Source organism: Bemisia tabaci, chromosome 3, assembly GCF_918797505.1.
Source record: "Bemisia tabaci chromosome 3, PGI_BMITA_v3".
NCBI classification, from domain to species: Eukaryota; Metazoa; Arthropoda; class Insecta; order Hemiptera; family Aleyrodidae; genus Bemisia; species Bemisia tabaci.
In genome coordinates, this window is record NC_092795.1 from 14,231,515 (window position 1) to 14,808,230 (window position 576,716).

The 576,716-nt window shown below is 39.5% G+C and overlaps 17 protein-coding genes and 2 long non-coding RNA genes across 34 annotated transcripts in view; 15 read left to right on the plus strand and 4 right to left on the minus strand.

Moving 5' to 3' along the window:
* The first annotated feature begins 1,676 nt into the window (after nt 1–1,676).
* On the plus strand, nt 1,677–3,290 carry LOC140223790 (fructose-bisphosphate aldolase-like). The gene has a single exon (XM_072297883.1). The coding sequence runs from the start codon at nt 1,868–1,870 to the stop codon at nt 2,264–2,266; it is 399 nt and encodes a 132-aa protein (XP_072153984.1). The 5' UTR covers nt 1,677–1,867; the 3' UTR covers nt 2,267–3,290.
* A 3,404-nt stretch (nt 3,291–6,694) lies between these two features.
* Nucleotides 6,695–22,484, plus strand: LOC109033267 (OV-16 antigen). 4 transcript variants are annotated; one of them, XM_072297873.1, is made up of 8 exons: nt 6,695–7,023; nt 7,563–7,710; nt 10,556–10,720; nt 12,384–12,680; nt 14,312–14,435; nt 18,565–18,714; nt 21,156–21,240; nt 22,286–22,484. In XM_072297873.1, exons 3-8 carry the CDS (start codon nt 10,598–10,600, stop codon nt 22,401–22,403), a joined length of 897 nt encoding a protein of 298 aa, XP_072153974.1. In that variant the 5' UTR covers nt 6,695–7,023; nt 7,563–7,710; nt 10,556–10,597; the 3' UTR covers nt 22,404–22,484. The 4 variants fall into 4 exon arrangements, with proteins under 4 accessions (XP_072153974.1, XP_018901351.2, XP_018901353.2 ...); XM_019045806.2 differs by having other exon boundaries at nt 7,573–7,710; XM_019045808.2 differs by lacking the exon at nt 7,563–7,710 and adding an exon at nt 7,738–7,882.
* Nucleotides 22,485–23,584: 1,100 nt separating this feature from the next.
* Nucleotides 23,585–28,909, plus strand: LOC109033258 (protein D2). Of its 2 annotated transcripts, none has more exons than XM_072297880.1 (5): nt 23,585–24,035; nt 25,102–25,228; nt 25,828–25,965; nt 26,641–26,716; nt 28,654–28,909. In XM_072297880.1, the coding sequence occupies exons 1-5, from the start codon at nt 23,844–23,846 to the stop codon at nt 28,838–28,840; spliced, it is 720 nt and encodes a 239-aa protein (XP_072153981.1). In that variant the 5' UTR covers nt 23,585–23,843; the 3' UTR covers nt 28,841–28,909. The 2 variants fall into 2 exon arrangements, with proteins under 2 accessions (XP_072153981.1, XP_072153982.1); XM_072297881.1 differs by having other exon boundaries at nt 23,586–24,022.
* Nucleotides 28,910–31,592: 2,683 nt separating this feature from the next.
* On the plus strand, nt 31,593–40,385 carry LOC140224145 (protein D2-like). The gene is made up of 5 exons (XM_072297566.1): nt 31,593–31,644; nt 36,914–37,024; nt 38,486–38,626; nt 39,345–39,426; nt 39,901–40,385. Exons 1-5 carry the CDS (start codon nt 31,593–31,595, stop codon nt 40,154–40,156), a joined length of 642 nt encoding a protein of 213 aa, XP_072153667.1. The 3' UTR covers nt 40,157–40,385.
* Nucleotides 40,386–42,004: 1,619 nt separating this feature from the next.
* LOC109033270 (protein D3) lies at nt 42,005–46,683 on the plus strand. Its single transcript, XM_019045813.2, has 5 exons — nt 42,005–42,348; nt 44,040–44,166; nt 44,305–44,445; nt 44,971–45,058; nt 46,346–46,683. The coding sequence occupies exons 1-5, from the start codon at nt 42,148–42,150 to the stop codon at nt 46,443–46,445; spliced, it is 657 nt and encodes a 218-aa protein (XP_018901358.1). The 5' UTR covers nt 42,005–42,147; the 3' UTR covers nt 46,446–46,683.
* On the plus strand, nt 46,517–60,470 carry LOC109033271 (protein D3). 7 transcript variants are annotated; one of them, XM_019045816.2, is made up of 10 exons: nt 46,517–46,658; nt 47,804–47,959; nt 49,336–49,477; nt 50,375–50,512; nt 51,962–52,040; nt 54,027–54,910; nt 55,578–55,725; nt 56,866–57,006; nt 57,649–57,727; nt 59,133–60,470. In XM_019045816.2, exons 2-6 carry the CDS (start codon nt 47,867–47,869, stop codon nt 54,130–54,132), a joined length of 558 nt encoding a protein of 185 aa, XP_018901361.2. In that variant the 5' UTR covers nt 46,517–46,658; nt 47,804–47,866; the 3' UTR covers nt 54,133–54,910; nt 55,578–55,725; nt 56,866–57,006; nt 57,649–57,727; nt 59,133–60,470. The 7 variants fall into 7 exon arrangements, with proteins under 7 accessions (XP_018901361.2, XP_072153980.1, XP_072153977.1 ...); XM_072297879.1 differs by having other exon boundaries at nt 46,520–46,658; nt 47,847–47,959; XM_072297876.1 differs by lacking the exon at nt 46,517–46,658 and having other exon boundaries at nt 47,074–47,959; nt 54,027–54,133; nt 54,777–54,910.
* A 5,829-nt stretch (nt 60,471–66,299) lies between these two features.
* LanB2 (laminin subunit gamma-1) lies at nt 66,300–197,463 on the plus strand. Of its 2 annotated transcripts, none has more exons than XM_019045810.2 (19): nt 66,300–66,471; nt 84,953–85,217; nt 96,931–97,048; nt 97,892–98,084; nt 99,059–99,189; nt 101,754–101,932; nt 180,234–180,422; nt 183,246–183,471; nt 184,179–184,288; nt 184,994–185,143; nt 185,854–186,023; nt 186,795–186,927; nt 187,481–187,705; nt 188,997–189,182; nt 189,783–189,980; nt 190,463–190,659; nt 191,606–191,821; nt 192,553–192,823; nt 193,232–197,463. In XM_019045810.2, the coding sequence occupies exons 1-19, from the start codon at nt 66,349–66,351 to the stop codon at nt 194,815–194,817; spliced, it is 4,866 nt and encodes a 1,621-aa protein (XP_018901355.2). In that variant the 5' UTR covers nt 66,300–66,348; the 3' UTR covers nt 194,818–197,463. The 2 variants fall into 2 exon arrangements, with proteins under 2 accessions (XP_018901355.2, XP_018901356.2); XM_019045811.2 differs by lacking the exon at nt 66,300–66,471 and adding an exon at nt 76,145–76,321.
* A 1,375-nt stretch (nt 197,464–198,838) lies between these two features.
* LOC109033291 (uncharacterized) lies at nt 198,839–203,730 on the minus strand. The gene is made up of 2 exons (XM_019045852.2): nt 203,372–203,730; nt 198,839–201,722 (listed from the first exon to the last, which is right to left on the minus strand). Exon 2 carries the CDS (start codon nt 201,623–201,625, stop codon nt 198,968–198,970), a length of 2,658 nt encoding a protein of 885 aa, XP_018901397.2. The 5' UTR covers nt 201,626–201,722; nt 203,372–203,730; the 3' UTR covers nt 198,839–198,967.
* A 103-nt stretch (nt 203,731–203,833) lies between these two features.
* Nucleotides 203,834–215,242, plus strand: LOC109033292 (N(G),N(G)-dimethylarginine dimethylaminohydrolase 1). The gene is made up of 6 exons (XM_019045854.2): nt 203,834–204,515; nt 205,397–205,499; nt 206,108–206,205; nt 206,787–206,882; nt 207,739–207,867; nt 209,116–215,242. Exons 1-6 carry the CDS (start codon nt 204,255–204,257, stop codon nt 209,239–209,241), a joined length of 813 nt encoding a protein of 270 aa, XP_018901399.2. The 5' UTR covers nt 203,834–204,254; the 3' UTR covers nt 209,242–215,242.
* A 2,641-nt stretch (nt 215,243–217,883) lies between these two features.
* LOC109033289 (proteasome activator complex subunit 4) lies at nt 217,884–256,450 on the plus strand. Of its 2 annotated transcripts, XM_019045849.2 has the most exons (35): nt 217,884–218,515; nt 219,080–219,220; nt 220,600–220,716; nt 223,300–223,371; nt 225,329–225,373; nt 226,076–226,292; nt 227,355–227,546; nt 227,918–228,066; nt 231,547–231,753; nt 232,739–233,015; nt 234,197–234,415; nt 235,155–235,253; nt 235,922–236,059; nt 236,882–237,100; nt 237,732–237,889; nt 238,777–238,869; nt 239,486–239,666; nt 240,395–240,649; nt 241,299–241,427; nt 241,888–242,082; nt 242,718–242,908; nt 243,569–243,698; nt 244,038–244,276; nt 244,750–244,945; nt 245,463–245,577; nt 246,647–246,789; nt 247,116–247,204; nt 248,732–248,863; nt 249,694–249,830; nt 250,760–250,894; nt 251,498–251,703; nt 252,509–252,619; nt 252,984–253,103; nt 253,454–253,672; nt 254,786–256,450. In XM_019045849.2, the coding sequence occupies exons 1-35, from the start codon at nt 218,295–218,297 to the stop codon at nt 254,918–254,920; spliced, it is 5,622 nt and encodes a 1,873-aa protein (XP_018901394.2). In that variant the 5' UTR covers nt 217,884–218,294; the 3' UTR covers nt 254,921–256,450. The 2 variants fall into 2 exon arrangements, with proteins under 2 accessions (XP_018901394.2, XP_018901396.2); XM_019045851.2 differs by lacking the exon at nt 223,300–223,371.
* Nucleotides 223,380–230,996, minus strand: LOC140224207 (uncharacterized). Its single transcript, XR_011899475.1, has 3 exons — nt 228,039–230,996; nt 226,189–226,277; nt 223,380–224,950 (listed from the first exon to the last, which is right to left on the minus strand). It is a non-coding gene; the product is annotated as an uncharacterized lncRNA (long non-coding RNA).
* Nucleotides 256,451–258,561: 2,111 nt separating the features above from the next.
* On the plus strand, nt 258,562–267,944 carry shop (sulfite oxidase). The gene is made up of 10 exons (XM_019045862.2): nt 258,562–258,920; nt 259,982–260,154; nt 260,973–261,260; nt 261,688–261,847; nt 262,569–262,758; nt 263,241–263,372; nt 263,727–263,919; nt 264,667–264,867; nt 265,640–265,815; nt 266,515–267,944. Exons 1-10 carry the CDS (start codon nt 258,892–258,894, stop codon nt 266,644–266,646), a joined length of 1,674 nt encoding a protein of 557 aa, XP_018901407.2. The 5' UTR covers nt 258,562–258,891; the 3' UTR covers nt 266,647–267,944.
* Nucleotides 267,945–273,566: 5,622 nt separating this feature from the next.
* On the plus strand, nt 273,567–403,258 carry Pgant2 (polypeptide N-acetylgalactosaminyltransferase 2). Its single transcript, XM_019045848.2, has 10 exons — nt 273,567–273,997; nt 382,287–382,597; nt 383,502–383,600; nt 384,255–384,322; nt 385,831–385,896; nt 386,401–386,522; nt 387,272–387,403; nt 388,582–388,729; nt 389,620–389,839; nt 391,416–403,258. The coding sequence occupies exons 1-10, from the start codon at nt 273,908–273,910 to the stop codon at nt 391,894–391,896; spliced, it is 1,737 nt and encodes a 578-aa protein (XP_018901393.2). The 5' UTR covers nt 273,567–273,907; the 3' UTR covers nt 391,897–403,258.
* LOC140224213 (uncharacterized) lies at nt 343,950–345,406 on the plus strand. The gene is made up of 2 exons (XR_011899476.1): nt 343,950–344,265; nt 344,670–345,406. It is a non-coding gene; the product is annotated as an uncharacterized lncRNA (long non-coding RNA).
* Nucleotides 403,259–404,505: 1,247 nt separating the features above from the next.
* Nucleotides 404,506–491,692, plus strand: LOC140224212 (uncharacterized). Of its 4 annotated transcripts, none has more exons than XM_072297901.1 (7): nt 404,506–405,528; nt 418,959–419,119; nt 426,629–426,678; nt 488,030–488,203; nt 488,983–489,186; nt 490,615–490,818; nt 491,552–491,692. In XM_072297901.1, the coding sequence occupies exons 2-7, from the start codon at nt 419,102–419,104 to the stop codon at nt 491,589–491,591; spliced, it is 690 nt and encodes a 229-aa protein (XP_072154002.1). In that variant the 5' UTR covers nt 404,506–405,528; nt 418,959–419,101; the 3' UTR covers nt 491,592–491,692. The 4 variants fall into 4 exon arrangements, with proteins under 4 accessions (XP_072154002.1, XP_072154003.1, XP_072154001.1 ...); XM_072297902.1 differs by having other exon boundaries at nt 404,508–405,528; nt 419,067–419,119; XM_072297900.1 differs by lacking the exons at nt 404,506–405,528; nt 418,959–419,119; nt 426,629–426,678 and adding an exon at nt 484,139–484,399.
* Nucleotides 451,229–452,932, plus strand: LOC140224136 (uncharacterized). The gene is given in 3 exon segments (XM_072297538.1): nt 451,229–451,266; nt 451,955–452,127; nt 452,130–452,932. Coding segments are annotated over 3 exon segments (999 nt in total). The 3' UTR covers nt 452,918–452,932.
* On the minus strand, nt 476,652–481,120 carry LOC140224211 (uncharacterized). The gene is made up of 9 exons (XM_072297896.1): nt 480,998–481,120; nt 480,573–480,886; nt 479,964–480,423; nt 479,613–479,738; nt 479,045–479,206; nt 478,304–478,564; nt 478,018–478,157; nt 477,307–477,519; nt 476,652–476,989 (listed from the first exon to the last, which is right to left on the minus strand). Exons 1-9 carry the CDS (start codon nt 481,059–481,061, stop codon nt 476,783–476,785), a joined length of 1,947 nt encoding a protein of 648 aa, XP_072153997.1. The 5' UTR covers nt 481,062–481,120; the 3' UTR covers nt 476,652–476,782.
* A 28,713-nt stretch (nt 491,693–520,405) lies between the features above and the next one.
* On the minus strand, nt 520,406–521,581 carry LOC140224146 (uncharacterized). The gene has a single exon (XM_072297567.1). The coding sequence runs from the start codon at nt 521,579–521,581 to the stop codon at nt 520,406–520,408; it is 1,176 nt and encodes a 391-aa protein (XP_072153668.1).
* A 3,062-nt stretch (nt 521,582–524,643) lies between these two features.
* Nucleotides 524,644–576,716, plus strand: part of LOC109033274 (carboxyl-terminal PDZ ligand of neuronal nitric oxide synthase protein) — a 297,183-nt gene continuing 245,110 nt past the window's right edge. The window contains exon 1 of the mRNA XM_072297894.1: nt 524,644–525,397. Within this exon, the coding sequence (XP_072153995.1) occupies nt 525,254–525,397 (144 nt within the window). The 5' untranslated portion in view covers nt 524,644–525,253. The remainder of the gene's footprint in view (nt 525,398–576,716) is intronic.

The window sequence follows — 576,716 nt, forward strand, 5'->3', positions numbered from 1 at the left end:
TCGAACCGGGTTTAAAGGGAAGCTGATAATAACACAAACCTTGCTCTGAGAAAAATTTGAGATAGACATGGATTCTGTTCAGCATATCGATGCATAAGCATTTTCACACGTAGAATCTAATTTTCACGTCAGGGAGTGGACATATTTGATTTTTTTCGATTTTATACGGAAAATTGATGGTTCTTCGGGATTGAAATTACTTGTAATTGTTTCTTGAAAAATAAAGGCACCCAAAATGACTATAGCATATTGACTTTTATAAATGTGAGCTCACGAAATTGATTCGTAAATTCAACGAGTGGGTACATCGACCTGGTATATCAAGTTTCTGCGATATTTTACGGCAAATCGGTAGATTTTCGGGATGTAGATTTCTTACTTTCAATTCATGAATGAATAAAGCATAGACATGGTTGAACTTCTTTCCATGGAAAGACGTTTAAAGTAACAAAATCAAGACATATTTAAAGCAATTGCATTTATATCGAGTCAATTTCTTTTCAATAATATAACGGGATTTATACTACCGGTGATTTGGGTATTTTAGCCCCAAAATACCTTTAAATCGACTTTATCTTCTAGGAGTTCGACAGAATTTGTCCTTTCTTCGCTTAAATTATTCCGCAGCACTTTTCTTCAAGAATCTGATAAGATTTTGTTGGGGCAGATCAAAAAACTTAAATTCGTTCGAATAGCTTTCTACATTCACAATACACGGTTTCGTCAAAGTGCGTCGTTGAAGTGTTGGATCGTATGAATTCTCTTGTTGTGCTACTTGCCTATTTTGAAATCTCTGTAAATGAAAACTAAAGGGGTTGATATGTGCGAGTTAATGACGCGCCTTATCAACACATTGTGTTGGAGTTCACTGCTTGTTTTTTTTTTCCATTTGGCTCTGTCAAATTTTTCGCAGGAAATATCGATGAGACTTTTCTTCCCAATAAATTAAAACCAATAATTCCGAAATGCGGTCAGGGTAGAGAAGAGGGTTCTACACTTCTACCATCAAAAGTATAAACAACACTATTAAGATGATTTGACCTAGTAAAAGCGAATAAGTGAAGCACTTTTCACAAACTCTTAAAAAATTCGTCAAGAAGTATTAATTAGAATGACACTTTTGGTACATTTTTAAAGGAAAAATGCTTCAGGACTTTTACATAATAGATTTCTGAAAAAGAAGCCTCGTGTTTGAAGCATTATTATGATTTTTTTCTTTCAATTCTGGTTAAAACCAGATTAAGTAAAAAGTTACAGTAAAGTCAAATGTTTCAATTTCTTCACTGATGTAATTTTAATTATTGATATAATGTTTCAAAATTGCACACTAAAAAGGGCTTTATTAGAACTACTTTTAAACAATTTTTCTTGAAATTGTCTGTTTAAAATTTACGAGTTTCTCGATGCGAAGATCATTTGAGAAGGAGAGGAGAAGGAGAAGGAAGAAGAAGAAGAAGAAGAAGAAGAAGAAGAAGAAGGAGAAAAATAGTAGGATTGTAATAATAGTTATAAAAAAATAGAATAGATAGAATAGATTACGCAGTAGGAATAGAAGTGCCGTGCAGCGAGGTAGCGGGAGTCTGATTTACGCGGCAAATTCAAATATCGGATATGTTGAGCGAACTTGCCGAGCCGAGGCCGGCTAGTTAACTCCAAAGACTGGATTTCGTATATCATTGCCGGGCAATGGTATGCCTCCATCTGTCAGGCCAACCGCATCGTCCCTATTGTCGAACCTGAGGTTCTTCCCGACGGTGAGCACGATTTGGACCGCGCCCAGAAGGTTACAGAAACTGTTCTAGCTGCTGTTTACAAGGCACTCAATGACCACCATGTATATCTGGAAGGCACACTCCTGAAGCCAAACATGGTGACCGCTGGTCAGTCATGCCCAACCAAATACACTCCAGCTGATGTTGCAAAGGCCACAGTCACCGCCTTCCAACGCACAGTCCCTGTTGCCGTTCCAGGAGTTACCTTCTTATCCGGAGGACAGTCTGAAGAAGAAGCTTCTGTCCACCTAGACGCTATCAACAAATACCCCGGCAAGAAACCATGGACCCTCACCTTCAGTTACGGTCGTGCCCTTCAGGCTTCCGTGCTCCGTGCATGGGGAGGCAAAGCGGAGAATATTAAGGCTGCCCAAGATGAATTACTGAAGAGACCCAAGGCTAACGGTCAAGCTTGTCTTGGCAAATATGTTGCGGGAAGTATCCCGAGCCTTGCCGCAGCCAAATCCAATTTTGTTGCCAGTCATGCGTATTAAGAACCCTAGCTTGGTGTCTGTTCCTGATTTTAAATTTGCACCCCGTTTTTATTGGTTATGGCTAATGGTGATGCGGCACTCGGAAAATATGCTGCTGGATCAGTCCAAGGACAAGCTGGCGATGCATCTCTGTTCATCCAAAACCATGCATACTAAGCAAGTCTGGCGCTTCTGAAACGAAATTCAAAAGTTACCAAGAACATCTAGAATCCGCAATCTTTTTTCAATCTAATTTATTTTTAATAGTCCAACCTCTCCCCTTTCAGGAACAGTCAAGTTTGAAAAATTTTAAAATTTTTGTTTTGTTGTAAGTATTATTTTATTCCATTGCCATCTTGACTCTAAAATGTGATCCAATGTGTAAAGTCCGAACAAATATCTCATAGAATAAAGCGCTGACCGTACCGTGGCCTTTGTGATGACTTGATGTGACCTTGCTTCAACTTGGTCCAACTCGGCAATTTTTAAAGAATAGCTTACGCTTGAATATTCAGTCCATGGGTGTTGAGATTGGTGGCTCCATCGATCAATATTCTACTCTACACGTATATTACTAAGGCCTATTGTAAGGACCTAGTTTTAAATCTCACCTAATATTGTAGTCATAATCATATATATTAATCAGTGTGCTATTCTTAACTTTAAATTTTAAGACCATCTGAACATCACAAAGGCAGAAATGTGAAGTTTATTATTGAGTTTTCAAAGTTGTACATAATTTTGATATTTTATCTATCTTAAACATATTGTTGAGTAAGTCTCTTAATTTTATCCTATATGTGTTTGTGTATTTGTTGCTACATGTTTAATGTTTATCTTCTATTCTATCTCAGTATATTTATTCACAAACACTTCACAAAGGATTATGAAGTCATCAAAATGTCTCCCGAAGATTCAGTGATGACTAGAATTTCCCCCAGAAATAATAATGGAAGATCAGAAAAGTGAAGTAAAATGAACGGTTAACACCGACGAAAATGTCTGTTGTCTTGTCAAAAGAACTTCAAATAAAAGTCATTTTACTGTGGAAAAAAAAAAAAAAAAAAAAAAAAAAACTCCGTTATTTCTACCGCCACGTTTTAAGGATCTTTAGATGTTTCAGTCCGTTTAAAACTCAACTCCTCTTTAAAACGCGACACTTACATTATAACTTTTAGGATCTTGACTGAACAAGAACACCCTTAATAGTAAAATTTACTTAAAATGTAGAGTTTTATGAGGAACTTACATATATTACAAGGACATGTATCCATTTTATCACATAGAGCACATATCGACGGTGAAACTCTCGGTAGACGTATATCGATTTGCGACGTCGCAGACTTGCTATACCTACTTTATTAATTAAAAGGAAAATTACTCAACGTTCATTCTTTAAAATCCCTGTGATTTTTCTGTTCTGTGTGAAGAAAATTCTGCACGGAAAAATATAGAATAGTCGTCAGAACCAGCGGCTGGTTGTGACTAGTATCCTTTGCGCCAGCTATACCGTGCGGTAGTAACGACAACTACCGCGGTTGTCGCATCCTCCACCGCGGAAATTATCGTAACTACCAGGGTTGTTGTTGTGACTATCGGGTAAGTTGTGTCCCCTACCGCGATAGTTATCATAACTACCGCACGGTAGCTGGCGCAAAGTATATAAGTCGTCACAACAAGACGCTGGTTGTGACGACTATCCAATTTTTTTCCGTGTGCGAAAACTTCACGAAATGGTGTTGATTCGCTCTTTGTCAAAGAGGAAAATGGGAGCGGAGCTTTTTAAACACTGCAAACGAGTTACGTAGTTTGGGAGGTTCACCGTCGATATACATACGTATGTATGAAAGAAAAAGCTTCGATTCTTGCGAGGTATAATTATGTACAACATATACATAGGTGAGCCTATTTTCTAGCATGCACGTACTTCCTCATTCCTCAAGAGCCGTCCCAGGCCTCAAAACTAGTTCGGAAAAAGTTAACTCCAATCGGAGTCAAGAAATATTTCACAGCGAAATTTTTCGATTTAAAATTGCGTCGTCTTTTGTCTTCAATGCTACAAAAAGAAAGGCAAGGAATAAACATTCATAGAAAAGAACTGAAGAACTCGAGAGGTGGAAAAATAAACTATATATATATGAGTCGCTTTTATAGCGCTCTTTGGCGCTGTACGACACCTAATCGCCACAAAGCTCGGTCTTCCCACAGGTCATAAGGGGGAGGGAAAAATAAACTAAACTTGCGATAATTTTTAACACCTGCTTTAAGGAGCAATTCAATGATAAAATACGTATTTCGATTACACTGGTCAACATGGGTTCTGTCCTTCGAACCGAACCAATTTTTTCGATTTCTAGGTGCTAAAGAAGCCCGAAAATGGCCAAATTAACTTCAGGAAAATTGGCTGGTCCTCAGGGCGCCTCCATTTTGAATTTTTCAAAATTAAGAATACCCACGTTCAGATTTTTGCAAATATCTCCTCGACGGTTCATCTCACGAAAAAAACAAAAAAACCAGCGGAAAGAACATAAAATTTCCTACCGAAATCACACTCCTCTGTTTTTCCTAGCTTAATTTTTTGGTCGTAAAATTAACGTTTTCTTCAAAAAGTAGCTAAAAAAAGGCGTATTTTGCTGATTTTAGGAGATATCTACAGCCACAATTATCTGAGAAAAAGCCTGTTATGTTCACTGAAAAGAGCGTAAAAAAACTGTCGGAGCGATTTCCTTCAAACTTGGCAAAAATGAAGCTAAGAACCACCTCTACATGCCTGAAAAATCAAATTTAGAAAAAAAATGCAGTTGAAGCCCAAAAAAAAGAAAAGTTGTTTCTCCCAAATTATAGATGAAATTTCAGGTTTTAGCATAGAGTACAATAGAGTCGCGATGTACTGGAGCGCCGATGAAGTCAATCCATGAACGGGCCTTTCCGAGCCGCTTTATGCTCCGAAAGGTGTGAACTAAGTGCGAACCCAACGGCACTTATTATCACGGTGGCTTATGGAGAAATCAAGAACTGCTTGTGTTTTTTTTGAAATGTTTAAATTCAATCAGCATTAATTTTTGCAAAATTTGCTATTAACAGGTAGTCAAAGCCATAGTGAATCCATTAATGTATCATACTCCTGAATAATATTCAAAAAGGAACGTAAATTAAGACTTAAACCAAATGTGAGCCGACCGGCATGTCTTATCATGGCGGCTTACGGGAAAAGCAAAAACTGCTTGCGTTTTTTCGATATTTTTTAATTCAATCTATATTAATTTGTGCAAATTTTGCCATAATTAGATAGTCAAAGCCATAATGAATCCATTGATGTATGTTACTCCTGGATAATATTCATATAGTAATTTAATTTCTGATTTATACCAAGTGTGAACCAACCTGCATTATTTAACACGGTGGTTTATGGAGAAATCAACGACTGCTTGTGTTTTTTCGACTTTTTTTAATTCCATCGATATATTGGCAAATTGAATTTCAAGAGGCAAAATTCACGATTTTCATCATTGTTATCCAGTTTTCGTGTCTCCTTTGTAATTGTCAATATTTGAATAGTAATGGTCACTCTGTCCTCGCATCTTCAAACAGAAAGACTTAAAATCAAGATCACTAAAAACGTTTTCTTCACAGATATTACAGCGAAAAGTTACACCATCAGTTTTCAACTTAGAAAATAAAAAATTCAGAACAGATGAATTGTTTGCCCTCTCTAGTAATACCCATTCTTCATTATCAGGACCTCACAGGAAATTCGAAATATAAAAGAGATTTTCTGCGTTTATTTTATGCTATTTATTTTGATCTTCTTTTTAAAGGCTGATGAGTCAAAGGAAGCAGGACACATTGGTTAAAAGAGGTAAGCAAAATACAATATTTAATAGAAAATTTGTTCTGTAAAATGTAATTTATAATCTGACTCTTTTTCTGGTCAACATAATGTACACAAATCCAATTCCCTCACCACATGATTGTGGGGGTTGGGCCGCGTTGCGTGAACATGAACGTGTTATGCATAAATTTTATTTATGCTGACCCTCGCAAAGGTACAAAAAATTCAACAAAATTAGGAATTAATAGATAAAAAGACTTATTGCTAGTTCAATACGATCCATTTGCAAATTTGAACCATGAATGAATGAAATGGAAAAATCCTAATAAGTAACTTCACTAGTAAAACTTACCTGTTTTCGAAACAGCCATCAAAAACAGAGGCATTCAGAATAATCGAAATAGACCTACAAACCACTTCACATTTTTTTATTTCTTTTAACAAAAAACAAAAATTAACACACAGCTGTTTTGAAAAAATCAAAGTACACATGAAAAAAGGACTTCTAAAAGTTAACATTTTCTGCTCGACTTAATCAAGTTGTTCCCAGGAAGATTAATTAGATAACATTGTAGCCGTTGGAACTATTCTACTTTGGTTATCATTTCTTCGAACGATATAGCCTCTTAACATAAGAGCATCAATTTTTAAGTGTAAAAATGTTACAGCAGAATACTCCATACACTCAGCTGATTTAGTGACCCAGTTAGGTAAAAGCCATAAAATCCTGATAAAAATAATTTAGAGAAACAGTAATCACCAACAATCATAGAAACCAGCAATTCTTTTTTTAAAAAAAGAAAACAACAACCACGAATTATGCACGCCCACGCAAGACCGCATTTTCAGTTTGTTAACATAGCTCTGCCTGAGTAACAATGATTCAGCGTCAGAGGTTGATAGAAGCATCATTCAGCCCGACAATATCTAATGTCTTTCAAAAAAGGTATGTACCCATTCCATTCTCATGACTTGATCATTAAATTAAAATAAATTCGCAGCGTTTTATTGTGCCGCACGCAGAGAAATTCTATCGACATCTAAAAAATAAACGAGGGATTATTTTAAGTAGAAACAAGTTAGAACTCTTCAGAATAGTTTGCTTTCAAAGAACGAATGAAAAGTACCATGTAGTTTATTAGCGCGTGATAATTTTCAAACATAGTAATATACACTGATGTCATGTGTTTCAACCTGTATAAAGTTATGAAAAATATTCTTATTTCATTCATCTACTCTCCTGTTCAGATTTTACTACTTGGGGAAACCGACAGTTTGTACTCTTTTAATAACCTATGTACTAGGGACGATAATAGTCTACCAAGTGAATGTAGATGATATTTCGCTAAGTTCTATCCTGTCTGTATCGGAGAAAATCTTTACGCTATCTAAAAAATAGACCAGGAATTTTTGAAATAGAAAGTTCAAACTGCTCAGAATAATTAATTTGAGATTGTTTTATCCAATTTTATACCTAAGTTTAAGTTATTTTCAGTCTGGTTTATAATCATCCACCTTTAAAGTCGCTTTAAAATTGTCACCTGTGGTGTCTTGTGAAATCGAGACTTGCTCGACAACTGCGCCCCGAACATTTTAGATAGGCTTTGGGAACCTTGCAGCGTCGCAAATTAAGGTATGAATTGTTTTTATTTGAACGTAGATCGGGATAAGAAAATGTGCAACAGCGCAAGTTCTACATTGTGATTTCAGCAGTAATCCTGATCTTCTACCATCCAGCCGAGGCGAGACTGTAGAAGGTGCTCTGAGCAACTATTCCATCTCCGACGTATTCTACAGTATCAAAGGTAATTGAAGGCGCTTTGTGGCTCCTACTTAAACTTGTTTTTCCCCTTTTTTACGAAAGCTAACAGATAAACTTAAAAGAAGCATTAAAATAAAATTTCTCATCATGACACGGATAAAAAATTGGCAGATTTTAAGTATAGTTAACATTGATTTCCCCCCATGAATAGGCATTGAAAATTTGCAACGTTGCAAGTTTTTAAATGCTTAAATTGAATAAATTGGGCTCGGAAAGTATGATATTATAGCTTAGACTAGATGGCATACGATCAAGATCACCCCATGTAATCACACCGTCGGGCCTGCACAGCTACACATTTTCTCATATCCGACGTTCATATATGAAAGCAATCTCCACCTTGATTTGCTACGTTGGAAGGTTTCCGGCCTATTTAAATTAAAAGAGGCATGAAAAGTATGGCATATAACTCCAACTTGATGGCAGAATATCACGACCTACCGCTGAAATCACACTTGTATAGTTGCACATTCTCTCATCACGAACGTTGAGAAAACACACTTCAAACTTCAATTTGCGACGTTGTAAATTGTCAGTGCATACTTCGTGTGCGTAAACCCATGTAAACGATTTAAAATCTGCCGTGATTTATTCGAATTACGATGAAAAATTAAATTGTATTGCTTCAATCAAGTTTATTTGTTAGCTCTCGTTAGAAAGGAGAAAAATTAGTATGAGTTGGTATGAGTAGGTCTCTTAAAGCGCCTTCAATTACGTTCGATACTGTGCAATACGTCGGAGGTGGAATAGTTGCTCTGAGCGCCTTCGACCGTGTCGCCTCTGCTTGTGAATTCAAACTGTAGAACTCTGGCCAACTATTCCACCTCCGACGTATTGCACAGTATCAAACGTAATTGAAGGCGCTTTAAGGTTCCTTCTTGTAATCTTATTTTCCCCATTTTTTTCCGAAAGCTAACAGATAAACTTAAAAGGAGCATTAAAATAAATTTTTTCATCAGAAGACGGATAAAAAATTGGCAGATTTTAAGTTGTTAACATTGGTTTCCCCGCATGAAGTAGGCATTGAAAATTTGCAATATTTTAAGTTTTTCAATGCCTATTTTAGATCAAATACGCTCGGAATGTAGGATATTATGGCTTCGACTTGATGGCAAAGGATCACGAATACCGTTGTAACCAATATTTTTTCTCTTGCGTAGTTCCCCATAAAAATAAAAATTTAAAGGGAGCATTAAAATAAAATTTGCTAACATACTTCGGAAAAAGAACGGCAGATTTTAAATTGTTCACATTGGTTTCCCCGCATGATATAGGTATCACGATAAAAAATAAAGGGAGAGGGGGTCAGTGTGGGGTAGACATTACTAAGAACTCGTTATTCAGAGACATGGCTCAAATATTTTCAGACGTCAAATCTCGGTCAACGTTTGGTATTCGTATTCTCGGGCGCGAATATCACTCCAAAAATTGGCAAGATAAAGGGTCGCCGTAGGTGCCTGATCTCGAAAATAATAATACTGGTACATATTATCCATACTTGCATCTCTCTTACATATTTATACCATGCGCATGATCAGAAAAAAATGTCGCAAATCCAGCTAAACGCAAATTTTTCTCGATTCCAACCAATGATATGTGGCTACGCTGCGCAGCAGCGGTAGCGAAAGACCCATACATAATTAGATAAACATGCATAAAAATCCTAGTAGTGAAGCCACTGCATATGAAAAATAAAGATTTTTGAACTTGCTGAATGAGTTCCACGAGGAAACAGCTTTCGAATGAAATATTAGGTTTTCCCCGATTTCATTCAATAAAATATGGCAACACCGGCCTCTTTGAGGGAGGGGGGAGGGGCTTTGAATTGAAAAAAGTTCTGAGAGGAAGGTTTTAACCACCTACGTCTATTACCTGCCATTGGAGTTTAATTTTTACTTAAGATGACTCACCCCGTTTTAAGCCATTTTAAATAATGATTTCAAACAAGAAAATTCTAAAAAGGTTTTTTTAACTATGAGCGCAAGGTTTGACATCAACGAAAATTGGCAAAAATGGCTCTATTACATCCTTAATGAACGTACTTGAAAACTTTTTCATCCTCCGATGGGATCGTTATGAAACAGCGCGTCGAATGACAAAAAAAAATCGCATTTCTCGCCAAAATCGGCCTTAAGACCAATGTTCAGGCAAGTGTTAGATCCAGAAACAGCCTGGAAATTACCAAATCATGATATATTCCGTAAGATATAGATGAGCAGAAAATTTTGAAGGGGAGGACTTTAGAAGGTGCCATGAACCGGTTCTTATCGGTACGCTTCCTTTGGGTAATGACTGAACCAAAAGTATTTGAATATCTGCTAACTGGGGACAGTAGGTTTTTATTTTTCTTTGTCAGGGTTAATAAATTGCAAAATTACTAGTGGTTGTGGAATTTTGTATTAGGATCAAAATAAATTCATGATATTAATTGAAAATTTGGTTTCTTCGACCACGAGAACGTAAATATGTATCTAGAAATTCATGGTTCACTCATCAGGTGTAGATTGCCTGATGATGATTAATTAATAAGTGTTGACTCTTTCACCCTCCAAACTTCGGTGTATCTTTTAAAGTGTTTTACTTATTTTGACATGTATCCTTGAATCAATTGTTCGAGAAAATAATGAATTTCCACTTTACTATGTTTTCTGAACAGTGTTACTTGCCTCGATGACATCTCAACGAAGTAATCTATCAGATGCTCTGGAGTTTCACACTTAAAGGAAACATGGAGATAAGGAAAATAGATTTGATAGTGCGTAGCACACTGTTCCTGTGTTGCGTGGTGAATCTAGGGATGGGACAGCAGTTAAGAAGAACGGTAATGTATAAGACTTATGACAGTGTTTTTACCTAAAAAAAAGAGTGCATGCAATATCCGTATTTAACCAATGTTAGAGTTAATAGTCGATGTTTCTATTTTTCCGAGGGTTCCGAGGCTCTGGCTCGTCATTGAACCATAGAGTGCATACAGTCGTAACAGTGGCGTGGCGTGACTATATCCGGTAGGCGTTCGGTAGGAGTGTTAACTTTAGGGGGGGGGGGGGGGTCAGAAAGGTTCACTCTCCTTCCTTAACGGGGGGTTCGGGAGGCCTCCCCCGGAAACTTTTTAAAAAATGAAGCCGCGAGAACACGATTTTAACCCTTTCTGGTGAAAATTGTGCCGGTAAATTGTCATTGAAATTTTGTTCTTTTTACCGATCGGTTTCCTGTAATTTATTTTGTTAAATGATAACGTATTTTCGCAACACGCACCTGCAAGGAGAGCTGGGAGAGGGAGACTGGGAAACTGGGAGATGCGGCCCGCAGGCGCAAGGGGGGAAGCGGAGGGCGAATCGCGGCATAGAGGAAATTCGGCGGTTCGCGAACCCCTGCGGACCACTGCTATAGGAAACAGCTGGACTGATGAGCCGCTCTCCTCTCTCGTTCTAATCCCCTCCCTTTTCTCTGTGCTGTGTTCCCTCCGCGAGCGCGGTCCGCACTTGTCTCCGAACCCAATGCTCACGCTCCGCTCTGCGCCGCGCGCCGGTGCCTCTCCTCTCTCGTGTACCCTTTGCCCCTTCATCATTGCACCCAGGTTCTCTCTCCTCACCGTACGCAGATCATCCAGGTTCGGTAGCCGGTGCGGACCACGCGACAAAGGATTTTCTCTCTCTGCCGCGCCACATGCCGCTGTCGGAAGCCAAGCGCCCGATACTTATTTGCGATCTACTATTCTGTATTCCTCGAGTTATTATATATTGCTTCCCACATTCTTAGCCATAATTTATTAATTGTTTCAAAATATTTTAGGGTGTTCGGCGAACACTGCGAACCTATGGACGCCACGCCACTGAGTCGTAATGTAAATTGGAGAGCTGGCGCCATGTTCAGCTCGAAGAGTTCCGAGCCCGGTGTGCGCCGCGCTTCGGTCACTTTTTATGACGCCGGGTCACAAAAGTGACCCGGCGTCACACAGGAGTCTCGGAATTCGGGACTTTGAAAATGCTTAAAAGTGGCGCCAGCTCTCTCTCTTACATTACGACTCTACATACTCTATGCGTTGATCATTCGCATTTTTTTTAAAGTACCATGACTTAATTCCAACCTGCGGGCCGATTATTAAAATTGATAGATGAAGCTCTAGACAAAGACGACAAAAGAGGTATGAAGGGATCCTATTGGTGGAAGCGGGTGGTTGCAATTGACAAACGAGGTGGGTAATATACTAACTTATGGCAACCCAGGAGAAACTCAATAATTAGTCCATCATATTCTCCCTTCGTCTATAGGAACCACCCGTTTCAACTAATAGGATAGCTCCATACTCACTATGACTTTTCGTGTATCGTTCTTGCTCATGAGCCCTGATTACGAGGCTCTGAAAGTCTCGGTTAGGATAACCAATAGGTTTAGTTAATTTTGCTTACAGTTTATAATACTTTGTGTTCTAGTTCTACTTGCCACATTAACACGAAATTTTGCTTATTTTCTTTACTGCGTAGATTCCACCATGGCTGAGAATGAACCGAGGGCCGGCCGTGACGAGCCCACCAAAGACGCGGCCCCCAACAACGGAGAAAACGGTTTTTTACACGGATGCGACGACGAAACCGCCGACGACAACGCTGCCCACGACGGAAATGAGCTGGGCCATCAGGCTCACGTACCCCCCTTCACCGCCCCCCACATTGCCACCGCCAAACGCCACCGATTTCAGCCTCGTCCTTCTCAAAGGGATCCTCATCAACCACAAACTCATGCCTGAGATCTCCGTCACAACGCCCAGACACGTTATCAAGGTACGTCGTAGAATGGCGATCAGAAAACCTGCATTGAATAAAATAAGTTAGGTCATATCGTCGCCTTCCTGACTTAAGGGTGTAACTACACTTGCGGATGAACCCTTTCGTCCACGCAACCCAATGCTTTCTTCGGCTCATCTCGCATTGTAGTTACGCCCTTTTGTCAGCCAAGCGTCGAGAAAAAAAAAAACACATTGGATCTAGATTCCAGACTCTTAAAAACATTGACAAGAAAAATTACTCTTGATTCAATCAGAATCTAGCTTAAATCAAGAACAAAGCCACTTATTTTAAGCGAATTTCGTTTTGATTCAAGTAAAAATCCGATTGAATCAAGAGTATTTTTTCTTGTCAATGTTTTCAAGAGTCTGGACTCTAGATCCAATGTGATTTTTTTTTTTTTTTTTTTTTTTTTTTTTTTTTTTTTTTTTTTTTTTTTTTTTGTTTCCAGTGTATGGACGGAAAATTGGTACGTGCTATACCATTCTTCCTATTCGGTTTCTCAAATCTAACTTTCACTTCGCGTAACTGAACTCAATAAGATCACTTTGGCTATAAATTCGGGTATACGAAGTGAAATTTCGATTTAACAAACCGAGTAGTTAGGCCTTTTCCACACCAGCCCGATGTGGGCGATTAGCTAAACTAAACAAGTTATAGCTAAGTTATAATAAGTTCCTGGAACTACACTGAAAAAAAAACACATTGGATCTAGAGTCCAGACTCTTGAAAACATTGACAAGAAAAAATACTCTTGATTCAATCGGATTTTTGCTTGAATCAAAACGAAATCCGCTTAAATTAAGAGGCTTAGTTCTTGATTTAAGCTAGATTCTGATTGAATCGAGAGTACTTTTTCTTGTCGATGTTTTTAAGAGTCTGGACTCTAGACCCAATGTGTTTTTTTTTTTTTTTTTTTTTTTTTTTTTTTTCCAGTGTAGTTTGCTTGAAGTTGCGTGGACCGCGCTTGTGCATAGACACGGACATAGGATGACGTGGATAACATCAAAGGTTCAATTTATAAATCCGACTTTTCTTAAGGCTAGGGCTGAGCTTAGAGTTTCGCCTTCAATTTTTGCGATATGCAATCTGTGTATTGTCACATTTAAGAGTAATTTGTGATCCAAATGATATTTTGGGAAGGAGCGTGAGGTAAGGTGTGACGGTTCGTTACCAGGAGCACGAGGGGTTGATTTCTAGCGTCATGTAAAGGTTGTAATTTACATTATATACATAATTCTCTGGAAAGTAAAATGCATACATAATTGTGCTTTATCTCGTCAAAAAAATTTGTGATGGTTCGAGGGGAGGATGATTTCTGTCCGTTTTTCGAATATTAGCAAGGATTAAGAAGTAAGCGGAGGTGACACACTCGGAAATTACCAAAACCCTATTTATCTATCTTTACGTTGAAAATTTTGGTTTCGTAAGAAATCCAGACGTTTCAATTCTTTTCAATGCGTATTTTTTCATAGTTCCTTTTTTATTATTTTTCATGCAATATGGAGTATCCTTCGGTGTTTTGAATGCATGATCTATTGAAATAGATGCTCGCTAAATAAAATTTAGATCTTAAGCCAAAAATTAATAAGAATATATACAGAAACTGTTTCCATTTTTGCACGTAGGTTTCTTGGGACTACTACACACAATGCGAGCTTGGGAATTATATCTCACCAAAATCGGTAAAAAAGGCACCTCGAGTGAAATGGAAGAGAGAACCGGACGCATGGTACTCGTTAATTATGCTCGGTAAGATTTGTGTTGATAAAAACAAGTTCAAAGTATTACATTATTTCCATATTTTTACATAATATAATAATATAATTATATTATGTACTTATATAATTTTTATGCTGTATAATGTCCAACATTGTCAATTTCTCTCTACTCCGAGTGATTTAAAAATATTTTTCGATGCAATGAACATATTTCACAGGAAATTACGAGTCAACTTATTGAATACAGCCGAAGTCGTAGTTGAATTTAATAAATGTAAGTATGACCAATGACCATCAAAGCGCGAGAAAAGGGGCTTTCATATCCGAAAACTTACACTCAATACTTCCATAGACCGGGTTGTACAGTGCTCAAGAGTGTTTTGAGAAAGTTCTAACACAAAACCCATTTACAAATGTGAAAGGAAATAAATTTGTGCCGGTTGTACAGTTCAAAAAGCATAGACCCGAGAAAAAGCGTTTAGAAGTTTCAATCCGTATAATCTAGAACTTCATGCATTATGCAGCTTCCCTTTTAGATTGACTTTCTTATCGAAATCTCACATTCCGATTCTCTCTCTTTCTTACTTGAGAGATCCATTTCCTGAATAATTGGTTTCAGGACATCCGTCAACGATTTTTTGTCCGGGCACCAGTTTAGTCCAGTAATTTACATCCACGCGTAAAATAAGAAACAGTGACTTGGTACAAAGGTTATATTTTAGTCCGTGTGTAAAATTATACTGACAATATCGAATTAGAAAATTGAGAGAGAAGAAGGTGTTGTTATGGTAACTCATTTTTTAAATGAAATGTTACTTTTTTCTTTTGATTCATCTTTCAAATTTTCATTCGTGAATATTTGGTTTTATTTCTATCTATGAAATTGTCGATTTAAAATATACCGTATATAGGTATATACCTTTTGTTAAATGATAATATTACTTCATTTTAAAAACATTATATTTTTAAAACGAGGCAAATATTTGTAAAACCTTTTCAAATCGATGGCATCGATATTAATCTCAATGAGCCGAACTTGTGCTGAAAGGAAATATACAAAAATGAAAAAGAGAGAGAAAAAACCAAGGAGTACGCAAGCTTTGGTTTTACCCACTTTTACATCGATCTTTTACAGTCAAACACGTCCAATTTTGAGCGTTTGGTTGCGAATACACCACGCTGCAGCACAGTAAAAGCACAAAATATAAAAGGAAAATTAAAAAGCTTTGGAAATCATTAAATTAGATACGGAACCACCTTAATATTTTCAAAACACACGTTATATTTTCCTGAAAAACATATTTTTTTCCATCAATTTAAATGAGAATAATCCGTGCAGAGCGAACAAACATTTCAAAATCATGAGTTGGAAAACGCTGACTCCGCGAGTTTAAATATTAGAGCCTCACACAGAGCGAAAGGCGCACTGGCGCCTACAAACCTAACGGGATACTTCACGCGTTGTGCAATGCTTGAAGTATCCCTGTTAGGTTTGTAGGCGCCTATGCGCGTGGTCGCCCGCCGCGCCGCGGAGTGCGAGTGCTACGGCGTTTCAAGCAACTATTTCGAGACGTAGGTGTTGCACAGTATCATGAGGGATTGAAGGCGCTCCATCGTATCAAGAATGACAAGCTTCCTTTAAGGGTTGTAGCTTTCCTTGCAAAATAAATCAAGATACTACGTTACGAAAAGAGAGCGGTAATCTAAAAAAAAAAAAAAACTCACTCAGTCCTAGCATCCGCATTTGATAACGTTTAGCATAATTTTTAAATTTCATTAGAGAAAGACGTGACTCGATTTAGGCAGAAACATTCTTGAATATGCCGTCAAGAAGATTTTATTTTGAATCAAGAATAAAATAGGACCTCTCCATGGACAATCACAATTGACATATAGCCCATGAATTTTTAAGTGGATGGCGTGAAAGTGGAACTAAAATGAAATGATCCAGCACTGTACTTGCCCTGCTGAGAGAGAGTGTGGGTGGAGTATGAGCTTCTACCGTATGTTCAGTGATTTTTAACTCTTACTCCACGCGTTTGAAGGAACATGTTTTTGTCAAAATCAGGACAAAAATTGAAAAAATAAGCGTTTGTAACAGGAGGATAAACATTGAGCCGGCCTATAAAATCATATGGGTATGTAAAATCACGTCATGAACTCATATGGGCGGAACTAGGAACTGTTGTTGGAGGAAGGGCAGAAGGGCTTCTTGTCAAGGATGGTCTAGGGGGCACTAAACGTCATAAGTCCAGGCGCCTGGTAGCTAAAAATGAGGCTACCTGGAATTTCGGGTACACAGCTATTTTTTTGGCTTACTTTATGTTTTTTGGGTCGCTGAATCCGAATCTGAAGTTTCCTACCGCGTATCTGGTGAGCATTTTCCGCCATTTTGAAAAAAATGGCCTAAAAAGGCCTTTTTTGCGGTTTTTTTAATATAACGGCTACGCATGAGAAAAAGTTCCAGATTTGGTTAATGTTTTGAATAGCTGACATAATTTGGAAGAAAATGGTGTATACATATGCTAGGTTTGCTTAAAAATTGAGGAAGATACAGCATCGTGAACATCGCGCCCATTCACGTTTTCGCGGCGCACCCGTCAACGCGCGATCCGGCTCGCCGCGGTCAGCCAGGCTCCGAAGCGTTCCAAAGTTCCGAGATCCGAGGTTCCTCAATTTTTGAGCAAACCTAGCATATTTATACACCATTTTCTTCCAAATTATGTCAGCTATTCAAAACATTAACTAAATCCGGGACTTTTTCTCATGCGTAGCCGCTATATAAAAAAACCGCAAAAAAGGCCTTTTTAGGCCATTTTTTCACAATGGCGGAAAATGCTCACCAGATACGCGGTAGGAAACTTCAGATTCGGATTCAGCGACCCAAAAAACATAAAGTAAGCCAAAAAAATCGCTGTGTACCCAAAATTCCAGGTAGACTTACCGGGCGCCTGGACTATCACCTCATCACCGAGGGAAGGCTCTGCGGAACTCCACGCCTTCGGCTTCAAAGGAGATTCGGAGGATTTCCTCAGCATCAAAGAGTTAAGTTGTCTCAGGAGCAATTTTGAGCAGTTCTTAGCAAAAAATCAACAGAAATAAAGTTTCAAATGTGGAAAAAGTGTTATACACTTTTAACAAAAACTCTTCTGTTGCTTGGGAGAGTCCGCATAGATTTCTGGGTGGAGCAGGCCTCTTCTGGCCCCAGAGTAGTTTGGCCCTTGTATAAATTCGAGCCAAGCTTATGAGGTCGACTTTCTCATGAAAGCCTAGTCTTCACTCACACTATGCGCTTTTCCTTAGCAGGGTAATTCGTCGGAGAGACTCACTATTGCCGAGTCTTACCAAAAGGGAATTTTTTAGATTCTTCATTCTCGTTAAATATTCCGTTTTGTACAATAGAACTGAGATAATAGGTAGAATGGACCACTAAACAAGGTACGAATTTATGCATTCTGCTCCATGTGTTTAAACCAAAATTTTACGCAGAACACGATTCTTGCATTGCAAATTACTGAAATCAAATCCTAACTGAGATATTAACTTTTTATTTCACATTGGTCATGAGTAATTTGAATTGCCCAGCCACAAGAAACGCAATACTCTATACGTGAGTCCAATCGCATGCCACAACGGTGTCGGCAGGCTTTCCAATCGAGGACTGTTCATTTCCCACCCTGTGTTGTTCAAACTATTAACAACTTGATATAGCTGAGCCGAAGCGTTAAGATTGGAGGTTGCCAGATGCTCATATCGGAGAGACTCTCATGGTAACGTTTAGTGCGCGATTTGACTCACGTAGACCATTGCGTTTTTATAAGCTGAAGGTTTGAATTCACGCGTCGAAAAAACATTAACTATGTTGGTGAGAAGTTAATTTCAGTGATTTTCGTTTGCGCGAGTCGTGTTCTTCGTGAAATTTTGGCTTCGAAACTTGTAACTGAATGCTTAACTTCGTACCTTGTCTAGTGGTCCATTTTGTATTTCGCCAGCATCTTTCTACAAAAGTTCAAAGAAGAGAGATTTGAAAATGGTTAAGGGTGAATGTCTTGTTGTAACGTCGCTTTTCCATCGTTGCATCGTCGTTATACACACGTGCAAAACTTCTTTAGAGACATTTCAATCATGATTATTCAGATCAATGTTTTCTTTCTTTCCAGACATAGATGCTCCAATTGCACAAAGTCACAACAACGCATCGTACAAACAATTTTTGCATTGGGCTGTGCTGAATATTCAAAAAGGCGATGATATTAATGAAAATACCACGATCGCAGAGTACGTGCCTCCGGCCCCTGCAAACGCATCAGGTATTTCCGTGATATTTCTACATGAATGTAAAAATTAATATGCTCTGATATTATCGTGGCAGTGATCATACTTTACCTTTGATTCTTTGGTTCTTGAGATTCTTGGTTTCAGCGCGTGCGTTACGCCCCATTGGCTAAATTGCTCAGTCCGTAGACTCAGCAAATTTTTTTGTCCCGTCGCAGTGGATCGATTCAATGGGAGAGGTATGACAAAATTTGGAGACTTTAAACGCTTATAAATACGTTTATACAAAACTTTGAGGTTCTAACAGTGGATCCAATGGTCTCCTCGTGAAATTTACAAATTCAGGCACCCTTTGAAATTTAAAATGTGACGAAATTAACTTCAAAAGATTCAGTTTTAGTCAAAAATTTCATGTCCGACCTCTCTGATTGACTCGATCTATTGTGCGTCGGCGGAATTGCCATCCCGGTAGCCCATTCCGCGAACTATTTTGCCCTGCAGCCAGCTCGCGAACTGGCCGGTCTGAAGTCTGAAAATTACGCCGGCCGATTTTTAGTTTTAAATGCAAAATCCGTGCACTAATCAACGAATGTCCCCCACTGACTGACTTTTGACGAGTTTTCTCGAGATTTGTAACGAAACTTAAAAGTATCAAAATAAAAACCAATACAATTCATTAAATTTCAAAAGTTGCGTGAGTGTACATTTACTTTTTTTCGATTTATTTTAGGAGCTTTTAATAAAAGTATATGAATTTTTTTTTCTACAAACCCGTTGTCCGAGTGAACAATACCGATTAATATAAATCTCTTTTATCGAGGAAGAAATGATTAAAAGTAACAGATTAAGGATGGTTTTTGGTGACAATATCTATCAAGTTTTGTTCAAATATTATTTTGAAAGTGGGAAATCAGAAAGTCCACGAAAGCTTGAAAGCCATTGATCATTCATAGAGTGGCGCTTGTTTTTTTTGTAGTTAAAGAGATGAGATGCAATACCTAGATTCTCTACGTAGAGTACTCTGTTATGTGGATACCACGACTAAAGACAGGGAGAAAAGCGAAAGTGCCTTCAATTTTGAACATGCAACACGCACATCCGCGGGACACAAATATTGCATCAAGACGCCGCGACCAACTCATAATCAGTTCAGTATTCGTAGGTCAAAATAGTCACCGATTTAAATCGCAAGAAATCATAAATACGAGAATAACAGTGAAAAATGTATCAATCGGCCCGTTTTTTTTAGATTTAAGAGCTTCGTGATATTGAAGTGATGAATTAATTAATCATACTATCCTATACCCTACGGGTGTTAGTTTTTTCTTGCAAAATGAAGTCCATTTGAATGAGTGAGACATTTTTATAGGAAACTTTAAAAAAATGTGCTCGATACTTTTCTTCAAAAATAAATAAATGAAAAAAAGCCAAGACACAGGGCCGGATTTACCTACTTGCCGCCCATGGGCCGCCTTTATTTTGCCGCCCCCTCATTCGTTTTGAAACATCAATAAAAATCAACAGGGGAGGGGTGCATAAGACGCGTTTAGTCGTTTTTGACACATTTTTTGCAAAATCCCTGTTAGCATTACTAGCAAAAGTTCACGGAACTTTGCACAAAAGTAAGTTTCGTAAACCTATCTCTGTGTGGAAAAGGCCTCCCATTCATAAGAAATAAACGAAAAAATTATGAGAGAACAAACATGAATGTGGTTTAGTAATCCTAACTTCCGCCGCCGCCGTGCCGCTCTGACCACACTGTGTTTGGCGCAATGCGTGAAGTATTCCTACAGTCTTGTAGGCGCTATGCGTTTCGCGCCGACCGCTGCTGGCCTCACTGTCATTGACGCAATGCGTGAAGTATTCATGCAGTCTTGTAGGCGCTTTGCGTTTCACGCCGACCGCCGCGCCGCGCCGAGGGCTTCTCCTTTTCATCTGAAGTCCTCGTCATCATTGCTCTCTGCGCCTCGCCGTTCCAGGCCAAATTGCGCGTTTGATTTCTCTCTTAACTCGACTTATTAAAGGTGCTGTCTCTTGTATCACCGAAAGATGACAAAATTAGAATCTACTTTACTCTCAGGAAATGAGAGATTTTATTGCCTTTTCTCGTTCGTAATTTGTTTTCTGAATCCGAATTTTTTTTAATACCTATATTTAACAAAATGTAAAATGTGCCGCCCCTAATTGGCCGCCATGGGCCGCGGCCCATGTGGCCACCCCCTGAATCTGGCCCTGCCAAGACATGTAACCAAACATTGGAGGTAAACAATACATATGTTTCAATGAATTTATGTCACTTGATCCAATAGTTTATGTAAGACGAAAAACAAAAGAATAAAACGAAAAGCAACTCTTAAATGCATTTATTTTGGTGGTGCCTCGGTGAATTGCTTCTTCGCTGCCGATTGAAAGGAAAAGTAGGCTTCAGCGTTTTTTCACGCTATCCGTTCTTAACTTTTAATATGTTTATTTTCAGGCAATCATAGAATAGTTTTCATGCTGTATAAACATCGAGCAGAGATGTGGTTTGACGATTGGTTTCCAGCTAAAATTCCCGCCAAGTAAGTCCAAAATATACATTTTCGGAGTGAAATATATGGTATGCACAAGGGAGTCGTCCTTTCATAGGAATTCCTCATTGAAGTACTTTCTCCAAAGTAATGAGGCATCGGCTACTAAAGAAGCTTTGATGAAAAAGCAAACTTAATGATCCAAAAACAAGGTATTCTCTCGTCATTTGATAGTGGGTAGTTCCTAACACTCATTTTCGGTCACGAATTTGGCTAAGTGGAAAGTCTATTCCTGTCCTTCAAACTATGCACGGATTTATGAGGATTGAAAATGAGGACTTCAACATTTAATTCTTCAAAATATATTTTAAAAAAAATCAAGAGAGAAATAGAAATTAATTGAATTAATGATAGGGAACCCTCTTGCCTAGAGTCCAATCGTACTGATTCAAAACATAGGAATGACCGTTGAATAATCTCAGTAAACGTATTGGAAAAATAGTACGTTTCGTTTCCTATTAAATACAATAAGTCCAGAACGCGAAATCACAGTGCATATAATGTCATAATGACGTCTGTGTATGGTCTACCTTTGATGTTTTTTTTTTTTATCAACGCAGTATAGAACAAGCAGAGATATATATCGTATGTTTTGTTTTTCAATCAGTATACACCTCGATACTGATTGAAGACACCAATGAAGGAGAGGATTAATCATCGGTAAATTAGAAAACGTTTAGGAAAACCACTGCGAAATTTTAGTGAAAGAAAGAGTCAACACCTCAATTTTTAGAAATTTTTAAAATGTTAACAGAAATTGACAAATATACACATCGCTCCTCATTTTGTTGATACAGTAGACATTTTATTCAAAAAACGTCCGGTGGCTGTAGTTGCCAGCCGAAGGACTTGCTGGGGGAAAAATGTCGGTTAATCTTCTCTTCCAATATTATCTATAATCGAAATACGTATCTTATCATTGATTTGCTCCTTAAAGCAGGTGTTAAAAATTATCGCGAGTTTAGTTTATTTTTCCACCTCTTGATTTCTTCAATTCTTGGCCATGAATTTTAATGTCTCGAATTTCTTTTTGCAGCATCGAAGACAAAAGACGACGCAATTTTAAATCGAAAAATTTCGCTATGAAGTATTACTTGACTCCGATTGGAGTTAACTTTTTCCGAACTAGTTATGAGGCTTGGGACGGCTCTTGAGGAATGAGGAAGTTCATGCAAGCTAGAAACTAGGCTAATCTATGTATATGTTGTACATAATTATACCTCGTAAGAATCGAAGTTTTTTCTTTCATACATCTGTACATCGACGGTGAACCTCCCAAACTACGTAACTCGTTTGCAGTGTTAAAAAATCTCCGCTCCCATTTTCATCTTTGACCAAGAGCAAATCAACATCATTTCGTGAAGTTTCCGCATAGAATTTTCTTCACGCAGAACAGAAAAATCACAGGGATTTTTAAGAATGAACGTTAATTGAGTAATTTTCCTTTTAATTAATAAAGTATGGCAGGAAGTCTGCAACGTCGCAAACCGAGATACGTCTACCAAGAGTTTCACCGTCTACATGTGCTCTATGATGTGATACAATGGGTACACGTCCATGTAATATATCGACGCCGCGGCGTAGGTCCGCAATCACATATCTCGTTTGCGGTGACTGAAAATATGCGCCTCTATGTTATTTTTTTTAAAGAGGAACAAATTAACATCATTCCTTGAAGTTTTTGTAGAATTTTTTTCGCACAGAGAAGAAAAATAACGGCAGTTTTGAAGAATTGCCGTTGAGTAGTTTTCCGTTTAAAAAATAAAGTATGACAGGAAGTATGCGACGTCGCAAACCGAGTTATGTGATTGCCGACTTACACCGTCGATATGAAAATCTTTTATGAAACTCTACATTTTAAGTAACTTTTACTATTATGGGTGTTCAGTCACGATCCTAAAAATTATAATGTAAGATCAAATGCATTGGAAAAACCACCGAAAATGTGTATGATAATTAATGTTGTCCTTGCCAGAAAGCTAATATTCAGTGATATAAAATGTTAATTATAAATGATAAATTTTTGATTAAAGGGATTCTAAACGTTGCCTTGAAAATAACTTTTAAAAATTAATTTCATTTCAGGAACTTTGGTGTTTGGCCATTGTTTCGAAAAGACCATGTTCAAGCAGTCGTTTCGTGCCTCTAGTCTCTGACTTCTTCATCTAAAGTTGTAGAGTTATTCACCTCAAACTTCTCGGTGACTCACAAAAAGTTTTGAGGAACAAAAAAGGGAATCATAATTCAGAATTGTCTACAATATTTGATACGGCATCTTAATGATTTGATAAGGCGATGTGTGTGGTACAGTTCTGACATTCATTCACAAAATAAGAGCACAATGTTTCGATCTCGCTGACTGTGAATGGAGGCAACCATGTCCAAAGCTCCTCGCCGTATTTTGAGTCATATTGCATTGAAATTTTCTACCACAAAAAATAACTATGTGATAGAGCTGTATACCACATAGTATAACCACTACCTGCAGAAAAGTATAAAGAGGCGGTAAAATGAAATGTGAAGCGAATTCCCGAAAAGAGTAAGTTTTAAGTTTTTAAAGTTCTGCAGGAGCGGATAAATTTCTTCGGTTCAGAATGTTTGTTAAAAGTATCGAGTATGTATTTCGTCAAATCTGTATAGTTTCCTTGTGCTACACAAAGAACTCAGCAAGGATGGAGAAAATTTCAGCAGAGACAGAAATGACCTCCGTCTTGTTTGAAGCAATACTGATAGACAATGGTATAATTCCCGAAGTTTTACACGACCCCCCAAAGTATGTATTACATGTAAGTATAAAAACAGCTTATTTGCCTTATTTTATTGAATTTGCATGAAATTACTTCCGTATACACATACATATTATACATAGCAGCTCGTGTCACTGGTAACATGAAAAAACATGGGGAGGGGGGGGGCGAGAAACAAGGCTATAAGTACATATTAAAACCCGAGACGTTTCGGCTCAGATATTATTACATTTGGTTTTTTCTCCGACTGAAAATGGCTCAGCTCTAAGCCGAAACTTCTCGGGTTTTATTATGTATGTTTAGCCTTGTTTCCTGTTTCCCCTCCCTCTTTTTTTTTCATGTTGTCGTTATAGTCTCTGTGTCAATTTGATATTTTGGATTTTACTCGCGCAAATTCCTGCACATTAAAGGTATGTACACTGTACAGCAGTCTTGGATATCAAAATTGATCGCCAAGCCCTCACAGAATGAATCGTTTACTCTCAGAAATCTCGAGCTCCGGAGTTCATTTCAATCCGGAGTCTATTATGTCTCCAAAAAACTCTAGAAAAATGATCATATACTGAGTGAAATCCACCTCGTAAAATCAGAGTTAACCCTACAAAAGCGTTTGACTCTACTCCGCAAGAGCGGAAGTCTCTCCGGAAAATGAGTGGATTTAACTCTCCATTCATATCAATCTGGTAGGTAGTTTGGATACAAAGTAAGCACTGCAGTGAGGTGCATTATACGGATGTAACTCCGAGATTTCTCGCAATGCAGGCCGATTGCAAAGTACCTAGTTGACCCCCCGATTCGAAATTGCCGTTTCGACCTCGTGTTGTGCACTCAAAACAGCCTTAGAGTTTTAAATAATTAACAGAATCGTTTTTAATCAAATTGATGTTTCATTAAGCGAGTAGACCGTTGTTTTTAGGAAAGTAATTCATGCACCTCTCAGCGGCAAGTGTTTGTGGACTTTTACAACGTTCTCGGCCAAAAATTTCCGTGCAACCGTACTTGATCAACACTTTGAAAAAGGCGTTTTTTCGGTTGTTTTCACTACTCTCGTTAAAATCACCAATTTCCTTTTTCAATATCCATTTTTATCCCCGTAATATTGCAGGTTACTTACCCACCGAATTTGGAAGTTGACTTCGGTACAATGTTGTTACCTAAAGACGTAGCTGTTCGACCAAAGATACGGGAGTGGTACACAGAAACGGACTCTTATTACGTTCTTGTTATGACAGGTGAGAAAGTAGTCTGCTGCGATTTGAAAGCTGGAATTTATAATCCTTAGAATAATCAGTAATTCTCAAAATCCTTCATATCTGATTCAGTATACACCTAAAAATAAATTACTAATCGCTGCAACTCAGAAACTTTTTAAGTACAGAGAACTCATGAATTCGATACACAGTTTATTCAGATGCACTGGCTAACTAACAATTAAAAAAGAAATCAATGATTCCTTTCATGCGGTTTTCTTCTCTTTGCAACTCGCACGATTGAGGTCGCCAATGATTTGAAATAAAAAGTACACAATTCTCGGAAAAGTATATTGACACGCGAAAAAGGCAAAATCCTCACTGCACATGAGCCATTCCTTACGTCATCAACGACTGAAGCCAGGAATTATGAGTTTTTGAACCTCCGTTACTGTCACATGTCTCGTTCTCAAAATCAGCTGGTAGGATGTTCTCAGACCCCAAAATTTCATCGAAACCTCTAGGGCATTAATGACATTTTGCCGTAAAAATGAAAATCGCTGAATTTTGTGAAGGGTTGATGATCGATGAATGATGTTGAGAGCTTTAAAAACGTACCTCCGTTCTTGCCCCAAAATTAGGAATGGACGAGCCATGGTGTGAGAACTCGACGCAATTTATGTACCTGTACTGGTGTATCGGCAATATCCCCGAAACCAACATTTCAGCGGGTCATGTATACGCTCCGTACCTTGGTCCAAGACCGCGCAAAGACACCGGTTAGTCATTTTTAGTTAATACAAACATTTCATTAGATCATTTGAAGGGAATATATATCGACGGTGAAACTATCAAACCACGTATCTCGTTTGCGGTGTTTAAAAATCTACGCTCGCATTTTATTTTTTTGAAGTAGACCAAATCAATATATCATTCCTTGAAATTTTCACAGAATTTTCTCCGCACGAAGAGGAAAAATCACAGAAATTTTCAAGACTGGACGTTAAGTAGTTTTTCATTTAAAAAATGAAGTATGACAGGAAGTCTGCGACGTCGCAAATTGAGATACATGGTTTGGTAGTTTCACCGTCGATATGTATATAAAATCTAGCTCGATGCATGAAGAGTGAAGATCAAACTGGAAGCATTCATCAAAGCATTGAAGCAGTAATCGTCACATTGTTTTTAGCTTATTCACGCATAAAATCTTCATGTGCGTGACTTTGGTACATATTTTCAAGATTTGTTCATTCCTATCTTCAATTGGTATTATTTTAAAGCAAAAATTGCCCGTGCGCTTGTTCTTGCAAAAACGTCCTTATGTAAGACATTTAAAAATTCAATTATTTCCCTCCTGTTTCTTTCCTCGGCATTTAAAATTGTTCTAATTCATTTGATTGATTATAAGTTTCAACATGTATGCATTAAATTCATATGTTCATTGATTTTTTCAGGAGCTCATCGGTATGTTTTCATTCTGTATCGACAACCGGAAAAACTGGATTTTGACTTGCCAAATTTATACCGCGAGTAAGTTTTTTTTATGGATTTTAAGTTAACTTATTTGCATTACATGTCTTTTTTCAGTATCTTTGTCATCTATTAAGGTAGATCCTCTACTCGTCATCTGTGCTAACTTTCACGCATTGTTTACATGCAGTAAGTATTCTACCCTGGTAAAAATTGGCAGTAGAATCTGTGTTCCAAAATACCATAGACCTACAGCCGGCTGTTAGATTTCCAATAGCTTCTATAGCCGGCAACACGATTTCTTACAGCCTTTTATAGCCGATGGCGACTAAGCAACAGCCTGGCGATAAAGTGTATGCTAAACGTTACTAATTACGGATGCTAGGACTTAGTGAGTTTTTGGACTACAGCTCTCTTTTTGGGCCGTAGTATCTTGATTTATTTTGCGAGGAAAGCTCCGTACTTTTGAGGGATGCCTGCCATTCCTAACATGTTGGAGCGCCTGCAATTTTGTATGATACTGTGCTATACCTCTGGTGTGAAATAGTTGCTTCAGGCGCCGTGGTACGCTGCGGCGCGGCGGGCGGGCAACCAGCGCGAAACGCGCACTGGCACCTTCAAACCTAACAGGGATACTTCACGCATTGTGCAATGCGTGAGGTATCCCTATTAGGTTTGAAGGCGCCAGTGCGCCGCCGCTCCGCTTTGTGTTAGGCTCTAATATTTAATCTCGTGGAGTCAGCGTTTTTCAACTCATGACTTTGAAATGTTTGCACACTCTCTATGGATTATTCTCATTTTAATTGATGAAAAAAAATATGTAGTAAAGGAAAATATAATGTGCGTTTTGTAAATATTAAGGTGATTCCGTACAAACTTAAGGATTTACAAAGCACACGAATTTCTACACTTTTTCTTATACTTAGCCTTTTATAGCCGATGGCGAAAAAGCAACAGCCAGGCGATAAAGTGTAAAGCTCGGCGATAAGAACTATAGCCCGGCTGTATAATTTTTTATCACTTCGTGTAGCCCGGCCGTATAATTTTTTCCACTTTCCACAGCCAGCTATATGATTTTCTATCGCCTTCTTCAGTCGGCTATAAGAACTCCAATAGTATTTTGAAACGCAGCTCGTATCGCCAATTTTTACCAGGGTAATGTTCGAATGAGGCTTGTAATCAACTAAAGTAAAAGTAAAAGTGTTGCATTTTTTAGAAATCAGAGGACGCATGTTTGCATTGGAAACAATTTTAAAAAATTGCGAGATAAGTGTGTGAATCGTCTTTTACTTGCAATTTTGAAAGGCAAGATCTAATGAAACGTCTAGCTCTTCCTACAGCATTGATCGGCGGTGATATTACCAGACCACGTATTTCGTTTGCTTTATGTAAAAATCTCCGCTGCCGTTTTATTCTTTTGAAGGAGAGCAAGTCAATATCAGTTCTTGAAAATATCACTGAGTTTTCTCAACACAAAGAATAAAAAAACATGAAAGTTTTCTAGAGTTGACATTTAGTAGTTTTCATTTTCAAAAGTAAAGTATGACAGAAAGTCTACAACGTTGCAAACTGAGATACGGGGTCTGGTAATTTCACTCTTGATATGCTCATACGAGATGGATTCACAGTGACGTTGGTTTATGCACGGAAGGGATAAATAATTAGCCTATTGTAAGTCTAAAACCATCTTGTAAGGCAACCATTACAGAGATTAAAACATTGAAATCCAATTAAAACTAACTGAACATCTCCTACATTTCTGATTCGCTTCGGAAATATGAAATCTGCGAAGGAACATTTGTAAATGCTTGATATATATATAAAGTCGCTTTACAACGCACTCTGGCGTTCTACGACACCCAAACGCCACATATGCCTGTCTTCCCAGAGGTTCTCGGGCAACTGACACCGCAACATCTCTTCGTCAACGCCCGCAAATGCTTGATAATTCAGTAAAAACTCTCTAAAAATGTGTATACCATTTTTATCTGTTTCAGTCGCAATGATGTTCGCCGAACTTGCTTCTCGACGAGGAAGTTTTGGACACACTATAATCTGACACCAACGGCCTCTAACTTCTACTTGTCCAAATACAATGAAACATTGCCGTTTCCACGAACCATTCGTAAATCTCCTTCATGGATACTTCCCACAGCACTCCCAACAATTTTTTCCTTTATGTAACAATATTACTGTCCACGTGTAAAAGACAGAGACACCATTATCTACTTTATTAATTTATTATTTACTTTATTACTTTCTTCATTATTTACTTTTCTTAGTCCGTTGTAATTTCTCATGAGAATAAGGATAAATAAATTAATAAAAATATAGGAAAAAGTATGAAAATTTTAATAAAAACTTTAACAAATAAGAGACACAAAAGAAAAATGAAAATGAAAACTTCTATACTTAAAAAATGAAGATTTAAAAAATTATGTTTGAAAAAGAAATAAAAGAAACCAAAGAAATTAAAGAAGAATGAGAAATAGCATAAATAAAGTTTGAAAATGTTTAAAAACCCAAGAAAAAAAAATTACAAAAAAACATAAAAACTTTTAAAAGAAACATTTTTTTTAAAAAGGACAACAGAAACATGAAAAAAAACAGTCCGTAAAAGTAAAAAAAAAGTCCCCCATACAGTTTTTTAAATCAACGCAAATATTAAGGCCTCGAATAAAAACGTCAAAACTGATACTCAATTTTGAGAGTTGAATTGGGCTTGAGAAACATTACCTACTTTCGAAACAAAAATGTTAGTAGTAAAGTTAAGACAACCACCACGCTCGAGTTAGTCAACGGAAAGGGGAACTTTGAGCACCACAATAACATCTGCTATGATTTCCTTTTCATAATTTTTTTAATTAAGTTTTACAGCAAATATAGAAATTATAAAAGAAAATTTGGTCCTGCAATTGAATACAACTCGTTTGGCAGGACAAATCTACTTTATAAAGAGCTAAAACATGCAAGAAAAACAAAATTCAAAGATTTCTTAGTTGGCCAACATCTGGTGCTTCCTGATCTTTATTTATTCCCTAAACTCTAAAAAAGTATAAGAAAGAAATCTGATGAATATATTCAATAAAATCAAAAATGAAAAACGGATATAAAACAAATGAAAAAACTATAGAAGAAAAAGTGTGATAGAAGCGATTTGTGATAAAAATTACTGATAAAAGCTCATTTTTTGTGCAGCTATCTTTGAGAAAGACGGCCACGGAAAATACAAGCTGGAGAAAAAATAGCTACCTTGGATCTGAAGCATTATTAAATTAAAATATTCATACATTGCACAGAAAGCACATCCGTGAGGAGAGGTTGAACATGACATTCATGACTAAAACTGAGAATTTTCATGTCAATTTCGTCACTTTTTACTTAATGGGGATGTTGCTTGAATAAAGGTTTACAAGGATATAAAAAAACTTCACGTGGCGTGGCGTGCTTTGTGATAAATCGATTGATCTGCCATTTAAACCTACGTAAAAAAAATCGATAAACAGGGTGTTCGAAACGAACACCTTAATAATAGATTCTTTACCATAGCTTCGAATGGGGAAATATCCATTATCGATCATTCACGCCCCGTCACTGCTTAACTTAAAATACAACCGGCTTTTGTTATGAGTTACCATTCTTCACAATCGTCCAGAAAATCGAGATCGACATTTCCTAGCCGGTGCTGTCCTTCTGAAGCATCCCCTTTCGTGCAAAGGCCCCAACTCAACTGCGGCGAGACACAGTAGCCGTTGTCCGTCGCGTGGTACCCGGTGTGGCCGGCGAACATGAAACAATCGTGAGTTTTACCGTTGTCGTCCACAGTCACTTTCTCGATGACGGCATATCCGCTCGGGATATCCCCGGTGTCGATCACAGGATAATCCAAACCGTCGATCCTTTCGCCCCCGCATTTCATCGAAAACTTGTCCCCTTGCCACACCCCTTTCGCCGAGAACACCGCGAAAGCCGAAATCCATCCGCTCAAGTACGCGGGTCCAGAACCTCCACTCGTATGGTGACAAATCCGCCTCCAGAAGTCCATGTCGGCCTCGCAATCGGGATCGGTAGCCTTGACAAACTCATCCAGGATCTTAGTCAACATTTCACTCCACTTGACGCAATGCTCCCCGTACCCCTTCAACTTCGAAATGCGACCCCTGATGTCCTTCCAGTCGTCCACGGTGCCTAAAATTTCGATTTTCGGAATACCGCAGGCCAAGCAAATTTTGTAATCGAAAAACTTCTGACACGTCGCCATCAGCATGACGCTGCCGACGATTCGGTCGTTGTCCGTGGTCGTGGAGAAAGACGGCAAGGCCCAGTCGCACAAGTCGGCGTCTTTCAAATGTCCCCGCATCAACCCCACGATGGATTCGACCAGCAGGGCGTAGTTTGCGGTGTGCAGAGTCCCGACAGATTCCGCCACCAGTTCGGCTTTTCCCTCGTGAGCTACGGTCTGGGACCGGTACGTTTCGGCGTTAGCGTTGAAGTGGAAAGAGAACTGCGACATGATGGCAAGCCAAACGTCGTCCGGTCGGATCGAGAGGTTATAGTGTCTGTTGTACGCGTCCAGGACGCCGCAAACGAATCCGTGTTTGCGATACAAGAAATTTGCACTGTCGATGGTATTCGCTTGAATGACGTCCAAACCGTTCAACCGGCGGAAATCAATAAATTTCGTGAAATAATGCGCAGACGTGCTGTCACTCATACGGGGAAGTATTACTTTTTTGGGTTCGTTTTCCGGCGTTACTATTAACGTCGTCATAGTGAAATGTTAAAAAACGCGGAGGAACGGAGAGAAAGAGGGGAAAACGAGGAAAAAGAGGGGAAAACGGGGAAAAAGAGGGGAAAACGGGGAAAAAGAGGGAATAACGAGAAAAAAGAGGGATTAACGGGGGAAAAGAGGGAAAATGGGGGGAAATGGGGGGAAATGGGGGGAAATGGAGAAAAAGAGGAAAATGGCGAAACGCTCGCGCGCGTGGGTAAGTTGTTACACACCACTAGAATAAGCGCACTTTCCACGCTGATAGAAACAAGAGTTTTGAGTATATTCTAGAAAAAAAAAAAAAAGAAAAAAAAAAACAGATCCAGAATACTCGACTTGATTGTTTAACTGTCACCGTAAGTAAATGTCATTATCGCGAAATGTAAAAAAAAACGCTGGAAAAAGAGGGGTAGAATTCCAATGCGCACGTAGAAAAGTAGTTACATACTGCGAGAATTAGGGATTTTCCACTCTGGCGGAAATGCGGGTTTTGAGTATATTCTAGCACAAAATAAGCAGTTCAAGAATACTCAACTCGGTTGTTAAACGAGATTAAGAAATCAATCACTGTAATTAAATGTTGTCATTCAAAATGTTTAAAAACGCGGAAACAGAGGGGAAAATTGCGATACGCACGTAGAAAAGTAGTTACATACTGCGAGAATAAGCGCACTTTCCTCGCTGGCAGAAACGTGGGTTTTGAGTATATTCTAGCACAAAATGAACAGTCCACGAATCCTCAACTTGGTTGTTTAACGAGATTAAGAAATCAATCACTGTAATTAAACGTTGTCATTCAAAATGTTTAAAAAGCGTGGGAAACAGAGGGGAACGCTGCCGCACGCACGTGGGTAAGCAGTTAAATACCGCTAGAATAAGCGCACTTTCCACGATGGAAGAAACGCGAGTTTTGAGTATGTTCTAGCACGGAATGAACAGTTCAAGAAAACTCGACTTGATTATGTTTAACTAGAAAGGAAAATCGATCACTGTAAATAAAAGCCGAAGAGAAACAACGGTCAGAATACACTGCGTTATTTTTGCGCAACATTCGCTAACCACGGTGAAGGTACAATCGCACTCTCTAGAGCATTCGCCGACGCGCTCCGAGGGGAACCCCACGACCGAAGAGAGTGGAGGCACCGAAGAAGACCGAGAGTGGGGGAACTTTGGCTTGCCAAAATGCGCATGAGTCTGCAATGCAAGTGCAATTGCGCAATTTCGCAATGTTACCCGTGGTCGTGGTCTCCAGCGACCGCGGCGCGCCAGTGTCGGCGACCGGAACTAAGCCATTCCCGTGCCCCCGTCCCGCCCAGCCCGACGCGACGCCGCGACGCCTGTTTGTGTTTGTCCCTCCTTCATTCTCGAAATTCGATTAATTTCTCGGCGGGCTATTTGAATAAACTACCAGTAATGGTAAGAATGGACCACTAGATAAGGTACGAATTTCAGCATTCTGATACATGTTTCTTAACCAAAATTTTACGTAGAATACGATACGCACAACAAAAATTACCGAAATTAACTCCTTACGAAGATATTTAATGATTCTTAATGCGTGAATTCAAACCACCCGCTCATGAAAACTCAATGGTCTACGTGATTCACATCGCGCGCTAAACGTTATCATGACAGTCTCTGCGATATAAAAATCTGGCAACCTCAATCGTGACACTTTGGCTCAGTTATAGCAAATTGCTAATAGTTTGAACAACACATGATGGAAAATGAACATTCCTCGATTGAGAAGCTTGCTGAAACCGTTGTATTGGGCGATTTGACTCACGTAGAGTTTTGAGTTTCTTGTGAGCGGGCAGTTCAAATTCCTCGTAACCAATGTGAAATAAAAACGTTAATATCTTCGTTAGGAGTTGGTTTCCGTAATTTTCGTTGTGTGAATCGTTTTTTACGTGAAATTTTGGTTAAGAAACATGTATCAGATCGCTTAAATTCGTACCTTGTCTAGTGGTCCATTCTACGTTACAAGATACGTATTGAGTATTCCCATATTCTTTCACGCAAAAAATGTGGAACACATTTAAAACTATAAGAGCGAAATCAGGGGTTTCCGTCTATTCGTATCTGTCAATTCATTCCCGCTTGTGAGATAAATCAAAATGAAAACAAGTGGAAAATGAGATTAAAAACAATCAATTTCGCTCAACAATTAACATTATTTAGTTTTGCAGCATTTTATAACTTTCATGTAATAAATCCTCGGAGCTCAAAAACTTTTCAAGGATAAATGGACTGCGTTAAGCAGAAAGGAACCAAGCCACATCAGCTATTGTCAAATTTAACCAGACAAATTAATTTTTTCCATGAAAACAGTTGTGCGGATTTTCGTGCAAATTTCAGTGAATTTTCTGCATAGTACAAAGCAAATTCCCTGAAATTTTCAAAGGAATCTGCACAAACCGTATTTTGTAAAAAATTAAATTGCCTCGTTAAATTTGGCAATAGCTGATGTGGCTAAAAAACATTTTCGAGGTTTTCTTTTGTCCCCCAAGTAGACTGACAATTTCCATAAAAAAATTTTACATGATACTCTTTCTGGGTTGTAAATAATGACACTTGAAGGAAGAGCATTAGTGCCCTTTCTGTAATACATGGGGGAAAGATCCATAAAGAGTGATAGAATGAAGCCAGAAAATTATTTTAGCCCTTGTTTTTCATCTCAAATGTATGGCAATGATGCATGTCTATAGCGAAAGTTGGAAATTGTATATCTCCATTGCTACGTTTAAAAATTTCTGCTCTCTTTTTATACTACTTTTTTAAAGAGAGCTAATAAAGATTTCCCCATGAAATTTTCAGAAAACAATCTTGATGGTGTGAAGAAAATTTACACAAAATTTCAATAGAGAATACTTAAGAACAAAAAAAAGAAGAAATAAAATTGGCAATGTCGCAATTGATGGTATGCGATTTCGAACTTTCACCATGTGGTTTGCCCACAGCTCTGTAAATTCTAAAAATATTTCTGGCTTATTTCAAGTCAAGAAATTTAAAAAAAAAATAAAAAAAAAATAAAAAAAAAAAAAAAAAAAAAAAAAAAAAAAAAAAAAAAAAAAAAAAAAAAATGTATCCTCTGAAGTTCAATAGCGTAGTAATCTTCTACCTACTTCCTCATCCAACCTGTTAAGGGCTCCTCTTACTTCCTACACTCAAGGTTCATTCAATTCTCACTCCTTTCATTTTCAGCGTGAGTGAAGCGTGTAGCGTGATCACTGTCGTTTCGAAACGCAAAACTAACGTCTCAATCGTATCAAAACAAAACAAACGACGAGTTGCCGCTGCCGATGCGCGCGCACCCAGTGGGCATGTACTGCAGAAACGGCACTATATTGCTGCAACAGTGCCCTTTCTGCTCTACGTGAGGAACTTAACCCCTGTCAATAACACATAAAAAATGCGAATATAGTGCCCTGTCTGCACTACAGGATGTGTCTACATACACTAATGCGAAAACCGCAAAAAACTCAATTTCGAAAAACATGTCGATTGTGCCCTTTCTGTAATAGCTGATTCAAATGGAATGTAAATCGTCCTGTGAACACCATTGAAAGCAGCATGTAGAATGGAACTCCGGTTTATTACGAACTGTATCGATCACCACACATTCATACCCACATATCTCACTGAGACTGCATAGGTAGTGTAAAGTAAGGGTTAAGAGGGTTCGCTCAAGTAATGTGCTCTTTTAATAATCATCAAATTAATCTCATGTTGAACTCGAATTATCATTCACAGCGATTTGAATCAAACATTGCGTCATGCCCAATTTTCAAGTTCATTCGTTGACCAGTTGTTGCTTTGTCTCACAGGGACAGTTCCCCATAAACATGAATGCTGTGTATTTCAGCGAGCAATTGTGAAATGTTCAGTCAATTTTTGCACTTGCAATTTCGGTTCGTGAATGTTATCCTCGCTGTCCTGTTAACCATCTCTCTGGTTCCATGTGTCTTACCTTTGTATCCCGACATTTTAAACGTCAGTGCGGAGCAAGTTTTTTATTTATTGAACAAAACGAGAATTTTGGGTGATGTCATACAGAAGGCTCCAAAATATACATGCATGGTGAGTGATGACTAACCAAACACAGACCGATTGGCGGTGATGGAGGAAAATTGTTGTATTTAGAAAATTGCATATTGATCGAGGTTTTGAGCGCGTAACATTTCTGAAATGTAGATCGTAATACTTTTTTTCTCTCGTCTGATAAGGTACACTGAAGAGGACTCCAGTGCTCCAAAATAGTGCTATAAAAATAGCTTGATGCTCATATTCCGTGTGATTGTTCCTTAGAGGTGTATCACTGTTCGTAGGATACCACTGTTGGTTCTCGCTAGGGCTCGTTTTGCCTACTCTCTCAAATGCAGGGGGACTCATTCACACATCAGTTTTAAATACCACTGCTGCTGCCTATAGGAACTCGTTTTGCCTATACCTTGTAGGGTAAAGGGGGAGCGCTTTTACATGCGAGTGAAATATGTATGTACACGAATGTTCATACCCTGAAAATTAGACTTCTTCATTGGTTCAAAAATTTCCCTGAGCGAGTTCAAGGAACAACTTCTCTGTTACAGGTTGTATTTCGGGAATTTGAAATACAATTTTTTACCCGGAGAATATAAATACAGCATGCAGCTGCCGGGAAGAGAGTGAATTGTGCGCTAAATTCTACATTGGTTACAGTATTCAAAATTGAAAGGCATGAACGATTCTCAGTTCATTCCGTTCTCATGGTCTTCCTTCTCTGGTATCGCTCCAATTCTTGACTCGAATAAATTTGCTCTTGATCGCAGAACTGCAAACTTTCAGCCTTGACATTTTAATTGTTATTTCCTGCAAGATACCACATATTTTTTTCCAAAGGTTGCAAATTTTCAATTATATTTCACGCTTTTGATAGACGGCCAATTATCATTACAGTTTTTATTTTCGCGGAGATAAAAAAAAAATTTCGACAAATCATTAATCGATTTCGGAAACCTTCCAAGAAATTGTCAGAAATTACTCTACAAATGCTCCTTTGGGCAGAAAAGCTGCATAAAATCTGTGCATAATCTCTCAAAATTAAAAAATGGATCCTTTTTCTGGAGAGTCTTTAGAGTTCAAACAAAGTCCCAATGGGCTCTGCGAGATTTTTGAAAAAGTGTACCAAACGAATCCCAAAATGTTCTCCAAAAGGGCTGCTATGAAGCCCTTTTCAGTCAAAGTTTACAGAGGATCGATCTCAAACATCTAATCCAAGCCAGCCCACTGAGCGTTTATCAACCTTATTGCTCTAAATTGTTGAATGATACAGTGAATTGAATGTGAAAAATTACAGTAGAGCTTCGAAGTTCAGTTCATGAACCGCAACTCAAACCTCTCTGTAATTTTTCAGATGAGATGGATACCTTGTAAATTTTTCGTTCACAAATTTCATCACGACGATAACGTCTCATTGCTTGATCTGGTTCCAGGTATCATATTTTGAGAACACTGCCGTGGAGCTGGGAACGTTCTTGAGGCAAAGCTGATCAGATATCCTCCCCACTGGTGCCGGTGGACCGGTGAAGAGAGTAGCTACTACACATTTTTGGTGACGGGTGAGACCTGCACTCTGCCGTGCTAAGGAAGAACGCCGTATAAACATTCGAGAGTTACCAAATTTCCTACAATAAAATGTTTATTTTTGAGGAGCGCTATGAATATTTTGCCTTTTTTTCAGAAATTTGTGGTTAAATTGTGAACAAAATTATCTGAAAAATTGGAAGGGAAATATCCACGAGTTTACCAGGAAATTCGTGTTTTATCAAAGGAAATTTGACAACGCCTGAACATTCGCACGGCGTTTTTCCTTAGCACGGTCATTATTGTACCGAATACCATTCGTTTGACCCCTGGATGTATGCCAGTTTATGCCTCGAAGCATATAGATGAGCCTAAACACCCAACCTGAGTTAAAGTTAGAAAGTAGTGCGGATTGCGGAAAGTGCGAGGCCATCCTAGCGAACACGGAAAAAACAATTTAGCTCTGAGTCCTAACACTTAAGGTCAAATGGCACCGACTACAGGCAGTAATGCTGATTACTGCAGCTTTAAGGTCCAGCCCTACTGCCTTTAGATGGCGTCATTCGACCCAAAGTGTTAGGGCTCAGCATGAAGTTGTTTCTTCCGTGCCTGTTCCGTATTATACGCGAGAGACTTTAACGAGCGGGTAGGAAAAGCACCGCTAATTTTGGAATCCAGCAAGCTGTAATACTTGTGTTTTTCTAATCAGTACATTACAAATTGAGGGGCCATACGCCTTGCCCCCTCCCAGCTTGGCGTAAAAATCTGCCATTTTGCAAAGTTGTCGCAGCGGGCGCAGAATACCACCCGTAAACGGTCAAATGATGTTTTCATACATTACGGGGGAATTTTCGTTTCATACGTGCAACGAGGGCGCTTTTTCTAGGTTATTTTAACTAGCATTGTCATCGATACTGTGTTGACGTTTTATCAATGATGATCTTTCCGCGCATTATCAAATGAGATAAAATTGAAAAAAAATATGAATATTGTGCAATTATTAATTTGGCATGCATAGTGGCGTATCTTCTATCCTATGACGCGATCTCCTGGAAATTGATACTTCCTCGGAAATGATTTTATTTTTGTAACGTGTCGGAGAGACTCTGTTAATTTGAGACATAAAGATAGATCTTTATAGGGACCGAAAACGCTCATCGTGAACTGAACATCAAATTCCAGGAGATCTAGATCGAGAAAATAAAAAAATAATTTTAAAAAAACGCACGCAAAAGCTTTATTTAGTCATAGAGAATGTTTGAAATCATGTGATGATTCCTATCATAAATATCAAATATTAGAAATGGTTCGAGTTATGAAGTATTGAGTATCTTTTTTCGTGATTTCGATTTAAAGGCATCATTCTCTCATTGCTTCTTTCAGTGAATTATTTCAACATGTCTTGAAGATCATTCAAAAATAACTATGACGTGAACGAAACTAGTAATCATGGGAAAATAATTGCATGAGCCTCAACATTAATCTTATGATTTCAGGTCCGGACGAGCCAAGTAGAGAACATCCCGTGGAAGGGGAATATATTCACTGGCTTATTGGAAATATAAAGGGTGACAAAATACTTCAAGAAAAAGAGTACATTTATGAATACATTGGACCTGATCCAAAAAAAGGAACAGGTATAAATTAGTCCTTAATACAAGATGTATCCTACTCAATAGTCAAAAAACATCCAAAATAACCATGCTTCCAATTAAGGAGGGTGAGGGGGGGAGAGGGATGAAGTCTTTGAGTTTATAAATTAGTATTATCATCTTCTGGAGGAATTAAAAACAAGACGTTCCAACGCAGTTGCGTTTGAGGATGCTTCTCTCAGTGGCAGAAGGAAGTAATTTGGTTGCCCATACATTGTTAAAAATCAGTGATTTACTCTGAGTGAATAGCCAGCGTGAAAAAAAAATCCAGCGCAAAGTTTCGCGCCGTACTCTGAGTTAATAGATCGGAGCGTACATATCACGGATGAATTAGTTGAGGTACCTCACGTAGCGTGAATTCAGGGCATTCTGTTACGAGCGCCGAATGGCGAAATGGTAGCACACTCGTCTATCACCGCCGCGACCAGAGGTCGAATCTATGCTGTGGCGATTCCGTTTTACGTTTGCCTGTCAGATTCTCACCCCCGCGCCCGCCAGAGCGCGAGATTCGCACTTTGGATAATCTTGATAGGAAAATACCATTTTGTACTTGATGGCGCATACTGATACACACGATTTTCCACCAGATGTTGGTCTTCTACGCACTCAGTTCTCCTCATGCTTCATTCGCGAGGTCTAGTATATCTAAAGAGCTAGACGTACTGACCTTAACAATTCTAAAATGGATGTGTATTCTTTACAGGGAAACACAGAGTAGTCTACTTAGTATTCAAGCAACCCGATGGAAAGTTAAAGTTTGATGAACCAAGATTAAATGACAGCACGTAAGTATTTTGCAAGACAATGCATCTACAAATCACATTTCACATGCTTTAATGCTCTGAAAACTAACAATTCATAACACAATTTAAATCAAAGAAAAGGTTTTAAAAACTGTCCGAAACAACGTAAGGAAACTTTACTTGCTTACTTAAATCGCCCATGTGCACTATAAAGTTTACGTGGGGTATGAAGAGTCGAGGTTAGGTTACAAATGAAGGAATATTCACGTCATTGTGATTGGATTTGAATGTACGGAGAAATATTGGTTCTGTTTCTTTTAAACTTCTCGTACATGTTGTCATCTCTTTTTTTTTAGATAGTTACATGCTTTTTAGCCATACCACAGCTCCTCCTAAAATTTAAACAAAAAATGAGCATTCAACGATCCTTTCATTTTCTCAACAAGTCTTCATTTTCCCTGAGACAGTTTTTTAAAGTTTGCTTTCATTTTTTTTTTTTTTTTTTTTTTTTTTCAGGCGAGAAAATCCACGTAGGAAGAACTTTTCCTGTGGCAAGTTCGCGAAAAAATACAATCTTGGTGACCCTGTGGCTGCTAATTTTCTGTACGTAGAGTGGGGGCTCAACAAGTCGAGAGTTATTCCTCCGTGGTCAATGGGAGGAAAAGTTACGCTGCCAACACATCCTGACTATGTCTGGGATCCAGAAGAGAATATGCCGTGGTTTTTGAGCAAAAAGGATCTGGAGAAACCGGTCACACCAGAACCCTTTTGAATGATGAATATAATGAATATACTCTTATGAAGAGATTGCTTGTGCAATCAACATTGATGAGGAATAACTGAGCATTTCTGAGGCGCAAACATAAAGTTAGGCAAAGCGTATCGAATCGACAGTAAAAATTAGAAAATTAACCTTTCCCATCATTCAGATAAAAGACAAAAAAAATATATTAATGAAAGTGACATTTGCTGAATAAAAACAGAAACATTTTTTAAGTCAATAGTTACGTATTTTTTCTGCGTCTCCCAAACATTCTCCCCCCGCTCGAGGGTGCGGCTTATTTCCGTCATGTAGGAAAATATGCAAGGTCCGGGTGGCAATCGGTTCTACCTATGAAAATAATGAGCTGTATAAAATTTTAGCCAATTTGAAGCTTTTTTAGATGATGCTCAAAGGGATCAAAACTACGGGCAAAATTACATTGGTTTGAATGGGCGGAAAAACGCCTGATCTGCGAAAATGCGTTTTTTGCATCTAAAATGCGCTTAAATGAAGAAAACCTGACCAACCTTTTAGAGAGGCATCTAGGAGCCCATTTGAAACGAGAAAATTACACTTTTGACCCCTGAGTCAACACCCCCGGGAACAGGGGAGTCACGGCGTAGCCGGTTTTGAGGCGCCGTACCTGCAGCTAAGTGATCGCTTTTGAGACTTTCTGATCGAACTCAAAATAAGTGTTCCGAAGTTGAAGAGGCTAATGTACCTCACAACTTGATGAGAAATAATATATAATAGTTGTTGTAGTCCTTGAGAACCATACTTGGCCCTTTACAATGTTGCCTCCCGGTTTCAGGACATTTTGTCAACGATTTTTTGTCCGCGCACCTTTTTTGTCCAGTAGTTTACGCCCACGCGTTTAGCAACTGTGACTTGGTCCAAGCGTTATATTTTAGTCGGTATGTAAAATTATGTTGACAATATGGAAATGAGAAATTGAGAGAGAAGGAGGTGTTGCTATGGTTGCTCATTTTCTAAATGAAATGTTATTACTTTCTCCTTTTGAATCTTCTTTTTAAATTCTCATTGGTGAATATTTGGTTTTATTTCTATCCTTATTCGATGTACAATATACCTTATATATGTATAGGTACTTTTTTATTATTTTAATTTTTTCTTCACGAAATTATTACTCCATTTCGAAGACATTTATATTTTTAAAACGTGATAAATATTTGTAAAACCTTCTCCAAGCGACATTAATCTCAATGAGCCGCAGTTGTGCCAACAGAAACTGCAAAAATGAATAAAAAGGGGGGGGGACAAGAAGCACGCAATCTTTAGTTTAAACCCGTTTGCACATCGATCTTTTAGAGTCAAATACGTCAAATTTTAAGCGTTTGGTTGCGCGTGCACCTCGCTGCAGCACAATAAAAGCACAAAATGTAAAAGAAAAAATTAAAGTGCTTTGGAAATCATTAAATTTGACACGGAGCCACCAACATTTAAAAAACACACATTATACTATTATTCTCCTTTGATAAATTGATACATATTTTTCCCCATCAATTTAAATGAGAATAATAAATGCAGAGTGTACAAACATTTCAAAATCAAGAGTTAAAAAACGCTGACTATGCGAGTATTAATATTAAAGCATAACAGAGCGGAGCTGCGTGCTGACAGCGCGAGAGGCTCACGGGCGCCTACAAACCTAAGTGGATACTTCACGCATTGCACAATGCTTGAAGTATCCACTTAGGTTTGTAGGCACCAATGCGCGTTTCGCGCTAGCCGCCCGCCCGCCGCGCCGTGCAGCGGCACCTGAAGCAACTATTTCACAACAGAGGTGTTCTTAACACAATCGTCAAATCAATCTCAATAATTGCTCTAATAATGGTTTCTAGCGACTGGATCAAATATGTAGGTCGCACCCACTTGTTAAGTTCATTTGTTGACTATTTGTTGTTTATTCTTGCAAAGACTGTTCCCCAAAAACATGAGTTATTTATATTTAACCACACATTTCAACGAACGAATTTGAAATGTTGAATCGGTTTTTGAACTTGCACCACCGGTCTGTTAATTTAAACCTTGCTGTCGTGTTAGCCGTATATCTAGTTCCACGTGTCTCATCTTCGTATCCTGATATTCTAAATGTTAGTGCGGAGCAAATTTTTAAGTTACTGAATGAAACGAGAATTTTAGGTGATGTTATACAGACGGCTCCGAAACACACTTGCAAGGTAAGTGGTGTACGGATTGGTTTTCCATTTAGCGTACCTTCCACACAAGAGTGGAACAAGAGGAGTCAACGCGGATCTGGGGGCGTGCCCCTCCTCCCCCAAAAGCTGCTTCATCTTATTCAGAAAGTGTAAAGGATTTTGAGAAACAAGTGCTTGGCATTTCCATCATCCATCATATTGCATTTTGATCAATTTTCGGTGAGGAAAGTTCAAAAGTGTTCATTAGTCGTCTCAATTCTCAAAATCTTCCTGGGAGCTCCCGGAGTCTTTCAGCTTATTTTAGCTTCACTCTGCGTGGATATTATTAAAACATATATTTGAATGTAGTATTGAAACCACAATTGTGGTACGATGCTCACGAGAGCTGAAATTCCTTGTGATGGTTTTCCATACTTTCTCAAAATCGGGCGAACTCATTTACTCTATATATTTAGATATATTTAGATACAGCACTATTGCTGCTCGTGGGAGCTCGTTTTGCCTACCTTGTCAGTTGAAGGACAACTCTTTCTATGCGTGTGGGAAAATTTATGTATGCGAATGAACTGCATTCCTAACCTAAAATTTAGGTCTTCTCGTTTTTTTCCCTCAAGAAAGCCGAAATAATTCATACACCATCCACTCTTTTCAAAGCTGTGTCTTGTGAATTTGAAGTTGTGGATGGCGGATGACAGATTACTTGAGAAAGTGCTAAATTGGGTTCTTCCTGGGAGTAGACGCAGAGAACGTCCAGCAAAATTGTGGATAGGTGGCATTCAAGATGAAATTACAAGATGCCATTTACCAGATGACCTCTGGATCTATAGACAAGAATGGCAATTAGGTGTTGCAGGGTGCCTGGGCGCGCTGTAAAAGCGCCTTGAATGTATGTATTTGTATATTACACAGCAGCTGCGCGAATACCAAGTGAAACTAAGAGATGCTTGAAATCAATTAAAAGAGTCAAAGCCTAAAGCCAGAAACACAGCATAATCAATTTCGTGTTCTTTCTCTTCTACTCATGCCTCATTATCCCCTCCCAAAATGATTGACTTGAACACAGAGCTTTCCTTAGCAGCACTGTAAACGTTGCTGTAACGCACCACTTTTACTTGGCTGCCGTTATCAACTAATTCTCACAACTTTATTACAAGCAGTGCGTATTTTGTGTCATACTTTTTTGGGAGACGACCGATCATCATTACTACACAAAATTATATTTCTCCACCCTTTCAAGACGATCCTGTGAAAATGTTGCAGAAACTTTGAAGATAAACAATTTTTGAAAGCATAAAATATCAGCGGAAAATTGGGAGCACCAAAATTGAGGCGCAAGTCTCTCTGGTTTTGCCATTTAGATCAATTTCTTCCATACCATCTAAATTACGTAGACCTCTCATAAATGTGCCCTTCTCATCAACATTTGATTTACATCCGTGAAGGAAAAGAATACATATATCTAAAATGTCTCTTAAACATGGATCATTGGACCCTTTTTCAAGGACCCTTTTTATGGGACTAATCTGTCAGCCTCCAAAGTATAGAGTTTTAGAACTTCAGTCAACTTCGTTGCTTCGAATTGTCAATGATATCTGAATGAATTGTGAGAAATTACAGAGGGCCTCAAGGTGCATGAAATAGACACCTTGTAATCTATAGGTTTGAAAGTATTTTTTTCGGCGACCACATTTCATCCTCCGATGTTTTTTCAGGTATTATATTTTGAGGACACTGCCGCAGAACTGGGAAACGTTCTTTTAGCAAAAGAAGTCAGTTATGCTCCTCGTTGGTGTCAGTGGACCGGCGATAACAGTAGCTACTACACATTCTTAGTGACGGGTATGCCTTTCATTAAAGACCGTTTTTTTGAGCACTAGAATCGATGATAACAGCTGTTTGTGAACATTCTTTTAAAAAAATAAACATCCGCAGTAATTGTCATGATTTCATGATTAATATTGCGCTTTGTGATTTCAGGCCCTGATGAGCCAAGTAGAGAACATCCCACGGAGAGGGAACACATTCACTGGCTTGTTGGAAATATAAATGGCGACAATATACTTCGTTCAAAAGAATACGTTTATGATTACATAGGACCTTACCCGAAGAAAGGGATAGGTATGAATTAGCCATTAATAAAATGAGCATCCTACACAAAGACAAAAATTATCCAAAATTACTTTTGGATAATTTTACCATTCATTATATGAGGAACCAAGTTTTGTTCCTCAAGAAGGAAGACCATGTAAAGTCTTAAATTACGAAAATTGATACCTTCATTTCTCATGAAATTATCAAAAAAATTTAGTAATTGTTGGTTCTTGATAATCTTAAGAATATTACTCGATTTTTTAACTCAAAGGTTCCTACTGGTAGGCGTACCTTTTCAACGGATTAATTTTTCTTCTTCTTTCCACTCGAGTCCTCCCCGTGCTCCATTCTGCTGTGATAGCGAAGATAGCAGTAAGTGAATGCTGGGATGAACCTCGAAACACATAAAGCATGCGCTAACCATGGCTCATACAGAAATGCGTACTTCCTGCTCCCTTCGCAATAGCGGCAGCATTAACGACGCTTATTTTTAATGATGAGCACTAGGTCAAGAATGATATACGATTCTAATATTTTTCTGTATTTTCACAGGAAATCGCAGACTGGTGTATTTAGTTTACAAGCAATCAAATGGAGAGTTAACATTTGATGAAAGAAGATTAAATGACAGCACGAGCACGTAAGTATCTATACTATAAGCTCCTAGACCTACTATATTTGCATATCTGGTAAGTCCCAGCTCCAGCGTTCTACTGGGCCGATTTTCATGATTTTTGCCGATATCAATAGGCAATTGTCTCTAAATGAGCCCGTTCTCTATAGAGTTTGAAAATGTGAACCAGATTTTTAATAATTTCATGGTAAAGTTGCGAATTCTCCCATTTAAACAATGTAAATTTTAAATTTTGTCACAGTTCGTTTTGAGCGTTCTACTGGGTCTATTGTCATGATATTTACGGTCATCGACAGGTGATTGTCCCTAGATGAGCCCGCTGTAATTAGATTTTGGAAATACTCAGGTTTTATTATTGAGAGTAGATCAGTAAGCTTACGATTGAGCAGAGGGGAGAGCTTCAGGAGCCGCCGCCCACGGCGCACTATGGTCCAAAACTCAAGAATAGGAAGAAGTAAGCCGGAGAAATGATTGATAGATAACGAAAGTTTCGGCACTGGTTTATGGCATGCTGCGGCGCGGCGCGGCACGGCGGCGTGCTGCCAGCTCGAAACGCACATTGGCGCCTCCTACAAACCTACAGGGATACTTCAAGCATTGCGCAATGCGTGAAGTATCCCCTTAGGTTTGTAGGCGAGAGTGCGTGTTTCGCGCTGGCAGCACGCCGTGTCGCAGAGCTCCCGGTGGGTTAGTGGTGAACGATTTATATACGATACCTGATGGCCTGCTGAACCTTCGTAATAACCGTCGAAAGACCCAAAAATCTTTTTGAAAATCCTTTTGCAATTAAATGCAATACAATTTTTATTTTTTAACTAAAATTGCAAGATTTTTACACCATTCGGGTTGTAAATGCAGAAGAAAACATTCAATAAAACTTATTCCACGCACAAGAGAGGTAGGAAATTTGGAGTACAAAAGAGCCTAGGATGTCTTATTAGAGCAGTGGGGTATTGATAAAGACTACCTCAAGATTTTAGGGCGACTTTGATTCGTTAGATTGCCAGAGACAAGCTTAAAACTAAATGTGATAATAGGGATATATTTGTCAGGCGTGCTCTTCCAACACCACTTCTTGGGTCCACCTGCTTGTTTCTTTTTGATTAGATAAACATGGTAAACTTTTTCATTAAATTTTGTTTGTATTCAATAGCTTAGCTTCACGCTTCTTAACCATCCTGCTTCTCTTCTTAAGTATCATACTAAAAAATAAGCATGTAAAGAATCCGCAAAATTTCAACTAAACTATCCCTATCCCATAATAGTTTCTGATTATTATATTTGTCTTTGCAGGGAAGGAAACCCACATCGAAGAAACTTCTCATGTCGAAAGTTCGCAAAAAAATACGATCTTGGCGACCCTGTGGCTGTGAATTTTGTATACGTAGAGTGAGGAGCACGTCACGTCGGGTGACGTCGGGTGTTTTTCTTTCATAGTCGTGGGGAGGAAAAGTTTCACTGCCAACGCACCTCATGCCACCTTATGGATCCAGAAGAGAGCTTATGGGGTGTTCAAGCAAGAAAGATCCAGAAATCGACCCCGCAAGAGCCTGTTTGGGCCTTAACGACAATAGATAGACGGTGATAATGTTGCAAATCGATAAAGGTAAATAAATATGCCTCGCACCAGAGTGACTGCAGAATTTTTTATTGGTCTTCCAAAAATGTTGGCGCATAAAGTTGAAACAGTGTCCTTACTTTTAGAGTATGAAATAATATTTATCATATATTAACAGGGACATAAACCCCTCTCCCGCCAATGATCCTTGCGTTGCAACCAAAAGTTTGAAATTTTGAAATTCCATCAAGTTAAGAATATGAAGTGTTTGCACTTACCCTTCATAAATTATGTAAAGACATTAATAGCCTGAATTGCTGAATGTCTTTACAATAGCTTCTGAATTTTTTTTTTTTTTTTTTTTTTTTTTTTTTTTTTTTTTTTTTTTTTTTAGGTTGGTTTCTCACAATCAACAAAAGAAATGTTTTTGGTGAGATTGATACAAGAACTTATGTGGGGTGATTTCTCTGACCGCACCAGAGATTGGCCTAGAGTTGTAGGAAGATGGGGGCTTCTGAAATTAAGACCATTTTCAATTCAGTAAAACAGCATCATGATGATCAGGCAAAATCCTGACATTATGAAAATGTTACAAAATGTACATGTTTTCCTTTTTTTAACTTGAAGGTCACGCTGACTTTATGCAATACTTCAATTCAAATACTTCAATACTCCTTAGAAAGCAACGATACGCTAAATAGTATTTCAGAACAATCCTAAATGAATAAACAACCTCTAAATATAATTAAATAAGAGAACCATCGGTAGATAGATTTCGGTCATATTCGAACCTTGGCGAAAATTCTTTTACGCGCCTTTAAGTTTTAGGTTACACAGAGATAATCTAAAATTGTATTTTTTAATGTAAGAGCTTTTTGAGTTTTATCATCTTGATTGAATAGTCAATAGATAAGAGACAAGCCTTCGCTATCAAAGGCTTTTAAGCGTAGAATTCAGGAAGAACCTCGTGTACTCCATTCGGTAGGCATTACGTAGAAAGAGTGAAGCTGCTTGTAAAAGACAGCACGATTGACCAAGGTTCCGTGAAAACATCCATACATAATGAAAAATGTATGAAATTGCATTGTTCGAAATGGCGTAGTGGATGTGCCTGGTTGCACTTTATTCATAGTTTTAACGATAATTTCATCTTAATCACAAAAATGGATTCTTTCCTGTCATCCATGATAAAGAACGTGGTCGTGTTAGTGGAATTATTTCTTGCTGCCAGCGCAGAAAAAGTGAAACTCAGCGAAATGTCAAGAGTCATGATAGAAATGGAGTTAAGGAAACACGGCATCATTCCTGACGTGGTAGGAGACATGGAATCACCCAATAATTTAATCAAGGTAAATTGCTTTCTGTATAGTTTAGTGCTTTATGCGTAAAATTCAAACGGCCGACTGTTGAAATTACCAACCGTCATTCGATGTAAAACTATTTTATCAGGTTTTTATACATAGCTGAGCAGGAAAATACTGAAAAATGGAGGACAGTTTTCGAATTTTTGAATAGTCAATGAAATATGTCAATGGTATATAGTCCAATGAAATTTTTTCAACAAATTTGAATTTTTTTTATTCTAAATCAATAGACTTACCTACTAAAAATAATGGTTCCTGATGATAATCGAATGTAAAAAGAATGTAAAAGTTAAGTTCTATACCCTTAGTTATATAAATTTAAGCCGAAATTTCAGCGCGATAGAGTGCTCTGCGACCCCTAGACGTCATCGAAATCTATCATTCCATAGATCATCAGGCAAATGACAACTTCTGGTCTCCTCCTCCCCTCTGTGTTGACAATATTTTACTGTGGGCTGATTGTTGAAGCTGGTAGACAAAGCGATGGACAAAAAAGACATAAGGAGTACATGGAGCGATTCTATTTGTTGAAATGGGTGGCTCTCATAGACTATGTGAGAAAATGATGGACTAACTAAGGGGTCCCTCGTGGGTTGCCGTTAGTTAGTCTTTTGCCCACCTCTTTTGTCCATTTTAACCGCACGCTTCTACCTATAAGACCCCTCCATATCCTTTTTTTCTTCTTTGTCTATCGATTTCAACAATCAGCCCGCTGAACGTCCACGTCGTCTTCTATCAAGAGGAACCAAATCGAGCACTCGTTTAGGATTTAGGCGACCATCCATTCGCCAACTTCCGCACTTTTCCGCATCAAACCAATTACTTGGCTTTGAAACCGTGCGCGCAATATTGCGCTGTCACCCCCAACCCCCATGATTTCACGCACTTTTTAATTTTTCATACGAACGCATTTTCTCCAGATTGCCGTTGATCTCAATCAAGAATCCATTTCGGTTCCCCTTTAAAGATTTCATCGGAACTCCTCTTCAACCTCCAAACCTCATTCCCACTCGACACTCGCCTAGATGATACTATTCCTCGCGATGGTGCTGTGAATCATCCGGTAATTTTCTTCGTTGCTTTCCTTCGATACTTCCTTCCACCATATCCTTGATGACTCCAAAATTGAAAATTTGCAGCCAAGTACGCAAAAAAAGTTGGGGTTGGGGGGGGGATTGTTTTTTTTTATTTTCTTTTACACATTTATAAAGCAAGAGGAAAAGAGGATATTCGGAGGATATTCTGCGAGTCAAAAAACACTGTTACCTTCCTAATGGACCATAATGTATCAAGTGAATGCATTCACGTCGTTTATTGTATTTTGTTGTTTTTTTTTTTTTTTTTTTTTTTTTCCTCTTCAGATTACTTACACAATTCCTAATAAAAACGAAACTAGGTTTGTAAGGTTTGGAAACGACCTACAGCCTACAGATTTATCAAACTGCCCCACAAATATCGAATGGCCGGGTTACCTTGAAGATGATTACACGCTTATGATGGTAGGTGCGTATGATGAATTATTATTTATCTTTCTCTTTTAAATGGACCGCGTTAAACAGAAAGGAACCAAGCCACATCAGCTATTGCCAAATTTAATCAGGCAATTTAATTTCTTCCATGAAAACGGTTGTGCGGCTTTTATTGCAAATTTCAGTGAATTTTCTCCATAGTACGAGGCAAATTCCTTACAATTTTCAAAGGAATCCGCACAAACGTTCTCTAGCAAAAAAAATAAATTGCCCCCTTAAGTTTGGCAATAGCTGATGTGGCTTGGTTCCTTTCTGTTAAACGCGGTCCAAATATACCTACCGCACAAATCAAGGTCTTAATATTCCACAGATCATATCATACTGAAGTGAAGTCAAAGGGTTTAAAACCATTCGAAAATGCAGGAGGAAGGTCCTCAGAAATATTTTGCAGGTACCTCATATACTCAGTTGTTTCAAGAGAAAACAATTTTAGGTAAAAATTTCCAGAGCAGAGAATATTTTGGAAAAGGCGAAAAATAATTTTAAGAAACTTCGGTCAATATACTGATAATTAGTGGAGAATGCTCATCATTCACAACAGTATTAAGTGACAAAACATTTACGACGTTCCGTAGGTAGTCAAGGTGCAGTATTTTTAGCTTCATCAGCGACATCCTTGTTAGAGGTAAATCACGAAAACATCTTTTTTGACAAGTAAAATTTGTAACTTCTCTCTTATTCGGCAAATTTTTGTATACGTATTCTTAGGTTGCTAAACATTGTTATACCTTCAAAATGTGCTTTGTAATTTTTTCTCCTTCTTTCTCTCCACCGTTAAACTCGATTTACTCGATTATTTATTTTATTTTTTGCTTGTTCCTACGATTTGTTCATGGTGTATGATCATATTAGTGTTTGTATTTTTTTGTAGATCCAGATTGTCCGTCTCGACTCAACTCATCTCAACGTGAAAAAATTCACTGGCTGATAGTGAATAATCCTGGACAGGTTCTTCGGAAGAAAGACACTCTTTTCGACTACATTGGTCCGCAGCCGTCCCAAGGAACAGGTAAGGCCTTTTCGCCACAATTTATTAACAACTCTTTTCCCCTTGTAAGGGAATCGAAAAATAGTATAAAGGGGCTACGAAGAAGAAGAGTCGTTGAAACATTTAAACTTGGATTGAGTCGCTATTTTAGAATTGGACTATTTCTGTCAAACGGAACTAAAGGCGCCAATTTGAGTTACTTTTGAGGAATTTAGAATACCGGGTAGCGCGTTCTGTCAAACGGAACTAAGCGCCATGGGAAAGCATTGCGAGTAAGGGACGGAATGAGCCCGACGCCCGGTTCCGTCGCCAATCCAAGCCCCCCCTCTACCCTCCTCCCCCTATGGCGCTTAGTTCCGTTTGACAGAAATACGTCCAATCAAGGTTTAAGCTTCTAAAAGCCAGACTGATAAAGCTCCATTTTAAATCCATTTATTTCAAGAAATATTACTCTTAATTTGAATTTGCTGATAAGTTGAAAATTTTCTAAAACATACTCTGATATTAAATCCAAAGTAGATACTTGAGTGTATTTGTAGCTTAAAGAGGAGGAAAATCTAAAATATTAATAAAAAGGAGGAACACGAGAGAAAAAATCTCTTGTAGAAGCTGTGTCCCAGTTACCATCGATTTTCTTGGATGATTTATTCCTGCACTCAGCTTGCTTAAAAAGGGAGAGAGGGGGAGAGAGGGGGAGAGAGGGGGAGAGAGGGGGAGAGAGAGAGAGAGAGACAAATCAGAAAGCCACAGACGCCCTCCTTATTAGGGTAATTTTCGGTTTTCCACACAAAAAAGTTGTTATTATTCTTACAAGGGTCGCTTCAGAGTTTTCGGAAAGTCCTTGGAGAATTCAGGAGAAACAACTTATTTACCAGATTTTTGATTAGGAGGAGGGGTAGCCCGGTAGCTCCCTTAAAAAGCACTTTCGGAAAAAAATGTATTCGGAGAAAATAGCCTCATTTTACTCTTGTAGTCTGGCGGTTTAATCTAAGATCACCCTGTAGAGTACTTGATTGTAGCCAGAAGCAGATTTCTGGTATTGTTAATCAAGCGTCAACTAGATCTCTTAGGCTTTGTTAAAATTGCCAGAAATACAGAAATATTTGTAGCTATACTACTTATATTGATAATGTTAGACAATTTAGCACCCATCACCATTCTTGTTTACCTTTGCACTTAAAACCTGTATGATCATAATCATAGGCAAAGTTGTCCAATTCCATCAGAGTTCTGGGCTCTCTAAATTGGACTGTATTTTGCAATTTGGACCTATAAATTCTGGCTCATCTGAAAAAACACTTATGTGCATGGGGAAATTAATGGCACATACGGTGTTGTTAAACCGGGCTGGAATTCATAGGTCCAAATTGCAAAATCCAGTCCAATTGATCCTATCTCTTTCTTTACTACCTCTATCTTTTCCTGACAAGAACGCGTTGGATGAAATATTTCGTGCGTGTGTCGTTTCAGGATACCACAGATATGTATTCCTGGTTTACGGGCAACCTAGAGCGGACATGACTTTTGATGAGACACGATTACACAACGAGTGAGTAAGCTACACATATGTTTACAGAGACTCGGGCACTAAAGGTCATTGAGAATACATGACTTGGACAGTGGCGATTCCAGCAAGTTGGCAACACGGTTTATTCCATTCAAATCCATTGAATTCATCGATTCTAGTCGAGACAGGCTGCTTCACCTAGAGTCGATTGTTTAACATACGTTTAAATGGACAAAAAACAGTATTGCCAGCTTTTAAAATTTATCACTGAACTTGAACTTGGACACAGAGGAAAATTGGATTCATTATCACCAGAAACCTTTTATCCAGGCAATTTCCTGTTCCTCTGAGGGAGGTCCTTCTTACATCAAGAAAGTTACCTATTACCCCAATTAAATTGTTAGTTATGTCAAAATCTTTGTCGTAATGATATTCTGGTTTTGATTTAATCGTTACTGCTTCATACCACCTACTGGGAGCAAATCGACGGTGAAATCCCCAAACCCCGTATCTCATTTGCGGTGCACTGAAAAATATCCCCTCCAATTTTATTTGCTTTGAAGAGAACAAATCAACATCAGTCCTTGAAGTTTCTCAGGATTTGCTTCGCACCAAGAAGAAAAATAACGGAAATCTTTGGTGATGTTGAGTATATAGTTGTTTGTTTAATAAATTAAGTATGCCAGGTAGGGCCGGATTCACCTACATGCCGCCCATGGGCCGCCTATATTTTGCCGCCCCCTTCTCATTCGTTTTGAAACTTGATAAAAACCATCAAATGAACGTGCCAGTGGGGGAGGGGTGCATAAGACGCATCAACTCGTGTTGAACACATTTTCTGGGAAAGCCCTGTCAACACTTCTAGCAAAAGTTCACGAAACTCTGCGCGGAAGTTAAGTTCCATAAACCTATCTCTGTCTGGACAAGGCCTTCCATTCATAAGGAATGAACGAAAAAATTATGAAAGAACAAACATAAAGTTGTTTCAATTATTTTAACTTCCGCCGCCGCGCCGCGCAGACCGCATCGTGTTGGACGCAATGCGTGACGTATTCACACAGTCTTGTTGGCGCTATGCGTTTCACGCTGACCGCACTGTGTTTGGCGCAATGCGTGAAGTATTCATGCATTCTTGTAGGCGCTATCCGTTTCACGCTGACCGCAATTACCGCACTGTGTTTGATGCAATGCGTGAAGTATTCGTGCAGTCTTGTATGCGTTAATATGTGTTACATGCCGATTGCCGCACCGAGGGCTTCTCCTTTTCATCTCATGTCCTCATTATCATTTGTCTCTGAGTCTTTCTAGTCCAAATTGCGTGTTTGGTTTCTCTCGTAACTCGACCTATTGAGGGTATTGTCTCTTGTATCACTAAGAGACGACAAAATTAGAAATTACTATACTCTCAGGAAATGAGAGATTTTGTCGCCTTTTCTCGTTTGTAATTTTGTTTTTATAAATCCAATTTTTTTTATACCTACACTTTAAAAAATTGCAAATTTTTGCCGCCCCTTAGATTTGCCGCCATGAGCCGCGGCCCATGTGGCCACCCCCTTAATCCGGCCCTGATGCCAGGAAGTCTACAACGTCACCAACCGAGATATGTTTTATGATATTCAAACCGAAATGCGATCAAATAATTTTGCTGGTTGATTACCAATTAACTAATTCAAGATTGAAAAATGTAAATTTCGATTCTAGAGCAAAATCTGGAAATACCATATATTCATGGAAAGAAGTGCTCATTTTTTAAAACGAATTCATGATAGCGAAAATATCAGCGCCGTTCTCTCATCGATGGTACTCAGTTAGAATTTTTCAATGTATGTGCTTACACATATATTGACCGATATTTTTGTGTGAGAGGAAGTCCTCGCTGAAGTCCGGAAATCGGCTTCATAACACAAAAAATAAGGACGGCATTCTTGAATATAGTGAATTCTATGATATTTAACCAAATTTTCAATGTGGAAAGGTCGTTTATGCTTAATGTCATCCAATGATAAATATTGTATCAATTTTTTTCAGCTTAGAGGACGTCAGGAGAAATAATTTCTCGTGTCGTGAATTTGCGAAGAAGTACAACTTTAGCAAGCCAGTGGCAGTTAATTTCTTCTACGCTCGGACACTTTGAGGTATATCGAATCACTTTCAGTTCCCCGGACTTGGCTGGAAATAAGAAAGTTTACGTCGAAACTTGTATTGCACATTCTGAGATATCACGTAAATTCATCTGAAACAGTTAGCGAATTTCCTTAGAGTTTTTTGAAAATCAACTCAATTTTTTTTGTCTTTAATACCTGTGGCCACTGAGAGCTTGCAAGGAATTTTTTGAATTACATTTGATCTCTGTTTCTCAATGTATGTACAAAGTTGAATTGGTATCAGAAAAATAAAGTTCCGAAACTAAAAATCATATGAGTTTTATCAGAGTCTCGATCGAATTATCAACTAATGAGAGACACGCTTGTATTACCAAGCTTACGTACGTAGGGCTCGGTAAGACATGCGTATTTTATAGTGAAAAACTTTAAGTTGAAGGCGTAGACCTTTCAAACATGTCTATTAAAACAGCACAATCCTACAAAAATACACGTAAATATACATATTGTTTCAAAAACGATTCTTCAAAATAAGGTGATTTTAAAGTGATCACATGCCGCTTTGCTTTTACATTTTTGTACAATAAAGTTTTAAATACATTTTAATCTACATCGTAAAATATGAATTATTTCTTGCGATGCATGATGCAAAATGTAGCTGCTTGTTTCGTTGTAGAGGTTATGTGTAATTTTGCCATAGGAGGTAAAATTGAGGATCTATCAGCTACCGTGATAGAGACGGAGTTAAGAAAACAGGGCATCATTCCCGACGTCATAGGAGAAAAGGACTCCCCCAATCATGTGATTAAGGTAAATCATTTCCTAATTAAATTTGTCCCTGAGTTGGAAGGTGCACCAATGTAAGATCGAATGCAGCAATACAGCGATTATTCTCTATAGACAGTCATTCCCACGTCAATTTTGTCTCCCTTTCTCTCCACTTTTTTAAGAGGTCAAATGTGCGCAAAAAGTAAAACGCAGCAGCTTTTGAATTGTATGAGCTGTCGGGAAATGGACAGATTCTGTATTAGTTTTCAGTTTTGCCTTTTGCATTACCCGCGGAAATGTTTAAAGTTTCGCACCATACTGGTGCCGTTTCATCGTATAAGGGCCTTTTTAAATCAATAATTTATACAATGACACGTTGGAATGTTTGTGCATTACAAAACATTATGTTCCGAAACAGTTCACATCCATTTGTGAACTCTCTTACCCGTGTAAATACGTGAGGGTTGAATAATGGCATGGTGGCATAGTGACTGGTTTATTTATATACATTCTGCTTTACATAGGGGATTTTATGGATGAAAGCTACTGTGAGGACTCAGTCCTAAGCCAGAAATCTTGCTCCATACGATCGATACATGCAATAAGTATTGATATTTACCACATGCCTTACATTTCATCCTATCAATTTCCCACTTTCTATTCTCAACACTCAACAGTTCAATTGCAACTATTCATTTCGTTCCTCTAGATTGCATACACTTACCCCCATAGTAATTTGGAAGACGCAAGAGTTGTTAATTTCGGAAACACCCTAAAGCCTTCACATCTTTACGAATATCCAAAACAAATTGAGTGGCCAGGATATTCTGAAAAGTATTATTCGCTCATGATGGTAGGTCAGTATAAAATCCATTAGTTCTTGGTCATCTTGTGTCATAATTACATATGAGGGTACACGAGAAGAGTATTTTACAAAAGAATATTATAGGCTTTAAGTACCGCAGAGCCAAAGCTGTGTGGATTTCTAATCAGCTTTGTTCGGGCTAAAAAATCGCCAAATTGCGCTGCAAGTTCGCTTCCTTTATGAGAACATAAATAAACTGAACCGCTCGCCAATTTTTCTTCAGGACACTAAAGAGCATTTTTCATCATTTTTCACCGATTTTTCCTGGACCGAAAATGGAAATGTTGCATGTGTGAGGAATTTGCGATTTGACCGTTGATTCTATGTAAAAGTTTGCGAGAAACACGATGGTGCCACCGCTTTTCTCTGAAATCATCTCCCAAGCTCAAAAAAAGCTCTCAAAGTGAAGCCAAAATGGAGGGGATGTCCCACCCTACCCTGAGAGTCCACCTCTACATCAAGACAAACTCTCCATGCAAAGATAGGGAGCAAATACATTAGCAGTGATGCCGTGTGTTATCAGTTTTGGAGTCCCCAAATAAAGTGGCAACCCTGCTAATGTATTTGCTCCCTATCTTTGCATGGAGAGTTTGTTTTGATGTAGAAGTGGACTCTCAGGGTAGGGTGGGATATCCCCTCCATTTTGGCTGCACTTTGAGAGCTTTTTTGAGCTTGGGAGATGATTTCGGAGAAAACCAGTGGCACCATCGTGTTTCTCGCGAACTTTTACAAAAGAATCAACAGTGAAATCGCAAATTCCTCACACATGCAACATCTCCATTTTCCTTCCGTTGACCATTGGACTAAATTCACTTTCTGCATTGTCAGTCACGTATATTGAACATTATCTCAAGGCCACGGACTTTGTTAAATATTATTCAATTGATGGGAAAAAGCCAGTTTCTTCAACTCATGGACGTCATAAAACTTTCAGAGGCTTTTGGTCAGAATTCTTATACAGGTGTAATGCTTTCATAGCGGGGGATAAATAAAGTTTAGACAATTTTCACTTTTCAAGTATACCTACCAGAGTAAAAATTGTGAACCATTGCGATTACCACCGAATTTGATTTATTGCTTTCTGTTGCGTGGTATTGCGTCTGTTTGAACACTCGTGTTTCATATTCTTTAGATGTAGACGCTCCATCCCGATTAAACCCATCTCAACGGGAGAAAATCCATTGGCTGATAGTAAACATACCAGGGCCGAAAGTCGTGTACGATAAAGACATTCTTTTCAACTACATTGGTCCCCGGCCGACGCAAGGAACAGGTACAAAAGTTTGCGTCCTCTTTTCTTCTTCTTTGAATGAAAGTCAACAGAAAAAGCTTAAGTACACATCGAGTTTAATAAACTCAAATGTCCTTTATATTTGAATGCAGGAACTAAAAAAGCCGCGATTTTAAGAGTCTCACGATTTTGCTGGTCATTTTAAAGCTAAGCAGTTCCAAAGTATTTAATTTCCAAATAAAAAATTATATAAAATTTAAATACGTGAAGAATCTTTTCCCCATTTTAGTTATAAAAAGAAGGCGAAGGAATTACACATATTTGGACCGCGTTAAACAGAAAGGAACCAAGCCACATCAGCTATTGCCAAATTTAATCAGGCAATTTTATTTTTTACATGAAAACGGTTGTGCAGATTTTTGTGCAAATTTCAGTGAATTTTCTCCATAGTACAAAGCAAATTCCTTAAAATTTTCAAAGGAATCTGCATAGACGTTCTCTCGTAAAAAATTGTAATTTCCCTGTTAAATTTGGCAATAGCTGATGTGGCTTGGTTCCTTTCTGTTAAACTCGGTCCATTTGTTCATCAAATACTTTTTTAAAAAATTATTCTCTCAGCTCCTTTTCACTACTCTCGGAAAACTTCTTACTATTTCCTTGAAAAATGGGTGTATTTTGTTTCAGGGTTTCACAGATACGTTTTTTTGGTTTACGAACAGCCAAGAGGAAAAATGACTTTCATCGAGCCACGGCTGTACACAAAGTGAGTTATAGATTAAACATAATTAGAAATACTTGGTTTCAGGGTCATTAGAATTTATCTTTCATATATCTTCATTATTACCTACATTTTACAATCATATGAACACGGAACAAAATTGAGTGCATTTTATCGAATAAGTCCACTGATTTTTTAACGTTTAAGAGACGGACATGAGAGTTGCACTTTTTTTGTACCTACTCATTAGAAAGGGTTGAAATGCGCTATGTACTCAAAAATTTACAGGTATTTGTTTTTCAAAATTCAATATGAACTTCAGGAAAATTTATCTTAAACCAATTGCATACACTTAAATGTATCTCTTAGTATTTCTCATACTTTAGGGGAAAACATGTAAATCTCAGACAGGGCCGGATTCACCTATACTTGCCGCCCATGGGCCGCCTATATTTGGCCGCCCCCTTCTCATTTGTTTTGAAACTCGATAAAAACCATCAAATGAACGTGCCAGCGGGGGAGGGGTGCATAAGACGCATTTACTCGTGTTGAACACATTGATTGAGAAAGCCCTGTCAACACTTCTAGCAAAAGTTCTCGAAACTCTGCGCGGAAGTTAAGTTCCATAAACCTATCTCTGTGTGGACAAGGCCTTCCATTCATAAGAAATGAACGAAAAAATTATGAAAGAACAAACATAAATGTGGTTCAATGATTTTAACTTCCGCCGCCGCGCCGCGTAGACCGCACCGGACGGACCGTTGGACGCAATGCGTGAAGTATTCACACAGTCTTGTTGGCGCTATGCGTTTCATGCTGACCGCACTGTGTTTGGCTCAATGCGTGAAGTATTCATGCATTCTTGTAGGCGCTATCCGTTTCACGCTGACCGCAATGACTGCACTGTGTTGGACGCAATGCGTAAAGTATTCGTGCAGTCTTGTAGGCGTTAATATATGTTACATGCCGATCGCCGCGCCGAGGCGCGAGGGCTTCTCCTTTTCATCTCAAGTCCTCGTTATCATTTGTCTCTGAGTCGCGCCGTTCTAGGCCAAATTGCGTGTTTGGTTTCTCTCGTAACTCGGCTTATTGAGGGTGCCGTCTCTTGTATCACTAGGAGACGACAAAATTAGAAATTACTATACTCTCAGGAAATGAGAGATTTTGTCGCCTTTTCTCGTTTGTAATTTTTTTTTTATAAATCCGATTTTTTTTATACCTACACTTAAAAAATTGCAAATTTTTGCCGCCCCTTAGATTTGCCGCCATGAGCCGCGGCCCATGTTGCCACCCCCTTAGTCCGGCCCTGATCTCAGATAAGCTACTGCCGAAGTAATGTCCTTACTAATTAAATCAGAGCAGTGTAGGAATACGGTGTTATCATACTCTCAAAATCGATCATACTAATACTTGATGACGTCCAAATAATTAAGTCGTTTTAATTTTTCAGCTTACTCGACGTCCGACGTGATAATTTCTCGTGTAGTAATTTTGCGAAGAATTACAATTTTAGCAGGCCTGTGGCTGTTAATTTCTTTTTTTCCCGGATACTTTGAGGTAGAAAAGGGATATCGAATCACCGACTTATAGCCCCCTGGTCGTCTGCCAAATTCGCAGAAAGAGAGGGAATTTTCATGCCTGGTTTTCAATTACAAAATCTCGCATTTCTCATCCTTTCGCGGTCAACAATACATTGTAAAAACTTAAAAAAGAGCACCACACCTTATGCTAAATAAGTTGGTCGATCTATGAAGTACAATGGAGTAATAAAAGAAAATAGCGGTAATTACATCCCTGGCCATGTAGCTGGTACGATCTCTCCGATAGTTGCAATCATACATCGATGGATGGCGCACGTCAAACGTGTGGTTAACACTAGACGTTTAAAACTGGTGACTAAAGTTCCTGCGGATCTCAGCCATTCATGACCTTGTGCAGATAAGTTCAATCGCAAAGAACGATCTAATTTCAAATAACGAATATGATAATGCAAATACTTTCAGTAAAAATACCATTCGAAACTACAAAGTTTTTTGGGTTTTTTCTTAAAACTTTCTTTCACACAATTTCTCAAATTTTTCTACTGCACTATACTAGCCATAGCGAGGTACGAAATGAGCGAATTATATTTCAAGTTCTAGAGAAGAAACGATTAAATTATAATCTTCAGAAAATAATCAGTGGAAAATATGGAAATTATATTGAAATTTTTGAGGAGTTTTTGTACGTGGGTAACAAGCTCCTCTGATCTACGTCTTTGCGAGGATTTTAAGGGTGGTTTCAAAATAACTGGAATAGTTTTGTCACCCTAACAGACAAAACATTTTTGGTCATATTTTTAGTAGAAATGATAGTCACTCGAATTTTTTCGCATTAATCTTCAAAGGGTTATGTATTATAACACTTTCTAATGACTTATTGCTCTACTTCTCAATTAAAATTATGTAAATTCCGAAAATGTGCTATTCTGTTACGCGGTAAAAAATTCAGCGTAAAAGACAACACATTTTCGGCCATTTATACATTAAAATTGAAAAGTAGAGCGATAAATCTTTGAAAAGCGTTATAACGCGTAACCCTGTGCAGATTGATGCAAGAGATTATCATTACTACTAAAAATTTGACCGAAAAATGTGTTGTCTGTTACGGCGACAAAACTGTTCCAGTTATCGTGAAACCAGCCTTAAACCCTTGAAAGTTCAATTTGTAAACATAACACCACTGCACATACCAATCAAGGATCCACTTGTTATGCAATTCCAGAATTAATAAAGACACTTACATCTCACCCCTTTTCCTGCTCACTTATCTCCTCGTTCCTCTTTAGTCATGTTCAAGAAAAGTGTAAAAAAAATCTATAAATTTAAAGAATCCTGCATGTTAAATTCACAGCTTAATTTAGGTTGAGCAGGCACCGACTATTTTTAATGATGCAGGGTAGCATAGCATCGTAAAACGGAGTAAAAAAAAGTTAAGTAAAATGAATAAATCAATGGAAAAAAGAGGCTCAGCTCACCTGAGATGTTACGCTTGTAGACAAAAGCTTCTTTCTTACCGTAACTGCAGACACATTTTTGCAATGGGTCCGACTGATTCAATAGTTCCTACAATTGAAAAATTTACAAAAATTTTGTTCCGACTTTCAGGACATCATGTGCACATGGCATTCAATACTCGCAAAATTTATTTAAGACCGTATCCATAAGCTTTTATTCAGTATCAACGGTCCGTGTCAAATTACGCGTCGCACCACTATTGGGGAATTGGGAATCCAGCACCAGCTGTGCCTCCGCTTACCAATTTATAGGCCCCTTCAAAAAGTATAGATACCACTTCTGCTTCTTTCACTAACAGCAGTATCACTATAGGCGCGCTTGTTTCAGTTCATTAGTAGTATCAATGTAGAAACCAAAAATAAACTTAAATATCGAGTGCGGTGTTTAAATGTTCTTGCTTTTACTTTATTTCTGACGGGAGATGAACTCAATTTACTGTAAAAAATGTTTACTTAATGTTTTCATCATAAATATTAATCATATCAAGGAAAATATCAAGGAATGCAGAAAGACAGTGTTACGATAAAATATTAAATTATTAAAAGAAGCCTCTTCCGTCTGAGTACTCCATATTAGAAACCCATAATTCTATTTTCTAGGATAAAAATAAGTATTTATTGTACTATTTTCTCTTACATCTAAAAGTACAATAACTTTTTTGATTCGGCCGGGTTCTGGTAAAACTGCATAAAAATATTTCAGAGACTTCCTTGAAAGAAAGAGATTTGTGTCATTGTATTTTTACCCTAATTGACAACCCCAGTCTTTCCTCTCTGTTTTCAGTTGCGGGTCTATTATAAAAGAAAAACGTGTTTTCATAAGAGGGTTACTTTTAAGATTCTATTCCCTGTGGCTGAAACCAATTGATTTTCAAAAAGTAAATGAGTAGTGATTCACAAGCCTCACCACCCCCACCAATTTATTTTACAATTTTCTCGTCGAGAACCTTATCAATTTTCCAGCAGTCTGAATCTCAAAAAATCGCCAAATATTACGTCACGTACTCATAATCGGGTGTATCACGAGAAAAGAAGGGAATCAGGAAACAGAAAGCTTCTGTTACATAGTACTAAACCGCTCCCTTACGAAGATGAAGACAATCTTCAAATTCATTGTAAAGTTGCAGGTGAACCTCGGAAAAATAAACCAATGAATTTCGCGGACCATCATCTTCATAAAAGTACGGTTATTATATTAATAATGCCAAATTAGAGCCGTTAAAGGAACAAGAAACTTTTACGGCTCGAGATAATTTTCTCAAAGGGGAAATTTTACATTAAGTTCCTTCAACGAAAAAATAAATTGCCCTGCATTGTGAAATATAAGTAACAAAGAGTTTATTTCTGAAGCAACGAGAGGGCGTAAAAGTGCATTTCAATCCGTCAACTTAGAGCTCCGAGCATGATATACTCAATTGAGGCACTGGATGCGAAAAGGGCACTTCTCGGTGGCAGTGTTTCAGAGTCTCCTCTAATGTTTCATTCGTTGTAAGGAGAAAGAATGCATCCATTTCAATAAGAATTTTACTGAATATTCCTCATAATTTTACAATTGTCTACGAAGAGAATTCTGGAAAAATCACCCATTAAATTCTTCTCCAAGGGATTAATGAGCAACAGAACTTCTGAAACATTGCAATCGAGAAGTGCCCTTTTTGCATCCAAAGACTCAATTTTAAAAAGCTTCTTCATGGCTTCTCAATGATCGGCTTGGATTTCAAATGAAAAAAAGTATGGGTATACAAAGTGGTATTATTCAGCCATTGTGTCTAACCATCTTTCAAATACTAACCGTCTATCTATTGCTAACATTCAATTTTATCTATCCTATTTCGATCTTTTTTATGCTCTCTGATCTTTTTTATGCTCTGTGCAAGCCAGGCTGTCTGATTTATGATGGAGAGTCATGAGCTGAGACACGCTGTCGCCAAACGGGAACTTGAAAGAGTAATAAGCCGCGATTGGTTATGTACATCGTTGATATTACATATGTAAATGATGCGAGAGAGGAACTGATAGCATGGTATCACGGCCTAATTTCCGGGGCTTAGAACCTCCGCGTATCAGTTGATAATTTCTCGGGTTCAGGGTTCATTTAAGCATCCGACGCTACACTGACGGGAAGTTGACTGGCTATACTCACAGCCTGACTCCTCTCCGTAGTCAAGCTTGAGCGCTCCCTTAATTTTTCTCTCTCAGAATCATGCGGGTCTTAAGCCCTTCCATGAGCTATACTTACAATTTTTGTGAAAGAAAAAAGCGAGGAAGTTCAGACATAAATCAGATCTTTTACAGAAATCGAAAGTCTATTTTTTTCCAAAATCTTATTTTTTCACCATTCATTTTTTTTTTATTTTTGAATTTTTGCATTGTTGAATTCTCCGCTTGTTTCTACGTATTAATTATCTCAAAAGCAGCATTAGCCTACATCTCGGAACGCAAGCTGTATATCCTGATGAAGCGTGTAGAGTTCGTGTAGCGTAAAAATGTACCTAAGTAGTTTTTTGTTCCTCCCAAAAAATTTACTAGATGGACTTTCACTCACTTCATAATTTCTGATTCACGTGTATCGGGGGATTCAGTAATAACCATTTATTCCCATAAAGAATTTCGTTAATTGGTCTGAAACCAACTCTTTGGATCAGAAAAAATGTTGACATTCAGGCCATCAAAAGTTAAAACGGAGAATACCTGAGCATATGAGGGATTCTACCTCCATTTCCATGGGTATAGTCAAACTCTCTAAAGAAGGATCGGTCTGAATATATTAGCAAGATTGTCACACTCAAAGAGACTCCAAGAGTGAGGCGCGCAATTTTTTGCCCCCTATCGTGGCAACTGCGCGAGTGTAACCAGCCGCTATCTTTGAATGGAGAGTTTGACTGAACATGGAGTTCGGCACTCTAACAATAAGAGTTGGATGCTTCTCTATCACGGCCTTTGAAAGCCTTCATTGAACTTAAGGGTTGATTAGACAAAACCAGCCGCACAACTAGACCGATATTTTATCGTGCTAGTGCTGAATATACAGTATCAAGACAAGATGTCATCGAAAAACTCTCTGAATACAACTGTTCAGATTATTTTTACACGTATATCTAAATCCCGCGCCTCTATCTTTGATAACGTCACTGAATTTGATTACGTAAAGTTTTGAAATTTTTGTAGATGTTCCACACAAGGAAAAAATTATGGAGATAGCGAAAGTTCAATGGCTTAATCGTCAAAGACGAAACACGATGGTATGCTTCGAAAATTACAGTTTGGACTTGTTTGCGCTGCATATACTCGTACTTTATTTAATTTTAAAGTCTGGGTGCAAATATTGAATCACCTTGATTTAAATATAACAATTTTAGCATGCGACTTTTAGGTATGGGTTTTGAGAATGTAAACATTTTTGTCTGATCAGTTTGAAGTACAGTTTTTCTGATATTACGCGATGAGCATCTTCGTAATTTTTATTATGTACGGAGTGTATCATTTTCAGTGCTCAAACAATTTTGGTTTCCTAGAATTGACAACTGCACACACTGAGCACTGGGGAAAAAAGTCGCTTGGATCTAGAGTCCAGAATCTTAAAAATAATGAAAAGAAAAAATACTCTTGATTCAATCGGATTTTTGCTTGAATCAAAACGAAATCCACTTAAATTAAGAGGCTTGGTTCTTGATTTAAGCTAAAATCCGATTGAATCAAGAGTATTTTTTCTTGTCAATGTTTTTAAGAGTCTGGACTCTAGATCCAAGCTACTTTTTTTCCAGAGAATTATGTATAATAATATAAATACTATTATGAACCCACCGGGTATTTACTCGACTGACTTCTTTGATTCTGGACGCTCGTGCCTTATTGCTTGGATGCAACAATTCCTGCTCAAGTGATGCCCGTGATGCATTTCCAAAATTGAAGGCGACTCACGCGATCTGCGAAGAGGGTCATCGCGCCAGAATTGAGTTTCCAGGACATTTGCGTGGAAAACATTCTAATGCTTGATCGGGGCCGAATTTTTTGTTTTGAAAATTTACCAAGTTGATCAGGTTCGGACGTTGTGAAAATCGCCTGTTGACGGTTTTCAGAGAATGGTTTTACCAAGGAAGTTGCCTTCAGATGTTTGAACTAGAAACAGATGGAATGAGACTTCATATGAGCACAAATTAAATTGTTAAAATCAGCTCCTGTTAAAATATAGTTATTGGTTTTGCTTTCAAAATTCTCATGTGGTATTCTCTCAGCTGATGACTTAGTACTCGAATTATCCCAGAATTTGACCATCGGAAATTAACACTTTTTTGTGCGGCCGGACCCAACTTCCACCTTCCACGCGCTTCGGAAGTTGTTTTACAATACCATCGATGCCTGAGGTACGAAACCACATATCTCCATGTGCGACGTTGAGAAATTTCTTGCCATATTTTATTTTTTTCCGCGAAAACTGATCAACGTAACCTCTTGAAAACTTCCTTAATTTTTTTACTCTGAGAGTCGAATATTCTGTATTAATTGGGCTACATTTTTGCAATTTGGAACTACAATCTCTGGCTCATCTGTGAAAACATTTACGTGCATAGGGAAGCTAATGATACATACATTGTCTCTAAGCTAAACCAGAAATTACTGTTCAAAATTGCAAAATGCAGTCCAATTTAAGGCTATAAAGTTGGCTTAGGAAGTAAGAGCGGAAATTTAGAAATTTCACAATATAGATGTCATGTCGTAGGCAACTATTAAAATCAGGCAGTTTGTCAAATTCCTAGGCAAATAGTCAAATATTCTGACTTACGAAAAAATTTCAGATTCTTCTCCTAACTACCGATAAAAAAAATTCATTGCGCTTGAAAGAACGATTCTTCATAAAAGTGTGCATCACCTACTCTAAATATGAAATATTTCAATGCCTCGTGAAATTCCATGAAATATTTCCCTGAAATTTCTGATCTTTTATTTTATTCTTACGCTTCATACCACCCTAAACCCAAAAATTGGATTTTTACACCTTAAAGGGTTTGAAAGTATTTTGAACGATTTTTAGCTCCTGAACGAACATTTATCTTGAAATCTTCAGCTTGTCTTAAAATACAAAATGTTCAAAATTTTAACATCAAAATACATGTAACGCATTTGCAGAGGAAGAATAAACATGAGTTCATAAATTTGATGAGTTATGTTTCCCAAAATATTGAAAATCCGTGGGTTCTTCGCCATAAATTTAAAAATTTCGTAACCCGTCAAAATTTGACTATTTGTCTAGGCATTTGATGAAATGCCAGATTTGACAAATCGTCTGCGACATAGTTACGTGTTTTTGCACTTTAGCAATCGATATTCCGCTCCGTGGAAGATCGACACACGTGCGTGAACTGAAATGAATGGAAACGCTAGTAGATTGTGCGTAAGGGGTCGCGGGTTGGGGGAAGCGCGAGGACCTTGAGACCTTGCAGTGCTAGCTCGGCACTCGGCGCGGATCGGAGGCTGCGACCAGGGGGTTGGGGGCACGGTCACATGGCCCTGGACCACATGGGGCACCCTCCGCCATCCCCCCCGCCCGTCCCCCGCCCGCGCGGCCGTTCCCTCCGGCTCAGTTCTAAGCGGGAAGTGCGCGCGTCAAGTCATGGCGCGCACGGAAGTGGTGTTCGCGTTGTGCGTCGCGGTTGTGTGTGTTTCGGCTCAAAGTGATGTGCCCCTCCGCACCGGCTCCGGGATCCCTTGCTACGACGAAATCGGCAGGCCCCAGGTAAGGATTTTCCCCAAATCTTTGAAAACCGGCTTGGTCTGTCTTGGAGGGGAGGGGGAGGGGGTGGCGCAGGTGAAAAACAGCGACAGGGATGGAAGACGCAAAATAAGGAACGCAAATTTTTTTTTGAAAAAAGTCGTTTACGCGATGAAATTAGTTGGGTCGTTTCCACGGAAACTTCTATCAACCCAAGCAGGATGACAGAATTTCATGAAAAATAAAATCTTGAAATTTCTCGTGAATATTTCATAAAATTTCAGAAATTTCAGAAATTTATGAAATATATTGAAAAATACCGGTTCCTTTTCATGTTACGGAATATGTCAATATTGTGTCTTTCTTCTATTTTTGCGTGTTCGAGGGCGGGTTGCATACTCTAGCCCCTGAAAAATATGAAATATTTCAATGCCTCGTGTAATTCCATGAAACATTTCACTGAAATTTCCAATCTTTTATTTCATTCTTACGTTTCATGCCACCCTGAACCCAAAATTTGGATGTTTACCCCTCAAAGAGTTTGAATTTACGAGATAACGTTTTGACTATGTAAGTCTGCAACCACGTATCTCAGATTGCGGCGTCGCAAGCTTCCTGTCATATTTCATTTTTTAAATGGAAAAGTACTCAACGACAATTCTGAGAGACTGGCGCGGTTTTGCTTCGCTGTGCGAAGAAAATTCTCCGGAAACTTCGAGGAATGATGTCAATTTTCCCACATTTAAAAAAATAAACTAGGAGCGGAGATTTTTGAACACTGCAAACGAGATCCGTGGTGGCGGACTAACACTGACGATTTGTGTAATATTATGGAAGGATCTCAATAGCAAAGAACCAAACCCAAAATTAGGTAAGAATACAGTAGCATTGGGTTAAGTACATTTAATTTGTCATAGGTAGAATTAGGAGTGGTCATTTCAAAAATTTATCACGGGAAAAAGGTGAGGGGTGGGCAGGGGTTCAAAGGTTAAAAGTTTTTTCTGCATGATAGATGAACTTTACAAACATTTACTTTGTATGTTTTTGAAGTTTAGGGACAATTTCTCATAAAAATCATCGTTCCAAAATATATCCCTGATGTTTTCCTCTTTGTGAGAAGATCATTCTATGAAAATTTCAAGTGTACATGTGCAACCAGACTTGATTGAAAATATGGAGCTCCGAGTTTTCGAAATAGAAATAGTTTCTCCAATAGGATTAAATGAGTTTCCCTCTTTAAAGAGAACGTTTTTAAATAAAGTTATAAGAACATATTTAGCCAGAGAAAAAATTTGAGTTTTTTTTAAATGACGGCAGAAATCGACGTTTTTGAACGTGAGTTTCACTTTCACGAGCATGAGTTGGAAAATTTAGAAACTTCCTAAATTCCAATTTTGTGATGAATGAAGAAATTATGAGGAAAATTAACCGTGACAAAATAACAGGGAATGGAGAAATATATATTTTTCGACTCGACTTTAAAGACTCAAATAAAAAACAGTCATAGTTGTAAAAAACTCGTACAATAGAATAGATAAAACCCAAAATACATGTATGGCTTTTTTTCCAATGAAATTTCATTGAAGAAAAACACGAGTGTCACGTTGTTCGAATCCCCAGTTTTTTAGGTATGAAAGATTCTGAGGGAAGGAAATGTAGGGAATGAAAAGAATAATTTTCCCACAAAAGCCGCTGCTTCATTGCTTGTTGTGCTCCGCTCTCCCGGAAAGAAAGCCAATCCTGGAGATACGGCAACATTACACGTTCGATCCCTGCACCTTTGATAGAAAAATTTCCTCTGGAGAACATTGAGGGAGCTCCGTGTCTTTCCCAATTTTATGTGTTTATGACATCGCCATCCGTTGAATTATACTTCAATTGTGCTTTTTTTCTGTAAAGGAAAAGTTATAATAAATAGAACTTTCTATCAATTAAACTCGCGATAACAAAATTATTGTAGAATGTTTCTCCTGATTTGTATGAATGAATTATTTATTTTTTAATGATCAACTATCATAAATATTCCAAGTTTGCCAATGAAATTCCCATTTGTGTAATTACACTTCGATTGTGTTTTTGAGGGATTAGCGGAAATAAATAAACATGGTCATCCGTAAAACTCGCTAAAAAAAAGAAATAACTAGAAATCCTAAATCTGAAATCCTAATTTGGATGAAACCATCAAAAAGACACAGAGTTAGACGAAAGAGAAACTTTTAAGGTCCAATTAAAGTCACTAGCACTCAATTTCTTTTTGGACTTAATCAAATTTGTGACCAGAATCTAACTCCTCGACAAAAGAGACAACGAACTAATTCAATCCTTCAATGAAGTCCCGACTTTGCTTCCTTCAGGAGTGTTCTTACAAGTAAATTGTTTTATTTTTACGAAAGAATGCTACCCTTTTTTTCAAGTATGGTTATACTTTTTTTTAAAACATTGCGCACGGTGTGCTCTTATCAAAAAATAAGCGGGTTCAAAGTTGCACAATAATAGACGACAGTCGCATCGCCGATCCACATCCTGAAGATTTGATAAGGAAATAAATATATTAAAAGTTAAAGGAGACATTAAGCTCGTACAGCATGTGACTTGAATGAGAATGTCTGTATAAAATTTGTTTGAAATCGCTCCGATACCTAAAAATCAAGCGGTGAAAATTATCGTATCTCTTTCCATTTACGTAACAATCCTGTCATTTGAATTTCCTCTTCTGCTTCAAAAGCGATCTCAAAGGCCGGTCAAACTCACCTCTCATCTCGATTATACCTGCTCCTACCGGTTTAATTTTCTCATATTTTTTACGTAAACCCGGCACCAATGATTTTTCATTCATTCAGCCTCAGGATGTTGATAACGTTTCCGCATTTTCTACAATCTCCCGATGCCTTTCACTTCGTGAATGATCGAAAGCTGCTGACTGTCATTGGAATACTTGGATAAAAAATAATGGCAGTGCTTGCTGTACATTCCTGATTATACATGATCCTCATGAATTGTAACAGCATGGCTATCGTAAACACCCTTTAAGTATCCCATTATTAGGCAAAATTCGTGTAAAATTGCAGTACAGAATAATCCTTAAAATTTGCGAGAGCACAGACATTTTTTCGAATTTATTAATCATTATAATAATTAAAGGATCATTTTAACATTGAATTAAAGTGCTATTTTTGGATAAACTGTTTCAGCTTAAGCGTCTCACGTTGTCATTTAAAATTTATACCAGGGTTATTTGTAACTTTCAAGAAAAGAAACTACTGACATTTCAAAGCTCTTTTAACAAGTAAATCTTATAATTCAAGGTAAATTCTTGTCTCCGACAGAAATAGCCTAGTTGCTGATCGTCGTAATTAACTAAAGCCGGCATCACACGCTGAACGTGGCTTGAAAATGGGAGTCATCGGCCTGATGCCTGAATTTTGCGCGTGTCGCGCATTATTCAGCAACGAGGATCTTCGACCATCGGATAATGTCGAATTTGTTTGAACTATTCGAAAATGAAAATAACTCGAATGTGCGAAATTTTATCCGTTGAGCGATGACTGTTGATTTCCATATTCAGCTGTCAAATTCAGTGTGTGATTCCGGCATAACTAACCATCAAGACACGTTTGAAAACATACATTTTATGTGCTTAAATTCAAATAAATTATTTTACATAAAAATTTAGATTGCTTCGATACAAACTTTAAGGTGATAGGTGATCGCCTGAGGGGAACTCTTGAAACGTGTTACTTTCCTTGCATACCATAAGAATCTCTAATTAACCTGAGATTTAGGTATTGAACTCACAGGTCGTACATTTTCTAAAACTCCCTCATTTTTAATTTTTTTTTTTTTAAATCCCTTTCTACAAGGATGTACGTAATCTGTTTCAGACATTCCGAATTCGAACTGTTGATTGATTTTCGATCCAAGAAAATCATGTTAGGAAAATACGGCGCCAGTCAGATACAGTCAGTTATCAGTTGTTACAAATTGGGCTTAGTAGCTGAATATTGAACCAGTATTTCAATGTTGACGAACATGGTGCCGACTATCATCACAGGGCTCTGATACTAGATGATTCGTAACTGTAGGGTAGGACGATGATCGTTAAACTTGACAGCATTGATGACGAGTAGCGGCGATAAGCTCTTTCTCAGAAGCAGATAAAACACCATTGACCCGCTGTCAATTTTCTCCCTTTTCTTCTCTCAAAGTTTAATGTCTTGCGTGACCTAAACCTCGATTGTTATCTTTCATTATGACAATTTATAGATTTTTCTTTCGCATACTCACACTGATTAAAGAATGACTCGCTTACTTAAAAGCGAGCGTGAGATAGAAATGTAATTAGACGGATTTAACTAGCATTGCACTGAGAAAAAACTAAGGTTATAATTACCATATTAGAGGTGTTCAATATGCACTCTTAATTAGCAGTGGCCATAACCAATAATAGTAATATTTTTACTGGAGCAATCGTAATTTGACAAGTGTGCGGTATTGTAAAATCACCATTTAATGGTAAAATATCCCTATTATTGGTTATGGCAACTACTAATTTCATATTGAACACCACTAATATGGTAATTATAACCATACTTTTTTCTCAGTGTGTGGACTTGGGAGGAAAGGCGCATGAGTGCAGTTTTTGAAAAATTGAGATGCTAATTATATGAACTAACAATAAGACCCATCTTGAAATATTTTCTGTTAAAAATTCACTCCCGAATTCTAATTTTTAAGCTATTTTAAGTGAATTTGAACTTACTTTCCGCCATGAGACTCTATGTAATTTTTAAACTTTAAACACGTATTTTTCGAAATAGCAGAAACTGCACTTGTGCGCCTTGCCCTTCAAGCCAACCTAATGGACCACTAGACAAGGTGCGAATTAAAGAATTCTGATACAACCAACATTTCACGCAGAACGCGAAAATGACTGAAACCAACTCCTAACGAAGATATTAACGTTTTTATTTCACATTGGTTACAAGAAATTTGAGCTGCCCGCTCACAAGAAACTCAAAGCTCTACGTGAGTCAAATCGCGCACTACAACGGTTTCAGCAAGCTTCTCAATCGAGCAATGTTCATTTCCCACCATGTGTTGTCCAAACTATAAGCAATTTGCTATAGCTGGGCCAAAGCGTCAAGATTGAGGTTGCCAGATTTTTATATCGCGGAGACTGTCATGATCAACATTTAGCGCGCGATGTGAGTCACGTAGAGCATTGATTTTTGTTAGTTAACTGTTAGTTTGTGAACGCCGGGAGAGCCTTCAAATACTGGCTTTACTTCCCGCTTTATCGGGAGGGTATAGTTTAATTGCGTGACCCAACTGAATGTTTAGAATGCCTTCAAATCTGGCCGCTTGCCGCTCCCCGCTTTGCCGGAAGGTTAGTTTAGTTGCGTGACCCAACCGAACTCTTAGAACGCCTTCAAATCTGTCGATACTTCTCGCTTTGCCGGGAGGTTAGTTTAGTTGCATGACCCAACCGAACACCGCAGTTGGCTGCTGAATCTTATATGACTGAAATAAATGTTAGTTCTGCCTGAAAATCTTTTGGAACCTGGAAAGTTTTAGTAAAAGCTTAGTTAACTGTTAGTTTGTGAACGCCAGGAGAGCCTTCAAATACTGGCTATACCATCCCGCTTCATCGGGAGGGTAGTTTAGTTTCGTGACCCAACCGAACGCCTAGAACGCCTTCAAATCTCGCGATACCTCCCGCTATGCCGAGAGGTTAGTTTAGTTGCGTGACCCAACCGAACGCTTAGAACGCCTTCAAATCTGGCGATACCTCCCGCTTTGCCGGGAAGTTAGTTTAGTTGCGTGACCCAACCAAACGCTTTGAAAACGCCTTCAAATCTGGCTATACTTCTCGTTTCTCCGGGAGGTTAGTTTAGTTGCGTGACCTAACTGAACGCAACACATTGTTAGTTTACTCATTTTACTGCACGCAGCAAGCTGATACCATCAAAAAAAGCATTACAAACAGTGTTTTCTTTTTCTTCTTTACCTTTTAATTTTTGCATTTCTCATGCGTCACAAATAGAAAGTAAATATGTCGGCAATTAGTAAACATGTAGTATGTTAGTATGTATTCAGTATGTTAGTTAACCATGTCTAACATATGCCTGTAAATAGTATAACCTGTTGAATGCAACAATTTCAAAGTATTTTAACCTCAAAATGCATATAACTGTGTGATTTTTAGGCAGAAATTGAAGGAAGATTAGCGCCAAAAGTGCCTCGAACTGCGCTCAAATAGAGTTAAAATGTCAAACATTTTCCGGGGGAGGCCCCCCGGACCCCCAATTGAGCTAGGGGATATTCCATACCCCCCAGACCCCCCAGCAAAATGACCTAGCTACGCCTATGATAAGCAACAAACAAACCTAGGAACACGAATAGTTATCTATTCAAAAAACACATGCATTTAAGTCACTTGATAAGCTTGATTGCACCGATAAACGATCGTGTTTACCTGTGCGTAACGTCCATCTGAAGGACGCCTTCAATTTTGCTACCTGGGCAACAAACATACCGGAGAGCACGAATAGTTATCTATTCAAAAAACAAATTAATCGCTCTCCATGAACGTAACTTTGAATCAATGGACCGAGCGTGAACTTATTGACAGACATCGAACGTACTTTATGTTTGCCTTTAATTTTTTAAACAGGCAGCAAACGTACTGGAAGGTGCAAAAAGTTATCCATTCAAATAGCACACGTTTATACTGCCATACTAAGGAAAAACGCCGTATGAACATCCGAGAGTTGCCAAATTTCCTTCGATAAAATGCTTATTCTTGAGGAGATTTATGTATATTTTTCCTTGAAATTTTCAGGAACTTTAGATCAAAATACGAACAAAATTCTCTGAAAAATTGGAAAAAAAATATGTATGAGTGTACCAGAGAATTCGTGTCTTATCAAAGACAATTTGGCAACGCCTGAAGGTTCATACGGCGTTTTTCCTTTGCACGGCAGTATACAGCTTTACACGTTTATACACAGCAAGGTTCTACAACACGTTTTTACACATTTATTAAGCATCGCTCAAACCAATAAACGATGTTGTGAGCCCATTGGTTGGTATAATCCTTGATGCCATGCCTTACTTATTAGGTAAAATTCAAAAAAAAATCTAAAAAATTTACAAAATTATAAAAAAAAAACTTTCAAAAAACTTAAAAGCACTCACTTGGATAAAATTGTAATTTTGAAGCGGACGCGTTTCGAAGATGTCCCAACCTCCGTCCTCGGCTCGACTGGTCAATCAGATGATCTTTAAAAAATTTTGAATTTTACCAATTTAACGACTTCTGTAGCGGTTTAAACTCCTGCATAAAACATTTTCTCCTTACTTATTAATTCGTTTGGGAAATAACGCATCATGTGTATACGCATCATGTATGATCGTTCATTTCCTGCGCGCTATTAATTCCTAATTTGTAACCCGTGGCTTTTAAATATTTAACCTCACGCCTAGATGTTCATCAACAGGGATGAACCCAGCGATGCGAGGGATGCCTTAAATGGACGTATTTCTGTCAAACGGAACTATGTGCATTGTGACGTGAGCCCTGTAATGCATATATTCTTATGGGTCTCAGGGCTCATGTCTAAATGCACATAGTTCCGTTTGATAGAGATACGTCCAAATAAGCCCCGTTTGTGTGAAGAAGTTACCCGCTTCATTCAGCGTCCTGAATGGTCCTGAAGACACAAAGCAGAAGCTCCTGAATAGACAAATCTCTTAATAGTGGCAAGCGCTTGTCTTCTTCGCCTGGATCCTCCCTCCCCTTCCACCGCCCCCACATCCCCCCTCCCCACCCCGACAACAACCAAAACTCGGCCAAGAGGCTAATACAATGTGGTGCGCACATGTTGCCCCGTGGCCCGGATTAGAGAGGGAGAGTTAGCACTCGCTCAAATGCACCGACTCGATCAGGATGTGAACAAGTGTTCCTTCGTTTGATCATCTCTAGTCGCATGCGAAAATACGATGAGGAGAATTTGCACGAGAAACTTTTCATGTTACATCTGAGAGTACTCGATGAGCTGAGCTCGCTGTATTTTTCATGATTTTTTTCTGATTTGGGAAATGGTTGAAAAATAGATTTTAAGGAAAAGGATCAGAAAATTTATCGCCTTGACACGTCATCTAGCGGAATTTCTCATTTAAACACTTGCATCTCGAGCTGAAGGCTCCGGACTAGAGCCCAAATGCATGTTCTGACGATTTATCAAGCCGTCCGCCACAATTTTCAGACCCTCGCCATGCCGCCGTCACAAGCTCGTGGTAAATTGTGAGGACTCAAATACTGTAATTTATTGCGAAAATCCTATCTCTGCGGTGGAACACACACCCCCCCCCCCCCCACCAATGCACATTATACAGGGTGGTCCACGATTAAACCACCAGACTGCATGCAGAAGCGTGTTCTATGGGTCAAAATAAAACTTTTGATTCTGTAAAATTTATTCCAGAAGTGGTTTCCAAGGGAGTTTTAGCCCCCTCCGGCATTGACACAAAATTCGTCGCTCCCCGGACGTGAGAGCGTGCCTCAATTTCCACGTGAGCCTTGTTTTACGTATAAATCTAGCCTCTCTAGGGCTCATTCGAAAATCGTGATACGCACAAACGTCAGAAGTGTGACAAATTGACTCAAAAATTGATGGCAATGCCACTCCAGGCGACACTCGATGGAATGGAGATGTTGCATGTGTGAGGAATTTGCGATTTGACTGTTGATTCTTTTGTAAAAGTTCGCGAGAAACACAATGGTGCCACTGGTTTTCTCAGAAATCAACTCCCAAGCTCAAAAAAAGCTCTCAAGTTGAGGCCGAAATGGAGGGGATATCCCATGCTATTCTGAGAGTCCACCTCTACATCGAGACAAACTCTCCATGCAAAGATAGGGAGCAAATACATTGACAAGGCTGCCACCTTATTTGGGAACTCCAAAACTGAAAACACGGCATCACTGCTAATGTATTTGCTCCCTATCTTTGCATGGAGAGTTTGTCTTGATGTAGAGGTGGACTCTCAGCATAGTGTGGGATATCCCCTCCATTTTGGCCTCAACTTGAGAGCTTTTTTTGAGCTTGGGAGTTGATTTCAGAGAAAACCAGAGGCACCATCGTGTTTCTCGCGAACTGTTACATAAGAATTAACAGTCAAATCGCAAATTCCTAACACATGCAACATCTCCATTTCATCGAGTGTCGCCTAGAGTGGCAATGCCATCAATTTTTGAGTCAATACGTCGCACTTCTGACGTTGGTGCGTATCACGATTTTCGAATAAGCCTGGAGGGGATGGATTTATAAGTTAAACAAGACTCACGTGGAAGTTAAGGTACGCTCTCACGTCCGAGGAGTGACAAATTTCGTGTCAATGCCAACCGGAGGGGGCTAAAACTCTATTGGAAAGCACTTTTATGTAAATCAGTCCCAAGACATCTCTATTCAAAACCATGCGTAAATTAGACGAAGTGGCAATGCGGGTGGAAAAATTTGCGGATTTGTCACCGAATTATGGTCTAATGACGTCGGCGGGATATGCGGAGCCGCGATAAGCCGATAGCGAATTTCTCGGGAGACGGCGAGGCGCCCGGTGCGGCGACACACCCCCCGGGGCGGCATGCCGCACGGGATCGGGACCCGGGATTTCTCACCTGAGTGATCGTGAGTCGTCCTCGTGCCGCGGCCGTGTTCTTCCTCGGAATCGCTCCGCGTTCCCGTCTTCGTCTAGGATGCGCTACCTCCTTCTCGCCATCAACTTCTTGACAGTTTTTCCCTCGCTTGTGCGCGCCCGCAAATTCCTCACCGAGACCAGAGGGATACCCTGCTACGACGAGAGGGATCTACCCCAGGTAAACCGCTTCGCCCGATGGATACAAATTTTTAAGAGCACAGCCCGAGACAATGATAACAGTGGAAAAACAAGGGGGAAAAAGGAAAATAAGGCTAAAATACACAATTAATAAAAACCTAGTCGTTTCGACTCGCAGCTGAGTCATTTTCAGTCGGAAATACAATTAAAAATAAAAAAAAAAAAAAAAAAAAAAAAAAAAAAAAAAAGATGAAAACCTGAGCCCTACATGGTTGTGGCCGAGATCCGAAAAAAAGAGAAAAATCGCCCAATGGTCGGGGCGAGATTCGAAATAATAGGGGTTCACCCGAACAAAATTGCAATACAAGATGTTTATACATCAAAAAACGCAGAAAACTGAGTAGAATCCAAGTGTGTAAAAGTCGCCAAAAAACCGCATAAATTGCACCCCAAAATGCCCCAAAAAATGAGGAAATTCGCAAAATTTGCCTGCTTTTCTGCTAAATTTCCATTTAACGCCTAAACTCTTGGGTTTATCGCCAAATGTTACTGGACAAAATTTGTTAGAGGATAAAATTATACTTCAGGTACAGTTTCCCGGGATGTTCAGATCAATGATGTGGCTGTATACGGAAAAAAGTAGCTATACTCCTGGCTGATTTTGGCGCCAGATATAAGTCTAGTTGCACCAGACAGAGGTGAGGTCGATCAGAAAGTGTGGTTGGATCAACCATAGCTCTGTCTAGTGCAACAACTCTTATATCTGGCGACAAAATCAGTCAAGAGTGTAGTTGGGATTGTGTTCCTTTTTTTCCATATTCTGCTGTAAATACGTATGATGTATCGACGGTGAATCTTCCAAACCACGTATCTCGTTTGCTGTGTTTAAAAATCAATGCTCCTGTTTTATTTTCTAAAAGTAGACCAACTAAACATAATTAAGTTTTTTTCAGAATCAACCTCACTCAGAGACAAAGAATTTCGGAAGTTTTTTTAAAAATTGACGTTGAATACTTCTCCATTGAAATCAAAAAGTATGACAGGAAGTCTGCACCGTTGTAAGCCGAGATACGTGGTTTGGAGTTCACCGTCGATGTAATCCTTCCATATGGTCTTATCAGTGACATCACTGACACCTGCGAATAAACTGGTGCAATGAAGTGTCTATTATTAATTTATTGACCTGAGGCGGCGGAAACTGTTCTCAACATTTTTGGAGATGAAGGAGTGCCCTCTCGGCTCATGAGTGAAATTCAAAATTTTCTGGAAGCTAGATATTAACTTCCGCGTTAAAATCATGGTTTTCAATTTTTGATGCTGATCTGTCTAGTGTTCGCGTTATTTTAAAGAATTCTGTACGTAAGTTTCAGCTCAGATTTAGCTGATTCACGTAAAAAGTTAGTTTTCCTAGCCCCGCAATGTAACGGTGCGAAAACGGACGCTGCAATTCTAAACTCAAAATTCATTTTTTGCGACATAGCGGTTTACAACCTATACATTGTTCCAACGTTGCCAACTGATTTCGAACCGTTTTCATATGAAAAATGGCGCAGTGTTAATGACCTGATCCTGATGCAGTGATGGCTGTATACCGGTTCCAAAAAAGCATGGGATTGAAAAGTTAGTGGCTCCTCCCCGTAGTTCTGCCGTGTTAAGGAAGAACGCCGTAAGAACATTTGAGAGTTGCCAAGTTTCCCTTGATAAAACATGTATTTTTGACAACATTCATGCATATTTTTCCTTGAAATTTTCTTATATTTTAGATTAAATTGCGTACAAAATCGTCAGAAAATTTTGGAAAATAATATTCAAAATTTTCCCAGTACATTTGTTTTGTATTGGAGGGAACTTGGAAACGTCTGAAGGCTCATACGGCGTTCTTCCTTAGTACAGTAGAGTTGTAAGTAGAGAAAATAGCAGGAAAGGAGGAGAAAATAGACAGGGAAATAATGAAAAAGTACTCTTTAGAAGAAGGAAATGTTCGTTTTCAAAAAGATATGCCAATAATTGAATGGATTCAACCAGAATCAGCCTAACTGTACTTTACGGAGACCAATTTCCTGTCGTGTTTGGTTTTTTTTTTTTTTGGTAAAAAAATGAAACAATATAACATCTACTAACTTTTTGTGAATTTATCTTACACTTTAAAAAATTTAGTTGTACTTACGAAATTGCACGTCTGGGTAGTTTCTGGTTTTGTTTAAAAATGTAAAACTTAATTAGGAGGGAACAAGGCGACGGCCGATGCAAATACTCAGATTCTGGTATAAAGTCAGTCCGCTTTCAATAATGATTCAAGTCTTGATCAGTTGCCCAGTGTGAATTGTGATTTTTGGAGTTTTTTCCTCCTTCCATTTTTTTTCGTCTTTTTAAGTAAAATTGACCAGCATGGCGTTTCCAACTGTAAAATACCTATAGTAATACTTTCTTTAAATTGTGATCTTAATTATCATGTCAAAAACTGTTATGCTCAGGCCGCTAGATTTTCGAAAAATAAAAGAAACAATCTTACAAAATCTCAGCAACACCTGATGTGGCTTACCGCGGTTTTGCATTTTCACATTTGAGGGTATTAGAGGACAAGGCGCATAAGTGTAGTTTTTGGAAAAAAATAGAGATATTAATGATTTCAAATGAAACTAGTCTTAATCCATATTCTGTGAAAAATTTGCTCCCAGATTCCAATTTTTAAGTGTCAAAAGGTCAGTTTGCACTATCTTTCCACCACACGGATCCATGTAATTTTGAAACTTCGAACGCGTATTTCTCGAAATGGCAAAAACTGCACTTATGTGCCTTGTCCTCCAAGCCCCTCATTTAATAATAATTTCATTTTGATGCGTCCTTTCTCTGACCTACCTAATCTGCCACCGCCAATAGGTACTGCCTCTTGTATTAATTTCATTTTACCTCGACATTTGACAACAATGGGCGAGAATATTGTCGCGTCGCGCCGGCCGCGCCGCCACACGCCTCGTGCGCCCGGTGTGCACTGTTATTTGCGTTAATATGCGTTATTTGCGTTGATATGCGTTATTTTCGTTTCAAGCGACACTTGAAATGGAGCAGTTTGCATCCTTAAAATACGATACCTATTTGCGACACGCACCGCATTCAAAAATACGATAAACACTGTGTTTAATTTTTATTATCCTTGATGCTAAATTGCGCTGAAATATCGCGAATCGCATCGCTCCCAGATCGGTAGGAGTTCCGGAATCTTTAACTCGTTCCTTGCCCGTGATTAACATTTCAAGATTATTTTTTTTATTTATTTTTTTTTAAAGAGAGTTATACTGCTTCCAATCGTTTTGCTTTATTACCCTTTTTCCTATCATTATTCGCCATTTTTCTTCCTCTTGCAATCTCAAACATGTCTCGTTTTCGCATCTTGAGTTTGCATTTGTTTGGAATAAGAATCCGTGCGTAACTCGATTTCGGAAAGTCTGCAGCATTGCAAACGGAGACACGAGGTCTCGCACCTTAGCCAACGACATTTAGGGGCACAAATCAGTAGTATATTGTCAAGTAATTTTTGTATGGAAACCCTGATCTACATGAATCAACGCAAAAATACATCGTTAAAATTGGCGATTTGAATGCAGAATTTTCTTTTTCTCGCGGGACAACGACATTACAGTACTCTTCAAATATCGGAGACATCAGTCGCATATGGTTTTCCAAGGGAAAAATAAAGTATGACAGGAAGTCTGCGGCGTTGCAAACGAAGTTACGTGGTTTTGCACTTTAGCCATCGATAATCGATTCTTAAATTTTTTCGTTGAAAAATTGGGAGAGATCTCAGCAACCCCATCGTGAAAATTTGCCATAGAGTACATAGAGTCGTAATGTAATTGGGAGAGCTGGCGCCACTTTTAAACCATTTCCTGATCCCAAATTCCGAGACTCCTATAAGTCACGCCGGCGCCGGGTCACTTTTCCGATACATAATCGATTGTTTGCGATACATGGGAACCCGGCCATCCGATGTAAACGAGGAGGTTAGGAATCATTACGTATCCCACGTCGCCATATTGGATCGAATATTTATCGAAAAAGTGATCGAAATGATCGTCTCACACCGGGCTCGGGTTTCGTCGACCAGAACATGGCGCCAGCCCTCCCATTCGCATTACAACTCTATGTGCTCTATGATATAATTGCACCAAATACTGTGCATATGCACAGTCTCCTCATTTCAGGTGAGGATAATGTCTACCCTCATTCAAAGATTTAAAGAATTTAATAAACTTCCAAAAATAGCAGTGACGTGGCGTGCTTGGCGATCCATCGATATTTCCTCATTTGAAGCAGTGGTAAATAATCGATTATTGAGGTGTTCGCTGCGAACACCCTGTTTATCGATACTTTCCTATAGGTTTAAATGGCTGATCACTCGATATATCGCAAAGCACGCCACGCCACTGGAAAATAGAAGGGAAAAAAATCAGCGCCTCGATTGGAAGTGATGGCAGCAACCCCGTCTTGAAAATTCGCTGAGAGTCTTCGGGAGTGCTATTTTTTGTAGTTTGATACTCCGGTGAAAATCGGGAGAGCATCGGAGCGTAGCAGAGCTTTGAGTGGCCGCGCGGGAGGCGGCCGCCGCGCGATCCGGCTGAGGAGTGCGGAGAGGCAGAAAGGGTTGAATACTATTTTTAGGAGTCGTTATAACTCTTACCTTAGTTGAGATGAACGGAGGCGTCTCGCCCAAGTTCACCGGGTTCGTCGCTCTCCCTCCGTCATTCGCCTCGTTCGCGGCGTCACAGACGGAGGATCGACGTCAAAGCTCCCCGGATCGCCGGATTTTTGAACATAAGAAACGCCATAATGACGTCATCGACGGGATTTCCCCATAACGTCATCGTGGCTTTTCCAATGACGTTTCCTGATTGGTTACTTTATGGGCCAATTAGAATGTACAGCAATAGACACACCAAAATTGCTTTATTTTTTTCTCTTAAGCCCTGGATAGACGATCAAATTCCCGAACCAATTCCGACCAAAGTAGCATTAAAGTGCGTCGGGAGTCATCAGTCTCATTTTAAAATGAAAACTTGGCAGAAATGTTTCCTGTGGCAGGAAATGATGAATGATGGCACTCCATTCTGATCTTACTTTGAACAAATAAGTGCGGCCCGTCAAAGTTTGATGGTAGATGGTGACCATCAGTCATCAGCATGTCTACTTTGATCGGAATTGGTTCGGAATTTGATCGTCTATCCAGGGCTTTATATTGCCAGAATCACCCGCTGAATTTGGCAGCTGAATATGGAAGTCAACAGTCATCGCTCAACAGCTGAAATTTCGCAAATTCGAGTTATTTTCATCCAGATATGTATGAAATCTATTTGAACAGTTCAGACAAATGTCCCAAATCCGACATTATCCGATGGTCGCTTAGAATCGTTGCTGAATTTTGCGCGACACGCGCAAAATTCAAGCATCGGGCCGATGACTTCCACATTCAAGCCACATTCAGCTCCCACATTCAGCGAGTGATTAAGGCAATAGGAAGATAAGATGACAAAATTGACCAATCACGGGAAATTTGACCGTAGCACAGTGGATTGAGTCAATTTCTAGAGGTCGGACATGAAATTTTTGGCTAAAACTGCAAATTTTGGTATTTGTCGTCACATTTCAAATTTTATAGGGTGCTTCTAAAAGAAAATTTTACGAGGAACCAATGGAATCGCTTTTAGAACCTCAACGTTTTGTATAAACAGAGTTGAAGACGTTTCAAGTTTCCAAATTTTGTCCAACCTCTCCGATTGACTCGATCCACTGTGCGTCGTCTGCAAGAACTCAAAATCGAGTTATGAATACCATAAGATACAGGAATAAAGCATACAAAGAAACATAGCCCGAGTATACGAAAAAATAGGGAGGTATTTAAAAAATGACTAAACAAGGCTTAAAAATTTAAAAACACTAAAAGGTAGGACGTTTGAGCTGTTACCAGCTCATTTTTAGCTGCAAAAACACGTAAAATAAATAAAAAAATTGAGTGGCAACCCGACCCCAACCATTATCAAGTGGCCACTAGACCACGATACAGGAGCATTTTGAAAACATTTTGGGACCAACAACTCCCAAAAACATTGAGAAAAAAAGTTCAGGCATACGAACCGTGAGAGTTGTGTTTTACACTGTCATACTATGGAAGAATGTCGTATGAATATTCAAGCGTTGCCAAATTTCCTCCGATAAAATACGAATTTGGAGAGAAATCTGTGAATGTTAGCCCTCCAATTTTTCTGAGAGATATATTCGCAATCAGATCTGAGTTATCCGGAACTTTCAAGAGAGAATAGTCATTAGTCTCCTTAGAAATGAACATTTTATCGGAGGGAATCTAGTAATTCCAGGTATTTTTCAAGTTGAGTCCTGATTTCTCAAGAAAAAGTTCAAGCTACAAGCTGCGGCAGGGAAAACAAACAGACAGGCTCGCGACAGCACTTGAGATGTTTTAAATTTTCCCCATTCAAGTGGTGTCAAAAATCAGGTGTTCTTTGCCTTGAATCTCCTCGAATATCGATTAAACTTTTTATACTTCGTCAGAAAGGCTCAAATATCAAAAATTCATTGGCGCTGTAGGTCTTAACAACTTTAGGAAAAGCAAACGAAGACTCAAGCGTATGTTGACAGGTATTTTCTAAAAATGAATGTTCAACCACAGTTACATTAGTGGCGGGGAAAACGTGAAGGATGTTTTATCCAAATAATACTCCGATGCGACAAAGGTAGAAAGAATTTTTCCTCGATTCAGAATCGTGAAGGCACGCAATGACGATTATCCCAAAATCAACGCTAACCACACACTGTGGACGTGGATTGATTAAGACGGTTTTTCGGATCAAAGACCATAAGATAGAGCTTTGTGAAAGGAATTCAATAGCCCATGCCTCTGATTAGTTAACCATTCGTCCCGCGCCGTGACTAGATTTCCAACCCCCCACTCCCACCCCCGCCCTCCTCTTACAAGGCAATGGTGCCAAATGACCAGAAAGTGTGATCACGCTTAAAATTAAGTAAAATTCGACCAAAATTTCTGAATATTGACAACTTTGAGTGTGACTGGTCGGACACAAAACGGAAATTCATTATTAAATTTATCGATCAAACGCTCAACTCTTTTTCAAAGACTTCAAAGCAAGCTTAATGCCTCCAATATGTTAACAAATACAACCTTTAATTTTCAGGTCCTGTAGATGTAGTGTTTTCTTATGACAGAATTCTTGTTATACAGTCAAAGGTCAACGTGATTTTCACCGAATAAAAGTACAAAATTTGAGTTTTTGACGGGAAACACCCGCGCGCGTATCTTTAAAATAAGTTCCGACCAGCTTAGTCCATATCTGCGGTGCTAGAAGGTGTAGATCAGTCATTCTGTCATATTCTCTCCAATAATCTTCAACTTATTAACCGAGGGCATTCGCGTGTTCAGTTCAAGTTGTGTCCGCTCACACACGAAATTCATCTTGCAGACACCTGCAAATTCGCCCCACTAAACATGGGTGCAGGAAGTCAAGTTTGCAAGAGAGGATCGAGGAGGTGTATGAACGCGTAAAACAAAGCCGATAACCGTTCTGTATGTTTACGACCTGAAAACATGAAAATACGATAGGATAGGTTGGCCACAGTAAGGTTTACTTCACTCGAGCCGCAATGTGTTCTTACACACTGAATGCTTGGATGTACCGTTTTCGCCATGTCAGCACTCACTGCGTCGCTCCTCTGACGTAAGGGCGTATCTCAATTTTCACGTGAGCCCTCTTTTACATACACATCCATGCTCTCTGGGGCTCATGTAAAAATCGAGGTACGCCCTTACGTCGGAGGAGCATCGACTATGGGTGCTCAGTTACGTTCTCATGGTGGCTCCTGCTCGTTTGACGAGACAGTCAGGTTCAATGTTGCCAATTTTTTAACTGTGTAGATGTTAACTGGTAGTGCATTACGGCGCGGTTGAATCGAACCACATGAAAAAATCAAATATTTTAAAAGTACCAGACTTGGGCAAAAGTTAAAAATTGAAGTCGCGCCCCTGATGATGATCCAACGGGTCGAAACGCGCGTCGGATAGTTTGCTAGTGAGTTTTTAAATTGTATTTTTCACGTGAAAACATCGGCCAAATTATCACAAACGCCATGCGTCGTTTCAAAATTTCTGCTGCCATTTTATATTTTTATGGAGAAATTGTTGGTTGAATCGTTTTGAAAATTTCACTGAATTTTATCAGCAGCACAAAGAAAATTCGGTGAAATTTTCGGACAGCTTCGTTGAACGCGATTTCCCAGTGAAAAAATAAAATGGCGGCGGAAATTTCCAAACGTAGCGTGGCGCTTGTGATACCTTGGCCGGACGAAAATCAATACGGATCCCGAAGCACAACATTAGTGCCGTTTCTGGCCAAAAACTCAGAAAAAAAATGCATACACTGGGGAAAAAACACACTGGATCTAGAGTCCGGACTCTTAAAAACATCTACAAGAAAAAATACTCTTGATTCCTTTTGATTCAAGCAAAAAGTCCGACTGAATCAAGAGTATTTTTTCTCGTCAATGTTTTTAAGAGTCTGGACTCTAGATCCAAAAGACTTTTTTCCGGTAGCGGTATAAAATTTGAGGGATGGTTAAAATAACTGATTATTTCCTTGATCTGTTCCAGAAATGCATCCCGGCGTTCGAAAACGCGGCGTTCGGGCTGCCGGTGGAGGCGTCGAACACGTGCGGGGAGTACGGGCCGACAGAGTTCTGCGAGCAAACCGGGAGTCACGTGCAGCAGAAGAACAAGACGTGCGAGATCTGTCAGCCGCGGCAGTACGACCCCTACTACTTGACCGACTACTCGGAGAACAAGACGTGGTGGCAGTCCGAGACCATGTTCAAAGGGATACAATATCCCAACGAAGTCAACCTCACCCTTAAGTTGCGTGAGTATCCACATCAACCTCACCTTCTTCAGAGACATAGAGTACATGGAGTCGTAATGTAAATGGGAGAGCTGACGCCATGTTCTTGTCGATCGACGAGTCCCGGGCCCGGTGTGCGCCGAGCTTCGGTCACTTTTTCGATACATGCTCGATCCAAGGTGGCGTTGTGGAATACGTATTAGGGTGATTCGATGGACGCCATATTTTGTGTCAGAACGGCATGCGATATATCGCATCAAGTGGTTCCATTTTTTCAGCTACTCGTCATTTTACTCCAATTTTGAGATCGCAATTCTGTTGTCAGGAGACTAAAGCACTCACTTACCAATTTTAACAAAGAAATTCAACGTAATAAAGGCGTGGTTTTTTTAGAGAGAAAACATCGCATTCGATACTGATATCGAAACTGCTCATCTATATTTTCTCTCTGAAAAAACCACTCCTTTATTACGTTGAATTTCTTTGTTAAAATTGGTAAGTGAGTGCTTTAGTCTCCTGACAACAGAATTGCGATCTCAAAATTGGAGAAAAAGACGATTAGCTGAAAAAATGGAACCAACTGATGCGATATATCGCATGCCGTTCTGACGCAAAAGATGGCGTCCATCGAATCACCTTAAATCCTAACTTCTTCGTTTACGTCGGATGGCCGGGTCCCCGTGTATCGAAAGCAATCGATAAAGTATCGAAAAAGTGACCCGGCGTGACACAGGAGTCGCGAAATGCGCTACCTGGAAAATGCTTAATAGTGGCGCCAGCTCTCCCACTTACATTGCGGCTCTATGTACTCTATGTCCAGAAATTAGAGTGTTCCACAGATTAAAGAGATTTTGTCTGCGGTGATGGACACTCTTAGCCTAATTTACGCGATCCAACTTTTCATCCGACAAAAGCGGAGGAACGGTTGGACGGAGAGTTGAGCAAAAGAACATTGGATACGATTACGCCGCGTGATATCGTCGAACGAATTTTGGGTATCTCAGGCAACTTCCGGTTCGCGAAGATGCACCTTCAGCTGCTGTCGATCAGAGAATTTTGATTCGATATTCCGTTTAGCTTTTCATGAAATTCTTGCGTCCCCGTGTCAACATCATCCGCCCCAACTTTTTATTCGACAAAAGCGGAAAAAAAGTTGAATCGTGTGAATTGGGCTTCAGTGGAGGAATATGCCGACGAAGAAACTGCAAAAACGCGTATCAGAAGACTGCGCATACACGTGCACGTGCGCAAGGCGTCAGTAAAACAGAGTGGAAACCAAAATGAAACATTTTGAGGGCTCAGGACACGTTCCAGCGATTAAATTCTTTTTCCTCACCGGCGCGAAGCCGGCGTCCCGATGTATAGTCAATCCCAAAGTTTTATTGAGTGGTTAATTGCTATCGGATTGATTTACGCATAGGTAAATTAAGAGTGAGCGAAATGCCATAACATTAAACTAGAAAAGGATAGCACTATTTCATAGTCAGCTTTGCTTAAATGCGTGGATCCACGTAGAGTCTCAATACGTGACGCGCGGTTCTTGCATAGCATAGGTGCATTCGGGAAAGAGACGAAGATAGCAGAGTCTCGGAGGGGATATATGAAGTGATGTAAAAGGAGTTAATTTACCACGAACAAACGATGGGACCGATTGGACGTATTTCTATCAAACAGAACTATGTACATTATGACGTGAGCCCTGTTACGCATGTATTCTTAAAGGTCTCAGGGCTCATGTCTTAATGCACATAGTTCCGTTTGATAGAAATACGTCCGATTAAGGGCCCCGACGTGAGCAAATGGTCTCTTTTATCTTAGAGGGTCCTCGCGGACAGCTAACGGGGGGGAGATTGGGGGAGGGGTGTTCCGAGGGGGCCTCGACGTAAAACGTAATTGAAACGTCTCAGTCTCGTTCACCGAACTTGCCCATCTGCCTCATGCGGCTTTGAACTTTGAGCTGTGGCCATTAAACTGTCTTAACTGTCAGGACTGTCTGTTTTTGAGGACTTGCATGCAGAGACGAAATATTTTGCAGGCTTCGTGCAAACAATCCGAGGAATGCAAGTGTGAAGTTAACACAGTTTTTGACAAATGAACAATACAATCACCGAAAAAAAAAACTCCGGCCGTGGGAGCCGCAATTACGGGCTATATAGAGATACCGTTCGTTCCGGGCTCAAAGGCCAAAAATTCCGGCTGCTGGAGCCGTAGCTTCGGCCTCTGAACCCGGAGCAATCGAAGCTACACCTCCAGCAGCCGGAATTTTCGGCCTTTGAGCCCGGAACGGACGGTATGTCTATATAGCCGGTAATGGGCCTGTTGCATGCAAGAGATACAGCCGCGCGAATAGACTTTTTAGGGGTTAAATGACACGAAAATTACGATGGTCACATTAAAAAAGTCTGAAATACACTCCTTACTGCGCAATTTGCGTTGTTAGGAACGCGCTTTTTCAAATTTCCCGCGTCTGGGGGCAGTTTTCTAATCACCGGAAACGAGCAAACGGCGGGCTCGGTGATTTCCAGAAGATGCCGAGTCATTGTTGTTGTTGATATTGGCGCGTATACGTAGTATACCGCCTTTGCGATCGTTTCGAACCCTGCTCGATACAATAACCGAGTCCCTTAGTTCCTTACCGAAAAGTGACTACCGCGAACTTCTGAGATTTTCCAAGCGTGTAAAAAGTTTATTTATCCATCAATAATTATGATTTAAAGTTGTTTCTCATTCTGGGGCTCATTAGTTTATGTGCAGTGAATACCAAGAGTCTACGTTACTTGTTTTTTTCAAAAAAAGCCTAAGAATGCGACGCGCTGATTTAAAATATGCATATATAAGCAGAATCAAGCGAATTGATTCGAGGATGGCTGAGCAGGTCGGCACTCTCGAAATGAGAATTTAACTCCTCCGTTTTGTTCAAAACGTTGCTTTGACAGATCTGTAACCTCGGTTATAATTTCCAAAAGTTGGTACCCGTGCTCTGATAGTGCAATCTGTGTAAGTGCAATCTGTGATGAGCCTCGAGACTCATTAGACCATTAGCTAAACGTGGCTCATACAGGAATCCACTTACCCCTCTCTTTCCCACGCTCCTGCTCACTGCGTCGGCGTCTCGACGAACAATAGCTAATGACGGTTGCCAAGCGATGCCGGGATCCTCAGCCCCTCGCCCAATTACTTACGCTTCATTAACCATTTCACCGTCACGCTAGGATTCGTCCAATTTTCAAAAAAAATTGTTTCGCGAGTTTTTAGCAATTTTTTCCTTACTCTCCGTTAAAACACGAATTAAAAGAGGTCTCATTCATAAAAATCGGCCAAATAGAAGAGAAGTTACAGTATTCAAAATCCGAAGAAATCAAGAAAACTTCTCCAAACAAAAAATAAAATGAAGGGGGGGGGGGGGAATGTATAAATTACAATTTAATATGATTGACCTCAGAATGTGACAAGCAATTCAATTATAAAAAGGAGAAAAAATTGAATGAAATTACAAAAAATTAGCCTCTTGCAAGGGGCTTCCTTGTATGAGTTTTGACCTGAAGACAAGTAAATCCCGTTATATTATTAAAACGAAATTGACTCCATAGTTTAATGCCTTAGTTTCTTGAATACGATTATTTTAAGCACTCGAAAATGTATACCAGCAATTTTACCCATGGGGTGATTTCCTGAGAGCTGATAATATCACGAATTTCTCATAGAGCCCTTCAAAAATGGCTTGCTTTTTGGGCAGCCGATTCGGCCATCAAACCGGGGTTTAAATGGAAGCTGATAATAACACAAAGCTCTGAGAACAATTTTAAGATGAGTATAGGAACGGTTTGTACATTACGAGGAGAGGCGGACATTCTGTTCAGCATATCGATACATAAGTATTTTCACACGTAGAATTCAATTTTCACGTCAGGGAGTCGACATATTTTGATTTTTTCGATTTTATACGGGAAATTTATGGTTTTTCGGGATTGAAATTACTTACAATTGTTTCATGAAAAATGAATGCACCCAAAATGACAATAGCATTTTGACTTTCACATACCTACGTGCACTCACTAAATTGATTGGTAAATTCAAAGAGTGGGTACATCGACCTGGTATATCAAGTTTCTGCGATTTTTTACGGCAAATCGGTAGATTTTCGGGATGTGGATTGCTTACTTTCAATTCATGAATGAATAAAGCATGGACATGGTTGAGCTTCTTTGCATGAAAAGACGTTTAAAATAACAAAATCAAGACATATTTAATACAATTGCATTTATATCGAGTCAATTTCTTTTCAATAATATAACAGGATTTATAATACCGGTGATTTGGGTATTTTAGCCCCAAAATACCTTTAAATCGACTTTATCTTCTAGGAATTCGACAGAATTTTTCCTTTCTTCGCTTAAATTTTTCCGTAGCACTTTTCTTCAAGAATCTGATAAGATTTTGCTTGAGGCGGATCAAAAAACTTAAATTTGTTCGAATAGCTTTCTAGATTCACAATACACGGTCTCGTCAAGGTGCGTCGTTGACCTTGCAGTGTTGGGTCGTGAATTCTCTTGTTGTGCTGCTTGCCTTTTTTGAAATCTCTATAAATGAAAACTAAAGGGGTTGATATGTGCGAGTTAATGACGCGCCTTATCAACACATTGTGTTGGAGTTCACTGCTTGTTTTTTCTTTCAGTTTGTTTACAAACCCAACGTGATCTCCTATAGTGGTCCATATACGCTTTATGCGGTAACCAAATCGATCAACTTTTAAATATCCAACGCAATCCTTCTACATTTCATTTCACGATGTCACGAGCTCCGATTTTTAGGTTATGTTGTCAGTTTTAGTTGACCGGAAATAGCCGCGAGTTGCCGTTAATTGTTTCCGTTAGAAAACTGCCCCCAGATGCGGGAAATTTGAAAAAGCGCGTTCCTAACAACACAAATTGCGCAGTAAGGAGTGTATTTCAGACTTTTTTAATGTGACCATCGTAATTTTCGTGTCATTTAACCTCTAAAAAGTATATTAGCACGGCTGTATCTCTTGCATGCAACAGGCCCATTGCGGCTCCCATGGCCGGAGTTTTTTTTCAGTGATTGTTTATCGGCAGTAACATGATGACTGATGATGATGTTAGACGACTGATGAATTTTGTGTTGTGCGTTTTCTCGAGTCTCGTCCGATAGGATCCAGGGTCTTGGTCACTGAGCAGATTACTTATTGACTAATTTGACATAAAATTCCCGCATGAACAAGTCCGAGATTTTAAGTTCAAATGACCCTAAAGTGATTAAATTTTACAAAAACCCGAACTTTTCGGTTTTTGTTTAAAATTAACTCTCAGTTTATGAAGAAGCTCTTATAGTCACTTGAAGATGGGCTGCCCTTTGCTGAATGTGACTAGGTAATGCTTGGGCCGCGTTAAGCAGGAGGGAACCAAACAACATTAGCTATTGCCAAATTTAAGTGGGCAATGTAATTTTTTACGCGAAAACGGTTGTGCAGATTTTTGTGCTTTCAGTAAACTTTCTGCATAGTGCGAAGCAAATTCCCTGAAATTTTCAAAATTTTCGCATACACGTTCTCTTGTAAAAAGTTAGATCAGTCAGTTGAATTTGGTAATAGCTGATGTGGCTTGGTTCCTTTCTGCTGAACACGGTCCAAATGAAGCTCTAATTGTGGGTGCTTTTTTTTTTTTTGAACTCGGGTACTCGGATATTCCTCGTGAAATTTTACCGAAAGATAGTGTTCCAATAAACCATAATCCTAAGCCGTTTTGGAATTTTTCTAAAGTGTATTAATGTATGTAGCGATTTGATTAATTCCAATGTAGAGACGCAGAGGTAATAAAAATTCGGACGAAGCAATCTTTCCGTTATGCTTCTCCTGTTTATAAAATCTTTTAGAGATTCAAAGTTTATCCTTCCATCCGATAATTTTGAGTGACACTCCGTCAAGATTCCTTGAAATCGAATATTTCACCGGAGGGAATTTTGCAGCGCTCGAATCATCTTGTGGTGATTATCTACGGCATAGCCGCATTGATAAACATTAGACCTCATCAACTATGATGGCAGATGAAAATGATGCGGTTTCTGCAAAGTGCTCCTACTGCCTATTAAAACTCCAAGGAGACAGGTACAGTGCGGAGGTACCGGCTCGTAATATGACCAGCTTTTAAAGAAGCCATCCAACTATATCATCTCCTTTTTCAACCTCTATGACTTGCGCCTCCAGCGCGGATAGGTCAGGGCTCTGCATGTATCGGCGAGTGAATGAACGCAACAGGTATTGATATAAAAGAGCTTCCTGAAGCGGTGGCAGGTCCAAAGCGGAGCTTCGGAGGAGGTGGCGGGCGGGCAGGAGATAGATTGGAAAAATTGACCGAGAGGTTGGGAGATTTATTTCAAGGCATGCGGATGTTCGTGGGGACGTTTCGAGACAAAATTTAAAAAAATAACCTCTCAAATTAAAATTTAAAAATTCTTCTTCTTCCTCTTCCTCTTCTTTTAACGACTAGGACGTAGCCCTGTTTGTCATGCCGTCAAGTATCGAGCACAAAACACTATATATGAGGTCTTATATGTAACAATGGCGGATGTAAAAAATTACTTTTCCGAAACACGCAGAAAAAACTGTTTTGGTCACACAAAAATCTAACATGTTCGGCTCTGACATAATGAACAGATCTCGAAGATCACATCTCAAGTATTCTCTCAAAAATTTCTCGATGCCAAAACAGTTTTTTGAACTTGTTTCGAAAAGGTAATTTTTCACATCCGCCATTGTTACATATAAGTCCTCATATACGTATTAAAAATCTAAAAAACACTAAAATTTCACTAAATTCACGAAAATCACAAAAAAAAATCATAGCACGAAATTAAAATATGTGCTTTAATATGTGATACAAATGCACGGACTTTATCCTTTTCAGAGCAAAATTTCCTCTAATCATTCGTCTATTGTAGCTGTGAAGTAGCAAAGAATACATAAACATACGATAAAAATAAATTGAGCAACATGTTTGCACATGACACAAAATAAATTGCATTTAATTGCGTTTTTGTATTTGCACAAAGCTGGCTCTCTTCCCCTGAGAATTGTTGATAATGTAATGTGGTTTTCATAGATTTGACGAGTCCTTTATTTTTAGTGATAGTTAGATTTTTAATATTTATAAAGTTTTTTGTGCTCGCTACTGGATGGCCTGACAAACAAAGTTGTGCTCTAGTCGTTAGTAGAAAAATAAGAAGAAGCATTTGCAGAATCGTCGTATTTTGCACTCGTCCCTCTAAGGCGGGTAATTTTCCTCCTATGCTCTTCCTGCCTCTCTCCTAATTTTTTGACAATCTTGCAACAATGCTTAACACTCATGTGCTGATCGCTCGCGCCCGTTTTTTAGCACTGTCTGACTCATCAATAACGTCACTTTTCAAGGAAAAATATCAAAATCAGCACGATTCAATGTCATGGACAAGCTCGCAAACGGATCAATGTAACATTTAAAAGAAACGGAGACGATTTATTGCAATCAGTGTAAAGAAACAATTTTTATATTCGTCTCTACTTTCACGTGATTTCACGGCCCAACTCGAAAGTTTGGGCTGAGTCGCGCAGCTAAGCTTAAAGCGAATGGTTTTCCCACCTGCGAGCCAAAGCTACGGTCTGTCAAAACAGACCCTTGTTACATAATAGACAAATTGAGAGTGAATGTCTGATCATGCACACTTTAATTTATTATTTTCTTCACTCGTTACTTTTTTCTGCTGTATGACGACAACAGAAAACTAGAAAAACCGGATTTAGTATATGTGACGGAAGGTTTAAATGGAAATAGCCTCCATGCACGCTGGGTTCGTCGATTTCCTCAGAAATTTTTGCAGTGGTGAAAGCATAGCTGAAGCTCCAGCTCCAGCTAGAATTGTATTTAACAAATGGGTGGTTATTCTACGAGGATTAAAAATAAACAAGTGGCACGGAATATAACAGAAGAATATGAACTATGCAAAACGATTATTCCGATAACGGAACTTGGCTGTTTTGAAAACGCCTTCAAATGCGGCGTGATACCTCACGCATTCCGGAGAGTTCAAATAGTTTTATCATTGCGCCGTAAGAATGTGACGGAAGATTTTAATGGAAAAAGTCTTCATGCAGGCTCGCCACATCGCATCTCGAGCCCTGGTACCAGTTTTAAGGTCCGGGCCCCAAGCCCGGAGGGGGATGGGGTCTGAGGGGCATCCCCCGAGAAATTTTAGAATTTATACGACTAATCGGACGCATTTTGAAGCTTCCATCAAGAATTTTTCCATCAATTTCAAAAGCGACGGAGTGGCCCCGTGAAATCAGATCTGCAACATTCAGATTTATCAACGCGGTTTGAAGGGCATTGGAGGGGATAAGAGGGGCCCTACTGCTTCAGAGTGAAAACATTCAGTGGTATGCGCGGGACTCCAGATGAATAAACCGAGTGAGCGACGAGCGTGTCCCAAATGCTACGAGCAACTATAACTGCTCCCAAGTCGCCCACATTGCCTATCGGTATACTGAAGGCGAACTGGTCGGCACGAGTGAGAAACAATGTGATTAAGTATTAAGCCGCTACAGTTATGAATGAACCAAGTAAACGTGGCCAAAATGCTTCAAGCAACTATTACTGCTCCGAAGCCGCTCACATTGCCTATCGAGATATTGAAGGCGAACTGGTTTGAACGAGTGAAAAACAATGTGAATGCAATATTAATTCATACTAATGCCACCAATGCTCACTAATTTGAAATTTGGATCCCTGAGGAGGACTCGCAATGGGCCATAATACACGGTCTGAAGTAGAAGAAAACGTCACAAGTGTTCTCCACAAAATCTTACGTAGAAAACAATTCACACAACGGGAAGTTTTAAAATCGACTCCTGAACGAGATATTAACGAGTTTTTTAAACACAGATCAGATGGAAGTTCGATTAAACAATATAAAGAAAAATATATCATTCTTTTTTTTTGCCATTAAAAAATGTTAATAAAGAAACACACCCAAAAAAAGTGAAATTGATTTACTTATTTTTCGGTGTATATCTTGTTCAGAAGTTGGTTTTCAGACTTTTCGTTGTGTGATCCGTTTTCCTTCTGGAATTTTGAAGAGTTAACCAGGGCCGGATTCACCTATTTTGCCGCCCCCTTCTCATTCGTTTTGAAACTTGATAAAAACCATCAAATGAACGTGCCAGCGGGGCAGGGGTGCACAGAACGCACTTACTCGTGTTGAACACATTTTTTGGGGATGCCTTGTCAACACTACTAGCAAAAGTTAAGTTTGGTAAACCTATCTCTGTGTGGACAAGGCCTTCCATTCATAAGAAATGAACGAAAAAATTATGAAAGAGCAAACATAAATGTGGTTCAATGATTTTAACTTCCGCCGCCGCGCCGCGCTGACTGCACCGTGTTGGACGCAATGCGTGAAGTGCTCACGCAGTCTTGTAGGCGCCATGCGTTTCACGCTAACCGCACTGTGTTTGATGCAATGCGTGGAGTATTCGTGCAGTCTTGTAGGCGCTAATATGTGTTACATGCCGATCGCCGCGCCGAGAGCTTCTCCTTTTCATCTCAAGTCCTCGTTATCATTTCTCTCTAAGTCGCGGCGTTCCAGGCCAAATTGTGTGTTTTTCTCTCTCTCTTAAATCGACTTATTGAAGGTGCTGTCTCTTGTATCACTAAGAGACGACAAAATTAGAAATTACTATACTCTCAGGAAATGAGAGATTTTGTCGTCTTTTCTCGTTTGTAATTTTATTTTTATAAATCCGATTTTTTTTTATACCTACTTTTTAAAAAATTGCAAATTTTTGCCGCCCCCTAGAGTTGCCGCCATGGGCCGCGGCCCATGTTGTGGCCACCCCCTTAATCCGGCCCTGGAGTTAACGGTAGCGTTGTGCTTTAATTTATAACTTGTCTGGAGGCCCATTAAAATGTTTAGTGATATTTATAAATTGACTAATAAAATAACACAAACCAAGCTCACTTGACAATCTTGTAGTCGCGCCAACAACTCATCACGCTAATTCACAAAGATGTCACTCGGACGAAGAAGCGCAGAAAGAAAGGGATTTTCCGCGTGGCTAGCTCTCTTCGTTGAAAGTGGATAAAACACGTGTCGTGTTCTTTTATATTTTTCCACAGAGCCCCGGTCACTAGTTTCACAGTTCACACCTCCGAGTGACTCGGGAAACAATGGGAATAAAAGAGCTGCCACCCACGACTGAGCAGTGAGCATCCAGTATTGCTAATCACTTGTAAGTGAGACACTGCGCTGCGCCTTCCATGTCACTCAGGCTGTCGCGTTGTTTGCACGAATCAACTGAATCGGTCACTGGAAAAAAAAACACATTGGATCTAGAGTCCAGACTCTTGAAAACATTGACCAAAAAAAAGGACTCTTGATTCAAGCAGATTTAAGCTTAAATCAAAAGGAAATCCGCTCAAATTAAGAGGCTTGATTTTTGATTTAAGCTTAAATCTGATTGAATCAAGAGTATTTTTTCTTGTCGATGTTTTTAATAGTCTGGACGCTAGGTCCAATGTGTTTTTTTTTTCCCAGTGGTTGGTAATCAAACATACTTTGTCCACTCTCTGATGAGGCCTCACAAGTTGTAGTGAGCGTTCTCGGAGACTTTAGGAATCATCGGAGTAAAATGTTCCGGGTTAGAAAAGCTATATTCTGCCGTGCTAAGGAAGAACGCCGTATGAGCCTTCAGACGTTACCAAGTTTCCTCCGATAAAAACCGAATTTACTGGGAAAATTGTGAAAATTATTTTCTAAAATTTTCACACAATTTTGTACGCGATTAAATCCAAGCAGAAAATTTCAAGGGAAAATATGCATGCATGTTGTCAAAAAGACATGTTTTATCGAGGGAACTTTGGCAACTCTCGAATGTTCATATGGCGTTCTTCCTTAGCATGGCAGTTATGTGCATGTGGCAACTTAGCACGACAGTGTTGGGTTATAAAAAGTGTCGATTCAATGTTGTTGTATCCTAACATTGTATTATCGTGTGTCATTTCATTTACGCACAAGATAACTGCATCTGCAAGATAAACTGCAGAATTGCGTATCTCGGTTTGCAGCGTTGTAGACTCCCTGTCATACTTTATTTTCTACATGGAAAACTACTGAACGTCATTTTTTGAAAATTTCATTGATTTTACTTCTTTTCATAAAGAATATTATGTGACCATTGCCATGATGTTGGTAGCGGTATATTCCAAGTATACTAATCGACGGTGACATTACCAGACCACGAATCTCGGGTCTGTAATGTATTGTTTGTTATTTAAATGTTTTGTTAGTTTCAAGTATAGTTATTATAGTTATAGTTATTAAGATTAAAATCGCTAGAATTGATTTTTCTGGAATTGAAAGGTACACTTCTTTTCCGACGTTGCAGACTTCTTGACATATACTCAATGTTTTAAATCGAAAACTATTAAACTTCTATTCTTGCAAATCTTCGTGATTATTCTTTATCTGTGCGAAGAACACTTTGTGAAAACTTTGAAGAATGATCCTAATTTGTTCTCCTTCAACAAAATTAAATGGAAGCGAAGATTTTTAAACACCGTAAACAATATACGTGGTCTAGGTGTTTCGTCGTCGTTATGGGGTATAATTTACATTTCTCTGCTGTCACATACCATTTTCTCCATGCACGATATTCGCTCCGTTACCTTCATTTTTTGTTTGATTTCAGATAAAGCATTCGATATAACGTACATTCGATTGCTTTTCTGGTCGCCGAGGCCGGAAAGTTTTGCAATTTATAAGCGGACCGTTGAAAACGGACCATGGATTCCTTATCAGTATTACAGGTAATCAAATCCTCTCAGCTGCAATTTTTTCTGTAATACTAAAAGCAAGTTAATGGGCATGAGAACCGAAACTTTGAGTGACGATTAAATCGCTGGGCACATCACTCTTAGGCAGCAATTTCAGAGTACAGCTCCCAGTTTTTCAATACAACTAATATAGCTGGAGCGTGGGCCTCAGCTTGTAGCATAGCTTCTAAATTGAAGGAGTTTCTTATGTACTACTGTTTTCACGCCTCTCACTTCTCAAGATCAGTCTATTAGTACAGCTTATTTTGCCTCTCTCAATTCTTCACATTGTCCACCGATGGAGGCTTTGGGGCATCCTGTGGATTTTTCTTTCCAAAAAATGAATGCCTGTTTAGAAATGCTTTTTACGAATACCGATATCCTTCCTCTATGAATCAATTTTAAGAATTAGTACGTTTTTACCATTTTTCTTTAAAGTTTGCCACGCAATTGAGTCAATTTCGTTCCTAAATTTTTTGTACCTCCAATTTTTTTTTCTTGATTATTTTATGGATTGCACTTTACAAAAAGGAACCACTAGCATCGCAATGATGCTAAGATTGTGCAACTTCATCTTTTGCAATAAAATTGCGGAAATCTTGAAAAACTATGAAATTTAGATGGTAATTTTTGTCTTAAATTTACAGTTTTTAACGAGTAAAATAGAAACTATTGATGGATAATCGGGTTTTTCCTCCAAGACAAAAGAAGTTGCACAATCTTAGCAACACTGCAATGCTAGTGGTTCCTTTTTGCAAAATGCAATCCATATATTTATTATCTAAAATCAATTTTTAAAAGCCTATTTTAAACACACGATTTTTCATTTCTAATCAGTGGGTCCTGCCGAGACACGTACGGACTACCCGATCAAAATTTCGCATACGCAAACGATACGAAAGCTCAAACAAGAGCATTCTGCACGTCAGAATACTCGGATATCTCACCGCTGATCGGCGGTAATAACGTATTCAGTACGTTAGAAGGAAGACCTGACAATATTCATTTCGAAACCAGCCCTCCTCTACAGGTAAGGCATATTAATTGATTTTTCTCATTACCTATTAACTATACAGAAACCATATCGGCGGATCCAGAAAATTGGCAACATTGTATTTTCTCCATTTGAACCTATGGAAATGAATCGATTCTTGGAGGGGCCAGGTGCTCCGACTAGAATCGATTATTTAGCGTAGGTTTAAATGAAGGGAATCCGGTGTTGCCAAACTGCTGGATCCGCCTCAGACAGAAACCTACATTTACTACCAAAGACTCTTCAATTCCATTTATTAAAAATACAATCATTGAGGTTGATTTTTAAACTTGATATGTTGAAAACATGACCATGATTTTTCCTAGACAAGGAATAAAAAGAGTCCAGGCTTAATAGTTAGATGGAATAGTAATTTGTAATTACTTGTGGCGGGATAGAAATTTATTGGAATCCAGCCACAATGAGATGCGGTCCAACCACAGCTCGAATTGAGGGTTCAAACCCGATTAATTGAAAACGGTCATTTTATCCACGAAATCGAGGCTGGACCCCAAAAAACAGGGTCCAGTTCCAACTTGCCACATCGTATTTTTTTCCTCGATAAATACTTTTTCCTCGAGAAATTTCAACGAAAGCCGTAATTTTTTAATGTTTCCCATATTTATTGTAAATACAAATTGCATTTTAAGCACTTACATGTATACGCTTACATGCATACACTTACGAGTATACACTTTCAAGTAACAAACCCTTGCGAAATCGATTGATTATCCTTGGTTTATACTGGTCAGGAACAAAATCAATGACAAGATGCTTTTACATCATTTTGAGGTTTGTTACTTCAGTGTTAAAGGCTTCCTCAATCATAATGCAAACCATATCAGCTTCTTTTTAGGGAGAAGGTTTTTTAAGGAGTGTCCATAAACACTGCCTTCCTACAACCAGACGTCGTTAATACAAATTTGCAAGATCAGCGTCACTTTTGCATTGTAGAAATATTTCTGTCGTAGGAATGGGTGACAGCAACTGATATCCTCATTACTTTGAATAGATTAAATACGTTCGGAGATGAAGTGTTCGGGGATCCAGAGGTCCTGAAATCCTACTTCTATGCCATCGCTGATATCGCCGTCGGTGCTAGGTGAGTTTCATTTCGTGTATTATTTCGACGTATTTCTGCCATACGGAACTATGTGCATTATGACGTGACCCCTAATATGCATGTATTCTTATGGGTCTCAGGGCTCATTTCTTAATGCACATGGTTCCGTTTGGCAGAAATACATCCATTTATGATGTCTCAGTATAGAATCAGCCTGTATAGATATTCATTTATGTACGAGTATACGATGCATAAACGGAATTGATTTTGAGCATACCCTACTTTGCAAATGAGCATTATACAGGTCGGTCAAAGTAACTTTTCAGTTTTGCGTTGTTTAAAAGGACAGGCTATATTTAGGAGAAAAGAGCAAGGTTTTTGGAGGGATCACGGGGCCTCTATACCAAAAATTATCTTCATGGAAAATAAACTAATAAATATCCTGTTATTCATTGAAATGGTAATATTAAGCACAAAAATGTTCTGCCCAAGCAACGTGAATCTTAGCGAGGCATTGCTGTCCGGATAAGGCCGTCATGCATTTTTTATTGCATTGCAATTATTATTCGTAGTATGCATTTTTAATTTCACTGATTCTCATGAAGGTAGAAACCTGTGAATGCCTTCTTCTATTTTAATTTAATGTGATTCAGTGTTGTAACGCTTACAATACTCTCATGAAAGTACAAAAATAAACATGGGCGCATTTTCTTCTGCTGGTGCAAAATTGTGCAAAAACTTGATATGAACTTGATGTTTGAAGAAGAGACCGACGCACGATGCCACGAAGCGCCTTCAATTTTACTGGATGCAAATTTCGTATCATCCCGCAGCATCCTTCGTAAACCGCCTGTAAGGCGCGGCGTTAGGGAATTACTTCTCCTCTCTCTCTTCCATTGAAGATAAGATTCTCGCTTTTAATTCCACTAAACGCAAAGTTCATTCCTCCAGCTTCACTGAAAGTCGCAGCGTTGGAGAACTGTCTGTCTTCTCCTCCTTGCATCTGAGAGTATAAATTTTCAAATGCAAATCGTTGTAAAATTATCATGGATAATAAGTGTCCATGATAAAATCTACAGCCTTTTATCTAAACTCTCTTAAGATTTATGAGAACGCCACTCCGAAGTATTTCAACAACCAGTAAGTCATTCATCATAACATACCAACGCGCAAGGCGCCATTTTACACCTAGATCGACGGGGTGTACGAAAAGATGCATTCAGTCAAATAGAAGGCGTCTTATCGTGAAGTGATCTTACATCCGCTGGATTGCCGAAATATGGGTGCTAAATTATGAGACATTCTTTACCGATTTTGAACACCATTCCTATATGCAGCAATGAAACGCTTCTAATATATCTTATCAACACATTTTTAAAACATTTCTAAACTGTATGTCTCGATAACATGGAAAAAAGTTCCTCTCATTGATAAATGCTTCTTTTAAATGTGTCAGAAATGATTTAAGGTGATGATCCTGTTTAGATACTTACAATTAGTGAAATGATTTAGAAATATTTCCCAAATGTATGACACAAATTGTGCTATCAGGGTAGAGTTGACGGTCCGGTCCCAATTCATTGGAGCTGGCCATTTCATACAATAAATTGTTCCTGGACCTTGAGCACTGGGTTTTTCTTAAGTGTATATAAACGAACACCTAATTTTCAAACTTATTCGCCACTCGCTTAGAGAAAAAGTTTGGTCATATGAACCGTTAGGATGGTGCTCTCTATCGGCCGGTATATGTGCTCATACTCCAGTTTCGAGGAACCGTATGCTCAATCCATGCGAGTGAGCTTTCAGAGTATACTGAACCACAGAAAAAACTTGGATGCATAAACCAAGGATGCAGTTCCTGGAACCGAGGGGACGGTGACATAAACCAATAGTGCATCCACTGCGCGCTGTAGAGTACCGTGCTCACACTGCCGTTATAGCGAAGATAGTAGTTAGTGCAAAAATGAAGTTTTGAGAAAACGGGCTCAGATGCTTCCGACCGGACAATTTTATTGAAAGTCTATATACTGCTGTCTTCCCTTCGACTACGTAATTTTTGGCGCACTTACGGCTTTCTTAAGTGTCTCGTTTTTACACAATTAAGATTAATTTTGCTGTTTTAGCAATTCCAGTGATTTCATCTGAGAGAGCTCAGACGAATTTTGAAGGAAACTCGATTTCGAAAATTTGACACTAACTGCTCTCTTCGCTATCACGGCAGCGGTGACATACACTGGAAAAAACACATTGGATCTAGAGTCCAGACTCTTGGAAACATTGACAAGAAAAAATACTCTTGATTCAAGCAGATTTTTGCTTAAATCAAAAGGAAATCCGCTCAAATTAAGAGGCCTGGTTCTTGATTTAAGCAAAAATCCGATTGAATCAAAAGCATTTTTTCTTGTCGATGTTTTTAAGAGTCTGGACTCTAGATCCGTTGTGTTTTTTTTTCCAGTGTGCACTAATAGTGCGATCACTGCGCACTGTAGAGCACCGTGCTCTCAGTCCATCTGACCGAACTTTTCTTCGTATCGTGCTCTTTTTGGCCTGTGTCCTATCCTAGTGTATCTAACTTTCTGGATGTTGCGTGTGGACTTTTTTAGGTGCAAGTGCAACGGTCACGCGAGTGAGTGTGTGGCGACAACTGCGTACGACGGGACGGTGCGGCGAACGTGTCAGTGTCAGCACAACACGGCTGGCCCGGACTGCAACGAATGCTTGCCCTTCTACAACGACGCCCCTTGGGCCAGAGCCACGTCCTTCGGTGCCCACGAATGCAAAGGTATGTTCACCAACTCCCTTGTATGTCACTGTCCACGGGAAAGGGGCTTGAGCCAACGGGGGCAAAGATTTTTTGTTCGCGTGATTTTTTTCAAGTTGCATCAACAGCTGGGAAGCTCTTGCCCTGTGATGGGCCTTTGGAAGCACAAACAGCAACTAACATGGAAAAAAACTCGGAGGTTGAGTTTTCGGCAATATATACTCTACAGTGTTCTGAAGAATATGCTGTGATCCATTTTGTTCATTTTTGTGACTATTGTGAGCGGAAAGTCGTATCACTATCAGAAATTTCCGGGCTGTGAACATGAACATGCCTGATTAGAACACTCATATTATGTACCTGCTACCATACGCGACAAAAAACAAGGTTTTAAGAGCTTGTCAATTTTCTAATCGATTCGATTAATCTTCATCAATTGATCCGAATTTTCATCAAGGTCCAGTCACACGATCTAATTGAGCCATCAAATTGGGCCTCCAGTTGGTCGCATCCTCACCTCAGGTCTTTTTCCACCTATCAAGGCTTCAGTTTTATGGCTCAAGATCGTGTAACTGAACCTTCAGCTCGTGCGCACTGCAACCGAAAATCCATCAGTCAACTTCAAATTTTCGTCAAATCTGCTGGATCCCCAGCAAACTCGCTCAAATTTTCGTCAAGTAGGCAAGAGTTCTTGGTAATTTTGTTATGCAACTGAGAACATCCGTCCAAAACTAATATGCTAGAAGTACACGATATCGCGATCGTCGTATTTCTTACCCTTCGCGTGGCCGCGAAAACCGGCAACCGTGATGGGGTATCTTGAGCAAACATTGACCAGAGGCGAAGGCACAACGCAACACCGACCGTCACGGTTTGATTTCTACCGGGAAGGTGAGAGGTGTTTGATGGGTTCATTTGGGGATGCTTGGCGACCGAATTCCACAACCTGGCGCAGGATTTTCCTCTTTGATTTGGACTGAATAAATCAAAAGGAACTGTGTCCACTCTGGCATGAGCCCCGAGATCCATTAGAATACATGCATGGCAAGGACCATGTCAATATGGATATAGTTCCTCATGGTTGCGTTAGTTGAAAGGGATCCGGCGGCGCATTCCTCCTGAGTGGCCGCGAGCAGTTGTTTTACACCTCGAGTTGATGGGGCGGAATTCTTTTTGCCAGCATTTCACGGAAGGCGCTCTCGCCTCCTAAATCGCCTCTTCGGTATCGATGGCGACGGCAAATCTCTTTATACCGATGACAGGACGAGTAAAAGAGGGGGAAAGAGTTGTTCACGATATTGCGGTTTGAGACGTCGTGGTTTTCTTGCTTTCCTAAATTTTCTTCGGGGACAGACATTCAATTTTTGCACGAAGTCGCGTATGCCTGAGGGTGGATCTGCAGCATTGTTGAGATTGGTTTGACAATTCATCAATAATCGACAATTTCTAATTGTGTTTCAAAAAAATAAGAAAGAAAGAAAGAAAGAATCCACATCAACGCTGTGCTGCGATGCGTCACTTACTTATACAAAATATTTGCGACCAAGAAAACCTTTAAAAAAAACTTCAAAAATACGTTCCAAGTGAATATCGCGAATCGTTTTTTCTTCCAATTTTCAGTCTTTAAGCGGGTCGAACTCTCAGGGTTATTCCAACATGTTTTTCAATCAAATCTTGTGCAGAAATACCTCAAATCCCCAATGCACAATGTGCTGTAAATATCGGAGATTCTTATACGACAGTTCTAGAAATTCAGAAATGATCGGTTAGTCAATCAACGATTGGGTCTTCCCAGAAAAAATTGACTACCTTAAGATAATCGCTGATATTTTGTGGGTCAGGTTTTACGATAATGCGACTTGTCAATTTTTTCTGGTACCAACAAAGCCAATATCACTAGAAAAACTATTCGGGCACTTGAAAGATCTCCTCTTGAATCAATATTAAAATCGTTTGAATCAATCAGATTTTAAAACAAAAGACAAGGAGTCCCTGGTCTCGTAGATAATCTAGATTATATCTGATATTATCTATATTGATTATTTTGTCTCCTAATATCATTGTTACTTTAATTCACGCATGTAAATAGATCAAGACATATGATTCTTGAAGTAGGTACACTGGAAAAAAAAAAAAAAAACACATTGGATCTAGAGTCCAGACTCTTAAAAACATCGACAAGAAAAAATACTCTTGATTCAATCGGATTTTTGCTTATATCAAGAACCAAGTCTCTTAATATGAGCGGGTTTCCTTTTGATTTAAGCTTAAATCTGATTGAATCAAGAGTATTTTTTCTTGTCAATGTTTCTAAGAGTCTGGACTCTAGATACAATATGTTTTTTTTCCAGTGTATAATATTTTGTAAATTCAGTTTCTCAAAAGAAAAAGAAAAAAAAAACCATAGGTAACATGTGTCTACTTAAGTCTATTTTCCTCATAATTTAGGGAAACTTTCTCCTGATGGCAAATTCAAGAGTATTTCTACTTGAATCAAAGCTACTTTTTCAATAACGATTCCTCGCGATTAGACCGAAACGGGAATATGAAGGAAAACCTTGATACTGGAAGTATGCTGGCATGAATTTCACTTTTTCAGAGCGGGAGTGGAGTGAATTTTATTTCACGTTGCAGAGCGCGAAGAATTTTTCGATTCCATTCTTTCGCCCGGATTCCTCTTGGCACAATAACTCGTGGCGACGACGCCCGTTGCCCGTCGTTTATTCTGCCGTGCCGAGGAAGAACGCCATATCAGCGTTCGGACATTGCCAATTTTACCTTGATAATACATTTATTTCAAGCACTGTCATATTTAAAAAAGAAAAAAAACCCTTAAAATATGGCCCGACCTGTTCATAACAGGATGTAGGAAAGCACTTGGTCCACACTATTCTTGTTTTCCCTGCAGAATAGTGTAGGCCCAGCACTATTCTGCCATGCAAAGGAAGAACGCCGTATGACCCTCCAGGAGTTGCCGAATTTTCTCTGATAAAATGCGAATTTATTGGGGAATTTGTTATTGTTTTTCTTCTGATTTTCCAGACTATTTTGATCGCAATGTATTCTAAAATATCTGAAGATTTTAAGGAAAAATATACATAAATAAATGCATACCTCCTCGGAGTGGATCCCAGACTTTTCTTATGTACCCAGCGTGATTTACGTGTGATTTTACCCATAGGAAGTCTACTTTCTTGGCTGTGTCTCTTACGCTCTACACTGGAAAAAAACACATTGGATCTAGAATCCAGACTCGTAGAAACATCGACAAGAAAAAATACTCTTGATTCAATCAGATTTAAGCTTGGATCCAGAACCAAGCCTCTTGATTTGAACGGATTTCCTTTTGATTTAAGTTTAGATCTGATTGAATCAAGAGTCCTTTTTCTTGTCTATGTTTTCAAGAGTCTGGACTCTAGATCCAATGTGGTTTTTTTTTCCCCAGCGTACTAGACCTATTGGAAGTACAATATTCACAGGTCTTTAGTCTCCCAGAAAATTCGTTTTTTATTCATTTAAATTTGGCAACACCCTAAAGCTCATACGGCGTTTTTCTTCAGGACGACAGTATTGTCCAGCACCCAGCGTTGCCTTTTTCGACCCGGCGTCGGGATGCCTCGTTCATCTTAGCCAAGTGGAAATAATTTTTCATGCTCCTCCAGCGGCTCTTATTTCCGATTCGCATCTGCCCGATGATTCTGCGCCGGTCCCCGGTGCCCGACGTAATTAATGTTTCGGTTTACGAGAGATGCCTCACGCCGGCCGGCCTCGTGTGGTCATCCATGATCATGTTGCCAAATTGACGATATTAATAATTATTACAGTTTTGCTCAAAGCGTACGCACCGCTACCGTTTTCTGCAGGTTGCCGGCAATTTGAACATTTGGACCGCGTTAAACAGAGAGGAACCAAGCGACATCAGCTATTGCCAAATTTAATGGGGCAATTTCTTACAGGAAAACGGTTGTGCGGATTCATGTGCAAATTTCAGTGAATTTTCTTCATACTACGAAGCAAATTCCTGAAAATTTTCAAGTTTGGCAAGAACCTGAAAAAAGAAGAAAGAACGAGTGTCAACACAGCCGACGACAAGAAAGACGTATTCGGGCCTCTTTTTTAACTTTTCTCCCGAATCTGAGCGACACTCATTGGCAGCATACAGCAGGGCATTGAGAACTCAACCTTCGCGTCTTCGCGCCTTCAATTTTTCAGCTGCAGCACGGACGTCCATCAAGTACGAATAGTTGTATCTCTGCGCCGTCGTTGACGCGCATCCTTTCCCTCGCTTTATTTCCATTTTGTGTTTGTTTCGTTTGTCTTATTCGTATAATGGTGCTTCAAGCACTACGTGAATAACACAGCCGAGGGTAGAAGAGATGTGTTCGGGCCTCTTTTTTAACTTTCCTCCGGAATATGAGCGACACCTCATTGGCAGCACATAGCATAGCATTGAGAACTCACGCTTCGCGTCTTCGCGCCTTCAATTTTTCAGCTGCAGCACGGACGTCCATCAAGTACGAATAGTTGTATCTCTGCGCCGTCTTTAACGCGCATCCTTTCCCTCGCTTTATTTCCATATTGTGTTTGTTTGCGTTTGTCTTATTTGTAATGTTGCTTCAAACTAGAGCAGAGCATTGCGAGTTCACGACTCACGCCATCGCGTCTTACATTTTTCATATGCAATGTGGACATCCATCTTGCGCGAATAGTTGTATCGCGTTTACATTTTAGATGTCTCTTATTTTTGAATTTCGAGATAAATTAAGGTTAAGTTTTCCCGAGCTATGCTATGGTATGTTCAAATCAATATTCATTTGAAAAGGAGGAAATATGTTTAAAGGTCTCTTAAGAGGTCTATAAAGGATGAGTATGTCTAAAAATCGAACCGACCATCGCTTCTAAGGGAGTTACACATAGCGAATGAGGGAGGGGGATGATAAAGCGCATGTGTGTCAAGAAGAAGGTGAAAATTTCATAGAAAATTGTTTACGCTTCAGAAAGTAGTTCTTGGACCTCTGTTCACCACTATCATGCGTTAAAGTACCTTTCTTTACTCCTAACTCTCTCTTCTTCCGTTCATTTAAGAAATTTTTCTCACATATTCTCGGTCGTAATATTTTTTTTCTTCTTATTTTGCTATCTGTAAGAGGAGCACGTTTTCGGCGCGCAAAAGGGGCGTATCTGCCAATGGCAGATTGGCCCTATGGCCAGTCCGAGCCTGCGACGCTTGGTCACATGAACCGAAATTTCGGTTTAACAAACCGAATAGTTGAGATGCTATTGAACACACACTGAACGTTTGGTTCATAAGACCAAACTTTTTTTTCAGTGCATTCCTATGCTGCCATGCTAAGGAAGAACGCCGTATGAACCCTTAGGCGTTGCCAAATTTCCTTAGGTAAATCACGAATTTTCGGGAAAATTTGTGAATATTTTTCTTCCAAGTTTTCAGATAATTTTGTTCGTAATTTTACTTGAGGTTTTGAAAAATTTCTCGGAAAAATATTCATGACTTTCCTCAAAAATGAACATTTTATCTAAGGAAAGGCAACTCTCGAATGTTCATACAGCCTCTTTCCTTAGCACTGCAGTACAGTACTCTCTCCAGACAGATATTCTAACCTACCGATTCTGATATTTGGTTGCTACATCGGCCAACGTCGAATTGATAATGGAGATCCCGATAAGGAAACTGGACGTGATGAATACGGGGAGGAGACGAAGCGTTGATCCTTTTATGCATCACAATGAACATTAGGAAGGATGCTAATTTATTTGGAACGCCATGCGCCAGGCCAGCCACCGGGCTAAGGATGTCCTGATGAGGCGCAGGACCCGACACCCTGACGCCGCACTACTTACATGTCCAGCATCTCGGCTCTTGCAACCCTCTCTGAATTTTAATCGCCTTACCCTAACTTTACTAAAATACTTAAGCGAAAGATCTTAAACGACATGTAATAAAATTAATCAGAGACAGGGTGTCGGGGGAGCCACCGCTACGTTTTGATTTATTCGATTACAGACCGTTTATACAAAACACGTAACGCTAAATTTCGGATTTTTCAACACCCCCTCCCTCCTTGTAACACTTTTGTGGCGTAGGCCTGCACGGAGAAAAAAACTTCGTGCATGGGACCCGAAGTTGAGGTCATATGGATCATATGCGGTCGACCTGCCGAAGTTCGTATCAGACATCGAGGCACTTCGGTATGTACCGGAGTACTTCAGATGTGTGACCCGAACTTGTCGGTACGTATCGAAGTACTTCAGATGTCTAACCCGAACTGCGGCAGCTGCACCTCAAGTTTTTAGATACGTGATCCAAAAACTTCAGAGATCCATATGCCCTCAACTTTCGAGTCCAACGCACGAAGTTTTTTTCTCCGTGTGCATCCCTTAACACGGCAAAGGGGGGGGGGGGTTTGCCATTTGGAAAAATGTGGGGTCCGTAGCCTCTCCCCGTGAAGGGGTGCGAAAATTTTGGGGGATCTTAAAAGTAGCTACCATTGACCTATGAACATCCCCAGAGTTTCGTTTCAAAACATTAATCAGGTAAAATTTTCGATGGGATGGAAGGGACTTTTGGGACACCCTGTAAACTAACTAACGGCAACCCACAAGAGATCCTTTAGTTAGTACATCATTCTCTCACTTAGTCTATAAGAACCACCCATTTCAACCTATAGGATCGCTACATACTCCATACGTCTCCTTTGTCTATCGCTTTGTCTAACAATTTTAAGGATCAGCCCGCTGGACTAGGACGTACTATTCCCGGGGGCTACGGTCCGGGCATTCACACATGTACCATAAGCACTCGGCTCGCTCCGGCTTCGCGCGCCGCGCTAATAAATACCGGAGAGTTGCAAGTGAGTGACTTCAACGGGTGCTTTGTGCATGTTTACTCAGAACTCGGGAAACATTTCAGCCGGCTGCAAGACGTCGAAGCTCCTGTCCGGACAACGAAACAACTACAAGTGCAAAAGCTGCCTCGCGCGCGGTCATGTTTCAAGCGGTATTGCCAGATTGCACTAGAATCTAAGCTTATGCTGAGCCATCCCCTCTTTATATCTTTAACGCTAGATAATTAAAACAATTGTAAAAAAAACGAAATGAACTCATTATTGCAATGCAGAAAAACACTGAGTTAACTCACTGATTGAGTGTGGTACACTGATGAGGTCAAAAATGACCCAGACCGGTATACTGCCCTGCTGCGCTGCCATGCTAAGGAAAAACGCCGTATGAGCCTACAGACGTTGCCAAGTTTTCTTCGATAAAAACCGAATTTACTGGGAAAATTGTGAATATTTTTCCCCATCATTTTCAGACAATTTTGTACGCAATTTAATCTAAAATATCTGAAAATTTCAAGGAAAAACATGTATGAATGTCGTCAAATGTACATATTTTATCATGGGAAATTCGACAACTCTCAAATGTTCATTCGGCGTTCTTCCTTAGCTCGGCAGTGCGAAAGAACGCCTTATGAACATTCGACAGTTGCCAAATTGTCCCGGATAAAACATGTTTTTTGGGGGAAAATTATGCATGCTTTTCCTTGAAATTTTCAGATATTTTAGATTAAATTTCAAAAAACAGTGTCGACACAATTTGAAGACAAATTTACACACTTACTCTAGTAAATTCGTGTTATATTGAAGGACATCTGGCAACGTCTGAAGGCTCATACGGCGTTTTCTCCTGGCACGGTAGTATAGATCTCTCGGCGTAACCTCAGCTTAATATTCAATGCATCTGCGTCAGCTGAACGCTCACCCTTCTCAGTCTTGCCTGCACTGAAACTGATTTGAGTTCATTTTAAGATCCCAATTTTAATTTTTTAAATTTTTGCATTTGAGTTCTGCACATGCAGAATAGTGTGGACCCTGCACTATTCTATCACTAAGAAAACGACCTCCTACGTAGGACCCGAAGTTCAGTTCTTGCGCGTATCTCTTGATGAGGTTTTCGGATCGTGCATAGATAAACTTTAGGTCCAGCCGTCGAAATTCGGATCATACTTCAAAGTTCCGGTTGAAACTTTTTGAGATTCAACCGAAGTTGAGCTTCCTTATTTACAGCTAACCGTGAGAGACCATCTACGCACCCTATATGATTGTTGTCATTTCCTAAGAGATGCATGGAAACAAGCATTTTTTTCGAATTCCACGCTCAAATTGGTATTTCACAATATTCAATCCCACAAATTGAAGTTTCGATTGGACAAACCAAATAGTTTGATCGATTTGGAGTTCCAAACTTTCAGCTCATTCGAACGAACTTTCGGTCTCAGTGTGACAATGAAGAAGGTGAGAAACACTCTAGGATCTAGTCGTCGCTCTCCGGCCAAATAGGGCATTACTACACTTCACGATAGACCCTATCGGCTATATAACCCGATGCTTTCCTGGGTTCACCTCAAAGTGTAGTTACGCCCTTTTGTAACACTGAAAAAAAAGTTACGGTATATATAGACAAACCGGCCGTTCCGGGTTCAGAGACTGAAACTTCCGGGTGCTGCAGTCGTGGCTTCGATTGCTCTGGGTGATGACGTGCTGAGCCCGGAACTATCGACCTTTGAGCCCGGAACGCGGACGGTATGTCGAAATAGCCCGTAAGTACGGCTTCCACGGCTGGAGTTTTTTTTTTTTTTTTTCAGAGAAGCCGAGCGACACTAGGTCTCACACTCAACCTTCACGTCAGTGTTTCTGACCCACAGAATGACTCGAAGATTCTTTACAGAGCACCTTCCTGATACCTAAAGAGCGCCTAACCGTACATGGCCGCAAATTACTATAGGCCCCGTCTAGGTCCATTAGTACAAAACATGAAACTACTCATTAATCAATTTATTTTTGGAGCCCTGTGTCAGTGATTCTACACCTTACTTAATGAGGGCCACCCAGACAATGAGTTTACCGAAAGCTCTCCGACCGAAAGTTTGGCGGGACGGTGTTGAAGAATAGATCGGGCGGAATAATCGTTAACACCTGTGCGCGCGGATTGAGTGTGACAGCGGTGATAGCGATAGCGTCGCGGTATTGGTTTCGATATAGTAAAGCTATGATGTTCCGACGCAACGCGCAAAGGGCAACACTCATGCTCAGGTGGTCAAAAACGAAGAGAATGTGGATGAGAATCAAAGGATTTGCGTTTTGTCGATTTTTCCCCCCTCTAACTGACAAGTATCAAATTGAAAAGTTTAATTTTAATGTATAGCAGGATTATTTCCAATTAGAAAAATCAAATGCACCACAAAAACGTTTTACGTTTCTTAAAAATTTAAAAAGAATTTTAAAATTTTAAAAACTAGGTCCCTCTCCATTGAAAACAAAACGAGCCAAAAGAACTCAGGGAAATGAGCCATAATGCGCAGTTGGTTTTCACCTATACTTAATGATGAATTCAACTCAGCAGGCTAATTGTTAAAGTTGAAAGACACAGCTATAGATAAAGAATACCATTTAGATGCACTGAAAAAAAATTCTCGGCGTTTTTACCAAGGTCCGTTGGTACCTTTACCATCTCACTTTTTTTACCAATTATTGGTAATTTTACCAAGACAGACTGGTAAACTTACCTAAAAACCGGTATTTGTACTGTTTTTTTCAGGTAAGAATACCACTTTTATTGGTAATCAATTCCCGGTAACTTTGCCGTTTTATCTCGGTAATCCTACCATAGTCGATAAAAAAATATCGGCGTTTTTACCAAGGTCCAGTAAAATTACCGAGGAAGTTCAATAATTTTGCAAAGATTTCTCGGTAAAATTACCAATTTCATACATGGTAATTTTACCAAGAAAAAACTGGGATCAAATAGAACCCTGAATTCCTAGTAATTTTACCCTTTTCTTAGTAAATACACCGAGATTTTTTTTTCAGTGCAGCAAAATGATTATTAAAGTTGAAAGACAAAGCTATAGATTAAGAAGACCATATAGATAAAGGAGATACCATTAATAGCTCAATTTGTCCAAAAACTGCACTTATACGCATCGTCCTCCGAGCCCTTCAAGTTATAGTTACTTAAGAATATGATCCATACCCCGTTGGCCACCAAACTCGTCGTTGGAGCCCCCTGTTCGGGCGCTACGGGCATCCCGAAGCGCGGCGCATTTGATTTATCACTTAACGAGAGGGAACAATTTCCTCGGATCAGCGTGGCATCAGCTGTCAGCGGACACGGGGCGACCATAGCCGCAGCGACCGCGGCCGCGGAACCACCATTAAGCTTATCCATCTCGGACCGCGCTCCGTGCTTTGCGATATATCGATTGATCTCCCATTTAAACCTACGGGAAAGGGTCGAGAAACAAGGTGATCGCAACGAATACCTTAATGACCGATTCTTTACTATGGCTTCAAATGAGGGAATATCGATAGCCGCGCTCAGGTGGCTCCACTTTCTGGGACTCGGAGCCCTGGGCGCATCTGATTAGTAATTGTGCTCCCCACTTCTGCGCTCGGCTCTCACGCCTTTCAGGGATCCGGAGCAACGGTGCTTTTAGCGCCCTCGCGCCGAAACAAAGCTCGCGGAGAGCTTTATGGAAACCAGGCAGCCTTCGAGCGGTTACGGGAGATGGAGTGCCTTTAAAAGTCGTCAAATCGACTCGTTTAACGAATTGATCATGTCGACATTTGCGGATCTAGACACTTCGAACGTGAGGGGGCCAAGGGGGTCCGGCCCCCTAGAAAATTTTCGAAATTTTAAAGCATCTGACTTGAAGTTTGATTCAATTTCGTCATGAAAAATTACCAAATATAAGTGCGTCCATCCTTCCTCTTTCCTCCGTTCCTTCCTTCTTCTTCCCTCCGTCCCTCCGTTCTTCTTCCCCCCGTTTCTCCTTCTTCCTTTTTTCCCTCCTTTTTCAGGCAAACGGGGGGGGGGGGGGGTGGGAGAGCATACACCCCCCCCCCCTGAATCTGCCTACCGGCGGAGAAACAGAATAATGAATACATCTTACGGGGAATCAAGTTCTTTTCTTTTAACATGTGTTCAAATATGTGTAAAAATATATTCTGATATTAAAGATGCAACTATTGTAAAGTACACGAAGAGAAATTTAAACACAAAAGCTTGGTTACTACAGGAAGTAAAACACAAAATAACCCTAGCCCTCGATTGGCAATTTCAAATGAAAATGTCAGCTAGTTCTCTTGATGAAATTTAATTAAAAACGAGTGGCGAATACCAACGTGGCATCGGAGGAGTGCATTTTCCTAGTCTTACCATTGCTTTCTGCGCTAAATTCGCCGCAAACTGTACCAAAACCAACACAAAATCATGTGTTGGTTCGTGTTTTACTTCCTATATTAACCAAAAGTAACACAAGAACACAGAGATTTTTATCAGTGTAGTCGAGAGAAGTTATGGAAGAAGCTGCTTTTTTCCTTACCATGCGTTTAAGTCTCCAGGGGCTACTGTAAAACTCCCCTTGTAGATACGATCCTGTTGCCTACTTCAATCCAAATATTGCAAATCTCGCTCCAAAATCCCTCGAGTCGGTCAGACTAGGGTCAAACTGGGTGTTTATATTTGCCGCGATAGCGAAGAGAGCAGTAAATGTCAAATTTTCTATATCGAGTTTCCTTCCAAATTCGTCTAAACTCTCTTAGATGAAATCACTGAAATTGATAAAACGGCAAAATTAATCTTAATTGTGTAGAAACGAGACACCTAAGAGAGCCGTAAGTGCGCAAAAAATTACGTAGTTTTAGACAAGACAGCAGTAAGTGACAATATTCCTCCGGAGAGCCAATTGAACCAGTGCTTTCAAGTAAAGTTCCCCCTCCTCCGCGACTTTCTAACCTGAAAATGTGTTTGTTGTGTGTCCAAAATGCAACTACAAATGCATGCAGGAGATGACACTTATACGGCTGTCTTGCCTATCAAGAACCTAGCATGAAAGTGAAATATACCCTTTTATGTGATTGAAATAAAATCAGTCGATTTTTAATCATCCAAGCCACCTATGGTAGTTTTTCGGCCGATTAGTGGCAACTTGACAAAGAACAGAGGCTTCTTTCACTAAAATTTTCCGGTCAGAAGCTTCCGAGCCCGTTTTCTCAAAACTTCATTTTTGCACTTACTGCTCTCTTCGCCATCACGGCAGATAGGGACTTGCAATTGCAGAGCCCGAACGGCAACTCCAAGTCCAAGAGAGTAGTCGGCCGGTCAACGGATGCAACTAGTCACCTTGACCACGACGACTCATTAAATAATATTCGTAATTCGTACCGTTAGGTGTTCCGCGAGTGCGAACGGGGAACGGCGAATGCCCATGGCGAGATGAGAATTTCAAACGGCGGGAAAAAGGGATCCCGATGGTAATACATCCGTGTCCTTCTCTAAATCAGTCGTCGTGCGTGTACTCGCCGTGTCCATCGCGAGCCAGGCATCGCACATCCGACTTCCACCGAGCCTCCAACGACCGCCGCGCCGCTTGCCCACCCGCGTCCACGCACGCCTCTGGCAACCGCCACGCCACGCACCGATGCCAAAAATACTATTTTAAAGCAAGAAAATAAATATTCTGTAAATTAATAAATGAATCAGAGAGAACGAAAACTTATCAACTCGGAAAAATGCAAATAATTAAGACACACGCAAAACTGGGTATGCAGACAGAAGGTCTACAGCAAAAATGTCCACAAGCAGAAAGTCTACATTTTTTTGGTCTATACGTTTACAATTTCTGGAACCAAAAAGTTCACTATGAAAATGTCTACAAATAATAATGTCTTCTGAAAAAGTCCATACTCAGAGTTCACCTCTGAATGGATCAGGTAGAGTGAACTCACATCAGTTGCTTCTTTAGTTAGTTGTATCTAAGGAGAAGAATCATCGTGTATTCATTTTCCTTTAATAGACGCGTTATATGTAGACATTTACTTTCTTGGGCATTCTAAAAGTAGACTTCTTATTTGTAGACCTTTTGACTGTAGACCAAAAAATTTAGACATTTTCTGAGTAGACCTTTTTTTCGTAGACCTACTGTCCGTGATTCCAAAACTGCAGAGTAGGTGAAGAAGTTAGTTTTAGAAAAATATTTTTGCTGCCGAAAGACAAGAACTTATGGACACTTTAAAGGTCCAAGTTAGAACAGATGCGCTAACTTCAATGACCTTTATGTAAATTAACAGTCTTTAATGAAAATTGAGCATTTTCGAGTTACCGAGTTGGTGTGTTTTCGTTCTCACTGATTCAAATAGGCTCGCCTGCGGAAAAAGGCGCCGAATTTATCTTCACTAAAGGAACATTATATTCTACAAAATCATGATAACCTGTGACCCAATTGGTCAGTATTGCGCTGGTCACAAAATCGTGTTTTGATGCTTGATTCTTGTAGATCAGCTGAAAATAATAAGATCCGACCAAACAGCAACTCTGCGTTTAATATTAACCGAGATATCGCGCTTTGAAAAATTCAGTTTATGACAACATCCACCGTGGTAGTGACACCCTTATTTTCTTCCACCTTGCTCTCATCAGTCAGTGTGACGCACATTTGCAATGGTTACTCAACGCGAATCTCAAGGTGGAAGAAAACAAGGGTGTCACTATCGCGGTGGATGACGTCATAAACCGAATTTTTCAAACCTCGTTACCTCGGTTAATATTAAACGCAGAGTTGCTGTTTGGACGGATCTCATTATTTTCAGGTGATCTACAAGAATCAAGCATCAAAACACGATTCTGTGACCAGCGCAACTGGCCCATTAAAATTGTCCCTCGAGAATAACGAGAGCAACCCGCGGTTTGAATAAAATCTAGAATGACCAGGTTCATCACGATATAATGTCTACCTCTTTGACAAAATGTAAAATCAAAATGACCGGATATACTCTCTTCTCGAGAAGCTGTTTAAAAAGCAATGCACAATAGAGAGCAGTCAAGATTTATACGTTTACACTTCTATGTTTATAGAAGTGCATGCAAGCCATTACACGGAGGTTGAAGGTGTACGAGACCATCCATTGTGAGAGCTTGCTTCTGGTAGGGTGCCACTTCACGTTCAGTGGCCTGGCGTGTTTTCGATCCATCGATTGATCTGCCATTTAAATCTATGGAAAAGAATCGATAAACAGAATGTTCGGAATAACCACCTTAATAATCGATTCTTTACCATAGCTTCAAGCGGGGAAATATCGATAATCGATCGTTCACGCTTCGCCACAGTTTATGTTCTATTATGGTGATTTTTACGGTCAAGACGAGTAAAACGATTTCATGACACATTGGAGCTAAGAGAAGGTAAATGCCACCCACAAATTTAAAAAAAGAAAAGAAAAACTGTAATATCGTGAAAGCTGCTTTGAAATAAGGAAAGTCACAATAAGTATAGAAAGATGTAGCCCCCCCTCCCCCCCGAAAAAACATAACGAGGGGAAAATTCAATCATCCAACCAAAAAGTTAACGAATGAAAACCTCAATAATATACGAGGATAAAATTTTGATAAGAATTGCTTTTCATAAGAAAAAAGGCCTGCTTGAACGAATTGTAGTCGATGCTTTAAATGAAGGTTTGAAGCTCATGATTTAGTTTCTCGCAGGAGTCGCAGGGAGGCCGAACTGAGCTCAAGATGGTTTTAAGAGACAACTCTTGAATGTCCAACAAACATTCACTCAGGTGTCATTTGAATGATTCGGTAGGGTTGTATCTTTTTGATTTTTGAGATTCTGATTTTTAAAAGAAAAATATGGAGCCGAAACGTCTTATTGTGATCCCGGTTGAATGGAGCAAGGGTCATAAAATCCCCTTTTCAAATATATTCTTTTCTCTTTAAGTTCATGTTTAAATAAATGAAAGACAGTAAAAACATCAAGGTTCGGCGTATCGGCCAAAAGTTTCTTCTAGAAAATGTCGATTTCAATCTCTAATAATGACGTCACCTTCTGACCAGAGAATCACAAGCGCCATGCGACGTTCCAAAATTTTTACCGCCATTTTATTTTTTTACAGAGAAATAGTCCAACAAAACTGTCCGCAAATTTTACTGAGTTTTCTTTGAGCACTGCCAATAAATTCAGTGAAATGTTCAAAACAGGTAATTCAATTCGGTCTATTGATCCATTCTTCTGGTGAAAATACATTTATGGCGGCGTAATTTTACGAGAACACGTCTCATGCGACTTGTCGGTACTTTACGGCCCGGTAAGACGCCATAGAGTCCTTTATTCTGAGAGTCAAGTACGAATTTGAATGCCAAGTTTCTGGATTGGTTCCAGTATTAGTGGTCCTCTACCGTGTCAAAAACGGAATAAAGATTACCGGTTTTTAGCCAACTTGCCAGTTATAATCTAAAATTGACCATGGGAATTACGGGTTCGGCAAGGTACCAACGGACATGAGAGGAGAACGCCGAGAATTGCTTTTCAGTGAGCTGCCGATCAAATTCAGTGAAATGTTCCAACAGATTCAACCTACTAATTCTCTGTAAAATCATTATTGGCGGCGTAAATTTTTAAACGTCTCATGGCGCTTGTGGTACTTTGGCCGGAAGGTGACCATATAACCTAAATGGTGGATGCCGGAGAAACACTCCGGTCTTCCCAGCAGCGCGGCATCCGTGGTTGGTTGAGGCCGATGAGCTCAGCTGATGAGCAGAGCCTTGTCGGTTCATCAGGGCGAATAAAATATTTAACGGAGCTCTCGTGAAAGAGGAAAATGAGCTATTGACCTGGCAAAGAAGCCATCAAGAGACGCCGCGCCGTGCCGTTGTAAAGATGGTCCACATATGTCCAGACCGTGGTCCGAGTGAGGAGGAGAAAAATAGTGGAGGTGGCGAGAGCGCGAAGGGGCAGGGGGGAGCTCTGACCACTCGCGACTTGGTGGACCGTGTCCAGTCTTCGGCGTCGGGCACACACGGGAGTACAGTCGAGCAGGCACATAAATATTTATTATATACATATACTAATGGCAGTTCAAAGCTCAACCATGATTCCATTCCTATGCAAATTCAGTTGCACTAAAACATGGCAAATTGTTTCGGTGAAATCAACTGGGCGGATTCCCTGAAAATGTGACCGACAAATTGAACGGTTTGGTCGCACAAGATGTGAGGCATCAATCAAACGAGCCATTTGGTGCTGCTTTAAGCCCAAATTATGAGTCATATTTCCCGGATGGATCAGTGCTTTGACATTTTATTCCAGCTCTATATTGCCCGCGAGTTTACCTCTTAATTGTTTGCAGAAAGATAACACCCATCGTCTGAACATCAGCATGATTATTTAGTCTTAGCCGAGGCGACTTCCAATGACCCGAAATTTTCCTCGATATAAATAAAAGTAACATCGATGACATTCACCGATTTTCAAAATAATATCACAATGAACGCAAACGTTCGTCATGCAATACTTGATTGCTTTCTTAATGTTACTGAGTACTCGTGCTATCGAGTTACATCTGGAGCGCAGTAGAGCACATTTCTAGAGACTCGAACGCACGGAAAGGAAAGTAGGGGCTCATTAAACAGTGGAAATGTAGAAAGGAAGATACAATTATTTAAATCCAAGCATCTCAACGGCATTCAAACATTCTTGGTTAAGTAGTACCGTATACTAAAATGATCAAAATAGGAATCGTAGTAAAATACATTTTATTACAATGTTTACTTACACAGATAGATACAGAGATCAGTGCAGCTGAAAGCATTTTCGAAAGACACTCCGAAAGGCTTTTAGCTGTACCCATCTCTGTGCCTATCTATTTACCTAAGTAAAAAATTGTAATAAAATGTAAGGTACCACGAGTCCTATTTTGATCATTTCTTTACAGTAGGTTTAGATTAGAGGAACAAGGACGGAGAAAGCGCAAAAAGAGGCGAATTTTAGACTTTAATTATGAGCTTTCACGAATTTTCAAATATTCTCCAACGCAGTGTTAGTTTAAGCTCCAGGAACAGCTCGCTACACTCGTTTTTCACAATTTGCCACTATATCCCTCGGCCTTCAATAAAATCCCTGAAAAAACTTGATCCTGGAGACTCTTTCAAGGACCCTGCAAGTCTGGATCAAAACAAGCGAATAACAACGGCGCGATGGTGGGAAGACCTTTGGCAGCAGGGTACAAACGAAAGTAAAAAATTGTGTCGAGCAGTCACCTAGAAACAAATGAACAATGCGACGAGAGGACGGGAGGAAGAGAAAAGGTTATAAAAATGGAAATGAAAGGACAATGCGCTTGTCGGCAGCAAGGAGCATGCGGAGTGGTGAGCAAACAAGAGCGGCCAGCGCCGGGCTCGGAGCTTCCCTGTCCTGCATGCGCCACTGCAGCCTTGCACTTGGAACTCGAGACATTTTCTCACCGGGACCATGGTTTTAAGTGCATTCTCATGGCAAGCGCTCCGCCGTGGGCTTGATTATTTTTCGTTGGCTCCCTCAGCAACTGCAGTCATATAGATTCTTCACTCGTGTAGTGCTATCTTCACTGAAAATAAATTCTCGGCGTTTTTACCAAGGTCCGTTGGTACCTTTACCATCTCACTTTTTTACCAATTATTGGTAATTTTACCAAGACAGACTGGTAAGCTTACCTAAAAACCGGTATTTTTAATGTTTTTTCAGGTAAGAATACCACTTTCATTGGTAATCAATTCCCGGTAACTTTGCAATTTTATCTCGGTAATTCTACCACAGTCGATAAAAAATATTGGCGTTTTTACCAAGGTCCAGTAAAATTACCGAGGAAGTTCAATAATTTGACCGAGATTTCTCGGTAAAATTACAAATTCTATAAATGGTAATTTTACCAAGAAAAAATTGGGATCAAATAGAGCTCTGAATTCTTGGTAATTATACCCTTTTCTTTGTAAATACACCGAGATTTTTTTTTCCAGTGTATGTCGCAGGCAAATAGTGAAATTAGTCATTTTGTCAAATGCCTAGGCAGATAGCTAAATTTTGATTGTCTATAAAATTTTGTGAATTTATGGTGGAGAGCTCGCAAGTTTTCAATATCCGTGGAAAAATATCTCATCAACCCGATAATCTCTTTTTGCTTTTCCTCTTAAATTGCTTCTCATATTTTTGAATGTCGAAATTCTAAAAATGCTGCATTCTCCGACATGCTGAAAATTTCAAGATAAGTGTCTACTGAGGAGCTAAAAATCGTTTAAAATACTGTTTTGTGATGCAAATTTCTACTGAGAATTTTTGCCCACGGGGTCAATTAATTATTTTGTCTAAAATTAGGAAAAGAATCAGAATTTCAATCTTAGCTAGAATATTTGACTATTTGCCTAGGTATTTGGCAAAATGCCTGATTTTATTATTTGCCTGCGACATCTATACTACTGATTCTTTAACACGATGGAATTATCGCAATGCTACTGGTTTTGTGGTAAATCAATTCTCAAACTCAAAAAAGAAAACATCAAATTTAGACTATATGAAAAAGCACGTCGATGGCAAAAATAAAAAACCACGTATCTCCATTTCGGTTTTCTTAAAAATCTCCGCTCCTGGTTTATTTTCTCGAAGAGACATTGGTCAGCTTTATAGCTTGAAATTTACACAGAATATTCTGCTAACAAGGAAGAAAAATCAAGGAGCTTTTCAAGAAATTACGTTGACTAGTTTTTTGAAGAAAAAATAAAATAAAACAGGAATAAGTCTGCAACGTCGCAAACGAAAAATCGTAGTTTCACTTTTAACTATCGATAGAAGAGCAACAAATACACCGATATACTGTGATATCAAAGTAAAGTAAACTATTGTAAAGTAGTCAACAGGAGTTACAGATGAAGCTACTTTTTTTCTTGCCATGCGTTTAAGTCTCCAGGGGTATATGTTACTGCTACGGTATACTATCTGAGTACCTCATTACTCTCATTGAGATGATGAACGATTATTTGAGGAGCCCGTTCCTCTCCTTTTACCTCTATTCTGACATACTTAGACCGTGCTTAAATTGGATTACATTTTGCGAAAAGGAACTAAGAGCATTCCAATGTTGCCAGGATTGTTCCACTTACATTTTTTGCGATAAAATTCCTGAAATCATGCAAAAAAATTAAATTTTGAAAGTTAACTCTCGTCTTAAATTCATAGTTTATTGGGAGTAAAGATAAAACTTGTTTAGATGATCATTTTACATTTGCAAGGTAAAAAAAGTTGCACAATTTTAGCGACATTGGAATGCTCTTGGTTTTCTTTTGCAAAATGTAATCCAATAACTGTAGGATGCATTAGAAATTTGAAGAGGGAGAAGAAGAAAGGAGGAAGGAGGAGAAAGGAGGTCCAGACCCTATGGAACACCGCCTGGTTCTCAGTGTTGACCGGAGTGTACAGTTTTTCCAACTGAATTTTCCAGCCAATCCGCCCAAAATTAAAACAATTAAGGGAACAAAGGGAAAGAGGTTATCTTTATGTGTTACAAACCAAAGAATTCGGCAATATCGCCAAGTAGCAATTACGTTGAACACTGGAAAAAAAAACACATGAGATCTGGAGTTCAGACTCTTGAAAACATTGACAAGAAAAAATACTCTTGATTCAATCAGATTTTTGCTTAAATCAAAAGGATATCCGCTCAAATTAAGAGGCTTGGTTCTTGATTTAAGCAAAAATCCGATTGAATCGAGAGTACTTTTTCTTGTCGATGTTTTTCAGACTCTGGACTCTAGATCCAATGTGTTTTTTTCCCCAGTGAACAGCGCTTCTTTTTCGGTGCGAACAAACAACATGAGACGTGGCAACAGGTGGAAAAGCTGCGCGCACAGAACCTGGAGCGGAGCCGCGATGTTTAATTAAAGCTAAAGACTTCTTGGGGCGCGCTCGAGACGGACTCCGCGAGCTTGACACGGATATGAACAGCGCTATTAAAGACGGTTGGCGCGCCGCGGCACATGTTAGCACATCCAAGGAGGCGTCATGCTTTTCCGAGTGGCCAATTACAAACTCCTCGACGCCCCCCTCTCCCCCCCCCCCAGCGACTCCCCCGAATCCCGGCGTAATGTGATGAGCGGATCCCCCGGGACTTCGCCCTGGCTCCTGACAACTCCATTGAAGCGTGCGCCGCTTGAAGACTCCCTACGCAGTATCTTTGAGCCGATGTAGCGCCGCCGCCGCGCATTATAAGCGTCGACCTTCGGGGTGCGGGTTATTTATTGCAGATGGAGCGCAAATGATGGACGAGTATCGCTACAGCCGCAGTCGCCACGGGCTGAGAAAATCTGGAGGCCGGAAAAGTCAGGGGCAAAACGACGCGAAATTCAGGGGAAAATTTCGAATTCGGAAATGGCACATTTTTACACGCGCGTCTTTTGACTATGACCTCGGCTTTTCTCCTAAACAGACCGGAAAATTTCGAAATATTTTTTCTTATCCCGCACTGTTTCAGAGATCGGGGATCAGGGAGCTTTTCCAAAATTAGCAAGGGTACACCTGGAAAAGTAATGGAATGCTACGTGTACTCTCAAATGTCTTTAGCGTCTCTGAGGATTTGCGCCTACTTCTCTGCAAAAAATTTGCTCGATTTAACCCTATTCTGACAAGGTCATTTTGACCCGAGCCTTCAAAATTGGAAGACGGCAACGATAAAAAGGAAGGAGAATAAGAAATAGATGAGAAGGAATAAGGAAAGATGGAGAAAAGATCTTCTGCTTCTTCTTTTTCCGCTTTTTCTTAGTCTTTTCATCTTCCATTTCACTCCTCTGTTCATACTCCCTCATTCCATTCTCCTCTTTTTCATATTCTCCCCCTTCTTCTATTTTCCACTCACTACTCCTCACCAACTTCTTCCTCTTTTTCTGTTTCTTCCTCTCTGCCCTCAATTCCTTCCTCTTTATCTCCTTCTGTCCCTTTCCTCTTCTCCTTTCCCCTAATTCCTCCTTCTTCCTTATCCCCCATCTTCTCCCTCCTATTCTTCTCACCTTCACTCCTCCTCCTCTTCGTTCCTCTATTAATTCTCCCCTCTTCTTCCAGTTCTCCTACTTCCATTTCTTCCGATTTCTAAGTCCTCATCCGATTCCTACGGTCCGGGTCTGTCAAACAAGGGTTAAGGTCAACCCACAGTATTTGTGAGCGTGAATTTGGCAGCGATGACCCAAGTGGGAATGTTCTCGCTGGTTTCCTTGCTGGTGCTGCGTCGGGCCGGGCCTCGGTGGCGGTGGCTGGATGCGAAGCCGAAGCTCCCGACCCGCGATGCCAAATAGTGCTGAAAATCAACATTTCCCCCCATGAATATCCACATTTCATCGCCACCTGTCAACCTCGCCCCGAGCGGTGATGCCAGATCGGAGCGACACGGCGACGCCGGGCGCGGGGACGCCGGGATTTCTCGGGCGATCTGGGCCGCGCGGCGAAGTTCTGAGGAGGATTAGCACATAATTGGACATTGAAAGTACTTGAACCGGCTGGTATGCGGTATTTCCTAATCGGGACTCAACTCGGACCGTTGGACGTTGCTTCGTCGGGTCGGTCGACGGTGTCTGCCGGTGTCGGAGGCGTCCTGGGAACCTATTGTCATTCCAGGCTGTGCTATTGTCAATCTCGGCTCATGACTGTGCCTCGACCTTGGACATCCCTCCGATTCCACGGGATTCGGCCTTTGAGGCCCGTCCTCCAATCGCGCACTCATTTCCAGTCCGTAGACGAAATAATTTAAGAGAGCATCCTCCGTTTATCCAAGCTGAAGTACTTTCACAACGAGTGTAACGGGAATGGAATCACCGGATCCCATGGAGAACCTTAGGACAAGAAAATGATGGCAACTCTGGCTGGGTGGGTAAGGATTGTTGCCGATGTTCACTCGTCACTTGCCACAGTGGCTAAAAGGGTTGTGGGTAAGTATCCGTGGATTAAGAAAACTGGGGGAAGGCGTACACCGTTAAAAATCCCGGCGCGAAATTCACGCTTTTGCAGTTGCTATTTTGACCACTTGTTACTCTGAGTGCATGGATCCAGCGCGAATTTCGCGCTCTGGTCGGAGTGAAAATCTGACAGGCAAACGTAAAACGGAAATGCCGCAGCATGGATTCGAACTCGAGTCGCGGCGTTGATAGACGAGTGTGCTACCACTTTGCCATTCGGCGCTCGTATCCACTTAGTAGTTATCCACTTGAATGTTTTAAATGCTCTGCCAGGCAAGTGATTCAGTGGCAAATTTTTGGTACTTATGTTCCACCAATGTTATACTTCCAAAATAAGAGCACTTAAGGGCACCGGTCATCTGATGGTACACTTAATTTCACTTATTCGTCTCGTCCCATGAGGTCCTATGTAAAAATTCTTAACATGATGCACTAACACACTCACAGATGAGTACCGAATCTTTAGGTGTATAGGGGGTATGGTTCGCGCCCGTTTTGTGTGAACGCGTAGTGCTCGACTAAGCGCCATCATCATGAACGCACCATAAATCCTCATAACAGTAGCATTGTCATCACTTCGACGCATACAGGAAGGAAACGAGGTCATAGAGCTGCAAAAATTCGATGAGAAGTTTGAATATTCTACTGCCGGCAGAAATATCCACATATCCAACGGTTTTCCGATCTTTGGCAATGGCCATTTTTAAATTAACCGAGAAATATGACAATAATTAAAAGCTATGCTCGTGACTTCCTCTCCTGGTCGTTCGAAATCGTCGCCCTATGGCGCAAGAGCGTCGCTCGATTTCCAAATGAGTCCTTCCCTCCGTATGACTATATGCAATCCGGGGCTCATATGGAAATAGAGCTACGCCTTTCTGACAGGGGAGCGACGAAATGACAAAGTAACTCCTAGCGCACGATCCTCGTTATCCATGTTTTTACAATCTCACGGTGCCAGGGACTTACTTGTATACAAGCCCGAATCTTCACTTGGAAAGTATTGTATCCTCTGAAAAGATGTATGTGCAGCGCCGAGCACACACTATCAGTATCGTCAGTAGTAGTTTTTGACCGGAGATTTTTAGAGTGTTATAGACTATTGATGAAATCTGTGCTCCGAATAGAATGCTTGGTCATGGAGTACACTGGAAAAAAAAAAAAAAAACACATTGGATCTAGAGTCCAGACTCTTAAAAACACCGACAAGAAAAAGTACTCTTGATTCAATCAGAATCTAGCTTAAATCAAGAACCAAACCTCCTAATCTAAGCGGATTTCGTTTTGATTCAAGCAAAATCCGATTGAATCAAGAGTATTTTTTCTTGCCAATGTTTTCAAGAGTCTGAACTCTAGATCCAATGTGTGTGTTTTTTTTTTTTTTTTTTTTCTAGTGTAGGGAAGAAAATGTGATCATTCAAACATTATTTTGAAAGGTAAAGCTATTGTCCACCGCTTTACTATGAGGTTATGTTCAAATGCTTCATTGCAAACTTGACTCAAAAGTTTTGTCATTAAGAGTCTTCGTTAAATGCTGATATGGATATTCACGTAGACGTATTCAGGCATACAGAACCGTCATGTTTTCTTATTTTCACGCGCTCGCTCAACCGGCTTTTCCCATTTTTCTCATCTGAATATCCCGCCAATTTCAAAACCTATGACTTAATTATTATTTTTTTCACCGACTTTCAACTTTAAACTTTTAAAAATGTTCTCTCCTTCCACTATTTCTCGAATCCACTGAGGCGCGTGCTCAAATTCAAACATTTTCTGCATCCTTAGCAACCCATCCAACTTTTTTTCCGTGTTTGAATTGTTTTTCTGGCAAAACTATTAGTTCCAATTTGCAATCTACAAAGTAACCTGAATTAGATTTTGTTTGCATTTTTATGCGATCTTCGTGCCAATAATTCGTTAAACACTTCGTGCTGAGGCAGTGGCCAAAATAGCGTAGTCTCCAATTTTTTAGAACTCTTTTCTGATGGACGATCTCGCGTAAACATTTTGCAATAAGGAACTGTTTTCCCTGCACTGTTCGTGAAAGCGCCCTCATAAATGAGGTAAGTAAAAGTGGATACGTTGTTTCTGAAACAAGTATAAATAATAGTTCCTTGTTGCAAAATGTAAGCTACTTTATGTAGTTGGTGCTCGTTGGCCTAAAAGTTGCTGCAAACATAGCGATTGCATTAACCACGGAGAAATTCTCTTAAGCGCACAATCAAAAGTGAACATTGATAAAATATGAAAATTAATGCACTCATATTTAACAGATTATATTGTCTAATGACAGCTCAAGTTCACAACACCACGCAAAGCACGTATAAATATGTGTCACATTAATGTCATCCGTCTTGGCATTTAATATTCCTTAAATATTTTCCCGAAGATTTCCTCATCATAATTCTTGTTCAAGTACATATAATTCAAACTTTACGCACCACTGGCCATAACTTTAGTTCTAATTATGATATCGATTTGCGGTTTGTGGCGTCCTTCCTCATATCGAGGGGGAAACTTTTTGAGGTACTTCCCACTTCTTCACCCCCCCAGGGGGAGGGGGGGCGGGGGGCAACTCAAAAATTTCAAATGGCAACCCCCATCATGTGATACATCGTTAGAAAGAGCATGAAAAAAGAAAATTTTTGGCGCAAACCGGAAGTCGATCTGACCCCCCTATCAAAAGTTAGGGGGGTCCAAAGGTTATTTAGGGGGTCCGTACCTTCATTTTTTAGAGTGGCTTCGGCGGCTCTTGGACATACCGTTTCTCTTTTCAAAGAGTCCTGGAATACTCCAGGTCTGATACCGAAGTCTTCATATTGCCCCCGGGCCACCACAGCCCCCCCGTAGGGGGAGGGGGGCCTGTTACAATGAAACATTGCATTAAAATGCGGAAAGTCACAGAAGAGCTTCAAACTTAGCATCAAATCCGAGTGGAACTTCTTGCCAATGTTAACGCAAACGCAGCCTGCGACTTTAAAGTGAGTTTTCAAAACTCTTAGCCCCCTGCCCCCCTCATTTTTGGTTGCAGAGAGGGTAAAAACCGGGAAATTCACTACAAATAAGCCCGAAACTAATGTCCAACTTGAGAAGGACCCTTGAAACGTTGCGATCAGTCGGAGCATTGAAATACAGGGACTGCCGCCCCCTTAAAGTACGGAAACATCCATAAAACCCCCGCTGCCCCCCTCATTTTTTGTTGCGGAGCGGGTCAAAACCGGGAAAATCGCCAGAAATGATGCCCGAAACTACTGTCCAACTTGACGCGGATCCTTGAAACGTTGCGCCCAGTCGAAGAACTGCAATATAGGGACTGCCTCCCACTTTAGGGACGGAAACATCCATAAAACCCCCGCTGCCCCCCTCTTTTTTCGTTGCAGAGCTGGTAAGAACCGGGAAATTCGCCAGAAATGATGCCCCGGTTCCTATAACAGCCCCGTAATGAAAAATGAGGGGGGCAACGAAGGGTTTTATGGATGATTCCATCCTTAAAGTGCGCGGCAGTTCCTGTGTTGCAGTTCTCCGACTGGGCGCAACGTTTCAAGGGTCCGCGTCAAGTTGGACAGTAGTTTCCGGCATCATTTCTGGCGAATTTCCCGGTTCTTACCAGCTCTGCAACAAAAAACGCGGGCATATGTGGATTGGTCCAGACGTTCTACAGACTACGCGGGACGAATAACGTCTCAATTTCTTATCATGATTGCAAAGATTGCGGAGGGAAAAGCCTTGCGGATATTTTCCTTAACAATTTCCATTTGATTTGAAGCTTAAATCTGATTGAATCAAGAGTCCTTTTTCTTGTCAATGTTTTCATGAGTCTGGATTGTAGATCCAATGTGTTTTTTTTTTTCCAGTGTAGTCTAATAAGCATCTGAAAATTTCAGGTAAAATAGGTCAGTTGCGCCAATCACAGAATCATGTTTTGATGGTTCGAGCGTCTGGGTTAAGAAAAATTAATTAGATCGATGCAAAAGTCAAAAGTCTACATCCAACATTAAGAGAAAAATCTCCCATCCAAAAACACAGCGTACAACCTACACCATCTACCGCAGTAGTATGCACACACCGTAGTTTCTTCCACTTTGGTTCCATCCGTATTTTAAGGCCTAGATACACACGGCAATTAATCGCCGGGAGTGAAAGACGAAAGCCAATGGAGAGCCTTGATTTCGATATATTGACGTCAATGGGTCGAAATCAAGGCTCCCCATTGGCTTTCGTCTTTCACTTGTAGCGATGACGTCATACTCGTCTTTCAACGAGCGATATGTCCGTTCATATTTGACCCAGAAAATTGGCGTTTGGACAAATTTTATTATTTTTTCCGATTTATAAGATGAACCTCGATTTTATCACTGGTTCGAGAAACCCAAAATTGATAATTTGCCTGAAAAATAAATATTTTATCCGTGAAATTTTGGCAACGACGGAATGTTTGCACGGCAGTAGTTGCCTAGATCCGTTCTATGGAAAAACGCCGTATGAACATTCGAGAGTTGCCAAAATTCTCCGCGGATAAAACATGTACTTTTGAGGTGAGTCATGCATATTTTTCCTCAAAATTTTCAGATATAGATGAAAGAAATTACAGACAAAATTTTCCGGAAACTTTGAAGAGAACTATTAACAATTCCCACAATAAACACGTTATTTTTGAAGAAAATTCGGTGTTCTTCCGTTTACAATATTTCGTTACCTTCCGACCAACGTATCACAAAAGCCATCCAAACTTTCCGCCGCCACTTGATTTTTTTACAGAGAAACTGTTCGAGGAAGCTGTCCGAAAATTTCACTGAATGTTCTAGGTGCCGCCGATGAAATTCAGGAAATTTTCAAACAGATTCAACCAGCAAAAATAAAATGGCGGCGAAAATTGTGGATGGAACTCGTGATACTTTGACCAGAGGGTGACGATTTGTATTGCGGAGGGTTCTCAGTGAGAAAGAGGAGGGCTATCCTTTACGTTGGTTTGGCGGCGATGCATGTATCCTGGACAAGGGACCGATGGGGGGGGGGGGGGGGGGCTGGCCCCCGGGTCGGGTGAACGTGAGCTGGGATAGTATTCGTGCTGCAAATCAACTCTGATAAGCATCGGTCACAAGCCGGTCACACTGCTGTACTGTACCGCGCCGCGTGTCGAACATACTGTTACTGTGCCGCGCCGCCCGGCGCCGCTCACCGCCGCCATTGTCATCGTGGGCGTGGGAATGCTCCGAAAAGATAGTTGTCACCACCACCGGTAAAATATTTCGGAAACCTATTCGTGCGATGAGGTATTTGCCGCGTCAAACTCGGGCAATATATTTTAGAGGCCCAACTCTGCTCTCCCGTGCCCTGAAAAAAAAATTCTCGGCGTTTTTACCGAGGTCCGTTGGTACCTTTACCATCTCACTTTTTTACCAATAATCGGTAATTTTACCAAGACAGACTGGTAAGCTTACCTAAAAACCGGTATTTTTACTGCTTTTTCCAGGTAAGAATACCACTTTTATTAGTAATCAATTCCCGGTAACTTTGCCATTTTATCTCGGTAATTCTACGACAGTCGATAAAAAATATTGGCATTTTTACCAAGGTCTAGTAAAATTACCGAGAAAGTTCAATAATTTTACCGAGATTTCTCGGTAAAATTACCAATTCCATGAATGGTAATTTTACCAAGAAAAAACTGGGATCAAATAGAACCCTGAATTCTTGGTATTTTTACCCTTTTCTTAGTAAATACACCGATATTTTTTTTCAGTGTGCTGGGTCAAAGAACACTGGAAAAAAACACATTGGATCTAGAGTCCAGACTCTTAAAAACATCGACAAGAAAAAGTACTCTTGATTCAATCAGAATCTAGCTTAAATCAAGAACCAATCCTCTTAATTTAAGCGGTGATCGTTTTGATTCAAGCAAAAATCCGATTGAATCAGGAGTATTTTTTTTGTCAATGTTTTCAAGAGTCTGGGCTCTGGATCCAATGTGTTTTTTTCCCAGTGAACGGTAAATCCATATTTTGCCGTGAAATCTATCTTCAATTGCCAAAATATAATTGATTAACTCAACGTTACGTAACCGTGGCGAGGCGTGAATGATCGATTATCAATATTTCCCTATTTGAAGTTATGGTAAAGAATCGATTATTAAGAGGTGCTCGTTGCGAACACCCTGTTTATGGATCCTTTTACATAAGTTTAAATGGTAGATCAATCGAAATGGCGGAAAGCTCACCGTGCCACTGTTACGTAATTATTAAGGGGGGGGGGGTCTAGGGATGTGTTACAAAGCGTTACAAGGGGGAAGAGGGTTCGAAAATCCCAAAAAGTGCTACGTTCGGTAAGGATTACGTTAAAAATGAACGCTCCCTGCGGCGAAATTTATTATTTTGATTCCCAGCTTAACTTCTCGCACATCCAATGGCATTCCTTTAGTTAGGAGGGTTTTCATTGGCATACCTTGAGTCAGGAGGGTTTTCACACGCAGTGGAGTACCTCTGCTAGTTGTTCGTGCAGTATATTTATTTTCAACTTCTGTAAGCGTAGTCGATTGGTTGAAACCAGAAAGCCAGAAACCAGAAAGATTGATTTTCTAAGGAGACTTGAACGAACGGGAAAGAACATAGCGATGCAGGGAACCTATTATTTTCCATTCAACGTATTGACTTACGATTGTCCTTTACGATTACTTATAGTCTAAAATAACTTAAAATCTGCGGTTCCTTGTGATACAAGCTGTAGTATATTCTGTAAAGAAATTTCTTAAACTGAGAAAAGCTTATGAGATAGAAGAGAGTTGCTCCTGGTATAATTTGGCGTCAACGCGTGATATCCACTGAAAGATGCGAGCTTTTTATGACGCCGTTAGTCAAGGTTGAGGGCATTTCTTCTGTTAAAAGAGCACGGTTAGGACTTTCATGAGTAGAAATTGTAAAAAAAGGAGACTAAGAAGAATGATTACTGTGTTCATTGCGAGTTCAGTTCGCTGTACAGTGCACTAAAAAGCTCACTAGTACAAGACAGGGATGCCATCATTTACGCAAGAATTTTAAAATTTTCATCACCTCTTTAAGGCCGTGCTAAGGAAGAACGCCGTATGAACATCCGAGAGTTGCCTAAGTTCTTCCAGTAAAATGTTCATTTTTAGGAAAGTCATAAATATTTTCTATATGTAGATAATTTATTACCGATTTTGAATAAAATTCTCCGAAAAATCAGAGAATAAATATTCAAACAGTTCCCTGAAAATTCGCATTTTATCAAATAGAATTTAGAAACGTCTGAAGACTCATACTGCGTTCTTCCTTAGCACGGCAGTGTAGGGAAACACCAATTTGGAGTATTAAAACTACAACTCAGAACCGCATTGTAAATTCAAGTTTTTTAAGGATTCTTAATTTTGTCGATCAAACAGAATAAACATTCTTTGAAAATAATTACGAGTATTCAACAGTTGGTTGGATACACACATTTGGTTTCTATCTAATTACAATGGATTTCACTATGTTCTTTTTCTTTTGTTTCAGGTTTGTCAACATTTCTTTAAGAATCAATTCCAAATTCAGGTACAGTGCAAGTAATTAAAATTCCAATTCATCCTTTATTTTAAATCACCTGATTTTCTCTAGGGCATTTTCAATAATAATCTTGATACCGGAAAACTGTGATCTCGCAGAGTACCCTTTGGTCACATTATGGCCGCGTTCAGAGTGCCACACCATTTTCCTATTACGAACAGTAAAATTGACCTCCGAAAATTTGTTTACAGATTCTTATCGCGTGAATCATACAAGCATGTCAGGAAAACTTCACTGGCGGTTCTGAATTTTTAGAAATTCCGATCCCTCGTTCACTGTGAGACGAGATGTTTTACTAGAATCGTAGGAGGAGACCCTTTGAAGTCCATTGACGATTGTGTGATGGCCGATGATGTTTGAAAGAGACCTAAGACCGCGGCCCTAGGGACAATTCGACGACAAGTTAGTTGGCACACCATGGCGCGAGGTTAAATCAGTACAAAGTTGCCAAATGCTCAACACTTGTAAAAGACACTACATGGTCATGTATCTCAGACATTCAGAGGCCATTTCTGATTCTCCTGATCTGGCGGCATCGATGAAGGTTTTTGAGAAGCTGGAGTGAGTTGTTTTAAAATTAACGGCTTTGTGTTCTGGCGCGGAGAGGCCGAAATCCCAGGTAGCCAGCCGAGTAGTCCATAGACGCAGGTTACCCTAATTCTTTTATTCTCCTCTTCCTCTCTCCTGAGCCTGTTTATTTTAAAAAACACTCTAAAACAACACAGCCCTCGATGGAATAATCCGAAATTATCAAGTTACGTGCAACTCAAATTTGTGGGCCGAATAATCATGTACTTTCTTGGTATTGCGGTTAGAGTTACCATCAACGGCGTCCAGCAAACCTCAACGATTTATCCGCAATTCACCATGTTCAGTATCGTGTGCTAAACACCTTTTTGGGAGACATCAATGAAATAGAGTACCAAGGGATACAGGAGGGATACTCCATATCCCGCAGACCCTCCCCCGACTACAAGTGAGGCTAGGATTATAATATCATTTTTCTGGGGGGTCATGTCCCCCTGGGAAAATGATCTCGCTACGCTTATGAAAACGCCGCGGAAATATTTAAAATATTTTACCTAATCTGCTAAACTAAATGCGTTTCAATGGGAAATGCCGCCAGATAACGCAAGGCGGACATATTTTCTTACTTTTAAATATCTTTTTCTACCGTTTCTCATTTCAGAAAAATATTATAAAAAATACCGCGAAATAAGCTCACTAAGCACTCTCAGAGGAAGCAATAGAATGTTTTGTATACATTTTCAATTCAATATATTCAATTGCCGGCCAAGTTGGCCTAGTCGTAAGCGCGTCTGACTCTAGGTCAATAGGTCCCGGGTTCGAATCCCGTGAAGGCGTCAAACATTCACCGCACTGACGAGTGGATCTGCAGAATCAGGTTCTACTCGGCCTTAATACCTAAACTTTTGAAATACCTGGAGCATAGATGTACAACTCCCAAATTTCGTTCACACATTAAATCTGTCGCAGGCAATTAGCAATCGCCGACAATTTGCAAGCGGTTCACACGTTGTTTCAATAAATCGCAATAATGCGCATCGACATAATGCAATTTTTAAGGGTTATGGTCTTCAAAAGTATGAGCTCGACTTAAGCGCCTTCATTTTTTGTGATACTCTACGCTTTGTCACGATGTTAGTTTAGTTGCCTGTCCGATCTCAACCCAACTAATGTCACGGAGTTCACTGCACACTCTCCTGAATGTGCATATTTCTACCATGTTTTTAACGATGGAAAAGTGTCTGTTCATATTAAAGGCAGCATAATCAGCACTCTAACCTTGTTCTTTTATTTTTGAATTTTATGGTTTTCTATATTTATTCACCACTGGCTTGTAAATTGCCGGCGATTGCCGATTGCCTGCGACATATCTATTGGTGGCTGTAGATTCCCGAGTTTAAAAAATGAATAGAAGCCAAGTACATTGCAAAAAAAATAGATTTAATTTCGCGCCAAGACTTAAACTTTTCGGAATAAACCCGACTTTTTCCGTCATCGGTCATGAAAAGCCTTTTAGGCGCCTTAGGGTAGGGGGCCTCTTAAAAATTGCGGTATTGCGCGGCGCAAGTCGTCGGCGGGTCGAAAGAGGGAGCATCGGGACCGGAATACGCGACTACGGCACGGAGTCCCCGCCCGTGGCCAAGACCCGAGACCCCAGTCAACGCACGCGGCTCGTCCCGGTAGAATGTGACTCACCTGCCACCGCGCTCTCCCGTGCTCACGTGTTCGTCGCGAAAAATCACCCCGTCCTAACCTCTGTCGCACCCTCATTTTCCGCTCTCATATCGCTACATGTCAATTTAAATTATTTCGTGGTGTTTTTGAAGCTATCCGGTGTTTTCTGCAAGTTTTAAATAGGGTCATCAATTTATTTTAAATACACCTTTTCCCTCATAATTTCGTCCAAGTGCGTATAGTGTTTCTACAGTGTGTATAATTTTCTTAACGCGGTAACTTATTGATTATACCATATTATCAACAGCTCTGGTACGGAGTTGGATTTATGAATCTGAAATTTTCGTGTGTGGCACTCATCTGATGCATATCAACACCGTAACTGGATTAATGTTGTACTACACCTGCCTATGAAGTGTCTTGATTTAAATTACCTATTTAAAGAAATATATTTTGATAAAAATAATACGTGAGAATACTATTAATTATTAAAGCTTAATGTGTACGCGTCGAATGTGACTTCCGTGGATTTAAAAATTCTGCGCAAGTAAATCTAATCAGTTAAAATTTTCAATTTTCATCTTTCAATTTCAATTTTTTTCCATCTTTTCCGTGATTGAAATTTTCAAGATGAAAAACGTATCAGGCAGTTGAATCGCGTTTCTTTCACCGAAGGATTCAATTAATTTTCATATTAATATCAGTGTAATATCATTTGGTGTAATTCGATTGCCTTCAAGTTATGTGAAAATTTCAACAATTTGTGCGTCGAGTGATCGCTACGGGCGGTGCGATGCGTCGCGTGACGATACGTGTTTTTACCCGGAAAAAGTGTATTTTCTGAGTCGACCATCGCGGGTTGACGCGGTTCGATGCGCCGCAAAATGGCGTGATAAATAAAGTGATTTGTGAGTGTCACCATTGGAGTCATGTTCATACTCGGATTCCTCATCGTTGTGACCGCCAGTATACCCAATGCAAACGCAATTGAATGGGATGGATTGACACCCTGGTTCTCTGATTCCTGTGAGTAGAAAATACCAACCTAAACGCCACGCAATATACATGACATGTTGTAAAAAAGTGATAAAAATCGCGCACCCACTCATTTGCGCTAAATTAATATAATCGGGACGCGTTTCCTGCCGTGATAGCGAAGAGAGCCGTAGGTGCAAAATTCTTGAAATCGAGTTTTCTTCAAAATTCGTCTAAACCCTTTTAGATGAAATTACTGAGACAGCTAAAACAGCAAAATTCATCCTAATTTAATGAAAACGAGACGTATGTAAAAGCCGTAAGCGCACAAAAAATGACACAGTTCTTTTTTCAAGACAGCCGTAGATGCATGAGAGTCACTGAAAACAGTGCTTTCCAGTAAAGTGCCGCCCTCTTCTGCCAATTTCTAACCTGAAAATGTGTTTGTTGTGAGTCCGAAACGCAACCACGAAAGCATGCAGAAGATAGCACTTACGGCTGTCTTGCCTAACAATAACCTAGCATGAAAATGAAAAATACACTTTTTATGTAATGGAAATAAAATCAGTCGATTTTTAATCATCCATACGATTTCTAGGAGTCTTACGGACGATTAGTGGCAATTTGAAAAGAACGGAGGCTTCTTTCAATAAAATGATCTTGTCGGAAGCTTCTGAGCCCGTTTTCTCAAAACTTCATTTTTGCACTTACGGCTCTCTTCGCTATCACGGCAGTTTCGGAGTCGAGATGGCCCCATCATCAGCCGGCAGCAGGGTCATCTCGACCCCGAAACGCGTCCCGATTAAATTAATTTAGCGCAAGTGAGAACGCGATTTTTATCACTTTGTTAAAAAAATTGTCTTGTGACTGTCCCCTATAAAAGTTTCTATAACATGACATGTTGTTGACATGACGATGGACGTGTTTATTCTAAATGGAACTGTAAACCTACGAATCCATGAATTCAAATGGAACTATGAAGCACTAAAATTATCAATGGTGAAACTCCCAAACCACGTATCTCGTTTGCAGTGTTCAAAAATCTCCGCTCAGATTTTATTTTTCAAATGAGAAAAAAATCGACATCACTCCTTGAAGTTTTCGCAGACTTTGCCTGCAGAGAGAAGAAAAATCATGACAGTTTTGAAGAATGGACGTTGAGTAGTTCTCCATTTAAAAAATAAAGTACATTATAACAGGAAGTCTGCGGCGTCGCAAATCGAGATACGCAGTTTGGTATTCTCACTATCGATGTGTGGATATAGTTGTTTGCGATTCAACCCATTTCCAATTGGTTCTTTTTAACATGATTGCGTCCGAATTTCTATATATTAACGGAAGTACTCGTGAGTACTAATTTCGGGCCAGAAACAGTAAAACTACATTAATCAGATTAAGATGCAAAACGATATTTGCGTTGATATACATACGTTGTTTGCTGCCTTAGGATGATGATCAGGTGCACAAACAATACAAATTAATACAAATTGAGTGACGATCCAAGGTGTTGTCATGCAACCCATATTCATAACAATTAGAACCAGGTCGCCACTTAATTTTTAGTAATTTTTATTATTTTTGCAGCTCTAAATAAGCATGTGACGGCTTGAAACGTCGTGTATTTTAGTGTTTGCATGAATAAAATAAACTCTACATGAGAAGGCGGGATGCACTCTGAGAACAAAAAGTATTCTGAGCTCTATAGAGTTCCAGCTAGATTCATCCGACGAGAAAATGTATGGCATCAAAGTTTGCCAACTTACTTCGTCAGGTTTTTTTTTTTTTTTACTCGTACAAAAAAGGAGGCGATTCTTTCGTGGCGCCGTTTGTATAGTCTCTGACCGAGACGACGATCTAGGAGGAGCAATATAAATCAAACCCCCAACCCAACCTAGTTCATTAACGAGACTACTTGAATCGCTAACTTCTTCTTATTCTTTTTTCGCAACAATGCCCCCATCTAACCATCCTCAGGACCCTCGCCACTTTTCTGGTCCGACTGCAGCACTGAGAGGGTCAACGTTCATTCAATGAACTTTCATAGCAGACGACTCGTCGGAGGCAGATAATCGACTTTAGGATACGAAAGCGCAAAGGCAGTTAACAGATTGAGGAATATAGCAAAATTGTGTGATTCAATCGAACCTCATCGGGAAAATCCTCTTATGACGAAAGACTCAGTAAAAGCACTGTTTGTTGTGGGAACATCGCGAATTATATATAAATTAAGAAGAGCATATAACTGCAGAAGAATGAATTTAATCAATCCGAGTTCTTTAACGAACTTGATGACGCGACAAGAAAAAACGTAAATGGAAATTTGAAGTTAATAAGGGAACCATGTTATGTCAATAAAAATAGGAATTAGATTATCCGTGATTGGAGCATCGGTGCGCTTTGGTTTTTTACCACGACAATACACACAAATTATATTTGCCGCTTTTTGTGTACAAAATTCTGTTATTAGAAAATGACTGAGTGTTTCAAACCAACAAGCAGACTAATTACGAGGTTCCCCTCTGCTGCATGTTAAAACAGCCAAAAAAAACTGGCTGTAGAAAAAGGATCTAAGTGCACAAAGTTGGTTCCATCTCAGATTTCTTAGTTGTGACATAAATTCAGAGAAAGGAGCCAACTACTTTGTGATGTCTATTAAGGAACCTAAAAGCGCACCTTTTTTTGCCAAAAAAACGTGTAATCTTTGATTTTGAAATTTTTGTAACTTTTCTACTCCCGCGTTAAAGTCTCCTTATTATAGGACATAGTTTTCGCAATGGAACAGTAAAATGGGTACGTTCTGGTACATGTTTCCTGGCCAAAATTTTACGCAAAACACGATTTGCGCAACGAAAATTACTGAAAACAACTCCTAACTAAGCTATTCAATGTTTCTTGACGCATACACTTACTTCCGCTCATGAAAAAACAGAGGCCTACCGACGTAAGTCGAATCGCGCACTAAACGTTACCATGACGATCTCTGAAAAATATAAATACACCAGCGCCAATATCAGCGCTTCTGCTCAGTTGTAACATGTTGTTTACACTTTAAACAACACAAGAAGGGGAAGGAACACTACATGGCTAAGTATGCTAAAACCGTTAAAAGGCGCGACTTATTGTTAATTCAAGTAGACTGTGTTTCTTATGAGGGGAGATTCTGAATTTTTCGTAACCCATGCTAAATAAAAACGGTAATATCTTGGTTGGGAATTAATTTTAGTAACCCTGACTGCGCTAGTTGAGTTTCTTTTTAACAGGAGACATTTGTCAGGATGCTTAAATTCGTACCGTGTTTACACTTTTAAGCGTTTTGAAGTGAAATTCTCTGCCGGAGTCTTTATAGTGCCCGAAAACCCCGAGTTAAATGAATGCGGAGCGGAGTCTTTGCTACTTACTAAGTGACTAATTATACTATAACGGAACGGAATCTACTCTTTTTGCGGAATATCTTACTCTTTTATGATGCTAATTTCACTTCACGCATATTACTCAGGGCTTTTGATCGCCATATCAGGTCGTCGACAAGTCCGGAATTTCTGGAAAGTCCGGAAATAGTACTGATTTTTTAAGGGCGGTCCAGAAGTACTGAAAAAGTGCGGAAATTCCGTTAGAACGTCCAGAATTTTTCATTTTTTGTAGTTTCTGTCGCAATTTGAGCGTAAAACTTAAATTTTTGAAATTTTTCGAATTTCGTCAATTGGATTTACTGAAAAAGCACTGAATTTTTCTGTTGAGGAGGTACTGAATTTCTTGAGAATGTACTGAAAAAGTACTGTAAAAGTGCTGATTTTTGGCTAACCTGTTTTAGTAGACAGACTGGGAAAAAAACACATTGGATTTAGAGTCCAGACTCTTAAAAACATTGACAAGAAAAAGTACTCTTGATTCAATCAGAATCTAGCTTAAATCAAGAACCAAGCCCCTTAATTTAAGCGGATTTCGTTTTGATTCAAGCAAAAATCCGATTGAATCAAGAGTATTTTTTCTTGTCAATGTTTTCAAGAGTCTGGACTCTAGATCCAATGTGTTTTTTTTTTTCCAGTGTAGTTATCGTAACTACTGCCCGGTAGCTGGCGCATTTTTAACTAGCCACTGGTTGTGTCGACTACCCGATTTTTTTCCGTGTAGCACGGCTGTATTGCTTGGCCACGAAGGGAAGCCTCGTTGACCAGCGTGCGGCACAGGTGGATCATATCGAGAGTGTGAACGAGCTGGGAGTTGCGAGGTCCGCAGGTGAGAATGACACCCAGTCTCGAGCGGAGAGTCGGGAGGCCAGATGAGAGGGATGATGAGGTCATCCACTGATTAATGTCGGTGACTCCCAATCCTAACTGTCGGCGCGGCGCCACCCATGCTCTATTCTGCCGTCCTATCCAAAAACACCGTATGAGCATTCAGACGTTGCCAAACATCCTTCGACAAATTACGAATCTTCTGGAATATTTTTAAATTACTTTCCTTCCAATTTTTCAGGAGATTTTTCCTATAGTTGAATTCAAATCTTCGGGAATTTTCAAGGAAAAATATCTATAACTTTCTTGAAAAATAAATATTTTATAAATAAATAAATAATATATTTATTATTAAATATAATATGCACTGGGGGAAAAAAACACATTGGATCTAGAGTCCAGACTCTTAAAAACATCGACAAGAAAAAGTACTCTTGATTCAATCAGAATCTAGCTTAAAGCAAAAACCAAGCCTCTTAATTCAAGCGGATTTCGTTTTGATTCAAGCAAAAATCCGATTGAATCAAGCGTATTTTTTCTTGTCAATGTTTTCAAGAGTCTGGACACCAGATCCAATGTGTTTTTTTCCAGTTTATATTTATAATAAATAAATATTTCCAAGAGGAAGTTTGGCAACATTCATATTCTCATACGGGGTTCTTACTTAGCACGGCAGTATTATCCCGGGGACTCCTATGCACCTCTGCTGGTCCATCTATTTCTCCCGGTGGCTGATGATCGGCGGTCCCATCCATCCCGTCCGTATCCTCTGACCTCCTCTCATCCTTTTCGAAATTCTTTTAAACAAAAAACAAAAAGGCGAGGCGATTTTGAGATAGCAACGGCAATGGGTCGCACCTCTTGAGATGGGAACGCTCGCTCTATTTCACTATCACAAAACGACGGAATTTCATCGTTTTTACTGGGTATTTTCTCCATTTGTCGCTTCGTAGATGAAGGAGCGTAATTCCTTCTCAAAGGTTACGTGCTTGCCTTGAGCATTTTAATTTTCCTACAGAAATATTACAACCCTGCAATTTTTATCCGAAATTGTGCTGATCTTTTTGTATTTTCGGAAGAGAAGTCGATGAAATTATCGGCTAGGAATGCCCGAAGTTCTCGAGAAAAATAATATTTGCGAGTGGATAGTTCACGAAGTCGGAAATTATTTGTGTTAGTTTGGTGTATTTTCGTTCTCCTTAATTTATAGGCATTTAGTTTTCAGTCTATTTTAAATTTTATATTTAATTGTGCGCACAAAGAAGAAAATTTAGGTTACAAAGAGCAAATAGCATCCCTTTTCATGAAAAGTTTAAAGTTTTCGATCCAGATGACCAAATTTTTCGTCTAGGAGTCAAACTTCGGTTCAAATAAACGAAATCTTTATTTAAAAATACAAGTCACCGTACAGCTGACCAACACTTTGGTTATTTGAACTGAAATTTGGTTCTCATGACCGAAAACTCCCTTTACGTGGCCCAAATCCGTTGATGCTCTTATATTCTCTCCTTAAATCTATCCATTTTTACGCAGTTCCACGAATACTTGCACAACGCACAACCTCACAAGAAAGAGACACATTGTTGCGATTCCTAATTAATTAAAAACGCTTCGTGCAACCAAGGTCATCCGTTTCTTACTTTTATTGGAACATCAAACAATCAACAGGTCGTTAGAGAATTATTCCTAGCAAACCGCGCAGTTTATGGCTCTCTTTCTCACCTCATTTGCGTAAGCAACAGTGGTTTATTTTTATTAACCGCACTCTTTTATCCCCTCTCTACGCTCGGCCCTCCTAGTGTGTCTCGCTCTAAAATAATCCGATGAAAAATATCCGTTGGCGCCATTTCGGAATTTCTTCCGACGGGGGAGATGGGGGAGGGTCGAAGGCCATGGCTCCGCCCTAGAGAGGAGTAAGTTTTATCTGCGGACATGAATTTAAATTAAAAGGTAATATTCGTTGATGCGCACGAGGTAGAGCATATATCCTGACACCCTTTCTTCGGAGTCAGACCGTGAAAGTGCTCTCCGGGGAGAGTTCAAGACGTTATCGACTCAGCCTCCCGGATCTGGACTCGATACCAAATAAATCAAACCCCACGACCGTGTTTGTTTTGGTACTCAGCGAGGATGGATGCACCCATTGCACCCTTCTTTGTCATTCCTTCCGCATTGCCAGGGTTGCCACGTTCGGGCGAACAGGAAAATATCTGAGGGGAAACCTGGAAAATTCAGGAATGGAGTTGTTGCATGTGTTAGGAATTTGCGATTTGACTATTGATCCTTGTGTGAAAGTTCGCGAGAAACACGATGGTGCCACTTGTTTTCCCTGAAATCAACTCCCAAGCTCAAAAAAAGCTCTCAAGTTGAGGCCAAAATGGAGGGGATATCCCACGCTATCCTGAACGTCCACCTCTACATCAAGACGAACTCTCCATGCAAAGATAGGGAGCAAATACATTGACAGGACTGCCACTTTATTTGGGGACTCCACAACTGAAAACACGGCAACCCTACTAATGTATTTGCTACCTATCTTCGCAAGGAGAGTTTGTCTTGATGTAGAGGTAGACTCTCAGGATAGCGAGGGATATTCCCTCCATTTAGGCCTTAACTTGAGAGCTTTTTTTGAGCTTGGAAGTTGATTTCAGAGAACACCAGTGGCACCATCGTGTTTCTCACGAACTTTTACGTTGGAATCAACAGTCAAATCGCAAATTCCTCACACATGCAACATCTCCATTTTCCAAGCAGACGCAGCATTGAATCGAGGTCCATCGGAAGGGACAGACAATACATTCAGAAATCCAATTAGTGAGGAGGGGGAGGGATCGAAGGAGAGAGAACCTTGCTTTGATTCTAAAATTTTCCTATAAAAATCTCATGTCTTTTTATCTGTAGGGTCATTACAACTTACCGAATGGTCATAAGATCCTTGATCATAAGATGAAAAATCTTATTCATTCTAGTTTTCTACAGAACAAAATAAACCAGAAATGAAATGGAAATATTCCCATCTTAATTACTTAAGCGTTCGTAAGAAATGTATCATATTGGTTTCGAAACGCACGGCCGTGTAAAAAAAAATTTAAACCTAAAAGATTTTTTCAACGGACTGCTGTAGGCTTCGTCCTTACGAATTTATAGAAATAACGAAGCAAAGAAAATGAAGAAAGTCCTTTGGAAAATTGTTGCAAATTTTCTTACTCCATAAGAATGTTTTTCTTTTCAATAATACATTGAAATTGCGTCATGATACGAATTCGCAGTCGAAAAATACTTCTAGCTTACTTCCTATACCACGGAGAGAAGTTTCAAAATGCGAAATATATTAAAGGAGTGGGCCGTTGAGTGGTCAGGGGGCTCCTCGAAATGCGTACTATGTGATTACAACTTGTTCCGGACGAATGAAAAACAGTAAAAACTTAAACAAATTAATCGGCTATTTTTGTACTCCAGCGTTTAAGTCTCCAAGTGATACTCAGCTTTATAAATTAACGTAACTCTTTTCTCGTAGTAAATTATTTAATATTCCGATTTTCAGTGATTAGTTGTTACTTCATTATGCACAGCTTTTACCATCACGGAATTGTATACATCATAAACGGAAGCAGAAAAATATCTGGGACAAGACACAAGTTTGTCCCTCTTCTTGTATTTGTCGCAGAAAATGGACCACACGTTCCCCAAGAAGTGGTCCATTCTACGTCACCACCTCATATTCCCCAAAGTTCCAGAGAAATGAATACTATTGTTCGGGGCTGACTTTCTATTCTCCATGACAACGCTGCTTTCGTATCGGTTGAACAAACATCCTCGACCACAGGCAACTAAATACTACAGGTGTAAATAAAAAGTCGAACGATTAAGGTTTGTGGAATCGAACCCTCGTCAATATTTGGTTCTCACTGGGGTGCTGTGTAACTCGGTAATCAAATCATTGGGTTTTCTATAAATCAGGTCCTTGAGCTTGAACGTCTGTTGTGGAGGGAGGAGGGGGTGCAAGGGTTATGCCGAAACTTGTCTAGGTAGGTAAGGTATCCCCTTCGTTCTAGGACTCTTTGGTCCTCGGTCGCCAACTTTATCGGAAAAACTTATAATTTTCTTTGGGGGATGAGCTGAACAGCTATATTAGATGGAAGATGCGGAAAGTCTTGCCAAGACAAGAATTTTTATCGTTGTATTATATGGGCCTCCGGCGACCAATCTAATGTTTAGTTTGTCCTAGGTCGATTAGACTTTGGAACAATGATTTGGAAATTCGGAAGTCAGGAAAATTCACCCAATGGTACACTGGAAAAAAAACACACTGGATCTAGAGTCCAGACTCATAAAAACATCGACAAGAAAAAATACTCTTGATTCAATCACATTTAAGCTTAAATCAAGAACCAAGCCTCTTAATTTGAGCGGATTTCCTTTTGATGTAAGCTTAAATCTGATTGAATCAAGAGTATTTTTTCTTGTCGATGTTTTTGAGAGTCTGGACTCTAGATCCAATGTGTTTTTTTTTCCAGTGTTTCGTTTTCGTTTATAAGTTGCTTAGCTGTTGACTTTTTTCTACTTGGCTCCATTTTCATTTTGTCTTCTATGGTCATCACTTTGCCCATAAATTTCAATGATCTGCCCGCAAACTTTACCTGAAAATGGACATATTTCCCATTTTAGAGAGAACTTATCCACTACGGTTATGTTTTACATTGCGCAGAGCCACTTTGAAGGCTTTTCCGTTTCCGTTCTCAGCACTTGACTTCTCGCAGAAACTTTTGGTTCCCAGAGTAGTGAGTGGAGGGGGGGGGGGACTGCAACTGATCCGGTTTCAGACTAACTTTTTGAACTAAAATTAAAGCTTATGCTGATCCTGTAAAAGAGGGCACCAGAAGTTCCTGGTCTAGCGGCAACTCCATTAGATATCAGTCCGTGTTGAAACTGTCATTATCTGATGAGCCCTGAAGTCCATAAGTTCGCTCTTCTTCTATAGGTCATCAGATAACGCACGTGTCGGGTTTTAACGGACCGCGTCGGTGGTTGGCAGCGGTGCGGATCGTCGTGCGACCTTTACGGGGGTTTTGAGAGCTGGTGCCGATTCGTGATATTCCGCCCTTTAATTATAGGTTAACTTCATTTGCTGATGTGCTGCATGTCGATCGAGTTGCTCGATTGTTTCATTGCGCCGTTGACTTCTTTCATGTTGCCGCGGTTAACGCCGCAGCGCTAATGCATTTTACTGGTACGTCCTTCACCGGTAACAAGAGGTTCGCAACCGTGCTAGGGCGACCAGTAGCTAGCGGATATCGCCGAAGGCTCAACTTCGTGGTTTTTCGTCGAGGCTATCTTTGAATAATGCAAGTCAAGGATCCAAAAACCGAACAAAATTGAGAAATTATCGAAATTTTTCATTAATTTCGATTTCCTCTTTCCGTACCCTTCCGATACGCCACGTAGTGGATCGAGTCAATGGGATAGGTCCGACAAGATTTGGAAACTTTAAAAGCTCATGACTTCGTTTATACAGCAATTTGAGATTATTAAAGTGGTCTTGTTGGTTTCCTCGTAAAATTTACTTCTAGAAACACCCCTTAATTTAAAATGTGAGGAATTAAACATCAAAATTTGCAGTTTTAGTCAACAACTCCATGTCCGACCTCCTTGATTGACTCGATCTACTGTGCGTCGGCGCCGGATTAGATGAGAAACAAACCAACTTCCAATACAAACACCACATTTATTTTTGGAAAAAAAAAATCCTGTTTATAAAATTGTCAAGGTACCTACGGTTTCAAAGCCAAGAGAAATGTTTCCTAGCAAACGATCAGAAAATGAGGTAACTGTCAGTTATGATCAAAGATGAATGTCGTGGTTGCTTTCGCTGAAAGCACTGGAAGCCGGTCAGGTTGGCCTAGCGGTCATTGCGTCTGACTCTAGACCAATAGATCCCGGGTTTGAATCCCGGTGGTGGCGAAAAATTTTCCACGGAACTGACAAGTGGATCTGCAGAAACAGATTCTCCTCGGTCTTAATCCCTGAAAATTTGAATGCCGGAGCATGGATATGCCAAAATCCCCCTGATATCTACTGACAATAAAATAATCTCTATGTTAAAACTCATGTCTATAGATAGCTGTGGATTCCCAAGATCCTAAATAGACAAAAATAGAAGCCGAATGAACTGCAGAAAAAAAAGAAAAAAAACACTGGAAATGATGTGGCTCGGTTATGATTGACTAGACCTTCCCTCGCTTTTTCATCTGTAGACTGTTACCATGAACATGCTTGGAGATAAGCATGTTCATCTATCAACCTGATTTCCTCCAAAAACGTTTTCCCCATGCATATTACAAGAATATCTGACTGATAAATGGACGTATTTCTGCCAAACGGAACTATGTGCATCAAGACATGAGCCCTGAGACTCATAAGAATATATGCATGACAGGGCTCACGTCATAATGCACACAGTACCGTTTGGTAGACATACGTCCATATTACGAGTAATATCCCCACGTGAAAATCTGACGCCTCGATTCTTTCAAAACTGAAAAAGAACGGTCTCATCGGAGGCAATGAAACCGTGCTTACGATATATGATTTTCGGCGAGAGCAGTGAGTCTGTAAACCTGCACTCGACAAGAACCTTGATTAGAAGGGACTGGGCAAGGAACGGTGGTGATGTCGGCCCCTCCCACCCGAGGTAATTTCCATAGATTCCGGCTAATAATCATAATTTGTTTTTCCCCACCGTCTACGTCTCCTCATTCTCGCTTCATATCTCATTTTCTGCTCATTGGGTGATCCGCTCGCTCGAGTCGCTTATCGTTCATCGTCGGAAATTATTTCATTTGAAAATCATATTAACGTCTTCATTATTTTCAATCCCGCCTCCTTAACGCGAGGTATTAATAAAGATGGAACGGCTCCACGTTCACATGTCTGAGGAGGGTCTTTAAAATTTGCTCCGAGCCAAAATCATTGCTCGGTGACTCGGTGAAGTGGTCAGGTCGTTGAATATGTATCGGGCCGTAATCGGGATTTCACTGACAAGGATTTCAGGATGAAGGGGTTTTATCCAGTGCGGGAGTCGATCACTATAGCAAATGCGATTTATTTATTTATTTTTTTCTAGAGATGGATCCACTTTTTGATTTTTTGTTTGCGATTCTTCGTTCCCCTCACGAAAAAACGTAACTACATTTCACTGTTGCCAAATTTCCCGTTAAGGGTTGTATTTTTATCAAGAGAATCCTGTACATTTCTGACTGAAAATTTCACGGGTTTTTCTTCTGTTTTCATGCAAGAATCGGACGAATTTTCAGCGAAAATTATGCAGGTTGATTCTCTTAGAAAATAGAGTTTTTTTGCGTCGATTTTGCAACATTGGAATGGAGTTACGTTCCTTCGTTCGGAAAACGACGAGTTGTCGTCTGTTTGCGAAACAAATCGTTCAACACGACGAGCAACAGTCACCAAGATGGTAGGTCAACAGTTGAATAATGGAGCCCTGAAAGTAAAAGCTCCCTCGTCAAGATACTAGTAAAGGCTCCCTATTTGTCTCTGACCGTCGAGACGAATCACCTTAACCCCGGACAGAAAGAATGACCTCGATAGGTTAAAGTTAATATTAACCTCGAGAACTTCGTTTATGACTGGGAGCCGAAACAACAATATTTCTCTGTACGTGCATATCTGCCGCTCCAGAGACTCGCACGTTACATTCCGATGGCCGACGTGCAAAACGACGTATCTTCATCGCAGTGTTTCAAAATTTCCGCTCTTAATTTATTTTTTCCTACAGAAACAAGCCAACTTTAGAGCTTGAAATTAATACAGAATCATCTTATTTCTGCTAGACGGAACTAAAAACGAGTGGGAAAGATGGGGTGTGTTCCATAAGAGACAATGTAAACGTGGGCGCGATTCTCTTTGGGGAAGTGGAAAAGCGGGATTTTACACTCTACCAAACGGAACTAAGCACCAACTGAATGCGGCACTCATGAGCCGTGGGCATGGAAAAAGAGCATTGTGGACAGGGCTCATGAGTTAACGAGACTCGTCCGACCCGTTGTCTCGTCGCCATGACGTCACTGGCGCTTTATAATCCCCATTCATCCTTGCGGCCCGCGACTAACGAGCACACAGCACCCCTTTTTCCCACCTATCTCTGGTTCCGTTTGACAGAAACACGTCCGATTGATGATCGGATTTTCTCTTTATACTGTGTGTGGAGGAAAAATCTGAAAATTCGAAGTGTTAGGTTACGCCGTTTTTGCCGTAGACGGCTTTGCATGCCTTGTATTCCATTTCTCCGAGGAATGCCTCAATTTCCGCCTGCACTCGGCATCCCCGCGCACAGTAGATTGAGTCAATAGGAGAGGTCGGACAAGAATAAGAAATTTTAAGCGCTTATAACTCCGTTCATGCAAAACTTCGAGGTTTTAAAAATGGTTCCATTTGTTTCCTCGTGAAATTTTCTTCTGAATGCACCTCTTGAAAGTTAAAATGTGACGATTAAGCATTAAAACTTTCAGTTTTAGTGTAAAATTTCATGTCCGATCTCTCTAATTAACTCGATCCACTGAGCGGCGGCCCAAGAGACCAACGTACAATGGATCGAGTCAACAGGGGAAGTCGGACATGATTGTTTTTCTTAAACTGCAACTTTCAATGTGAATTACATTAAATTTCCTATCGGTAGGGATGCTAAATGGAGAACATTTTGCGAGAAAACCATTGGACCACTTTCAAAACCTTACAGTTTTTATTTAACGGAGTTACATGCCCATATACTGACAAGCAACGCAAAAACGCCGTAAACGCCATTTTACGGTTTTTGGCGACAACGTATCATAACAGAAAACATGTGTCCCTTGGGAAAATGTTTCTACAGAATTCTTCCGCAAATATTATCAAGAACTTAACCTGAATTTTTTTTTTTTTTTTTTTTTTTTTTTTTTTTTTTTTTTTTTGCTGGTTTAGTGGCGTATATTCCGTTGGAACCTACAGCCATCGATAGACAATATTTATTTACATTTATTTATATTATATTTATCATGGGATTTAGGCACATCCATGCTCCAGACTTTCAAATTTTCAGGGATTAAGGCCGAGTGGAATCTGAGCCTGAAAATTTGAGGTGCATCAGGAAAACAGTTTCTATTCCATCAAGTGTTAAGTTCCAAAAAACGCGGGAAAATCTTGATGGATTTCACGGCGTTCTTGCTTAGCACGGCAGCATAGTTTCTAAATTTTTTCCGACTTCTCCCATTGACTCGACCCACTATGCGACGAACGCGCGTGATGAGGACGGAGTGAGACGCATCGGTTCCGCCGCGCGCCGGGCTTGGATGTTGCATTTACGATGACAAATATGTCCGAATTTCCTCGTAAAAATCCCCAGGAATCCGGGGGCTTCGCCGTGCGTGACAAGGGCGATCGAGTGATCGAAGCGCTCGGGTCCGATGAAATAACAAATAGCAGCCGGGGAACAATGGGCCGTAAAATTTGTTGCGGTTCGCTTTTCGCGGCGACCACGTCGACGACGCGACGACCACGGGTTAATCGGGGATTCACCGTGCTTGTCGTCGACCGCATAGGCCGGACAATTGTTTATGTGCGTCTCGAACTGCATCGTCGCTCTTTCAGGAAATTTTATTTGGTCCAACGACCAACGCGCGAATATCTGTCATGGATATAGGCCCGCGAGAGGTCGGTGTAACATCGAAATTCGAATAAAAATCGCGTGATAAATAACCTGAACTCCACACGGGAAAAATCGATTGCTGATTTAACAGTTAACTTGTTAAACATACATGTCCGAGTATGCCCGAAATGTTTCAAACGTACATTTTACAATAGTTGAAAGCTAATATAACCACAAGCATTTTTTCATTGTAAACTCTACATTGAAATATGTCGGAAATTTTTTTAACTACAAAATTGTTTAATCAGCAACAGGGCGGGATTTACTTACTTGCCGCCCATGGGCCGCCTGTATTTTGCCGCCCCCTTCTCATTCGTTTTGAAACATCAATAAAAGCCATCAAGTAAACGTGCCGGAGGGGGAGAGGCGTATAAGACGCGTTTACTCGTGTTGGTCACATTTCTTGTGAAAGCCCTGTCAACACTACTAGCAAAAGTTCACGGAACTTGGCGCGAAAGTTAAGTTCCGTAAACCTATCTCTGTATGGACAAGGCCTCCATTTATAAGAAATGAACCAAAAAATTATGAAAGAACAAACATAAATGTGGTTTAATAAATTTAACTTCCGCCGCCGCCGCGCCGCACTGTATTTGGCGCAATGCGTGAAGTATTCATGCAGTCTTGTAGGCGCTATGCGTTTCACGCTGCCCGCTGCTGACCGCAGCGACCGCACTGTCTTTGGCGCAATGCGTGAAGTATTCATGCAGTCTTGTAGGCGCTAATATGTGTTACATGCCGACCGCCGCGCCGAGGGTTTCTCCTTTTCATCTCACGTTCTCGTCATCATTGCTCTCTGCGCCGCGCCGTTCCAGGCCAAATTCCGTGTTCGGTTTCTCTCTTAGTCTTAACTCGACTAATTAAAGGTGCTGTCTATTGTATCACAGAAGGACGACAAAATTAGAGATATACTCTCAGGAAATGAGAGATTTTGTCACCTTTTCTCGTTCGTAATTTTTTTGTCTGAATCCGATTTTTCTTTATGGCTACATTTAAAAAAATTGCAAAATTTGCCGCCCCCTAAATTTGCCGCCATGGGCCGCGGCCCATGTGGCCACCCCCTTAATCCGGCCCTGATCAGCAATGTCATCTTTTCCGTGCAGTCTGAGAGTTAAGATTTATCTATGATCCACTAGTAAAACCTCAGGAGAGACAATTTATGCTCAGCTTAATCAAATAGGTTTTACTTGACTTTTCCATATTCAATTTTGACCCGACATTTTTTAAAAAAACAAAACTTGATTTTATTTGTGGTCCCAAACTAGTGCTAACGACCATTACAGAAACACTTAGACGGTTCAAAAAGTTAGAGATATACTTTGCCAATACGAAGAGCTTGCTAATCAAAACGAATATTTCTTGAGTATTTCCGCAATCTCAAATTGACTTAAAAATTACGACCCCGAATGGGGCCGCAGTTTGACCACAAAGAATCAACCTAATTTTATTAACTGCGGCTGAGGGTATCTAATACACTGGCGCCGTTTTGCATTTAAACTGATGAGAAATCGCGACGGTTTGACTCGTGTTTCTGTGCCCTTTCTTCGGCAAAACGCATTAATCTCAAATTTTCAGTGTGGTCGAAGCGGCCGACGATGGACACGGGACCGTTCAAATACGGTGCGAGAGCCCGCGAGTGTCGGGAGTTGTTAATAACGGTGTCAATTACAAGCTCTGTGACAAATCGGGCTCGTGACTCAGATTGAGAGATACGACAAAAATACGACGCTCGCCGCCGGCCGGCGCGGCGCGCGGCGTCCCGACGCCCGCGTCTGCAGCGTCCCGGCGCGGCGCCCGCTCGCCTGACATCTCGCGACCACGAGGAACGCACGCACGCACCGTCGAGCGTTTTGCGAGATTTATGAACAACGAATCGATGGCCAAAGTGCGAAACCGCGTAAATGCGTTTGCGACGTTGCAGACTTCCTCTGCCGACGGAAAAGCGTCATATGAGCAGTCAGACGCTGCCAAATGGACGTAGTTCTACCGAACAGACGTAAGTGCAAGTGAGAAATATGGGGTGTGCTCTAGAAATCTGCATAAGAAGCAATGTAAAAGTGGGCGTGGTTCCTTTTGAAGAATTGGAAAAGCGGGATATTGCATTCTATCAAAGAGACCATGTGCCAACTGGATGTGGAAGTCATGAGCCGCGGGCATGGCAAGAGAGCGTTGTGGACAGGGCTCATGAGTTAAAGACGAAACGGAAGCGGGACTACGCGGTTGCATCTCCGTTTACGTCACTGGCGCTTTATTATTCTCATTCACTCTTACGCAAAGAGAACTAACGAGCACACCCCATATTTCTCACTTGCACATAGGTCTGTTTGGTAGAACTACGTCCAAATATCCTTTGACAAATTACGAATTTTCTGGAATATTTTCCTTCCAATTTTTTAGAGAAATTAGTAGGTAATCGGATCCAATATGTCTGGAAATTTCAAGGAAGAATATTCATAACTTCCCTCAAATTAAATGTTTTCTGAGAGAATTTAGCAACATTTATACTATCATGCAGCGCTTCTACTTAGCAGGGTAGTTCTGCCCAATTTTGTTCTTTCGCTAAAAAACAAGTCAACATAATTTCTTGAAAACTGCCTTAATTTTTCCTCTCGATGAGACGTCCTATTCTGTACTCCAAAGTCAAATGGTACCTAACTCCATTTTAGTCATTCTGAGATATCGGAGAAAAACCGTGCGTCGGCCTCATCGATTCCAATGTAAATCGCAATTTTTGAAATTCCGTAGCTCATAACCGGCTTACGATAGGGCTACAAAATTTTCTACAGACAAGGAACCGTTATTGGAGATTTCCAAAACGACACTAACTCGATTTTTTTAAAAATGTGAGTTAGGTGCCTCTCGGGTCTGGGGTATTGAATTGGACTTTTTCTGGATTAGGAACTATACAATCTCTGGCTCAGTTTAGAAACAACGTAAGTACCATTTGTTTTCCTACGCACATACGTGTTTTTACGGATGAGCCAGATTAAGTACCAGATTTTGACCGACACCAAGTTGCCAAAAAAGGTTTTGGAGTAGGTTCCTTGCTTGGTGGTGCAGCTAAAAAGAGGATACATGGCGCCCAAAAAGAGATGAAGGGACAGGACACCTCTACCTTGACAGATCCTAGTGGCGGTTACCTACATGTCGCAGAGCGTCCCAGTGGGCCGTAAAAGCAACCATTACATACATAAACGTTAAACTGTTCTGCTTCCGTTTTAAAGACTAGTCGAGCAATGGACTCGTAGATCGTGTCAAGTGAGACTTTAACCTAGGAAGAATGGTTTTGTCGATCTCAAACAAAAATCAGCTGAGGCCAAAAGTACCAAAGCAAAGATGTTAATAATGCTAGGTGCAACGATTTTTTTTTCTTTTTTGCAAATAAAAGTCACGGGAAACAGAGAGCTATTCACACAAGCGATTCATTAGACTTCGAAAGCCGCAGATCCGCCAGCATGGAATATCGCCACAAACGGAAACGGAAACCAACGCCAGCTATTTCAACAAAAATATCATCATTTTGTGTTTCATTAAAATTCGACCAGACGCTGGTTAGACAACAAGGTTGGAGGGTCTTACAATGCGAAAATATAAACATTCAGACGGAGGGAGTCTAGTGCACGGAAGAATGGGATAGCCAGGGTCAGTGCTCCTCTTGCACAAGATCTGTAATATATATCATTTATATAATTTTTAAAACAGACGTTGTCATAAAGATTACTCGAATTCGTTTGTTAGTCTGCCTCTTTGTGATCGCGTGGTGCGCTCCCAACTTAGATAATGATGCTAAAAAGAGTGCAATTCACCCGTTGCACTGTTGTGATGCATTGGCTCATTAGTGAAAAGTGTACGAATTTCGTGGTTGATGTCCACTCCTCTTCCATGAAAAGGAAGATGGAAGAAGTTCGATGATTGCCTAGTTCCTTTCCCTCGGCCCGGCATAATCATTTTCCAAAATATATGCTTGTCGACTTTCCACAGTAAATTATGATGCAAATTACGAGAAGTGAAAGCTTTAACGAGTAAATTTTACTAAATACGCGATTAGCACACAAACATGTCGACACAATCTGAGGGCAAATATCTTCTTAAGTGAATTTTTTGTGTCTTTCTTTTTCCCCCTTAAAATGGAATAAAAAATAATCAAATCAATCAAATTATTAGGTAAAAGTATGTAATTTAGAAAAACCTTAAATTTATCAGTAAAACTGTAGGTTTTAAAAACAAAAATTGCTACAAAATGGAAAAATTGAAAGTAGAATCTCGGCGCCCTAATGGTTGGCGCCCAACCAGAGGCGTATCCCGCAATTTGGCAACACCGAATTTCTTCCATTTAAATCTATGCTAAATAATCGACTATTGTCGGACCACCTGGCCCCTCTATGAATCGATACATTTTCATAGGTTTAAATGGAGGAAATCCGGTGTTGCCAAACTTCTGGATCCGCCAATGGGCCCAACGTGAACGCGTACTTCGTGATGCACCCCTCGCGAAGTAGCGACCAGTTGACTGTCGAGCACTTATGCTAAATGCTCCTGTGGCACATGCAAGTTCCACCTACTCTGCAAAGTTTTAAGCTCTACGCTGACGGCGACGGCTCAGCACCATCTGTTTACCCGGAGTGGGCTCAGCCTGTCTCAGATGGTGCGTGAATATATAGGTCAGCGAATGGCGCGAGTCTCGGGTCTCGGGAACCTATGCCATGAGTCGAGACCGTTCCCCGATCCCGATTGACAGTCAGCGATCAGCATGCTGGTGGCCCATGGGAATCGTAACCGAAATCGCACGCTCGCTACAGAAAGTGAATACTATCTAATAGCGCAGATTCCCGAAAGCGCAAAAACCAGAAGTGTAACACCAGAAACACTTAAACTGTACGCAATAAGCGCAGAAAATCACAAGCCAAAAGCGCAAATTTCAAACACAAACAGTCGTCAAAAGCACTAGCTTGTAAAACACTCCAGAGAGTTTGTCTTGATACAGAGGTGGACGTTCAGGATAGCTTGGGATATCCCCTCCATTTTGGCCTCAACTTGAGAGCTTTTTTGAGCTTGGGAGTTGATTTCAGATAAAACCAGTGGCACCATCGTGTTTCTCGCGAACTTTTACCTAAGAATCAACAGTCAAATCGCAAATTCCTCACGCATGCAACATCTCCATTCGTCGACCGTCTGACGTAAGGGCGTATCTAGATTTTCGCAAGGCCCCTACCTCAGCAAGTGCTCAGTTAATGCCCTGTCAATGTATTTGCTCCCTATCTTTGCATGGAGAGTTTGTCTTGATGTAGACGTGGACTCTCAGGATAGCGTGGGATATCCTCTTCATTTTGGCCTCATTTTGAGAGCTTTTTTTGAGCTTGAGAGTTGATTTCAGAGAAAACAGCAACAAATCGAGGAGGTCAAGGAGGCCTAAGAGTTTTGGGAGTTGGGGGCTCCTGGGTGAATAAACAGTTCAATTTAGCTACTCGTGCGCCCGTGCGGTCATTTAAGAGCACCAGTGGCGTTGCTGCCGGGGCATTCGCATGGATATGAGTGAGTTGGCAACAAATGGATGTTCCCCGGAGAAAACATTAAAACAGGAGAGATCTCCCCGTCCTGACTCTTGATTAGGATTTTACCGTTTTTACAGCCACGGCGACGGCGGTGCAGCGTTTGCAGATCCGCGGATTTTTCTGTCTCACCTCCAGAGTGCGTACCGTTTCGTGTTCAGAGGCATTAAAACCCTTTTGCCCCTCGGTCACTCGTCGCCCCCGTTGTCAAATTTCCGCTGATCTAATTTCCTCCATCGCGGGAGCAAAACAGTGAAAAGCCATTTTAGGGTCCGCCATGAATTGGATTGCATTTTGCAAAAAGGAACCAGGAGCATTACAATGTTGCCATTGCCAAGAATGAGCAACTTCTTTTGTCTTGGAAGAAAAACCTGATTATCTATTTACAGTCTCTATTTTACTCGCTAAAGGCTGTAAATTTAAGGCAAAAATTACCCTGTAAATTTCATATATTTTCATAGTTTTAGTATAATTTCATTGCAAAGGATGAAAATGCACAATCATAGCGTCATTGCAATTTTTCTGGTTCCTTTTAGCAAAATGCAATCTGATTTCCTCATCTTTACGATTTCTTTCGATTTGCGATTTTCACGCAAGATGTACTTTTAAAGGTTAAAGTCATCCCTCAATATTTTTCGACGAATGAGAGGTATCGATAAGGGCCATCCTTGGGCCCAACTTAGCTATAAGGTTCCTGAACTCTAAGATTTTTTGCTCGTTGAAGACTATATTTCGTATCATAATTTGGTCATTTCCGGTTTCTTTTGAGGTCTTATACCGCCCCTAACATCAGGCTGAAGGCCGATTTCGGCAAAAAATTCATATTTTGTCAGATTGCGGTCAAATGCTGAGAAATCCGCATTTTTTCGCAAAATCGGCTTTCAGATTCATATAATCATTTTAACGTTAGTATTAGACCTGCAAAAAGACCAAACATGACCAAATTATGATGCGTTCCGTGAAATATAGACCTCCAATGAACCAGGTGTCGAGGAATGTCAGATCCAAGAACGGCCTTTACCCCCTTATTCTACCCCTATTTTTGCGGAATCGCAAGATTTCATTCTGTCCAGAAAGTAGATCCGGAAAAAAGGTTATGTCGTGCGGACTTGTAATCCTTTCCGGGAACATTCATCTTGAGGAGAGCAGCCCGTGAGGATCGTTTTGGTCTAAAGTTGGTCAGAACTTTGGATCGCCCCAAAACATTTGTTACGGACTTATCATTTCTTTAGGGCTGTGATTCAAGTTTGAAATTGGGTAGCATTATTTTGGAGGTATATTTTAGGGTGTATATTATTCGGGTCTCCTCCTGTTTTTTACATGTAATATTTCCTTTTACATGTCCTTCGAATCGTCGTTTCTGAACGAAAGAACATAACTCCACTCCAAGGTTGCAAAAATAACTTAGTGGGTTTAATTGTTCACGAGAGTAAACCTGTAAAATATTCGTTGAAAATTTGCCTGATTTTTGCTCGAGATCAGAAGAAAAATCAGCGAAATTCTCAGTTAGAAATTCCCAAAATTCTCTCGGTAAAAACGCACTTCTCGCGCGAAAATTCGGCAACATCGAAAAGCAGTCACGTTCTTTCGCGATGAAACGCGAAGCTTTGTACACAAACGTTGAATGCGCGGAAGTTCTGAAACATCGCTACGATGCTGCACCACTTTTGTCTCCAAAGGGCTCGTATCTTGCCACGCTGAAACCATGTTCTGCACGAGGCAAGCTACATGCATTTATCAGACATTTAAATGTTGTGTGACGTCACGGACTCACGGAGGGGTCTCGGAAGATAGTATCCTTAACGCCACTTTCCACCGGGACCAGAACCTCCCGAGATTAATGCTCCCTCCGCACACGAGGACGCCACTCGGATCCGAATCTACTTGTCAATAGAGAATTCTCCAGGGCCAGGGAAAAATTCCATAACTTCAACCGGAGTTGCAAGATTTCTTCAAAATCCTCTCTACTCTAATAAAATCATTTTTAAGACGCTCGATGGACGGGGTGAGGAAGGAGAGTACACGGAGAGAAAAACTTCGTGCGTGGGACCCGAAGTTTAGATCATATGGATCTCTGAAGTTTAGATCATATGGATCTCTGAAGTTTAGATCATATGGATCTCTGAAGTTTAGATCATATGGATCTCTGAAGTTTTCGGATTGAGCATCTGAACACTTTTGTTCCAGCTGCTGAGGTTTGAATCACACATCTGAAGTACTTCGATTCTCACATCCGAAAAACTTCGGTTCTCACGAAGTTTTCGGATTGAGCATCTGAACACTTTAGGTCCAGCTGCTGAGGTTTAGATCACACATCTGAAACTTTAGTTCTTACATCTGAAGTACTTCGGTTTTCACATCCGAAAAACTTCAGTTCTCACATCTGAAGTACTTCAGATGTAAGAACTGAAGTTTCAGATGTGTGATCCGAACCTCAGCAGCTGGACCTAAAGTGTTCAGATGCTCAATCCGAAAACTTCAAAGATCCATATAACCTAAACTTCAGGTCCCACGCACGAGTTTCTTTCTACGTGAAGACGGCCCAAAGATCGGATTCCAAAGAAGGAATCAAAATTCAGGGTAAGGAGAAAGTCATTAAGAATATTGTTTGGCGGGAAATTTTTCTTAGGAACATCGTTTGGTTATTCAATTAAAATTATCTGCTCATTAACCGCCAACGGGCCATTTCGACGATTTCGCTGTGAAAGGCCTGGTTTGGGGCGAGCAGCGCCCCGGGGGTTGAGGCGCGTAGCGGCCAGGGGGCCAACTTCAGAAAATCTCGGAGTATGAGATGTAGACTGCATTTCCGGGGTTTCATCCAGTCTAAAAAATCTGGAAAGTCAGAGGAGGTTAGAGCATTTACGGTGACCTGGGGGCTGATTGTTGAAATTGAAGACTAAGAAGACATAGGGAGTAAGGAAGCGGTCCAATTGGTTGAGACGGGTGGTTCTTATAGACTAACGCGGTAAACGTAAATGATGGACTAACTACAAAGTCTCTCGTGGGTCGATGTCCGCTCGATGTGCGCGACGATTGATACATCACACGTGATCAAATGGTAATTATGAACGCTGGCGTTTTTTACAATACGCGGATTTGGAGGAAATCGCAGTGTAATGCCACTGCCGTATTTAACAATCGATGACTTATTGAGTTAAAATTCTGAGTCCACCAACCACCATGTCAACGTGAAAAATTAGATTAGTGACACATGTATCGTCGTCTTCTATTCCAAGTATGGAGGGTGGTCCATTTGGCAATTCTGTCGGTGTGCATATGATTTTTAAGGCAACTGACCCAATCAAGTTCGAAATTACAATGGCTCGCGCTGCTGCAATCGATTTATTCCGCAGCAATTGTATGTAAATTTGATCCTCGAACTACAGCTCCTCCATCTCCCTTTCCGCAGTTATGAAGACAATCTATACTTCTCTCAACCTCTTGTTTCTCCTCTAGCCACTCCCTTCCGTGTTCTCTCTTTTATGATATCAGTTTCGCAGGAGAAGTGCATGTAAACAATGTGAAACACAGGCAGCTTTCGTGTGTAGTTCAACACGTATGGAGCGGGAGCGCGCCTATTGGTGAGTTATCGTTAGAGACAAGAGACCCTCCACTGGCCTCTTGGCGACAAGTGGAAGCTTTTATACTTTCGGGGATTCAACACTTCCTTATGGAAAATTATAAGGGAGCAACATTCATCATTCTTATTTCGGCTGTTGACCGACCTACCTGGTGGATGATGAGCTTCGGGTGACGTCATGAGCCAAACAAGTTTCCCAAACTTCGACTTGTCTGCAAAACGAAATTGCCAACACGTTGAGTTAACATCACCATGTACACTGAAAAAAAACACATTGGATCTAGAGTCCAGACTCTTAAAAACATCGACAAGAAAAAGTACTCTTGATTCAATCAGAATCTAGCTTAAATCAAGAACCAAGCCTCTTAATTTAAGCGGATTTCGTTTTGATTCAAGCAAAAATCCGATTGAATCAAGAGTATTTTTTCATGTCAATGTTTTCAAGAGTCTGGACTCGAGATCCAATGTGTTTTTTTTTTGTTTTTTTTTTCAGTGTAGGTAAGTCAACAGTATAATGCTGAAGTCCCGAAAGTAAAAGCTTCAACCATTGCCAGGATACCAGTGGAGGGTCTCTTGTCTCTAGTTATCATTGTCACGTGGTGTTACACCTAGAAATCTGTGAAAAATAGCCGCAATCCATAACCTGCACGTTGGGAGGACTCAGTTGTACTGTTTTGCCGCACTGAAAAATGACGCCGTATGAACAATGACAGCTGTCATGTGCATGTTAACCGCATGATGGAAGAAAGGCTGCCAAAGTGGATGTCCGTTTGCGCTCCTTCTGGGAGACGGCGAAGGGGACGCCCTATGTAAGGATGGCGACATGGAGTTTAAAAGAAATGAGGGGGTGTCAAATCCAGACCCTCCATCGCTGTCCCGGTAATGGTGAAAGCCTTTACTTTTGGGACTCCAACATTCAACCGTTGACTTACCTATCAGGTGGATGTTAAACAACGCGTTGCGTATTTTGTTTCGCACACCTACCGAAGTTTGGCTAACTTGTTCGGCTCATTACGCTTACATCACCCGAAGCTTATCTTATAGGTAGGTCAACTCAACAGCCGGAAAAAGGGTGATGACTGTTCTGCCGTACTAAGGAAGAACGCCGCAGGGCCGGATTTACCTACTTGCCGCCCATGGGCCGCCTGTATTTTGCCGCCTCTTTCTTATGCGCATTGAAACATCAATAAAAATCATCAAGTGAACGTGCCAGCGGGGGAGGGGTGCATAAGACGCGTTTACTCGTGTTGAACACATGTTTTGGGAATGCCCTGTCAACACTACTAGCAAAAGTTAAGTTTCGTAAACCTATCTCTGTGTGGACAAGGCCTTTCATTCATAAGAAATGAACAAAAATATTATGAAAGAACAAACATGAATGTGGTTTAATGATTTTAACTTCCGCCGCCGCGCCGCTCGGACCGCACCGTGTTTGGCGCAATGCGTGAAGTATTCACACAGTCTTGTAGGCGCCATGCGTTTCACACTGACCGCACTGTGTTTGGCGCAATGCGTGAAGTATTCATGCATTCTTGTAGGCGCTATCCGTTTCACGCTGACCGCAATGATCGCACTGTGTTTGATGCAATGCGTGAAGTATTCGTGCAGTCTTGTAGGCGCTAATATGTGTTACATGCCGATCGCCTGCGCCGAGGGCTTCTCCTTTTCATCTCAAGTCCTCGTCATCATTGCTCTCTGCGCCGCGCCGTTCCAGGCCAAATTGCGTGTTTGGTTTCTCTCTTAATTCGACTACTTAAAGGTGCTGTCTCTTATATCGCTGAAAGACGACATAATTAAAAATTACTATACTCTCAGGAAATTAGAGATTTTGTCGCCTTCTCTCGTTTTTGTTTTTCTAAATCCGATATTTTTTCATACATACATAAAGTCGCTTTTATAGCGCCGCCTCGCGCTCTGCGACGCCCAATCGCCATTGCCCCCTATCCTCCCAGAGATCATCAGGCAATTGGCACCTTCTGATCTCCTCCTCCACCCCTTGTCGCCAACCTTTCACAGGACGTCCACGCCGTCGCCTTCCGGGAGGAACCCAATCGAAGACCTGCTTGGGCAACCGGTCGTCTGCCATCCTTCGCACATGTCCATACCAGACCAACTGCTTGGACCTGATATCGTGCACGATGTCCTTCTCTACACCCATGATCTCGCGTACTTTTACATTGCGGATACGCTCTCTTCTTGAGATGCCAGCAGACCTCCGCCAAAAGTCCATCTCAGTTGCCCTAAGCATGTCTTCAGTTCTTTTCTTGAGTTGCCAGACCTCACTCCCGTAAGTTACGATACTCTTCACGATGACGTTGTAAATTTTCCTTTTGGTCTCCTTGGAGATACTCTGGTCCCAGAGAACCCCATTTAGCATCGCGATAGCTTTCCTGCCTTGCACATTCCGATCTTTAATAGCCCGATCCAAATTTCCGTCCTTAGTTAACCAAACTCCTAGATATTTATACTCTTCACAGTCCTGAATTTTCCGACCATCCTCCAGTTCAATGCTTTGCTGATCACCACCGATAACCAACTTCTCCGTCTTAACCACATTTACTTCCATTCCCCACTTTCGGTATACTTCCACTAGCTTCCGCGTCATGTAATTCGCATCTTCTTCGTCCTGAGCTATTACCACCTGATCATCAGCAAAGCACAGAGTATAAAGGGTGCCATCTTCACGTAGCGGGACGCCCATTCCCGAACAGCATCTTTTCCATTCCTTTAAAACTTCTTCCAGGTGCACTTTAAATAAGGTTGGCGACAAACAACTCCCTTGTTTCAGTCCTTTAGTAATTAAAAACCCCAACGATAAGTCCCCATGCGATTTAACCCTAGAAAAAACCTACATTTAAAAAAATTGCAAAATTTGCCGCCCTCTAGATTTGCCGCCATGGGCCGCGGCCCATGTGGCCACCCCCGGATAACAAACATCGAGAAAATGTTCAACGAATCTATTTGAAAATTTCACTGAATTTTATCGGCAGCACAGACAAAATTCAGTTAAATTTTCGGACAGCTTCGTTGAAAAATTTCCCTATGAAAAAAACTAAAATGACGGCGGAAATTTTTAAACGTCGCATGACGCTTGTGATACTTCGAACGGAAGGCGACGAATTCGGAAAGAAACTCTCTGAGGGCGTCCGGAGATCGGGTTGCAGCCGAAATAATTCAAGTTCGTCTCAAGTGTAAACGACTCGGCCAATTGAACTCGGACGGCCCGGCGGATTGTTGTGAGGCGCGCGGTTCAAGCTGCCATATTTGGTAATGGCGTAAGATATGGGCAGGGTAAATTAAGACGGGCCAGCAGCAGTGCCAGTCCGGTCCCAGCTGGCCTCTCTTCGGCCGATGGACGTGGACGTGGTGCCGTGCTGGTGGTGGTCGTCGTGTTGATCGGTGGATGTTAACACCACCCGATCAGATCAGCCGCGCCGCCGTTGTTGTGTCCGAAACATGGGTCAGTTGGGTCACAGAGTTGTGTCTCACGGTTGGGTTGAAAATAGAGTGATAACTGCCGGCGCTAAGGAAAAAACACCGTTGGACCTTCAGGCGTTGTCAAATTCTTCTATAAAACACAATTTCCTGGTGAACGTATGAATAGTTTTCTTCCAATTTTCAATCAGATTCTACTCGCAATTTAACGAACAAGTCCTGTAAATTTCAAGCGAAATTTCGTTACTTTCCTCAAAAATGAACCATTTTATCGAAGGTACTTGGTCAACTCTCGAATGTTTTCAACGGCGTCTGTCCTTAGCACGGCAGTATAGTGTGTTTATTGCTGAGTTCCGTCCAAATTTCACAGCATGCAGAACAATTCTCTCGTTAATAATTGCTTCATCGCATTTCTAACTGAGACAACCGGTATTACCGTTGTTCCGACAGGAATTTTGTCATGACAATCGGAGTCCCGCTGGGGCGACAGGAATTCCGGTTGCCTTGACCAGAAATCCAATGAGAAAATTATTGACTGGACGTTCCTAAAAGTGCTCAGAGACTTTCCCTTCGTAAGGATTCAGAATCAAACGGTCAAATTGCAAAAGCTGTTCTATAAATTTCGAAATAATATACTTTTTCTCTCCATAAACTTTTCTCCAAAAGTGTCTGCAGTAAGAGCTGTGGTCCCACAGTTGTCAAGAAATCATGGTTTTTTCTGAATTTTGGCAACGATTATGGACCAAAACTCATTGAATATGGTTACACTACATCTATGTTGTCAAAATTATTGAAATCTTAAATTAAAGAGAAATTTCAGAGGTTGTCCGATCTATTGTCACCCCCTCTCCTCTTAGACCACCTAGAATCCCTAAAACATCAGATCATCTCGATATTTTTCGAAGCAATGGACAATTTTAGCGCCGAAAATTATAGAAGGTAACAATTTTTTGTTCGATGAAAAAATCTGCTCCTTAAATAGGTACACTTGGACCGCGTTAAACAGAAAGGAACCAAGCCGCATCAGCTATTGCCAAATTTAATCGAGCAATTTAATTTTTTACATGAAAACGGTTGTGCGGATTTTTGTGCAAATTTCACTGAATTTTCTCCATAGTACAAAGCAAATTCCTTGAAATTTTCAAAGGAATCCGCACAAACTTTCTCTCGTAAAAAATCAAATTCTTCTGTTAAATTTGGCAATAGCTGATGTGGCTTGGTTCCTTTCTGTCTAACGCGGTCCAATTGCAATTTCTTCCGGTCCGGGGAATGTAAGAATCGGTATGAGAGGGTAATTCTTTGTAGTTAAAAAAACAGTGCCAGTGTTTTCACCCTCGTTCGGGGAGCCAAGCAAGCATGGGCGCTTGGAGAAGAAAGACCAAGGCTCAATCGCACAGAGAGCGAGTAGGACAATTAGAGAGAGATTAAAATCAGCGCAAATCAACTCCTTATCACGGGATCACGATCTTGAAACTACCGCGCTCGCGCTGGATTGTGAAGAGTCCTTGTTGGCAGCCACGAGTTGAGCACTCAACCTCCGGAGAACAGTTTTTAAATCAGGTGGCTTCGGCTCAGCCAATGACAGCTTTACGTTGCCAGTCTGCACCGGACAACTTCGAGGATTTTCTCTTCGAAAGTATGAGCTCGGCTTGAAGCGCCTTAATCTTTCGTGATACTCCACGCTTTGTCACGATGTTAGTTTAGTTGCTTGTCCGATTTCAACCTGACTAATGTCACGGAGTTCACTGCACGCTCTCCTTTTAAAGCATATGACTCCGTTCACACAAAACTGTGAGGTTTTAAAAGCGGTTCGATTGGTCTCCTCGTGAAGTTTCCTTTTAGGGCACCAATTAAACTTTAAAATGTGACGAATTAAACATCAAAATTTTCAGTTTTAGTTAAAAAAGTCATGTCCGACCTCTTTAATTGACTCGATCCACTGTGAGCCGCCGCTGTTTTTACTGATTAAATTCACGCTTTTAGAGTCCGTGCAGCATAATTTGCAGTCTTTGAATAACTGACAAAATTTTAAAAATTGCAATGAAGGTTGTTATTCAAGGATTCCAGTCAGCAGTGCCTAATTCCGTCTTGAAATTGACTCAAAATGCCGAGAACAATATTTGCGCTCTCACTCTCTTCTCATGCGACTTACGTCCAATAAATTGAACGTATTTCTGCCAAACAGAACTATGTGCATTGAGACATGAGTCCTGTGACCCATAAGAATATATGCATAACAGGGCTCACGTCATAATGCACATAGCTGCGTTTGGCAGAAATACGTCCAATTCTTCCTCCGATTATTATTTCTGTGCACAGTGAGGACCATTTTCAAGACTTCAAGCCGGCCGCGTCGCGACTATGATGATGGGTTAATTCAGTTTTTAGAGGTTGGTTAGAACTTTGGAACGAGTCATTTATCCTTTCAGTATATTTTGCGGCTCTCCTCTGGGCATGATTCCAGCTGCGACTCGATGGATCCTCACTTTAGTCCCTGCACGCGTCGAACCGTTGCCACATCTCATCAAATTATTCAATTTAACGTTTCTGGAATGATTTCAAGAAGCAGATACAAAATGCGACCGTAATCCGTTTCTCACACGCGGAAAAACGTCACTACATTTCATCGTCACGAATCGTCCACTTGCGAAGTCTATTTTTCCCGAAAAAAAAAACTGTCGTGCGTTTCGAGCTGAAAATTACAGTTTGATAAGCCTCCTGACTTCACGTAAAAATGAGCAATATTTTGGATGAGAACTAATTGCACGGTCATATCCTTGCAAAAAATTGAATTATTTAAGTCAATTTCGCAACCTTGTTGTAGAGCTATGTCTCTTTGTCTGGGGACGACATGGAGGACCAAAAAAGCGATAAAAATTTAAAGAAAATGATTTGGACTGCATTTTGCAATTTTGAACTATAAATTCTGGCTCATCTGAAAAAACACTTATGTGCATAGGGAAACTAATGGCACATACGATGTTTTTAAACCGGACCAGAATTTATAGTTCCAAATTGCAAAACGCAGTCCATTTGTCATGGAAACGAAAAAAAATTAAGTCGAATGGAAAATTTTTTCACGTAACTTCTTTCGAAGGAGCAAGTCGGAAAAGTAGTAGCACTAAACATAAAGTAAGCCATTGAGCCATTCGTGGCAAGGAAATTTACAGTTAATAAGGTAACTAATGGGAATCGAAATGATTTCCTAGGTACTAAATGTCATATGTTGCATCACAATTTTTTCGATCATGACGACTTTAGATGCCATGGTTGAAGCTCGTCACTCTAGTCTGCAATTGCTACTAGTCCTATGTGAACGTTCATGGTGAAAGGAACTGTGTGCAAATGAATTAAACTAAATGGAACTATGAAGCACACAGTGGCGTGGCGTAAATGATCGATTATCAATATTTATCCATTTCTAGCTATGGTAAAAAATCGATCATTAAGGTGTTCGCTGCAAACACCCTATTGATCGATCCTTTTCCATAGGTTTAAATGACAAATTAATCGATATGTCGCAAAGCAAGTCACGCCACTGGAGGCACATAAATCCTATGAGCAAATTCCTCTTAATTGGACTACATTCTGCGATAAAGAACTACCATTTCAGGCTTATACATCGAAAAGAGATGCTCAAAAACTATATTTTGGGAACAACTTACACTATGTAGACCAATATTGCGAAAATTTAGAATAAAAAAAGCGATCAGGAACAAAGTGTGCGATTTTTTACCTAGCAAACTCAGGCGGGAACTGGGAAGTCTACCCGCGTAATTGAAGGAGTAAGTCCGCGGTGACGTGAAAAAATTCCCTTAAAAGTTTCCCTATGCAGATACTTTCTTCTGTTGACGAATCAAAACCCGCAGTTCCCAATATTGCAAAATGAAGTCCATCTCATTTGAGGGCTTGGAGGACAAGGTGCATAAGTGCAGTTTTTGAAAAATTGAGTTATAACTTCAGAGATGTTTTTTTTTTCAAAATTGTAAGGATTGTGGACACACCTTGAATCAATATTTTTCTTCTCTGAAAGCATGAAGGAATTGGCAACGTGTCTTATTTTTTAAGGTAGCCCGCGAGAAAAACATAAAAACCCGCGCCGCTATGCCGCCTTGCTAAGGAAAAACGCCGTATGAACCTTCAGGCGTTGCCAAATTTCCTTTGGTAAATCACGAACTTTTGGGGAAATTTGTAAAGATTTTCCCTCCAATTTTTCAAGTAATTCTGCTCGCAATTTCAACTAAAGTTCCTGATAATGTCAAGGAAAAATATTCATAGCTATCCTCAATTATAAAGAGTTTATCGGAGGAAATTTGGCAACTCTCGAATGTTCATACGGCGTTTTTCCTCAGCACGGCAGTATGCAACATGATGTCACGTCGCATCGCGGCGCACCCCCGCGTTTTCTACGACAGGATTTTAGCCTCCAGCCTCACAACTTCACGGCAAGACGAACAAAGAGCCGCTATTTTTAGTATAAAATGCGTGATTCACGCTTACACTTCAGTTGCTACTTATTTACCCGACCGTTTCCAGCCGAGATCTCGTCGAATGCGCCAGAATTTTATTTCTTCGAGCCGGCGCTGCGGGTTCTTTTTCAGATTTGGCGCGAGGACCTTAGAACTTTAACTTACATTGCTTTGTTTCGGATCTGCCCTCGTAAGAAGAAACAAGCTATGAAAATTTTTACGTAGCCAAGTAGCACCTAACAAATATACTAATTCCAAAAAATGACCAATATTTGATAGATCCTGTAATTCTTTTCTTTTTTTTTTACTTTTCGCGTTAATTCAATCTAGTACTTACGTCGGAGAATTTTTTAAAAACATGTTTATGATTATCCTACCTAAAAGATATTTTTTTAGCAAAAAAGCAAAACCCAGATGCTCATATGTCATTTTTCCCCACGACATGGCAGAGCCGGTCTCATTGTCAGAACAGCGATGGCTAAACCCATAAACCACCTATCTCGATTGCAAGACTCAACATTTTTGCTCCTATTTTATTCATTCAAAGGGTGTAAAAAATCAATTTTACTGCTTTAAATTTTCCCAAAACTAAAATATTCTTCTAGCCTTCTTCTCTCTCGTTTTTTTCTTATTCTCCTTCTCATTCTTCTTCTACCCCTTCCTCTTCCTTTTCTTATTTTCCGTCTTCTTCTCCGTTTTCTTCTTTTCCATCTATTTTTCCTTTTCTGCATTTTTCGTATTCTTCTACTTCCTCTTCGCCTTTTCTCGTATTCTTTTTTCTCTTCCTCTTCTCCTCTTCCCTCTTCTTCTTCTCCTCCTTCTTCTTCTTCTCCTTCCTCTGCTTCCTCTTCTCCCTCCTCTTCTTCTTCTTCTTCTCCTCCCTCTTCTTCTTCTCCTTCCTCTGCTTCCTCTTCTTCTCCCTCCTCGGCTTCTTCTTCTTCTCCCTCCTCTTTCTCAGGAGGTTCCAAATTTACCATTTGCGTGGGTGACAGTCCACCCATGTATTCTTGGCGTCTCCCCATGGACATAACCTTTTATTGAGCCATTGATCAGCTCGAGGGAGCTTTCCATATGCCGTGGTCTTTTTCATCGGAAGCGATTACCGGGCGACTACCGACTTGAGATGGGACGGGAGTTCCATGAGGGTTCATAAAATCCGAGTTTAGCCTTTAATTACGCACCGGCACCCGGCCGCCATCCGAGACTGAATTGCGATTTCGAGCTCGCACTGGTGCTGACCGACTCCGGACCGGGTTTCGAACCGCGGACCGCGTCACCCGCGGGAGGATATCCGCCGCCCACCCGCTCCGCTGCAATAGCTCACTCCGCAGTGAATGCGAGAGCACGCGAGACACCGCAGCCCGAATTTAAACCCCGAGCCTTGGACCGAAGTTGCCAGTTCTTGATTCTTGTACCATAGAATAAGTAGACTACGTCAACAGAAGCGAAAGCTCCGTAAGAACCAATGTTAACATTTTTCTTCTCAGAGTCGGTACTTGTTGAAACCAATTTCGAGGTTACCTACTGATATAAAAGTGGAAAAAAACCTTAAATTTTAAGCGAATTCACAGTGGTTCTCCGGTTTAAGGATAAATTAGTTTGAAGAAAACTCTTTCAATTCCTAAAAACGTATGTATCCGTTATTATTCGACCTCTCCTAAACGTCGACCTACCGCAAACGTAAACAGTACTTATTGAAACAGATTCCCTTCGTTATGCTTCGTTGACATGAAAATGGCGGTGGCTTTTGCTTCTGTTGACGCTAGTCTCTTTATTCTATGCTTGTACTTGCCTCTAAGAGGAAGTAGCATATAGACCACTGGCCAAGACGAGAATCCGTTGTTTCCCAGGCAAAAGAGTGTATAGGTCAATGAACCATTAGATAGACACTCTTCCACGTATTGGAGGACAAGGCGCATAAGTGCAGTTTTTGCTATTTTGAGAAATACGTGTTTGAAGTTTCGAAATCACATGGATCCTTACGGCGGAGAGAAATTTCAAACTGACTTTTGGATGCTAAAAAATTGGAAGTTGGGATTGAATTTTTCACAGAATATGTATTTGGACTAGTTTTGCTTGAAATCATTAATATCTAAATGTTTTCAAAATTTGCACTTATGTGCCTTGTCTTCCAAGCCCCTCAAATATATGTCGCAGGCAAAGAGGGAAATCGGGTATTTTGTCAAATGTCCAGGCCAATAGTCAAATATTCTTACGTAGGTTGAAATTCTGATTTTTGTTCATAATATTAGACAAATGAATGCATTACTTCTGTAAGAAGAAATTCTCTGTAAAAATTAACATCATACAATAGTATTCTAGACGATATTTAGCCCTTAAACGAATACATTTATCTTGAAATTTTCAGCATGTCGTCAAATACAGAATTTTTAAAATTTTGACATTTAAATATACAGAAAGCATTTGAAGAGGAAGGAACGAGAAGAGTTCGTAGATTTGATGAGTTATTTTTCGAAAAATATGGTAAACTCGTTAGCTCTTCGCCATAAATGTGCAGAATCTCTTCAGCTGCTAAAATTTGACTGTCTACCTAGGCATTTGATAAAATGCCTGATTTTGCCAGATGCAGGTAATTTGCAAGCCACTTGTGAAGAAAAAGAAAAACGTAAAGTTCAGAAATAAAGGAACAAGATTGAAGTTTAAAGTCTTCTGCCTTTAATGTGAATTAGACACTTTTACTCCGTAAAAATATGGTATTAGCAGGCTAACTTAGAGGAAAGATTGGACAGGCAACTAAACTAACTCCGTGACGAAGCGTGGAGTATCACAAATAATGAAGGCGCCGAGATCATACAATGGAAGTCAAGCCAAATCAGCATTAATGGAATTTATCGAAACAACATGTAAGGCACTTGCATACTGCCGGTGATTGCTAATTGCTTTTCAGGAAATAACGTTCCACGCAAAGCGCATTGAACATGTTGAAAACTTCCAACCCTAAAGTCATAAGTGATAAATAAACGTTTGTAGTTTACACTATGAGCAGCACATTCTAATATCCTGCTCGCCAAAAAGCTATAATGCACGTAGGCCAATGAAATCAATCTATGCATTAGATAATAACGCCACGGTAAGAAAACCTCCTTTGACAGGGAGAAAAAAATCAAAGAAGTTTCCAAGAAATGAGTTTGACTTGTTTTCCAAAGAAAAAAGGAAGTGCAACAAGAAGTTTTTAACTTCGCAAGCGGTTTCACACTTCGACCATCAATATAATATTTCGTCAATAGAGGCTCTGTGAAAGTGCTCGGGGAAAAATCTCCAGCAGCCTGATTGTTGAAATTCATATCGGCACGACAAGAATCGAAAATCGATATATTACACGGCGCAGATAAGGCTATGTCTTGTCTTATCCATAGCCGGTTAAAGTTTCAACAATCCGGCTGCTGTTGGTTCACAACTTACGTTCAAAGTACAATGAACAAACATGGCAACACCTGAACTCAGCTTCACTCTCTCGACTTCATTCGCATTCACTATCCAAACCTATTAGACCAGTAATTGATTCCAATGTTGAATATACATTTTATTAGCAGCTGCTTCTCGTTGCAAATCAATACCAGCGGTTCCACCCCTTCCTGAGCGGACTTCCTTTTCAGATACTGTTGCTTCAGCAAAATACTTATTTCATTTGCTGCTGTAGGACAAATGTATAAGTCGTCTAATCACTATTTAAGCAGTAAATTTTTCGCTATTATATCCTCATTCATCAATGACGTCTTTGGGGTCGTTCATAAATTACGCACCGCTCTAGGGGAAGGGGATGAGCCTGTGTTAGAAGAGGGAGGGAGGCTGCGTTAGTGTTAAATATCCTTCTCTGTTGGTAAAAAAAAAAACACACACACACACACGAAACACAAGGCTTTACATGATATCAAATTTCCTTTGATACAAAACTAATTTCAACGGAATTTGTGAATATTAATCTTGATATCCCCTAAAGAATCTCCTGAGTAATTGAATCTGAAGTATCCGAAAACTTCAGGGAGAAATATCCACAACTTCGTTCAAAAAAAGATATTTTATCGGGGGAGAATTTGTTACATTTGAATATTCATTCGGCGTTTTTCCTAGTAAAACGGCAGCGGAAAAAATTTCGCGAGAATTGACTTTCCGGTGCTAGAAGAAAAATTTCCTAACTCGAGAGGAAAACTTATTTTATGGTCTGAACGCGGAGCAGCTTTGTTCGTGGCTGATAGCTTGAATCTTTATAAGAAAAGGCAGGTTGTGGTTTTCTATTCACAAAGGAAGTAAATAAGAGCGACAAAAAAAGAAAAAAATATGTTGAACTGAACCGAGCCATTGATTCTCAGTTTGTAGATCTTTTTGTGGACACTCGCAGCATTACACTCGCGGTTTGACGGCATGAATCATAAAAACAAAACAAAATTAAAGGAAAAGAAAAGAAAAGGAAAAGGTGGGCTTAAGGAGAAAGACTTCAAGCACTTTACGATGGGAACGATGGAGATTGGGTGGTCCTGACCGCCTGACCCAGTGGTCTGCCGATAGGTCATTTGGATCCTTCATTATATGCAGGTCATTCAGACCCTTAATGGGCGATGCCAAGTTTACATAAACACAATTTTGTTGGGGTAGAAGGCGGTGAGTTTGACAAAGAAATAAAATGATCCTGGTTGATATAAATGACTAAAACAGTGTGTTCGCTTTAGATTAGATTAGCCAAGTTTCTTTTGCTTCCCAAAAAACAAACGAATTTTGAAAAGCAGAGATCCCTTATTTTTCTAGCAAACTAATTACATTCAAGCCTACATGCATATACAATGCCAAGGATTTCTATGCATTCGTAGCTTGAATGGTATTAGTTCACTTTTAAACTAATAGATGCAATATTATACAAACTTACAGCAAACTTATTTTCTGATGAAATTCGGAACTCTTATCAGCTTCAAACAGACGCTGAAAGGAAGTATGTAAAAATTATTTTAATCAAACGAAACTATGTGCATAGTATTTGCGCGCAACATACTTACAATTAGCTCCTCTTGATTTTATTCATTTTTACATGGTTCTTTTCGGTATAGATACGTCTTCGTGTGTTTTACATCGAACAAAATTGGACAGTATTGGAGGATTTACATTCACATAAAGAGACAAGAAAAATACACGTCTCGATTTAGAACTTTGCAAATGTTGGGTTGTATGCAATTTGCAAGGAGGATGCCTGATCATTGTTATGGCGCGAAATTTTGCGTAGTTTGTCATATCCTTTTCTAGAATTTTCTCTGCGAAGTTTAGGTCAACATTTTCACATGACTTATTTAATACAAAATTGTCAGGTAGCATTTTTTTGAAAGAATACATTTCTAGCAGATATTTTCTAGTAAGGCTCTTCTTGTTCACTGTGAAAATCTAATGAACCGACATAAGGTTGGCAGCTCATATTTTTTGTCCTGTACATCGATGTTATCCTTTTTATACGTATTCTATAAGTTCTATGATGGAATATACACCTGAAAATATGTGAAATAATCGAAGTTTTTTTTATGAAAATCCGCAACAACGTTTTTAGAGCCCGGAACATAGTAACAGGAATGAGAGACGGATAATGGCTGCATCTATGCCCTGCTCTACGATAATGACAGCGTGCATTTTTCACAGATTTGCCGGATTGCTTGAAAAAATCCGCCTATCGCAATGGGTCTTCAACCAAAAATTGGAAATTTTTCACGACCAGCTGACAGCAGCTAAGCGCAAAATATATGTAGATGCTCTGTCCGGCACTAATAGTTCGATTGCTCTTCTGACGTGAGTGTTTAACCCGCAGAACAATTGGCTTCAATGGTCGTAATCATTCTAATTTCCTCCTGAACTACCACCTGTTTGTTTTAAACCGTTCGCCGATTAAACATGATTGATTTCGGGACGCCAAACGATTGCATAGCCTGCGCCTGATATTTGCACGTGCGCTGCAATGGATATTCTTGCCGGAGTCAACGATGGAGCAAAGGTTATGGCCCCAGTCATAATTTTAGTCCCTTTGATGGTTAAAAACCTCGATCTGTGCGGTCTGTTTGAGCGCCGGATTCTGGTCTCGATGTAGTTAGCACACGACTTTATAGCCGTCACGGTGTCATTAATGGGCCAAGTTTATCAGAGAGAAACTAACCTACTCGTAAAAAAAACGACCTTTAATCAGTTTTGAGCGTAACTCAAGTGGTATTTTCCCCGGCAAAAATTCAATGTACGCGCGGCCGCAAAAATTGTTAGTTTCTGAAAATAAGTCATTTTTTCCGCCCCCCCCCCCCTCCCCCGCCCGCCCCCCACCATGGAGCCAAAGTGATGAAACTTCAGAATCTTTTCCCCTCGGTTTTCTTCGATGCTGATTGATTCTTCTCTGCTGAGTTGAGGCTATTTCATTCAGTCACCTATGGATCAAAGGTACAATGCCTGTACAAATTAGCGATTTTTCCTTACAAGGCTTATGAAAATTACGATAATTTTTGTATGTATTTTTACTATTGGGCACAAATAACTGAAGAAAATTTCGGAAACTAACATATGTTTGCCAACAAAAATCGAGCCAAATAACTTGGTCGATTTTGAACCCAATACGTCTAGTTTCCCATAAAAACTGATGCGCAAGTATCTCAGTAGATTATAAAAGTCATCAGAAAACGTATATGCCAGGCTTTAGTGTTGATCGACATTAATATTGCAGAAAATCAGAGCAAAAGTTTCATTGGAAACACGAGAAAGCACAATAGGTCAGTGAGTCCTAAATATTTTACGACGATGCAAATCACTGTGAAAAATTCTGCCCGTTTTTAAAAATTGATTTTTAAAGTTCATTAAAGCGTTGAATGCAGAAAGAGCATTTCTTGATTGCGGAGTCTCAGAATCCCCCCAGCTAATTAATATCACAGAGAGGAAACTATTGAGTGAATCTGCTAAAAAATTTCATTTTCAGCAATTTAGTAAAAGATTCAACAAATTCCACAAATATTGTTTCCGCCATAATGGATGAAACGTTAGCAAAGATTCTGAGACAAGGCAACCGAGAAATGCTCTTTCTGCACCCAAGCGCCTCAATTGCTACCAAAGACACTCAAGTAATATGCCTGCATGGGTATGACGCTGGTGAATTGAAAATTTCTCGAGAAGGAATTCGTATGTCGAATCTCTCGAGAAACATTTTCCCATGTCATGGCGAGCTTGGAGGCTTGAGGCGGGAGCGAGGGAAACTGCGAGGTTCAGTGACCGCTGTCGGAGCGGTTGATAGAAATAATATCTCGACTGTCGAAACAACTGTTCGAAATACGAGAGAGTAACAGAGAGGGAGGGAGAAAAATGACGAAGAGCTGTGAAACGGCGTCTGCAGGTAAAATTCTAACTGCGGCAGCTATCTTTTTAACTAGCCGCCTACTAATTTATGAGTGCTGGGAATATTTCAGTCCAATTCGTCAAATCTCGGGCATAGTTACAGCAACGCGGGGCTGCCAAATAGTAACTTTCGAGGAAAATCCGGCAATTTCACGGAATTTCATGACCGTTCCTAAACGAACAATCGAAAAATGGGGACCTTTTCTCTACTTTACGAAATGGGTCAGCTGCGCGAAAGAATGATGTTTGTGAAGTTAGCGCCAAGACTTAAAAAATTTTGAATTTGCTCACCCCAAAAATCTCATCAATTTTTTTTTTTTTTTTGCTCAGGCATGTACTCCCTAAAAATTGAACTCAGAACACAGAGAAGCCATTGACCCTAAAGCACCCCCACTTTGACCGATTGACCTATAGGGTCTCAAACCGTCGCCTACCTGACATAAGCGCGTAACTACACTCTGCAGTGAACCCTGTCCTCCATACAACTGAATGCCTCTCGGGCTCATCTAAATATGTAGCTACACCCTTTTGTCAGCCAGTGACGAAACGACGCAGAATCATAGAATGTTACTGTTTCATGCACAGGTATTAAATTAACTGAATTTAGGACATTTTTCACTTTTTTCCCCATTATGAAATGCGGGAAAACGTTGCTTTACACTTGGAAAATGGACGCTTTTTGATGTCATAAAGTAGCGTTCCCCGTTTGAAACCGTGTTTTTTAACACAAACACGTACACTGGAAAAAAACACATTGGATCTAGAGTCCAGACTCTTAAAAACACCGACAAGAAAAAATACTCTTGATTCAATCAGATTTAAGAGTAAATCAAAGAACCAAGCCTCTTAATTTGAGCGGATTTCCTTTTGATTTAAGCTTGAATCTGATTGAATCAAGAGATCAATTGATTTTTTCTTGTCAATGTTTTCAAGAGTCTGGGCTCTAGATCCAATGTGTTTTTTTTCCAGTGTACTTTGCCATATAATTTTCTGTGATAATTGTCTGATTAACTTAATAATCAAGGATATTTTAATTCTAGGCTCATTGGGGTGATTTTAATATTTAAACAAAAAATGTCAACATTCCGACCCCTGCCAATGAGCTATTGACCAATGTAACTTCCCTGTTGTAAAAACAATAATCTCCTTGAGAGCTCAAGATCGAAAAACTTTCATGAGCTCGATAACTGGCAACACTGTCACATTCCGCGCTTCCGCTAATGCTCGCCTTGCCACTTAAAGTGAGTCGGTTTAAAACCACTGCATTTTATCCCCAAAATGGGTCATGCCTCGAAATTAATTTCCCACCACTTATCCTGAGCTGAGAGTTTTCTGTTTAGTTCTAATGTTAACTGCAACATCTATTCTCTTCCAGATTGCCACCATGTCCTATCGTTTACATCTAGGATAGGTGCCTGGAGTTCAAATTTGCCTCGCTTAATGGTGAAAATTTGATTCACAATTAATAAGTGAATCTTAGAGAATGTTTCACGAATTTTGTAAAAGTATTTTGCTCATGCCTGAATGACGGCTCGCCAAGTGAGATCAAAATCGACGATTTTTTTTTTTTTTGAATTGACATGGAATTTGAAAAAAAAAAACGATTGATTTATCTGAGTTGAAGCAAGTCTGGTTCATCCTAAAGCGAATTTTCGCGATCGAATATCATTCACCGTTGAATGATACTCGACGATTGTGCATTTTTTTAAAATGATGTTCGTCTTCTTCGTTGGCTCACCGGAGACCGTTGAAATCCATCAATTTGAAATTTCGAATTTACCTCGGAACTTGAATTCGATTTTTGAATTGATGCAATCGATGCCAGAAACTTCATCCTTCGCCAGAATTTTTGTTTCGTCATTTCTTTCTGTTTTTGTGTTTTGTCAACTCAAGTCTACTGTTGCTGCAATTGACTGTGTTTTAGTGTTCCGTATTTTCGTATTTTCTTCTTAATGTCATTTAAAAAAAAAAAAAAATAAAAAAAAAATATGAACTCTGATTGGCTCCTGCTTTCACCGATCATCGGCATCTTTCAGCACTGATCAATTCGTTCGATGAATGCTATTCGATCGCGAAAATTCGCCTCTAAGTTGCGAGTAAGTAGTTTTGCAACCATGTGTCTGCAGGGACTGAGAGGAAGTGGAACCCAAGGAGCCCCAAAGGCTAGTCGTTAGTTACACTCACAGTTAGAGAAAAGAGTGCGGGAAAAGGCGCGCAGGAGGGGGGTGGGCACTAACGGCCAAGCATAAGAATATGGCTCGGCATCTGACATGGACTAAGTGTCAATACACCCGGTTGTAAAATTTAGTAGCGAAATTAGCTAATTTCAATCAGGTCTGTGTGAATTGTATATGATCGTCCCTCTCCACGTCAAAAAAGTTGAGCTTTTAGTTGCGAAGTTTCAGACCTTAATAAAGTTTCACTTTCCAACATTATGTTGGTTTTTTCCTAGAAATGTGTACGTTTCACTCCACAAATTCTGAGAGAGAATATCGGAGAAAAATATTAACACCTGTTACCTGAGCACTGGAAATCTGTGCCGCTTTTTGATTAGCTCAAGCAAGCTTACCTTACAATGAAGATTTTAGGGACAAATGTGTATAAAAATGCGCCAAGGTACGACGGAAACACACTTAAGGAGCCTTTGCCTAGGTTGACTAAGGTTAAAGCGTGTTGAATGGGTAACTCTTTTAACGTACGCGTGCGCATTCTGCCTATGCGAGTAAATGAAGGCAATTAACGCAGGCACGACCGGACGAAATTCTCGTGTGCTATGCTTATCTCATGTGGGGAGGAACGTCTTATCCTTTCTCAAGCCTCCATACCCTCAAAGGAGCATAGGGATTGATGACAGATGAACAATTGACGCACGAACCGAAATTGGCAATTTACGAAAACTACTCGATTCGAAGTGCAGATTAGGAAAGAAGAAGTTACAGAAAAAACTATTAGACATCAGTAGTGTGAATACTTTACAGTTGGAAAAAAATTTAAAAAGTTTGGCACCTAAAAACTACGTCCTCCTTAAAGTAGCTATAATCTTGAATCATGGTTCGTATAGATTATCTAAGCTCATTCGATATTAAAGCCCGTCTACAAATTTTTGGCGGATACCTAAAACGCAGTGGCCGCTCATGCCAAATTTTCCTCCATATTGCACCTCAAGTGTAGTCGCCACTCAACATGCAATTTTTCGTGTTACTTGGAGAAATGATTACAACGAAAAGCCGGCCGTGGCGTCGTTTTCGTCGGTCCCGTCCTAACGAGCTTTTACTGTAAGTAGTCAGCCGGTAAGATTTTAATCTGCGCCATTCTGCAACGATGTAGAATATGAATTCTCACGGGAATAGCGGAGAGCCAGGCATATCCTGGTTACGATGGATTTCACGCTTCATTATCACGGAAACCCGGAGTGCGTGCCGTGCGTGGATCCCATTTGAGCTTTTGTCACGTTACGGAGCTTACGGACGAGGATGACCACGTCCACAACGTCCGACACATTCGGCTCCCAAGTGCCATTCGACAAACCGGTCCTCCTGGAGCTTCGCACGCAGGGACGCGAAATTGCGTGAAAGTCATTCCTGGGGAATTCTGTAAAGTTTCTAGGATTCAATTCAAATTGATGATAATTTTTATTCCACCTATGCATTCGAGAATGAATCAGATTCTGCCAATGGCGCGGCGTGCTTTACGATGTATCGATTGATCTGTCACTTAAACCAGTGGAAAAGGATCGATAAGCAACGTGTTCGCAACGCACACCTTGATAATCGATTCTTTACAATAGCTTCAAATGGAGTAATATCGATACTCGATCATTCACGTTTTGCCCGCGGAATCTGCTCTGTTAAGTGTATATAAACCAAGCAGTTATAAATAAAAAAGGGAAAACGACGTAAGATATTACGTTGTGCATCCTCCACGCCTTCTCCCACGAAACACCAAATCAAGGATCATTTGATGATATTTTCACATATGGGAGAAGGGGTGACCAACTCTGCCGCAGTAGCGAAGAGAGCCGTAACTCTCAAATTTTCGAAATCGAGTCTCCCTTGAATCCGTCTAATCTCTTTTAGATAAAATCACTATATAATTGAAATGAAATTGGTCGAATTTTAATCATCCAAACGATTTCTAAGAGTACTCCGGATGATTGGTAGTAATTTCACAAAGAACGATAGCTTCTTTCAATGAAATTGTCCGCTCAGATACTGGTAAGCCCATTTTCTTGAAACTCCAATTTTGCACTTACGTCCCTCTTCGCTATCACGGTAGAATTGACCACCCTGACATTTTAAAAGCTACACCCATGCCGAAACGTGAATCAGTGCACTTATACATATTGGCGGATCCAGCAAATCAGCAACATTGTCTTTTCTCCATTTAAACCTATGGTAATGTATCGATTCTTGGAGGGGCCAGGTTCCCCAACTAGGATCGATTATTTAGCATAGGTTTAATTGGAGGAAATCAGGTGTTGCTAAATTGCTGGATCTGCTTCTGTGTGCTTACGAGTATAATATAGACGGAGAATCCAGCTTGTGACGTCACGTCTAAATGAGTCTAAACGTCTAACGTACGCGAGCGCATATCTTTGCGGAGGTGATGGGATAGGTCCCCTAAGCCAATTTGAATATTTATAAACGGCACTAGCCCCTATGGCGTCTTGTTCCGTCTCACGCCCCTCTCTTCACTTATTTTGGACGCACTCATGATGCATGCTGCTGAAATGAACAAATTACTCCGATGGCATGAGAAAAATTGCACGTAGCTGAAACATCGCGTATTGAGGAGCTTAAACGATTTTGTGAGCTCTAACTAAGCCGTCTTTAAGAACCACGAATGGTTTAAAAAAAAAAAAAAAAAAAAAAAAAAAACTTTTAAAAAATCCGTAAGTTTGTGAAGACAACTCTTTCAAAACAAAAGCTCTTTGAATTTTCGTTACAGGGCACTCTTTTTCGATATTTTTAAAGTAAAACCTACGTATAATTTAAAAAAGAAAGTTTAAAAAAAAAACTTATAAAACACAAACTGGACTTTTTCGATACTAAATTTTTTTAAGTAATGTTAAAAGAACTCTCACGAAAGAACGAACGAGGAACACACAGGAACGAAAGAGTCCGTGAGATCATGAACGCCGAGCAGAACATCGTGCATGAAATTATGACCAAACAGCTTGTCTGGTATGGTCATGTTCAACGAATGGCGGATGACAGGTTGCCTAAGAAGGTGCTAGATTGGGATCCTCCTGGGAGAAGACGTAGGGGACGCCCAGCAAAATCGTGGATTGGTGGCATTCAAGATGAAATCACAAGATGCCATCTACCAGATGACCTCTGGATCAATAAGCAAGGATGGCGATTAGGTGTCGCAGAGCGCCCGAGCGCGCTGTAAAGCGACTGGAATGTATGTATGTAAAAGAACTCTCACAAAAGCAAGTAGTCATTTTTCTTAAAATACTTTTTAAGCAAATTTTAAAAATGAGTTAAATTTCACTTAAAAATTAGCTAAAAAGAGTTTCCGGAGACGAAAATTTGAACCGTTGATGAAGAGTTTTTAAAAGGTTCTTTTTAAAGATCATTATTGCTAGGGTCATTGCAAGTGTTGTGACTTGTGCTATGCATGTTTATTGAGGCTTACAATTCATGCGTTTGCTCTTCAATCCTTAAAATTGAATAATCCAGTGTTTCCTCTACCTTGGTTCTATCAAAATTAGTTCTGTACACATTTACGCTGGAGGCTCTACGTTCATTAGTGACAAAGACGTTGTTCAGGTAACCCTGGCACGCACTACAGAAGCGTATGACGTCATCAACAATGATTTTCAAAGTGCGATATTCCCGTCACTGTCAGACGTTAAATTGGGGTTCGAACATCGCCGTTCGCCAGTACTTAAAAATTACAGCCGTCTGAACATGCTTTTGTGACACGCGTAACTAATACATCCTTTTTCCCGTATTGGCCGATGTATGGATGTGAGCCTCAGGGATTCGTGGAGTGCGAATCGAAGAATATCAGGGGCAACTAAATTAAGCGTTGAGTCTGGTCGTGCTCTGTCTGAATGGTCCGACGCTAAATTAAATAAAAAGGTAAGGGGGCGCCCCACAAATGCGGCCGAAGGGCGGGGACTAGGTCCATAAAAACAGCGGCGGGTCCTAGATGTTCAAGCGCTCACACACTGGGTGCACTCACACTTACATACTCGCTATTTTACTTGACAACTATTGAAGCGGTCCACCGTGCCGACACAAGGTTCGAGACCCTTTCTTTGTTAGCCAGCCCTAAAATTAAACCTACATCTCACTCAGTAAAATAAAAGAATAAAAACTGTGGGACTGCAATATCATTTTTAAGTTTTAGGAGTCTTAAATACTCGGAATTTCCTCCAGTTCACTTCTTCGTTCTCCAACCCCCTTATCTCCGTGTCTGGAAATTATCGCCTATCGATGGTGAAAGTCTGCAACCACTTATCTCAGTTTGCGACGTTGCAGACATCTGTCATACTTATTTTTTTTAATGGAAAACAAGTCAAAAGCAATGCTTAAAAACTGCCGCGATTTTTCTTCTCTGTACAAAGAAAATTCTGCGGAAACTCCAAAGAATGATGCTGATTTGTTCTCCTGTATCAAAATTAAATAGGATCAGAGATTTTGAAACACCACAAACAAGATACGAGGTCGCGGACTTTCGCCGTCTATACTCTTATTGGATGTAACTCCATCGTTTTACGTGGTTTTTGCTTTTTTCTACGTTACTTCAAAAATCATCATCGTTTATTTTGTTGTCATTAATCAAAGGAAAAATGTCTGAATTTCAAAAACTCCCTTTTCTGGAGGTTGGGAGAGGGCAGAGAGGCAGATGATCCCATCTTGCACGTTAAAAAACAACTGACTTGACACAATTCGAGCCAATACATATTTTGGCACATTTCTGGATTATTGAATTTCATTTATTTATTTGTTTTTTAAGTTTTACTTTTCCTTTATGCGAAGTCTTCATACTTGAAACTTTTGCCTGAAATGGAATACCCGCTCCAAGGCATTAGAATACCTAAAACTCCGCATCATCGGCACGTGCGGATGACTAGCGGGCCGATTATTGAACCTGATGGACAAAGCGATAGACAAAGAAGACATAGGAAGTATGGAGCGATCCTTTTGGTTGACATGGTTGGTTCTTATAGACTAAAGAAGAAAATGATGGACTGACTGTCGGGTGTTCAGTGGGTTGCCGTTAGTTATTCTATTATTACCTACCTCCTATGTCCATGGCCAACACCTGCTTCCACCGATAGGATCCCTCCAAATCCCTTTTGTCGTCTTTGTCTATGGCTTTGTCTATCAGTTTCAATGATCGGCCCGCTGATTGATTCGTGATTCAGAAGTCCACTAGATGCCTGTGAAAATTATTAACTTATATCTTTTTTGTTTTTTGTTTCAGCTTGTAACTGTAACGGCTTCTCGAATCGGTGCTATTTTGATACGGAGCTTTTCAACCGGACCGGTCATGGTGGCCACTGTTTGGACTGTCAAGGAAACCGGGCAGGACCGAATTGCGAACGATGTCGGGACAATTTCTACCAACCACGAAATGACTCAGTTTGCTTCCCATGCCATTGTAACGAAATTGGTAAGTGTGTCTACATTAAATGAGGAATATTTATGCATCATCATTATCATCATCAGAAGAAGAAGAAGAAGAAGAAGAAGAAGAAGAAGCGCACAGAGAACCAATGGTGTGCCAATGCCCCTCTCTATTGACTAAAAAATGTCCTTTCACCCTTAACAAAGTCCCTCCTTCGTAATCTAGAAACAGCTGTCAGTCTTATCGACAATGGAAGCTTCTCCAATGCGTTTAAAATACGTAGGTATAAGCGATCTTGCTTTTCTTTGACCTTAAATTCGAGACATCACTACGTTTCTCAAGTTCATTCTAATAGCAATGAGAGCGCTTTAATGGCAAAATGTATTGTAACGATACTTAACACACTCAATATCTCAATAGATCTTACTTACACTGTATGACTCAATAACTCAGTCAAAATGAAAAACGCATTCAATGATGTTGAACGCCTGTAACGCTTTGATACAACTATTCATACTTCAGGAACACGCGTGTTGCGTGTGAAAAAATTGAAGGAGCTCCGGTCACTCGTGTCCATGAAGCAGTACACGCAGCAGCGTATGACGCTCCGTTGCGAATAAGTCGCAAGATGAAATTGTTTGGTGAAAACGAGGACAAGAGGACAGGAGAGGATATTTTTGCACTATTTGAACGTATCAGGATTTTACATCCCACCCCTACACCGAGTCGTGACAGCGTGTTGCTGCGAGCACTGCCAATGGGCTAGAATGACTGGAGCTCCCTCAGTTTTTAGTATGCAACACGGATGTTCACAGAGCAAGAATTGTTGCATTAAGGCAAGGCGCCATTACCTATATCATTGTCTAATGCTCGGATACATGGCCGTATTTCTGTCAAACGGAACCATGTGCATTAAAACATGAGCTCTGAGACCCATAAGAATATATGCATAACAGGTCTCATGTCATAATACACATAGTTCCGTTTGACAGAAATACGTCATATCAATACTGAAGCCCAAATAAAAACGCCGTATGCACACTCGAGCGCTATAAAATGTCCTCCAATTAATACGAATTTTTAAATTTTTAAAGAATTTTCTGTGCGATTGAATCCAATGATTCTAAACATTTCAAGGCAATATAATATATCTGGCTTTTCTTTAAAAAAAATAATGGCAAGTAAGAGATTTGGCAAAGCCCGGATTTTCAGGCGAATTTTTAGGCACTTTCAGATGAGGCAATAAAAAATTTGCGTGCAAATTCTCCATTGTGCCCAAAAAATAGATTAAAGATCAATCCAGGCTACGCGTCAAAAAAACATTAGTTATCTTGGTTAGGAATGAATATCAGTAATTTACGTCGCTCCAGTTGTGTTCTCCGTGAAATTATAGTCGAATTTCATGTATCAAAATGCTTAAATTCGTACCATGTCGACTGGTTCATTCTATTTGAGAGGCCCGTCATTTTAAATTTCCCGCGACGAAAGTCCGTCAAATTGAATTTCCCGCAAAACTCATTAACCAATCATGATATTTCCCGCAAAAACTCATTAACCAATCATGATATTTCCCGCTAATGTTAAAATATGCTGCTAGCCAATTGTATTACAGTCAACCAACCAATCATGATTGAGTTTCGTTATCACCTTTTGTTTACCTTTTTGCGGTGCCGGAGGTTTGAGGTTAGCGGCATGGATAAATATATAATACGTAGTATATATTTATCCATGTTAGCGGCCTTCTCATTTGCAAAAGGCAAAAGAAAACTTTGTTGTGATATCAATATATCTTCGTGATGTTTTCACATTCATGTTTTTCACTGACAATGAGTTTTCATTTTGTCACATCGTACGGACGTATCCTAATTCCTTCTGTGTAATTAGTTTTTTGATATTTTCTACTTTCCTTTTGTTTTACACACTTTTAACAAAATGATTCCAAGGTACTTAACTTTGCACTATTTGCATAATTGCATGCATGCATAATATTTTAGTTGACCCTTCATATTCCGGTATCGTTGTCGTGTTCTTTGCTCATTCTTCTTCTAAAAGTATTATTCGTCAGTTTTCTTTGAGTATCAAGAGAACTTTAGCTGACATCCAAATAAAACATTCTCCTTCAGCAATGGTGGAAGATTCAGATAAATATTCACTTTCAAATCGAAAACTGCTCCAAATTCTCTAGTCTCACCAATTCTTAATTTTTCCAAGCCTATGAATCATGAAATCATTGTAGGTAACATAAGTTGCTGAAATTGCCTCTATTCGCCAACATCTCAATATAGTTTGTCCTGCAGTCCTCTCCATGTGTCATATTCAAGTCAACTCATTAGCATAGACTTTGCCGGAAAGGAATCATCAAACTTGGGTAATGGTGTCTTGTTCACTTATTTTCTTGCATTTTCCTTTACATTTCATACAGCTGGTTTGACAGAGAAGGGGACTTATTTCCTCAGTTCCTAGCGATATTGTATTTTTGCAATTTTGTCCAAGTGTTAGTTGTTTACGTTTGAAAACTAATGCAGGTAGGTTGTTGTTGGTTTGTAGGTTACAGGCAATCTAGCCTTGCGCAGGCTAATCGGCCTATTTCTTGGATATCCATTTCGAATTGAGTTTAACATGCCTTCAGTTGAGTATAGATAGGTATGTGAAAGTAATGAGGAAACTAATATTTCCTCGATGATGATCAACTCCAATCCAAGCCTAACTTCATTACCTAAAAGCACAATTTGGAATCAGATTATACCTACCAGCATTAGGTATGTTTCGTTATATGGGGGAGAGAATAAATTTTGAGATGGATACCTACTTACAGGTGCGAGAATTCTAGTATACTAGTATTCATTATTCTGTTTTTCTTTTTCTCAGGTTCAAGAAGTTTGCAGTGTAACACAGAGGGAAAATGTCAGTGTAAACCTGGAGTAACTGGAGACAAATGCGATAGATGTGATGTCAATCATTATGATTTCAGTAACCAAGGTTGTAAGAAGTGTGAGTGCTCAGCGGATGGCTCTTATAACAACACCCCACAATGTGACCCTACCACAGGTGTCTGCTTATGTAAGGAAAACGTAGAGGGGAAACGCTGCCGAAAGTAAGAATCTGTTAAAACGCTTTGATTCTAAGTAGTTCATCAGCTTCCTAATACACATGAAGTTTTTCCACATAGTCTGAACTTAGAAGTTCAGAACTTTTTTTGAAATAATTGCTGAAGAAAAACAGAGAAAAGAAAACTTGAGAGAGCAAAGAGGATCTTCCTGAATAAACCACCTATGGAATGTTAAGTAGCGAATAATTGTCTGAAGTCTCTTGGTTTAAAATTTTAATTCATTTGTGCCCAACTAGGTGGCTCCGCCCCCTGGCCGCTACGCTGCGAACAAAAGCGTCAAAATCGCCCGGACAAATCAAATTGAAATTGCTTAAACTAAATTAAGAATTGTAAAAAAAGATTCCGCATCAACAACTAACAGCAAATAAAAAAACAGATATTGAACTCCCCTTCCTGACTCCAGCTCATCGACCGTCCTAATCCCCTTCCTCACCCTGTCCATCGACCGTCGTCAAAATGATTTAAGTAGAATAGAGAGGATCATGTTTCAGCCGGCACAAAATAATGCAGCTCAGAGCTTTGTTGTTAGTGATATTTTTGTATTTGCCAAAGAAAAAGAGAAAGGAAAAAAAAACAGCTACAATTTATCTCAATACTTTGTTAAGTATTCCATAGTAAATAAGTACTTGTTCAGTATTTTAATATAAATATTGAGGGCCCTTCATCAATATAATTATTCTTCTCTTTTGCAGGTGTAAACCCGGCTATTTTAATTTAGATGCTAACAATGATTATGGTTGTACCCCTTGTTTCTGCTATGGTCATTCTTCTGTTTGTCAGTCGGCACCTGGTTATGCTAAAGGTAAGATTTTGCCTCAAAATTCTTTTCGATTTTGCGCTTCAATTTTTTCAATTTTTTTTTTTTTTTTATCTTCCAACTGTTAATTTGAAATTCATTGCTTCGAAATAAAAAGGTTGCAAGTGTTTATAGGAAGAAGAGCCACATCTTAGGAACACCCATTGATGAAAGCATTTGCTACCAAAATCCCCTCTGACACCGAGCACACCTTGAGCAGGAAATTCAGTCTTTAAGTGCGCTCCCTCAAGAGGAATTGAACACTTGTCGTAGAGGGATTGTGGGGGGCCCCCTCTTCCATAAAACTTGAAATTTTGACCTCTCTTCATCACAATTTGTAACATTTTTACACACTTTTTATGAGGGGGAAGGAATTGAAAATAGCCACCTCTGGACTTAGCTCCAAGCCTTTAAGAAAAAAGGAAAAATGCTATGTCCTGAGACAACTAAAAAATTTATATCGAAGAGAGAAGGGGAAAAAACTTAGTGGCGCTGGCCCCCTAGGTAAATGCCTGGTGCGCCTATACCATAAATCCGGTCCAGCACGAATGTTTCAATTTACTTGGTGAAATTATTTGTTGTCACATTTTAACCAGCTTTTCATGATTAGTTTGGTACATCCATTTTTTTCATCAGTTTCATCTTTAATTATATTTATGTTAATGTGTGAACTGCACATCAGGAACTAAATGAAATATTTTCTTTTCACAGTGGAAATTGAAAGCTCCTTCATCCGTGGAAATGAAAAATGGTCAGTTGAAGAACTCAATGGACCTACAAGCCCAGCAATCTATCACAACAATTTGCAAGCCATTGAGGCATCTGCTCCTGGATACCTTCCGGTGTATTTTGTCGCACCAGGTAAATTGAAATTTAACCATTCATTTCATATGAACTGACTTATTCCAGTAGCTTGGTGGCAATATTAATGCCTATTATCTGCTTGGCCATAGAAAAATTGAAAAAATAGTAGGTTTATTGGATCACGGATATCCAGAAATTATAATGAGAGGCTCTTCTAGTGCATTTCATACTTTCTGTTCGTTGTTTTGTACTCCCAAGGATGCAGAAAGTACCAAGCCTTTCCCAAAATCAATTGACTTTCCTCCTTTTTGACAGAAATTCATGATCAGCTCCTCCTGAAAGCTCAAAAAAAGAATGTCCTCCTCTGTATTAAGGGAAAATGTCAACAACAAAAAATTTAACAGGTTTCTCCTAAGTTATCTTCTTTGGAGTGCCTTCCATATCAAACAACCAGCATGCAACAGGAATGGTTGCATGATTGGGAAGTATCTGTATCCATGCGTGTTCAATAAACGTTTGAAGATCTAAACAGAAATCTCGTAAATTTGCTTTTAAACTTTATTTCTAGAAACAAATCACCTCTAACATGCCATGAAAATAATAATGGTGATTAGACTCATCTTATTTCATCCTTTCGATTGTGTAATCTCAGAAGCCACATCCAAAAATGCATGCACAGACTTTTTTTTCAGGGTCATGGTAACCAGTATAGCTTCGTGCTCTATTGCTACTTTAATGTTTTTCCTATTCTTTTTCTCATCGTGTAGATAGATTTCTGCGTGATCAAAGAGCCAGTTACAATCAAGATCTGGAATTCAAGTTACGAATTGGAGAAAATGCACCAAAACCAACAATTGAGGATATCATTCTGGAAGGAGGAGGTCTTCGAGTTACGCAAACGATTTTTGGTCAGGCTAATCCTCTTCCATCAGATTCTGTAAGTGATTCAACATACTCCAATCTCTAGCCAATAATGTCTCTGGCTTTTTAGTTGTTGTTCTTGTTGTATATATCTGCGCTGCGCACCTTTGGTTTGCTTGTTTTTTTCTTTATTTTTTGTTATATTTTAAAATCTATGAAAAATTCATAACTGAGCAACAATTTTCTATTAAGAGGTTTAAAAAATAACATTTCTTCCAAGGCATGCAAAGTGGAGGAAGATTATTCTTCAAATGCTTTCCCAAATGCGGATGGATTTCAGAGAAATTGCCAGTAGTTTAGCAATCACTTTGATACCATGTAGAAAGACCAGTATATCATTTAGTATCGCACAAAATTATGGCTGTAATGTTAACAATTGGGTATCACAAAATTAATGGTAGAACTTAAAACACTACATCTTGATCGCAGCGTTTCAGAATTTTCAAGAAATTTACCATCGAACATTTTCATACCTACTACATATATTTTCAAGGAGGCAGATTAAATTCTATGCCACATCAATGAACAGTCGTTCTTCAACGAAATGAAATATGCCCAAAAATCTGCAGCGTTGCCAAACCGAGTTTTGTTTTTCCTATTTTACCATCTATGTAGAAAACCCAGGGTTGTTCGCAATTAGTTCACATCGCTAATCGTATAAAGTGTTTTTAATGAACTATCAATTTAAATTTTTACAAATCTGAGTCTGCATTTATTAAACGGTTTATGATATATTTAGAAAATGATTAAGACTCAATAAAAAATCTCATATCCTTTTTTTTTTCAGGCTTACAATTATAAATTTAGACTCCATGAACATCCAGACCATGGATGGCAACCTCGCTTGTCATCTAGAGATTTCATCAGTATCTTAGCAAATCTGACTGCAGTTAAAATCAGAGGAACTTACACAGCCCGAGGTAACATAATTTTGTCATTCCTAATTAAATCTTTTTGAGAAGTAATATCGGAACAATATACATTTGTCACTATTAATTTTTCTCATGTATAACTATTGTTTTTTGGTTGCTGACTGCCGATGACAAAAGTTGCAAATAACTTGTACAGAGAATATTTTCAAGAGCTATTGTAGGTTATTAGAATTGAAACGAAAATAATTGCTATTTTTCTGCCTGTGTAGTGAAAAGTAACTTACATAGGTAATTCTATCAGTAAGTAAATACCTGGCGATTCATCCCAGATTATTTCAAAAATTGAGTCACCACCTGTTAAAGTTGAAAAGAAGTATACTCACTAAACCTGACCTTCAAGTTAATGTTAGAGCTGTATTCCTTTAAACATTGAAATAAAAAGTGTGACCTCAGAATGATAAACGTGTAGCTGTTAAAAGTGTTCAGTTACTCACAAGCACAACATTGTTGCAATTAGTATTACAAAAGTTTCAATAAGTCCAAATTCCTCCTAGATTTTCAATTTTAAATGATCATATTCAATGTTCATATGTTCTCGTAGGCGTCGGTTTCCTCGATGATGTGAAACTAGACACTGCCAGGCGTGGAGCAGCTGGTTATCCTGCCACCTGGTTGGAAATGTGCACTTGTCCAGATGGTTATGTAGGAGAGTTTTGTGAGTCTTGCGGTCCTGGTTTCAGGCACGAGCCTGCCAGTGGAGGTCCATTTGCCCCTTGCGTGCCATGTAACTGTAACGGTCATGCTGATATTTGTGATAACGAATCAGGTATTTCTCCTTTTTTTTCTCTTGTAATTTGCAAGGCCATCATGGATGAGAATGCATGTACCAGAAATACATTAGAATATGCCTCTATTGATATTTTTGAAATGGCTTCTTTAGACTTTAGCACTCTCAGAGCACCAAGGCTTTTTTTGTTTTGTTTGTTTGTTTACATTAAAATTTAATTTTTCCTTTGATGGTGCACTATTGTTTTTTTTCTGTTATTTACTGTGAAATAGAACACAAAGAAAAAACAAGAAGTAAGTGAGATTAAACAAAGAATACTGCCTCTATGTTAAATACTTATTAGCGACTTTACAGCTATAATACAGAGGTCAGGTATAATAGAAGAGGTGTAAGTAACAGTTTTGGAATAATCGAGTTCTTTGCATTCTCGACTTACTTAGTAACAGATTGTATGTGTGAAAAAATTACAGGGTGATTCAGGGTTGTACATGGTTATGTCAAGGTGATACATGGTGTTTAAATTTGAAAAATATGCTGCGAGCAATGGAGCTATTGTATGGTTGTCCCCCGATTTCTTGAAGTGTTGAACATGTAGTTCTGGTTTTTTAGCCCTCATCTACAGTAATATCCTTCTAATAAATGTTTTCAGAATATTTACCTATGACTGTACATAGGTCATAACAAAGAAGGCCTTCATGCCAAATGAATCAAACTTGAGATTTTTTAAACTATTGCTCAGAAGAATCTTACAAACATTTTGAAATGAAAAAGTTTAACTAGATCAGAGGAATTATGGTTCGAAATATGCAGTCAACAAAATGTAATACCACTTTAAAGCTATCTAATCAGCCTTGTTAGGGGCTGAAAATTTTAAGATTAAGAATTTTAAGAATGTGATATTTTTCCTCTAAAAAAACCACGCCTTTTTACGTTGACTTTCTTTGTCAAATTTGGTACATAGTTCTTCAGTCTCATGACAACAGAAGTGCAATCTTTAAATTCGAAAAAAATGACAAGTAGCTGAAATTATGGAACAAATCGATGCCATATATCGCTTGTTGCTCTGACACATAAAATGGCGTCCGTCAAATCACCTTAACAGAAATTACTTCCCTCAATTCACCTCCATGAACGATGGTCTTTTTTTACAGATGACGTTTGCATAACCATAGCTTTACGTATTTTTTCAGAGGTTTTAACGTCCAAACTTTAAAATCATCGCTTATTTTGCCTGTTCTGTAATTTCATTACGATTGCTCACTCATTACGTATTCTTACTTCTTTCAACTTCGCCAAGTATTTTACTAATTGTTTTGCATTTTGACTTCAGGTCGTTGTATCTGTCAACACAATACTGCAGGTGATAATTGTGAGCGCTGTGCACGAGGCTATTACGGGAATGCCTTGTCTGGCTCTCCCTATGGCTGCAAACTGTGTCCATGTCCAAATCAAGGAGCTTGTATTCAATTAGCTGATGAAACCATTGTATGTCTTGAATGCCCAAAGGGTTATGGAGGTAATATTCAAATTTTCTTGTTTCTTTAACAACTTAGGATTTCAAGGACTATTTAGTAGATGGACGTGTTCAAAACCTCCAAATTCAACTCATCAGTGAGAAAATAGTGGTTTTTAAGCAAGTCAATTAGAACCTCTTGCTCTCAGAAAACCACATTCTTTTGGAGTCAAATCAGGTTTTTAAGTATTCTTAGTAGCATTGGCTGTGTGGAAAGAAAAAGTAAAATACTCGTCAATTTCCAAGAGAAAACTTCCAAAAAAAACTTTTGGAAAAATGTTTGCTCTTTTTTAGTAAATCTGAAGAAAAATTCTATGTAAAATTTTAGTTTTCCATAATTTAAATTTTGCAGTTCATTTTATGTTCAGCATCGACTCCAGTGATTTCCAGAATTTAACCAAATTCTGATGCCAGTTTTTTTGTTAATCATGTTTTTTGTAAATTTCACGTAATACTAGAGCAAGAACAAAAAAGGTTCCACACAATAATTTTTTTTTTCAAGTCCAAACTTAACAGGTAACCACCAAGGTAGTGTCAGTATATACCAACTCCTTGCAAATGATCAGCTGAAATATTTATTTTGAATACGATGCTTTATTTTAGGGCCTCGTTGTGAGCTGTGCAGTGATGGGTACTATGGAGACCCAGCGGGGAAAGCGGGTCCAGTCCGATTATGCCAGCCTTGTGACTGCAGTCAAAATGTTGATGCTAATGCAATTGGTAACTGCAACCGAACAACTGGTGAATGCCTGAAGTGTATCTACAACACTGGTGGTCCAACCTGTGCTGAATGTTTACCAGGTGAGTCTATCTATTATGCCAAGAGGACTTTGGATAAGATGGCTATCCAGTCAACTGAACAAATCTTTCATCCACTGACTCATTACTTTCACACCTTCAGTTCATGGGGAATAGAAGTGTTCTAAAAAAATGTCTCGTACCTATATCAGATATTTTTCTAGACTAGGTTTTTGAAGGAAAAGTAATCCTTTCAAGTAGACGCGTATGAAAATGACTGAAAATTCAGTTTTCAACCACAAAATTTGAGATTCTCTTTGGAATATGTACATATGTCTCTCCTGTAGCACATTCTGGCACTCTGCAACACCCAAATGCCACATGCACCTATCTTCCCAAAGGTTATTGGTCAATTGACAATGCAACATTTCTTCATTGATACCTTGCTGCCATTCTTTCATGAGATGTCCCCGTCGTCGCACAGAAATTTTATTCCCACCAAGTTTTCAAAGAATATTTAATGAAGCTGCCTTGCACATTTGCAGGATTTTACGGCGATGCCCTTGCCACGCCGAAGGGTGACTGCAAACCATGCCAGTGCTACAGTCTTGGAACAGTCGAAACTCAAGATGGACCCCCAGTCTGCGATCAGTTGACTGGCCAGTGTCAGTGTAAACCTCATGTTGTTGGAACCAACTGCGACCAATGTGAAGCAGGATTTTACAACATTGGCTCTGGCACGGTATGTAAATCTAAATACCTTAAGTATACCTTGAGAGTTCAGAAATTATATGGACGAGCGTCGTAATTGGAAATCAAAGCAACCTATCGAGTAGATCACATTTGAAGCGAAATACCAAGAAAATTCTGTGAAATCAAGATCAATTTATTTCAATAAAAATTTTATGGTAAAAAAAAATTGTTATGGTAGTATGAATGAAGGATGTATGGCAGCGGCGCCTACTTTTTTTTTTTTTTAAAAAAAAGAATGTATTCTGACTAAAAAGTGCCAGTGAAACTTTTCAAATGCTCAATTGCCAACAAATTCTGCTTGATGACAACACAACTTGGTAACATTGTCTAGATGGTGTGCATCTCAAAACATAACCGTGAGTACTTAATGATGCATAAATTTGACCATGAAATTGTTACGTCAAAATGATCGATGAAGTTACTGCTGTGAGGGTTGTTCTCTTACGCATGCTGGTCTCGTGCAGCTTTTCATTGTTCCTTGTACCTCATTCGTTTCTGTCTTTTAAGGAAAATTCTCTTTCAAATAAGTTGATTCTGATCTCAATTTATTTCTGTCAATGTCCTCTTTCACATGAATCTAATTGTAAGACTAATTTCACAAGATGCTCAGTTTTTGAATTGCAGCGCCAGTCCGAATCATTTTGAAACACTCCATATATTTTTGTATGATTCTACTCAAGTGAATTCAATAGATTAGAATCTCTCTGTAGTCATTAATTTAGGTTTGAAGGTTTGAAGATTAACCTCACTGTCCAATGAGACCATTATCTGATAAGAAACTTTGTAATCCTTTGTGCCAAGATTATACTGGTCGTCAGAAGTTTTTTAGGAATATTGTATGGTGCAAGATACTTCTCCACATTCATTGAGTGCCTTTGTAGTTTTTTTATCCAGAAGAGTGTGACAGAAATAATTTTCTTTTTTGTTCCTAACAGGGTTGTCAGTCTTGTAATTGTGATCCGATTGGTTCCTTCAACCAAACCTGTGATCCATATTCTGGTCAATGCTTGTGTCGTCCTGGTGTGACAGGTCTGCGCTGTGATGTTTGTCAACCCTACTATTATGGATTCTCCCTCGAGGGCTGTAAACCATGCGAGTGTGATAATATTGGTTCCTCAAATCTCCAATGTGATGCCTTTGGGCAATGTCCAGTAAGTTAATATTCTCTTCATCCTCAATCGCACAGCTCCAAAACTGAAATTATTCAAAGTGTTTGGTTGGATAATGCAATTCATTTATTTTGTCTTTTAGGAATCAAGAATGAAGATGAAATTTCTTGTAAAATTTCTTGTCAAAAAAATAAAGAAGCAGGAAAGTTACTTTAATATTTCTTTCACCAATTGGCTTTTCTAGGAAGCTTTCTAGAGGTGAAATTGACGTATTCAAGTAAAATGATACTATCTCCATTGTGATGTGGGCCCTTCTACCCGGCAACTGCCAAAAAAATAAAACATTCCAAATATATTGCTGCTAAGTTAATTGTGGTAGTAACATTGTGACAAAGTTTTTGCAATCATTTTTTGCCAAGCGGGCAGTCATGCATTTATTCTAATGTGCGGCCAAGGTCACAATGGAGCTAGTTCTGTTTTATTTAAATATGTCCATTTGAATAATTTCAATTATCCGTCTCCTAATGAAACCCAATCCTTCAAAATTCTCCGTATGGTTGATAAACAATCCACATTTAGACGAAGAAATTAAAACAGATGCCTCCAATATTTTAGTTCCAACAGCACACAATACAGGCACTAAAGTGTTACTTTTACCTACTTCTTTTTCATGTAAATTCATACGAAATCTTGTAGCTTGCTTTAAATCGTTATATTTACAATATTTTATTGACGCACAACATATTTTCAACTGTTAAAACACTTTATTTCAGTGTTACGAAAACGTGGAGGGCCGGCGGTGTGATCACTGCAAGGAAAACAAGTATGATCGCCAGAGAGGCTGTATCAATTGTCCTCCTTGTTATAATTTAATTCAAGATGCCGTCAACATTCACCGCTCAAATCTCACCTACCTCGGCAAAGTGCTGTCAGATATAGCCAACACTCCAACGATTATTGATGATCAGGACTTTAAGAATAAACTACGAGATGTTTCACAGAGCATTGACACTCTTTGGAAGGAAACTGGAAGTGGCACTGCTGGTAAGAATTTTTTTCCCCCTTAGCTTGAGGAGATTAGAATTCTTCCTTGTCATTTATTACTCCAATTTCGATCTAGATTGTCTCATAAAAAATTGTTTCCATTTTCATTTACATGCATGACTTCGCACTGATTCATTTTTCACATCAACTGAGTGTGGCATCCAACCAACCCATTAATTCTAATGAAAGGACAAAAAATGCTGATACCCTCAATTATTAGTATGTATTTTTTTTCTATTGTAAAATGCAGCTTTCTGTAAAAAATATTTAATGAATTAAATTGTTAGGTTTGACTTTCCTAAGTCACAGTTGAATGTAAAGCAGCTCCTCACTATAAACATCTAACTTACAAGAGTAATCCTTCTACAATTAGGTTTTATCGGGGAAAAACTTGTTTCTTTGTTTCAGGAGGCGACGGGGATAAAACGCTCTCTGAAAAAATTAGTGATCTTCATAAACGTTTAGCAGATGTCAAAATTTTGATGGATCAAATAGGCAACTGGACCTTGAAAGCTGGAGTAATAACATCTCAGGCTGCTCAGAATGTCTCTGTGGTTGAAAAGACAATTGAAAAAGCCGCAAACATCTTGCAAGAAGCTTCTAACTTTTTACAGACAGAGGGTGCAGCAGCTTTAAGTAAAGCTGTAGAAAGGAGTACAGCATTTGGTCAACAAAGTGAACTAATGTCAAAAATCGCCCGAGAGGCTAGAGTTCTTGTTCAAAATCAAGAGGATGAGTTTGAGAAAACCAAGGAGATTGCTGAAAAAGCGGTGAATATTTCTATGGAAGCCTACGAAACTGCAAAGGATGCAATCGGTAAGCAAAAAAATACAAGTGATGAGCTGAAGAAATTAGGAAATGACTTGTCATTCACAAAAGAAAAATTGGACTTGACAATTAGTGATACTTCAGACACAAAAAAATTGGTCGATGAGGTCCATACAGAGGCATTGGCTATCTATCGTGATATTTATGCTCTGTCCATTCCAGACTCTAATTTTGAAGATTTAAAAGCAGAGGCCGAATTAGCCGCCAAAAAAGCCAAAGCACTCAAAGATAGTGCTGAAGAACTGCTCCTGAACAATGATGGATTCTTGACGGACCTCGGAAAACAGATTAAAGAGGCTGAAACCACCCTTGGACTTGGCGAAGAACAGCAAAAAATCACTGATGAGCTTCTCGCTGATGCTGACGCAGCCAAATCCCTGGCTGAGCAAGCTGTGAAGAAGGGAGATGACACCCTAAAAGAAGCCCAGAACACATATAATACTTTGAAGACATTCGATTCAGAAGTTAAAGCAAGTAAAGAGCAAGCCAAGAAAACTCTTCTAACAACAAGCGAAATTGAGAAAATAATCATTGAGGCTCGGGACAAATCTGAGACAGCAGCAGCCTCCTTACCCAGCGCGGAACACAATGCTAACAGCGCCAAAGATAATGCTAAACAAGCACAAGATAAATTTGCAAAACAGGCTGCTATTGATGCTGACCAGATCAAGAGACGAGCCGAAGAAACTAAACAAGAAGCTGGCAAATTGCGAGAGGAGGCAGATAGTTTGTCTGATCGAGTGGCAGATACGACCTCTAAAATTAATCAGCTAGAAACCAAAGCGAAAGCTCATCAAAACATAACAGACGAGGCCAAAATCAAGGTTGGCCAGGCTAAGACTAAAGGCTCGGATGCATTGAAACAAGTAGAAAAAGCTCAGGAAGAGGTTGATTATATATTGAAAGCCTTGAGCGATCTTACAGATATTGACGAAGAGACTTTGAACAGGTTGGAAACTCGATTGGCTGCAGCACAAGCAGAATTTGACAATGCGAACGTCAATGAACAGCTGAAAACACTAACAGCTGCTAAAATTACGCAGACAAATCTCGTCAAAAGTTACAAAGATGAAGTTGAAAAATTAAAGCTGGATGTTCATAATATTGATGAGATTCAGAAAAGCCTTCCTAAGGATTGCTGGAAAAGATTTAAGCTAGAACCTTAAATTCTTAGTTGATTTTCGATGTTTATTTGAACTCATTTGTGGACTGGTGTGTTCTTTTTACCAAGTTACCTTTGCATTTTTCCAATTGTTGTTCTTTCCCCCGAACTCTTGTGTTTAGCTACTTAAGATTGGACGAATTTGATTTATTCTTGTAAATGAGCAGGATTTAGGTGTCTAGGTCAAAACTGGAAGCAGATAAGTAATTGCAATCAAAAAAAATTTTATCTCATTAAGTTTAGTCCCTGAAAATCTCTTAATTTTACGGAGATAGCCTAATTGGTATCTTTAGTTTCTGAAACAGCTGAAGTGTAAGTAGATAAATTTCTTGCAGATTGCTTTGTTTCAAAGTTGCCTGCTACATATAACTCAGGTAACTTTTGCCGGGAGAATGTGTAAGTTTTTCAAAGCTTTCAGCGAATTATTTTAAAAACAGGTTTTCACATTAGATCAAAAAATTTTCAGACATTTGTTCTCCCAGGTGATAAAATGTTGTACTTACTTTTGAGATGAGAGCCCCCTGCAAGAAATAGATGAAGTTGAATTGATTCTTTGCGGAAGGGCTTACAGCCATCAAATTATTCGAAGCGGACAGTTCTTATTTGTAGGGATGAACAACTGAGAGAATCTCTCATAAAATTTTACCAAAAGTTGGTTGTAAGAAGAAATATACCCCTTTTATCTCTGGAAATTTGCTCAGTTGTCCATCTGTACAAAGATAAAGTGTCCTTGGCAACTATGTAATGTTTCATTGGGCTAACAAGTATGACATAGATTATTTTATCTTTTGTATGATTTTTTGTGCCATTCATCAACTAACTTTAAGTTTTAGTCGTTTGATATTTGCTTGTTGGTACCTTCTATGCAAGGAACAGTATCCCGTAGAAATTTACTTTGAAATTCTGCAAACAATAAGACTGAATTAATTCTGCTGAAGAGTAATATTTTAGTTTTCAACCGTTTCTTTTATTACATTTAAGAAAAAATCTGTTAGTTTGTAAATAGAGATGAATTATTGTGCTGATTTAGTTATCCAATTCCTTTTCCACCTCTCCCCAAAGATTTTTCCGGGAGTTAACAACCATTTTTGACAGAATTCTGTTTTAGTTTTCAATCCTTCCTAAAACAACTTTAGTGTTGATCGTTAAGTTAAATTAAGCAACAAAGCTGAGAGTTTTCTTTTTAATTTGGTTCAGCATTCTGGAATCAAAATGGAGACAGTAAAATTCAAACGGTCAGTTCTTTGTAGGTTTCATCTTTCAGATTAAGGTCGGTTTTTCCAATTATAATCGACAAGAAGAGATATACGCTAATCATTCTGATGAAGGCATCCAGAATTTATACTCGTATTGACATTTAGTGCGGGTTTTTCCAAGTTTCTGCAGTAGGTATAATCTGAGCTTCCCTTAAGTTTTTTTTTATTGTTGTTTGTTTCTCATCTCTTTCATTTTCAATGTGAGATGAGCATCTAGCGATGCATTAAATAATATATAGGGCGAGGGAGGATTGAAACCTACACGGGTTGAGCAAGGAGCTTCAAAACATTGAGCTTATGCCTGGCCCCAGTTTAAGAATGACCCTTACCTCAAATTATTTCCCTTTTGAGTATGTTTGAGACTCAAAAAATAGTATAATTTTTATAATTTTTGAATTAGCAGACCCAAGCATGAAAAATTTGTTGTAACTTTGTTATTTTATCTCAAACCTGTACCAGCTTCTTTACCATTTTTGCCTCCAGTAAAGTTAGTTTTAAGCAAAAGTAGGTCCGGTAGCCATATAGTTTCCTTACAGGATGAGTAGACAAGGTCTAAATTGAAATTCATTGTCGGGTATTTTCTTCTTTAAATTTTAAATTTTGCATCATGTGTATGTGAAAATTTTCAAAATCAACTTCTTGACGAGCGATCATCAAAGGTTTTTGACCTCTATACTTCAAATGTTCCGCTCATACAGAAATGAAAGTCCTCTTGATTGTACAATTAACTGTTTATATTTTCAAGAAATAGAAACAACTGTCTCAGAATTTTATTCCAAACGTTGCAAGAGACCATTGAACATTCCAATAACATTTCTGTCCTACAAGTTGATCTTCAAAATGTCAATTGCATTCTGTTCAAATGTCTGATGAGGAGCTTAAATTACTGACTTGATTTAGATTTTGTCTTCTGATCCATTGCACTTGGATCTCAAAAAATACATTCTATTGGTGGAGCTTCATACGTTTGATTACAATCAACTTTAAAATTCAAGGCCCTGTATGTACAATTAGTATTGTAATCAGTCATGAGGCTTTAATTTAAGAGTTTTATCACAAAGAATCTAAAGCATTGCTGCGTTTGCCTCAAGGGAACACATAAAAATTAACAGTAGAGTAGGTAATGAAGTTTCAACTTTTTTGGAAAGCTGCCATAATGATTATAATGTAATATATTATTTACTACTTTGAAAAAAAAGGAGAAAAATAATGGTGAGCCACCAGGCAACTATTACAAAAAAAATGTGTATATTTTGTAAATAACACTAGTTTAATTTATTGAATGTAAATTTTCATTGTTAATTTCATTACTAGGTAAGTAGTCAGTACTTCAATAGTGCATTTTCTTTGATGATTCCGAATTTGAAAATACATTTTCTTGTCTCATCAACAAATTTTTATTTTTCCGCATCACTGATCCATAACCTTCAACATTATATTACATCATGAGAACATAAGTTTTCAGGAGATGTACATTTTTTGTAACTCTCTAAATCATTTTTCGGAAGTTTAATATCATTGGAGCTACCCCAAATAGTAGAGGTCTCCATATTTGCATCCCAATTTTGTGTAAAAAACATACTAAAAACCAAGATACTAAGAATGTAAGTAAATATTTTGAGCTCTCTGAATTCGGAAAACCTAATTATGATCTTCATAATTTTAGTGCTGATCAAACAAGCAGTTCCTCCCTCATCTCATGCTCAAGATTCAAAATTGACAGTGTTCCACTTCATTTTAACGGAATTTTTTCTTCTAACTGGATCTTCAATGAAATCCAGATTTAGTGACAAAGACAAACCATTAAGTAACTGTATAGGCACTGTGACCCTATTGAGGGGAGGGAGGAGGATGCTTATGTCGATGGCCAAATTGCGAAACCTTGTATCTCCGTTTGTGACTTCGCAGACTTCCTGTCATATTTTATTTTTTCTTTGGAAAACTGGCTAGCTCAATCTCTTGAAAACTTCCTTCATTTTTTTTCTCTATTAGCAGAATATTCTGTAGCAATTTCAAGCTATAGAGTTCACTTGTTTCTCGTCGCAAAAATAAAATAGGAGCAGAGATTTTGAAACACTGCAGTGGAGACATGGTTTCGCACTTAAGCCATTGAGGTGTACTTATAGTAAATTCTTTTATACCGGGTTGCCCTACCTGTTAAAAATAAGCTACATTTTTAATTTTATTAATGCCGAAACTCTGAGAATATAGTGAATTGAAAAGTATTTATAGGTAACACAAGGTCATTAAGAAGCAAGGTTTTTCCATTATTTTAATTTTCTTTCATTAATCAAAGTGACATCAGAAGGAAAACGGACCTAACACTGAAATACTCAAAATGGAGATACCTATCAGTGAAGCACTAGTGAATGTAATAGGAGTTCAAAAAGCGCCCCAAGATGTCAGTGAAAACTATAAGTTAAGATTGGCCCAGTTGGCAGCTCGAAAAATGCGATTTTGAGAAAATGCTATTTTTATAATGCTACTGATACAAAAATAAAATGAACTGAACGCTTTATACTCTTTGTGATTTGTACTTCGGAGATAATTTTCCAGCAAAAACTCCAAGGCTGATTTATCGGCCCAATTTATGACAAAAATAACTCTTTTGAAAAATGTGCCCCTGTATACACAGAACGATCACAATTAGATGTAGGTACCGATAGTTTGAACTTCTATTTTTGGTTAATCTTCAGGTTTTACAAATATCTCCATTTATTATTTTCTTAAATTTAGTGTTATCAAAACGGGGAAAAAAAGTCAAAAAAATCAAAATTCAAAGAAATTTATTTAAGCTATACTGTATCTGGGTTTCCTTTTTTTTTTGAGTAGAAAAGCGTAGAAAAAGGTAACAATGAAAGAACAAATGGAATTAACACGGTGGAAGGTTAACAAATACTACCGCTGAGACTCAACCATTTGTAACAAATTTTGTAAAGACATCTGCGCATGATTCAAAAAATCATCAGAGACATCGCATCGCTGTAACATATCATTGAGCTTAGAAATATTTTCCGCAATTCTAGATCTAATGGAATTAGTTTCGTCTAAACTACAATTTGCGGGAGAGGATGATTCACTTTCAAATACTTCAATTTCCTCTATCAAAGCTGCCTTATCTTCTTGAACGTGTTCCTCTGGTAAAATTAAATCAATAGAACTTTCCTCTATTACTTCTTCTTCCTCAATACGATTCTCTTCTTCGCTGCAAATTTCAACTTCATCTTGAACGCACAGACTCATCATATCAAAGGGGTGGAAGTTGATGAGTTCTGGCTCTGAAATTTCTTGAGCTGCTGTTTCAAACACCTGAATATCTTCAATTATTGTTTCAGCTTCAGCAATATTTTCTTCATACAAAGTAACATTTTCTTCTTGTAAACTAAAAGAAGAGCCTGCTACCCCATCAGCAGGTATTGTTATAATTTTTGTCAACAACGAATGCACCTTGTGAATATGTTTACACAAGGGACTTTTATCGGTACAGGTACAAAAATAAAGGTGAACACAAAGCTTATAACACAACAAATCCTTACAGATAAAAGGACAAGGGTCACATTCGCAGGTGTCATTACATTTAGATACAAAATATTTCTTGTCTCTACTTGTTTGAGACATCACTGTCCATTGATTAGAAAATTGCTCAGTAACATCTTTGTTGGGGATTTCGAGACCTTTCACATGGCGTGAATTTTTAGCATCATCTAACCCAAAAGGCAAATTGAGACAATTTTCTTTAATACGAAGATCAAAGTCGTCCTGTTCAATTTCGAGCAGGAGAGTTGTGAGATCATCCAAACGCCAGTTGGCCTTTTTCTTTGTGCAAGTTGCTTTCAATCTATTGGTGAAAGCCTCATTCAATAAAACGGTGTCTATGTTGCCATGTGGAAAATTTCGATAGGCCATGGCCCATTTAAGAGCAGTATCTCTATATTTTTCAAAAATTTCTATAAACTCAGGGGAAATTTCTTTATACGTACTGACAAAATTGTCAAACATATTGATGAACCATTCTTCGTCGGTGGAGGATATCAACAAATTGATGAAAGTAAACATTTCTTCTCTGTGATCAACAGGGACTAAACTGTTTAAGTAATTTTGAAAAGTCAAGTTGACATGCCACAAACACAGGAGATGACGGAACTGAGTGCCAAATACAGTTTCTGTAGCTTCATACAGTACAGGATCATCATTTGTAATGATACAAGTTACCTCAACATTGGAATTGCGTTGTTTGAGAGCAAGAAAAAAACAAATTAAAGAATTCACGTCCATCAGATTGGATACAAAATGAGCAACTGGGTAACCTCGATGATACTCATCTGGTACGGTGATGGTTAAAAGAGGGTAATCATATCTATTAGTTCCGTATGCTACATTTATTGATAAAATTTCTCCTGCTTTATGAGCAAAAATTCTCTGCTGTTCAGGAGTCTGTATACCCAACAAAAATAAATCAGAGGATGTGACAAACTCTTGAATTTCAGCAGGCCCTATTGCTACTTCTCCTTCTGCTACTTTGAAAAGAATAAAAGGATTGCTCGGTTCATCTTTAAATTTTTCGATCATTTTTGTTAAGGAAACAAAATCATCCGGATCTGACCTTAGTTTGACTCGCCTCAGACGAGCTATACCTTGTATCCTATGCACCGTCACAAAATCGTTCTTTTTACTGGCTGGAGTTTTATTGAGATCTGAATTTTGATTAGACTTGCCATCTAGAGTTTTAATGATTTGTTTAGGAGACAGACCCATTGAAAGTTGTTCATTTATGGAGCTGTATGTATTTTTGGAAAGAGGGTGATGCTTCAGATCTTCTGGTTTCAGAACATGACAATGCATTGGTTGAAATTTAACTAGTACAGCATCATTTTTTAATTTAATAACTTTCATACTGGCTATGCAAGTTTTACCGGATCTTATTTGGCCTTTGGAATTTTTACGAGCAGTCTTTCTTTCGGCGCCTCTGGACTCACCGTCCTGCTGGCAATAGAAATATTGGATGTTGGCTTTCTTCCCATTTTTCTTAGAAAAATAGGAAAATGTACTCTCTTCTGTTCGCTCTTTCCACGCGTAAAATGATTGCTCATTCAGAAAAACTTTTTGTATCTCCTTCTGAAAGACCTGTCCATGGGAGTTGGTAAGGTGTTGCATGAGAGCTTGCTTATGATAGAATTTGACATTACAGTTTTGATAGAGGCAATTCTTATACTTTTTTAACGCTGTGCTGGAGCACCTTTTCATATGCACTTTCAACCCATCTATGCGGCTGAATGTGTTATTACAAAGATGGCAAACTAAAGTCTTTTCTTTTTTAGCATTTTCATTCAGTGGACATATTTTCCTATGTCGGCTAACACTTGGGCCGCAAGCAAAATGCTTCAAACAGAATTTACACTGAAAATTGGGGGGTTTCTTTCTTTCAGCAACCGTGTGCTTTTTTTCATTTAGGATTTCAATATTTTTTTGAATAAAATTTTCTAAAAAATCTATCTTTTTACTGTCAAGGGGAACAGCAGAGATTTGACTACCTTTTGCTTCCACAGACTGGTCCATTGTTACTTTCAAGTTGACATATGTTTTCTTTGAATTTCAAAATTCAATACTGCACGGTCATCTTGAATACACTTTCAAGTCACCTGGTCCATTACCTCTGAAACGGAAAAATGACACAAAATCAATAACAGGAAATACGAAAGTCTCCCATGAGAGAAAAGAATAAGTAAGTAGTATGAAAATAGTAGATATTATTTAAGTAAAGGTTATTGACTTAGAAAACTGACTTATATAATAATAATAATCTTCATTTGGTATAGATTAGCCAATGGATAGCTATGATACACGTCATTTACATACATTAAGAATTCATTTCCATGGGTGTAGTTCGGTACTCGGGCTCCTTTTTAGACCCATCAACGGTACTCCCTATGCAGTTCGGTACTCGGGCTCCTTAATTTAAACTTATTTAGAAGAACATACGCCATGATTTGACGCGGCGCCTATGTAAACCCAATATCCACAAGCCTGAGTAGCCCAACCTAAGGTAACTTACCTGACGTTACGTTACGTCAGGTAAGTTACCTTAGGTTGGGGTACGTAAGGCAATGCTCGGGTAAGTTAGGTTAGGTTAGGTAAGGTTAGGTTAGATTAGGTTAGATTAATTTATATTTCATTTTTTCCTCTTAATAATACTTTTTATTACAGAATACACGACAACATCGTGAGCAGTAACGAATTACAAAGAATTCTTTTAATAATGAGAAGAACTTTTTTTCTCGTGTGAAAACACGAAAATTAAAATCAATTAAGGATTAAAAACCGGTGTTTTTCAATGCGACCGGAAACGGAAATTGAAAAATTACGCTGAGAATAAAGCGTATGTGAAAATAGCCCCACTTTACGTGAACTCCGGAAACCATCTCGGCAAAGTAAATTTCATTCAAAATGTGTTTGTGATTGATTACGGGCATCGTATGTTCTTCTAAATAAGTTTAAATTAAGGAGCCCGAGTACCGAACTGCGTAGGGAGTACCGTTGATGGGTCTAAAAAGGAGCCCGAGTACCGAACCTCTTCCCATTTCCATTACAATACAATTACATTAGGAATTCATCGATAGAATAATATGCCTCATGAAGGAGGAGCTGCTTGAGACTCTGTAGAAAAGATGCAAAGTCTGCATTTTTGAACAAAAGCCTTAAGTTTAGGGGTACCTAGTGCGTTGAAAAACTGAATTGATGAGAATTTTATGTTGGATTCAGAGACTTTCAGAGATGTTTTGATGTTTTTAATACTGTTATGCCAAGAATTATAATGATGCTTAGGCTCACTAACTCATTTAAACATAATTCAGAGAAAATAACCTGGAACTTTGAAATACTTTGCCATTAAGGTGGTTGTTTACCACTTCGGAAAGGAAAAATAGTCAAGCGGTTTACTAATAATTTCTGGATTTCAGGACATTTCTTGAGGATTACCAAGCATCACATGTTACTATTCTGTACCAAATACTCCTTGGTGCTGAAAGTTTTTCTGAGAAACATTTTGAAATAACTCCAAAATTTCAGTCGTAGTGAATCTCGCAAAATGCAAATTGAGAGGCAAATCGATTTGAAATATTCACTCGGACCATACTTTTGGAGTTACCTAAATTTGAACCAAATATGGCATATTTTGGTGATATTATAGTAACCTGTGTGATAGTGTGTTAGTCGATGATAATGTCCTATTCCTGTCATTAACAAAAGCCCTTGGCCGTTGCTAGTAGTAGCAACATTCAGATGAAGCTGTGAGCAATCCACTACCTTGAATCCATCAGTCGTCTCCATTCACATATTGTTTGACCGGACCGGAGGAAATATGTTCAGGAAGATGCATACGACTTGCTGAATCCACTTATAACTTCCTTCGATGATTATTTCATTATGTCAACCCGCAAAAGTTTGAAACTTCTTGTCCAGAATCAGGAGAAAGTGTCGCTGCACAAATGTTAACACCATGAAAATGACAGTCACATTTCAAACAGTATGGACTTGACACGGGTAAGAACTAATCTAAGGGAGCATAAAAATCACTGTGACAGAATTAATTGTAAATCCTGAGCTTTACAATAAAAGAGTTGATAATTTTTCACTGATATTATTTTAAATTTTAGAGAAGTAAACAAATAAACATAACCTAAAATAATGGCTCAACAACGAAAAACACCGAAAATCTTTGTTTTGAAAACGAGCCGCACGCAGGCGTGAACCGCGACAGCGACTGCGTTGATTCGATTTGATACGCGATCAATTTCCATATTTTTATCTGTTATCATACTTAGTTATCAGTGTTTTTGACCAAAATATCTACAATTCTTTACAACTGAACCCATCCTATCAGTCATAATTTTCAAGATACCAGTTTTTCCTAAGATTTTCTCTTCGAAAGTTCAACTCCTCCTTTCATGTACCCATGCTATTACAGTTATCACGTATAATTTCATTTTCAAGAAAGATAATTATCAAAATTTAGATACAAATTCTGGAGCTCTCCTCTAGTTCTTTTAGCGAAGTTCAGTGACATCGCATACATTTTTCGGCTTTACACTGTGTAATGATAGTTTTGCCCGGTTCCCCACTTACCGCTTTACTGTCTCGCCGCACCCTCTGAATGTTGCCTTGTTCTCTTGCGCCTTAACTGCTTATAATGTCATCCATTAAATACACACATGCTGTTGTCTGCAGAATACCAACCACTTTCAAAACGGCTGATGTCAGTCTAAATCTTGAAGAGGCAAAAATGGAGCATGAAGTTTATGTTCAAACTTTACGAGACTTAGGGCTGGATGTAATTGAACTACCTCCTGATGATGCTAATCCGCTTTCTCCGTTTGTAGAAGATATTGCTGTGGTTTGCAATGGGTCCGCACTAATTTGTAAACTTGGTGATCCTCAACGCGAAGGGGAGGTAAGATTCTATTCTCTTGTCAGCATGGATTAAATACCTACTCATGAGTAAACGCATGAATATCATCACAAATAGAGATGTTGTCAGATAAGTTGGCATTTGTTTACTTTTGGTTTGCAGGCGTTTTCATGTCACTACAATCCACATGAAAACATCCGACTCCAGCAGAAGCAAGAACATAAGTTTGGATAGGTTTTAGTTAGTTGGAAAGTTCAAACCTTATAACCCTTCAATTTTTGGCCTCACAGAAATCACAACTTCTTAAAAGTTGCAGATCATAACTGATAAGTAGTTTTTGTACAATGCAATCATGAGACGAAGGTTTACAAGGTGGATAGCAGCGAACGACGGTTTGTGCAGAGGCCTAAATTCGTCTTTCTGCGCTTGCAAACCGAAAGTAAACAAATGCCAACTTATCTGACAACACCTCCAGCAGTCATTTAGCCCTCAACTGAAGCAAACAGTCGTCTATTTCATGATTGATGTGATCTTGCGCAATCAATTAGACTTTTACGAAACATTGCCTATGTCCTTTAGTTCATCTTATGAAATTTTCGGAAGACCTGTTGGATTGGAAATAATGTAGCTTTGAAAGGTTGAAGTGTGATGGTGGTTTAGAAGTTAGCCTTTGGACACTAAGGTCCTGAAATTGGCTTTAAAATAATGTTTTTGACAATTTTCACGAAATGGACAGTAGCAAATCTTGCACCGGAGTTGATGAAACTATAATCATCTCGTCGGACATATCTCTTCTTAAAAGTTCTTAAAAAAACTTTGAACAATGATAACTACCAACTTTGTGAAACCAACTTGTGCACCAACTAGTGAATGGAACTAATTTTTCTTCTGTAAGTTTAAACAAAAAAAATGTATTTTTTCAGATCCAAACAATCCGTGCAGTTTTGAAGAAAGAACTGGAATTGCCGCTCATAGAAATCAGTGATGAAAAGGCTCGGCTCTACGGAAGAGACATCTTATTCACAGGTAGACTCCAGGAAATTTACACATCAGTAATTTCCTCCAATGCCCTCCTCCCCTCTTAATCGCGATTTCCTTGCTCACCAATCCTCTCCTACTGTTTTTATGCTCTTTTACTTTACACAGATTTCCAAATTCAATAAGAAATATTAAAATTCATATGGCCAGTGCATTTCCATTGGGAGACATTGTGTTTTTATTTTAGCCACCTTTGCTTTCTCTGGACGCTAATGATCATTATTTTCCTCAGTTGCCAATTAAATGATGGTGCATTAAATTTGAAGGAGTAATTTAGTTTAAATTATTTGATGTACTTTTAAGCTTTGTCGGTGTTTTTTCAGTGCTTACTTAATCATTCAAGCAGAAACTCGAAATTGACGCCAATGAAAACAACATTATCTACTTTCTTTTTCAAAAATGTTTGATAACTCATCCACTCCTCTCTGTCTACCTCGACTAGTTGATGACACAGACCAGCGGGTATAGGGTGTTAACACCACTCTGTTACAGGGTAGGTCTCTTATGTGTATGTCTGCCCTTGGTTAGAAGAAAATATCTTATTCCTATTTCTTCCAATTTTTTATGAAAGGTAATACATTTCTATTCTGACACAGGCAAAGAATTTTTTGTTGGTTTGTCAAAATACACAAATGAAGGTGGTGCGAGAGCCGTGGCAGCTGCTTTTCCAGAATTTCCTTGTACACCGGTCAAAGTGAGTCTTACTTCCGCTGTTTCTTTCTTAATTTTACATATTTTTTAGCTTTTAAATAGAATACAATACCATAGATAATGAGGATGACTCCGTTAAAAGAATTTCACTTTGAATCAAGTCTACGTTGGATTAATAGAGCTGCAAGGGGACAGTCTACTTGGTTCAAAAAAAAATAACTAGAATTGACTCAAGGTAGAATTGACCAAACTGTGGTCATGAGTTGCTGAACTGGTAGCCATAAGGCAAATTTTTGCGAGTTGATTTGGTAGACTTTATCAACCAGATTGGCAGGGTTGCAAAATTACTGAAGAAGTTTAAAGTATTGAGCTGTTGGGAAAGAAGGTAGACAACCATTTTATAAGATTCAATTCTGCTTACCTGTATTAGTTATTCATTTTTCTGTACATTATCATGATACCCCTCTCTTATACTACTTCATGTCTCTTCTTTATGAAAGAGGGGTTCTCAACTTATGTGTCTTTTTTAATGAAAAATACCATCCTCTTGCTTCTATTTGGCTTCTAAACCTTATGATAAGGAACCATGCAGTAGTCTAAATTGATTCTTTTTTTCTTTTCCAGGTCAGTGACAATCAATGTTTAAAATCACTGGTTTCGGTCGCAGGACCAGATATTCTCTGTGTTAGTTCAAGCAAACAATCGCAAGAGGTGCTAAAGGTGAGAAAATTTTGGTATCAATCTTCTGCAAAAATGTGCAGTAGGGAGTAACCTCTGATTTTCCAGGTTGTTTATCATTTGGCCAGGGAATAATGCATAAAAGTAATGAAGAGGATTCTTCGCTCACTAAAATTGAAGCGCCTTGTCTTGTCAATACTGTAAACTGTTATTCCACCTGATTTGACCTATGAAAGTTTCACCTCCAGGCTTTGTAACTTTTTTTTATGCTTGAAATGTCATTTACCTCTATCCCATCTAACAGTTTTGGCCTCTATGAATCTTCACACTTCGATGGTGTAAGTCGGCAATCACATAACTCGTTTGCGGTGTCTGAAAATCTCCGCCTCTATATTAATTTTTTAAAGGAGAACAAATTGATATCATTCCTCGAAGTTTTTGCAGAATTTTTTTCGCACGAAGAAGAAAAATCACGGCAGTTTTAAGGAATTGCCATTGAGTAGTTTTCCGTTTAAAAGATAAAGTATGACAGGAAGTCTGCGACGTCGCAAACCGAGTTATGTGATTGCCGAATTACACCACCGACTTGTAATTATTTCAAGGAAAAAGATAGCTGGCCAAGAGACCTCCTAATGTATCGTATTAATGTATTGGAGCTAGAAGCTATCTTCTAGCTACAAAGAAAGGATGGGCATCATTTAGCATGATATCTTTATTCAACTAGATGTAGAATAAGATCTGCTGTGACATAAAGAATACAGCAAGTACAATTCAAGAACCAATCTAAGTGCATGCATAGTAAAATTTAGGCAAGTTTGTACTGCAGTTTGTAGTTGTAAAAATCTCAGAATTTTTAGATAAAATTAAATTATTACTAAAATCATATTTTACTTTGCAGAGGATTGAGAGAGAAGCAACCTTTAGTTATAAGACACTGACTGTTCCGGAGGAAATGGCCATTAATGTCTTATATGTTAATGGAACCCTCATACACAGATCTGAAGAAGAAATCCCTAAATCTTATCAGGTATTTAATTTCACCTTACAACCTCTAGCTTTTTCTTTAATTACCATAGATGATCATTATCTTCTTGCCGCTTCTTTCCTCATCAGGAATAATTAATTGACTTATTGATAGATTTAGAAAAAATTGGTCTTTGGAGATTTTGACGCATAAAAAGCAGAATAAACATCACTTTTTTTAAAATTTGGAAATATACTCTAACATCAAGCAATCATTAAGTACATCAAATCACTTGAGTATTATTTCTGATGTTCAAGTTTATTAAACCAGAATGGACTTTTCAACATTGAACAGATATTATGACTCATCTAAGTTTGCAATGGGCCTGTTGCAAACTTTTGCTAGAGCAAAAATAAGAGTTGTTCCTTATAGATAATGTCTCAAAAATCACGATGAGCGCATTGGCAAACTCTGAAATGCACTTTCAACTTCACAATCTTTGCAAGAAATATTCGTTTTTTAAAGCTTCCCGCTTCCAAAAGGATACTACGGCCTAGGTGAACATTTCGTTAGAGGAGTCGTTCCATTCAATCTCTGCTCAACATGGCCGACGCTGCTGCACGCAAGTTGAAGAGAGCACAAGGTCAATCAAGGCGGATATCTATCAATCCGAGAAAAATGTGAATGTGAACACGCCGATTGTTATCAGGTGGTTAGAATCATCGTCCCATCACATGTACTTTGGCGGATTGGCATCGGCTATGTTGAATATTGCGTGGCATCTTTGTGAGCAGAGGTTAGATGGCATGACTCCTCTAACAAAATGTTCAGCTGTGCTGTGGTATCGTTTTTGAGGTGGGAAGCTCGAAAAAACGCAAATTCCTTATGCAAATTGTGAAGTTAGGAGTGCATTTCAAACTTTGATAGTGCGCTCATCATGATTTTTGAGACATTTTCTATGAGTAACAACTCTTATCTTTGCTCTAGCAAAAGTTTGCAACAGGCCCATTCTTGTCTTTGTTTAAAAACCACTTTTTACACTTTTTTGTCAGGTTTTTAATTTGAAAAAATATGCCCTCTTTGCCAGTTTAGGTAGTATTTTAGGCGAAGGAGCAGTTTTTTTTGAAGCAACTGCAAATTAGATTTGCCTGTCTTCAATTACCTCCAAAAACATGATTTCAAAATTAGCTCTTCTCTTGGCTTTGGTCAAAGTTTGTAGCTTTTGGGACATTGCCCCATTGAAAAATTCCCCCAGTTGTATTCCATTTATAATTTTTCTGTTCACTAATTTTTTTTTTTTTTACCCCCCAGTTGTTCTCTGAAAGGCTTGTATTTCAGCACAAACCACTGAACTACTCTGAAATAAGTAAGCAGAAAGGACTACTAAGTTCCTGTTGTTTGCTTCTGAGAAGGAGCCGTCATTTTCGAAGCTTGTAAAGTATTTCGATCTTCATAGCCAATTCAACGTTCGGCTTTTTTTATTCATCTCGTAAACGTTTGAACGCCTGTTCTAAATATTATATATGTGTTTCCCTTCCTGTGCTAGCCAGGTTTTTATATTTTTGTCAGTATTGCAAATGATTCAATTTATTTGAGAAACATTGTCTCTTTTCAAATTGAATCAGTCTATGCGGAGAGTTATCTCCTCTGTAAGACAAATTTTTGTAGCATATCATTCCTGTCCTTATGGAAATCTTCCAAAAGAAATTCTGAACTCATTAGCTAATTTCCAACTCTAATATAATACTTATTAATAGCCGGTGAAGCTACAATTTAGATTTTTAATCATCTAGCTTATATTTTGAAAAAAATAGAATCAGGTTACGAGGAATGTTCCAAAAGTAAGTTTCCCTATTTTATTTCTCCAAAAGAATTACAGCTGAAGCAAATCTGTGAAAATGTTTGTGGGAAATTTTTTCAGCTCTCCAACGTGCTTTAGTTTTTTTAATTTGGATCAGCGGCCTCTAAGGAATCGAAATTTCCTTGCAGAAATCATGTTTTTCCAGATTTGTTTCAGCTATTATCCTTTTGGATAAATAAAATTGGGAAACTTACTTTTGGAACAGCTCTTGTATGATTATTACTTTTTTCTTACTGTTTTATGAAATGAAGGATCTTAGGGAATAGTTTCAAAGTACATATGATGCACATTTTGTTTGCTGTGCGACCATCACTAGGTAAAGCAGGTATTAAATAAATAAAGTAACAAAGCTGCCGTAATAGCGAAGAGAGCAGTGAGGGTCAAATTTTCGAAATCGAGTTTCCTTCAAGAGTTGTCTAATCTCTTTTAGATGAAACTACTGAAATAGCTGAAATAGAAAAATTCATCTTAATTGTGTAAAAACGAGACACTTGAGAAAGCCATAAGTGCGCAAAAAATGACGCAGTTTCAGGCAAGACAGCAGGAAGTGACAATATTCCTCCAGAGAGCCAATGATAACAGTACTTTTAAGTAAAGTGCCGCCCTCTTCTGCCAATTTCTAACCTGAAAATGTGTTTGTTGTGTGTCCAAAACGCAACTACAAAAGCATGCAGAAGATAGTACGTAGGGCTGTCTTGCCTGACAATGACTTAGCATGAAAATGAAAAATACCATTTTTATGTAATTGAAATCGAATCAGTCGATGTTTAATCATCCAAACTACCTATAGGAGTCTTGTGGAAGATTAGTGGCTATTTGACAAAGAACAGAGGCTTCTTTCAATAAAATTTTCCGGTCAGAAGCTTCTGAACCTGTTTTCGCATAACTTCATTTTTGCACTTACTGCTCTCTTTGCTATCATGGCAAAAAAATGAGAGCTGAAATCTAAGACCATTGCTACCTGAGCAGTGCAGGTTCAAGAAAGTTTTTAGATTTTAGCTTTTATTCTCTTTATTGCAACCTAGAATGACTATTATCTCATTTATCACAATATAATGTACCTGATGATGATCACACAACGGCAATAGACATTGTTTTTTTCAGTCAGATATCAAGTTGTGACTTTCCATTTTATCAAATCAGAAGAAAAAGATAATAATCACAACCTCTCTGAACAGTTCTGTATTGTACAACTAATGTAAATGCTACAATAAAAGATCATTAATTCCTCCATTTTTTTAAAACCTCTGCATCACCCAGGGAAAGACTGTAGAGAAAGCATTTTGCTTTTATCTTTGTAATTTACTCTCACATTATTTGCTTTGATTTTTTCAAGTTCCTCACTTGTTGCTTTATGAATCTCTTCACATAATCTCATTTTACTTTTTTTTTTTTTCTCAGCTTAGCCATGATTTTGAAGTAATTTTTAAAATCAGGTCATCAGTAAGCTTACTGATTAAGTCTAAAGTAACATGTATTTCCTAATTTTGAGTCTTGTAATTTTAAGTTTTTATTTCTCAAAGTGACTACACGGTGTTCTTTTTTTGTATTTTTTTTTCTTTCATTAAAATCATCTTGCACTTGCACTCCAATCATGTCGTTTGTACAGTTTAAAAAATTCAGTAATTTCTTCCAACTAAATAAATGGCCAATTTTCAATGGACTCAGTTTTTTCCTAGTTTTTAGTGATGCAACTGTCAAGAAGTGTAATACATAAAATTTTGAAGGTGTCATTTCTCCAGAATCTGTTCAGAATTTTAAAAATGTTTCAGGCATTTAATCTTGCTGAGCAATTGATTGAAAATATTGAAAAGCTCTGTGGTTTGGAAACCTTGAAATTTAAAAGCAGTTTTTATAAATTATCGATTTTGAAGGAGTACGACGAATAAATGTACTTTTACTATTTTCTACTATTCCTCAATGATTCAAAAAAGATTCAATCATTGGAAAATGTTATAAGTGTCAGTCCTAATATGAAATTAGTGCTGCTAAAATCTGTATTTTGTTTGTTTTTTTTTCTCTCTCTTTTTTTTAAAATTGTTTTTAATTTCTGCAGAGCTTTGATTGTTTATCCCACCTACATCATATTAGTTTTAAGCAGCTTTATTTTATTTTGAAACTGTAACTTTTGAGAAGCCACTTTTAAAGAATAAGACTATCGTCTCAAATTTCAAATGACTAGCGCCCAGATTTATGGAGCCAAATAAGTTCTAGCATATATATTTAGAGAAGGACTGTCAAGAGGAATGTGTCTTTGAAGTTTTCGTGAGATTGTTCAGAAGTATGAAAAGGATGGAGACAAGAATGGTCACAAAATTACTTACTGCTTTAATCAGCTTCATTGCGTAGAGGAAAGAAACCAAGACAGTAAGATCATTTTATGTCACATGGTCTTAAAAACTTTTACTGCCTTTAGACTCTGAAAATTGCGAATTTTTGGGTGGTCTTTTCCAATAATGCAGTTTTTGCTTTTCATTGGTCAACTATTCTGATTAATTCTCACGATATCACAAGCCTCTTTACTGTTAATATATTAATGCAATATGAAAGAGAAAATATTCAATAGTCTCTCACTGATATTTACTAGCTGTTTATGTTAAAATCTTTTGTTCTCATTAAAAATGCTAGCAATATGTCTGTTATTAAAGTAAGTAAGTAACTCTTTCCAAAAATGTAGAGTTTCTCATCCTACCAAAGAAATTAATTCACATTCTGAAAAGTAGGATTAATGTACTCAAGCAATAAAGTGATGAATTAAACATAGCTCACTTTACTTCTTTTTCTCTTTCAGAGAGAGTTTTTCTTCAATTATGTCCCCTAGTTTAAGTCTACTTTGTGATATCTAGACGATAAACATATTCAGTTTTCATGAATTCCTTTTCCTTGTTGATTCAGTTCTTAGAATGATTGTTCAAGTTTTTATTCATGTTCTGTCAGACTTTTAACAGGTTATATCATTTTTCTAGTTGTATGTTAGTGTATATTATTTGTTCTGTTCTCATTCAATTATTGTAAAATGCATTGTTGGCCTGATGTCAAAATGACTTTAAATCGCATCCGTGTTACTTTTCAAAGATCTGATAAGAAATCTTACCGGTGCATCCCCTTATTTTTCTAGAATTTTATGTGAAGGGGTTTACATGTAAAATAAGCTTCTCTAGTTATGTTTTTCCAAAGGAAAACTCATCAACTCTTTCAGGAAAACTAGGTAACTGTTTCTCCACAAATTTAGAAGCTATCCATTAATTATGTAAATACTGTTTCTCTAATTTTAAACTATCCTCCCTGTCCAGGAACATACATGTTACGCAAGTCTAAACCACCCCCTACCCCTAAATAATTGATTAACACATCAATCTATCTCTTCTGATGAAGTTGGAGGTTCTCCAGTAATTTTCAGTGAAAAATCTACCACTTATTAACCTACAACTGCCCGTCAGTTAGTGCCTCACACTAAGTTTTGACCTTTTCACTCTCTCCCGACTCAAGCGCTTGTGAAATAGTCTCTAATCCTCCTGCCAGAGTATTTGAGTATAGCATAATCATGAAAAGGCTCTAATTTTTGTAACAAGTTTTATGTTTATATGATGAGACGCAGAGCACCCTTGGTTTCTTACAGCATCTTTTTATTTTCAAATAATAGTTAGCATGTGATTAATATTATGTACATGAGTTCTATTTTACTAATTTGGAAGTGAAATATCATCAGAATATCCGCCCTGAGTGAATCCCAACCAACACACATGATATGTACTATCTACTGTCAGGTTTGAGGCTGCCTGTTTTCATCTGCCTCATTTTCTTGCCAGTATTACTTTCTTAATTGGTAGAATGTAATTCTTAACTTTGTAAAAAAAAAGAAAAAAAAGAGAGTATCCTCTACGATTGTTTATTGCACTTTGCACTTCGTTTTCACTAAAATATTAGTAATCAGATTATTTTTTCAATTTTGGTAATGTGGTGAGCAACCAATAAAATGTAAACCATTGAAACAAAGAATGAACAAACATAACTCTCTCTCTTTTGTGAGTATGTTTGTGATGCTAAACATATTTAATAACAGGTGCGAGTTCTGTAGAAGGAGTCACTTTTGTGAGCAGTCTTGAACAGATTAAACAAGGAAACCTAGATTAGGATCCCCGCCACTTTTCGCCGCTGTATTCTCAGGTTACATCTGTAGATTACTTTCAAATAAGGGAGAATGTTATGTTATGTAAGAGCATGAGAGATTGCTTCCACTTTTTTCTTTCAAATTAGAAACCCTCTAGTTCTATAGGACTCATGTCAATCGCTAACCTTGCCATTCTTTGTTTTCTTGGATTTTATGTATCAATACATCTAAGAAGAGGTAAACTGTTGTTCTTTTTTTTCAAGCAGATAGTATACTTCTCTTTTCGTCTCTCTCATCAAACATGTTTGTGGTTTTAAAGATTGAAAATCGACCAAAGCTAACCATGTTCATGCAGGTAGTATTCAGTTAGGTACTTGACTCTTTTAAAAAGTAACATTCATCACACTTTTTTGTCACTCGCTAAATGTACGTTTAAGAGCGTTGTTCATATTTTGATTCTCTACTTTTGGCATAGTGTAAAAAATGAATGTATTACTGTTGCTTTTTGTCACAATTCATGCATATGTACAAGTTTTTCCTCAATTCACTGCTGTGTACCAAAGATAACTTTATCACATATTTTCAAAGTATTTTTCCAGAAGTTTTCTTCATGACAAAAAATCAGGCGTTGGTCTTTTCATCCTTAGTTTGTCTACCAAAAAAATGCCAAAATTATTACCTGAGCCCACAACTGCCCTTCTCAAGATTTTGATAAATCAATACATTCATGTATTTGAACAGAAGTGGAAGAAGTCCTCTTTAATTGAGCTGCAAAACTTTCCCGTGACAAGATTGTATGCGTAGCGGCATATTTCATGTATGTCTGTAATTAGATTATGACCTTATTTTCAAAGCCAAATAATGACTGTGAAACTGCACAAATGCGTACCTCAGTTTGCAGTGTTGCAGACTTCCTTAATCTATTTTCTACATGGGAAACTATCAACGTCATTTTGAAAACTGGGGTGATTTTGTTCTTTATGGAATGAATATTCCGTAAAAATTTTAAGCACCAATGTTTGTTTGGTCTTTATTTATTAAAATGAAACAGGAGCAGAGATTATGAAACACTGCCACTGAGGTATGCATTCTTGCAGTTTCTCTGTCGGTAAGACACTTACTAATAAATACTACTAACACCTACCCAATGTATTTATGATTAGCCTTTAAGTAGGTATCTTTTACCAACTTTTTTTCTATTAATTTCTGTAAATTTTAAAACATATTAAATCACTGCATGGTCATTTTATAGTTGTAGGTCGTACATCTTTTCCTTTTTATTTAAGGGCACAAGACCCAGTAAATGATATTACATCAAGCTCATGTACCTTCTCCAAGATTTTGATGTTAGTGAAATTAGCTGTATACTGTGAATTCAATGATCTATCAGAATATGTAACTGATTGTAGGTATTTAAAATAGGTAGATACGCTCATTCAAATTAAAACCAACTCAATTTTGCCTTATTTCTTTGTTTTATTTCTGATAAGCTCTTGCACCCTCTCCCCCTTGTGTAACGCTTTTATGATGTAGGTCCCCATCTTTTAGCACATGAAAACAGAGCGTAAAACTTTCCTCGCCCCTCCCTCCCCCCCCCCCCCCCCCAGTGTTTAATAATTTATGAACAGCCCCGAAGACCAAAATGCGATATTTTGCTGCGTTAAGATAGGACTATGTGTAGTCTTGTTGCGCTGACATAATTCCAATAAATGGACCACTGGTAAGACTTCTCTCTGGACTACCAATCATTATTTTCCTTCCAACTCAAAGGAAATTTTAAAAAATAATTTTATGAGGGATTTTCGCAAGTTGTTTTCACGATCAACTCTCATGTTTCAGGGATTTCATTTTATATGTGTGCGTAATTTATCAAAAAAATAGCTTCCATCCTGAAGAAAAAGTCCACAGATTTTATGAGGGATGAGGAGTGTGCTGTTGGAAAAAAAAACAAGCTGGCAGCATGCAATCCCTCCAGGGATTGAATTATTCGTTGTCCTGTTCATTTGGATTTCAGTCTTAAATTATACATTAAAATTATTGTCTTGACCAACGAAAGCAAGCAATAATTGATATTATTCCCTCATCTTTTAGTCAGCTTAAAGCATGGTTGCAAGGAAATAATGCAATCATTTTTTTTTTTTTTTTTCAAAGAAAATGAAATATAATTAAAAATTTTTAAATGTTGCAATTTTTCTTATTCGTCTTAACAAAACTTTTTCTCTGTGGGGTCCCATAGAGAAACGTGCGTGCACCTTATTAGCAACACATAAAAAAAGAGGCTGAGGATAGTGAAACAGCCCCACCCCCTCCCGGCTCCAACCTGAGTCTGAGTAAATTATGTTCATGTTGAGCTGCAATAAGAATTCTGTTGCAAACATGCTGAACTTGAGAATCTAGCACTGCCATACAGGGCCGGATTAAGGGGTTGGCCACATGGGCCGCGGCCCATGGCGGCAAATTTAGGGGGCGGCAAATTGTGCATTTTTTTAAAATGTGGGTATAAAAAAAATCGGATTCAGAAAAAAAAATATCAATGAGAAAAGGGAATAAAATCTCTCTTTCCTGAGAGTATAGTAATTTCTAATTTTGTCGTTTTTCGGTGATACAAGAGACAGCATCTTTAATTATATTAGTCGAGTTGAGAGAGGAACTAAACACGCAATTTGCAATTTGGTCTGTAGCTCAACACAGAGAGGAATGATGACGAGGACTTGAGATGAAAAGGAGAAGCCCTCGGCGCAGCGGTCGGCATGTAACACATATTAGCGCCTACAAGACTGCATGAATACTTCACCCATCACCCATTGCGCCAAACACAGTGCGGTCAGGAGCAGTTAGCGTGAAACGCATAGCGCCTACAAGACTCCAGGAATACTTCACGCATTGCGCCAAACACAGTGCGATCAGCGCGGCATGTTTGTTCTTTCATAATTTTTTGGTTCATTTCTTATCAATGGAGGACCTTTTCCACACAGAGATAGATTTATGGAACTTAACTTTCGCGTCAAATACCGTGAAATGTTACTAGTAGTGATGACAGGGCTTTCGCAAAAAATTTATCCAACACGAGTAGGTAAACGCGTCTGATATGCACCCCTCCTCCTCCGGCACATTCACTTGATGGTTTTTATTGATCCCCAGTAACAGAACCATAGAAGGAAATGATAAAAATTATGTACGAAAGTTAATTTTTTTTATACAACGCATGCATACGAAAGTGTTAAAAGTGAACATTTTTATGTAACCATTATATAAAAAAAGTCATAATTTTTGTGAGCTTTTCGCAAACATACTAAAAAATCTTCTAATTCGCGAAAAACTCACGAAAATGATGACTTTTTTATGTATAATAGTTACATAAAAATGTTCACACACTCTTGTATATGCATGCGTTGTATAAAAAAATAAAAAACTTATTGTCTACAAAAAAAATTACCTTATCTAGCTTTTATCATTTTCCATAAATCATGGTCAAGTCTGAACTTTGATTTTTTTTTTTTTTTTTTTTTTTTTTTTTTTTATAAAAGCGTTACACGTTGGTTATATAAAGCTACCATTTAGATAACAGATATGTTTTTTCATACTTTTTTATAGAAAAACAAAAAATTTTTCTGCTACTAGGGATGTTTCAAAACGAATGAGAAGGGGGCGGCAAAATACAGGCGGCCCATAGGCGGCAAGTAGGTTAATCCGGCCCTGCTGCCATAAGAAAAAAAAATGACAACCTCTTATCCCTCTCTGCAGTTTCTGCTGAAAGATTTTCTGAGCATGGAATGAGATATTTCCACAATCTAAATGAAGACATAAAATTGTAGTCTAGCTACAAAATTCTTCATGCCATACCTGATGAAAAGCATTTAAAATTGGCGGCGAAAAAGAGGGCAACTTTACTGATACTTTTGAAAAAGTAAGTACACCATCCATTCGCATGAAAAGCGTCAGATTCAGCGAAAATGCATGTAAATATTAATGATTATATTGGTGTATGCACAGTTCTGTAGTATCTAATTTGATTTTCTTTTCCGCATTTCCGCACTGTTTTTATTATCAATTTGTTTTGTACCGTATCTGAGTAAGTGATAACTAATGAGATTGGCAACCTTGTTGCGATAAAATCCAAAAAGTGAAAGTTCTCACTGTGAAGTCTGAAGTCAACTAAGTAGTACATGTAATTTTTATATTTTATTATAAATTACATTTCAAAACAGCTTAGTTCTGTTTTTCCAAATGTTGTGCTTAACTCTTTTTATAAGAAATTGCATTTTCATCATGTGCCAACAAGTGTAGTCGGTGTAGTATACAGGAACCGCTCATTTTTTTTTATGCACAGTCAGCTTCTGAATTCCAACCTCAAACTGATTGGTAAACAGTAGATTATGTGGTCTTAATTTACCTCTGACTAAATCATCATCACATCATCATGGGATGATTATGCTGAAAAGAGACTCTGCTGTATTGCTCATGATTTACCAACCACCCCTTTAGTGAATTGCCAAGTTTTTTGAGCCATTTGTGAAGATGGAAAACTCGGACGAGAAAAGTTTCTTGGAGCTTCGTACTCAGCAGTTGGGTTTCAGACCACAAAAGGAAATTCCATTTAACAAATATCTTCCGTACGCTGATGAATTGGATGCTGAATCTGAACAATACTTGGCTGAAATCAAAGCAAATCTAGCAAGGGCTATCATGCTAAGAGAAATGGAACCTGGCATTGACATTTGGAGTTTTCGACTGGAAAAGTGAGGATATTTCTTGAACTTTTACTCTTAAATCCCGGGTGCATGTACTTGCCATCATAATTCATCATAGCAGAGACATTTTTCTCACAGATAACTGATTGCATGAGGCTGTAGAGGCTTTCATGTCACTTTGCGTCAATCAGGTCTATGACTTATTTGCTTATCCGAGACGCTTATTGCAGACATGTAGAGTGAGGTGGGATTGATACTACTTTTGAAAAGACCCAGTTTTGCACTGAATTTGTTTTATGATCCTGACACATAAGTCTACTCTTTCTTTTCTGATTCAATTCGATATTCAGTGGATTAAGCTCACTGTAAAAGTTCGAAGAGAAAAAATTCATCGGAGTGCTTGAATACCTGTCCTGCCTTGCGGCTCTATTTAAACCCTAGATCCTAACATATTTTTGCTGAGCTTGTGGTCTATCTAATTCCTAAAAGTCTGACTAAGCAATCTATAGACGAAGTTACCCTGTGGTTTTCTATCATGAAGGTGCACATCTTTTTTCATAAGTCTCTTTTTGATCTGTTCTTAACCTTTGCAATGCTTCTTCTTAATTTTAGGTACATTGGATTGTACGGGTTCAAATTTTCTAAGGAAGACCATGTTGCTTTCATCAAAGTTTTTTACGAACTGCTAATGATCCCTGATCTAGAACATGCATATATCCAGACATTTTGCAAAACACTTATCTTACTTCTGAAGTGAGTATACTTGTTGGTCGTGTTGCCATTCTAAGGAGTTTATCAGTAACCTAGGTATTGTAGATTTATTTGTGCTGCTAACAGGCATTATCTGAACCAGAATGATTCACATCTTGCAGTACATTTGAGACCACCCCTGAAGTGTACTTCACAGAGTATTCTGAATTAGTTACACGCAGATGGCCCCTCAATATCTGTCACAATTTAATATGACCTTAGAATAATGATGCTTCGCAATCAGAAGCAAAACTGGGATAGGGGCGTTGAGGCGAAGAAGAAGAATATTTAGTACAGTACTGTTCACAATTGAAAAATGTGTGCCCATGCAATCAGGGCTGCCGATTCGGTTCGATATCAGGTCTGATTATCATAATTAGATACTTCCAACTCATATAAATAACGTTTATTTCACATTCAGGACGAATCATATCAATAAACTTAAATAATTAAGTTACTCGAACAATTCCAAACTCGGAATTTAAAAGTCTCGCTGCACTCATTTCAAGAACGCACAGCGTGGCATCATAGTAAGCAATTACGAGGTATTTGCTTCAGCACATTCCTACTGGAGTTTTGCTTCTGATTGCGAAGCATCATTATTCTATGATATGACAGTTACTTCAAGCAGTTTGATAACCTCCATTCCTCAGATTTTGTTATTTCATCTCAAAGCAGCCTTTTTTCTGCACATAGTTTCTCCTTTTAAAATCCTACCTTCATCATCAGAGGTATCATAATCAGAACAATTGGAGCAATATCTAAGTTAAAAAACATATCGATTTGAGGAACAAATTTTAAAGTGATGCAAAAAACTGCTCATTAGATGTAGAATTTTGGATAAGTATTAGCCTCTAGATGTCAAAGGATAAGCACTGAGAGACATTATCAAGTCCAAAGTTGAAATGGATGTGGTGTTCTAAATAATCGCTTGACTACTTTGTGTACACCACCATAAAAAAAGTAGAGTTCAATGAAAACGGGACTCTGTACACTTTCTTGCTGACTGATTCAATCTATGGTGAGGGACATATTTTTTTTCTTTTTTTCCCCCGAAAGTATCTAGTGCAAATTTTACATCTCTTGCAACATTTTCCCTTTCCAATCTCCTGCCAGTGATGAAAGACACCCAACTAGTGCTTTATATTAGTGTCCTGATGAAGCAGACCTTCAAGTATCAAACATAAAATCCAACAAAAGGTGTACGGTAATTATTTGAATTCATAAATTTTAGATAAATTTTAAATAATTTTAATATTATTCAAGATATAATTCATAAATCATAAATAATTTTTATAATTTTATTTTGAAGGTATCTCATAATTTGTTTTCCCCCACAAAAAATGACTAAATTGTTTTCCTAATATGAAATGTCTTTGCAGGAAACCTAAACTGATTTCACCGGATGACCTAGTGCTACCATGGAAACCATTATACGATTTGTGTGAACGATTGCTGTCTAACAGTGCTGTTATTGTTGGGATGTACCGCTACCTGTCGTAAGTGTAACACTGCAGAACAGAGGAAGAATGCTGTATAATCAAAAGAATGTCGCTGAATTTTCTTCAATAAAATACCTATTTTTGAGAGAAGCTGTAAATATTATCCTTTGAAATTCTCAAACACCTCAGATTAATTTGTTTTCAAAATTTTCAGAAAAATTCAAAGATTCATTAATTTTTAAATAAATTACTATTTTATCGGAGGAAACTTGGCAATGTCCATATGCTTATACAACGTTTTTCCTTAGTGCAGCAGAATACTGTTCACAACTGAAACTTTTAAATCTTTAATACCTCAAACGCAAGAAATCATGGCTCAGGAGTTCCCCGTGATACTGAAAAATTTTCATTTTCTCAAGTATTTTCTCTTGATAGTTTTTAAAACTGTTTTGACCACCTGGTAAGGCTTGTCAGGTCCCATCATCTGATTCATCATCCTTGGATTCAATTACTCGGTATCTTTGATATTAACCCCTTTTGGTTCTTTAGTGTGATCAAAGTTTATATTCCGGTCACTTTCTGTCCAATCATTGGAGTTGTGATCAAAATGTATCACTGTAGGACAGTTACAATTTTAAATTTTAAAATGAAAGCAATTCATAGATTGGCGTCACGCTTTCTCACGCAGAAAGGAACTTTCTCAGTGACCAGAATGTCCCAAACATTCCTTCTCATCTTGACTGAGAAGCAATTCAATTGATCGGGGAAGGAAACAAAAATATTTTTTTGTTGAGTAAAGTCATAGTTTTATCAATGCGCATCTGATAATAATGTTCTAGCTTCCTCCACCATCTCCTTACTTTGGAAATCTTGTTGTATGTGTCAGAATAAGTTGGCTTCAATGTTTTTTCCTACATTTCAACTGTTGGGACGGAGTTCAGACACTTATTTTTTTTCTCCGCTTTCCCTATTATCTCAATTCTTTTCTGTTCTCCCACTCATGCCTTTTTTTATCCTCTGGTGATATCTTAACACCCTCTTGTCTTGTTTTAGAACTGACCACTTCAGCTATTGGCTTTAAAATGGCTGTGTTTCACAACCATTACTTTTTGTCCTGAGTGATTCAGTTTAAGTTCTGAGATTTCATCTAGTCAATTTTTTAAAGCCCAACTCTTGAAGTTCTTGCCTTCAACCCTGAATCACCTCGTAAATCACGAGTCATTAGATATGGATGCGGATGGTCTAAGCATTAGCTGATGTTAGAAGGTCCACTTGTGTGATTCAGAAAGGGCATTTTTAGTTTTTAGTTTTCTTGTTCTAGATATATTCAGTACGTGCTGCCAGTTATATTATTAATCAATTAACATTTTGGTTTTGATGAAGAGGCTAGGAGGCTGAAATATTTTGTCCCAAAATATTAAATTGATCCAAATCTTTTATACCAGCCCACACTAATCTCCTTCTTTTAGGGTTAAGTAGTGTTTCTGGGTTCCTGTCATTTTTAATTTCCTTTTTGAGATCCCTTTCATTACTTCTGTAAATAATTACATGTATACTATACAAGAATCATTAGGATTGCATTTTGCAAAAAGGAACCAGAAACATTGCAGTGATGCTAAGATTGAGCAAATTCATCCTTTGCAGTAAAATTATTGAAATCATGAAGAAAATATGAAATTTAAATGGTAATTTTTGTCTTAGATTCACAGTTTTCAGCGAGTAAAATAGAAACTGTCAATGGATAACCAGGTTTTTTTCCAAGACCAAAGAAGTTGCACAGTCTTAGCAACATTGCAATGCTCGTGGTTCCTTTTTGCAAAATGCAATTCATTTCTCACGCTCTCTTCCCTCCACACTTTTTATTTTCTACATGAATATAATGCATTTTTTTAGGCGTGAGGTAAATTTATGTTTTCACTTTTTTGTTTTTTCAACGAGGCAATTCTACTCATCAAATTATCTCATTTCAATTAATATTTTGTTAACTCACTCATTTTATTTATTTTTTTGTATTTCCTTTACACTAAAGTCTCAAATTTCATTTAATAACCCAAGTAGCATTTCTCAACGAAAAAATCGCTATTATCGCCGATAAAATCGACAGGATCATTAACATCTGAGCGTTAACCTCCATCTTATGGCGATAAAATCGCGTTTTTATCGCTCGACAATTAATCGCGATATTTTTTAAATGAAAATCGCGATAAATGGCAATTTAATCTCGATTTTATCGATGAAAATTGATCATAATTTTATCGAACCAAAAATTGCGATGTGTAGCAATTTAATCCCCATGTATCGCAATTTTTAAAGCATTAATATATAGATATATTGCCACCGATAAAATCGCTATTTGTCGCGATCACTGCTACTTGGGAATTTGTCAGAAATACTATATCGAATACTTTGAGCTTCTCATTTTCTCCTTGTGCTCATCCCTCCTTTTTTTTGCTCTTGACACTTCATGCTAACTCATCATCGTTAATTTGTGTAAGGATCGCTAATTTGACTGATGAAATTTGGCACATACTATCTCTCTCATGACGTTTGCGTTGACCTCTTATTCTTTCAATTTTTTAACACCTTTTTTTTCAATTTGTTTTTTTTTTCTTATGTTTATCTTTGGAATGGATATGAAAGTGTCCAGCAACGTCGGACCCTACGTAGTGTAAAGCAATTATTAGGCGAATTAGTACAGTTTACCGGTCCCAAGTAAGTTGGCAAATCTATCAATACTTTTATAAAACAATATTTACGCCATTGCTTAATATCTCAATCTTATGATGTGCTTAAAAGTTTTCTCTTTCATTTTTGTTTTTACTGAAGGCTTTTTCCCAGTATTTTTTATCAGAGTGTCACTTGCATTCTTTATTATTGAAAGTGATGAAGAATTCTCATCATCTCAAAGAAGCAATACGCGGAATGACCTGATATGATAATTTTCTTCTTTTGAATAGTTAATATTCAGTGTAAATATTTCTCAGGGTCTTTACAGTATCTTCTAAATTTGCTTTAACAGTTGCTAAAACAGCTTTTTAGAAAATTACTAATTGCAACATCTCACACCTTTTTTTTCTTCTCTTTGTTCCTCCTGGCCTCTCCTCAATTCCACATCCAAGTGTCACCACCCTATATTTTTCAGTGTTATTATTCATTTTATTTGTATAATACATTAAATAAGAACTCCACCCCAACATTTATCATTGACATCTCTTGAAACCCATGAAATTTTTTACCATTACTGTCTGTCTCACAGGATAATATCAATGGTACTCGTTTGGATTCAGTTATATAAAACGAAATTATCGAGTTTTTCCCCTTTGTCAGTATGTAGGTACTTTTGCAAGCATACATATTTCTGTATCCTGATTTGACGTTTGTTTCATGCTCTTCACCTCTCTATTCTAAGTATTCTTGATCTATTTGGTTTTCGTTTTGAGTGTATGTTTTTCTCCAGTATATCTAACTTATCGATTCTTAACAAGCCTTAACTATTTTTCGCTGTGAAGTTTTTAAAAACACGAAAATTTTGATAAAACATACTCATTTGCGTAAATATTTTTGAAAAAAATAAATTATAAGTTTGTCTTCTTTTGAAAAATAAATTACAAGTAGAAGTAATCACTCTAATCATGTTTTATGTTTTTCTAGTCTCACCATCAGTCAGTAAAGTACATTGTTGACATCTAATTTTTTTGTCTTGTTATTCAGCTTTCATTTCATCTGTAGAATGAGAGCAAGGGCAAAGATTAAATTAGTAATATTGTACTTACTCCCTGTTTTTCCTAGTATACAATAATTATATTACTAATCCAACAACGTCGACTGTCAAGTTTCTAAAGTAAATTTTGTAATTTTTTTTTTTCTGTAATTTTTGTTTCCATGGAAGGAATAATGCTTAAAATTATTTATACTTTACTTTTGAAAAGAATTCCATGTACCTATGAATACTCATAGATCAGATGCCAAACAATGTCATAAATTCGGTTCTTTTAATTGCCTTTGAAATGCTATGATCCTAGAGCAACCTGTTCAGCATCTACTCCCCTGGATGATCCTGTCCTTGATCCATTCTTTCATTCTGACTTAGCCGAACACCGAGATACTTATATTCATCACACTTTTCAATGCGCCGACCATCCTCAAGCTCTATGCTCTGTTGTTGCTGCGTTTTTCCCACAACTAGTTCCTCTATCTTGGTCATGCTTACGTCTATGGCCAATTGCCTAGATTCCTCTACCAACTTCCACATCATGTAATGCGCAGCCTCCTCATCTTGAGCTATTACAACCTGGTCATCAGCAAAGCAGAGTGTTAAGAGTTTGTCCGCCCCGGCACACTTCCTTCTTCATTCCTATTATATGTCCTCTAGGTAGACCTTTAATTGTCAATGACCAACAGCCATAGGTTGATATATAATAGAACATCTAAGTGTGATTTTTTGAAATCTGTGTGTATTTAGATTTCGTTTACCCCATAAAAGTTCAACTTCTGACAAGATTTTTGTGTCCTGACATGTTGTTAGGATCAGTTCAAATTTTATCAGGAATCAATGTCTCGGTTTTTTTTTTTTTTTCATTTTAATCTTTCATGAAAAGTGCTCTCTTTCATTTTTGTTAGTCTTGCTTTCATCTTCTAATCATTTTTATTTATTTATTTTTTTTTTTAGGACCTTGGAAGGATATCTGACAGAACTCGTGTACATGGCTGCCCTGTAAGTTTTCAGCTGAACTTTTCAGGCACTATTTTTGTGCCTTTAATATTCAAGGGAAAATGACAGTATCTTTTTGTTTAATAGCAAGGAAAGTTTGATGATAATTGAAACTCTTCCTAATATAGGGTCGCCGCTTTATATGGCAATTCTTGTATTTTCTCCTATTCTTTACTAAAAATTCATTTTGTTGAAACGACGATTTACTCCTGAGCAGAGAGACAGAAACAAAAAATGATGTATGTCAAAGAGTAACAGTGTTACGACATTTTAAACATCTGTAAATTCAGCAAATTACTTCTCATTGGCTCCCATCAATCAGTGATAAACTGAATGTATACTAGTTATACCACCATGTCACTGATGCAGGGGTGAGATCAGGATGGAAGAAGCTTGTTATTTAGAAGCGACCCAGTGACATCATCCATTAGTTATTCCAAGATCCGTTTCCGCTTTTTTTTTTTTTTTTTTTTTTTTTTTTTTTTTGAATACTAGATCAAAGAAAAAGACATCAACTCCATTCCTGCATTCAAATCTGAGTTTAATAATCATAGGTTAAGAGTATAACAGTTGATGAAGAGTTAACAGTACCAAGTGTAAATTCTTTTTTAGCATCGCTTTAAAGACTTAAGGTGAGGGTCTATCACTGACATCACAACTTAGTTTCTAAACTTGAAATTGATGTCAATTTTGCTACTTTTGCAGGTATTTTCCACCTGAAGCAACTCAAGAGATGTTGGATCTGTGGAGACCGAAGCTTTGTCCCTTTGATGGTGACAGTATCACCGATACAATCGAATATTGTGAGTGGTTCTTACCAACAATGCTTCGTCCAGATCAATCACATCTCGGGTACGAGTTGTGGTTCCACGAGTTTATGAATCTCTGGGATCGCTGCAACAATTCCCTGAAATGGGACCAAGTATGTATTTTTCTGCACTGACTAGTTAACGCCAAGAAAGACTGTAGGTAGCATTAAGACTGCTTTTCAATGAAACACCAGACAAGGCACGAAAATGAGCACCCTAATACGTTTTTCATCATCAGACTTTATCATCAATTTGTAATGTACTAGTAGTAGCGCGTAATTAACTTGATAGCTGGGTATGTGGCCAAAGTGCTAAAAAATGTGCAAGAATTAACTTACATAAAAACTGTTTTTTGTAATGTATAAAATTTTATGTAGAATAGGTGAGCATATTTGACTTAAATTCTAATCATAAGTGAGAAAAAAGCGTTTGTTTTTTTTTTTTTTTTTTGTTAATTTGAATCTCTAACTCCAAAAAATCAAACTGAACTCAAGTCAAATCGACTGTCAAGCTAATTAAAGAATATTTAATACATGAGGAATTGTTTTTATTTTTCGTCGGCAAGTTTGCAAATTCTGTGTATCATACAAGAGATAAAATTTTAAACAAAACGTTGAGAATTTGTGGAACCAATTAGATTATTTGTTTTCTCTAATTCGACCAACATTAATTTTGGTTTTCTCGCAAGTGGAAAGTTTGAATCTACCGATGATTCCATTGTATACTCCCAACTCTGATATCTTCCTTATAATTTGACCTTAGAATTTCCTAATCTGTTCAACATGTCCTGCATGATTTTCCTAGTTTGGAAAAATGTCTTGTCACACTGCACTTCTTAACCTGTCTATCTGTCTATCAAACTAAAAAATACACTGAGCCCATCAAGAATAAACCAAGCATATGGCAATTTTACTAAAATTGTCTATGTGTATATTTTTCTATGAAAAGCCTCAAAAAGGAAGCTTCTCTTCTACCCTCTTCACATTACATCAAGGATCAGTCAATAAAATGTGATTTTGGAGATAGCTCAATAAACGAAAAAAACCTCTGTAAAGTGTCAGCCATGTCCTGTTAAAAATCGGCAGCGCCTATTCTAAAAATCAGACAACCGCTGGTTTTTTGTTTGTTTTTTTCCTGTACATCAATTCTTCATACAAGCTTTTCTGGTTTTTCAGGAAATGATGTCTCTAATGACCGGTTTAGCTGAGAACAATATTGGTTACATAGATTGGGAGCCATATATACCAACGATGTTTACACGGTTCTTACGATCACTCCATTTACCGGTGTATTATAGGCAGGTGACCACTGGAAGGTATCCTAACATTAGCATGGATTTGATAGCAAGATGGATTGTCAGTGTTCTGGTAATAACCCTCTCTTAAATATTTTAATATCATGTCAATGCATTCAATAATCATGCAAATTATTATTTTGAAAAAAATATGATCGAGAGACAATTTTTTCCATTACAAAGAATAAAGTAACATCACCTTAATAGATGATTAAAAATGAAAGAGAGCAGAGTGACCTAAAAGTACACAATGTTTGCTTTAATTTGAAATCGCGTATGTAGTATTATCATACTTTTTAGTTGTAAATAATTAAAGGTGCGGTTTTACGTCAACGGAATGATTTCAAGTTACTCTGTTTTGGCATGAAAAAAAAAAGCAGTACTGACTAAATTATTGAAAATTGTTTTCCTCCAGTGATCAAATCTTCTATTTCCTTCTTTTAGGGTGGTGGTAGCAGTGCTCAAACTTATTTGAATCAGTTAATGAAAGCCTTAGAATCTTATTTTCACCCCGCTAATTTTGGCCGATGGATTCGAAACTTGAAAGAATTTGTAAAAGTGTTACCCTCATGTTTCATCAAAAGACTGCACCGGTAAGTTTAACCTCAAGTAACGGAGCTCATAATATTTCAATAAGCTGGTGGTATGCATCAGATGAAGAAAGATGCATGAGATGGAGACTTGAAGACGTTCTCTACTGGAATGATGAATTTAGAAAACCATATGTCACAAGAAGGTTCAGAGAAGATAGAGCACACTTGGAATATGCAAAATTACGTTATTTTCAAAACAATTCTGGTTTGTCTAGCAAACTGGAACTGTAGGAGACAGTGCCACAGCCTAAGAATGTGGAAGGCCTGAAATTACAATCACTCTAATCACTGAAAGGGGAAGATTCTCTCAGCTCTTGTCAGTTATTGCTCACAAATTAGATAAACATAATGAGTTTTTAGGAGTTTCTGAAAAATTCAATGTCTTTTTGAGATGAGTAGTAATCATGTTAATAATGACTGCAGTGGAATATGAGAAGGCCCATGCAGACACGAGCACTAATACAACTACGAAAATAATTTAAATTCAAGTCAAAGGATTTTGTAACTATTTTACAAGGAGTTATTCTGCTTTTTAAAAATGGAAAATTGTGCTTTGTTACAAACACTTCACTTAAAAAAAGTATGAGGATGATAAAAATAACACAGATGTAGGTCAAATTTGGTATAAATGAGAAATATAAACCCCATGCGCCAAGATAAGAAAGATTTTTCTCCTGCAAAAAAGCACCATTCGGTTCCGATTACATACTATGTGAATCATCCAGTATCTAGCTCTGGGCCAGTGCAAAAGATCGATATTTGTATCCGAGGATGTAGAAAATCCATTTAAGCCCAGTTCTAGTTTCTACCAATGAATCGTTGTAAAACTATGTAGTCCTTAAAATTGAGTCAAATTGAAATTTTCTTAATAAATACATGTTTCCAAAGTCTCATCATTGTTCAACTGATTTTTGCACGAATTGAGGTTCACATGTTTCACACATTTTTAGAGTGATTGGACCACCATAAACTAGAATGTACCAAGCCAATCAAAGTCTTCATTTAGCTCTGCAATTTGTCTCTCCCTTTCAATATCTGTCTGAAGCTCCAAGCTTTTATTTTGTAGCACTTTATTTTTACTCTCTAAAGTTTCCAATTCATATTGATCTGAGAAATCAATGTTCTCAATTCCATTCTGTCCAGGAGCCTTTTTTTTATTTTTTTCTCCAGTAATCTTTTCCCCTAAGCCTTCTATGTCCGCATTGAGTTCTGCTACCTCCTTGTCCAGTTCAAGAATCCTTCCATCATACTTAGTAGCTTTCTTCCCAAGATTTGCCATTCCGTTTTTCCCTACCATCTCTGCCTTTATTCGCTCCGAAGGATCTCTGTTGAGTCCCACATGTTTCCTGTGAGATTGAATGGCAAGTTCTTTGATTCTTTCATCCATAGTCAAATGGTGTGCTCCTAATTTGCTCTCAATCTCTGCTTTTTCTCCGTTTTTCCTCTCAAGACAATCGTCTGTCCGTATAATTTTCTCCTCATTTTCCAATTTGCATTTTCTGTTATGTATTTGCTTGTCAAAATCTGTGATCTTTGTATTCAGCCCTTCTTCAGCGCGTTTTTTGAAAAGTTGTGTGATCCTCCTAGCCTGCCAAATAAGTTCCTTGTCCTTCTCAATCTGTTGCTTGAGTTCTTCTATCTTTTTAGATTGCTCAGCAATCATCTGTTCTTTAAAAAGTCGCTCTTGTTCAATGGAATGTACATCAGCAAGGTGTTTATCAGCCAGATGACGATAATATTTGGTTTTTTCTTCTCCCCAACCACCCGTAAATAACGGATCTAGTGCTTTTTTCATAATGGGGAAATTGGTTTCCAGACTCTGTATCTCTTGTTTGGAAGCGTTGTGCACTTGCGTAAAATAATAACACCAAAGATCTGTGGCATCTCTTATGTCCTTTACATACTGTACTCTGCACTTAGGAATTTCCAAAAAGGTCATTGTTATGTCTTTGAAAATATTCTCATGAGTTCGTGTGTCCATCCATTTGTGTTGTGACAATGGGTAGAGTGATCCCTGTTTTTCAGGAAAAAGAAGGCAGTTACTTACTACAAGTAATCTAACTGCTTTTACAGCTGATGTATTTTTAGCATGCTCACCCTCACTATAATATCTCCATACTGCACTGGTTTGAACATATTTCACAAAGTTGTGGTAAACGTGTCTTAGTTGAACTTGCACTATGACTGTTTTAGTCTTGGATTGACAAAATATATCGAAAGTAGTCAATTGGCTTGTGGTTTTTGAAGCAGGGTATAAGTTTGGTCCTTTCTTTACCTCCAAAATTTGCTCATCATCATCAGGCTGTAGCAAGTCATTGAAAAACTTTATAAGTAAGTCCTCGTTTCCTGAAGCGGTGAAAACAGTCACAAAAGAATAATCAAGTGTAGGATTTGCATATTCATTCATTTGCTCGCAATTATTTACTCGACTAACAAGCATAAGAATACTAATGTACCAACAACATTTCATATTCCCTTATCAGCTTGATCGCCCCTGCTTTGAATTGTCAGACCTCAGTCACAGACTGATCGGTCACAAATTTTTTTCATTTCAAAATTATGTAACAGCTGAAAAAGTAAACACATTCTGTTATCAGTCTGAGATTTGTTGATTTAATGATTCTCACTGATTGATGGTTGTCAAGTTTTGACAACAGTACCAGACCTTTATGTCACATGAATAAAGTTGTGACCTTATAAACCTGCAATCCTTCAATCCAATTTTCAAAAATAAGGGCTCTAACTGAAGCTGAGTGTGTTAAAAATCCCAAGACCTACTTGGTTTTTTTTTCTGGCACTCACAATTCGCAAGAAATATTAGTGGTGACTTCATTTTCCAGATGAATTTTATCTTGTAGGTTGAGACAAAATTTCTAAAATCAGCCTGCTGGTGCAGTGGTTGCTGTACATACTTACTCTAGAACCGAGAGAATTCAAATTTCTTCAAAATGCAAAAGGTTTCAAAGTTATATATTTTGAGCTTCCTTAATGATCTTGTTGCTGTGAAAGTTTAGATAGTACCAAAAAATACACCTACTGTGGGCACCTTTTAAAATATGCGACCTCTCTGCTGCAATTTATGGTATTTGTAGCCGTGACCTCTCCACTGCAATTTATGGTATTTATAACCGTTATCAATGCATGACTGCGTGCATTGGTATCGTTTAAAAAATCTTGGGAAATTCTTGTGGACTAGGCGTACTCTCTACTTTTCAGAAATACAAGAATTACAAATGACTGAATGGACTCATTTGGGATTCTGACTTATGCAAAAAGATTAAAACTACATGGTGTCTTAAAATTTCTGTGTCTAGTAGTGTGCGTTTGCAATATTCTCTCCAAAAACAAAACAAAAGAGCTGCTGCTACTCTCTGCATGATTAAAGATATTATACGCCCCCATGATCCCTCTGGTTTGTTTTTTTCTTTTTTACTATTATTTTATTATGGAATGAGCTAATAAAATTTTTCAATTTTTCAGGGAAAGAATCAAGAAGCCTACGTGGGAAACACCTATTCCAGATTCACATAAACTGACGGAAGAAGATATAACAAATTTTGTTGAGTCTTTGAAACCAACAGTTTTAAGAGCTATGTTTTCAAAAATGAACATGAGTGATGTCAGCAGTGCTGTGAAACATTTGTCAATATTACGACCTGAATTAATTGTACCTGCAGTTATTGACAGGTAAGCTTTTTATTCTTATTTGTTTATTTGTTTTTACAACATTTTTAAGGCGTCCTCTTTTTCTAAAAAAATTTAAATATTTTTGTTTATCGTTAACTGATTTTCAGTTTTTTCTCTCTTTCTTTTCCTTCAATTTTTAAAATGATGAATACTGGCTAACACCCAACAAAATCAACGCTAGTTTTTCCCCCTGCTTTTTTTTTAAAAACAATAAACCATTTGAAAATAATCACCTGAAGTGGTAAAATTTCAAATGAACCATAAAGCTTTTTGCATGAAAGCCGAATGAAAAGAAAAAACGTACTATAAATATGCAGGCTATGGTCTCTGAGCACTTGATAATAGGACTGCTCTGTCGGTTGTTGGTGATCTACCAAAACAATTCCGTTAAGAAAAAGTTTCGATAAGAGCGCTCTTACCGATAGCGATCTGAGTTTTCGGAGCTGACAAAAATAAGCTGTTGCCATGTGTATATCTATTTTACCCGCCACCGTGCCAGGCAATCTGACAAACCGACACACTGGGCAACAATGCATTGAGTATGAGCTCTCAAAACTCCGATAAGGCTGGCTGTTAACGATATCATCGCCACTGTCGGTACTGCTACCAGTATCGGTTTATGAAGTTACCGTTAGGGTACCGGCAAGAATTCGTTTGAACACCCCCACTTGCTAAGATTACATAGTAATCTAGAGATAAGGTCTACAACTTATTAAACTTTTTTATCAACTTCATGTTAAAAATCAATGCTGACTCCTAGTGTATTTTCCAAAGGAAATTCACTTCTTGGCTCTCCCACATTGTGGAACCTAGACTCAGGACCACATGAAGAGCATCAATCTCGAGTCGTAGATCTCAAATATATATGTCGCTCATTTTCTGTCATATTTATGTAAAAATATATGTTTGACAACCAATGTGAGATCTTTTAGTTTTCAGAGCTTTGTGCACCAGTCAAGTTCTGAGTTTCTCATTTTTATTTCAGATTTTATGCAACAATTGATTCTTTGACTGAGCCCCACAAATTCACTGCCGCAATGAATGGAGTAGCAGCTGTGGCAAGGCAGCTTGTAACTGGAGGAGAAGGTGCCTATCCGCAGGGTCCAACGCATGTGGTCCCAATTTTGTTCGCAACACTCCCCGGAATCGATCCGAATGATGTTAAGAAGAGTTTCTTCACATTTCAGCTCATTTCAACTTTCTCTATAATGGTGCCTTTTGTTGACTGCTCTGCAGCCTCTCAATATCATGATTTGACGCCAGTAAGTATGGTCTCTACAATAGATGAAAGGTATCAAAGATAAAGGTGTCAAGTAAAAATATTGGATGTATCAGTTAATTTCGAGCAAAACTCTTCTCAGATTATACTTCCGTTCTTTGAGGGCTCAATATTTGAATTCAAGGTTCATCTGTGTCATTAGCTTCCACACAGTGACGATTCTTGTTAGTTGACAACTCTGTCCTTCAGCCATTTAAATCCATTTTGAATCATGAATCTTGGGCAAAGCAGCATGCCTGTATCGTTTTACTGACGTTTAAACGGAAAAAACTTAATGTTTCTATTTTCTAAGAATTGCCACCGCTTCAATGCAATTTCTTATCGTTAAACATCCTTTCTCAAAATCATATTTCATTTTACTCTTTCATCTGTAATACCCTTCGATTGTGAATTTAGCCCCTAAAGTAGCGTCCTGTTAGATAATAGTGGTCAAGGCTCTGGTAAAATTTTTATAGAAATCTTTTGCACAGATTAGAAAGAAGAACTAACACTTCTCTATGTTAAAGAATACAAGTAAAGTAACAGATTACAACAGAATTACGTTACAGTAAAGATTTCATTATCAAAACAACGAAGCAAAGAAGAAGAAAAAATTTCCCACCATCTGGTGATCATTTCTAGAGGTGGAAGGTCAATCCAAAAATTGCAGAGGCAAATGTTTCTCACTGTATCAGAATCAAGAACTGTACCTATATAATTAGACTGAAAAAGTAAAAATGAGAAACAGTAAAACTGCCCACAATGTTAGCAAAGGCTCACTATCAGCATAATGTGTTCCGATTTTCCGTATGAAATTTACCTTGCAAGTGAGTTTTATTGTTTTTTATTTTGAAATATTTATGAGTTTCATCTTCGACTTCTTGCCGCATAATTTTTTGCATTTGTTAAATCATCTTGAAAGGCCAATCAAATGCATTTAGGTGGAAGTCTAACTAAGTAAGGTTTCCATTGCAGATGGACTTTCTGTGGAATAAACGTTTGCAATCTAAGTCACTGAACTTCTTGAAGCACTTAAAATTTACCTCTTTCTTCCCTTGTAAATCTAGTAGATATCTCTTAGAAGGTTTCATGTTAGTGGTATTTACTTCTTGGTATATTTATTTTGTTCTATTTTCTTTTTTTAAGTGTTGGTAATGTCTGTGGTCATTTTTTATGATTCTAAAGGAAGAAGAAATAGTATGCAGTTCAACAGCTCAATTTGAAGATTTTGTGCTACAGTTTATGGACAGATGCTTCACGTTGATTGAAAGCTTCGCCCTTGAGGCCACCCGTCTTGATCGTAAATCTGCTGATAGACGATCAAGGATGGAAGCAGGTGTAGAGCAAGGTCTTGCATCAACTTTTGGCTCAATTTTGCACCAAACTTCTGATGAAATATTTGCTGTAAGTTATTAACAATTTATGATTTACATTATAAAGTGTTTTCTTACCTTAATTTATAAGCTAATCTCATTGAAACGTTATTTTGTGGCTCTGTCCTTTAGGACCACTTTCCAACTTTATTCCATAAATGTAATCATCAATAGGATAAGCACTTCAATACCCATAAACTCAAAATCAAAATTGTACGCCTGCTTATATGAGTGTTTTACAAACATTTTACCATAATTGCTGACATATTTCCAATCAAATCAAAGTTAAAATGCCTCAAGGGATTTTAAAAATTTAGTTTTGAGGCAATTTAACTCAAAATCTTAAAGTTTTAAGTTTAAAACTGTATCATATTACTACTTCACGCTCTATTCAGCTCAAAAGTAAGCAAAACTGCCTGCAACTGATTCTTTGGGGTAGTAAAAAGATCAGTCAAAAATTGAAATTCTTATTTTTCATCTAATTTGATTTTTACATCATTTTGCCATGGAGATGGTAAGCAAATAAAATGAAAGATCAGATAGAGTAGATATTTGTACATATATAGTGTACGTGGAATACAATTTATGGAAGAATGAGGGTCTAAATCGTTGAGAAAGTTTAAGTTACATTTCTTCAGGGCTAACACAACCCTACACTTATTATTGGTCTTTGAATGATTTTCATGGAAAACAAAAGCTGGATCCATATTTTTTGAGTTTCGACTCATCTCCTCAAAATATTCCATGACGCATTTTCTTTCATTTTTCAGGCTGCTCTCTCTAAATTAAAATCTTTCGTTACCAGTTCTATTCTAGAGGTGAAAGTTGCGGGTAAATATTTAGCAACACTCTGCCATCTGTTTGCATACGTAAGTTATCCTCGCACTTTGTTTACTTTATTTTCTTTTTTTTCAATAGCAAAATTTAATTGCCTTTTTTCAAACCCCTTTGACTAACACTCAACAAATTTGTATTGAATTCTCATCTTGTTGGTGTGGAATATGTCATAATTCTTATTCTTATTCTTTGTTTACATCGGATGTCCGGGTACCCGTGTATCGAAAACCATTGATCGTGTATGGAAAAAGTGACCCGACATCCCCTAGGAGTCTCGGACTTTGGGACCTGGAAAATGCTTAAAAGCGGCACCAGCTCTCCCACTTACATTACGACTTTATGTACTCTTTGGCTTTTATTACCAATCAGTATCAATTAATTCAAAATTATTTGATGAGGGTAAAATAATTTAAATGAAGAAAGAAATGGAGAATAGAGTATAAGAGATATTGTGAGAATCTTCATCAAATCGCAGCAAGCGGAAAAACAGGACATATTTGCTTTTCATTATCTGTCAAGCATGCAAGCTACATTAAATGTCAAGATATTATCACTCCTCCTATTCAGAAAAGTATTTAGAGTCCATTAAATTATGTGAGACAGCTCTGTTATCATTTTTTCTCTATTCAACATTTTCTTGTCACTGTCATGTTTTTGAATCAACAGAAAGTAATCACAAATGTTTTATTTTCTTATACAGATTAGACCACATGAAACTTTAGAAAGTTTACTACCGCATGTCTGTAATAGTATCATACGATTAACCGAGTCAGATGAAACTTTGAAGGAGGAAACTCTGGATGATGAATTGATGTACTATTTGTTGCTGCTTCCACAAGTAAGGAAACGGTTTCTTTTTCTCATTTCTATTGTTGCCTCATGTTAATAGATAGACTATTTAAGTGCTTGAATTATCATTACCTTAAAAGGTATAATTTGTCATTTCAAAGTCTCATTTCAACAGTAAAAATTTTCTATTGAAGTGATGGCTGAAACGAATGATAATTCCTCATATTTTTTCCATGAATCTATGGAAGGTCACACATGTTAAAGATGTTCATTGATTATTGTTCTCTATTTCAGTTAATTTGTGCCACATATTTAGAAACATTAAAAAACAATCTGGCAGCACTATTTCTTCCATTACCATGCAATCACTAATAGATGTGTTCGTTCTGAATTTCATGAGTGAATTTTGGGCCCCTGCATATTTAGCGTTTTTTTGCTCAAATGGGTTTCGTTGCATAAATTGCTCCAACACCTCATGCGCTTCTGTGGCATGTGAAGGTGCCGCTACCTTAGTCATATGAATTTTGCGCAAAATGATATCCAAAAATTAGTTTTTTTCTTTCCTTTAGACATGATGTGTATCATAAAGTGATCAACTCCTATGACATTAAGGATGGCATGCAATCTCATCTGAACCGCCTTTCAATCAAATTGGCTTTTTTATAAAAGCCCAAAACAACAGTGAGACAAGTTTCTGCAAAAAATTACTCGTGAACTCTTATCTGGCGGCAAATTCGTCCCTTACCTAACTGTTCGTTATTGAGAAAGGATTTCCAGAATACCTTAGTTTACTCTATAAAAAGAACCGTTATGTATTTATGACACAAGCAGCCAAACTTTTAAGTACTAATTGGATTTTTATACTTTTTAGATATCGTCCGTCAAATGTGGTGCTCTCATCAAGTACAAAGACTTGTTGATAAAAGTTTTAGATCGCACTCTGAAATTGAAATGTAGTGATGGTTATGGTTTTTCCTGTACTCTTCTGGTGAATGTTTTGCAAGGGGCTATAAATATTGGGCCCACGGAATTTCGTTGCATCATCGAAGATTTTAGAAGTAAACCGCTGTCAGAATTTCTCCCTATCAAAGTGAGTCTTAGTTGGTTTGAAATTGTATTCTCCTCTCCATTCTTCATGGGAACTTCTCAAAGTTTCAAGGCTGAAGCCTGATTCGGTCTTGGTTCCTTAATTGTAAAATATCTATGATTTCATGAGGCCTCTCCTGAAATCATGCTTCTCCCCCCCCCCCCCCCCAAAAAAAAAACCATTAAGAAGTAAAGGAATTTTTGTGCAAAAACTCCCAACAGTCGGAGAACAGTCCAAGAACTTAAGAATCCGAGGAAATTTGTCACCCAATCAAATACTTGTTTTGTGTAAAAATTGAAGGTTAACAGCAATAAACAGGAACTTACTTGAGAGTGTCCTGGCAGGTTTTTTGTACTTCTTTTTAAAGTGAGTAGATTTTAAAATGTCTTTAAGATTTATACAAGCAGAAGTTTTTTTAATCTTTAGCATTTGCTTATTTGCATGCTTTAGAAATAAAAAAATGCCGATTTTGTAGCTTTTAGCTCTCTAAAACCAGGATAGGAAAGGAGTAACTCTGCAACCCAAAAGAAAAAATCCAACAGGCAGACTCCGAAATACCTCCAATACAAAATTTATCAAATAGTTTGCAATCTATCATACTGTAATTCTTAATGATTTTTGATCATCTTTTCAGCACTGGGGCAAATCAACCAGCTATCAAAGACTGAAAATAAATTGGAATCGTCCTGGTATAGAAGAGAAGAATTTTGTCGAATTCATAACACATAGATATCTGCCAACGGAGCTAGAAAGATTGAATCAATTCATTGATGGCAAAATTACTTTGGACAAGTATGTTATTGGTATCTTAGCTTTAGACGCAGTAAGGAAAGGATGGAAATAATTTGAAAAGTGAATGAATGAGTCGTGTACTTTTATTTTATTTTTGTCTTGAAGTTTTTTTCATGCTTTGTTTTGGAATATAGTTATAAAATAAAACATGTAATTCTGTAAGTGCCTCTTTAGTCCTCTCAGTTTATGACAGCTCTAATGATAAAAAAAAACTGGGCTAATGAAAATGTTGAAATACGCAAAAATGTCTGCCAATTTCTTATTATAAATTTAGCTCTTGTAAATTCTTATTGTAAACTAACAGAGGTACAATATCATGGGTTTAGCTTTATTCTAAGAACAAAAAAATGGCCATAAAAATGTGAACAGAACCAAGTTTTTGATCATCTAAATTTTTATCTCAGAAATGAAGAAAATATTTACTAAAGTTTTTTTTGGACTCTGTCAAAAAAAAGTCTCTACATTTTTAAACTCAGCAATTGAAAATTAATGAGTGAAAATTGATGCCTCGAAATTTGAATTAAGACTCAGAATTTCAGAAATATGAAGGCTGTAACTTTCAAAATTTTTCCTGATTCTATACTTGTAATTCGCGATCCAAGATCCTCTTTTTTCTACATCTATCATTCTTGTAGCCTATATTTCATCACCCAGCTGAATTCTAGTCCAAATATTTAGGGTATGTTTGAAATATTGATTATATATATTTTTGATATATAGTCCGGAAATCTTTTTTTAAAACTTGAAAAAAAAGCAAGGTTAGTTTAAGATCAATCATTTCACAGATAGTTCATCTCCACTCCTTTGCCCTCTTCAGATATTTTTCGAAAATTTGTTTTGGATGAAGTGTAAAGTCAGTAACAATTTCTACCTTCTTTATTTTGCAGAGAGGAACTGAAGCGGTGTTTGACGATAGTATTCTCGATCAGCGTAGGAAATCCTCTTCTTCCTTGTTGGAAAGATGAAGAACCTTTGAACTTGTAAGTTACTTTAATCTTTTTCAAAATGTTTAAGGCGAATCTACAGCGGTACATAGTAGGAAATTTTTCCAGGCAGGGGGCGCCACCGCTGTGTTTTGATTGTTTGGTTCACGCCATTAGAGTCCGTACAGATCCATGTGAGTCCTTGAGCTTTTATGAAAATTAAAGGAATTTCTGTTAAAATCGAAAAGTCATAAGTTCTAGCTATAACATTCTTCTTCCTATTGACACTAAAAATAACGGGAAAAGTAACTTCTGAAGCTCTGTAACTTGATCCCAGAAAAAAGTAGGGTCAACATCAATGACCTTGATGTGACCAATTACAAGTGATCGCTCTCAGCAGTTGCAGATATCTTTCTCTCACCAAGGGCTATCTCTCTTGCACTTACAAACAACCCATAAGAGAAACTAGGATCAAGTTTTAGCTTTTATTAAGCCAGCTTTATTAGCTAGGTTTAAAATTTTCCTGCAACACTCATGCCTGAATTGATGCACAAGTTTTACGGTTGCAATAATAAATCTTACCGCAAAGGCAAACCTCTCTATTTTATTCCTTTTCTCTTATTTAAACTTTTAATTTTTTATCTTTTACTTTTATTTTTTGTTTTTCCTGCAGGAAAGAATCATGCTCTTCTCTCTCACCATGGGATGTGAAGACGGGGTTATCAGGACTTGAGGTAACAATGCCAAACGGTGATAACGCGCTTAAGACGATTGCATCAACAGTTCTGCGATTACAAGACAAGCTCCTTGATTCTTGCGAGGATGACACGCAGTCTTTGTTCGTACTGATTGGTGTAAGTACCAAATCTTGCATTAATTTTTTGGTTCATTTTTCAGTTGATTTATTGGTGGTGGTGGTGGGGGGGGAGGGGGGGGCTTCATTAAGCATTAAGAAGTTCGTACAATCAGAGTACCTATGTTTCTGATAATCAAACAACAATTTCTTGAAAAATTGGTTTAGGTTGTCGGTTCGCCAACTGATTTATATTTGAGATAAACTGAACTGGGGAAAGATAAATGGGAAGAATAATTATCAGAGTAACTATTGACAAATGGTCAGTGCTTTATTGTACCGAAATTTAAGTAGACATTGAATGTAATTGTTACACAATTGTCTACAGCAACGATATTAGTCGGCAATCACATAACTCGTTTGCGGTGTCTGAAAATCTCCGCCTCTTTGTTATTTTTTCAAAGGAGAACAAATGACATCATTCCTTGAAGTTTATGCAGAATTTTCTTCGCACAGAGAAGAAAAATCACGGCAGTTTTAAAGAATTACCGTTGAGTAGTTTTCCGTTTAAAAAATTAAGTATGACAGGAAGTCTGCGACGTGGCAAACCGAGTTATGCAATTGCCGACTCACACCATCTATATGCATTCATTTTATCTTGTTTTATAATACCTAGAAGTCAGACTTTCTTGAACGAAAATTAATCTAAAACAATTCCTACTCTTGTTTTAGAGAAAACATAACACATAATAAAAAGGTAATGATCCATTTTTTCTTTTATGTTTACAGATTTATGATGTACTATTGTTCGGCCTTTACCGAATAAAAAATGACATTGACAATCATTTCCGAATGTATATCACAATAAAGAAGCAACTAGACAATAGATTAAGCAAAGGAAAAGGCCATCTGAGGTATTTGTTGATCGAACGCGTTGCATTTCAGCATCGATATCGGCAAATATATTCCTCACCGGTGTTCACTGAGACCCATCAACGGATCCTATCAAAATTAGTTACCTTAGCCACAAGCAGATATAGCCAGGTAAATTTTTTTAATTTTGTCGTAAGAAGAAAGTATTGAATTGATTTATCAGTATGTTTCATAAAGTACACAGCAGGAACAATATTAGTACAAATTTCATGTTTTTATGATATCACATCCTTTATTGTACGTAGGGAGGCAGAGTAGGTAGATAAAACAAGTGAATTACAATTTTATAATTTTTCTTAAGAAAAACACATCTTCAGGCACATAGAAAATTCAAAAAACGCTCAGTAAGCTCAGGAGGCTGTAAGGAACATAATACCAAGATATAACCTGTTGCCGAATTTCTGAATATCATCAGAATTACGTAATTTAATTACAGCCCCTTTAACATTTGCAGTAGCGGTGAGAACTTGAAGTTTGTCATTCCCTACAAACTGGAAAGTTTTTCTATAAGAAAATGAACATTTCTTAATGCTATCAAAGTTTTGAACATAATTTAAGTGAATATGTCATCAGTGAATTTTAATTAATCTGAAATCTGTCATTTTACTATGTATCAGATTTATTGAGTAATTTCTCGTGACTTTTCTTTTTGTGTGTGTATGCATGTTTGCTAACAACTATTCAAGAGTATGTTTTAAAAAAAAAAATTAAAAAAGGTATGATTATGCTAAGATTTTTTCTTTTGTTTCCGTTTCTGAAGGTGCGAATTATGTCGCAGTCTAAAGTTTTCCAAACTTTAGAGTATTACCAATATTCATACTTGACAATCATTCCAGAGTTAAAACGACTGTTATCCCTTGACCCTAACCAGTATCACGAGCAGTTCAAGGTTTGTTTTCATTCAATTTCCATTTAAATTTATCTCCGTTCTTCTATGTTACTGCAAATATTTTTCTTCATCTATCTTTTAAATTTTTTTCCAGAATTTACGCAGAGAAGCCCCCTAAATTTCAAAAATTTTGAATTTTGAGATCTCAAAAAAAAGGAGATTTTCACCCCAGCTGTTACTGTAAGAATTTAATTCTAGTATACATTTAAGATTAGATAAGCTCAAAATTGCAGATGTACTCATCTCTAAACCTGCAAGGGTTTAAAATAAAATATATTTTCTATTCTGTTCTTTTCCTTTTATTTCCGAGCTGACGTAAATTTTGCATGAACAATATGACCATGCATCTTAAATCAAGGTTTTTTATTTAAGTTTCACCCTGCTGTGTTAGCTTTTTGTTTTCTTTTACTTGTCTTAATGTCAAAGATACAGCATTTATTACCTCTTCTTTTCTCTATAGGGATCGTTACATCTTTTATTAGGTGATAAAACGGATCGACCTCTAATCGTGAAGTATGACTGGGAGGTTTTATTAGCTGTATGGCCTACCATTGTTCAAACCATTCCATCTGAGAAATTATCTGTGATTCACCTCCTGGAGAGGTTGACTGATGTTGTCCGTAAAAATTTCCCTACGATAGGAATAACCCAAGAGGTATGTATTCACCTGCTTATCTTTTTTTATCATGAATTTTTTCTACTTTCATTTTGCTTTCAACCCATTTGCATCTACGGGTGAGTCTACTTATCAGTACCATCTCATGACAAATTGATATGCATCAATCAATTTGCAAAGTTGGCAGTATTTAGCTGACTTTAGAATAGATAGGGTCATGGGTATTTTTCTATAGATTGACATTTGATAATATTTGATGGTAGTTTTTTCTCTTATGTTAATTTGCTTTTCATGTCAAAAAATATTCACCTAACAATATCATTCCGCTATTTTGGCTGATTTTACATCTTTCTTTCATGTGTTCATGGTCGATAGCTCCAACAAGTGTTCGATTGAGTTCCTGTAGGGTATAAGCAGAGTAGATTTCTAGTGGAAAGTTGGCAACAAGGGGTCAAAAAAGAGATCAGAAAAAGTCATTTACCTGATGATTTTTGCGAGGATAGATTTTGATGACAATTTGGAGTCAGCGTGCCAATTCAGGGGCTGAAATTAATGAATTCAAAATGTTCACAAATATAACATGATTAGCATGGCATGGTTTCGTTAAAATTTTATACTTTGTCCATAAGTCGAAGAATATGGAAGTAAATGTTGTGATCACTGCATTTTCATAGATTCCTGATAGCTGTATCGCTCCAGCTGCTCAACTTGTAACTGCTTCAAAGCCTCTACCTTCCATCAAACTGCCGAGTGAAGAAGAAATTAAAATTGGATCAAAGAAATTGTCAGAACAAAACGAAAGGAACAAGAAAAATTACTTCGCCCTTTTGCATTCCTTAAATGAACTAATCAACACTAGATCTTTGTAAGTGATTTTGCCCCTTTACCACCTAGTGTAATAATAGTTTTATCCATCTTTATATTTGTGCCGAATTTTTTTCCTCCTGAGTGCATTCTCCAAAGGCAAATTGACTTTCCTCTCGGATCTTAACTTTGCTGATTTTTTTCAATTGAAATTTAACCGTGCATTCAAGATCTGTTCATGTGTGATTTCTTTCAGGATGAGAGAAGACTAACATCTGACATATTCCTTACAATGATTTTGTATGATATCATGGGAGGAGGATTCTTGAAATGATCTGTTTTTATCAAGAGTAATTTACACAGCGCATTGAACATTTGCCTATTTCTCTTAAGTATTCAAAAATATTGATTGCATAACAAGTAATCTGTGGTCACAAGCTAGTTTGTATCAATGACTTTATGGAAAAATTCCTAAAAAAATGGGGGGGGGGGGAATTGTGTCATGAAATGTGAGTAGTTTGATCATTCTCTTTGTATCATAAACCGAGGTTACCCTTATGGTTAATTTGGTGTATTTGAGATGGTATTCAGTTTTTTCCTCTCCTTCTCTTTTAATTTACAGGTTTACTCACATGATTTTTGCCTTTTATTTGTTTTGTAAATGCATTTGTATTTCTACCTCTTATATTCATGCAATTTCTCTTCCCTGTACACATCTTAGGCATTGGCGATTCCACAGCATGGCTTTATCATTCTTAAGGGACTTGGTGCATCTTGATGAAAACTATCCGGCCGAAGTAGTATCAACGTTTCTCAATAATTTGATACATGATCAGCTAGATCTAAGAAAAGTAAGATTCTCTTTTTCTGCTTGTCCTTTTTTAATCACTCCTAAAATTGTAGTCGAAACCCTCTGACTTAGAATTACACATAATAATATGTTGAGAAAGTAAAGAAACTTGGATTTTCATTCATTCCCTTCAGTTTGAGATAATTCTCTACCTCAGTGTAAAAGATCTTTATATTTTAATGTGCTGAATTGATCTTGCTAATTAATTTGTTACACTTAATCTCTTATTCAAAAACAATTAAAAGTCTTTCAATATAAAAAAAAAGTGGAATTCTTCCTTTGTGTCAAATATTTGCTTTTTTCACTCCTGTTTTTTAATTTGAACTTCCTCTCGTTACAGATAGCAATAAGGTGTGTCATTTTTGTCTTACAACAACAAAAAAGATCCCGAGTAAAAATAACTGTGGATCCTTACAAGATTAGTGGTGTTGAAAAGCCCTCCAGTAGAGTAGTGCCTGGTAACCGTGAGGACAATAAATGGCTGACATACTGCCCAGAAAACATCCCGAAAAATGCCGAAGAGTGGGACCAATCACGTTATGTGCATAAACATTATTTTGGATACTATTCATGGCCCACGTAAGTTCAGATTTTGTATATTTCAAGTTGTACAAATACCCAGGCTTGCCGCTTTAGGTGTCATATTTTACAGGGTTGCCTCTGTCAGAAAACCTGGAAATGTCAAGGAAAATGACTAAAGTGTCAGGGAAATATTGTTAAGTCACCTTTATTTGCTTTCTAGAATGGGCTTGATGTTCCGAACAACAAATTTTGGGTGAATACTATTTCTAATTACGTTTTTTTTTAACAATCTAGCGTATCTTAAATTATCAGGGAATTTCACCAAACTGTATCGAGGAGCTGTCCAGTAAATTCACTCTCTAAATCTGTGGCTTCCCTGATTTTACATTTCACTTTGACTCTGCGCTGAATTTCTTTCAATAATTCCTCACAATTTATAAATGAATATTGAACCTTATTTTAACCTACCAGTTAATGGTTCTGTGTGTATCCTTAGCTTTTTAATTCAGCTAAAATGTTTTTTGTTGCAGAGAAGTGAAAGTGAGCGCTCCCTACAAAGATCAACCCCCTCTAGACAGAAAACCAGAAGACCTGAATCCTTGCGAGAGAAAAATTTTTGAATTTTTCAATGATCCCAACTTTGTCGCAAAACTGGTAGAGTTCTTGTCATTAGAAGAAAGGAAAGGCAAAGATAAATTTGATGCCCTGAAATTCTCCTTGTTCAAGGTAATTACGAATTGTGTATCTGACTCGAGTTCTACCTTAGAAAATAGGCTAACCCTTGTATATCGACCTATTTTATTTTGTTTTTTAAAAAATTAAACATTTTGCATTTTGTGAGAATTTATGTGACCTATCACATGAGCTTTTTTTGCCTTTTGTTCCTTAAAATTACTCTAACACAATCTGCAAAGGAAGGTCTAGCCAATTCTTTAATGACAGTTTTCGTTTGAAACTGAGTACTCCGTATAGGTGAAAAATTGACTCTCCTACAATGCTGGAAGATGGTACTGCTAGGAAAGTTAATTTCATAATATTTTATCATGAAATTACAATGACAAGCTCCATGTAAAGCCCTTGCTAAAGTGATATCGTGTAATACAAGTTCACTCCTTTAATAATTTAATTTATTTTTCATGTTTCAACATCCCCCTACTGCTATCTTTGTTTACTTATTTTTGTCAGTAGCATTATTGTGAGATCAAGTGTAGTTTCCATTAATTAAAGTTTTTTCCTGAAACAGGGTCTTTTCCGTAACTACGGTGACACTTTCCTGGAGCATTTCAAACCTCATATCGAAAGGTTAGTGTCAGACAAGCAAGAGTCTAGTCAGCGTTGTGGAGCAGAAATGATTACAGGTAAATATTACTTCCTTCAGGTGCATCCACTTTGAGATCTTTTCTTAGTCTTTTATTACTTGTTGTGAGCAAGGTAAGGGGGAAAAATCTCCATGCACAGCCTACAAATATTGAATTCAGTGTTTTGCGAGCAATCAATAAAAGTGAAAATTATTATTTGTGGTACATACATTTTTCAATATACTTTTTTTAAAATTCAGGCCTGTTGTTCTCCCTGGAACACCAAGCATAAGAGAGTTGCAAGTAACTTGGGTGGCGGGTCTCCAACTGTTTCTAAATCTAAATCTTTTTTGTTCTTTTTAGCAGCCTACTTACCTTATCAAAGTGAACACCAAAATAGGGTCATTAAAGACATGAGCATTGATCAAAAGTGTGATTGATGAGGGTTCCAAAAGTAGTACGATGCCCTTGAACTCTGTTTTTTCATTTTTATATATCCAAAAAGGGAATTAAAAGCACTGATGATCATTTTCCATCAAACGATATTTCAATTTTTTCTGTTATTTTCTTTCCTTACAAAAGTCCAAAGGATGAATTACTTTAGTGCTAAAAATTTCAAAATAAAGATTGATTCCACTCTCTGGAGGAGTGTCTTACTTAAACATTTGGTGAAATGAGGCTCAAAAATATTGTAGGAAATTGAAGTTATGATGGTTTGAAGTCCGTAGTTTTAAAATGTGATTTTGAGAGAAAACTTATGAAAATTTAAATTTGCCAAGAGATCTCAAAATGTTCAGTTTAAATTTTAACCTCACACTCTCCTTTTACAAGAAAATGAGTAAAACAAGTGACAACTCATTGTTTGGGACACCGAAGAATTTTTCTTGGCAGAAATGCTAATTCCAATTTTTTGACCTAGCTGTAAAAAAGTTACCATAAAAGGTTACTTTTCTAGAATTTAAAAAATGTGCCTTTGCGCAACAGGACCTATTTATCCATGAATGGCTCAATTAAAACAAATTTTTTAATTAGTTTATCCATGAGATGTTTCTTCTTTCTTTTCTAGTAAGCTTTTAAAGTCACGCAGTCTATTAGTTTCTTTTCTTTTTGTTCTGTCATCATCTCTCAGGTTTAATACGAGGCTCAATACACTGGCCCTATGAAAAAGTAGCTAACTTATGGGTCTGGCTCAAACCAACACTGCGCACTGCTCTATCAAACATGACAGTGGAAACAGTCAACGACTGGGGAGTTTGTTTTGCTACTTCGTCTGTAAGTATTTACTTTATTCATTTCTATTCAATTTTCACTTGACAACTTATAACCTATTACAAGCGTTTGTGGGTGGGGGTAGGGGGATAAATCAGTCAGAAAAGCAAGTAAAGAGCCAGTCTGCCAAAAAGTGTGAAACTATCGATTAATAACTAGAACAGTTCTATGCATTGAAATTTTTCGGATTGCGCTTTGTCCATAAATCGTTAATGTGTAATCAAATTATTTGACTCAAATATGCTTTAGAAAATACCCAAGAAGTACAAGACTGTGACCCTAAAATATTCATTGTCATCAATGTTTTTGTCACTTTTTCCTATTTTTAGGAAAGCAGAGATCCAAACAAACTCCATTGGTTGATAGAATTATTACTAGAAGATCCTATACCTGAAGAAGCATCTTTCATCATTTGTGGGTAAGTGAAGTCAATTTGCAGTCAAAGAAGAAGACAAAGCATTTTTCAAAGAATTTTAAGAATATAGGCCCTGTTGAGGTAATGTCCAATAGCTTTTGGAAGGTCATCAGTCTCTTCATTTTATTTTTTTTTTTTTTTTTTTTTTTTAGAAAAGTTTCTAAACTCGAAGTAAATGGAGATGTTGCATATGTGAGGAATTTGCGATTTGACTATCGATTCTTATGTAAAAGGTCGCGAGAAACACGATGGTGCCACTGGTTTTCTCTGAAAGCAACTCCCAAGCTCAAAAAAAGCTCTCAAGTTGAGGCCAAAATGGAGGGAATATCCCATGCTATCCTGTGAGTCCACCTCTACATCAAGACAAACTCTCCATGCAAAGATAGGGAGCAAATACATTAGCAGGGTTGCTGTGTTTTCAGTTTTTGAGTCCCCAAATAAAGTGGCAGCCCTGTCAATGTATTTGCTCCCTATTTTTGCATGGAGAATTTGTCTTGATGTAGACGTGGACTCTCAGGATAGCGTGGGATATCCCCTCCATTTTGGCCTCAACCTGAGAGCTTTTTTTGAACTTGGGAGTTGATTTTAGAGAAAACCTGTGGCACAATTGTGTTTCTCGCAAACTTTTACCTAAGAATCAATAGTCCAATTGCAAATTCCTCACACATGCAACTTCTCCATTCTCTATATACATCAATACATACTCGCTCATGTTCCTCTATAGTGCTATCCGGTGCTTTATGACCTCTTATTGCTACTGTCCCCTCCACCCTCTTAAAAGGTGGCCTGTACACCTTCACCGAGGAAAAATCAAATAGGACCTTCCGAGGCAATCCGCCTCCCACTATTCTCTAGACATCACCATGTTGTTTCTTCATAATGTCATGCAAGATGGCCTGTTTGGCATCCATTATTTTCTGTACCGCTCTATTCCTAACTCAATCCCATCTAAAAATACCAGCTGATCTATGGTAGAAGTCCATCTTGTTGCCTCTAAAACCTCCCTGGTCTGCTGTTCGACCACACTTCACGCTTGTTTCTATTAGAAAAAAGAAAATTGGAGCGAAGAAGATTTTGAACCATGGCAATAGAGATTCAAGGTTTCACACCTTAACCTTGGATTTATCATGGAAGAAAAAGTAGTAAAAATGGCCACTTAAGGGCCCTGAAATGGTGGAATTCACCAATACTGAGCTAGTTTTGTTGAAAACATTTACATTCTGTCTTCAATATTTCATCTTGCTGCTTAAATCAAGTACCAGCGTTGTCTACACAATTTCCAGTACATATATTAATGTCAGAAACATAGATTGGTAAACTAAACCAGCTCAAATTTCCTGTATCTAGCACTGCGCCTATTTCTGTAATACTGCAACATCTTACGGGTAATTCATATTTGTTGTCTGTGTTTGTTCTGATTACAATTCCTGAGATTTCAATGTGATTGGATTTATCATTTCTTTGGAATGGATGATACTAGATTGACCAATGGCTTTTACTAATTTTGAATATTATTTTTAACCATTTTAGCCGTCTAACGGCGTTACAAGGTGTGCTGAATCAGCAGTCATGGCGGGTCTGTCATGCATATCACCAGCTATTGGAAATTGTGAAGAAATATCTCACTCACGAATTTCAAAATGTGCGAGATAGATTAGGAAGGTATGTCATTAAATGCTCTTCATCACCATATACAGTAAGACCTCGATCCATCAGAATTAAGATTTAAAGGAATTTGTAATTTAACGGATCAATCTTCCGTTCCCTTCAAGGGCTTCAAGCTATTTGAATCGTCAGATTTCGAGATTTAATGGATTGATTTGCCAGTCCTGTGAAATTCGATAAATCGAGGTCTTACTGTATTTTATTTTTAAATTATGTTTGAATAAGTTTGAGGAAGGATCTTCTTTAGCCTAAAAATTTAATATAAATGTGACCTTTTTTGAGAGAAGGAAATTTGTTCAAAAAAATGCAAAATAAAACTGTCGCAAAATCTAGAAATTGCCTTGAAAATAGATGTTTAAAAGCCAGTAAGAAAGAAGTAAAAGCACTCCCCCATGAGAAAATATAATATTCATATAAACACTAAAAGACACTAACGAGGTATGTTCCTTAAGGCAAGAGACCACAAAATATGCATATCAATTTTCTACTGTGAAAAAAAAATATCTAACCTCATTCCGTGGTATATTTTGTCACAGTTTCATGGAATTTTTTCTCTTCTGCTTAAACAAAAAAAGAAAATAAGAAGTTTCATCTGTTTTTCCTTACAATATACTTGATTTATTTTCACTTAGAGAAACGTGAAAACCAGTTCCAAAAGAAATTTGAGGGAGAGGGCTTTCAGGACTGAACTAGAAGTCTTGTAACAGCCACACAGTGTTCAACTTTCATATGATTCATGATGTTCATTAGAGGAAAAGTTCTCTGTCCCGACGGACTGAACTGATAATTTTTCAATAATTATTCATGTGCTGTCTTTTTTTTTTCAGTGTATTGAGCAACATCTTTAGCACAGATTTGCGGTTACAAGATGAAAGTAACTCGAATGCGCCTCAGATAGATCAATTTTTAGCTGAATTCATTCCCCAAATCGGAGTTCTCTCTTCTGTTGCTCTTCAATCTGATGGTAATTTCATTTAGAATTAAAATCTAATCTTAGAATGCAATATGAAGATTCTGAATTTGAGCAGATGATAATCATTGTCCGAAGTGTAATTTTGAGGATGGGTCGGTTACGCTGGCCATAGAATCGTGTTTAGATGCTTGATTCTTGTAGATTAGCTGAAACAATAAGATCTGTCCACACTGCAACTTTCTACGTTCAATATTAACTGAGATATCGCCCTTTGAAAAGTTCGGTTTTTTACATCATCCACTGCGGCAGCAACACCCTTGCTTTCTTCATCTTTTCCTCAATCAGTGATGCAGAGGGTACAATGCGGAACTTAAACGATGTTAATCGTAAAAAAACTCAAGAAACAGATGGATTCACACTTTAAAGATCTTATCAGGAGATAATGCACTCGCTGCGAAAAGATTGGGCGGTCAGTTGCAGCTCACCTCAGTATGTTTACATTTAACGTCGTTGAAGTTTCACGTTGCATCCTCTGCATCACCGATCGAACAAAAGGGGAAGAAACCAAGGGTGTCACTGTCGCGGTGGATGATGTCACAAACCAGACTTTTCAAAGGCCGATAACTGGGTTAATATCAATCGTAGAAAGTTGCGGTTCGGACAGTTATAATTATTTTTGCCAATCTACAAGAATTAAGCATCAAAACACTATTCTGTGACCAGCACAACTGACCTATTAGTTATTCAACTGAAAGTTTGCTTCATTAAAGTATTTTCTGTGTTGAGCCGAAAATCAGCTGAGGCAAAAAGATACCATTTTTTGGCATGCAGCCATCACAGTTAGTAATCAAAGTGCTATTTGTTAAATTTGGAAGGAAAATTCAATACAGCCTTTAGTGAACCATGCAACCTCAAGTTTTAGATTTACATATTTGTGTCTGTTCAAATCTGTCATATTGATGGCTTCTTTGAATTTGCAGCTGTGGTCAGTGAAGCGATGGATGTAGATGAACCAGGAGAAGGTAGCTCTCAAATCAAGGAAGAACCAAGAGCTGCAGAAAATCATGTGTTGGATGATAAACAGAAAGATGCCAAACTTAGATTGTTTAAAACTAGTGAGTAACCTCATCAAATCCTTCAAATAAGAGTTAGTTTTGCTCTACATCGAGAGCTATGTTGCTACCCTGTAGCAGTATAGAAATGTACAGAATCATCACATGTTCAAGAGGAAAATTTTTTGTGTGCAGTAGCAACTGTTTTATTCACTTGCATTCAGGAGGTGTTGATCTTAATAACTAAAAAGAAGAGGCTCCCAGAGCCATTTCTAAAAAACCCGTGAGTTAAAAATTTGCTATCCTCTACAAAATTTCCCGAGAAATATTTTGAATTTAAGTCAGAAATGTTTGCAGAGTGTTAAAGGAAATCCTTATACAGTCAACTTTCGCAAGTATGCAAGCAGCTGGACAGGGGTCACGTACTCACTGAGAGATTTTTCTAATTGAAACAAAAACTTGTTTTTTGCGCTGTAATTTCAAATTCTGGTTAAGTACACATCCTCAGACCCCATCTCGAGGCTCAAATCCCTCCTAAATTGTGTGAGACAAGCTAAACAAAACAAACTGAATAAACCCCTATGGGACTCCCCTCCCCCTTTCTTGGGGATTTGTGTGTCCCTGTGGTACTGTGATCTCATTGTCCTCTAATTTTGTTTGATACAGTTTGCAAAGGGACTTTATCCACGCTTTGTCTTGCGCCATATGGAATTCGACCAATCTATATGGAATTATTCCCTCTTCTTTGTCTCATGGAAAACTATGAAAATGATGATGAGATGAAGAAAGTCTGCAAAGCGCTGATAGCATTTCTGTCTCAAACCTGCCTTCCTGCTGATTGTGTTCCTTCTGCCATAAATGCCATCGAAAAGGTAATCTAAAATATGACCAAGTATTTTGTAACAACGCAATTTTTTACAATAAAATATTAGTCATTTTATCTCCACGAAATGCAGCCATTACCAATTTTCATGAATAGAACAGCTGATAGTACTAAGACAGAGAATGGTTGTTAGCTGACTTTCGGTCAACAATTGTAAAAATTTATTTTCAAATTTACCGTGGGAGTTAACCCGCTTAAAATGAGAAATCCGATACAGATTGCTGCTGACAGGATAGATCCTGGAATACTTCCATTGGAAGGAATATTGTTTTAAGTTCACGGAGACATGTGTTGTAATGTGAAAATTTTCTAACAGTCATTATAAGTTTCGATTTTTTTGCATTTGTATCCCTGGTTCACCTACAAAAGCATCTATCTGCACAGGGAAATTAATGGCACCTTCGTTGTTTCATAATGAGCCAATCGTAAAATGTTATCGAATTGCAATTAGCCAGTAGTGTCTTTTTTTCTTCTTTTTTTCTTTTATTATTTTTCTTTAAGTACTGAGTAAGTTTAACTGTTGGTAATTTTTTCAATTTTTTTTTTTTCATTCAAGATAATGGAAAGAGTCCAATTTGAAGTAACCAAAATCTGCACATGAAATTTTACACCGGGACAAGTGACTGATACGCTGATGAAATGTTATGCCACTGGCTCATTGACTATAAAATAAATTTAGTCATCTAGCAAAATTTCTCAGAAAAATAAGATAAAGAGAATAAAAAGAGTATTTTTTAAGTGGAAAAGTTTTTTTCTCTAACGTGGTATATTAATTCTTTAAATTCTCTATTTAGGTCTTTAATAGTGGTTCCTGGTCAGCAAAACTGGTATCTCTAGATTTCACCCAAGTATTTATCTTTCACAACATGGCCTTGATCATCAGTAATCCATTGTGGATTAAGCAGGTAAGAGTCATTATCTTGTCACCCTCATTTTTCGTTCCTTCTGATTCTTGGATAATTTTTTCCCTGTTGAGAATGAGTGCATGACTTGCAATAGCTTCAGCTGTTGCAATTCTGCCCACAGATGGAAGAAACTCTGAATCACACAATCTAAAAGAAATGTTTATATTGTAAGAAGCAGCCAGAAATTTGTTTTTATCCTTTTTTGTTTATTTTTCACATACCCTGCTTGTGGACCTTTAACTATAGCTCCAACAAACTGAGAAAATATGCACTTATTTGATAAATATATCACAATATTTCTCGTTCTTTGGAGAAGCATTTATCCGTTCTCATTATTTCTTGTTTTGCATTTGACTTCCTCCAGGTGTCAGAGATGGTAGAGAAATTATTAGAAAATGAACGTGTGGAGGTGAGGGAAAAAGCCGGAGAGGTATTGAGTGGTCTGCTGCATTGTGGTTTTATTTCAAACCCAACTGATTTATTGGTAAGTTGTCTTGTTATTCCTAATTTCTTTAGTTTCCTTGTATTAGAAACATTTGAATCCCCCCAGAAGTTGAAGAGATGAGGCGAAAAAATTGGAGGAATGAAGAGTGTTATCAAGGTCTGTTTCAGAATCCTATCCTTTTAATTCATTGAACTCTTGATACGTAATAGGCCTTTGTAGGAAAGATTTTTCTAATTACAAGGTGTCTAGAGAGCAGGAGAACTGGGAAAGTCAGGAAGAAATCAGGGCAAGAAGACATTCAATTGAGAGAGTCGCAAACTTTCATGCAAGGTTTTGTGCACCTCTTTCTGTAGACACTTAAATTTCTAATTTTTAAATTTAATTTTCAGGCAAGATTCAAGAAGGTTTGCAAAACAAGTTTACGGAAGAAAAGCAATTTGTCCGTCAAAGCAGGCAACAACATCGATCATAATTTAATTGCCAAGAAGCATGCTGGAGTGTTGGGACTGTGTGCCTTCATCCGAGCTAGTCCTTATGATATCCCAGAACATTTACCCGAAATCATATTATTATTGGGTGATCATTTGTCAGACCCGCAACCTATACCTGTAAGTATTAGTGTTTCATTATTTCTCCTATCTGCTGCTTGTTCTACTTCTTCAGTTTCATATGATCTTGTACCATGTACCCTCTCCTTCTTTCAGACTAGCGAAATGCTCGTGACTGGAGTCACGGGTCTAGAGGCCGCTAAAATATCTATAACCCCTAAAAAATGGTGGTAAGGGAGCAAGACATGCCATTAAAAAAAATGATAAAATCGATAGAAAAATGAGTTGAGGGGAGAGGGTGATGGAGCTAGAAAAATGAGCTGGGGGGGGGGAGGTAGAATAAATGCTGGCAAAAAAATTAGAACTAACCTGGCAATGATTTATTTTTAAAAAAAAAAAAAATTGAAATAAAACATCAGCTGATAGCAAACAAAGGTTACCTAGGAAACCAAGGAATGGAACTTTCATAAAAACAGATTAGTGGAAAACAGCGTAAGTAGGGCACTTTCGTTAATTACCGTTTATAAGTAAACGGTAAATGCGATTTAACCAAAAATTCATACAGTTCTTTACAAGACCAAAATGGACAAAATTACAAAATTTGAATAGGCTAACGTAAATCTAACGATAGTTATCGTGAACGAAAGAATTGACAACATAGGTCGGGTAACTATTATAGGTGGGATTATAGGTGGGATATTTATTAAATCTCTAATTTAAAAATTGAAGTCATTACTTAGACTTATTTCTGTCAACAAAGGCAGCTACTCGTGAAGGAGCCATTTAAGTATTATATAAGACACTTTGATGGTGAAACGATCAGACCATGTACCTCAGTTTTTGACGTTGTAGACTTCCTGTCTCACTTTATTTTTTAAATGGAAAACCAAGCAACCTCAATTCTTGAAAACTTCCGCAATTTTCCACCTCCGTGGGGACAAAACTCTGTGAAATTCTCAAGAAATGATAATGATTTGTTCCCGTTCAAATAAATAATATGTGAGTGGAGATTTTTAAACACTGCTAACGAGATACGTGGTTTGGTAGTGTTCACTGTCGACTTTGCTTCGAGTCAAAGTTCATCATACGAAAGGCCACTTTAAGCGCCAAGTAAATGATAAAGCAAACTCAAAATGTTTTAATCTTAATATTTTTGTGTCAATTTTTTCTCAGGCAACAATTCGTAAAACTCTAGGAGATTTCAAACGAACTCATCATGACGACTGGGATACCCATAAAACAAAATTCACAGAAGAGGAGCTTTTGATCATCAGTGACCTAGCAATACCTCCATCTTATTTTGCTTGACAGTCCAGTCCTGTATTCTTCAACACTGAGTTGTATTTTTGGGTCTAATGTGCAGCTATGAAATGAAGTGTTTCCAGTATTTTTATGATCCTGCAGATGTATTCGGTTTCCGATAAGATAGGATCAGTTTTGATGTAGACACTAACTTCATCTCTGTAATAGGCATGTCTCTTTGTGCTGGAACAAGATTCTGTCAGTTGCTACCAGGAGTGCAATACATTAGACTTAAATTTATCATAATCTCACTCTAGAAAATCATGCCTTTCAACAGATCTATCTGTCAACTCAGAAAATGTTCATCATTGAAGAAAATAAGTAAAGATTTTTCAAAGATAAAGAAAAAAGGCGCCCATCGATTGATGTAATTATTCCAAGTCCCACTCTTTCTGAGTAAACATCCTTGGCCCCTCCCCTCTGTTGTTCTACCATTTGCCTTCAACAGAAATTTTTGCACTTTCGACATCCAGTTTTTTATTTTTAACTGTGTTTCAAAGTTGTGCACGAATTTAATTTTTTTTCTATGCCTTATTGAAATGTACCCTCTGCGAGAAAAAGTATTCTTCTGTATTAACAGTCTCTTTTTTTTCTTTTTAAAAAATAATGATAAGAGCTTTGATGATTTGAGTATTGATTCAATATTTTTTGCTGAGATTTTAAAAAACTTACTATATATTTTGACGATAAAACTGGGTGAAATTCGGTGGTAGGGTGTTGGATGACTAGCTATTCTAATCCATAAGGCTGATCCATTCTATTTTTCAATCTGTCACTCCTCATCTTATCTGAATCCAGTCGCTGAATGACTTGACACCCTCAGTTTTTTATTTTCTCCTGAATTCTCAGAAACAGCTATTTCTTTCTGCGTCATGTTCAGTATTTTTACAAGCTTTTTCAATGGTGTCCCATTATCAACTTGTATCGGAATTCGACTCATACCTATCTAAATTCTTGTACCCTGTAAGTAGATTATTCAGCGTTGATTTTTAACACAAGAAGTCTATGTCTCTTGGATTAAAGCATAATCAAGAAAATATATTTGTTGACTTTAGAGTAATCACCTATAAAATTAATGAAAGCAATCAATCGCTAATTTTATTTAAAGCAAATGTAAACAATCCTGGTTCCAAAAAAATAAATTATTGAAAGCAATTAATCACCACTTACGTTTTAAACATATTTTTTAGGCGATTCATCATCCAAACGAATGAATTTTATTGCAATTAAAGTATCTGTTTTTGTAAAATCAGTCAAGTGTTCTTTACAACTTTTTGCTCGAGGCTCTCTAAAGCCATTTTCAATTCAAAATTTTCTTTTCTCTCTCAATTTTATAGATTTCTAAAAATATTTTATACTTCTCTCAATTTACTTTTAAGATACTAATGTAAGACTTCTTCTAAGTTTCCGATTATTTGTGGTTCTTACTCGTCAATTTAGTACGTAATCAAAGCATTGTTTTGTTAATCTTAAACAATTTTTATTGTTTTCTTTTTAATTTTTATTGTTTCAAATTGAATAAAACCTGTGTTTGCATCTGTTGCATTTAATCTTATTATAATTTCAAATTGGCCACTGCTTCCTTTCAAAAACTATGGTGGTTTGTCATTTATAGCTAAACTTTCTTGGATTAGCCTACCACTCACAGAACGGTTCTGCTATCTTACCAATAAGTCAAAATCGAGTGTCCAAAAGAGGACTAATTAAGGGGGGGGTGGGAGAGCTGTCAGAATTCTGCGAATATTCAAAAACACTGTTCTTTCTGATTTAATTTTCTTTCGGAGAAGTGAGTTGAAAAACAAAATAATTATTCCAAATTCTCCCCCCTCCTACCCTCATCACCCGTTCAAATGACACCTGGCAAACACACACGCACTCGCAGAAATAATTGCAACAAACGTGCAACTCGAATTTTGTCCGCGGTGGTAGTGGGGAATTCCTTCGCTGAAAAACCAAAACCATCCAAGTGCTTTTCTACCGTGAGCCCGAGAAAGAACGGCCGTAAACGGGGAGGAAGGCTCAACTTGGATTGGTCGATATGCTGTTTTGTCTCCCGTTTCTCTCGCACTCATGGATCACAGGCGTTCAATCCGTTTTTGCATGTGAATAAAACTCTCTGCTTAAATGTAATGAGGATTTAATTACGTAATATTTATTCGAATCACATATATTTACATGATATTACAAATTATTTTTCTAGTCGTAAGAAGCTGCTGGGGGGGGGGGGGGGGCAGGCACCATGGCCGGATTTACCTACTTGCCGCCCCCCCTCTCATTCGTTTTGAAACATCGATACAAACCATCAAGTGAACGTGCCGGAGTAGGGGGGATGCATAAGACGCGTTTACTTGCGTTGGGCACATTTTTGTGTGAAAGCCCTGTCAATACTAGCAAAAGTTCGCGGAACTTTGCGCGAAAGTTACGTTCCGTAAACCTATATCTGTGTGGAAAAGGCCTTTCATTTATATGAAATGAACGAAAAAATTATGATAGAATAAACATGAAAGTGATTCAACAATTTTCATTTCCGCCACCGCGCCGACCGCACTGTGTTTGGCGCAGTGCGTGAAATATCCCTACAGTCTTGTAGGCACTTAGCGTTGCACGCCGACCGCTGCTGACCGCACTACGTTTGATGAATTGCGTGAAGTATTCATGAAGTCTTGTAGGCGCTAATATGTGTTTCATGCTGACCGGCGCGCCGATAGCTTCTCCTTTTGGTTTCTCTCTTAAATAGACTAATGAAAGGTGCTGTCACTTGTATCACGACGAAAAAATTAGAAATGGCTGTACTTTAACTCTCAGGAAATGAGAGACTTTGTCGCCTTTTCTCGTTTGTAATTTTTTTTTGAATCCGATTTTTTTTTATACCTATCTTTGAAAAAATTTCAAAATTTACCGCCATGGGCCGCGGCCCATGTGGCCACTCCCTAAATCCGGCCCTGGCAGGCACGTACCGGGGGGGGGGGGCTTGGGTGGCTCAAGCCCCTCCTGAAAGCAAAAAAAAGGAGGAAATGAGTGAAGAAAAGAAGAGATAGAAAATAAGAAAAGGTGAGAAAAAAGGAAGTTTGAACTTTCAAAATGTGTTAAAATTTCTAAAATTTTCCAAATGTGTTGAATGCAACAGTTTGAAGGTATTTTAGGCTGAAAGTCAAAAAAGGTACTTACTTTTTCCGCAGAAATTGATGGAAAATCTGCGACATGCGTCCAAGTAGATTTAAAATTTCAAAAATTTGCCGGGGGAGATCCTCCGAACTCCCCTCTGAGCTGGAAGGTATGGAATACCTCGGCCCCCTTTTTCGTCGTGGAGAGCCCCCCCCCCCCCCCCTCTCCCGACCGAACAAAATCCTGGCTACGTGCCTGCACGAAGTTGTTCTCACAATCAGTCATGGGCCAATATATGAAGATATTAATTTTTGTATGAGCTCAATAAAAACATGTTACTGTTTTTTTCATTATAGCTGTCTCACACCAATCCTAAGGCTCTTGCGAGTGAAGAAATTAGACCGGAAATAGCGAATATTTTTCTAAACATTTTCAATTTTCGCGCTTCAAGCGGTGTTTTTGACGTAGCCAATCAAATTTCGTAAATCCGCTGGAGAAGTACCGGGAAGGGGTAAGCGGAAACAAAAAATTCAAAACATAACCTCTATTGATAAGCCCGATAAGCCAACTCGATTGACGCAATTAATCCAGAGAGTATAGTGGAGGATAGAAGCAAACGTGTTACATCAAAATTTCAACAAGTGTCAGTGATAAAACCTCCCACGATCTGCAATTTTAACCCGAAATCAAATGTCTCATTTATCAATTCAAGTGGTGCCACTTAGCATATCTCATCAATTCAGCAAGCTCTTATCAGGTCTTGATTCTTGTCATCAAGACCAATGAGGAAACCTCTCTCTTAACTAAATTAAAAACATCAATACTCTCTTTTATATTTTACTCCAGGCGTGTGTTTCTCTATAGCTCCATCAATGGCTTTATCAAGATTCTTCATCCATAGGTGAGATTTTTATACATACAGACGTAAGCACATTCTGCTGCAAGTACAATTTATTTACATGGCACACCCATGCCTGAATTTGCCAAGTGAGCAAAGCGGCTGTTGCATTGCTGTGAGTGGGAACGGATCAATACATTAAGGTGATTCGTCAAGCTCAAGCGACATGGTCGAACTGGCATGCGATATATCGCATCGATTAAATCTTGACAGATTTTGAATTTTTAGCAAACCAAGGACGATAGCCCCTGCGCATAAGTCTAAAGAATCATTCTAAACCCAAATATCGGCAAAATTCAGAGAAATGAAAGCAGAATAGTGGCAGGAAAAAACCTCGCATACGATTCAGCTATCGATTTCTGTATCGAATGCGAGGTTTTTTTCCTAACACTATTCTGCTTTCATTTCTCTGAATTTTGCCAATATTTTGGATTAGAATGATTCTTCAGACTTATGCGCAGGGGCTATCGTCCTTTGTTTGCTAAAAATTCAAAATCTGCGGAGATTTTTGACCTAATCAATGCGATATATTGCATGCCCGTTCCACCACGTCACTTGAGCTTGACAAATCACCTTAACTTGAACTATTACTGGCTAGTGAATTAACCATCTGATTGAGTACCATAATAACTCTTGGAGCTTGGTCTATCAATATCCTTTATCTACAAGACGTAGGTAGAGGCCACATGATAAAAAGCACCTTTTTCACTCTTTTTCTTGCATTATCTCAGAACTTGAACTCACATTAAGGTAACATTTATCATGTGAATAATTGCCTGAAAATATAAGCTAGCACATAGTACATTGATAATTCCTTTGCTTTGACAAGTGTATCGTGTTTCTCAGAAGTAAGCTGAAAGATTGCAATTTGTCATGTCATCACATGAACTACTTCCAACCAATCTTCATTCCATCATCATTGTGGTTGTAAAACTAACGGCTTTGTCCATTTCAACCTTTCTTTTAGAAGTATCTGATCGCAATGAAGCAGGTGAAAAATTTAATGTGACCCCCTTACCTCTCACCTTACCACCTCCATTAAGAACGATTCTCTTATTCCTCAGGAGTATCAAGAGCAAGAATATTTTGTCTTCATGCTCTGTTTTTAATCTGCAAAATCAGAGGCTCAGTTATGAGCAACCTCCCATCAAAGAAGAAAATAATTTTAGAACAAAACATCTGTGGCGAGTTGGAATTGGATTATGCCTCTTTGGGTGCTCATACTACTTAATTAAAAGTAAGTTGCTCTCTTTAATTTTCTCCTTTTCCTCTCTTATTATATTTTTCTTTCCTTTTTTTTTTTTACCAACCACAACTTTCAAAAAACATGCAAAAATATTTAATTAAAAATAATCCTTCAGAGGAGAAAATGACCTAAGTGTCAACAACTTAAAATTTGTATATTCTGTTGCATGAAAGAGTATTTTTTTTATTTTTTTGACATCTAAGGAACAATTGAACTAAAGTTATGACAGTTTGAATTTGCCATTTAAAAATGTTGTTTTGAAAAAAAATTGACTTCAAGTTTAAAAATTATCTGCTTGAACTGAACTGCAAGTAAATAATCTTATGGAATACCTAGGTATAGGTACGCACCTACTATTAATGAATATTCTGCACATAAGCTCAACTATGGAATTTTTCATCTATCATGACTAAAGTTGCTCTCCTGAGAAATTTGCCTCCAGGGATAAAGTTCCCTCTTTCCATAAACGGTCACAAGTCCAAAAAATATAAGAAAATATCGCCACAGACAATAGCTAAATGTCTCCCAAATAGAACAGTAACTGTCATTTTTCTTATTGGGATCTAACAATTAGTTTTTGAATACTAGACAAGCAGGTATGCACTGCTTATGAATCAGTATATTCTAAGATGTTCTGTAGAAAACCTTTAATTGTCGTCATTTAACTTTAAGGAACCAAATTTATGTTAAGATTAATCTTAATGGTTTGTGTTAGACCCTAGATAAGACAAAAAATTGTAGTTATTTTTTATTTTTAGTATCATAATTTGTATCAATGTGTTTTTTGTGCTTTTTTCCATGAATTTCAGATGAATATCTCTATGTTGTTTCTGCAACAACTGAGAAGAGTAAGGCTACAATCAAAGGACTTCCAGAGTACACTTTGGATGAAGTCGCGGATCATGCATCAAAAGAAGATGGAATTTGGGTAACGTACCAGAGAGGAGTTTATGACATCACAAAGTTTGTCGAAGAGCATCCGGGAGGATCTGAGAAGATTCTAATGGCTGCTGGAGGATCTTTGGAGCCTTTTTGGTCCATGTACAGTGTTCATCAACAACCAAGTATTCTAGCCATCTTAGAGCAGTTCAGAATAGGTAAGGAGGCTCCTAGCTCTCATCAGAATTTCAGATGATATTAAAAAGCAGCGCATGTCAACTCAAAAGAGAGCTCTGATCAGTATCAGAGTTTAAAGCCCCTCAAATACTTAGTCAAATAGGTATGCAAGCAAAAATTGTGCTGAAACATCGCTAGAACTGGGGAAAGAAAAGAAGAGACACAAGTCACATCAGTCTGGATGCATCAATCATCAGTTGACCCTTTGGTTATCTGTTGAATCTAACCAAATATCTGTTGAATGGTGCAATTTTTGGATGTGACATTTGTCTCTTCTTTTCTTTCCCCAGTTCTACTCGTTCTACTATGTGTGGAATCGGAGTGATGGCAAGGTAATTTTAACTTAATCGAGTAGTTTCATTGAAGCAAACTTTCTAATGTCAATTGTTGTTTTTAATTTAATCTCAGGAAACTTATCTGAAGCCGATGCCAAAGAGGTTGCTAAAGACGTATCTGATCCGTATTTGAACGACCCTAAGAGGCATCCAATTTTGCATCCCTCTTCTTTAAAGCCCTACAATGCGGAACCTCCTCCATCTATCCTTGTCGATAGTTATGTAACACCAAAGTAAGTTTTCACTCTACCTACCTAATCTATGTAAGTTTTCAATTTCTTACTTAAGTCAATTGAATAATGAGCATCTAAAATTTACAAGAACATTAGGTATTTTGAGAATAGCAGAGCTAAAAAACCAGATTCAGGTAGAGGTGCAAAAAATTTAATTTTCCTCTTGTTTTAAACAGAACAAGGAAAAACGTAAAATGACCTTTTTTCTACTGGTTGGTCAGTTTGCTGTTTACTTCTACTTAAAATTTTTTTCTCTTTATTTACTCCAGATTTAAGAGAACAGCTCTCAGTATCAGCCTACGATATTGGTACAAATCATTTGAGTGAGTCTTGATAGCGAGAAACATTTTACCAGAGTCACCTTTTGACTAATGACTGAAATTTTATTCCCAATCTCTTTTTCTGCTATTTTTGTTGTTTTTTTCTGGTATGATAACTGCAGTTAAGCATTAAACTCAGTTAATATCTCAGTAATTCAAGATTAGGCTGTGATGATTATGACTGCTCGAACGACACATATTGTTGTGCACAGCCACCTCCAGCCTTCGATGCTTCATGCCTTTTTAATAGATTGCATTGAGATCTTTTGCTCAACCCATCCAGATTTATAAAAAAGGACTCATAATTAGATTTTCTCTCCATGTCAGTAGTAGAAATACATTTTTTTTATGACTAGAAAAGATTTTAAGGACAAGATTCATAGCTGTACATTTTTTCACAGTGACTTATTTTATGTGCGAAATCACCTGCCAGTCCCGAAAGTTGAAGTTTCAACCTACAAATTGAAAGTCTATGATGCAAACATGAAAGAGACAAGTTTTTCTCTAGAGGATATCAAAACCAAGTTTCCAAAAGTGACGGTAACTGCTACTGTCATGTGTGCTGGTAATCGGCGCGGTGAAATGGTGAAGGTAAGTTTTGCAAAACATTGCATCAAATACACAACATTCTGTAATTACTATATCTTTTACCCTTATAGTTTTTTTACCGTAATAAAATAGGACAAATGGGTCTTACTACCTATCAAATCAAGCTCAAGAATCGAGTGTTTTTTTAAATTTTTGACACTAAATTTCCTTTCTGTTCTAGTCATCGTGATAAGGCTCAACTTTTTACAAGGATCTTGAGAATTTTTCATTTTATTTTACCAGCCACTTCTCATATCTCACTAATATCTAGATTTTAACTGTCTCGAAGATAAATGATGGAACAACAAAATCATCAATTGTAATTGTTGATTCAATGGTAACAAATCATTTTTCTGATCGATTTGATCAGAAATCATCAATTATCAAGATGCTAAGAAACTTAATAGACTTGAATTTTGCATTTGCTTGTTTTCTCCCAGGAATAGTTCATGTAGGTATTTTATGTTCAAAGGATTATTTTGCAGGTGAAACCAGTGAAAGGTTTAAGCTGGGGTCATGCAGCCATTGGTAATGCCACTTGGTCCGGAGCCAGATTACACGAAGTTCTTCGAAGTTTAGGAATTGATGAGACCTCTCCAAATATTGAACATGTTCAGGTCAGTTGGTAAGTCAAATTTTTTCATTTTATGAAGACTTCTCAGTCACAAACTGGATAGGTCATATATTAATTATGTACTCCCAGTTTTCTTCAAAATCATTGGAAATCAACTCGAATAATTTCTACTTTAGATGAGTAGGATGCTAATTGAAGCATACTACTCCTTAATCACAGTCTGTAAGAGTTCAATCCTATGTTTTGGTGTGCATTAATTGTAGGATCAGTTCATTGATTCAGTTAATTTTAACTTCTGAAAAATTTAGAATTAAAGCAAAATTGTGTTATTATTTGGATAAAAACGTATCTATTTACATTTAATGAATTTACTTTAAAATATTCCTTCTTACTATAGTTTGAAGGATTGGATACAGATGGTGTGAGCGTTTTCTATGGAGCCTCAATCCCAATTGAAAAGGCGTTAAACCCTGCTGGAGATGTAATTTTAGCCTATGAAATGAATGGTGAACCAATTCCCAGGGATCATGGATATCCTCTCCGGGTCATCGTACCTGGTATTGTCGGTGCTCGAAATGTCAAGTGGCTAGGTAAGATATGCATCTTTCCTGAATCTACCATGTTTCAAAAAGTAACATCAAAAGTTTATCATTGAAAAAAGTTATCTAAAAGGAACAACATTGATAAAAATTGCATAATTTCTTTATATCTTTTAGGAGTCCCTCAAAAAGTAGTGTTACAAATGCTATAACTTCAAAACTAAGTACATGAAGCTTTATCTTGGTATGTTTGAAATACATAGCTAAAAGCTTTAGAATTAGACCAAGATCAGCCCTTTTGGTGGGAAATTAAAAAAAGTTATGAGGGTCTGGAAAGTGAGTATTGTGTTGACCCCTACGACTTTTAACAAAGATTTTCGTTCCCAAAATTAGTCTCAAAAACTACTATCCGATGCGCTATTACGCCTCAAACAACTTGGCAACACCAAAAACACTCGGTGACATTCATGGTGGATGTCATCCTGCTAGGAGACCCAAAAGTCCAAAGGGCTAGTAGCCCGGTCGTCAGATTGCACCCCCAAAATTGGGGAAATCTGGTCAGTGCAAAAAAACTCCTTGGTGCACAAGGAAGTATCGCTGTTACTGAGTAATTTTTATTCCGTTCTGTCCTCTAGGGAATATCATGATTTCATTAAAAAATCTCTTAGATTGGTCTTTCAAACAAAACCAAGAGAAAGCATCTACCTAGCTTAATTTTGATGGAATAGCATTCGTCTCAATACGTTTTGAACATCCTGCGTAATTTTGTTGATCCTTAGCAAGTGTTTTATTTTACAGGCAAAATAATTGTTTCCAAGAATGAAAGCGAATCACATTGGCAGCAAAATGACTACAAAGGATTTTCTCCAAGCACTGATTGGGATACAGTTGATTTCAAAACTGCACCTGCTATTCAAGAGCTGCCTGTGATATCTGCAATATGCGATCCCTCAAATTCAGAAACAATATCAGTGAAAAATGGCAAAATTACAGTGAGAGGTATTTTTTACAATCATTTTAAACTTGATCACGCTAAATGCTGTAAAAAACGTTTCTCGTATATTCCTTTTCTCATCAGCTCCCAGTTTCTTACCTTGAACATTCCCTTTACCCGTTGACTTTGAAGTATTAAATCAATTTCACCAGATATTATGGAGCACAACCAGTGGCTTGATGTACTTTGCGAAAAATCGATTGATCTGCTATACAAACCTGTGAAAAAGGATCAATAAACAGGGTATTAGCAACAAACACCTTAATAATCTATTCTTCACTATAGCTTTAAATAGGGAAATATCAATAATCGATCATTCATGCCTCGTCAGCACAACATACGGTGCTACATCTGCTAATTGCTCTCAGGTCGATATATATATTTTAAATAATCTCTACTTTCATTCAAACTCATTTATTCAGATTTTTTCTCTCTTATTCCAACATTAAAGGAGCCTTTCTCTCTTTTTCTGTTTTATTAAAAAGATTTTGTTGTCCTGATAACAGCAATCATATGATAATCTAAATCAATTTTCTGTGGTATTTATCACATGAAAAATTACTTTGAAGGACACAATGCTACTTAACATATTCAACCTCAATGATGGTCTAAATTTGAGTTTCTTCAAAATTTGACGTGTATAAAGTGTTATTTCATTGCCTCATGAAGACTTTGATAGTCTTATTATGCAACAAACTTTATCAGTTTTTACATAGTTCATACATAGTTTCAAAGTTTCATTCCTTTAAATATATCCTCTGCCTCCCAAAATTTTAGGTTACGCATGGTCCGGAGGGGGAAGCAAAATTGTTCGTGTAGATGTGACAGGGGATCAGGGTAAAACATGGCAAGTTGCGAAACTCATCGATGAGGAGGCAGATGCTCGCCCATACCGTCATTGGGGATGGACCTTATGGACTGCTGAAATTCCAGTCTCCTCAGGATCAAAGCAGGTACCCTAAACTGGCAGTCAGTGCCTTACTTGTTTAACACAGTTTCATAGAATCTCTCCTGAGTCCATGGCAAAACTAAGGAAATGAATGCATTTATTTCCAATTGCACATAAACTACAATGGACCGCATACTATTTGAACTTCACCAACCGATACTTTGAAAATTTCCAAATTTACCGCATAAATAAGAAAAAAAATTTCTTGTTTGCATACATTCAAAATTCCTGCTCACATAAAAACTAAAGCCTATTCAAGTCAATTAGAACACTGAACTAACCTATATATGGTTCACAACGGAATAATTTTTTCTGTATTCCTAATCTATCTCTAGACGCTCACAAGTTTTACAAATTAGAGATCAATTTCGTCAAACCTAACACTGAGTATTAACCAAATAGATAAGATTATGCCTATTCAATGGCTGATTTGACATGTTTTGATTTTGGTTATTTTACAAGAAAAAAGTTCAACTCCATTGATTCTAATATCAACAACAAAAGTCGATTTTTCCTTGGTGGGTGAATTTTGGAAGTTTTTGATACGTTCCAAGCGTTTTACAAGAAATTTTGATGAGGAGGCATGTCTAATTTTCTTAAAGATGTGAATCGGTTTCTCTCTGAATCCTGTAAGTGTTTTTGTCTTATTTTCCAAGCTTTCAAATCTTTTCAGCATAAGTTACCCTTACCTTCTATTCTCTAGGTTGAGCTATGGGCAAAAGCAGTGGATTCCAACTACAACACACAACCTGAAACCTTTGAGAACATATGGAATTTGCGTGGAGTTCTCTCAAATGCATATCATCGAATCAAAGTAAATCTAAAATATGCGTAATCAGTTGATCACTAAATTTTGAGGGATTATTCACCTCTTTATATTTTTTGGGCAGGATACATTAAAATGTACCATTACTGCTCATGATGCAGGATACACAAAACACCTTGAAAGATTATTAGTACGGGTTATTTTTCTTAATGTATGATACCATTGTAAATTATCTTAAAACCATGATATTAATGACAATACTCCTAAACAAGCAAAGAAAGTAAGTTTATACACTTTAAAAAATTTTCATGTTTTTATCTCTTTTTTACTGTTCTTTACTCTAATTTTTTCTGACATCCTTTTTTATACTTTTACAAATTTTGAAGTTTGAAGAATGTGCATTACTCCTCCCCCCTTTTCTCTGGTTGTCCTCAATCCTCTCTATTTTTTATCTCGTGTCCACCGTCTTGCTTAAAAAACTGCTGCTAGAAAGAGTCCCAAATTTTGGATTAGAGAGGCTGCATGATAAAATACTATGCATTCCAAACCCTCTTTAAACAATTCAACAGAAATAATGCTCACTCATATTTTCTCTCTTTGTTCCTTTTTCCTTTTTTTGATTGTTCCCCTTCTAAACCCTCTTTTTCATACCCTTAAAATTTTGCGGACATTTATTTTGTAGTGCGTAACCGTTTTCCTCTTTTTCGTAGTTGTCTTTGCTCCTCTCTGTTTCCTATCTATTGTTCTTCGCCTTACTCAAAAAACTTTGAATTAGAAAGAGGCGCAAATTGTAGACTAGGAGCGCTGCATGATTCAATGCTGCGCATCCTTTTACATTTTTTTGTTTAATGTAACAGGAAAAATACTTATTCCTTCACTCTTTTGTTGCTGAAATTTTCAGTTTAATGTGTGAAAAAAATAGGCATTTACACACTGAAGAGTAGTGTATTGATTGAAGTCGAATTCTATGAGGTGCCATGATTTTTTAAATGATGTATAAATTTATAATTGTTGATTATATTTTGTTGAAATTTTGTACCTTATTTTTTTCTCTGCTTAGACCTATAATTATTTTGGAGGGGCAAAAATTAAATGCTTTTGTGTTCCACCTCTGTTAGGTAATTAACATAATAATCATTGTATTGTCTCTCTATGTTAATTTGCTTTAACGAAATTTTAAGATTAAATTTAAGAACTTGGTTATCACAATCATTGTAACGTATTTGTCGTAATTTATTGCTATTGTGAACATTCGGCTCTGTTGAAATATTAAACTTCACCAAAAAGAAGCTTAATAATAGTGCTTAACGATGGCAGTGGCATAATTACAAAAATAAAATTTTCTTGTTACTCAAGTATTCAAAAAACCTTCCTTGTCCATCTCTAACTTACCTAACACCGTAAGAATTTCAAAACTAACCATACTTAAGTTCCTGAGAGCGTTATGAGGCAAAAAAGTGTCTTATTTTAGCACTGGTCAGTCCCTCATTAAAATTAAAATTTAGGTTCTAGAAAGTCTGCATAGTTCCTGATTGATGAAATTAAGCAGAAAAGAAAAAGAAACATCCACAAGTAGGCTTCACATCGAAGCTCCTCTCTTGTTGCATTCATAAAATAAAATCTATCAATTAATTTTTTTGAAAGTATTTCAGAATACTTCTGTAAGACTCAGCCAGCGGCCCGATTATTGAAACTATGTCAGCCCGACACGACAAGACATAGCCCTATCTTAACCATGCAATATATCGCAATTCGATGTCTTACCGGGCTGGTTTAAATTTCAATAATCGGTCCGCAGGAGACTCAAAGAGGTCACATTTGCTGTCTGACTCTGCCACTGCTGAAAAAATTTTAAAAATAAATCCTGCAACATCTGTTGTGAGATAATTCCTCCATCCTGGACTTTTTCTTCATGGAACAGTATTTATTACAAGGATTTGTTTTCCTTGTCAGACTCAAAATCAAACATTTTTCATAGATAGCTTTTTTTTTTACCTAATCTGAAAGAAAATGGGTACCTAAGGCCCCAAATATATTTCAAAGCAAGGGAAAGCTCCTCTTCCCTCGTGGTTATGCTCTATCCTCTCAGATCCAGTCACTCGACTCAAAAATTCATGGTGGAAGTCGCGAAACATGAATCTCAATTGTGACATTTTGAAACCAAAGGAACTCCAACGAACACTCAGATTCAATATTTTCAATTTTCTGCGTATTTCATTAATAGAACTTTTTTGTGAAGGGTATAAAGGAAAATTAGGAGGAAATAATGCTCAACAGTTTTATTCTAAATAATTTAACGTGACAAAAAAGTTTCAAAGCCACACATTTTGAGATGTTCGTGTTTTGCGACTTTTACTATTGATATGTATTTCCCAACCAATTTTTGAGATTTTTCATCTAAAGCCATATTCAGTCGCTCGACTACAGTTTGATGAGGCGGCGCAGTTTGTCGAACCTCGAAAAGAAGGGTGACAGAAAGTTCGACCGCTTGCAAGGTGGCAGGGAACGAGTAGCAAAGGTCGACATCGGCAATGGTCGATTCGTGGCGAACGGTCAGAGGTCGATTCGCGAACGGTCATACGTCGATGCCCGAACGCACCGAACCAATCGAACCTAGTTCACCATTGTGCATTATATTTTACTATTCATTTTATGGGTGCCACACACGGGAGGGATGAGGCGCCCAAAAGTGAGGCTCTGCTGCGCGCGCACGTCGCATGTTTGGATTGTAATTTCGCGGCAGATTCGAACCTAAGGGGCGAGTTCCATAATACATTCTTCTCAAATGCACAGTATTAAAGTAAAAAAAGTCCAGAGTTTTAATCACGATTACTTTAATTAAATTTAACCTCTCGTAAATCCATACGTAAAAAGGGTTTCCTTCTCCGTAAATTTTAACAGTTTTATAGTGAGTTTAGTGATTAAAATTTACAATTTTTAGGAGATTTTTTAAAGTTCTTACTACAAGGGAATGTCTTGGCGAAGATTCTTTACTTTAACTCGCTTGCTCTTGACTTTCACATGGATGAAGCTAGCAGAACTTTTCGTGGAAGGGAGGGGGAGGATACGCTCCCAGGTCGCTCCCTCGAAAAAAAGAAGAAAAACCGCAACAATGATGCTGTGGGATGTTTCTTTTGTGGGGGGGGGGGGGGGGAGCCTCTCGAGAAGGACTGGGCAGTGGGCTCCTCTGATGCCAGCTTTGCTCTCTCTCTCTGATATTTTGGTACCCTGCTACGAAATTTCTTTTCCATTTTACTGTTAGCCTTTCATCCTTACTGCTACACGAATTGTTAATTTGAGAGAATAAGATTGAAGGAAATTCATTTGTGAGCTGTCTGGAAAAGAGAATTGGACGTATTTATGCTACAAGGAAATATGTGCAAATGAGTGAAAGCAAAAAGATTTTTCAAAAGAAATTCAAAAGAAAAGCAAAATTCAAAATGTAATAATTCATACAAATTACGAATTCAACAAATATTGCCATTAATACTTTAATCATCACTTAATCAGAATACTGCTTCTTGAGCACACTGATGGCCTAAGTCCAAAAACATGCATTTTGGATTCAAGACGTTAGTCATTTTCCAACATGTTTATTTTTTCTAAGGAGAAATGATCCCAGTTTTCTCTTTTAATTTCCGTTGATTTCTCTTCAAGACAGAAAGAATATCCTGTAAAAATTTCAGACGTTTTTCTGCAAAGATACTCAGGAGACACATACATTTATTAAACTTAGTAATTGAGGTAGGTACCTATGTGTTTCTAAATGTAGGTACGCTATAGCAATAGACTTATGCCTATAATCATAATTATAGCGGGTGCAGGTACCTATTGCTTTTATCGAGGAAATATTGTTTGAGATTTTTGAAGCTTAAGGATTTAGAAAAGAGACGAGAAAGTGCTAAAGTAAAATTGAACGTATTTATGCTGAGAAGAATTATGCGAAAATAAATCGAATCAAGAGGATCTATGTGCATAGGGCTCACAAGCTACACTAATCTTTTTGCTTTCACTCATTTGCACATATTTCCTTGTAGCATAAATACGTCCAATTCTCTTTTCCAGACAGCTCACAAATGAATTTCCTTCAATCTTATTCTCTCAAATTAACAATTCGTGTAGCAGTAAGGATGAAAGGCTAACAGTAAAATGGAAAAGAAATTTCGTAGCAGGGTACCAAAATATCAGAGAGAGAGAGCAAAGCTGGCATCAGAGGAGCCCACTGCCCAGTCCTTCTCGAGAGGCTCCCCCCCCCCCCCCCCACAAAAGAAACATCCCACAGCATCATTGTTGCGGTTTTTCTTCTTTTTTTGAGGGAGCGACCTGGGAGCGTATCCTCCCCCTCCCTTCCACGAAAAGTTCTGCTAGCTTCATCCATGTGAAAGTCAAGAGCAAGCGAGTTAAAGTAAAGAATCTTCGCCAAGACATTCCCTTGTAGTAAGAACTTTAAAAAATCTCCTAAAAATTGTAAATTTTAATCACTAAACTCACTATAAAACTGTTAAAATTTACGGAGAAGGAAACCCTTTTTACGTATGGATTTACGAGAGGTTAAATTTAATTAAAGTAATCGTGATTAAAACTCTGGACTTTTTTTACTTTAATACTGTGCATTTGAGAAGAATGTATTATGGAACTCGCCCCTTGGTTCGAATCTGCCGCGAAATTACAATCCAAACATGCGACGTGCGCGCGCAGCAGAGCCTCACTTTTGGGCGCCTCATCCCTCCCGTGTGTGGCACCCTTCATTTTATCGTTTGTTGCAAATGGAGCATTATGTATAGGCTGCTTGTCTTTGCCGTGGACGACACTAAAGACCTCTAAGTTTAAGTAGCTCTCGAGAGCAGAACGAGAGCCATAATGGATCAGGAAATTCCATCAATGGTTGTAAATTAAACTAAATTTATGCTTCGTTTCTGACCCTTAAAGTAGATACCTAAGTAAACAGGTCTCGATTTTTAATTTGACCTCGACTGATGAGCAATAAAAGCCTAGCGTATTAATGTCTTCCTTTTCTTCATAAGAGAAAGGCTATGTCCAATAATAGACTTAATTGAAAATGAACTTTGGAGAAACGTTCTCCTCTTAATTTTGCACCATGATTTGAAGAGAGAGGTCTTCAGGATTTTTCCATTCTGATACTTGGAGGGAATTTAAGTTTTTTTTAATATCTTTTCTAATAAGACCCAGCTGGGGCGCTAAGTGGCTTTTTTTATTTATTTTTATCTTTTAATGTGATTAGACATACACATCAATGGTGAACCTAGAAAAATTTCCATTGTGCAAGGAATATGGATTGATAGCATCTCAGAATCGGTGCATTACATGCAATTTTTCTTCATGTACTGATCCGTTATGCTTCAAAATAGTAAAAAATTTAAGAACATCTGAAATGATGCAACTGCAGATAGGATTGTGGTTAAGTGATGTCACCTTCATTATGCATCCCCTTAAAATGGAAGGATTTATAAAATGAACTTCAAATTTCTTCAATGAAAGTGAAAAACTCTTATGAAGTTGCGTGTAAAAATCAATGTCTCATTTCTGTGTTTTCAGAAACAAGTCGCGGTGAAAATGCCTAATTTTTTTTTTAATTTCATGGAAAATAAACTTGATTTTTCTCGTCTTTGAAAGTATCATGTCCTACCGCGATGTGCAAAAAGAATGCTCGATAGGTACCTATGTCATAACTTTTTCCATGTTTGAATTAAAATGTTCCGATTAGGACTAGTGTGAGAAGTTCCAGTTGTACTTCTTTGAGGCTGGGCCTCAGCCGGCTCTTTCACTTTTGCAGTCAAGTATACTTAGTGTTTCATCCTCTTATCTTTTTGTGTTCGTGTTTTCAGCACCCTGTCTCTCTTTAGTAGGGAGCCGAGGCACCCTTCTATGACTCAGTCTTGTCACGTTACAGTATGAGGAACTGCGCAAAAGCAGATTGAAGCAAAGGAAACTGTGTCGGTAGTAAATTCTAGGTATCCTACATGAATGTATTTATTTCCAAGTAACTCCTGTGGGTAACAAAACGTTGGCTTCCACATCAAGAATAAAGTTGTCAAAGTAGAGGCTTGAAAGCAACTTACAATGAGGTAGATGTAAAGACCTGTGATATTAAAGCGTATTAAAGGTGATAAGGAACTTTACCATCGAAGAAATCTTCAGTCATGGCGACTATGACCATGGAGCAGAGACGTTTCCCTCGCTGTATAAGAAAATCTGCCATTAAAGTTTTTCAAGAACAAGAAAAGCTACAGTTTCATCTGCATTTTTCATCAACTTGGTTCTCAAGAAACCTTCAATGATCAGACGCAATGATATGCTCCTTTGGCGTGGTAGCGAGTGGAGATAATCTATGAACTGCTGAAAGACTACTTTTTCCTCAAAAAGTGGATTTTTCCACCTACCTACGCGAAAGTCGTAGAATGTCCACTCAATTAGGGCTCAGACTGAAAAAGAAATTAATTAATTAATTTAAACTGACTCAAAAACACTTCCGGATTGAACAGCTTCGATTAACTTCCCACCGTTCCGACAATGAACAGCAGTGGCTAGGCAAGAAATTACTACTAAACAGGCACACTGCCAAAAAAATAATTTATCCGACGACATGCGAAAATTTATTCAGTGAAAAATATTAGACATTCTTGACTATTAAATAGGTAGATGTACTATTACTATTACTAATGTCCTCAAAGTCAAAGGGGTTAGTTTAATGAGAAACAATAACAAACTCGTCCGAACTCGCCCCGGCGAATGTTCATGACATTCGCGGCAGTTCGCGGAACCATTCGACCCGTTCGCTTCGAGTCGACGACTGCCCTTTTTTCGAATTCGACTTCTGCCGATGTCGACGATTGAACGGCAGTTCATAAATCGCGGCAAAAGCTCATGTACGCCCTCTATCGAGTAATAAACAGAACTATTTTCAATTTGATCAGTTTAGTGGAGGGGGTGGTGAAGAGAGGAGTGGGGTTTCGATATTCTGGTTTCCCCTCCTTTCTCTTATCGTCTCGCAAGCACGAGCACGAGGAGTCGGTCAGCTGATTATTGTTTAGTTTGGAACTTGCGACTGTCGGAAGCTTATCGCCGCGCAATCGCTATCCGCATGTTCCCCGTCATGTTCGAGTCAACTTGTCGGGGCGGGTCGCGTTTTCGGGTCAAAATAATTAACTTCGTCAAGTGTTTATTACCGAAATGAATGCGTTTTGTCTACTTATTGTGTCGTTTTTCTGATGTGAATGTGCGAGTGCATCTTTGTTTACTCATTTGAAGCGACTCACGCCAGTATCCCTCGGTCTATCTGAGTGTTTATGTTCTTACTCTGTTTCTTAAAATGAGACGTAATGTTAAAATATTACTGCTGTTTTCTGTCACATGGATGTTCGTCGTAGTCTACTACTTCCAGACTACCCGGGATTTGAAGGTAGGCCTCATATTCATGAGCTTTTATAATTGCTATTATCACCCACCCTTACTGCCTCAAATTTGAGGTTATGAACGGCTCCTTATCAGTAATGTCGAATCGATTTTAACCGTAATAATTAAGTAAGTGAATTACGCCTGGAAACTGAGTAATTTTGATCAAAACTTCAAGAGGACCTTTCGCCCAGCTACAAAGCACTTCCCGTCAAAGGGTTTTGACAGCAGTAGTTATCGAAAATGAACTAATATATCGTACCTGTAATGTCCATATCATATTTTTTTAAATTTGGGCAAGCATTTACGCACTCCTGGATTTGAGTGTGCACATGAATGTACTTATTTCCTCTCACATTATCTTCTATCCCTTTGAGGCACAATCGTTGAACTCTGCATGCTCAAGCACAAGGTGACAGATGTGTTTCCATTCACACTGTGATCACCGTTTCCAGGATTCATAGCCAACAGATCGAACTCCTTACGTATCTCTAATAAAGGGACAATTAAGAATTCGTTGAAAGCTCACCGTAAATTATTAAGATGTCTCTCTCTCTGGCTGAAAAACTCGCCTATTGACCAGTCAGGAACTTCAAGTCTAGTGAGTCTTAGGAGGATACCTACCAGATTCATAAATAATCATGTAATCTCTCTTGAAAAATCGTCAACATTCAAGAAAATACCCAGGTTGATACTATTTGTTTCTACTGTTTAATATACATATCAAATCATATTCTTGGTACCATTCCTGCTTGACATAATAGCGAACCAATAATTAACATTACATACACATGATTAATTACTTAGAAACCATTAATGGACGCTATTTAGTTTAGATACGCAGTCTTAAAACATCACACCATCCAATTTGATCAATACCACCAAAGATCACTCACGACTGTCTCACATTTCTATTGGCTTTGGATTGCGCTCACATTTTTACTTACTTAGGTAAATCAATGTGAGCGATACAAAATTCATATAAGAAGTTATTTTCTCTAGGAGACACCATGGTGATTGAATACAATATCTGAAGGAAGAAGGAAATAAATTGCTAACTTGTACTCGTCCGTTGTCAGTTTAACACAAGCACTTATAGTAAGTTTTCAGGATCAATTGAATTCCCCCCCCCCCCCCCCCCCGGGAGAAAAAAATTTAATCTGTATCAAGATTCAGCTTAATACTGTTTTTACACTGTTTTCTCCATGTTTTTTTTTTTTTTTTTTTTTTTTTTTTTTTGTCATTTCTTTGTTTTTTACATCCTTATGGATGTAGGCATCATAGTCCTCCGAATTTAAACCCGTAACTGTTGAGCAAAAAAAGGAATCTCTGGGGTCACTTTCCTTGCAAAATTCGTTGAGAAACGAAATTTGTTAAAAAAAAAAAAAAAAAAAAAAAACCCAATTTTTTCACCATTTTTTTCCGAAAGCGTCTTTTACCCACCCACCTCTTATTATTATAAAAAAAAGAGAAAAAAACAGAGAGAGAGAAAAAAAAAGGTTTCAGTTAGAGGCTGATACTTCGAATTCATGCAATGCTTGGTAATACGTGTTTTTTTTTGTTAAACCTAAATCATCAATTTGGCCATTTCCGAAAGGATATGTTTGCTATGGCTGGGTTAATTTATCCGTGCGGAAAAACTAGATCAACTCGTTTACCAATATATCATTCCATTTCCGACCTGGGTACGCGAAACTGAACAATTTGCTAGGAAGAAGGTAATTTTTGTCTTAGCTTTTTCCTATGCTCCAGATAATAAATTTGCTCAGACGACACCTCAACTTGCCAATTTTTGACTGCGCAAACTGTTCGTATATTTCACTCTGTTGAACGAAGATGATGAATCGTCCAATGCATCTGGATAGTGATGACAAATTGTCTGTTTCGGTGCACCAAAATGACGAATTATTGGTTTCAACGTCGTTTTGATGTTTACATACATCGCGACGCGTTAACGTACCAAGCTGAACAATTCAGCCGCATCATTTCATTTCAGCCGAATCTTGGATAGAGCAACGCCGAAGTGCAAGCAATTCTTGATCATGTGAACACCGGTGAAAAAAAATTGTAAGGCCGGTGGCCGGTGTTCGATGACGATAAAATTGCACATTATTTGCATACTTCGTCGTTTTCCCTGACGAAAAAACGTAACTGCATCTCAATGTTGCCAAATTCCTCCTCGCAAATTGCATTTCTACCAGGAGAATCTTCGGAATTCCTAACTGAAAATTGGATTGGATCACTGACTTTTCATCTGATATCAAGCAAAAATCAAACAAATTTTGAACAAAAATTGCACAGGGACATTCTTGCAAAAAATTGAATTATTTGAGCCGATTTTGCAACCCTGGAATGGAGTTACGTTCGCTTGTCCAGGAAATGACGATTTGTGGTGATTTACGTGTTTCTTGCCAATCCGTGGCGAAAAGCGTCAACATTTTCATAAAGATTCAAAAAAGGTCATCCATTTTAAATGTTTGACGAAAGAGGGGTTCTCTTTATAGGAAGGCTAAGAACTTTCTGCATCCCTGAAGCAACAGTCGGTTCAACTTTTTCTGATTGTAATCAGGCAAAGATGAAGCTCATTCCGTGAATCAAGTTTTCTATTTGTACCTAGATGGTCGGTACATTTCACCGTAGGAAGTTTGCTCTCTTGGATTTTGTTGGCTGAGGAGACTGTGTTTTTTTAAAGTTTTATATGTTTTAAAAGTTTTCAAGAGTTTTGATTTCATGAAGTAACACGTCGCCCAGACACACGATATCGCAGTATATCCCAAGGGAAATACGCAAGATCTGAAGATGGCATTAACCCCGAAATGGCCATCGTCAATGTCAATAAAGAAAACCAACTCTACAATTACACTGGGGGGGGGGGGGGGGACGACACATTGGATCTAGAGTCCAGACTCTTAAAAACATCGACAAAAAAAAATACTCTTGATTCAATCAGATTTAAGCTTAAATCAAGAACCCAGCCTTTTAATTTGAGCGGATTTCCTTATGATTTAAGCTTAAATCTGATTGAATCAAGAGTCCTTTTTCTTGTCAATGTTTTCAAGAGTCTGGACTCTTGATCCAATGTGTTTTTTTTTCCAGTGTATCGGGGTGAAGATCATTTTTTTGTTTTATTATTCTAATGCAATTACGTCCTCTGATCAAGGATCAACTATCAAATTTTAAACGGATTGATACCGTCGAAACAATCGGATCGTACATAATATTCAAACCAATCACATGATTGCACTCGATGCTCCTACGAGTAGCAATAGTGAATACCACACTGGCCGTAACGTAAGTCAAAGTCACGTTTACTACTGTCAAGGGCTCGCGTCGTGTCAACGAAAAAACGCGCCCGTCAAAATAATTTAAGCGGACAAAGCTCAATCGAATCCGGGGACTATTATTGTGCGAAGCTGTGGGGTCTTCGAGTGGGGGGAGTGGGGTCGCGGTGCGCGGAACCCCAACTTGAAGGCCATAAGTGACAGGGTCAATATACGAAGAACCGTCGATGCTTTGTTGTGCTCCTCGCAACATCTCTCATTGTCACGGAGAGATGAGAGAGCTCGCCCGCTCGGCTCAGAGGAGAAGAAATGTTCACATTAACGTCCTCGGCCCGGCCGACCGCGTGTACAGTTTTTCATTCCAGTTGACCTTGGTTTAAAGTGACCGTTAGGTGGGAAAAACGAGGAACTTCTCCGTAAGAATCGTTGTTTTGTCCGGTAAAGCTGGGCCGTCGGCCGGCTAATGATGGAAACCTATTAGGATCGAAATTCCATGACTATGACAGGAAACTGCAGGCTGATTGTTGGAATTGATAGACAAAGCGATAGACAAAGAAGACTTACGGAGTATGGAGCGATCATATTGGTTAATTTGGGTGGTTCTTATAGACGAAGGGAGAAATAGGTGGAGTAACTATCGGGTCTCTCGTGAGTTGCCGTTAGTTAGTCTAATACCTACCTCCTTGTCCATTGCAACCACTCTCTTTCACCAATTGGATCCCTCCATATCCTTTTTGTACTTTTTGTCTATAGCTTGGTCTATCAGTTTCAACAATCAGCCCGCTGTTCTCTTTTGCTTAAGTTTTCTTTAGTTCGAGTTTCCATAACACCTTGAACGAAGCTCAGAAGAAACATCACTTCAAAGTGAAAAACTCAGAATTTCTGTATTCTCTATATTCTTGTATTTATGAAATGAACTTTTTTTATTTTTGTCGCTGCAAATTTTCAAATCATTCATAAGTCCAAGAATCCCATGAACTTTGGCTAGAGAAAGCTCCGAAAATTCCAGGTACTTCTTTTCAAAGTCCTCAATGGCAAGTCGCTATACTCAGAAAATGAACCATTATAAGAGAAATTCGTATTTTTCGCGAGGAAGGTCATCTCTGTCTGGTTGTGATGGACTGCGAAACACTCGTTGTTTTTTGCGTAATTCAACACACATTATGATCCAGATCACACTCCCAAGTATGATTTTTGTCCACAAACCACACCATTTTCGAGAAAATCGCTGATGAAATTGTCTGTACCAACACCTATTACCGTCATCGACCTCTCTCTAAGATAGGTACCCGAAATATGTACACCTTTTTTTCTCTCTCAGACGACAGTATTAGTCTATACAATCTACCCGAGTCGAACTATCATCATTCTGTCGTGCTAAGGAAGAACGCCGTATGAACATTCGAGAGTTGCCAGCTTTCCTTTGACGAAATGTTTATTTTTGAGGAAAATTATGAATATTTTTCCTTGAAATTTTCAGGAACTTTAGATCAAAATACGAACAAAGTTCTCTGAAAAATTGGAAGAAAAATATTCATAAGTTTACCAGGAAATTCGTGTTTTATCGAAGGAAATTTTGCAACGCCTGAAGGTTCATACGGCGCTTTTCCTTAGCACGGCAGCATTGCAGTCGGGCAGATTAATTCGAGCACTAGGGCAAAAAACACGTATCCTTACCCGAAATTTACTTCTGCCACAAAAAGCTTAGGGCTGTAAATTTAATCTCTACCCCGGAACTGGTAGGCGTGCGGCCCGCGGGTCGATAATCTTTCCGATCCTACGAACGAGGCTTGCGCGAAAATTGTGAGAAGCCCACGGAAATTGTGGAAAGCCCTCGGATTTGTCGTTGCGACGTTCGGCGTAGAAATGATAAGATAAACGTTAAAACGTCCGTAAATAAGCCCGTCTTACTACCTATTTTAACGGTTTTCTACCCAATTTTTCGGCTCTCGCAAAATTGTGGAAAGCAGGGGGCTGATTATTGAAATTGATAGACAAAACTATGGACAAAGAATATATACGGAGTATGGAGCAATTCTGTTGGTTGAAATGGGTGGTTCCTATAGACTAAGGGAGAAAATGATGGACGAACCATAGGGTTTCTCGTGGGTTCCGTTAGTTGGTCTGTTACCTATCTCCTTTGTCCATTGCAACCACTCTCTTTTACCAATAGGATCCCTCCATATTCCTCTTGTCTTCTTTGTCTAAAGCTTTGTCTATCAATTTCAATAATCGGCCCGCAAGGAACTTTATCGATCCCTGGTGCGGCTATCTGGTTACTGAAAGAGAACGAGTGGTATGTAGCGTAAGCCGTCGATTGGTTCGAGAAATCGGCGCGTGCACTGAAGAAGACTCATACGATTATGCTGACCCTGGTAAAAATTGGCAGTAGAATCTGTGTTCCAAAACACCATAGACCTACAGCCGGCTGTAAGATTTCCAATAGCTTCTATAGCCGGCTACACAATTTTTTATAGCCTTTTATAGCCGATGGCGATTAAGCAACAGCCAGGCGATAAAGTGTATGCTAAACGTTACTAATTACGGATGCTAGGACTTAGTGAGTTTTTGGAATACTGCTCTCTTTTTGGGCCGTAGTATCTTGATTTATTTTGCGAGGAAAGCTCCGTACTTTTGATGGATGCCTGCCATTACTAATATATCAGAGCACCTTCAGTTTCGAATGATACTGTGCAATACCTCTGGTGTGAAATAGTTGCTTCAAGCGCCGTGGCATGCTGCGGTGCGGCAGGCGGGCAGCCAGCGCAAAACGCGCATTGGCGCCTACAAACCTAACAGGGATACTTCACGCGTTGCGCAATGCGTGAAGTATCCCTGTTAGGTTTGTAGGCGCCAGTGCGTCGCCGCTCCGCTTTGTGTTAGGCTCTAATATTTAATCTGGCGGAGTCAGCGTTATTCAATTCATGATTTTGAAATGTTTCCACATCCTGTATGGATTATTCTCATTTTAATTGATGAAAAAAAAATATGCATTAAAGGCAAATATAATGTGTGTTTTGTAAATATTAAGGTGGTTCCGTATCAAACTTAACGATTTCTTAAGCACACGAATTTCTGCACAATTTCTTATAGCCTTTTATAATCGATGGCGAAAAAGCAACAGCCAGGCGATAAAGTGTAAAGCCCGGCGATAGGAACTATAGCCCGGCTGCATAATTTTTTATCGCTTCGTATAGCCCGGCCGTATGATTATCTCCGCATTCTACAGCCAGCTATATGATTTTCTGTAGCCTTCTTTAGCCGGCTATAAGAATTCCCATGGTATTTTGAAACGCAGCTCTTATCGCCAATTTTTGCAAGGGGAGGAAAAACACCATATGAGCATTTGAATGTTGCCTAATTTCATCCAATTTAACACAACATTCCTAAGAAATTCGTAATTATTTTTCTTTGAAATGGAGATGTTGCATGTGTGAGGAATTTGCGATTTGACAATTGATTCTAAATGCTCTCAAGTTGAGGCCAAAATGGAGGGGATATCCCACGCTATCCTGAGAGTCCACGCCTACATCAAGACAAACTCTCCATGCAAAGATAGGGAGCAAATACATCAGCAGGGATTAGCATTCACTTTATTTGGAGACTCTAAAACTGGAAACCCGGCAGCCCTGTCAACGTATTTGCTCCCTATCTTTGCATGGAGAGTTTGTCTTGATGTAGAGGTGGACACTCGGGGTAGGGGGGAAGGGATATCCCCTCCATTTTGGCCTCAACTTGAGAGCCTTTTTTGAGTTTGGGGGTTGATTTCAGGGAAAACCAGTGGCACCATCGTCTTTCTCGCGAACTTTTACGTAAGAATCTATTGTCCAATCGCAAATTCCTCACACATGCAAAATCTCCATTCTCCAAAATTAATGTTTGGTCAGGGATGGTTTGGCAACATCCGAATGTGTTTACGGTTTTTTCCCTAGCTTTACTGTAGTATGGCAGCTTTTACCCCTCACCTTGAAGAAAGTGCGTGATTTTGCAGTGGCATGGGAAAGCTGACCGACTGTGAGTACGCTTCGTCTGTTGAGTGGAGCGTGCGAAAGACTTCTATCACGCACTGCACCACCACATGCTTACCATTCTACGTTCCATACATATGCCGAATGAGGGGGAGGAATCACCGTGTTCTGAAGGGATTAATTGTTTTCTTTTTTTTAAAAATTCGGATTGAGCTCTTGAAAATCGAGTCGCCTGTTTTTTTTTTTATTTATTTTATTAACACAAGAAGGTTTTTTATCCCGTCAAAAACTTCGCGCTACTCAGAATGCGCTTACCATACGCATGCTAGGGTAGTATACTATCAATGACAAAATGGTGAACAAATATTTAGGAAGAGTTATACGAAATAGTCCTATGCTGCCGTGCTAAGGAAGAACGCCGTATGAACATTCGAGAGTTGCCAAACTTCCTTCGGTAAAATGTTCATTTTTTTAGGAAAATTATGAATATTTTTCCTCGAGTATCTTGCTTCTGATGGGTTTTCCGGAAAAATTTGAAGAAAACTAAAACTATAAACTACGTATTCAAGTACGTTTACTAACTCGACCAATGCAGATTTGAAGTGTGCGGGGTTTTTTTCTTTTTCTATAATATAATGAGGGTTTACAAACCGCTGTAAATTTTTAACATTTTCCCATGGTTGCGTTCAAAAAAGGCATGGTAGTTTAAACCACACTTCCAGCTGATTATGGTGCCATCCAAGAAAGATGCTCGAATCAGCTAGAAATATGACCGAATCAACCACATTTCTGAGAAACTCTATCAATTCTTAAGTTACAGAGAGTAAATTCTACCAAATTTCTTAGTTAACGTCAACCATACTAGCTAATTTTAGTACCATTCATAAAATATAGTCGAATCAACAAACAATATCGTTAAATCAACCATATTTTTCACTATAGGTATCACTTTTCTTCCGTGGGCGAATATCATGCTCGAAGCGGCAAGCCTGTCCGTCGTCTTGTTCGGGAGCTTGCGTGGGGGGAGGACAAACTAAGGCTGCACTTACAAATTGTGAGCACACATCCAAACTCGTGTTTTTGATTGCACAATTATTATTGGATTATAAAGAAGAGCTCGTCGCCAGCCACGATGTGAGAATTAATTAGCGTTGTAAACACGTTTAGCACCCGGTCCTGTTTGGCTGAGGCGACGCGCATCGAAAATTCACCTGATCTCCTTCGATCATCAACGCTTTTATGATCGCGCCGTTTGAACTTTGCCTGGATTCGCCTGTAAACGGGTCATGGTGATGGCGATGGTGATGATACCTCTGTTTATGGCGGTGCTCCAACCAGGGCCGTAACCAAGGAGGATTTGGGTTATATTCCTTAAAACCACAAAACCCACCCACCAAACAAAAAAAAAAAAAAAATCCTATTTGAATTGTTTCTATTTCGGAATTTGATTTCGAAGCGGAGAGTTTACCCCAAACGGTGCTCAAATTTGAAGTTAAGTAACATAAAACCATTTCTCTGAATAATTTCTCAAATTTGAAAAAATCCACCAGCCTCAATTGCCTTAGGTCTGACCGAAAATCGCCGGTTGAACATATTCTTTTTTTAATGCATGGTGGGATATCGTGGGAAAAATGCATGAAATTTTTGTCCTTTTGGCTCGAAAAATCCGGAAAAATTGAATAATTTTTCCTGAAGATTGAAAAGTTCTTCCTGGAAAACTGTAGACACTCTGTAAATGTACTGCTTGCACTGACTTTAACACGAATTGAATGCTCTGTGGCCCGCGGTGGCTTGAGAGTTTCTTTCGAGTTGGTGTAGTCGAACTCTGACGTACTTGAACGACGCACTGATATTTCTTCTCGAAAAAGAATTGGTGTGGTGTATCCAGATGTACCAGTTCGCGAGTAGTATACGAGCGTAAATGTAACAAAGCGCCTTCATCCGATAGACTTGAATTAGATACCAACCCTTGAATACAACTATTCGTGCTTGATGGATGTGCGTGTTGCGTGAGAAAAATCGAAGGCGCTCTGGCTTTTCTTTCCCTCGCAGCGCGGGACATAGCATTGCAGCTGCCGCTATAAGTTATTGGCGGGACTTCTTTTGATGGGTCATGAATTCAAAATCAAAGTGTCATAGGCTGTTTTCGGTGTGACTTCTCTTAGGGACATTTCCATCGGGCCCAAACAGAAACCTTACCTATTTCAATGCCAACAGTGGAAGTACATCGGCACTCATCGCATAACACATTCCTTTCTGTGACGGGTCATTCCATGCCAGCTGGTGCCACTTTGAAAGAGTGACCCTCTCAGAATTTGATGAAATTTGACACACTTATCGACCGTGCATAGCTTAGTAAAAATCCAAAGTTGTAAGTTGATACGACCACCCGTTGGGCTTTTATGAGACACTGAAAGTTCGCAAAAGTTCGCCTCTTTTGAGGGATGTCACCACTTCAGTGATGTGTAACTCCGGAACGGTTCATCCAAAATCAACCGTCCTGCGGACTGATTGATAGACAAAGCGATAGACAAAGAGGATATAGGGAATATGGAGCGATCTTATTGGTTGCAACTGGTGGTTCTTACAGACTGAGAGGGAAAATGATGGACTAACTGTCTGGTCACTTGTCGGTTGCCGTTAGTTAGTCTATTACTTACCTCCTTTGTCCATTGCAACCATCTGCTTCCACCAGTAGGATCTCACTATATCCCTTTTCTCTTCTTTGTCTTTAGCTTTGTCCATCAATTTCAATAATCGGCCCGCAGGCACCGTTGGAAAGCTCTGAGAAAGAGCTTTCCAGACATGTACAACAAAATTGGGCTTAACTCAAAAAGTTTTTTTGGCGCAAATTTTAATTTTCAAAACGATATAACTCAAAATCGGACCTTTTGATTTCTTTGAAAATTTCGTGAGACGTGGATGACAACTTCGTAGGTTTGGAGTACTCTGTAGGTGTATGATCGTGAAGATTCGCCCCCTTTGTCACGTTGCCTTGTGAAGCCGCAAGGTTCAGTCGAAAGTTGCGCTCCTCTGGTGAGACAGAATTTAATATCCTTTGATGAGTCCCTCGAAACGTCATTATTAAGAAATTCTCCAAGTATCGCGAACTTTCCTCTAATAACTTTTGAATTTCAACTTTCGCCCGTCATCCGCTGAAACGGACCTCATCGCGGTAATGATGATTTTCTTACGACAGTGCCGTGCGGTCAGGAACAAGAAACTCGGAAACTTAAGTCTAATCAAAACAATGCCCGCTGTCCCCAGTGGAAAATTTCACTAGGCGAAGCTTGCGCCTAATTAGTTTCCCGACTTTCAGAGTGAAACGGAGATCCGTCTTTTTGCCTCTTACATTTAAAAGGAACCAAGCGAACGGTTTGGATTTACATCGAGAGTTTTGCGGGGGAAAAGTACCTTTTTGGAATAGTTTCGGATTGGTGATGGTATGTTTGGTAGGGATGCTTAAAAAATTGGAGGATGCGACAATAGATCATACAGATTAGACATAGACAGGTTAGAAATAGTGGTTCCTAGGAATCCTATACAGTTGCAATAAGCTTATTGCAACAAGGTAGTTCAGTTCATGCTGAAAATAGATAAGAAGGCTCTTCTTGAAAATTGCCCTTGAAAATATTTTCACACCGCTTGGTTCCATTAAAGCAGGTATTGGTTTCGAATTTTCGATGCTCAAGTCAGATTTTCCTCTAACTGGCTCGATGGTGTGGCTCAATACGCACGGTGGTGAGATAGGTGCGAACCTACTTTATACAATTTTCTTTCGTGTTTTGTATTCTTTTAGTTAATTCGGCTAGTCAATCAGAACAGCTAAACCGGACTTAAGTGCAGTCGAGATTCGTCCTAAATAATATATATGAGTACACTGGGAAAAAAAGTCGCTTGTATCTAGAGTCCAGACTCCTTAGAACAATGACAAGAAATACTCTTGATTCAATCGGATTTTTGCTTGAATCAAAAGGAAATCCGCTTAATTCAAGAGGCTTGGTTCTCGATCTAAGCAAAAATCCGATTGAATCAAGAGTATTTTTTCTTGTCAGTGTTTTTAAGAGTCTGAACTCTAGAGCAGAGCGGCTTTCTTTCCAGTGTACGGTGGGAGGACCAAGAAAATTCGGCCCCCGTATTTTCTACACGGTGCGATAGCGGCAAGGCAGAGGTCAGCGCTCCTGGCAGGGGGAGATTAGCGCTGTCTTCCGGTTCGGGGCTCATTGATTTGTCGGCCGGTTCAACGTTCAAGGGGAAAACTAATTAGGGACGCTCGACGCACCGGGCACCGCGCACCGCTACGCAAAGCACATTTTCCTCCGCTCCAGCGCACACTCCGCACTCGCGACGCCCGCGACGCGACAGCGCGAGGAGGGCGCCGACGCCGCGACGCGACGCGGCCCGAGGAAAACTCATTTGCCGCGGCGAGGCCGGAAATGCGAACCGTCGCTTGCTCTGGAACTTTTCTTAATTACATGCTTTCTTCTTCGCGCCGCTAAAAACGGCACCGCTACCAACGCCAACGCGACAGCTCGCTTTTTTCCGCGCTCGCCCGTCGCTCTTGTCTCGCCGCATTTGCGGGGACCAGTGTTCGAAACTCACCTTTGAGTTTTAGGAGCTATGTGGCGTATCAAGCCCGATTTTTAGACGCCATTGAAGATTTTTTAGGGGCCAAATTGACTTTTTGCCAATATATTATGGCGCATTTAGTGAAAAGTTAGACGCAAGATGTTTTCGTAACAGAACTACGAGGGACATTCGTAAAGTAAGTATATATCTTTATTTTCTCCGAAAATAATGAAGATAAATTAAATCGGTAAAAAGTAGTTTTACCGCCATACTCTCAGCTTTTCAAAAAGCTTTCGTTTTTTAAATTTGGTTTACCGGTCCGCGAGTGATGTCATTTTTCCCGCGCCCATCTCTTGTCAATGCGTGTCCAAAATATTCGAGTGCGGTGGAGCTCCTCAGACGAGTACATGCTACGGTGTTTTGGGACGCTCAAGGCATATTACTGATCGATTTCTTGGAGAGAGGAAAAACAATCGACGCCGCAAGATATTGTGAAGTTTTGAAAAAAATTAAGCCAGCGATCTAGCGAAAACGGCTCGGTCTTTTGTCTCGTCAAGTTTTGTTCCTTCAAGACAACGCTATCTAGGCCTCGTGTGGCTCATGTGACTCAAGACTTGTTCGCCTCATTCAAATGGGACCTTTTTCCTCATCCACCGTATACTCACCGGACCTTCCTCCAAGCGATTTTCATCTTTTTCTTGCGTTAAAGAAGAGCTTGGGTGGCCAAAAGTTCTCCACCGAAGCAGAGTTGCAAGAAGCTGTAAAAAAATGGTTCCAACAACGGGATCCGCAATTTTTTGAAGATGGAATCCGCAATCTGCTAACACGGTATCAGAAATGTGTTCAACTGGGTGGAGATCATGTCGAAAACTAAGGAAAGACAATTCAAAGCCTGAAAGTTTCACATATTTAACCAATTAACTGTGTTACAACCTTCTTTACGGTGAAAACATGTACTCGTCTGAGGAGCACCGCCACCGCCGCGCTCGAATATTTTGGACACGCAGTGACGAGAGATGGGCGCGGGAAAAATGACGTCACTTCGCGAACCGGTAAACCAAATTTAAAAAACGAAAGCTTTTTGAAAAGCTAAGAGTATGGCGGTAAAAACACTTTTTACCGATTTAATTTATCTTCATCAGTTTCGGAGAAAATAAAGATATATACTTACTTTACGAATGCCCCTCGTAGTAAGTAGCCGTACCTTGGGAAAGACAAAAGCACTAAGAATGAAATCGTGAAGAATAAAAAAAGCAAGCTTTCACTTGTAGTGCTGAAAATTCTGAGTTTTTTCAATTCAAATAGATTTGTTTTTTTTTTCTTTATGTGACTTCCTGTGAAAATCCAGATTTTCAGGGGGCAATGATTAGGGACCACGTTGGCGCAGAGCAACCACGTATCTCGTTTGCGGTGTTTGAAAATATTTGCTCTTATTTTATTGTTTTACAGGAGGACAAAGCGACATCATTCCTTGAAGTTTTCGCGGAATTTTCTTTGTTCGGGGAAGAAAAATCACGGCAGTTTTTAGGAATTGCCGTTGAGTAGTTTTCCATTGAAAAAATGAAGTATGATGGGAAGTTTGCCACGTCGTCGCAAACCGAGGTCCGCGGTTGCGGACTTACACCGTCAAAATGTCTTTTATCCTTTTTCATTAGTTATTCTTTGATTTTCGGCCAATTTAAGTCGGTGGAATCGTTGGACACTGCAAAAATTGCAAAATACTCCTTTTTTTGGGAAATACAAAGGACGTAAGAAAGCAGTAGTTACCTAAAAATCACCAGCATCCAAGACGAGACAGCATAGCAGGAAGTGCATTTCGCGAAATTTTGTTTTTGTATAATATACTTCTCTTTTCTGTGGCACAGCAGGATATCTTTCAATAGTACTGGCAGAGCTACAACTTTTCGAGGGTCAATCCATGATTGGAAAATCCCTGTTGTTGTAAGTCGATGAAGCTACGAATTTTCATGTCAGTGGGTGAAATGAGAAATAAATACCTAAGAGGTCGCACCAAAAGTTCCATCTATCTCAAAAGTTGCTCCTTCTTCCAAGAATTCTTATCATGTCCGGTCAGTTCATTGTCATAAAAATTCTCGTTTTCATCGACAAAAAAGTAAGTTCCGAGGAAAAGTCAATCATCTAGACAAATGATTGTAATCTCTACCATGACTAATCTAATAATACAAAAATTTCATAACCTGAAAAGTAATTCGGCTGAGAGTTATTAACCCATCGAGGCCGAATCTAACGAGGGCTAATCCAATCCAGTCGCGCATAGTTGCCACAATTGTACGTATTGGTGCTAAAAGGAACTGTAGGCAAATGGATTCGGTACATATATTAAAAGGAGCTATGGATCCGTGTTATCAACGAAAGCAGTCCGTCCAAAAATGAAGTTTCGGAAAACGGACACAGTTCCACGCGGGTGGAATTTTTTGTCGAACAACTCTTTAATTTTTTGTAAAATTTTCAAAGACTGCATCTAAAAGACCGTCTTTAATCGTTTGCTTGATTGAGAATCGACGAATTTTACCTAAAAAAAGGGACGATCTATGCATTCCATTCTAGGCAAAACAGCAGTATGTGTATGTACGGTGTACAATATTCTGCAGGGTCTCATACGTTTTCATCAACTATTCAACCAAGTCTCAGGTTGGACGTCGCGTCGGCAGGGAAAGGCGCAATTTTACACAAAACAGCAGTGAGTGCAGCATGTAGCTCTCTCGTTGAGAAATATGGAATCTCTGCCATTTTGTCGGAAACCATGTCAATTTCTACACTTTTTCGACTCTTTCAAACCCTCGTGTTTTGCAAGTAGGGCGGATCTCGACGTTTCAGTGATCAAATTAAAATAGTGGCATTTTCAACGAAACTCACTTTCGAAAATTCGGGTGTTACAGCTCTCTTCAGTAACACAGCAGTATGAGTCGCACAAATCCTAAGTTTATGATTATTTTCTATTTAATTTTTTAACTTACTATTTTTATACTTCCTCTCAGTATAATTACGTCCAATTTTGGCAACCGCGGCGTTTGACGCCATTTCGTCTCATGCTTGCGTTGCCCATCAACAAACCGTAATACTCGGGTAATAACCGTCGCACCCCCTAAGACCCCCCCCCCCGCCCCTCCGCACCCCCCCTCTCATGCTGTAGATCAATGGACCGGCGCGCTCATAAATATTTCCCAGCGTTCGCCGCAACGCATCGACAATTTTCCAATATCGCACCGCGGTTGCCAATTTTCGGGAGAAACACTAATAATGCGCACGCAATCCATTGGCGACCACAGAATAAGAAAAAAGAATTTTGATGCTAAGGCCGACGGTTATGCTCTGTCGCGCGACCATTTGATGAACCAACGCGCAATAATTCGTCTTGAGTTTAATTGCGAGGTAATGACGGTAAATCGTCGCTTTTTCGCCACGTGAACAATTCAAATAGGCAAATTTCAGACTGTGTTGTCTACCTTTATGTTTAATAGCGGCTAGTTGAGGCTCAACGTGGGGAGAATCTGAAAAATTTGGCGCCAAACGGCAACGTCGCGTGTAATAATGATATCGTTAGCATTGTTGCCGTTAATTCATTCTGATCCCTTATTCCAACCGCGCAAAGTTCAGTCGGAGAATTTTTTTTTCTTTATTTTTTTTAGTGGCCATTGCTGTTTTCGCACACCGCCTATCTTATTTGTGGGCGGAACTCGCTTGCTACACTAAAATGTTGAGTCTTTGTAATAAGTGCTTAAGATTTCATCGGATTGCCACTATCGTTGCCCTGAAATGATGTTCAAAGCCGAAAGTGGATACAGAAAAAGACGTTTAAAATGGTGACCACCTCAATTTTTAATTTTTCAAGTTGAACTATGTACGTAAAGAGGAAGTGGACCCATGTGACGCTAAATTTTCGGGTCGGCGTTGTAAACGATCAAGATTTCATCAAATTGTCACCATATTTTTCATAGACCTAGATGAAGTTCAAAGCCTGAAATTAATTTTAAAAAATAAAGTGTACAGGGTGATCCACAAGTCCCGCACCATCCTCATAAACTTTCAGATTCTTTCCTTTATTCAGGGAGGTTCCCGATGGTCCTAAAAGTGAATTTAACATTTTCATTACACTTGTTTTGGTAGTATTTACGTGAAAGTTAGCCTTTTTCTCTCGGCTTGCTTCAGGAAAATACCAGAATTTTCCGTTATGTAGGAACCAGTCTCATCTTCCAATAGGAGCATTCCAAGTCCTTTCCACGTTACCCCGATGCAAGCTCGACGAATCCCGGATCGCTGCCGTGATAGTGAAGAAAGCAGCAAGTACATTTCTGTATGAGCCATGGTTAGCACATGCCTTTCTGTGTCTGGAGGTTCATCCCAACATGCACTTAGTGCTCTCTTCGCTATCACGGCAGATCGAGGCGCGGGGGTGACACGACTTTCTCACCTCCGCAGCGAGGAGAGGCGAGGGCGAGGGCCGTGAAAGTCCTGAACTTTGACTCAAGGCCCCGCGCGGCCCGATCCGACGCCGGCTGTGCAGTCTCCGCCGCCACCCGCCACGTCACGCCGAGGGAAGCGGCGTCTGTCCCCCAGCCCCCCAGCCCCCCTCCCTGTGGTCTTCGTGTAAAGCAGTTTAAAATGCAGGCACGTGTGAAAGGATGACGTGACTGAAATTATTTGAAAATTGTGCGCCCGCGCGAGAAGGGTCCGAGAAGAAAAGGGGCGGATGACAAGCGAGGAGAGCGCCTTTTTAATTGTTTCGTCATCTCGAACGTGTCGATACTTATTAGGCAGATGAACAGGGTGTCTATAAGTCCGGAAATAGTACCGGTTTTTTAAGGGGGGTCCGATAGTACTGAAAAAGTGCGGAAATTCCGCAACAGGTCCGGAATTATTTTCAAATTTTTGTCATTATGGTCGCAATTTGAGCGAGAAATTAAAATTTTTGAAATTTTTCGAATTTCGTCAAATGGAGGTACTAAAAAAGTACTGAATTTTTCTATTGGGGAGGTCAACGCTCAACGATGAATCGTTGAATTATCGACGAATCATCGCTCAGCGTCGAATTTTGCAAATTCGAGTTATCTTCATCCAGATTTGTATCAAAACCATTCGAATAAATCGGACAAATCCGACATTATCTGATGGTCCCTGAGAATCGTTGCTGAATTTCACGCGGCGCGCGCAAAATTCAGTCATTGACTTCCACATTTAGCGTGTGATTCCGGCATTACGGACATCGGAATCGCTGATTCCTCACCGACGTGTGGGAATTGGAAATTTTCAATTTGCCCACTGCACCAAGTGCACCACACGTCCTCTGGGTGAATTTTCGACGAGGGGACGTGTATTGCGATACTCGATTTCTAACCGTGCCCAGGAATCTATTCTATTCCTAAATGACACAATGATGTCACTCCATGTCTAACTCTCGGTGCTCCATTTGAATAATTAGATAGCAATGAAGTGACAATGAAGGACCAGCGACTGGACAGTCACATTTGAACCTCGATCGATGGAACGATTCCAGCAACTGCTGTATCGAATTATTAATGGAATGAATCTTGGCTCCAAATCTCTCACCTCTTTCTCCCCCATTTCCCCGTCTCGCTTTTCTCTCTCTTTTCCAATCGACACTAAGCCAAATCAATCGCAGTGTTGCCAGTCGTTGCGCCTGCGAATCGATCGTAACGCAACCAGAACAACGTCTCAGGGCCGATCGAGGCTATCCGTTTGACCAAGCCCTAAAGCCCGGATTTTGTGGTATGTGTCAGACGAAGGAACGGAACTCCATTCCTAACAGTGGCGTGTAGCCTCTGCTGCATGTAGCCAATAGGTAAAGCAGTGTTTTCAGTCAGAAACTAGAGTACGTTTATAGAGAGTTGAGACAACGCGCCTCACGGATGTCCCAGACGGGAATAAAGATTACACATATTGGACGTTTTGCGTAATCTTCGATCAACTTATTCCCGAATTCCTGTCTCCGTTCCCTCTTTCATTCCGTTTTTTCCTTGCCGTGCCCCTTCCTCTCCGGTCAATTCCAGTATATAATCTTTGCGATTGGTGAAAATGTAATCTTTATTCCCGTTTGTGACACTGCCACCGGTAAAAAAAAGTCGCTTGGACCTAGAGTCCAGACTCTTGAAAACATCGATAAGAAAAAATAATCTCGATTCAATCGGATTTTTGCTTGAATCAAAATGATATCCGCTTAAATCAAGGGGCTTGGCTTTTCGATTCAGGGGAAAATCTGATTGAATCAAGACTACTTTTCCTTGTCAATGTTTTTAAGAGTCTGCACTCTAGATCCAAGCTACTTTTTTCCAGTGTGTGAAGGACTAAAATACGGGAACCAATCAGAAATGGATTCTCATTGTCTATATACTCTCAGTATGGACGGACTCTAGTAGCCAATTGATAAAATAGTAAAATGCTCAGATAGAAATTTCCAAGTGGAAACACAGTTTGCGAGGGGAAATTTTGCAACGTTGAAATTGAGTTAGGCTCTTTCTTGTGGGAAACGAGGGTTTGTGAGGAGCCGCGACCACTCTCTCTCGTGGATGGGACGAGAGTGGAATACTCATGAGCGGACGCACGTCTTGGTCTTCCTTTTCATCGGTTGCAACTTAATTCCTCCTCCTTGTTATTCCGGCGTCGGTCCAGATCATTGATTTCCCGAGTCCGACTCCAAACGTGGGATTCGATACCGCGTCGATGATTAAAGCCCCTAACAGCTTTTTCACACCAACGCTCAACACTTGAGAGTTGCACACTAAGCGAATTGTATTTAAAGTTCCGAATCTCTGTGAGAAGTTCTGTCCCGGTTTGTCTCCTCAATCACCAACACTAGTGGACACCGTTGCTACCAGATTCGACCAATCAAATCCATTGATTTTCGATGGGTCAAATCTTTTTTAGAACCACCTCGCGAGTATCACTGCCAGTAAAATATGTTAGGTATTAAATGATTCGGTGGCATAGTTCTTGACCCGCTCAGATTTTTGACTGTCAAGCCTGCATGAGGTATGCTTCGAGTGCTGTAGAATTTTGAAACTTTGAGCTTTTTTCTCAGGAACTTCATGCGCTTTAATACACGGAGAAAAAAACTTCGTGCGTGGGACCCAACGTTTAGGTCCTATGGATCTCTGAAGTTTCCAGATTGAGCATCTGAACACTTTAGGTCTAGCTGTCGAGGTTCGGATCACACATCTGAAACTTCAGTTCTTACATCTGAAGTACTGCGGTTTTCACATCCGAAAAACTTCGGTTCTCACATCCGAAAACTGCGGTTCTCACATCCGAAAAACTTCGGTTTTCACATCCGAAAGTTTCAGATGTGTGATCCGAACCTCGACAGCTAGATCTAAAGTGTTCAGATGCTCAATCTAAAAACTTCAGAGATCCATATGACCTAAACTTCGGGTCCCATGCACGAGGTTTTTTTCTCCGTGTGCAATTGCTCGATCGGCGATGACTTTAATTAATGATCGATCATCGATATCTTCCTATTTGAAGCTATGGTAAGGATCGATTATTAAGGTGTTTGTCGCGACCACCCTGTTTATCGATCCTTTTCCATAGATTTAAATAGCAGATCAATCGATATATCGCAAAGCACGCCATGCGACTGCTTATGACTGGTCCACTTTTGCAAGAAATGATGAATCAGCGCGATTAAACAAATAATTTTCCACTAACTACGGAATCAAAGAAACGGGGAAAGCCTCCCGGATAGAGGCTAGATCGGATCCGAGCGGTTCACAGAGCTAATTTGAATGCCGTCATCCTTGAGCGAGGAGAGTTTTTTTACGAAGGCGGCTTACGAAGCATAGGAATGTGTATCGTAACAATGCTGCGAGTATTTGAAACAAATTACAGGAGTAAAGTAACGAACGGCGGCCAGGCCTGGAGTAGAGCGCCGAACGCGGGCGGGGGCGTATAACACAGCGTGAAGGTTAAGGCAAAGGAACCCGCCTTCGTAATCTGTCTCGGTTTCTCGGTCAGACGCAACCGAAGAGCCTCGCGGTTACGATTACGAATCAATCCAAAGCTCCTGCCGTTCGACCTCACGAATTTCGCTCCCTTAATTTTGACGATTGGGCGATTGGGAAAGGACCAGTCGTGAACCTCGGAGTCACCGTGGGGGGGTCGGTTGGACTGATTGAAAATTAAGGAATCGAGCCATATTTTGGAAGGTAATGAGCTAGGAGTAATGAGCGCTTGACTAGCGCCGGAGCATAGACTGAGGCTGGCGCTAGGTCCGAGAAATTGTCGTTTTCCTCACGAAAGAACGTAACTTGATTTCAATGTTGCCAAATTTTCCAACGCAGATTGCATTTGAATTGGGAGAATCTTGGGCATTCCTCACTGGATTTTTCCTCGGATTTCCTGCAAAAATCAGAAATTTTGGATAAAAATTGCACTGGTACATTTTTGTAAAATACATTCATTGTTTGAGTCAATTTGGCAACCTGGGAAAGGAATTACGTTCTTTCGTCCGGGAGACGATGTTAGGTAATTACAATAAAGTAAACTATTAAATAATTAAATAAAAGACAGCGTAGTCCTACTGTCGGCACTCGGTCGTCTGAATGTTGTGGTTTCGCTTGTGTTCCAGTGAAGTTTTTAGGAAATGTTTTCAAAAAATCAGGAGTAAGTAGCCTTATTGGTCCTCGTGATATTAAAACTAGTAATAGTAAAAGTAGGTTGTAGAAATTCCGCGAAAAATCAGGGGAATCTCATTTTTGTGTTGGTCAAAGAAAAACTTTAGGTGTCAGGGAAGTTGTAAAATTGTTAGTCAGGAAAAAATAGGAATTTTTTTCCTTTATAGTTTCCGTAGATCCCATTTCAGACGACTACTGAAACAATCAGAGAAAACGCCACACATAGAAAATACCGTGATTCCTAGAACTACAGAAGGACTCTTAACTATTAATGGTAGATACATCACTTCAGTCGTATCTTTCTGCCACTGACTGGCTCTATCATTAAATGGCGAAAACCACCATCTTCGCTGTGTGTTATTACCATCACCAGTTGACGAGTACATAATATGAAACACCACCACCGCATGATCTGCAGAAGCTCTCTCTCATCGGAGGGACCAGTCCGGGAACTTTTCCGTCGGTTTTCGCTATCATCCCTGCGAATTACAGCCCGCGCCAAACAAAGTAACAGCGAGGAAATAGGACTGTCAGAGAACTGGGTCATGCGAAAACAACATCCACGGTTTCCATGCAGTGTCTGATGACTCAGCCGAGCTCGATACGTCGCTACACCGACGCTAGGGCGCATCTCGATTTGCACATGACCCCGGAAAACACAGAGCTTTACGGAGAACAGGGCTCACGGGGAAATTGAGAGGAGCGACGGATAGACTCCGCCGACTTGGATACGTGAATCCAACACGGAACTGATACAGTAGCGTGTCGTGCTTTGCGATGAATCGATAGGTGTGCCGTTTAAAACCACGGGAAAGGATCGATTATCAGGTTGAACCGTAGCAATCGATCCTTTATCGTAGTTTCAAATGGGAATAAATCGATTGTTGACGAATGATTCGCGGTTCGCCACGGAATCCGAACATGAATGAAAGCGCCCCCGTTGATGGGAGATGGGATGAGCCGGAACGTGCTCTATGCGTGCGGCTCGGAGCTTTCGATCAGAAAATTGCAAGAGCAATCGAGGTGACGGGGGGGAGGGGGGAGAGAAAGGGGGGTGCGCCGAAGCAAGATCAATCGATCAAAACGCCGCGTCTTTTAGCGCCTCCTTCCCCCATTTTCTCATTACCGACGCGGCTCGGATGAACGGTGTCAGTGGAGGAGACAACCGAAAAATTGGCTCTGATCGGTCGATTTGATAAAATGAAACTATACTCCCTTCGGAAAAAGGTTTTATCACTTTAAAGCAACCGTGCTGAAGGCAGTACGCCTGTGGGTGAGGAGGGAGTCATTTGGGACCTCTCCCGTCGTAGGGCATTGAAAACTGTAAAATTTCAACATTAAAATCCTGTAGATTAAAATCTACGGACTTAGATTTTGTCGGTGAAAATCAAAAAGCTTTACCCGTTTATCTCTAAATTTTTCTTAACTCTGGAAAAAAGAGTCGCTTGGATCTAGAGTCCAGACTCTTAAAAACGTTGACAAGAAAAAGTACTCTTGAAGATTCAGTCGGGTTTTTGCTTAGATCGAGTACCAAGCCTCTTAATTTAAGCGGATTTCCTTTTGATTCAAGAAAAAATCCGGTTGATTCAAAAGTTTTTTTTTTTTCTTTTCATTGTTTTCAAGAGTCTGGACTCTAGATCTAAGCGACTTTTTTTCACCAGTGAAGCATTCGTTACGGAAAAGGAGGAGTGGCGAACATACGATCGTAAAATAGGAATTAATCGAATCAGTGAGCAGAAAAACACATCAACTGGTAACTCTAAAATGCTCAATTTTCATTGAAGACTGTCAATTTTCATGAAGGTCATTGAAGTTAGCTCATCTGTTCCAATTTGGACCTTTATAGTGTCCATGAGTACTTGTCTTTCAGCACCAAAAATATTTTCTTAGACTAACTTCTTCACCTACTGTGCAGTTTTATATGTGTCCTGATTAGTTTCATTTTTTCGAGTTGGTGTGTTTTCTTTCTCACTGATTCGATTAAACGGTGTTTTTGACTGAGAGGCAGAATAACTACAATTTTAAGGCCTCGTAATCAAATTCGTGCCTTAAGAAATGTATTTTTACGATGGTTTCACCTAACTACTGTTTGAAGGATGATTTAACTAATGAATCTGGCAGAAGTGTGCTGTCTGTCGAGTTGAAAGCAGGCCTCCTTTGCGGTCATATGCGACTTGCAAGAGAGTAAAGCAGGGCGATCAGTATCATGCTCAATGCTCACCCATCGCATCGTTCCAAAGGCGCGAATGGTCGAGTCATTAGGTACAATGATTTCTCTCGCGAATGCGCGTAGAAAGAAATAGGAAATTATCTTGCACTTGCTGATAATGACACATTTTATCGATAAATAAATTACTTGCACTAAATAGCTCAAGAGAGTGAAAGTTCACGGGGAAAATTCATCAAGACGAATCTTATAGAATAGACTGAAACTTAAACACTAAAATTTCTTCCTTTCTCTCCAAAAAACTATTTTTTTTTCTTGGTTTCTTAAAAAGCGACTGAAGCAGCAACTGAATCGTCGACAAGTCGTATAAATTAAAGGAAATTCACTCGCAACGTGACGTGGTTAAGTCACGAATGCATCGTGCAAATGCAATCGTGAATGCACTCCGTCTTGGAATGGTCACCCTACCCTGTGTCTCCCTTCACAAGTCAACCTTTAAGGAGGGCGAGAGGAAGCGTTATTATTCCATGATGACTGAAAATTCAGGAAATTCCAATCTTAAAATTTCTATGACTCTCAGCTGTACCGCAATTCTCGCAAAGTTTGTCATGAAAGTAGACGGTTTAAAGACGAGTTAACGCTTGTTGATACTTTACTCCAATTGAACCGGCTCGTGCGAAAACCGCTAGTGTCCAAATTTTAATTCTCGGAGATTTTAGGTCTTCTGACCTCCTCTACGCTTGGCGATTTTGGTTTGGGGGTGGGTTCGGATAGTTTGGAGACCTTTCGATTGCAGCAATTGCACTCGGAGCTTTTGAACACTATTCAATACCGCGATTCCAAGCATCATCCAGGTTTTTTGCATTTCTCTCAAAATTTGGAAAAATTGGCTTAGGTGCACTATTCAATAATGCAATTCAAAGGATCGGCCAGTTTTTTCTTCTTCTTTCTTTCTTTTTTTTTTGCAATTATCTCCTGGGAGGGTTTGCATAGTGTTCGGAGACCTTTCAATTGCAGCAATTGCACTCGGAGCTTTTGTATCGTCCAGGTGTTTTGCAGTTCTCTCAAAATTCGGAAAAATTGGCTTAGGTGCACCATTCAATGCCGCATTTTCAAGGATCCTCCACTTTTTTTTTTTTTTTTTTTTTTTTTTTTTTTTTTTTTTTTTGCAGTTTTCTCTTAAACGGAAAAAAATGGGCTTTGGTGGATTTTGTTCGAGCCGATTGGACTGAAGTCTACATTGTGAGCTTTTTTCCAGTGTGCAAATAGTCGGTGACCACGTAAGACAGACGGTCGCGGGAGCGATAATTCAATGACCGAGGCTCCGAGTGTATTAATAGAGGCGATTGCTCGACGTCGCGGGGGGGGGGGGAGGAGGAGGAGGGAACGGTTATCATCGTCCGTTACGGCCTGGAACACGACGAGCGCAATTAATTTATGCGTCGAGTGTAACATCGCCGCCGCCGCCACCGCTCCCATGGCATCGCCAGAAACGCGGGACGGCGAGACGCCACGACGACGCGACGCGACGCGACGCTCGTCCATGCGTTCACCGGTCGCGTCGCAGCGCCGTTTTTCAAGCTACGGAACCTTAGGCGCGTCTGGACGCGGCGTCCTGGACGCCGGCGGAAAATGCTGCTACCGAGTCGAGGGCGAGAAGACGCTCACATTTTGGAGCACGGCACCTTAGGAGCGGAATCCGTGGATTTTTTCCGCTCTGTCCGCCGTCAATTTCTCGAATTTTCGTTGATCGGACAGTATGCTCTGGGCCGCGAAAATGGCTGTACGCGCTTTTTTTTAGGAGGGTGTGGATTCGATCGACAAAAATCGACCGAAAAATAAAAACGTGAATCGATCGACACCAATCGATGGACAAATTACTAAAAAACGGGTGTCAATTCGATCGACAAAAAATGTGGATCGATAGACGAGAAATGATTGACAATTAAAAGGAAAACCGGTATCTAGTCAATCGACATGAATCGATCGAAAAACCAAAACGTGAACCAATCGACGTAATTCGATCGATTCACAACTTGGTCGATCGATTCACGGGCTTGTCGATCAACTCACAGGTTTGTCGATCGACTCATAGGTTTGTCGATCGATTCGCAGGTTTGTCGATCGACTCATAGGTTTGTCGATCGATTCACAGGTTTGTCGATAGACTCACAGGTTTGTCGATCTATCCACGGCTTTTGTCGATTGATTCACGGGTGGGTCGGTCGATCCACGACTCTTGTCGATCGATTCACGGAATTTTCGATCGATTCGCGGCTTTTGTCGATCAATTCACGGCCTTTGTGGTCGATTCGTGGGTTTGTCGAACTAAACACATTCAAAAATCGGTAGGAAAGGCAGCGGACTGAGCGGAATTTCTCGGCGTCTTCGCTCCGATCTGTTCGCGACAGATCGGAGCGTCCTCGATCGGCGTTTTCCGCAGCGTCTCTTCGCCGCTAAGGTGCCGTCCCCGCGCAAAAATCATTAGACAGATTTATCGGCGTCTGGACGCCGCGTCCAGACGCGCCTAAGGTTCCGTACCTTCATGCGTCCGACTGGGCGGGCGCGGGCGTCGACGTGGCGTGACGCGACGCCACGGCTACCGTTCGTCCTCTGAATACTGTTCGATTCCCGGGAACATCCACTCTCTGTCAGCCACCCGGATGGAAACCGGAGAGGAGTCCGCCGTGCTCAGGGTTGCAATTTTTCATGGAATATAAAATATTGGAATTTCATGTGAAATAGTTCATGAAACTTCAGAAAAATTTGAAAAATATAGAAAATATTTTTCGAAATACATAGATACATACATACATACACACATATATACATATATACATTACTACCCTTTTTGTGACTCCTACTTCTTAAATATTTAAATTATGTTTTTTTGACGATCTCTCCTCATCTACGGTGTTAATGGCTTCAATGTTAAAGCACCAAATAAATGTATTTACCAACCAACCATACATACATACATACATACATTAAATAAAATTAACTAACTAACTAACTACATACATACATTTCAAAATTACCTGTAAAGACGTTAATGGCCTGAGTCGCTGAATGTCTCAAAATTATAATAACTAACTAACTAACTACATACATACATACACACATACAGTTAGTTAGTTATTATAATTTTGAGACATTCAGCGACTCAGGCTATTAACGTCTTTACAGGTAATTTTGAAAATAGGAGTATAAACGAAAATTTAGATTTTTAAATTAAGAGAGGTGAAGAGTTTCAGAATTTTGGTGGCAATATTAGGTTCATCGCATGTAAGAGGGTTTGTATTTCTGTTGATTGTAGGGGAGTAGATCTGTGATTGGAGATGTTGGAGGGAAGGGCAGTCCATAAGTATGTGTTTGATGGTTAGAGGTGATGAATTGCAGAAGTGGCAGGTGGGTTGGTTTTCACATACATACATACATAAATACATACATACATACATACATACATACATACATACATAAATGTATTTACCAACCAACCATACATAGTTAATGGCTTCAATGTTAAAGCACCAAATAAATGTATTTACCAACCAACCATACATACACCCTTACATAAATGTTAAAGCACCAAATAAATGTATTTACCAACCAACCATACATGCGTCGCTCTTATAGCGCTCTCTGGCGCTTTGCGACGCCTAATCGCCACAAAACTTGGTCTTCCCACAATCCACCAGGGAGTTGACACTCCCTCATCTCATTTAACACCCCCTGTTGCTACCCTCTCACTGCGAAATTAATTCACTTGCGAAATCACATTTTTCGAAATTAATTGCGAAATTGAGTGAAAGGAGACTGATTTTTACCTTTGGGTGTTTTTTTAGGCGTGCTGCATGCCCAGCCCGTAAGAATATGTTCATATTTTTCACAATTTTGTGAAATTTCATGAAATATTTCACGGAAACTTTCAATATTATATATTTTTCATTTCACCCGTGCAACCCTGTCCGTGCTGAGGAAGATCGCCGTATGAGCCTTCTGACATTTTCAAGTTTCCTTTGGCACGAACCGAATTCACTGGGCAAATGGTGAATATTTTTCTCCAAAATTTTCAGACGATTTCGTACGCAATTTAATGTAAAATATCTGAAAATTTCAAGGTAAAATACGCATGAATGTCATCAAAAATACATGTTTTATCAAAGGAAATTTTGCAACTCTTGAATGTTCATACGGCGTTTTTCCTTAGCATGGGAGAGTAGAGAAGAGACCCTCCGCTAGTCTCGTGGTGATATAACAGATGGAAACTTCCATCTTCGGTGCTCAATTCATCCCTTGAAATCAACCTCTGCAGCCTGATTGTTGATATTTTGTGCTGGTCGACTGGATCAGACTCTGGGGAGGAGTCTACGGACTCTCTGCTAGTTTCGTGGTGACATAACAGGTGGAAACTTCCATCCTCGGTGCTCCATTCAACCGCTGTCATCACCTCTTGCAGCCTGATTGTTGAAATTCTGTGTTTGTCGTCTGGACCAGGCAAGATTCAGATGAAATGGAGTTATGTGATAGGTCCCGACTGTTCAGTTTTGGCGACTCAGGGCGTCTTTGCGACTCGAAATAATCGACTGGTCGTGGGCCAGCGAGGAATCTTCGCTTGAGGAGGTGCTTTCAGATAATCGATTATTCCACCCGATGAAGGGGTTGGAATGACGCCTTGTCTCGCACAAACGACATCCCGACCAATCAGTTATGTAAGCTCTTTGTCATCTTAGTTTTGTCTTCTCCTGTTTGGCAGCAGTGGGTAGTGGGTACACTGCTTTACACGTAGTTCAAAAGCCAACAAAAAGGGTAGATGACTGTTGCTGCCCGCTGCACGTAAGAAAGCGCAAAGTCTGGCTTTGTCACTCCTTGTTGGGGGTTTAATCAGAGGATTCAAGTCCGACTCTCATAGTATAATGCCTCGCCCGAATTAAAAATGTCATTCAATCAAAGGAGAAAAGGTATGTAGAAAAATGCAATAGTGTATTTCCTTCGGAAAATACACTAATAGGACAAATTGAGGGATCGCGGGTCACGCAATTCAAACGGCCGAAAGGTCGTTTTCCCGCCTTAAGGAGCCTCCAGAATTATGTACTGCACATCATCAGCAGAAAAACTCGGTTAAAAGTCACAAGTGTAGGATCGCGAGTGACGGTATTCGATTGGCCGAACGGTCGTATTTGCGCCCTTAGGAGACTCCAGATTCACGTAGTGCACTTCATCCACACAAGAACTCCCTTGAACGTCCCAAGTGAGTGTTCACGATTAACGTGATTCGATTAGCCGAGCGGACGTTTTTCTGCCCCTAGGAGCCTCCAAAATGACGAAATGCATATCATCCGAACAGAAACTCGCTTTAAACGTCACAGGTCGAGGATCGCGAGTCGCGTGAAACGATCGGCCAAACGGTCCTATTTGCGACCTTAGAAGCCTCCGGAATGACGTAGTCCACATCATCCACACAAAAACTCCCTTAAAACACACAAGTGAGGGATCGCGATTCATGTGATTCGATCGGCCGAACGGTCGTTTCTGCGCCCCTAGGAGCCTCCAAAATCACGAAATGCACATCATCCACACAAAAAGTCGCTTAAAACACACAGGAGATGCGTCACTGATTCGATCGCCAACGTCGTTTGCGCCTGGAGCTCCAGATCACGAATGCACATCATCCACACAAAACTCGCTAAAACACAAGTGAGGATCGCGATTCAGTGATTCGATGCGAACGGTCGTTCCTGCGCCCTTGGAGCCTCCAGAATCACGGAATGCACATCATCCACACAAAAACTCGCTAAAACTCACAAGTGAGATCGCGATCAGTGATTCGATCGCAACGTCGTTGCGCCCTGACTCAGAATCCGAATGCCATCTCCCACAAAAACTCCTAAACACCAAGTGATGATCGCGATCACGTGATTCGATCGCCAAACGTCGTTTGCGCCCTGGAGCCTCAGAATCCGAAATGCCATCATCCACCAAAACTCCAAAACACACAAGTGATGATCGCGATTCACGTGATTCGATCCGCCAAACGTTCGTTCTGCGCCCCTGGAAGCCTCTAGAATCACGAAATGCACATCATCCACACAAAAACTCCCATAAAACACACAAGTGATGAATCGCGATTCACGTGATTCGATCCGCCAAACGTTCGTTCCTGCGCCCCTGGAAGCCTCTAGAATCACGAAATGCACATCATCCACACAAAAACTCCCATAAAACACACAAGTGAGGGATCGCGATTCACGTGATTCGATTGGCGAAACGGTCGTTCCTGCGCCCCTGGAAGCCTCTAGAATCACGAAATGCACATCATCCACACAAAAACTCCCATAAAACACACAAGTGATGAATCGCGATTCACGTGATTCGATCCGCCAAACGTTCGTTCCTGCGCCCCTTGGAGCCTCCAGAATCACGAAGTGCACATTATCCGCACAAAAAATCGCCTAAAAGTCAGAATAAATGCTCGTGGTGGATACCTCTAAGTCTTGCCGCGTTCCTTCACTGAACAATGTCCCATATTTTCCCAAAATTTCAAGCCTTCCCAAGAAATTTAGCGGCAGAGGGCCATTAAAAAATCAACAAAATTTTTATGGTTTTTTTTCTAATGCAACTGTACTCTCTTTGTCGCCATAAAATGAATTTGGCCGCGTAGAACTATTCGTTTTGCATACCAGTATTTCCCCCGTCGGAATGTGTAATGCATCGATTTTTCGACCAAGCTTAAAGATTGGCCGTTTGATAAGAGACCTAACGGAGGATCCTAAATTTAGAATTTCAGCGAAGGTCGGTTAAAATGTTTCTATTTTTATTTGTATTTTCTCAGACAGCATCCACAAATGCATCATATCCAGACTGTTATTTTTGCACCTCTCATCCTTCTATCAGTTCAAAAAATGCACTAACACACGTTGCGAATCCCTAGGATTTATTTTAGTTGGTTACGTGGTGTTTTTTTAAGGCACGAGCTTGCACTTGCACTTAAAAATAACGTAATCGGGTTATTCCACAGCACTGATGAACCGTTTGAAATCGCTCCAACCGACAGCAGCTGGTCTCTGCCACCTCCAGGTTGCTGTGACCTACTGCTCCATCTGCTACCGCCGTCTTTCTTCGCAAAATAAAATAAATAAAAAACGAAGTACACATAAAAAGAGTAAAACAAACGGAGCAGACCTTGCAGATTTTTGCACAACATTGACAACATTGACCCATTAAAAACGGAATAAATCAAGCGGCAAGTTGGCAAACGGTTGGATTCTGTCGTTTTTATCGTCGATTAAAGTTTCAAGAACAGGTTAGCTCTCAACTTGGTCGATTAGCTTACTTTTTTTCTTCTCCTCTAATTTGTGCGGAGGCGTGACTTGTTATTTAATAAGTTTATCGGCCCAAAATTCAGAAAAAGAGGAATGCTACTGTTGAAATGTCCTGATTGGTTGGAGAAATGCGCGACTCTCATGATGGTTTTATTCCGACCTCAAATGAACTGAGTTTTGAGCAGGTAGAAGAAGTTAAATGGCTCATTATAACGACGTGACGCATGCTGTAATTAAAATAAATGTGTAATTAATAGCATAACTCAATTGAGATTGAAACGCAGGTCAATGAAAGGCTAAAGTATTAATGGCCTTAAGGCTACTATAGCCAAAATTTTAAAGAATGACGTGGATAAACAAATATGCCACTTATTTTTCGCAAAACTGCAAAATATCCTCTCTCAATTTCTATTTTTACTCGGATGTTATCGGGTATTTCTTGTCAAAAATTTCCGCGGATTACCGTAAAAAAATCAGCGAAATTTTGGGCCCAGATTTTTCTGCTATTTTCGTGGGAAAGAAGAACTATACTAATGTGCCGTGCTAACTTAGAATTGAACCGGTCGTTACATAAGGGCTCAAGCGCCGAAAATGAGAATTCGAGAAAAATTGTAGTAACCTTATTATAATTGACCCCTTATAAATCTCGGAGCTCTAAAATATTAAAGCGATTTATTAATTAATCACAATATTAATTAATCTGCAATTTAAAACGGGTTGGCTCATGCAGTTTCTACTGGGGTTTTTCGTATTTTTATATCTGGTGCTTAAGCCCTTTTGTAACTGACCGATTCTATTGTGATTTGCTCCTCCGTCTGGAAAGCGCAATGATTTGTCACAGCGCTTCTTATTTTCAAGTGTCAGAGCCTGACTCCTAGGTGCATTCGACGTATGGCGCCTAGTGACGGTAATAAATCATTCTTGGCTTTCATTTCGGCAGGACCCGTGTTCAACCATAAAATCTGTGCGATGTCCGCAGAAAACAACCGATCTTCGGATATTCATTACTTATTCTCCAGTTATCCTGATTTTTCTCTGGTTACGTGGTGTCCTGGCGGTCGAATCTCGGGACTGCCATCCAATGAGATAGCTAAAAACGAGCTATAATATTGGCACCGGTTTGCGGTCGATCGCTGGCATTTCTTCTCCCTGAAGCCACGGCTCCACAGAGACTAGGCGACGCGAATTGCCGCGAGGAAATGAACCGCGCTTAAAATCCGCGCAACCGAGTACGATAATGAAACCTTCCCGTGCATATAATTAGATTTTTGAAATGTTATCGATAGATAACATTGCTAGGGTAGAGATTTCTCGATGAAGGGCATTCGAAAATGATTCAAAACCGGACATGATGGTTAAAATGGAGATGTTGCATGTGTGAGGGATTTGCGATTTGACTACTGATTCTTATGTAAAAGTTCGCGCGAAACACGATGGTGCCACCAGTTTTCTCTGAAATCAACTTCCAAGCTCAAAAAAAGCTCTCAAGTTGAGGCCAAAATGGAGCGGATATTCCACGCTATCCTGAGAGTCCACTTCTACATCAAGATGAGCTCTCCATACAAAGATAGGGAGCAAAATACATTCGCAGTGATGCCGTGTTCTCAGTTTTAGAGTCCCCAAATAAAGTGACAGCCCTGTCAATGTATTTGCTCCTTATCTTTGCATGGAGAGTTTGTCTTGATGTAGACGTGGACTCGCAGGATAGCGTGGGATATCCACTCCATTTTGGCCTCAACTTGAGAGCTTTTTTTGAGCTTGGGAATTGATTTCAGAGAAAACCAGCGTCACCATCGTGTTTCTCGCGAACTTTTACCGAAGAATCAACAGTCGAATCGCAAATTCCTCACACATGCAACATCTCCATTATTGCACTCGGTCGCGTGAATGAAACACGCGACAAATTTCGCTCAGTGGAAATGTAGCTTGATGACCGCTAACCGCGGACAGAACGCATCTTGTTACGACGAGGAATAGTAAAAAAAAGTTTGCTTAAATGTCAGCGCGGTCACTAGTTCTACATCCGCTTCGGAAAGACCGCGGGCTCAGCCCTGAGCAGAGCTTAGTTTTTTCCGCGTATTTTTTAGCCTCCGTATCAAGTTCAAGTCCAGCTGCAAAGGCTCGCAACTGGTTTTCGTTCCGTTTGATGGCCTGGCGAAAAAAAAGACGTACCGCGCGCGAGCTAATGTCGTTGAGCACGGCAAAATCGTATTATGATTACGTCATTTTTTGCAGGCGATTGATTATTTTACGAGGCCTACTGACCGACTATCATCGTTCTAAGCTGATTTAGAAAATGCATTTAATAGGTCAATTTTTTGCGGGTACCTAAAATAGTATCTCGGTTTACGACGTCACAAACTTCCTACCATATTTTATTTTTTAAAAATAAAACTACTGTAAGTCAATTCTTTTAAACTGCTGTGATCTTCCCTCTCTGAGCAAAGAAATTTTTGTTGAAAACTTCCAAAAATGACGTTGATTTCTTTTCCTTCAAAAAAGTAAAAGGAAGGCAGAGCTTTTAGAACATCACAAACGAGATACGTGGTTTGGGAGGTTTATTGTCCGTGTTCTAGTGAGTCTCAGGGTTCTTAACAGAATGGAGACGGTTCCTAATGATTCAAGTGCGTCCAATTACTTTTTTGTCATTTTGTGCGTTTTCATTCCTTGTAACTGTTATTTTTTTATCAATTTTTGCGTATTTGAAGATCGGCATATGTGTACTCTCTATACGGACCCGATTCCAAATACTTAGAGTTACTTAAGTCAAGGAAAATTAGCAAATTTTGGGGAAATCAAAGACAGGGAAGATCAAGGAAAAGTCTGGGAAATTTTTGATTTCCAATAGCACAGCGGATATTGTACCATACAGTCGTTTGGTTCCGGCAGTGATGAGAGCGTCACGACGATATGATTATGACGTATTTATGCTAAAAGGAACTATGTGCATAGGGATTGCGTGTGACATAGTTCCTTTCAGCATAAATGCATCCACTTAAGCATCCTTTGAAGCAGCCAATTTAATTTGCCATAAGGAGAGACTATTCAACCTTATAATGACGTCATGCGATTTCGTTCCCACTGCACACCCTTTATCAAATCAGCTCAGCAGTCGACCCGCTAAAATGCAACCATTCAGCGAAGATAATTTCACGGACGGACCCATCTCCTCACCAGTACTTTGTGTCTAAGCTGCTTAGTCACTGCTCTGCCGTTCTGACTCTTAATAGAAAAAGGCGGAACTCTTCCATTAGCAGGAAATCGGATTTAATGCTTTTCAAATTGAAAGAAGCGCAACAGTCCATCCGATCTTGAAGTCGACCAGAGGCTCCATGAATACAGGGTGTGCATAAAGTTCGACCGTCGCATCTACTTCTCGAATAAGTGCAGTAGTGCACCTTGCAAGACGACACAGAGAGAAAACTCAAACCAAAATTTTTAGTTATGTCGGGAAGTAAAATACAAAATAACCGAATCCCTCTATTGACTCTGGGGTTTCTCAGTCCCTTAATTGTTTCCTGCGCTAAATTCACCGCAAATTCACCAAAATCAACACAAATTTGGGTTGGTTTGTGTTTCTCGTCCTATTCTAACCAAAAGAAACAATTATTTTTATGAGTGTAGGTCATAAATTAAAAGAGTGTTGAGGTTGCGTGGCACCCTTAGACTCGGAATGAATATTTGTCTGTGACAATCCTCACGAACTAAACCTTGACATTGATAGACAAAGCGATTGACGAAGGACATATTGGAAAGATTGAGCGATCCTGTGGGTGGCTGAATGGTTCCAATGGACAAAGGAGGTAAGCAAAAGTCTAACCAATGACAACCTACGAGGGTCCAGCGGGCTCCAAGGCCCCCTTTCCCCCTTAGTCTATAACAACCACCCGTTTCAACCAATATCATCAATGATCGCCATATTTTCTCGTCGTCCTCTTTGTCTACCGCTTTTACTATCAATTTCAATAATCAGCCCGCTGGGCAGGGTAGGAGCGAAACGTGATCAAGCTCCTTCAAAAATTTCACTTTCCCTCGCAACTGGACTGTGAGTTCGGATAGTTATGACGTGTAAATGCAAACCGCTTTTTGCTAGATTGGATCGTTCCCTGAACTTCTTTTCGTCACGTTTGCCAGTAAATCGAAGTTTATTGAAGTTCATTCCCATGTAAAGTTGATTTTCAATGTTCCATGTAAGTTTCCAGTCTTAAACCATCTTTTCCAACCGAACCAAAGTTCGGTCCACATGGAAGACGTAGTAGTTGTGTCCACGTAACCGAACTTCGGTTCAGTAGACCGAATTTTCGGTTATGCAAACCGAACTCTTCCGTGTTCCAAATGCATCGAACTTTGGTACGTATAACCGAACTTTTTGCTCGGTGAAGGGCCAAATAAGTTTCAATGGGAGGCCAAGACCCCCCCCCCCCCTCTTGGGCTGTATGTACTAGAGCACCTATGTACGGGAGAGTAATTGCCATCCCTGTACCGCTCTCTGGTTGGTTCATCAGTTTTAGGCTATCAGGGTGCTTCAAAGTTGGCCCAATGTAAACAAACCCGACACAGAGGAACACGTATTTTCGGCTGAGAAATGAATGATAATCACACTCTAAGGTTAATTTTCGGCAAAAATATCCATGATAGTTCGGTCCGAACTCAATTCAGAAGTTGATCGTAAACAAACTATCACATCCAAAATCACGTCTAGAACTTCGTAGAACTTTGTCGTCATCTTGTTTGTTCACATTGGGCCAAACTATAGGTTCTGAGGGGCTGGGGTTTGTTTACATTGGTCCAACTTTGGGGCACCGTGATAGCCGACCAATCAGAGAGCGGCACACTTTTTCTGTAGTAAAAGGATTGAGTAGGCAATATACTCTCCCGTCCACGGAGAAAAAAACCTCGTGCGTGGGACCCGAAGTTTAGGTCATGTGGATCTCTGAAGTTTTCGGATTGAGCATCTGAACATTTTGAGGTTCGGATCACACATCTGAAACTTCAGTCCTTACATCTGAAGTACTTCAGATGTGAGAACCGAAGTTTTTCGGATGTGAAAACCGAAGTACTTCAGATGTAAGAACTAAAGTTTCAGGTGTGTGATCCAAACCTCAGAAGCTGGACGTAAAGTGTTCAGATGCTCAATCCGAAAACTTCAGAGATCCATATGACCTAAACTTCGGGTCCCACGCACGAAGTTTTTTTCTCCGTGTATACAGGGGCTCCGTGGTGGCTCTGTCCATGGGGGAAACACCTTTTTTATCGGCGACATGCTGCTTTTCAAATACCCTGTGGAGTGACCCAAGTCTGGGTTTGTGTCGCCTAATCCAGCTTTAATTGAAAGTAGCCGGATAAAACGCTCGAGTTTGACAATGAAGACCCCGGCGAGCGAATCCGTGATATAATTCCGTTTAACATTGTTGGGCATCGGCCGCGGCGGCGACCCGGGCCAGCGTCGCGTCGCGTCGCATCGCGGCGTTATACTGCATTGTGCCGGTCGTCTTGCCAAATCGGTAATGGTCCGTGTCCATTCTCCACCGTCGACTGTCGAGTCGAGTCGTCTGCTTCGGCGGACGTCCGACGTCATCTCGTGCAATCCCGCCCGGACCCAACGCAAATTATGTGATTAACTGGCGGGGGGGGGGGGGGGGGGGCGCAATTTAAACGCTTTCGATCTTTTGAGTATTAATCGCTGATCGGAGCTCAAGGATCGGGTATTAAAACAGTGGTTTCTGTTATCATAGGGGATACCGCAGAGGCTCACATGAAGAAAAAGTTTCACTTCATATGGAACACCAAGGATTTCGGTTGTGGTAAAAACGAAGTGGGGAACCGCTTTCGATCTTTTGAGTATTAATCGCTGATCGGAGCTCAAGGATCGGGTATTGAAACAGTGGTTTCCGTTACAGGGGATACCGCAGAGGCTCACATGAGGAAAAAGTCTCACTTCGTATGGAACACCAAGGATTTCGGTTCTGGTAAAAACGAAGTGGTCGAATGGAACCGCTTTCGATCTTTTGAGTATTAATCGCTGATCGGAGCTCAAGGAGCGGGTATTGAAACAGTGGTTTCTGTTATCATAGGGGATACCGCAGAGGCTCACATGAAGAAAAAGTTTCAATTCATACGGAACACTAAGGATTTCGGTTCTGGTAAAAACAAAGTGGTCGAATGGAACCGCTTTCGATCTTTTGAGTATTAATCGCTGATCGGAGCTCAAGGATCGGGTATTGAAACAGTGGTTTCCGTTATAGGGGATACCGCAGAGGCTCACATGAGGAAAAAGTCTCACTTCGTATGGAACACCAAGGATTTCGGTTCTGGTAAAAACGAAGTGGCCTACTGGAACCGCTCTCGATCTTTAGAGTATGAATCGCTGATCAGAGCTCAAGGATCGGGTACGGGAAGAGTGGTTTCTGTCAGGGGACATCGCAGAGGCTCACATGAGTTTCGAATGGGCCAGTTCAACTGGCTGCATGGTAACAGAATCGTGTTTTGATGCTTGATTCTTGCAGATTAGCTGAAAGTAGGAAGATGTGTCCAAACAGTAAGTTTCTACGTTGAATATTAACTGAGATATCGTCCTTTAAAAAGTTGGGTTTTTTACTTCATCCACAGCTGCAGTACGTACAATGGTATGTACTACTGCGGTGGATGACGTCATGAATCGAGTTTTTCCAGGCGTGATATCTCGGTTAGTATTCAACGTAGAATGTTGCTGTTTGGACGGATATTATTATTTTTAATTGATCTACAAGAATCAAGCATCAAAACACGATTCTATGACCAGCACATCTGACCCATTCACATGAGCTCAAAGTTTCGCTTTATATGGAACACCACAGATTTCGGTTTCGGCGTAGGAAAAGTTATTGGTTGTATGAAGTGAAGCCAAAACATTTGTTGGCTTCTCATCATCGTTATCATCTTCTGAACACTTAAAAAAAATTCGGCCATCCGAACGGAACGTCCGGAGTCCCATATCATCTCAACTTTTCGGTTCCTCAAGCCGAACTCTCAGTTCGTGCATACGAACTTCGACGGTAAAGTGAATCGACGAACGGAATTCGGTTCATATTAACGAAATTTTTGTTCAGCGTCTTCTTCCTCTCCTCTTCTTCTTTTTATTTTTCTTCATTTTCCTTTGACTAGGGCACGAGTCCTGCGGCTGGACTGCGGAATTGTTACCGAATGACCCTGATCGATAAATCCCTATCTTAGCAATGCTTTTTATCGATCAAGATCATTCGATATTCATTCAACAATCGATCCGCTGTTTGTCTTATCACTACATGACCACTCATGGCCACCTTGTATATCAGTCGGTTGAACAAGACACTATTACCGTGGCTCCCGAGGTATCGTGAATCAACAGAAGCGCGATTGATTTTTTTTCGGAACGTTTTTGTCATTCCCGACCTTCCGATTAGTTCATTTGCGAATGAGTGGCAGAAAAAGTAACGACTATTCGATAAAGAATAAGGTGAGGGCTGATGAGTCTTCTCCAGCTGTAAATTCGAAAAAAAATCTGCGCCGATAATTAAATCTGAAGCACCCATCTTCAATGACTTTTTTAACCGTTTAGGCAGACGAGAGGAGAGATCATCATTTTCCGACCGAAGTATCACAAATACCAGAATTGAGAAATTGTAACACAGAATGACAATACAAGTTATGCATTGGCAAGGCGAGAATGATCGATTATCGATTTTTCCTCATTCGAAGCTCTGGTAAAGAATCGGTCATTAAGGTGTTCGTTGCGAACACCCTGATGCCTATCGATCCCTTTCCATAAGTTAAAATGACAGATCGATCGATATATTGCAAAAGACACCACGGCATTGAAGTTACGAGAAGTTCATTTGGCTTATAACACGGAAAATACATCAGACCACGAGTTAAATTTTCTTTTAAAAAAAAATCAAAGAAAAAATTGACTCATTTTTCTGAAAATTCGTATTATGTCCGAGGAAATTTTGCAACGTCTCAAGGTACATACTGCATTTTTCGTCTTCACAGGAGCATTCTGCCGTGCTAAGAAAGAACGCCGTATAAACATTCGAGAGTTGCCGAATTTCCCTCGATAAAACATGTAATTTAGCAACATTCATGATCGTTTTTCCCTGAAATTTTCAGATATATTAGATTAAATTGCGTAAGCAATTGTCTGAAAATTTTTGAAAAAAACATTCACAATTTACCCCGTAAAGTCGGTTTTTATGGAAAGAACTTTTGCAACGTCTGAAGGCTCATACGGCGTTCTTCCTTAGCACGGCAGTATTGTTCTCACCTCTTTTGTTGGAAGAACTTTGAAATGCGAGAGCAAGCTCTCTACCGTTGTGCGAACTACAGTGCAGTTTGAACTTGAGCAACAGGAAGCCAATGCCAAGCTTAGCTGCTGGTGTGAGGGATGGATTAATTCCGAGTCCGAGACTGGACCCTTGCGCAAGGCAGCGAATTTATGCTCGATTGAATCCTTGCATGCAGCTCCAATCGTGTGTTCTATGGATCGTTCTCCTAGGTGTTTCGTAACACATCGGCATCGCTGATCTCCGAGTCTCATATAACCTCTCAGCTGGGAAAGCTTTGAACGCTACGTTGTTACGACCCTTATGGGGCACAGTGGGTTTTAACTAAATCTAATTAAGAAAATGAAAGTCCCCATGTCTGAAAGCGGAAAAGTACAGCGAAACACCTCAGGAAAACATCCCCGTGGAAAAGAAAATCATTCGTTGGGCCGTTTTTTTTTTTTGCCCCCCCAAAGCCAAAATGGCGGCCGATATGCGCCGCCGCGGGGTGCAAATGTTACAACTCCCTCAAAATGTCAAGTGACACATCGATTCCTATGTAATTTTGGTCGTAGAATCCGAATATGAGGTCAGAAATCCCTCACGACTAAAAGGGATTGCGCAAATTCAAGATGGCGGCCAAAAATAGGCCCCGGAGTAAAAATTCTCAATTCCAGCTTTTGGTGACGAGTGAGATGTCTTTTTTTATGTTTTTTGGGTCATAGGATCCAAATTTGAGGTCAAAAATTCCCTTCTGGCCGACAGGGATCCCTCAAATCCAAAATGGCCTCCATTTTGGGGCTGACATATTATTTCCGAAAGACTCGTATAGTCGAGTGAGGTGTCTTTTTACATGTTTTTTGGACCACATGATCAGAAACTGGGATCCAAACTGTGTCCCTGTGGGCCGGAAGGTAAGATTTGTCCCTTAGCACCTTGATTGTATCGTTTTTATCAACTATTTAAATAAAAACTCAGAATTTCACTGTTAGAATGGCGCCAACCCCACCAAGAATGCTCTATTCTTACAAATAATGTTTGACCTTTTTGCCTAGCAGGGGATATAGTCCCCTGCTTCACAAAAAAACTAGGGCAAGAGAAATAGGAACATAACAAAAATTATCTTCTTTAAACAGGAAACAGTGAAAACAGTGAAATTCTGAGTTTTTATTAAAATAGTTGATAAAAACGATACAATCAAGGTGCTAAGGGACAAATCTTACCTTCCGGCCCACAGGGACACAGTTTGGATCCCAGTTTCTGATCATGTGGTCCAAGAAACATGTAAAAAGACACCTCACTCGACTATACGAGTCTTTCGGAAATAATATGTCAGCCCCAAAATGGAGGCCATTTTGGATTTGAGGGATCCCTGTCGGCCAGAAGGGAATTTTTGACCTCAAATTTGGATCCTATGACCCAAAAAACATAAAAAAAGACATCTCACTCGTCACCAAAAGCTGGAATTGAGAACTTTTTACTCCGGGGCCTATTTTTGGCCGCCATCTTGAATTTGCGCAATCCCTTTTAGTCGTGAGGGATTTCTGACCTCATATTCGGATTCTACGACCAAAATTACATAGGAATCGATGTGTCACTTGACATTTTGAGGGAGTTAACATTTGCACCCCGCGGCGGCGCATATCGGCCGCCATTTTGGCTTTGGGGGGGCAAAAAAAAAAAAACGGCCCAACGAATGATTTTCTTTTCCACGGGGATGTTTTCCTGAGGTGTTTCGCTGTACTTTTCCGCTTTCAGACATGGGGACTTTCATTTTCTTAATTAGATTTAGTTAAAACCCACTGTGGGGGTTTTGGTTTGAGCCGATTTTTTTTCTTTTTTTTGATTTATCTGCCTAGAAATATTGACCCCCGATCTTACGTATCTATCACGCCTCTTAGCGCTCTTAAGTGTTTTGGTTCCTGCAGAAATGACACTTAAATTCAACGCTCCTTGCTTTAAATTACCAAAAATTTCTCGTAAATTTATACAAGAAAGTATCGTAATTTTACAGAGATTAGGCCCATAAAATTTTAACATCGATCACCCGCCCTTTTTTCAAAAACTGAACGAGCTCATTTTGATTTACACTAAATGCGTGCTCTCCTTTTAAGACAGTGATTTTATTTGTACATGCTAGGACTTGCAACTTGAGACGGATAGAATTTTTCAGCTTTCTATCCTTGAGGTTGGACCTGAAAAAAAAACCGTACTCTCAATTGAAGAAATGGTTGGAAAACATTGTTTTAAAATTAAAACAAAATTTCGTTTGATCGAAGGGAAATATTTTTTTATTTATAAACTAACTTTTATGAGCGCGAGAATATTTTTTATTTCAAATTACTTTCCTCTCTGATTCAAATAAAACCATTATTGATGACAAAGCTCTAATCCTTCAAATTTAAAAGAATTGTTTAATCCAAAGAGAATTTCGTTTAAAGCCACACTCAAAAAAAGGTATGACTCTGAGACCCATAAAAAATGGCTCGGCGATCCATAATTTCTAACCAAAGTGACTTACCGTCTACAGTATGGCTTTCTAAGCCATACTTTATTGGTCGTGAACCTATAAGCATGGCTCCACGAACTATATTTTATTTCCATGATCCATAACTCGGCCAGTAAGTCACTCTTCCTATACTTGTTTTTTGAGTGCATAAAAATGTGTTTTAATGTACCTCTTTTTCCTAATACTATTTTGGCACCATCGAAATGCTCGTTATGTAACGTGACTCTCCTCTTTGTTCCAGGTAAGCCCCGAAGCTCCTGCTTGTCATCAGCTTAGATCATGACGTGGCAGAAATTCTGCGAATACTCACCGCGGAATGAACCATGCAATAAATAAGAAACCCGCGTATGTATTATCTCTCCTTTATACCTTTTCGTCCTCACCATCTGCAAAATCATTCAGTCACCTTTCAAGAATTTTTAGTCGATTGTATACGCATTCTTTCAATTTTTTGTGCTCGGTTCAATGAGCCTCCTGATCTGTGAATGTTCCAGAACTAATAAATATTCGTGAGGTTTTTGAGAGGAGACCGCATTATCTCACCAATTATCTATGCACTTATTTTAAATTAGTCTGCTCACAATCCCTGTAGAATTATTGTTGCACATTTTTGCAGTCTTGTGATGCTGTGCGGTTGGCGATCAGGTTTTGACGCGCGCGTTTCCCATACCTTCTCTCCTGAGCCGTGAAATCTTAATATATCTCCGTTATCTTGATCCCAGGATTTAACGAGACTCGTTGCGGCAACTTTTACTTGGATCTACTCAAGTCGTCCTCCGTAATTTAATGAACTTGATCCAATCGAGTCTATTCTTACATCTCAATCGCATCTTCCAATCTAGAAAGAGTGGTAAATTGATTGCTTGTTTTGCTCGATGTGCTGATCGAACTTCATTTTTTCAGTGGAAAAGTTTTGCGGAGGGCTCTTGTGAAATGTTGTGTTTCAATTTAACCTACGCCGCGCCGTACTCATTGTTCGTTTTTAGGGGTCCGGTCTCGTGAACAAAGCAAGTGACTTTTTTTGAGATTTCTAGCAAAATTGGTTTAATATAAAGAAATTACTGACGGTCGTACGATCTGACAAAAATTTAAAATTGATGCGAAGAGACTCGAAACAGTTGACTCTTATTTAGGGCCTTAAGATCAGCTTTCCTTGTGATTAACAAAACTTCAACTTCTCTCAAAGTATCGTATGTTGTGCTCATGATTTGAAGCCTCTTATTAGTGTAGACAACTATTTTTTCTTTCTATTTCATGAATGTTTAATTCGGCGTAAAAGCAATTGAACGGTGGCATCGAAAGATTAAGAAGGGCAACTTTATAAAAAAAAAAAAAAAAAAAAAAAAAAAAAAAAAAAAAGCGACAATGAGTGAAGTTATTCCTTTTATTTAACTTGTATAGTAACCCTTTTTCTTCCGCATTTAGGAATACCACCGTGCACCCAAATTTTTCTTGAAAATAATACGCGATTATTGTCGCTTATTTTGAATCTGATTGATTATAGTATTAACAAAGATTCAGTATTTGTTCTACGGTCTGAAAGCTGCAATTCACCGTGAATTACCTCCTATTACTGTTGCAATGCCAGTCGCATAAGTCATGAAATAATCGTAGCGACTGCTGTCAGTGCTGTCAGGGCCAAGAAAATCAGAGCGCCTTCCGTTTTTCGTGTATGCAACGAGGACATCCCCTGAACACGAATAGTTGCATCCAGGCGTTGACATCCGTCTACTCGGCGCGGCGATGCGACTTCCCGATGATGCGATCCTGTCCTACAATGAGGGAGTCAGTTTTGATGCGAAGAATCAAAGTGGTAGATATGAACATAAAACAAAACATTATACGCTACATAACGCACTTTTCTGGCATTCTTGATCCCCTTCCCCCCTTGTGACGCTTTCGTGGCGTAGGCCTATATCTTTTAATATATGTAGAAACAAAATGGTATAATGCTTTCCTCGACCCTCCTCCCCCCCCACCTTAGAGCGCTATGTAATTCAGGGACGGCCCTTAAAATAGCGGGCCAAGACTTCGAAAAGGACATATTTATGGTAAAGGAAACTATGTGAACACAAATCAAACCGAAATTATTTTTAAAGCTCCTAAATTCTATGTACATAGTTCATTTTGATTTTTTTAATTTGCGCATATAGCTTCTTTGAACATGATCACGTCCAAATTTGCGGCCGAACGTGGGAGGAGGACTTTTGAGGAGAGGGAGTCGCTAAAAACGAGATGAGAGGCAATTTCTTCGCCGTCGCGACGAAAGAACTTAACCGATTTTTAAAGACCGTATTGTGTATGCACTCCATGGCACCGTCTAGGGTCGACATGAAATTAGTGTTACGCCTTTTGGCCGGTAGACCGGCGATTTATGGCGCGGAATGCCGTGTATCAGGTCTCGATCGCACGGACGTGGTGCGGAGTAATGTCGTGGTCGGGGGGGATGGGGGGGGGTCTGGGGGTCGGGCTTTGAAAAGTGAAATTGGTCGCGTTGGCCGTTGCGGTGTGACCGTGGCAGCGTGGCCCCCGCCCGCAGAATTCTTTGTCAGGCCAACCCTGGAACACCTGGCTCCACTGCCGTGCTAAGTAAAAAAGCCATACAAACATTTGATTGTTGTCCAATTTTCTCCCAGACAGTATGACATTTTGAAAAAAATTATGAATATTTTTCCTTAAGATTTTCAGATTTTTTAAATCAAATTACGAACCAAATCCTCTGCCAAATCGGAGATGAAATATTTATAACTTTCCCTGAAAATTCGTGATTTGTCGAAAGAAATTTTGTAACGCCTGATGGCACATACGACGTTCTTCCCTAGTACGGCAGTGAAGCAGTGTGAGTCTTCAATCGTGGCTGTAACTTCTAACAGTATCTGACAGCTTACTTTATTTACATACATACATACATACACCCCTACATACACCCCTACATACATACATACACACATACATAAAGCCGATTTTATAGCGCAGCCTCGCGCTCTGCGACGCCCAATCGCCATTGCCCCCCATCCTCCCAGAGATCATCAGGCAATTGGCACCCTCTGATCTCCTCCTCCATCCCCTTTCAATTTCAAATTATTTATAGTTTAAGGAGTCAAAAATTTTCATCAAACAGTTCATTCTTTTTCCGATGAAAAATCGAGGACACCTTTGATGAAAGGGCTTATGAGGCCACTAATGCATCTAAAATTCAAAACAATCGCACAATGTAGTTCTACAAATATCCCATTCGAAATCTCCACCATGAATTTTTTCCTGGATCTGCGCCGCCTTTTTCCTTTTTCATCGTGTGGAATAAAGTTGACTGTGAATGTATTTCATTTGTTAGAAATGCCAAGAAACATGGCACAATCTTGGCAGCAATAATACAATTGCTATTTAGTTTCTTTCTTAAAAGTTCGGTGATTTGCAAGATATTGCTCCCTGATGGATGAGCCTGCTATCTCCAAATCATCGTTCCAGTGGTCAAGGCTTTTATCGAGTTGCAAAGAGGCAGTGGCGTGGCGTGAATGATCGATTATCGATATTTCCCCATCTGAATCCTTGGTAAAAAATCGATTATTAAGATGTTCGCTGCGAACACCCAGTTAATCGATCATTTTCCATAGGTTTAAATGACAAATCAATCGATATATCGCAAAGCACGCCACGCCACTGCAAAGAGGACGGGCGCTGTCCGAAGGGGATCGAGTCGCGTAGCGGCCGTAGGGAAACCCTAGTCAAACAACGTTTTTAAATAAGTAAATATCAATATTTGTACGGCCCTTGTAGCTTTGACGTGGCGCCAAGCGACGCGATATATCGCGGACGCCGGCATCGGATGAGCCCCAGAATTACCTCACCGGGAGCTTTTAAGTTCCAGTCGGAGCGTTTGCAAGTATATCGGTTTTCACTTTCTCCGCGAGGTCGGTCGACGCGGCGTCGGCATGCAAGTACCAACGGCATCGGCAACTGCCCGAGCAGAGTGCGACTCTCCCCGGGAGAATGGAAAGGCTGTCCGAGTCCGAGGGCCCGCTCGTGATAGCCCGACCCGACGCCGCCGACGACGAAGATAGGTGATAGGTCACGAGAACCGGCCAGGGCGCCCCAGACGTCGTCGGTCCACAGCGAGCGGCCTAAATAAACCCGATCGCCCGAACCTCCTTTCGTCACCCGCGCTGATTTCAGGCCCCGCTCGGCGGTGCTGAAAAATGTCCCGGTGAGGTTTTGTAATCGGTCTGTCGTGAACGGTAGTTTAATCTTAATCCAAGAGAGGAGTTTTTCATTGATTGCAGTGGCGCGCGGTGGATCGAGTCAATTAGAGAGATCGGACATGAAATTTTTGCCTAAAATTGCAAATTTTGATGTTCACTTCGTCACATGTTAAATTACAAGGGGTGCTTATAAAAGAAAAAATCAGGAGGAAATCAATGGAACCACCTTTAGAACCTCAAAGTTTTGTAAAGTTTCGTATAAACGGAGTTACAAGCGTTTAAAGTTCCCAAATTTTGTCCGGCCTCTCCTATTGACTCGATCCAGTGTGTTGGGGCGTGGCGTGCTTTGCGATGTATCGATTGTTCTGCCGTTTAAACTTATGGAAAAGGGTCGGAACCTTATGGAAGGGGGTAAACTTATGGAACAAATTGGCAAATATCGATAATCGATCATTCACGCCTCACCTTTGATTGATTATGAGAAAACAGTTGTCGACAAGTTGCAGAAGTAGATTGGAGCTATAACAGATTATAGGAATTTCTGTGAAATATCTCATGAAATTTTGCAAAGATGTGAAAAGGATGAAACATATTTCCAGCGACTGGGTATGAAATATGCACTAAATTACACTTAAAAGCAAAAAAATATTTCGAGGGCTGAGGAACAATACCGCTTAACCAACAACTTCGGCGAAAACGAGTCGGTGAATTTTGCCGCATTTTGCGGTATGAAGTACGCAAGTTTATGTTTCAGTTTCTACCAATTCCACTTGGGAGCGCTATACTTTTTTGGCAGCCTCCTCGTTTGCTAGTCTTTTGCTGTTAATTCGTTGAAAAAATAATGTAATAAATAATAACAAAGAAAACATCTGGAATCCCGGCTCACTCATAGCAGGCTTAAAAAATCTAGTTCCCTTTGATCTAGATACGCTGCCAAAATTTCAAAATCCCGTCGTAATTCGTTTGAAGTTGCAGAAAGGCCCCTTGATCCCTAGCCATGTTCGATTCAACGCCAACCGGAACAGAGGTGGATCCAGCAATTTGGCAACACTGGATTTTCTCCATTTAAACATGTTAAATAATCGATTCTTGTCGGATCATCCGGCCCATACAAGAGTCGATACATTTCCATACGTTTAAATGAGGAATCACAATGTTGCCAATTTGCTGGATCCGCTAATGAACTCGAGCAAAAGTAAGTTTCGATTCCGCGAAGAATCTCTTGGATGGGATTCAGTAGTCGCGGTGTGCAAAGGAGAAAGTTCGCAGATGAAGCTTTGATCCAGGCGAACTGCTAATTTTCTAGTACTGCGGGTCTCTGCATCCGCGCGGCAAAACACTCTCATAGATCAAAAGTCTCCTCACAATGTAAGCTTGTAGCAATGAAAATGATTCATGGAGAAGTTACCGGAGGTGGGGGCCAGTTTTACTCCGGCGGTCGTACTGCATCTTATTTTGGCAGCTGTGGCAGTGTGGCGCTCAGAGTGCACGCCAAGATGTCCAATTTCCGAGCGAGTGATGAATAGCACAGCGACATAGAGTGCTAGTTGATTTAAAAAACGGCAGATATATCATCGGACTCATCAGTGTAATAACTTATGAATGACGAAACTAGAAAAACATGCATCTCGGTTTGAAAATGTTTCAAATTTCTCATTAGTATTCATTAGCGGATCCAGTAAATTGGTAACATTGTTTTTTCCCCCTTCAAACCTATGGAAATGTATCGATCCTTGTAGGGGCCAAGTGCTCCGACAAAAATCGAGTATTTAACATATGTTTAAACATATGTTATGTTTATATATGTTGTTATATATTTTTTGCGTGTTTCGTACTCTATGACACATCTTGACGTAGCCAATTTGTTTCTACAAGTCCTTGAATCGCACGACCCTTGTCGGTGGTTTGATTTAAAACAGTTGAACGGAACGGACTGATATTTTCGGTAACTCGGCATTCTCTGTTATGGAAGAAAGGAACTGCGTGACGGGGCACCGTTTCTCCTCTGCAGAAATGTCACTCATTCACTTAAGTAACTTTCGAGAGGATACCTTTCGAAGCAATTTTTAGCACTGAGGAGAGCCAACGCGAAGAAAATCGAGTCGAAAGTTAACCGCTCGCTTTTCCTCGAACGTCGAGAAAGAACGCGGTTGTTTGACAATTTTATTATTACTCCGTGTAACTTGGGGATTTCCCAAAGCTCTCCAACTTTTTTCGCAACTCGCGATCGCTTCGGTATGACTTATTTCCGAGAAACTTCTGGGCTCCTCTATTTTTTTGTTTATTTTCAGCCCGAGCTGAATCCAGGGTCCACAACGCAGCGTATCTCAAAGACAAACTTCTGTTCGATATGAAAACTGAAAGGACGTTTGATCCTTTGAAGCCAGCACGCGGTACTGAAAATTGATTTCAACGTTTGCTGACGTAGCGCAAAAGAAATTTCTTGTGGCCATCGATTCCAGACGATGTAGTTTTTTCTGTCGTGTGCAGTACTGACGTTGAAAATTGAACTTGTACTTTTTCTAGTGGAAGGACGTAAGATGTCGTACGAATCCCGATGCAAACTTCCATTTTTCACGAAACTTTACGCATCAAACATTTGAGTTGAAATAGTTAGGTTGATTCCTAACAAAACTGCCGTGCCAAGGAAAAACGCCGTATGAACATTCAAATTTTGGCTGATTTTCCTCGGTAAAAAAGTTCATTTTTGGGGAAAGATGATGAATCAATGATACTAGACAATGCTGCAGTTATTGAGAGCAATGCTTGTGATTGGTTGATCGAAAGTCATTTAACTTAACTTTGTTTTTTCCGTCATAAACTTTCATTTGAGTTTCACATTGAGTAACCAGTGCAAATGTGTGTATCACCAATTGATGAATCCAAAGTGGATGAGATCATGGTATGATTGGTATGCATAACCGCGGTGGATGACGTCATAAACCGAATTTTCCAAAGCGCCTTGGTAAAAGTTGGCGATAGGAGCTGCGTTTCAAAATACCATAGGAGTTCTTATAGCCGACTGAAGAAGGCGATAGAAAATCATATAGCTGGCTGTAGAAAGTGGGAAAAATTATACGGCCGGGCTACACAAAGCGATAAAAAATTATACAGCCGGGCTATAGTTCCTATCGCCGGGCTTTACACTTAATCGCCTGGCTGTTGCTTTTTCGCCATCGGCTATAAAAGGCCGTAAGAAATTGTGTAGAAATTCGTGTGCTTTGTGAATCCTTAAGTTTGTACGGAATCACTTCAATATGTACAAAACGCATATTATATTTCCCTTTACTACATATTTTTTTTCATCAATTAAAATGAGTGTAGTAGTCCCTACAGAATGTGCAAACATTTCAAAGTCATGAGTTGGAAAACGCTGACTCCACGAGATTAAATATTAGAGCCTAACACAAAAAGGAGTGGCGGCGCACTGGCGCCTACAAACCTAACAGGGATACTTCACGCATTGCGCAATGCGTGAAGTATCCCTGTTAGGTTTGTAGGCGCCAATGCGCGTTTTGCGCTGGCTGCCCTCCCGCCGCGCCGCAGCGTACCACGGCGCTTGAAGCAACTATTTCACACCAGAGGTATTGCACAGTAGCATACGAAATTGAAGGCGCTCCATCATATTAGGAATGGCAGACATCCTTCAAAAGAACGGAGCTTTCCTCGCAAAATAAATCAAGATACTACGGCCCAAAAAGAGAGCAGTAGTCCATAAACTCACTAAGTCCTAGCATCCGTAATTAGTAACGTTTAGCATACACTTTATCGCTAGGCTGTTGCTTAACCGTCATCAGCTATAAAAGGCTATAAGAAATTGTGTTGCCGGCTGTAGAAGCTATTGGAAATCTTACAGCCGGTTGTAGATGTATGGTATTTTGGAACACAGATTCTACTGCCAATTTTTACCAGCGGGCCGATTATTGAAACTGATAGACAAAGCTATAGACAAAGAAGACATAGGAGTATAGAGCGATCCTATTGGTTGGCATGATTGGTTCTTATAGACGAAGGAAGAAAATGATGGACTAACTGTCAGGTTTCTCGTGGGTTGCCGTTAGTTAGTCCATCCTCCACGAGGACTGTCCCAAAAGAAACCGGACTTTTGTCATAGAAGGCGCACCAAGCGTCGTAATGAAGTTTTCTTGAGTTTGTTTGAAAGCTGATAAGCTACTGAAGATGCTCGTTTTTACAGAATGCAAAAATTCGTCTTGGTAAGGAAACTACACGCTTTGGAATAAAGGAAAGTCAACCTCGAGTTGCGATTTTTGTCTTTATTTCAAGAAAAATGTAGATACAACTTAAAAAAACCCAGGTTTTAAGTTAAAAACTTCGTTGCTCTCTTATTCAAATGCTTAAAAATAAGGAAATTAACATTTTAAGCAGCTTACCAAGTCATCACCTATCCCCTTCAAAATACTCGCCAGCTTTGTCGATGCATTTTTGCCACCGTTTCGTCAATTGGGAGAAACACTGTTGGAAATCCTCAGATTCGAATGATCGCAATTCCTACAAGGTGTTCTCTTGAATTTCCGGAATGGTTTGAAAACGTCGACCTTTCAAGGTAGATTTAGGTCGTGGAAATAAGAAAAAATCACTTGGAGCCAGGTCCGGTCACCTTGAAAAAATTGGGATCATTCAAACCTGAGAATTTCCAACAGTGTTTCTCCCAATTGAAGAAACGGTGGCAAAAATGCATCGACAAAGCTGGCGAGTATTTTGAAGGGGATAGGTGATGACTTGGTAAGCTGCTTAAAATGTTAATTTCCTTATTTTTAAGCATTTGACTAAGAGAGCAACGAAGTTTTTAACTTAAAACCTGGGTTTTTTTTAAGTTGTATCTACATTTTTTTTTAAATAAAGACAAAAATCGCAACTCGAGTTCGACTTTCCTTTATTCCAAAGCGTGTAGTTTCCTTACCAAGACGAATTTTTGCATTCTGTAAAAACGAGCATCTTCAGTAGCTTATCAGCTTTCAAACAAACCCGAGAAAACTTCATTACGACGCTCGGTTCGCCTTCTATGACAAAAGTCCGGTTTCTTTTGGGACAGCCCTCGTATGTCCATTGCCACCACCCGCTTCCGCCAATAGGATCCCTCCAAATCCCTTTTGTCGTCTTTGTCTATATCTTTGTCTATCAGTTTCAATAATCGGCCCGCAGGGCGGTCAATAGTGAACGCAGAGAGTTGTTGTTTGGACAGCTCTTATTATTTTTCACTGATCCACATGACTCAAACATCAAGACACGATTCTGTGACCGGCGCATCTGACCAATTGCTGGCCAATTTGCATGCGATGTACACGGAAAAAAAAACTTCGTGCATGGGACTCGAAGTTGAGGTCATATGGATCTCTGAAGTTTTCGGATCACGTATCTAAAAACTTGAGGTCCAGCTGCCGAAGTTCGGGTCAGACATTTGAAGTACTTCGATATATACCGAAGGGTCTGGGTCACACATCTGAAGCACTCCGGAACATACTGAAGTGCCGCGATGTCTAACTCGAACTTCGGCAGCTTGACCTCGAGTTTTCGGATGCGTGATCAGAAAACTTCAGAGATCCATATGAGATGACCTCAACTTCGGGTCCCATGCACGAAGTTTTTTTCTCCGTGTACGTGGTCAACGCTCGCAAGCATATCTTACAGACTTCAATAGCGTAACTCAACAAGTAAAACGCAACCGTAGCGGTGCCTCGGAGGCAGCAAAATGTCTCACTACGAGTCGTCCGGGGATCATTTTAAAGAATGGAAATCCTGTGAAGTGAGGCTGAAGAAAATTGCCTAGGAGAGAGCATACGGTAGAGGTGATAGTCAGGATGTGGCTGAGGATGTGGGGCTGTAAACATGTAGCGGTGTCTGCATCCGTTCAGACCCAGGAATCACTCGCAGCGCCGGAAATAAAACCGTGCTTTGAATCATTCATGCGACTCGCGTTGTATTGCATCGCTCAGTGAACCACAACTGGGTGTACCGTGGCCAAGTTTTTTCGATCGGCATCAGATCAGCCTCTAACAATCAGCCTTCCTCCCCTTTATCATACCGACATATTGAATCCCCCATTTCCTCCTTCTTAACGAGTCAAAAATGAGTAAACCGTTTACAATATTATCCATCCAGGAGGCTTGAGCCATCATTAGTACCTCAGCGGTGCAAATCATTAATCGGCAATCGAAACACCAAGTCAACATTCTTGTCGTAGTGCTCAGCCGTACTTGAACCAGCTAGCAGAATTCGGGATTAGCCCGAATTTTGTTGGCAGAGTTGCAACAGAAATGTCGACTTGGTTCTTCGATCACTGATTAATATTTTGCACCGTTGAGGAACCAATGATGGGTTGAACCTGCTGTGAAAAGAGCTCAACTTGCTTACAGCTTGAGTTTAGAATGTGTTGTTATCGATCTATAGTAAAGGAGCCCTTGCATTTTTCAGGAATTTGCGACTTTAGTAGCGATTCCCATGTAAAATTTTGCTAGAAAAATGATGGTGCCTTTGGTTTCCTCTGAAAAAAAAAAACTCAAAAACTCAAAAAAAGCTTGCAAAGTTGAGAACATTATGGAGGAATATGCCGCGCTACCTCAAAAGTCCACTTATATATCCAGACAAACTCTCCATGCAATTAAGATAGGGGCAAATACATTAGCAGAGTTGCCATGTTTTCAGCTTTGGAGTCCCCAAACTGAGTGGCAACCCTGCTACAGTATTTACTCCTTATCTTTGCATGGAGACATTAACTTGATATAGAGGTGGACTCTTTGGGTAGCGTGGGATATCGCATGACGGCCTCAACTTTGAGAGCTTCCTTAAGCTTTCGAGCTAGTTTCAGAGAAAACCAGTGGCACCATCGTGTCTTTCGCAAAATTGTACGTAGGAACCAGTGTTCAAATCGCAAATTCCCGACACAAGCAAGAGCTCCATTTTTTTTTTTTTTGAGCTCGCCCACTCGGGAGAGCTCTTTGCGATCGATTTCTTTTAGCATTGGTAGTGTCCGTGGCGACGAATGGATGGTTCTCGTTGCCGTCGGAGGAACGGCCAAAATCCCATTGATTTCAAGGTCTAAAAGTTGAATTTTCGCGGGTTACAGTTTTCCTCCGTCGAACATTTCCGTTCCCTCATTCAACTGAGGATTAATTGTTCCTCGTTTGCTACACTAGAGAGCAGCACTTTCCAGTGGCCGAGCATATCATAGCATGTTGCTATGGTTTTATATCAAATAACCTAATTGTATGTTATCATCCTCTTATCTTTTCAATGCAGTTTTTGTGTGCAGTTGTACTTGCAATTGTTATTATTTCTTAAAATAAAAAACATGGTGACCTCGACGTGATTTAATAATTTGTTCAATTAATTTTAAGTTACTAAGACTAAGATTGAGATTTGCGCATAATTAATGGATAATCCTTAAGATTGCCGTTATTGGTACCATAGAAGGTTAATTAACCTCAAAATAATTGCATGCTTGAGAGCTCGGTTGAGACTCGCATTGGGATCCTTTCAGAGTTTGTTTAAACCTCATATTAAGAATGCTTTAGGATTCGTTTGAGCCCCTCGCATCAAGAATGCTTGGGAATTCGTTTGAGCCTCGCATTTAGAATGCTTGAGAATTCGTTTGAGCCTCGCATTGAGTTTCTTTAGAGTTCGTTTTAACCTTAAAATACAGATGCATGAAGTGCTCTTTCGAGTTCCGTGCTATTTATAGTGCGCGAGGTGCTCCATTGAGCCACCCCATACCTACAAAGGCGTGATGTGCTCCATTGAGCCACTCGCATACAAAGGCTTGAAGTGGTCTCTCGAGCTCCACGCTAAAATTCAAGTGAATTCCTTTTCAGCTCTTAGTGTATACCATAAGTATTGTGTAAGAATTATGGCAGAAACGTTCCTCCAAACCGTGCTAAATTATAGTTTCTTTGAACTCTGTGCCGATAAAAATTCAGAATTTCAGACTGCCAGCTTAACAAAGTATAACCTTAATTCAAGTTGGCGACTTGATTTAAAAAAAAAAATTAAAATTAAATCATATGGTTTCATTACATTGGTGACAAGTTAAGAAAAAGCTTATCAACGATGAAAGCCAGAAACAAAAATGCGATGGCAAAAATAGCCATTGCAACATTTGCCGCAAAATCACATTCATAAAAGATAATTCCATTTCTCTCTCTTTATTTCTCTTTATTTATTGTAATGTGAAAAATTTGTCATATGAAATTACGTCATAACATTTTGCATCGGCATGTAACCTCTGATAATTGGGTAAAGATTCATTTAATACATATACAATTTCAGAAAAAATCATTAATAGTTGTTAATAGTTTCCCAAAGGCGAGCTCTCCAACACAGTAGTGTTGGAACCAGCAGCTTGTTTTTTTTTGTGATGAGGGGAAAAATTCGCTACAGTGCCCCCATCATGAGGGTCGCCAAGACGCCCCTCATGAAAAGGGCCCACCGAATACCGGGACGGCAACGACCATCAACTGGTGAAGAGCCGCCGAAGCGACCCCTAACCGACCCGACCGCTGTGAGATGGGAAGACCCGGTTATGTGGGGGTGAAGCACGCCGCTGTGTTCCGTACCCACTAAACGACCCCTCCAGGCCACACCCCATGCAAGTGTGGCCCATCGGACGCTCTATCCTCCCGTCGGACGTCCCTAAGGCACTCTTCGAACGGCAGTCCCCGACCCCGGCCCCGGTTTAGCCGGCGCCCCTCAGGCCCCCCCCCCACTTAAAGGGAGGGTCCCCCCATCCCCCGGGACCGATCTGCCGAAGCCATCATTGTACCCGGAGTCAAGGGCGTAGGAGGAGAGCCTAGGCCCAGCTTGCGCCAAACCCTGCGACAACCCCACGGCAGGGCTCTGGAGCCGAGAACTGGAGGGCAGGGAGGGCAGACCAGCTACGTCTCGCTCAGCCCTCGAGGCACCCGATCTTATGCGGCCCCAGAAGGGGGCAGCCTACACATGACTCAGCTCCGCGGGTGCGTCGAACCCGATATCCCCAATTGGATAGCTTGCGGTAAAGAGCTCCATTTGGACCAAGTTTATCAGAAGGAACCAACCCATATTTTCAAAAAAATTGAGTCAAGAATGTTTTTGAGTTTTACTAGCCATATATTTTCACCTGTAAAGAAGTAAAATTCTAAAAACGAATTTTTTGTGTGAAAAGAGTTGTTAAAGTTTATTTTTTATATTAAGCCGTATGCAGGAATCAAACTTCAAACCTCTTTTTCTCAGTTTCAACTAAATGTGGGTTGGTTCCCTTCCGATGAACTCGGTCCATTTAGGGGGTAGGTTTCTCAATTAAATCAGTGAGAACGAAAACACACCAACTCGGTATCTCAAAAATGCTCAATTTTCATTTGAGACAGCCAGTTTTCATAAAGATAATTGAAGTTGGCGCATCTGTTCCAACTCGGACCTTTAAAGTGTCCTTATAAGTACTTGTCTTTCGGCACCAAACATCTTTTTCTCATACTAACTTCTTCACTTACCGAGCAGTTTTGTCCGTGTCTTGATCACTATCATTTTTTCGAGTTTGTGTGTTTTCGTTCTCACTGATTCAATTTGCAGTCGACCGCAGCCAACTAAATTCGGGCCCAAACGTCAGCATATTATTATGAGTACCATCGTAGCCACCACATCCGCGGCAAGTCACCGATCCCTCAGCATCGGTCAGTTATCACAGCAATCAAACGATCGTTGATCTATATTTCGGAATGAAGAGGTGTTGATTCATGACAGGCGAACTGTATCGAACAATAGTGATGCTCGTGGCGATCGGTGGGGCGTGCTATTGGCACTTCTCGTGCGTCCGGCCCGCGGGTGCTTGCTCTGATTGCGGGAGGCCGCTCGCATTTTGCGGCTGCGTCGGTCGGTCGGTCGCCGCCGGTCGCAGTCGGCTGAGCTTGAAGCTCATCACCCGCTTGATGACCCGTTTTTCCGCCGCCCGCTCGGGTCCGCCCTCCGCTGTCCATGATACGGCTCGTGTGTGAAGTGGGCCTCCGGACTATGCTGCCGCGTTGAAAAAAGCCGTAAGTGGAGTCCGAGATGAGCCTCGAGACTCATAAGAGCATGTGCTAACCGTGGCTCATACAGAAATTCACTTTACCGTACGGCAGCACGGGTTCGTCTTCAGCTTTCCACCCGCCAACCGCGTCATCGCACAGTGAATGGAGTCAGCGGGAGAGGTCGGACAAACTTTGGAAACTTTAAAAGCTCCTAATTCTGTTCTTACGAAACTCTCAGGTTCTAAAAGTGGTTCCATTGGTTTCCTCGTAAAATTTACTTCAGATAACACCCCTTAATATTTAAAATGTGACGGAATTACATGAAGGAAAAGAGCCGTAAGTAGAGTCATGGATGAGCCTCGAGACTCATAAGAGCATGTGCTAACCGTGGCTCATACAGCAATCCACTTAAGGCTCTGTACCATACGGCAGTAAGGGCCCGTCTTCAGCTTTCCACCCGCCAACCGCGTCGTCGCACAGTAGATGGAGTCAATGGGAGAGGTCGGACAAACTTTGGAAACTTTAAAAGCTCCTAACTCTGTTCATACAAAACTTTCAGGTTCTAAAAGTGGTTTCATTGGTTTCCTCGTGAAATTCTCCTCTTCCAAAAACACCGCTTAAAATTTAAAATGTGACGGAAACAACATAAAATTTTGCAGTTTCTGTCAAAAATGTCATGTCCGACCTCTCTAATTAACTCGACCCACTGTGCGTCACTGCGTAGCCAACGAGGGACCTAGACCTTCGCCTTCGGCTACCACGTATTCTGTCTTTGATTGGCTAGCGTTGAAATCCACTGAAAATGTTTCCCAATCAATCCCTTTTTCCGAATGCTCCTTACAAGAATCATTCGCGACATCTGATGGAACTGATTAGCAACTAACTTTTGCATGGAGTACATTTAAGTAGCCCCCCCCCCCCCCGGGGGGGGGGGGGCATCCACATTCAATGTCATTTTGTCTCGGTTTTTCTAATCAGTTGTGCGTTAATCAGAGGATAAATCAATGTGACTGGCAAATGGTGGTAGAACGGATTCTTTTTCGCAGCACGTTGCGAAAAACTCCGGCGAAAGTAAACAAGGCTAAAAAAATTAGCACTCCAGAACAAAAGCAAAATGTGCAAATTCTCAACACCTTTCAACAATCCTCTCTCTATACACCGTTCGCCCATCTATTTCCTACCGAAAAAACTCGAACTGCACGCATTCCATATGCCGTTTTCTCATGCGCTTTCAGTATACAATGAAATCGGCCGGATTGCAAGGTTTTTTTTTCCATTCTCTAAATTGAAGCACAAATTTTTTTTCCACGACCAAAGTTCGCACCCTAAACGATTTCCCTCTTGAATTGGCTGAGGGCGCTCAAAAAACCCGTAGCTCCCAGGAAGAGACTCAGCGGACTGGTGATCAATTCATGCCGCTCTGCCATTCTGCCGTGTCAAGGAGACACATCGTATGGATCATTCGAACGTTGTCAATTTTTTTAAATTCATTCATTCATTTATTTATTTCAACATAGAAAGAATAGCCAAAAAGTTTTCAAGATAAATCATGTTATTTTATTGAAAAAGTTAGATGGTTCTCAATTTCCGAATCAACGTACCTTAATTTTTTGTTTTTCTTGCTAGCAGAACTAACTTTTCTTGACAGAACTAATAAACTGTACACTCTGATGAGCTGATTTTAGAATGGACCACTAGATAAGGTACGAATTTCAGCATTCTGATACACGTTTCCTTACCAAAATTTCACGTTAAACACGATGCACACAACGAAATTTACCGAAATCAACTCCTTTCGAAGATATTTAATGATTCTTGGTGCGTGAATTCAAACCACCCGCTCATGAAAACTCAATGCTCTACGTGATTCACATCGTGCGCTAAACGTTATCATGACAGTCTCTACGATACACAAATCTGGCAACCTCAATCTCGACGCTTTGGCTCAGCTATAGCATATTACTTATAGTTTGAACAACATATGGTGGGAAATGAACATTGCTCGATTGAGAAGCTTGCTGAAACTGTTGTAGTGCACGATTTGACTCACGTAGAGCTTTGAGTTTCTTGTGAGCGGGCAGTTCAAATTCCTCGTAACCAATGTGAAATAAAAATGTTAATATCTCCATTAGGAGTTGGTTTCAGGAATTTTCGTTGCACAAATCATATATTCTACATGAAATTCTGGTTAAGAAACATGTATCAGAATGCTTAAGTTCGTACCTTGTCTAGTGGTCCATTTTCCGATACATTAGACGTGGCCCTCGTGAAATTCTGACTTAGGAACATATTTTGCGGTACTTGTCTCCCTACCCTCTCAAGGGGTAGTAGGAGTAGGTCCATTATCCCTAAGGGTAGGGGCATCGATAAGGGCGGTTTTTGGGTCCTTCTTAACTGAATTTCCTCAACTATACGACTTTTTGCAAATTAATGATCTTTATTTTACGAAATGCATCATTATTTGGTCATTTCCGGTCTTTTTAGGCCTAATACTGGCCTAAACATAGGCATGAAAGCCAATTTGGGCGAAAATTGTGGATATTCCGTGGGCATTTTACAGCAAAACCCGCATTATGCGCCAAAATCGGCCTTCACGCCCACTTTTAAGCCAGTATTAGACTCGAAAAGACACCGAAATTAACCAAAATGCATTTTGTAAAATGTGGACCTTCGATGAGAAAAAAATCGTAGAAATTAACGGTGAAGTCGCCAGTAGAATGTGTACATACAAACAAACAAACAAACAAACAAACAAACAAACAAACAAAAAAGCACTTGAGTCATTAATTTCCTTGTGAGGCATTTTTTTCTAAAAATCGTGAATTTATAAATTTCATGTTGGTCCCAAAACGGCTCTCATCAATATCCTTTTTTTTCTCTTTTTTTCGGATGATCTATTTCTTAATCTAATCAAGTCCACCAAGAACTTAAACAAGCGAAAATACTCTTAGTTTTTAAGAAATCGTGAAACATTGGAATTCTATTTGCCTATGACGGTAGTATTAGGAGTTTCTGTCTCCCGGTGGGGTCGGGGCGGGGGAGAAGGCCGTTTCGTTCCATCGTGGGAAACCGAGGAGAGCGCTCGGTGCCCCCGCTCGCTTGCTCCTCTCTTTGTTTCAGAATCTCCATTCAAATTGGTTGATCATGGGAAAGCATAACTTGTTGAGCCGAAATTCGCCGCTCACCTGCCCATGCCCGGGCAATCGTGACGAGAAGGTAGTTTCACCGGCGAAACGAAACGAGAGCGCCAATAAATAAGAAAAAGTTTATCATCTTACCCGATGTGGATCCCCTTGTTCTCCGCCAGCTAATCGCGGCCGAACCCATTGATCTCGTTTTTGTCTACTTCATAACCGAAATGTATCCTCTCATTAAGTTATTATAAAATCTCTCGGTTGTGGGTTCTTCGATGGACCACTAGACAAGGTACGAAGTTAAGCATTCTGATACATGATTCTTAACTACAATTTCACGTAGAACACAATTCGCGAAACGAAAATTACTGAAATTAACTCCGTGAATTCAAACCCCCCGCTCATGAAAACTCAATGGTCCATATGAGTCAAATCACACACTAAACGTTACTGTGGCAGTCTCTGCAACTCGAAAACATAGTAGCCTCAATCATGACGCTTTGGCTCAGCTATAGCAAATTGTTTACTTTTTGAACAAAAAAGGGTGGGAAAGGAACAGTGCTCGATTGAGAAGTCTGCCGAAACCGTTGTAAGGCGCGATTTGACTTGTAGAGTATTAAGTTTCGTGTGATCGGGCAATTCAAATTTCCCGTAGCCAATGTAAAATGTGTGTATGTATGAGCCGCTTTTACGGCGCGCTAGGGCGCTCTGCGACGCCTATTCTCCACAGGAATCTGTCATGGTAGAGACCCTCCGGAAGGTGGCATCTCTCCATCTCTTCATGGATGCCCTCTACCCACCGTTTGGCTGGACGCCCTCTCCGTCGCCTACCTGGGGGGACCCACTCCAACACCTTCTTCGGCAACCTGGTATCAGCCATTCTCTGCACATGCCCATACCATACCAATTGCTTGGTCATGATATCGTGCACAATGTAAAATAAAAAGTTAATATCTTAGATAGGAAATGATTTCGGTAATTTTCTATGCAAGAGTCGTGTTCTAGGTGATATTCTGGTCACGAAACATGTATAAGATCCTTAAATTCGTACCTTGTCTAGTGATCCATTGTGACGGGTCCAGGAGTCCGACGAGGGCCCCCTGAGCCATCCGTCACTGATTTCGCACAAACGGCGTTCCATGGTCAAACATCCTTAAAAAGTAATTGTAATGGTGCAGCAGTACGTAGCGACTCTATTGTGCTCTAAGATTGATTAATGTAATGTATCATTTAACTTATTTTCTATTTTGTAACAAATTCACCAAATGATTTTCCCCTCCTTTTTTTGTTCGCAGGTGAGAAAATTTGACAAGTTGCTTCAGATTCATTGTCTTGAATTTGGAGGAGCGTAGGTAAATCTAAATTCCACAGTTATTTCATCTTCCAGTTTTAAGCCAACATGTTGAAAGATACCTTCGATCCCAAAAGAAACCCACAATTGTTCCGTGGATCAAATTTCTTTTTTCTTTCTTTTTTTCTTATTCTGTTTCGAGTTATGAAGGGGTATTCGTGCATGACATGAGGTTAACAAATTTCAACTCATTAAATTTAAAGTCATCTTTAAGCATGTCAAAATTGCACGTGACTTTTTCCCGAAAATTTTAGTAACGATTCTCCGGCAGAAGGATAGGAGTCTGCTAATATTTCTAATCATTTATTATTTGACAAAAATTCAAAGTTTTTAATGTCGTCCTCAAAACGGATTTTTATCACCGGCTGTTCGCCAACTATAATAACGATTATGTACCCATCGGATATGCATACCCAGGAAATCACGTCGTAAGCATGGCGCTCCATTCGCCTATGCACGGACCATTAAATATCGTTCAATTATCTTTATAGCTTGTCGCTTGGCAGTTATGAGCCAACAAGGCTTGTTTTTATAACTGCGATAACAACTCATGCTTTTTTGTAAAGTTCGAAGCGTCTTATCATCTCAACAGTATTTAGCAGTAGTGTTCCTTGAAACCGCGTTTATGTCTGGCTTTAACGACACTCCGAGCTCCGGACTGCCGTGCTAAGGAAAAACGCCGTATGAACATTCGAGTGTTGCCAATTTCCTTCCTGATAAAAATGTTATTTTTGACGACATTCATGCACATTTTTCCTTGAAAGTTTCAGATACTTTAGATCAAATTGCGAACGAAATTGTCTGAAAAATTTGGAAAATAATATTCACAATATACCCAGTAAATCGAGTTTTTATGGAAGAAATTTGGCAACGTATGAAGGCTCATACGACGTTTTTCCTTAGCACGGCAGCGTAGAGCTCCGTAGAATCGTAGTATATCACTCATCAAAAGACTACCAAAGCGTAATGACCCCACCTGGTACAATCTTGAGTAAGAAGTATCGACATGAATGGGATTTATCTTCGGTATACCTTTTTCATCTAAAGCGAAACTCATTCCTGCAAGAGTAAAGTTTACGACGGTTGTTTGCATCCTGACTTAGCTTTATACACTGGAAAAAAACACATTGGATCTAGAGTCCAGACTCTTGAAAACTTTGACACGAAAAAATACTCTTGATTCAATCGGATTTTTGCTTGAATCAAAACGAAATCCGCTTAAATTAAGAGGCTTAGTTCTTGATTTAAGCTAGATTCTGATTGAATCAAGAGTACATTTTCTTGTCGATGTTTTTAAGAGTCTGGACTCTAGATCCAACGTGTTTTTTTTCCCAGTGCTGAAACGTAAGCAAATTTGCAGTTTTAGGACGGAACACGCGTAACACACAATGTATATTTTTGGGCACTCTCGCCTCTAATGAGCTCTATCCTAATTTATTCATCCGTTCGCCGCCGCCGCACACTGTGGTATTGGACCTGAAAAGCTGGCCAAAACTATTTATCACCAGATATCGCCGAGTTTTAAAAATATTTTACAATCAGTACTTCTTCTTAAGTGATAATATGCACAATTTAACCACCTAACACATCATATGACAATCTGCGGAGGGTTTAAAGAGGGTGCAAGAAGCCGTCCAAAAATCCTTTAAAAGGATTAAAAGTATCTGACTAAAGCGGTGCATTTAGACGAGTTCCTCCTTTACCTATGGTCTACTTTTCGAAATAAGGACTTTCTATTACCTCATTTATGGTTTTTTTTAAAAACAGCGTAAGTCACTTCAAAATTTTTGACGAAACAGCCGATCTCTCACATTGAGGAGTAATTGTACATTTCTCAAAAAAATTAATATGAATCATTCTAGATATTAGATTTTTGACAGTTTTGAATCAAAATTAGTGTTAGTATGAAAGTGCCGGGACCTCCATATGATGATTTAAGGTTAAATTATAAGATGAAAATGAGTTTTATCATAATGAGAACCATTGTAAGGGCAGAAAGCACCTGTGAAAATGATTCATTTTGATGGGTTCCTTCCTAACCCATGGCCCACATCTCAAAGTGAGGGCACTTCACTGCGAAATTCGTAACAAAACCACATATCTCACTTTTAAGAGGCTGCAAAATAATGTGCCTCTCGGCGTAATTTCATGGTGCCAGAGGGCCACTTTTAAAGCCCCACCCCGCGGCCGGATGGACTCAAATTTGTCTGTAAAAGTAAAACGTGGCATAAATATGTCTATACTCAAGGATAATGCACGAAGAGATTGTTAGATAACGGATTAAACACTTTTGCAAGACTTTAAAGTGACCCTCCCATCCGCTTTCAAATTATTTTTTTTTATCTCTCTTTCGAGGGCGTAGAGGCCAGAGAAACAGGTTGCGTGACCAAATATCACCTAATTTGGTACTAAATGGGTCAGAGCTGTTGGAAAAATACAATTTCAGTCGTTAGTATCGACATAATTTTTCCCATGTGTTTATGAAAATCGCTCAAAAGTCCATCTTTAAGGTCAAAAATTTCAATTTCCTCAGTTTTCCTCAGTCTGTCAACCCTGAATCCTGAAAGTACCCACTTTGGACTATAACATTCCGCCCTAAACCGCTTGAGCGCAGTTGAGCGTAAAAAGAAATCGGACTCTGAATTTCGAAAAAAACGCACACTTTTATATCACTTTTCAACCTCCTGTGAAAATCACTAAAAAAGGAAATTTCGAAAATACTGTGGTTAGTTGTGTAGAATATACCCCTAAGAATGTGTTGCATATCGCCGAAGTTCCCTTTTATGGCCGCACAGTTGAAGTAAACTGATCGACGAGTAGCGCGCCAAAACATATCAAAACAATCGCTGAGAATTAGGTAACTTCGTGGTCTCTTCGCGGGAAATTGAGCCACTCGAAAAATGGTACATGCATGTCTACCAGGGTAAAAAACAGTGTAGATTTCGAATATCACATTGGTTTTTCAATAAAAAAAATTTTAAAATTGAGGTTTTGGCCAGGTTTTTCGGTCAAATACCACAGTGTGCGCCGTAAGAAGCTTAACATTTTAGTGTGGGAAGTTGTGAATGGAAAGAATCTCTTGATTTATTTGATTGAATGCCGATCGTCTCTGTGGCTTCTGCTAGTATGATTATCTCCTCAGCGGTGCTTTTTAGAAATTGTCTTGCGAAATGTTTTTAATTGTCAGAGGTCTGACTCTAAAGGCTTAAGTGCATCACAACGTTTCGAAGTCTTTCGAATCCTGAAAAATGATTGATGTAACCATTATGTTTGAATTTGAATATTTAAAAAAAAACGCTTTATCGATTGATCTGCCATTTAAACTTATAGAAAAGGATTGATAAACAGGGTCTCTATTTTTCTCCGAAATCAACTTCGAAGCTCAAAAAAATCTCTAAGTTGAGATGGTAATGGAGGGGATATCCCTCGCACACTCTATCTGGAGAATCCGCCTCTACATCAAGACAAACTCTATGCACAGATATAGGGAGCAAATACATTAAGAGGGTTGCCACCCTGTTTAGGCACTCCAAAAGTGAAAACACGGCAACCCTGCTAATGTATTTTCTCATTAGCTTTGCATAAGCCCGTGTCCCACTATCAAATAAATTCATCAAATGCAAGATGGCGGAGATGCGCACATCTTTTCGCGAAAGTTCGCTATCAAAAGTTGGCGGGCCGTCAAACGTTGATGAACAATCGAAAGCAATCCGCCACCTTGCATTTGATGAGTTCATTTGATAGTGAGGCACGGGCTTTATAGATTTTGTCTTGATGTAGAAGTAGACTCTCAGGGTAGCAACTGGGTTGCATGCGTGAAATGAAAAATATGAAAGACCGGAAATATCCGTGAAATATTTCATGAAATTTCCCGAGGCTGTGAACTATTTCATATTTTTCAGGGGCTAGAGTATGCATGCAACCCGCTAAAACACACACAAACAGAAGAAAGTCACAGTTTTTACATTTTGCGAAACATGAAAAGGAACCGGTATTTTTCAGTATCCTTCATAAATTTCTGAAATTTTATGAAATATTTAACGTGAAATTTCAAAATTTTATTTTTCATGAAAAATTGCAACCCCAGTAGCAAGGGATATTTTCTCCATTACCATCTCAACTTTGAGAGCTTATTTTGAGCTTTGGAAAAAAAAAATCGTGCATGGGACCCGAAGTTGAGGTCATATGGATCTCTGAAGTATTTTATAATCACGCAATCGAAAACTTGAGGTCGGACTGCTGAAGTTCGGGTCAGACATCGAGACACTTCGGTATGTACCGGAGTACTTCAGATGTTTGACCCGAATCCTTCGGTATATATCGAAGTACTTCAGATGTCTGACCTGAGCTGCGGCAGCTGGACCTCAAGTTTTTAGATCCGTGATCCGAAAACTTCAGAGATCCATATGACCTCAACTTCGGGTCCCACGCATGAAGTTTTTTTCTCCGTGTACTCATACCGCAAATCCCTCACGCATGCAAGAGCTCCATTGTATATAGATATTTTTTTCAAAACCCTCAATTTAAGTACGGTTGTTTGCTTTACGCCACCCATATTTCAAAGTGGCGTGCGACATTGAGAATAGCCGTAGAGGCGTGAGTATCACGAGCAAGGGAGACTCCAGAGACTAGGAGTGGAGAATGCGAAGAGATCTGGAATCGTGCTCTTGGCATCACATTCGCACCGGCGGGCGCGCGGCTCAAAAGTTCACGCGAGTGTATAAAAAGTGTTCGATTGTGTCCGCGTCGGAGCCGAAGCCGGGCGCAAAGCGAGACGAGAGGGCGGGAGGCGGGGTGCAGGACTCGCTCTAGCCGCTCTTCCACCGGAAATCCAACGAAAGTAAAAGTTGCTACACGTTCCGAGAGCTTTACTTACGACTTTCAAATGTGGACGCAGAAAAAAACGCCCGTTAGTTTTATGGATTTATAATGTTGGTAGGATCTTCCCAACGCCACCCACTTGCCGCGCCGTGTCGATATTCCAACTTTTATTCTCCGGCTTGCACGGTGTCGAAAGTTCGACTACACGGACCAAATCTTGGTTCATGAGAAACACCAAAGTTAGTGGTCAAAATTACTAACGTTTTGTCAAAAAAACGGAATATCCGTTTAGGTAACCGAAAAATTTGGTGAAGAAGACGAGTCCTAGCACGGCGAACGAAAACGTTTCCTACCTGAATGTAGGTTTGTTTCCTATGGTCGAAAACTGAAGTTACACAAACTGAAAACTTCGATCATTCCCAGGAATCGAGGTTTTTTCCAGTGGTATAGAATACCACAACTTCAATTTTGGTTTGACATTTTTGGCGTATTTTGGCCCAAATTTTCGTAGAATCCTTCTCAAAGCTCCGGTTTCAGGAACACGAGTTTATATTTACGTGGACTCAGTTTCTTGACCCTATGGACGGTCATATATCCACGTGTTATACACTGAGAGAAGTATTTGTTTTCTTGAACAGACTGGCACAGAATTCAGCACAGAAAACAATTAAAAAACTGGGAAACCCTAGAATCTTGTGCTCCATTTCCCATATCAACCGAGCTTCTGTGTCATCTTTCCTATCAGGTGGTAAAATAGTACTGTGTCCACACTATTTTGCGGGGAAAGCAAGGCCAATGAGTTCAACAATTTCAATTAGAGTAAAAAATTTGAGCTTTAATTTGAGCTTGTAATGTTTAAATTTTTTGACCTCGCTTTCCCCGCACAATATATTGTGGATCTGGCACTACCTTGTGGATTTACCACCTTGTTTACCATACTATTTTACTATTACACTATTTTACCTTACAGTTCGGGCCACGTGTGTGGTTTCAGAAAAACAAGACCAAATAGTTCAACAATTTCAATTAGAGTCAAAATTTTAGCTCTAATTTGAGCTTGTAATTTGTTTATTTTTTGACCTTTCTTTCCCCGCACAATATATTGTAGATCCAGCACTATTTTACCACCTTGTTTCCCATACTATTTTACTATTACACTATTTTACCAAACAGTTCGGGCCCCGTGTATGTGGTTTCGGAAGTGAGAATTCATGGCAACAGCGCGAGATCTGGGCGCGCCAGACGAGCGAATATGCTCCCGGGCAATAGGATGCGGGTCGCCGAGGAGGTCAAGGAAAAGTGAGGTGTTGGATCGGAGATTTAAAGCGTCAACTTTCCTAGTCTTTCACCGGTTTTAGAGCGGCACTTGCGGACTTACGCAGGCAGGCGTACGTAAGCCCCTCTTGGCCACGCATGCGGCGCTAAACTTTGACCCTCGCGAAGCTGGTTGCCGGTTCCAAGTTGCAAGTTCCAAGTTGCATAATCAGCTACCACCGGGATGGGCCCACTCGGTTATCAAATCCGTCGTGTAGCCATTACCCTCGCCCACGAGTTTGCAGTGGCATCTTGTCATAACGGAATCTCACGAGACGAGAATTGTTTTTTAACAAGTAAGTTTTCGTTATTAACAGGTGCATAAAATGCAGTTTATCAACACATTTGCGACAAATTTGGAAACTTTTACCGTCAGTAGCGGGTTTTGGGTGCGATAAGGATCAATTATTACCAGGAGTCACTGCGTAATTAATTGGAAGGATTTAATACAGGAAGGTTTCAAAGTAACAAGATCTAGGATTTTTAGCTGCCAATGAAACTCAGGGATTTGGATTTGTCGTAAAAACCTATTACTATTTCATACGCAGAAAAGTAAGAGGAATTCTTCAAATGTACACAGAATTTTCGCACCAGGCGACTAGACGAGGGATTGCAACTACATCTCAAGCTACGAAATTTTCTCTCGTATTTTTACCAGGGTTCTCTTGAGTATTTTTAACTAAGAATTTCACCTGATATGCACGCATAAATCAGTAAAAGTTTGGACGGGAACTGCCCAGTTTGACATCAATCCGGAAAAAATTGATTTGTTTTCCATTATGTCGTGTGTGTCCATAGCTTTGTCAATCAATTTCATTAATCATCCCGCAGAGTGGCTTTTGAGACGAAATGGTAGCGGGGCACACGATGGATCGAATCAATAGGAGAGGCAGGACACAATTTGGAAACTGTAAACACTTATAACTCTGTTCGTACAATGTTTTAAGGTTCCAAAAGTGGCTTCACTGGTTTTCTCGTGAAATTTTCTTCTCATAAACCCCTGAAAATGTAACATGTTACGAAATAAACATCAATATTTGCAGTTGTAGTCAAACATTTCATGTCCGACCTCTCTAATTGACTAAATCCACTGTGGGGCAGGGCAGGGCAGGGCGTACTCCTTAGTACACGGAGAAAAAAACTTCGTGCGTGGGACCCAATATTTAGGTCATATGGATCTCTGAAGTTTTCGGATTGAGCATCTGAACACTTAAGATCTAGCTGCCGAAGTTCAGGTCAGACATCTGAAACTTCAGTTCTTGCATCTGAAGTACTTCAGATGTGAGAACCGAAGTTTTTCGGATGTGAAAACCGAAGTACTTCAGATGTGTGATCCGAACCTCGACTGCTAGACCTTAAGTGTTCAGATGCTCAATCTGGAAACTTCAGAGATCCATATGACCTAAACTTCGGGTCCCACGCACGAGGTTTTTTTCTCCGTGTACAACTTCATTCCTATTTAGTCTTGCCTTGCCCGGTCAATAAACCCGAAATTTCAACAACCAAGCTGTTTGACCCAAAACTTGACCCAAACCGCAAGATTCGACCTAAACTTCGGGTCCCACGCACGAGGTTTTTTTCTCCGTGTACAACTTCATTCCTATTTAGTCTTGCCTTGCCCGGTCAATAAACCCGAAATTTCAACAACCAAGCTGTTTGACCCAAAACTTGACCCAAACCGCAAGATTCGACCGTCAAACCGCGTTTCCACGATCCGCGCATTGAATTTTCCGAGGCACATGTAGTGTTTCTCGATCCTGATTCTCCATGCCCCGAAGCGAGCGTGGGAGGGATCATAAGCCGAACGGCTGCTAGAAAAACCCGAGCTAGTTTCACGGTGGTGCCACGGATGAATTTCCTCCTTCTTTTCCGGGCGCGTCTTACCGTGATCTCCGCAAGGAATGCGGGGGGGGGGGGGGGGTGTCGCTGGTCGCCTGGCCGCGGCGGAGCGGCTTTAATGAAATACCTAATTCGCGTGAAATTAATTTCCCCTTTCCGTATGCGACATTGCGCGGAGCGGGAAACCCCGCCGGAGAAAATGCCGGGCGACGCCGCGCGGGGCAAGAGAGTGCATGCTCTCCGGTGACGTCATCTCGGATATTGCGAGTCGACGCTTCTCTCGTTTCCGGCACGGCCGGGATGCAGTATTTGACCGACCATCATGGACTAAATTTTGAAATAAGGAACTAATATCTGCGGTGCTTTTCGTAAAAATCGCGTATATCATCACTCTCCTTTTAAAGATAGGTGCTTTTATGGATTACACTGGGAAAAAACACATTGGATCTAGAGTCCAGACTCTTGAAAACATTGGCAAGAAAAAATATTCTTGATTCAATCAGATTTAAGCTTAAATCAAAAGGAAATCCGCTCAAATTAAGAGGCTGGGTTCTTGATTTAAGCTTAAATCTAATTGAATCAAGAGTATTTTTTCTTGTCGATGTTTTCAAGAGTCTGGGCTCTAGATCCAATGTGTTTTTTTTTCCAGTGTAGTCTGACAATGAAATAGTAGTTTTTTATCGCCAAATATAGTCCGCGGAGGACAATTTTTCGCCGGAAGTGAATTAACATTGAGATATTGCGTATATTTTGCTGCATTACATGTTTCGGACTTTAATCTGGACGGAGGCATATGCAAGAGCAGAATGACATATCGGTAGTATATTTCCAAAGATTCTATGTATGGAAACCCTGATTTTTAATACGATGGCTAAAGTGCGAAACAATGTACTTCCATCGTGGTTTTTTGAAATTTCCACACGTGTGTTATTTTTTCGAAGAAAAGCAAGCCAACTTTATAGCTTGCTTGCAGTGAAGAAAAATCAAGGAACTTTTCAAGAAATTATGTTTACTAGTTTTCCGAAGAATAAATAAAGTGTGACAAGAAATCTGCGTGATTTCGCACTATGGCCATCAATGAATGAACACAAAAATTCATCGAAAAAAATTCGAAGGTCCGCACTCCCGCTGAACAGGGACGCTACAGTACTTCTTAATGTCAGAAGAAGTCAGTAAGTAATCGAGATTTCAAATATAAAATATCACGAGACCATGGCGTCAAATCTAATGTCACCGGAACGCGTCTGAATTCAGACATGAACACAAGACCATAGACAGACTATAAACGTGAGTCGATCGCAGACGATCATAACTGTAAGCGATTGCGAGGGGTAACTATCAGACAGAGTGTGGAGATGAGAAAAACGTAATCGAAGAACGAGCCCGCTGATTGGTTTTTTGATTGACCTCGCAGTCTCGTCGCAGAAGCTGAAATCGCGACTGCTCCTCGTAAAGGTTCGCGATTCAGCTCGACGAACGCGCGCCAGTGAAAGTGAGCGCGTTATGCTAATGGTAAAACTGTCCGTCAATACGCTTTACGTCAACGCCGTAACGCAGCGGACTCGTGCCGTAACGTGGAAATGGAGGTGCAGTTTCATTAGAGGTAAAATTGGAAGAAAATAGGAAGACGCCGGCAGAATCAGTTCGCACTACGTAATGCGTGTAATGGCATCACTCTGAGAGTGTGGAAGTAATACGTGGTGACCAATAGCACATTCGGATGACCGATATTGTGTGGAAATTATATGTGGGGTGCAATTACGTGGAAAACTGAGTCATATGTACTCAGCTTCCTGTACCTTAACATGTAGCATCACGTTCACGATATTGGACCCCATGCTCACCCTTGATATGCTTGCCTGCTCATCTCGTCCAAGATCTTGGACTCCATGCTCATCGCTAAGCTTCTCACTTCTTTGCTTGAGCATGGAGTCCAATAGCAAGTAGACCTCTCTTAGTTTTAAAGTTCATCATGATAGAAAATCGTATACTTCTCTTATCTAATCTAACTTGAACTAACCTAACCTAACCCAACCTAACCTAATCTAACCTAACCTAACCTAACCAATGCATAATTTTTACGAAAAAACTTTTTCTTCGTCTATGTTTCACAAAAATTGTCTTAATACATTTTTGGACCATATGCTCGTGTGTTTGTCAAAGAATACCTGCATCCCACAATTTTGGACGCTATGCTCACTTCGATTTTTCTAAAAAATTATCCCTCGTTAAAGTGAGCATGGAGTCTAAGATCTTGTACGTGATGAGCAACCGAACATTATATAGGTGATCATGGAGTATAATGGATGAGATGCTACATTACCACCATAACAGTTTCTCGTAGGCAGGAATAGGAAAGCGACAACCATTTTACCTATCTTATTTATTGTCGGCTGTTGTGCATCGGCATATCCGCCAAACAAGTTTACCGAACAGTGCCTTGTTTGCTGAACAAATTGCTCAACGCCTAACGACGGGGGTAATTCAGTAAAATTGTCCCAGATGTCAGCTCATCCACGCATGTGTATTAAATGTGGGTCTGCGTACCAGATGACACGCATACAGGTCGGTCCATGGTAAGGTCAACCTGAGGGTCTAAAATTGAAATACAGTGAAACTTCTTTTTGAATACATTTTTGAACGGCAAATAACTTCTAGTTTCCGAAAATATACGGGTTTCGCGATTTTTCTTGTTTATTTTGTGTGTTTTTGTTTGTTTTATGACTTGGTGCTGTACAGTGTATTTTAGGTCTGGAAAAGGTGTAAGTTGGCAGCACTTTTTTACTGTTCCTGGCTCACAACTATTTGAAGTTATGTTTTGATCTCACAAAAAACATGACAACAAATACGTGCTCGCAAAAGTTGGATTTCTAAAAGTAAGTACTTACGAGTTTTACTACTTTGAAGTTGGGTTCATCAAATGTCCGGCCCGTTACGCAAAAAGATGGTTTTCTTTTATTTGTTTGCTTATTTTTGCATATTTAAATGCGAATTTTTGGATTCACTTTGTTCTGATAACTCAGGTTCTCCTCAATTTTTTTTTCAATTTTTATACCTTGTGAGATGTTGAAAACAACATACTTAAAATGTGTCCGTCCCGTTACGTAACGGGCCGGACAAGTATTGAACTTCGCTATTTATGGGCACAGTGGGTTCTAATTTTCAGGATTGTGAAAGGGCTGTATTAGAAACATCAGAAGAACCTTATTAGACCTAGGAGGTACTTAAAAACCTCAAAATGTTCACTTTCTTGGATTTTAAAGCAATTTTGTTGTTTCAGGTTTTAAAAAATGGACATTTTTGCAAACCGGATGCAGAAGCACCGCAGAAAATTGAAAGAGGACCCAGCTGCCTATAAAGCCCACCTGGCTAAAGAAAGGCTGAGAGACAAGATTAGGAAACAGCGAAGAAGAGAATATTTAAAAAATCATCCATCAGATGCGGAGGCTGTTAAGAAGAAAGATGCAGAACGGAAGCGCCGCAAAAGAGCAGAACAGAAAATTTTTTTTCATTTTTTTTTTTGTTTTTTATTGCCTTAAATGCAATTCTTTTTTTTAGTTATTTGTCTACTACGTTTAAGATAAAATTTCAACCTCTGTTCACAATTTTCACTATTTATATTGACAATTTTATTCAAGCGACAACCACTAAAAAGTTTTAAAACTTTTGAATCCACCGTTTACGTTTCGAAACAAAATTTAAAAACACTCAAGTTTTTCTGTTCCGCCCACTCCATTTATTCCTATATTTGTTTAGACATAGTATAACTTCTCATTTATTTGATACTCACACCGTGCCATTGAAGTATTACTATTATTATTATTATTTTTGGTACTAGTTACTATTTATTTTTCCTCGAGCTTTTGTTTCTTTATTATTATTTTCTTTGATGTTTCTGCCAGTAAAACATTAATAAAGTTCAAATTTTGATTTAAAAGAAATCTTAACTGTTTTAAAATCATTTTCATATCCTAATAAGTAATAAAATTTATGTGCAGGTGGATGGGGAGCTGGAACTGTTATCAAAGAAACTCGGAGAAAAGAAAGCGTTCGGCTTCCAGGGGATAAAGAGTTCATTTTATTTTGCTTTATATATTTAAAAACAAAAAAAGAATAACTACTAAGTAAAGGAAAAAAGTAGGTTCTGACTCCTATAATGATAGCGTTCAAAATTTAAGTAACTGCATTAATGAACTGTCGCTCTTAAGCGAGTAACAGTTCAAGTTATTGATTTAAGAGAAAAGTGTCCGACCCGTTACGAGTGTTATTTTGACTATTATGCTCATAATTTTGTTTCCAAGTTAACAAAATCGTATTAATAACTAAAGGATTGAGTGTTGTGGGTTGAAAATTAATCAAAATAATTGAAATTTCGGGAAAAGAGTAAAAAATCAATAGGTATGTAGAATTTGCTACTACTTCTACAAGCTGCAAAAAATAAAAATCAACAAAAAATTGCATTTTATCTATCTAAATTAATCAGTCAGAACCTTAAATTAATGCATAGAAAAAATTGGACCAATGTATGATCATATACAGATGACTTTCAGCCGTAAAACCATGTGTCAGTCGTACTCTGTCCGGCCCGTTACAAATGCTGTCCGTCCCGTTACGCAGATTTTTCAATTTTTTTTATGCTTAATTCAATACTTATGAAAATTAGTTTAAATAGCATAGTACCTTGAACCCTTGAGGACTATATACATTTTTTGTGGATTTTTTACATGGTAAAATTCGCTGAGTTATTCAATTTTCTCAAGGGAGTCAAAACTCACTTCCAAAAACTGTCCGTCCCGTTACGGCTCTATTTTTGGTATAACTCCCTTAAAAATTAAAACAAAAAAGTAAGTTCGTACACTTTTGGAAATAACACACTGAGCTCTATCTACTGGTACAATTTATTTTAAATTTATGTGATTTTAAATTCATTTCTTTATTACTCAAAGGCGTGCGGTTGTCCGGCCCGTTACAATGGACTGACCCTACATCGTAATATCAGGTATTAATACTTTTTTGTGGCAAATATTTAGAATGCTTTTTATAAGGCATGGATATGCAATCAAATTCCGAACCAATTCCGATCAAAGTAGACCATTTGACGACTGTTGGTCTCCATCTACCATCAAATTGGACGGCCCTTCCAATTTTGATCAAAGTAGATTTCACCATCCGTCTCGTTAATCGCGTATCCAATATGGCGTCTCTTTTTGTTTATTTCCAATGATATTTTGCCGTAAGTCCTCAAATGTCCAAGTTGGTGAATTATTTTCTCTGTTTTGCTTCGACTATGCATGAGCCCCGAGCTGAGTGTCGCTGTCCACGAGGTAGCTCGAAAAAGTTAAATCATCATGTAAAAAGCAGTATCAATTCCCGAATGTTACATTATTGCCTAACCCGTTTGTAATAATTCTTGTTCGATCAGCACGAGGTCCTCGAAAACGCTTCATATCAACCTCTTCCGATCAATCATATATCGAACGCGCATTCAATTCGATTCGAATCGTGGTCTGTTTGAATGCTTCGCACTAACTTTTAGGAAGTCAAACCTGAATACATGGCTGCCGAAGGAACAGAAATTAAAAGCCGATTGGTGGCTTTATGAATTGAAGAAAGGTCTTTTGAACCTCCGCGCCACCGCCGCACAGTGGAGCGGGTCAATGTGAGAGCCTGGACATCATGTGGAAACTTTAAACACTTAGATCTTCGTTAATACAAAACGCAGAAGTTCGAAAGTGGATCCATTGGTTCTCAAGTGAAATCTCCTCAAAAGATCACTCCTTAAAATGTGACGAAATAAACATTAAATCTGCGTTTTTAGCTAAAAATTTCTTGTCGGACTTCTCTCAGTGGCGCGCTGCATTGTGTGCTGCCCGGCTTTAGAGCTTAAGTCGTTTGCAGGCTGACAGGGGCTCAGGAGCTAGCTGCCGTGATAGCGAAGAGAGCAGTAAGTGCATTTATGTATGAGCCATGGCTAGCACATACTTATACGTGCCTGGAGGTTCATCCCAGCATGCACGTACTGCTCTCTTCGCTATCACGGCAGCTAAGTGCTCGTACACATCTCAGCCTCACTCCTCAGTGCCCGTCTAAATTTCTAATGGTAATGAAGAGTGCTAATTAGAGTCGGTTTAATCGTCCGTTTTCACTGTGAGATTTTGACGAAGAGTCTCGGGCTATTCATCTGCGGATTTGATCGCTCTTGCCGTTGCCTCGTCGGCGTCTACATCGCCGAGAGTTATTATTCAATTCACGTATTAAATATTTAATTTTTAACGGGGAAAGTTTCGCAAAACCTAGTTTCTTTATTCTCAGCGGTAGAACACGCTTGGGCTATCAGTGGCACCTTCAATACCATATCATTAGAATTGACCACTTCTTGGAAAGGCACGCGAATTTGATGCATTTATGCACTGGAAAAAAAAAAAACAAAAAAAAAAAAAAAAAAAAAAAAAAAAAAAAAAAAAAACACATTGGATCTAGAGTCCAGACTCTTAAAAACATCGACAAGAAAGAATACTCTTGATTCAATCGGATTTTTGCTTAAATCAAGAACCAAGCCTCTTAATTTGAGCGGATTTCCTTTTGATTTACGCTTAAATCTGATTGTATCAAGAGTCCTTTTTCTTGTCAATGTTTTCAAGAGCCTGGACTCTAGATCCAATGTGGAGGAAGAACGAAGAAACTATAAGGCCCGCAAATTAAGATTGCCTGTAGTCTGAAAACCAGGAAAGGCATAGAGAATTCGCGGCGACCGGGAAGTGTCAGGGAATTCGCCCAAAAAGGCAAGGAATTAATGTGTTAGCGTTTAGCAGAAGTGAGTGTAATTTAAAGGAGAAAAATCTAAGTGGAAGTTTCATACGGCTGTCAGATAAAGTCAGGGAATTCGAACATTTTGGAGTCAAGGAAAAGCAAAAATAGTCAAGGAAAGTCAGGGAATTTGAAGGTGAAGAAATTATGGAAACCCTGAAATTCTATGAACATAGTTCTTTTTTATTGAATTCACTTGCGCACAGCAAATAAATTAAGGGTTTACGTCAAGCATCAACACGTCAAATCAAGGCACCGCATAATTGTTTTCATGTCGCAAAAAGCAATCCTTGGAACGAGGAGATCGGAAATCAAGTCCGAAACGAGGTTCTGACAAGTGTGTTTAACATTGATAAAATGGAACGTGAAAATAGCGTCATTTGTGTCCCCGCCTCATTTAGTTAGTGTTAAGTTAGTTTCTCTATAGGTTTACTTCCGAGCTTTCCATTGGACAGAGAATGTTCTACGTAAAATTCGGAAGAGAATTCTTTTATGGAATGCTTTATTCGTACCTTGCCTAGTGCCCTACTGAAGCATCCGGTGCATGAGGAAAGTTAACAACATTTTAGTGTTCTAGAATAAACAAGTCTCAGGTTGAATTACATCAAGTCTCTTTGGCTCATACAAATCTCGAGCTGTTGTTGTGAAGCTGTACATCCGTTTTTTAGATCATTTTGTTTCTCTCCTTGTGTATAGTGTACCTCACGATGAGTTGAGCTCAAAATCTCATTTAGCTCCTTTTTCTTCTTCTTTTTATTTGTAAAAATGACACACATTTTTTGTCTTTGGATGTTTCAAATGCTAAGCCGGGGGAAGGCGTTAAAAAATTTAAAACGCAGATTGTTTGGGCCAGTAAATGTCCTGTCGGCATGTTATTATCAAACGACTGATCTAATTAAGAACGCAAGTAAGGGTCATGTGATGCTCATAACTGGTGGGCTCTTAAAATAAACTTCCATTCCAACCTTTCGGCTCTTATCGTACAAAAGATAAGTAAGCAGAAATTTATTCCCGAACCAAGATTTTGCAGCCGTTCGCGACCGTCAGAGCACCGTTCAAGTCCTCAGAGTAACTTGCAACTCGCCGGGCGGGCAAGAAAAGTCAAAACGCCTTCAATTTTTTGTGTATGCAACCCAGACAGTTATGGAGCACGAATAGTTGCATCAAGGCGCTACTATCGAAGTAGCGCGTCGCGCTGTTGCTTCCATCCACCGAGTTTCATATTGACTTGTCAAACAGGAAATTATTTTGTGAAAATGACTACTTTTGTTTACCTACTTAATCGGTCATATGTTCAGACATTCTTTGTCAGCTGAACGTATCTACCAACCAACCCACCGATTAGAAATGAATATTCGTGTGAGTATGAAGCTGGTTGCGATGAATGATTCATAGACTTTCAGATGCTTTTTAAGTCCTCTTCATAGTGTGAGTTTTAATACTCGAAATGTTTGTTTAACCTGCGCCGCACGTTGGCTACATTACCAAATTTCTGTGTAATAATTTCACTTGTCTGCACCTAAAAATTAGCAATATTAAGATGGGAACTGCAGAGCCATCCAATAACCTGGACAAAACTGCTTCGATTTCCATTTTATTTTGCTCTTATTTTTTCAACAATCATCCCGGAGGGTGGCTTTTAACAAAAATTAGTAATATTAAGATGGGCACTGCAGAGCCATCCAATAACCTGGACAAAACTGCTTCGATTTCCATTTTATTTTGCTCTTATTTCTTCAACAATCATCCCGGAGGGTGGCTTTTACCAAAAATTAGTAATATTAAGATGGGAACTGCAGAGCCATCCAATAACCTGGACAAAACTGCTTCAATCTCCATTTTATTTTGCTCTTATTTCTTAAAAAATCATCCCGGAGGGTGGCTTTTGAGGCGGACCGAGAGCGGGACAGGGCTCGCCGCTAAGGCAATAATAATAGGATGTGTGGAGTCCGGTGGAAAGTGAGAGTGGCCGACGCCGAGACCCGCGACTCGGTCGCTTTTGGTGCGGTGCAGTCGTTAGCGTCTTGGCCGAGTCGCGAACCCGGAGTCCGTATCCGTGCCAATCCGTTTTGGCCGTCCCTCACTTTCCGCGTACCTTCCTCAGCCCCTCCCGAATCCTTTTTTACCGTCATTCTCGATCCTCTTTTCGTTGCGTAACTCGCCAAGGTCGCCCTTCCACTTCCTTCTTCCGAGCTCTGTCGTCGACGGACGTTATGGACTCGTTCTGATGTCATTAGAGGTGAACCTCGCGAGCTGGCAACGCCGGGTTTCGTACACCCGAATGCATGTGAAATAATCGATTTTTATTGATAGAAGTTGCTTCGCCTATGACCGTATTCATAGTAAGCTACTTTTATTTAGGGCCGTGGATAGATGATCAAATTCCCGAACCAATTCCGATCAAAGTAGCATCAAAGTGTCTGAAGTCATCAGTCTTAAACTCATTAATTTGCTTCATTTAAACTGAAAACTTGGCAGAAATGTTTCCCGTGGCAGGAAAAGATGAATTGTGCGGCACTCCATTCTGATATTACTTTGAACAAATAAGTGCGGCCCGTCAAAATTTGATGGTAGATGGTGACCAACAGTCATCAGCATGTCTACTTTGATCGGAATTTGATCGTCTATACAGGGCTTAAAGTTGAGAACCTCTTTGGGAAGTTCTGCCCTGTTTTGTCACATCAACCATCATTACCAATGGACACCGTTGCCAACTGAGTCGATCAACCAGACCCGTTGGAATTCCATAGATCGAACCTTACGACGCGGTACCAAAATTACGCAGCAACGCAACCTTGTGATTTTCAAGTCACCGAATCGGAAGCACCGAACTCAAGATAAAATGGCCGCTGGGAGGTTCGGGCGCCAAAGTACTACCGAACCTCCAAATAAAATTCGCTTAGTCGTTCCTCAAATAGTTCCTTTCCTTAAGAGACCTCATCAAGTTCATCATGTTGTAAATTATGCAAGTCGATGAAAATTAATTGTTCTCTTTCATAAAACTCCGCATGAAAGCATCAGCAATTCGACGAAAACAGTCCATTGTCAAGTTGTCTGACACACCTTAATTGATTTGACGTGTCTAATGATGACGTTCGACTGATACTTGAAATTCATCTTGATTTATCATCTCTCATCAAAGCAACAACCGAGGAAAAAACCTAGTATATTTATCCTACTTTTCCCGTTTTTTATCTATCTATTTTTTCCTCGTATATAAAACATTCAAGTTTCCCTGCAACACTTACAGCTCCAGAACCCTCAGTCAAGGAAAAATAAAGTTCGGTTCATATGGTACACCGAAGTTTTTAATTCCATTCGGTCACAGAAATAGAACTTTGATTCAGCTAAGCGGAATTCGGTTCCAGAGACCTAAAAATTTGGTAATATCGGAACCGAAAAAGTTACGATCAGTATCTGTAACTGAACTTCTTTCCCAGTGTACGCGCCAAAAACAACAACCTTTGTCGATGGTAGTCTTTCGAGCCGCAGAATCGTCGTCAGTGGGCTGATTATTGAAATTGATAGACAAAGCTATAGACAAAAAAGACGTAGGGAACATGGAGCGATCCTATTGATTGAAGCGGGTGGTTGTTTTAGACTGAAGGCAGTGGCGTGGCGTGCTTTGCGATCTATCGATATTTCCCCATTTGAAGCTGTGGTAAATAATCGATTATTATGGTGCTCGCTGCGAAAACCCTATTTATCGATACTTTTTCATAGGTTTAAATGGCCGATCAATCGATAAATCGCAAAGCACGCCACGCCACTGACTGAAGGGGAAAATGATTGACTAAATGCAGGGTCTCTCTTAGGTTGCCGTTAGTTATTCTATTTTTTACCCCCTTTGTCCATTCGGCAGAATATCTTTTCCGCACAAAGTGCATTTGTGGTAATTTTTCCGATTATCGTTGCCGCACAAAATCATTTTCGCACAAAGCAGATCAAAATGGAAAATTCACGGACGAAAGTCTAGACTCTGACGACCCCTGTTGGACTGCTGAGTAAGGTGATAAATGTTTTCAATCTTTGTTCATTCATTTTTCTTAAATATGCCTCATATTTTTCTCGACGTTGCAACATGCTACAGAAAATGATTTTGTGCGGCAACGATACTCGAAAAAATTACCACATAGGTACTTTGTGCGGAAAAGATAGTCAGCCGTCCATTACAACCACAATCTTCCACCAATAAGATCTCCTTATTTTCAGTTTATCTTCCTTGTCCATCGCTTTGTCTATCAATTTCAACTATCAGCCCACTGCAGAGTTTTTAAGTAATTCTGTACCGTCAAGGAGGGGGAGGGGGGGCTGGGTACTAACCTGAGATCTGGATCGGTTGAGAGTCGGCGACTGGTATTATCGTCTTGGTTAATCGTTTCCGCCTTACAAGATGGACGCCCTCCCGCATACGCTGCTGTAGATTCGACGCCCCGATTCCGATTCCTTTCTTCGGGAGGCCCAGCAGTGGCGTGGCGTGAATGATCGATTATCGATATCTCGCCGTTTGAAGCTATGGTAAAGAATCGATTACCAAGGTGTTCGCTGCGATCACCCTGATAATCGATCTTTTTTCATAGATTTGAGTGGCGTGTCAATCGATGTATCGCAAAGCACGCCACGCAACTGAGGCCCAGTTCAGTCCGGAGTCTCGAGCGCCCGGATAAAATTACGCCGGCCGGCCCCGACCGCACAGTGGGGAAAACGACCAATCTAGCCGCTCAAAAGTCGTAATTTCAAGTGTTTGGTAGAAAGCTACCAGAGGCTGCATTTCATTCTCAGATATCCACTGACACCAAATCAGTGATTAAATTCACCAGAATCTTGTTTGTTATCAAAAAATTGATGATGAACCGTGAGCGTAAACAGGTAAGACTGGAAGCCCAGATGGAAGACGCACCAAATGCGTTCCGTACTGATGGTGTTCACGCAACAGGTTATGCAATTGATGGTTTTCCAGCATGGCAGAGCCCCTGAGAAGTAAATCAAATCATTTATTTTATTTCCTCATCATTTTTTCTTATATTTTCTATTTCTTTAACACCTGCTCTGAAAAATCTGTGTTTTTAAACTTCAGAGGATTGGAATGTATCAAATACCGGCGAATACCAATATCAGACTTGTACTAGGTGACGCAGAATTTCATGTAGTTTCATAATCTGTAGAGATATCTTGCGGTTTTTTGCGGTTCAGAGAGATAAACGAAGATTAATGGCCCGGCGTCGAGGCGTTTTTGATGCACTAGGCGCGGCGCACATTGGTTCCAGAGCCAGATCTAGGCGGCATTAATTAGAGTATCACCTTTGTTGGCATGCAATACATGTTTTTATATGTTTTTTGGGTCGCTGATCACGAATCTGAAGTCAGTTTTACTCCATCGTTAACTAAAACATGGTAAATTTGCGAAAAATAGCAAATTCACGCTCAAATACCGGAATAATTATTTGACAATTTGGCTTGGAGCTTGAGCTATAATACATGTGACTAATTTAATGATTAATCATCCAAAACGACCAACGATTTTACTATTCTTCATTTTTGGATGGTTATTTGAGAAGGGAGGGAGGGGGGGTTGCCACGTTGAATAACTGAACGAAGTATACCTGCATGCAATTAACACGATCTGTTTTCGGAATCTACTTCCATAATTTTGAGGTATAAGAAATGGCAGGATGAAAATAAAGTAAAAAGCGTCCTAATAATACTATTGGACAGGGAGAAAAGGCATTGAACGTGTCGGACACTGGTCCGTTGTTTTTTTAAATTAAAGAGGTTGTAATGTATTTTTTTTTTTTTTTTTTTTCTTTTTTTGAAGTACCTACGAATAATCAAGAAGAGCAAGAGTCAGTTTTCGTCCGAAATTCAAGAAATATATTCAAATTCAAAATTCATGTATATTAAAATGTACAACAACTAAATCTCATATAAATTTGATGAATAATTAACATCATGAACACATTTAGCAATCAAAATAAGAGTCACAAAAAATTACATTGAAAGAAAAATTTCACTGGCTACGAGAGGAGGTGAATATTCTTGCGGGTAATTATCACATTTTATAGATTCAGACAATGGTATGCCAAAAAAAGTAGGTAAAAGTCGCAGCTTTTGTGATTTAGTCGCAGCTTTTGTGATTTAGTCGCAGCTTTGTTGCATTTATATTTTTTTCTTTTATTCCTTTTCATTGTTATAATTATTGTTTAAGTTATTCTTAAATTATTCTTATTTGTTGTTTATTGTTATTTGTTGTTTATAAAATTATTTAGTTATAATGCTATAATTTCTATCTTTTCTTTCTTTTTTCTCCATTAATTTTTCGATTCTTCTTTATTTCTTTTTTCCTCTTCTTTTCTCATGCTGTTTCAGTGTTTGATTTCATTGTCTTTTCACAATTCAAAAAGTATCTTAGTATTAAAAAAACGCCTGTATCGATGAAAATAAATGTTATTGTCTTGTAAACTGAATAGATCTACTAATTTTTAATTTCACATTTTTACTGTACGTAACATTCAATTTTTCAGTGTACAATGCCATTAAGTGATGTTATAATTGATTAGATTGTTTTGAAAGAAGTGTAACGCAACGCAGAAAATCAGATAATTAAGAAAATTCACGTAAAGTGAACCAAAAGTAGGTGTAAAAAGATGGTCCACCAAGCTCTTTGGATTGGGCCATTGTGCGGCGAAAATATAGCCCAAGGGGGGTTGACAAAATATTTTCTTGCCTCAATTTGGGTCCCCCTATCCTTTGGCTACATTTTTAACCCAAGAAACACGAATAAAAATCAAGAGCGTTGACACAGGGACTTTTGAGCGGCTAGATTGGCGTTTTTCCCCACTGTGGACCGTGCCGTGGTACAGTCACGACCGTGTGTTCTGATTACAGACCCTTGCGCTGCCGTTACAGTGCAGTGTAGGGAAAATGGGGACTCTGTGGTCATTGTGTTCGGTTTTGTCATCGTTGCTCAAGGCTTTAAACCTAGGAACGCTAACTCGAACTAATTACCCGCAGAACCAGGGAAAAATGTCTTGGGAAGGCCGTCTGCGGGCTGATAATTGGAATTGATAGACAAAACTATAGACAAAGGAGATAAAATGGGAAATTGAGTGATCCTCTCGGCAGAAGCGGATGGTTCTGGTGTTCTGATTACTGACCCTTGCGTTACCGTTTCAGTGTAGGGAAAATGGGGACTCTGTGGTCATTGTGTTCGGTTTTGTCATCGTTGCTCAAGGCTTTAAACCTAGGAACGCTAACTCGAGCTAATTACCCGCGGAACCAGGGAAAAATGTCTTGGGAAGGCCGTCTGCGGGCTGATAATTGGAATTGATAGACAAAACTATAGACAAAGGAGACAAAATAGGAAATTGACCGATCCTCTTGATGGAAGCGGATGGTTCTGGTGTTCTGATTACTGACCCTTGCGCTACCGTCCCAGTGTAGAGAAAATGGGGACTCTGTGGTCATTGTGTTCGGTTTTGTCATCGTTGCTCAAGGCTTTAAACGTAGGACCATTAAGTCGAGCTAATTACCCGCAGAACCAGGGAAAAATGCCTTGGAAAGGTCGTCTGCGGGCTGATTATTGGAATTGATAGACAAAACTATAGACAAAGGAGACAAAATAGGAAATTGACCGATCCTCTTGATGGAAGCGGATGGTTCTGGTGTTCTGATTACTGACCCTTGCGCTACCGTCCCAGTGTAGGGAAAATGGGGACTCTGTGGTCATTGTGTTCGGTTTTGTCATCGTTGCTCAAGGCTTTAAACGTAGGAACATTAAGTCGAGCTAATTACCCGCAGAACCAGGGAAAAATGCCTTGGAAAGGTCGTCTGCGGGCTGATTATTGGAATTGATAGACAAAACTATAGACAAAGGAGACAAAATAGGAAATTGAGCGATCCTCTTGATGGAAGCGGATGGTTCTGGTGTTCTGATTACTGACCCTTGCGCTACCGTCCCAGTGTAGGGAAAATGGGGACTCTGTGGTCATTGTGTTCGGTTTTGTCATCGTTGCTCAAGGCTTTAAACGTAGGAACATCAAGTCGAGCTAATTACCCGCAGAACCAGGGAAAAATGCCTTGGAAAGGTCGTCTGCGGGCTGATTATTGGAATTGATAGACAAAACTATAGACAAAGGAGACAAAATAGGAAATTGAGCGATCCTCTTGATGGAAGCGGATGGTTCTGGTGTTCTGATTACTGACCCTTGCGCTACCGTCCCAGTGTAGGGAAAATGGGGACTCTGTGGTCATTGTGTTCGGTTTTGTCATCGTTGCTCAAGGCTTTAAACCTAGGAACACTAACTCGAGCTAATTACCCGCGGAACCAGGGGAAAATGTCCTGGAAAGGCCGTCTGCGGGCTGATAATCGGAATTGATAGACAAAACTATAGACAAAGGAGACAAAATAGGAAATTGAGCGGTCCTCTTTGGTGGAAGCGGATGGTTGCAATGGGCGATGGATGATTTGGTACTGGTAATACTGTCGTGCTGAGGAAGAACGCCGTATGAACATTCGAGAGTTGCCAAATTTCCTTTAATAAAATGCTTATTTTTTAGGAAAGTTATGAATATTTTGCCTTTGAAATTTTCAGAATATTTTGGTAAAATTGCGAACTAAACTATCTGAAAAATTTGGAGGAAAATATTCATAAATTGACCAGGAAATTCCCGTTTTATGGAAGGAAATTTGGCAACGCCTGAAGGCTCATACGGCGCTCTTCCGAAATTTTACGGCAGAATAACTGACGGCAACCCGCGAGAGATCCTACACCTTAGTTAGAGATAATACGTATGGTTCTAAACCGTCAGCGCGGTAACCCAGGATTCCGCGAAAGGTCTAGGAAAATGTATAAGGATTGTGCGAAAAAGGCACAAGGATTGCGCGAATAGAAACCTTAACTCCTGCTACAGGAGTGCGCGAATTTGAAATGAATTTAATTCAAGGTCGAAGTTTGGCAAAATAGGAAACAGTTGGAAAATAGACGCATTTTGACAAGTCATCGATGTCTCACCTCCTGGTGATAAATGAAGTGAAAAGATTTAATAGTGGTCGTGAGTACAAAAAACTATCCTAACTTTTCTCGGAAAAATATTTAATCGAAAAAACGAGGCAACGTTGGAATGCGCATACGGCGTCGGCATAACATACGCCTTCTAAGCCCTATTATTCGATGCCACGATAATTCTAACGCGAGTTCCAATAATCGCGCCAAACACAGTGCGGCAGACGTTGAACGCATATTAGCGCCTGCAAGACTTTAGAAATACTTCATGCATTGCGCCAAACTGTGCTGTCGGCGTCCAGCCCATATTAGAGCCTACAATACAACATGAATACTTCTCGCATTGCGCCGAACACACTACAGTCGATGAAGACTGTAAGAATGCTGTAGTACTGCGTGTAATCAATTTTGACTTTCTGGTTTAGTTTTTACCATAACTAAAGCGAAAATATGTATGCTCATTGTAACGGCTCAGAAACTTGGACGATATTTATTTTTTTTTTTTTTTTTTTTTTTTTTTTTTTTTTTTTGACCATGATGAATGAACTTGAAACGAAGAGGTAAAGCCGGAGAAAAAGAGACCCTCTACTGCCCTTTTTTTGACAGGTGAAAACATTTAATTTCTTTCGGGGATTCAACACTTTCCTGGACAAGAAAGCACCAGTCATCAACCCTTTCTTTCGGCTGTTGACCTACTTACTATAGGTGGATGATTGGATGATGAGCTCTGGATGATGTTATATGTCAAACAAGTTTACCAAACTTCGATTCGTTTGCAAAACAGAATATTTGACACGTTGCGAAGCACCCACCAGGTGGATAAGTCAACAGTTGAATGTTGGAGTCCTGAAAGTAAAAGCTTCCCCAATCGCAAAGATACCAATGGAGGGTATCTTATAACTCCGGGTAAAACGTGGTCCAGACTCAATAATAATACACACACAAAAAAAAGAAAGGAAGATAAAAAAAATAAAAATTCTATAATCTGATGACGTGAGGACGTGATAGTTTGATGAGAATTAGTCTAAAGCGGACAGCAGACAGCGCCCATGACAAGTGGAGCGAAAGGAAGAGCGAGCTTATTGAAACGTTCCCGCCGGAGTTGGAACTGGTTTGACTTGCGCTGTCTCAGCTCAGCTCCGTGCTGGCGATTTGATGGTCGGTGATGAGCGCTCGTTCGGTGGCTGATGCCTGGTGTTTGGTGCGGGTGATTAATCACCGACATCGATCTCACCGACTCCAATAAACGTCCGACCGTCTTCGCAATGATGACACTCCACCTCGGACCTCAGACGCAACTTCGTCGCTTGTTGAGTTGTTGCCGAGATCTCGCGAAATACGCGTAAAAATGCGGCAGTTTTGTCGTGTTACACAAGAAGATAATAATTCCAAACACAAAGATCGAGACAATTCGTCGTCTCCCGCACGAAGAAACGTAACTCCATTCCAAGGTTGTCAAGTTGACTTAAACAATTAATTTATCTTACAACAAAGTTCGTAAGCAATTTTTTTCCAAAATATTTCTGTTTTTTGCTTGGAAATTAGAAAAAAATCGGGGAAATTTTCAGTCAGAAATTCCCAAGATTCTCTCGATTAATAGGCAATTTGCGAGGGGAAATTTAGCAACATTGAAATGGAGTTACGTTCTTTCGTCCGGTAGATGACGAATTGAACCGCAAAAGTTTTTTGAGCGGAATTTCTTTTTTAACAAATCTTTCGGTCTTCTTACAATTTTCATAATCACCCACACAGTAAGAATAAGAAACCGATATTTTGTGTCAATTCAGGAAATTTAAAGAAAAAGAAATTGAAAAGAAATTTCAATTTAAAGACATTCAAAGTCGATTGACAATCATAGAATCAGCGAGTGTTGGACATTAAGCACCTCCAACATTAGTGACAAAGATTTTGACTTGACATCGAAACGACATAGCCCAAATGCGAAAAATTTGCTCGATGTGAGTATTTCTCTGTTAAAACCCAAGTCACACGGCTAAACTTTTCACTGACGACAGCGGACGAAAAGCTTAGTGAAAAGTTGGAGGCAACAAACTTTGATTCAACTGCCGTTGCGCGAAAATACCACTTCGACCAATGTCGATCGGAAGACTTCGATTCGACTTTCCGTTCAACTCTCCACTTCGTTAAAATTTTCGAGTGAAATTCTGTGCCGGTGTCTGTATACGCCCAAAAACCTCGAGACATATGATTGCGGAGCGGAATCCACCCTTCTTACGGAGTGACTTAGTGGAAGCTATTTTTCATGCAGTGTGCTATACGTTTTTATGGTGCTAATTTCACTTCGCATTCATATCACTCAGGGTTTTGGGTACTATACATATAGACTCCGGCACAGAATTTACTCCTCCATGTTTAACAGTGCATCCAATTGGCACCGTTAATTGTATGCCATTCTATTGAACGAATAGTTGAATGTGACATCATGTTCAAGTTTCCGTTTTTTTTTTTTTTTTTTTTTTTTTTTTTTTTTTTTTTTTTTTTTTAAAGATAACTTTGATTTATTATTTTAGTTACAAGTTGGAACCATAGTTTAACAGAACTATGGCCGAAGGCCTATGTTTACATGTTAGATTAGAATAAGAAGTTCCTATATTTACAAATTGGTGGTTCCCCCTTTTTTATTCCCGAAAGATAAGCTAATAAGTGGTTAAAATATAACTTGAAGATCCTCGGTCTTCTGAATGATTAAGTGTCTGCGTTATCCTCGGAATTGTCGGCTGACATGTCATCGAGGGAGGAGTGTTGGTAGGTTGGCATTTCAGGTGACATCTCGTTTCCGTCTTCGTTCAGGACTTTTTGCTTTTGTTTGAGGACTTCTGTGATGTAGTATTGAATAAGATACCAGTTTTTCTTTGTGTTGATCATTTGTTCGATGATATTTTCTGGAGTTATTGAGACATTTAGTTTACTTTGGAGAGAGTTTCTGAGTAACTTGAAGGATTCACAGTGAAAAAAGGTATGTTCTGCATCATCTATTGTTAGGTTTTTACACATGGGGCAAAAAGGGTCACTTCTCTTCTTAAATCTGAATAAGTATTGCGCATATGCTCCATGATTTGTAAAGAATTGGGTTAAATAATAATTTGTATTTCCGTGTTTCCTGTTTAGCCATATATGAATTTGAGGAATCAGTTTTTTAATCCATAAGTTCCCTTTTGTTTCTTCCCATTCAATTTGCCATCTGATTTTTTTATCTTGTTCAATTTCGTAAGGGTCTTTTCTGTTGTATTTTTCAATTTTCTCTTTAATTAGAATTTTGGTGGATCAAGTTTCCGTTTAAATTTCATCCGAATGTTGTGTTATCGTGTCAGCATCACACCATCCAACTTTTCATTCGGCAAAAACGGAAGATAAGTCGAATGAAATGTTGACCCGTTTGAACTGGACTTTACAGAACAAGCACCATGGCTATGACGTCTTGTCAAAATCTGTGTCCCCAGCTATAAAATCATTCTTATCAGCACTATAAGCCCATCTTACGGACCTGAAAGCATTTGAAAGCTGAGATAATCAGATTCGCGACATTTGGAAACGCAACATCAGAAGTAGGCTACACGGCAATATTTGACTCATCCTTGCATCAGAAAATGTCAGCCTTATTCTGCTGCCTCCCACAGCCTTAAAACCGCGGATTAGCAAAGGTTATAATTTCACATCGTCATCTCAGAGTGATCTCTGCTTTCAGTGCTGAATTTTGCTCCGTCGATAATTACCCTATTGTTCTAACCCATCGCATGCCCTCACTTTTAAGACTGTGTCCTCTCGCGCTGCCTATTTTAAAATGTGTACCATGAGATCCCTCCCGGAGCTAACCACTTATCGGTAATTAGTTTTCCGCTTGCTCAAGCGTGGGGATCATAAAAACAGCGCACAGAGGGGGAACATGGAACTTCATTCGAGTTGGACTGCCGAAAAAACTCATGATCAGTCTTGAAATTCTGATAATTCAATACTCGATCAAGTCGAATAAAATAATTTTGAGTTTTCATACGTTAGAAATAAATAGATATTGTGTCAAGATCGGATTTAAACGATTTGCATTCCTCTTATAATTTCGACTGAAACATCCCAAAGCTACTCATAGTAAAGACATCATAGGAACGAAGTACATAGTTTGTACATAGTTTGTACAAAGTAAGTTAGTACAAAGGACGCAAATACGGGGAAAAAGAAGCAGAAAATAATCAAGGGCAAACGAAATACAGACGAGTAGGGACAGTTGTCTCTAAAAATTCCCTTCTTTTCCTTTTTTCGGGGATTTACCTAAATTTAATTTTTAGTCGTTAAAAATGCGTTGACCGTAAAAAAGCGCAGTTTTGAGAGAAAGTTATACACAATTCTAATCTGCGATGTCAAGGGTACGAAACGGTCGATTAATCGTAAGACTGAATCCCTCTGTCGCCAAAAATGAGCTGAAACCCCTCCTACTTATTCTGAAGGACATTGGAGAGTTTTTTGCCGAAATCTCAAGGTCCGTTTTTTTGACTGTCCATTTGTCGAAATGCAGTCCCCGTTCTCAAAATTTACCCTCCGTGGATCAATGTCACTTTTCCGAAGACAATCATGTTCGTTCGTGGGTCGTTTTTTTGGCATTATTCTCGAAAAAAATAAAGAAGGTCTGAATTTGGCCAGCAAAAGCCTCGTGTTTACCGAGTGAGCCTGAGCCCTCCCGAGGACAAATTGAGTGTGAGGAGGATCACAAAACAAAACGAGTCCTCGACTTGGCCTAACTCGCAGAACAGAGCGCGGCGCGTTCTTCATTACGAGCTAAGCCGCAGACTTTAATTTGAGCGCAAGTGTGAATGAGAACGGTCGGCTCGGTGCTAATTTGAGAGCTGATTGAAAACATTGCAGAGACGCAGGGATATTATTTACCGTTAATAGCCTGTAATTATTTTCCTTGCGTGGATGAGTCATCGTCCTGCGAAGAGCTGTATATTTTTAACTGATCCTAGAACTAAGATGTTTTTTGCCACTCATCTGATGCGATTTTGGCTCAGCAGGCTGATTGTTGAAATCATAGACAAAGCGATAGACAAAGAGGACCAAAAGGGAATGAAGGGATCCCGTTTGTGGTAGCGAGGAGTTGCAATGAACGAAAGAGTTAAGTTATAGACTAACTAATGGCAACTCGAGAGGGACTGTATAATAGTTAGCTGAGCATTGTCCTCTTTAGTCTGTAACAACCATCCGTCTTAATTAATAGGATCCCTCCGTTTTCTATCGTTCCCCTTTGTCTATAGTTTTGTCTATTAATTTCAACAATCATCAATCAGCCCACAGCTCGACGAATATTATAGATCCTTATCTTCATAATTTGAATGAGCAATGGACATTGAAAATCTAATTCTATGACATTTATGGGTGACCCATTAGAAGAAGAATGCATGAAGTTCCTCCGGAGCAACGAAGCGATTGGTCAATAACAAATTATTTATTTATGTGTAATTTACACGCTTGTCTCACAAGGGGAACTTACGGACCTGCCGCCTCCGATTGGGCTGAATTTTTTTTTACAGACTCTATGGACCAATTCTAGAGGTCAATTTGAGCCGTTTTCCCGAATGCGCAATAGGAAGGGCGTAAAAAATTCCCAAAAGTTGCGTTTTCGGCGTGTGATTTGGTCGTGCGGCGCGTGGCAACACTGAAGCAGCCTCTAGTACCGCTTTATCGGCCTGAAGGTTTCAGCGGAGTCCGGAGCCCTACTGCACACGTACTGGTTCCATGATAGTGATGTCCCGGGTTCGATCCTCGACTTTTTATTTTCCGCATGATCACGTAACATTTTATTTTTAATTCTTCATCCGCATTTATAAATCAAGCAGTTCCGATCACTATCCCCCCCCCCCCTCATTTTACGTACATTTTCCCCCGATATTTATTCACATTGGCCACATATAATCGTATGAAACTTCATTGATATAAATTAATGAATTAAAAAGCAAAAGAAAACCTTATTTGTTACTACATTATCTTCAAATGTTTTCCTGGAAAAATATGTAATGTGTAAATAAATCGAAGAGCAACCCCAAACCCATGTGCATGCAAGGGTCACCAAGAAACACATTATTTTAGCCCTTTGCTTTTTAATTCATTAATTTATATCAATGAAGTTTCATACGATTATATGTGGCCAATGTGAATAAATATCGGGGGAAAATGTACGTAAAATGAGGGAGGGGGGGATAGTGATCGGAACTGCTTGATTTATAAATGCGGATGAAGAATTAAAAATAAAATGTTACGTGATCATGCGGAAAATAAAAAGTCGAGGATCGAACCCGGGACATCACTATCATGGAACCAGTACGTGTGCAGTAGGGCTCCGAACTCCGCTGAAACCTTCAGGCCGATAAAGCGGTACTAGAGGCTGCTTCAGTGTTGCCACGCGCCGCACGACCAAATCACACGCCGAAAACGCAACTTTTGGGAATTTTTTACGCCCTTCCTATTGCGCATTCGGGAAAACGGCTCAAATTGACCTCTAGAATTGGTCCATAGAGTCTGTAAAAAAAAATTCAGCCCAATCGGAGGCGGCAGGTCCGTAAGTTCCCCTTGTCAGTCAAGAATGGACTACTAGACAAGGTACGAATTTAAGCAATCTACTACATGTTTCTTAACCAGAATTTCACGCAGAACACAATTCACACAACAAAAATTACTGAAATCAACTCCTAACGAAGATATTAACGTTTTTATTTCACGTTGGTTACGAGGAATTTGAACTGCCCGCTCACAAGAAACTCAAAGCTCCATGTGAGTCAAATCGCGCACTACAACGGTTTCAGCAAGCTTCTCAATCGAGCACTGTTCATCTCCCACCATGTGTTGTTCAAACTATTAGCAATTTGCTATAGCTGAGCCAAAGCGTCAAGATTGAGGTTGCCAGATTTTTATATAGCAAAGACTGTCATGATAACGTTTAGCGCGCGATGTGAATCACGTAGAGCATTGAGTTTTCATGAGCGGGTGGTTTGAATTCATGCATCAAGAATCATTAAATGGACTACATTTTGCAATTTGGAACTATAAATTCTAGCCCGGTTTAAAAACAGCGTATGTGCCACTAGTTTCTCTATGCACGTACAAGTTTTTCAAGAAGAGCCTAAATTTATAGTTCAAAATTGCAAAATGCAGTCCAAATATCTTTGTAAGGAGTATATTTCGGTAATTTTGTGGTGCGCATCGTGTTCTACGTGAAATTTTAGTTATGAACCATGTATAAGAGTGCTGAAATTCGTAACTTGTCTAGTGGTCCATTAGAAAATAAGTGTAAATGGTACATTCTAAAAAAACGAGAACATTTCGTGTGATCAGTTTGGAATAATCAGTAAATGTAGATCAGAATACCCGGCGACGAATAAATCGCGAGGGACCCGATTACGTCCGATCATGCTGCGCGCCACCCTGATCTCGAAACCGTGTTCCCGGGCGACTAGAAACTCAGATCCGGTACAAGGTAGAGCTACACGGAGAACTGGTATAGGGACAGCACCGTCGGGTTTAGTTGATGGCTCTTAGGTGCTAGCGGCGGAATTTTTTTTCTGCTATACCGTTAAATGAAGAAGATGAGTGATTTTTCCAAAAAGCCTGTCCACTCGTTTATGAAAAAAATAAAGAGAGAGAGAGAGAGGTTATTTCCTGGTTGGAGGCCGAGTTTGCTATTAAAACGGTCAATCAAACGTAAAGTTGTCACAGATACTCGAGATGAGAAACGTAGCTATCACATGCTCTCTCCAAATCTATGGATTCTAAGTTTAATTTCCCCATGAAACTGGAAGTCAGAGAGAGATAGAACGGGCCTCCCAGTCTATGTTTACATTCAAATTGTTGTATCTCGACTTATGACTTTACACCGGAGAAAACTTGTGAAGCGAGGCTCAAAACGGTCAATGGCTCATTTTCTTCATTGGGAGGCTTTGTTTTTTTTCTGATCCAGGCCCAATAATTTAGGAACAGTAAATGTTTCACGCACAAGCATTTCTTTTCTTCTTATTTTTCACCACGTTTCCCATATCCTCTGACTCTTTATCACAATGATCGAACCCTCTAGAGTTACTTTCAGTCTTTTACTTGACCCGCTTTCGTTATCTGAATCAGCGGGCTGCTTATTGAAATTAATTGACAAAGCTATACCTGAAGAAGAAAACGGGGAAATGGAGCGATCCTGTTGGTTGAAATTGGTGTTTATTACGGACTAAAGACTAACTATTCTACCGTGCTAAAGGAAGAACGTCGTTGCCAAATTTCACTCGATAAAACACGTATTTTTGAAGAAAGTTGTGTATTTTTCACCTTGAAATTTTCAGATATTTAAGATTACATACCAAACAAAATTGTTGAGATTTTCAGCTTTATGCTGATTTTCAACGCACGTTGGCTAAAAAAATTCCAACTTACTGTCTTACGACCCGCGCGTTTACCGCAGTTAGTTGCGAACAAAATTGTCGGAAAAATTCGAAGAAAAATATTCATAATGTTTTCAGTAATGTTTGCACTTAGCACTTCAGTATTCTGCCGTGCTAAGGAAGAACGCCGCATGAACATTCGAAAGTTGCCAATTTTCCTTTGTTAAAATGTTAATTTTTTAGGAAAGTTATGAATATTTTTCCTTTAAATTTTCAGGATCTTTAGGTGAAATTGCAAACAAAATGATCTGAAAAATTGGAAGAGAAATATTCATAAGTATAATTCGTGAAATTCGTGAATTCCCATGAAATTCGTGTGTTATCAAAGGAAATTTGGCAACGCCTGAAGGCTCATACGGCGTTCTTCCGTAGCACGGCAGTACCTATATTGTAGATCGATCGATTCATCGTAAAACACGACACGCCACTGGTGCCGGGAGGAAACGAATCGGGTCCCGCAAAATCAGCGTGTAACAACTGTATTGTAGCATCGTGTATCCGTCGTGAGATGAAGATAATCCCGAAGAATGACATTTCGTCCGATGTCGAACTCTATTTGAAGTTACATTGAAGAAGAAACGGTTCCTCTCTTTTGAAAAAATGGAGTCCAACGGGTGTTCCGAGCCGGACCGGTTCACCTTGTCCGACGCTCAACTGTGTTTGCCACGTCGTGCTCGGGCGAGGGAAAAGCACCGGTTTCGGATTTGACGGGGATTAAGCTTTTATATCCGGTGAATGCGTTCCGTTTCGCAAGTTGTATTTATATTATGGAAACGGCATGAACGCCCCTGCGCATTTTTTTATGGTGAAAACGTTACGGCAATTTAGTATTTAAAAGTGCCACATTTGATTACTTTGATTCAACACGGGTTTACACAAATCAGCTTGCCAAGCTCAAAAGAGATTACATTTTTCTTCTATTTAGGGGGTCGATAGTCTTCTTAGTTCTCCAAGAATTGCTGGATCCGGGTTGACCACCTTCGAAGAAAAGCGATGACTTTTTTTTCAACTTTTACAATCCGCTGAATTGCCATTTACCTTCAAAGTTCTCCACCAAAGTTCAAATTTAATTGTGTTTTAGACGAAATGTTGTAAGATTTTGCGGTAGGGGGTAGGCTTAAAAACACGATATTGCGGAGATACAATGTTTTTTTGTTTTTTTTTTTTTTTTTTTTTTTTTTCTTAGCGGCTCTCTAAGATTTTTCAGGATTTCCAAATTTCGCGCGATTTGGAGGATTATCGACCCCTTTTGCCTTCTGTTTTTCTTTGAATTGCGACTTTTGATCCTTAAATTCTTTCCCTCCGTCCACATTTTGGGAGCTGTTCTACATTTTCATGCGCTTCGGTGGGCACGTAATCGAGCATTTTCTGGAACCTTATTCAAGGACAAGCCGAAAAAAAGTCCGAAAAAGTGAAGAAAATAAAAACATGAAGAGATCGTGGAAACTCTGTTCGAGGGGTCTTTCATTGTACACGATCCCTAATATTTTTGAATTCACGGCTTTTACCAGAAAATGTGGCTTCCTTCTTTAGGTCAAGACTCTTTTAGATTGAGTCAGTCGTGACCACACAGAACGAAATTTCAACACATAAGTTTGAATATTACCGGAAGTAAAACACAAAATAACTCTAGACTTCGGTTGACAATTTCAAATGAAAATGTCAGCTATTTTTCTTGAGGGAATTTTATAAGAAACGGATGGTGAATGCCAACGTCTCAATCGGAGGAATGCATTTTCTCGGTCTCTCCATAGTTTTCTGCGCTAAATTCACCGCAAACGGTACCAAAATCAACCCAAAATTTGTGTTGGTTTGCGTTCTCACTTCCTCTATCAACGAAAAGTAACACAAGAACACAAACATTTTTAGCCGGGCAGGGTCGCAAGTTCTCTGATAAATTAAATCTTGTGATTTCATGCGAAATATTTCATGAAATTTCAGAAAAATATGAAATAAAAGTTACTGGAAAATATTTTTCCAAACCAAGTGCCAAATTGAATGGCAGGCACATTTTTTTTGCTTTTTGGTGTTTTTCAGTCCGTGTTGTAACTCTGAAATAAAAACACATTGGATCTAGAGTCCAGACTCTTGAAAACATTGACAAGAAAAAGGACTCTTGATTCAATCAGATTTTGCTTAAATCAAAAGGAAATCCGCTCAAAGTAAGAGGCTTGGTTCTTGATCTCAGCTTAAATCTGATTAAATTAAGATTATTTTTTCTTGTCGATGTTTTTAAGAGTCTGTAGTAGTTATCCGAAATCGTGTGTACTTAACATTTCTTCCCCGTTGTTTTATAGATTTTTTGTGTTTTTTTTTTTCTTTTTTTTTTTTTTTCTTCTTCCAGTGAATGTTACATACTGAGCCCTGAAATTATGTTTCATATTTTTTACAATTTTGTGAAATTTCACGGAAATTTCCAATCTTTCATATTTTTAATTGCACGCGTGCAACCCTGGTCGCGACATAGTTGAGTAGCGCGAGCCCGCGAGTTGCAAAGATTCCTGATGAAGAAGCGCAGCGCTGAGCACTCGAAGACCCGCTTTTACGCGGCTGAATTCCAATGCAGTTTTTTCCCCGGGCGTTCGGCGCGTTTCTCGGCGGGCGTTTGGCAGCCGCGGAGGCAATTAGGCGAAGATTGCGGTCCTGGGTCGCGTGCGGGTGTGTAATCTGTCGCGCCCCGCCGCCGCCGCCGCGCGCCGTCTGTCCGCCCGCGCCGCGACGCGACGCGCGCGTGGGCCCAGATGTGGGTGGCTGCGGTGCAGCGCCCATCGCAACGCTCAGCACCCATTCAACGCTCCCCGACGCGGTGTCTTTATAAATTCATAGCGGAAAAAATTGTTTGACTATCAATCATTTTGTGAGGAAAGAACATTTATTCGACGACTAGTTTTTTTAAGAAAAAAAAAACAAAAAAAACACAAAAAAATCTATAAAACGCACGGGGAAGAAGAATGTTAAGTTGACACTAGATTTCAGATTATACTTGGACGTATTTCTGCTGAACGGAACTATAGACGAGTAGGGAAGATGATTATGTAGCATCGCGTCCAAGATATTGGACTCCATGCTCATCCTTGATATACTTACCTGCTCATCTCGTCCAAGATCTTGGACTCCATGCTCATCGCTAAACGTCTCACTTCTTTGCTTGAGCATGGAGTCCAAAAGCAAGTAGACCTCCCTTAGTTTTAAAGTTCATCATTATAGAAAATCGTATACTTCGCTTATCTAATCTAACCTAACCTAACCTAACCTAACCTAACCTTACCTAACCCAACCTAAGCAATGCACAATTTTTTTCGAGAACATATTTTTTTGTCTTTATTTCACAAAAATTGTCGTAATAAATTTTTGGACCCCATGCTCCTTTATTGTCGGAGAATACCTGCGTCCCACAATTTTGGACGCTATGCTCACTCCGATTTTTCGAAAAATAAATATGCATCCAACTAATGTACAAGTTGATGCGAGCGGGAGTCCAATATCATGGACGCGATGCCACATTACCGGGAAGATGAGGATGTGCTCCTAAAAGCTGCATAAGAAACAATGTCAACGTGGGCACATTCTACCAAACGGGCATGGCAAAAGAGCGTTATGGACGGGGTTCATGAGTTAAAGACGACACCACGGGCAACCGCGGCGGCGCGGCGGCTGGATCTTTGAAGTTTTCGGATGCGACTTAAATTTCGGGCCCCACGCACGAAGTTTTTTCCTCCGTGAATAGTAGCTTAGAGTTTTCTTCTATTTCTTTTTTCTTTTTCTTCTTTTTTTATTTTCTTCTTTTTTTATTTTTCTCTTTTGTTCTTTTTCTCTTTTATCTTTTTCTTTTTTTCCTTTTTTCTTTTTTCTTTTTCTCTTCCTTCTCTCTTTCCTTTTTTTTCTTTTTAAACACACCGAGGTGTAAATTGCCTTAGATGCTAAAACACCGCTTTAAAATAAACTTATCTTACTTTCTTTTTCTTTTTTTCTGTTTTTCTTTTTTTTGAGAAGCCACTGTGCGCCGCCAGGCCGTCCCCGACTTGTCGCAGCCCGCCACGCCGCAGCCGCACTCGGCCGATCTGTCATAACTCATTTCTCATTACTTATTACTCGCCGAGCTCATTACTTTCCGATCGCGAAGCCCTGTAATCGCCCCGGCCGCACTGAGAAAAAACCGCGTACATCCGATAAAGACCAAATGAAGATACGCGGTTCTTGCTAATCACCGTGGTGCACCGCGATGTCTGCGCATGTGCCCGTTACCCAGTTAGACAGACCCCCTCCTCCCCCAAACCTCCTTTTCGTTTTATCGATGACTTGTAACACCGCCACACGACTAATGCAGCGCCTCATCTTGTTTTTTTTTGTTTTTCTTTTTACGTGCCCTTTCTCAGTGGCAAATTCTGGAGAGGGGACAAGGGGAGTAGGGATATGTCTAAAAGGCCCTCTTTTCAGAAGAGAGAGAGGGGGAAAAATAACCGTTCGCAGAAAACGGGATGATAAAAATTTAAAAAAATAAATAAGGAACATCGAGAAAAGGAAAAAAAATACATATATAATGTAATAAGAAATCTTGTTTTATTCTGATTTCTCTCTTTTGATTCTAAGACGCCTTCAAACGTGCGAGCTTTTGTCTTTTTAAACCATTTCAAAGCGTAAGTTTTGCTATTGATGCTATTATAGCAAAATTTGTTTCAGAGTATCAGAAACAAAAATTATGCTATGCAGTAAAATAAACATGGTTGGGTTCAATGAAAACACGTGCTGGAATAAAGAGACACTTTCTTATTGAATACGTATGAACTTTTCTTTAAAAAGAAAAAAGAGAAGGAAAGTAGTATAGTTAGAAATAAATGAGAGGCATCACGCTTTTGCTCTAGCAAAAAATTATTTTTTCGGCGGTTCTGTAGCATTCTTCGTGGCAATAAATGTGGGAATATGTATGAAGAAATAAATCGCAAAAATCCTCCGCCTTTTCTTCTCAGTCTGCTCCAGTGGATCCAGCAAATTGGCAACAGTGTTTTCTTTCTGTTTAAACCCATGAAAATTTATCGATTCTCAGAGGAGCCTGGTGCCTCGACAAGTATCGATTATTCTACTCAGGTTAGGTGATTCGATGGACGCCATATTTTGTGTCAAAACGGCATGCGATATATCGCATCAATTGGTTCCATTTTTTCAGCTACTCGTCATTTTTCTCGAATTTTGAGATCGCAATTCTGTATTCAGGAGACTAAAGCACTCACTTTACAATTTTAACAAAGAAATTCAACGTAATAAAGGCGTGATTTTCTTCTTAGAGAGAAAACATAGCATTCGATGCTGATATCGAAACTGCACTCGAATGCGATATTTTCTCTCTAAAAAAACCACGCCTTTATTACGTTGAATTTCTTTGTTAAAATTGGTGAGTGCCTTAGTCTCCTGACTATAGAATTGCGATCTCAAAATTGGAGAAAAATTACGAGTACCTGAAAAAATGGAACCAATTGATGCGATATATCGCATGCCGTTCTGACACAAAATATGACGTTTAAATGGAGGAAAGCCAGTGTTACCAAATTTCTGGAGACTTCTCTGAAGTGCAAGCGTGTACTTTTTCAAATCGATGACTCATATCTTTTCTAAAAAGCCATTCTCACTTATTACGGAGCATTCCATTCAATTACATTAATCTGTGCTTTCATCTAGATATCAGCTCGATAACTCAACGTAATCGGTCAGTGCTCAACGTTGTTGCCGACCTTGTCCGGCATCGGTTAGATTTTCCGACCAATCACGAAGCGCCACTCCCGTAATCGAAAGGTTGAACGGAGGCCTGCTATAAAAAGAGCAGATGCCCGTTTTTCGAGGTTCTTTCCAATCTGACGAACCCACGGTTTCGTGCAGCGCAGTCTTCTCTCCTCAGCGTATACTTCGGTGTGGTGCGATGGTTTTCGGGAATCGTTCTGTGTATTCTACTATAATTCTGGGGAAAGTTTGGAATTGTGTGGTGACACCAGACGTAGTTGGATTAATTGGTCATCCTCTGAAAATTCTCAATGGTTTCGATCTTCTTTGGTGTGAACAATTCTGGGAGAAACAAAGGCTAGCTGTACGTCAATTGAATTATTGTATTAGTGGTTTGGAAATGTGAAGTCGAGGAATATTATGACAAGAGATGTCTGTAATTTTGACAAATGTCGCAACAAATTGTCGTAACATGAATTATTTCTCTCTCTGATCGTGGAATTTGGGTTAGAGAAATGATTGATACTCTTTGCTAGTGATTGTTGTGTGGTTTGAAATGATATTTTAAGTTACAAGCTCTGTGATGGTATCTTCGTATCTTCCCATGGCAAACTGTTGAATGCGTTTTTCACGTCAATTCCTATAATGCATAGCTACAAGCTCTGTGATGGTGTCTTCGTATCTTCCCGTGGCAGACTGTTAAACGCGTTTTTCACGTCGATTCCTATGATGCATAGCATGTTCTTTAATTTTACGGGATTCTCCTGTTGGCGTAGTGTTGAACTACTCGTTTCATAGCCTGAATAGTCGATAGGTCTCCTTGCGGAATCCGCACTGGTGTTCTAGAAGTTTGACTGTTTCAAGAAATCTTTCTTGTATTACATTAGTGGTTTGGTAATGTGAAGTCGAGGAATTTTGATCAGTGATACGGTAATGTAACAAAAAACTTCTGGTTTTTGATAAATGTTGCAACAAATACAACGATAAGTATCCGAAGGAGAGCTTTTCCTGCATAAATAAAGGAAAAACTAATGATTAGTTTCTCACAGTCTCCGCTTAGTGGAGGAAAGTATGGATGTAATCAAACACGAATTATTTTTATTAATTTTACATTAATCGCAGATGAGAATAGTGTAATAAGTAAAAGTGTATCTAAATAAAAAGCAAATTTTATTTCTCATCTGCTGCATCCATGCTTGTTTGCAATACTATCTCTTGAATTTTCGTCAGTGTGTATCTAACCTTGCTACTCGTATGTAGTTGCGACTTGCACTTACTTGCACTACACTCGTTGCAGAGTAATCATTGTAGCTGAACGGGTCCTCAATTACCCCGGGTCAACGGATCATAATTCCGCAAAACGAGCCTTTCAAGTCAAACTTAGAACTTGGTTCATGTATGCAATTTAAAAAATTCTAACTTATTTTAGTTTGTAATAGGGTCAATACCTGTAAATATTTTGTTGTTTTCTATGTTCTTAATTAATAAAAATAAATGAATAAATAAAATAAATGTTTAATTTTTGTCCTTGGAAAATGTGTATGATTTTGTACGAGAACTATAGGGTTTCTTATAGGCGTTCTCAGTACCTTCGTACTTGCGTCCGTACAGGTGATGAAACTTTGGAGCCTGGAACTCAAGCTTTAGCTTAGTCCTCGACCTTCTTTCACTCAGTTTTCTCATTTCACGCTGTAAAAATGTAACAATATAAGTTTGGGAATCATGATTTTTAACTTAAAATAAATGAATAAATAACAAAATTATTGTAGGTATGTTGTACATACAGACATTGAACCAGCAGACTGAATTAGTCTAATAAATTGTTTTGCTCAAGAGTTATTTCGGAAAAAAACAGGACAAGACCCTAGATGCTCGTAACTGAAATGGTGTGTTCATTCGGACTCAAATACATATGTCGATCCATTCAACCGTATAATGCACTTATTTCTAGAATATTGCTTTGTCGTTCTTTATGAAGTTATTTTAAGATGAACCAAATCCCACCAAAAAAATTTCCATGTAAAGATGAACCGCCAAGCTAGAAATATAAACATTTTTCGCCTGGAATACAGTGATTTGCCACAAAATAGACGCCAAGTAAATTACGTTAATATTAATTTAAAGTTTCTCCTCCCTTCAACATTATTAACTGGGAAATTCAAAATATATACCCAAAAAAAAAATTTAAAAAAATTGAATAAAAATCCATTTTTTTGCAGTGCAATGGAGAAGAAAATGACACTACAAACTAAACTGAATAGGAATGGTAAAATTACTTACCTAGAATCATGGAACGCAATCAGTAAGTTTGTTCGCGCCAACGCAACCTCCCAACAATAATTTAATATTACAATTATAATATAATTAAATATAATTAATTAAATAAAATTTAAATAAGATAAAAATAAATTAAAGTACATAGAAATTGTGAAATTACTTTGTCGAGATAATGCAATAGGATCAGTAACTTTGTTCGTGACAGCGTAACACGATTATTTCACGAAGGATACATGATCCGGGCGGAAACGCCTTCAAATAGGAGACTATGCAATTTCACCTACCCAGAAGCTCGAATAGTTGTATCCTCCAACAGAACTTCCTTCGAGGACTGACGCGTGCTCGATTGGTCGTCAAATGGGAACGACTAGGACAGTTGGGCTCTCCCATCAAGCGTATGATCCGCGCCGTTTAATGGCTACCGGCTCAAACTGGACTTTTTGCGCGGGGAGGATGATGGAACGGTAGTAAAAGAGTTTGCTGATGTAGATTACCGCACGCGAAGTTACCGAATACAATGTCGCCAATTCTTGCTGTGTTTGATTTGCTTCACAAAACAATTAATTGTCCTTTTTGCAGAGCTTCCACAGCAATCATACATTCTTTATAATAGTATTTAACCGTAATGATACTCGTGCTCCGCATTGGAGTTGGGATATATTTTTGTAACGTATGGTTGTATGGTTCTATAAATGTGTTATATTTTTGGTTGTGTCTATGGTTACGGCACTGGTTCCCGCCTTTGTTGTCATTAGGGTTTTTTTTTTTATCCGAACCACAGTGGACCACAATGGAACGCATCACTTTTTTATCACGTTCCACTGGCGGCGCGATCCAGTGCGTTCCATGTGTTCCAGTGGAACGCTTGGACCACTCTTCCGAGGTAGGTTGAGGTTGGTTCAGGCTGGTTGAACCAGTCCGAACCACTATCATCGCGATCCATGCGTTCCACGGATGAAAAAAAAGCCCTATTGTCAGCGGAGGGCACTTTCCACAGTGATCGCGATCCACCGTGTTCCACTGCGTTCCGGACGAAAAAAAGCCCTAAAATAGCATCCCTTACTGCTGTTCAGCGTGAAAGATTTTCAATTTTTGCGCGCTAACTGCATGCGTTTCGGTCTTGTTTCTATGTAAAAAAGATATAGTGAGTTCTACTCAGTGAGTTCTACTTTCAACTATCTATCTACTTTCTACTTTTAAAATTTGTCTAATCTAATTTAGATGTCTAAATTAGATTAGACACATTTTAAAAGTAGATAACTCGATTTCGAAATTTTGAGCGTTGCTGCTGTGTTCGGTATCACGGCCCAATAGCGGAGCGCTTGGCTTTGACCTTCCCATCCCAGCCGAACGTAATTACTGCCGTGCTAAGGAAAAACGCCGTATGAACATTCGAGTGTTGCCAAATTTTCTCTGATGGAAGGTTTATTTTTAAGGAGAGTTCTGGACATTTCCTCGTGAAATTTTCAGATATTTAGTTCTGGTCTTGGATATTCTTCCCTGAAAAATTAAAAAAAATGTTACCATTTTTTTCGAAAATTCATATTTTATCGAAGGAAATTCGGCAACGTCAGGAGGCTCATACGGTGTTCTTCCTTAGCACGGCAGTTTAGACATTCGTTTCGGGCCTCGAGTCGGTGATCTAGAACGGGTACGTAACCGCGCTCCAGTGTTTTTCTTCTTTTTCTCAAGTTTTAGACAAAGAAGAAAAATCACCGACGACAACTTCATGAATGGGCACTTCTTAGCTTGATAGTATCCTTCTTTCCACAATTTCCCCTTTCTCCGCTTCGGCGCCCGCGGCTGTATTTCATACTTTTTGTCCATTTCGTGCTTCCAATGATACTTTGCTCAGGAAGAACGTCGTATGAGCAATGAGCATTCATGCAGTTCCAAATTTTCCTCGGTAAAAGTTTTTATTTTTAAAAGAAGTTATGAATGTTTTTTTCTGAAACGTTCAGGCATATCAGATTAAATCATATAATCTATTTTACTTTCTATTTTTTTCTATCCTTTTCTATCCTTTTCTATTCTATTCTATTCTTATTCTATTCTTATTCTATTCTTATTCTATTTGTAACCACGCACATAGAGGGAAATTTCAACACAAAATTCTGATTAATACGGTAATTAAAATACAAAATAACCCTAGCCTTCGGTTGAAAATTTCAAGAGAAAATGCCACCCGATTTTCTTGAAGAAATTCAATAAAAAACGAGTGGCGATTACCAGCATCGCAGTCGGAGGATTGTATTTTCCCAGTCTCTCCATTGTTTTCTGCTCTAAATTGTACGCAAACTCTACCAAAATCAACACAAAATTTGTGTGTGTTTTTTTTGAGTGTTTAGAGTTTCTACAGGATGAGCTCAACAAAAGCGTAAGGAGGAGCAATTGTCAACAAGTTGTCGCCGATTCGATGGCGCGCCTATAAGTACAAAGCACTCGCGCATGCAGCCTATTAAGTAGAAACGATGAAAACAATGTAGCGCAAGTACTGCTCGAACGGAGCTTTCAGTTATTGACGATCGCCTACACGGGGACAGAACAAAGACGGAAGTCGACCAACGATTAAACAATCATAAACTCGGTTAATGGCTTACGGCCGCTCGAATATCCAAGAGTGCTTCTGTAGGTTTCTCCGCACTCCTTCCAACCATTGTCTGCTCAAGTGTGAGCGCACCTTCCACCTCTGTTTCCGCCTCGGTGACACCGGCCCTCCAGTTTTGATGACAACCCCGAATTCTAGGATGACAGTCCTCGTTTTTTCTGTCCGGGTTCATCTGGGTGTCTAGCAGCAGGATTTTCCCCGATTCTATCAGAATTCGAGGTCAATCAGGATTTAATCCCGATTTTATCAGAATTTGAGGGAAAATCGGTTGTAAAATCAGGATTTGAGAAAATTCGGCCGTCCGATCGAATTTTTTTATCGAGCTATTTTTGTGATGTTAATTTTTCTCCACAAATAATCTGGATTTGGAAAAATGATGAAATCAGGATTTAGCAGTCTAAAATCAGGGAAAATCAGGATTGCCCAAAATGGAAAAAAAAACTAGACACCCTATGTTCATTATTAAGGTGATTCTATGTAATCTAGGGGCAAGATCCACCACCCACGTTACGCTGCCTCGCGGTTTTGCGTCTTTAAGAAGCAATAAGTAATGTAGCAGATGCAAGAAACTGATCCATAACGTGTAGCAGCATCAATACTGAAAATTATGACATCCATTTTGTGAAGATTTATTGAAAATCTAGTTTAAAAACCACGATAACGGACTTCGCCCATTGACCCAATGTCGAAGACAGAGTAAGCGGTATAACAACTCTGTCTTACACATTGAGTCAATGGTCGACGTCCGTAGTTTGGTGTATACATTTTCAATGAATCTTCACAAATTTGATGTCATTCGACTCAGTATTAATGCTGCTACACGTTATGGATCAGTTTCTTGCATCAATTCGTACGTAACAATAATTACTGCTTCTCAAATACGCAAATCGTAAGGCAGCACAAAGAGGTGGCAGATCTCGTCTGTCAATTTGTCTTACTCTACAATCTGCAAATTTTCAAGTCAAAGATTTGGTCGATTTAACTTCGAGAAAAACCAACGCATATTAACCACAAGTTTAGGTTATTTTGTGTTTTACTCCTCATATTTACACAAAATATCGGTTACTTTTTCCAGGGTGTCTAGTAAGAGAATTTTCCCGATTCTATCAGGAATTGAGGTCAATCGGGATTTAGTCCAGATTTCATCAGGATTTGAGGAAAAATCGGTCGTTTAATCAGGATTTGAGAAACCTCGGACGTCCGATCGGATTTTTTTATCGAGCTATTTTTGTGAAGTTACATTCGCCTTCTTTTTCTCCGCAAGAAAATTAGGATTTGATCAGGATTTGGAGAAATTATGAAATCAGAATGCAGCAGTCAAAAATCAAGAAAAATCCTGGATTTCCCTAAACGAAGAAAAGCTTGACACCCCGCTTTCTTACTGTGTCCTGTGTAGTACGTAGTAGAAGCGAGCCAAATAATTTTGCTCTCTTCGTGTTGGGCAGCTTCGACTTTATTCCCTTCAACTTCTCGGGCTAATTGGATTGCATTTTGCAAAAAGGAACCACTAGCATTGCAATGATGCTAAGATTGTGCAACTTCATCTTTTGCAATAAAATTGCGGAAATCGTGAAAAACTATGAAATTTAGATGGTAATTTGTGTCTTAAATTTACAGTTTTTAGCGAGTAAAACAAAAACTATGAATGGATAATCGGGTTTTTCCTCCAAGACAAAAGAAGTTGCACAATCTTAGCAACATTGCAATGCTGGTGGTTCCTTTTTGCAAAATGCAATCGAATTGATAGGCCCTTTTTATGAATCCGCTAAACCGCGCAACCGCAGGATTCGACACCTCTCCCCGAATTATAGCAGGGCGTGGAGCTCTTAAACCGCTCTGCTTGGCCCGATGATGAATATTCTTGACCTACAACCGCAGAGATGAAGATGCCCCGCGCGGTGCGAAGCCGCGGCGAGAATGTGGCCGCCGGAGGGCCCGCACGTTGACACAGAGGCCCCCGACGGCCCGTGGCCTTCGTTTGCGGTCAGCCCAAAACGAGGATGACCTAATATTTACATTCGACCGTTACGTCACGTCGTTGCATCACCGTCGTTGGCAGATTTTGTTGGAAAATCAGCACCGTCACTGAAAAAAAAATTCTCGGCGTTTTTACCAAGGTCCGTTGGTACCTTTACCATCTCAATTTTTTTACCAATTATTGGTAATTTTATCAGTACAGACTGGTAAGGTTACCTAAAAATCGGTATTTTTACTGTTTTTTTTTTTTCAGGTAAGAATACCACTTTTATTGGTAATCAATTCCCGGTAACTTTGCCATTTTATCTCGGTAATTCTACCCCAGTCGATAAAAAATATTGGCATTTTTACCAATGTCCAGTAAAATTATCGAAAAAGTTCAATAATTTTACTGAGATTTCTCGGAAAATTACCAATTCCATAAATGGTAATTTTACCAAGAAAAAACTGGGATCAAATAGAATCCTGAATTCTTGGTATTTTACCCTTTTCTTAGTAAATACACCGAGATTTTTCTTTCAGTGTATAGCCAGTCTAACTGTATTAAACCCAGAAATGAGCTTTTCGCGGAAAACCATACTAGAAGACCTCCTGGTTGCTCAGAGAGAAATTTCAACACAAAAGGTTGGTTAATACGGAAAATAAAACACGCAATCGTGAGAATCACACCCTTGCCTTCGGTTGAAAGTTGCATAAGGAAATGCCAGCTAGTGTTCTCGACAAAATTTAATAAGAAAAACTATTAAACAACTAGAACTATTAAATGACTACTACTAATACTATTAAAGTGTTAAATAACTATTAATTAACTAGAAACGAGTGGTGAATACCAACGTCGGAATCGGAGGAATGCATTTTCCTAGTCTCTCCATTGTTTTTTGCGCCAAGTTCACCGCAAACTGTACCAAAATCAACACAAAATGTATGTTGGTTTGTGTTTCTTTTCCTATATTAACCAAAAGTAACACTATAACACAAATATTTTTACCTGTGTTAGAGTCCCTTTATACCCAGAGTTAAGACAACTCACTTTTGGTTGGGCCAGGGTTGGGCTGAAAGTGGCCTAAAAAAAAATCCAATTCTGATTGGTTCTCGCTCATGGAGGCCGAAACGAGTGCACCAAGATGGCGGTACCTCGAATGTGAACAAGAATAATGAAAATATTACCTAATTGTGGTTTATCAAGAGTAAATTGTTATTTCCATCGGTCCAAAATGAAAATAGATTTAGAAATTATTCACAAACCAATCTCATTTTCTTTTTAATTGATCAATTTGTTGATGTTGTTGTTTTTGTGTGACAGACATCGCAGGATTCCTGATCCTTATCCCTCAATATCGTTCGTTTGGGTGCACTCGTTACGGCCTCCATGGCCAGCCAAGGCCGGCTGCCAGTCAGCTGATAATCGAGTTGTCTTAACTCTGGGTATAAAGGGACTCTAACCTGTGTGATTGTTAAAATTTATAGAAAAAGTTATGGACGAAGAGGGCAAAGAGAAAATGAGGCGATCACATCCATGGAAGCGGATGGTTGTAATGTACAGAGGACTATAGTTAGTCCATCATTTGCCCCTAAGTCTATAACGACCAACTGTTTCAACCAATAGGATTGCTTTATTTTCTTCTCGTCTCTTTTGTCTGGTGCTGTGTCTACCAATTTCAAAAATTCTGCACCTGAAACCCCCGAAAATTAAACATTTTTTTAAAAAGACATCATTCTTTTAGGTTTTTCTGTGCAAAAATAACAATCCAGAAATCTAAAAGTCAGCCCCAGTCTTTCGGATGATCGGTGGCAATTTAACAAAGAACGGCGACTTCTCTCCATAAAATTTTCCGCTCAGAAGCTTATGAGTCCATTTTCTCAAAACTTCATGTTTGCCATTACGACTCTCTTCGCTATGGCGGCGGTATTACAGGGACTGATTCAAATACGCACATTTTATCGGAGAATCTGGCAACTGTTTGCATTGCCCGGCGGCACGAGCCGGAGTGCACGGGTGCAGGAGCTGAAAACTGATGGACCATCGGAGTCTCGACAGGTCTCACGTTCCGCAGCGCATCAGTTTCGGCCCCGCGCGAAAAGATGGGAAGAAGCGTTCGAACCATCACTGTCCGGTGCTAATTTTTCACGTCTTGCGATGGTGAATGAAATCGAGTCAATAGACGGGCAGTCGTGAGCGTGAATACTAATTCTCGTGGTGCAGTCTCGATGCGCTGAGCGCGGGTCCCCGAGTTGGAGATGTTATTCTTGCAAGCGTCATCCTGATTTGCTAAGAAAGAGCGTCGTACGAGTCCTCAAACGTTTCCAAATTTCGTTGGACGAATGACGAATTTTCTGGAAAATTTGTCAGTACTTTTCTTCCGATTTCTTAGAAAATTTTGTTCGTGATTTGATGTAAAGTATCTTAAAATTTCCTTGAAAAATACGCATGAATTCCTTCAAAAATAATTGTTTCCTAAGAGGAAATTTTGCAGCGTTCTAATGCTCGTATGGCGTTTTTCCTATTCGTATTAGCACGGCAGTATCGTTTCGCTAAGAAAAAGGAGTTGCGAAAGACCGAAGTGCACGCTTACTGTGTTGTGTCACTGTCAGGTTTTTCAAAAATGGCATGGCAAAACGTAGTGGCACACCATGATTTCTTCCACCTTGGAATCAACAAGTAGTACTACAGACATTTGAAGCGTTGAGTTGGGGAAAGGGATTTTTCGGTTGCGGTGTTTCAGAATCTCCAGTGCTAATTTATACTTAAGAGAGGATAATATTTGGGTGGATTTTCTGAAATTTTACGTTTTCAGCATTGTAAAATCATCAAGAATATCCATCAAAATGATAACGAATTACATATATTTGCTCTAATCATCAAAGATGATAGAAGTTAGTGGAGATTTTGAGACACCGCAATCAAGAAATGCCCTTTCTGCACTCAGCCCTTCATTTGCACAGGAGTCAATAAAAGAGGTCGAACATGACATTTTTTACTAAAACTGCAAATTTTGATGTTTATTTCGTCATATTCTAAATTTTAAGGGGTGCACCTGAAACAAAATTTCACAAGGAAACCAATGGAACCAACTTTGAAGCCCTGAAGTTCGTATTAACGGAGTTATGAGCGTTTAAAGTTTCCAAATTTTGTCCGCCCTCTCCTATTGACTCGATCCACTGTGTGACGGTTGCACAGTACAACTAACCCTTTTTGCATGCCCGTTCTGCCGCGCTTAGGAAAAACGCCGCATGAACCTTTAGGCGTTGCCAAATTTCCTTTGATAAAACACGACTTTTCTGGAAAACTTATGAATATTTCCGCTCTAGTTTTTCAGATAATTTTGTTGGTAATTGGGCCTTAAATTCCTGAAAATTTCAAGGAAAAATGTTCCTAACTTTTCTCACGAAGAAACATTTTTTCGAGGGAAATGCAACTCTCGAATGTTCATATGGCGCATAGAGAAAAAAAAGAAGGTGTTTGCATTTCGGGCATCTTGGAATTTTTTTGATGATTTGATGACGTAGGTCGGTACAGCGACGTTTATCCTGTCGATTTTCTTGGAAATGGTGTAATTTAGGGAAAAAAGTCATTCTATAAAAAGTGCTTGAAATTATATATTGAGTTGATTTAAGTAAAGAAATCGGACATTATGGTCCGTTTTTCATATTTCGAATTCCGGATCTCGCTGGCCTGGTTGTACCGACCTACGTCACAGGGTAAACAAACCTCAAGGTGCAAATACCTCCTTTTTTTTTCTCTATGCATATGGCGCTTTTCCTTAGCACGCACAGTGGATCTAGTCACAGGGAGAGGTCGGACATAATTTGTTAGACTAAAACTGCAAATTTTGGTGTTAATTTCATCACATGTTAAATTTCAAGGGGTGCCTAAGAAAGAAAATTTCACGAGGAAGCCAATGGAACCACTTTTAAAACCTCAAAATTTTGCATAAACAGAGTTATAAGCGTTTAAAGTTCCCACACTTTGTCCGACCTCTCCCATTGACTCGATCCACTGTGGCACGGGAGTATTAGGGTGGAATTTGTTTCTAGTTCGGGATGAATTTGGCATTGTTGATGATGATTTGTTTTGGTTGTTGCAGCCGGAGGAGAACCGGGCGCTGCGGCTGAAGGACAGCGTGAGTCTGGGGCTCCTGGGGATGATGGACTCCTCGGCGGCGGCCGGCGGGACGTTGGAGGACGTGGGCGAGGTCTCGGTGTCGACGTCGCCGCAGCTCCAGCCCCAGTCCAGCGTGGACTCCCGGCTGTCGTGGGCTTACTTCGACGAGCGGGGCTACATCGCCGGCGGCGCCCTCAAGCCCGGCGAGGACCCCTACTCCCGGAACAAATTCAACCAGAAAGCCAGCGACCAGCTCCCTAGCAATAGGAACGTCCCTGATACCAGGAACGAAATGTGAGCACTCATCTTTCGAATACCCTCCGATGCCTTATGAAATTAAAAAATTTCAAATTCATTTGTTTCATTTTCCCGAGAAAGTTTTACAGGTATTCAAGATGATTCGTCAAGCTCAAGTGACGAGCTCGAACTGGCGTGCGATGTATCGCAATAATAAGGTAAAAAATCTCGGCAGATTTTGAATTTTTAGCCAAACAAAGGACGATAGCCCCTGCGCAAGAGTCTAAAGAATCATTCTAAGCCCAAAAATGGGCAAAATTCGGAGAAATTAAAGCAGAATAGCGTTTGGAAAACACATCGCATTCGGTACAGAAATCGATAGCTGAATCGAATGCGAGGTTTTATCCCAAACACTATTCTGCTTTCATTTCTCTGAATTTTGCAAATTTTTGTGTTTAGAATGATTCTTTATGCTCATGCGCAGGGGCTATCGTCCTTTTTTTGGCTAAAATTTCAAAATCTGCCGAGATTTTTTACCTGATCGGTGTGATGTATCGCATGCCAGTTCGACCACGTCAATTGAGCTTGAAGAATCACCTTAAAGAAATTTCGGTATGAAATGAACCGAGTTTATCAGAAAGGAACCAACCCACATTTTCAAAAAAATTGAGTTAAGAATGTTTTTAAGTTCCACTAGTCGTATATTTTCCCCTGTCAAAAACTGAATGTCGAAAAACAAATATTAATTTGTGAAAAGAGGAGTTAAAGTTTATTTTTTACATTAATCCCTATGCAGTTGAGGTTGATTCCTTGCCGATTAAGTAGGAAAAATTGTCGAGAAAACCTAATTTAAACCAGTTTTTTAAATGCTTTAATCGAGAACCGATGAAACAACTGGTATGCTAAACGCAAGCGCCCTGGGACACGTAATAACGACCAATTTTCTTCTCGATTTCAACAGGTGCCAAAAAAGAAAATGGAGGCAGGACTTGCCAGCGACTAGTGTCATAATTACCTTTCATAACGAAGCCCGCTCAACTCTTCTACGCACAGTTGTCAGGTAAAAACAAAAACGTTCAAGTGAATTTCTTCGTATTGAATCATGCCGAAAAATGATGTTTTTTGGAGATTATTTTTCAAAAATGAAATTTCTTGACTAGATACTTCAACTTCTCGGCTGCCCGGCGGTTTCATGTTTCATGTCTTTTAATGTGAAACGAATTCCACCCGCTTGAAAGATTCTTACATCTAAGGTTTTTCCGAGTGTCACCGCTCACTTCATCCTGCAACTACTGACAAATGCGATTTGAAAATTGAAGTAAGTTTTTGGCGGAACTGTGAAATGAACTTAATTTAACAACGTTTTCTAACCAGTAAGATTTTACTTTGTTCTTTTGAGCCAACGAGAGTAACGAAAACATAATTGAATTATGGAAAGAACCGCGCAAGTATATAGGGGAGGAGGTTTTAAATGCAAAGCTATCTATTAAACTTTCTTTAATGTATATTTTAGTACACTACACGATTATTTTTTGGCGTTTTTCAGCGTAAAAACTAACAATGTATTATAATTTAAAAGGGGGGGGGGCATTGCAATAACTCACGATTAGGGCATTTTTCTCCATCCCCCAACTTGTTTTAAGCTCCATTTTTGGAATAATTCATGTTGTCTTCATGCAAATTTTTTGTAATTTGACGTATTTCTATCTTTCAGTGTCCTGAATCGCACTCCTGAACACTTGATCAAAGAAATTATTCTAGTCGATGATTTTAGTGATTCTCGTAAGTATAATTTGATTTTGCCATTTTAAAACTTTTTTTTATCAGTTTTTAAGATGCATCTTAATATATATTGATGAATAACTTAACCGAGGAGGTGTAACAAAAGAGCTCTCTGAATTTTTGTCTACAATTTTCCATATCGGTATGTTATATAAGAGATCTTTTGATGTTTTTTGAGAAAAGCATCTAAAACTGAAACTATTTTCACACCTTAACCTAAACTCATGCTCCCGTCATATCTCTTTGTTTAAGCAAAATAACCATCTTACCTTTGAACATGTTTTAATCCCCATATTGGTTTTCGTTTCCCTATTATTTTTGTTGGTAATTACCAACATGTTCAAAAAGTTTTCTTTTGTAATTTCTCTAATAATCTCGCAAGTTCTCCTGCCCTGGTAAAAATTGGCAGTAGAATCTGTGTTTCAAAATACCATAGACCTAAAGCCGGCTGTAAGATTACCAATAGCTTCTATAGGCGGCAACACAATTTCTTATAGCCTTTTATAGCCGATGGCGACTAAGCAACAGCCAGGCGATAAAGTGTATGCTAAACGTTACTAATTACGGATGCTAGGACTTAGTGAGTTTTTGGACTACTGCTCTCTTTTGGGGCCGTAGCATCTTGATTTATTTTGCGAGGAAAGCTCCGTATGTTTCGATGGATGCCTGTCATTCCTAATATATTAGAGCGCCTTCAGTTTCGTATGATACTGTGCAATACCTCTGGTGTGAAATAGTTGCTTCAAGCGCCGTGGTACGCTGCGGCGCGGCGCGGCGGGCGGCAGCCAGCGCGAAACGCACATTGGCGCGGCGCCTACAAACCTAACGGGGATACTTCACGCATTGCGCAATGCGTGAAGTATCCCTGTTAGGTTTGTAGGCGCCAGTGCACCGCCGCTCCGCTTTGTGTTAGGCTCTAATATTAAATCTCGTGAATTCAGCGTTTTTCAACTCATGACTTTGAAATGTTTGCACACTCTGTATGGACTATTATCATTTTAATTGATGAAAAAAAATATGTAGTAAAAGAAAATATAATGTGCGTTTTGTACATATTAACGTGATTCCGCACAAACTTAAGGATTTACAAAGCACACGAATTTCTACACAATTTCTTATAGCCTTTTATAGCCAATGGCAAAAAAGCAACTGTCAGGCGATAAAGTGTAAAGCCCGGCGATAGGAACTATAGCCCGGCTGTATAATTTTTTATCGCTTCGTGTAGCCCGGCCGTACGATTTTTTTCCACTTCCTACAGCCAGCTGTATGATTTTCTATCGCCTTTCTCAGTCGGCTATACAAACTCCTACGGTATTTTAAAACGCATCTCCTATCGCCAATTTTTACCAGGGTGCTTAGAGTAAGGATAATCTTCACAGATTGTGAATATGGAATAAAAGATATCCTGCCTACAAAGCTTATACCACCAGCGTTGGAATTGTCAATGTAAATCGTTATCCTTTTATGTTGTTATGTATCTAATTTTAATCTGATTTCTTTCATTGCAGCATCAGATGGAGAAGAGCTAGCTAAAATTCAGAAAATTAAAGTTCTGCGGAACGAAAAAAGAGAAGGTACTCCTTACTAATATCATATTTGTGACATATCAATTACTTTATTAATTGTGTTCTTTTTTCCTGTCTTTGAGTTTTGATTATTTCAATTTACAGAAGCAACTAGAATAAAAGTAACTACTTTACATGGCGGCTTATTTCTGCTCAAGTTTTATTTTTTTTCAACAGAAAATTAAACAATCTTTTACACCGAAACTCTTTTAGTGTAGTATTTTACTCACCCTTTCACTCTTTTATCTTTGATAGCCTCAGGAGCTTACCATTGATTTTGTCCATTTAGTTTTCATTCAAACTTGATTGAAGATGAGTTTTCATATGATTTTTGAAAGAGAGCATGTAGATTTTTGATTTTCCTGTACATTCTGTGGAATTTAGCATTGTAAAAATTCATTAAAGAGAAATATGATTGCTTAATTTTACGACTGGTACTTCATTGTTTTTTTGTTTATACCAGAAGATCATATCTATCAAATGTAATCTTGATTGATCTTTGCTTTATTGCAGGTTTGATGCGGTCACGAGTTAGAGGTGCTGATGCAGCTTCTGCTTCAGTTCTGACATTCTTAGACAGTCACATAGAGTGCAATGTTAATTGGCTTGAGCCACTTATAGAACGAATAGTTGAGGTGCCTAAACTTTTATTACTTTTTTTAAGTTACGATGCATGAATCTGAATCTTTATCTTGTGAGAAAAAAATATAATTGGATGTAACTAGTGAATTATAAATAACGTAAAGATCTCAAGTTGTGCCAGAACTATAGGAAATACGCACATCTGCAGCCTTCTGTTGGGAAAACCAGGCAGTACCTACGTTGAGTCAGATTTCTCAGGGGAGAGCTCTTTGTTAAGTTGGGTTGAAAAATCAGATTTAACAGATCAAATCTTGCTTTAGTCTCGGAGAAAAAAGTTGAAACTGTTTTTTTTTTGTTGCTGTGTCAGTAGGGGGTGTGACTTTTAATTTAATCATGTAATTCTCAGGGGAGACTTTTGTCAAGTTGCGTTGAAAAACTGATCGTAAAGTGCAAATCTTGCGTCAGTCTTTGAGAAAAAAGTTGAAGTTGTTTTTTGTTTTTGTTGTGTCAACAGAGGGGTGTGACTTTTAATTTAATAATTTAATTTTAACCCTTCAACAAGGGAGACAAAGACATTTAACAACTTTGATGGGCCAGAAATGGTAGTTCCTCCTTGCAAAATGAAATCCATTTATTAATCATTAAGCAGAAAATATCGATCCCTAAATCTTGTATTTCTCATAGCACGATAATGACATAAGTCGTTTGCACATTTGTTTCTTTCGATTGATCCTATATACTCAGTAACAATCATTTTTAAGCATTATGAAACATTAATACAAACTTGTAATTTCATTTTTAGGACAAAACACGAGTAGTTTGTCCAATAATTGATGTGATAAGTTTAGATACATTCCAATATATTGGTGCATCAGCTGATCTCCGAGGAGGCTTCGACTGGAACCTAGTTTTTAAATGGGAATATTTATCCCAGGTAAGTTAATGCCCAAGTTTCTAAATTTCTTAAATTTTTTGCACTTTGTCCACCAATATGTTCTCAGTTGCCCAGTATTGCATGTAGGGGTTTTTTTTTTTTTTAATTCCCAATTGAGCTGTCTCTCTTTTGCGGAACTCCGTTGTATCAGGCTCTTCAATCTCAATGGACCACTAGACAAGGTACGAATTTAAGTAAGCTGATACATGTTTCATAATCAGAATTTCACGTAGAACACAATTCACACAACGAAAATTACTGAAACCAACTCCTAACGAAGATATTAACGTTTTTATTTCACACTGGTTACAAGGAATTTGAACTGCCCGCTGACAAGAAACTCAAAGCTCTACGAGAGTCAAATCGCGCACTACAACGGTTTCAGCAAGCTTCTCAGCCTAGCAATGTTCATTTCTCGCCATGTCTTTTTCAAACTATAAGCAATTTGCTATAGCTGAGCCAAAGCGTCAAGATTGAGGTTGCCAGATTTTTATATCGCAGAGACTGTCATGATAACTAGAGCATTGAGTTTTCATGAGCGGGTGGTTTGAATTCACGCATCAAGAATCATTAAATATCGTCGTAAAAAGTTAATTTCGGTAATTAGTATTGTGCGCATTGTGTTCTACAGGAAATTTTAGGTACGAAACATATACCAGAATGCTGGAATTCGTACCTTGTCTAGTGGTCCATTGGACAGGCGGTTTTGGCATGCAATTGTGAGTTGATCATTTTTTTAAGGGAAAATTGTGCTCCATCATGAGAGTTTTTTCCTTCTAACATGATGCTTGACTGTCCGAGTATACCAATAATTATTGCTCAAAAGCCAATTATAATAGCATGTATGCCTATCTGCCTCTGCCCCCTAAATTGCACTTGTCTCTGTTTTCAAGTTTTCCCTTTCCAACTCTAAACTATGTTACTAACCCTCAGTAAAAGCGTATATTTAAGCAAAATTTTGAATTGTATCAGCTTGGTACTTTTGTCCCTCCACATCTCCAATTGATAGTATTGTATTTACACATATATCTACCCCTCCGTAACTTTCCTTTTTTAGCTCACCTATTTGCTCTCGTATTTTTCAGCCACATAAGGATTTCTCTGTCAGTGTTCCATTGACCTCGAATATATTTAATGCATTCGATAATGTTTCTATGATTGTTCTTTTTTTTTGCTAGACTGAGCGTGAAAACAGGAGGCGAGACCCCACTGCCCCTATCAGAACTCCAATGATTGCTGGAGGCTTATTTTCTATTCACAAAGCCTACTTCGAAAAACTTGGCAAATATGACATGGCAATGGACGTCTGGGGTGGAGAAAACTTAGGTAAAAAACGCTATTAATTATTCTGTAACACTGTCCCTGTACAGCTTCAATAGAATAGTCGGATTTCTATGTATGAAACTGTCACATTTTTTCCAGCACCATATCTGGCCTTGTCCATATGCTCTCAGGGTCTCGCTTTTGCTCCATCTTACGTTTTTTTCATGCTCTTATTGCAAACAACCTTTGCAATCTCATTGTATTAAAGATGCTTAAGGAGAGTAAAAAATGCAGTCAAGTCTTTGTACCTTACCAAACAATTGGACGTATTTCTGTCAAACGGAACTACGTGCATTATGACGTAAGCCCTGTTATGCATGTATGCTTATGGGTGTCAGGGCTCATGTCTTAATGCACATAGTTCCGTTTGACAGAAATATGTCCAATTAGCTATACATTTTGCAAGATTAAGAGCCATTCTATAATTCGAATTTTTGAACTTGCTGTTCTGGGCTCAGAAACGAAGTAATATCTTCGGAAAGTGCTTTTTAATGCACAGTTGGAGGGTTTGACCGTTCTAATCTTTTTCTGAATTTCTATCGCATTCTTTTGTAGAGTATTAGTTTTGTTGATGAGAAATTTTAGAAATGCAAGACTAAAGTTTTAAGAGAAGTTTTTTACCTAATAACAAAAATCTGAAAAGCTTTCCAGATTGTAAGTTGAATTGTTTCCTGTCTATGAAAGAAGTCTGCCAAGAATTATGCATTAGAGCGAACCTGGAGCCATGTGTTTTCTACTTTTATCATTGATATCCTTGCATATACGTTGAGTACAAACAGTGCCATTTGCACCATGTACATTGCTGAAGTAAAATGTATGAAAAAACAGTTATAGGTTGCCATTGGATTAATTCCTAACAAAATAAGCTATTTTATATCATTTTGATCTTGCAGAAATTTCATTCCGTGTCTGGCAATGTGGCGGAAGTCTAGAAATAGTGCCATGTTCCCGAGTGGGTCACGTTTTTCGCAAACGTCATCCATACAGTTTCCCTGGTGGTAGCGGCAACGTTTTTGCAAAGAACACACGGAGGGCAGCTGAAGTTTGGATGGATGATTATAAACAGTTTTATTATGCGTCTGTTCCGTTGGCAAGATCTGTTGATTTTGGAGAGTAAGTTTCATGTTCATATTTCTCAATAAGAAAGTTAATTTGCAGCAGATACACCATATGTACATGTATTAGAAGCATTTCCATTGAGTTGAAGTAAATTTTCTAGTAGTTTTTTCTGGAACCTACAACACAATAATTTAAACTTAAGGGTCGAGGGGCTTCTCTTGAGAAATATTCTGGATTTTTTCATGTATGGTATGAAACATGAGAGTTAGTCAATTTAGGTGATCATAGCCATCTGTGATATCTCCGTTTTTCCTATTATTAGTTGATTTTACAGTGCACCAGGGCACTCTACAATCCCTAACTACCCCTAGAACCTGTTAAGGTAGAGATTTTTCGGAAACTGACATCTCTTTGTCTCTTTTTTGATGCCATCTATCCACCTTTTGACTGCCGGTTTTTCCCTCCCCAGCAGAAAATTGTCTAATTTAGAGATAAGCTTTTTTGCCGAAAATCAATACTATGACTGCTTCTGCCTGTTGTAGTTGGTCTCTCCGCCAGGAGCCCTCTACAAAGATGGCTGCTGATAGGGATAGGGAGCAGCATTTTTAGGCATTTCATGTTCATTATTTATTTTTGTTAACTGCGTAACCATTTTGAAGTTATCTTGTTAAGACCAGCGCAGTGGATCTGCTCCAAGTCCTTGGTGGATCTGCTTCCTCGACAGGCAGGATCAGCAAATAAAGGATTGATTTCATGAATCTGGTTTTAATAAATACCTCCACTCCTAAAGTCTTAAAACACATATCATGTTGTTTTCTTGTAAAACAAAACTTAAAAAAACAGTAAAATGAAAATTATGTTTCCTAATTGACGTTCATCAGCAACTGAAACAGTATTATTTTTATTAATGCCTTGTGCTTTTGAGGTTTGGTAAGAACCCTACAGCAAAAATTCCTTTGATCAATAATTGTTTTTAATGCTTATTATTTCAATTGTTCCCTCTTAATAACCCTGTCGTCATCAGACTAGATTCTGCGTCTGTATGCCCCATAACAGGACTTGGTTGTCACGTAACAAATGGCTGGGCACTATATTGGGAAGTGTCCAAAGTAACAGTTCTGGTTCTTTTTGACCAACAGTGCAAAAAATGAGAATACCTTAGAGTAGAAAATAGTGAGTAATGGCAGATCTGTTACAAGGAGGATACGGTTGTGCGAAATGCAGATGCTGTGCTCTTGATAATGAAAGGGTTAATATTAAGTCAGGTGCACATAGGTCAGAACACAAAATAATTTTTTTTTAAATAGTCAACACTGATACACAGTCAACGAAAAATATAATAAAAGTGAAAGTCAGTGCTGCGAAGTAATACTGAGGAGAACATCTTTATCTTGACATCATACATTGAGTTGGTTCCAATGCATTAAGCACCGGATCCATAATAATTCATGACAACACTGTAAGCAGCATTCATTTAAAAACAGATTTTTTTCCAATCCTTGGATATCAGAGATCAAAATCTAATTCTGTGGCTGATAAAACTGACTCATCAGGCACTGAACCTAGTACATATTCATATTTTTCAGCCAGATGGAAAAAAGAATAATTTTTCATTATGCTTGCTTTTCAGTATTTCAGATCGTCTGGCTTTGAAAGAAAGACTTCACTGTAAACCATTCAAGTGGTATTTGGATTACGTCTATCCGGAATTGAAAGTTCCTGATTTTTCAAGCATCGCATCTGGTGTGATTCAGCAAGGAGTTTGGTGTCTCGATACGATTGGTCATCTCACAGGTGGCACTGTTGGTGTTTACCCGTGCCACAACACTGGCGGCAACCAAGATTGGGTCTTCACAAACACCGGACAGATTAAACATAATGATGTTTGTCTGGCTTTGACAACCCAAGAGCCTGGTAGTGTTTTAGTCATGAAAACTTGTCAGCACTCTTCTGATCAGAAGTGGATTCAACTATCGAAAACTGGTCTAATCAAGCATTCTATTTTAAATCTTTGCATAGACTCAAAACATTCGCAAAACCGAGGACTTATTGTAGATAAATGTGACTCCAGCGCTACTTCACAACAGTGGGAGTACGTGAGCAAATTATGAATGAAATTTTTTACATCACCAAAGGACAATGGTTCTTAAATTTCTAATTCATGATTGTGATTATCTTTTACTATACCTGTGAATTTGTATTTAGGGGTCTGTTAATTCTGTAAGCAGCTGCTTCTCTTGTGATATTAGACTTATGAGACTTCTGCTGATATTTCCATCAGTCAGAATAAAGTAAAATAAAAGAAAGTAGCAAAAGCTTAGACTCAACAGTTTATATCGTGCAGAATTTGTGCACGGCTCTCCTCGTTTCACATGTGACAATGTGATACAATTGCCATTTTTGGTTAAATTTAAGTTTCGCTCAAGAGCAGTTTGTGATGGATGGTTATTAAATGTCATGAATTTTAAAGGATAGACTGCTCTTATGCATTTATCTAACTCGTGTTCTATTGCATTATTGTGACCATTCTGGAATTTTTAGTTGTTTAAAATTGGTTTGTCATTACATGAAAGAAGGAACCAAGGCTGAAACTGAAGACACTCCTTCAAAACACCATCGTCTATCATCTGTATAAGCAAATTTTCGTTCGTCAACTGTTGTAGAAATCCGTAAACGGTTGTCCTGCGCGTTAACGAAGTTGGTATTTTCATCAACCTATCAGAGCCCTGTGGCCTGTTTACAATACTGTTGATGGATTTTGGCAACGTTTTACGAAAATTTTCGCGTCCCAAACAGCGATGAATAAACAAACAATAATCAAAACAAACATTGAAGGTTAGAAAATTTTGAATTGCTGAAATGGACAGGAGCACGGACTTAAAATTAAAAAATGAGATTGAGTGGGAAAACTGGAGCATTGGTCATTTAGCAACCATACTTGAGAACTTACAAGATGAAATGCACCATATATAAAAAAAATACAAAGGAAAATGAAGGAAATTTATAAAATAATGTATAAGGAGCAAAAAACAGAAGACATACGCTGGTGGCAAATACGAAATCATAGCTTTGCAAGTAATGCTTGTTGGAACTCACTTTCTTGCTGTAGAAATCTATTGGCAAACTCCAATTTCTTTTCCTCAATGTCTAATTGTTTCTTTGAGTTGTCCTTCATGAATTCCAGGACGGATCCAGCAGAGACTTTTTCCTTGACAGGTCGAACTGTTTTTTTTAAATTGCACTGAACAGCGGTGCTTGAAGAACCTGGATCATCCACTCTTTCCTCTTCTTCCGTGGTCAATGCAACAGCATCAGGACCACCATCGTGGGGTGGAGAGGCAGGGCTGCGGGATGATGCACTGTCATCTTGTACTCTCTGTGCAGTTCCCTTGATGAATTTTGGAGGGAAATCCTTGGCATGTGTATCAATTAAAAATTTTGGATCATTTATTTGCCTGGGGCCTAACACTTCATACATTTTGTCAAAATACTCTGGTTTGCGTTTAGCGCCTTCCCCTGTTTTCTTTTGTATAAAAGTGCGAAATGATGAGGTTGAATTTCGCCATTTCTGATCACAATATTCACCCCTGCTATTGAAAGTGTATCTGCAACTTTTTTCCAAACCTTTTTTTTGAACGTTTCCTTATCATTCAGTCGTTGCTGTATGTTGTCTGAAAGAACTACTTCCATGAGAGCATCTTGGGGTTTTGTAAACTTCTCATCACCAATTATGACATCTGCAGTCACAGTCGTCGTCCAAAAATCCTTTTTTTTCTTGGTTTCTGGTCCTTCCGTATCACTAGCCGGTGAAACCTCTTTGATGGATTCGGTTCGTGTGTCGGTGGTTTGATGTTGCCCATTTGCCACATTGTATCCTGCAGAGACAAAGGAAAAAATTAGAAACATTCTTTTCTTCAAACACACAATCTTAAGAGGTGATTCAGCTGGGAATAATATAAAATTATATTGGTTGAACACTAAGGTACCAAAGAGCATTTGCCTATGAAAGCTGAGTTGATACTCCAAATCGTAATTGGATGTTTCGGGCTGAATGTTCATGTGCAGAGAAAATATCGTATCAACAGTTTCTTTGAAGATAACACCATAGTATGCTACATTCTGGAAACGCATAACATTTTTGAAGTCAACACCAAATAAACTTATGCGCTTTTCGTGTGCAACAGGACATCAACTGCCTTGAGTTTACTCAGCATTTATTGAAGACTAGCAAGATAGCAGATCTTTTGTCTCACTCAGAAAGTGGGTAGACTTTTATAGCATGAACTGTAAAGTAGTTTTTCTTTCACTTTAGTAGACAACAAATATTTCAGAATTCTTCCTCCCAAGTCCTCCTTTCATCTCATAATTCTAAAACATGTTGGTGATCCTGTGAAGCATTTGCTAGATACTCACTACAGAGACTTCTCCTTCCAATTTTAAAGAATGCGAGATGTGATTGCGATACTTCCTGAAATTTTAGTGACGGATAAAATGCAATTACCATCTACAGCAGTGAACAGTGTTTGGCCTCCTGTCTTCTTCCGAAGAACTCCAACTCTATCCACTGGAACAGCAATAAGGAACAATGTTAAAAGACTTGAATAAGCTGAATTGCAATGAAGAAATTCACACACTTTTAAGGGAGATTCACTTGTAATGTAGCACTAAGACGATTGGTGAATTGACTAATAATGAGGGAATTTTTGAGGGGCTTGGAAAACTAGGCGCATAAGTGCAGTTTTTATTATTTAGAAAGAAACAAGTTTGAAGATCTGGATTCTACTCGGACCTACAGAGTGCTCCGAATACCTTCAAAATTTACAAGTGTTTGTCTCACACCTTCATGAACGTCTTCAGAAGTTTTCAGCTTAGTTGAGCAAAATTGAGGGCAGCAGCTGGGCTTACTTAAAGTGACGGTAGGTCGCACTTATCCCACGTTCCCTCTAAACAAAAAATGCACTTATCCCATTCACTGGTTTCTCCGCATCAAATGACTTCCAGACAAAATCGCATGATATTCTGATGGACCCTGCCTTGAACTACGAAAAAACACGCACAACTCAATTTTGATCAAAGACATGCTCCTGAATACACGGTTTTATTTTTTTTTTCATCCTTCCTTTTTCAACACAGAAAAACACGAAATGGTTCAGATTTCTGTTTCCCCTGCGCCCTCCATTCCCGTTTTCATCTACTGTGCTTTCAGTGAGGCCCAGTTGTTCTCTTGTATCTCACCTGTTGAATACAAGCATAAATAGCTATGGCACGCAGCTGAGGCGGCTGGGCTCTAATCTGTAGTCTCGAATTTCTTAAACTGCATGGGCCTTGTCCTCAAAGGCCCTCATTTAATAATAGAATGAGATAAGAAATACGACTTACCTCCAGAATGGTACCATAGCGCCTCACCGTTATGGAGCAGAGGTGAGCCTTTCTCATCACAAATTTGCGACAGTTGTTTTTCCATCATAAAAGTAAATCCAAATCCCAAATCAATATTACTTCTCTCACTAACCTCACTCGTGGTTTTAACCGGAATCGTTAACAGGTTCGACAACGAGGTCCCTGGCACGTTTATGAAACCGTAACCTGTTGACGAAAATTAAATTACGCTTAAATTACGAGGTATTTGGCGGGAAAGGCAAGGCCACGCCCATTTCATCACAACGGAGCAACAACGGAGAACGAAAATTTCTTTTGATGACGTATTTCGTCAACTGTTTATGAATTTCGACAACAGTTGACAAACGAAAATTTGCTTTTTTAAAGTGTCTGTGTTTGTAACTCATGCATCAAATCAAGGAGAGAATCATGCAGGTATTCTAATGCTTAACCACTATGCTTGTCTTTGACTGTAAGCAAAAAACAAAACTATTATTTCAGAGAATTGTGGTAGCACATTCAGAAATTATTTCCCTCAAAATTTCTTTCCAAAATTCTGAGTGAAAGCAAATTATTTGAGCTTGTGACTATTGTGAGACCAACAATCTACTTTTAATTAATTTTTATTCTTATGAATGGCTTTTGAAAGAGATTATTCAGGCCTTGATAGCTGAAATATGCAGACAAACATGTCAAACATGTTTTCTATTGGAAATTAAAATGGGTATTCAGCAAGTGACGTTCCAAGTGTAATTGTTGATATCTTTGTGCTGAAAGCATCATTTGCTTCAACATATGGAAGAAGCTCATAAGGTGATTTATAGTTTAGGCAGTTTTGCGGAGTGTCTTAAAAAGTAAAACTCTGTCGTCATGTCAGCATTGAACAATCAATACCACACTCAAATCATTCCAAGAATTGCGTTCTATTTTATTTTTTGTCGATGTAATAGAACTCAAATCTGCTGTGATGAGCAGAAATGGTGAATTTGCTTCCTTACTGTCTAAGGTTATTGAGTTTAATTACAGATTTTAATGTGAACATCTTGGCACCTGAAATCGAAGCAGCTTAATAATTTCATCAATAAATTTTATGAAAGTAAAAACTCCTTTTTGTCAAGAAGGTAATAATGAAATGCACTGTTTATCACAGTTTCATAGAGCTCCTATACCATGGCTTAAAAAGAATCATTTTTAATGTAAAATTTATGTTTTTTGTACAAGGTTTATGTTTGTAAAATTTATGTTAATTTTATGTTTTTTCATGTGTAATTACTCACAGACGAAATACACTAAAGTGCTTCTGTGTGATTCAAAGTCGATGATATATGGTCAAATAACAAGAAAAAATTAAATTCACTAATCTAATGCAGGATGCTGCGTAGAGTGTATTTTTGTAACAAGAGGCTGTACGTAAAATATGTAAAGCTTACATGACCATAGAAAATATTATGCATCGGCATCAACGTTCCATAGTATGGTCCACAATAATGATTAACCTACTTACTTACCGTTGGGGTAATTTTATTGTATTCACTCTTCTTTACAAACTACTTTTTACAATGCAAGAGTCGTTAGCTATCTACTTCTTAATTCACTTGTACAGTTTTTTTTTTTCATCTGTAAATCTGTATGTATATCTACTTAATTTATCCTTCCAACAAATTTCTTTAAGCATCAAAAAATCTCGAATATTATTTGGATCAGGAGTGATCTTTTAAATACAATTAATTTTTCATGTAAATATTCTTAATTCTCAAGAGCTAACTGATGGTATCAAAAAATTATTTTTTGTACCCACCCTCTGGTTGAACGACAGCACAAAAGTTGTGTACAAGATCTTGCAATTCTTGCATATACATTTGGCATACATTTTTCTTTGTGAAAATTAAATCTGAAGAAAGCCTAGAATTGTGTATTAGCCATTTTCCCCCCTAAAAAAACCAGTGAAAGACAGGGATTCCATGAAGATCAAGAAAATTTAATCAGAAATCAGGCATAAAATTGCCAAATCTACGTATATAAAAGCTTGAATATTTCAGCTGGTGTCCTGCGCAGTTTGAATGAGCATCATCTATTTCTCTAGATTATTATTGTTAAAATATTGTACATATGTATTTAATGTGTAAATTTTCCTTTAGAAGAAGAAATTGTGTAAAAATTATGATTTTGAACGTAGGAGATTCCAAAATGAGACTTTAACCGGAGTGTCATTGGTCAGCGACCGTTATTATGCAGACTTTAAATCAGCCATTAGGCACGCTTCAAGTTTACTTTATATGTTCCTGTCTCCCTCCTTGTTCTCACCATTGATAAACTTCTGTAAATTAATTGAAATTCCTGCTTTTATGACTGCTCCTGTCATCTCCTTACGTTCCACTACCCATATTTTTAAGATTTTTACTTTGCGACTTTTCTTGAAGAAACACATAAGATATTTGTAAATCGTGTCCTAGTGTTATTGAGACCTGTCTATAAATGTAAGTACATATCATGTATTCTGTAAAAACTACTCACGGACAGAACTTGTACGGATTAATAGTTTAGTTAATGGTAATTGATAGTAATTTACCACAGTTGAATCCTCTAACAGTTGACAATGGAATTTTCGTATAATTATTAAAATCCTCCTGAATTGTAATACCCAGTGTAATAGTTTTCAACTTTCCTGCATCTGTATTCTTTAACATCTTAGGTACAATCTAGACCAACTATTTCAATCATCTTTGAAAATACTTTTCCCAGCTTCTTTACCCTTTATCAAAACATCAATCCCCTGCTTCATTGTCAACATGTTTAAAGTATTTTCTTTCATCATTGAATGAATTTTTTGTTAAATAAAACGGTTTTGTTAGAGAAATTTTTGTTTTTCAAAAACTAAAAATTCAAATACTACAAATGAGACACTGTTTTTCATCTTTGAGAAAATGAATTGAATGAAAACAAGTGTCAGACAGGTGACCCTACTTCAGTGGAATATTTGACAAAAAACGATTCAGAATGTTTGAATGGATTGCTACATCTACAGCAAAGCTGTTCATAATTTTTATTGCTGAGAATAACCTTTGAAGCTTATGTGAGGTTCTATTGGAAGCTTCTTATAATTTTCTTGTTTGTAAATGTTTAAAGGGTCTGAAATTTTAACCGATAGCTCTTTCAAGAACAGAGTTTTCCAGCATACTCTCTCTTAAGTTTTTTCTCACCTTGTGATTTGCTGCATTTGTCATTGTTAAGGTGGTTTTTCAGCTCTTTGGAGAACAATACAATAGTCAATTGATCAATTGATACTTTCTGGATATTAAGAGCTTTCTTGAAAAGTCCAATCATCACATCACAGCGTAGTATGTAAGGTATTCGTAGATAAAATTCAATCAGGAAATATTTTAAAATAGCTTTGAAAGTATGTCCCAACTTAAAATTGCAAATCAAAAGACAGAGTTTGCAATATTCAGTAGGACCGCACCATTTGAGTTCTTTTAAATTATTTCCAGGTCAAAGTTGGTCAAAAAAATACCCTACATGATATGATCCTCAGAATTTCTCAAGAAATGTCTTAAAATTCAGAAATGATCAATTGATTTATTGACCATCAAATCATTCTCAGAAATGCTGATGAACTGCTTTAAAGCAATGACAGTTGAAGTTTTTGTCTTTATCATTTCATATTATGTTAGCTTGTTGATTTTTAAAAACTGTCCTAAGTGCTTGAGTCCTAGAAGAGAAAAAGTCTATGTCTTAATAACGATCATAATTCTCTTCAGGTGTTTAGTCTTTGTATGAGTTGTTAATTTTTATTCCAGTAGTTTTTTTTTTACTATAGTTGAATCTCTGGACCTCCTTAATTTAATCTGAACTTCAGACATAGGATGTTTTAATCATCTATTAAATAAATTTTACATGAAATAGACTGAACATAAAGGCATTCGTCAAAAAGAGAGAAAACTGATGGAAGAGTAGTAATGTGTACTTACGTTTTGTTAATGTAGATCTTATGGCAGGAAGTTCTTATTTGACCTCCCCTTGTCAACTAAGTCTTAACTCATCTGACATGTTAGGGCAACATTTTGTCATCTTTGTCTCTGTGTGTGATTTGTTAATTCACATAATTCAGATAGATAGAATCAAACTCATCGTGTTTTTACACACAAAGTTTTTTTTTTTTTTTTTTTTTTTTTTTTTTTTTTTATAATTATTCTCAGCAAAGTGTAAATGGGTCCATATACATGACAAAAAATTACACATAGTAAATTTTTTCCAATTCAAAAAAAAAATATCGCTGGAGTTTCTCTAACCACCTGATGCATTTTTAAATTGGTAGAAAGTAAGAACATTGAATGAAATACACTTATTATTTTTCTTAGTTTTGGGTTTCTACTTAGGACCTTTTGTCCAAATTCTGTGAAGGAATATTTCCTCAAAAATCCTACGTATATAATTGTGCTATGGAATGAAGAAATCATTTTCTTTAGTTTTGTCAAAACGGTTTCTTCATCCAGTGCATCTCTTCCTAATTCCATGGGTAGGTGGGAATTACTACGCAAAATATGTTACCAATTTTGTATTACATTTTAGTTTCTTTGTTATATTTTTTGTGCTTTATCAATAAAAATTCTTTGGTGATGCATATTGGATTTTAATGGTGTAAGTTGACCATTAGAGACAATGCGTTAATATGGATTTACCATTTACCCCCAACAAACTTAAAATTCTCTAATTGCTCCATGAAAATGAACAGCTTCTTATTCATTTATGATTTTTCTCGCATTATATATGAAGAACTGTGGTTTCAAATAGCTGGATTACAAATCAGTTTTATTTTAATACATTACAGCATCATAGCGTTCCTCCTTTGAGTGGAATTAACGCTAAGTTACAACTGCATACATGAAAAGCACTTGACCAAACTGCATATTCTGGTGTTTGCAAGGTATAAATGGCTCTAATTTCCTTGTAGGTAAATCAAGTTTGGAAAATAATTCAAATTTGGAAATTGATAGGAACTCTTAAGAACAGGATTGAAAGTCATCAGGTGTCATTGAAGGAAATTTCTTTTTTCATAAGTTTGTATCATCAATTATACTAGTCCTGGAAAATTCAACTCTTTTATTTGTTGTTGTTTCAAGCCAAAGACTCCTATTCTTCTTGAAGTTAGATCTACTCTGCTGGATTCAGTTATCATTTAGGCTAACAGGTATACTGAAAATACGTAAGTAGAATTAAATAGATAATACGTTCTCTCCAAAGGTCAAGCCTTGGTTTGAAAATGCTTCGTTCTCCACTTTTAGCAAGGATAGAGCCAAAAATCCCTCAAACCCAGCAATCAGCATCAAATCCAAGCCTTTAATATCTTCTTCATAGATCTTTCTCGACATGCTTAATTGTTATTTCCTAATGACATCCTGCTCTTCTTGTTTCACTGTTCTAAAAGTAGCACCTCATTTCTATGCAAAAGATGGTCAAGCTGTTCAGAGATCCTTACTGTGATCTATCATTTTATGGTTGTTGTCTTCATTAATTATTTTTTGTTGTTTAAAATGTTTCTTTTTCTTCTCTTGTATGATTTATTCTTTATTAAGTCATAATTGTTATCGTTAGCTTCATCTTTTTGGGACGAAACCAAAGAGAATTCAGCAATGTTCATAGTTCTATTGTTGTTATTTTGTGAGAAGTTTTATACACGCTCTGTTTCACAAGCAACCAAGTTTTTCTTTGAAGGAGCCTACCTCTCAATTGTATGAGATATATATGAGAGTAACTACTTATTAATGGAACTTGTACAGATTCATTTGTGACATTAGCATTTCAAAGTATGTATTACACTGTAAAGCATGGATTCATCCACTCATTCAGATTTGAAATGAATTTAGAAGTTTCTAAAATATGGAAATGATAGCCATTTTGCCACAGACAGCTTCTAGGTATTGAAATAACTGTTTTCAAACATATTTTTCAAAGTCGTTCAAAAATTTTATTTGTAAGAATGTTCCTTCTCTCTTCTGAGCCTCTTAAATTTTCCATTCACAATTTATTTCTATCCCTCAATACCTCAATGTATCTACATATTTTATTTCACCGTGCTCATTTAATCTTATTCAAATGAGGAATCAATTTTTTATAACCATTATTTTCATAATAATTTCACAAGTTTTAAGTTACTTCAAAGTAATACATAGTTCCTGAAATCTTTGAAAAATTTCTTCCTTGTTTGTTAAGCCGATTTTCTTCTTTAGAAGAAAACCCACCATTTTCCTATCTAGCAAAGCTCAAAGCCCTTGTAGAACTACGGTACACTCAAGTGTTTTTTTTATTATTTTTTCGTACGTAAATTTCTCAAAAGAACATCATTGTCAGTACTGACCATTAATTTTTCCCCTCAACAAAATGACAGATGTGAACGTTAGTGTTCTGAAAATGATTACCTGCTATTTGAGGTGAAAGTTCTCAATTAGATTTTAACTTTTAGTGAATGATCTTTCTTGATTCCTTATGAATAGCCTCTCAATCAATTTACCCATGCATCACATGTGTTAAAATGGACCAGTAGACAGAGTACAGAATTTAGCACCACCATACATATTTCCTCATCAAAATTTTCCAAAATCGATTCGTAAGCCAGATAATACCTATTTTTGTCAACGTTAATTTGAACACTTCCCGGTCACAAAAACACCAGAGTCAAATCTAGGGTTTTAAACTAAATTAGGTATGTTTTATGATGGAAGAATTTTCCTGTTTACTGACTTTCAACTCACAAGATTAAAAGTACCTTGGATCAGCGGAGGAAGAAAATGTGAGTGAAGCCAAGCCATAGTTTTTTACCCAGAATGGAAGGTTGACTTTAATACCTAATTTTGCCTACATTTATCATTGTTTTTGTGAGCGGAGACTTTACATTTACTGTTTATAATACAAACTGCAAATGTTTATTTCTCACTTTAGAAGTTTACTTATGATATGTTCGACTTGTTCTGCTTATAATTTTGATGAGAAAATATTTGCTGTAGTGCATAATCTCATACCCTGTCTGGTGGCCTATTAATTTTGAAGTACCTATTTTGTAATACCCTGAGCCACTTTGGCCAGCCTTATCTTGTGTAATTTTCTGTTAACTACTGAATTTTTGATACCTACACCCCCATGACACATTATAGTTTTATGTGTGTAAAATGAATTTAGGATAATTCTATTTTATGTACTACGCTCAAGTGAGGGGCTTAGAGGACACTGCACATAAGTTCAGTTTTTGAAAATAATGATTTCAACTAAAACTAGTCTTAAAATATGTTCTGTGAAAACTTTGCTGCTAACCCAGTCTTTCAGCATCAAAAAGTGAGTTAGAACTTTTTTTCCGTCATAAAGTTCTATGTAATTTTGAAACTTTCAACACATATTTCTTAAAAAAGCAAGAACTGCACTTTTGAGCCTTATCCTCCAAGCCCCCCAAATATTAAGTACCAAGTTTGAGCAGCAAGATTAACGGTGGAACTAGTCTAAAAATTTGTCTGTAGACAGTAGTTACGTAGGCATGAAATTTTGTTCACCTTAGTCAGTTCCAATTTAACCGTTCTGTCTTCAACTTTCAAAGGGTTTGAGAGTAAGAAAGAGTGGATACCATGGTGAAACCTGCTTTTGCTCGAGCAGGTTTGGGAACCAGGAAGTCTTACAGACCTCTGTTCCTTTGAATATTATTGAAATTATGTTATTTGACTTTGAAAATGTATGTATCTAAATTTTGAACTTTGGAATGCTGATAGCGAGCAAAGGACAGCTTTCACTTTCCATCCATTCACAAAATGTGTTTGCTGTTTGAAATTGTGTAATGCAATGTTCTCGAATCCTTTGTGTACCTGGAGCACCTTGGGGTTTACAAATAGAGAAAAATTGGAAAATTAAGTTATTAAATCATGGAGGAAATTTTCTTATCATCAATTACTGTCAAATCAGTTTCTATTGCTCATTTTTCTATGTTTTGTATCTTTCGAAACTCATTCCTATGTATGATTCAAGTGACTAACAGCTTTTGTACCTATCAGAACTGCTGTTGTACATTCCTATTTGTAAGGTATAAAAAAATAAAACTCCTTGCTCTCATTTTTACTTACTAGCTCATTCTTTCTTTAAAAATCTATTCCTAAACATATCCTCCTATATCATTGAAAATGTCATCACATTATAAAAAAATTACTCAGGTTTTTATTTTTAGTGGGATGAGACATTATGGTACCTTTCCTGTTTGGGGGGAGGGGGCAACCCATCATATCTAAGTACGTCTTGAAAAAGAAACTCATATTTTTTTCACACAGCACAATAACCAGTTTAAGGCTAAAAATATCAATTTTTAGTTTTCTATACTATTATACTCGTGCTCTCTCTAGTACTCGGGAGGACCGTGGTTCGAAGTTTCAAGCCATTATTGAGGGGCTTGGAGGACAAGGCGCATAAGTGTAATTTTTAAAAAAATTGAGATATTAATAATTTCAAGTATAACTAGTCTTCTTGCTTATTCTGTGAAAAATTTGCTCCGAAATTCCAATTTTTAAGCATCAAAAAGTCAATTTGAACTTTCTGTCCGACATAAGAATCCTTGTAATTTCGAAACCTCAAACACATATTTCTCGGAATAGCAAAAACTGCACTGATGTGCCTTGTGCTCCAAGCCTCTCGATTCGAATTAATGATGATGTTCTTTGCGTCTGAAGGAAATTGTTCCTATAAGTTGCAACAGCTGCATTAAACTTCAACAGAAGTGTTCGATCCCACTTTGTTGTCCTGAAATGTTGCATTGCTACTGAAGGATTACTTCTTCTTTTTGGGTGTTTTTTGCCCCTACTGATGGAGAATTAAGCTTCCATATGTACTTCATATTTTCTCCCACCTGAAGACACATTTTGCCTTATTGCTGCATCATAATTCATTCTGTTATGTAATCATTCCCTTGATCACTCTTTCTACTTCCATCAAGCTGGCTCTAATGCTCTATCAACAGTGAAATTCTCAAAACCCGTGGCATATGCGGTCTTTTAAAATCTCCGCTCCCCCATCTGATTTTTTCGAAGGAGAACAAATCCTTGAAGTTTTCACAGGATTTTCTTCGCATTATGAAGAAAAATCAAGAAGCGTTAAAGCAAGTCTGCAACGTCGCAGACTGAGATACGTGGTTTGAAAGTTTCTCGGTCGCGTCGCTCTGTTGGTCGCCCCCCCCCCCCCTCCCCCAATTATCCATTTCTTATCTATGGAAAATGTAAGCGCTCATGTCGTCAGAGAAAGCCGCCATAAAAAAATTGGTAACTTGAACCATGAACAGTATGAAATAACTTCTCCTACGAAAAAAAACTTTCACTCTAGGTAAAGAAACGAAGTGAGTCCGGAAACGGAAAATGTCAATGAATGAAACGTCAAGGGCAGGGAGGGGGCCCTACCCCTACACACACGTAGAAGGGAGTGTATGTGTGAACACGTGTGAGACTCCCCCCTCCCCTCTGCAGAAAGATTTTCGTGTTTCAGCCTGTCGAAGCGTCGCGCTTGCGGTTGGTGTGCGTGTGGTCTGCGCGTGGTCAGTGCGCAGTTCAGCACAGCAACTTCCTTCGCTTCCTTTGTGTGTGTCGTACGTTCTTCCGCGTGTGCCTTGTCAGAAGAGAGCCATCAAGTACTTCAATTCTAATTACTCATTGTTTAAACGGTTATTTTACGATTATTATGCCTACCTTTTCGTTATTCGCGTTTAACAGGTACTCCAGTTATTACTGTTTACGGGAGTGCGGAATTTTCTACAGTCTAGAAGCTTCTTCCGACTTGCGTTTTCCCGCGTGCGTGCCCGGTCAGGAGAAGGCCTAATACCTTAAATCCAATTAATCATTGATTCAGACGATTATTTCGCGATCATTGTACATACATTTACGTTAATCGTGTTTACTGTTTACGGGTGTGCGGAATTTTCAATGAATTGGAAGCAAATTCGCGTTAGAAGTGAGCTTCGAGGTCGTGGTTTCCAGCGGCATTTTCGTGAAGGATCAAAATCGTTCGCTTTGATCCGGTTTTTTCTTTCGTGAGTTTCGTGCTGCTTCGTTACGGTTTTCGTGGACTTCTGAAACTGTTCTCTAAGCATGTGTTAGTGCTACTTTTTTGTCGACTTCTAAAGAAACAGAAGGCTCGAGTGCTTCAGTCTGTTCTGAATGAGTTGTCCTGATCGTTCATCGTGTTGACCATGTGGCTTTTGTTGCTTGAAGAAAGCTACTCGACTTTTGCGGAACAGCATCCCTCGAATGTCAAAGGAGAATATTAACAACGTCGGGTCACATACTTACTTCTGTTATTTGATCGTGAGCTTACCAGCAGATTCTCTTGAACTCGGCGTGACGGGAGTAGAGGTTTGAACTTCATGTATCTGTTTTCTTAGGTATTTTTCAATTCTGTCCATCCTATTGAGTGCTTTAATGTCACTCACGCATTTCAGGAATGTTGTGATCATTTACATAGCTGTTACTTCTGATTGATAGTGAAACCAGGAAACCATTTCATGGTCTGTCTTTGGGTCAAATTTCACTCCCAAAACCAAGAACCCTGAGCGGAGATCTGCAACGTCTCAATCGAAGTTTCATAATTTTCACTTTAGACGTCTATTTGTATTGTTTGTTTTCAGTCTAGGTATTTGTCAAGAAAACTTTGTACATTATTTGTTACACAGGACTATAACAGCCGCACGATCTTATTTTGGTAGTTCACCAATTGGAGTGCAGCAATTTTTGGTTTCATCGTCTGATGATTTCTTTCTAATCGTTGATTCGGATCTAAATTGAACTAATTAGTGTAATTTGTTTTGATTCAAACCATTCCTTTTCTATTCCACCTGCTCACCTGTTGTGCATCTCTTTTCTTTCTCGATTTCTTACATGATACAAATCTGTGTAGATTTATCTGCATGCTGCGCTCTCAAATGAACATTCCAAGCCTTTTGCATCCAATATATATCTATCGTATCTCTTCCACGTTCTCTTTTTCAGTTTTCTGTTGCTGATGTGCTATCTATTGTGCTCTCTATTTCAATCTTTACTCTACAACCTCCCTTTCAAAGATCTTCTTTTCTGCCTCTTTTAATATTAATTTCATGGGGGGCCGGTCATAAATTTCGTCATATGGAACACCAAACGATCGGCTCATACGATCGAACTTTTTTCTTCAGTGCGCATGTGTGAGTGTGACTGTATGAAGTCTGTTCAAGCAGAGACCGGATTTTGGTGATAACCAGTCCATTCTACGTCCGAACTAGGTTCTCGTGGCCTTTTCTGAAGCTGGTAACATACTGAAGAACACTACTTTCATAGATTTAGAAAATTCAAACTTGCTTTGTTGGTACACGGTTCGGAATAAGTCAACCTCAAGAGTGTTCCGCGATTATTAGAACTTCCTGCAAGAATCCCTAAAAAATCGCAGAACACTCGTGAAGTCTACTTACTCCGAACCGTGCACCAACAAAGCCAGTTTGAATTTTTTAAATCTGTGAATGTAGTGTTCAGTGGGTTATCAGCTTTCAAAAGAGTCCAAGAAAACCTAATTCGGACGTACAATGATGGGCAAGTCATCAACAAAATCCGCTTTCTAATTGAACACATTGTGTATTGCGCATGTGTGGTGGTGGTTGAGGGTTGGGGGGGGGGCATTTAATAGGGAACCGGGTTGGGCTTGGGAAGGGGGTGGGACTTGCGATTAACCCTTGATTAAGGCACACGGATGAGTCCGTTCTCCGGGTCAGCTCCTCTGAGGGGGACGCGACCTCTGGGGGGTAGGCACAGCGTCTGGCAGGGCGGTCTGCAGACTCGCTTTCGCGTCGGTTCTGAGCGGGGCAGGGGATCGAGCCAATCGGAGAGGTCGAACAAAATTTGGAAACTTTTTAAGCTTATAACTCCGTGCATACCAAACTTTGAGGTTCTAAAAGTAGTTTCATTGGTTTATTCGTGAAACTTTCTTGTGAAACCACCCCTTGAAATTTAAAATGTGACGAATAGTCATCAAAATTTGCAGTTTTAGTCAAAAATTTCATGACGGCCTCTCTAATTGACTCGATCCACTGCGCCATGGCGCAGTGGATCGAATCAATCAGAGAGGTCGGACGTGCAATTTTTGACGACGACTGCAAATTTTGATGTCCATTTTGTCACATTTTAAATTTTAAGGGGCGTTTCTAGAAGAAAATTTCACGAAGAAACCGAATGGAACCACTTTTAGAACCTCGAAGTTTGGTATGCACGGAGTTATGAGCTTTTAAAGTTCCCAAATTTTGTTCGACCTCTCCGATTGACTCGATCCACTGCTGCCGATCTCGTCGCGCGCCCCAACCGCGAGGTGCGAATCGCGTTTTACCCTGGACGCACGTCCAAAGAGAAGTTGCGGAGTGGTGGCTGTCCAGCCAAGTCTTGACGTCGGTGATCTCAGAAGGAGAGCGGGTCGCTACCAGGGCCGGATAGAAGCCAAAAGGCCCGGGCGGCTGGAAGTCGGAAGGGCCTGTAGGGCCAAAAGGTGACGGGCCCTACGGGGGGTGTGGGGGGACTCCCCCCACCGGAGGGGGGTCCGGGGGGGGCCTCCCCAGAAAATTTTGAAAAATTGACCTGTAAATGCTTCATTTTACACCACTTTTTTGATATTGTACGCTTCAGGGAGCGCTAATTTTCAAGTCCTAAAATGTTCAGGATACGACCCTTTTTTACATTTAATGTTATTTGTTAAGCAAAACAATTGAGTCGAGGCCCCTGAAATATCTCAAATTCTTCAAAATTTCTTGAAATATTTCATGAAATTTTCTGATTTTATCATCATTTAAATTTTGCAACCGTAGATGCGGACGGGGGTGTTACCCCCTCCCCTGAAAGAAGGAGACCCGAGACCCTCTGAAAACTGTTAATTATTGAATTCAAAAAAAATAGAACTTCAGAGCCATTTAGCCCAACACGTATTTTTAAGAGAATTTCTCACACACTAACCCGGGCTGTCAACAAATTGCACGAATCTGTTTGCCCGATTCTGGTCGTGACTATCGGCGGTTTTGCAATTTAATTTCTGACCCCTGGGCCCCTCTTTCGGGGCCCTTTACATAATTCCTTTAAGCAGAAAAATAATCTTTGCTGAGGGAGGAACTAAGCTGGGCCCCTTGAAAGTCGGGCATCCTCAAATTGCGGGCCCGATCCCCATTAAAAAAAAAAAAAAAAAAAACCAGAATCAGGGGCCCGGGCGGCCCCGGCCGCCCGGCTCTATCCGGCCCTGGGTCGCTCTGTTTTGGAGGGATCGATGCCAATACTTGGCTAGACAGCCACCACTCCATAGCTTCTCTTTGGACGTGCGTCCAGGGTACTGAAGACCCGGGTCGTTCGGCTGGACTCCCATTTCGGGGCAAAGGACGGTGAGGGTGGGTGGGGAGGGGGGTTTATAGGCCCACTTAGCGGCCCCCAAGATGACACGATGACCCAACGACTAGACTGCCACGAGGATCGCCGGATTCCTTCCAAGGAAAAGTGTTCAGGTATATCTGACGAAGAGAGATCTAGGTCCCAGAACGATGAGTGAATCGGGCCCCGTGTCAAATTTGGTCTGAGATTGAGTTACGAGCTGTAGCCAAGGTAGGCGAAATCATTGAAAGTTAGTTTGGGAAAGCTCGTAGCATGTGACGTATTATACGCAAGGGACGTATAATAATTATGGACAGTCAATTATATGAAAGAACGCTTCTGAGGGAATATGCCAGCTGTTCTTCATACTTCAGAATTACAATTGTGTTTTGTTTTTCATCTACACTTGTGATTACACACCAACGAAGCGTGGATATTATCCTACCTATTGGAAGCCATGATGGAGAATCGATACATTGAAAAGCACGACACGCCTCTGTACTGAGGAGAACACAGGAAGGAATCCGGCGATCTTGACTTTACGACAGGGGCGCCAATGGGGGGGGGGGGGCGGCGGCAGGGGACTCTGCTTTATGGTGTCGGGCCGGGGAAAACACTCGACACAACGGGAAAGAAAAAAAAGGCGGAAAAGTCGTCGGAAGGAGTTTGGAAGACGCGCGTTTGCCGTTTTCAAAGGAGAAGCTGAGCACAACAAAAATTAAAAAAAAAAATGTTATTTTTTTGCCCGACCCTGCACTAAGTACTCCAAGATGGCGCCCCTGCTTCACGACCGACGACAATAAGATGGAAGTGTTAGCACAACAACAGGCTGATTATTGAAATCTATAGACACAAAAATACAAAAGGAAAGGTTCTCTCGTGGGTTGAAAACCGATATCAGAAATAATAAGATAAATACTGCGAATGCAGCTCATCAAGTACTCACAGATGCAGCAACAAAATGTTTTTGTGCAGATTTTCTATTGCAACCACTCACTTTCACGAATAGATTTGCTCCATTTTCTCTTTTTCTCCTTTATGTTTATATCTGTGTCTATAAACTTCAATAATCAGCCTGCTGAACAGCATTGACGGAGACAAGTATATCTCGATAACAAGGAAAATAAGTGTCCTTGTCGCATATGAGAGTGGATTGACGTATGACCCCAAAATTAATTAGCTCGGCCTCAAGCACCTAGTTTCTTGTTACTACTTACTACCATGATTCAATTATCAAGTATCATTCGAAGACCATAATTGATGCCGTCATGCACCTCGGTAGGGCTTACCATAGTTTCTTCCACCCTAGCTTAATCAATTATTATTGCACTTACTTGCATCAGTTGATCCACCTAAATGGGCCTGTTGCATGCAAGAGATACAGCCGCGCGAATAGACTTTTAAGAGGTTAAATGACACGAAAATTACGATGGTCACATTAAAAAAGTCTGAAATACACTCCCTACTGCGCAATTTGCGTTGTTAGGAACGCGCTTTTTCAAATTTCCCGCGTCTGGGGGCAGTTTTCTAATCACCGGAAACGAGCAAACGGCGGGCTCGGTGATTTCCGGAAGATGTCGGGTCGTTGTTGTTGTTGTTATTTTTTCCTTCAGTTTGTTTATACAAACCCAACGTGATCTCTTATAGTGGTCCATATACGCTTTATGCAGTAACTAAATCGATCAACTTTTAAATATCCAACGCAATCCTTCTACATTTCATTTCACGATATCACGAGCTCCGATTTTTAGGTAATGTTGTCAGTTTTAGTTGACCGGAAATAGCCGCGAATTGCCGTTAATTGTTTCCGTTAGAAAACTGCCCCCAGACGCGGGAAATTTGAAAAAGCGCGTTCCCGACAACGCAAATTGCGCAGTAAGGAGTGTATTTCAGACTTTTTTAATGTGAGCATCGTAATTTTCGTACCATTTAACCACTAAAAGTCTATTCGCACGGCTGTATCTCTTGCATGCAACAGGCCCATTCAATGATAAGTTCTAAATTGGTGAGCCATAACAGTCATGGCATGTATTTCCACGGTAAATGACGTCATCATTTCTACCTAAGGGCATATCAACATCAACAATACCCAAGAGCTTTAATAGAATGCGTTGACCACGAAAAAACATGCGCGAGACTTGGAAGTGAGCATCAGAGTGAGGAACTAGCACGTCACGAGTTCTCCTTCATATTGGCAGCTATGCAATATCAGCTGCTTTGATGTTGCAATAGTCGTATCCTACGCTTTTGCAGGAAAGAATGAAGATGATATTTTGTAGGTCGTTGATAGCGGCGGCTGCTTCCACCATGTATTGCAACGTGTCCATCGATGGCCTCTTTCAGCCTTAATAAAACAATTAATCCATTTTCGATAGAATCACATCCTTCATTATTTTTTATTGTTGCTCTTGTTCTGATAGCAATTTGAAAATTTTGCTCCATCGCTTAGTTTTGGCAGTCGCGTAGGACTTGTAGACGAATTACATCCCGTTTTGCTCGTTCAGTAATTGCTTCAAATATGAATGGAAAGAAACTTTAATTATTTTTTTATTTCTCCCTGCCGTCTCTTTCATGCCTCTATTGGCTGATCACGATTTTATATTCACTGCATTTCGTTACCTCGTTTCAACCATCGAAAGATTTTTTCATTTTCCGACTTTCAATTTTTGGTGGCCTCATCTTTAGACCTTAGAATTTGGTGTAATTTCACGTCAGTATATTGATTCGGAGATTTTTGAAATTTTCTCGGTAATATCCTTTTCAAATAAGGCGGTAAAAAAAGTAACAATAGTATCGCCGTTTTGACGCAATCAAATTCTGTAGCTATATCTCTTTAAAGCCGGTGGTAGGAAGGCCGATAAGGCGTCGTGAGGGTTTTCTTCTCGTTGTTTTTACCAGAATTTTGTTTGTACTGTTTTAATTAAAAGTAATCTGAATTCTGAATGTAAAGTTTAGGCTTACCAATTTCTCCCTTCTAATTTTTTTCAGTGTAACAAATTCTCAAAAAAAAAAATGCTGGCATGCAGTTTAATTTTTCGCTTTCTCGGGCAGTGTTATTACTTTTTCGTATTAAATGGCTGGATGTTCACAAGAATCCACAGCAAAATTTCAGTTTACAGATGTCGTATGTTTATGTTTTACCTGTTGCGTGATGCTTTTCCCAGCCCATTTTGCCATTTGTGAAGAATTCATTTTTCCCCGTCTTGTATGAGCGCAAATAAACATCAGAGTAATTTTGTTGAAATATCATTGCTCTCGATAATGGTCCTTGCAATTTAATTTATCTTTGTGGGTGCTGTTAAACGCGGCCATCAAAATATTGAGGAAAAAAGTAGGAGAATATTATGGAAGTACTTAGGTATTGGAACTGCGCAATATGCGCCGTCAAGTCGAACGTTTTATCTGATCTATCCTTCATGAATTTCTAGTAAGTAACTGTAGGGCGAAATATTAACAAATGAAAACCAGATAATTTAGAAAAATAACATGATAACAATTATTTCAGTAATAAGGCAATTTCTTTTAGTTTTTCCAAATGTATTAGCGTTACACTTTCAACGTAATATTTTGACCGATGCAAGTCTCTGCTCTTTTTCACTCCAGTTTTCCACCCGAATTTTTCTTCTCTTGCAATTCAACTGAATCCATTTCTAATTTAGTGCAAAGTTGTTTATTTCTTTTTACGTAGTCAGCTAGTTTTTCCCTTCGACTTACAATGATATTCAACCGGTTTCTCCTCGTGGTATCCATCGAGCATAACGCATCCTTTCCAAGACTAGAAGTTGATTTTTTGTCATTCCTAGCTCAACCAACATCTTCATACCACCCCAGAAATATCTACTTCAAGATGCAAATGTCAATATTAGGTAGCTTGCTATTTAAATCGGTTCGTGTCAACTAATTGTTCTTGAGTTAGCACGGTCACTGCGCAGCAATAAACGCCGAGTACATCAGCTAGGTCGGCCTAGTAGTCGGCTCATCTGACTTAAGGTCAATAAGTCAGGGGTAAGTACTGATCCTCTCAGTGGCGACAAATTTTCATGGAACTGACGAGTGGGTCTACTGAAATAGATATTACTCGGCCTTAATCCTTGATAATGTGAAACCATGGATTGGATGAGCACTAACCCCTTTCCAAAGTTGTGTTGAATTCTGATCCCGTTAGTGGCGACATGTTCTCATGGAACTGACGAGTGAGTCTGCTGAAACAGATATTACTCGGCCTTAATCCTTGATAATGTGAAAGCCTAGGTTGGATAAGCTCTAACTTCTCAACATCTCAACTCTATTCCAAAGTTGCGTTGGATTCTGATCACGGTAGTGGCGACAAATTCTCATGGAACTGACGAGTGGGTCTGCTGAAACAGATACCACTCGGCCTTAAACTTTGATAATTTGAAAGCCTAGATTAGGAACCATTTAATCCCGAAACTTTATTCCGAAGTTTCTGCACCCTTTAATGATTCAAAACTTGAAGTACAAAAATTGCTAAACAAACCGGTTACTGCTCAGTTATCACTGCCAAGCTAGCACGGTCACTGCTGAGTAATCACTACTCAGTATACCGGTCACTGCGAAGCGATCACCGCTAATAACCAGCCGCTGGTAGACCAGTCTAATCGGATTTGATCACTTCTTCAAAGATTAATTCTTTCTTAATCCTCAATCTTACCCATCTTGATCTCACAGTCCCCCCCCCCCCCTTCTGAAAAATCAACTTCGTAGCATTTCTCGGACGGTTGAGTTTTTGCCCAAAAATGATATTGCGGGGAGAAAACTGTTGGATTTTACCTAATTCCTATGAAGTAAACATGTAAGAGGCAAATGCCCATAGAAAGAAATTGATGAACAGGATTTAAAAAAAAGAAAACCGCGTAGGTAGAATCACAAAAGAGGCAAACGCCCATAGAAAAACAAAATTGAAGAACAGAATTAAAGAAAGAAAAATGTAGGAAGCAAGCAGATGACAGACTCGGAGGAAAATGGATGGAAAAGAGTCGTTTACCTATAAAAAAAAAAAAAAAAAAAAAAACAACCTGATAAAACAGACCCCTTGTTACTTATTAGAAATTCGTCTGTAATTCTTTCTTTGACACAAGTAACCTTATCCTTGTTTCCGTAGTCTTTTTCCTCAAAATTTTAAGAAGCCGTTCCGCAGCTCTCATCAAAATTTTCATTATCAACCAGTCATAATTTTTAATGATGCTTTGGATTCTTATGAACATCTCCATAGACATATTCACTAAAAGCTACTAAGAATTTAAACTCTGAGGTTTAGGAGAGCGAGAGAATAGCATCAGGGATGAGACGCTCTATAAATCCTATAACGCGAAATCGAAATACATGTGTCTCAATAACGCTGTGTAAAGTGTCCCTAGAATCTTGAAACTCATGACAGCATTTTCTTGGAGAACAGTTATTCTTTCCTTATCAAGACTCCTGATTACAACGATTTTTTTGCACTATTTGAACTCGGATATATGTCGGCATTTGGAAATTGGTCTTACCGTTGGATGGAAAGTATACCCAATGAAAATGTAAGTCAAGATGTTCGTGAAGGTTTTCAAAACGGACATCAAAAATCGTTACTTACGTCTCTGTTCGTACTTTTTCAAAAACCAATTAAAATGGATTGTTTCTTTCGGCTTCTTCAATTAAATTCGTAGAACTCCACACCTAATTGCAGAATATCTCGAATGTTTATTGATTACTCTCGTGAAATTGGCAAATTTGTTCTCTTGTGGGTTAACCATTTTATATTCATTTATTCGAATTCTCTTCTTCCTTCTTTTGTGCCTTCGTTACATCCTCATCAGAGGCGTAGCTGGGGGAGGGGATCCGCGGGGCCTGACCCCCCCCCCTCTTTCTCCCCTCACAAAGCTTCATTTTTCGTGACTTTTAGAAACGTTTTACCATAGGGCCCTCTCTATGACGAACGTCTGGCTATGGTACTGATCCTGATCCTTTTCAGTGTAGGAAACAGTAGAAATCTTTCAGATTACATGTAGCATTATAGAATTTCTTGCCCCTATGATATCATCGCAACACTTGCAACAGTAATTCTTGGAGTGAAAGGACTCTGTCACCTGACATCAACAAGAAAATACTCCCCGTAGATCCACACCAATGATTGATGTGAATTTCGTATAAATTCGTCAAAGCTATATTACATTCATTAGGCTTGTCATACGTTTCACGTTCTTCGATATTTACTGATGGTCATTACTTTGCAATACATCAGGTGAGAAGCCGCCGTTATTATGGCTTGTGAGAAATGCTATTTTTGAAAACTTCCCTCGAGATTTTGAATGATCTTTCGTAGTTCAATTCAATTACGCACTATCAATTAGAATAGTATTTTTTATTAACAATAAATAATAGTACTGTAGTACAAAAGATTCATTTAGCTTTAAGGCATCCGTAAAGAAAGACGAAAAACGAAAGGTATTTACATTTGGTAGTAACAAGAAACAGGAGGCATACATAACTTAGATTTGCAAACTTGGAAGATTTCAAAGAACGGCTGTAAATGTTAAGAATCTAAGGTACCTAAAGGTTACTTAAATTTTAAAGTTTAATCATTAGAAAGAGAAAATAAATTTTGTGAATAAAATTAATCGTTTCCAAGTCTACTGAGGAGAACTCAGTCCTGAAATCCATGATTTTTAGATCCTCAAAACCGATATTTTAGTTCTTTTCTCTGTGCTAACACTTTCTCTCCCGCTCAATACTCTTGACCGATTCCTGACCTTTTACGACTTACACACATGACTTGTGAATACCGGTGGAACTGAGGACCGCATCGTATGCGCATTCCAAGACAATAAATAATGGAGACATCTCGTGTTTTGCTAGCCTCTTTACGGTGTAAATTTCATCTTTAAAAATCAACGCTCAAATTCACACACCGATGACTGATGACCAAAAAGTTTCAGAACCTATTTTGCTAACGAAACGTGCATTGACAAACTCTCTTTTCAAATTGCTTGACTAAACGTGGCTCAACATTCATCAGGCATCAATACCTAGGCCAAAAATGTGTCTAGAAATTCCTCAAGCAATCGCTTTTAGATGAAAAAACGTGGTGATGCCTGAACTTTGACTTTGCTTTTCTCGATGTCTGAGCTTGGTTAGGGAGGGCGGAGTCTCTGAAATTTAATATCCCTTTTTAACGTCGTCCTCGGTAATGTCCATTCGGATCTCGAATGGTGACACAGAAAATAAAAAAAAAAAAAAAAATGGAGAGAAAATCGAATGACGGGGAAAAAATGAAAAAACGAAAATTAAATTACCAGTTAAATTAAATGACGGAAAAAGTGGGAATAAATGAACTACACCCCGCCTCTCCTCTCCTTCCAAGAGTAACGTCAAAAGTCCTCAGTTCCACTGTTTCACCACCAGAACTTCTTCAAAAAGTGTCTTAGAGGGGGCCGATGTCGGTGTAAAATCTCGGTTTCCTCGATCAAAATGAGCCCATCAAAATACTTAGGTACGTAACACTCAACATAAATCGCGGGCTGAGTATGAAATACATTTAATCGATAGTCTGCTCGCGATTTGTGTTGATCAAACCTCTTGATTCCGATCGGCAACACTCACCAATTGTATCGATGGGCTCATTTTGATCACGGAAACTGCTCAACATAACACTGCCGTGATAGCGAAGAGAGCCGTAAGCGCAAAATTTTCAAAATCGAGTTTCCTTCAAAATTCGTCTAAACTCTTTTAGATGAAATTATTGAGACAGGTAAAACAGCAAAATTCATCCTAATTTAATGAAAACGAGACGTATGAAAAATCCGTAAGCGCACAAAAAATGACATAGTTTTCTTCAAGACAGCCGCAGGTGCATGAGAACCAATGAAAACAGTGCTTTCCAGTAAGGTGCCGCCCTCTTTGCCAATTTCTAACCTGAAAATGTGTTCGTTGTGCGTCCAAAACGCAACCACGAAAGCATGCAGAAGATATCACTTACGGCCTAACAATAACCTAGCATGAAAATGAAAAATACCCTTTTTACGTAATTGAAATAAAATCGGTGATTTTAATCATCCAACGATTATAGAATCTTTCGGACGATTAGTGGCAATTAGACGAAGGACGGAGGCTCCTTTCAATAAAATTTGCCGGTCAGAAGCTTCAGAGCCCGTTTTCTCAAAACTTCATTTTTGCACTTACGGCTCTCTTCGCTATCACGGCAGAACAGAGTCGCATTACGAGCGCGGTCATACGCTGCGCTCCAGAAGGAATGCGACGAACAAGGGCGGAAACCGTCCTCTTTTTAGCCCCGAAATGGAAGTCCCGCCGAACTGGGGTCTCGTCTGCAGGAGCAGTCCTCCGCCGAGTTCTGACCGAACTGATTCGACGAATTCACCGAACCAGTTCGGTCGGAACACGGCGGAGGACTGCTCCTGCAGACGAGACACCAATGGAGATGTTGCATATGTGAGGAATTTGCGACTTGACTATTGATTCTTATGTGAAAGTTCGCGAGAAACACGATGGTGCCACTGGTTTTCTCTGAAATCAACTCGCAAGCTCAAAGAAAGCTCTCAAGTTGAGGCCAAAATGGAGGGGATATCCCCTCCATTTTGGCCGCAACTTGTGAGCTTTTTTTGAGCTTGGGAGATGATCTCAGAGGAAACCAGTGGCACCATCGTGTTTCTCGCGAACTTTTACAATAGAATCAACAGTCAAATCGCAAATTCCTCACACATGCAACATCTCCGTTGCCCTGAACACACGTTCGAAGTGAAGCTCTAAAGTGGTGGCTGTTCGGCCAAGTGTTGACATCGATGAATTCTGAAGGAGAGCAGCCCGTTCTTCTTCGGACGTCATCGATGTCAAAACTTGGCTGAACAGCCACCACTCAAGAGCCTCACTTCGAACGTGTGTCCAGGGCAACAGTGATTCGCATCTCGCGGTGGCGGCGCGTGACGAGATCGGCGGCCGCTCAGAGCCGACCCGGAAGCGAGTCTGCAGACGGCCGTGCTAGACGTGGTGCCTACCCCGAGGAGGTCGCAACCCTCTCAGAGCAGCTCACCTGGAAAATGGACCGACACGTGTACCTTGATCGCAGGTTACTCGCAAGTCTCCAATGGTGGCGGGGTTGTGAGGGTTAGGTGATTTTACTTTAGATTAGGGTATGTTAGGACGGGATATGGTTCGGGAGGGGGGAGGGGGGGGCTTGGTGGGATCGAGGCGTGGGGTGAGTGAGTGAGTAAGTAAGTAAGTAAGTAAGTAAGTAAGAGAGGGAGTGAGTGGAGTGGAGTGGATTGAAGTGAGTGATTGAATACATTTATGCATGTTTGTATGAGAGGATTTGAAGCGGGGTGATGAGGGTTAGGCTATTTTGAGCTAAGGCAGGTTAGCACAGGGTCTGGTTGGGGAGGGCGGGCAGGTGGGATCTGGTTCGGGGGGGGGGGGCTAGGTGGGATCGGGTTCGGGGGGGGGGGGTTAGTGGGATCGAAGCGTGGGTGAGAGAGGTGAGTGGGGTGAGTGAGTGAGGATGAGTGAGTGAGTGAGTGAGTGAGTGAGGTGAGTGAGTGAGTGAGTGAGTGAGTGAGTGAGTGAGTGAGTGAATGGGGGAGGGAGCGAGTGAGTGAGTGAAGTTGTGTGGAGTCGAGTCGGTGGTGTGAGGGAGTGAGTGAAGTGAGCGAAGTAAGTGGGTGAGTGAAGTGGTGCGGAGTGAGTGGTCGTGTGATTAACAGTAAGGTGGTGTTGATATTTCCAACCTGCTGGAAATCGGTCGTGTGATTAACAGTAAGGTGGTGTTGATATTTCCAACCTGTTGGAAATCTTTCAACTTAAGTGTTCTTCCTCATCTTGTTCTTTCCCTCTGGGTGGTGGTGACATTTCCAACCTGCTGGAAATCTTTTAACTTGAGTGTTTTTCTTCATCTTGTTCTTTCCTTCTCCTCTCATCCTTTCTTCAATCCTGCACATTTTTCGGCGAGTATGCTGAACTGAGAAGTGTATGGTTTTGATCAAAGATTCAAAATGTCTGCAAATTTTATTATTTTTCATCCTTAGCTCTGAGTGTACATCGTGAATTTGTATGTGTTAAGTCTAGTGTAAGTTAGTCATCAGTTGAGCTCAGCAAATCTTGCTCAGAAGTTTGCGAGATACCTTCAGAAACGAAAAGCATTTCAGGTTCAAGACCCACAGCTGTGGCTGAAGGGTAATTTCTCTTCATTACCAGCACGTCTCTGCGAAGACTCAATCAATAATTTTTTTTAGAAACTGAGTTGATGCTTCTAGGTACGGTATACGTTCATTGCGACTGAGGAATTCAGTGCCCTATTGTAGAATTATCGTTTTATGTATTGACAGTATTAGCGTTAAGTGAAATTTTATCACCCCTCTGCCTTTTTTGTGTCCCAATTTCTCATTTAATTTAATGCTTTTAAAATATCTGGACAGAATTGAAAAATACCCAAAGGAAACGGAATGACGTATGAAGTGCTCGATACTCTCTTCACTAATTAATTATCATCGGCTCAAAATATTTTTTGTTGTGCGCCTTGTCAGTGTTCGCGTGGTGCTTCCAGCTTGGAGTCGGGCAAATGGATAACCTTCTATTCGTAAGTATTTAATGTTTCATTTTGACCTGCTATATGCGGGTCTTTTTTTATTTTATTTATAGAGGGCTCCGCCCCCTGGCCGCTCCGCGGGCCAACCCCCTCGTATATTCTGTCAATTCGTTATGAAAATATCACTTAATTTTTTTTAATTTACATTATTCTCGTAAATTGTATTAATATTAATACTGCTGAAGTTCTGTTAAGTGCTTATTCATTCAAAAGATCATCTTCAATTTAGCTAAAAACTTACTTCAATTAAGGTTGGAGTTTTAAAAAAAGGTGAATAATCAGTTTGAAACGGTTTATATGGGATAAAATAAAATGGATGGAAAGCAAATAGGATAGAATATAATATAATATAAACGAAATATAATAGGTTTGTCATTAATAAAACGGGATGTATTTATATTAACCTTGATAAAAGGCCACAGGTCGGTTTGATATTTAAATTAAAGAGTGGCGGTGATGCGTAACAATTTTTGGATTTGCTGCTGCAATTCCCGAGTAGTAGTGATCGCCATAAATTGCGATTTAATCGGAGAATATATCGCGATTTTATCGACGTCGCGATTTATTGCAATATTATCGGATAAAAAAATCGCGATTTTATCGACGGCGAATCATCGCAATATTATCGGGAGAAAAATCGCGATAAATTGCAATAAAATCGCGATTTTATCGAACGCGATTTTATAGAGATAAAATTGCAATAAATTGCAATTTTTCATCAACGCCTACTAACGCATGAATGACGCTTATGAAACATGTTTCTATGCCGCCGCCGCTGCCGTTTTTACCAAGGTCCGTTGGTAACTTTACCATCTCTTTTTTTTATCAATCATTGGTAATGTTAGAAAGGCAGACCGGTATTTTTACTGATTTTTCCAGGTAAGAATACCACTTTTATTCGTAATCAATTCCCGGTAACTTAATTTACCATTTTATCTCTGTAATTCTACCACAGGCGATAAAAAATATCGGCGTTTTTACCAAGGTCCATCGATATCTTTGCCATCTCACTATTCTTGGTAATTTTACAAAGACAGAATGATGAGATTACCAGTAGAACCTCATTTTACCAACCGTATTTCATAAAGTACAGTACGTATTTCATAAAGTACAGAGGAGGGAAAATAAAAAAAAAAAAAAAAAATCCAATGAAAACTCGGTGTCAGTCAACGCAATGTAAAAAGTTGTAAGGTTGCGAAGCGCCGATCCATCTACATAGAGGCAATTCGCACTTGGGAATCATGTTGCGGCCATAGCCTAATGGAAAAGTGTTGGCCTACCACCGTGGCGACTGAGGCGATAATCGCTCATATGTTGATGATCCTAGCGATTTTATCACCGGTAAAATCGACCGGTAAACGTGATGGACGCACGGAGAACGCCCAGAGTTAACGCCAGGGGATGAAACCCCTTGGAGACTTGATGGTACAATTTTTTATCTACCAATATTATTCACGGTAAAATTAAATCACCCAACCCAAGTAGCATTTTTCAACGGAAAAATTGCGAAAAACCAAGTGGTGAAAAATACTCAGCTGTTTTTCATCACATGATAATGAAGTAATGCAACTGATAATGAAAAATAAGTCGCAAAGATAGGAGAAAAGAATTGTAATGAAATACATACAATTATTAATGATCAAAAATTAAATTCATATAATTTCGAACAGTAGAGAAATAGGAAGATTCGTAATTTTTTGTATAAATGGGGAAATTTGGGGGAATTTGGAATCGATAAATGCGGTTATCGAAACGTGCGATTATCGATACATGCGATTTGTTGTGTTTGATTGTGTTTCATGGTGTGTTTGATGTGTTTGATTGTGTTTCATGATGTGTTTGTTGTGTTTGATGTGTTTGATTGTGTTTCATGATGTGTTTGTTGTGTTTGATGTGTTTGATTGTGTTTCATGATGTATTTGTTGTGTTTAATGTGTTTGATTGTGTTTCATGATGTGTTTGTTGTGTTTGATGTGTTTTAGGTGTATCATGATGTGTATATTGCGTTTTACGTGTTTCATGATGTGTTTGATGTGTTTGCTATGTTTCATGATGCATTTGATGTGTTTTATCCCGGTTCCTTAACATAGTTACATCCACTATTATAAATGACTATACTGTATAGGTAAAATTACTGCATATTATCCCGGTCACTCTGAAGAAATCCGGTTTTATCCCAGTCATTACTGCTTTAGAAAAAAACGATGTATCGAAGATCGATACACAAAAATCGATATCCTTCCTGTTTCCCCGGTTTCTTAATATAGGTACATCCCGTTTTATCCATGACTATCCTGTATAGGTAAAATTCCTCCACTTTATCCCGGTCACTATGAAGAAATCCCGTTTATACCAGTCATTACTGCTTTAGAAAAAACGATGTATCGAAGATCGATACACAAAGATCGATATCCTTCCTGTTATACCAGTTTATTAATATAGGTACATCCCGTTTTATCGATGACTATCCTGTATAGGTAAAATTCCTCCCTTTTATCCCGGTTATTATGAAGGAATCCCGTTTTATCCCAGTCATTACTGCTTTAGAAAAAAACGATGTATCGAAGATCGATACACAATGATCGATATCCTTCCTGTTATCCCGGTTTATTAATATAGGTACATCCCGTTCATCCATGACTATCCTGTATAGGAGGTAAAATCCTCCCTTTTATCCCGGTTATTATGAAGAAATCCCGTTTTATCCCAGTCAATACTGCTTTAGAACAAACGATGTATCGAAGATTGATACAAAAAGATCGATATCCTTCCTGTTATCCCGGTTTATTAATATAGGTACATCCCGTTCATCCATGACTATCCTGTATAGGTAAAATTCCTCCCTTTTATCACGGTTATTATGAAGAAATCCCGTTTTATCCCAGTCAATACAGCTTTAGAACAAACGATGTATCGAATATCGATACACAAAGATCGATATCCTTCCTGTTATCCCGGTTCATTAATATAGGTACATCCCGTTCATCCATGACTATCCTGTATAGGTAAAATTCCTCCCTTTTATCCCGGTTATTATGAAGAAATCCCGTTTTATCCCAGTCAATACTGCTTTAGAACAAACGATGTATCGAAGATCGATACACAAAGATCGATATCCTTCCTGTTATCCCGGTTTATTAATATAGGTACATCCCGTTCATCCATGACTCTCCCGTATAGGATGTAAAATTCCTCCCTTTTATCCCGGAGTTATTATGAAGAAATCCCGTTTTATCCCAGTCAATACTGCTTTAGAACAAACGATGTATCGAATATCGATACACAATGATCGATATCCTTCCTGTTATCCCGGTTTATTAATATAGGTACATCCCGTTCATCCATGACTATCCTGTATAGGTAAAATTCCTCCCTTTTATCCCGGTTATTATGAAGAAATCCCGTTTTATCCCAGTCAATACCGCTTTAGAACAAACGATGTATCGAATATCGATACACAATGATCGATATCCTTCCTGTTATCCCGGTTTATTAATATAGGTACATCCCGTTCATCCATGACTATCCTGTATAGAGTAAAATTACTCCCTTTTATCCCGGTTATTATGAAGAAATCCCGTTTTATCCCAGTCAATACTGCTTTAGAACAAACGATGTATCGAAGATCGATACACAAAGATCGATATCCTTCCTGTTATCCCGGTTTATTAATATAGGTACATCCCGTTCATCCATGACTATCCTGTATAGGTAAAATTCCTCCCTTTTATCCCGGTTATTATGAAGAAATCCCGTTTTATCCCAGTCAATACAGCTTTAGAACAAACGATGTATCGAAGATCGATACACAAAGATCGATATCCTTCCTGTTTTCCCGGTTTCTTAATATAGGTACATCCCGTTCATCCATGACTATCCTGTATAGGTAAAATTCCTCCCTTTTATCCCGGTTATTATGAAGAAATCCCGTTTTATCCCAGTCAATACTGCTTTAGAACAAACGATGTATCGAATATCGATACACAAAGATCGATATCCTTCCTGTTATCCCGGTTTATTAATATAGGTACATCCCGTTTTATCGATGACTATCCTGTATAGGTAAAATTCCTCCCTTTTATCCCGGTTATTATGAAGGAATCCCGTTTTATCCCAGTCATTACTGCTTTAGAAAAAACGATGTATCGAAGATCGATACACAATGATCGATATCCTTCCTGTTATCCCGGTTTATTAATATAGGTACATCCCGTTCATCCATGACTATCCTGTATAGGTAAAATTCCTCCCTTTTATCCCGGTTATTATGAAGAAATCCCGTTTTATCCCAGTCAATACAGCTTTAGAACAAACGATGTATCGAATATCGATACACAAAGATCGATATCCTTCCTGTTATCCCGGTTTATTAATATAGGTACATCCCGTTCATCCATGACTATCCTGTATAGGAGGTAAAATCCTCCCTTTTATGCCGGTTATTATGAAGAAATCCCGTTTTATCCCAGTCAATACTGCTTTAGAACAAACGATGTATCGAAGATCGATATCCTTCCTGTTATCCCGGTTTATTAATATAGGTACATCCCGTTCATCCATGACTCTCCCGTATAGGATGTAAAATTCCTCCCTTTTATCCCGGTTATTATGAAGAAATCCCGTTTTATCCCAGTCAATACTGCTTTAGAACAAACGATGTATCGAATATCGATACACAATGATCGATATCCTTCCTGTTATCCCGGTTTCTTAATATAGGTACATCCCGTTCATCCATGACTATCCTGTATAGGTAAAATTCCTCCCTTTTATCCCGGTTATTATGAAGAAATCCCGTTTTATCCCAGTCAATACTGCTTTAGAACAAACGATGTATCGAATATCGATACACAATGATCGATATCCTTCCTGTTATCCCGGTTTATTAATATAGGTACATCCCGTTCATCCATGACTCTCCCGTATAGGATGTAAAATTCCTCCCTTTTATCCCGGTTATTATGAAGAAATCCCGTTTTATCCCAGTAAATACTGCTTTAGAACAAACGATGTATCGAATATCGATACACAATGATCGATATCCTTCCTGTTATCCCGGTTTATTAATATAGGTACATCCCGTTTTTCTAGGACTATCCTGTATAGGTAATAATCCTCCCTTTTATCCTGGTTATTAGAAGAAATACATCCCATTTTTATACCTGTCTACCTATCAATAATTCCTTTACGGAAGAATACATGTAAATTTCCCGGGGATTTTCAATGACGTTTTCTGATTGGTTAATGAAAGACCAATGAGAATGCGAAATGACACGGACGTACACACAAAAAAGGCCTTATTTTTTTTTACTATAGTAAGATAAGATAAGATTACCAATCGAAATTCTGTTACATTAAAAAATTCTTGAAGTATGACTATAAAAGCGCTTATATCAGGCAAACTGTTCTGAATGAATGTCTCAATTATTAATAATCAAGTATTTGCCTGATTATTATTGTATGAACTTCCTCGACGACGAATTGTTCTTTGCTGAATATTTTTGTTAGTTGAAGAGCACCGATGGTGGAAGGAAATCGAGCGATTGTTGAGCATTTCCGTATCGGGAAAAAATATTTGGACGGATTTGACAAGATTCAGCCTATCAGCATTTCATGCCGCCTAATTTTCTTCCAGGTTCTATTTTTGCGAGAAAGAACAAAACAACATTGCGTCTTGAAATGTCTGTGACTTTCCTCTGGATTGTAAAGAAAATACTCGCAGAATAGGTCAAAATATTGATGAGTATTGTTGTAATCATGAAACACGAAAAGAAAATTTAGCTTGCTGATGCTCAACCCCATAAATTACACGGAAAAAAATGAGTTAGGGTTGAGGACTAGTTTCTGCCCTTCAACACTACCGCGCGGTACCTGATTTCGCAGTCGTAAGCCAAGGTCGTGCTGAAGCCTACCTCGCGCTTGCGTTCCACGCTAGATGACCCGTGACGTTCAGAAACAGATCTGGCAGCGCGTAGGCACAGAAACAGAAGGCTCCAAGGATAGATCCGGCAGGGCTGAAGCCTACTTGATGCAAAGTTGCCAAAATGTGCGAAAAAATCTGATTACACCCGTAGAGCATAATTTCATCGCGCACAATATAGTTTTTTCAATTATTTTTATTTTTTTTTAATTTTTTATTTTTTTAAATTTTTCTTGCAGTTTATTTGGCTTTTCTTCCTGTTTTTTTTTGTTGCTCAGGAAGCCATAGCTAGCTATAGACACGAGTTTTTACAAAGAAATTATTTGATTGTCAACGGGCATCAGGGGGACTTTTAGAACATTCATGCTCCATAGCTCCGGCTTTCAAATTTTCAGGGATTAAGGTCGAGTAGAATCTGTTTCTGCAGATCCACTCGTCAGTTCGGTGAAAATTTGTCGCCACCACCGGGATTCGAACCCGGGATCTATGGGTCTAGAGTCAGACGCGCTAACCACTAGGCCAACCTGGCCAGCTTGCTTATGTCAAGGAAAATCTGAGTTTTTGGGTGTTGATTCTTTCCTCATAGTATTAAACTATTACTTTAAATAAAGCGCCGGACTGGGCAACGCGACGCGGGGCAGCCATGTTTTCTTTCCTCGTCCGAGGCGAATACGATGACGTAGTCGAGCAGTCCACGGCGCATACGCATCCCGGACATTCTAGCCTTCCGCAAGAGAAATTCTACTTGTGGAAACAAGCTTGCCGTGTGTGTTGCAGTCAAGCGGCGGGTAGGCGCTACGGACAGCGAGAGGTAGCGTTGACGAATACATGTTCTGTTCCTCAGGACTACCGACCCTAAAACTACCCATAGGTAGTGCCGAACCCTACCCTGATTTTTTTCCGTGTATGATACAAACTGACTACATGTTGCTATGAAGCATTACCATTTCTGGCTTATTTTAGAAACAACGTATGTGTGCCGTAAGTTGCCTTATGTACGTAACTACCGTGCCAAGGAAGCAAGCCGTATGAACCTTCGAGAGTTGCCAAATTTCCCTTGGTAAAATACGGATTTTTGAGAACACCCATGCATATTTTCCCTTGAAATTTTCCGCAATTTAATCCACAAAATCCGTACAAAATTGTCTGAAGATCTTGGAAAATAACATTCGCAATTTCTCGGTAAATTCGGTTTTTATTGGAGGAAACTTGCCAACGTCCGAAGGATCATACGGCGTTCTTCGTTAGCACGGCACACAAGAGCTTAAATGAATTAGCCAGATATAGTAGTTCAATATTGCAAATTTAGCCCCAATCATGGTTTTTCAAGCGCTCAGTTTTAATTTTTGACCATTTTTCACGTCAAGTCTTTGAGATTACTGCTCTCCTATCGATAAATGTTTCATGATCTCCTTTGGTGCCTCCGCATCGTTTTGGAGATGGTTTCTGAAGTAGGAACTACGCGTACTGTAGCGCGTATATTTACATCTCGCTCATTAACTCATTTCCCTGCAGCCCTTAAATGCAATGTGCAGTCCCAGCTTACTATAACGATTTTCGTTTTTATTTTTACTTTTCAGATTTTCCTGTTTCCCAACCCGCCTGCTAAAAACCAAGGAGCCGCTGATAGGTATGCATACATATTTTTTGACATTTCAAACATTCGAAGACCCAAATTGTTGATTAATTGTTTAAGCTTTATTGCTCTTATTATCGCGTAATTTATCATTTTCTATTCAAAATTGCTAGAAAAGTTGTACATTTCTCTCGATCCCTAGACGGAGCACGCATTTGTTGAGGATATAACGAATCCCCTGAAAATATCGCGATGTTCTCCCAATTCAAGATGAAATTCGCGTATTTTCTCACTTCTTCACACGCGGAAATTAAGCGAGCAACTATTCGAACTCCGAAGAAGGAATGTGGTATCACGCAAAATTGAAGGAAAATCATAGCCTATCGCCTATGTCAAGTTACTGACGTTGAAGGGTACAAAGCTGAGGTCCATGCAAAATTCGCGTTTATTCCGCGATTTCGAGATGAGATGCGTAATATCTTGAATATTCTTCATCAACCAGCCGTCGGAAAATTTATGCTTATGTGCTGCGATTTTAAGCTGCATTACCCGTAATTTTCAATGAGTTTACAAAAATACTTGTAGAATCGCGAAATTGCTGTGATCATAATTTATAATTTTTTCCCCCGAACTTGTGGAGAAGTCGCGTCCTTCTGCGATACCGAGATTAAAAACGTCCAATTGTTTCGGATTTAACGAATCCTCCGAAAATATCGCGATATGGAGATGAAATTCGCGTAATTTCTCACTTCTTGACTGGCAGAACTAAATCGAGCAACCATTCGAACTTCGGAATAGGTACATGGTATCACGCAAAATTGAAGGAAAAACATTGCCTTTCGTGTATCTTAAGTTACGTGTCGTTGAGGGCGGACACTATACTCACATCGATGTAAAATTCATGTATCTTCTGCGATTTTGAGACGAGGAAAGTGTGATCTTAAAATGTTCCTAATGCTCCGCTGTAAAATTGGTGTATGTGCCGCGTTCGTAAGTTTAACCACGCGCATTTTTCAATTATTTTACGAAACTGCCGGAAGAATCCCTAATTTGGATGTGGCCGCGAATTTAAGCTACATTACACGTAATTTTCAATGAGTTTACCAAAAGGCTTGTAGAACCGCGTATTTGCCGCGAAATTGCGGTGATTATCCCGTAATTTATAATTTGTTCTCCCCCCCCCCCAAAAAAAAAAAAAAATTGAAGAAGTCGCACTTTCCAGCGATACCGAGATGAAAAACATCGAATTTTTTAGGATATAACGAATCCCCTTAAAATATCGCGATGTGGCGATGAAATTCGCGTGATTTCTCACTTTCTGACTGGCAGAACTGGAGCGAGCAACTATTCGAACTCCGGAGTAGGTATGTGGTATCACGCGAAACTGAAGGAAAATCGTAGGTTTTTACCCATCTCTAATTGGGGACGTTCCTGATTATCATGTCCTCATCGATGTAAAAATCGCATATTTTCCGCGAAATCGATGCGAAAGCTGTGCGATCTTTTTTTCTTAATTCAGCAGGAAAATCGATCGTACGTCGCGTTATTGAGATGATTAATGCGTAATTTCAATGAATTTACGAATGTTCTCAACTAGCCGCGTGAAAAGCGGATGTAACGTGATATTGATGTGAGTCCCAAGATAATGTCGTTGTATGGAGTACTATGTCTACGTTAATGTAAAATTCGCGTACACTCCGCGATTTTGAGATGAGAAATGTGTGTCTTGAATGTTCTCAAGCCATTGCTGGGAAATTTGCGTATGTGCCGCGATTATAAGGCGAATTACGCGTAATTTTCAATGATTTTAAGTAAGCGTTTCAAAAATTGCGAATTTGCCCTGGTATTGCGGTGATAAGGGCGTAGTTTCTCATTTTTAAAAATATGTCGTGGGTATAATCTCGCATCTCTCGCGATTCTGAGACAAAAAGCGTGCAATTTCTCAGGATTTAACGAATCCGCTGAAGATGTCGCGTACCTCTCTACAGGGTATTCAGACTAAAGTCGCCTAATAGTCCAGGCGCCTGGTAGCTAAAAATGAGGCTACCTGGAATTTTGGGTACACAGCGATTTTTTTTGCCTACTTTATGTTTTTTGGGTCGCCGAATCCGAATCTGAAGTTTCCGCACGCGTATCTGGTGAGCATTTTCCGCTATTTTGAAAAAATGGCCTAAAAAGGCCTTTTTTTGCGGTTTTTTTTGATATAGCGGCTACGGATGAGGAAAAGTCCCGGATTTAGCTAATGTTTTGAATAGCTGACAAAATTTGGAAGAAAATGGTATATGAATATGCTAGGTTTGCTCAAAAATTGAGGAACCTCGGATCTCGGAACTTTGGAACGCTTCGGAACTTAGCTGACCGCGGCGAGCCGGATCACGCGTTAACGGGTGCGCCTCGAAAACGTGAATAGGCGCGATGTTCACGGTGCTATATCTTCCTCAATTTTTGAGCAAACCTAGCATATTTATATACCATTTTCTTCCAAATTTTGTCAGCTATTCAAAACATTAGCTAAATCCGGGACTTTTCCTCATCCGTAGCCGCTATATCAAAAAAACCGCAAAAAAAGGCCTTTTTAGGCCATTTTTTCAAAATAGCGGAAAATGCTCACCAGATACGCGTGCGGAAACTTCAGATTCGGATTCGGCGACCCAAAAAACATAAAGTAGGCCAAAAAAATCGCTGTGTACCCAAAATTCCAGGTAGACTTACCAGGCGCCTGGACTATAACTTCTCACTTTTTTACAGGCAGAAATGAAGCGAGCATCTATTCGAACTCCGGTGCAGGTATGTTGTATCATGTGAAATTAAAGGAAAATCTTAGCTTTCCGGCTATGTGCAGTTCAATTCATGACGTTCATGAATAAAATGCGTCTAGCGATGAAGCAAAATCGTGCGCTGTCCGCGATATTGCGATGAATACCGCGTAATTTTGAAGGATATCACTATATTCCTTTGAAAATCGCGTTAAATGCGGATATATTGCAGTGATTATTGTGTATTTTTCGATGCGCTCAAAATCGCCGGAACAATCTCTCCTGCGATATTTAGATGGAACCAGCGTAATTTCTCACTCTTTCAATTGCAAAAACCGAACGAGCTTCTCTTCGAATTCCGGTGTAGATCTGCGATATCAAGCGTAATTAAAATAAAATGTTATCCTTTCGCCTGATTGCTTCTAATCATTAATAATAGCTTGAAAAAACCACGTATTTGCCTCGATATTGCGTCGATTATCGCTTGCTTTCCATCTTTTTTTCTTATTTGTTTCCTCACAAAATTGCTCGTATTTCTTGCGATATATTGAGATGAAACTCGCGTAAATTTTAACTCTATCTCACGCAGAAGTCCACCGAGCAACTTTTGGAAGTTCGGAGCAGGTATTTAATTGGTATCACGCGAAGTTAAAAGAAAGGCTTAGCTTTTCGAGCTTAAGTTACTGCACGAAAAAATTAAATTCCTGATTGAACAATTCAATTGTTTAAAAAAAGTGACTACCATGTTTCAATGCATATTTTACAATAAAAAAATGATGAATTTAACCACCCTCGTGGTTGAACTAGCTTCCCACTGTTGTAAAATCCACATTTGAAACATGGCAGTCACTTCTTTTTTAACAATGGACCACTAGACAAGGTACGAATTCAAGCAATCTGATACATGTTTCTTTACCAGAATTTCACGTAGAACACGATTCGTGCAACGAAAATTACTGAAACCAGCTCCTAAAGAAGATATTAAAGTTTTTATTTCACATTGGTTACGAGGAATTTGCACTGCCCGCTTACAAGAAACTCAAAGCTCTACTTGAGTCAAATCGCGCACTACAACGGTTTCAGCAAGCTTCTCAATCGAGCAATGTTCATTTCCCATCATGTGTTGTTCAAACCACAAGAAATTTGCTATTGCTGAGCCAAACCGTCAAGCGTGCGATGTGAATCACGTAGAGCATTGAGTTTTCATGAGCGGGTGGTTTGAATTCACGCATCAAGAATCATTAAATATCTTCGTAAGGAGTTGATTTCGGTAATTTTTGCTGTGCGCATAGCATTTTACGTGAAATTTTGGTTAAGAAACATGTATCAGAATGCTGAAATTCGTACCTTGTCTAGTGGTCCATTGAATTGTTAAATCAGCAACTAATTCTTTTCCGCGTGACTGATACGAGTAGTATGCTAGCATCGATACAAAAATCGCGTACTTTCCGCGATACGCAGATGATAACCGTGCGATTTTTTGCGATCTTAATCAACCGTAGGAATATTTGCGTATATGTGTTGTGATATTGAGGTGAATAACGCGTAAATGTAAATGATTATACATAGAACAGTTATAAAAAATTGCGAATCTGCCGCGATATCGCGGTGATTATTGCGTAATATCTCATTTTTTTCCCACAAAAAATCGCGCACTTCCCACGAAACCGAGATGAAGAACGCGCAATTTCCCAAGATTCAACGAATCTGCTGAATATATCTTGGACTTTTCACGGTATTGAGATGATAATAACGTAACTTTTCCCTTTTTCACACACTGAAATCATGCGAGCAACTATTCGAACTCCGGTGTCGGTATGTGGTATCTCGCGAAATTGAAGGAAAATCTTATGTTTTCGCTTCTTTCACGTAACAATTGAAATAGCCTTCATGCACGCTGAGCTTGTCGATTTCCTTTGACACTGTTGCAGTGGTGAATGCATATCTGAAGTGCGCTCCAGCTAGAATTGTATTTAGCAAATGGGTGGTTTTTATACGAGGATTAAAAATAAACAAGTGCTACGGAATACAGGGTTATCCAAAAGTCACTGACCACCCCTGTAACTTTTTTCCACATTGAGATAGAAGTTTGAAACTTTGGGAATGTTCCTCGGTCTAAGATAGCAACTTTTTGGTCTCCCCAAAATTTTCTGGGGCGGCCCCCCTTAAAAGGGGCGGGGGCTAACTTTTTTTTTTCAAATGGCAACCCCCCCTTTGTGATACCTCATTCGAAAGATAATAAAAAAAGAAAATTTTTGGCGCAAACCGCAGGTCAAAATGTTCATTTTTGACAAAATGGCGGCCGGTCGAAGTTCAAAATGGCGAAAATTTGGCATCTCCGTTGTTTATTGACGGATTGGTGTGAAACTCGGAATTCCAGGGTTTTTTCAGATGAGAAAAACGATTCTGGCATTGGTTTTCCAGAAAAGTCAGTCCTTTTCAAAATGGCGGCGGTCAAAATGGCGGCCTACAGCGGGAAGTGGATATTTAGGCTGCATATCGTTGGATTTGCAGGAAACTTGGTTTCTGGGGGTGTTTCGGCACGAGAAGAACGACTCTTTCATTGGATATCGGAAATTTTGACAAATTCCAAAATGGCGGTGGAAAAATTGCGGGAAATCAGTTTTACGGCTGTTTACCGATGGATTTGCATGAAATTCGATATCCTGGCGGTTTTTGGCTGATTAAAAGGAATTTTTCATTAGATTCTTGAAATATCAAATAATTTCATGCTAATCCATCCGTAAAGAGCCGCAAAACTGATTTCCCGCAATTTTTCCGCCGCCATTTTGGAATTTGTCAAAATTTCAGATATCCAATGAAAGAGTCGTTCTTCTCGTGCCGAAACACCCCCAGAAACCAAGTTTCCTGCAAATCCAACGATATGCAGCCTAAATATCCACTTCCCGCTCTAGGCCGCCGTTTTGATCGCCACCATTTTGAAAAGGACTGACTTTTCTGGAAAACCAAAGCCAGAATCGTTTTTCTCATCTCAAAAAACCCTAGGATTCCGAGTTTCACACCAATCCGTCAATAAACAACGGAGATGCCAAATTTCCGCCATTTTGAACTTCGACCGGCCGCCATTTTGTCAAAAATGAACATTTTGACCTGCGGTTTGCGCCAAAAATTTTCTTTTTTTATTATCTTTCGAATGAAGTATCACAAAGGGGGGGTTGCCATTTGAAAAAAAAAAGTTAGCCCCCGCCCCCCCCCCCAAGGGGGCCGCCCCAGAAAATTTTGGGGAGACCAAAAAGTTGCTATCTTGGACCGAGGAACATTCCCAAAGTTTCAAACTTCTATCTCAATTTGGAAAAAAGTTACAGGGGTGGTCAGTGACTTTTGGATAACCCTGTATAACAAAATAATATGAACTATGCAAAACGATTATCCGGGTATCGGAACTTTGCTGTTTTGAAAACGCCTTCAAATACAGCGTGATACCTCACGCATTCCGGAGAGTTCAAATAGTTGTATCATCGCGCCGTAAGAATGTGACGGAAGATTAAAATGGAAATAGTCTCCATGCACGCTGGGCTTGTCGATTTCCTTTGACACTTTTGCAGTGGTGAATGCATAACTTAAATGCGCTCCAGCCAGAAGTGTATTCAGCAAATGAGTAGTTTTTATAGGAGGATTGAAAACAAACAAATGGTAGGAAATAAAACATAATAATAGGAACTTTGCAAAACAATAATGCGGTTATCGGAACTTGGCTGTTTTGAAAACGCCTTCAAATACGGCGTGATACCTCACGCATTCCGGAGAGTTCAAATAGTTGTATCTTCGCGCCGTAAGAATGTGACGGAAGATTAAAATGGAAATAGTCTCCATGCACGCTGGGCTTGTCGATTTCCTTTGACACTTTTGCAGTGGTGAATGCATAGCTGAAGTGCGCTCGCTAGAATTGTATTTAGCAAATGGGCGGTTTTTATACGAGGATTAAAAATAAACAAGTGCTACGGAATATAACAAAAGAATATGAACTATGCAAAACGATAATCCGGGTATCGGAACTTGGCTATTTTGAAAACGCCTTCAAATACGGCGTGATACCTCACGCATTCCGGAGAGCTCAAATAGTTGTATCATTGCGCCTTAGAAATGCGACGGAAGATTACAATCGAAATAGCCTTATACACGCTGGCTTTGTCGATTTCCTGTGACATTTTTGCAGTGATGAATGCATATGCGCTCCAGCCAGAAGTGTATTCAGCAAATGAGTATCATTTATGCGTATAATCATGCGTGATTAAAATGATTTATACTTCATATTGCCACCAAAATGACTGTTGGGTGTGAAAAACTGCCTGTGTTACATAGGCCAGCGTTTCACTTGTTCTTGAACACGCTCCACGAAAACGATCCTTAGGTTGTGGGAAAAATTATTTTTGGTTCGGAGGGTAATCCTCCCTTCCTTCCCACATTTTATTTCAGGCCTACATTACTTCAAATACCTTAATTCAGTCGTGTGAATTTAAGAACTTCAAATAAGGCACAGTGAATATTTTAATGTTGCGTGTTTGCAACGCTAGGAACAAACATAAAACATCCTATGTAAAATTCCTTTTACAAACGATGTACAAATAATTAATAAATTTCCTTTATCAGGTCGTAACACTTACCACTTTAGCGGTTTCTGCAGATCGAAAAATTTCCCATCCCTCTGGTACACCCCAGTGATCGGGGGCGTATCTGGCGCGCACGCTCTGTTCATTAATTTTCTTCGTAAGGAGGACCATCTCAGGGAATTTATCTTTGGTTCGGTCGTAGAACCCTTGCAACATATCGATATCGATCCCTCTATCGTTGCCAAATTGCCATTTGGTGGTAATTGTGCTTGGCGCATTTCCTGTAATGTGTCGAAAGAAAAGTGATTATGAACACATTTATATAAGGTTTGCACCCACTGCAGGTATGTAGTTTAAATTAAGTTAAAAAGGAGATACCGCAGCAGACGCAGGTGCCCCTCCAATCCTCACACGCTAAAATATTTCCACATATGGGATGAAACTGAACCATGTAAATGAACAATTGTACTCCTTGCTTATGAACAATTTCCACCCTAAGGAATTAAAAGTGCTCCCAGGTCATAAACCAGCGGATCACCTGTTCTTGAACAAGCTCCGTGAAAGCAACCCCTAAGTTTTTGTGTAAAAATTTATTAATGGGTTCGGAGGAAGATGATCCCTTCTTTCCTAATTCTGGTGCAATCCTAAGGACATTAATAAAAATTATGTATAAAATTTATTATAAACTAATAATTAATAACACTGACGTACAGTGGCATACTGTATATTGCAAAACGGTATTTCTTAATTACCTTCATTAGATTTAGGTGACTCATCATCAGCATCGTTGGAAGTGGTAGCATTCGCAGGTGACTTTTGGGTAGTAATTTCCGGAGTACCCTTCAATTCGGGATTGGTAACTGAACCTGTCGTTAAATATGGAAAGATGGTTAGTATTAAAAAAAAAAACATTCGATTGGAAAAACACACCACCCTAAGGAATTAAACGTGCTACCAGGTCATAAACCAGCGGATCACCTGTTCATGAACAAGCTCCGTGAAAACAACCCCTAAGTTTTTGTGTAAAAAATTATTAATGGGTTCGGAGGAAGATGATCCCTTCTTTCCTAATTCTGGTGCAATCCTAAGGACATTAATAAAAATTATGTATAAAATTTATTATAAACTAATAATTAATAACACTGACGTACAGTGGCATACTGTATATTGCAAAACGGTATTTCTTAATTACCTTCATTAGATTTAGGTGACTCATCATCAGCATCGTTGGAAGTGGTAGCATTCGCAGGTGACTTTTGGGTAGTAATTTCCGGAGTACCCTTCAATTCGGGATTGGTAACTGAACCTGTCGTTAAATATGGAAAGATGGTTAGTATTAAAAAAAAAAACATTCGATTGGAAAAACACACCACCCTAAGGAATTAAACGTGCTACCAGGTCATAAACCAGCGGATCACCTGATCATGAACAAGCTCCGTGAAAACAACCCCTAAGTTTTTGTGTAAAAAATTATTAATGGGTTCGGAGGAAGATGATCTCTTCTTTCCTAATTCTGGTGCAATCCTAAGGACATTAATAAAATTATGTATAAAATTTATTATAAACTAATAATTAATAACACTGACGTACAGTGGCATACTGTATATTGCATAACGGTATTTCTTAATTACCTTCATTATCTTTAGGAGGATCTGCGAGACTTTCTGAAGACTGGGTTGGGAGACGTTCATCAGGATTTATCGCCTGTTGCACAAGAGAATCTGTCGGTATAAGGGAAGATGGTTAGTATTTAAGATAAAACATTCATAATGTTCATGAGTATCTGCATATGTTGCTTATGAACATCTGCGCACCTTGTTTCTGAACGTGACAAATATTCTTGTTAATCTATCCGCTAGATGGCATTACCGAATTCTGTATTTTTGGGGGGGCATATATATTCATCCATCCCTTGGGAAAAATACAAGTGAAAACGGTAACGAGGTCCGAAAACGAGGTCATAAACCAGTGGATCACCTGTTCTTGAACAAGCTCCGTGAAAGCAAACCCTAAGTTTTTGTGTAAAAATTTATTAATGGGTTCGGAGGGAGATCATCCCTTCTTTCGTAATTCTGGAGTACTCCTAAGGAAATAAATAAAAATTATGTATAAATTTATTTTAAAATAATAAATTAATAACCACTAACTTCCTACATTGTTATTATTGAAAGATTATGCAAAATAATGGATGAGATGTTAGTAGAACGCTCGTAGGCATAAAAAAAAAAAAAAAAAAAAAAAAAAAAAAAAAAAAAAAATTACCTTCCTCTACGCACGGCTTTTTCTTAAGGGGGGCCTTTACTTCCTGGCATCGCTTCCGCTTACTTGTACGAGGTGCTCCTTTAGGAAGAAACACCGAGTCATCCGTATCTTCGTTCGGATTATCTTCTTGACTGTCCTGGGTAGAGGTCGGATTATCTTCTTGACTGTTCTGGGTAGAGGTCCCCTTAATTACTGCCGTGCTCAGGTACCGCGGGGTGATAAACCGTTCGCCCCTGTGCTGCGGACCCTTCTCGCGAGTAGCCCCGCTCTTTAGGGAAAATTCTTTCTTCATGTCTTCGTGCGGGGGGATGTTTCGCGTTATAGATACAATAATATTCTTGATTTTAAAGGAGTCATCCACTCCCTGTAGATGCTGGACGGAGAAATTGGAGCTGCCATTTGACAAATAATAAATGTACTTCTGGCAATTTAGCTTGTCTTTTATAAATGATAAGACCTCCTCCATTTTCTGGAACAAATGAATGTACATACAGAATTTTATTTTTAGCGAATGAGCACGTGGAAACTGAAGTTTTAGGCTGCGAATAAAGTTTGGAAGAAGTAGCCCATGACTGCCCGACTTCTAGTACATGAACTAGTATTTTCCTTGTTCATGATCAACTTCATATGTTGCTTTTTTTGTTGAGCAACATAAAGTTGCCCATGTACCACGAAATATGTTGGTTATGAACGTGAAAAAAATGAAAGAGAATTTGCAAGTGTGCACCGTACAGGCAAAGCTACGCAAGCTAAGATAACGAGTACTTTCAATAAGCTTTAATAAATATTATTAATTTAAACAATAAGTGTAAGAAAACTCACCTTCTTCAATTTTCCACTTTTTAGAGCCTCGACTTTTACATAAATTCTGCCTCCAATGGACCACACGTCTCCGTCCTGCATTGCGACAAGGTTGTTTTTGATATTTAAATAATGATGCTTCGGCATGCAGCCTTCTATATGTTTATCAAGAGTGGTTAATTTGAGATTCCTATTGAAAAAAAAGACTGGGGTGTACTTGGATTTTATTTGCAATTTTAGATGTGGCACCGTTGTTTGCGGTACTATTATGTTTTTGAGGTTTGTGCCCCATTTTTCCTCCTCCGTCCTGTAACATAAAACATGGATTTTCAATAGAAACATTATATTCACAGGTAATGTTGGGAGAACCAACCCAAGGATTTAAAAAAAGGGAGTAATGGTTGAGTCGTCGCATTCTGGTTTGGGTGAAACGTGAACAGTGGTAATAAGGAGGGATGTAATTAACCTGTAGAACCCTTTAAAAATTTTTTCCAAACCCCTAAGGGTAGTTTGCCAGGAGCGTGTTCATGAACACCTGCATGTGTAGTTTATGAACAGCTGCATATGTTGCTTATGAATCGCCAACCCCTATAAAAGGAAATCGGGGTGTCATTCCGGGTGGGAATAAACAGCCCAATGATGTATTACGTCTAGTAGATAACCTGCCAATTTGCTTGCTCACAAACATCTGCATATGTTGTTTATGAACTTCCGAAAATCGCATCCCTACATAAGGCAATCGCTACAACTACAGAACTACAGAACAGCCCTGAAAATCTCCGGGAAATAAAAGCTGCTATTGATGAGAGGTTTGCATGAGAGGTTTAATTAAGGACTAATTAAAAAGATAGGTGCGATGTTGTCGAATCGTAAGCCCTTTACGCGATCAAAAGCGATTAGTGTAAATTTAATTGGAAAAGTTTAAGAAAAATTTGATGAAAGAAAATTGCCCCAAATTCTGGAAGTGCTTAAAGTGTTTTTCTATCATGTGAAGTGTTCGCACATTAATGTCAATGGCGGTGCGTCAAAAACCTCTGATCTTGTAATTCCAATATGGAATGAAAAATGTAGAATCCCTGTGATACATAGTGTCCATGTTTTTAAAAATGTTTACATTTTTATGAGGAGTGGAGGCGCGTATCAAAAAATGCTAGCCGTCGATCGCTGGTTCAAGAGAATTTGGAGACTGATTTTACGGCAAAAATCGACGTGTTATTCGACATTGCTTTATGCAATACTCTAGATATCATGGAAAATGAAGAGGATAAAGCATGTTTAATTCTTCAACGAAAACCTGGATGAGAATGCATAATATCCACAGTGAAGGATACTATCCTTGCAGCAGAGGTGAGGAGAGCAGACAAGAAGAAAGCTCGCGCCCAGGAGAGAGTTTCTCGACAGGAAAAATTCACGCTCGCTAATGAGTCCCGCCAAACGGAAGAAAATAGGTTTTTTCATTTCATATGAAATTACTGAAGGTTTGATACATCAATAAGACTTTGTTTACCCTCCTTTTCATTGGTGTATTTGACGCGGCATCAATTAGAAAGTTTTATTCAATCGGTTCAATCTGGCTTCGCCAACTTACAGCTGATGTTGATTGCCTGGCCTCACCCACGGGGCTAAATGACACATTAGCCTCATTTACTCAAATCTTCCCCAGTAGCCGAGTGGTCAAGGGCATTGCCCACGGTTATAAAGAGTGGGGTTCAAACCCCAAATTAAATCATATTTTTTCGAGAAACTAATATTACATTTTTGATTATAGCAAGTAACTGTGGCGGGGGGGGGGGGGGGGTTCAGTACCAGAAAATGTAAGTGGGTAAGCCATATTGAACCTCTCGAATTAAACTTTCTAATTGATGTCACGTTAAATGCACTAATGAAAAGGTGGGTGGATGAAACATAGACACTATGTATCACAGGGATTCTACATTTTTCATTCCATATTGGAATTACTGCCATTGACATTCATGTGCGAACACTTCACATGATAGAAAAACACTTTAAGCACTTCCAGAATTTGGGGCAATTTTCTTTCATCAAATTTTTCTTAAACTTTTCCAATTAAATTTACACTAATCGCTTTTGATCGCGTAAAGGGCTTACGATTCGACAACATCGCACCTATCTTTTTAATTAGTCCTTAATTAAACCTCTCATGCAAACCTCTCATCAATAGCAGCTTTTATTTCCCGGAGATTTTCAGGGCTGTTCTGTAGTTATGGCAAATTTTCCCCACTTACACTCCTAACCGTACAAACTATATATGTATTTGTCACTCTTTTCATCACTTCCTTGTATGGCTCATATTTCCTCATCTATATTGAAAAAGTATAATGCATTTTCAATATGGATAGAAAATGTGGATGCTTTTCCACTGGATATCCCCCTCCCACCCCACCGTTCGTTCCTCTACGCCGTTGTAAAGCGGCGATACGCAACCCTGCCGCGCGCGCACGCTCAGCGGCGGGCCGGCCGCGGCGCGCCCCGCCAGCCCATAGCCTCACGTCGTCATTGGGCCGTTTGTGACCTTACGCTTCAAGATACGGCAAAACGGACGAAATTTCTGCCCTAAAAGGGCCGTAACTTGCCATTTTCCTTCAGAATTGATGTGTCGCTTGCCAAAATTTTTGAATTTTGGGTTTAGGCCCTTTAGGCCCTTTGAGGCACGGGTTAAAATTTTTTTAAAATTTTTTCCTTTTAGGGGGTTCATTTAGAGACTACATAGAAACTTTTTAGGGGTTGACCAACTTGATTTTCGCAAAACTCAAAAATAAGGCACACCCTAACGTGTAGGTTCCGCAAACACACCCGTATGTACCGCAAAATTGTCGATATTTTTCGTGGTTGTTAGTGCACTCCAGTTGTGAAGTGTACAAGGGTTTTATTTGGTGGCACCCTCTAGTTGTGAGGTGTACAAGTTTTCTGAAGGTATACCAGACATTTATTATTCGAATACATTCTGTACATTCAGATGTTACACAGATCAATTAGACACATGAGTCATACACACGGATATGACGAATGAATTTGACTTACCAATTCAGCGTAAAATCTCCGTGGTCCGGAGGAGATTTGGACTGAATTTTGCAATTTGGACCTATAAATTCTGGCTCATCTAAAAAAACACTAATGTGCATAGGGAAACTGATGGCACATACGTTGTTTTTAAACCGGGACGGAATTTACAGGTCCAAATTGCAAAATGCAGTCCATTTGAACCCGCGACGCTGGGGTTCCCAGCGAGACACGCTACCAACCGGATTCGCGAGGCTGGTTGGCCGATTGCAGGCAAAATTTCGAGGCACGAATGTGAATGCGGCGCGGGTGATTTGAAACAGTGACCAAAAAACGGCATTAGCGATTATTAATTAACTGCGTAATGAATCAGCTCCAAATTTCGCCTGTAGGCGAGGAATTAAGTTTGCTAGCCAGAGTGCAAAGAGTTTTGAGTTTGGTTTCCAGTCAGTAGGTCTACAAGCAGTATGTCTACTGCCAAAATGTCTCCTTTTTTTAGTCCATTACAGAAACGTCCACAAACAAAATTTCTAAGCTTAAATTGTCTACCTGTTTGTATGCTTGCATTATGAATGTCTACTGATCTAAAAGGGTACGCAAGAAAATTGTCAATGCGTGAATAAAATTGGGTATGGAAGGAGGAGAGGCATATTTTGGAAGATTTGAAAAGATTTGATGCAATTAATTGCAATGAGAAGAAGGATGTACCTGTGTTGTTGAAGTTTCTTATACACTCTTCGCACTGAAGAACTGAAAGATCTCGAAAGACTTAACCTTTTTTCTGGATCATCCGGATCGTCGGCCTCTTCCGGCTCGTATCGGTCCTCAGGGTTAACTTTCAGGGAATTCCCGATTGCACGGAGATATCGGTCAATCATACCATCCTGCTTGTAGAAGCCGTGCCTGGTCACTATTCACTATGCCTCTGCCACATCGAAATAATCATCGAAAAGGTGGCTCTTCGATCTCATCAAGTGAATTAAATCCTTTTCAATTATTTTTCGGTCTTTGAGGGTTATTCTAAAAAAAGATGCTATTTCTGATGTAGCGTTAAAACTGAGTCTAAGCCGGGTTCGTAATTGCAGCATACCATCAACCGAAATTTCGTTATTTCTGGATTTGGGGCGCATATCAATTAAAACTGGTTTACCGTGCTGTTGTGAGAGGGCAAGTGTGCTTCCAGATCCAGAACCATTATTACGAGCTTCCTCAAATAACATTTCACTTACCAAATGCTGCTTTTTTTTCGGCAGAATATGTTTCAATATTGAAGACACTTGTTGATATTTGGAGGATTTTCTGCAATAATGTTTGATGCCTCTCCGCACTTCCGAGAAGCCTTTAGCACAGGTCTTAACACAAGTTTGGCGTTTTTTTAAATTGCGTTCAAGTTTCTTTTTCCAAGAAAATGACGCTTCACACCGCGCCAAATTACACAATGTACACTTACACAGTTTTCTCCAATTTTCATCGTGCGATGCGAACTTTCCTTTCACTTTAAATAACATCACTTAAAAATTGAGAGAAAAAAAGTAATTAATTGGAATTCCGTCGAGGGCGTGGACTTCTTAGAATTGACGTTACAAAATCAATACTTCAGGTATTAAGAATACTAACTGTAATTAATACCCGAGGATCACAAAACCAGCAAGTAACCTATTGAATGTCCATAATCACACTACCTGCTTATGTGTTGCAAACATTGAGATGCAGCTTTGTGATTGAACTTTGACCCGACATGCATTGTTACCGTTTCAGAGGAGCATATCCTTAATCCACGGATTCCGCCGTTGTCAATCCGCGGGTAATCTTGCGCGGGAAACTGAGCATATTTTCGTCAATTTTAGGGATAAAACAGCGCGGTTTGCCTTCTTTTAGAGAACAAGTACGAGTATTTTCGGAAAAAATCTGTCTTAGTATTTTCAGCACTACCGAGGAACCGCCCGGAATGACCATAATCCATACGGTGCATGGTTTTCGATCGGTAGAAGGGGAGCGGAGGGGGGGAGGCATAGAGGAGTAGGTAAATTTTAACGTTTAAATTACATTAAGATGTGTGAAGTAAATTTTTCAAGCTTCATCCCCATTTTATTTTTTTGGCAATTTAGCCTTAAAAAACCCCAAAATCGTGGATTAAGGGATATGAATTTTGGGCAATATGCACGAATCTACTCACACTTGATTGACCAAAAATGTTTAGGACATGCATTTACAAGCCGCCACAACAGCTTGACTTGACTTTTTCAGCGCCTTGATTCCAAATTCCCGCCAAAAAATCGAAAAATCGCATTTTCTCACAAACGGCCAAACTACAGATTTCGCGGTTTGTTGTTCCGCAGTCATTAGGCCTTCTAGTCGACATTTCCGCAAAAAAATCGCGGGTGGTATGTTGACCGCATTAAAAGTGTTTAAAACGTACTGTGGGTGGAAACTTGCAAAATTTAATAAATAGGAACCCCCATCGTGTGATACCTTGTTCGAAAAAATAATCATATACCCCCGCGATGGGGGTGTTCATCTGAAATTAAGTACCCCCGTCCCCTGCCGGGAGGGGGGGGGGGGCTTTAAAAAAAATTGTCTCATTTTATTCGAGGAAGTCTCGTCTAAACCGAACGCCAATATCTTCAACAATTTTAGAGATATTCATAAAATTAATATCGTCCTTTTCGCACCCTGTATTTGATTTTTTGCATTGGTAGTTACTTGAAAGCTGTTTTTTTCTTCGGCGTAGTAATGTTTGGCAGGTTCTCGCTGTTTTTAATGCTCCTTTTCAGAAAGACCCTAAGACTTCTCCATGCCTGGAAAATAGTTATTCTTACCCTACTATATCGCCTTGAGGAGTTGAGGCAGCATATAGAGGTACACACAGACGCTGGGAAGAAGGGTGGATCTTCTTCCAAAAGCCATAAGTCAAAAGATGAATAGAGTTTATTATTGGCGTGTACATCCTTTTTAATTAAATTAATTTTAATTCACCCTATTAATTTTTCTTTGTCTTCGTTCTTAGAAAAAAAAAATTGCAAAATGGAAGAAAAATTGAGCGAATGGGACAGGGTCATTCCATATAGAACCTACCAGCCATGCAACCGCCCGACTCGGATTTTGATGATAAATTTTTTTCTTGATCAGACCACCAAATAATGAACTTCTGCAAAATATTAGGTCTCAAATCGAAAAACTCACTGAGATATGAATTTTGGAAGTTTTAAGAATTTTCAAGAAAGAGACGTTTCGAACTTCCGAGAAAGAGAGGGTCGTTTCCCCCCAAAAAATTCATCCCGGGCCCATTTTTCGTCAGATTGAAGTGAAAATTTGACACAATGTCCATGAAAGTATGTAAAGTTGAGAATAAAATGCATAAAATGTTCGACTTCACTCATTGATGTGCTGCGGTTGATAGTTCGTTGTGATTTTGTCTGATTTTAGCGACAAAACCTTCCCCTCTTCAAATGCTCATAACTTTTGAGCTGCAAGTTATTTTTTGCTCCAATTTTTTTTAAAATGCTCCTAAGAGTATTAGAAAGACGCCTAAAGAACAATTCTGATGGCGTTTTGGGCTTTAGTATCTTTTTTTTTCACTTTTGTCCGAAAAAGGCCTAAAAAACTGGAAATAACACCAAAATTGTTCCGATAATCGACCATTACCCTGAAAAGTCAACTCAAAAATCGCTCAATTTTTGCCTGAATGGTCCTCACTGTGTGTACAATATGTTTGAAAAATAAAATCAATGGTATTTCGGGTTTATATATCTTTAACTTCGAGTTTTTTTCCGAAAAAAGGCCAGCAAAACTGAAAAACACTGAAATTACACCAATTATCGGCTCTAACGTTGGAGTAGCAACTCAAAAATTGCTCACATTTATACTGAATGGTTCTCACTGCATGTGAAATGCGTCTGGGGAATAAAAGTGATGGTATGTTGGGTTTCCATAACCCTTTTCCCAACATTTTTACTCAAGAGAGGCTCGCTCAACTGAAAAAAGCGCTAGGAAAATCTCATTAACCGACCATTACATTGAAAAAACAATTGATCGGGGGCCGAGATTTTTCACCAAAGGACTCTTGTTGTATGGGAAGCACACTAACTTGAGGAGTGAATATAGCAAGGGATTCACTCTTAAAGGGAGGGAAAAAATATGTACAAAAATTATGTATTTAGATATTTTGCGATAAAAAAATCGAATGTTATCAATAAAGTAACTGTGATGTTTGCCCTTGATTTACTCAATTCAGAACTTAGTTGCTTTTTCAACTTGAAGCATTAAATTTACTCCAAAAAACTTTTTAATTCACGGACGCGGATGGATACATAAATGAAATCTCAAAGTCGTTTTCTTCCTCTGATTTGGATAGAACAAAGCCCAAAGAACCAATGCCTATCACGCACACACGCAACAACGAATTTGTTGAGATTTCTAGCATAACTTTAACTTACTCTGGGTTGGAGCAATTATTCAGGGCAATCAAGATCTCGATCTATATCAGCAACAGTCTTAATTTATAGATCTGAAAATTCAAAAGTTTTTTGAAATAAATTTAATGCTTTGAGTTGAAAAAGCAACTAAGTTCTGAATTGAGTGAATCAAGGGCAAACCTTACAGTTAGGTACTTCATTGATAACATTCTATTTTTTTAACGCTAAATATCCAAATACATGATTTTTGTACATATTTTTTCCCACCCTTTAAGAGTGAAACCCTTGCTTGAGATGTTGAGGAAATAAATAGGTAACTCAATTTTTCAAAACTATAATTACAATACTTCAACTCTAGTCAGCATGAATAACCTCCCTCAATTTTTAACAATTTAATGTTCTGATAATTCCTATTAGAACTTTTTATTTTTTCCATTAATTTTTATTTCAGAATACATTTGAAAGTTATGAACCTCATTATGATGCCATCCAGGAGTCAGTAAATCACATTTAATGTGAATAGGGATGCTGTCAACACGTTCTCATCTTTTTGCCTTACATTTTCGAATATTTCTTATTAATTTTAGAACACTCATTAGTGATGGCTGGATTTCGTCCACTTTTGTCCTCTTCACCCCTATCTCCCAGCCATCACCAAGAATCACCCATAAATTTAATTACTAAACTTGCAGCTGATAACTACATAGATTATAGCCAGCCAATCTTGTGTCGGCTTGTTGTCTCACCACCCGTGACCTCAGCAAGTCTATATAAGCGTGCGCTGCCCTAAAACCTAGGTCTGTCTGTCTTTTCTCATCTCTTAGACCCCAGGTTCTTTACCATCTAGACCCTTACAAGTACGTTTGTGCCCACTCTCGCCTTCTTGCACATTTTCTGAGTGACTATTTTCTTTACTGTTTAACTCTGATTGTGCTATCTCTTTGATTCTGTGCTATCTCTTTTGACTCAGTACAACTCTAAATTTCATCTCCAAAAATTCAGTGTCTATAATTCTCAATCCATTCTAGTAGATTGTTGATTCAACCTTTTATTGAAAATCAACTGGTGCCGAACGGTCTCACAAACTTTCAACCCGAATTTGAGTCTATCACCCGTGACATACTCATATTCCATAACAGATGCCTATCAGTTAAGAGATACCTACAGTTTTATTTCCTTACTTTAAAGCCGATCGTAAAGATTGGAGTGAAGGGGAAAACTAGTACAACCAAGAATACACTATATTCACTCCTCAAGTTAGTGTGCTTACCATACAACAAGAGTCCTTTGGTGAAAAATCTGGGCCCCCAATCAATTGTTTTTTCAATGTAATGGTCGGTTAATGAGATTTTCCTAGCGCTTTTTTCAGTTGAGCGAGCCTCTCTTGAGTAAAAATGTTGGGAAAAGGGTTATGGAAACCCAACATACCATCACTTTTATTCCCCAGACGCATTTCACATGCAGTGAGAACCATTCAGTATAAATGTGAGCAATTTTTGAGTTGCTACTCCAACGTTTAGAGCCGATAATTGGTGTAATTTCAGTGTTTTTCAGTTTTGCTGGCCTTTTTTTCGGAAAAAAACTCGAAGTTAAAGATATATAAACCCGAAATACCATTGATTTTATTTTTCAAACATATTGTACACACAGTAAGGACCATTCAGGCAAAAATTGAGCGATTTTTGAGTTGACTTTTCAGGGTAATGGTCGATTATCGGAACAATTTTGGTGTTATTCCCAGTTTTTTAGGCTTTTTTCGGACAAAAGTGAAAAAAAAAGATACTAAAGCCCAAAACGCCATCAGAATTGTTCTTTAGGCGTCTTTCTAATACTCTTAGGAGCATTTTAAAAAAAATTGGAGCAAAAAATAACTTGCAGCTCAAAAGTTATGAGCATTTGAAGAGGGGAAGGTTTTGTCGCTTAAATCAGACAAAATCGCAACGAACTATCAACCGCAGCACATCAATGAGTGTAGTCGAACATTTTATGCATTTTATTCTCAAATTTACATACTTTCATGGACATTGTGTCAAATTTTCACTTCAATCCGACGAAAAATGGGCCCGGGATGAATTTTTTGGGGGGAAATGACCCTCTCTTTCTCGGAAGTTCGAAACGTCTCTTTCTTGAAAATTCTTAAAACTTCCAAAATTCATATCTCAGTGAGTTTTTCGATTTGAGACCTAATATTTTGCAGAAGTTCATTATTTGGTGGTCTGATCAAGAAAAAAATTTATCATCAAAATCCGAGTCGGGCGGTTGCATGGCTGGTAGATTCTATATGGAATGACTCGGCAGTTTTTGTACTTCCTCTTTGTAATTAGTTCAATTTTCAGTTTCACAAGGTCCCAGAGGTTGAAAGTGCTACAGTTTAGATTCTGGGGGTTGACGGTTGACCGATGGCATTGAAATGGAGTTTCGGTATTTGTTCAAGAACTTCAGGATCGTTTTGCTTACCAAGTTCAATGTTATTATTACAGTGATAATTTGTAAAAACGGTGACCACCAAGGAAAATCCTATATTTATTTTTACAATCGGCATCGTGATTTTACCAAGTTCAAAAATTAAAAAAATTGCATCATTGTTAGAAGTAGTTGTTCGGAATCATCATTAATATAAACTTCGAAGGATTCTGCCTTTTTCTATTTCACTCGAGGGGAAGTGTCCCCTCCCGGACTCTCTTCCCCACCCGGTGACTGACGCTGCGCTGTGCTGAACGGTTCAGCCTGAACCTTTCCCCTGCGTCTGACCGTTCCCCACTCCTCTGTCAATCGAACCATATGCCACTGCTTACGTATTGTCGCTCGCCCACCCAGGTACCTACCGGCCAGCGGTCAATTGATGATAAATCTCGCTCATGCTCCTACGCAGCTACGCATTGATTACCTACGCCAGCGAATTACTTTCCAAATAATTAGAATTTCTTCGAAAATAGTTTTCTTTAGTTATTCGACGGTATTTTTTCTCTGTTCTACTGTGATTTCCTTGGTTCTCTACTGTGTTTGACTGTGTTGAAATTTATATTAATACTCACACGGAGAAAAAACTTCGTGCATGGGACCCGACGTTGAGATCATATGAATCTCTTAAAACTTGAGGTCCAGCTGCCGAAATTCGGGTCAGAAATCTGAAACACTTCGGTATGCACCGAGTACTTCAGATGTGTGACCTGAAACCTTCGGTATATACCGAACTACTTCAATTGTCTGACCCGAACTTCGGCAGATGGACCTTAACTTTTCGGATACGTGATCCGGAAACTTCAGAGATCCATATGATCTCAGCTTCGGGTTCCATGCACAAAATTTTTTTCTCCGTGTTTCCTTTTAGGGGTCGCAACTAAAATTTCAGTAAATTTTTTCAGAAAAGTAAAAAAAGTGACTAACAATGGTTCCTCACCTTCTCGTGGTGTTGGCTGTTTTACTAAGTGGGAACCGTCCATAAGATAAAGTCTATTTCTTGCCCTGCCATTATTATTCTACAAGTTAATTGTGGAATGAGAATTTCATAATGTTTTCTGTGAAATCTTCAAAATATAGTGATAAAAAATTTGCAACTACTACAAAATCGGCTCGCGAAGCGAGCCGAATGTCACTCGCGCAGCGAGTGACCGGGGGTCCAGGGGGCGTAGCCCCCGGCTAGGCGTGACGGGCGCGCGAAGCGCGCCCAGAACGGCTAGTAATATCATAATAATATCGTCGGGGATGTAATTATTTTTAGCTGCCTGTAGTTGTCATTGCATCATTTGAAAATGAAGGCGAATCAAAACTATTTAGATTAGCATGTAGTCATTGTTGCATCAACGGAGAATGAAGGCGAACTAAGCTCTCTGTGTGGTTCTGCTACCTAGTGTAGGTATGACACTCCAGACGAAGTGTGGAGGACTCTACTTTTTCAGTAATATCTCCTCGTTTTCTAATACTTTATTGAGTTGTGGAGAGAGTCCTTGATTTGGAGGTACTCTGATGATAGCCACTGGGTTTTCCTTTAAAACAATCATTGAAGTATTCATAGGGGCTGGATTTGTTGGTGGAGATCCTCAGGGAGGCTAGTTTTATCACCTTTTGGTAAAAATGCGACCAAAATGCTGAATACTTCCAATACTGATTCTTTCAATTTTCTTTATTAGTCAGTTTCTTTATCCATATTCTACCTCATGCGCTGGTTCTGAAATAGGTTGAGAAGGTGGATGAGAAATTTGTTGAGAAGCCGGAAATATGAAATTATGATAAAGTGATCAGGCTCATTTCTGCTTGAATTCTCTTACGCTGGTTCTGAAATAGGTTGAGAAGGTGGATGAGAAATTTGTTGAGAAGCCGGAAATATGAAATAATGATATAAGTGATCAGGCTCATTTCTGCTTGAATTCTCATACGCTGGTTCTGAAATAGGTTGAGAAGATGGATGAGAAATTTGTTGAGAAGCCGGAAATATGAAATTATGATAAAGTGATCAGGCTCATTTCTGCTTGAATTCTCATACGCTGGCTCTGAAATAGGTTGAGAAGGTGGATGAGAAATTTGTTGAGAAGCCGGAAATATGAAATAATGATACAAGTGATCAGGCTCATTTCTGCTTGAATTCTGGAAACAAATCAATACAAAAATATGAGAATCATGAGAGATAATAAAGGATGTTCACGTTCACTGTTCAGGGATCATAGCCAGAGCAGGCAAATATCATTCAATCGTTGCAAAGTTTAGCTTGTCAATTTACTATAGACTGAAAAACAGTTCAGATTTTATTTTTTTATTTCTCCGTGGATTTCTTGTGAAAATTGGCAAACATTTTCTGACATTTTTAGTATCAAGCCCGTACCTGTTCAGAGGTGAAAAAATTATAACTCGGAAGAAAATTCTTATCACTGCAGACTAAGAATTCAATTATTTAGACACCAATAAGAAAATAATGTAGGTACATTATTTGCAGAGGGGGCCTTTTGGACTCAACACTAAAAATAAATTAAAAATCCTTGTTAAAAAAAGGAAGCTGGTAAATTACCTCATATGCTGGTTCTGATATCGGTTGAAATGAATAATTAGAAGAACTTTGAGCAGGTGGAAAAATAAAATTCTGATAATACGGCTCATTTCTGCTTGAATTCTGGAAAAAAATCAATACAAAAATACGAGAATCATGAGAGATAATAAGTGGTGTCCACTGTTTAGAGATCATAGCCAGAGCAATCAAATTTCATTGAAACGTTGCAAAGTTTAGCTTATCAATTTACTATAGACTGAAAAACAGTTCAGATTTTATTTTTTTATTTCTTCGTGAATTTCTTGTGAAATTTGGCAAAAATTTTCTGAAATTTTCAGTATCAAACCCGTACCTGTTTAGAGGTGAAAAAATGATAACTCAGAAGAAAATTCTTATCACTGCAATATAAGCCTCTTGCGTTGACTTCCTCATCTTACCCGTGATCGTCAACGCACGATTGTTACAAGCATAGACACTGCCTCCAGTGCCAGTGCTTGTGCTGAACAACATCATTAAAATAAGAATGAAGGAAGGTATGGGTTTAAACTCAGCTTTTGGTGAAGGATCAAGCCCTCTCAGTTGATTGGTTGGGACATCGATACGATGATACAACATTCTCTGGAAATACAGAGCTTTTTAAGGGGAGGCTCTCCAGATGTTGAAACGAATAAACTTGTCCAGGAAACACTTTGGGTTCCACTTAGGTATTGAGATTGATCACATCACAGCACAAAGAACGGATCCACTAATAAAGTAAATTATCGTTGCTGAAAGTATGCCAGTAGTTGGTCGATGCTAGGAACATTTGTTTCATTATTTTTATGTACAGTAAGGGCAACTGCTATACGGAAAATACTCATGACTTCGTCGTAACATTCTGGCCTTATCAAGCACTCTACTTTCGTTTACTTTCAAAATAATAACACATGTATTGTGATAAACCAGCCGTTTGTTGTGTTTATTAGTTTCAGCCAATCATTGAGAATAGTACATGGCGGCAATATTTGAAACAGCAACCTAGAGTTGTCCACGCTTTTGTCCCATATGAAAATAATAAAATTGTAATAAAAACAAGCACTTACTTTCTTCCTGGCCTTCTTCTGCACACTTGGACGAATTCTTTGGACTAAAACACTTTTTCATAAAACGTACTAAAAAATAATCATCCAAATTCACCAAACAAAAATGGCCGACTAATGCATGTCTGATCTTGTTGGTTGATTCACCTCTCCGCCGCGCGGCACCCCGAGCGCTAGCCGTCCTGCTTATAGTTCTGAATTGCAAAACGGGAAATCCGAGTTTCGCATTACGCAATAGGATGCCGTAGTATAGCTCCCAATTGCAAAATGAACTTCGCGTAATCCCGCGACGGCAAAGGCGGGATAAAAATCGTTTTTGAAGATTTTCTTTTTCTCAATAGTAAGTAAATACCCTCTTGATACGGAATTCATCATAAAAAAATCGAACATTTGACCCTAGTTCCTTATTGCATAAAGCTGTCCAAGTTAAGTTCAGCTCAATGCCTTCAGGCCGTGCACATTAGGAAATTGAAATAGGTGGTCCATTCTCCCTTGCGATGGCTTTCTGGCAAACCTTGGATAACTTGGGAAGTAGGGTGCATGCTCATCTTATTAGACATCATTTAGACAAATGTCTATCTCTCATGAGCTTTGAATAAGCACCTTTTAAAATGATAATACATTTATGCAGATTGCATTTTTAACCAATGCTGATACCAGTCTTGACAGACATGAAGTCATGACTTTTATTGGAACATAAGATGCTCTTTCTTTCATAATGCAGTGCATCAATAGTCTGCAGCTCACTTCAAGAGGGTAAAATTTCTGTTCGATGACATACGCTCTGGAAGTTACGCTCTGGAAGTCAGCCTAACTCGCTGCAAAATATAGTGTGTTCAGACACTAATACACCAGAATACCAACTATTATTCTGGTCGGTATTGGTAAGACAGATGATCCACTATCTTGGCTCTTGCGTGTGATTTCAAGGATACTTCGAATATAGATGACAGATCTCCTGTCACACTCTGATGGTGCAACAACTATACAGTTGAATGCAAAATCTACTGTGTTTTGGCACTAACATATTGCATTATTCCAGTTAAGTAGAGTCTGAAATTAGCAGAATTTCAACATCAGCAAAAGCAGAATCAGTGCATCAAGTCATGTGCCTTAAGTTAACTTTGTGAACAGTATTAATACAGATCAACGAGAGAGAAGTTGTTAATAAATAACACGTCTATGGAAAAATCACCTTAAAATGGTCTTGGCAGCATCTTCTTTTAGATTTCAGAGGCAGGGAATATGGGTCTCTTCCAACAGCTGCACACCATGACCTCCGTCTTTCATTTTCCGGAACGCAAATGAAAAACTTCCCTGGAGTCGAAACACTGGTATTTTATACGTCCCGGCACAAAACAGTAGTGGTACCCTTTTAAATATCGCGACATGACACCTAAAACCACACAAACTTAAACTTATTTCACTATAAATAAAATCACAGACACTTTTCACAGCTCGAGTTGCTTGTTTTGTTTATCTTCGTCTTGGACTATCACACGCACTATATCAAGAACAACTCACCAAGAGCTACGGCCGATTTCATTGCTCAGGTTATTGTATTGAACCATCCTGGTCAAATCTCCAATGGTTACACACCCGTCTTAGACTGTCACACATTGCTTGCAAGTTCGCTGAAATCAAAGATAAATGTGACCGTCGTACCGGTAAAACCACTGAAACCGAACCCAAGAGCATAAAGTCTGGAGATGCAGCCATGATCAACCTCGTGCCCACCAAGCCACTGTGTGTTGAATCTTTCTCAGAATTCCCTCCTCTTGGACGTTTCGCCGTCCGTGGTATGAGGCAAACTGTCGCCGTTGGTGTCATCAATAGCGTACAAGCCAAGGATCTTTCTGCTGGTAAAGTAACAAAGGCTGCAGAAAAGTCGCCGAAGAAGAAAAATGAGCCGTCAAAGCCTCATTGGCACGTAAGTTGGAGCTTTTCAGTGTCGTCGGTAGGCAGAGCAACTTTGAACGACTTGATAATACAGGTGGCAGTGGCATTAAGGAGGGATTGCAGTTTTTCCTCCGCCGAGGTTTCGGTCGCCGTAACCTCCGGGAGGGATTCCCTTATTATTTCTCTTAGTTTCTTGACGCATGGAAAGGAACAACCTAACCTCTGCAGCCAGCTTCGAAGTCTCTTATATTTGGAGTCGGAAAGATCCAAATCTAGAAACAAAGCAAGTTTCTCCTCGTTTGAGAAGGCCGGAATCGCCTTTTCAGCGGGAGCCTCTGATGTTAAAGTGGCAGTAAACTGCAATTCCAACTCAGTCCGGGTGTTTAGGAGCTCAGAAACTCTGCGTTCCTTCGTCCGTATAAAGACGCATCCTCCAAGGAGGGGACTTCGGATCTCCCGCGTCGAGGCTCTTGGGCAGGTCCTACACTTAAACTGCAAGTTGGGATAGGGCTTCGATTGCTTACATTTTTCGATAGTCTCATACGGAAGAAGGATGTCCATCGAGAGCCAGCTCTCGTATCGAGACTTCATAAGGGTTCGAACCCTTCCACACTGCGTCCATTTGGTGCGCGATAAGTTGTTGCTGCTAAATCTATGGCGTTGATAACTTCTTTTGGCAGATTCTGTAGGTTTAAACGCTTCTTAATTTCACTTACTACTGCCGACCTTTTGGGATGTCGTGGACTTCCAATCCATGTGTTTTGCAAATCGGCGTTTTTTATTTTCGTCAGAAAACCTGGGCAACAAAATAAATAAAGCAACAAATAAAATAATGATAAAATAACAAAATTAAAAAAACAGAAAACTTAATATTAATTTATATTTAAGGTGGGTTGAAAATTTGAATGGAATTTGACGAATTCAAATGAAAAATGTGAAACCAGAGCATTACCTAGAACTACATAAAAAGTGCCAAAAAGCGAAAATAACAAACCCCTACAAAAAGAAAAATAACAATCCCTACAAAATTTCACTTACAATTAAAAGAGATCCATGTCTGCAGCTTATAAAAAACTCGAATGGACAAGCGAAACACAGAAGAGCAGCTCACAAAAACGACAGCTACGACAGGATCGAAACAAGAATTTAGTAAAAGACTAAAAGTTGGACATCCCCTGGAGAAACAGAAAAATGAATCAATAATTAGAGGAGGAAAACAATAAGCGCAAGAGACGGAGGAGGGGGGATAAGATTCGATGGGACATCGAATCATCCATCCTTTTTCCTGTCACATGTAACCTCAACTGGAAACTGTGCCTCGAGAGAACCCCTTTTACCTACGCCGACTATATGTACTGGCCTGATTATATCACCAGAACCATTGGTAAAATAAGTTGAGTTACATTCTTTTGAAGCTAAATCCATTGAAATATCTCTGAGAAAATTCCTTCTCTGTTCCTCTGAACTTTCATACTCAGAGGGCACAGTCAGCTCCTTCGCTTCCTTGAATTTTTTACTTCCTCCCGTTTTATTTGGATTTGCATTAAGGTTCAGATAGGTACATCCTAATAACTTTGATTCCGAATCAGGCCTAGGTCAATCAATTTTGAACTTTGATATCCATCTAGGTGCTTAATTTATTTTCATCACGTGAATAAATTTTTAGGGAAGGTTACCGTCGCAAAGGCAGGGACAAATTTAGTTGATTTGACTGCAGGAAAGTGAGTCTGATAAGGAGAAATTTACTTTGAATGCCATTGGCAAACATTTGTTTATTACAGACAGGCTATTTGTCACGTGAACTTGGTTCTTGCCTGCCCAACAATGGGACCAAGTGAGTATTTCTGAATCATTTTAAAAAGTTCAAACCTTTAGCAGCAGCGCAATCAGTGCATGTCGCCTTTAAAATCTTGGGATTGTCGGGGTGTTCGTCGATCTCACAATGGATGGAATAACTTTCCTTTCTCACATTGTGCTCCGGTGAAATTTCTGCCAGGATAGTGCAGATTCTCCCCTCTCGCTTTAATTGGATGTACCCGATGGCATTGTCACCATAACATGGTCTAGTAGATCTGGAAACAAGAAATAAGTTACCTAAGGAAGGGGGCCAACAAACTTATCTGAAAACTTCCACCGGGCACGCTATCTGATTGCTCAGTTTTACTGGCCCGTTTCATGCAAATGTCGCTTAACTTCTTAGATTTTATATTATTGCTTACGTGGGAAGAGGAATCCCCAGTTGACAGGATTAGTTAAAAAAAATCCCTCTCTTTACCTCACGGGTTATCAGCAAAATTTCTCTAAAAATTTTACGATTGCTGAGAATGACAACATTTGACATTATTCTAAAGACAAAGTAGAAATGCAATAACAAAATCTAAATTCTTTTAGTACAAAAAACTTGAACATTGTTCTTGTACTTTGGTGTGTCATTATTTTCTAAAAAAAAAAATATATATATCCAGGTTCTATGATTTAATTTTGGAGGTGTCACCTTTTAACATGTACGGAAAAAATTAAAAAATTACACAGTTCCGTACACATTACTGCTAATGACAACAATTTCCTTAAAGAGTGGATATTCACTGGCATTGCGGAATTTCACAGGCAGCGACGATAACATTCCACAAGTGCCGAACTCCGGATAGATGAGGTCTGGTTTCCCATGGTTGAACAAAAGTTTTGGATTTAGTGTGTTTAGACACTAATACACCACAATACCAACTTTTATTTTGGTGGGTATTGGTAAGACAGGTGATCCACTATCTTGGCTCTTGCGTGAGATTTCAGGGATACTTCGAATATAGATGACAGATCTTCTGTCACATTCTGATGGTGCAACAACTATACAGTTGAATGCCAAATTTACTGTGTTTTGGCACTAAAATATTGCATTCTGCCAGTTAAGTAAAGTCTGAAATTAGCAGAATTTCAACATCAGCAAGAGCAGAATCAGTGCATCAAGTCCTGTGCCTCAAGTCAACTTTGTGAACAGTATTAATACAGATCAACGAGAGAGAAGTTATTAATAAACTAGCTGCTTCAGCTCGCTACGCTCGCTTGCGCCGCTAGCCGGGGGCAAGCCCCCTGGACCCCCAGTTACTCGCTCCGCGAGTAACTGTTGGCTCGCTTCGCGAGCCAAATTTTGCTACTACCAGTGCTTAGAGGACTTCCTGGAGGCAAAATGATAAATTCAAAAACAAATAATAGGAAACGAAAAATTACCTACTTTTAGAAAAAGAAACAACCTTGAAAAATAAATAACACTCCTGGAAAAGAAAATCAGAACACTTTTTGAAAATTTAACGGTGCGAAAGGGTGAAGATAAATCACCAATTCTCTTGGAAGAAGACATGAGCCGACCCCCGACATGAGTGAAACTGCCGTAGGACCCACGCTAGGGTAGAAGGGTGACACGTGTTGTGAGCAGGTAGGGATGGGTTTACGTGGAGAGGGAAACGGAAAATCAGAGGGTGGGAGGTCCCCCAACCATATGACTCGTCCAGCGTCAAAAACGCAAATATGTCGTTATCAAATCGAGGTAAATTTTGCAACTTCGGTCGCGCAAATCGAAAAACGAAGGGGTCTTGGCACATCTAGACCCTATGAGCTTTCATTTAAAACAAATCCGAGGAAAATCGGTCCAGTAGTTTCCGAGATCGAATTAGCACAAACTGTCCAGCGGCAAAAACGCTAATATGTCGTTATCAAACCGAGGTAAATTTTGCAATGTCGGTCGCGCAAATTGAAAAACCAAGGAATGTTGGCACGTCTACAGCCTGAGAGCTTTCATTTAAAACAAATCCGAGCAAAATCGGTCCAGTAGTTTCCGAGATCGAATTAGCACAAACTGTCCAGCGTCAAAAACGCAAGCATGTCGTTATCAAATCGAGGTAAATTTTGCAACGTCGGTCGCGCAAATCGAAAAACTAAGGAATGTTGGCACGTCTACAGCCTAAGAGCTTTCATTTAAAACAAATCCGAGCAAAATCGGTCCAGTAGTTTCCGAGATCGAATTAGCACAAACTGTCCAACGTCAGAAACGCAAGCATGTCGTTATCAAATCGAGGTAAATTTTGCAACGTCGGTCGCGCAAATCGAAAAACTAAGGAATGTTGGCACGTCTACAGCCTAAGAGCTTTCATTTAAAACAAATCCGAGCAAAATCGGTCCAGTAGTTTCCGAGATCGAATTAGCACAAACTGTCCAACGTCAAAAACGCAAGCATGTCGTTATCAAATCGAGGTAAATTTTGCAACGTCGGTCGCGCAAATCGAAAAACTAAGGAATGTTGGCACGTCTACAGCCTAAGAGCTTTCATTTAAAACAAATCCGAGCAAAATCGGTCCAGTAGTTTCCGAGATCGAATTAGCACAAACTGTCCAACGTCAAAAACGCAAGCATGTCGTTATCAAATCGACGTAAATTTTGCAACGTCGGTCGTGCAAATCGAAAAACTAAGGAATGTTGGCACGTCTACAGCCTGAGAGCTTTCATTTAAAACAAATCCGAGCAAAATCGGTCCAGTAGTTTCCGAGATCGAATTAGCACAAACTGTCCAACGTCAAAAACGCAAGCATGTCGTTATCAAATCGAGGTAAATTTTGCAACGTCGGTCGTGCAAATCGAAAAACTAAGGAATGTTGGCACGTCTACAGCCTGAGAGCTTTCATTTAAAACAAATCCGAGCAAAATCGGTCCAGTAGTTTCCGAGATCGAATTAGCACAAACTGTATGAGGCCAAAAAAGGCCTTAGGATATTAAATATATAGATAATACGTCTTTGGAAAAATCACCTTCAAATGGTCTTGGCAGCATCTTCTTTTGGATGTACGTGACAGGGAGTCAGATTCCCTCCCGACAGCTGAGCACCACGACCTCCTCCTCTCATTTTCGGTCACGCAAAAAAAAGAACTTCCCGGGAGTCGAAACGGTGGTGTTTTTACATCCCGGGACGAAACAGTAGTGGTACCCTTTCAAATTTCGTGACATGACACCACAAACACACAAACCACACAAACTTAAACTTCTTTCACTAAAAACAAAATCACTGACACGTTTCACAGCTCTCGTTGCTTGTTTCGTCTATCATCGTCTTGGACTATCACACGCGGCAGAGGTACCTCGCCGGCACGCTAGGTCAAAAGTGTGGCCATCGCCGGACGTCATCGCTGTCACGGCAGCCTCTCTGCCGTCATCCTATTGACATGACCGCACCAGACAAGCCGTTTGGTCATGACGTCGAACACGATGTCATTTCCGTCTTCCATTATCTGACTATTTTGTGTCTCTATTATACTTTTCATAAAATTCGAGACATATTAAATTTTAGAATTCGGGAATTTGCGGTCGTTCTAAGTAAATTGTCTGCTCAGAATAGGTGCGCTATGGGCATTGACACCTATTAATATCAAGGCATTATAGGAGTCAGTGGCCTGGACAATTTTTCCTGCAACAGCTGCTTGCTTCACTTGTAGCGTCTCTGGATCATAAAGCATGTCTCTCAGGCAGCGGTGAAGGGTCAGACTTGCATCGGTCATCATTCTGACGTCATTTCTGCTGATATGGGCATTCAGTGGAAAAAAATGAACGATAGGTGCGCTATGGGCATTGACACCCATTAATATCAAGGCATTATAGGAGTCAGTGGCCTGGACAATTTTTCCTGCAACAGCTGCTTGCTTCACTTGCAGCGTCTCTGGATCATAAAGCATGTCTCTCAGGCAGCGGTGAAGGGTCAGACTTGCATCAGTCATCATTCTGACGTCATTTCTGCTGATATGGGCATTCAGTGGAAGAAAATGAACATTCTAAATTTTTATTAAATTCTGAATTGATGCTTGTTGTTCGGATTAACCCATATGATCCTAATTTTAGTAAAACTGATGCTAGAATTATTGATCCTTGAACTAGGGATGATGGGGGTTGCCCATATCAGCAAATCTGCCGTCAGAATGATGAGCGGCAACATCTGCCTGCTGTGCAAGAGTGAGCACCTCCTGAGTCAGCACCATCTGAGTCAGCACCTCCTGAGTCAGCACCTTCTGAGTCAGCCGAGTGACGGTTCTAAGGAGCTGACGGGCTTCCGTTACAGCTCCGAGTACCGCCTGTGGCGGCGCGGCACTCGCACTCAGTAACGCGCGTGGCGTGCTGACGCACCCGCTCGACGCAATTCCAACTTCGGCCGCTAGTTGCAGCTCGATCGCTCGATTCCCTATAGCAAAGCGGTGCAAACCAGCTTGGTGGGGAGTCGGCGATCGACTATAAATAGTGGCCGGGGCATAGGCCAAAACACAGTATCAGTCAAAATGTGAAAGAGAAACCATCTCCCAGTCATCGGTCAGACCCGTAAATACCAGGGTTGAGACCCGAACCATCGCGGCTCAGACCCGTATCTCCATCACGCCCCGGACGCGTTCACAAGCTCGGCTCAGACCCGAATCCCCCCCCCCCTCCCCATCTTATAGCCCACTCTTAGATTTTAGAACCACATAGTAGACAACAGGTAGAAAATCCGTTAAACTCTACGTTGGAGGTACGCAAATTCGGGAGAAGTTCAGTAAAATAAAACGATCATAATTAAACTTTACGTTGCAGCTACGCGAATTCGGGAAAATTTAAATAAAATAAAAGGAGTATATTGGAACTTTACGTTGGAGCTACACAAATTCGGGTGAAGTTAAGTAAAATAAAACGAACATATTTTAACTTCACGTTGGAGCTACGCAAATGCGGCAAAATTTAAATAAAATAAAAACATCATATTGAAACTTTACGTTGGAGCTACGCAAATTCTGGAAAAGTTAAGTAAAATAGAAGGATAACATTTAAACTTTACGTCGGAGGTACGCAAAAATCGGAAACAGTTAAGTAAATTAAAAACATATATTTAAATGGGCCTTCAGGTTTTCTTCCGAATGTGGGTTCAGCTGAAGCGGCCGATGTAGGCGTCGTCGCATTTAAAGTAACTGCCCATTGAAAAAGTAAGAGAACATAATACACGGTTACATCGTAAGGTTAAGGTGAACATTGGAATAATGCGGGAACCATTATAGGGTACAAATGCGATTTAACGTAGTGTAAATATTTTGTAATCACAGTAACCAGTAGAAAATCCGTTAAACTTTACGTTGGAGGTACGCGAATTCGGGAAAAGTTCAGTAAAATAAAACGATCATAATTAAACTTCACGTTGCAGCTACGCAAATTCGGGAAAATTTAAATAAAATAAAAGGAGCATATTGAAACTTTACGTTGGAGCTACGCGTATTCCGGAAAAGTTAAGTAAAATAAAACTGTCATATTTAAACTTTACGTTGGAGGTACGCAAAAATCGGAAACAGTTAAGTAAATTAAAACGATCATATTTAAATGGGCCTTCAGGTTTTCTTCCGAATGTGGGTACAGCTGAAGCGGCTGATGTTGAAAGTAAATGCCCATTGGAAAAGGAAAAGAACATAATACACCGTTACATCCTAAGGGAATCGTAATCTTCTAGGAAGGAAAGCCATCGCCATGCTAAATGGGATCCTTTGGGACCAAAGGATTTCCAAAGACAACGAGAAGAGGATTTATAACTCGGTTGTCAAGCCTATTATCACCTATGGCAGTGAAGTGTGGCAGTTGAAGAAGCGGACCCAAGAAATGCTCAAGGCGACCGAGATGGATTTCTGGCGAAGATCGGCTGGAATCTCGAGGAGAGAACGTGTCCGAGAGATAATGGGCGTTGAGGGGACGATTGTGCACGATATCATGACCAAGCAATTGGTATGGTATGGGCATGTGCAGAGAATGGCTGATACCAGGTTGCCGAAGAAGGTGTTGGAGTGGGTCCCCCCAGGTAGGCGACGAAGAGGACGTCCAGCCAAACGGTGGGTAGAGGGCATCCATGAGGAGATGGAGAGATGCCAGCTTCCGGAGGATCTCTACCATGACAGATTCCTGTGGAGAATAGGCGTCGCAGAGCGCCCTAGCGCGCCGTAAAAGCGGCTCATACATACATACATCCTAAGGAATCGGTATGTTTTCCTTGAAACTATGTCAAGTGAACGGCGGAATGAGGCCCCAACCATTATAAATTACAAATAAGATTTAACGTAGTGTAAATATTTTGTAAACACTGTATAAAGTAGAAGATCCGTTAAACTTTACGTTGGAGGTACGCAAATTCGGGAAAAGTTAGGTAGAATAAAACGATCATATTTAAACTTTACGTTGGAGGTACGCAAGTTCGGGAAAAGTGAAGTATAATAAAACCATCATTTTTAAGCTTTACGTTGGAGGTACGCAAGCTCGAGTAAAGTTAAGGAAAATAAAACGATCAAATTTAAATGGAGCTTCAGGTTTTCATCCGAGAATCTTACTCCTTTTTTGGCGGGGTTTTTGGCGGGCTTTGCTGCGGGCTTTTTGGCGGGCTTTTCTGCGGGCTTTTTGGAGGTGCAGAAGCGTGTAATTGCTGCTTTTGTTGTTCTTCCAAGTCCTTCTGTTTCTCGACATGCCGGAATCTTGACATTATTTCTGATATAACTGCCTTCTCTTCGTCTTGGATCGACTGTTTCTGGAACATGAATGACAAGGATAATGAAAGGAGCTGCAGAGATACGGCTCTACGCCACGGGTAATAATTGAATTCAGTCAGTGCAACCTTAAATGGAAAATATATATGAGAGATTCTTGGTTCGAAATTTCAAAACGAATGCCTTACTAAAAGGGCTTAAAGCTACAGGTAACCTAAGGTAAAATTAAGCAGGAAAGGAGGTAGTTTTAGAAATAGGTTCACCATTACTGCAAAGGGAAATTACATGACTTAATAGGTAGTCGTTTATCTTATAGAGACTTTACCTTGAAACGAGTACGCAACCCAACAATGCCGGGGGAATCTCTTAGTACGAGTCGAGGTTGGTATACCGGGTCCCTCCTTCTACACACTTTTTTCTTTTTCTTTAGAGGGCTTCCACTGGGGCTCGACTCTGGTGGCGGGTGTTCTTCGCCGCTGACTGTTGAGGATACGGTACCGCCGGCCGAGACGTAGGCAGAAGATTCACCTTCAGCCAACATTTCACCCACGGATTGCAGTGGGTTCTGGGATTCCGCTGAGGATGTTTGTGACAGCAGCCCAGGTATGATTTTCTTTTCCCATGGAATCGATGACTCCTTCCCGGCACTGGCTGGAGATTGTTGCTGAGATTTTTTTTTTTTTTTTTTTTTTTTTTTTTTTTTTTTTTTTTGTTGTTTAAACGGAAGTGAAAATCTGCTTTTCTCCCGCACTTGATAGAGGGGGAACCAGATCCGTGGATCCAGCGCCCCCAGATCCGGCGGGCCCCGAGGGGGAGGTTCCATCCCCACCCCCGAGTACCAGATGCCAATCGCGGCCCAGACCGAGTGGAACATCCCGGGCATTGCTGCCCGAAGACCTCGACCTGGGAGGGTGACTGGGTATGTGGGTTTGGCCCATGACGGTGGGCCCGCCAAACACTAACAACACTCCCCTTGAGATGCGTCCGCACTACGCATCCCCTTTTGTCCAAGTTTGCTCCCCACCCAACGGTCAGCCTACGGCCATTACCTCGTCAGGCGAGAGGGCCCCCCGCAACAGTGTCCAGCCGAACTCCCAACCCCATAGGAGCACCCCGATGCCTCCGGAGTACCTAACCCCCACCAGCAGATCCAAGCCACCCAGACCTGAACCCGCCGCAGCTCTGGGGAAGGGAGTCCGTACCCCAGGACGGGATGGAACTGTCCCGCCCTAGGGGTCCGTCAACACTGGAACATCTGAGGCGGAAAGGTCACCTCCCGTGAGTGTGTGGGGGATTCCAGGTGGCTCCCGGCCAGGACTCCGAAGAGTCCTGTGTTACGCCGGCGCTCCAAGTCCTACCCACTACACCCATGGGACCCAGACTTCGCAGCGCCCCTCGCTACAAGTAGTGAGGGGCGCGGCCGGCCGACCCCATCCGAAGCACTAGTCAAAATGACTTGCTCCTCCGGTCCGGCCCGCTTTCAGCCCCCGCCGACCACCAGGGCCGGATTCGCGGACTCAAGGTCCGCATTCCGGGATCCTGGGGGGCGCGGGAATCACGATGCCGGACACGTCAACGATTCCGCTTGATCTGTACGCCGTGGATCAGACAGGATATGGGCTAACAACCGAGGACGCAGGCACAGAGGAGCGGCAACATCAGGGGAAGCCAAAGGAAGGTATCCCCAGTCGCGAACAACAACAACCCGCCGCGACTGTTGAGGGCCACGAAAGGGGAGGAAGGGGTCGGGGTTCACTAGCGAACAACCCCCGACCAACTCGGGTGCGCGGGTGCGTCAGACCCGAATCCAAGGGAGGATCCCTGCGCCGCGAAGGCCCCACTGGTGAAAAGACCGAAACCGAAAAAATAAACGCACCGAAATAAAGACTGAACTAAAAAAATCAAGAAAAATTAGCCAGCGGGACCCAAAAAAAACGTCCAACAAAATCGCCTACTTTTTAACGTCCCGGAGCGGCACCGGCCAAGGCCGACGCCGCCCCGAGACGGAGGCAACGGCAACACGGGCGGCGGAAGAACGGAGATGGCTGAAAAGAAACGTCTCGGACCGAAGCGCCGCGCGGGCAGGCAAAATAAAGTACACCAAATATTACAGATCAAAATAAAGAATTCGCCACGCCTGGATGCAACGACGAGGCTTATCTGATGACGCGGGCTCTTATCGCCCGAGCACGCGAAACGTGATAAAAGCAACAGACCAAGTCAGCGGACAAAATCAAAACAATGGCGGAATACCGCCCTAGAGGCCCCATAGCCAGAGAAGAGTTCAAAAACAATAAGTAACAAAATGTCTCACACACGCTCTAACGAATTAAAATTTTTACATACTAATCATTTAAAATTACGTTCATAAAAAATAGCAATTCCTTTCCTAACAAAGAAACGAAAATAAACGAAAAGATTCCTATACAAAAACTTAAACTTACGTGGCAAGCCACGCAAAAACCGATAGGTCCACGATCGTAAAGAAACCGATCTTCCCTCCCCCAAGGTGTTATCCACAAGGCTTTTACTTACTTCCATGGTTGGTCCATAAAACAAGTCATAATCTGGGGTCAAAAAAACCAAAAATCTCCCCAATCCTTTCCCAAGCTCCATACGTGGCAGGCCACGCAAATGGCCGACGGGCCAACTCAAATTTAAAGATCAAAAAAATAACAGAAAGGTACAACCTGACGTTGAATCCAAGCGAGAAAAACGCAGTCCTGCCCGACATAAACACTCCGGCCACTTTTTACAGAAATTTTACCAAAAAAAACGCGAAATTTTAACCAGAAAATGCGGAGCTGTACAAAAGGCAGCCATCTCCGCTCACCGCGCTGACGTCACTCTTGTTGCTGAGATACCCCTTTCGCTCCCGGAACAATCGGATTCTGGGACGAGGGCAACAGTTCGGGGGAATCTGGCTCCGAGTCGCTTATGGGTATGAAGATGGATTCATCGATTGGCTTTTTGGACGTTTCCGGCTTTTTACGGTAAGGAAGGTTCCCTTTCGCCTGGGATGATCCACGCGATTTCAAAGCTAGAACATAAAACGACACCTGTTTAGTGTGGTGTACCTTTTGGGCCCGGTACGAAGTTTTGTTCCTACATTCAATTGTCACCTGTAATTACATGTACTTTGCCGACTGCAAAATATAATGTTTAACGAGCAGAGTTTCCATGGAGGAAATTAACATTTCTTTAGGACAATGAATTATTTCTACGGAAATGAAAGTTTGTAAGAAACTGTGTAAACATGTATTTTCGATTGCTGTATTCGATTCAACCTAAGCATTACTGGTTTTAAGGGAACCAAATTAATCAAACAATACAAATTCTTGTCGCAGAGAAAAAGCATTCTCTTACAGAAAAAATTAAAAGGCTGATAGAATCTGCAATTACAAGTGTCATTACTAGAGTACCATCCATATAGCATGATAGCCGCCCCTTATTGGGTAGAAGCGGCTTCCGTCAACTTGAGTGACGCGAAAGTTGAAGGCCCCTACTGTGAGCCTCGAAAAGACTTGAGGGTAGTATACAGGGTGAGCGAAAAGTCCCCGACCCCCTCTCTAACTTTTGAACGAATTGAGCTAAGGAAATGAAACTTTGGGAATGTTCCTATCTCAAAGGGGACCATCTTTTAAGGGGGTCAAAATTTTGGTCCCCCCCTCAGGGGGGGACAGGGGCCCCCCAACTTTTTTTTTTCAAATAGCAAACCCTATCTTGTGATACCTCATTCGAAAGAACATAAAAAACTAAGAATTTTGGCGCAAACCGCAGATCAATATCTTAATTTTTGACCGAGTTATGATAGGTCAAAGGTCAAATTTGACCTATTTTCAAAAAATCATAACTCCGGTTCAAATTATCGTAAAGAAAAAAATAAAACGGGAAAATTTACCAAATTGTGTTCGCTTTTACGTAAAAATTGCAGAAATCACTTCGATTTAATTTTAAGGGGGGGGGGGGGGGCTCGGACCCCCAAATACGTCAATTCAAAGGTCATTAAATTTTCCTGCGAAATAAGCCAATTTCCTCTGGATTTGCCTCCACAATATCTCAGTAAGGTCAAAATCAGTTCAACATTACGTTGGCAAGTCCCCAAATTTCGGGAAAAGTTAAAAAAACGAAATTTAAGGTGATTAAATTTGACCGTTTAAATTTCGTTTTTTTAACTTTTCCCGAAATTTGGGGACTTGTCAACGTAATGTTGAACTGATTTTGACCTTACTGAGATATTGTGGAGGCAAATCCAGAGGAAATTGGCTTATTTCGCGGGGAAATTGAATGACCTTTGAATTGACGTATTTGGGGGTCCGAGCCCCCCCTTAAAATTAAATCGAAGTGATTTCTGCAATTTTTACGTAAAAGCGAACACAATTTGGTAAATTTTCCCGTTTTATTTTTTTCTTTACGATAATTTGAACCGGAGTTATGATTTTTTGAAAATAGGTCAAATTTGACCTTTGACCTATCATAACTCGGTCAAAAATTAAGATATTGATCTGCGGTTTGCGCCAAAATTCTTAGTTTTTTATGCTCTTTCGAATGAGGTATCACAAGATAGGGGTTGCTATTTGAAAAAAAAAAGTTGGGGGGCCCCTGTCCCCCCCTGAGGGGGGACCAAAATTTTGACCCCCTCAAAAGATGGTCCCCTTCGAGATAGGAACATTCCCAAAGTTTCATTTCCCTAGCTCAATTCGTTCAAAAGTTAGAGGGGGGGTCGGGGACTTTTCGCTCACCCTGTACAATGTGTAATGCATACAAGGAGTGTGTGCCCTCCTCCTGCAGTATAGATGCCCAAGTAGTGTAATGCATACTAGGAGTGTGCCCTCTTCCTGCAGTACAGATGCCCAAGTAACAGAGGTTGCAACAACTTGCAACAGAATCGTTTGATTCTTGCAACTAAAATGGATTGATGTGCAGATTGCCTACTCTCTCCCCCGAAGGAGCTATCATTGTTGGAACTAATTGCAATTAAGTTGCGACATGTTTCAACTTCAAAGTATTGCTGGTTGCCTATCTTTAGATTTTAAATAACTTCGCTTCAGCAATTTTGCAATCTCAGCAGTTGGCAACTTTGTCTTCCGATCCGGCCTTATTGACCAAAAGTTTACCGAAAGTTGAAACTTTGTTGCAATTATTACGAACATTGTTTCAACTTGTTGCAACTTTTACATTGAAAAATGCTACTTGGGTGTGCTTCGGTAATAACCACATCGTCTGTCTAAGTGTTGGTGGCCTGCCAGGAGTATTCGTATCATATTAAGATGATGCTTAGTTACAAACTTACAGCCTTTTAGCTTTGTTGGCCCGTCGCGCCAGGATTTTCCTTTCGAGGATGAAGCCTTCGCGTGGTCTTCAGAATCATCAGGGGGAAGGATGACTGTTGCCGTTAAATGGGTTGGCGGAGGATCTTCAAAGGCCGTAGTCCGGTATTGGTCATTGAAAAACGCCGTCATCTGCGCCTGAAACTCTAGCGCTAACTCCGCTTTCCGCTCTTTGAATCTTTTTTCCACTAGCTCCTCCAATTCTGTTTCTGTGATGCCTGCAAAAATGATCAGGGTAAATTCCTACTCTATGAGAAATGAAACCCAAATGCCCTTGCCCACTACTTGAGCATAGTGATTTACGCTAATTCCATTGTTACGCATCCGCGTTAAAAAAAGGTTTTTCGAAAAGACTATGTTGTCTCGAGGTGAAAGGAATTTTCCAGGAAAACTGCTCTCTACGAAAAATTACTTCACTGCTTGAAGGGGAACGCTTCGTTGCAACTTTCTTAAGAAGTAGTGTCCGCTTCCTCGTCAGGAGGCGGCAACCAATCGGCCCGTCCCACATCACCCCTTGAGGAAAGAGTTTACAGTGTAGCTAGAGTTGGGGCTCAGCTCTTTATAATGGAAATGTACTTACGTGATGGTTGTTTTTCCTCGGATGATGATGAAGCTATCTTCTTCATTTCGCTGACCCGCGAATACTTGTCGTGAGGAGCTAGCTCCCCTCTGGGAATTGAGGGTTTCGTTCTCGTTAAGCCTTTCCCCGTTTTATATGTGTTCACGGGATCCAGATTGCAGAATAAGTTCGTAGGTTTCGTCGAAAATATTACATTGGTCAGACAAATTCGCCTGTCGGCTATTGAACGGAACGCCTTCACTCGCCATTTGGCGTCTCCGTTGGATAAGTAGTACATGTGAATTTTCTCCCCCGCGGGGCCTTTTGTCAAGTTGAAAGTTTTTCTCAAGAACCGTTCGATGTTAACCACGCTCTGAAACACAAATACATTCCTAACCTAATAAATGATGCTTTTGGTAATTGAATAATACCAAATAAAGAACTCACTTTTTAGAGAATATTAGGCTTCTGTTTTTCGGAAAAAATAAAGGGTTTACAAAGGATTAAGTCACTAAAAAACAGGGATTGGACAGATCCACAACTTTTTCTGCAACTTTTTACTGTGAGAACTAAGACAACAAAAATTCATATAGTTCCATGGTAACCCCTTCCACCGTGGCCCAGACCGTCCCAGCTGATAAGTCTTAATGGCGGGAACATCCCGGCCCGCCTTGAACCCCGAAGGGATCAAGACGAGTAGGATGACCCGCCCTACTGACGCAGCTGAGACAGCCCGAGCCCCGGAGGCAGGGGTCCCGAACCGTTGCTAACATCTACGCACTGGGACTCGTGCAAAAATATTCCCGGCATCGTCAATATCCAATGTGCCCCAAAGCGATTCCTCGAACGCTGCTTCAATTAAATCTCTTCCAACGGTCCTTTGGAGATTCGGATTTGGAGATTGGAGATTCCTTTGCACGTTAGACCCCGGCTCGACAGGTCTGGAATCTAAATGCCTCCTTTGTCCTGGTAGTCGTGCGGAAGAGTCAAGCACTCCCAATTGGGAGAGGAGATACCCCCTGCCCCTTGGCAGTCGTGAGGGTCCAGCGGAAGTTGTATTCAAGGACCGGTTGGCCCCCCGGCCTAATGAAGGCTCTGGGTCATCCGAACCAAATGTCGGATGGACAGCATAAAAAATCTCATCCAATATACGATCTTTGATTACCGTTGTTAATGGCACTCTGCAATAGGGGCATTCGTCACTTGTCAGCTGTTGACGACATGAGCCGCAGACATAATGTCCATTTGCACACTTTACGAACGGTGGCCGCAGAGGATGATCAAGTATATCGCATTTGTTGTTTTCAAAAATTTTTGTAATAGTGGTCCGCAATGGCGGTTTCTTGGAGTTCTGTTGCTCAGTCACTGTGAACACAGAAACAAAGGGGGTAAGGGAAGGGAACGGGATACACGTAAAGGATAGAGCAACAATTACAATTGTTTGTTTGAAGTCTCCTTATCTTTCTCCCTTTGGAGATGTGAGATAACCGCAACCTGGTTCCCGTAGAACCATTGATCGAATTGCAATGTTGCTTGTAAGAGGAAATTGGAGGAGAGATCCAAACGGTGAGGGGCGGAATTTGTGGGAGACACCTTATGTTCCTCAAGGAAGGGAGGGGAGAACACACTGGTCGATGGAGCGGAGGGGGGGGAAGACACACTGGTCGATGGAACGGAGGGAGAGGAAGACACACTGGTCGATGGAGCGGAGGGAGGGGAAGACACACTGGTCGATGGAGCGGAGGGAGGGGAAGGCACACTGGTCGATATGGGAGATGGGTGAGTAGATACTGACTTCTCGTTATTGCTCATCTTGAACATAGAGTAGATTTCATTTATTACGAGAAGGCTAAATTAACTATTGAGAACTACCCAATGGCAGAGCATACAATTTTACCACCGGTCTTTTGTACACTCCGTTGGGAGTTTTGACTTCTACTACTCCCCTGTTGTTATCTTTCCCTGGAAATGTACGTAAGACTCGGCCTCGAGTCCATTTTAAGGGGGGGCTTTGAGGATCATGGAGAAGAACCAATGTTCCCTCCTCCAGATTCCCGGCTTGTTCCAACCACTTCCCTCGTGGTTGGAGTGTATGAAGGTACTCAAGGTGCCAACGTTGCCAAAATTGTTGGGCATACAACTCCACCAAATTCCACCTATGCAGAAATGGTGGACTTTCCGTGTCATATTGCCTTTCTGGTAACGCTACTAATGGCCGACCAATTAAGAAATGGCCAGGGGTGAGAACCTGATAATCACGTGGGTCAGAGGAGAGTGGAGTGAGAGGACGTGAATTTAGAATAGCCTCAATACGGGCTGTCAACGTTTGAAACTCCTCTTGAGTTAATACACTATCACCCATCACCCGTTTCAGGTGTAGTTTAAAACTTTTTACTGCAGCTTCGTACAGACCCCCCAAATGGGGCCCTAATGGTACATTGAAGCGAAATTCCACTCTGTTATTGTGAGAAAACAATATTAAATTTGGGTCCTCTGACGTAATTAATTTTAAAAATCTATTTGCCGCTCCCTGGAAATTGCTAGCATTATCACAATAAATATATGCCGGTTTGCCTCGTCTACTGACGAAGCGCTGTAACGCAGCGACGAAAGCATCGGTACTCAATTTTGAGACCATTTCTAGATGAATTGCCTTGGTGCTCATGCACACAAAGACACAGACATAGACTGGAGAAATAATCGCATATCGAAGCTGATGCAATTTTACATTGAAATGGCCACAAAAGTCCAATGCCGTTCTGTGGAATGGGGGACTCTGCTGAACTCTTTCAGCTGGTAAATCACCCATTAAAGGAGTTTTGTTTCTAGGTTGTACCTTAAAGCAATAAATACATGACTGAAACACTGATCGAGTCAATCCTCTTGATGCCATTATCCAGAATCTCTGACGTAACAGAGATTGCAGGAGTTGCGGAGGAGCGTGCATGTTGTCCTTATGGTATTTTTCAACCAAAAGGCGCACTAAGCGGTGTTTTGATGGTAGTATTATCGGATACCGCGCTGATTCTGGGAGAGGGGCATGCGTTAATCGACCCTGAGCATGAATTAAACCATCCACGCCAATATATGGTGCCAATCGTTTGAGTGGTTTAGATTTATTTGTTAATTTTTCACCTCGTTTTAGGCGGTCGATGTCTCCCCCAAAACTCTCTTTCTGAATCAAGAATAGAGTTTTATTTTCAGCGACTAGAAATTCCTCCACTGTAATGGGTCCTTTTTTAATGACACGGTCATGACGTATTAAGAAACGTAAAACATAAGCAATTGCTCTCACTACCTTATTCCATGAAGAAGATTGTGGAAATTTAATTTCTATCTTTTCTTCTTGAGCTGTTATTAATACCGTGTTAAACTTTTTTAACTCTGGTAATTTTCCATCGGATGGAACTATTCGTAACTGCTCTGGCCAAAGTTCTTCCTTTACTTTTAACCAAGGTGGACCATTCCAATACAGAGGGTGATCTTTCAATTCACTAGGCATTATTCCTCGTGACGCGACATCTGCCGGATTCAAGCGGCCTTCAACATGACCCCATCTCACTGTTTCTGTTAAATTTTCAAGTTTTTTTCTGTTTTTTAATGTATAGGACCTTTAGACAATTTTTTCGAAGGTTGGGGATTGGGACTGCGGTGGTCTTGGACGGTGAATCTTTTTTTTTTTCATCAATTTGAGCAATGAAATAAGGATTTTTCTTCCGTCAACTAGGCAAGCTGGAAAGTAGTGTCTGAATTTTCCATTGGCTCAATGGTGGTTCATTAAAATGAATCTGCCATATGTGTAGCCTCCTCTGGGCGCCACCAGGGTGTATGGGCGCGTCGACCCCCTTGGGGAAGGGGGCTTCGCGCCCCGCGCCGTCGCAGCACCAACCCTCTCAAAAATCCATATTATCTATCCATCTCGAAAGGCAAACTTGACGGCTGAACCATAACTACAATGGGCTCTTAAAATCCAAACCTACTACGATAGGGTAAAGAATCCTCACGTAACGTTAATAACCCTTCAAGTTGAGATGGGCAATGAATTGTTTCCAGTGAAAAGAATATATTATGAAGACGTCATTAAGTGGGGGCTCCCATAAAAATTAGATAGGATTATTCTATGAAGAAATAATTAGGCGTTGGGGATACGCAGCACAACATACAGAACAAATTAGACATTTCTTACATTCCTTTTTTTTTTGGATGAATCTAAATTTCAAAGGCTACTTTTCACCTGACATAATTCACGAATGAATATTTTCCCAATTTCCCTATTGGAATCTAAACAAAATATCAACGAAAATGAGAAAAGAGGGATTTTTAAAATTCTAAAAAACAACGAAATTGAATATCTTCTTATGTCACTATTAATTGAACATATCCAACTGTATAAATAAAAGTTTAAAAAATTAAATAATTTCATTTTCTTTTGTCGGGAATATTTACCTGAAACAATTGAATATGTTGAATTCTTTCTTGATTTAGATGAAAGTGGCGGGATTAATTCATCCCCGCCCCTAAAGGCACCCGGTAGCCGATGGCCCTTTAACGGCAGTTTATTGGCCGATTCCATGGCACTTTTTCTTGAGTATATTAAATTTTGTAAAATAGTCGTTCTCAACTTTTAATATTTTTAAGTTTAATTTGAAGAGAATCGCCTTCCTACATTAAACATTCTCGATACTTTTTTAAAATTTTGGGTGTGCAGAAGGTAATCAAATAAATATTCCAATGAGATGTGACATGTATAGGGTAGAAGTCTAAGTTTTAAAAAAAATGATACATGTTTAAAATGTGTCTTCAAAAAAATATTTATCTTGAACTTTGAAATGTAAGTTCATAAAATAAATATGTCATAAGAAATATGTCAAAAGAAAAAAAGAGAAAATTGTATTGCAATTGTCGTAGTCGTTGCGTTTCTATGAAACTTTTCATTAGGAAAAAAGTAGGAAAATAGTAGAATTATATAGACTTTTCAATTAGCCAACATGGAATTAACTTGGTTAAAAATGAATGAAAACATAAAGGTAATCGTGGCGAAAAATGAAAATTTTATTGCTTTATGCCATTGAGTGAGAATCAGCGTAAATAAGTTACGCTTTTTAAAGGCTGCAGTCATTGGAAAATTATTCTGATGACGACGGTTCTTCTCTGGCTTCCTGGGGTTGATCTTTTAAAAAAATGTTTAAATCTTCTTCCGTGACCGTCTCGTTTTTGTCTCTCAGGTCCATAATTTTCTTTTTTCGAAGACTTGTAGGCCGCAGCTTTCGGAGAGCCTCCCTTACAACTTTCTTTGGGACTTTACCCGTAACAGGTTGACTCTGGAAAGGAAATTGAGATTATTTCATTTAAAATGTAAATCAAAAAGTACGGTTAAGAAATTTCCTATCAATATGGGAAAAGCAGGGATCGAATTGGAATGTACAACATACTTTTAACATGGTTCTTTCTTTTACCAAGTATGTATCCGTGTACTCTATTTTTCAAATTAAATACAATACTGGCAATGATGTTAAAAAGAGAATAATATAGATGAGTATTAACGTATTTATTCTCCTTGAAACAGGACAATAGATGTTACACACTAATCGAATACTTAATAAATTCGACTTAATTAATCACTTACGAGATCGACAGCATCAGAACAGGCAGCAACATCAATTTTTTGTTTCTTCGATGGTCCAGGAGGAGGTGATGGTACGTAGGCTACCGTAAAATCTATTTCATCTTCGGAGGGAGATGATTCATTATGTTCAAGACTATCCTTGAACAACGGGGACCCCCTTTCCGGTGAGGTGGCAGGCCCTGGCGGTAGACGGAACCCACTTTGGGGATCAATCTGGGAAAATGGAATTAATTGCTTTGTGAATAAATCGTTGATCCAATGATGTGAAACCGAAATTTTTCCCCACCAGCATACTTTTTATTCAAGGCCCTAGGATTACTTCAGAAGGTACTTAAGAAGGGTTGATGACCCTCCGAACCCCCCAATAATTTTTTATGCACCCCTAGGGGGGTTTCTCCTAAAACGTCTTCTTGAACAAGGGAAACCCTTGTCGGTGTACGAGGAGAAAGTTCAACCCCTTGAGGGGTGGAATTTTTCTTTTCGGGGGTTGGTAGGTCTACGTAAATGGGTAGAGGGTGATTTCCGAGGAAATGGTAGAAAATGGAATGGGTCTTCCGGGAACTCCCCTCTTCATGGGTCCTTCCGAAGTACCCTAACATTCATGGGAGGAAAGGCGATCTAAACGTCGTTTTCGAAAAAGGAAATTTTTCCCCACCAGGATACTTCTTATTGACAACCCTAGGATTCCCTTAGAGAGTAATTAAGAAGGAATGGTGACCCTCTGAACCCCTAAAAAATTTTTTCCACACCCATAAGGATAGTTTTCCTGGAGAGTGTTCATGAACAAGGGAATCGGTTGTCCATGTGCAGGGAGGCGGTGTAACCCCTCGGGGGGGGGGGGTGGAATTTTTCACACGGGGGGTTGGTAGGTGTACCTACATGCCTAGAGGGTGATCTTTGACAAAGTGTTGGAAACAGTTTCGTGACACGATTTGTTCAGTATCTTCCATTTTTGAAACATAAGTTTCAAAAATGGAAAATATTCAATATTCTTTAAATTACGTCTTCGTAGAGGAAAAACGTCATTTGATATTCATCCCTACCACAAAAGGGACCCGGTGGAACCATTAAATAACTTTTTCCACACCCCTAAGAAAAGTTTTCCTGAAGAGTGTAAATTAACAAGGGAACGGTTTGTCCATGTACAAGGAGGAAGTTAAACTCCTCGGGGGGGTGGAAATTTTCATTTCGGAGGTTGGTAGGTGTACCTACATGCCTAGAGGGTGATTTGCGACAAACTGTTAGAAAATGACACCGGTCTTCCGGGAACTCGGCTTTTCTCAGGTCCTCCCAGAGCACCCTAACATTCATGTGGGGGAAGGCGATCTTATTTTGGTTTTCGAAAACCGAAATTTTTCCCCACCAGCATACTTTTTATTCAAGGCCCTAGGATTACTTCAGAAGGTACTTAAGAAGGGTTGATGACCCTCCGAACCCCCCAATAATTTTTTATGCACCCCTAGGGGGGTTTCTCCTAAAACGTCTTCTTGAACAAGGGAAACCCTTGTCGGTGTACGAGGAGAAGGTTCAACCCCTTGAGGGGAGGAATTTTTCTTTTCGGGGGTTGGTAGGTCTACGTAAATGGGTAGAGGTTGATTTCCCAGGAAATGGTAGAAAATGGAATGGGTCTTCCGGGAACTCCTCTTTTCATGGGTCCTTCCGAAGTACCCTAACATTCATGGGAGGAAAGGCGATCTAAACGTCGTTTTCGAAAAAGGAAATTTTTCCCCACCGTGATACTTCTTATTGACAACCCTAGGATTCCCTTAGAGAGTAATTAAGAAGGATTGCTGACCCTCCGAACCCCTAAAAAATTTTTTCCACACCCATAAGGATAATTTTCCTGGAGAGTGTTCATGAACAAGGGAATCGGTTGTCCATGTGCAGGGAGGCGGTGTAACCCCTCGGGGGGGGTGGAATTTTTCACACGGGGGGTTGGTAGGTGTACCTACATGCCTAGAAGGTGATCTGTGACAAAGTGTTGGAAACAGTTTCGTGACACGATTTGTTCAGTATCTTCCATTTTTGAAACATAAGTTTCAAAAATGGAAAATATTCAATATTCTTAAAATTACGTCTTCGTAGAGAAAAAACGTCATTTGATATTCATCTCTACAACAAAAGGCACCGGTGGAACCATTAAATAACTTTTTCCACACCCCTAAGAAAAGTCTTCCTGGAGAGTGTAAATTAACAAGGGAACGGTTTGTCCATGTACAAGGAGGAAGTTAAACTCCTCGGGGGGGTGGAAATTTTCATTTCGGAGGTTGGTAGGTGTACCTACACGCCTAGAGGGTGATTTGCGACAAACTGTTAGAAAAAGACACGGGTCTTCCGGGAACTCGGCTTTTCTCAGGTCCTCCCAGAGTACCCTAACATTCATGTGGGGGAAGGCGATCTTATTTTGGTTTTCGAAAAACGAAAATTTTTTCCCACCAGGATCCTTTTTATTCAAGGCCCTAGGATTACTTCAGAAGGTACTTAAGAAGGGTTGATGACCCTCCGAACCCCCCAATAATTTTTTATGCACCCCTAAGGGTGTTTCTCCTGAAAGGTGTTCTTGAACAAGGGAAACCCTTGTCCGTGTACGAGGAGACGGTTCAACCCCTTGAGGGGTGGAATTTTTCTTTTCGGGGGTTGGTAGGTCTACGTAAATGGATAGAGGGTGATTTCCGAGCAAATGGTAGAAAATGGAATGGGTCTTCCGGGAACTCCCCTTTTCATGGGTCCTTCCGAAGTACCCTAACATTCTTGGGAGGAAAGGGGATCTTAACGTGGTTTTCGAAAAAGGAAATTTTTCCCCACCACCATACTTTTTATTGACGACCCTAGGATTCCTTTAGAGAGTAATTAAGAAGGGTTGCTGACCCACCGAACCCCTAAATAATTTTTTCCACACCCATAAGGATAGTTTTCCTGGAGAGTGTTCATGAACAAGGGAACCGCTTGTCCATGTACAGCCAGGAGGTGTAACCCCTCGGGGGGGTGGAATTTTTTCACATCGGGGGTTCGTAGGTGTACCTGCATGGCTAGAGGGTGATCTGTGACAAACTGTTGGAAATAGTTTCGTGACACTATTTGTTCAGTATCTTCCGTTTTTGAAATATAAGTTTCAAAAATGGAAAACATTCAATATTCTTTAAATTACGTCTTCGTAGTGGAAAAACGTCATTTGATATTCATCCCTACCCCAAAAGGCACCCCGTGCCTATGGCCCTTTTAACTCCCGAAATTTGGCAAGTTTCTTGCCTCTTCTTGTTGAGTATCTTCAATTTTTGGAAAAAAAAATTTGAAAGGTCGGAAAGTATTCGGTATGTTTTTCTTACGTCTTGGTAGAGGAAAAAAAATCACTTGATATTCATCCCCGCCCATAAGGGCACCCCGTGCCGATGGCCCTTTCAACTCCCGAAATTTGGCAAGTTTCTTGCCACTTTTTGTTGAGTATCTTTAATTCTTGGAAAAAAAAATTTTAAAGGTCGGAAAGTATTCGGTATGTTTTTCTTACGTCTTCGTAGAGGAAAAAAAGTCACTTGATATTCATCCCCGCCCCAAAAGGCACCCCGTGCCGATGGCCCTTTTAACTCCCGAAATTTGGCAAGTTTCTTGCCACTTTTTGTTGAGTATCTTTAATTCTTGGAAAAAAAAATTTTAAAGGTCGGAAAGTATTCGGTATGTTTTTCTTACGTCTTCGTAGAGGAAAAAAAGTCACTTGATATTCATCCCCGCCCCAAAAGGCACCCCGTGCCGATGGCCCTTTTAACTCCCGAAATTTGGCAAGTTTCTTGCCACTTTTTGTTGGGTATCTTTAATTCTTGGAAAAAAAATTTTAAAGGTCGGAAAGTATTCGGTATGTTTTTCTTACGTCTTCGTAGAGGAAAAAAAGTCACTTGATATTCATCCCCGCCCCAAAAGGCACCCCGTGCCGATGGCCCTTTTAACTCCCGAAATTTGGCAAGTTTCTTGCCTCTTTTTGTTGAGTATCTTCAATTTTTGGAAAAGTAAGTTTGAAAGTCGGAAAGTATTCGATATGTTTTTCAATGTATTTTAGACATTTCGGAATTACATATTTGTAAATGGGATTCCGGATTTGGAACTCCTTTTTGAATGGAGTTTGTCTACGTTTCATTTTAAAAAAATGGAAAAAGTAATTATTTCAGGGAATAAAATAAGTCAAAATTCAAATAAAAAATATCGTATATTTTCTTGTTTATTCTTCAAATAATATCATTCCTTTTTGAATGGAGTTTCTGTACGTTTCGTTTTAAAAAAATTGAAAATGTGATTATTTAAGAGAATTACATGAGTCCAAATTCGAATACAAAATATCATAAATTTTCTTGATTTAATCTTCGGATGATGTTTCCTCTTCTTCCTCTTCTTGTGTTTCTGATTGTACTACGGATAAAAGCTGGTTCAGAATCTCCTCCGTCAAGCATTGGTCTTCCTTTCTTAACTTCATAATTTTCTTCTTCCTAGCAGACGTCGGACGCAGCTTGGAAAGCGACTCCTCCACTACTTCCTTTCCGGTTTTCCCGGATTTAGGATCGACCTAAAACAAAAAATTGAATTTGTTAAGTAGGAAATGTAGATAATGAAACAGAGTTAATAATGTAGATGATCATACGGGAATAAATAAAGGATAAAGTAGTAGGAAAAACAAATATGCCGCTTCGACGTTCCAATTTTCCATTTTTCGGTAGGGAAAATATTCGGAGACGTAAAAGATTTTATGAAGAGAAGGTGGTACGTAACAGTAAATAAGGGAAATTAATCATGTATTTCGTCGTCGCGGAGGCGTGAGGGACACTAAAAGTAGAGGGCCATAAAGTAAATATCTGTAATTCAAGTCAGGGATTAATTACTTACAATGTCGTCGGCTTCAGAGAAAGACAGGCTCTTTATGACCTTTTTCTTCCTCCGAGGGAGGCTCGGAGTTGCCACATACGACGGCCCAGGAGATAATATGTGTTCTTCAGGAGTAGGAGAAGACGTTGATTCGTCATCATTAAAAATGGGGGGACCCCTTTCAGGGGATGTGGTTATCCCGGCCGGCAGTAGGAGACCGGTTACTGGATCGACCTGTTTGAAAAAAAAAAAATTGTCAACCGTTGATAGAAAACATACTTGAGAGAGAATTTAAAATAGGTTATTTAGGCAAAACTATTAATTTCCAAGTAATATAATTGTCATTGGCTCTATTTCTCGAAAACGGGAAATAAAGATTGGAAATATAACGACAAATGTATCGAAGAATGGTCAATATAAAATTATTTAATGCTTTCCAGAATCTTGAATACTTACAATTTTCAATATATTGGAAAACATCCATTACTTGGATTTTTTAATATATTTAAAAAACTCGATTAGTTTTCTTTTTCCGGTATATTCAAAGTATGGGTGATATACAAATTCAAAATATTCAAAAAAAGGAAACGTAAGTAACATCTAAATAAGGAAGACGTTAAGTTTCAAATGCATACGCCGACAATTAAAGAATACGAAAAACATCGTAAATATGTAAAATGAATTCATTCTAACGGATAGATGAATAATGAATCCTACTTCATATATCCATACCATGAGATCAGAGGGGGCAAATTCCAATTGGGCGATCTTAGAATCCAGTATCAGCACAATCTTTTCCCTTTCGATCGGCGCCTGTTGTAATACGAGATCAAGCAATTCTGAAATGTAGGCGTGGGTGTATGGCGATGGGCCTGAAAAAAAAAAAAAAAAAAAAAAAAAAAGGGAGTCATAAAATAAGAAAAAAATGAAGAGGAAACAGAATTAAACAATGTGGATTAACAGAAAGACAATGTTATCAGGAGAAGTAATAGAAACTGAAAGGAAGTAAAATTATTACCTGGACAATCACACAAATCGCGAGCCTCCACTAAAGGTCGGGGATCGAGGAGTACTCGTGGAATGGGGTGACTGAAAAACAAGTACATTTTCGACATCACATCGATTATTTGGAGGGTCATAGAAAAAGCCCGATAAGCGACTCGGCCGTCAGCAAATTCGTCAGCATCCCGAGAAACGACGTAATCGCGGAGTAACTCCGCCTTCTCCATTAACATGTCAAGATTCGCGACTGAATTTTCTGTATAGTCGGCAGGAGATACTGGAAAGAAAGAGAAAAAAAAAAATGGAATTTTTTGGGACAAAAAATAATCGTCTGCATGGGGTGACAAAAAAAAGAATTTGGGCTGTGACGACTAATGTTCAACATACGCTAAATGTTCAACATAAGAGGGGTCCAATATATTCTTGACCCATCACGCCTCGAATAAATTCAATATACTGACTACATGAGGGTGTTGGGGGCATGAGGTAAAAAGAAAAAAAAGAGGAGAGGAGAGAGACTGACTACATGAAGGTGTTGGGGGCAGGAGAGAAAAAAAAAAAAAGGGAGAGGGAGGTTTTTTTTTTTTTTCTCCCTGCCAAAAGACCACCACCATTTAATGTTTTATATTTCTGCGAAACGTCCCTTTTTTTTCTCTTTTTTCGGCAAGGGAGGCAGATAAGAAAAAAAAAAATTCTTGTCTACTATTATTTCGCTGTTCCTATTCTATGTTTATGATTTGTGTATGTTGATGATTACCGATTTCTTCATTTGGTTCGTGAAATGAGGGTAGTCCTTCATCTTCTATCACGAAGTTGCCTTCTTCCATTGGTTCATTGATGGACGCTTCCCCTTCGCTGTTTTCTACATGGAGCCTTATCTCTTGGTCGTCTTCTCCTCCATCCTCTGCCGGTGCCGGTCCTGGAATATGAGTATAGTCGTGATTATTTTGTACACTGTCACCTCGGAGGCCCTTGAATCAACACCATTATTTTTTAAATAATGAATATGTATAACAGATGTTCGATTCTTCAAAACTTTTTTTAAAAAAAAAAAAAAAAAAAAAAAAAAAAAAAAAAAGAGGATTTCCACGAGGATCGATGTATATGTTTTACTTTTTTTTTTTTTTTTTTTTTTTTTTTTTTTTTTTTCCCTTACTCAAATATCTTCATTTTACTCATTTTTACAACATTTTACACGATGTACGTTTTTGTCCCCTTCATTACGTCCATATCCCTCCCATATTCCTTATATTATTATGTTACACTTTTCTATCCTTTACAAGTCGTTTAATTTGTTTTCCTAATAAGGATACAGTAATCCTTACCCTTCTCCTCCGATGAGGGTTTTTCTCTTTCTCCTGTTCTCACTTTGTTTGCGGCTTTTTCTGCTTCCACCGTTGTACGACCTGTCTCCGTTTCCGTTCTCTTCGTAGGTTCCTTGGGCATTTCATCTAAACAGAAAACACATTCTATTCAGGTTTTTTTTTTTCCCCTCCCTATCAAAATTACTATATTAACACCTTCAATACTACAGTAATCAATGCCTTCGCAAGGACAATACTTTTTTCATTTTGAATATATTTAAGAAAAGAATTTTATTGGATGATTTTGTTTTGATTCTATGGTAAATTTTTTTTTTAACGCGTTTTGTGAAATTAAAAAACATCTATCCTTACCTTCGTCGTCTGATGATGGGATTCGCCTCGCCTTAAGGCGGCATTTTTGCCATTCTGTAATTTCCGGGGTTATCGATGTGGGTATTTTATACTTAAGCCTTTGAATTTTTCTAAGTTTCCTTTGGAAGGATCGGGTCTTGAGGGTTTTAATTCGAGTGTCACTAATTTGTTCCAGTTCGGTGATTGTCTCGTAGCAATCCGTAGTTGACCTCTCCCCCTTCATGGAACCTTTGTATTTTTTTTTTATTCCCAAAACGTTGACTTTTTCAAGTCCTCCGTCTCCGATATAGGCGTTTGTATGAGATCCCGTGACAATGTAAGCCGTTAGCTTTTCTCTGTTTTTCAGATAGTCTTCCCAAATACTTGTTAAGTATTTGGTTCGACCCGATGACAAGAATGCTATTTTGAAATTTTTTTTCTTTAGCACGAACCGTTGATGGTCAATGACCTTTTCTATTGCCTGAAAAAACAACAGAACCAATTATTATTCACTAATAAAATGACGAATTAGTAATTATTTCTTAATTTTTTTAATCTTAAGTGTTTCGTTAAAAATTTTTGTTATGGAGTTTAATAATCCTACTAAAATTGATTGAAACTGAAACTCACCAGTTGGAACATAGTTCGGCTATTTGTAGTTTTTATGAAATATCTACTTCCATCAAACAGCATTCCTTGGTTTTTTGATAATTCCGGTAACAGCACATCGTAAACCACTGATGGTAGCATTTGTTTTAGATTTCTACCGCAAGAAACGTTTCTAAGCTTCGAATCGTAGGCGTATATCATTATTTCATCATCATCTATCCCTACGTGGATTTTCGGCTGTTTCAGCTGGGGCACCAGGACGTCTCTGGTTTTTTTGCCCTCCCACATTGTTGTCCTTCTCATAATAATTATCTCCATGTCATCATGGTCATTTTCTGGAAAAAAAAAAAAAAACACATACATGAATATCGTAACATTTAGTATTCCAATTCCTAAATATATGAAATTATCATCTCGTCTTTTAACAGTATTTCACAAACACTTACTAGCCATATCATCTTTCTTTTTTTTTCGGTTTCTGCATTGTCCTACACATGTCTTCAGATTCATCGCTTCCCTCGGAATTCTGTCTCCGTTTCCTCTTCACCGGCGCCATTTTCTGAAAGAATTTTAAAAGAAGTAATTTTAGTTTTATATTGTTAAAAAGGGTTTATTCTTTCGTTGAAGAAGTAAAATTTAAATCATGTGTAATAGATAAATTCTTTAATATTATAAATTATCTCACAACTTAAATTCTTCAATATATTAAAAAATGTCCATTACTCCAAATCTTAAATATATTCAAAAATTCCCATCACCCTGATTCTTCAATATATTCAAAAATTCCCATCACCCTGATTCTTCAATATATTCAAAAATTCTCATTACCCTGATTCTTCAATATATTCAAGAAACATCAACACTCTAATTTTTTAATATAATCAAGAATGAAGATGACCAAAAAATCTTCAATATATTCAGAAATAATGATTACCGAAATTTTAAGTATAGTGAAAAATGTTGATTACCCCAAATCTTCGATATATTCAAAAATTCCCATTACCCTGATTCTTCAATATATTCAAAAATTCCCATTAACCCTGATTCTTCAATATATTCAAAAATTCCCATTAACCCTGATTCTTCAATATATTCAAAAATTCCCATTACCCTGAATCTTCAATATATTCAAGAACGTCAACACCCTAATTTTTAAATATAATCAAAAATGAAGATACAAAAAATCTTCAATATATTCAGAAATAATGATTACCCAAATTTTAAGTATATTCAAAAATTCCCATCACTCTCATTCTTCAATATATTCAAAAATTCCCATCTCTCTGATTCATCAATATATTCATAAATTCCCATCACCCTGATTCTTCAACATATTCAAAAATTCCCATCACCCTGATCCTTCAATATATTCTAAATAATCATCACTTATTTTCTTCAATATATTCAAAAATGTTCATTTCATAACTTCTTCAACAATGTTGCAGATCCAAACTCTACCCTCTTTGGGTATATTTAACAATGCTCTTCAATTTTCTTAATTAAAACGATAAACTGTAATAATTCATATTTTAATGGAATCAATAGTCTTGGTTATTATAATCATTTAATTTATTCTGGAATTGGGATTATGATTATAGACTATCTAGACGAAAGGAATGAAAAAACTCGTGAGAAAGGAATCAACTCATTTGACGATTCAACTGATGAAGACATGTTTAAACTGCGGTGTCCAGATAAGACTCCACCTAAAATTCAACTGACACATAAATACATTAGTCTCCTTCATGAAAACGTTGAAATTACCTCGCCAGACATCTAAGTGAGGCCCTTACTTAAGAGACTAATATGTAATATATTCCCAAACATGTCTTACTTCCCTTTTGCTAACGTCTCTTTAAATGCTTCTTCAGTTAACACAGTTTTCCCTCGAATTCCTTTGAAATCCATCTTTGTATTGTCCAACTTTCCCTCATTTTGTCCATGACGTTGTAATTTAATTAAAATACAAATTTTAACTGTATCCCTTACATATTGCTTTCCTCTTAACGTAGGAGAGTCAGTCACGAATAAGTGATACATCAAAAAAGTCACATCGAATTCGGAAGCCACATTAGTTCTTTTTCATTCTTAAAGAGAAATTAGTCACTCTACATCGTAAGTGACTACATGGCTTCACTGTGAGGAAAGAATCAATTTTAACTCCATATAGGAAGTTACATACCTATAAAAAACTATTTTCCGTTACCCCCTTCTCTATCAACCAATTACTTAAACTCCCATCTTTACATGGAGTGTTAAACGTAATGGTCCATTCTTCTTATTTTTGACGAAACCCCAATATCCTCCATCCATATAATTGTATTCATCGTTAATAGTCACAATTGTAATAGTAATTACCCACGTTATATCCACGTGGTGATAGCCTATTAATAAGGGTAGTGGGACTTTTCCTTTTTAAATTCTTACCTTTTTCCGTTGAAGAATATACACGAAAGAAGATGAAGACAGATTTCTAACGAATCAACTATAAATTAATATAAGAAACAGATTTCTATAAGAAAACTAGAATTTTGCATAAAAAAAAAACGAAATTTCAAGGAACACTTTCCGACTTCAGTACAATTTTAGGGTTATGAACAAAATATTAAAGATGATCAACGGATTAATTCATCGATCAGCTGTATGATTGATATATATGTAGCTTCCGCATCAGGTGATTAATGACTTTCCTTTTCGCGGGAAATTTGAAAACACCATTATGTTTACACTTACTAGGAAACGAATGGGTTCCATATCTAATTTAGTATGACGCTTCCGTAGAGTCGTAATTTTCATTTTTCAATCTATATTTTCCTATTTTCTCCCTAATGCCATTTTAAAGTAATGACTTATTACTAAATAATAACGACGAACGTGATGTTAACTGATAATTGTAGAGGTTAGGGATCATTGGTGTTTCCCGCCCTTCTTCATACCGGTTAATTATGAAATCGATGGGAGGTTATCTTATTATGTATAACTCTTATTTTCTCCAAGGGGCTTATTAACATTTCGAACCGAATTTATCATCATATCCATTTATTTAAAATAGGAGATTATGAATAAGTTTCATCCATATTCTATTACTCTCCATATTATATTCATGAGATGATATGAAAAACAGAGTCAAACGATCCATCGAATTTTCCGTTTTTTTTTTCACAACGGGGGTTAATTTTCCCGCCTTAATTTCGTGGCGCCATATTTAAAACGGAAATCGATATAGAGATGTATCGCCTCGAAATGAAACTGTTTCAGCATTTCCTGTAAGACATCCGTTTCTCCTTCAACCCCCCTGAGTGGGGTGGATGAATGAATGGGAAAACGAAAATCGATATAGAGATGTATCGCCTCGAAATGAAACTGTTTCAGTATTTCCGGTAAGATATACGTTTCTCCTTCAACCCCCATGAGTGGGGTGGATGAATGAATGGGAAACTTCACCCCTGAAACGTACCTACCGCAGACTTTACTTCCGTTATCTAAGAAGCCTGCCTATTCTGATGAAGCAGTTTATTGTTAAATTGTCTTAAAAATAGCTTCATTTCTACTTTTAATTTTTTTTTCCAAAGTGATTACTGGTGAACCAATATGACTGATTTAACTATTATTATTTGCTTAAAAGAGTTGATAGTGGCAGCTGAAATCTACGACCCTAAGCAACTGTTTAGTGATGTGAAGTGCTTACTAGCAAGTTTTTCAGTATTTGTTGATTCTTGGACGGATATTTTGTGCTATGTAAGGCAAGTTTTAAAGTCGCAGGCGGTAAATCCTACGTTTTCACCAGAGGATCGAATAATATTAGCCGCCGTTTTGTCCTTTTCCGTTAGGAAGGCAGCTGAACAAAGGTACATATTTCTTTCACTAAGTAATGCAATAATATATTCTGGGAAAAACATTTAAAACGTCCATTTTAAGATTCTTCTTTTTTATAATATATATTCTAAAACCTTGTGGACGAAAAAACGTCCATTTTAAGATTCTTCATTTTTATAATATATATTCTAATACCTTGTGGACAAAGTAGTATGTATATACAATTTTTCACCTGCCAATTCAATGGAATCCTTCAATAAATTCAATAATGATGAATAATTTAATTTTTAAGTATATTTAAAAAAAACATAATTGAAAATCTTCAATATATTCAAGAAAATGATTACTTATATTCTTCAATATATTTAAGAATTATGCAGACTCTAAATTTTGAATATATTCAAAATTGAAGATTATTGAAAATCTTCAATATATTCAAAAATAATGATTATGCACATTCTTCAACATATTTAATAATGTTGATGAGTGTAATTCTTTAAATTATTCAAAAATTATCACGACTTTAATTCTTCAATATTTTCGCAAACATGTACCTCTCTCATCTAAAACTATAAAGGAGAGGCCCCAATTTTGTACCCAATGTTTCAGCGACTTCCCGAAGGCAGATTTCCTTGAAACTTTGTACGCATGTGCGGTTCGTGCTGAAGGGGTGCAATTCGTCGTCCGATTTTCGAAATTTTGATTCTAAGGGTTGAAAACACGCTAAAATAGGGTGACTCGTGTGTTAGAGCGGTGTTCCGCGATCGATCGTCGTCGTCTGGTCGTCGTGGTTTCCCTTCTTTTATTGCGTCTCGATCAGCTGTTTTTTCTGTCTAATTTTGGAGATTCCGAACCGGAGCAGTGTTGCCGAAATCACGAAATCTGTAATTTCACGTTATATTTTCATATGTGTTAAGAATGTTCTGCGTTCATTCTTGAAAGTTGATGTAATTAGAGGATTGTAAATTGTTCGTTCTCGGTCACCTGATGACTCGGCTGCCCGAGGCGTTCGTCGTCATGGATATTCGTCGTTTATGAAGAATTCCGATTTTTTCGTACAGTGCGCGTCGTCTTTTGAATTTTGTTAATATTTGTCGTGTATGAAGAATCCCGAATTTTTAGTAAAGTGCGCGTATTCGTTTTAATATTGAGAATGGATCGGAGTCGAAAACGTGGGCGTCCGGCGAAGCGTGGCAATGTTTCTCGCAATTTATCCGCGCGACGCAAAGTGCGGCATGATGGCTATCTCAGTGAGATAGATAACGTACGACGTAGGGGTGAACAGGGAAATAACCTCAAATCATTTCGGCAGAGCACTGATAATATTATCGAAAATGATTATCCGGAAAATAATTTCGGACTTTTAAATGTGAAGTGCCAGTATTGTGATGGAAAAATTATTGAAATTTTATTTTTCCATCGAGAAGCTGGTCATCATAAAACTTAAATTCTCCATAATTTTTCGTATTCGATAAAAGAAAATTTGGTTCAAAATTTAAAGTCGTAAATTTGGATTGTTTCTCATGGAAGAGATGATTTAAGAACGGAAATTTTGAAACACCGCAACGGAGATACGTGGTTTCGCACTTCAGTCGTGCGATACGGACATCCATCAAGTTTAAAAAAATGCATCAAGTCCCCGTCACCGCCGACCAACGCGTTTGTCGATCGAATCAACTACAGGTAGTATGCGTAGGAGGTCAAAACGCCTTCAATTTTTTGAACGCAATACGGACATCCGTCGAGGTTGTATAGTTGTATCAAGGCGCCGTGACAAACGCGTCCCATTGTTTATCGCTACATACGAATATAATTTGAGAGAGGCCACTTATTATGCCTTCAATTTTATACATACATATTTTTGGGCAAAATGAGAGACGACGTTTCTCCTTTTGCGACGTTGCAGACGTCCTTAGAAATTTTATTTTTCTTTCGAGAAGCTGATCAACATAAAACTTAAATTCTCCATGATTTTTCGTATGCGATTGCAGAAGATTTGGTTCAAAATTTATAGTCGTAAATTTGGATTGTTTCTCATGGAAGAGACGAATTAAGAACGGGAAATTTTGAAACACCGCAATGGAGATACGTGGTTTCGCACTACAGTCGGTGCGATACGGACATCCATCGAGTTTAAAAAAATGCATCAAGTCCCCGTTACCGCCGACCAACGCGTTTGTCGATCGAATCAACTACAGGTAGTATGAGCAGGGGGTCAAAACGCCTTCAATTTTTTGAACGCAATACAGACATCCGTCGAGGTTATATAGTTGTATCAAGGCGCCGTGACAAACGCGTCCCATTATTTATCGTTACATACGAATATAAGCTGAGAGAGGCCAGTCATAATGCCTTCAATTTTATACGTACATACTTTTGGGCAAAATGAGAGACGATGTTTCTTCTTTTGCGACGTTGCAGACTTCCTTAGAAATTTTATTTTTCTTTCGAGAAGCTGGTCAACATAAAACTTAAATTCTCCATGATTTTTCGTATTCAATAGCAGAAGATTTGGTTCAAAATTATATGAGCTTTGGAAGCAGACAGAGATGCAAAAGCCATACAACTGTTGTACCTCAAAATGTTGGTCATGAAAATAGGTTTGGAGAAGAGGTCGCGAAGTTGGTCTTCGATTCCAGGCTCGGCAAGTCTGAGAAGACCATTATGACAGCATCTGTTAAAATGGCCGTTCACCTCCTCTTTTTTGAAATGCAAGGCATCACAATACTGGTACTTCACATTTACAAGTCCGAAATTATTTTCCGGAATAATTTAATTTTTCCAGATTATAAATTTAAATTGTTATTAAATGATGATAAATTCAAAATTCCAATTCCAATTTCCAAAATTTCAGAGCATGTTATATCTTCTTTCAAAATTTATTGTCAATTCAAGTTGCTATTCAATTAAAATAAATAACTTAACTACTTTTTTAGGTCTAGCGCAAGATCTCAAAATGTCTGTCACACTCATGATTTTATATTTTTTAAGTTTATTCTTTTGTATGATTTTTCATTTAATGTTTTTAGTGTAGAGCAACATCTCAAAATTTGCCTTTTTTATTTATTGAAATTAATAAATACATCTTCTTACAACAGTTATTTATTTTTTAATTTCAAGACTGCTGAGTCTATAAATTACTACCATATTTACAAAATTGATACTCGCAAACATGTTTTTTGTTTTTGCTGATGGGTACAACAACAGCCCCCACATGTAAAAATATTTTGTAGCTTCTGAATAATTATATTAAAAAATATAAATATGGGCATAATAGGTATAGTAAAATATATTAATACAAAAGTTATTGTTATAACATGGTGTAATTTCATTAATGACGGTTTATCACCGTGCGAAGCACGGGTTGGTTGCTAGTTCTTCAATATATTCCAAACATTTGGATGATTCTAATTCTTCAATATGTTGAAAGAAGATTATTTTTTAATTCTTCAATATATTCAAAATGTCTTACCAATGTAATTCGTCAATATTTTGAAAAATGAAGCTTACTTTGATTCGACAATGTTGTTAGAAATGTTCATCACTCTACTTCTTAATATATTCAAAATATCCTTCACTTATTTATTTTCAAAATATTCAAATTTGTTGATTTCGTGACATCTGATTTGTCTCCACATAATGAATTTACAATTTGATTACAGGTCCAATTTACCCTCCACGGCAAGTGAATCAGATCAACTTCCTCGCGAAGAGGAGTACATCCCATCGACTGTATGTTCCACCAATCTGAAAAAGAAAGGGCTTCCAGTCGAATCGCTAGAAAAGGAAACTTCCGTTTCTTCTCCGAAAAAACATAAATCTTCCCACATTCCTCCGTAAGTTCCATCTTTTCTCTATTAGTAGATTCTGAAGCATGTAATATAATTTTTCATTCTGTAGGAATGCGTACCATTTTTATGATGTCTCTGTCATCGAATCTCATATTCTAAATTTATACATTATCCAACATATTATCCCTTCCCCGGTTTGTCCATGTACAAGGAGGAAGTTAAACTCCTCGGGGGGGTGGAAATTTTCATTTCGAATATACTTAATTTTTTAAATTACAAATGAAGTTGAAGATATTAAATTTTATATTGTTACGATTATAAAATTGGATATATTGGATTTCTGTTTCCTATAAACGAACACTATTGATATATATTATATGAGTAATAATGTATGTTACTGATATTAGTATGTGATTTGAAAATTATTTGTGGACATTCGTTTATTCAGAAATGTGTCTTATCACCTATTCCTCCCAGTCATTTCTGCAAATCCTTCCCTATAGGAGATAACTTTATGAAAATATAATTTTTGATTCCTTATTAATTGATCCGATTACTACCCGTCGTAATCTTCGAACCCATATCATTCTTGTGTATATCATCCAACTTTCAATTTTTTTATTTAGACTATTATTCTTGTTTTCACACTTTTGGGAATATGATACTTTGGAATGCCATAGAATAATTAAGGGATTGGTAAATGTTATTGTCTTATTTTATTCGTATTACTGTTAATTAATATTAGTTGTGAAAAATTAAATTAACTATTATAACTACTTAAATTTTATATTTTCTTGGTAATTAATTGATTGTATTTCTTACAGATGTAGTATGTCATCGGATCGTCACCAAGTTCATCATCCTATTACTCAGAAGGATGATTTTGAATCTTATAATTACCTAGTAAATCTCGAGTCTGATATGGCGTCATGTAAAAATCAGAAAAAGAAGGGTGTCTCAATTAATCCTGATTCAGCCAAAACTGGAGTGTCGAATTCTTGTGATAATAATCAACCTTCTACACCTCGGTTAGTACGTTGTAATATTTGCCAATAATATAAATTAAGATTTGCCAGCCAATATTAAATCGAGGAAAGGCTGCATGGAAATTAGTAATGAAAGTAAATTCGTTATGGAAAAATTATGTAAAAACTTGTTATATATTACTTAAATGAATATATTTCATTGTCATGAATATGTAATAAGTGAAATTAAAATTTCATTCTTCTGTAGGATCACATTTTTATTACATTTAATCGTCAATATGGATTTAAAATTGAAATTATTTCAATATAATTGAAATAGAGGAATACAATTCAATCACCAAGTGGGTCATTTCTCTTTTAAAGGCCCTTTTTATATATTTCTCGGAAACGTTTGGGAGAGGGATTCCGTTTTCAGATTCGTCTTTTTCAAAAATGTTATATAATGTTTTTATTCATGTAAAAAAGATGTATTTTCATATAATGGGAAGGAAGGGATTTCTCCAATAACCCTTTATTATACAGAATACTGTTAGGAATGAAATACGCTTCCTCTTCATCAAAAATTCAATCTGTGTTCCGAAAATAAGTTTATTCGAGGTGTGTAATGATCTTGTTCATCTTTTATTATTACTCCCTGTTTGTGAGGTAGTCTCGAGAAGAAGTCTTCCAGAATTAAAAAATTTCTTTACACACCCATGAGAAAATTTTATTCTAAATTGAATTGTTTCTTTACCAAAATTGGGATTTCGAACGTAGCATCAAATTAATAAAATTTTAGAAGTGGAATATAAATATATTTAATTGTATAATTTTACCTTTTAAAATTGAATATTTTTAATTTTTTAATCTTCTCAATATAAAATTGAATATATTTATTTTTGAAATTCCAAATTAAGTTGAATATACTTAATTTTTTAAATTACAAATGAAGTTGAAGATATTAAATTTTATATTGTTACGATTATAAAATTGGATATATTGGATTTCTGTTTCCTATAAACGAAGACTATTGGTATATATTATATGAGTAATAATGTATGTTACTGATATTAGTATGTGATTTGAAAATTATTCGTGGACATTCGTTTATTCAGAAATGTGTCTTATCACCTATTCCTCCCAGTCATTTCTGCAAATCCTTCCTTATAGGAGATAACTTTATAAAAATATAATTTTTGATTCCTTATGAATTGATCCGATTACTACCCTTCGTAATCTTCAAACCCATATTATTCTTGTGTATACCATCCAACTTTCTATTTTTTTATTTAGCCTGTTATTCTTGTTTTCACACTTTTGGGAATATGACACTTTGGAATGCCATAGAATAATTAAGGGATTGGTAAATGTTATTGTCTCATTTTCTTCGTACTACTGTTAATTAATGTTAGTTGTAAAAAATTAAATTAACTATTATAACTATTGAAATTTTATTTTTTCTTGGTAATTAATTGATTGTATTTCTTACAGATGTACTATGTCACCGGATCGTCACCAGGTTGATCATTCTATTACTCAGAAGGATGATTTTGAATCTTATAATTATCAAGTAAATCTCAAGTCTGATATTGTGTCATGTAAAAATCAGAAAAAGAAGGGTGTCTCAAGTAATCCTGATTCAGCCAAAATTGGAGTGTCGAATTCTTGTGATAATAATCAACCTTCTACACCACGGTTAGTACGTTGTAATATTCGCGAATAATATAAATTAAGATTTGCCAGCCAATATAAAATTGAGGAAAGGCTGCATGGAAACTAGTAATAAAAGTAAATTCGTTACGGAAAAATTATGTAAGAACTTGTTATATATTACTTAAATGAATATATTTCATTGTCATGAATATGTAATAAGTGAAATTAAAATTTCATTCTTCTGTAGGATCTCATCCTTATTACATTTAATCGTCAATATGGCTTTAAAATTGAAATTATTTCAATATAATTGAAGTAGAGGAATACATTTTCAATCACCAAGTGGGTCATTTCTCTTTTAAAGGCCCTTTTTATATATTTCTCGGAAACGTTTGGGGAGGGATTCCGTTTTCAGATTCGTCTTTTTCAAAAATGTTATATAATGTTTTTATTCATGTAAAAAAGATGTATTTTCATAAAATGGGAAGGAAGGGATTTCTCCAATAACCCTTCATTATACAGAATACTGTTGGGAATGAAATACGCTTCCTCTTCATCAAAAATTCAATCTGTGTTCCGAAAATAGGTTTATTCGAGGTTTGTATTGATCTTGTTCATCTTTTATTATTACTCCCTGTTTGTGAGGGAGTCTCGAGAAGAAGTCTTCCATGAATTAAAAAATTTCTTTGTTACACACTCATGGAAAATTTTATTCTAAATTGAATTGTATCTTTGTATTCTTTGAATTGTTTCTTTTTGTTTTTTGTTTAATCAGGCATGCTATTCCCAGCTCACTTGCATCGCAAAACATATGACATTGTACTTGCCTATCTACGGTCTCTATATATCGTGGGATCTCTATAGAAGATAACAATTGCAATTCATCTGCGAACTTTTGCCAACGATGTATTAGTTCCTGGGGGAGTGGGTCATCCCAACCCAAACTAATCAACCAAAGTTCCTGCATGAAGGCTTTTGCCTTAAAAATGACAGGTGTTAGAAATCCTAACGGATCAAAAATCGAACTGATTAATGATAAAAGGCCCCTTTTTGTATTAACGGACTCTGCTCGTTTTATTTTGTAAGAGAAAATGTCTTTCTCACAAGCCCAAAATGCCCCTAATATTTTGAAGACCGGGTCGTCAAATCCACTTTTCGGAACCTCCAAATCTTCTGAAGGAAAATTCGCTAAAATGGCTGATTTATTAGAAGTCCATTTTCTCATGAAAAAACCCCCTTCAGCCAAAAGAAGGATGACTTCTTTTAACAAAGTTTTGGTATCCTCATCCGTTTTATCACCATATACCAAATCGTCCATGTAAAGCGCGTCCGCTAGCGCTTTTGCTGCCCTAGGATATTTATGACCATGATCCTTTATGATCTGTTTTATTGTGCGTATGGCTAAGAACGGTGAACAATTAACCCCAAAACATACTGTTACTAAAGCATAAGTTTTTAGTTGCATATGAGGTTCAGGCCTCCAAACAATTAGTTGGAATAGATGATGTTTAGGATTTAATTCGATTTGAAGGTACATTTTTTTAATGTGCCCTGAGAACACCGTGGGAAAACGCCGAAAACTCAACAAAAGCATAGGAATGTCTTCTAACAATGAAGGACCAGGTAATAATAGATCATTTAAGGATTTTCCATTAGAAGTTTTCATACTTGCGTCGTAAACTGTTCGAAGTTTTGTGCTACTTGACGACTCGTTTATAACTCCATGGTGGCTCATATAATAATGAGGCGTTCCCTCAGGAGGGCGGGGAACTTCCCGCATAAAACCGTTCTGTTCATAATCCTTCATATATTGAACATATTTTTCCTTTAAGATTGGATTTCTACGAAATTTCGATTCCAATTGATGAAACCTTTTAACCGCGGTGGAGTACGATTCGCCCAAATTCCCAGAATTTTGACGGAATGGCAAATCTACTTGATATTTTTTACTTGGGAGTTGTACCGTAGTTTCCGTGTACAATCGTTCCGCATATTCTTCCTCCGGTTTCAGACCGTTTGAAGGGGTTGGCTCTTCCAATGCCCAAAACTGTTCTACTTTTGAATACAATCCACTAGAACAGTTGCATGTTAGAAGAACCCTTGCCGAACGTACCGGAGCAGAGCGGAGGAGCGCTACCGATGAGTGCTGCGAAGGGGGGAGGGGAGGTTTTGCCATAGACGATGACAACGTCGAAAACGTTTTTCCCAAAACAACATAACCAAAAACCGTGGACATTACTGATAGAGGGTCCCAGAGGGAGAGGGGGACCGTTGACAATCAATGCATAGAGGTCAACAGCTAAAATGAGATCAGGTTTGCTCGGAACATCAAAATGTTTGTCAGCTAATGGGTATTGTCCCAGAATTTTCCTCAAATCCTTATCTAATGGGACTGGTGGAAGAAGACCAGTTATCTTCTTGACGACTATCATAGGATAGTTTGGAGCCACTAACCGTCCATCAGGCGTTGAAATGCTGATTTCAGCCATGCCTTTAGACTCAACCTGATTTTCAGATAGGCCTGAAAGATTCATTTCAGTGTGGCTAGGTTTAATTCTAAGAAGAGAACAACATTCTGATCTGATAACGCCCGTATCAGCCGCGCTATCTAGGATGGCCTTTGCAACCAATGTGCGGCCATTTTTTGCCGTCAACAAAACAGTTATTGTTGGCAACACTGACGTCATATTTCGACTCTCAGTAAGGAGGGTACGCTGACCCTGAGGTTGGATCGTCTGATCAGAACCAATGGTGGCTGATGTGGAAGGTTGTGGAGTCGATTCATGTTGATACATCTGGGTGGGTAATGCAGTTGCAGTTGAAAGATGCAGCATAGAATGATGTTTTTTCGAACATGATTGACATCGTTTTTTACTCTCACAATCCTTAACCCCATGAGATGTACTCAAACAATTATAACATAGATGATTTTGTGTCACAATATCACGCCGATCCTGTGCAGTTATATTTTTAAACTTTTCGCATTGAGCTAGAGTATGAGAGCTTTTGGGACAAAGCTTGCATCGCAAATATGGTGGGGGTAATTTTGTAGTTCCCCCAGAGTTTCCCTGTTTACCCTCCGACTGAGGGGGGGAGGGAGATGATGAACCCTTTCCCACCTGCAAAGCTCTCACTGGAGGAGCAGATGAGAGTTTTGGGCATTTTTGGTTTGAACGAAATTTATTAGACTCGCCTTCTGACATTTGTGCAATTTCGTCTTGTAGATATTTGCAAATTTCGTCAACAGTTGGCATTTTAGTTTTTTCATCCCGAGAATCCTCAAATCGTCGTTTATGAAAATTATTAAATTTCCGTAATAAAACCAAAACCAATAATGAACAATAAGTTTCAGGTTTCAACCCTAAACCCTCCAACGCTTGCATATTCTCTTTTATTTTGGTGTAGAAATGAGATAAATTAGACGCCGTTAACTCTTGGAGATCAAGTAAATTTGAAAGGTAATAAGTTATTTGTCGTCTCTCATTATGATAATAATCTACCAATAAATCCCAGGCAACTAAATAATTTTCAGAAGTAAATTCTAAATTTTTAACTAAATTTAGTGGTTCGCCTTCCAGTTGGGCGAGCAAATATTGGAACTTTTCAATGTTGCTAAGCGTGGAAGATTTATGAATTGTTACCTCAAACAAGTTATGGAAAATTGACCAATCTGACAACTTTTTACCATCAAACCGCGGCAGCACGATTTTAGGAAGCCTCACTTGAGACCTTGTATTATTAGAGCATGTGGTAGAATTCGGATTAGAATCCTTCGAAGATTTTTTGGCATGTTGATATAGTGATTGAGCTTTCATCACCATTTCTAAAAATTCCATTTGAGCGTTAATCACACTCTCCTCTGACACATCGGTGGAGAGAATTTCACCCTGAGTTCTATCAAAACCATCCTGGAGTTTTTCCAGCCTATCCATGAAAAATGAAAAACTATCAATGTTTTCCGGAGTTATTTCGGTTAACTTCCCCAAAATGGTTCTAACTTCGCTCATGATCAAATTCCTCTGGCGTATAAGTTTGATTTCAACATCATTTGAATCTCGCGAATGTACCGAGGGGGGACGAGAAGGAGGCGCGGAAAATCTTTGCTGAAATGTGTGCGACGTGAAAGTCGCTGTATGATAATCACTCTCATTGACGTTTACATTTTGATTTAGTGATGTTGTCGGATTTGGCAAGGAATTCAATACGGCATTTCGATTAACCTCATCATCGTTTCCCCCACCCGTTACACCCTGACGTAAGACTCGGTTCAATTGTTCCCGCAGACCATTATCGTAATTGTGGTCCATCAGTAACTGTTCACTTGGAGTTAAACTAACATTGGATGCTGGAGAAGAAGGCAACATGGACAAATTTTCTAACCTCGAAAAATAATTTTTTTTTAAGCGTGCCTATAGGGCTCGCTTTTTGAAATCACTCGGATGTACTGTAGTACAGCACACCGATCGACCAATGCTTTTCAAGGGGCGGTCCGAATTTTTTTTCCGTCGGATCCGTTCTTTCGTTTTTGAACCGTTATAGTGTCAAGCCCTGAAGGTCATTCATCGAGAAACCGAATTATCCTGTTACTGGAAACCCTTGAGAACATTTTCCCGTGGAAACCGTATTATTTTCTTTCATAGGTACGTCAAATAAGCTTTTCTACGCTCGGAGGACTTAAATTAGAAGTTTAAATGCCGCCATAACTATTTAGCGAATCAGCGTCTTTTCAAAAGCGGTTAAACCCAAGTTGGCTGCATGTCGAGTTTCCCATGACGTCATACCCATCGGCCATTGACGGGTTCATATCACTCAGCAGGCAAACCAATGTACCCCTTCTCCGTCACTACTCTCTAAGATGGCGCTTCTAACCTTCTCTACTCTCTGCCAGAGAGTTTGGAAGGTTAGAGGCCCGACTCACAATCAATGCTAGGCAACGAACATGCTAGGTAATTGAAACAGAAGTTGGAGCCGTGAGCAAGCAGTTGCCTACGTTGGCGCGAGAGTGCGCGGCGAGCGGAATCCCATACCACTGCGCTGATTGGCTAAGCGAGAGTTGCGGACGGACGTAATTTATACACATCTCGTTGAAATGGAAATAGTGCACACACAAGATTTCAGTTCTTCGGCACGCTTTTCCAACATATTCATGTTGGATGTTTCTTCTTGTTTTTTTTTATAAGTTATACAGTTGCACAACCTGTTTTCTAAAACAGCTGATATTGTGAATTGACCCAATTATGCGAAGATTCGATATAGGTTATTTTTGAATTAAATATGAAAAGTAAACAGCTGTATTAAGCTTTTCTAAGCTTTTAAGGGTGAATAGAATGAAAAATTCTTATAATTTTCCATTGAAATGATGGATTAGCAATTGAGGTTATTTTTCGAGGTTAGGAAAAAACACGGAAAGGGAGGAAGGGAGAATGGATAGAATTCACCAGGAAAAATGGATGGAATGATACAGGATTCTCTCAGGATCGTTGGATGGAGCACTGGGGCTGGGTGGCTGCGTCTCTGCAGGACTGGGTCAAATTAGGACTTCTGTTTGTAACTTGTTGGGACGAGAGCTTGGAGGTTAGGACCTGGGTGGCTGCTACAACGTCTCTAAGTTTTTCAGAAGTTTTGTATATCCGGCTCGGAGGACCATGAATAATACCAAATAAAGAACTCACTTTTTAGAGAATATTAGGCTTCTGTTTTTCGGAAAAAAATAAAGGGTTTACAAAGGATTAGGTCACTAAAAAAGAGGGATTGGACAGATCCACAACTTTTTCTGCAACTTTTTTACTGTGTGAACTAAGACAACAAAAATTCATATAGTTCCATGGTAACCCCTTCCACCGTGGCCCAGACCGTCCCAGCTGATAAGTCTTAATGGCGGGAACACTCAGGAGCTGACGGGCTTCCGTTATTACAGCTGCGAGTACCGCCCCTCTCGCGGGATGGCCCTGCAGGTTCAGCGCCACTCGGAAGGAGGGGGGGGGACGACGTTTTGGGCGAGTGCTACTGAAAAGAGGGCGTTTTGGGCGAGGAAATGGATGTCTTTTGGGCGGGGATGAAAACGGATTTTTTGGGCGGGGATGAAAACGGATTTTTTGGGCGATCAATTAATTAATGTAAAACAAAAAGCAACACTGTAATGTGAACTCACCAGTCGCCGGCTGAAACGGAGATTTTGAAGACATTTTGGCGAGTACGATGAATTTTTGGGTTTGGTTGACAGGAAGTTCTCAAACACGGCTTCTGATTCAAGAAACCGAATTTGGGAGCCTCCCTCCCCCCCAAACCCTGATTAATAACACGAATTGCTTCCAAAATGTAGCCGAGGAATTTGTCATTCATTTCAAATCTAAGTACTGTGTCAATAAATATTGGAAAAACTCCTATCTGACCCCTGAGATAGGAAAGGAAAAACACAGGATAGGGAGCTTCACCTATCACGGCCAATTGATAGGACTTACGCAGGATAGAGGGCCGTGGAACTATCTAAACAACTCCCTCCCGTAAACAACACATAGTAAAAACATTCAAAACAATTGAAATTGTCAGATGAGGGAGAAGACAATTGATGTGGAGTCGGCGACTGCGTCCTGCAGGGCCGCCCCACGGTGGATCCTGCTTTGCAGGGTAACTATCTCTTGCCCCACCATATGACCTGCATTAAGGCAGCAACCCTTTATTTGGTTCTGTAAAGCCAATATTCCAGCCTGGAATACTCCGCCAATCGGATAATTTATGTATTCCTCATAGAGGTCCGACAGTTCCTGAGACATGTTCTGATTCGCCATTTTTTTTCTAAAACAATGAGAAATATTTTAGTAGAGCATCTTGCTCCTCCGCAGGTTGGAAAACGATGACATCGTTGTTGGGTAAATGAAGAGGGAGCGGTATAACGTTAGGTTGGCGACCATTTACGTCAAATTCGAAAATTTGCCGTAATGTCCCCAATGCACTGACTGAATTGTGGTTTAAATAGTTGTCAATTTCATTTAAAGAATCTGTATCATTGGAAACCCCCACTTGCGCAAAATCGGGTCCTTGTTTAATATATTTGTAAAGGTACTTAATTAACAACACAGGGAAAAAAACACATTGTATCTAGATTCCAGACTCTTAAAAACACCGATAAGAAAAAATACTCTTGATTCAATCAGATTCAAGCTTAAATCAAGAACCCAGCCTCTTAATTTGAGCGGATTTCCCTTTGATCTAAGCTTAAATCTGATTGAATCAAGAGTCCTTTTTCTTGTCAATGTTTTCATGAGTCTGGACTCTAGATCCAATTTTTTTTTCCAGTGAACCGCACTGTTGTCGCTATTTCTAAATTACAATGGCATTCTATTCAAAGGAGAACCGCGGGATTGTAAGGAACAACCCTTTAATTATTAATTTCTCTACCGGATCGTTGCATGAGAGAAGCAAAGTCGGGCCTTTTATAATGTGCATATCTTTTGTCATCAATATGAGTTACAGTCGTGATCGGTTTGGAATACATTTTGTACATTTTTTGGAAGTTGGATCCATGCAGGGATCCGATTAGGTATTGATACCACAAGGACCGTGAACCATGTGTTGGAGTGCCAATCGCTGCAATCGCCCCTCTGCTTCGTTAGCGCCCGGTATGACAGCTTTGACGAAAGAATCGACTTCGTTGCTGCTAACCGGACCACCCCCGGTGGTCAAGACAAGCACGGAAAAGGAGCATATTTATAGAAGTATAGAGTTTGCTGTATTCAAATTTACTCGATAAAGAAAATGCCACTGAGCAAAAAATAAATCAAAACAAGCACAGGCCTTTAAAATTAAGCATAATAAGCAGCAGCTGCCGTATGGGGGACTGTACTCAGTACTGTCACAGGTTTAGCAAGCCTGCGGACCCCAGCTGGTAGCCCCTGCCTTAAAGGGGGGTGGAGATGGTCACCGGCTTCATGGCGTATGAACCACTCATCAGAGGGGCAGACAGGGCTCATAGCTGTGGTGAAAGCAGCCTGTCTAGGAGACGGTACTCCAAAATCAAACCCTGGTCCTCCAGGTTGGGGGTTGGGGCATCGGGCTAACTCCCCGATACCCGGAAAAAAACTTAATGTTAAAAAGCCTAATAAAGATAGCCTCGGTGATAATGGAAAAAAACGGATTTTGCGACACAAACTACGGAAAAGGACAATGGTTTTTGGGACATGGAATGTACAGGGCATTTCTAATAAATTGACAGAGGTTGTATCGGAGGTAAAAAAGTATAATGTAGATGTCGCCGTGTTAACAGAAACGAAAAAGAAAGGCACAGGATCAGAAAACTTAGGATGTTATGATCTGTTCTATAGTGGTGTCAGTAAAGATCAACGCGCACAGCAAGGAGTCGCCATACTTATCCGGAAAAGTTTGCGTCCGTCTATAACTACTTGGGAAGCAGTAGACCAGCGGATCATCAGAATGCATCTTACACTGCATGGTCACAAGGTGGCCCTGTTAGGAGTATATGGTGTGAATGATGATGCTCCCGTCAATCTAAAGGATCAGTTCTTTGAGCAACTCAACGACGAGGTTCTGAGGGTTGGAAGGACAAGGGAGGTCATTATCATGGGAGATTTGAATGGTAGAACCGGACGAAGGAATGGTTCTAAAGTTGTTGGACCTTTCGGTGAAGAGGCGATGAATGACAACGGTGCACGCATCATTGATATGTGTGAACAAAACGAGTTGAAAATACTGAACGGATTCTACCAACATCGAGATATCCATAAGTACACGTGGGTTCAGCAAACTCGGGGGCTGAAGTCAATCATCGACTACGCGGTCACCAGGCAAACGAGTACCATGAAGGTTCAACAAGTAAGAGTTTGCCGGGGGTTCTCCTGTGGTAGTGATCACCATTTTCTCAAGGCGGAGATTGCATTTCCGGTTAAGTATGGGCTGCAGAGGAATACCTTGCAACATCAGAAGTGCCAGCCACAAGGAACGAAGATCGAACAAGTGCACTACAACATCGATAGCTTACAGCATGAAAGCGTGAAAGTGCTCTACAGGAAGCGGCTGGATGAGAAACTGGGAGTAGAAACTTTCGATACTGCAGAAGAGTTGTACCAGTTCATCAAAAGTTGCATACATTCAGCTGCGAAGGAAGCCCTGGGTATGTGTAATGAGAGCAAGGATGTACAGAAACCCTACTGGTGGGACAAAGAGGTAGAGGAGGTAATTGAAGAAAAGCGTAGGAAGTACCATGACTATCTGGCTTCTAGGACTGCAGACACCCGCGGCGCGTATAGGAAAGCCCAGGCGAGGGTTCGTCTTTTAATCACCAGGAAGAAAAACGAGTCTTGGGAGACCAACTGCTCAAGGATTGACACATACCTGGGGGGAAGGAAGAGTGCTGAGAGCTGGAAGCTGATCAAAGGCCTAAGAAGGGACATGAAACGGGACATTATATCTCCGATAACAATCTCACAGCTTGACGAACATTTTAATAAATTATTGACGGAAGGACGACCAGAGTTTCAAACGGGGAATGCTGAAAATATAGTCGGGGATCACTCAATGGAAATTCGAGTTGAGGAGGTGGTCAAAGCAATCAGGGAATTGATGAATGGAAGAGCTCCTGGGCCAGGAAACATTCCAGCCGAGTTAATTAAATGTGGGACTGGCAAGTTGGTTAACCATCTCAGGGATTTGCTGCAGAAGTGCATTGACGGTGATGACATCCCGAAAGAATGGAAAGAGGCCTGGATAACAGCGTCGCATAAAAAAGGAAGGAAGGATGACTGTGGGAACTACAGAGGGTTAGCGGTGACAGGAACGATAAGTAAAATTTATGGAAAAGTGTTGAAAGCGAAGATCGAAGAGGAGTGGACCCCGTTCGAGGCGGAGGAGCAAGCAGGTTTTAGGGCTGGTCGGTCTACCGCTGATCATCTGTTCTGTGTTACCCAGTTAACCGAAAAGAAGAGAATTGTTGGCCAGGAGCTTCATTTAGTGTTTTTGGATATTGAAAAGGCTTATGATAGTATTCCTCTTGTGAAACTCTGGGAAGTCCTAGAAGAAACTGGTTTTAGTAAAGGACTTATTGGGGCAGTCAAGCAGTTTTATCGGGGGGCTTTTGCTAGAATCAAGTGCCAAGGAAGGCTTTCAGATGGTTTTTTTGTCACCAAGGGGCTTAAGCAGGGATGTTGTCTGTCACCGACGCTGTTTAAGATATATCTAGAGCACGTTCTGAAGGAGTGGAAAAGAAAGTGTGCCGGCATGGGCGTCCCTCTAAATGACCAAGAAACGCTTTTCACGCTATGCTTTGCTGACGACCTGGTAGTCATAAGTCAAGATCACGATGACGCGGAGTATATGACCCGGAAGTTGGTGGAGGAGTACCGCAAATGGGGCCTCGAGGTTAGTGTCCGTAAGACAAAAAAGATGTCAGTCGGAGGTGCTCAGCAAAGCATAGTCCTGGAGGATGGTCAACATATAGAAAGTTGCGAACAATACAAGTACCTGGGGGTGAACCTGACTTCGGATGGGAAGCTGGATCAGGCCATTCGGGACCGTAATCTTCTAGGAAGGAAAGCCATCGCCATGCTTAATGGGATCCTTTGGGACCAAAGGATTTCCAAAGACAACAAGAAGAGGATTTATAACTCGGTTGTCAAGCCTATTATCACCTATGGCAGTGAAGTGTGGCAGTTGAAGAAGCGGACCCAAGAAATGCTCAAGGCGACCGAGATGGATTTCTGGCGAAGATCGGCTGGAATCTCGAGGAGAGAACGTGTCAGGAATGAACGTGTCCGAGAGATAATGGGCGTTGAGGGGACGATTGTGCACGATATCATGACCAAGCAATTGGTATGGTATGGGCATGTGCAGAGAATGGCTGATACCAGGTTGCCGAAGAAGGTGTTGGAGTGGGTCCCCCCAGGTAGGCGACGGAGAGGGCGTCCAGCCAAACGGTGGGTAGAGGGCATCCGTGAAGAGATGGAGAGATGCCAGCTTCCGGAGGATCTCTACCATGACAGATTCCTGTGGAGAATAGGCGTCGCAGAGCGCCCTAGTGCGCCGTAAAAGCGGCTCATACATACATAATAAGCAGCTATGCATTGGATAAATTCAAGAAAATATAAAAACCAAGGCAGTAAATATAAAGGGAAAGACAATACATATATAAGCAGTAAAGTAAAGGCAGTACAAGACAGTAAGCATTAAATCTGTAAAGGCGCAAGTTATCTAAACGTCATCTACAAAGAAGATCTAGATTTTAAGCATATTCTCGTAGAGATTAGTTTGCACTTTAATTTGTAGCAAAGCTACATCAACATTCTCGGCCAGGATTACACGTGCAACGCATTATACTCACATACTGCGCGTAACAATTGCTTTGCGTAATTCGGGTTTTTCTCCGCTACTTTATACTTTAACCATGTGGCCTTAAAATCTTGATAGCTAGCCTCGGAGGCCTGTTCGCTATAAAAACCTAGTCCCTGTTTTTTTTTCTCGCAAATATCTGCGATATTAAAAAACACCGCGTGCACTTTTGGTGTAACAGGAAGTTCTAACTTAATATAGCTTTCCTTGAAAATGTTAATTTCATCTAAGTAGTTTTCATGCAAGGATGTGGAAAAGCAAGCATCCACAACATTTTTAAATTATTGCAGCACTTCCACAAAAGGCAGACGTGCAACCGAGTCCCTTCTTAAGAGATCGACTTCTTCAAGTAAAGTACGACAAGAGTTGCCGTTAAAGTCAAGAGACCCGTGCGTCATGTCTCGCTTTACGTGACAAAGAGAGGCCCAGTTTGATGCTTCAGCCTCGTTATGTTTCACCGTGTGGTCATAAATTGTATTTACAACTCCCATTCAGAGATGAAGCTCTGGGTGGTTGTGAGTCGATTCAGCGATATCTTTTGGGATTCTTTCATACTTATAAACTATCAAAGGAGGAGCAATGAGACCCGATGCGTTGGTAGTGAAAAGAACAGTTGAATTTTCCTTCTCGTCTGTATTAACAAGGGCGTAAATACTTTTGTCACCGCGGCTTACCAGCTCTTTTAACCCCTTGGGATTAAGAAAAAAAGCTGCCTCATCTGCATTCCACACACGATTCTTATTCTTCAAAATATCAAAAGAATGGATCTCCTTCAAGTAGGCCTCTTTTTCTCCATGCACTTTATCAACGCCTCCTTAGTGACAGCTGCTTTAGAACTCGGTAAATTTTGAGGAACTCCAAGCGAAATCTCAGGATGCCGTGCTAGGAATGCATCATACCACTTTCTGCCGGGTCTCCCATCGGTGAACGGATTGTCTCGTTTAAGCTCTTTGATCAGTCTTTGGGCACTGTCTATTAGCTCCAATTTTGAAATAGGAAATCCTGCACGTGAACATTTAATGAACCAGGCAATAGGAATACCTCCCTCTTCTGCTGGCAGTCGTTTTGTCAAACATTTGACATTATTCTAAAGACAAAGTAGAAATACAATAAAAAAATCCAAGTTCTTTTAGTACAAGGAACTTGAACATTGTTTTTGTACTTTGGTGAGTCATTATTTTCTAAAAAAAAAAAAAAAAAATATCCAGGTTGTAAAGTTCAGTTTTTGGAGGTGTCACCTTTTAACATGTGCGGAAAAAATTAAAAAAATACACAGTTCCGTACACATTACTGCTAATGACACTAACGATGAAATTTTCCTTAAAGAGTGGATATTCACTGGAATTGCGGAATTTCACAGGCAGCGACAATGACATTTCACAAGTGCCGAATTCCGGATAGATGAGGTCTGGTTTCCCATGGTTGAAGAATAGTTTTGGATTTCTTGTGAATCCGATAGGTGGTAAGGAATCAAAGCTAGTGCAACGATACAAAATTGTTTCAATGCTGAGGGGTGCCTGTTCATCTGGAACATGACAAACAACAAGGTTTGATGAAACGTAATCTGCAAGAATGTCCTCACACATCATGGCGGTGTGCTAAAAAATTTCCGCGGTGATCAGGTCTTACAAATTTATTCTCTTGAATCCCCACAGCCCCTCATTTTCGGGGATTTTTCTAGACCCTCGGGAAGTAATAAGTGATCGTTAGGAGTTCCAGGGTTCTTCAGTAACTTCCAATTTTTTTTGCTAAGTTTTGAAAATCCAGAGGTTGCAAAATGTTAGGACTTTCTGGTTTTTGTCTTCGCAGTCTGTTGTACTCACGGATCGCCGCAGGGTCCGCTTTTATTTGTAATGGATCAATGTTGATTATGTGCAAGCCTTCCAAAGTTTTACCCTCGACAAGGCGACATAGCTTTGACCGCAGGTGGAAATACTATTTCTTATGTCCGTAGCACAAGAATCGAGACTAAGGCCTTGACTCTTGTGAATCGATATACCGTAGGCAACCGCGATAGGAAACTGTTTTCCATGAACGCAGACACCGGTTATGAGCTCGAATTTTTCCGAGTCCGGCTTAAGTTCGAGGATATCAAGCTTAATCTGCAAGAGTAAGCTACTGGGACGCTTGTTGAGATCTTATTTTCATTTCTGCTGTACTACCATGTAAACATAATCTCACAATACTGATAAACAACGACCTTGGTCCGAAACAATTCTACAAGAATAATACCTTTACGATAACTACTGTAACTGAAGATACCATCACAAAAACTACTGTTACAAAATCTACTGCTACGGCAACTACTGTTTCAAGATCTTAACTGTTTTGTTATGAGTATACCTGGAAACTGAGAGATGACCTTAAAATCCTCAGCAACCTTTTCAGCCTCAGCAGCAGTGGGCCACCGTATTAGGTCATTCTTCAATGTGCACAAAGCTTGAACGACTTCGTTCCTAACTATTTACACCGTGGACTCAGTGACATTAAAGGCGTCAGCCAAATCAGTCATTGGTTGTTTCGTACACAGATACCGCAAACCAATTTGTAGTTTCCGTTTAGGGGTAATTGGTGGCACTACACCAGGGTAGTTTTGATTGTGAAAAGAGGGTTTTTTTTTTTTTTTTTCAAGAACTTTCTCAAGCAATGCGTCAAACGTTGCGGGAGTCATCCGGAAGCGCCGACGGTAATATGTAGGATGATACTCGGGAACTACTCCCACAGAATGATTCCTTACTGTCGTATTCTTCTTTCCCTCTTCGGTGACTATTAATGCAGCAGTAACTGCGTTATTTGAAATGGAGGAGAGGCAAATAGCAGCCTCAGCAGCAAGCTCAGTGTTCTCCCCTTCATCGACATTCAACACCACATCCATGGCGCTTTTCAGCGCCACAATTAACATTTCATTCTTCATTAGGAACACACGACAAAAAAGACAACGAAGAGTTAAAACAAATTAAAATATTAGCCTTGTGCAACCATTCGGTATTATCACCTAACCTCATTTATGTCATGTTTATATTGATTTTTCGTTCATTTCCATTGGATCGATCGCTCTGGCTTTTCACGGCAACGGATCTCCGATGAGTGTTGCACCAGCCCACTGATGAAATTAATCACATCGGATTCTACAGGATTCAAGACGTATCGATCGGATAGACGCAAAAATTCGCTCGTAATTACTATGTCCGGGATGGGCCGTCGAAGCCCCATTCGCATGTTAGTTGGAGCTTTTCAGTGTCGTCGGTAGGCAGAGCAACTTTGAACGACTTGATACCGGTCCCATATTCCTCGCTGTAAACTGAGAGAGGATTTTGTTATAATTTTTGGAGCGCCGCTGCTGCCCTTGAACAAAATTTTGAATTCCGCCTGTTTCATTTCGTAACTCCTTCATATAACTCAGGATTTTATGGATAGCATCATTAATAAAACAAAAATAATAAAACAGGGTTTTGATGATTGGGTAATACTGCCCTTCATGTCAGAAGATGGTGATTTTTGAGACACCTTTCACAGTTTTGGTCTCTGTGCTTTCTCCTATTAAAAATGGGTCAGTTGGGATGAATGTTCCTAAGCTCTCAAAATACCTACATCTTTGGTATTCATTTTCAAGGCTAGAGAATGGAATATGAAGAGGTTCCAATAAATTTACGATGCGAGCTTCTGAGCTTTGAAAACTGTCCAAAAATGAACTTTTAAATAATCCACAAACGAGGCAAAGAGGTTCGTGACCAGCTCCGCAACTAACTTGACTTTGTTCCGTGGAATCGTATTTTGACCATGGAGAGTTTGAAGCATGGTTGGAGCTTCAAACTTTACATAGTCACGAAATTCTTCAGGAGACAAAAGTTCAGTTAAGGATGGGTCATGCAGATTCTCACAAACTGTCTCCTTTACAGTGCTTATGAGGGTCGTCATGCTGTCAAGGATATCCTCGTCCTGATGTAATGCACCGAGTTGAGGCATATTGAAAGTTAGGAAATCACCTGAAAATTCTAAATCTGTTTGGTACTTTTTAAAGTGATCTTTCAATCCCCTGAAAGACCCATAGATACGGCCACAATTTTTCTCATTACAGATAATTTCACATCCTACAGGTTTGAATCTATGGCTGTACTTGTAATGACCTAGTAAGACTTATAAAGAGCTGAATTGCCATTGACATCCACTTACATAACAAATCGGCATACATGAATGCTCAGTGTTCTCCTCCTCCTCATCGACATTCAACACCACATCCATGCCGCCCCTCAGCGCCACACTTAACATTTCATTATTTATTAGGAACAAAGTACAAAAAAGACAACGAATAGTTTTAAAAAATTAAAATGTTTGCCTTGAGCAACCATTCAGTATCATCACCTAACCTCATTTGTGTCATGTTTATATTGATTTTCCGTTCGTCCCCGTTGGATCTCTCCGTCTTTTCGCGAAGACGTATCTCCGATTGGTGTTGCACCATCGCATTGAAGACATCAGTCACATCGGATTCAACAGGATTCAAGACGAACCGATCGAATAGACGCGAAAATTCGCTTATAATTACTATGCCCTGATGAGCCGTCAAAGCCCCATTTGCATGTTAGTTGGAGCTTTTCAGTGTCGTCGGTAGGCAGAGCAACTTTGAACGACTTGATAACTCTGGTGGCAGTGGCATTAAGGAGAGATTGCAGTTTTACCTCCGCTGAGGTTTCGGTCGCCGTAACCTCAGGGAGGAATTCCCTTATTATTTCTCTTAGTTTCTTGACGCATGGAAAGGAACAATCCAACCTCTGCAGCCAGCTTCGAAGTCTCTCATATTTGGAGTCCGAGAGATCCGAATCTAGAAGCAAAGCAAGTATCTCTTCATTGGAGAAGGCCGGAATCGCCTTTTTAGCGGGAGCTTCTGATATTAAAGTGGCAGCAAACTGCAATTCCGGCCGTGTCCAGGTCTTAAGAAGTTCAGAACCTCTGCATTTTTTCGTCCGTAAAGACGCATTCTCAAAAGGCACTTCGGATCTCCCGCGTCGAGGCTCTTGGGCAGATCCTACACTTAAGGGGTTTTCTTTTTTTGATCGGTGGTACCGCTGATCACCAAACTGTGTTCGTTAATTGATCAGTCGGCGCTGACGTCACGACCGGTGGAAGTACGCCCGGTAGATTTGGTACCACCGATCAGTGATCGGAGTGATCGGCCATTTCTTCGATCACAGCTCCACCGGTGGAAACCCTAACCTCTCTCGGTTCGCCTCGAAGCCTACTTTTTACGTGCGCCCGTTCTGCTTCTGCAGTTTATTCCGTGTGGTATTTACTCCTCATCCTCATGGCAGCTCAGAGTCACGATCAAGATCAGGAAGAAGTCTTCCTTCAACCCGTCATGGGGGAAGACGGGAAAATCAAGAAAGCTGTCAACACGTGTGGCTACTATCTTCGCTGCTATCATGGAGATCTCGGTTTGAAGAGAGGAAAATATCCATTACAATGTTTTCCATCTTGATTGAAAACTGATTAAATACAATAATGAAAAACTGCAGAGATTAAAAGATAGCGCTTATCACATGAAAGCCACAGCACACCGAATAGATGAGGTTAGAAATGTTGTTTACATTGGTGGGAAGTGCGTTCTTAAACTCTCGACTGATCGCGGTCGATTGCGTACCAAAATGGCGACCGGTGGAATACCACCGGTGGTTTCACCGACCAAAAAAAGAAAACCCCTTTAGACTGCAAGTAAGGATAGGTGGCCGCTTCGACTGCCATCCATCCTTTTTCCTGTCACAATTAATTAACCACAACTGGAAATTGTGCCTTAAGACAACCCCTTTTACCTACGCCGACTATATATGTACTAGCCTGATTATATCACCAGAACCACTGGTAAAATAAGTTGAACCTTCTTTTGAAGCTAAATTCATTGAAATATCTCTGAGAAAATTCCTTCTCTGTTCCTCTGAACTTTCATACTCAGCGCGCACAGTCAGCTCCTTCGCTTCCTTGAATTTTTTACTTCCTCCCACATCGGAGAGGAAAGACTTCTTCCAGTAACACGTCTTGGAAGTGACAGACGGCTCCTCACTCCTCCGATAAAGCCTGATTCAGCAAACTTAAAATAATTTTCCATCATATTACCGATCGTGCGTCACAACCTTAGTTAATGAAGCGCACCAAGCGCCCAGAATCGCCTTTGTAGCGGGAGCTTCTGATGTTAAAGTGGCAGTAAACTGCAATTCCGACTCAGTCCGGGTCTTAAGAAGTTCAGAAACTCTGCGTTTCTTCGTCCGTAAAGAGGCATCCTCCAAGGAGGGGACTTCGGATCTCCCGCGTCGAGACTCTTGGGCAGATCCTACACTTAAACTGCAAGTTGGGATAGGTGGCTGCTTAGATTGCCTACATTTTTCGATAGTCTCATACGGAAGGGGGATGTCCATTGAGAGCCAGCTCTCGTATCGAGACTTCATAAGGGTTCGAACCCTTCCACACTGCGTCCATTTGATGCGCGATAAGTTGCAGTAAATTGTTGCTTTTAAATCTATGGCGTTGATAACTTCGTTTAGCAGATTTTGTAGGTTTAAACGCTTCTTTATTTCACTTACTACTGCCAATTTTTTGGAATGTTCTCGACTTCCAATCCAAGTGTTCAGCAAATCGGCGTTTTTGATTCGGGTCAGAAAACCTCACTCAAAAAAACAAGTATTAAATACAACACATAACAAGAATTGAAGGTATATCAGTCTTAGACAGAAACAAATCATGACACTTCATCCACTAAAATGATAAACTAGCTAGAACAGTATAGAGAAAATGAAGGGAACGTAATTTTGTAAAAATAAAATAAAAATTGAGTCTAATATCAAAAAAGAATAAAATTTATTATAGGATCACGAAATAATCCAGTCTTCAATGGTTTCACATTTATGAAATAAAGAAAAAAAATCACTCGTCTTTGGCAAAGTTTGACTAGGGCTCCTCATCACTCTCTGAATCCATCACAGGCAAATCAAAATCCTCGATAATGTCACATCCATGGACAAGCACGTTATGCACTGTGACTGGCATTTTATACCAGCCATACAGCTTTACGTACTGATCAAACGTTGTTTGAAGCAGCTCCTTGAACGTTGAAGTATTAATTCTTTCATTGACATTATTGTTCAAAATTCTCAAGATGTCGTGGAAATTGTAAAGGAGCTCCTTGTCAAAGTCCAGTATCTCTGTGGTGACGTCCGATTTTGCGAAAAAAGTTCGAGCAAAGCTTTCGTAGTTGCTGTTGCCGGAACCTTGCTTAGGCTTGTCCAAGTCCAAGCCGAAGCGCTTTTTCATCTTTAAACTACTGACTTCAAGGGATGTGATCTTATCATCTGCTTCTCTGATTGTCCACTTTTCAAAACTATGGCGATAAGAAATGTGGCTACAGCATTCCATATATAGAATGTAGTAGTGGAGGGGTGCTAAACCGCACGTAAAGTTGGCCTCATTGACCGGTCTTTCTGCAACATTTGCCGCGTTCATATCATTAGGGGTAATCCCACATAGGTTGCATGTAGCGTTGCTCTTAGTCTCAGTTAAATTGTTCACTACTTTTCCATCAAACATGGTGGAATAAAGTTGGGAAAAAACTTGTTTCCCATCAAATTTAAGAGGTTCAAGTCTCTCAATTTCCTCTAAACCTCTCTTGATTTTGTTCAGGAGTTACAAAGTAGAAAACACTCCTACCCTCTCCTAGGATGCGATTTATACTAATTTCTATGATTTCGCAGAAGTCTGTCTCTCGGAGATCAACACAAGCAATTACACTTTTCAACTTGTTAAACATATCGAGTAGGAGCGCAACTAGAGGAAGCACAATTAAGACTATCCCTCGTCTAATCATGAATGGAGCCACAAAACATAATGTTTTCCCGTAGCCAGTGGGAAATCTCAAACACACATTGTCTTTTCGCTCTTGGGTCTTCGTTATCTCGGGCGTTTCTTTGGAAAACATCATCCCAACGGGCCTGGTACAGAATGTGGAATTCGACCGTGGGTTCTTCCAAACAACCAATGTAAAAATAACCAAACCAAAAAAAATTGATCATCCACAGGAGAAGAGATCATTTTTCACACATACGCACACTTGAGTTAATACTGTCAGAGCATAAACAAGAGGTCTAAGAACATTTTCAAGAGGAAAAAGGGGGGAAAAACCAATGAAAAATGCTACCTTTAATCGAAAAACCTGTGATTCTAAAAATATGTCTTAGAGCAATTTGAAATTCCAGTCCGTCATATTTAGCGTGCTAATTTCTTATGAATTACAAGGCCCCTTTACGACCTTCATTGACAAAAAATAAACTAGGCTGCCGCCTGCAACTGATTTTTTGGGGACACGATATTTTGTAGCGACTAGACAAATGTAGCTGCTGAAAATTTTTCTTCCCAGTGATCGGTCAAATATTAAAAAATAAAAAGCTAGGTAAACAAAACATCCAGCTCACCTTTTGTGAAATAATCAACGATCAGCGTTGAATCAGTTAGAACATCACAAATACTGCAAACCAGGTAGTTGTTAAAGGTGATCAGCTGAAATCAACAAAGTAATAAAAATGTTAAAAATATAGGAATAAAATGTATCTAAGAATATTAAATTAAAGTAGAACGAAAAATGAAGTGAAATAAAAATAGGATGTATGGAAGAAGAGACTTCACTCTTCAAAGGACCAAAATAAAGCTGCTCATATCTACGCATTTAGCAGTGTAGCTACAAAAATTACAAATTTCATACTAAACAACCTGTTGCCATGGCGGGAACCAAGGTTATTACCGGTCTCCTATTCATCGCTGTAAACTGAGAGAGGATTTTGTTATAATTTCTGAAGCGCCAATGCTGCCCTTGAACAAAATTTTGAATTCCCCCTGTTTCATTTCGTAGCTCCTCCATATAACTCAGGATTGTATGGATAGCATCATTAGTAAAACAAATATAATAAAACAGGGTTTTGATTAATGGAAAATACTGCCCTTCGTGTCTGAAGATGGTGATTTTTGAGACACCTTTCCCAGTTTAAAACAGTACTTTGCTTACCTGATTAATCAAATTGCACCTCCTTTTTCTTCTTGCTGATAATCTTCTCTCCTTCCACACAACTTCACGGAACAACAACCAAACCAAACAAAAATCACTTCTAACCACACTTTCCTTAGAACTCCCTTGAGGGACCTCAGTACCTCCCTCACGAAAATCTCGAGATTGATTCAACGAAATTCACTTGAGGAAATTTGGAGGTGACTCGAAGCGCGTTTCGAGTCGAGGAAATCTCGAGTCGCGTCTTAAAATACCGCCAATTCTCGAACACACTCCAAAAGCGTACTTAAGGAAATCTCGAGTCGAGGAAGTTTCGAGTAACGTCTTAAAATTCCGGCCTAAGTCTCTGTGCTTTCTCCCATTAAAAATGGTTTAGGAGAGATGAATGTTCCTAAGCTCTCAAAATACCTTAATCTTTGGTATTCCTTTTCAAGGTCAGAGAATGGAGTATGAAGAGGTTCCAATAAATGTACGATGCGAGCTTCGGAGCTTTGAAAACTGTCGAAAAATTAACTTTTAGATAATCCACAAACGAGGCAAAGAGGTTCATAACCAGCTGTGCAACTAACTGGACTTGGTTCCGTGGAATCGTATTTTGACTTTAGAGAGTTTGAAGCAGGGTTAAAGCTGCTAACTTTACATAGTCACGAAATTCTTCAGGAGACAAAAGTTCAGTTAAGGATGGATCATGCAGATTCTCACTAACTGTCTCCTCTTCAGTGCTTACGAGGGTCGTCATGCTGTTGAGGATATCCTCGTCCTGATGTAATGCAATGAGTTGAGGTATATTAAAAGTTAGGAAATCACCTGAAAATTCTAAATCTGAGTGGTACTTTTTACAGTGATCTTTCAATCTCCTGAAAGACCCATAGATACGGCCACAATTTTTTTCTCATTACAGATAAATTCACATCCTACAGGTTTGAATCTATGGCTGTACTTGTAATGACTAAATGACTAAATAAGACTTTGAAAGAGCTGAATTGCCATCCACTTACAAAACAAATAGGCATGTAGATAGAATGTTAATATGAATAATAATAATAATAATAATAATAATAAAACTGCAGGGAGGACTGTCTATGGTCTGGGGTATTCACGCACCTCCAGTCCCGAGTCACTTTCTGAGCACTCCCTTTGTGCCAGGAAGTACTTCAATAAAAAAAAACCCAACCCGGGGTGTAAGCAAACCGTGCCCATCGGGTCTCTTGGCATCGGGTGCTTCTGAAGGTGTCTACCCACGGTGCCCTGGGATACCGGGCGACCTCCCAGAGTACGTAGCCTTACCCGGCGAAGAGGCTGCCGGGCGGACCGTCCAAATCCTCCTCTACTCGTGGGAACAACATGGATTCCAGAAAAATTACTAAACAACGCAAGAACTCTCAAATCACCCCAGCGAATAGGGACAGAGATGAAGAGATGAACAGACCAACAAACTCGAGAACAAACCGAGCGGACCCAAGAAATGTGCCTACAAACACGCCACAAACTCTCAGCCCGACTCAAGTACAACCTTTGAGTAGCCAGCCAGACTCTCAGCCCAACCATACAAGGACGCGAACAAAATGGAGCGAGGCAGAATACAAAGAAGTCATGTGGTGCTACCTCTACATCAAAGAAAGCACAGGCAGCTGCAACATGAAGTCCATTTACAATCTCTGGAGAACGAGAAACCCAGCTACCCGTCCTTATATTGAAGCAAACAAACTTGCAACCCAACGCAGGTACATAGAGAACCAAAAGAAACTGAATGAGATGCAACTCTCCGAAATCAAAGCAGACGTCCGTCTCCACCTTGGACAGACATCTCAGAGCCCAGAAAATGAGACAGAACGTTCGCAAAGCAGCTCAGCCAACCAAAAAGATCCAGAGGATGAGGGAATATCGTCTCAAGTAGCCCAATCCTCACAAAGAATTAAATGGACTCAAGAAGAGTACAAAGAAGTCATGTGGTGTCACTGGTATACTAAAGAAGGTACAGGCTTTTGCAACATAAAGGAGACGTACGATTTATGGAGAGCTAGGAACCCTGACACCCGATTACACATCAATGCGAATAAACTAGCCACGCAGAGAAGATACATAGAAAACAAAAGGAAACTTAGCGATGAGTTGCTTGAAGAAATTAAAGCAGATGCTATTGCCACACTAGAAGCATCAACTGTGGAACATGCCGGAGAAGCCCCCCAAGTGGCACCTGATGCACTGGATGATATCCTATCCCAAGACATCCTAGCCGAGCTAAACATCTCAAACCAAGCGTCACAAACTCCTCCTGGAAACCAGCAACCTACGAGCGATGAGCTGACAGAGACCAACCCTGAGCCGCTAGCCCCAACGCCAGAACCCAAGTCATCACAAAACGAAAAGCCAGAGTCACCAATTAGGAGACTCTACCAAGAAGTACTGGAGATGACCTTAGAGGAAAGAGAACCGATCAGAAAACTGAACGGCGCAAAAAAGGAGAAGGAAATCCTTGCACGGGCCAACAGTGAGGTGAAGACTATACTAGAAACCGAACAGGAATTGGACCTCTGGAAAATAAATTGCTTACTCTACGCGGCAGCTCTAACAGTCAGTGATGAAGCAAACAACCCAAGACCAGTAAAAAAGAACAACGCGAAAGAAACGAAACCCCTGTGGCAAAAAAGGATCGATAACAGAATAAAAGAGCTGAGATGCAACCTTTCAGTGTTAACTAATTTCAAGGAGACTAGCAAGTCTAACGAGAAGCCAATGACACAGCGAGTTAAATCAATACTAGAAAAATACACTGACGAAGGAGAAGAATACAATATTGACAATGTAGCCGAGCAACTTAAACAACGCATATCAGTGTTCAGCCAAAGGATCAGGAGATACAAAAAACGATCTAACCAATATAGGGAAAATAGGATGTTTGTAACTAACTGTAAGAGCTTCTACAGAAAAATCAAAGGGGACGGAGCAGAAACTGGTGCAACCCCTAAGAAACAAGAAATAGAGGAGTTCTGGAAAGGAATTTACGAAACTCCCACAGAGCATAACACCGAAGCGGACTGGATTAAGGATCTAAACGTCGAACATCAGATGGAATGGACTCCCCTAAATGAGGCAGAAGTAGCGAATGTCCTAAAGAATCTTGCGAATTGGAAAGCACCCGGCCCAGACAAGATACAGAGCTTCTGGTACAAAAAAATGCACCCCATCCACAAGTATCTAACAACAGAATACATAAAACTACTGGGGGGAGAAGAGTTCCCACCTTGGTTAGCTAAAGGGTGCACGTACCTGATACCGAAAAACAAAGAAACAGCGAACCCAAAGAACTTCCGCCCGATCACTTGTCTTAACATTATGTACAAGATATACACCGCTTTAATGGCTGGCAAAACTTACAAGTATTTAGAAAGTGCTGAACTCCTCCCAATAGAGCAGAAAGGGTGCCGAAAAGGAGCAAATGGATGCTTAGATCAACTCCTTATATCCAAGACTGCCATTGAAGACTGCAAAAGGAGGAAGAAAAATCTATCCGTAGCATGGCTAGACTACCAAAAAGCCTTCGACAGCATGCCACATAGCTGGATCATACGAGCACTGGAAATAATGGGAGTCCACCCAAATCTAGTCAACGCGTGTAAGAACATGATGAAACACTGGGCAACTGTCATCCAACTGAACGGAAACGCGGGCCAAATCGTAACTTCGGAAATCAAAATCAGGCGTGGAATCTATCAAGGAGACGCATTCTCGCCCCTTCTGTTTTGCATAGGACTAATACCCCTATCGAAGAAGCTGAACGAACAACAGAACGGATACGACCTTGAGGATGGTTACAAACAACTGACACACCTTCTTTACATGGACGACTTGAAACTCTTCAGTAGCAATGAAACAAAGCTTCAACAACAGCTTAAAACAGTAAAAGAATTTAGTGACGATATCGGAATGAAATTCGGCCTGGATAAGTGCGCCAAAGTGACTTTCAAGAAAGGAAAGTTTTTTAAAGGTGAAAATGTAACCATCGACAATGAAACCAGCATCAGACAACTAGACCCTGGTGAAACTTACAAGTACCTGGGCATGGAAGAGAATTCAGGAGTGCAAAATACAACAGTCAAAGAGAAGGTCAAGAAAGAATACATCCGAAGAGTTAGGGCAGTATTAAAGACAGAGCTGTCAGCAAAAAATAAGATTTCGGCCATCGGAGCACTTGCAGTTCCCGTGCTTCAGTACGGATTTGCAATCCTAGACTGGAAGATGACAGAAATCCGAGCTCTGGACGTCAAAACAAGAAAATACCTGACAATGTACAAAATGCACCACCCATCCGCGGATGTTCACCGACTCTACGTCAGCAGAAAACTGGGAGGAAGAGGGTTGAGACAGATAGAAGCAGCGTACAAGTCCACCATTATCAGTACGAAATACTACCTGAGAAAGAAGAGAAATGAAGATCTGTTTCTTAAATCGGTACACGAGGCGGACACCCAGCTGAACACGCTACACTCGATTACCAAAAAAGCTGACAAGTTTGAAACTGAGTTAGAACAAAACTTTGAACAAACACCAGTTAAAAGCAGGAACCAAACAATCAAGAAGAAAATAGCCGAAACCTTAAGATCAAAATGGACCGAAAAGAACATGCACGGTCAGTACCCTCGCTTACTGGAAGAAGACAGAGTCGAAAGCACTCTTTCAACCATGTGGCTGAGCAAAGGAGCATTAAAAGGAGAAACCGAAAGCCTAATTGCAGCAGCCCAAGACCAGGCTCTTAACACTAGGTACCGAGATCGGAAAATACACGGCAGAGCCCGAGACAGTAAGTGCAGAATTTGCCATCAGCACGAGGAAACTATAGATCACATAATATCGGCGTGCCCGATCCTTGCCAAAAAGGACTACATAGAACGGCATGACAGAGTGTGCACCCATCTCCATCATAACCTGTGCAAAGAGTACAATATAGCAGTCGAAACAAACTGGTACGAGCACAAGCCAAAAGCTATCACAGCAACGGATGATGGACAAACAACTATCATATGGAATGTTCCTGTCAGAACTGATAGGACGGTTCCGAACAACAGGCCTGACATCATACTGCGAAAAAGGGGGCAAACTTGCTTGCTTATCGACGTGTCAATCCCAGCGGATAGGAACATATCATTGAAGGAAGCCGAAAAAAGACTCAAGTATAAAGACTTAGAAATCGAGATAAGTAGAATGTGGAAAACGGACACGAAAGTCATACCCTTCGTAATCGGCGCGACGGGAGCAGTCTCGAAAGAATGGAAGAAATTTAAGGAAGAAATCCCTGGGAAGCACTCTCTTGTCACAGCTCAGAAAGCAGCAATCCTCGGAACTGCTAGGATACTGAGGAAAGTCTTAAGTTGAAAACCTTAACCAAAGAATCCATACTCATTTGTTCCCCCACAACCTAAACCCCTACCCCACCATCATCGACGAGAAGCAACCTCTGGGTGGGCGTCTTAGGACACAGTTCTCACCCCGGTTACTGCAAACCTTATCGTCGGCTGTAAATTGGCCATTCATAGCCAAGTTAACACCGGCCTCAACCCACTATACTCTCTCTACCAATGAGCATTGTTTGCTCACGTGAAGAGAGCCCAACTACCCAGCAAAGCTGGAGATAACTTCGCATATAAATAATAATAATAGAATAATATTGTTTAATATAGTAGTATAATAAATAGAACAATAATACAGAATGTCATGATAGAATGGCAAACAAATAGAATGTTAAGATAATTAACTGAGTACGAAACTCAAAATTCTTGAATTTTTTGCCCTTGTTTTTCACAGCAAAATAGTGTGGACCTAGCACTTTGGACCACCTTGTTACATTTAATTAGGGAAAAGTTATTGAGTGTTTTTCTCAGTCTAATTGATTCGTGTGTAACAACTTACTGCTCAGTTGCCAAGCTTAAGCCAGCATTAAAGTCCTGTGCCGCAACCTCTTGGTTATTGATCTGAGGATAAACAGGATTCTTTAACGCGCCGTTTGAAAGATTTGTAAGAATTAAGGACTGTGCGGCACTTCGGGAAAAATAAAGCTATCAAAAAAATGTTCTCTAGATGAGAGTTATGAATGGGGCCAAGGTTTCGAAGGACGAAGTACAAACCTCCCATTTTACGGGACCCTGTTTTTGAACCTAGGGGATTTACGACCTCAAACTCATCGAAAAAGTCTTGAATCTGCAGTACAGGTTGACCATTGAATTTGGTGTGATTCTGCTTGTCGCGCACTGGCAACATTTAGGTAAAGGATGCAATCTAATGGCTTAGATAGCAGTACTTTGTGCCTGCACCGAACCTGATTATTGAATTTTGTCCTTCGAATTTAAAAAAGCTGACTCAGTGATCAGATTTCTCAATATAAAGTCAAATAATTATTAGAATTATGAGTAACTAAATTAAAGCATCAAACACTGATTCATTACCTTGAAGTAGCCATCTTTGGCTGGGGTTTTTTTGCCCTGAAAGCACTCATAGATAGTAGTAGATGCAGGTGCAGGCCGCTTTTTCCCTCTTGGGGATTATGGTGTCTCCGATTCAGTCAAAGTAGAAGGTGTTGGAGCGGGATTTTCAGAGGGAGCATCTAGGTATCTTCTACACTGTCATCATTAATTTCACTAATTTCAGGATCCTCAAATCGACACCGAAGATTGGGCGTGCTGGCTCTTCAGATGGCTGATAAGAGCCGTAGTGCTTCCTCAGTACATTAGTTTACACTTACAGATGGAACATACAACGTGTTTCTTTTTAGAGTTCCCTTTCTCCTCCTTCAACTTGAAGTACTTCCAAACAAGCGATTTCTTTTTAGACATTATTTTAAATAACACATAATTATAAATAACAAAAGTAATACGTTTCACATCCACACTCGAGGTTTGTAAGTTAGCGCATGTTAGCAATTTAGGTTTAGGTCAGGTTATTATCCGTTGCCGCGTGTTAGTTTGTTTTTCTCTTTTTTCATGGAGTTTTCAGCGGCCATTTTCAAGAATTCAATATTTCGATTAATGAATAGATTATCAACCACAGAATAGTAGATTTGAAACGATTACTTCATTCGCGATTAATCGATTAGTTCATTAATCGCCTAACCCTACAGAAAACCTGAGTAACATAAATAAATAAACCAAAAAAATAAAATAATGATTTCCGATAAAAAGTAGCAAGGCATCTCGGTGAATGAATCTCTGACGTTGACAACTTCGTTTGGCAGATTCTGAAGGTTTAAACGCCTCTTTATTGCTAACTAATGTTTTATAGAGATTACATGTCATTGTTGAATTTGTATCAGTCACCGTATTTCAAGTACTGCCATGAATCATGGTAGAGTAAGACTTCCAGTTGATTTTACATAATTTCTTATCGGCCTCAAAATCTTAGGAGTTAGGAATCACAATTTTTTAGGGTTTTGATCAACGGAGGATACTGCCCTTCGTGTTTGAAGATGGTGATTTTTGAGACACCTTTCCCAGTTTTGGTCTCTGTGCTTTCTCCTATTGAAAATGGGTCAGGAGGGATGAATGTTCCTAAGCTCTCAAAATACCTTAATCTTTGGTATTCCTTTTCAAGGTCAGAGAATGGAGTATGAAGAGGTTCCAATAAATGTACGATGCGAGCTTCTGAGCCTTTGAAAACTGTCGAAAAATTAACTTTTAGATAATCCACAAACGAGGCAAAGAGGTTCATAACCAGCTGTGCAACTAACTGGACTTGGTTCCGTGGAATCGTATTTTGACTCTAGAGAGTTTGAAGCAGGGTTAAAGCTGCGAACTTTAGTTTGTCACGAAATTCTTCAGAAGTCAAAAGTTCAGTTAAGGATGGGTCATGCAGATTAACACCGACTGTTTCCTCTACAGTGCTTATGAGGGTCGTCATGCTGTTGAGGATATCCTCGTCCTGATGTAATGCAACGAGTTGAGGCATATTAAAAGTTAAGAAATCACCTGAAAATTCTGAATCTGAGTGGTACTTTTTAAAGTGATCTTTCAATCCCCTGAAAGATCCATAGATACGGCCACAATTTTTCTCATTACAGATAATTTTACATCCTATACAGGTTTGAATCTATGGCTGTACTTGTAATGACTTAGTAAGACTTTGAAAGAGCTGAATTGTCATTGACATCCATTTACAATTCAAATAGGCATATTTGAATGTTGAGATACCTAACTGAGTATACCAAATTCAAAATTCTTGAATTTTTTGTCCTTGTTTTTCCAAAAAATTTGGACCTAGCACTATTTGACCACCTTGACACATCCAGTTAGGGAAAAGTATTTGAGTGTTTTTCCTCAGTACTAATTGATTCATGTGTAACATCTTACTGCTCCTCCTCCCAAGGATGTCACGGGGTGATATACGCTTCCATTGTTTGGAATCTTATAGAAAAAATGCTGTAAAAAATTATACGCGTAGTTAGCTTCTGCTGGAAATTTCAAATTTAAAACAAAACAAATTTGAACGCATAAATCATCAGCTTGAAGCGGAGTATGAGTGAGGTATTTGATACGATTAAAGTCAACGAAGGAGGAAGTTATTTGCTTCTTATCAGAACCGCAAATTGCAACCGTAGGCTGCATGGAAATTTAAAAAATAAAAAAAAATAAAATTTTAACGCATAAATCAACAGCTTGAAGCAGAGTATGAGTGAGGTATTTGATGCCATTAAAGTCAACGACGAAGGAAGTTTTTTGCTTCTTATCAGAACCGCAAACTGCAACCGTAGGCTGTATGGAAATTCCAAAGGTTTCGTGCTTAGTCCCTCTCAGTGTCAAAGCTTCGTCCATGCATGCGCGCAGCATCGGCGAAGAGCAGGAACCCTGACTGCATCTCGATTCCGGATGGGTGCCAAAGCTTCAAACTCCTTGCAATCGGCAGCAAGCGAGAAAGTAAGGAGAGGGCATTTAGAGTTCGAACCGATGGATCTACAGAAACAAGAAAAAAAGGATAGTTTAGGTAAAAGAAAAATTCGAAAGATAGTATTACAATCACCATATATGAAGGCATCCTGCTTTTCAAAACTGCTTTTTTTTTTTTTTTCAAACAATTATTTTATTTGTTAAATGACAGAGTAGAATGATACGTGACAGGGTATCACCTGAAGGCCTAAGTTTACATATTATTAGTTTTTAAAGATCCTATTTACAATTTTTGATTATTCCCCCCTGTCCCACGGAAGCTTATTGTCTAGTTACTTAAGTTCTAATTGGTTTCTCGAAGATCCTCTGTCTTCTTTTCGCTTTAGTTGTTTTTGTTTGTCCCGGAATTGCCTTGGGGTGGCCTGTCTTCGGGTGAGGAGGAGGGTTGGCAACTATCGTCATCCTTTTCTTGATTAAGTGCATGTTGTTTTCCCTGTAGTGTGTTCTTGACGTATGCATGTATTAGTGTCCATTTTTTGCGAGAATCTAGCATGGTTGGTATTAGATTATCTGGAGTTAGAGTTGGTATGTTTAGTGTTTTTTCCAGTTCTTCTTTCTTTTGTCTTACGTTGTTACAAGTGAAAAATGTGTGTTCAGGCGTGTCTTTTATTTCAATTCCGTCTTTTATACAATATGGACAATATGGGTCTTTTCGTTTCTTGAATCTATGTAAGTAAGAGGCATATGCGCCGTGACTAGAGAGAAATTGCGTAAGATAAAAATCTGGTTGGCCGTGTCTTCTGTTTAGCCATTTGTGTAGTTCTGGTATGACTCTTTTTGTCCACTTGTTTGGTGAATTTGACCATTCTATCTCCCATCTTGTCATCTTGTCCTTGTGTATTTCTATTGGGTCTTCTTTCATATATTTGCTCATTCTTTCTTGAATAAGAATGGTTTCCGATGGTATCCCTGAAATTATATTTAGTGCGAAGTCTGAAGTTGTTCGGTAGGCGCTGCATAAGGCTAGTTTGAGTGGTCTTAGCGTTTTTCTTATTTCTTCTTTGTTTTTCTTCAGGTTACAATCTGGAGCCCAGATTATTACTCCATAAAAAATTATGGACATTACAGCTTGAATCATAATTTTCCGTCTTATAAATGTTGGTCCATGGAGATTTGGTAATAGTGGTCTGAAGTGGGTTGCTACTTTTCTTGCTTTCTCACAAGCTGCTTTGATGTGCTTGGCCATCCTGACACCCCTTGTGATTTGGAAACCAAGGGAGGTCAGTGATGTCCCTGCGGTGATTTGCGCTTCTCCAACTGTTACTTCGATGTTTTCTGCTTTTCTTGGCCCATGTAGTAGTATTGCTTCTGTCTTGTTATCTTCGGTGAGTAGTTTTTTCTTTCGCAATTTCTCTTTGATTTGCTTGGTGATTTGTTTTGTTTTCGTTTTTATTTCTTCTTCGTTTACACCTGTGATTATTAGTAGCGTATCGTCTGCATATGCCTGTTTTAATGAGTCTGGTGTTGTATTTAGATTCAAAATTTCGTCAAAGATCATTATCCATATCGTTGGTGATAGACAGCCACCTTGCGCTGCACCTGAATTTAATTTTATCATAAAGTCTGGAAAGACTAAGAATCTGTTTGTTAAATAGGATTTCATGATTTCTATGAGATATTGCGGGATGTTTCTTTTATACATGGTCTCAATTATGTCTGTCCAGCTTACTGTATTGAATGCGTTTTTGATGTCTAGATTGAGTAAAAGTAATAAGCGTTTTTGAGTGTTACTGTTTTTTGTGTGATGTTCATAAATTTTTTTAATCCTGAGAATTGCATCGCATGTATTTTTGCCGTTTCTGAATCCAAATTGTGCGGTATTTGGGGTGAATGATTGTGTGAGTCTTTTGTTAAGAATGAATTCGTATATTTTAGACATCGAATTTAGCATGCATATTGGTCGGTATGCTTTAGGGGAGTTTATTTTTTTGGTTTGTTTCGGTAGTAATGCTAGTCGGGCTGTTTTCCAAGTGTCTGGAAAATCGCATTTTTTCAGTAAGGAGTTTAACATGTCTTTGTACGGTTTGAAATTACTATTTATGTATATTTTGCTTAATATCGGAATTATGTTGTCTGGACCTGGGGCTTTATAGCTCTTTTGTCTTTTGATTGGCATGTGTAATTCTTCATCTGTTATGAGAGGTATTTCTGTTTCTGGTATTGTTGACCGTTTCCATTGTACATAACCATGGTCTGGAAATAATTTGTCAACTGTATCTAATAGTTCCTTTTTGGTTAGGGTGTTGGTGTCATGAGTTGGTGGTCTTTTTAGTTTGTTTCTGAAGATCTTATATGCTTTCCCCCATATGTCATTGTCTAATTCTTTTATTATTTCGGTCCATTTTTCTTGTTTGGATTTTGCGATTTGATGTTTTAGTTTCTTTTTTAATTCTTGATATTCTTGGAAGGTTCAAAACTGCTTTACAAGAGATTTTATAAATTGCAATATTAGACAAATTATGATGAAAATTATACCTCTTTACAGAGGTCTTTGTCAAGAGGATTTTGAAAATTTCGGTATAGGGTCAGGTTAAATTCAATGAAGAGGGAGGCCATTTACGTCAACAGTGGCTGAATTGGATTTGCTTTCTTTCAGCAGTTCATGATGACGCGCCATGATGTCACCAGGTCAAGGAGGCTTAACCTGAGAAACTGATGGTGGCTTTTTGGAACCTCCCTATTAAGAGGACATATTAAAAAAAAAGTAAACAAATAATTAAATATGAATAAATAAAAAAAAATACATACTTAATAAATTAATATTACCTACAGAGACAAGAATGTCTTATTCTACATGTACACCAGCTTAGCGTTTGGCTGAGCTATTTGAGCTAAAATGAGCTTCAATGATAAAATCTCCATTCAATCTAAACGGCAATTAGTCTGCAGACTGTTTCTGAAACACAAATTTCAAGGGGCGGCAGTATTGAGGGGACCCTTGTGCAGGGTTCCTCCAAAGGAAAGAGGGGCTTTCTGTAATTGCCTGTAGGGCCAAAGGCATGGTAGAGACGACGAACACATTTGCGTCCGAGCATTGACCAAACTCCTCTCTAAACCTCTGATTGTACACAGCCTGATTACTGGAACCATCGAAACCATACTTCCAAATTTGTTGCAGGGAATGGATCTCCGAATCGTCGTCGTAAAAATTTGGAAGAATAGAAACATGTTTTGCTTTCAGTAACCTCCGTGCTGTAATATCTAATAAACTCTCTATCTCAACCTCAGCTGAAATTTCCGTTATCTTAATTGATTCAGGCAAGCACTCGGCTTCTATGCGTGAAAGCTCACTGTAGGGTGGGTAAATATCTGAATTATGCATTTTGCTCCAAACCATCGAAACCATACTTCCTTATTAGTTGCAGGGAATGGATCTCCGAACCGTCGTCATAACAATTTGGAAGAATAGAAACATGTTCTGCTTCCAATAACCTCCGTGCTGTACTATCTTACAAACTCTGTAACTCAACCTCAGCTGAAATTTCCGTTACCTTAATTGATTCGGGCAATCACTTGGCTTCTATGCGTGAAAGCTCACTGTAGGGTGGGTAAATATCCGAATTATGCTTTTTGCTCAGCAGCCGTGTGCGAATATACTGCCTCTTCGTTAATTTGTTTTGTACTAAGAAACCAAGTGCCTCTGTGGGCGTAAGAGGCACGGGAGCATCCTCTTTTGATAGCATTTTCTGATTTGATTGTACCTCAGTGTTGGAGGATTCTGAAACTTTTTTTCATCAAACGCGCCTTCGATCTCATACCATCCTCTCGATAGCAGACTTAAGATGCAAAGGAACCATAGGTTTTTTCGTATAAAGGGAATAAACAACGTGCAAGTGAGTTTTCTTAAAAATTTTAATTATTAAGTTCTTGTGCAAACCCGAACATCAACATTATATTTGGAGAAATTATACGGCCGAAATGGCTCTATAAAGTGAACTCGCGCAACGAAAAAATTCGTCGCTCACTAAAAAGCAGAAACTTGCAAGTAAACCATGGAAATTCTCCAATATACGAGTGTGTTATAACATTATATTGACCGTTTGAACCCTCCAGACATGTCCAGCAAATTCAGGAGTCGTCCGCATTTCGCAGCGGAATTAGCATTGAATCTCATCTCGCCTGACGAAAAAATTCGTCGCTCACTGAAAAGCAGAAAATTGCAAGTAAACCAGGGAAATTCTCAAATACCTGAGTAATCGAAAGACTGTTAATCGATTATAAAGGGCTTGATTAATCGATAATCGGAACACCTCTACTGGAACCTCCTTGGTACGCCAATGCCAAAAAATTATTCGCACGTGGGGAAGGAAGATTTTCTCGATTGATTTATGAAATCAATTATTTTAGGCATGATTTCAAATCGAAAATCGATGTTTCGAAAAAAAAAAAAAAAAAAACTCTATTCGCATTGTCGATTTCTTCCAAAGAAATCGACATCCGCGTGACCGCTCGCGGCCGCGGCTGGCCGACCGAAGAAGTTGAAGCTTTTAACCGAACTGTGAATGAACTCTCCGGAGTGGTTTGCCTACGCGGGCGACAGAGAGCGCTAGCGCCAATGTTTACGGCCCGCTCGCCGCACCACCTGGCGCTTCAGTACGACTTACCGGGCTCTGGAGGGAGGTTGCCGCGCGAGGAATCCCCGGCTCTTGCAATGGAACTCGAGTTGTTTCTCGCCAAAACCCCGGTGTGCGACTCGACTCGACATTAATCCATCACGTCGAACCGACGCCCTTCCTTCGGTCTCGAAAAATCTCGGTTCCCGAAACGAGCGATGATCCTAACCAGTGCGACAGGTTAGAGACGGTTACGCCGATCAGTTTCCCGATCAGTCAGGTGTCAGTGTCCGTTAGCGACTTTTACAGTGTTCCCCGACTCGCTACGAAAGTGTCGGTTTGATCCGAGGATGTGTTGAGCCACACGACGTGGTAAAGTGCTGTGAAATTGGACTGATTCCGTCCGTCAGTCGATGTTTACCACTTGTTGCTCGGGCAGCGAAGGAGGCAGCCGCTGACCCCTCAACGGTTGAAGGGGTCCGTTGTGGTCACCGCTTTGTTTGGGCCCGTGAGTTTACAGTGTTGTTGTTCTTCCATGGTCGTGCCGTGATTTTCGGTTCGAGCCCCGCTGTGCGTTGCGGTTCTTTCTCTCGCGGTGGTTTTATAAAGTCGGATTGATGCGGTTCGACGCGCGTCTCGAGAAAGTGTTGAAAATGCCGTCGAAAAAGCAGTATAATTTAGTGCAAAACGACGAGTGCGACACAAGGATACCATTGCACACGGATGAGGCCTTCCAGTACGGGATCACATTCCAAGCAAAGGTAAACAACCTGTCGCCCGGTGGCAACTCTCAAATTCATTTCATGGAAAACGTTGATAGTATATACGACAAAAAAATGTGCTTTATTATAAGCAGAGGAGTGAATGTTATCATCAGGATTCAGTGATTTTACACATGTGAAGGTTGAGGCTACAGGCGAAGTATAAAGATAATGCTTTGGTTAAATGCAAAAGAGAGGAAAACATTTTAACTGAACAAGGTGTTATTTCGAGGAAAATTTTGAGTCGCGGCACGCGGCTGAGGCAAACCTTTTTTTTATTATTATCATTATTTTATTTTTCTCTTGCTCTGACTTAATTCTAGGTAAAACTGTTTTCAAGCATTACACCATGGGTTAATTCGATCATCTTCTCTTATTCCCACAGTCCATGAGGAAAATTTTAAGTCTCAATTGAAGCACAAACAGGATGAACCTCCCATCACTCACTCTAAGAAATGAAGAGTACTGTTCAAACTAAATTAGTTCCCAGGAAGAGAAAATAACACGTTCGGCGTCTTCTTTTTGTCAAATCAGTTCTCCGCATATCAATAGATGTCTCTGGTTTGAATCAGTGCTATAATTTTTAAGTCAGGGAACATGCAAAGGCCAGCTAACAGAAGATCAACGTAAAATTTTACATCTCCAAGGAATGTACCAATTTTATTTTATAGAGAGATCTCCAGGCGCTTTAACAGTGTGAACTCTAAGGTGTAGATTCAACCAGAGCATTAAGTTAAGACGTGTTCAGAAGGTTTGAAGCTTCGAATTTTACCGAGGGAATCGAATAAGACTGACGCAACGACGATACTTTGATTTAATTCTGTCATTGAAAAATATGCGGAAACCCAGAAATTGAGCCCTTTCTAGTGTTTCACATTCGAGTCGTCCGTGAGCACAAACTTTTTGCAATGAACTAGTAGACCAAGTAGGAACTTAAACACTCCGTTACATGTTTCGTAGCCAAAAGTTTACGTATAGAACACCGGAACACGATTTGCGCAACGAAAATTACCAAAATCCACTCCTAACTGAGATATTAACGTTCGTATTTACATTGATCACGGGGAATCTTGAATTCCCCGCTCATAACATACTTAACATGTTTCATACCATAGAGACTGTCACGGTAACACGTAGTGCGTGATTTTACTCAAGTAGACGTTTGCTTTTTCATGAGGGGGAATTTAAGTTCTAAGAAACGTTTAATGTCTTAGTTGGGATGCTATCTCAATAATTTTTGTTGCGCGGATCGTGCAATGCGCGAAATTTTTACTATGCAACATGTATCAGACCGCTTCAATTTGTACCTTGCCTACGAGTCCATCGTATCTTTCCTCGAATCTTGACCACTTAAGATATAGATCAAACCAGGGGTGCAGAAAATGTGCGATCTGGCGATCGTAGGATCGCGACAAACGTGAAGTTATCTTCAACTTTAACGCAAGTTTTCATTACAATTTATAATTTGAACAAGCCTTTCGAAGAATCCGACTAATCGCACATCCTTTTCCACGGGGAAGTCGGGAATTTTGCTACAAAAATTGCATGTTTGGTTTGGTTGTGAGGCAAATCGGAAATATGCCGTGAGGCACAACACAAACGCCGTCTCGCGGCAAACAGCGTTTTGGAACTTTCTGCAGCTTTAGCATAGACCTAATTGCATATCTATGTCTGCATATCAATTTGTGCATATCAATGGTATTACAAACTCATCGGTACCACTAAACAGGTGACGAATGAAATTATTGTAAAACTTGTCTGAACATCATAAGTTTTTGCGAAATACGAGCGAATTGCGTGTTCGAGCCTTGGATAGCTTTAAATTTCTAAAATTACCTGCTAATTGAGAAATCAGTGCGATTATTTACATAAAATTTAGTTAAATCCAACTTTTAGCTTTGAGGAAAACATAAATTAACATATGTCAAGTTGGTCCCAGAAAAGGACAGAAAAAAGTGGTCACCAACAGCTGGTGTCAGAAATAAAATCTCACTTGTGATGCACCATACTGAGACACTAAGAATTGGTCAAGGAAAATTCAGTAAACTTGAATTCTTAACAAGGTGGAGAAATGGTGCTGGGTCCACACCATTTCGCGGGGAAAACAAAGCCAAGAAGTTCCTCCCAGCACCACAGTTTGGGCCACTTCTTAGTGTTTTTTTTTCACCTGAAAGCTTATTTAGTCGTAACACTTCCCACCCCCGTGTAACGCCGCGTAACACTGGCCAAGACCCTCACAACACTCTCCCCCCTTCCCGAGTGTTACGTAATTTAGGAACTGCCCCCTAATGAACCGAACGGCCCCTTATTCGCGATTTAATCTCGTGTCCAAAGGAGAGTCATGCGTTCTCTCAAAATTAAACCTTTCTTCCGTGGAAATTTGGCAAGAGAGAAAAATTCACACGGCAGTGTTGCGCACCTCGGGATGGTCCGACCGGTGCAGCCACCGCCGCACCGCCGGTTCACGGGGGGCACCATCGTCGGCGGCGTCGGTGCGGGTCAGCGGGCACCGGGCAGGGCAGCCGATGCGACGACGATGCTGGACGCGGCCGGAGGTACCACGGCGCACAGTGGTGCGAGACAACAGAAGACTTCGGACAAAATTTGGAAACTTTGAAAGTTTATAACACCGTCTGTATAGAACTTTAAGGTTCTATAAGTGGTTCTATTGGTTTCTCCGTGAAATTTTCTTCCAGCCGCACCCCTTGAAATTTTAGACGTGAAGAAATACACATCAAATTTTGCCGTTTAAGTCAAAAATTCAAGTCCGTCTACTCCTATTTGCATGCAAATTTTTCATTGCTTCATCTGACGGTGCTTTAAAAAGCTGATCTCACAGTATTTTTTCTAATGTTTTCCTGTTATGGGAAATAGTATAAAAATATATTTAAATGTGAGAAAATGCACCGCCTCGTGACGTCATCTGGCGGCATTTCCCATTTAAACACATGCATTTTAGCAGATTAGATAATTTTGTCATATCGACTCTAATAATTGTTCAATTCATGAACCAAGGCTATCTTACTGCCGTGCGAAGGAAGAACGCCGTATGAACTTCCGAGAGTCGCCAAATTTCCTTCCATAAAATATTCATTTTAAAGGAAAGTTATGAATATTTTTCCTTGACATTTTCAGGAACTTTACGTGAAATTGCAAGCTAAAGTATCTGAAAAATTGGGGGGAAAATAGTTATAAGTTTACCAGAAACCTCGTGTTTTATCAAAGTAAATTTGGCAACGCCTGGAGGTTCATACGGCGTTTTTCCTTAGCACGGCAGCTTAGCGTTCATTTCACTCAATAGCTACGTTTATGCGAGGCTCGAAACCGGGGTTTCACGAAACCCGAGTTTGTAATGCAAGTTTCCTCCGTCGGGTTTATGCGGGCGCTGTAACCCGACTTTCGCGGGAAATCAAACTTTCCGATTTTGGCGCTGTTTATGCGCATATTTTCGATTGAACTTGAATTTCATGTTGGCGCCATTTTCACAAGCTATACTTCATTTTTCCACTATGAATTGATTCAATAAATTATTAGGTATTACTCTTTTATCCTGTGTATGTTCAATTTTTCCACAATATATAAGCGGAGGCTTCATCTTCACTAGAAAAGCCTTTACTGACTTTCTGAGCAACAGTTGGAAAAATGACAGTAGATGTTTAATCATTTTACGTTCATCTTTAAAATTGAATGAATACCTAATCTCAACAACCCTCCAAATCATGCTCGAGCTTATATTCTGAGTTCAGAAAAGTTGCCATAGGTAATTTTAGTGATGTTAAAAATAATTGTGGCAGGCGCAGAAATTCATCATATTGTTTATTGAGCTTCTAATGATCTTACAATAGGTAGATATAGGCATTGAAAGTGTAGGAGTGCTAATCCAGTAAAGCACCGCACCTTCACTCCATGCTGTTGTAAAGATTGTATGTCTGCCATTATTGTAGTGAAACAAATAAAGAATCGGGATATACTTATGGGAATTCCTCCTTCAAGATATGATCAAAATAAGCAGATATTGATAGGTCAACAATGTATCGCTGAAGCAGAAGCGTCTAAATCCTCTTGAGGCAACGGACGGTGACAATCTCAACAAACTGGTGACGCTTCACAAATTTTGAATTTCCACATTCCCAGAGACACGCGCTGAAATCCTGTTTCTCACCCCTCTTTCCGACTGCTCTCCGAGTCCATGAGCAAGACAGGAAGAAAATAGGCAAGCTACCTACCACTGTTTGCCTACCTATGTGTGTTTTTCTTAAACTTGATTTTCAAAGGTGACTCATGTAAGTAAAGAGCAACTGAAAAACAAGATTTCAGAACCTGCCATTGCATTTCACTAACCTAAGACACCAACCCAACCTTACCATTGATATTCTTTTGCTTACACTGTATATTATTCTCCCACTGAGATTCGATATGAACTCAATTCAAAAATCCTTCTGAATTGAATTATTCAGGTAGATTGGAATCTGGAGCTCTCAGTCTATCTGTAAAGCGCATTTACTAACATTCACTGCTGTCACAAGATATTTTTGCACAGGCAGAGCCACTTTCCACAGTTGATGCATCTCTAACGCCAAAGCTCAATTATGACAAGTGGTTCAACGACCAAAAATTGTTACACGCCTCAATAATAACCTTATTCTTATCTCAAATTGAAAATCTTGGATCACAGAGCACTCACCGAAGAATCTCCTTCCTTCTGCATCAGTATGAGAAAAGTGACGATACTTCGGAGCAATAACTTTGAACTAGTTTCAATAAATGATGGCCTCAGAATTTGAGTCATCATTTACTAGAGATTGGATCAAAGAAATAAGTCAGCAGGTCACGGTTGTGGCTGGAGTCACACTTCCAGTAGGACAATCAGGAAATACGTACACGGATAGCACACAAATTCAAGAGCTATGCAGCTCTGATTGGATCAGATTTTAGATTTAATTGGTAGATTGAAATGAAAAAATTCGGTGCACTACTTAAAGGGAAGCAGGGTGCCTTATCTTGAAATCCTAGGCAAATCGTGCGGATGCAGTAAAAAAGTTCGCCGCAGATGATGAACTGGTGGGTAAGGCTATTACTCAATTGTAGCCTGTAAAGCTCTTTGCTTGCTTTGCTTCTGTAGTCATAAAATGTTGATTAGAGTTGCAAGAATAATCTGAAAAAGCAGTAATAAGCCTGGATTCCATCTGACACTAAACACCTTCACTAGAAAATAACGTCCTACGTTTAGCTAAATAAGGATAAGTAAGCCACATATAACTGAAGGAATCACGTAAAAGTGCTTAAGCAACAATTATAGTAAAATTATGATTGTAAAAAATGTTGAATAATGGCAAAATCAAAGCTAAATCGTGGGATAAGCACCAGTTGTTTACGAACGGTATGATAATAAATCCGCCATATTGCCGATCGCGCACCTGAAAATCGCATTTGAAGTCGAATTTCAACTAATTTCAACCTCCGGTTCGTTTATGCGGAGTGCGAAAACCTAGTCTTTAGTGTAAAATAAGGTTTCAAACACAAATTTCGGAAACCTACATTTCGTTAGTTCCGTATCGTTTATGCCGTGATTTGAACCTTGGTTTCAAACTCAGGTTTCGATTGAAGTTAGGTTAAGAGGCTCGCATAAACATAGCTAATAATTTCCATGTAAACACGAAATTCATCAAATTTCTGACACCTGCAAATTCTGTATCGACTCGATCCACTGTGCGGCGGTGGTGGAGGTGGGCGGAGTGAGCGGGGTGCGTGCCGGTCCCGGGGGGGAGGAGGGGGGTTGGTCGGCTGCCAGAAGCGTGGTATCTGCCGTATTTGGCGGTGGGCAATCCGAATGCAGCCTCGCCGCTCGTCCGATCCGCATCCGCGCAACCTTTCCACATTCCAGCGCCGAACGCACTCGGCAACCACCCTCCCTCCTCCCCCGCCCCCGCCTCGCCCACCGGGGGCCCCCGCAGTCCGCGAATTCCTCCTCCTCGGGGCCTGACCTTCGTCCAAGTTCTCCGACGCCCAAGAGCAGTCCTTCCCTCGGGAGCTCTCGTGGATCCTAGATCCTTCTCTGCACTTGGAGATGTTGAGGATCTGTCGTACTGTGGCAGGGAAGAACGCCGTATGCACATTTCAGAGTTGTCAAATTTCCTTTGATCAAGCGTGTATTTTTGACGACAATCCTGCATATTTCTTCTTGAAATTTTCAGATGTTCTGGATTAAATAGCGTATACATTTTTCCGGCATTTTTAGCGTATACATTTGGCGGCAGGGCGTTGACGAAGAGATGTTGCGGTGTCAGTTGCCCGATAACCTCTGGGAAGACAGGCATATGTGGCGTTTGGGTGTCGTAGAACGCCAGAGTGCGTTGTAAAGCGACTTTTTTTATATATATATATATATATACCGAAAAGTTGGGCAGAAAATACTTACCATTTTCCCAGTAGATTAGGTTTGCATTGAAGAAAATTTTGCAACTTCTGAAGGCCCTTACGGCGTTCTTCCTCAGCACGGCAGAATGTTGCTAAATGCCTTGATTTATGTCTCTGATATCTTCCATGAAAAATGAATATTCCGTGTGCGAACATACCTCCCCCCTTTTTCGTGGAAAATTTGTCGCATCTAAATAGATTTTTAGTATATCGACGCATTCTACAGGAAGGCACTCATTTTTTGGTAAAAAAAAAAACATAATTTAACCGGAACAAAATTGGCAGCTCTCTAATGTTGTGCGCCACTCTTTCGACGACAAGGTAGAACCTAGGGAGGGAAGGGTCATCCAAATCTTTCCTCTGCTGGTCACTGGATGGTTGCGTCATTTTTAGCCCGTCCGACCCTCTTTTTGGACCCGTGTTAAGAAATAAGATCGTTTTAGAGTCTTAGACGGAGTGATCTCCTTTAGATTTGTAAAATCTCAGCAAAGTTCTTAACTAACTTGTGGTGAATTTATTTTTATTTGACTGAGCCCTGAGTTCCTTCCTTTTTACTTAGTTTTTCAACCAGTCGAATGTTTATAATATATCACCCTTTTTGCGTGCGACGCAATTAGAGTTTTGCGTACGTACCTACGGTCTTCGCCAAAACGCTTCACGGTAGTTTGACAACAGTGAAAAAAAAAAACTGGAGAATCGAGGGTGAAAGAGCTCAAAATGCGCTCACGGATGGCAAATTTTTGCGTATATCATCAAATGGTTTTACCTCGGCTAGTGTACTGGGTCGGCTAATCTTAGTTATTGATTACTATCATCTCTAAAGTCAGGGAAGCTCCAAAAGTTCGGAAAGTTATGTAAAATAATTTCTAAGTTAATTTCCGCGACTGCTCTGAAGCTTTCAGGTTCAGATAATATCAATTGTCCAGCAAGATGGGACATTATGCCAGCCCTTGCAAGTATTATCTAATGCATGACTTTCTCTGCTCGAAGACCTCGATGATTGTAATAGTAAACGGTCCGCCGATAGCCGTTGAGTTTAATAGAAGGGTAAAGCTACGGTTTCAGCTTGTGGCGGCGGGGAGGAGGGGGGTCTCTGGGGCGTCACACGACAACGCTTGACTCGGCGCGGCGCGGCGGCGTGCATACTGCACAGAGGATAATCAGATGTACTTCGTGCAAAGCACTTCCGTAATCGCGCTCATAGTCTTGTGCAAGCGATACGCTACTATCCAGCGCGTGGAAAGGAATCTACGATTTCTATGAAGGCGGTGACAGCCACAGCCCCCTTGTTCCTTTACCATCGGCGGCTAATTTTGTAATCGCGGAGGGCTCTGACGTCATGCTGAAGGACGTAGGCCAGCGTGGATGCTGATTTAGTCTACAATGTTTCAAAAAAATAAGTGTAAACTTTTATATTTTACTTTTTTTGGCTAATGGTAGATGAACCTCCTCTCTGACTTTGATTTCCTATTATCGGATAATCGCTTTTATGTATGATAACCCTATGGAGCCCTGTAAAATCGGCCATTGCCGGTATTCATCAGGGAATGAGAATGTGTTTGGGAATTGATGCTAAGAACCGGTAATTTCTTTTTTCTCCGCTCTGCCATCAAAGTATTCTTAGAATTGTTGTTTCGTGTTCGCTCGGTTTCATAAATCAACCAAAAGATGAAGATGAAGAAGTTGATTTTTATGCAAACTTTGGAGAAATTCCTGTTTCTTAGACGAAAATCTTGGGAAAACAAGTGGATTCCCTGAGATTCCATCCGAGAATTTGCCCATAAAAATCAGAAAAATGTCAGATAGTAGGTAGAGAAAATGAAGAATTCTAGACACTGATTTTATGGATGAGCCCGAAATATCACTGGTAAAAAAACTCCGGCTGTGGAAGAGGTACTTACGGTCATATAGACATACTTTCCGCGTTTCGGGCTCAGAGTCTGCCAAAGGTTCCGGGCGTAGCACCCGAAACTTTCGGTCTCGTAGCCCGTAACTTTTTTTTTCCAGTTAGTGGTTTTTATTTATTACAAAATGTTGTCCATTTGCACTCTGGGTAGCAAGTATTGTCGTTCTGAAGCGAAGCCGTGACCTATTCAAACAAATTACTGTGTACCGATTAATTTGTTAGCCGTTCGGGGTGTGGGGAAGACTCTTTCTCATCCTCCTCTTGTTTACCCAATTCGTTCCCGGGGGAGCATCGAACGATTCGCGCGGCGAAACGGAGGCCATGCGCGACGAATACTGCCGTGCAAAAGAAGAACGCCGTATGGACATTCGAGAGTAGCCGAATTTCCTTCGTTAAGATGTTTATTTTTGAAGGAAGCTCCGAATATTTTTCCTTGAAATTTTCAGGAACTTCACGTGAAATTGCGGGCAAAATTATCTGTGAAATCGGATAGAAAATATCCATAAGTTCACCAGGATATTCGTGTATTATCTAAGGAAATTGGGCAACGCCTGGAGGTTAATACGGCGTTTTTCTCTAACACGGCAAAATAGATGGTCCGGAGTTGGCGCTGCGGCCGTAAAAAAGACGCTGGACGCCCGCGGCAAGAATCCAGGATGACGCGCTGGCCCCGCGGCCCGCGCCCATCGACTTGCGCCTCGAGCGTCGAGCAGCCCGCGGCCGATCGTCCTCTCGCATCGTGGAAACGAGTTTAAAAAGTAATGCTCCGTTGCCAAGTCGAACGTACACTGGAAAAAAAACACATTGGACCTAGAGTCCAGACTCTTAAGAACATCGATAAGAAAAATTACTCTTGATTCAATCAGAATCTAGCTTAAATGAAGAACCAAGCCTCTTAATTTAAGCGGATTTCGTTTTGATTCAAGCAAAAATCCGATTGAATCAAGAGTCTTTTTTCTTGTCAATGCTTTCAAGAGTCTGGACAAAGTGTCTCCAAGTCAGTAAGTGTGACAAAGTCTATCCAATGTGTTTTTTTCCAGTGTAGGAATCGTAGTAAGCTACGCACATTTCGACAGGGGTATATAAAGTTTATCAGTGTACGCTTTCACCAGCAAAATGCAAATTTTCCATCCGGGCCACTGCGCAGCGCGGTCGAAGTAATTTTGACTTAAAATTAGCGCGGTGGAAGTAATTTTGACATAAAGTCAGCGCTGTTGAGGTAAATTTGAGAAAATTTAAGCGCGATTGAAGTAATTTTAACACAAATCAGTGCGATTAAAGTAAACCGACAAAAAATCGACGCTGTCGAAGTAATTTTAACAAAAATCAGCGCGGCTACCGCCGAAGTGTACACCGTGTTTTTCAATTTACAGTGTACACCGTGTTTTGCAGTGCACACCGCCTACCCGCGAGATATATCACGCCAGATCGTGAACATTCTGCACACCCCTGCTTTTGAAACGTAGGCAGTATATTTCTCTAATACCCGCATGCAGACCTCAAATCTAACAGGCGCTATGCGCGAAAGGCGCTTGAATATTTCTTTTTGGCTTCTTAATTTAAGACATTATGGCCCAAGTTGTCGCCTTACTGTATGATATTGCACCCCTAGTTGGCGCTTAAATCAATGAAATCGTGGCCGAAGTTGGCGCCTAATTATTCGCGGTCAGATATCCGGGAAAACGTCGCATTTTTTGACTGATATTAAAATGTATTACAGGAAGTCTGTAAAAAGGATATTCAATAGGGTACAGGAAAACTATGAATCTGTGTGGTGAGTCAAAGAAATTCCGATTCTAAATTGCGAAAAGACGTCCGGCTCTCATCATATACTTCTGCAGGAGAGCCCATTTTGGCCCCTGTATAAATCTCACAGCCCCCAAATTTTGACCAAACTGGCCGAATTCGCTTCTTTGCTAAATAAAAGTCTTAAAATGTCTGCAGGGATCTCTATTGCTGTTTTGTCTTGTCTCGTAGGTAATTTAAAAAATCAGCCATCATATAGGTCAGGAAATGTTAAACTGTAAAAGAACTTGTGAGTCTGTAATACCAGCATCGCTCCTAACGTGGATAAAGAGAGATTTTCATCGGAAACAACGCTCATCAGTCGTGCAAACTGGACCACGCGTTCGGTTTTCTCCCCTGAATGAAGCTAATGGAGCCAACCGGTTTCAGAGATTGTTTCAACGATCAACGCATGATGAGCTCGCTCCACTGCCAATCCGTGCCGAGCAAAATCCGCGAATCCACCATGCTGCACCGGCCAGACTTGCGCGGTTCCGGTCAGTCCGAGAAGCGAGCAGGTGCCGTACGGGAAATGAGAAACACGATGATCTTGAAAGTTGGCAGGACGGCAATAACGTGAGCGGGAATCAGGAGGAAATAATGGAGGCCGCGGACGCAGTCAGGTTCATTGACTAGATCAACGGCTCCGTCGCGTCGTCGCATCGCAGCGCGCCGTCTTCCGCGCTTGCTGGTCATTGCCGCCGTGACGCCCGCACCAGCGTCGCGTCGCGGCGCCCCAAAACCGCGCAAACCGCCCGCGAACCGCGCGGTGCGTCCGCGGTTTTTAATTTGGACCGCGGCCGGTGAACTCATTTTCATTTTTCCATTAGTTTTTTTCCCCCGTTCGCACTCGGATGAGATGAGTCCTACGGTTTCGCTTGTTTCCCCGTTCCCTTCACCCCCTTTTTTGCCCGGGAGGGGGTGGGGGTTCCGCCTGACCGCGCACGAGCCACTGACGCCGAAAGCGTTCCTGTCCGACATCGCGGCGAGGAGAGTAAGGAGTGCGGCCCGAAATCTGGGCGGAAATTATTTGGCCACTGTTTAAAGAGGGAAGCAATGAACGCAGTGTTCCCACACTGGAAATAAAAACACATTGGATCTAGAATCCAGACTCTTAAAAACATCGATAAGGACAAATACTATTAATCCAATCAGAATTAAGCTTAAATTAAGAACCAAGCCTCTTAATTTGAGCGGATTTCCTTTTGATTTAAGCAGAAATCGGATTGAATCAAGAGTCCTTTTTCTTGTCAATGTTTTCAAGAGTCTGGACTCTAGATACAATGTGTTTTTTTTCCAGTGCATACCGCATGTCCGTCAAAAGTTACGGGATTCGAAACTTTTTTGTTTCAATTTCTCCCAGTCCGTGACCGCCGAAAGTTCCGGGATTCTTCTCAGATTTTTTCAAAGGTTCCGAGACAGTTCCGGAAAATGCTGAAGATACTGATCATTTCGGGAATTTCAAAAGTTCCGGGAAAAAGTCAGGAAAATCTCAAAAGCTCCAAAATTCGGTACTAGTTCCGGGTAATGGGAGCACTAAATGAATGATTTTGTCCGGCCGAGGTTTCATAAAGTTTCTATAATCCAGAAATGTGTAATAAAATACAAGTAAGTGCGGTGCAAGTACTTTTCTTACGTACATGTCTTACGCATAGAATGAAGTTAAGAGTGTATTTCAAACTTTTCCAATGCGCTCAACGTGATTTTTGAGACATTTACTGATAGAGAAACTACTCTTATTTTGCCTGTAGGAAAAGTTGACAACAGGCCCATTGGTGAAAAACTTTAGGGGCTGGGCATCGAGGAAAGAGGGGAAAACAACGAATCTACTGGAGCACATGGCACTGGAGAGTCTTTGTTGACCATTTCAAATAGAAGAGAAGGTTGTATGAAGTCATTCTGATGATGTACCGGAAGGTGGGTGGATGCGAGTACATTAATAAACAACCAGAACTGAAACAAAGCAATTTTCTTCTGCTTCGTTGACAACACAAGTATAATACAACTAAAAATACAAGTGTACAAGTATTACAAAATACAATCAATATCAAACCGAAGTTAGATTATTTTAGATTTTTACAAAACACGAATGAACTTCTTAACCACGCGACTGTCCATTTTTACGGAGCCAACAAGAGCGCCATAAAACAATAATGAAAAAAATCGGATTTGAATGAATGACAATGATTTCTCATGGAAACTACCCTGAGTCCAACAAGTAATTTTCCTTAGTTATTTAAGTGTGCACGATTTTGTTAATGACACTCAACAAATGTAAACTACCAGTAATCGGTAGGCATTTGACCGAGACTTTTGGAACAGTTTGAACTACCTCCGGATTTCAGCTTGGCAGGTTTGGAAGTAAGTTACGTTCCTAGTAAAGGAATTACCTTCAAAAACTTGAAGTTGGTCCTCAAGATTCGCCTTCACAAGGATTTTCTTGACCAAGTCCATTTCCGTAAAAATTCAGGAAAATCTCAACAGCTCCAAAATTCGGTACTAGTTCCGGGTAATGGGAGCACCCAATGAATGATTTGTCCAGCCGAGGTTTCATAATAAAGTTTTATAATCGAGACTTGGTATGAATAAATAGAATTTATTACACAAAAAGAAGAACAACAGTAGAAATCGGAAGTGAAAAAAATGAGCGGTGACTCCTCTAGCGCTCGATGCGTAGGTGAGAGTGCTGGATTCGGTGCGGCGATCGGATGTCCGGGCCGGGTGTTGTCAAGCGAGGTCTAAGTTCAAGAGATACCGATAACAGTATGACTCTTGTGTATGGAAAGCATATCACAAGAATAATACAAGTATACAAATATTACATATATAATGAGGTAGGCATTTGAAACAAAACAATTTTCCTCTGCTTCGTTGACAACACAAGAATAATACAAGTATACAAATATTACATATACGATGAGGTAGGCATTTGACCGAAACTTTTGGCAGTTTGAACTACCTCCGGATTTCCGCTTGGCAGGCTGGGAAGTAGGCTACGTTTCTAGCTAGGAAAATTAGCGTCTCTGCGTGCTCGTCAGAGAGGCACCGACGCGACGACGCGGCCGCCGGTGCTGAAGATCCTTTCAGATGACGTAGCCGTAGCTTGGATCGCCAGGTACTTCCTCGCCAGTTTTGCAAGACGAGGGTATGCCCCTTTGACTGCGGCGCCGGTGCGAAATCTTTCGAGCGATAGACGTAGTTGGACGCCAGGTCTTCTCGCCATTTGCAAGACGAGGGTATGCCCCTTTGTTGCCTTCCCACCATTTCATCACGTTGTCGAATTCCGTTAGTTCCACCTGTTCAAACCTAAAACATCGATAAAATATACATAATTACATACTGATTTTCTTCATTGCCAGCATCAAATCTACTCCGTATTTAAAAGTAAGCTCAGGCGTCCGTAACGCAACAATCCTAACCTTACATTTATTCTCTTCCCACAGGAATTACCTAAAATGAACAAACCGCGTCGCCCTACATGGGTTCACAAAACAACAATTAAAACACAACAACAATTTAAAACAGATTATATAGCACAGAACGCTTTAAGGAATTCACGTAAGATTTAGTTCACCTATACAATCATTAAAACGGTCCCCGAAGAATTTTTTTTTAGAGCTTTGTCTTATTTAATACTGGATTAGGATATTAAATATATAGGTGAACTCACAAGAGTCGCGAAGGAGTTGGGCCGCGTAGCGGTTAAGGGGCGTACCATCCCGGTACCGGTAGAAACGCAGAACTGGGAAAAACGCCGGAAATGAAAAACGATAAACACAACGTCCCTCCTCCGGCGTAAGGCCGTATGCCGTATCTACAGGGTGTCTGGAAGTTAATTGACTCTTTCAGGATCTATTTTTTCGGCTCGGCCAATGACTTTTTTCCTATACACATATGCCCGAAAACCTTATTTTTTAAATGGAAAACTACGCAACGGCAATTCCGAGAAACTACTGAGATCTTTCTTCTCTTTGCCCCGAAAATTCTGCGAAAATTTCCAGGACTGATGTCCATTTGTTCTCATTTAAGGAAATAAAATAGGGAGCGGAGATTATTAAACACCGCAAACGAGATACGTGCGGTTGCCAACTTACACCGTCGATGCATACTTGGGTACTTATCTCTTAGAAATATCTGAGGGAATCGAAAGAATTGAGGACTTTTTTGGTCAAAAGGCGTATGAGGCTTGCAATGCTCTTAAGATTGTGCAATCGTTCACAGCGTCTGCGGCTGATGAAATTCATTCTCAGTCGACTTGCTTCCTTACGATAGTTACGGAGCAGATTCCAGGGAAAAATTCATAGCAGAACTGTCGGACAAGTTACTTAAAACTAGAAGAGAGCTTCATTGGACAATCTCAGCATCATTGGATGTCTCATACGCCCTTTTACGCTCTTTTACTGAAAAATGCCTCAATTTATAGGGAATTCAATTAAAAATACTGTACTATTGTCCGTTTGCTCGCGTTTTCCTCATTCAGTAAATTTTTACCATGACGTTGAAACTGTTGAGAGCTCAGTAGCCTTGACTGTACAGAACTTTCGGTTTCATAACATACAGAAGTACAAAATCACCGCTGTGATTTTTTGCGTGACTGTAGCCAGTAGCTCTATTCGTCCCTTTTGCTCGAAATAGCATTATGTTAACATTTACTCTTGGTTTATTGCGATTTTCATAAACAAAAATTCGGTGGTCCTAATGAAATTATTTTGTTGAGAAGAAAGATAACGTGATGCGTTTACCTGGAGCAGATTCTCCTATGGTGAAACTGTTTATCACACGCTTTTTTCGAGTCTATACCTTTCACTAGCCTTTCACTCCCACAATTTTTTTTTCGCGTCATTCCCGCGAGATGATGTAATTTTAGCTCCGCATTTTTTTTGGCATCTTAGTTTTGCCCTTGTTGCCTTAATCGAATTGCAGAAAGTCTATCAAATTAGACGCAACTATAATTTAGAGAAATTTAGAGTTGCTCCTATACTGGAGAAAAAGCCAATAAACCTCCAGAAGAAGAAAAAATTGAAGGTTATCAAAGGTATCGCGATAGTGGCTGCCAGAAGATGGAGCGTTAGGTAAATCCAGACTTGCAGAAAGTTCTTAGGTTTCCCATTGATCAATCAGACATTACCATTTTCAATAGCACCTTTTTGTTTTTCCACAGAAATTTAAAGGAGACGACTTTTTTATGGCCCTGTGCGAATAAATTGCTGCTATATTGCAACAATCACTTGAATTTTATCGCGATTTTACGAAAAATACGTGATTTTTACCATAGTATCTATTTTTTCATAAGAAAATAGCGGGAAAAACGATTTGCCGGCTTTCCCATGCGAACACTGCTTTCGAGGCCTTCCCAATTTTATACGCGACCGATTGTAAACCGTCCGAAAAGTTTTTGCATCACTGGCTGGGTAAATCTGTAGGTGCGTCCTTGATGGGATCATAAAATTCGCAATGTAATACAAATCAAGTTATTAATTTTGATAGCATTTGAACGATCACTCCTAATCGAACACTAACGTATCGCAAAACTTAAGTTATTATAACAACAATTTAATGAATTTTGTAGTACTTAAACAACAAACTGGCGAAAAGGAGCACATTTTAAGTTTTACCAAGTTAGATGGCAAGTTAATGAAGAGTACCGATGTGTTCGATAACATTGACAACGTAACACCGCGCCGTTCCTTGACTTAAAATGTGTATAGAAATTGATAGAGCTTGATGGAAATCTGATCACGTACTTATTGTAGCGTTGCTGAACCGTGCAGTAGCAGAAACTGCGGGGTACTGGAATTCAGGAAAAGTTCGCGAAACTGAAATTGCGAAAAAGGTAGCGCAGCCCTCCTCTTCAGACAAAAGGGAGAAAAAACGCAGAATTAATTCTCGCGCTCAAAATAATTGTGCCCTTAGTGCAAACTTTCGCGCAAAACTTATGAGCACGATCTGTTGAACTTGGAGCATATAATAGGCGCGGCGCTGCCACTCGCACGGAGTTTTCCATAAGTCGGCAAGCGTAGACCGTCATTTTTGTGCACGAACCGACAATTTCGGATAGGGCTTCGTGCATCGTGCAACTGGTAGTGATTCGGTGCGATATGCTGCCGCTCTTAAGAAAAAACGCCGTATAAACACTTAGACTTTGCCAAATTTCATTTCATAAAATACTCGTTTTCTCGGAAATTTGCGGATGCGTTTCTTCCGCTTTTCCCGAGAATTTTCCGAGCAATATGGTTCGAAGCATACAAAAATTTCAAGGAAAACCTTCATAACTTACCTGAAGTGTAAATTTTTTTCATCGGGGAAAAGATGGGCACAATTTAATGTAGATATGACGTTCTTCTTGAGCACGGCAGTGGTGTTGCGTCCTCAGGCAGGATAGCCCTATGCGCGAGGAGGCTGAAATTATCAAGTTTACTTCACAGAGGTTACGACCACGCAAAGACACGATCCTGAAAAGTGTTGTCTCCTCTTTTTCCCCCACCCGGCAAGTGTCTTATCACGAAATCCTCCCACCCGTTTCATCCTTGAGTGTTCTGCGGGCGTCTGTTCTAACCACGTCTCCTTTGTTTTTATCGCTAGGAATGGGTCTTGGAGGGTGAGAACTGGCGTCCTGATTTTTACTCCGTGTCTGGCAAGGGTCCTGTCTCCTCCCCAGAAAGTTTTACAGGAGGAAAGGAGGAAAAGTGAGAGAGTATAGCCTAATTGAGATCCTATTATATCCCTGCCCACAGGAAAAAAAAACACATTGGATCTAGAGTCCAGACTCTTGAAAACGTCGACAAGAAAAAATACTCTTGATTCAATCAGATCTAAGCTTAAATCAAAAGGAAATCCGCTCTAATTAAGAGGCTTGGTCCTTGATTTAAGCTAGATTCTGATTGAATCAAGAGTTTTTTTTCTTGTCGATGTTTTTAAGAGTCTGGACTCTAGATCAAATGGGTTTTTTTTTTTTCCAGTGAACTTAAGTATTTTCGAGATACCGAGTAGGTGTGTTTTCGTTCTCACTGATTCAATTAAGATGATTCTTTTCCTCTAAGGGCTGAAGATTGTCCAACCACACCCAAGTTTGCGGAGGCCTGCTGAGTGTCAGGCCCGGAGACAAGATGGGGCGCATCCTAACTTTATGGGCTCCCCAGCGCGGGACTTTAAATCTTCCGGCTGTAATCTTATCCTCCCGCGTTTCTGGAGAACGGAGAGGTCAAAATCATGGCTTGAAATGTGAGGCAGAACGGCCGGGTCGTCGACGTCGGGCCGTCTATTTCCGCCGTCGCGACGCGTCGCTCACGTCACGTTGCCGTCCACGCGAAAAATAAAAGTCGTGTGAAAGTTCCCGAGTTTTTCGGGGAACGAAAGTTCGGCAGCCGCGCGAGTTGCGGAAGCCGAATAAATCTTCCGCTGAGAGATGGTTAAATGGTTTTTTGTTTCGGTCTGACGGTGTTGCGATTTTGAAGAAAAGTAATTCACTGTCTCGAACCGTTCGCCTCTTTCACACTCTTCGGCCTTCCTCCCTGGCGTAACCGCATTTCGCATCTAATCTTCAGCTCCACCCTGATCTACCTGTAAAAACTCGATTAAATCCGCCAGTCTTCTCAAAATTGTCAGTCATAATCCAAAGGACTCCTAGAGATTGTTCGGGCTTTTTGGAATCGATAAACTTTACTTCTAATTATGTAGGATGATCCGGAAGTTACGCACTACTAGCACCAGACACCACCTCTATTACTTCTGAAAAAATATAGCTAGAGTTTTGAAATTTGTGAGTCCTCTGGGTAGAGGACACGATTTTTACGAAAACCTCCCTACAAAAAGGGCAAGAACCCTCAGGGATTTGTAGGGGTAGTGCACCTTTGGAAGAGGACCTGCACCTTCGGAAAGAGGACCCTGCACCTTCGTTACATGTTCGGAAGGACATCAGTAGGTATTTGCATTTTTTAAGCTTCGGCTAAATAAATTTTCAAAGACAGTGTCCCATTTCCGGGACGAGAAATTTCTCTTTCCCAAGAAAGATATTTGTGCTCTTTTTTAAGCAGACTCCTGAGTTCGTTTAAATTGGACCGCGTTAAGAAGAAAAAAACAAGCTGCATCAGCTATTGCCAAATGTAATTGAGCAATTAAATTTTTTACGTGGAAACAGTTTTGTGGATTTTTGTCGCAAATTTCAGTGGATTTTCTGCATCATACGAAGCAAATTCCTCAAACTTTTCAAAGAAATCTGCACGGACGTCCTCTTGTTAAAATTAAACTGTCCATTTTTTGGACGTAACTAATGTGGCTTCGCTTCCTCTCTGCTAAACGCAGTCCAATTGGAGATGAGTTGAATTTTTGAGGGAACTCGATCTCAGACACGTTAGCGCCTACCTCGATAATCACGGGAGAGTTGGTTAACTTGTTGATAACCAACCGACTGAATGGTGGTTGCATCGATTCCCCATCGGGAAGTCCTCGTTTTGAACGTGCGAAGGCCAATTGAGTGGCACGCGCATCTGACCCACTCCGCGCTCCTCATTTTCCTCATTCCTCAAATCACCTCCTCGTAAGTCGTAACGAGTTGCTCCTCGGAGCAGACCTTGCTCATTTAGTAATCACCGTCATTTTAGGGTCTAGAGCAAATGATGAAGATCCGTTAGCTCGCGGATGAATCTCACTTCGAGGAACTGGCGTCGGCGTCCAACCGTGCTACGGAAGAACGCGATGAACGTATGCTGTATTTCAGTGGTGCCAGATGTCTCCTGATAACATAGATATTTTTTTGAAAAAGCTTTAAAAAAGCTTAAAAGCATGGGATTGCCAAGATGCAATTTGTGGACGTCACCGTGAAAGTATGCAGGTTTTTGGAAAATAGTGTTCAATGCCCAAATAACATTTGTGGAGTTTTGTGTCTTTGCAAGCGACCAGAAACTCGAGAATTTTTATCGAAAAAACCATTTTGTTTTATTTTGCATATCTGTCAAAGCGATGCCTTGATTATGGATTTCTTTGATGGGATATTTATCTTACAGGGTGTCTGGCATCAGGATTTTCCCGATTCTATCAGGATTTAATCTCGATCTCATCAGGATTTGAGGAAAACTCTGTCATGAAATCAGGATTTGAGAAAAGTCGGCCGTCCGCTCATTTTCCATTAATTATCCGCCATCCGTCCGTCAATTTTTTCCGCAAAGAATCAGGATTTGATCAAGATTTGGAAAAATTATGTAATCAGGATTTAGCAGTCAAAAATCAGGATTGCTAAAATGAAAAACAACTAGATCCCCTGCCTTAAGATATAGGCTTTATAATTGATTATAGAGAAAGATGTAGGTACTTGATTGCTCAAGTTCTCAATTTTCACTTTCATTATGAATTTTTGTGCGCTACAAGCGAACAAGTATGTTTCAATTTTATGGTAAAAGTTGGTTCTGTCAATATGAATGAACTTCTGGTACAATGTACATTAAACCTCTCTGATGAAAAATCTCCATAGGACTTGGGTTCGGAAATCTGTCGATTTCAAATGCAGCCCGCCGAGTCTTAAGATATAGGCTTCATGATTAATTATAGAGAAAAATGTAGGTACTTGATTGCTCAAGTTCTCAATTTTCACTTTCATATGAATTTTTGTGCGCTACAAGCGAACGAGTATGTTTCAATTTTATGGTAAAAGTTGGTTCTGTCAATTTGAATGAACTTCTGGTACGATGTGCATTAAGCCTTCCTGATGAAAAATCTCGATAGGACTTGGGTTTGGAAATCTATCGATTTCAAATGCAGCCCGCCGAGTCTTAAGATATAGGTTTCATGATTAATTATAGAGAAAATGTAGGCACTTGATTGCTCAAGTTCTTAATTTTCACTTTCACATGAATTCTTGTGCGCTTTAGGCGAACGGGAATGTTTCAATTTTGTGGTAAAAGATGGTTCTGTCAATTTGAATGAACTTCTGGTACGATGTGCATTAAGCCTCCCTGATGAAAAATCTCGATAGGACTTGGGTTTGGAAATCTATCGATTTCAAATGCAGCCCGCCGAGTCCGTACGTTTCCCCTCAGCACCGGAACGTCCGCAACGTGGTTCCGTTCGGGCACGCTGCCTGGCTGCGGCTGAATCGGACCGGTGGTGGTCTGCCGACTTTAAGCAAAAACCACGCATCTACGATCGGACTTCTGATGGAGTTGAGCGGTATTCGCTTATCACGGTGTAATAGTGGCTTCCGGCATGCTGGTTGCTGGTTGCAGTGGCATTGTGCGGACTACTCAAGTGCATCTCACCGCATGCGCATCGTGCACGGACGCTATCACGGATTCTGCGCGATATTTATTGAGGCACGTTGCTACCGGTTGTGCATCTGCCATACCAAGTCTGGGTTACTGGATCGCTTTTTCTCCCGACCGTTGTTGCAAGATTGTGCTCAAAATCAGCACATTCCCCCCATTAAAACCCATGTAAAATATTCACGTTTCATCGCACAATCTGGCGATCTTGCGCCCGACAAGCGACTCCTTTCCGGATTCAATCGCTCTCTAACTCTGCTCTCCTCATCGATAATTCTCGTATACATAGATCGTCGTTTCCGAGACCAAAGAACGTGAATACTTTCAACGCGGGGAAATTTTCAAGCGTGATTTGTAATTTTCACTAGAAATCTTTTGAGAATTTTCAGCTATAAATCTTAGTGATTTTTTATGTACACTGCAAAAATCAGCAAAATTTTGGAAAATAATCGCGTATTTATATGTTCGTGAAGAATTGATTTTTCAGAGTCGTTTTTGCAACCTACGCAATGGAGTTACGTTTCTTTGTATGGGAGGCGACCGAATCAGGGACACGAATAGAGTGGGATACGATCGACAACCGGATTTCAGTGAAAGAAATCTTAATTTTCTCTCACAATTATAGCTGCCCTAATATGGGTATATTTGCCAACGACATCCGCATAGGCACAAATGCAGAATTTAAATGAATTAAATCAAGTTATAGTTTTGAAAAAAGACATATGAGCAATATTGTAGGATTGCTAACAAACTTTTGATCCAGACGCAGGGGAAGAGAGGTTTCCGGAAGACGAAAGACTGCCGGAATGGAGAGCACTTGCGGAAACCGTTTAGGATTCCATGTTCTGAAGAAGTCACTTGGATCCGGAGTTTACCTTCAGACTCTAATGAAATTTTATAAGAAGAAGCGCTCTTAATTCAATCGCATTTTTTTTCTTTCTTTTTTTTCTTTTTCTAAATCAAGAGCCAACTCTCTTAATTGAATCAGGTTTTCTTACGATTCAAGCAAAAATCCATTAGAATCAATAAAATTTTATCTTACCTTCTTACGAGTCTGGACTCTGGATCCTAAGAGGCTTTTTTCCAGTCTCACTTTATCACTCTCTCAAGGTCTGATTGATTAACATGTAGTTTCTGCCCACTCTCCGTTTCTGGGCTTTGAAAAAACCTCAGATGAATTTAAGGGGCCTTTCGGTACATCGTTGCCATTCTTGGGTATTTTTTAAGGTTTTTTCTAAAGCAACCTAACACATTTACAACTTAATTTAAATTAAACTATCATGTGACTTTTTAAAAAGAAAGTAAAACAATAAACAAATAAAAGTAAGTCATTATCTTGATACTTGAATCAACCTGATGAAGTCATGAAACCTCTCAGTAAATAATGTGTTTTTAAACTATTTCCTTCGTTGCCAAATTTTCGTGAAAAATCGTCCTGAAGCGCCAGAAACTGCAAAAATGTTATTAACAACCATGCCTAAGGCCACCAAGACGAATCTACACAGGTCAGTCATTCCCGCGGACGAGTTTTGGTACTCTACTGCGCAGTGACGTAGTATTGAATACCTGCAATGTATTTCTTGTGGGAGCACCCATTGTGACGTAGCATTGAGTGCCGCCGAGTTAGGGCCGGGCGGGGAAGTGGCTTTCACAAAGATGCGCAATGACTGACCTGTGGGTATTGGTCTTGTAAGGCCACCTGTGGCCGCTCTGTGTGCGAAAAAAGTGTCTTACACCGAATCGCTGTCGTGCAGACGTGCAGTCACTGATCGGAATCCAACTTGAAACTTCGATTACCGCGCAGTTCGCTTTCATGAAGTGTCCGCCATGGGAGCTCAAGCCGATAACCAAACTCGGAAGTCGGCCTCCCTCTCGGGAGACGTATCATGAGGTTCGCATCAACGTGAGTCAATGATTTCACCGTTGAACGTCGGGTCGTACAATAATTCTGCCGTGATAGCGAAGAGAGCAGTAAGTGCATTTCTACGTGAGCCATGATTAGTACGTGGTTTTATGTGTCTCGAGGCTCATCCTAGCATGCACTTACTGCTCTCTTCGCTATCACGGCAGAATTTAGGCCGCGGGAGTCGGTGGCCGTGGCCCGGCCGCCGCCGCACAGTGGAGCGAGTCAATAGGAAAGGTCGGACATGACTTCTAAACTTTAAAGCACTAGAAAAAAAACACATTGGATCTAGAGTCCAGACTCTTAAAAACATCGACAAGAAAAAATACTCTTGATTCAATCGGATTTTTGCTTAAATCAAGAACCAAGCCTCTTAATTTGAGCGGATTTCCTTTTGATTTAAGCAAAAATCTGATTGAATCAAGAGTATTTTTTCTTGTCAATGTTTTCAAGAGTCTGGACTCTAGATCCAATGTGTTTTTTTCCAGTGTTACCTTCCTTAATTCGAAATTTTGATGGTTTGAAAGTAGTTTCATGGGCTTTCTCGTAAAATTTACTGTAAAAAGTACCCCATAAAATTAAAATTGTGATGAGATGAACGTTAAATTTTACAATTTTTGTTGAAAAGTCAATGTCCAACTGCTTCAATTGACTCGATCCAGTGTGCGGCGTCGTGCGCCCGAGTCGGAACGTAACGTCCAGGAGCGAAATGCATTTCCATTTTTTGCGCATGCATCGCATCGGCCCGCGCGCGGCCAACACATCACGAATCACGCGACGCGACGGGACGAGACCCGAAAGGGTTACAGGAAATATTCATCACGAATTTGAACCCTTCTTTCTCCACCACGGGCGGTTTCTTTTTGCCGGGGAAACGTCATTTTCTCTCGACTCTCACCGCGCACGGTGGGCGGTGTCTCGAGTGTCAATGGCGCTTAAATGAAGTCAATTGGAGAATTTCCATGAAAAAGTTTTAGTGCTACATCTGAGAGTGCTTTATCAGGGTGTTTTAAAGTTTGTAATTTCCGGAAAGTCCGGAAATAGGACTGATTCTTTAAGGGCGGTCTGGAAGTACTGAAAAAGTACGGAAATTCCCCAAGAAGGTCCGGAATTTAATTTTAATTTTTTGTCATTTTTGTCGCAATTTCAAATTTTTGAAATTTTTCTAATTTCGTCAAATTGAGGTACTGAAAAAGTACGGAATTTTTGTGTTAGAGGAGGTACTGAATTTCTCGAGAATGTACTGAAGAAGTGCTGTGAAAGTACTTATTTTTGACCTGCCTGTTTTAGTAGACACCCTGTAAGCCATAACAGTCACGGCATGTATTTCTACGGTGGATGATGTCATCATTTCTACCATAGGGTATATTCTATCAACATTGACAATACCTAAGAGCTTTAGGTGTCTACAAGTCCGTAATTTCCGTAAAGTCCAGAAAAAGCACTGCTTTTTTTAAAGGCGGTCCGGAAGTACTGGAAAAGTGCGGAAATTCCGCAAGAAGGTCCGGAATTTTTTGTCACTCTTGACGTAATTTGAGCGAGGAATTCAAATTTTTGAAATTTTTCGAATTTCGTTAATCGGAGGTACTGAAAAAGAACTGAATTTTTCTATTGAAGAGGTACTTAATTTCTTAGGAATGTACTGTAAAAGAACTGATTTTTGGCCAGCCTGTTTTAGTAGACACCTTGTTTATGAATTGTGTCTGCAGTATTTTTCATAATTTTTTCAGATTTGGGAAATTCTAGAAAAATATATTTAAAATTGAGAAAATCTACCTATTTGTCACGTTACCAGGCTTGGCAAGCGTAGTAAAATTGTAACCACAATAAGAAAAGTACTTCGGAAGTTAAAATTAATTGAAAAATTTAATTATAAACCAGAACCCTGGTTGAAAAGGATAATATTGCCATCGGGTTCTCTATGGTCAAGTACGAACATAAGAAATTATATATCATTGATGATGACCTAAGAAACTACGTATTTCCATTGCAGTGTTTCAAAAATTAATGTAATTTTGTGTTTTTTTGTTGCAGGTAAGCTCATTTGTTGGTTTAGTAACGCTGTATTCCAGTCGTTTCTGTGTAAGTCTTAAATCATGAAGTAATTACTCCAAGCTCTTACTGGCTGAATCATATAAAATGTAGTTTTTTTTTAAGGCTATTTTTGCCAGTTTCCTTACAAATTATTATTTCAAACCGACGCCATGTGTGAATCTCCGAGACTTTCGGAAGTCTACGCTCAGATTTGCCCGATGACAAAAGTGTTGAGCAATTTGTTCAGCAACCCTAACCTGAATTGCAATAACTCGTCCAGCAAAGCGCTCGTTCAGATATTCATCAGTCATCATTACCCGCATTTTATTCGGATGAATACTCAATTATGCATGTGCTGATGATGTATGTATATTATCGATCATCAATTTGGCGGCAAAATCTTCCTTAATTGTTGATGAGATGGAACCAAACAAAAGCGCCCCCTCCCCCTTCGGGACATTCGAAACCTAAGATAAAATCCTTTCGGAGAGAATCCGGAGGACCTCTCGGAGCGAGCTCAACGATCGAATCGACTGGCTCGATCGATGAGTGATGAGCGGTGAGTGGTGGACGAGTGATTAGCGGTGAGTGCTCGATGAATGATGAGCGATGCACCGTAAGTCAGCTCGGCTTGGGCGGCGATTGTGATTTTTCAACGAATCGAGCGCTGATGGAGGAGCTGAGCCGAGGATTACCCGTCGGGCCCTCGAGACGGGATTACGTCCACTTTGCCCGCGTCGGTGACGTCACGCTTGCCAAGTCTAGGCGGCACGACCCAATGAACCGTTTAAGTGGGCTTACGGTGAATCTTCGGCGACTAGTGGTCAGATGCTTTTCCGCACGTATTCCGATCCTGTTATCAGTGGTCATTCGCATCGTAGACGGAGCACAAAGCTTTGGTTGCATGGACTTGATTTTGGTGCACTTGAACTTTTAAGTTTTCGTTTGTAGAAATCGAGCTTTGATTTAGATATACCTTCGGCGAAGGGAACAAATCTTAATAATACGGTTTAAAAAAAAAAAAAAAAACAAAAAAAAACAAAAAAAAAACCTTTGGTTTCAGCCGGACCAAAAAATTTGATTTTTCATATGAACCGAAGTTTTATTTTCTTTGTGATTGTAAGACCATTGACTTTAGAAATTTTCATTTTTTGGCCGAGTTGTTTCTAGAGATCTCCGGAACAGATTTCAACATTTTCAGGCAATTTTTGAGTGGCCATTAAGGTAGATTTAGAGAATGCAGAGAAGTTATTGGAAAAAAGAAAACCTAGAAGCCTCGGAACGCTGCTAAGGTTACGGAACTTTTACATGCGAAGAGACCACACGAGCGAGAAGTTCACAGTTTCTTAAATTGTCTGAGAACTAAGATTGTTTCCAAGTCATTAGAATTTCCCAAAATTATTTAGGAATTTGTTTGAGAAGCAAATAGAGTGGTTTGACTATTCAGTTCAATTGTCACCTCGTTTTATGAGTATCAGAATCAGAAAGTAATATTTTCAGGGCTAGTCCAAGTTTTCCAATAATTGCACAGGCTTTTTAAGATTAGAGTTGCCTTGTTAGAGCACGGGGCGTTCACTAGAGATCGAGGTTGATCAACCTATTTGAAATTGATAGACAAAGCAATAGACCAAGAGAAATCGGAGTGATCCGATTGGTGGAAGCGGGTGGTGACAATGGACAAATGAGGGAATAGACTAACCAACAGCACCCCACGCGAGCACGCGAGAGACCCCATACTTACACTGGGGAAAAAAAACACATTGGATCATTTTAGTCCAGACTCTTAAAAACATTGACAAGAAAAAGGACTCTTGATTCAATCAGATCTAAGCTACAACCAAAAGGAAATCCGCTCAAATTAAGAGGCTTGGTTCTTGATTTAAGCTAGATTCTGATTGAATCAAGAGTTTTTTTCTTGTAGATGTTTATAAGAGTCTGGACTCTCGATCCAATTATTTTTTTCCCCAGTGTAGTACATTATTAATTTACCCCCTAAGTCCATAACAACCGCCCGTTTCATCCAATAGGATTGCCTGATTTTCCCTTCGTCCTCATCGTCTATCGTTTCGTGTATCAATTTCACTGATGAGCCCGTTGAAAGCTTTCTTATCTTACAATGTTCCCCTTTACTATTCTAAGCATGCGTTGGGTTGGAAAACGTGGAAAATTTGGAGTGAGTGTAGGCGGAGCGGCAACGCGGATGACGCCTCCGCGCGGTGGTGCAGCGGCCGCGGCCGTCGTGACGGGTTCATTTTTTAGGATTAGCCCGGTTTTTTAGAGCGCTGAGCTGGGCTGCGCTGGGCCGCCGCCGCGGGTTGATGGCTCCGGGGAGCTCCACGTCCACGTCGCTGCCAACGCGGACGGCGGACACTCGATGAAAAGCCGCGGTCAAGCAGCCACGTTTTCCACCCGATTTTTTCTCTGAAATTGTTGCCTGCCTCATCGCACTCGGATTCTTCCCTCAGCACGCCCTCGCCATTCTATCGGAGGAAATTCTTTCCTCGGGGGAGCCGGTGCAAGGGCATGCGGTGAACCAACGTCCCAAGGTTCAAAATCTACACACAATTTTTAGATTTTCCCGGGGTTGGGTGCTGAAATTGTTAAAGCTTTGTTGGTCAAAAGTGTGGAAAACCGGGAACTGTAAGGGAATTTGCAAAGACTGCGCTGGGAAAAAAACACATTGGATTTAGAGTCCAGACTCTCGAAGACATTGACAAGAATAAATACTCTTGATTCAATCGGATTTTTGCTTGAATCAAATCGAAATCCGCTTCAATTAAGAGGCTTGGTTCTTGATTTAAGCTAGATTCTGATTGAATCAAGAGTACTTTTTCTTGTCGATGTTTTTAAGAATCTGGACTATAGATCCAATGTGTTTCTTTCCAGTGTGTGATAAATCAAGGAATGTCAAGGAAATTTGACAACGAGCCACGGAATTTTATTATGACTACGTTGTTCGTGTTTCTGATGCCGTTGTGAAGATTCCTTCTAGCGCATTTCAAGTGAACTACGAGTAGTTGTGTCCCCTGAAAAGTTTCATTATCTCGAATCGGTGTTCTTTCATTCTCACTGCATCATTTCATGTAGAGATGAAAAGTGTCTGTTTGGTGCAACTACGGGAAAGAAAGGGCTTTTAATTTCCGAACTTCGGTTTTTTTTTGTTGTCTTGCCACTTAAGCAAGTGTGCATAGCAATTTTTTTCGATTCAAAAAGTCGGGTTTTTCTCGTAAAACGTCGGGGAAAGTCAAGGAATTACAAGATTATAAAATTCTGGCCACCCTGACAACCTATGTGCAAACCTATTTTCCTTGACAAACCATCAAATGATTCAATCTTTTCAATCTTTAGTAATTTCTTTCATCATTATTCGGACGGATTTGACCAGAATCAGCCTTACCGCAATTCAAGTTGCCTGACTCTCTTTCAAGTTTAATTTTTACTAAGAACGTAACGTCTTGAAACTTTCCGTAAATTTCTACCGAAACATAGCTAATAGAATGACAAGTCATGAGGTATGTTTTTTTTTTATTGAAAAAACCAAGACATGATAGGAAATTATATACAACGTCTGATAAGTTAGGCTGATTCTTTGTTAAAAGCGACCATTTTTTGTCTTAAAATTACGAAATTCTCATTGAGTCAAAGTGGCAACGAAACTGAGAAATTAAGCGTTTTGAAGTCATCTGAAGTAAATATTTTCGGCACTAGTGTGGAAAATTCGCTTAGCGGCAAATCGGGCAACTTGGACGGAGCCCCAGCGCTAAGTCAAACAATCGGTTGCTCGCGCTTTTCCACTTACACGTGCATTAACCACAGCTTCCGAGGTTTCTGAGTGCTTTCTCTCTCCCCCGCACGGCCCCGCTCGGCTTCAAATAACAGGAAGCGATTTCAATCCGTCCTCTCCTCGGAATTTTGCGCGGGCATCGCAAATCGTTTTTAAAAAGCCACCGCCGAGCAAGAGTCGTCTCTCGGCGAAACAGACGAGCAAAAAATCCCTTTTCTCCCCGCCGAGACTTAAAAAGAGCAGCTGCGGAGTTCTCGAAAGGCAATCTCTTTCGAGCTGATGCAGAATTTACTGTGATTGCTGATGCGGTAGGTCCTCGCGATTTTACATCGATCGTTTTGCAATGAAACGGGTCACCGCACGTAGAAAAAAACTTCGTGCATGGGACCCAAAGTTGAGGTCTTACGGGTAGGAAGTTTAGGTCATACGGATCTCTGAAGTTTTCTGATCACGCATCCGAAAACTTGAGGTCGAGCTGCCGAAGTTAGGGTCAGACATCCTGGCACTTTGGTATGTATCGAAGTACTTCAGATGTCTGACCCGAACTTCGGCAGCTGGACCTCAAGTTTTTAGATACGTGATCCGAAAAATTCAGAGGTAAAAATTAGTGGAGATGGACGTAGAAATCTTGAATCTTTGACTGATATGCTTATACCGTCGTGAAGTGTAATGTCCCGCCAACTGTACAAGCGGGCATTTATCGTGAGTATAGGTCTTCCCAATTTTACATCCAAAATTTTGCAAAAGAAAGTGCCGCGGGTAATAGAAATTGTCCTCAGTGCACCAAACACAAGAAGGGATATTGGAATACTATCAGCAGCCAAAACTTGACGAGGTACAAATTTTCTGAAAGATTTTAAGTTTCATCTTGATACATCGACGCTTCTTAAAATGACGCTAAATTCTTAAATTGAGCGTCATTTTGAAGGCAAATGTAGTTCAAACGAAAGATTTTGATAGTAATATTGGTAACAATTTTTGGCGCATCATTTTGTGCATGACTTAGATATTCAAGCATTTTAGTACCCAAAAATGAAAGACGTTCCTAGGAAGTCTCGGGCAATATAACATCAGGCTTTTATTTTTCAGTAATATTATTGGAACAAAAAAGTTATCAAAAAAATTTGAGCTAATCTTGTACCCCTTTTTTCATCACTATCAAATAATCTAATCTTAAGTTCACGCGATAATTTCGGAAATTTCACTTACTTGTGTATCATATCATCATTATTGGCAACCAAAGTGCCAAAGTATCGCGTTATTTTCTTTAGGTGAAAAATTGTGTATTTAGGATAGCATCTGCCGGTATCCGAGACAAGTATCGTTTAAGCCTTAGCCTGTCCGGCCCGTTATTAAGATAATCCATTTGCAAACACGTTGTTCTTAGGTTTGAGCTTCTTGTCAACCCTGAGTTCCCGTCCACTGAGCCCGAATAAGTCGAAATTTTGTCAGCGCCAAAATATTTTAATGAACTGACCATCGTCAGATTACATCATACTGACGAATTATGTTGATTACTTAATGACTTGAAACTATGCCGGGGAGAAATTAAAGTTCGGTGATGGCATTATAAATGCTACCAGGTACTTACATGACTTAACATCGGGGTCAAGGTAAAGGATTATTTCCGCTTCGCAGAATGTGACGACCGAAAAAAGAATGATCAGATTCTGTGTTTGCTTTGCAATTCATTTTTGATCGTTTAGCATCAAACACTGATTTCCTAACGCCGCGCGCGAGAACTTAATTTTCTGCACCCCTGCACACATGATTAAATAATTGACTCAAAACGACGGTTCCCCCGCGAAAGAACGCAGGGTTGCAAATTTTTCTAGGCCTCCGCAATTTTCTGCAACGCGCAGGGTTTTCGCGAACAGGTCAACACTACGCGGTGATCAAATTTTTTTTGAATTTTATTAATTTTAGAATGTGTGCCAAAGTCGCAATATTCCACAATAATTAAAAATTTGAAAATGGAAAAGTATAGAATCTAAAAAAAAAAAGTCTTAGTCCTTATAATTCTTAGGGCAACTCCACAATTTGGTCGCAACCACGCGGCCGGGAACAATTTGAACACCTGAAAGAACGTAACTGTATTTCAATGTTGCCAAATTTCCCCCCACAATTTGCACTTTCACCAGGAGAATTAGGGGCTTTACCAACCGAAAATCTACTGATTTTTTCCTCTGATTTCATGTGAATATCAGACAAATTTTGAGAGAAATTCCGCACGTGTATATGCTTGTAAAACATTGAATTTAAAGTTGAACTTCTTTTTATCGGGCTGCATTTTGTTACCAAATGCAAAAGGTACCTTTGTTTTCAAAGGTAATACCATAAAAAAATTGAATTGTTAGCGTCAATTTTGCTCATTTGGATAGAGACACGTTCCCACGTGACGGCGAAAAATTACGTAGCCTTCATTCATAGAAAGGATCAATCCTAGTCCTTACGTAAAAATTACACTGACTGTGGTTGAACCTATGAGCACTTCTTACCTCGCGTGGACGGACGGACGCCCCATTCCCGATTCACCACGCGACCGCGGTAATTTTTGCGAGATGGGTGGAATAATAAGGGAGCAGGTGACGTTATTCGATACGCTGCGATCGGCCGGCAGGTCGCCCAATTGTGTCTCCTGAATTACTTGACCTTGCCTTCGCTCAAGGATACCCGGGCCAATAACCCACCATCGCCAGCGGCGTGAGAACGAGACCGAGGTGGATTAATACTTAATATACGCACTTTCATTCATTTCACCGAATCAAGGCGCTAGCGGTGGGAGTCGCCACACAATGGATAAGAGTCCGTGGTAGAAGTTGGACAAAATTTACGAACTTCGAGAGGTCATATTTTCGAAAATATGAACTGGGGAAGTTTGAAAGTGGCTTCCTTGGTTATTTCGTCAAATCTCCTCATAGAAACTCCCCTAGAAATTGAAAGTGCGCTGCTAAAAAGAAATCCGCTTAAATTAAGAGGCTCGGCTCTCGATTCAAGTAAAAATCCGATTGAATCAAGAGAAGTTTTTTCTTGTCACTGTTTTTAAGAGTCTGGACTCTAGATCCAAGCGACTTTTTTTCCCAGTGTGTGACGGAATTACCATCAAAATTTGCAATTTTAGTCAAAAATTTCATGTCCGTCTTCCTTTGATACCTCGCTCCATTGTTTGCCGTTTTTGAGATATACTAGTGGTGAGAGTCTCTACACAATGGAACGAGTCTACAGGAGAAGTCGGACAAAATTTACGAACTTTGAGAGGTTATATCCTCGAAAATATGAACCGGAAAAGTTTAAAAAAGGCTCCGCTGGTTATTTCGTGAAATCTCCTCTTAGAAACTCCCCTAGAAATTTTAATTGTGACGAAATGAACATGAAAATGTGCAATTTCAGTCAAAAATTTAATGCCCGACCTTTTCTGATGCCTCGTTCCATTGTTCGCCGACGCGACGCGCTAACGATCGTGCATTTTGGACATCCAGCTAAGCACCCCACTTCAATAGGCACACACGTGAGACCACTCTTTATTAGCTTACGTAAAATATTCTGCCATGCTTAGGAAAAACGCCGTACGGTCCTCCAGACGTTACCAAATTTCCGTTGATGAAGTATGAATTTTCGGGGGTGACCTATGGATATTTTTCTACCAATTTTTTAGGGGATTTTATTCGCACTTTGATCTAAAGTATCGGAAAGTTCTGAAGAAAAATAAAATAACTATTCTCAGGAATGCATGTTTAACGAGTGAAAGTCTGGCAACGCGTGGATGTGCATACGATGTTTTTCCTCAGATCGGCAGGATTACCAACTGATACGAGAATCGCGATTATTCCCCCTGTTTTCTTTTTCGGGCGAGAGACGACAACACATGTAAATGCCAAATTAAATTCCATGGAATGAAGTTTCTTGATCAATTTTGTAGAAAACACTGGAAAAAAACACATTGGATTTAGAGACCAGACTCTTAAAAACATCGACAAGAAAAAATACTCTTGATTCAATCGGATTTTTGCTTCAATCAAGAACCAAGCCTCTTAATCTGAGCGGATTTCCTTTTGATTCAAGCAAAAATCCGATTAAATCAATTTTTCTTGTCAATGTTTTCAAGAGTTTGGACTCTAGATCCAATGTGTTTTTTTTTCCAGTGAAGCGAAATATCAATAATTTTTCAGTGGCTGCGCATGGGACCCGCAACACCTATCCGGGAATTCGTCAAGGATCCTTCAAATTTGGCCCTTAACTTTTTTCAGAACTTTAAAACTATGCCCAATGGCTCTTATGCTTTTAATGGCATACATGAGACCATTTGAGAAACCTCGAAATTCTTCTCGAATTATCCTTATGAAATTTTATTTCGTAAGTTAGCTGTATGAATCTTTAGTTTTTGGAAGTGCATATCTATCGCGATTGATTTTGACGCTACCTTTGAAAGGAAAACAGTTACCTTGCAGAAATGCCCATCTTACAGACTGCAGAATACGAGTGAAGAACACTTAGCTCTGGACCTCAAAAAAGCGAGTACCGAAGAACTTTGAAATATGATAAGCTATGATGAAAACTATGTAATATATTGCTATGATAAGCAAAACTGCCCAACTCATTGCCTTCCATTAGCGCCCATCCAGTAGTGGACCAAAACAGAGGATGACAAAGGGAAATTTTGTGGGCGACGGGACGGTCGAATTGAACGTAGATTCAGGGCTAAATGGGCGTTGGTTATCTTGGTAGCGGGCGTACAGGCGTGCGAATGAAAAAAGGGCCATTACCCCGGCGAGGGATTTCAATAAAACTGAATTGTCCGTTCGTTACCGCGTCGGTTAGGCAAGCCGAGAACAACGCTATTTGCTCTCTCACATCATTGGGGTCCAGTTATAACTCCATTATGCGCCTCTGAAACGGGTAACTATTGAATCCCTGTTTGAACATCATTAACGATGCACCCGCCCCATACAACTCCCAAAACTCGTCGCTTTTAAGGTCACGCTACCGCGCGTAGCCCCGATTCTGTTTTTCAACCACGGAAAATTCTCGCGAAAATTTGTGATGAGAATGAAGCGGTGCAGTGTGCAAGGTGTAAATTTATTTTCTCACGTTAAGCATAATTATATTTTGCCGAATTTTCCGAATATTTTACAAGCCATTCGCCCGTGTATGAATTTGCTGAGTATGCTACGAGACATCTCTGACCTTTGCAATTCTTGCATTGTAATGTCGTCCTGAATACCAAAGAAAGTATTCAGTCCAGTTTTTAAACTTGCGTAACCACCGTAAGGAAGCCCGCAAAAATGACCATTGATTCTCCATATTTTGAATGAAATGCGACGAAAATTGTGCTCCGTTCACACCCTTATCGTCCTATGAAAGATTTTCGATCGGATTTTCTTCTGATTGCATGTGGACAAACGGCTCACAACTTTTTTGAAGCCTAGATGTATTTGATGTTCTTGAATTCGAACGCCCAAGTTAATTTAATTTTTTGTACTTCTCTGTTTCAGGTATGTATGATTTGGTTACAGCTTTCTCATTTCTTCGAATTGAAGATTAACTCTCCCTCTTAAATTAAGGTAATCATACAATATTAACCGCACGTTTAGGTTACCTTCGTGTTTCACGATATTAACACCAAATGTCGGTTACTTTTTCTCGCGGTGTACTGTTCCTATAGTTAACAATACCATTCAAGCATCCTAAAGATTTGGAAGACTCTAACCGAAGATTTGACCATCACCATTTTGCGCTGAAACGCCAATAATTACCTTCCCTCATAACGTCATTTTCGTGCAAACTGCTTTCTTCGGTAGCGAGGTAGTCTGACGGTCCGATTGTAATTAGAACTCTCATGCTTTCGACAATTCCGAGCCGCTCGGTTTATTTTAGGTACGATCGAACGACTCGACACTCGCATTCAGTTCGTAAAAGTCGGCATTTCGTGGCCGGACGCTAATAGCGCTCCGTGAGAAAAGTTCGGAGGGTTTGGGAGGGTTTATAGCTCATTTTATCGTCGATTTCGACCGCGCGGAAATGGCCAAGTCGCGAAACTTTTCTCCGCTTTCCTCCCAACGACCCACGACGAATCCCAGCCGCTCTCATCAGCCTCTGCCGGAGGTGGGAAATTTACTGAAAAGTAAGAATTTGGAATGGGCTACAAGACGGGGCAATAATCAGACCTCTTAAAAACTAGAGCCATTTTATACCAAGAATCATACGGAGAAACAAGACACGGTCATTCGACGGTTACCACGATAATAATGTCACACGGGATTCCACGGTAGTGGAACCGTGAATTTTGGTAATATTATTGATGAGCAGAGTAGCATCATAACCATGCTCATAATAGTATGTCTGTGCCCAGTGCCCACAGTATAATATCACGGTGAACGCGGTCATATCACCGTGCTAATCGTCACGAGAAAATCTTCGGTTCTACTACCGTGGAATCCCGTGTGACATTACTACTGTTGCGTAACGATCTAGAATAACTGTTTTTTTTCTCGGTGCGTACATGGAAAAAAAAAATTCTGATTCAACAATTCAATTGCTAAAAACAGTGAGTGCAATGTTTCAAAGCAGATTTTACAACAAAAAAGTGCTACTTTAACCACATTGTAAACCAATTTAACCGCGGGGGTGGTTAAAGTAGCAAAAAAAATGCCACTTTAACCACATTGTAAACTAATGTAACCACGGGGGTGGTTAAAGTAGCATTTTTTGTTGTAAAATCTGCGTTGAAACATGGCACTCACTGTTTTTAGCAATTCAATTGTTGAATCAGCAAATTTTTTTTCCGCGTAGTCGAAGACAATTTTGGAGAGTCAACGAACGTTAGCGAAAAACGAAATTGGAAATTTTGCCGACCTTGCAACGGTGGTGCACGAAGTTGAAGAGATCTCGCGACCAACAATGCGGCCTTTATGCATCCCTTTTAATGAGGCCCCGGATCTTGATTGATATCGTCGAGACATCATACCCGCGACGGGGGGCGCTTTTACTCCGGAGGACCCCGCTCCAAGGTGAAGGGGGAGGCTCTCAAAAGGCGACGCGACGCGGCTGAAAAAGCGAACGCGCGGCGTTTGAGGCCTTTGGAGTGTCCCCGAATCCTCGTGTTTTCTCAATTTTCCAGGGCGCCAAGCGTGCACCAAGTACTTTCTGGCACCGCCTCGCCTCGCCTGCCTGCCTGCCTGCCTCTTCCGCAGAATGTCAGCCGTTATTCTTGACCCCCTCCCCCCTCACTCTCCGCAAGTCACTCAACGCAGTGCTTTCGTTTTTAAAATACCTTCGCCGCCAGAGTTGTCGGTTCGACGAATTGAATTGAACTTTCCTAAAACTGATTGATTTACACTAGGAAAGACGATGAGGTTAAGGAGTGACATTTATTTCATTGGAATGAAGAGTTGATGGGGATACCCTGTGAAGGCAAGTGAGTGTCGGCTTGTTCATTTGTGACATTTTGTTTTTTCCTCTACGAATTTTGCACTTTGGAGCGTCACGTATTTTATGAACAGTTCCTTACAGCCTTCGAACATTTCTTTTTTTCGTCCCATCCCATCTAGATCGACCGATTCCTCCAACCTCGATTCTTTTTTGAACTTGGAAGAGATCCTCTGTCTTGGAAAGTTCACTCCTACCATGGTGCTGTTTGCGGTAGTACAGGCCTCTCCATCGGAAACATCTCATAAACTGTTAGGCGCGCGTCGAGTACAGCCTTTGAACATTCCTTTTTTTCTTCCCATCTCATCTGGATCGACCGATTCCTCCAACCTCAATTCTTTTTTGAACTTGGAGGAGATCCTCTGTCTAGGAAAGTTCACTCCTACCATGGTGCTGTTGGCGGTAGTACAGGCCTCTCCATCGGAAACATCTCATAAACTGTTAGGCGCGCTTCGAGACCTTTTTTCACTGCGGGCTAGCTTTTCACGTGACTCAAATCGTCGTTTTCCGGACGAAGAAACGTAACTCTATCCCGAAGTTTCAAAATTATTTAGAAAATTTCGCTTTTTTACAAGCATGTACTCGAGCAGTTTTTGTCCAAAATGTTTCTGATTCTTAAATCAGAGGAAAAATAAATTACGTTTTCAGTAAGAAATGCCCCAGATTCTTTTCGTAAGAATTGCGCAATTTGCGAGGGGAAATTTGGCAACATCGAAATGTAGTTCCGTGCTTCCGTAAGGGCAACGACGAAATGTCGCGGGTGTGCGACGAGCGACGTAACATTTGACTTCCGCGCTTCATCGTTGCGTCGTCGCGTCGCCGTCGGTCCGAACCCGATCCCCCGAAAGGCCGAGACACCGCCACCGTTGATGATGCATGGACCCCATTTTTCACCCCGACCCCTCACAAAGGGCTCAAAACCGGAGCATCCTCTACAACGAGGACCCCACCCCCCCCCCCCCCCCAATTTTCTGCTCTCCCAGTTTTGTTTGCTCTTCTGGAAGCGTATCGTTTTCCCACTTTGCGAGCTCTTTATTTGAGATCAATCTTTCCCCCCGCCCCGGCGCACAGTGGATCGACAGGGTATCTACAGGTCTAGAAAGTCCGGAAATAGTACTGATTTTTAATGGGCGGTCCGGAAGTACTGAAAAAGTGCAGAATTCCGTAAAAGGTCCGGAATTTTTTCATTTTTTTGTCATTTTTAATCGAAATTGGAGCGGGAAATTCAACTTCTTGAAATTTGTAGAATTTAGTCTATTGGAGGTATTGAAATAGTACTGAATTTTTCTGTTGAGGAGGTACTGAATTTTTTGGGAATGTTCTGAAAAGTACTGTAAAAGTACTGATTTTTGGCCAGCCTGTTTTAAGAGACATTCTGATCGAGTCAATCAGAGAGGTCAGACGTATAACTTTCAACTAAAACTGCAAATTTTGACGTTAAATTCGTCACATTTTAAGTTTCAAGGGGTGCTTCTTAAAGATAATTTCTCGAAGAAACCAATGAAACCATTTTTTGAGCTCAAAGTTTTGACGTTAAATTCGTCACATTTTAAGTTTCAAGGGGTGCTTTTTAAAGATAATTTCTCGAAGAAACCAATGAAACCATTTTTTGAGCTCAAAGTTTTGACGTTAAATTCGTCACATTTTAAGTTTCAAGGAGTGCTTCTTAAAGATAATTTGACGAGGAAACCAATGAAACCACTTTTTGAGCTCAAAGTTTTGTGTAAACGGAATCATAAGCTCGGAAAGTTTCCAAATATTGTCCGACCTGACTCGACCCATTGTGCGGCGATGGGTGGCGGAACTGCTGTGCCGTTCCCGAAGTTATCTGATTTCCGGAGAATAAACACGGCCCGTTTCCTTTTCCGATACTTTTTGAGAGCCATTCATCCTCTCAAAGGCTGTCCGTAATTTAATATCACCTCCGCGGAGCGTGATGTTTTTTTCTCGCGTATGGAGATTACTGCGTCTAAAGCACCATAAATTGGACAGTGTAAGGCGAAAGGAGGCTATTCTGCATGGGAAGATTTATGATAAGAGAAAAGGCTCAGAGGAAAAATACCTCCTCGCAAAAGGTCGCTATCGGTAGGGTTGGAGGCTGTACTGAAAGGATGTTGAAGGCGCTTTATCGGAAAAGTTTATCTCGCCCCGTTGGGAATTAGGCTTTTTTCACTCTCCTACTGATAGGTGATTACCTTTACTTCTTGCGGTCTCTCATCTTCGGGACAACTTTTAAAAAAGAAGGAAATCCTAAAACCGCTCATCTTTCAACGACACAGCCACCATTTGACGTAGCAAAAGTTACTGAGTACCAGCGTTGGACTAGGTGAGGTGGGGGCTCCCAATAATATCCTCTTCGCGGAATGCACTGTCCAGTTGAACTTCATTTCGCAGTCAGGAACTTAAAGCTCTACCTCCTCCGTAAAAACTTATATGTGCATAGGAGAACAAATAGACTGCATTTTGCGATACGAAATTAAAAATTCTGGCAAATACACAATGACACCTATCTGCATAGGGAAACTAATTGCACACGTACGTTGTTCCTGAAATGAGCGAGAAATTGTAGGTCTGAATGGCAAAATGGAGTCCAAATAGTGTGTACGATGTTTCGAAACCGAGCCAAAGATTACAGTTCCGAATTGGAAAATGAAAATTACTCTATAACTTAAGTACATCAGTTCCATTTACTTTAAAATATAACGTACTTTAAATTAATGTTGCCCTAGAGTAGCCTCGATAGCCCGGAAGAAAGTTTGTGTTATCCGGTACTGCAAATATGCGGCAACCGTGAGAGAAGGAGGGCGACTCAAAAATATCAAAAGAGCTGAAATCAATGACTTAAGTTGACTCTCCGAGTGTTTACCGGCTTGCGCTAAGTGTTGATTGTTGAGCGTCGAGTGTTGAGTGGTAGTGGGTGCGATTGATGGTTTGAAGGAGTTGAGCTCTATCAAGCTCTTTCAATCATATTTCCAGGGTGTGTGTGCCTAGCAGCTGTTTGGTCCCCGCCCACCTCCAAACAAGGTTTTCGCCCTGCTCATCTCCAATTTATTCGTTTGTATAGGCCTTCGGTCATGTTATTTCTCGGATTTGTGCTCGCCCAATATTTCAGGGGAAGGCTAATAATACACGAGTGTAATGGATTTTTTTTCCAGCGAGTGGGAGGAGTCTGAAACCAATCAGAGCGGAGGAGTAAATTGCCGTTTCCCCATTTCTCCCGCGTTTCGCGGCTCAATGTCAGCAGTTCGTTGTAATTTTTACCGATGGGGAGGAGCTGAAAAGGGGAATTTTTTCCCTTGTTTCTCATCGACGTGATCGCAAGTAATGTGGTCCTATATCACTTGTAAATATTTATAGCAATCTTCGAAGGAGGAGATAATAAAAGACAATAAATGGTAGTAAAAATGTAATCAATTTGAAGAGAGAAGAAACTAAAAGGGAAAGAAATACTCAAGATCCAATTAACAAAACTGGTTGTTAATGGAGATGTTGCATGTGCTAGGGATTTGCGATTTGACCATTGTTTCTTATGTAAAAGTTTGCGAGAAACACGATGGCGCCACTGGTTTGCTCGGAAATCATCTCCCAAGCTCAAAAAGAGCTCTCAAAGTGAGGCTAAAATGGAGGTGATATCCCATTCTACCCTGAAGGTCCACCTCTACATCAAAACAAAATCTCCATGCAAAGATAAGGAGCAAATACAGTAGCAGGGTTGCCACTTTATTTGGGGACTCCAAAACTGAAAACACGGCATCACTGCTAATGTATTTGCTCCCTATCTGTGCATGCAGAGTTTGTTTTGATGTAGAGGTGGACTCTCAGGGAAGGGTGGGATATCCCCTCCATTTTAGCCTCACTTTGAGAGCTTTTTCTGAGCTTGGGAGATGATTTCAGAGAAAACCAGTGGCTTCATCGTGATTCTCGCGAACTTTTACATAAGAATCAATGGTCAAATCGCAAATCCCTCACACATGCAACATCTCCATTGCCTCTGGATTATACACCAAAAATTGTTGAATTCCAGTAATCTGTGAGATTCACATCTTCTCTCTCTTAGGAGCTTTACGTAATTTTTGGACAGCCCCTGTAACTTAAAAGTTCTCCGATCAAAAGAAACGATTTTCAGGATTTCCAATTTCTTCTGCGACAGTGGATCGACGGCGAAAAATGGTTCCAAACCGGTGTTTGATGTTCTTCGTGGATTTGTTTATCGACGCGAGCTTTCATAATGCCAGCAACATCCTCGTGTCGAAATTTTCGTAAACCCATAAAAACGGACCAACAATGCAACCGCTAAAACTTTCCGAGATCGTGCGCGTCCGTTTCGCGGCACAAAAGTAAAGTTGGAAGACCGAAGTACAAACATCACTTGCTCGGAGCTCGACGGCGACAGCCTCACATAGCGCACCAGTGCACTTGACTCGGAGCCGCGCTCACTTCCGTTTTTCCCGGTCTCGCTGTTTTATTTGTCAACGCTTCGGTGCAATGCGCCGCGACGCACGGTGGATAGAGTCTATCAGAGAAGTCGGACATGGAATTTTTGAGTAAAACTGCAAATTTTGGTGTTTATTTCGTCACTTTTTAAACTTTAAGGGGTGCTTCTGGAAGAAAATTGCTCGAGAAAACCAAAGAAACCACTTGTAGAACCTGCAGCGTGATCGTTGAAATATTTGTTCGTCAGAGAGGTCGGATATGGAATTTTTTACTACAACTGCAAATTTTGGTGTTTATTTCGTCACTTTTTAAACTTTTAGGGGTGCTTTTGAAAGAAAATTGCTTGAGAAAACCAAAGAAACCACTTGTAGAACCTGCAGCGTGATCGTTGAAATATTTGTTCGTCAGAGAGGTCGGATTTGGAATTTTTGACTTAAACTGCAAATTTTGGTGTTTATTTCGTCACTTTTTAAACTTTAAGGGGTGCTTCTGGAAGAAAATTGCTTGAGAAAACCAAAGAAACCACTTGTAGAACCTGCAGCGTGATCGTTGAAATATTTGTTCGTCAGAGAGGTAGGATATGGAATTTTTTACTACAACTGCAAATTTTGGTGTTTATTTCGTCACTTTTTAAACTTTAAGGGGTGCTTCTGGAAGAAAATTGCTCGAGAAAACCAAAGAAACCACTTGTAGAACCTGCAGCCTGATCGTTGAAATATTTGTTTGTCGGGACGACATAGATGTCACAGGGAAAAAGGCGGATCATGATTGGTCGGCTCTGTCTTATCGCTGCTTTGTTGTGCCTATGTCGGGTGGAACTCACGACCAGCTATCGGCACCTCTTAAGTTTCCGACAGTGTGTCGTCCATTCCACCTGACAAAGGCCCGATAAAGCAGCGATAAGACATAGCCGACCAATGACGGTCCGCCTTTTAACCTGTGCTATCTATATCGTACCGACAACCAAAAAATTTCAACATTCAGGCTGCTGTAAGTTTTGTATAGACGGAGTTATAAGCTTTTAAAGTTTGCGAATCGTGTCCGACTTCTCATATTGACTCGATCCACTGTGCGACGCCGAGACACGGGGACGCGTCGACGACGTCCGACGACCGAGAAGCCCCTCGAGTGACCGTCGTCGTAGTGCGTCGCGTCCCTTTAAAGCACGTCTCCAACGTCCACGGCCGGCGGGAATACGCACTCTTGTGACTTCGTCTCCGTCTGCGAGGGCCGTGGTTCTCGTCAGGAACACGTGGAAATGGACATAACGTGTAAACACATCAGGAAACGGCGCGAGGTTTCGAAGATGAGAGCAGCAGATGAATTTATGGGCCTTACGACCTTTGAGTTCGAGACGCAGTTAGCAAGTATTGAATCTCATCTAAAGCGTACTTCGTGCTCAACCTGCAGTAGTGTTTTCTCATTCAAAATGCATGGGAAGTATAAAATTCTACTTCCCATGCATTTTCAATGGAGGATATCCATTACGTGATTTTGGAGGCTCCTATGGGCGCGAGAATGACCGTTCGGACGCTATTTTCACGTGACTCCTTGTCACTCACTTGTGACTTTTACCCGAGTCTTTGTGCGGATGCTGTGCATTACGTGATTCTCGAGGCTCCTAAGGGCGCAAAAACGACCGATGGGCCGATCGAATCACTTGAATCGAGATCCCTCGCTTGTGACTTTTAAGCGAGTTTTTGTGTGGATGTTGTGTATTTAGTGATTCTGGAGGCTCCGAATGGCAGAAAAACGTCCTTTCGGCCGATGGAATCACTTGAATCGCGATCCCTCACTTGTGAATCTTCCGCGAGTTTTTGTGTGGATGTTGTGTGATTAGTGATTCTGGAGGCTCCTAATGGCAGAAAAACGTCCGTTCGGCCGATGGAATCACTTGAATCGCGATCCCTCACTTGTGAATCTTCCGCGAGTTTTTGTGTGGATGTTGTGTGATTAGTGATTCTGGAGGCTCCTAATGGCAGAAAAACGTCCGTTCGGCCGATGGAATCACTTGAATCGCGATCCCTCACTTGTGAATCTTCCGCGAGTTTTTGTGTGGATGTTGTGTGATTAGTGATTCTGGAGGCTCCTAATGGCAGAAAAACGTCCGTTCGGCCGATGGAATCACTTGACTCGCGATCCCTCACTTGTGAATCTTCCGCGAGTTTTTGTGTGGATGTTGTGTGATTAGTGATTCTGGAGGCTCCGAATGGCAGAAAAACGTCCGTTCGGCCGATGGAATCACTTGAATCGCGATCCCTCACTTGTGAATCTTCCGCGAGTTTTTGTGTGGATGTTGTGTAATTAGTGATTCTGGAGGCTCCTAATGGCAGACAAACGTCCGTTCGGCCGATGGAATCACTTGAATCGCGATCCCTCACTTGTGAATCTTCCGCGAGTTTTTGTGTGGATGTTGTGTGATTAGTGATTCTGGAGGCTCCTAATGGCAGAAAAACGTCCGTTCGGCCGATGGAATCACTTGAATCGCGATCCCTCACTTGTGAATCTTCCGCGAGTTTTTGTGTGGATGTTGTGTAATTAGTGATTCTTGAGGCTCCCAAGGACGGAAAAACGTCCGTTCGGCCGATCGAATCACTTGAATCGCGATCCTTCACTTGTGAATCTTACGCGAGTTTTTGTGTGGATGCTGTGTATTTAGTGATTCTGGAGGCTCCTAAGGGCGGACAAACGTCCGTTCGGCCGATGGAATCACTTGAATCGCGATCCCTCACTTGTGAATCTTCCGCGAGTTTTTGTGTGGATGTTGTGTGATTAGTGATTCTGGAGGCTCCTAATGGCAGAAAAACGTCCGTTCGGCCGATGGAATCACTTGACTCGCGATCCCTCACTTGTGAATCTTCCGCGAGTTTTTGTGTGGATGTTGTGTGATTAGTGATTCTGGAGGCTCCGAATGGCAGAAAAACGTCCGTTCGGCCGATGGAATCACTTGAATCGCGATCCCTCACTTGTGAATCTTCCGCGAGTTTTTGTGTGGATGTTGTGTAATTAGTGATTCTGGAGGCTCCTAATGGCAGACAAACGTCCGTTCGGCCGATGGAATCACTTGAATCGCGATCCCTCACTTGTGAATCTTCCGCGAGTTTTTGTGTGGATGTTGTGTGATTAGTGATTCTGGAGGCTCCTAATGGCAGAAAAACGTCCGTTCGGCCGATGGAATCACTTGAATCGCGATCCCTCACTTGTGAATCTTCCGCGAGTTTTTGTGTGGATGTTGTGTAATTAGTGATTCTTGAGGCTCCCAAGGACGGAAAAACGTCCGTTCGGCCGATCGAATCACTTGAATCGCGATCCTTCACTTGTGAATCTTACGCGAGTTTTTGTGTGGATGCTGTGTATTTAGTGATTCTGGAGGCTCCTAAGGGCGGACAAACGTCCGTTCGGCCAATGAAATCACTTGAATCGTCACTAACTTACGACTTTTAAACGAGTTCTAGTGTGGATGCTGTGCATTACGTGTAAGTACACGGAATGGCTACGGAGTTTACGCAGTTTCTGTTCTGCCTTTAGTTTTCGACGTAGGCCAGAACGCATCCTCCTTTCAGCGATACATGTGTATCCAGGGATATCCTTCTTTGGTCGTCTACACAAAATTATCATCGCAGTTAATTATGTCCTATAGAACTATACGCTTTTGATGTTAGGTTCATCCGTCGATGCCTGAATGATTGATTCTAAGTAAATGACATCTGAACATTTCTCACCTCCTTTTGGTCATCATCGAAAAGAGCCGCATTTTCTAGGCTTTTTGCAGGAAACGCCACCGTCTACGCTATACAGGGTGATCCAAAAGTCCCTTCCACCCCCTCTAACTTTTTACCTAATTGAGGTAAAGATTTGAAACTTGGGGGATATTCCTAGGTCAAAGGGAGCTACTTTTTGGCCCCCTAAAATTTTCAGGGGGCCCCCCTTGGGGAGGCAACGGCCCCCAACTTTTAATTTTCAAATGGGAAGACCCCCTTCGTGATAGCTCGTTCGAAAGAGCATAAACAAAGAAAACTTTTCGCGCAAACCCGAAGTCAATATCTCAAACCGTTTCAAAATGGCGGCCGGTTTAAGTTCAAAATGGCCGAAAGTTCACACCGGTTATTCGTCGATGGATTTGCGCGAAAATCGGTATGTAGGGGTATTTTGACACGAGAAAAACGAATTCGACGTTAGATTTTCAAAAAAACCAAAATTTCCAAAATGGCCGCCGGTTAAAGTTCAAAATGACCAAAAATTGATTTTTTTAGAAATCTAAGTTCAAATTTGTTTATCATATGCCAAAATACTCTCAAATTCCAAGTTTAAGGCAAATCCACCAGGAAAAAACCGAGGTGAAAATTTTCGGCCATTTTAAACTTTAACCGGCGCCATTTTGGAAATTTCGGTTTTTTAGAAAATCTAACGTCAAATTCGTTTTTCTCGTGTCTAAATACCCCTACACACCGATTTTTGCGCAATTCCATCGCGACGAATAACCGGTGTGAATTTTCGGCCATTTTGAACTTTAACCGGCCGCCATTTTGAAACGGTTTGAGATATTGACTTCGGGTTTGCGCAAAAAGTTTTCTTTTTTTATGCTCTTTAAAAGTTAGAGGGGGTGGAAGGGACTTTTGGATCACCCTGTATAACTTGACAACCAACTCCACGCAGCTAAAAATTCAACGGTGTCATTATTGGCTCCTTTCAAAATTAATCATGCTCAGTGTTTGCGTAAAATTACTTGTACTAGGCCTGTCGTGGTGTGAAAACTCCCAAATGATCATGATAATACCCTCCCATTCCGAAATCAGCTTCCAGAGCAATTTAGAGCTTAGAAAACCACCAACATGCATCGTGGCGTTTTTTAATTTGAATAGTATCCACGGTTAAAGGTGCTTCGAAATCCCACCATCCTATTGCGATTGCATGTCGGTAGTAAAATTGGAAAAATACGCATCTCTATTTTCGATGTTTTCCATTTCGCGTGACATTTAATGCGTTCGACGGGAAACTAATAACACCAATGTTTAACAGTTTTTCTGATTTTTCTTCATTTTATGAAGAATATCTTATTTCAAACAATAAGGTTCTCTGATTTTACTCTAAAATAGACCGCGTTAAGCAGAAAGGAATTAAGCCACATCAGCAAATGCAAAATGCAATCGGCCAATTTAATATTTACATAAAAACGGCCGTGTGGATTTTTGTGCAAATTTCAGTAAATTTTCTGCATGATAACGAAGCAAATTCCTTAAAATTCGTAGAGGAATCCGCACAAACGTCCTCTAGTCAAACTGCAATAATTAAATTGCCCAGTTAAATTTGGCAAAAGCTGATGTGGCTTGGTTCCTTTCTGCTAAACGCGGTCCAAGTAATACCATAGCCCCGGACTGCCGTGATAGCGAAGAGAGCCGTAAGTGCAAAATTTTCGAAATCGAGTTTTCTTCAAAATTCGTCTAAACTCTTTTAGATGAAATGACTAACACAGCTAAAACAGCAAAATTCATCCTAATTTAATGAAAACGAGACGTATGAAAAAGCCGTGAGTGCACAAAAAATGACTTAGTTTTTTTTCAAGACAGCCGCAGGTGCATGAGAGCCAATGAAAACAGTGCTTTCCAGTAAAGTGCCGCCCTCTTCTGCCAATTTCTAACCTGAAAATGTATTTGTCGTGCGTCCAAAACGCAACCACGAAAGCATGTAGAAGATAGCACTTACGGCTGTCTTGCCTAACAATAACCGATCACGAAACTGAATTTTACCTTTTTCATGTACTTTAAATTAAAATCGGTCGAGTTTTAATCTCCCAAATGATTTCTAGGAGTCTTCCGGACGAATAGTGGCAATTAGACAAAGAACGGAGGCTTCTTTCAATAAAATGTTCCACTCAGAAGCTTCTGAGCCCGTTTTCTTAGAATTTCATTTTTGCAGTTACGGCTCTCTTCGCTATCACGGCAGCGGAGACTTTGAAACGGTGCAATCGAGATACCTGCTTTTAAATCTCATTTTTTCGATAGAGATGAATTCACGAATTGGTGACTCGCACATGGCATTCCTCACGCGGGAGAGCCTTTGATCGGAACGCGAATCTATGAATTGCGCTTGAGAAGACTCCGCTGTTAAGTACGCAATAAATCATCGATGCAGCGCTGCAGTGTGTGAGCCGCGTCTGTGGGTCTCGACGCTGGTCAAGATCAAGGTCTCATCACCATTGCCATTGTTGCTTCGTGGTGCGTTTGCTTGAATGCTGGTAGTCGTGATTACCGACTAGTGACGTCACCATTCTGCTAGGTTACCTGAGAGAACAGGAATTCCAGAACTGGAGTTTTGAAGAATTTGACGTAGTGACGTTCGGGCATACGATTTTATTGAACGAATTCTCAGTTTTTCGTAAAATTTGTCAAGAAGCACGCAAAAGAGTCTTTAAATTGTTCGGGTGACTGAAAATTGATGAATTTTAAGTAGATAAGAACTTACTTATCAGAAATTCCAGAGCACGCAAAAGACTCTTTAAATGGTTCGGGTGACTGAAAATTGACGAATTTTACGTAGATGCTAACTTACTTATCAGGAATTCCAGAACTGGAGTTTTGAGGAATTGTACGCAATGACGTACGAGCGGACAATTTTATTGAACGAATCCTCAGTTTTTCGTAAAATTTGTCAATACGCACCCAAGGGACTTTTAAAATTGTTCAGATGACTGATTATTGACGAATTTTACGTACATAGGAATTTACTTACTTGATGTCAGTGGTGACAGCAGTATGTGCTTGTGCTATCTTCTGCTTGTTGGTTGGTAGATAGCAAAAAAATTTCAACGCTAGAAACTGCCAACAAGCGGTGGCAATTTTCGCTAGACATTGGGAGGTACTGCCCTTTTTCTAAATAGTGCGGTTTTATTGATGCTTTGCACAACCTTACTTCTTCGTCATTACAGAACGTAGATGTTTCAAAGGGATCCCTTCGGTTTTTTTGTTTTGTGAAATTTAATTCCAAGGGTATGTTTTATAATAAATAATATGACTAAATAAACATCAATATTCGCAGTCTCAGTACAAAATTCCTAGTTCTTATGCTTCATTTCACTGCGCTACGCTGCCGTGCTGAAGGAAATCGCCGTTTGAACAATAGAGAGTTGCCAATTTACCCCCGTCCAAATGTTTATTTTTGATGGGTAAAATGAATGTTTCCACTTCAAATATTCAGAAAATTTAGATCTACAATCGCAAGTAAAATTCTCCGAAAAATTTGAAGAAAAACATCCATAAATTTTTTTTTTTATCTTTGATGGGTAAAATGAATGTTTCCACTTCAAATATTCAGAAAATTTAGATCTACGAACGCAAATAAAATTCTCTGAAAAATTTGAAGAAAAATATCCATAAATTTCCTTGAAAATTGATGTTCTACTGGAGGAAATTTGGCAGCGTCTGAAGGCTCATACGGCGTTCCTCCTTAGCACGGTGGAACATACTACAACTACACTCACCTCTCGTAGCTCGTAGCACGGCAGTTCCACGGCGAAGCTACTCGAAGCCTTTCTTGAGTGGATGTGGATGAGTGCTCGGCGCAGAGATGGCCCCCGTGGGGGGGGGGGGGGGGGTGCCCAACGGGAGTTGACCTTGACTCCGAAGCCTCAACCGGAGAGGTGGCGGGTGCCCACTTACCTAGACCGCCGCCACGCTCGGCACGGTTCAATGTGCTTACCGTCAGCTGCACCAGACAAGACAACAGGTTAGGTTACCCATCCTTCGCCTTGTTACCCGCTAGAGAGCGCTATGAACTGAAATTTTTTGTGGAAATTTAATTTTCTTTGTCGAGGTGGAGACTTGTATTGAACTAACTCTTTTGTTGCCATGAATCTATCAACACCAGGTTAGTCGCCCTGAGGTAAAACGCCGTATGAGCTTTCTAGTGTTGCCAAGTATTCCCTCCTATGAACATCAAAAAATAGGTTATCTACTGATAGTAAAATTTGGAATATACCAGGAAATTTGATGTCGTTAGGAAAAATCAGGAGATTCCGTGTGTATCAAGTTTTTTTTAGAAGTTTAGAGCATGCACAAGTGAAAAAAGTGATAGAATTTATTAAATGTGTTGGTTTATGAAATTACTTGACACACGTCACACACAAGAGCACATTGTACTCTTGTGACGTGCGTTCCCACCGTTGATGCTTCTCCAGTTAAACATTTATTCCTAAGGAATGTTATGCTTATTTTTTCTCCAAATTTTTGTGCAACTCAAGTTTTATTTAAGTTAAAATTTTCCGGAAAGTTAGGGGGGAAAATACTCCCAAGTTTCTCTGCGAGCCGTATCTCATCACAAGGTATGTGGTAACAACTCAAGACTCATTCGACGATTTCGAAGCCGAGCGGAGGGAGTCTACAAGCCTTGCAATTTTAGAAAGAGAATGCCATACCGTATTGCCTTGATTTAATTTTAGCCGTGTAATCGTAGAACACTAGGAAAGTCATAAAAAGTGTCATCATTTTATGATCACACGCAGTCTTCCGCGAGATATGAGGCGATGAGATTTACGACAATGTAGCTTTACCAAATTATATTATTTATATTTAAATTTCTCCAGATGCCTTTCATGTCACAACTTTTATAGCCGCCAAAAGGAAGCACAAATGGCGTGTTATTACTGTAACATGTTCCTAACCGATTTTCCGAGAAAAGAGGGCAGGAAAGAAGTTTTTTGTTTGTTTTTCCCACAGCATCCATACTTCACCGTATTCTTACTGTTTGAACGTTGGCCAACTTCAGCCCTGGAACACCCTAGATTCTCAAAGCAATTTGCGAGGGGCAGTTGGACAGCATTACGAAGTCGAGCATTATGTACGAGTTGTCGTTACGTCTTTCCGCGAGAAAAACGACGCATTGTCGGTGCAGAGTTTCGAAGGGGGACTTTAATGTCAGTAAAATTAACCAAGATCATGAACTACGGAGAGTATATTCGAAGCCCAATATTAATCAACGCAAATATTGCAACTTTTATGGATCAGAAAAAAATTCGGCGGCAACGTGGCATTAATGTGGAGTCTGACTCATGACTCATCACAATTCAATGCATTCGGCGCGGCGATCATACACGAAGAACGATGCCCTCTCTCGACCACTCGACCTTCTAAAATTGGCGGGAAAATCTCGCGGCTTTTCACGACTAGACAAACCGGCCTCCTCTCGAGCCAGCTCGGAATCTGGGCACGCTCCGGTTAAGTGATCGTTAACGTTTCTTTCGTACCTCGGAATGCAAATAGGGAGAAATAAAAGTGGACAGGAGGGTGTTTCTCCTTCCGAATTTTAAGTTTCGAGCGGGTGTTCTCAAACAAATTTCGGCCGGTTTTATACTGTTCAAATAAGTGAAGCACGTAGCTCGGTCAACGTGTTCTGGTTTCAAGGGCTCTCCACGAAAATATTCGCAACGCTCCTTACTTCGATCACATGACGGTTGTTAGTGGATAAGAGGGTAGGGGAAGTAAACCCATGCGTTGATGAACGTGAGGCGGGTATGCCTCCACACGGGAAAAAAACACATTGGATCTAGAGTTCAGACTCTTAAAAACATCGACAAGAAAAAATACTCTTGATTCAATCGGATTTTTGCTGAAATCAAGAACCAAGCCTCTCAATTAGAGCGGATTTTCTTTTGATTTAAGCAAAAATCTGATTGAATCAAGAGTATTTTTTCTAGTCAATGCTTTCAAGAGTCGGGATTCTAGATCCAATGTGTTTTTTTTTCTTTCTTTTTTTCCAGTGCAAGTCGCATTATTCATTGTTTAATTACTTACGACGATTTTTGTTTTATTATTAGGTAACGGTTGTCGAGATACTTTTGAAAATATCAGGAGATTTCCTTCTTGACGTGAAGTAAATTTTCTGAAAGTTTCAAAAGAATCCGCACAACCGTTCTTCTGTAAGAAAGTATATTGCTCCCTGAAAGAAAGAGTGGCGTCAAGGGGCTGTTCATGAATTAGGTAGAGCATTAATTTTATGATTTTTTTACTCCCAACGATGAAGAGTGGTATCTACGTTAATGTGTAATTTTGTATCATCGTGAAAAGACACGCTTCCTAGAATGGACATAGAATAGCTTTTGACTGGACACTAAGAGGTGACTTTATCGCCGTGTCAGTTCGCCCTAAACTTAAAGTGTAGGCAACACGAGCTCCCACGTGGTCGAATAGTGGTATCGCCGTAAATGTCCTCTGAAATATACCTCTGAGGTTCATATACATAAAATGTTTAAGCATTAGGGCTGTAACCCTCATATTATATTCAGGGTTCTTATCTATCAGAAGAATAGAGGAAATTGAGAAGTCAAAGGGAATTCGATATGGCTGGAAAGACAAAAAGAAAAATCCGGACATTTTTGAAAATCCCTGATAACACATTTTCATCTTACACGGTGGAATAATATCAACTATGTCCAAATCCTGAAAAGACTTCGGGAGCCACCATTTCGCAGTTCGATAAATGTGCCGAAATCTCTGAATATGGTTCGAACTTTCGGGAGCTTTGCCAAATTCCTGTAGCCAAGGCCTAGAATATTGGCTACAGCTGCCGATTTTTTCGGTTGTGGATCTCGCCATAACAGTTTCCACCGCAAACAGAAATGACCGCCAAAAATTTAAAGCTTTGCCATTCTGAATAATTTTTAAGTCTGAAGACGGCTTTCTGCAATTCTGTATACTTTCGCTAGAATATATACGTTTTCAGATCAGCACACGGGGTTTGCGCCACGGGAAATGCATATACCTCCAGCCCTGCATTTTATCCTCATCTTGATATGGAGGATAAGTGAGTCGAAAACTAATTTATCCAGTGAAGTTTTGCATTAAAATAATGCACAGTAGAGCCTGAGGAAATACTATCCAACAATAACTGCATCTTCTCTTCCGGTTCTCTGTCCGATCTATCCACCAGGAACATATCATCCTTCAAATATCCCGGCATTTTATCTTCCCTGAAAACAGAAGTTAACAGAGCTGGAGTTTTTAAAAATAATACCTGAGGCAAGGAGCCAAAGCAGGTTGAAGAAAAATTCAAATAGCTGAGTCCCCCGAGCTAAAGTTTTGATCGTATTCTGACGAACTCAGTTTCGTTCCGGGAAAACAATGTCCGCGTCTGCTACGAAAAGATTCCAACAAATAAGGCGAAGCAGCCCACGATGGGAGGTATTCACTGAGTGTGAGAGAAGTTGTTTTTCTTATCGGATGAAAAACTTAGTCGATGCCACAGAATCTTGTATTCGCCGTGTTCGTAAGATCCACGTATTCTGAAAGAATAGAAAAGAACTTGTTATTGTTTGATAGCTTTTACGTTAGAGATATTCTGCTTCAGACATAACATCGACACTTTTCAAGTGCAATGACATTCTCAAA

Bases quoted from the DNA above. Each gene is read 5' to 3' on its own strand.
- LOC109033258 (XM_072297880.1), top strand. From the start codon at position 23,844: ATGTTTGTTAAAAGTATCGAGTATGTATTTCGTCAAATCTGTATAGTT. The intron at 24,036-25,101 runs GTAAGTATAAAA...GTAATATTGCAG, and splicing joins CCCCAAAGTATGTATTACAT to GTTACTTACCCACCGAATTT. The intron at 25,966-26,640 runs GTTAGTCATTTT...TGATTTTTTCAG, and splicing joins AAGACCGCGCAAAGACACCG to GAGCTCATCGGTATGTTTTC.
- LanB2 (XM_019045810.2), top strand. From the start codon at position 66,349: ATGGCGCGCACGGAAGTGGTGTTCGCGTTGTGCGTCGCGGTTGTGTGT. The intron at 97,049-97,891 runs GTAATCAAATCC...ATTTCTAATCAG, and splicing joins ATTCCTTATCAGTATTACAG to TGGGTCCTGCCGAGACACGT. The intron at 189,981-190,462 runs GTGAGTCTATCT...GCACATTTGCAG, and splicing joins CTGTGCTGAATGTTTACCAG to GATTTTACGGCGATGCCCTT.
- LOC140224146 (XM_072297567.1), bottom strand. From the start codon at position 521,581: ATGATCTTTGACGAAATTTTGAATCTAAATACAACACCAGACTCATTA.
- LOC140224211 (XM_072297896.1), bottom strand. From the start codon at position 481,061: ATGAATCTGAAGACATGTGTAGGACAATGCAGAAACCGAAAAAAAAAG. The intron at 479,207-479,612 runs GTAAGGATTACT...CTCATATTCCAG, and splicing joins ACCCTCATCGGAGGAGAAGG to GACCGGCACCGGCAGAGGAT. The intron at 478,565-479,044 runs GTAATCATCAAC...CTTTCTTTCCAG, and splicing joins CGAACCAAATGAAGAAATCG to TATCTCCTGCCGACTATACA.
- LOC140224145 (XM_072297566.1), top strand. From the start codon at position 31,593: ATGGGGGGAAATGGAGAAAAAGAGGAAAATGGCGAAACGCTCGCGCGC. The intron at 31,645-36,913 runs GTAAGTTGTTAC...TCATATTTTGAG, and splicing joins CGAAACGCTCGCGCGCGTGG to AACACTGCCGTGGAGCTGGG. The intron at 37,025-38,485 runs GTGAGACCTGCA...TTATGATTTCAG, and splicing joins CTACACATTTTTGGTGACGG to GTCCGGACGAGCCAAGTAGA.
- LOC109033291 (XM_019045852.2), bottom strand. From the start codon at position 201,625: ATGGACCAGTCTGTGGAAGCAAAAGGTAGTCAAATCTCTGCTGTTCCC.
- Pgant2 (XM_019045848.2), top strand. From the start codon at position 273,908: ATGAGACGTAATGTTAAAATATTACTGCTGTTTTCTGTCACATGGATG. The intron at 382,598-383,501 runs GTGAGCACTCAT...CGATTTCAACAG, and splicing joins CCTGATACCAGGAACGAAAT to GTGCCAAAAAAGAAAATGGA. The intron at 389,840-391,415 runs GTAAGTTTCATG...CTTGCTTTTCAG, and splicing joins AGATCTGTTGATTTTGGAGA to TATTTCAGATCGTCTGGCTT.
- LOC140223790 (XM_072297883.1), top strand. From the start codon at position 1,868: ATGGTGACCGCTGGTCAGTCATGCCCAACCAAATACACTCCAGCTGAT.
- LOC109033271 (XM_072297878.1), top strand. From the start codon at position 47,684: ATGAAATTGCATTGTTCGAAATGGCGTAGTGGATGTGCCTGGTTGCAC. The intron at 49,478-50,374 runs GTGCGTATGATG...ATTTTTTTGTAG, and splicing joins TTACACGCTTATGATGGTAG to ATCCAGATTGTCCGTCTCGA. The intron at 52,041-54,026 runs GTGAGTAAGCTA...AATTTTTTTCAG, and splicing joins GAGACACGATTACACAACGA to CTTAGAGGACGTCAGGAGAA.
- LOC109033289 (XM_019045849.2), top strand. From the start codon at position 218,295: ATGGAAAACTCGGACGAGAAAAGTTTCTTGGAGCTTCGTACTCAGCAG. The intron at 231,754-232,738 runs GTAAGCTTTTTA...TTTTTATTTCAG, and splicing joins GTACCTGCAGTTATTGACAG to ATTTTATGCAACAATTGATT. The intron at 245,578-246,646 runs GTAAATATTACT...ATCATCTCTCAG, and splicing joins TGGAGCAGAAATGATTACAG to GTTTAATACGAGGCTCAATA.
- LOC109033292 (XM_019045854.2), top strand. From the start codon at position 204,255: ATGTCATCCATTAAATACACACATGCTGTTGTCTGCAGAATACCAACC. The intron at 206,206-206,786 runs GTGAGTCTTACT...TTTCTTTTCCAG, and splicing joins TTCCTTGTACACCGGTCAAA to GTCAGTGACAATCAATGTTT. The intron at 207,868-209,115 runs GTATTTAATTTC...TTTACCCCCCAG, and splicing joins AAATCCCTAAATCTTATCAG to TTGTTCTCTGAAAGGCTTGT.
- LOC109033270 (XM_019045813.2), top strand. From the start codon at position 42,148: ATGTTGAATCGGTTTTTGAACTTGCACCACCGGTCTGTTAATTTAAAC. The intron at 42,349-44,039 runs GTAAGTGGTGTA...ATGTTTTTTCAG, and splicing joins CTCCGAAACACACTTGCAAG to GTATTATATTTTGAGGACAC. The intron at 45,059-46,345 runs GTAAGTATCTAT...TTGTCTTTGCAG, and splicing joins TTAAATGACAGCACGAGCAC to GGAAGGAAACCCACATCGAA.
- LOC140224212 (XM_072297900.1), top strand. From the start codon at position 484,143: ATGACTGATTTAACTATTATTATTTGCTTAAAAGAGTTGATAGTGGCA. The intron at 484,400-488,029 runs GTACATATTTCT...ATTTGATTACAG, and splicing joins AGGAAGGCAGCTGAACAAAG to GTCCAATTTACCCTCCACGG. The intron at 488,204-488,982 runs GTAAGTTCCATC...TATTTCTTACAG, and splicing joins AAATCTTCCCACATTCCTCC to ATGTAGTATGTCATCGGATC.
- shop (XM_019045862.2), top strand. From the start codon at position 258,892: ATGGCTTTATCAAGATTCTTCATCCATAG. The intron at 262,759-263,240 runs GTAAGTTTTGCA...ATTATTTTGCAG, and splicing joins GGCGCGGTGAAATGGTGAAG to GTGAAACCAGTGAAAGGTTT. The intron at 263,920-264,666 runs GTAAGATATGCA...TTTATTTTACAG, and splicing joins TCGAAATGTCAAGTGGCTAG to GCAAAATAATTGTTTCCAAG.
- LOC109033267 (XM_072297873.1), top strand. From the start codon at position 10,598: ATGCTCTGGAGTTTCACACTTAAAGGAAACATGGAGATAAGGAAAATA. The intron at 10,721-12,383 runs GTAATGTATAAG...TTTACTGCGTAG, and splicing joins GACAGCAGTTAAGAAGAACG to ATTCCACCATGGCTGAGAAT. The intron at 14,436-18,564 runs GTAAGATTTGTG...CTTTCTTTCCAG, and splicing joins GTACTCGTTAATTATGCTCG to ACATAGATGCTCCAATTGCA.